A 504,930-nucleotide genomic window follows, 5' to 3' on the forward strand; every position below is an offset into this window, starting at 1 on the left:
AATCGATCAGATGTCTCGACTCGTGTGATAACCTCTGCGCACCAGACAAATGATATTGCAAAGAACGATAGATGAATCTCTAAATTAATCGGAGAATCGAAATAATCGGAAACAATTTTGGCTGTCCTCAAACTACTGCTTCCAATATGTTAAACAGAAATGCATAAATATATATGTATATATATATACATGTATATATATACATGTTTGTATATATATATAATTCATATGTATATATATGCATATATATACATATATATATATATAATATTTACAAGACATATACAGAGCATATATAGTTAATATTAATAAAAACATACATTTCTCCTTTTCGCTTCGCGAGACACGCGCGCACACACACATGCAACCATACATATTATACATACAGGCGCGCGCATAGGTATGCACAAAACGCATCAATGGGATCGTCGCGACGTACTCCTTGATTAACACTTTTGCCTTTTTACCCCAGGGCTCGATGTGTATCCGGTTCACCTTTTTTTCAACATTTTTCAGCCAGACGGTTCGTTCCTCGTGTATATAAAGTACCGTTTGGAAGATCAAATAAAAAATATTACTCGTCGTTAAAAGTTTGAATAGAAAAAAGGAAGTTTTCAAACATTGGACGAATTCAGAACCGGACGGTTTCCAATGGTCTCGTTGTATCTTTTTTATTTGCAGCAAATATGCTCGCAACATCAAATCGGTGTACGTCGAAGGTTTCGCGAGTCGTGAAAGGCTATACGATCAACGCACCCAAAGTTTCCAATTACGGCTGATCCGCGGAACGTTCTCCCTGTACCATGCGTTCTCCTATTCTCTCGACTTGGAAGGGCGAACCTACGAGAGGGGATAGATTTCGGGATATTGCGATTCGTTGGACGTTCGATCGTTTCCCGCCACGTTCACTCCGCGACAGGTCCTATCGCGGACGACTCTCGAAAGTCAACGCAGCGGCAAACGAGTGGACGCGTGGTTTCTTCTCGTTTCTCGCTGCCTCTTCGCGACGAACGAAGCCGAACGAGCAATCGGAAGAAAAGCCGCTTCGCCGAGCAATCACTCTTCCCGTGACGCGTTTTCCAACCTTTCGAACCCCTCTCGTGATTTACCAACTTCCAAGGAATTACTTTTCGTTGTGGACTTCGTACGCGTTAACGGTACGCGCGTCTTCGATCGTTTGTTTATCTTTTGCGAAATGTGCTAAAAATGCAAGGACTACTCGTATATTTCGTTCGATGCGTTTCAAACATGGATAAAACGGTGGTGTCGGTGGTATCTGTTGGAAAAACGGTTTAGACAGTCTCGACGTTAAAAGAAACGAACGTGATCGTGGTCGTGAGGATGACGCTGTCCCGTGGAACGTCGACATACCTCAACGATCAAGCCGCTCGAGCAAGAATGGAAAGTTAACACACCTTCGTTCGGTGAATTCCGTCCGCGTGGGAAGCGCTGTTACCGTGCAATTAAACGCCGCTCCAGGCTGCAGCGGCGGCTCGGCTCTCCACAACACCAGAGTCTCGAAGGCGTTAATTATTTCAAAATCTTGGTCAGAGAAGTAGAGTCGAACCAACGAGGAAAGCGATTATCCGTGTATACACGTTAAATCGGCGTTCGTAAAAGCGAAAGAAGAAAAAAAAGAGAGGATCCCGAGTCGCGAATCCACTCTCGCGTTATAGAAGAGCGGAGCAACACCGGCGAAACGGCCTGTCAACTACACCACCGCACGACGCGTGTATCGCTTTGTACCTCGTACCTTAATGAAACGATATTTAATTAAACTCGCACGACTAGATAATACTGGAAAAAAGGAAGAGAATTAACGAAATGGAAAACGACGCCCGACAACCTAACGTATATAAATACGTATACGTACGTAAGAGATTTCAGGCGTGTTGTGCTCTTTCCTCCCCCTTCCCTGATTCGTTCTGTTCTGTGCCGTACTTCTCTTCTCCTCACGCTTATGCCCCCACGCAATTGTCCTTTTCCCATCTGCCCGCATTCTCGTCGTCCCCATGAAGCACACCCATACACGCATACATACATACATACGCATACACACACGTACACCAACACTTACACACAGATACACATATAGATGCAACCGTTCATTCTTACAGACTTACATAGCGCTCTCGCTCTCACGCAGCCCGAACGCGTGCATTATCTCGATCTCGTGTCATACCGCTCTCTAACGCTCGACAGGGCCGCTCGATACAACAGTGTTAACGAGTATAAAAGCGTATACATCGTGTACCGAGCGGAGGAAAACGCTCGGAAACGCGGACAATGCTTCTTTTCAGAGCTTTCTTTCTCCGTCTCTTCCCCTTCTCCCCCCTCCCTCACCCTTTTTCTTCCCCTCCGTATCTTTATTCCTTCCTTTTTCGATTCTTATATACGTATTTTATCGCGAGATGCAAGCGACTGGAACACGGTTTCAAAAAATAATCGAGTCCAGTCGGGCAGGACGCCTTCCGAATTCTTTCGCCGCCTGCTGATCAAACATCTCTCGCCCCCTCTCTCCGTGTCGTGCTCCTACTGTGAAACTTTATGTGTTACTTGGCGATGCAGCCACGAATAAATTAACCGTAGAAAAGTTTCTTCTTTATACAAATGTAATATACAATATACATATCTATAACCTAGGCGTAGACGCGTGTACACGCGTTTCGAGCAAAGTAACAGCAGGAACGCGTGTACACGCGCGTACACGTGCTCGCGTTCAATATACTTTAGTGGTTCGTCTATTTACTTTCACGCTTTCTCTCTCTTTTCTTTCTCTCTCGTACGCTAGCTTACTGTTACCACGCATTCGCTTGGTCACGCTCGCATTTGCTCCCTGTGTGTGCGCGTACTATTTATATATTCTATCATGTATAGACCTATCTATACGTAAGTGGTATGTCTCTGCGTTTATACGCACGCTCGCGTAGTACATTGTCAATCTTTCTCGCCCTTTCTCCACCGCCTTTCTACCCTTCGCCCATCTTCCATCCTCTTTCTCCTCCTTCACCTCCTCCTTTCCTTCCTACCACTACTACACGATACTCGCATTCTTCCATTCGTACACGTTCTTGCTCTTTCAAACTATCTCGCTCGCTTCGCACTTTCGTGCGCGCATGGAAGAATAATAAATAAAACACTCGCGACGTCAGACGTACAAATTCGTCAGAATCTTCGATATCGTTTCTCAACTTAAATGCAACTCTTGTACTTAATGCAATTTTTCATTTTGCTCCATCATGATAATCCTGTGCATAGAAGAGCCTTGGCATCTCTGTTCGCGAGAGACCGCGATATACCACGTGTATTACCGGTATCGGAATACCCAACTATTAAAGTTCCGGTGTAACCGGGTCGAGCAACCTTTTCTCCGGATCCCTCGAGTCCCCGATGTCGTTGGCGATCGGATGATGCCTATTCCCGGCGTTCCCGATCGTGTTCGGGTTGCATCTGCATCCCTGAGCGGCGTGCCGGGCGTAACATATTTCGCACAAAGCGACGCAGCCCTTGAACGGCCAGTAGCACAATAAGCAAGGCATGACGAGGGTAAGGGCACCGAGACAAGCCCACCTGGAGGCCCTCCTGTTCCCCGTACAGGAGCATGGTTCGTCCGCGCAGCTCCCGGCCGCCTCCCCGTCGATTCCACTGCCGCCGTTCCCGTCCACGCAATGATAAAACAGTCCTTTCACGCAGCACAAGCAAGAAGCGTAATCGAGGATCGTGTCGGCGGAGCAGAAGCATTTGTTGTCGCACAACCATTTGCTCGGCAATGGCGGCGGTTCCCGACAAGACTCGCAGCGACATCGACCGCAGAAATTGCACATTATCGACAAACCGGCCGGATCGTAAGTTCTAGAGGCGAGGCTGTTGGCCGGTTCCTTGGTAAACGAGACCGGCTGCTTGGTCACGGCGTTCGGTGTCGCGGTGTTTGCGGCGATCGAACCCACGGATGCGGCCGCGTTCGTCCCGCTCGCTATCAATCCGCGAAACGCTTGAGTCCTACTCGCGTGTAACCGATGCGTCGCCGCGACAGACGCGTCCGTCACACCCTTCTGACGATGTCTTCGGTCGATCTTCGGGCAATCAGCAGTACCGATCCCGCGTTTGTTTTCATCGTCGATGACGCGTCGCTCCTGGTTCGAATGTTTGAACGGCGCCTCGACGTACTCGTTGATTGCCCTCTCTCCATCCGGTCGAGGCACGGTGAGGCTCACCTCGCTTATGGGACTCCTCGGTGGCGTGTCGTTCGACAACAGCCCCCGGGCGTTCGTCTCGTTCGAAATGTCGACGTTCCTCGGCCTGCTCCGGAAGGTGCTCGAGAGCGGACTGAGCGGAGCGGTGACCAATACTCTCGGACTCGACGAGGCTGCGGGAGGTGCGGTAGTGGCCGAGGCGGCCGCGACGTGCACGCTGGGTAATCTAGGTGGCGGAAACGGTCGGTTGTGATCGTGCACGCGACCACCGGCGACGCCCTGTTGTTGAACGAAGCGCGCGTCTCCGTCGTCGTTGGAGTTGGTGTTGGCGATGTTGTCGGTGGTGATGACAGTGCTGGCGGTGTCGAGACCGTTGGTTGCAGCATTCGCGTTTGTCTGCGAAGAAGGCGGCCGCGAAAGCGGCGCGATCGCATTGTTCTGCGACATCGGCCGACCTCTCAGTTCAAGATGCTCGGCTTGGCAACGCGCCGCTGCGTCCACGCAACGCTTCCGGTGCTCCTCCTTCTTCTTCGCCTCCAGCTCTTCTTCCTCCTGCCAGTGATTCGCGAAATGGATACCGTTACCGATCTCTGCGCCTCTTTCTGCTCCTCTTCCGCCACTTCCACTTCCTTCTCCTCCTCCTCCTCTGCCTGCGCCACCCGGCCTAACTCGACTCGACGACGAGAAAGTCCTTCTCGGCGATCCTGTTCCCGGTCTCCTTGCTGTTTCTGGCGAGGATGGTGATGTGGAACGACGAACCGATAAAGCCGACGACGCTGCCCGCTCGCTAGCCCATTGTTCGATGGCTCTCGGTGATCCTGGACTCGATGTATGCTGCTGGTTCTGATGGTGCTGCTGTTGCTGTTGCTGCTGCTGCTGATAATGAGTTGATTGACTCGGGGTAGTAAGTATCGCCTCGTTGATCCGCACTGCCCAGCCCGCGCGAGGTGGTGACACTCTCGACAAGGGCGTTCCATTAGCGAGGATGAGGCTCGGTAATGCTCCGCGTCCGCTTCCTCTCGCCCTCGCGACACGCGCTTCATCCCCACCTGAAACGATACCACATCCGTTACTCTCTTCTCCTCTCTTTCTCTCTCGTAGTTTCTATAAATCGCAATACATCGTTATCTTGTCGAAACAGAGAATTAAAAAACAACCAACACGCGATCATCCGTTTTGCCAAACCTGTATCGTATTTTGCCTATTCTATATGCCTAGTAAAAAATATCTGCACGGAGAATCCTGAAAGAATGGGAGAACGAATCTGAATGAACAAAGCCGAAAGCGATATTCGGATCACACCTCGATAAATACGAAGAATGCCGTGTACGCGCCACTACCTACGTAGCTTCGAGGTAGGTTTGGTCTCCGTACGTGGGCGAGTGCGGCGCGAGTGGGCGCTCGTGGCCTGTGTGCGCAGCACCGGGGTTCTTGATTCAGTGGTCACCGGCCCACTCGAAGCGCCTACAGTTGTGGAAGAATCGAGCGTTTCGTTCAACCAAGACCGATCGTGCCCTCCACGCAACTACTCCGTGTGACAGACTTACAACCAGGGCTAGCCAATGAATTATTTCTACCAAGACTTTTTGGAGAAACTCAACTTTGGAAAATTATACTCTGTTATTCGTCTACCCTTCCGAGGGAGAATGTATAATATATTCGTCGTGATGGACTCGAAGAACAGACGGAATATGTAATTGGAAAACAGGGAAGAATGCACGCAGACCAGATGACATTAAATCTGGCTGGTAATCCGTTCAACGCGCCACGACCCACTCTCGCAGAGCCTACGGAACTGGAAGAAACGACGTTTGCCCGCACGAGACCAATCTCGCGTCCTACACGCATCCGCCGTGTAGAAATGCATTGGTATCTCTCGCAACGACGACTATTAACTTCCCTTGCTCTACTATTCGGTTTTTCTCTGCTTAGGAAACTAAATACGTCGTTACAGTCAATAGTAAATCGACAAATATAAGAATCGACAGGATTTGAGTGCACGATTAAGCTATAGCTGCAGCGAATGCGCGTTCCGATGAATTGTCGCTCTGAGGAATGATACGTCCGAAGAACGATGTGGCTACTCTCATAAAAGTATACATTTGTTTTGCCCAACGGAACTATGAGTCAGTAAATGAGATGAAACTTAAAAGTGGAAAAAACAATGACAGTGTTTCGATTTACGTTAGAATCTCCCATTATCTGCGTCATTTTCTTCTAGTAAATGGAATTCTCCGTCGAAGTAAGAAATTTGTTTTTTGAAAATTGAACGTCAATCGCGCAGATACTCGTGTATCGAAATTGAAAAATTAACAAAAACAGACTTGTCGATTTAACTTCTCAGAGGCTTGGATCGTTTTGACATATTTGTCAAAACGTCAGTTCACGGGAAAACGCATCGACCGTAACCATAGCCTTACAAACACGCAGTTCCAACATGTGTGAACGTAAGCAGATAGGTAACGCACGGACGCGATGTTCGATGACACGGTGATGTTCTCGAAAAAACCTTCGAGCACAGGGCCATTCAGGGAGGATGCACTCGGAGGAATGCGTTGGAGCCTATCGCCGGCCGACTGCCATAGGTCAGAGCTTTTAGTCGCTCTATACGACCGAGCACAGATAAGAGAAACGTTTTGTGAGCTTGTGCATATGTGGTATAAACGAGCAACTCTCCTTCCTTCTCTCTATCTTTATCTCTCTTACCTCTTCTTTCTAAATCAACCAACAAAAACGAATACGTTTCTTCGCTTTCCTCGTAGTGTATACTAGCGCTGTCAACAGATAGAAACTCATCCATCCGCTAATGGGTTTCTGGAAGCCGAACTTCCACTACCGTAGAACGATAACGCGAGGCGAATTTTCATTGAAAAGCAGACAGCTGCGAAGTGAAAGGAAGGCTCGTCCACGCGAGGAATTTCGTTTTGTCACGGCACGAGAGATATTCGTGCGACGCGTACGTCAACCAGTGAATAACGTGTACGCTTTCCAAGTAACGATAAGGTAAGTCACAAATCAATTATGAATCACACTGATGGCATTACGGAACGGGAGGGTTTCGGGGAAGATTGCCAATCACGTAATTGTGACACGATGATTGTTCCGTCAATATCCACGCGCAATCGCCGCGATTAGGATAATGACGATGATACGTCGAATATTTAGCCAACTATCTCACGTCCTTCGTGCCGCGTTCGATATTTCATCTCTCGTTGTTCCGTCGCGTGCACAACGATAATTATAATTGGAGTTATTTGTAAATAGAATGCCACGTACGGTGAGATAATTCGGAAAAGACGATACGAATAATCCTTGTAATGTTTTACCATTTGCAATGTTACGTGCCAAAATAGTTGGTACGGAAAAAAGAAAATAAGTTTTGTTAAACAATGATACATCGAGGATTGTTGAACTACGAAATGTTTGCTATTGTTTTAAATTTTCCTAGAATTACGATGCTTGAACGAGCGCCTAAGTATATTATGTACGAATAATTATAATTTTAAATTATAATATCGATTATAAAATCATATAAATTATATATGTAAAATGTGCAATTACCTTCCCATCGTAGCGAAATTCAATGCTTATTGATATTTTTAAAAGAAATTCCTGTATGTTTACCATAATAACACAAACAAAAGATCTCACTTTTGTAGCTCTAGAATTAAACGGTACAATTTAAGTTTTGCGAAATGTTTGTATCTTTGACAGGATGTTAGCAATAAGATTCGTGTAACTGTCATTCGTAAAGAAACGTAATTTTTAAACGACGTTCCGGTCCAGATATGTTTCAATAACATGCCGGAAATGTCCGCGATAAGATCGGACATGCTTCCTCGCCACGTACGTATTTCCGTTCAATAAAATTATCTGGTGCTGTGGTCAGCGCGGTGTCGCGTATGCGTATACCTATTAAACGGCAACGTTCTTTCAACAATCCTGTGCTACGAAATAATTTTAAATATATATATCCAACTTTTATAACTCGTAAATCGTAGACAAAATATATAAACGTTTACTTTATACAAATAATATTTCCTTCGTTTAACGCTACACAACTGCCAAACTTGTTAAAATAACGGGATTACAATTCTTTGGTCGCGCAATTACTAAAAACTATATATGCGCGTCTCAGATAAAATAAATTATTACACCTACCTATTTTTATCGTACCATTTGAACCGAACTGAGATTTATATATAAAACACTGTAACGTTTCACACACGATGGAGAGGAAAGATCACACGTACAATTTTTTAGTCTAACATAAGATATCCATTAACGATAGAAAAATATAGTATAGTATATGTGAAAAATATCCAAAAAAGAAAATTGTATATTATTAATACCGGTATTAGCCCTCGTAACCGTAACCATTTTCTTCTACATCCTGGCAATCGTTTAAAACATCGACTAAGAATGGAAAATGGAGATGCGTGGAAATGAAGAAATTGGCCTTGTCGACTTACTGAAAATTCATGGGACTAGCGAAAATCCAGAAAAGAACGTGGGCTCGCCCACGCCGGGGCCGATGGAATCCTTCGGAGGCGTGTCTGCTGATCACGGCGACGCACGCGCACCGACAGGACACGACACCAACGGAACAGCGATTCCGTTCGAGCGGATCTAGGAACGTCCTCGAATTCCACCGGACGACGTCAGCTTGTCACCCTCTCATCGGTCACGTCATACTGCTCTCATTTGCCGCTTGTTTAATATCTGCACCACGAGCCTCCCTGTTGGCGGCGTTTAGCGCCGAGAACGGGGCACATGTCACAAGCGTCAACGAATTTTAACGAATACTCAGAGAGCTCCCTATTCGATCTTATTTAATATTTCTGTCAAACGCCTTTCACTCAACGACGATGACGACGACGATTTACTTTTGCACGGAAAAGATCAAGTTTCACCTGTACTGTTTCCAACTTTTTCTCGAGTTTCATGGATGAAAAGGAACATTTAAATCCGCGTGGATATCAGCGATTATATCGTTTATGGTCCGGCGTTTCTCTCGGCAGAGGCGCGATAGAAGCAGCTTACGGAAGTGTTCGTTCGTGACACGAGACTAGGATATGAATGGATGACGGTTGACACGGAGGCGAGAAAGAAACGGTGAAACGTCATAATACGAAACAAACACGACAACTGCTGGCGGACGACTGACAATGAGCTTGCCGTGAGTGAGTCGAGCTGGCTAGCTAGCGGTGAAGGGGAAGGGGGAGCGCGTTAGCGATTGGGCGCAGTGTAAGAGGTTCGCACGGAGGGGCGACAGGCGAGTCAGACGAACGACGGATGAGAAAGAGAGAGGGCAGAGTGGGAACGACGACAGAGCGGTGAGCAGGGTACGAGCAGTAGAACGAGAGGCAGTAGAACGAAACGGATGGAGAAGAGGGAAAGCAGGAAAGGAGAAGGAAGGAAGCCATGAATGGCGACAGGCGGGCGAGGGGAACAGAGGGGACTTCTGTAGAGAGAAACGGTGTGTTCGAAAGAGCGAGATAGAGCAGAGGTGGTTGGCAGAGCGTGTGAGAGAGAGAAACGAGGGCCGGTCGAGTTCCGTGCACGGTATGCCATCTGGCGATATCGTGGCCAACGACTCGTTCGCAACACGAAGCTTTTTATGAATGGGCGGAAGCTATCATTGAAGCTTTAGATTGAATGAAAACATTACCTATGTCGTCACCGTGTATACCACCGACAGCGTCGGCGCGGCGACAGTGACGGTCGTCGGTCGCCACGCTGGAGGTGGCAAATGCTTGCGCGGTGATTTTTTTTTTCGTCCCTGTCAAACGTGCTCTCTACACGTTGTACACGCCTCCTTCCACGCTGTGGGAAATTTTTTTGTCCGATCACCGCACCGGGGGTTCGATGTGCCGTTCCGCGTGTTATCGATCGAATTTAAAGCGTACCTCTCTCGGACGTTTACTCGACACCAAAGAGTCTCCGGTCACACCGGATAAAGGATTCTAGCCGCGTCACTTTACACGTTCACCGTCATCCTGCACCGTTTTTTTTTCCTTCTCACTTCTTTTACCTTTTTTTCTTCTCGCGCATTTCCAATTGACTTTTGCGCGTTTCACACCACAGAGGCAGCAAATTTTCGATCGATCGCAACTGTTATATATTATGAATAGATAGTAAATAGAAAGAACGAACGAGTACCGTTACCGTTCGAATAGTTCTCGAACCGGAAGAACGTCTAAGCTTATTAAATAACTGGACTGCATCTTTCGAGGAGTTTCTTTAATTACCTGACCATGTGCCTACCAATCCTATTCCGATCTTTCGCTTAACATTTACGGTATCGGCCCCATTATCTCTAACATTGTTCTCATTAATATTAATCATTTGTGGCGATAAATGGTCACGAACGTTCCGTTAGAATCGGCCTGAAAGTCACTATTGGTATTTGCGTCGATCGTGAGACAATCGATAAGAGCATCTACTTAAAATAATACCGTTAATGGTACTTTTCATAGAAGAACGTATCGTGAACCACTTCGTACCTCGCTTCGCTACTCCGTCCCATAATGAAATCGGTTATTTGTGAAAGTTGAACGGTTTACTGTAACCACAGCCGAACGACAGATAATTATAATTCGATCGTAGAAAACGCATGAAAAACCAGAAAACAAATCCTAATCCTAAAATCAAAATCTAATTTAAAAAAAGAAAAAAGCCATTGTCCTATCCATTTAAATAACCACGAATCAAGCGTCAGAGGTTGAAAGACCATCGACGATACTCATCGAACGAGTATCATGGCTGAATGAATTCCCAGCGTATTATACTATCGATAAATCGTTCAGAACATGTTGACTCTATAGCGTTGATTCAACTATGCGCGTAAAAGTAGACTCTGGTACAAGGAAGAATCCTTTCGTTTCATTTGGTTCGATTGTATCGGAGGCTCGTTTACAGCGAGTAGTCGTTCGATCACGTTGACACGCGAAACAGAGAGAAGAAGTTGGAGGAGTAAGTCGAGCGACCAACCAACCGAACGAGTCGAACATGAACAGATGAGAGAGGGCGCAGATAGAAAACGGAAGAAGAGGAAGAGATAGGCTGTCTCGTTCTGACGCGTTACACGCTTCTATATTTATCCCACTCATTAATTCTATCCTCGTCGTGCACTGTTCATTCATTCGAACATCTGTCTCGCTCTATCTCACCGTGCCGCGCCAACCGTCGTTGTCGCGTCTCTCTCTCTTTCTGCCGCGTACGCACGTTCATTCATCTCCTCTCTGTCCTTCCCGCTGCCTGTGTACTTTCCACTCGTTGTTCCTCGTCTCTTTCCTTTCTATCAGCCACTCTCGTTCTCTCCTTCTCGTGTGCAACCGCCTTGCCCCTTTTCCTTCTCCGTCCTTGTCTGGCCATCCTTCTTCTAGTTCTGGTTCGTTCACTCAGTCGCGCAACTAGTCACGTCGCTCCCACTCACTCGTGCCTCCCCACCAACGACACACATCCGCACGTCAGATACCAATAGCGTAACTACAAATCCGCCTGGTTACGCGTATCGTGCGTAAATTGGAAATCTTATTCGAAAATCACTCGAAATTTCATGCGGAGTTTTCTCTCTTTTATAGTCAGACTCAAAGTATGAATATATTCTTCCGCGATGAGAAAACCGAAGTAGAAATGTTTGTTTTGTTATAGTCAAGTATCTAAGGTATGAATATATTAGCCTAGCAAAGATTTCTAAAATACATCTTAAGAGACGCAAATTTTTTCTCTAAATTTGATTAAGTTACGTGATTTCATAATCTCAGTACAGCGCTGAGAGACTGAAAAGGATTTTCAAATGCGGATAGACATATAGAAAGGGAAATGATTCGGGAGCAACACGTTCGCGCTATCTTTCAACAAATTGCAGCGAGTATTATCTATCGGCAACGTAAATTTGTCGACCGTGTGTCAACGTATATCCTAGTTGCGTAACAACGTATTTCCGGGTCGCGGTCCTTGCAGTGCCGCACGAAAACTAAATAGCGCAGATAAAGATATCGTGTTCGAAGCGTAATGTTTCTTTGGTGTATCTCGAGTGTCGACTCGACAACGATACGACTCTAAACTACACGCGATATTGTGAGCTTATCGTTCACCGAAGCACGCTGACGATTCAACTCGCTAGCGGACATTACCAAGAATTTTCAATAATGTAGGAGAACAATATTATAATCAAGCGAGTGAAAAAATGTTGTATTTAAAAGTTAAAGAAGAGGATGTTTAGATGTCATTCTGATTTATTGCGCCAACTCGAAGAGATTTTCTTCAGGGTTCTGTGAATTCGACGATACGTTACTGAAGCGTAGAAAGACAGGCGCGCAGGAACGTTAAGCGAAGCAGGCGAACAGCGAGCAAGCGAACAGCCAAGTAAACTTTGACGAGGGCTTGGCTCGCCTCCGAGCAAACATCTCTGTGCACCAAGAAATTTCTATATAAAATAAATTCCGATCCGCGTCCCTACCATTAACAACGAGCCATTGCACCAAAGCCCCATAGATCTCAAAATTGATTTCTCTGCTACTAGCAACAATTTCAAAGTTATTTTCCACTGTCAAAATAATATCGACCGCACCTATTTATAAAGTTGAGTCCTCAACAACTAAATAACTATACATACATAATCGTTCACTGTTCGAAACATCCAAACATGTAGAACAGGCGAAAGTAGCCACGATTCGCCTGCATTGCTGCTATTTGCTTAAGTTACTACGTCAATAACGAAGAAACGTGTATGGTCGACTAACGACGATGAAGAAAACACTCTGGGGAATGAAAGGCGTGCAATGGGTAGCAGCAAGTTAGCGAGCGTCAAAGCAGCCAGTTTATTTCGAGCGTTTCCGATTTCGAGGAGGCAGACTCGCGTGCCACTGGCGAAGCCAATTACACAATGGCTCATAAAAGAGCTCCGTATGAATTCCAACCACAAGACACAGAGATGCAAACAGAGCAGTTTGGCTCGTTCGTTTTTCGCGTGGTGTAAATCTCGAAACGTGTAGCACGGGAGAAGGGAGGTAAAAATTAAGACACGGAGAGCGGGGAGTTGACGATGATCCAAAATATTTTTCTTTCAACGGGCCGTGTCACGGTGCATCCGTTCACAACGGCCGACAAAATTAGAGCCGCACCGTCAAGTTATTTTAATGAGAATTCTGCTTCTCTCGGTGTGTCAAGATCGTGCGATTCAAGCAACCCGTCGCGCTATAATGGTCGACAAAGCTGCCGTGTCTGTATGTGCTATCTTTTAAACCGAAATTCTAGTCCTTGGGAAAGTCAAGGTTCTGGGAAGTGTAACAAACCTAGCGGATGTTATTTATTGCCACCGAGACCAGACTGAAAAACATTCCACGCTCCCGGATACTATCGTGGTTAACGAAGCGGCCGTAACAGCCACCGATCGATTCTTATCGATTGCGTGTCTTTTTCTAGAGGTCGTAACTTGGGCGAGTTATCTAACATCGAGCGTACATTACATCCCAAACAAAACAATCTGTATTTCGGAAAAACTAATTAAACTCGTGAGCTCTGTATCGCGGAAGAAAGATTCGATTTTGTTAAAATCTTTGACAGTTCTCGAAAAGGAGAACTGTATACGCCAAAACTACCGAACCAATCGAGATGAGCGATATCAGATATTTTGTTTTTATAATTACCAAAATTACACGCAAGTATTAACCTATTGTATGCAGTTTTACTTATTCGTTGAAAGTTGTAACCTGATACTATAAGAAAATAATGTATTCTAATCGTAATTTATTTGACAATATATAATATAATATAATATAATATAATACAACGTATTATAAAGTAATCTTTGCGTATATGGAAATTCCGACTGTCTCAATAAAAAGAACAATTTATAATATCCATATTAAATTAACTATGTAAATGTATGCATATATATATTAAAGATAGATAGATCTAACATTAAACTTAAAATTAAAATAAAATCTTTCCTTCCGCGAACCATTGCGAAACAAGTTACTCGAAATAGTAAATTAATTCCAGAGACACCCCTTTAGTACCGAGAACTTCTCAGTTCGATGTCCTTTCGATTCACTGAAAACAGAAAGCGAAACGCCTTCCGTTCGCAGCGATGGTAGTTCGTGAGGGTTTGCGACGCGTTTCCAGGTAATATTCTCCTACAGAAGAAGCTCGAGCTCATCGTGAAAACGTTGCTCCTTTTGCCATGGAACTCTAGATAGCCTTCCACGATTCTGATGAAAATATTTCGAAAACTTTGCAACCTTTCTCAATACGATTCCTAACATAAAACGTGCGAATTCTAAATATTTCCCTTGATCTAAAGAGAAAAGTTGGAAGATTCGCAGTATTGTTCGAGTTGGAAAAAAGACGGAACATTCCAATCCTATTAGTTAGCTACCTGGATTTTTCCACCTGTTTTTCCTAACTTTCCACTCGAAGACCTGAGCAATAAGTCGGGAAACATTTGAAGGAATAATATTCGACTTTTTTTTTTCGTTATTCTTACGACTTATCGCTTCCTTCCGACAAAAAGTGACGCAATATTGACAATAGATGTGCAAAATCAGTTAAAACGACTGGTATCGAATCGTTTCACTTTTCCAATTACCAAACACATTTGCAAGTAAATGAAGAGATAGAAACATAATTACTACGCTATGGATTTTTAAAGATTTCTAGAAAATTTGAAGGTTCAAGGAAGCACAGAATATATGTAAAAAAACTATATAAAATATCAAAAGGAAATCGCACATTACAATATTTAACGAATGTAAGGAATATTTATTTGGAATTCGTTTTTGGAATCATATTAGTATAAGTACAAATTTACATAAACGTTCTTAGCCTAAGGATAATACGTACTTAATTATTTTCGTCGTATTTCTTTAATTCCATTTGACCATATGTCGTACATTTAAATACACATTAAAAGCCAGTAGTTCTAGCGTTAAATTGACGTCACACGTTTTATCGTGATTGAAAAATATCGTTCACAATGAAAGATCAATCTTGCAAGTTTCACGAGAAGGGAAACAGAGCGCCACGTAGTTTAAGGCGACAGCGAAATAACAAACAGCAGGAACAATAAGGAAATAAAGAAGCACCGCCGTTTTCCAGGATGTTGCAGCTTTTTGTCATAACTGACAGGGAACGCGCGCCCCATGCAGCGAAGACGTTACGACAGATGTTTGCCGGCCTCTGTTCAACTTCCCTTCGAGCGAGCGAGCGAGCGGAGAATCTGGTCGTCGGTCGTCGGAAGCTGTTTTGACTTTGCATGCAAAGTAGCCGCGCAGAGCAGACTGCGCGCAACCTTCTTGCTAACGCAGGAATTAATCGTTATATAGTACCTTAATACGCTCGTAAATCTCGTATAACGAATCGCCCATAAATCGACCGTCGCTATAAATTCCTATCGACGACAGCTTTGCCGGATTATTAAATTTTAATTTCGCGCTCGACTCGTTCCCGACTCGCGCGTAATAAATATACGCGCGATTCCCAAGGAACCTAGTTAAAATGACCCTCATGATTCTTTACTTTCCAAAGTTTCTTCTAATTATTCTCTTCCTTTTTTTTTTTTTTTTTTTTTTCTTTAGGACGACAGCTCTCGTAAAGTTTATCCTGCTGATAGCTAGCAAATTTATTGGCGTAACAAGCGAGAGCAATATAATACATGTGTATGTAATTAGTAGACTACAGATATTTATGCAAATTCACATTTGACGACTACGGAGGGAAAATTATATTTTTCTTAATTGCCTGATTTTAATATCATTCCGTGATTAGACGGAAGCATTTTAATGCGATGTAATTGAAAGCGAAAATATATTAAGTTGAAAGATGTAAATCTTTTGAAAATAGAAACCATAATTATCAAGATGGCAATATTTTAATACCGTCCTTACAATTTTAAAGGAAATGGGGAAATACGTATTTACCTCGAAAGCAAGAATAAAGGCAGTTTTGAACACGTTTTCATTGATTGACAACGAACAGAGTTCTAAAACTGCTTCTTCGTAACACATAAGAAATGCAGATAGGTTCTTCTTCTGTATTATTCGTTTTTATAAACTAAAGAAATAGAATCTAAATAGAGATTCCATTCACCAAACATTGTAATGAGTAAGCTACTCAACTCTGCTTTTGATATTTTATGTATCTTTGCATAATATAAAATATCCATATTATATAATACATAAATATATGTTATTATATTAATAATAATATTATAAGACAGAACAATATTACATATATAATAAATAATTAATGTATAGTATATATATTATATAATATTCTATGGATTTTGCATAGAAATATGTTATAAATGAAATAAATAAATAAATTTACATAAATTTTTAATGAATAAATGCATAGAAATTCATAATCTAATTTCACAAACGATGGATCGTTATCCATAAGCTAACGACCTCAATAAAATCCGTTTCGTTGTGAAATAGCAAATTTTTGGAATTAACAATTGAGAGCGACGTAATAAGCGAACGATTAAAGCGAAACAAAATTTTGAACAAGAGCAAACGATGAAATGGAATAGAGGTGAGAAAAGGAGAGATAGGAAGAGAGGGAGAGAAAGAGAGAGAGAGAGAGAAAGGAACGAGCGAGAGCGACACCGGATATCCTTCAGACTGCACCCACGCAACGTGCATGCATGCCCGCGTGCATACACACTCGTATATTCAAGATGCACCAGAGCATCTCTCCGCGATTCAGTGTTGGCATATTTTTAAGCGTCGCCCGGCAAACTCGCTGTATCCGATTATTTATTCCCCCTGGTGGCATTCCCACTCGATTATCTCCGATCTTTGCCCACGGGAGCGTCGAACAACACTTTCGAAATTGATTACGAAAGGAAATAGCCTGAAAATACGACGGGACTCTGACGAAGGTTTCGACGACGAGGAACCAGCCCCGTTTACAGAGACAGATGTATCCGGTTTCCCTTGAAACCTATGCGAGATACTTTGTTCCAAAACCCCTGTAAACTTTCCTTTTTCCAATTCAAAGAAACACGAATGATGTCTTTCTACGATCTTCGCATTGTTGCGTTTCTTTTTCAACTATAAATACGTATTTTACTTTGAAACAAATTTTTCCAGTTGATATAGATTTTCTCTTTTTCTCTCTATTGACTCTTACAATCATTGACGTTCTAGATTTCAAAACATAGAATCACCGTAACAAGCCCTGGTCAACTCCATCTTTTCTCAGTTTCTTAATTTCGTTGTGCACGATGGAACTTTTAATTCTCGCGTGATTTATTTCCGTAGGTTCGTACGTCTAAGAAACAAATCACTTACATCTACAAGTTCATTTGTCTAAAGAACAAATGACTCGCTCGTATAAATTCGTTTGTAGCAAGAAGATGACATAGATGATAATAGTAAATTCCAAGGTAAATTTTAAAAAGCTGCAACGTCGTTAATTTTCTCTACTGTTCCATTTATGGACGGAACCAGTGTGACTTTCGAACGGCTCGGATAATTCTCTAATAGATTGACAATAAGAAAAATCTTACTTCGAGACGAGTCTTTCGATTTCGTCAATTCTTATCGACCTTTGTGATCGTCCCAATCGATTTTCCGATCCTAGTAAAGCAAAATCCTCGTAATAAATAATTTTTGGATAAGAAAATAACTCGAAACAAGCAACAGTTGTATGCACTTTTATATGGTTCCAACGAATTCGAAAGCGAATTATCGACGGAGCGAAGAATAACAGGATCCTAATGAATGAAACAATCGACTTTTATTAATGGCGATCGTTGTAACGCGATTCGTAATAGGTTTCTGTGTGCAAAGACCTGTCCTCTGCGAGAGGTATATAAACCAGGGATCGTTTACGGCGACACTGCGTTACAGAAAGAAATTTCGAGGAACCTGAGGAACGAGTCATTTTCTTACAAAGCCAACGAACGATGTGAAAAGGATGAGAAGGGGGAGGAAGGAGAAGAGGGAGCTGAGAAGGGAAAGAGAAGGGAAGACAATGGATCGCTACGATCCCTTCTTCCCGTCCTTTGCTTTTCTGCCACCTTGCGTTACCTATTCCCTCCGAAGCACAGGGTATATATACCTGCAACACCAGCCTCGGTCTGTTACCTTTATCCGGCATCGGTTTCAAATTTAAAGCGCAATAAAATCATTCAGGGAAGGTATCGTGTTTAGAAAAAGCACCAGCTTACATGATTTACGACGGTGATTAACTTACGAATACCTCCGATAGCTGGAGGAAGATAATCAATCACCTACTCGCCAAAGAGCTTCCCGCTACCGAGTGTTAAATTATTATCGTTTCTTTCATTCTCATTTGCATAACCTTCCGGTATTTCCTTTAATTTTAGGATCCTCTTGGCTCGTCGATTAGGTATATTAGAAAGCTGCTAAGATTATTAGTATATCTCTGCGTAATATACGTACGACGAATTTAATGTCCGACTGGAATTTATCACTCATTGAGTGATGTGAATAGTCATTTACGATTGCCAAAGTTAATGGATCATTATTTGAGTATCGAGTATGTCGTAAAGTTTATTCACGTTGTTTCCTTTGGATTATCACTGGATAATACATAGTAATCGATCATGCGGTATCAGAAATTCGATTAAAAGTCCATCGACGAGGAAATTGGTTTTATAATATGGAAGGGTTAAACGGCTAAATATCAAGGATATAGGGTAATATACGGCATTTTATGGAAATATCGTAGACGCTTACCATAGTAAACTTTCATGCGTACAGGGTGTACATTATACACGCAACATTTTGGAATTTCATTGGTACTGTAATGAGACAAGACTGTCATGATCATGTTGGGAAAATTTGAAACCAATCTGAAGGTATATACAAGTTACTCAATATGTATTTACTATAAACGTGTATTTAGTAAAAAATTAGTGTACAGCATGAACACTCATCTTAAACATATAATGATCGATAGAGATTGTTTCACTGGGTATTGAAACTTATGAACATAAATAGCAATTTATTGTTTAGATACTTTTCTTATCTGCCAGATATTTTAACGAAATATTTTCTAATTTCTACGTACATTTTCAAATTGGTTTCAAACTTTACCAATATAACCATGACAGTCTTATCTCATTACAGTACCAAAGAAATTCCAACACGTTTTGTATTCCATGCATAATATCGGGTTATTCGAAATATTCATAGCGGTTCGATCTTAAATTTCTATCGAACAATATATAATTCCAGCTAAATCTTTCTTAATTATCGCTAATCAAACTTTATCAAATTTTCCAAACAATATAGTATGCCTATTCATAAAAGGTGTTTACTAAAGGTAGGGATGCTTTCGTGAGTCACCGTACTTGAATTGTTTCTAAAGAATCGATGGAAATGAAGAGAAAAGGAGATTAATGCGAAAGCACAGATGCTTTTTCCATCGAAGACGTAGAATTAGAGATGTTCGCGAAGCGGGAGGTTCTCTGGCTGTCGGCAGAAGGAGAGAGCAAACACGCAGCTATCGCCGGCTCACGAGAAATGGAATGTGGACACCATATGGCCGGGATCTTCGTCCAACCACCCACTCGCCATCGCCGTCGTCGTCGTCGTCGCCGTCGTCGTCGTCGTCGCCGTCGTCGTCGTCGTCATCGTCATCGTCGTTGTCGTCGTCGTCGTCGTCATCGTCGTCGTCATCGTCATCGTCGTTGTCGTCGTCATCGTCGTCGCCGTTGTCGTCGTGCCACGATTCTCTCACCCGCGCCACGTTACACGCGCATCTAAATCTTCAAGTCAACTCCGAGAAAAGTTCGTTAGCGATTCCAGCGTAATTGCACGGCTCACGGAATGGAAATTTATAGCCGGTATTACCACATTCGCGTTACGTGAAATCACTCGCCAGTTGGGAATTCTGGTTGTGCGTCCGTTTGCGAACTCGCGTCTTCGACTACTATTTTATACCGCCTCGCTCGTTTGCCGACTGCTTGCCGATGTTCCCTTCGATTTTCTGTCTCGTTTCGATTGTTTGATAGGTGGTTTGATAGCACATATTGTCATTAGAAAACTCTGGTCTGATTGATAATTATGAAATTTTTTTATTGTACATGGAAGACTCTTCTTGCCGCAAAGATCGGTAAGATTGGTTACAACGTTTGAAAATTTGGGCGATTTTCAAAGAGAACTTTTGGGTACGTTTTTATTAAGAAGTCAGTCTCGATCCTTTCAGAATCGAGTGTTTTTTAAACTGAGAGTTAAATTCTCTTTTCGTCGATTTATTAATGACAAGAACATACATTTCATAGCGTTTTTGTAGAGAGAATGCAACGAACCAATGTTAGTTAGCTTATAACTTGTTTAAATGCAATATCGCATACAAGCCTGAAAGGATTAACAACGTCCTAACAACGTCCCTTAAGAAGTGTCAAACAATGAATATCAACGGCTGGTCGAACGAAATACGGCATTAATAACGGAAAGGAAATATGACGAATGTTTGTGCGTGTGAAAAATGCTAGGAAGACGCTAAATATTTTTCGATGAAAACGACTGGTTGGTTACCCAACAGGGTGAAAGAAAAATCCGGATATCAAATACGCAGTCACGTACATACGTAAGTTTACGTATTCACGCATATATTGTATATATGTATATAAATACAAGCCCACGCAGTGGCGACCCACACTCCACCACATGTCGTGAAACTGCCGACTCTCGTGTATGTTGAAAAACTATTTTCGACGCAAGCATTGTGTATACGCGCGGACTCCTGACTCCGCCGGAAACCTCTGTTTTACGTATGTAAACATATTGCCGCGGCCTACATGCGTCTCTCGATATTTATCCAACCGGCAGGAATTCCTCTCGTTAAGGGAGCCAGCGCTCGGCTGCATCGCGGATCTTGTTATCGTTTCTGTCAAATACCGAAGCGTTTGTTACGCAAAATCGTAAGTAACATCGCTCTTCCTTCGACGAATCTCGTTGCTCGAGTCCTCGAAATCTTTCATACCCAAACAATGAAAACTTTGAATTGCGTAAAACTACTGTGTCTCATCGATGAACTTCAGCTATTCGAGCAAAATCATGTTTTTATAAATATAACTAAGAATTTGGGTACAATATCGTTTATTTATTAGGTATTAAAAATAGCGCTGCGCTTTCTAAATTTTATAGATTACGTTAGATATAATTGTGTGCATCTTTGCAGCTTTGAGTTCTCCATAAACATTCGCGAACAAGATGTAATTCATCAGTTAATAATATAATTAAACTTACAAATTGTAAGCTTCAGCTTGTAGATTCCTTACTTAAAATTCTATAGATAGTTTATAATTTTTAAAATTTAACCTTCTTCGTTACTATATATTACGCTGAGGTATTTATCAAGTTGATAACTTGTAACTTGATTGACGAAATTTCGCTAAATGATATTCAGAAATAGAATATCTATGCTGCGTTACTTTCAACGAACTGTACTATCAAATACTCTAGCGAGATTCCATACGATTTCCACAACGCAAATAGCAAATTGCTATTCTGAACGAGCCAAAGAAAATATAGAAACAAAGTAGCAGAAGAATCGAACAAGGTTCACGATCGTTTCGATTGCGTGAACCCATGTATCTAGGATGACAGCTAGCATTGGCTTACTGTGACTGTATTATCGATAGCAGATTAATATCGAATCGAATGTTTTCCCGACCGGTGTGGAGATTATTCGTGTCACGGTGATGTCCACGTAGTCGACGAAGCTACCTAGGGAACGGTGCACGGCACAAGAAGGATCAGAGGAAAAAAAGAGCAAAGGCAGTGGTTCAACAATGTTGGTGTTGTTCCCTGTTCTGCAACATCATTCCTCATCCAGTATATATCAACGTCGATCTTGTTGGCATCGCATTCTGAATGAAACCACGTTCGGACGAACGTACGTACGAACGGATCGGTGGACGGACAGATGGACGTTCTCGTGAGGGTCAACGTTCCCTTCCTTTCAAGGACGGCCGAAGATAAAAGTCAAAGAACAGTCGGGCGTAGGAGCGAGACCTAGCCACATAAAACGGTGAAAGGGAGAGACGCGGATGAAGAGAGAGAGGGGGGGGAGAGGGAAAGAGAGAGAGAGAAAAGATGGTCATTTATTTCGGGAGGATGAATTTTCAAGCAACTAATAATAGCTCGTAAAGTGAAATAGATTGCCCTAAATATTTTGCGATGTCCAGTTTTAGAAACCGACCATGCTTGAATCTGTTGCGTTAGAATTTTATAGGCATTCGAGATGAACACTTGTTGCTCCGTCGAAGTAGAATTTCGTACAAGTCAGTCAAGTTACCCCCCGATCATTTCAAATAGTTTGGAACTACTTTTTTAAAGATGTTCTATCCGGCGTTCTTTAATATTCGTTGAAACATTTCAAGTTCCCTGTGTCTTTTACCTTTCAAGTGAAGCTATATTATACAGGCTGTTAAGAAATACTGATTACGTGTGTTAAACTGTATGAAGAAGAACAAAGATGATACAAAGTTTTCTGTGATCATTTTATTGAACTGAAATCTCGTCAAACATGTAACAGAATATTACATTAAATTGTCTGCAGTGTTATGAATTTTTCGAACAATCTATTTACCTATTTATCCTTCCTATCCTTCTCATTATTAGTCAAATCACTCGACATCAAGTCGTATCGAATAGAGTAATAATTGAAACGAAGCTTACGGATATACGATAACTCTCGTGTTTATCTAATTGAACATAGTTGCAAAGAAAGAACATACAAAGTAGTATCAAAAGATTGATATAGGAAGATTTTTTCATTTTCCTTGTCTTAACGTTTAATTTACGTGCACGTTCGAGAATGAAGAGAAAAGAGAAGAAATACGGGTAAACTGAAATGCTTGCTTCTTAACTCTAACTCGACAGCGCATCTCGACTCCGGCTTGTACACGGCTGTCATAATGGTCTGTCTTTATCGTGCTAATTCGTAAAAGCATCTTCGAGATAAGGGCACGTCGTTCCACACGATAGAGAGACGCGACCATTTGGATCAGACCGATGGTGAGGGATGCAGACCACAGAAAAACTCTTTCGAAAATCGGACATCTTCCCAAATGTTTGAAGTCCGAAATACGAATGCGAGCATTATCGTCGATCCAATCGAACGATAATGAGACACGTATCGTATAAAACTCGTTTATATATTTATGGCAATCGAATAGAAATCTAAGGATAAGAAAACGTACCGAATGTACGTAATATAACAAAATAATTTAACAATAATGATTTTTAGATACAATATTTAATAACGAGAATGAAATCTAAATAAAGATCTGTTTCAATCATAATAATGGTATTTGGATATTTGCTTCGAATATTTTACATACTTCTACATATCATCTGTATTTTGTACACACTTGCATCTTTCCAATTCCACGAATTAAATGCAATTAAATGCAAATAGAATACTTAAACAGAGATTTCTATCGCTAGTTAGTAATTAATAAACCATAAAAATAAATAAATAAATGCAGTTTAATAACTGAAAATTGAAAGGGTAGTAACGTGGTTAGCACGATACAGGCTACTATTACATTATCCACAAACTTTATATTTACTCGATGGATTTACTTAATGAATTTTAAACACCTATACCAAGGAAGGATCGTAATGCAGCGTGGCAATCACGCCCTAACTTAACAAGCTTACACATACACGCATATTTATACGATACACGTAGTGAATGCGAATAATATTCGTATGAAGTAAAAATCGGTAACGTAGGTAGAAATTGACGAGCTGTAAATGTTATTTTATGGCGGTATTATGTAACCGATCATTTACGGTTGGTTTATGCGCGTATAATTCGTGGTCGCAATAAAAGTCCATGCATCCGTGTATCATAACGTTGGCCCCGTGACAGTGACAATAAATTAATTCGCCGAGAGGCCAATTCGTTGAACCCTGAACCGAATCGAATACTCTAGTCGCCAATTAAGCAGCCTGCCTCGTATCTTCGTCCCTGCGACTTCCGGTCAATCTCGGTGAGCTGATCGCGACACACGATACCTTCGTGGCAGTAAACTACATCAGTCCTCCCCCTTGAATCCACTGCGGCTACTATAATTTTCGATACACTGACGGAGAAAGCAGGAGACTTTCAACTGCACCCACAACGAATACGATGGGAACGTTATTCTGAATATCAGTTTAAGCATTATTTTACTACAATAAGCCATTATTTATACAATTGGGCATTATTTGCTACAATAAGAATCATACGAAGGTGGTTAATATAACGAGATCAATTGTTACTATTTACAAAGCTATTATCAAAGGAAATTATGCATGAAATTGCACCTAGTGCGCTTTTTAATCTACCACAATCGGTCGTTGTTTTGGTAATTTCAGAAACGTCGAGTCCTAGCATACCGAAGCATACTGAATCAGCTGAGATAACAATTTCATAGCAACTTCATTCAACTAAACACATATTTTGGAGATTCGATCAGAGTATTCTGCAATGCAACGAGTTTCATAAATCACCTAAATACTAGAACTACCAAATCAATCGACAACACCGGTATCAGATTTTTTATTTTTGCGATTACCAAAAACCTGCAAGTGTTCTTAACGATATCAATATTTTCTCTTATTAAGATAGAAACACGGTTAGACATACTTATATACTTTATGTACTCTACTTTGATTTCAATTAACTATGTATAACATATTCAGGGAGGAGTCTAACTAAATTATTAAATTAAAAAAGTTAGTAGTTATGGTGTTAAAGAAGAGAAAGAATCGAATATTCGTCGAAAGAAGCAGACATGTAGATCGGTCCGGAGAACCAGCGACCCATCGAGAAGGCCGAAAAGAGGAGCAATAAGAACAACGAACGGGGAGAAGGCGAGCGATCAGCTAGACCGGATATGACGCGACAGCACATAACGATGATCGTAGATTGCGTCCAGTGCTTGTGCAAAAGCAGGCGAGCAGGAGCGAGTTGATGAAACGGTGACGAACAGGGAGGGTAGAGTAGCAACGAGAGGGAGGGAGGGAGGGAAAGAGAGAGAGAGAGAGAGAGAGAGAGAGAGAGAAAGTGCGAGGAGGAGGAAATGAAAAAGAGATGCGAGAGAGCGGGTAAGAAGATCAAAGACGGAGGAACGAGAGATAACGGGGTTGGCAAACATGAAGATAGTGGCGGTGTTCTTGTGTTACGAAGAGAGGAGAGAATCTTACTTCAGCAAAGGACGTGACCCAAGCGTTCAGCGTTCCAATCGAAGAAATGCGCGCTTTCGCGAAATCGAAGTACATATAAGGAAAATTTCACTTCGTCGAATATTTTAGAAATGTATGCTTCTACATTGCAAAACGATTTGTAAGAATTTTCTTGGGAAATCTCTAGTCTCTTTTGTCTCGGCTAGCATGTCATTTAGAATGCACGCAAGTATAGACAGCATTAATCGAGAGAAGAATTGAATCAGACTCGAACGTTTGAATCATACCCTTTGTTAAAGATTCGAGTATGACTCTAGATTGTAGACTATTGCAAGAGTAGGATAGGCCGACAGGCTTGGCGTCTCTACATCGAAAACGTTGACTCGATCGTCAACATATTATGAATATTGCTCAACGGGATACCAACACGTATGTACATTGGAACAAAGCCTAATGAAATAAGCGCTTCGTTTAGAATCGATTTTGATTTGTTATGGTACTATATGGAAATATCATGTGCCTATTATATGGAAATGCATTTGCGAAAATTTTGCAGGCGTAGTTCGCTTGGAAGTTGACGTGCTGATTCGTCACGAACGACGTCGAAACGCGTGGAATGCAAGCAACATCGTCAACGTTACGCGGAACGGTGGCTTTGGAATGGAAACTTTCACAATGCCTCGCCTCCCTCACCCGTGTCTGGTGTAAAACACATCGACGGATCTTTTTTTTCCTGAATGTATGTATAGATAGAGTCTCGTTTTTAAAATACTTTTTCTTGTTCTTATGTAAAACCAGAAGTTGTCTATAGGATTTCAATGTCGAATTAATTTCTCATCGATCACGAAACTCCTACGTCGTACTGTCTTCGATCGATATACGAAGACGTTTTATCCGACGTTGAAAGACGAAGGATTCGATCTGTGCATAATTTAAATGACTCGTTGATGAGTTTAAAGACGCACGTGCAAACGCGCGAGGACGTGCAACGCCAACCACTCCTTTTATGACTTTGTTCATATTCCTTCGATTCATTATTCCGGACACATGTCACTCAAGGACGTGGCGTCTTTGCGCGAAGATCATCAAGTGCATTTGCAAAGTGTTACCACACCGCATTTATTGCGAAGTTGCGCCACATTACATAAGAAACGGTAGCTCGAAACGCGCCTTCCACCAATCGTACGTTCTGGGTTCAAAGATACTATAGGATGTGATTAAACGTGAACGCAGTCTGTGTTACAAACACTGAAATGCGAATGTCAAACCAAATCTCTGGCGTATACGTAACCATGTCATATACATAGTACATATTAATACATCGTTAACTAACGTATCAAAAATCAGAGAACTTGGATTTTCTACCAACATTCGATTAAATTATCGTTTAGTATCAATTTCCTGGGATCTAATGGTATCTTAATCCATTAAGGTTTAACGTTATATTAATGCAAAATCTCATTTATAAGCGTTTTCTTAATCAATTTACATCATCGAATTCTGTGTTTTAACATCACGGCTAATTAAAGGAAATTCCAAGAATTTGTTTAACGTCTCTCCCTTTCTTGTTATTTCATTTTTATTGTGAATAATCGTTGCTTGGTCTAACATAGTTCCTAGAGATAAAGCTTCAGCTTCAGTGTTTTCCGAGGACGGGGAACATTTTCGAGATATAATGAATATCTTTGTCGCGTATCTTGAACGTACTTCGAATTATTCAGCAAGCGACGCAGTGGTTCGAGAATATCGGAAAATCACGTTCTGCGTCGCGTTTTGCGTCATCGACTTCGTCTTGTCCCTTTCGAGGGAATGACAAACGTGAGCGGAATAATAAGAGAGCCCTTCGTGGAGAACGTTGGAAACGATGGCTAAATGCCAAAAAAATACATTTTTCACCGATCCACTCGTACATTCGTTTACTAGTTACGATTAATCACAGAGATGCAAGGCAATAATTTAGAGGCGACATTGAAAGGTGAATACGCCTGATCAATGCCTTTTTTTTTAAATATAAATCTATACAAAAAATAGTATGTGTGAACATACTCGTAAATTTATTTTCCGATAAAAAAGAAGTTAAATATATCCGACGAGTTTGAAACTCTACAGACATACAAACAGATTATTACGACACTGTACGATCTACTAGTTGTCATTCAAAAGTTCCTGAATGAGAAATCTTATCGATTCGTAACCAACTGAATGAAAACGGAACGAAAGAAAAACGAGACGAAATTAGTTTCTATATCCCTGTCGCAGATACAACGTATTAATCTTTCTCATCGATGAGTCGAGCATAGCGCCAGACGAGTCAGCTACCTATGCGCCATGCGTGGAAATCACGGTTTCATTCATGCCAGACCGACACTACCATGTGTGTGCGCGTGTCTCTGTCTGAGTATTCGTTTACGTGTATATCTGTGTCACGATGCGCGTGAGTGTGCCGATATCTTGCCTCGCAAGTCGCCGTGCAAACTGCCTCTACAAGTTGGCCTGAAAGTCTCTAGCACACACCTTTATCTCTATATACTACATATTTCAAGTCCAGTAAAACTTTACAGTAAAATTACACAGATGACAGACACTTATTCATCGATTTTCCGTCATCAAACTCAAATCGATCGATACGCTTCGATTTCAACAGAGAAACTTTCGTAAATCTAACGTTGGTTTTACTCCCGGCTGCACACTTCCAAGTAAGATTACACTATCCACTCGATGAATATCGGAGATATCTAATCTACGATCGAATATCAAATGTTACGTGTCAGATCTTATATCCCAGTGTTCTGACTAAGCCATTCGATCGAGCCTTTCCAGATATCAAACCTAATCTCGAGCACGATTCACGACTTCAATGTACGCGTTGATGATTGTTACTGTTCGCGATTATTGCTGTTTTCCGAATTTCTTGGAAAACTAATCATTCAACCGGAAGTGTGACTCACCGAAGGTGTTTAGTAATATTCTACGCGAGATTCTTTGAGCACCCGATAAACGGCATACGTATTTATACGCGAGAAACTTACGTGAAACGTTGACGCAGGCACGCGGGCGCATGCGCGCCAGGTACGTCAAACCGAGTGGCATTCATTCCTATTGCCATTCGAAGCGAATGACGCGGCTATGTGTTGGTGTGAATGCGCGGCACTGCGCATGCGCTCGTACTCCGATCGTATTCCGTTCCAAGAGAGAGGAAACTAGCAATAAGACTAATTCAATTACAGTCTGCGAGTTTTCAATCGGCGCTATCTTTGATAAATCATACACGCGTATATGTGAAACAAATAAATTCGCTCTTTAAATTCATTCGGAGAATATAAAATAAAAATATAAAATCATAGCTCATAGTGGTGCATAATAATCAGGAAAGAAGATAAAGGGTATTCAGTTAACATAGGTTAACGAATGCGAATCAACTCCGGTATAGATAACGCAAGAAGGCCGATGTTTACTTGGAGTCAGATTTTTATTTTAGCATTTTACACGTGTCACTCAATACGTCTGTCCTGCCTTTCGACATTTCGTTATACAAATTTGTCTGAGAAGGATATTAAACCATCAGAAAATACGATTGGAAAATCGATCGAATACCACTTACACCCAGTGCATTTATAGATAGAATAAGTGAATACTTTCCATGAAAGCATACGCGACCCACCTACGAGGTCAGCATTCCCATCGACGGGAGGAAAGCAACGAGCACACGAAGCCAAATGCTCGAGGAGGAAACACGGCTACGTAAAATGTGTCGGGCGTTACGAACGGAAAGGTGGCGGCGACTTTCTCGCGAACTTTCTACACCAGTAAATTTCATTCACTACTCGGCCCGTGCCTTCTGGCTGGCTTCTATGAAAGCGTAATGTGACTCAATCCGCGGCGAGTCACGCTCGCTCACTCCGATCGTCGATGAAATTGCTACGAAGAAATCGTGCGACCTCGCTTGTTACCGATCGTCGATCGTATAAAAACAAGTTCATATACCAGCAAGCTATATTTCGGAGCTATGAATGTTATATTTTCTAAACAATAACCCTAAATGGTGTACAGTATATCACATATTACATAGAAACCATAAAAGTTTTGGTGGACTCGTTTGACTAGGTCTCCCTTATATTAGGTTCCAAGAGTGAATCCCCAATGAGAAAGAAACGCCCAATAACAGCCTACAGAGTTTCTTTAGGATCGATTCCTTTCAATTAACGATTCGTTCAGGAACTAAAAAGGTTAGGTTAAGCATGTTAACCCTACTACGATCCTCGAATATTTCTATCACAATCTTGCTCTAATCTTAGCAAATAAAACGGATTTTTAGTGTTATCAGGAGGTGTTTATTATAGTAGTAATCGCACATTTTCATATTTTACTCGAGCTTGAGATATTTTTCAACGTTAGAAAAGGCGTGCTAGAATAACTGATTCATCCCTTAACCAGATTTACGTCAGTCGTAGTATCTACATCGAAATGAAATGGTACCTAAAATCATAGAGGAATAGGTGCGAAGAAAGTAAATACTATATCCAAGAGAATCGACTCGAGAGCGTGACGACTTGATTCGTTTTCTCCGATTAATAGGTTGGTTAAAATTCCCGTAATAAAAATAACGATTGAATGACGGTAGAAAGGAAATTCATGTTGGATAAAAATTGAAAGTTCAGACTCACCGTTTCGACTAGGGGGCCGTGGAGGCGCAGGATACTGGGGCGGCGTCAAGGGTGGCGGCTGCGGCGACACTCGCGCAGACGAGGAGGTCGTTGAGCCTTGGGAGGCGGACGGCGCCGGTACAAGCGTCGTCGTCAGTGGCGTCGTCGACGTGATAGTCGTCGTAGCCGCCGTCGGTGTCAACGGGGACGTGGTGGCGGCGATTGTGGTGGTGCGCTGCCCGATGTACCTTGAGGCGGTGCTGCTCGGGCTGTTAAACGGCCAGGGCGGGCGCCGCGGTGGCAGCACCGGGGGCGGCTCGTAGTCCAAGGTATCCACACTTTCGGCACTTCCGTTTCACCTGTATCCTTCACCGAACCGCGAAATCGTCGTTTTAGCTTTATCCTTCGCTGTAGTCTCCGTGGCACGTGTTCGAGCACGAACTCATTAGAGCCGACGACTCCCTTTATCGCCGCAATCTCTCTTTCACTATCTTCCTTTTCTTTTTTTTTTTTTTTTTCCTTTGAAATCCGCGAGCACACAACACGCGGTCTGCGTTCGGAAAGCGAATGGGGAAACAAGAACGAGAAAGAAAGATGGAGCAACAGTGACTGCGCGCACCGTAAGGTTTCGAAAAAAAGATATTGTCGCGTTCTCTCTTCTTATCTGCCTCTTCCTCCTTATATTCTATCTCCTCACTTCTCTTCTTTCGCACTGGTCACGTCACAACACGTAAACACATGCTCCAGAGTACGGATACTATAGGTGTAATGGCATAGTGCAGTGAAACGTAACAAACAAGAAACTCGCGTAGAGACTACGGATTATCGGTAGATTTCCGTGGTTAGGAACGAAAGCGGTGAACACGGCACGGTGGCTCCGGCGTAAGAGCTCTGTCGAGAAAAACACAAGCACGGGAAGAGGAGATGAGAGAACCGAGTGGAGTCGAGTCGAGTCGTGGCAAGGCGAGACGAAGTGAGACGAGATGATGCGAGGTAAGGCAAACCGAGAGGAGACGAGACGAGGCAAAGCGAGACGAGACGAGACGAGACGAGAGATGAGGTGAGGTGAGGTGAGGTGAGGTGAGGTGAGGTGAGGTGAGGTGAGGTGTGGTGAGGTGAGGTGAGGTGAGGTGAGGCGAGGCGAGGTTACGACGACGTGGAGAGGAGAGAGTAGAGGAGAATACGAGGAGAGGAAGCCAAACCGTGACAAAGCGAGGCAAAGGGCGGAGAGTCGAACGACTACTAAGGTGTGCTATGAGGTGAAGCGAGGTGAGGAGAGGTAGAACGAGGTGTGGTGAGGTAAGAGGAGGGAGAGGCAAGACGAGTCGAGACGAGGCGAGACAGAAGGACAAGACCGGTGAATACACTGCGGGCTCTTCTCGCGCACTGGGAACACATACAGGCTCTCTCTCGTGGCAACGATGCGCGCTCTTCTCCGTCTCTCTTTCTTTCTTTTTCCCTTTCTCTTTCCGCTACGGGACGGCTGCTGGTCGAGCGAGAGCGAAAATCAGGGAGAGAGAAGGCACGAGAGAACGACGATTAGCGTGCGCGGCCGAGAGAGAGAGAGCGCGAGAGAAAGAGAGCCGACGACTGAATCTCGCGTAGGCCGTCTGCCAGTAAACAGGCTCCTTCATTCACTGCTTATTTTATACGGGCGGCCCCCTATGCTCCACAGAAATAGCCACTTCGCTCTGTCCTTGTCGCGCGCACATGCCACGGCCGGATATACCTTCGCTCTTCGGTAGATCTCCTTCCTCTCTCTCTCTCTCGCCCTCGTTCCTGCCTCTCCTTTCTCTCGCACTCTCGCATTCGTGTCACGCGGCTCGCACCTCGAACAACAGTACTGCTGCTCGTCGTGGAAAAGCAACGAGTAGGACCTCTTCACCGACGTTCTCCTTCTCGCGCATCCTTCTTTCCTCTTCTTCGGAGCGTTGCTTTTTCCTCCTTAAAGCGTATGTGCTTTTCCTCTTCTCTCTCTCTCTCTCTCTCTCACTCTCACGCGTACGTCCTCGTGCGTAAACTTCACCGAGCTGGATGCCTGCCCTTTATTCTGCCCTCCGTTATTCTTCCGTCTCCTCCTACCGGCACACGAGACACTGCCACACTCTCTGCCTCTGCCACTGCCAGCAGCACCCCGACGACGACGATGCCGACAGGTGCGTCACGATCGATCGAGTCGCCCCGTTCTTCCGTAAACTGACTGACACTGTTGGAGGGAATTTGATCGTTTCGCTAAGATCCAATTGTCACTGATTTTCTCCTATTATGTCTCTCTAGTCAGGAGATCTATTATACAGCGTTCAATGCAGTCAGCTTAACAGGTCTTTGCATTGAAACGATGTCACCGTCAGATATCGATACAGTTTTGTTTCTTTCGTGCACACTTCCACCGTTCCGTAGTTTCAGTAATTTCCCGCGATCTATGCGAGAAAATCAATCGTATAGATCGATCGAGCGAGATTTTTTTTTAGGAATCACATAAGCACGACGCAATTCTCGATACGTACACCACTGATGGTGATAAATGTAACGCGTGTGTCCGTGGTTAAGTATCAGCCAGCGTAAAGGGTTCGCTTGCGTTCACTGATTTTCTCGAATGGCAAGCCTCCGCTCGATTTCCCCGCGATGGCTGGCAAACTGCGCGCACACACAAGCGAATGCATACACGGGGAGCTTGGGTATTCGTGGCGCACGGTCCTCCTCTCTTGCGTTAAGCACAGGACGGGGGAGAAAGAGAGCTGGAACGAGTCGGATGGATGGAAGAAAAAAAGAGACGAAACGACGAAACAGCCACAAGGAGTGGGAGAAGCGTGAACGAGGGAGCGGAAGAAAGACAGATGGAGAAAGAGAGAGAAACAAGGCAGAAAAGAAGGAAGGGAGGAAGAAAGACGGATAAAGTGGGTGGGAGCAACGATCGTCGTGCAAGAGAGAGAAGAAAAAGTTCAGCTGGCCTCGGCGGCCATGCCGGTGTAGATCGTGCGAGCGCAGCCCAGGCACGTACTGTCCGGCCCGCAGGCCCACCACTCAACACCTTCTCTATTTTCTCGCCTTTTCCCTCTTGCTCTCTCTCTTCTTCTTTTATTCTCTCTTTCCTCCGCACTTTTTTCGCTTTTTGCTTCGACCACGTATTCCTCCAGCCTTCGCGATCACGTACACGACACAATCTCTCCTCCTCCTTGTCGTCTTTTCTAACCTCTCTTCCTTCCAACTTTTTTCACGTTCGTTCGTATTGCCGTACCGGTCGACGATCAAATCGATCCTCGAGCCTCCGTGTATCCATCGGATCTCTTCGTTTTCCCACTTTCGACTTAAAGCGTGTAACACGTTTACAGTTCTCCCGGTGAATACGATCGCGTACGACGATCCAAATGTGATTCGAACAGACTGTAAACGATGTGTTTGTACACACTAACGACTATCGAGCGGAAAGGCGAACGAACCTCTTTTCCTGTTTCTCACGGAAAATCTCAGGCGAACAATCTCGCCGTTTGGTCTAGTTTAACGAGAAAGAGAGAAATATAATAATGCGCACGCGTACACTCGCGATTTCTCTTGCTCTCCTCTTTCCCTCTTTCCGACTCGAGTATCACCCGTTCTTTTTTTCTCAATACTGTATATACCGTTCGTTTTCACAGCAGGAGTATAATCGTGTCTCGTTTGGAGCCGAGGCCGGCTGCGCTCAACGCTGGTGTGGCGTTGTAGACTCTCTGCTTGTTACAAACAGCGGAGCAGCGGCCTGTCTGTCTGTGGGTGGGGTGTGCGCGATGCGCATGCGCACTCGATCATACCGAAAGTTGCATATGCGCGCGTTCACTCATACGAGCGTGATCGTTTACACGTAAACGTGCATACATACGTCGCGGCAACCTCACCGCCACGAAAGCACCGTGACGCCTGCTATCCCCCCCCTCGCTTCGCCCTGCTTCGCCCGAGTATACCGTACCCCGCGAGCCAGACGCGATACTTCATTCATGCTCGTATTGTGCGACCAGGGCTGTTTCTGTTCACCCAGGTCCCACGTACTTTTTGCCAACTTTCGTACACGTGTACCGCGTCTAATCTACGACATTCACGTTCCACTCTCTCTCCTATCTATCATGTTCATTCATTTCATATCGCTTATCAAAATCTACTTTTACGTTGTTGTGTGATCGTCGCTTTTCAAAATAATTCATTAATTAATTAAGATTCCTTATACACGAGCGATTAACATGGAACGTATTAAACAAATATATTTGTAATCAACTTTGGAAGTAAAACATTCGTAAGTTCTTAAACGCGATCTCTTCTCAAAGAACTGACGAGAATGCGTTCAGGGAGGACGGTTTATTCATTGAAGGATATCGAAGCGGGAAACGATTTCGCTCGTTCGTATTCTCTCTTCGCTCCGTGGTGCTTGAAAAATCTTCGCTCAGGTGATCGAACGTCATAAAACCGATACCCCTCTATGTACTACGGGGCTCTCCCACATGTCGGGGATACTCGGTTCTCTTCGGAAATGTCCGCCGACTACATCCTCTTTCGTCTTCGTCGTTCTTGTTTTACAACCCGTACGACTGTCCTCGTTCCCCATCTGTTCGTCTCACTCTATTCGTTTACACGTAAGTCGCACCGTAACTCTGTGGCTGTGCCACGTTATTTATGCGGCCGTGTGTGCGTGTTCCTCCTCCCACTCCCTGTTGTAAGGCAGACAGTGAGCATAAACCAGGCTGTCCTTGTCGCTTCCAGCTTGGCTATCTCCGTTTCGCCCAGCCGGGACACCAGGCAGCGCAGCAGTTCGAGTATTAATCGGACACGCAAGTTTCGAATCACGAGCGGAATATTGTCAAGATAAATCGACCAGACTCCTGCAAATAAAATTACCATAAATACACCGGGTTGCATCACGTCGCGCTCTTTCCTCTCCCGCGGACGCCTTTCCAACCTTATCCACTGTATATACGTTCCAAATCGACGCTTTTGTCCTCGAGACTTCGCCACGGTATTCGACAAACCTTCCAGTCGTATTTGTATCGTATTTTCACTGGCGTTTCTACGTATCAATGATTGAAGTACAATATTTAATTAGACGAAGAAATACAAAATATCCTGATTTCATATAACAACTTGTGTACAGATTGTGAATTTGTTCTTGTCGACGAGATTTTATCACGGTATTCGTCAAATCTTCCACTCCTGTTTGTCTCATAAAAATATGTTCAAAAATCAGAAGGTTAGCGTTTCCGTCAATGATTGGAATAGATTGATTAATCTGAAATATCCTGATTTGATCGATGAACTTACATATGAACATAAAGGAGAGAAACACATTTTTAATACATCTTTGTTGATTTTCTGATTTTCTCACTTTATGATCAAACAGGAGAATGTTAAATATAACATAATCAAAAATGAAATAACTTGTCAGGTTCAGAAATGTAAGTCTTTCAAAAATAACTGTTAAATTATGATAATAGTTGATGTTTTGTGAAAACCAAAGGTGTACGTAATTAGTAAGCCAAACAATATTTTTTTTTATTTTTTTAAAAGATAGAAAATCTGACTTATCATGTTCTTTCCTTGTAATCCTTCTATAGAATTCAAACACAAGAAACGTAAAAATATAGTCTAGTCGTTGCTGAAAAGCGATCTACTTGTCTCGTTTATATGTATGTAAAGATTGGAGTGGTTTTACGAAACGCATCGACGGTGACGACTCTTAGTACTCGGCAGTAAATACGGTGAACCGGTTTCCAGGCAAAAATGCCACTGTTCTAATCTCGAATGCGCGAAGCGGGCGTATTAAACATGTGATTGATTTACAAATCGCATTTTTCAAAGGTCTCGAAGTTTACGATCGGGAATCGAACGGAACGTAGTATCGAGACGAATAAACTCTTAGAGTCGAGAAAAAACAAGCTGACGACATTGAAGGGAACAACGAAAAGTGATCTAGAAACGCGACTGGTCAGACTCGTCTAATAACGTGGCACTAGCGTTGCTGCAAACCATGTTTTACTCACATACATGCAAAGGAGAGACTCAAGGTTTTCATGAAACGTTCGTTCATATCGTTGCTCGAGAACTCACCTGATTCATTAGCGGCAGCTATACTCGCGAACTTATCGTTACAAACAACGTTGGTCGAGGACGAGTTCAAGGCCTTAATTTTCAAAAGGATTTAACATAATTGGAATGTCAAAATATGAAACATTCCTGTATTATAGTAGTTTTCGAGGTGCGCGAAATCAATATATCAAAAGAGTTATCAGTGTCATAAAAATGGAATTAAAATGAAAATCTTTGTGACACTGTCTCGACGCTGACAACAAGAATTTAAACGAAGCAAACATAATATAACGAGGTAAAAAGAAATCGTAATTAATGAGACGTAAATGAAACAGTCCTCTTATTCGCGAGACCTTACGCGCTTCTTGTGTCTTTACATAGTTGTTATAGATACAACACAAGTGACGAATTTATAATAGCATAATAATAATTATAATATATATATAGTAGTAATAGTAATAATAATATAAATACACATTTTGCATTGCGGGCGTGGCGATATGAATCGCGTGCACCACTTCCCTCTAGAGGATATCCGGTGTGGAAACGCTTCGTCCTACCTCTCCCTTCTTCACGTTCCGACCGACGAGCTCCCCTCTTCCCTCTTGCGTTCGATGATCACCTTTCCTAGCGTCGTAATAACACGTCCTGACGTATTCTCAACTGGCAAACGGAGACACGTTCGTCTCATAATTCTTGCCACCTCGTGCACTATCTTGTTGAAAAGCTTCTGAATCTTTGACAAGTGCGAATAATACTTGGAGATGATGGGAGAGAAAACATGATTTTCTGATTTTAATGTTGCTTTATGATCGAGCAGAAGCATTTTAATATGTCACAATTGAAAACAAAAACAACATCACATCTGCCAGGTTGAAAGATGTGATTTAAAAATAGCTGTCAGGTTGACAAAGTTTTGTGGAAGACAATGGTACAGTTACTGAGATGAACAATGTTTTAGAAATTTTGAAAAGTACCAAGAGGTATGCGTGTTTAACTACAAAACCAAAGAAGGAGCAATTTTGGTTACATAGAATCGATCAACAGTATAAATATTGAATCTTAAAAATGCTTCTTTGTAAGAGATAGGAAATTTAACTCATTGCGTTCTCTTGCACAAGTGCAGATCTAAAATATAGAATCTCTTTTTTCGTGTAAAATATCGTTGACATATTACGGAAAGGCACATAACAGATTTTTTAGAAAATTCGACTAGTTCCACGTTAAAAGAGAACTACCAGTTTCCTGTGTCAACCTGATTCAGGAGCGAGGACAAATTAAAAGAACAGTGTCGTTTTCGCTTAGCTGACCATTCTCTGCGCCATCGGTTTCAATGGTTGCAAGGGTTAATTGTCTAATTAAGTAAGGCACTCGCACGATGTGAAGCGAGTAGCACGCTCGAAAACAACGACGACGAAAGTTACCCTCGTTTTCGCAACTTTATTGCTTTGCTTCCTCCTCGCTACTCCATATTATCGTTCTTTCATTTCTTTACTGTTCAGTTGTTCCGTTCCCTTTGCTAACTGTTCCCTAGCCAGCATGTAAATCCGAACGAGAAAAATTTTGTCCACAGACTTTTTCCTCCGCGAAACTATAAATTTTTATATTTATTATTGAGCTTCTTAGAAGCTAAACTGATCGACTCTATTTTTTATTAAATTCTTAGTTCCATAAAATAAACATAAATATCACGATCAATATCGAATTCTCAAGAAATAAATGCTTTACTTCTCCATAAGTCTATTCATCGTAATACAACGTATATATTAGTAAAAGTAAATTTTAAAAGCAGTATTCGTAACACCGTCACGAACCTTTCTACACCTTTCAATTTATGAAGCTGACCAATGTGACTTCTCAAAAGTGTAATTAATCTTAACTCCAACACATCTGGATCCAATGAATGCCTATTGCTTTTCTTTCTGTATTTTTCATACCTTCCTTTAGGAACTTCTTCAAATGTTCTACATATAAATTCACGGTTTACTGATATTTCTAGCAATAAACCTTTACACTTTTGAATACGAAAGCTAGACTATTGTTCTTTTCTCTTCCAATAACTACGATTTAAATATTGGCGTTGTCACTTCTTACTGCGAGCGTCGTAGTTCGCCTTGTTTAGCCGCAATTCGAAGAAATATCAAGACAAAAGCGTAATTCTACTGCATTTGAGTAGAAGAAGAGAAAAGATATCAAAGTAATCGCTCGGCGAGCTACTTCCAAGTTTGTCGCCTGGTGGATCGCGAGTTTAGTTCTCACGATATCGTTTACACGGCAAGCATCAGCGAGATATAACCGTGACGCAAAAGTCTTGGGTCTTCAAATGGTCTATATTTTAACGAGTAGGCTGAGAAACACTGGTTTAGCCTATATTTAAACGACGGCACGCCGCGTATCTTAAACGCGTTCATTAATGCACTTAAGTGTGTACGCCCGTTTAACCTTACGCCTGTTTACAGCTCCCGCCTGGACGATTTGTAACCTACGACATACTGAGACACATTTCTGTCTTTCCTTCTCTTCTCGGCTCGCTTCTAGCTGACCTTGATCGAGTTGTTCCTACGAAAGAATGCCGCTATTGAAAGCGCCACGATATATCGTTGCAAATTTTATCGAACGGTCATGGCAAGCGACTCGGTAGTCCCGCCGGATTTCTTCGTTCGTCATGCGAAATCGCGCAAACATTTGATAAAAAAAAAGAAACTTAATCGATGCATATGAACAATCCTTTCAGATTAAATTGGCCGAATGTTTTTCTCCTTTTCTTGGATATTTCAAATGTAATAATTTTAGACAATCGAAGAACACGATAAGTCGTATCTTCTATCCTTTTACAGGGGAGCAATTTTAAAAGTCGATAAGTTGTTAATCAATAATGAGAATATTATCAAAATTGTCTTTTTATTTAATTTTCGAAGTGGGTGTGTATTTTTTTTTCGTCCATTCCAACATTTTAAAAATAGTATTAAAATATTGTTTATCTTCGATAATTATATCTTTAACTTCTATAAAAGTTCGTCGACTCATCAGCTATTTTTGAACCTGACAGGTTGTTTCGTCATATTAAAATTCTCTCATTTAATCATAAAGCGATATTAAGTAAAAGATTTAACAGAAATACATTTATCATCTTTTTTCTCTTATAATGTTCAAATTGGATCGAGATATATCGCTTAAGAAATATCGTATATATTCGGAGCATCGATACGAATGAACCGAGAAATTTGCTTAGGCCTGCAATAGATTTAAGTCAAAACGAAGTCACGTGAACGAGAAACAGAAACGAAGTAAAGAGAAACGAAGCGGAAAGAACCCGGAGTCAAAGACACGGTCGAAGAGGGGAGGTAGGACAAATGATAACGATACGCCGTTTTTCTGAGTACATGTAACTATCTACGCGATCTTTCGTGACCTAAACCACGGACGAATATACGCGTTCATGCCAGCCGCTAGTGAATGGTGCACGCGCTCCATTATTATGTACACAGCTACGTAACTTGTGACATTTCTTGAATGGCATTCAATTTTACTATCTTTAAATGATGCCGATTATTTTCGCCAAGAGGTCGATAAAATTGTAAATGTTTTCGTTATGGCGATTTTTTTTAACACGGAAAGATAAACGTTCGATCGAGATACCGAAAGTAATATTGAAACCGCTAAAAACTACTGAAAGAGGTACGACTCTATCGATTCACATTTTTTATCCATGAATATCTTTTTGCTTCTTCCAAATAAATATTTATGAATCAGAAAAATCTAGCAAATTGTCAGTAAGAAATCGGATAAGCAAACAGCTTATTACACGGTAGGAATTAAGTTTGTCATTATCGTTCGTAAATACGCGAATGGCAAATCCGAGGAAAACAAATTACATAATACTTCCCACAGACGATACGTAATACATCCGTTACAATGGTATCGACAAAGAAGTTGTAATGCAGTAGTAGCCAATAAACGATTCAGGACATCCGTTGATCGAACTCTACTTTTCGGAAGTTATCTTCGCCTATAGTTCGATCGTCGCACGAACGAATACTTTCCGCGAAAGCATCGATACATCGGTTGCGAGGTCATCATTCCCATCGCTAACGCACACGCAACCACGTGTGTTGCGTATAGACGTGCGAGGACAACCTGCAGATGCATGAATGACTCGAAATGACGTGTGTTCATTGAGCGCCGCTTGGCGTGCCGACTTGGTGGTATTTCTCAGTTGCTCCCAGCAAGGACACGACATATTTTCTGTCTTGCGTAGGAAAAGATTCGAACCGACTGATTCTGATCGCTATATTACTATAATCGTTATATCACTATATTTACTTAAACGTTCTTCGTTTATCGCGACAGTATCTAGGGGAAAGTTGTTCATCAAACTTCTATCAGATTAACCAAGTTACCTGAGTTCAAGCGACTCGAATTCAATCTATCTGATATCTCTACAGTCGTGTTAGAAGCTTCGTTTAGAGTGACGAAAAACTTTGGATCGATTTCATACTTCGACACTAAACTGTCGAACTGCAATAAAAGATTATGCTCGTAATAGTCATCCATCTTTACCGTATAGAAACACTTTGTGAGCATATGATACGCATTATAAGAAACGTTCTAAAATTTCATTAACATTGTAACGAAACGCGGCTATCGTGTTTATATCGGTGAAATTTAAAACGAAATTGAAAAACATGAAAGTTACAAGATATTTGTTACAATCGTATATTTCGCAGAGATCACCAAAATATTTGAACAGTTGATTATTCACGAAGAACACTGTTCACATTGTATGCTAATTTCTTGCTAAATATGTAGATGTTTATAATAAAATGATCTGCAGCTTCCACGTACATGTTTTAATCGATTTCAAATTTTACCTACGTAATCACGATACTTGTGTCTCGTTACGACGTTGGTGAAATTTCAAAAAGTTTTCGTATGGCACACACGATATATTCATACAAATATTCTCCAGTGAATGTTCAAATACTTTCGTGAGTCACTGTATACTATGAGGAATTGTACTACTTTTTGGTAAAACATATTTTCTTTGAAAACGAGCAATTTGTTCGTATCAAAGGCAAATACCTAAGTACTCCTACAAGGGTGCTACGAGTTCCAAGCGTAATTCCTTCTACAAAATAAAGTTTAGATTTTGACAATCTAACCAAAATAATCCACACAACGATCCACACTCTTAATCACATCAAGAAACGAGGTCAATTTTGCTCCGACAATTTGTTCGTACCAGAAGCTCGTTCCTATCCTGTTCCTTCAACAACTGTAACAGGCAATATCGATGACTCGGGAGCGCAGTGGTATCGGCGAGGGGGCGACAAGGTGGGTAGGGGCGAGTACGAGGCTGTTGGAGCTTGGGAGGCAGGGGAATGGAGGAAATGAGCGCGCACACTTACGCTTACGCGTACACTCGCGTACAGTAAATGCGTGTTGAGGCGACCGCATCGGTAAACCGATTAAACGACTTACATAAGTTCCAGTTGGCAGAGCCTCGAAGACACGTAGATTCGATGAAAAGAGGGTCTCCGGTGAGTTTGAGAAGATGAGATAGCAGAGAGCCGAGACAAACGAGAGAAAGAGAAGCGGTTCGGCGCGAAGCGGCGTTGGGAATCGATGATACGGACGGGCTGGAACGGAAGAAAAGGAACGTGAGTGCATTGCGCCCTGGCGTTCGCCACGGATGCATTTCCTGTGTGCATCATGCACAAAACGATAGCCTCGTTTCGAGTTCCTTCGCTAATTATGTTTCAAATTTACCGATCTACCGGCGAGAAGGAAGCGGAACAGTTATACCTACCATTAAAAAGTTAATGAGTCATGGTATCTCCCTGGAGAATTTTAAGTATTCCTGATTCGGCGGTCGTACTTCGCTTGCCTTCCGGTATTTGATCGCTCGCGCTTCTCGGTCTTCGAAAATTAGCAACGAAACTTCTGTTAGCGTATCTTGCAGAATCTTTTCGCCGGTTCTTCTTTCGTTCCATCGGAACACAGGGTATACGATTTCGGTAATCGTAGCGCCATAGGTAAGGTGGTGATTTTATGTGAAAGATTATGTTGGAAATATGGAGTAAGACTTTCAAATACGATGCTTCGTTTTCGAGAAGATCGAGCTTTCTATCGAGTATGAATATACGCGAGGCTAACTCCTGATTGAACAGGAAAGATAGTAACGAGGAAGTTATTCTAGGTATAAAGACAAGAAGAATAACGTAGAATTATTTTCACACATAGGATGACATGCTGCAGATTGTTCACTCAGTTGTCATGAATTAGTCAAGTTCGCATATCTTTGTCGAACTGTGAAACACGATTTTCCGGAAACGTTGTATGAAAAAAAAAAAAAAAATTGTTCTACATGCTCGATTTATCCTTTCATATAGAGTCACCTCTCTGTCGATTGTACCAAGATTACTGCGACACGTTGTATACATTATTGAAAATTTTTCTGCATTCTTATCGTTAGATAAGTAATCCCCTCTCGTTTTCGCGAGAGCCGAGCGAGCGTCTAAAACCGCGGATCGTAACGCATGGCTGGAAAGCACGAAAGAATGCCATCGGACGGTTGATCTCTGGCGAGTTTCTTCTCTGGAACCTCGTGACACTGTACGCTCCGAAAACAAAAACAGGAAGAAGGTTACGCTGATACACTCGAGCGCAAATCGTCCGATCGATCGTTCGTTCTTTTCTTGTGAAACTTGTAGTCTTTATTTTTATCGCGATAATTCGCTCGATTATTTTATACAAAGTGAATACATATACAAAACACGTGAGGCTCTTGTATATCATTTCCTTTTTTCTTCTTCTAATGTAACATCATTCTACTTTTTTTGCTCTTCTATCTTCTTTCTCTTTCTCACGCATACACGCTATCTTTCTCGCTGTCTCTCAGTCACTCATTCATTCGCTGTCTTCCTCCGATCCACGTATCTACACCTACTCCCCTTTCTGTCTCTCTTCCTTCTCTTCCTCGCACGTGTGTTCTCGACACGACGAAACCGGAAACACGTCGGTGGAAACTGTATGCGAGACACGCTTCTGCTTCCACGAATCGATCGTGAGTACCGACGCTAAGACGAGTTTACCATTCGTGACAAAATTCGTCTTCATAATTAATACCATATTTCGTTTTCCTCTATCCGTATATCAATGTTTTCAATTCACTTTATAGAGAAATTTCACGCGTTAAACATTCAATGTTATAAATGTTAAAGACATCCGTGAAAACTCGCGAGAATATATTAGCACTATATCCCTATTGCACAATTACGTTTCAGCAACGCGACTTTCACAGCTGAACTGCGGATCTTTATGTAAATTCACATTTTCTCGGGCATAACCAAGTAACCCAAGTGAACCTAAGCATTACCGTTTCGTGTATCAAATATCATATATATGTTTCGTCGTATCGTATCCATTCTGTATATTTTTGCATTCTTAAATTTCCTGCAAACACGTGAACATGCACAGTTGAGGCTAAGTTAACTAAATTTCCCCCATAATAAGCCAAATGTTAGTTAGTGCGAGAGTTAGAAAAGAAGATAGACGCGATTAAATTTCTACATTGCATTCGGTAAATTTTACTAAAAAGAACGAGGGATAGAAAAGATTATCTCTCGTTGGATTTTTCTTTGGAATTGCCACGGGAAGATGGACGAGCCTCGTAACAAGCCCAAAAAAGACACGGCGCGAGTAGAGTGGCTTGTCGCGAGCAAGGAAACCGGAGCGTGTGACGTAGGATTGATCGCAAAAACGGGAGGAATCGTTGCGGTCAAATCGTCGGTGGAAGAGGAGAAAGAGAGAAGACGGAAGTCCCATTTCGTTCGAACAGTCACCGCCTTGTTCGCCTCGCGCAACCGCATGCGAGGTAGTATCGGACGAAACTCGTTCAACTCGTCGACGGCTAATTCAGAGATCTAAGTGACCGGAAACTAGAGAACGCTAAGGACTTTTCTTCAATTTTTTTCGTTTTCGCTTCCTGCTGCATGGTTATCGTCCGAGATCGAATTTAGCGCGAGCACAGATATATTGTATTTCGTTTCTCAAAAATCATCGACGTAATAAAATTGTTCCAAGGCCCCTCTTGTCTCTCTGCTCTATAAAACCTATTAAGATAATTTAGTTTCGATACATTTACAATCTTCTGGATCCTAGAAATCCTATTCTGTTTCGTTATTTTGTCTTTCTGTGTTTGCCTTTTTTGCCCGTTTCGTTCGGCCATATCGTTCAAAAAATCTCGTTTTCTAATTTCAAAAAATATTTCCAACATTTATGCAGATTTCGTTTCCAACTATTTGCGAGCTATTTTCTTCGGTTACACGCTATCGAACTGCTATCGCGAAATCTAGTTCTGCTTTATGGTAACAGCTCGATTCAGCAGTAATCGAGAGGTTACGTCCGGTTTTGCTAATCGTAAGACACGGTTTTCTAAGACACGATTTGCTAACGATATTCAATTGTACGCATTAAACAATTCAACTATTCGACATGGTTTCTTCTCGTTCTGCGTGTTCTCGTTGAGCCCAACGTGAGCACGGTGATTAAGTACTGCGGAGTTCTTGGATCGTTTGCCTTTGTTGCAAAGCTTTCGAGCAGAAACCGTCGAATCGCGCGGCCTCGTTTCGAACTTGATGACACGATGTCGTCTCGTACGCGTCACGAAATTATTATTAAAAATTATTAAAAATAATATTCAACGCTACATGATTAAGTTTCGACTTTTGATTTCATATCCATTGCTGTGTTCAGTGGTACTGTACGCAGTTCGTGAAAACATCGATAACAGCGTTTACATGACACGAAGAAGAACGCGTCACTACATATCGATTAAGCGAATATGTAATTCCGTGCATAAATCTTCTATTCGTCTCAGAAAACTTCTAATCAAAAGAAACGTTGATTCCGCGTGACTTCTAGCTTGAGCGATTTTTAACATTATTTCTCAAAACAGGGATCACGTGCAATGAAACCTGAAGAACGTTTCGAGGGATCACAGAATAAAGCAAGGCGTGCGTCGATTATTTGCGTATATCAAGTACAACGACAGAAAGATCAGAAAATTCGACGTATATATTACAATTCGGGAGAACGATCGACAACGATCAGAAACGAATCCAAGATGGTCTGTGTGCTCGTTGATCGCAGCCCTCGCTCCTACATTTGTCAACCCATAAAACCATCGATGGAGCTTTAATGTTTCCACCCAGTCCAGTATGTCCTAGAGTATCTGGAAGAGCTTTTTCAGTTCTACCATCAGTTGCCAATCAGTTTTCACCAGATCATCCCTGAAGTATTCCTTACAGGCGTCTATGCTTTGCCTGCTTATCTGTAACATAAACGACGAGAAACTTTGCTAATGAAAATCAAATTTGAATTGAATTCGTTTAAAAATAACGACGGCGATCACATCGTAAAAACGTATTACGGAAAATAAAAGAACAGTATACCCAGAATACATTCTATGTATACACGAGTTTCTTGGAAATCAAGCAAATCAACTAATTTATGTAAGAACATACATTGTCCGAATGCGTAATTAATATACAATTTCTCAAAAAGCAAGCAACTTGTATTTATTTATCATAAATCACAGTAAATCAATAGTTATATAAATACAAATGGCAAATACCAAAACGAATTTTACGGAAAGACATTTGTAATATCCTCAGATTTTCCAACTTTAAAGCGTAGTCGATCAGTGTGGTTCTGAGCTGACACAAATATAATAACTGAATCGGAGCCAGCTCCACTTTCCAATAACTCGATTAAACGAACAAAAAACAATCCAAGATCGATCAAAATCAAATCACATTTTCAAACGTGATATAATCTTGTAGTCGACCAATATTCCTAACGATAAATTTTAGCATCGTTGAGTATGAAACCTATACCTTTCTTTCTCTATCGATAAATACAATTAAAATATCAGAGCTGGCACGTTATTGATACAAACCCTTGAGTCGTCGTCAGGGCAAACTGCAAGTAGAAAGACCGTTTTAAACGCTGCTCCTCGTCTAGGAATAATTTCCTTGAATCGGTTTTCGCGAGGACAGGCGCATGCTCGCGCACACAGTCCATTCACTAACGTAACGCTTTACAACTGTTTCCGCCCCCACTCCCGGCCGGAAGTCCCGTTTCATTCATGGATCGGTCACAATGGTGGTTTTACGCGGCTATTGAGGACGCCTGCCTCCCGCCACGCCCCTGCTACTTCTCCCCCTCCATCTCATTCTCACTCCCTCCCTCCCCTTTCATTCCCTTACCTTTCTTTCCCTTTTCCCTTCCCCTCGCTCACGCACACGCTCCTTCTCTCTCGTTCTCTTGCTTTTTAGTTCTCTCTCGTACGCGCGCACACGCACACATCGCGCACAGATCTCCCACCGTACAATTCTTTGCCTCTCTTTCTCCGTACCGTTTCCGTTTCATAGCCTCGTCTCCGTTGCTTCGTTCCCTTGTCCTCTCACGGCCCTTTGTCACTAACCGAGCAACGTTGTACGAACAGCAAAAGGGTCCTCTCCTCGTGAAACCTTTGCACACGTTTTCCTATACATCCAGATGATCGACCACGGATTTTCGATATCTTGACATGTACTCACGAGGACACGTTGCAACCTAACGCGGTCCATACTAACTTTGGTTCGTATTTCGTTCGTATCGAACGAAGAGCCTATCTCCTATTCTCAATCCTCCCATCAGTTTAATCACAGGTCGATTTTATCGACTTTTGATTATTGAGTAGTCTCGATGATTTTACTCTGTACGATTCGGTACGGTGTATTTTTGAATTTATGGTTAAACAGAAATTATGGTGTAGAATTTAAGAGGTCAAAGAGATGAAACGAAGGAGGGGAAGGCGAAAATTCTGTTGTTGCCAAGGAAGGAGCAAAATCGTCGCTTGACAAATCATCGTGGGAACAAGGTGATTCCGGGGAATCGATTCTACGAAGCAAACGGTAACGACGACTTCCGCTCGCCTTGGCAGCACACAAAGATGCCCAAGCCAGACGGGCTGTGCACATATAAGTGCTCACACGGCTGTTGAGTACGCGTGCACAACCGGAAAGCGTGGATAAAGCTAGAGGAAACTGAGTTGACGCTATTGAACACGGAATTCGTGCTTCTATGGAATATGCTTCTATGATAAAGCAAATTTCTAGATTTAGATAAAAGAATAGTATGAAAACCGCGGAACTTTATGTATTTATTGAAAATTTACGGAAATATATCTATTGTACTGTAACATAAATTCATCTTGTTTTTATGCATACATATATTATGATAAATATAAAAACAAGACGAATTTCGTGCGAATTATATATTTTTGGATATTTTACAATTAGTATATTATGTGCATTCTATGTATCTTTGAACCATTAAATTTCCCATGAATGCACGAGGATCCACGATCCATTCCCATGAATGCGTCTCGGAAACCAAAACGATCAATTCCATTTTATACGAAGCTATCAATTTCATTAGGTTCATTTACACAATTAATATCAAACATTTCAAGGAAAAGAAAGAACTTATTTTCATGAATCTATTCATCACAGAGGAACAGTACAAACTGTTTATAATTATTACTTTCCCTTACATTTCAATTTATGGAGTTGATCGCCATAGCTTCTGACTCATGTAATCAATTAAGTGAAATTTATGGGAGCTAAACACGCGTGTCGAGCACACGATATTCGCTTCCATTAAAGTATAGGGCCGATTGATTCGCAGTTGATATCCAAAGCGGAAGACGGAAAAGAAAGAGGCGTGGTGAGGGGAAAGAGGAAAGAGTGGAAGTTCTGCGAAGGCCGGAAGTCGATGGTGGACGCCTGATCGCTACCGGATGTGCATCTTCCTTTTTCGACCAAAGTCTTGCATACTAATAAGGATCGTTTCCGTCTCGCTCGCTTCTGATTTCGATGAAATTGCAAAGCTATGCGAATCGGCTCGGCGCACGAGGAAAAAAGCGAAACGTATACACTCGGTTCTCTAGCGGAATTTCATCAACGGGCAAGACCACCTGTCGATCAAATTCTTTCGAAGCAGCTGCTTCACGAAACTCTGAAACGTTCGCCTTGTAATCGTTCCTCCTTTCCTCGTAATCCCGCGCATAAACCTCGTGTGCTTGCACCGCATTTTGCACGGTTTAAACGTACGGCGCTTCATTATTTCAGAGGCTATCAAACTCGCTAAGCGAGCTATTCGCTTTCAAAGAGAAAATTCGAACCACGGAATTACGTTCTTTTTCTTCGTGATAACGATCATTGATAACGAAATTGTGCCGGCATTTTTTTAAAGTATGTACCCTCTTATTATACGTTCGAAAATGGATGGTACGTAAGATCAACGAAACCGAGATCAGAAACATCGATGGTGGATACGGAATACTGTTTCCTGAATTAAGCAATTGTCCGTAATGTTCACGATAATATCCCGTAAATCGTCCATCCGATGTTACTGAACTCACTTCCGTGGATGAATTATAAGATCAAAGGCCTACCTTGCTCACAACGAAGTCTTTCTCGTCGAAATGACGGCCAAACATTTTCGGCGCCTCGCCAGGTATTGGCTCGATTTTCACGCAGACTTCCTGACCTTTCCTCGCAGATTCCACGGGCTTATGGTTGTATTCTATGCTCGTAACCATACCCAATTCGACGAACTGCAAAGTCAAACATAAGCATTGTGGCATAAATATTTTTAATCTATCAGTTATATCTTTACTAGTTATCTTACAATTATCCTATAAATATGGTTTATAATGCCTATAAAAATTATTTACATATGTCCTTATTATCTAACGAAATTTCTAACGATTTATTATCAGGTTCTACATCTCATTTTCTTAGTCCTATGAAAGTATTAATAAACGATACGAAATTTAATGATATTTGCAGCTAATTAATTAGCGTGTTAATGCTATGATAAATAAAATAACCTACAAAATACTTTCCGTAGCCACGAGATATTCTCTCGCGTGCGGTGTGCATTATCCATTTTCTAGTTTCGAACGTTCTATGTAAATAACCGCCGAGATGCCTCCCAAGCACGACACGGGTTAGGAACATTTCATAAAGATTTCGAAAAACACGGGGAATTTTTCGCATAGACACAGCTCCATACGCAGGCTGTTTCGCAGCTTGTATCACAGCTTCTGTCGCCGTGTCTTTTTTCCATCCTCGATCGGCGTGTGTCTCTTTGCGTGGGTATAGCTCCGCCTATGCATTCCTTTCTGCGACCGGAAGTCGAGAGAAAACCGAGTACCTGAGCATTGCGCGTCGTCAGGGCCGACTCGGACGTAGGTACGTTTTCGCCGTGAATACCGGCAAGAATCGGTGGACCGAGTAGGCAGATACGCGGATACGTAGGTTGCTGAATCCTGTGGGCCGTCGTACACGCGGTGATCTTCGAATTTTTCACAGAATTTTGTCCCATTTGTAGCCACAGAATTATATGCGGAAAAAAATAATCGTAAACGAGAAGTGCGCCTAAATTGTTGAAGAAACAGTCGAGGAAGGTTCATGGGAGAGAATAACGGATTTCAGTGGGAACTTGTAGTGTATTGGGATTTAAGAGCACCCTATAGAATGGCGTATAGTGGCAAGAAAGCTCGAGCACGTCGTTCAGAATTGCGTTATTGCCGTAACACACCTGCAGCTGCAAGAGCGCCAAGTGGGCGATAAACCCGGACGCAACTTCGCTTGGGGACACGCGCAGATTGCCGCTTATCCTTTTCAAAGAATTGCCTATAATTACGCCTAATTAACCGTTGCCTTCTTCGAGAACTCGCCTATCTATTCAAACCTTTCACGATGAGACTATACGTATAATAACATTGGTACACCTAGTGGAAGAATGTTTACTCTTATCGTTTCAATTTTATTATGAAACATCTATAGAAAGATAAAGTTATTTCTTATTATATCAATAGTAAGAACCAAAAGGAGAAGCTTATAAAAGATTTAAGAACTTGCTTTAGAAATTTAGAAAGATGATGTGAGAAAAGGACTCATTGTGAATCGTCTATAGCAAGATAATGTTATTTCCTGTTACACCAATAAAGACCAGAGGGAAGAACTTATGGGAAATTCGAGGAATCAAAGCAGGGATTAAAGAAAAGATGATTAAAGAGGAAAGGGCCGAGATCGAAGCGAGATCGAAGGAAGCAGAAGCACAATATCAATCGATGGACAATGACCGGTGGAATATACTCGGTCTTGTATTTCGAAACCCACGCCGAAAGAGCAATATGCCCACATACACGCTCGTAGTCGGCTCGAATCGAATCACGAGGCTCGTTCTTTGCCGCCTTGGTGTGCCCTTTTCTTGTTGTCTCTCATATTCTTCCCGTTTCTCCATTCCTGGTTATTTTTATAGTATTGCGCGATCGTCCAATTTTCGACACTCTTCGCGTCCTATCGCACACATTACCATATATACGCAATTGCAAGCGTGTATCCCCAGAAAGTACGCATCCTTGTTCGATATGCTCACCTTCTAAGCTTCCCTTCTTCTGTTGCTTTTCTTTCTTTTTTCCTTCTTTGTCCGCCTTTTTTTATTCTTTCATCTAACGCCTTGTCGTATATTAAGGGCTTTGTATATAAAGTATAAATGTCCATGATTTATGGTTAATAATATTAGATTGCCTATAGTATTAGATTGCCTACTTGTTACAATTGTTGGAAAACTTTAATAATAATTTCTAGCAAAAGCTCTAATAATAAAGTCAGTTTTTCTTTGTTTAGTATTTTACATTATAAGTTACATTATAAGCATATTTCGGTTGGCTGGTTAAGTATGAGTCCAGCTAAGGTAATGTTCCTAGAAACTTTTACAATTGTTATACAGCTGTAAAATATTGAATATTATATTATAACGATATTAAAGAACATTATAATGTGCTGAAAAAGTCGACTATGGTAAATGGACGAATATTTATGCGGTTGGCTATACGATGCAAATAAAGCAGGCTTATGATAAAATAGTTAGGCTGTAGGGTACGAATAAAAGAGACACGTAACAAAATAACTAGGCTATACGACGTGAACGAAATAGACTTATAATAAAATAAGTAGAAAGTAAAAGCAGTGAAGTTCAATATATATTAAATATCAGCCAGTATCTTAATAGTGATAGCCGACAGTGTACTACGTGTCTTTCGATGCTTTGTTTTTCGCGGTGCAAGAGTGGCGTGTTAATTCGCGCGACACCGCTGTGTGCTCCGTTAGCAATGCAACTGGAAGTAAACAGGTTTGGCCAATTGTTTTTTCGAATTCGAGTGGGAAAATTGCAGCGCTTCTCGTTTCGTGTAGAAGGGAGAAAGAAGATGGGAACGCGTTTGGCGAGAATTCGCGATGTCTTCCTCGTCTTCGCGTGGGTTACCATGGATCTTTTTTCTTCTTGAGCATTTCAGCCTCGGGACACGTGGGAAGCCAACCATGGGAAAACAAGAATTTTATTTGAAAAAATTTATTTTCTTCTTAGCCCGAACTGGAATTTAATTTAGTATGTTAACAACGCCATATTTTAAAAGCGAACTATTTCACCCATTCGTTTAATATCCCACGTCGTCGTCTTTCATTCTCTCTCTCTCTCTCTCTCTCTCTCTCTCTCTCTCTCTCTCTCTCTCTTTCTTTTTATTCGCACTTTACTCGCCTCGTTCGTTATCTCTATGCCACACGATTGTATATCGCCAGACGATACGCGGATATCAGATACTTGGTACCGAAAGGCGCAACTAATTAAATATCAACGTTTGTCGCCCGATCTATCCGGTGATTAGCGTCGCTTTAATCTTCCTGTCCGGAAACAAGCACTCGCGACCGACTTCGAAATATTTGCCTTCCGACCTAATTAGTCTCTTACGACACCCAAGAAATTACTGTAAAACCCATGGAAACTGGTAGACGTTATAGCGCCGATTTACAAACTTTCGTCGTTTCGACTAAACGTTTGAAATGTAAACAACCGCTCAAGGCTATGGTTATAGAATATGCGCGTTTTAATGAACTGTCGTTCTGAGGAATGAAACATCTGAAGATCGAAATGCATACACTCATAAGAATCTATATACGTTTGATTGCTTCGTCGAAATGACATCTGGCCAGAACAACAACAGAACAGACATTCGTTATAATCATGGCTAATTCGTATTTATCATGCATCATATTTATTTACGTATCACCCGATCGGTAATTAGTAATCGCATTGCGTATCAGACTCGGGCACATATATCTCTGGCAGGCAGGATTATTTTTGCTTTCATTCAACCTCGTTCCTTTCTCGTCGGCGTGCGTACACAGTCAAGTTCTCGCAGCCTGATTCCCTTGTTTACGGTCGCCAAGAAACGTGCCGTGGCACGACATGACGCGGTCCCGGCCCGTGGACACCCGATTCGAAAGCCGGCCATTCTGAATGAGTCTAAGTTTAGTAAACCGACCAACGAGGCCAACGTGGCAGCCGATGTACTCAAAGAACGTGTATCGCAGGCCAACTGTGAGCGCGCGATACAGAGTAGCCAGAAGCGTGAGTCGTCCGACAGACATTACACGAGCCACGCGCGCTCTCGCACCGCAGGAGAAACCACGGAAATTTATGTTGAGCTAACAGCGCAGATTTAACAGTAATTACCGACCATCTTTCTCTCCTGGCAACAGACCTTACTTACATCGTCCCGGAACGGACACGCGATTAACCTCGATGCCATCATCTCCGATAATTGCCAGTTCTATCCGAACAACTTATCTCTATTTGATTGATATGATCGATTACCCAGAATAAAAAACTGATTACCTACCTCGGCCGAAGCTGCACGAGCTTCATTAACTCTATAAAACAAGCGCGTTCTTTCGAAACATCATTGCAAAGTTATTTCCCCTTTTCCAGCGTTTCTAACTGTCTTCGTTTAGGCTTTCCGATTTTCTTTGATAAATGAGAAAACGGTTTTTGGTAAAAAGTATAAACAGATTGTAATGAGGTGTCTGTATGATGATGTCTATATAGCAGCGCGTGAAAGGATTCGAATACCTGTAGAAATCTGACTGCTCACGTGCTATTGTAAGTACATATGCGTTTGTACATAAATATCTAAAATTTCCATACGGAGCTTCAGATTGATTTCAAATTTTAGCGATATAGTTGTGACGATTGTGTTCCCTTACGGTATTAATGAAATTTCAAAATATTTTATATAACACGTAGGAAGCTTCCGCTGTATAGATATGTATATGAGCTTCTCAGAAACCAAACTAATTAACTCTACCTTTACATAATAGGATTCACAGATACATAATTAATATTCATGTGAAAAAGAATAGAATTTATTTCTCACAACAAGATAGTATAATCACAAGCTTCACAATAAATTTAGAAAAATATTGTGACTTTTCATTGCGTTTCGATTAATACGTTTGATCAGTATGGCTTTTGAATGATCCATATATCGCAGATAGAGGGTTAAGATGAAACAAGGAAACGTATCGATCATACGATTGCCGTTTTAGCTTATTTTCCGAATCTCACATTTAATAACAGAAGTGCAAGAATAACATCGCAATCTATATTATATATTCATATAACACTTAAAAAAACAGGACGCAAATACGAGAGCCACCTGTATTGCAATCCCTAGCTTCGACTCCATCAAACTCTGAATATTTATCTTACGATTAATAAAGCTTCGAATAGAAAACAATATGATGTTCAAATCGTCAATGAAAGTTGTTTATAGAGGAGTTCTAATTTTTACGTTTCTTTCCTTCAAGATGGGTTTCCGTGGAAGACAAACAAAAGAAAGACGAGGAGAGGTGGAAAAGGAAAAGAGAAAGAGGGTAAAGGAAAAGCGAAGCGAAACGAGACGAAAAGAGGATCGGTGTTGGCATACTCGGTAGCAGACACAGCGCAGCGAGTGAACGCGTGAGACGGGAACCGGAAGTCTATTTTCGTAAGCCGCACCGATTTAGAAAGCTTTATAGTTTGTACGAACCTCAGCGGCTAACAGCCAACCGCCGTCGTTGGTGTGGCTCGCTGCTTTAAGTGCATGCACAAAATGAGATTTGTGCGGCATTCTTTCTCCCTCGCTCTCTCTTTCGAGACCTATACTACTACAAATATTAGGGAATATTGGCTCGTTTAGAAAGTAACGAAAGAATTTTTTTTTAAATTTGGATCGTATGTTCTCTTGATAAAAAACCGCTAATTAATCAATCTTATTTTGAACCAAGAGTAACATCTGTTTGAACTTAATATTTTAATATTTGGTAACGATAACTACTCGATAACGATACATACTTGAAAAAGGATTTCTTCAATCATATCAAATACAATGCAGAAGATATGCACTATTGAGAACGCTATGAACTTTCTAAATTTGAAACTTTCAAATGCAACGTAACATTTTCAAGTCGTGCATTATGTATTCCATTTTTAATAAAAAAGTCTCCCAACATATATATTAAAGAATGTAATACGCATTGGAAATAACCATTCGACGTTATCGCATTTGCTACGGTTGTATTGTCAGAAAATATGAACGAGTTTTGTCAATATCTCAATGGATGGATAATCAGTTGCGTACATCGGCCACGTGTGCGATATACCTTTGATCTATCGGCTACTTAATGAGTCGGACGGATGCGTCGATGAATGAAATCCCCACTACCAGCGGCGATGTCCTTCCTTCGTTCGCAACCAACATTATTGAATGAACAACTGTTTCTGAAAACCTTGCTGGTATCTACTCTTTGCACTTCGTATTTGATAGTCTATCTGATAGCTTATGTCATTAAATTCTATCCTGTCTCTTACACGCTGCTCGTGAGAACACGAGAATAAATCATTTAACAACACGTTAGAAACATTTCCTAAACAAGAAGACTGGAGAATCAAGTTTGTTGGTCGATATATCGATTCGAGCCCAATGCGTTCACACCCCCTGTTTCTCTGGTGTCACGTGTTATTGCATTTGCTCGTTTTCTTGTACATATATACATTCAATTAAAGATTCCTCTAAATAGGGAAAAATACGTAAGTGGTGGGCAAGTGACATTTAAATTCGATACGTCAAGAAGGAATCCAGACCTGAAAGTAGAACGATATGCATATTCTGTTCCAAGCGAGGAACTCGCAAGATTCGCTCTGTTTCGTCGACGAGGCGATTATCGTTCGTATTCGTCGTTAACAAAATTAATCGCGAGCCTGGGTAAAATGATCTACTCGACATTGGAAACTCGACATCCGGCCAGCAGCGTTTCTCTCTCAGTTTCTTCTCTCTTTGCCTCTCTTTCGCCTTTCCTCCGTCCTCTTTATCTCTCTTCCTCTCGCGTCTCTCTTTCCAGAGCTATTTCTCCTTTTTTTTCCTTCGTTCGCTACGATAGCAACGTTAACCAGCTGCCTACTTAGAGAAACACGACGGAAGGAGAAAGAGTGAAGGGAGGAAGGGAGTCGACAACGAGAACGAAAGAGTGAGAAATACGCATGGAAAGGGGAGGGAGAGAGAAAGGTTAGAATGAGGTAGAATACGCACATACTAACGCATCGATGCCATTTACTCACCAACCACATCCCGTCTTTCGGCCTTCCGGCTTGTCTCTAACTTTCGTGGAAACGCCTCTGGCTTCCTTCCGGTCGTTTATCACTCGGTAGACGCTCTAAACGTAGGTACGCTGTCCCACGTATGTTCGTTTCACCCCCATCCTCAGCTGTCTCGTCACCATTTCCTATCCCTCCTCATCTAACCTTCTTTTCTTTTCGTCTACTTTTTTTTTATATTTTTTCCTTTTTCGTTTCTTTTCATTCCTCTTTTGAGGGGGCGGCATCTCTTCCACTTATATGCCCTTCTTCACTACATTTTGACCTTTCCTCTAATATTAGCCGAGACGTCTTTCCTTTTTGCGCGCATGGTCGCGTTTAGAATGTTGTTCGAATGCCATCCCTCTTGTTCTAGAAGCACGTCCTTATTGGTATTTGCGAATAGTTCATGAACGGTCTGTTTGTTATTTGTTTGCATACTATTCACAGTCATAGATTGATAGAACGTACAAGTGATTCACGAAAGTATTCGAACGCTTGTAGAAACCTTCTACGAATATATTGTATGTATTATACGAAATATTCTGACATTTTATTAGCAATATAATGAGAATCAACTATCGTGATTATATGAATAGTGTTTGAAATGTATCTATTTTTGCGATCAGATTTGTCCCAAGTTTTATCAATATAATCATAATTGTTTAATGAAACTCCAACATGTTTCGCATTACATACCATAATACTGGGCTGTCCGAAAATTTTACAGCGTTCTGATTGCAAATTTCTATCAAATAACGTCTAATTCTACTGAAAAGTTTCCCCGACGACCTAACGCATTATATTCGAAAGAAAGTTTCTATAAATGTAAAATACTTCGACGAGCCACTACATCTCGAAGAAATGTGCCACGTTTCTTGGCGTGAATCCTTTTGATCCTCCGTTTCTTTTTCTAGTGTGTCTCTATATTGCGTCGAACGTTTCTCGCTACAAGTTGGTGAAAAATTTGTACAGCTCGCTATCGTGCTCGATAATGAAACACGTTTCGTATTCCGTTCGTGTGCTCGTTAATTAGCTTCCCTCGCAGTCCCGCTCGGCCAATCCGCTCCGACGTGTTAATTTTCTACTCGCAATCAGTAAATTTACAAATATATTCTGGTACCTGCTACCGGACGAGAAGGAAAACAAGGGGGAGATCGAGCGTAGAGAGCGCAGAGAACAAGAGAGAGCGAGTGAGAAAGAGAGAGAGAGAGAGAGAGAGAGAGAGAGAGAGAGAGATGGGAGGGAAAGGAAGAACGTTACGAGCGGCCTTCCGCCGGAAGGGGACTCACACACCACGGAGTTTCTAGTTCCTGTCACTCCGGACGGGAATATAATTCGTGGTGGTTTGAAAATCTTCTTCGTATTTCCTTGATATAATTATCATCAAACGTCGAACTATCAACCGACGGAAAGTCGCATTTAAATTCGTAACGCCGTTCCGCTAATTATGCCTGAGCCGTTATGGCATTAAAATGATACCTATCATTATGATTCTACGTTATAACATTTCTTTATACAGATAACATTTTTGACTGAGCATCGTTTTGGAGCACACTGAGTCTGTGACTTTTTGTATTTTAATATACGATTACTTTTAATGAATAAACTCTAAGATTACCAATTCCAAGGTGTAGAGATCATTATTTTAGAACTTAAGCGTATATTAGTTGAATATTTGAACTGTACAATATGCATAGTTTTTATATACGCATAACTTTTAAAATAATGGTTCTCGAGGTTCAACCATATTTTCACGTAACGATATGTGATAGATATAAAGGCATATCAAAGACTATTTGATATTATCAAGATTTAGATAAATTTCAAAATTCAGGGAGGAAAGAAGAATTTTTTCTATTACGTGCGATATCGTTCGAAGGTTAATTAGAAAAATATCCGTTTTAATATAAAAGAACGAGATATTTAATCTTCCTTTAATCTTTCTGATTAAATGATAAAAAGTAAGGAAAATCAGAGCGGAGATCTTTTTATAAAATTTGAATGGGACTTCACGCACGAAAGATAGCGTGTTGTTGAGGCTGTGATGATAAAAGAGTCTTTCGTCTTCAGAGATCTTTTGCCTAGACGGGCTTTTTTTCACCGGCTACTCGTCTAACGCTGTTCGAGCTTCCAGCTGTCGTGACACGACTTCGTGAAAGGGACTGAAGCATCGTCGACAAGGGGAGCGTGCTTTAACGAGACACGATCGATCTACCCTCGCCCGTATCGGCCTATTCAGTTGTATAGGAAAAAATATGATTCCAGGTAGACAGAAAGTTACCAGATAAGCGTAACATACTGTCCCAACCTTTTGTCATGTAATCGATATTTTTTTTCCAAAACTGATTTCCTGCCCCGTTCCAATCGCTATCTCTGATACTATCCGTTTTTCATTGAATCTAATCGAAGTACAATGTAAGATCATCATAAATCTTCCATCTTTTTAATGAACTTTTTAACACGGCATAATGTCGTTAAATTTTAAAGAAATTCTATTATTTACATAGAAAATATTAATCTATTAAGTCAGACCAACTAGATTGTTCCTTTTGTTAACTATCCTATATTAAAGTACATCCCTTTAATCATTAAACAATATGAAAATTAAAAAATCAACAAAATTCTACTTATCATATTTCCCCCTGTAATCTTCAAAACATATCATTAATTCTACCATTCGTTCGATCCTTTGACTCTTCATCTCATCGTCGTTCATGACATAACACTCTAACCTTGTGTTCTTGTAAAGAAATTCGATTATTTTTCAGCTTTTCACAAATCATATCATTAATTCTGTCAGTCGTACGATCATTTTTAGTCTTCGATCTTATTATCTTATTACTTATTTCAACAACCTCGAGATTCCTATCAGTGTATGAATCCTATTATCGTATCGACCAAGCAAGATGCGCTACAAATGCGATCAACGATCGACTATCGAAGCGGATAAGAATGGAAAAATCTATCAAGGAAAAGTAACACGAGCATAAGTTCGGGTCATCGAGCGGCGAGCAAGAACACCAGCGGACGACTAGAGAAAAAGGAGGAAAAGGGATAAGACGAAGAAAAGGAATGGCGGAACGGCAAGAAAACGGCAGGCTAAAAGAATCCGCCGGATTTCCGCTCGACGTTAAAGCGCCTATCGAGGCCGTTGCGCAACGCGCGTATACGCCCGATAACGATGGAAGCCATGGAAATACCTCCGACGTTGTTCATGGACTTTATCTTTGGAAACCAATCGTATTTTCATCAATCCTACTTATTTCCTGCCCATTAATTCGTTATTTTGCTCGAAACATTTCTTTCTTTTCTCTCTCCCTTTTTTTTCTTTTTTAAGAAGTCGATTTTTCAATCGTCTTAACGACTTCTTAATTACTGATACGGCTGACAACATATAAACCAACGCGTATAATAGTATAATAAAATTCCACGTAAAACACGAGCAGAAAGAGAGAGACAGTGAAATAGTTAATTCGCTTTCAAAAACATGCGATTTGATGAGTATGACCTTCATGTTCGCGTATTTACAGTGGTATACAGAAATCTCGGGTCAGCTGAACTTTTCAAGTTTCATTGAAAAATAAGGATATCTGCAAATACTTGTAATATAAAGTAATATTTTTTTACGAATAAGCTGTATAGGTGAATAATATTGCTACGGTGAAAAACCGCCAGTTATTAAATTCATACGGAAACATTCGATTATCGACAGCGCACGAGACGGTCCAAATTCGCGCAATGCTTGCAGAATCACGTACTTAAAAGTCGTGTCGTCTTTTTCTGTACGAGCTTCGTATGTTCCTTTCACGGCGCACCACGTCTATTGCATTCCTCTCATTCGCGAATACAGATCCGTTCGAGATTCGACTTCAGAACTGACCTAACCTGACCCTGCTCACTAACAGGCAATCGTGATACTCGACATCCGGTCTGGATAATCGTTTGCTAATAAAAAATACCACGACAACCAGAGACATGGATCAGATCTATTCACTATCGTTTATGTATTCGGCATCTACTATACTGTCTTACATAACTGCGTATGGATGTTCATTCCGCATCAAAACTATATGAAACAATAACTTCTGCAATTTCTAATTTAATTTATCAACTAACGATATCAGTGAATTGACAAGTGACAAATAGACCGCAAAGTTAAAATATGCGTCATTATAAGAAATTTAATTGTAAAATAGAAGTTCTAAAAAAAAAAAAAAAAAAAAAAAGAAAAAACCAGCTACAATAGTAGAAAGTACGTAAATCATTTGTTTTTCGAGAACTGAATGTCTTTCATGTACTTACGTAATAAAATTAAGAAATGAACGAAAAGTTGAGTTAATTAATCAAGATTGCGGACACCGTCTGACAATGGAATTTCAGTGGAAATTAAATAAAGGCCAAAATGCAACGAAAAAGCAGGGTAGGGCCGAAAAGAGTGTGTACGGTTTGGAGTCGAGGACGCGTGGGCCAGCAACGTGGTCGGAACTGCTTTCTACGCGCGGGCGAGAAATATGTACTCTTTGCACACGCAGACGGTGATACAGCGTGTGACGTGCACGTTACGAATTTTACGCGTTGCTATCACCCACATACGCTTCGATATTATTGAATCGAATAATTTATACCACCATTTGCATCTGAAACGTAACCGCCGGACCGAAAGTCGCAGGGCTTGCCAACCACTACGCCTCGTCGCCTGTCACCTCTTACGCTTTTTCACTCGTTTTACTTCAACCGATCGTGTTAAATTAACCGCAAAGATTTAATGCCGCAGGTCATACAGGGATATCGTGTCGATGCATGTCGCGACCGGAGAAATATTGGAAAACGATGAAAGTGGGATTGAACAATTTTCAACGCTTGTCGTTTATCTATACTGCTGTTAAATGATCGTATAAGAGAACATAAATTTACATATGCCAAATGATACGTATAATTCATCATTCACCGTAATAGAGAAGCACGGAGATTTCTCTATTTGAACTGAATTTTATCCACAGTTTCCTCAAATATTAGCTTCTTATGATTGTATTCAGCTCGTATTAATTTTCATTGACTGCACGCTAATAATACACCGTGAAAGTAAATATCCAAAGAGTTAAAATGAAACTCGTCTTAAGTACTTCCGATTTCGCTTTCTTTTTGCTATTTTAGAATGACTGACTGTACTCACAAATAAACCTACAATACAGTTATTCGAATTATTTTCTTATTCCTAACATCTTCTCCTGCTGAATCTAGAGTATGTACATGATATTTTCTCATTCTTTCGTTATAGCATTAAAGAGTAATGGTGTCTCATAATACTATAACAAATATGATTAATCTGTGCAAGGTTCAAGATTAAATCTCCAGATGTTGAAGCTTAGATAACTTAAATAATCCTACTTTATTACATCAAACGAAGAAAAACACAAATATTTACGCGGTCTAAACGATAAGAGCAACGAGAAGAAAAGGACTGGTATCACAATAGATTGACGTTCGAGTTTGACGAAATAATTGAATGTTGTCAAGCCAATAATTGAATATTCGTTAAACGAGCACCGGGGATACTTATGTCTAGATAAATCAAGTCGTTCCCACGCAAGAAAATTTGAAACGATCTTACGCAAAGAACGCGACTATTCGAAGGCAAACCGTTTGCCTAGTAAATCATTTCGATCGGCGCGCACGACCACCACGTGGGTGTATTTCAAGAGAATATAGTTGGAATTTTTGTTTACGGGAATTTGCAGGCTGCTAATGGCATCGCGACGCCTACGAATTCGAGGCTAGGCAACCTGTAGTGTTCGCGTGCTACCGCGTATGGCGAGACTGCAAAGAACGGCTACCCACCAATTTACTCCTACAAGAAACAGAGAGAAGGAACTCGCTCGTCCGTGGAACCGGCTCGATAATCTTCTCGAATTTTCCCAACTGTTTACAATGTTCATAATTTTTTCTTTGCTTCAGATTTTTATAGTATCATAAGCGTAAATTATTCGTCATTGCTTATTTTTCAAAGTTCGTAACAACGATATGCTGGTTACTTTAACACGTAGACATAAATATTCAGAAGCTTACAAAAAATGGTACTATAGATTATGCATACGCTGGTAGTTATTAAGTTATGATTACTTACGACGCGTACTTTCCAAATTACCACAAAGATGATTTCATAGACTCCACTATACCAGTGGTAGATCGATTTAATATGTTTCGAAGAATCAACTTTCAAGGTGTGTCACGAAAGTACATCGACAAGGTTCAATGCTTTAAACAACTTTCACGCTTAAATGAGACACGCAAAACACTAATCTAGAAATTTTTCCCACTTGATCTCGCGCTGATAAGGCGAGGTACATAGAAAAACATTAGCGCATTTTATTCTTTATTCAGACAGTTTTCATTTCTCATTTCTCTGTATTCGTAGAGCGTAAAAAGTGACGGAAAACGTGCAAGGTATTAGTCTAAACAACGATCGAAAGAGGAACGAAATTTTATACAGGAAAAATCACGATCTGGAAATTGGAGGAAACCGACAAGATTCGAGCGGTTTATGCATTCAATCGTTTGATCGAGGCGATCGATCGACCAACTGGACGGGCGTATTTCCCTCGAACGAGTTCACCTACGCGTTACTAAAGAGCCCGCTCGCTCGGAACTCAAGCCACAGTGCCCCTTAAGGATTCGACTCAAATTCTCTGATAATCGTATTCAGAAGCGACGAGGGAAAAGAGACACGCGACTACCGTGACGAGAGTTTCAATTAATTCTCGACCGGAGACTTTTTCGCAATGCAATTATGTTCGCGCGACAGAACTTCCCTTCGATTTGTATGCTTTATATGCTGCGCAGCGCAGAACCATTTCTGATAACGTACAGCACGTTTGGAGTCTAAGAAAGCGTAACGAGACAAGTAAGTAAGAAAACAAAACCGAGATACTCACGTCTTTACTGGGCACGCAAAGCGGTGTTCCTTCTTTTACGATCCCGGCTTCCACCATCACGCCCATTACGATAGGATCTCGAGAGTTGAAGATGTACTGAAACGGAGACGAATGTCCTTTTAGAAAGAAAAATCGTCGACAAATGTCATCCTGACCGAAAAGAGTCGCCTCAACGACGATAAGCTTTGCTCCAATTTAGGTATTCGGTATGAAGATAGGCAAAAATGAGAAGAATGGGACTTATGTGATATATACCTGTGGCAAGATACGAAGTTTACAAGGGAATACAGCGATATGCTTGTTTTCGTCTCGTTTACGTTGCTTCAGTTCTTCTCTGTACGAGGTGAACTTGTCGAAGAGATGGTAAATAATGTCTGCCTGGAAGATTTTAACTCCTAACGAGTCGGCCAACTCTTGAGCGTCTCTCTCGATCTTCACGTCGAACGCCAAGATCGTGGCGTACCTGTGAACAAATTGACGTCGATTAGATAGGATCTATACGTTATAACAAATGCAGAGATGTAATTCTTTGAAATAAACAAGCTACTCACTGACTATCGTGTTCCAACATGATAGAGGCTTTCATAACATCCTTCTTGACTACAGGGCCGATGCGAATTCCAGCATACTGCAATAAAAAAAAAAAATGATTCTCTCAGTTAATAAATTTATAAATTGAAATTTGACAAAAGTTGAACGAGCACGTAACGTCAAGGTCTCCTCACGTCGAATGCTGCACGTTGAAACGGAGAACTCTAGATTCGGTCGCAACAGAGTTCCGTACTTGGAAGGAAAACAAAATATTAAGGTAAAGCATAAACCACTGTCACCGTAACATAAATACAGTGGAATGCTATGCGAGTAAGCGTGTGTCTGTTTAGCCGCAAAAATAACTAGTGACGCATGCTGTCCGGATTCGGCTTCACCGATGCGACGAGACACGACAATGTAGAAATAAACGCACCGATGCACTTACAAACAAGTTATCCCGTGGATTCAAATTCTAATTGTCATTCGATCGAATGAATTCCTCGAATATCAGTTGATATGAAACATAAATTGGAAGACATCAAAAATATCGTTTAAAAATTGATAACTCGTGTTTTCTTATTCTAGAAACATGCCTTTTTATTCTAAAACAGTATAAAGCTTGATTCGTAGTTAAAAGGTTTCAATAGGCATGAGAATTTAATCATTTATACTCTCCCATTCTAAAACGGTACAATTTTCATGAGATATGAATATTTGAGAATTCGCATTCTTTTATTCTGAAACAATACAAATTTTGATTTACAAATGAAAGAATGCAGTAGATATTTTTGTACTTTGTATTCTTTTTATTCTAGAGTAGTACGAACTTTGATTCATAGGTGAAAGGTTCCAATAGATATGAAAATGTAGTATGTATATAGTATTTGAAACAACAGAAGTGTCGATGAACGTGACGGACGTGATACTTAAGGATTCCTTCCCATTAAGATAGCAGAACTTTCCAACGATAATGTCCGACTAATTGCTAGTGGATAAAGTGGCCGACGGAACAGTAGTTACATTTACGAGTTAATTTTCGAGTTTAGACGAGCAATAGACCGATAATCATTCATCGCAAAGCAGACAGAAATGACGGGGGAGACGTGGCGGAGGAAACGGGATGAGTAGATGATACGTTGCCGAGAATTTTTGAAGATAAGACGACTTTTTAAGACTTCCGGTCCGTTGCCGCATTCTGATATTAGAACGAGATATGGCTGGCTTTTTTCGTGGACCACCATAGCAAGTTTCAACGAAGCTTCTCTTCGACGAAAATATCTAATACGTATTTCGGTGACCATACGTCATTGCTTTTATCTTATTATATGTAAACAGGATCATAATCAACATAAGAATGTTATACAGTTCTATTTAAAATCATGAAAGTATTTTAACACTTGTATAGGAAATTTGTATATAAGCGTATTGTATTGGGTATGTTATATAAAACATATTTAAATTTTCGTCTAACGGGCCTAATATATTCGTAAACTATTTCCACAAGTGTTTGAATACTTTCATGAGCTATTGAATAAAAATGAAGCTCAAAGTATTGGCCAGTGGCACAGTGCACATAGTTTCTGCAAATTTTGTACAAGAGTGAATAACAAAAATTAGATTTTTATATGTAAGGAACATAAAAGTTGTGTTTTCTGTGTTTAAAACGTTAAATAATAACGAAGATAACGGTAGTAGAAAAAATTTAAAAAAATAGTATCTTTAATGGGAAATTAAAGACAAGGAATCGTTATGAATGATCCTTTAAACTTGGCAGCAGCGATGCAAAGTTGGTGAAATCCATGACCTTTACGTAATGAATCAACCAACGGTGATGAACGGGAGGAAAAAGGAAAGAAATACGCGGGCCAATTAGAAGGCACTACCGCACGATAAATAAGCCTACTCACCGAAACACCAAGAGCTAGTCATGTTTCATTGATGAACGGTGAATTGTGATACCATCCGGTGGAATAAGGTAAAAGGACCGAGCCGCGAGTAGCAACCGAATGAATGAAAAAGAGAGAGAAACGAAAAGAGGTGTAGCGTAGGAGGTGGTAAGGGAGAATCAGAGAGCATCGCTGGTCAGGAATGCAATTAATGACGCGTCGAATATCCGTATTTATTTCGTGCGTGTTAAAAAAAGAATGGAAACGAGAAAAAGAAATCAGGTAGGCTAAAAATAGTGCGTGAAAGATGGACGAATTACACACATTGAAATTCGAATAAGTTCAAAGAAATATGCTGCGTTCTCCACAAGCTATGTAACAATAATAATCGTCGTGTTTCAAATAGTTCCTTGAAACGTGGGGTATTTTTGAGATTGCTTGTTTTAAATACGGAAATATATGTGGAAAAAATATTAAACAGAAAAGATCAATGAAAAACGAATATTTCCTGCCCACGAGATTCTTACGATTCTAACGTAAAACTGGAGTCCCTGTTCAAAGCAAACACATTGGAATTTCACGAGCAACGAGCTTTAATCGAATCGACGTTGTCCCGAAGGAAATATTGAACAGGCATAGAGAAAGAAATACGAGCGAACATCGAACTCGTTGGAATTCGCAAATAGCCCCCAATTTGGCAATAGGCTCGTTCGAGTGGAACAGATGCTATCGTGGAAAGAAGTGGAAGGAGAAAAGGTGAAAGAGGGAAATAGAAAAGAACAAAAAGGGGGGAATGCGGTGAATAAAAGGGAGAAGAAGGTAGGGAAAAGGGGAAAGAGAAAGTGGAGGGAAAGAGACAGAGTTAACAGAGAAAAGACGGACGACAGATGTTGCCAGCGAAAGAAATGCTGGTACAAGCGGGAGGAAGTCGAGAGCAAGTCGAGAAGAAGAGAGAGAAACAGAGGGGCCTGAAGAAGAAAGAGGGACGCTTCCGGCATTAAAAACCGGCCGCCAGGGCATGGATCCTCTTCAACCTCTTGTCATAACCGCGGAACGTTTCCCGAACAAGGAAACTCTAATTTATTAAACTTACGCCTCGGTTTAAATTGCGCTCTTTCCTCTGCCTATGTTCGTGGCTTCACCGGTCTGCGGTGTATCTCTCGAGAGAAAAAAAATTGATCGCCGCGTAGATTCGTGCCGTAGAAAACGGCGCGCGAATAATTGCTGTTTCGACACGGTGTTTGCTAGCCGGTACATATAAATAGCATCAAATAATTTTCCACTTTCGTATAATTAAATCGTGTTAAGCGGTGCAAACGAAATTTGATAAACATCTACCGCATATAACAAAGTGGAAGAAACAGGAGGAACGACTGGCTGCTAATCGACATTGTTTTGTATCACAGACCTGCAATCTCCATTTTTCTTTCGCATCTTTTTCAATTTGTTCCCTAACTAACGTTGCTGTCATCAATTGCTGGATAGTACGACGACACTCGTTCGCTTCGTCGCTTCTTGTTTTACAAACTCTATACCGAAGAAGGAAACGAATTAGTCGACTGTAAAATTCTACGAATACGAAACGCTAGGAGAGCCGCCCACATTGCAAAGCGACGTGCTATTCATTCGTCGAATTCAAAATGTAACAATTTCTTGCAATTCTCGTCCGATTTTAAATATTTAGTGATAAGGAGGAAAGAAAAGGGATATAGAGGAAAAGAAGAAAAAGGGGGAAAGCGAACAGCACAGTGCATTGAAACACAGCATAGTACCGGCACGTTGACAGAAAACAACTAAACGCTATCATTAATCAGTTTCCGTTAAGATTTCGAGATTACCGGTCAATGTCGTTTATTTCTCTATTTTTCAGAGGCCGGTAATCTTTAAGCGGCTTCTCTCGTCGTGAAAACTCGTACATCGTAGGATGCCGGCACACGGCCGACAGAGCGTGCACTCGCGTGTCCGCACTCCGCATATCCGCTCCCATGTCCCGGTATAGCTGCTTATATACCGCGGTTAAAAACAATGCGAGGAAACGAGCCATCTTTTCCTGCTGCAGAAGAGGAGCGAACTGCACCTCCGTCCGTTCGTCCGCTCGTCACGAGTTCCGCCGAGCAACGGAACCAACTATGCCACCCAGACTCCAACAAGCGAAAAATTCACGCGATCTACTTTTAGTTACCTGCATCCCACACCCACTTTGAACTTTTCGACTGAAGAATCATTGTGACAATTAGGCAAACTCGAGATTCACTGGCCCTAATATTTTGATCTTCTTGCACAATAATTTATCAACTAATAATATTAGTGAATAGTTCTAGATTATAGACTTCTATTATACAAAGTTTCTGCAATTTAAAAATTTTACATCGACTAGGACAATCGATCAACTTGTTTCTTACTAACAAACCTGTTCCTGTTACGCAAGGGAATTTATTAATACTCGTAACTTGTGAGTTGAATCGTAGAATTTTACTACTAGCATTAGTTCAATTACGCAATGGATCTACCTTGGAAAGATTTCGATCAACTTTTTAGACTCCTTAAAGATGATAAAAAATATAATAACTCTGAAACTAGGTGCAATGTTTTCCTTTTTGAAAGATTCTTTTCGTTCGAGGACTAAAACGTTAATTTCTACGTGCCTATATTACGAACGAGGTGGATAATTATTAATCGATGCGCGTGCCTACGACTCGTTCCAAGAAGAATAGCGCGTGTCCCGGTTAAACTATTTATTTCGATCCTGCTCGTCTAAACAGGACGAGGACAGAAAGGTACTCGGCAAGAATCATCAATTCGCCAACGCCATCATAATCGGGCGGATATGTGTACGTATGCGTTCGAAGCCGAAGCGAAGCTACTTCGTAAATATTAAGCATTTCGTTTGGATCCTTTTTGCAAGATCGACAAAACTAGATTAAATTCGATATAAGCAAATGTTCGATTCATTCATGACAAACGATAAATTTCGTTGCTCGACCTCGAATTTACTATACGTAAATCACCCGATAAAAGAATTGAAAAGTAATTCAAAACGAATCACGAATAATAGCTCCATAGACGAAGAAGGTTGCGATTCGATCGCATATTCCATTCATGGGACGTGATCGAAATATCGATCTTTGATATATCTACCCACGTGCCAATGGAAAAAGGAAGAAGAAAAAGATATTCGTGTCCCATCTTTAGCGCAACATACGCCTTATAAACCGACACACAGGGCTACGATTCGAGTCGTACGTCCGCCCGTTCGTCGATCCGTCCACCCACGGTGCTTTTGCTCCGAGTGTGGGCAGTTTCCTGTACGTTGGTCACGTATTCTTTTTTCCAGCCCACACGCGTCCGTGTCTCTGTGTGTTGGCAGAAGAGAAGCCTTCTCAGAGAATCTCTATATACTGCCAGTGAGTATAGCCCGCCAACCCCACGATTTCTCCTTCTCGTTGAGAAAGAGAGTCTCTCGTAAAACGAAAGAGAAGGGCAGGACGGATAAAGATAGAACTAGAGGAAGAAGAAAGAGCGAACAGGAGAAAAAAGGTGAGAAGAAAAGAGAGAGAGAGAAGGTTGTACACGGCTGGTCTCCATTCGCCGCTCTACTGTCTACTCCCTCCTGCGTGCCATATGTAAAAGTATACCCGCATTGCCCGTAGAGTGACGGACCGTACTTACGACTGGCTGCGTGCGTGTGTCGCGTATGCCGGCGATAAAACCTGACGTCACGGGACACGTGATCGTACGATACGGTGGGGGCAGCCCATTCATAATCCGAGGAAGGACAGGCTTAAGGCCGTTTCGGACGTTACCTCGAACCAAACCATCGTAGCCACGCATACTTTTTTTTCTTTATCGTGCGAACGTTGATGCACTGCTGCTGAGCTACTATACGAATGAACGAACGAACAATGTCAAATCATCAAGGCAATGATAATGCCGTCAATTTGAGCTACGACACACGCCAGTTGACAAACAATATATTGGTCTACATCGATAACTTTTCTGGAAACCTTCCCTATCTATTGAGAATCATAGGACGCTTTTTTTTAACGAATATCGATCTTGTTAAATTGTAATAAGCATGCGTGCTATATAGTTTTAGAAGAAGAATACAAAACGCGTAATATTAATAAATCAAAATTTTGCTTTTAAGTGGATATTTTTGTTGATGTATTATCGTCAATTTTATAATGATGAGGGCATCATGCATGATGGAAAATGGCGGAATATACAAGACACCCTGTGGAAACCTATAAGGCGTGCTCACGGATGCACAACACGGCTGATAGCACGATGGATCACAACTACAAGCACCGTATGCGACCAATGAGTCGTATCCTGCTAAACTGTTAAGAAGGAAGTGGTTCGTTGCTGCTGTTCTCTCTCTCTCTTTCTCTCCCTTTCTATCTCACTCCTCCCTTCAGCACATCTTTTTCCCTCCCATTTATTTGCTTTCAGTCTCTCTACCCGCTTTACCGTCGATTTTTCTACTAGTCACACAGTTTGCTTTTGTTTTTACACTTTCAATGCTGTTTTCTAATTCTCTCGTTGAACGAAGAAATTAACAGAAATTTATTAAACGAATATAAACAAATGCACCATTATAACTACAAAAACAAACTTCTAACGTGTTAGAAATTTTCAGTTTTTTAAGAAATTACATTCGAACTTTTCAAATACGGTTTAATTTGTTTGTTTATATATTACGTCGTTTATTTATGCATTTCGCTATTTGTCGTTAGCGATGCTGAATAGTATATGATAAAATAAGCGAACTTACATTGTATAAGTAATAGATACATTACATGTATCATATAAATAAAACTTACCGGTATCTTGCTACTTTTAAGGAAGTCCAACAACGCTTCTAGGGCTCCTAATGTCGACGCTTGCACGTAAACACCACGTTCCACGAGTCGAATATTGCCAAGAGCACTTGTCAACTCCTTCGCGATTTCTTCTTTCAGGACATCCACTTCATCTGGTTTGTGAGCTACTTGCAGATTCAATCCTATTTACAAAATAAAAATTTTGGTTTATTTCTTCTGTAATATTAATATTACTAATAATATATAGCAATGCTGTGACAACGATTTAATAAGTCGCTGCTTACCTGCAATCGCTTTTTCTAAATCCTTTGCAGCAATTTTTACTCCTTGCGCAGCTTTAACCTCACGATGTTCGATATACGCATTCTGCAATTCATTAAATAAAAAAGATATTGCTATCAAATTTTTATACATAGAATTACTTTTGTACTAAAATCACAACAGATGAGTATTATTAATACAGTTAATTGTAAACGAGACTTCGTATACTTACTTTAACTCTTAATTCTTTCAACGGTTGTGGCATAAGAAGCGAACGTATTTGAGTTACTATTGGACCATCGGTACCTGCTACTATCATTGTTTCACCTTCTTTCAATATTCCATTGACTAGAATGCAATCTATTGTTGTTCCAAGGCCTGGTAATGCTTTCACTTCTAGAACAGTGGCTTGAAGCTCTTCGCTATACATGAGCCTCTTAGCTAGTGGACCTTGGCAGGCATCTACTATTAACGATAGTAGATTGCCCATACCCTCGCCTGTACAAAAAGTAATAACTTTATTTTGCACCAAAACATTTAAAAACTTTATATTATTAAAAAAAAAAGAAACAATCTAATGTATCGATTTACCTGTAATAGCACTAGTAGGTACAAGGGAAACATAACTTCTAGGATCTGGATTTTCATAAAATAATGCAGCATTCAGGCCTTGTTCCGCAAATTGCACAATAACATCCTTCGAACGTTTTTCAAACTCACGTTGTGTATTAATAGCTTGACTTTTTACAATATCTTGAACATCTTTCCGATTCATAGTTTGCCAATCATATAATCTACAGAAATTATGTTACTATTACATTGCTAGCATTTAATTGACGTAATATCATAGCAATTAATTTTAAATTCTATACCTGTCAATTTTATTTAAAGCTACAATGAAAGGACATTTCTTCGTTTTAAGCAAATTAATACTTTCGATAGTTTGTGGTTCTAAACCATGCATAATATCTACGACTAATATCGCTATATCACATAGAGAAGATCCTCGGTTTCTTAAATTACTAAAAGATTCGTGTCCAGGAGTGTCTATTATCAAAAGTCCAGGTATTTTAAATTTGTTTTCATCAAACTGGAAACAATTATTATCTTTTATCAATCTGTTCGAGGTATAGTATTGCAGAAAACAGTTATAAAAGATAACTTACTCCTTTCACGTGTTTCGTTGATTCTCGAATAGCATCGATAGGTACATTTGTGGCACCAATTTGTTGAGTTATACCACCCGCTTCACCGTCTTGTACATTTGTTCTCCTCAACTTATCAAGAATTTTTGTTTTGCCAGTATCAACATGACCTAGAACGCACACTACGGCAGCTCTGAGATTATCTATTGATTTTTTCTTTTCCGCTTCTATCCTTCGGAGTTGTATTCGTTCTCTAACTCGTTCCTTTTTCCTCGCTGCATCTGATACTTTATCTTCTACACCACTATCATCTTCGCTTTCTTCTGTCTCTGATTCACTACCGCTCTCGCTCTCTGATTCACTTTCTGAAGATTCCTTTCCAGCTTCTACAATTTGTGACCGCTTTTCTTTCTCGAGTAAAAGTATCGTTGCCTTAAGCTTTTCAGGAGTTTTTGGCACATCGTCTAATTTATCTATGAAATTATCTTTTATTAAAAATAGTTTCATTAAATATATTTGGGAACGTACATACAGTACTAATAAATATATTTCTAATACCTTCGTCCTGTTCATCTTCAGTAGTTTCAGCATCCCATGAATCTTTGACATCATCTTCCTTTTCTTCAAACTCCTTTGGTTGCTGATCCACGATTTCTAATTCAACTCTATTTGCTTCTGCCACATTTTCTTCTACTTTTTCATCATCTTTTTCATCGACACTTATTTGCTGTTTTATCTTGTTCGGCCTTACACGAGTTCCTGAGAAACAATGTTTTTATATATCTTAATTCATTCTTATATTCTCATATATTATGCCTTATAACAAAGTATTATAAACACCTGGTCTAGGAGGTTTCTTCTCCCCTACACCTGGTAAATCTAGACCTTGAGCTTTAAGTGCATTGAGCATAGCTTGTGCTCTGGCCCTATCTTGTTTTTGTTTCGTAGTCAAAAGTTTCCCTTCTGCCTTTAACCTTTCTTTTCTCTGCTTTTCCTTAAGTTTTTTCCTTTCTTTCCGTTCCTGTTCAAGTCTGAGTTGTTCTAATCGAGCTTGTTCCCGCAATTCTTCTTGCCGTAACTTCTCTTCTTGTTCTCGTTTTAACCTCTCTTCTTCCTCTTTCAATTTCTTTAAGGCTTCCTGCATTGCAGCAATAGTCTTCTTCCCAGGACCTTTGCCTATTGCACATATCTAATTATACTAAATGTAGACACAAATTAATGTTATATCCTAGCAAATGTAACTTGTATTAATTTGCTACTTAAAAAAGAGCAATAAAACTTTTTGTTACCTTTTTCCTTCATTTCCTCTTTTCCACCTTTCTTTTTTTTCTTCTTTCCCTCGTCACCTTCACCAGGTGCAGAAGTGTCTGCTTCATTGGCCTCCTTCAATTCTACTGTTTTTGTTTCTGGAACCTTTACTTCTAGCTCTTTTTTACCTTGTTTTTCTATTGTAGATGCAGCCTTTCCTTCTTCATTTTCTCCCTTCTTAATTATTTCCTATTATCAATTAATTTACATGTAATAACCCATAGTATTTAATACAAATAATATATATATCAATATTATAAATATAACAACTTGAATCACATACAGCTTTTTTCTGTGCAAGTTTCTTCTGCTTTTCTCTTTCTTTCTTTTCTTTCTTCTTCTGTGCAGCAGTTTTCACAGTACCAACTTCCATTTCATCATCAATGTTATTTACTTCAAGGTATTCACTAACCTTTAACTCTTCTTTAATATCAATGACATCACCTTTTTCCTTTTTCTTATCCTTTTTTCCTTTCTTCTTTTTATCTTCATCTTCAGGTTTCTGTTCAACTGGCTCATCTTTAACTTCTTTCTTTTGTCCAGAATATTCCAATTCCAATTCAGCCAAAACTTTTTCGATATCTTCATCACTATCATTGCGCTTTCTTCTAGCTAATCATAGATGTAGATTATATAAATACATTTTGAGTCAATCACTCATCCAATGTGTTATATGATCTAAGTACTTGTATAAACTGATTAAATTATTATATTTTAAATATACATATTATGTAGTGATATATAATGCGCAATAAACCAAAATGTTATAAAAGGAATGTTTATTTTGCCATTTAATTTAATTACATAAATATCAAAAAAATAATGAATTAGCAACAGAGTATGGTGTTCAAGATACTTGCAACTTTCACTATCTAGTTTGCAACTGGGCAACTTTCACCTTGTATAGTTATTGTATAGCAATCAATACATTTTTTGAATGTTTGATTCATATAATATTTTATTCATACAGTGATCTACATTAATCAAGATAAAATATATTTCAGAAATAAAAAATCATGTTATCTAATATCACTTTCAAGTTACGAAATACCAACATATTATGATTATTTTCATAAATTATTAAAAATATAGAACTTCTCATGAGTGCATAAAGAGTCAGACAAGCTAAATTTTTATTTACCAAATTACAAACATTATGAAAGAAGTGGAAACATATTATTATCCTATCCGTATGTAACAGAAAAGCGGTTAAATTGAGGTTAAATGAAAGCAGACGACAGTCGTCACACAAGAAAAATATATTGAACACTTAATTAAAACATAAGCGTACGTATATATATTTAAAGTACTGTCATTTTATTTTTATTCAATTACACATGTATACCACTCACATTGCTATTTTCTTACCTTTCTTGCCTTTCTTCGGTTGAGATTCTTGCATCTTGATCTACTTTTAAAATTTTCCTTGCGTACGTTCAGTTTTTTAGTGGTATTTGTATTGTTTCACTAATAAAATTCTTTTTATGGACAGATTAAATTTCACTTTTAATTATAAGTAATTTCGGAATGATTATACATAAATTATATGAAATCTGCAAACCTCTACTTATCCTTTTAATCCGGTCTGCAGCTATGTGCATAACTTAACCTTAACCATATATCATTAGAATTTTTCAAGATGTACATTATATGAAGATTAAAGCCGACTTCGTATGTGTAACTTGTGGCTAAGAAAATAACTATTAATAAAGAGAATATTTACTTTGTATTATTATTTCAATTTTTATTTTATAAAATATCTTGTTCTTACGAGCGCAGTATTAATATATTTAAATAAAAAATAATATAAAAAACATAAAATGTAGTTTACATGAAAATCTGAACATTTGTTCAAATTAGCATATATGTTATCAAATGCTATAAAATAAGTTATTTATCACACTTAGAATAAGCAGTTTAACTTAATAAAAACCAAATTTTGTTTTCTAGATACAAATTATAATAATAGTAATTTTTATTATATTTTTAATAGTTATTTTGTGATCATATGGTAGTCGTGGTACACATGCGCCATCTGGGCAAAGGCTAATAGTTTCAGTAAAGAGCAAACGTTCTTTATTCTCTACATCGCGAACAAGATGGTGAGTTAGTGGTTTTAAAATTATTAATCTGTAATCTGCAATTCTTGAAAACATCTTTCGTCAAATAAAATGATAAAGATTATAATTCCACTAAAAGCCTATTAAATATTTTTGTAGAATTGTTATTTTTTTCTTAAGATGATTTATTAAATGTTGATTGCAAATATTGTTAACATTGCGAGTTTACGTTATTATTCTAACATAACCTTTGTGACAATACGCAATGTGATTATATGAATTTTATTGTATAATTTATTTTCTTTTTTTTTTTTTTTTTCATAGTCTACACATAAAAAGAAGACAAGGAAGCTCCGTGGTCACGTAAGCCATGGCCATGGACGTATAGGTATGATTTTGTATAGTTTATTAGTTGTAAAATTAATGAATATAAGAATAGTTGAAAATTATACAAAATTGAACTAAATGAAGCAATACTTCATTCTAGGTAAACACAGGAAACATCCTGGTGGACGTGGTAATGCTGGTGGTTTGCACCATCATCGTATCAACTTTGATAAATACCATCCTGGTTACTTTGGAAAGGTAAATATATTTCATATTTCTATAAAAAATCAACTATATTAACCCTTTGTATTCGAGGCCTTTTTTGCTCAAGTGAATCAGCAATTCAAGACATTTCATGGCATGTTTGGTGATTTGCTTACCTCTAACTTAGAATGATTACACATATAAATTAATGTATAAAACTTCTATGTTTTTATTTTTATGCATTTTTACGTCTCAAAGATGAGAATTTCTTAAATATTAGTCTTTGTAATGTTGTTTAGTATGATATTTTATAAAGCAATTGCCAAGATGCATCCGTGGCTTGTCAGGACACGTATTGCAATAATATATTGTCTTGTGTCTATTGCTGGATTCATTTTATTGAGAGCAGACCGTACAATCCTTCCTATTTTGTGTTAGAATGATATGTAGTTTTCCATTTATATCTATTTCTAGGCTCCAACAAAATATTTTTTGTCACTATTTCAAGGATTTCCTTACAAAACAGTATGTTGAGGCATATTGGTCGACACAATCAATGCCACTCATACATATTATGTAGTTTAGTATAGTATCAGGTTTTTTTATCTTAACTTCAGTACCACCTCGTAAAATTCTTTCTACATAAGTCAATCCTGCATTATACTAATTGGTCCAACATGTCAAGATCTTCTTATCTTTCCATATTAAAACTAAGGTCTTGCTTTTCTGGTATGCTATAGTAGACTTGTTACAAAATTTTGGTTTCTTTATAAGATTTGGCAAAATCTTTCTATTTGTTAGGATCGTTCTGGCAAAATGACATTTCAGTTTCCATAATTCTTCCAACAAGTTATAACTTGTATAATATCTGTCTGTGAACATATGATGTCTCTGAGCACCAGGAATTTTCTCCAACAACATTGTGTAAAAATGCAATAGTATTCTTGTTGATACCGGAAAGTCAAGTCTCATCAATTTCTTGAATCGGAGAAAATCTTATCACTATATGAAGATGTATTATTTTATGCTTCGGAAGGTTTTATATCTTACAACGTTTCGATTTTCAAAGAAAATACACATCGGCGTATTGCGTCAAACTGAATGGTGACCAAAAGTCACCACTCGAGTTGTCACAAAAAATAAGTAGTGATTGAGAGTCACCTCTCGTATGCAAAGGGTTAAATATTCAATGATGATAACTTTATTATTCACCGGCGATCTGAATTACTTTGAATGTATGTAGTATTCTGATGAGCTGCATAAATGTCAAATCTGTACCAGTAGAAGGAAAACATCAATAAATTTTTATTTTAATTCACAGCTTGGTATGCGAAATTACCATTTAAGGCGGAATACAAAATGGTGCCCCACCTTAAATTTGGATAAACTATGGACATTAGTTTCTGAACAAACCAGACTTAAATATAAGAATTCAGAAAACAAAGTTCCAGTAATTGATTTGGTTAAAGCGGTAAGTGTAAATCGCGAGAGAATTACTGAGAAAACTAACTTCAAAATACTGTATTGTAATTACATTTTCATTCTATATTCAATTTTATAGGGATATTACAAACTTCTGGGCAAAGGACGACTTCCTAAACAACCAGTTATTGTTAAAGCCAAATTTTTCAGTAAACTGGCAGAAGACAAAATTAAGGCAGTTGGAGGAGTTTGTGTTCTGTCTGCCTAAGCATACTGGTACATATTTTATAATAAAACATTTATAAATATGATTAAATTGCAAAAGATTAAAGCATTTAATGATGATAATACGAACGGGCGGTCGGAAAAGTGCGTACAACACTTAAAACTATGTAGATTGTTCTATGTAACTGATTATACCAATCTAACTTCATAATATTTTGTATTTTTTCATAAATAAATTAATAAAACTTCTTTTATGTTTCAGGAACCGAAACGTTCATCAACAAATCTTCTGTACATTCTAATACGTTTATATTCTTAATAAATTTAAACAATAACAGAGAAAAAAAGAAAAAGTTGTGATACTGTTTTATTTTTTCTTATTTAACACTATTGTATGTATTCTTTAATAGTAAGAGTGAAATTTTCAAATTGTTTATAATTTTTGAGTATCAGGATACTAATTTTATTAGTAATAAGTATACAAAATTATAATAGCAAAGGACAAAGAAAAATACAGTATAACAATGCCTCCTCAAATTTCTTTTATGTACGAAAACTTTTATTTTTATAGAATGTACATTTCGATATTGATTTATAACCTTTATCCGCATTGTTGTATCTGAATAAAAAATTATGCTAAATGAGGTGGTGGTGGAGGTATTTGCATGCCAGTGGCTAGAAGTGCTGGTGGTGGTGGTACTGGATTAAATATAGGTGGTCTTGGTGGTGGTGGTACTGGTACCATAGGTGGTCCTAAACCAGGTCGTATTAGAGGAACTGGAGGTGGTGGCACTTTACCAACTGAAGGCTTTTCGTTTTTAAATGCAAATTGTAAAAAGAATTGTTTTGTATCTTTGTTCCAATGTGTCCAAAACTTGCCTTCTGCCTTTTCAACTTCTCTACTAGGTACCTAAAATATTGTAAAATTATATTTTTAACTGCAGAATTATTTATCTTTATATTTTGAAGTAAATTTACCTTGAAAGCTATAGTTTCATAAGGCTCAGCAGCAAACAATAAATATTGCCATTTACGATCTGGTGGTTCAACTCTCTGTTCATATGCTGACATAAACCTATGCCTTGGAATAACATTATCTGCAACTTCTGGATAGTCAACTTGGAATAATAAACTTTGTTGTCCTGATTCTGGATCTCTTTGTTTAGTTACTCTATAACCTGGTCTTCCAATCTTTACAAATTTTTTTGGTTCTACTCGAGGTTTTTCAGGAGCAAGTGTTTGAGGAGCTTCCTTTGCTTCTTTAGCAGCTCTTCTAGCTAGGTTAGCTTGATGCTTTTTACCTTGTGTATGGGCCAAATAACTGCCCTCATTATTGTGAAGAGTTAAACATAATTTACATTCATAAGAACCTAAATGATTTTTCATAAAATATGGATCCTTATTGAGGTCAATAGTCTCCAACGCAAGTTGTCGTAAACGTTCTCTTCTATCTCGATTACTTTCTGACCAGGACGCGACACCTCCACCGCCAGTTTTGCCTCCTGGACGATTTTGAAAATCCATTTCTGACTTTTATATATGTTCTTTCACTTATTTAAATACAAAATACATTAATGTTTTACTTATAAACAACACATAGCAGGACTTCAATGTAAGTTATGTTTCACTAAATTGTCTGATATATACACTGACATGAACTGTCGAGAATGTCAGTGCAGCCAATATAAGAGATATAATTACATTACTAACAGAGAGAAAATGAGAGTGCTCATGTCTGTAGTTCTAGTTGTTAATTATAAGTTGCCTAAGAGAAATTAATTGTTTATTATATTTTTGGACGATGATACATATAAAGTAGGGTTAAAAATAGTACAAAATTTCAGAACATAATAATTTATTAACAAAAAACAAAGAAAATAAACAATACAATAAACGTTTACAAATATTAGATACATTTAATATGTATGTATATCTCTATACCAATAGACCATTCTATAAAGGAAAACCATTTAAAACGTTTGAATCAAACATTTGTATTATTCAAGTATAAATTTATGCCTTCTCCCTTCCTATTGACTCTCGAGACCTGCGCCCTCCTATTTTTGGTATCTTCGTGGACGCGGATACATTCTCATAAATTTTTAACTTTTCATCCTGAATTTTTCATGAATAATTGATAATTGAAAATAGTGTAACTTTGGATGGTTTTTATTTATTTATGGCTCAACGATTTAACCAATTTTAATATGTGACGTCTCATTTGATAGATATTTTTGACACTTACAATTTTTATTCCACTAAAGTATGTCAACTAAAGTGAGTTTCCACGATTCAGTAATGTTTGGTAATTTGAGAAGCATCATGGAAGATAAGAAATTCAATATTTATTTACAGCGTTTATAGCAACCTAATAGTCGGTAGCTATCAACTCTGGTTCACTTGAGTCTTTAGGAATTGACGAATTTATAATATTTTACAAAAGTAACTCACCTCATATGCAAGGTCATTGAATTCGTCTCTTTTCCTAAGATAAGAACCTACAAAACTTTTTCGTAGAACCGTATGATTAAATAGGTTCTTATCTATGCTAGTGTGCAACCAAAATCCCTAACTTTAAGCTTAAATACATAGTTTCTTGTATAAGCTACATTACGACTAAACAGGGCAGAACCCTAATTTTATAGGTTCTTAAGTATGCTAATTTTAGTTAACTCAGCACGTGACCACATGGTGCAGCACCTGTACATGAAACAACCAGAACTACGGGCGCGAACACTTTCATTTCTTCTCTGGTACTTCGTAATGACTACATTAGAGTACATATTTCAAGCGAAAGGGAAATAATTTTAGCACTTAATATTTTTTATTTACATTTTAGTGAGTGAATTTAATGTAGTACAACTTAATTATTTCTTCACTGTTTTAATTGTTATAATAATAAATCTGATATACATGTTTCTTTCTTTTTTTACGTCACAATTACATTATATAATTTAAGTTTGAACTCGGAACAATAATTAATTTATGGCACATTTTATATACAGAGTGTCCCAAACTTAAACGACCATACTGTGAGAACTTCTAATTTACAGACAAAAAGAAGAAAGAGATGTTATATAAAGTTTGTCAATAAATACTTTGTTATATTTTAAACAAATATTGTATGCATGAAATAGATAACGCATTTTTCATCATAGCACACAGAAGTTGACTGTGTTATTGTGTCAGTGTAGTTACATGTTTTTTATCATATGGTAACAATTCCATGTCATTAATAGTTATAAAATATGGATATGATGAACAATGAACAATGGAATTGATTATGAAGTACTATAAAGAGAGTTTCTTTTTGCTGAGTTTTACTGTGTACAATATCTCTATAACTTTGCAACAAAGTATTTGGTGACAAACTTTATACAACATTTTTTTCATCTTTTTGACTGTAAATTAAGCCCTTGTGGTTTGACCAATTAAGTTTAGGATACCCCATATATATTAACATTAATGCAATTATATTATGAAAGTTTACAGAATCACAGATTGTGTTTTATTATAAAGTTGGCATGAATGATACGACATATATAAATATAGCCACTTTTTACGTCAGAGTACATATAAAAATTAGTTTATCCGTATTTACATTATTTTATGAAAGTACAAAAATATAATATCTCAGAAATGCAGATACTTTAATATTGTTGCTATTTACATTAACTTAACAAAGTAGGAATGAATGTAATACTTGAATAGTGATAGCCTTCCTACATATATTTTTAACGATATCATAGGCTATAATTTTTGGAAGATATTTTTATTAATTAGAGTTCCATATGCTTCTTCTATAACTTGAAGACTTTACAAGCTTTAACACATTGGCTGAAGCTGTTTCTTTCATTGCTCTGTAGAAAACATTAAATATATAATGTATAAATTTAATTTTTCAAAACTTTAATTATTCAAAAAGTAGCAGAAAAATAGAAAATCCGAAGAATAAACATGCAGATTCTAAATAACATGCATATGAAAAAAATTTCAACAATATATGCAAATATTCAATAAATAATACATAAATATCCTGTTTTAAAATAGAAAGTAATTACTTTTCCATGTTTACACAAATATAGTGACTTACATGTCACTTGAATTTTGGTTCTAATTACACTAAATAATAATGCATGTACATCCCATTGCATATATAAATAAATAAATTATATTAGTTTCATTCCAATAGTTAAGCACCACCAAAAAAAAAAAAAAAAAAAAAAACGAAATCTTGATAGTTTAGTTTCAAGCAAAGCATATTTAAAGAACTGTGCTTCTCACAGTTCCATATTTTTTTCCAAGTCAAATTGTTTATTGAAGTGCACCATGGAAGTATGTTGTTGATTAGATCTTTCTTTCAAAAATTCAATGCACTTTAAATGTGATGTCTGTGCTTCTTCTAATTCTCTTACTTTATCCTCCAATTCTCTTATTTGTCGGCATCGTGCACGACATACATCTTTTATTATTGCTTTCTCTTTTTCCAATTTCATTATTTTTGTATCATCCTGCACAATTGTTATAATTGTTTTTTATATAAAATTACTTTATATTTTTACTTACCTTAATTATTTCGTTATTTATCGTAAAAAGTTGTTGCGCATTATTAAATGTTTGACATGCTTGTTCTCTTCTATTAATTCGCCATCGTCTACATATGTCACATTCCCACGCGTTAATGTCGTTTAGAGTCCTCTGAAGTTTTCTTATCTCAGAACTAAGTTCAGCATTCTAAAAAAAAAATGTATTTTTAATTTTCATCAATTTGATCAATTTTATTTCCTAAAAGTAGATTGGAAAAGATTGGTATTATACACACCTTTTTGCGAGATGTGAGCAGAAGTTCCTGCAATTCCTTACATTTTTGTAGATAAGGAAAATTTTCACTCTGGATTTGGATTTCTAATGCTGAAATTTGTCCATGTTTTGTTACTAGTTGCAATTCTAATTCATGAATTTTTTTTCTTAATACTTGACACGTTTGTCTATCTTCATTGGGATCTGTATCAATTATTACATCTTCCAATTGTCTTCTTTGATTAAATATCTCATTCCTACTATGTCTTCTTCTGTTGTTTTCAAAAGCTGGACTAGTAGATCTTGAATCGCTACTGCTACTTTTTAGTTCCAATTCAGTTTGATACTCATTAAATTTAATTTGTAATTCCGAATTCCTTTTTTTCAGAGTATCAATAAATTTTTCATTGTCTAACTTTGTATCTCCTACCTGTTTTATGTTAGTTTGTGTTACTGTTTTAAACGTTTTAAGTTGATCTTTCATTTCTTTATTTTCTTCTTCTAAAGTTGTTAACTTTTTCGTTAATTCATTAACCAATTTATTTTCAGCTTGCTGAATGTACATTTTATCTTTTAATTGGTTATCAAGTTCTTTTTTTTTAATAATCAAATCATTGATTTGACTTACATATTCTACAATCTCTTTATCTTTTTGTGACAATAATAATTTTTTACCTTCTAATTGTAGTGCAATTTTATTCTTTTCTTGAAGAAGTGTATCATATTTACTATCTTCTGCAAATAAATATGAAGTATTTTCTCTGGATTTGTGTAATGATAAAGTTTTCTTTAGTTCAGCATTTTCTTGGGACAGTAATTCATATTGATTTTTTAAATTAACTAATTCTTTGAAAGTTTTATTTTTGCTTTCCTGCAGTTCAATTATACGGTTACTTGCACCTTCCAAGTTATTTTGCAACCTTTTATTTACATCTTTTAATTCTTCCATGTCTGCTTCAGCTTTTATTTTACTTGTACTATTTCTAATCTTTCTTTCTAATTTCGCATTTACTTGTCGCAATTGTTCACATACTTCTTTTAAGTTATCTAATTCTTCTATCAAAGCAATATTTTTGCTATTTAATTCGTTTAATTGTTTATTTAATCCGGTATTTTTTATTTCTTCTGAATTTAATTTATCTTTGATTTCTTCAATTTGTTTTTCCTTTTCCATTTTCAATCTTTCTATTTCTTCTTTATATCGTTCTATGCTTTCTTTTCTTTCTTTAACTTGATTTTGTAGTATTTCATAATCTGGTATAATAGTTTCGAATTTAGTTTTATATTCGGATAGCATGTCACATTTGTTTTTCAAAAGTGCTGTGATGTTTTCAATTCGAGACGCTTTTTCTTTTACATCGCGGTTTAATTCGTTATAAGCTTCTGTGAGATGTTCAAAATCAAGTGTCATTTTATAAATAGTTTGATTGGTTACTTTCAGTTCTGAGGAATTTGCTTCTATAATATTTTTCAACTGTTTTTCATTAGCTTCAAGCCCTTCAATATTGTTTTTCAATTCTAGGTTTTTTGTTTTATGGATTTCTATAGTGCAAACTAACTCTTCTATTTTCTTTTCATACCGTTCCTTTTCAGATTTCATATTAGACTGAAGTTCAATTTCTTTGTATTTAAGAGCTTCTTGTACTTGTTTTTCTCGTTTTTGTGCAACAATAGATGCTTGTCCTTTCTGTTGAATATCTACTTTGCATTGTTTGTCAAATTCGCTTTGTAAATTATTGAAATCAGTTTCTAGCACTTCCATTTTTTCTTTAAGTATCTCCTTTTCATGATTACTTTCTTTTATAAGGTGTTTTAATTGGTTAATTTCATCTTGCTTTTTTATACATAAACACTCCGTTTTTGTTAAATCAACGTGTAATTTTTCATTTTCTATTTCCAATTCTTTAGCCCATAACACTGCGCGCTTTTCAGTATCTGCACTTTGTCGCTTTTCATCCTCTAATTTTAATTTATCTTTTTCGAGTAATTCTCTCATTTCTTTAATTACTTCTTCTTCTTTCAACATGATCGTTTGCAAAAAAATGATGAAAATTTCGTCTGCAGTTTTATTTAAAAAATCTAAAGAATTCAATTTAAATGATTTTAATTCTTTGATCATATGTTCCTTGATAGTATTTAACTCACAATGTAAGTTTTTTTGTTTTTCCAAATCTATTTTAAGTTTTCCTATATATGACTCTAATTCATTTACTCGCAGTGTTACATGTTTTTCTGTTTCTATACTTTTTTGCTTTTCTTGTTCTAATTTATCACATTGCCTTTTTAGAAGTTCTAATTCATTTTTATATTTACATTTAATATTTTCAGTTAATATAGTTAATTCCTTTTTTTGGTTTGTTGTTAAATCTAATTCATGTTTCAGTGATAATATACATCCATTCAAATCATCAGTCGTTCCATTTAATTTAGTAATAAGATTACCTTTATTTTCATTTTCAACCTTTAAACCTTCTAGTTGTATTTCTAGTGTCATTTTTTCGGTCTGCATTAGTTTTTCTTTCACAAAAAACTGTTCGAGTTCTTTATTCATACATGATAATTCATTCTCAAGAATTTGAGCTTTCTCTGTAGCTATAGCTGCTAATATCTCTTTTTCTGCTACTTTTTGTTGTAACGCTTCATTATCGCTTCTTAGTGTATTGATTTGGTCTAATAAGTTTTCTTTTTCCGTCCTAAATTTACTAAGCATAGAAACAAAATGTGCACTATTTTTTTTTATTTCATCTATATCTTCTTTCACTTGTTCGATATTATTTTGAAGGTGCTCGATTTTCGTTTCATTATGAAGGTTTTCAAGTTCGTCACATTTTTTTATATATGAAACTGAAAGTTCATCGTGGTCATGCTTCAAAGTCCGTAATTCGTTATTTAAGTGTTGAACCTTCTCCTCTACAAAGCTTACATTCATTCTATCTACAAAACTAGTGTTCAAGGGTGTATCAGTAAAACTTATATTCAACTCTTGATTAACCTTAAGTTTTAATGCTTCAGTATCCTCACATTTCTGATTGAACTTTTTTTGTAAGTCTTCCAATTTGTGATTTAAAATTTTTGCTTCAAGTTTAAAAGCTCTACGACTCTCACTTATCTTCTTTAAATGCTCACATTGACCACAGGATGATAATTTTAAATCACTTAATTTTTTATTTAAACGAGATAGATGAGTAACTTTGTCCTGTAATACTATAACCTTATTTGACAGTTCTTCGTAACTTTCTCCTTGTAATATTTTCTCCATAGTCTCATTTGATTTTTCAGAATTATCAGGTACTATAGATAAATGCAATGAATTGCTATTTACTTTTTCATTGCATGGGTTATCAAAATCCTCCATACTTTCTAATAGATTATTGGAAATCTTTGCATTTTCATTAGTTAATATTGTTATTTTCATTTTTAATTCTGCTATCTTAGCTTTTAAAATATTGTTTTCCAATCTTAATTCTTCTATGTCGTTTTTGGAATCTACGTTTTTTATTAAAATCATTTTATTATTCAAAATATCATACTGTTCTTTCAATATATCACTTTCCTCAATTTTATCCATTAGATCAGAGGAAAGTTCATTATTTTCTTGCATTAAACATTTATTTTTTTCAGTCAATAATGTGACTTTATCCTTATAAACACAATCATGGTCATATAATAGCGATTTACTTTCTTTAACATTTTCAAGTTCCTTATTTTTATCTGCAATAATAGTTGATAATTCAATATTTTCTGTTTTCAGTGCATCAATTTTATTCTGATGTTCAATTAGTAATTGTTCATTATTGTATTGTCCTGTGGTTTTTGAGCGAAATGATTCTAATTGTTCGTTTAAGACAGTTATATCGCCTTCTAAATTAATCTTTTCTTCCGTAATTTTCGAAATCTGTGTGTAAAGCTCAGTAATTGTTGTTTGAAAATTTAATTCAGTTTCTTTCGAACGTTCGTTTTCAACGGACAATTTATTTGACATTTCCATATTTTCATTTGTTAATAAATAAATAGTTTTTTCAAATTTTTCTATATCTAATTTAAGGCTTCGAACATCATCCTTTATTTCGGCCAATTCTTGACTTTTTAACTTTACCTCTACTGCTAATTTATCTTTCTCTTCTTCTAATTGTATTACATAATTTGGAGAATATTTATCAATTCTGTTATTTTTAAAACCATCACAAACAAACTGTATTTCCGCTTGTTCTCCTATGTTCTTGATAAAGATGCAAAGTTATAAAAATATATATGTATAAAATTAAAGAATCTTTTAAGATATAGGCATATAAATATTAATTGCACTTACATGTTTGCAACAATGGTTTCCTTCACACGTAAGTTGTTTCTCTAAAGTCGTGAATTCACGAAGTTCAGTAAGTTGCGTTGTCAAGTCCACGATACATTCCCGTAAAATACTTTTTGGTGTAGAAGGACATATTTGATTTCTGTTGCAGATAAGAGGAAACATTAAATTGTAATAGACAATATTTTAACAATGAAAAATATATACCTAGAAGTTTGTATCAAAGTATCTTGTGTTTCTGGCATTAGAAATAAATTATCACTTTTCATACATTTAACATGTTCATTACCAATATTATTATTCACTTTGATTTCATAGTCTACTTCATAATCAATTGCTTCTGATTCAAGATCTGTCTGAAATGCTGAAAATACAAAGTAAGCTAAATTTTTAAATAATAAAGAACATTGTGAAAAACAAATTGCACAATGTAATAAATTTACTTTCATTTATGTCAACTGATTGCATAATGTTTTTTTTATGTAGTTTCTCAGGTGAAATTTCTTTTATTGTTGGTAAGCAAGTTTGAGTATGAAATACAGGGAAATACGGTTTGATCATTCCAGGATTACACCAAATTTCTCTTCTTTTAGACTTATAGTTAAGTGCTTTTTCACAATTTTTTTCATATCCAGAAATAGTTTGAGTCTTTAATAATTTTATACGTTCCTCTAACAAGTGACATTTCTGTTGTAGTTTGTTAGATTCTACTTCTTCTACTTCTATAGATGAGTTTCCATTTCTTATTTGCTAATGAAATAATTCTAATATAGCACAGCAATTGTCATAAAAACATGGGTTAATTTTCAAAATAAAATTACAATTAATTGTACAAACCTCTAATTTCACTTGTTTTGCATAATGAAGAAGCGATGCATCAGACATAACTTTGTTTCTTTGTGGTTTAGTTTTAATCTTTTTAATATGTGATCCAAACCTAAATATCAAAAATTATATTCTAATATATGTAAAGTTATAAATGGCATTGTAAAAATAGCATACTAACAATAGAGTGTAATATGTTTCCTCTAAAGCAGCAGGTGTTACTGTACATATTACAGCTATTAAAGCATTGCCACTTAATGATGACTGCAGTAATTCTGTTAATTTACTATTATGATAACCAATATGTTCTTGGGCATTTTGTGACTTACTTATTTGTGTAATTATTGATTCTAGAGTAAAAAGAGATATATCAGTTTGATGTTCTTCAATACCTTTTGTACAATGAACTTTTGTAAAACCAGCAAGATCTACCAAATTTAATTGTGATAATTGTACAGTATTGTTTGAATCTCCTTCAATTTGTTGACTTTCAATTATCTAAAAAGTATGTGTATCTATTACACTAAATATTACAATAAAGTGTGATATATATATATATATAATGATATAATATATAATATATAATATATATAAAATATTCTATGCAATCTTACAATTTGAAATATACTATGACTACTAATATGTTTATTCTTAATTCCTTCTTTCATTATAGATAACATATCATCTGAAGAATTTGTAATTTTTTCTGTACATTTAACAATTATTTGTCCGTTGTTATCTTTATATAATTCTAAATCAATTTGATTCATATCTAATAAGTCATTTATTTTCTCATCGCGAATTTCTAAATAAGATACCCTAGAAAAGAATAAATAAAATAAATAATAATAAAAATAAATAAAAATGTACAATCTAAAAATAATTTTTAATGTAAACCTTAATAAAAATTCACATTGAATGATATTTGAAATAGCATTAAATATGTATTCAGCAGTAAGTGGTATTATGCCTGGATCTTCTGAAGTGCCTGTCACTGTGTATGTTTTACCAGAATGAAACTGACCATAAAAAAATATTGTTCCATTAAAACCATCTATAGTAGCATCAACAATAGATTTTATAATACTATCAAATACTTTGGAATTTCTTGTATTTACATCAAAGCTATAATCTATAAAAAAATATTAAAAATTAATAATATAATAATAAAATACTACAGAGTAAATATTGCTTATTATGTAAATGAAACTATAATATATAATATATAAGTAATTATAATTAATAAATATTATAAACATGTAATATATAAATTTACTTATATAAATGAAAATTATTAACATTCAATAATTAAACTTATTATTGAATAAATTTTCTCCTTTCTTGAAATGTATATAATAGAAAAAAATGTAGGTTATAAATATCATAATGCATGAATGTTTATAATTCTATTACCTATTTTATATAAATAAATATTAATTATATATTAAGTGATTTATAATAATAATGTTTAACATAATTTAATATATCAACAAACAATTATCAATTAGTTGTTTGACAATTAATGAAATTTTTACATTTCTAGTAATTAATATTCTTAGTAAAAATATAATCTTTCATTAAAAAGATAAGTAGGTTATATTTTGATAATTATTCCTGTACATATGAAGGAATAAAAATTAAAATAGCATTGCAATTATTGACACATACCAAACTGAAATTCATTATCCCTCCACTTATTTGTCTCTTGATCTAATGAAACAATCGAATTTCCTTTTACAATCCATTGCATTGATAAATTTTCATCTTGTTCTTGTTGAATCAAAGGCCTCAATTTGATTCCCACCTTAACATCGCTTAACATTTTTCTTTATCAATATGTTAGACGAAGTAGCATAGAAATTTTGATAGAAATGTTTTTGTGTGACTACTTCGTCTTTAATTAATTTTTTACGTCTCCACATATCGCTCCGCACATCGCAACTGCCATTTGAAATGACGACTGCTTCAACTTCAACACTCATTTAAATTTAAATTTTCTATGGTCTGATTGGTTCATTTAAGCATGCAATACAATAAGCAAGAACGTGATAAGACTATAAATATATTGAATTCCATATGCTAAAAAATACATTTGAATATTGTATGTTTTAAAACAGCATACGTGTTTAATACATTATTTAATGATTTCTTGATGACTAATTGCAATATTCTTAGAATTTAGAGTTAAACTGATAAAAATTTAGGTCGTTAATGCATTATTCTTTTATTAATGTAAGTACAGATTTCAATATTAAAAAGTACATTTAAAAGCAAAAATTAAGCGATGAAAGGTCCCTTAAATTGTTAATATTCGATATTATTTTTATTTTCTGACCTTGCAATTATTGCTCATCAGTTTAAATTTGTGATTGCCGGATCCAATTGTCAATTCGATCTTATCGAATCTTTAGCAAAACGATATCGATAGTGTGTATGTCTGCTAGTGTTGTTGGCCGAAATTGTTCTGTTTGGAAGAACATTAATTTATTGACGTAGGAAAATAATATCATATCTACATTTTTAATTGTAATAAATTACTTCATGTATCTAATATTGCTAGTAATGTATTATATTAGATATATTTTCCGGAAGAGAAATTTTTGGAATTTCGTATTATAAATGTTGCATAGGTTAGTTTAATACGAAATATTTTCAAATATTTATTTATTATTATTCTGATGATGATTCTGAATATTATATTGTGATGATTCTATATATCTATTTTATTCAAAAAGTGAACAGTGTGCCATTGATTATTAACTACGCTTTCTATTTTCTTAAACTTAAAAGATACAAATATCATAATGGATCGTGGAAAGGCAGGAATTGGCAGAGGTGCAAAAAGTAAGATTGCTCAGCATCCTTCTGATTTATTCGCACTTGGGTCCAAAGGTTCGCGTAATGAAAATTCTGATGTTAAAAGACCAGGCGTTATTCATTCTAAGCAAAGTAGTAATACTTCAACTTCTGGTAAATAAAAGATTGTTATTTTAATATAGGTCTAGACAAATTTGAAGAAAATTAAAGAAAATTTATGATACAATTTATTTATCTAATATATAAAAAATTATGTAGGAACTGACAGAAAAAGAGAGGCACCATCAGGATCACTTCAATCTTTTCAATATATCCCACAAAAGAAACCTAAACTTGCTGCACATGTTTCTCATCAACGACCACCATTCTCAAGTGCTGAAGCTTGGGAATTGGTAGCCATAGATACTGATCCAGCAGATTTTGTTCCAATGGTCCTAGAAGCTAATGATAATGATGAAGGTGACAAAGTTATAGGCATTATTTGTGGTGCCATAAAAACACTTAAAAATCAGAAATGGAAACCTGATACATTGGTATACATGGGATTATTGTACTTAGCAAAAATTCGTCCTTCTATGTTTTCAAATGATTGTATATTACATGCACTATCCTCTTTATTGAAACGGGATCAAGGACATAATTATAAAACAAAAGGAAACCCATTAGTTCCTGTACTTGCAGCTAATTTGTTAATGAAGGGGTTTCATGATAAAAGAAATTGGCCAGAAATCTTTGTTAAGGTTGTTCACAGATATATTATATTAATGTTTATTAGTTATATGTAACATTTAATTTAGAATTAATTTTTATTATCCTTTTCCTAGCTATACATTGAGGATGCTTTAGGTGAAAGAGTATGGGTTGATCATGAAGAATGCAAAGGTTTTGTAGATAATATTTTAACAGGATTTAATACAAGGCATCCACCAAAAAGTGTCCTACAACCAGAACTATCTGTATTAACACCACGAGATTGTCATAGTCCATCTACAATTGACGATGAAGATCCAGGATCTTCATCTGTACAGTTTTCTGCCGACAAAGAAAAGATAGAGTTTCCTATTACTCCTAGATACACTCATTGTATAGAGAACATAGAGTTCATTGTTCTTGAAGCTGTGAAAGAACAGTTGAATAGACGACAACCAGAGTCAATTACCAAAAACTTTCTAAAATTACTTTCTTCAGCCTGTGGTTTTGTAGAAATCAGAAATATCGCCGTTCCAAGATTAGAAGTATGGTTGCATAATCCGAAACTAATGAGACCTGCCCAAGAATTATTGAGTTATATTTGTTACAATTGTACTTCTCATACACAAAGAGATGTTGAAGTTATAAGTCAATTAGTAAAAATGAGATTGAAAACTAAAGCTGTAATTAATTTATATCTAAATGGCGTAAAGGAATTAATCGGCTTGCACCCTGAAAATTTATCTACTATCTTAAAACATACAATTTATAACGAATTATCTAATGCAAGAAATCCAAATAATATGCCAATGATAGGTGTAATGTTTCAAACTTTATCCGAGCAAGCGGCTAAGTTACTTGCAGAAATATTTCAGGATTTATTAATGAACCGAGAAGATTATCTGAGACCTTTACGTGCTTTACTCAGAGAAATCGTACGTGTTTGTCGACACGATATTAATTTACTTATTTTTGCGCGCACATTAATGTCCGAAAGACAAGATATAGCGCAACAGTTGCTTAATTTCGAATTCAAAGAACGAGTCTTCATTTCAATTGCAGATTTATTGTGCTTATGTATGTTACTAGCTATCAGCCCACAAGTTAAAGAAGCTGCAGCATTAGCACAAAGAGGTGATAAAAAAGATATAGCTTTATTACATCAATTTCAGAACATGGTAGCGACAATACAATTTGAAGCCGTGTTATGGCTACAGAATTCGGCGCCACAGATGTACGCTATTGGAAAAAATGAGCTCCTTCATGCCTTACATAAAATTTTACTGCTTGAACCACCAGAGCAGTACTATAAATTAGATAATTGGCCACCCGAATCTGATAGAGTATTTTACTTACGTCTTATTTCGGATGTTCCATTATTACAGAATACACTGTTAAGACTATTACTGATTGGTTTTTCAAAAGTATATATCTAAAATGATAAATTTATTTATTTCTATAGCATGTTTCTCTAGTATAATAGTTTGTGTTGTATACCTTGTCTTTTAGGAAAATGGCATTACTCATTCAGAAACATTAGATTTGGTGGATCAATTAGTTAGACGAGCGGCAGCTAACTCAACTGAGAGTTTCCCGACATTACAAGCTGATAAATTGGATATAATTGAACTTATTTTTAACTTGTGCATTTATCAACCACCAGGAACTATAAACATACCGTCAAAGTATTTACAGATTTTAATAATATTATAAATTTAACTAGTTCAGTAAAAATTCATATTAATTATTTATTTCACTTTATTTAGCTATGTACCACCTACTTTGGCAATATCAAATTTATATTGGAAAGGGTGGATAATGTTATTAATACTGGCTGCTCACAATCCTTCTACTATTGGTGCTGTTGCATGGAAAAGGTATCCCATTTTACGAACTCTAATGGAAATGTGCATTACAAAGTAAGTTTAAATTTTTGTATAATCTTGCAGAGAAAAATACTTATATTCTTTCTCAACAGATCTCTTTTAATGTGTTATTTCTTATAGTCATTTCTCCTATCCACCACCAACGATGGCATTACCAGAAATAATAGAGCAAGAACGTTCGAAAGAATTGCAAGTTGAAGCTATAGAGAAACAAGAAATATTAGAATATGAATCGCACTTAGCTGCTGCATCAACAAGAATACAAATATCAGAACAAAATAGTTTATTACTATCACAACTAATGACTATGGAACCAACTGGAATTGCTAGGAGACCACCTCCAGCAGTACTGGAACAAATACAATCATTAAATGTGTCTCATAGGCTGGGACATTTACTTTGTCGATCTCGTAAACCAGATTTCTTATTAGATATAATACAAAGACAACAACAGAGTTCGTCTCAGAGTATGCCATGGCTAGCAGATCTTGTACAAAATAGCGAGGGATCTCTTAGTCAATTACCTGTACAATGTCTTTGTGAATTTTTATTATCTACTAGTACTCAAGCTGTGGAGAAGCAACCAAGACAACAACAGCTATTAGCCCATCTTCAAATGTTATTAACTGATCCCGAACAGGATCGACAACATGCTTACGAGGTGTTAGAATATTTCTTAAGAAGACTGAGCAGTCAACAAACTGGCAGTCGCCTTCAAGCAATTACAGGTTTGAAGATGGTACTTGGATCAATACCTACTGAAGAGGAACCTATGGATATAGATGGAGAGAATGAAAAGTAATTTCATAAGTTCACTTTTAATAATGCTTCTTCAAATTTAAAACTAATAAAACCATTTGTTTTAGGGAGATCTGGCTTCTTCGCAAATTACCGTCCATACCTCATTTCTTATCAGTACGATCTTTAGTTTCTACTGCTCTTCGAGGTGCATGTCAAGTCGAAAATAATCCAGATCTTGTACACGCGTACATATCTTATCTTGCTGCGCATACTACAGACGATGATTTACCCGATTTAACTGATTTAGTTAATGAAATATCTCAATTAGTAGTCGAACGAAGTACGATTATAGCAGCTATTTTACCGCAACCAGAAATTGATAATCCACCAAATAAAGCAGCTAAACAGACTTTGCATGCTTTCATGGTGATTTTCTGTAATTATCTAGAAAAAGCTCGATCTCCACGAGCAGAGGAATATACCTGGTCTGAAAGTCAAGACCAGATATTAGTACAATGGAGTACAGGAGAAGAGTGTACTATGCATATTTTAGTTGTTCATGCTATGATAATCTTATTAACGTACGACTCCGATGATGATGTATTGTTTGATGCTTTACTTGAAACTTGGTTTCCGTTGAATACAGAACCACCAAAAGCTTTTCTTGTTGATACAAGCGAAGAAGCTTTATTAATACCTGATTGGTTAAAACTAAGAATGATTAGGAGTAGTGTACCACGTTTAATTGACGCAGCTCTTAAAGATTTGGAACCACAACAACTGGTTCTTTTTATTCAGAGCTTCGGTATTCCTGTTCCATCAATGACTAAATTACTCCATACATTGGATACTGGTGTACAAATTGACCCGAGTTCTGTTGGTGAAGCAGTACTCGATAAGACATATATGGCACAATTAGTTGAAGTTCAACACAGAAGAGGGGCAACGGGTGGACTAGTCTTTGTACAGGTTTTACAATTAATGGAGCCAGAGTTACCTGATGAAAATGCTGTAACTATCGCACAATTACAGGAACCTTTACCTCTAAGTGCTGTAGTTCAAATACAATCTGTCATACAATCTTCTGTTAAAACGGATGTCCCACATTTAATCAACAGATTATTTATCGAGAATATACCAATGAATCAAAAGATAGATGCATATCGCCGATTACATAAAACCTTAGCAAAAGATTTGCAGAAATCTGCTAAAGAAAGCGGAGCCGCTGTGTTGGCAATACAACATATATGTAGTGTATTAAGTTCAATGCAAGTTAAACAATTCCTAGCCTCGCTTGTTCACATGCCTCAGTATTCTTGCACCCTAATGCGAGTAATATTGTTGCCTTTAAAAAAGCCATCAACTTCGAAACAAGTGGTTGAATTAGCCCGTAATATGTGTCTAAACTTGATACAGCTGATAGGTGATGTAAAAGCACCAGTTCTATCTATTTTAAGAGACTTTGCAAACGTGCAATTAACCAAAACGCCAAAAAGCATGGAATTAAAGATGTTGATGCAAAATCGAGATCCCGGATCTATTTTAGAAAGCACGGATCCAGTGAATTTAGAAGCAGTTGGACGTAAGTTATTAAATATTTGCCTGAAACAACAGAAAACCGACGTTCTTGTTGAAGCAATGGCAAGATTACTAGTGAATGACAGTAACGAAGGCATTTTAAAGCCACGAACTGGTTTATTAATCGATTGGTTAGCATCTGTTGAACCAGAATTAATTGGAACATGTCCTACTCTCCAAATGAAACTTTTATTTGGGAAAACGAAGATACAAATGAAAGTTGATAACAATGTTATGAGTTCACATTCATTTAGACCCTACTTGTTAACTTTATTGACGCATAGAGCAAGTTGGGCAACTTTGTACAAATGTGTTGGACATTTATTAGATAAATGTGATGATGGGTAAGTAAAAAATAATTTAAAAAATATATGAAGGTAATATAATGTTATTTTCATAGGTATGATCCGACGGCTGTTTTAGACTTCTTGTGGGCATTAACTTGTAATCCAAAACTCTGGCAAGGCAGAGACAAATTCACGCCAAAACATTATGTTCCAGAAAATATTTTACTTTTACACGAGAAACAGTTACTAACACTCGTAGCGTATATAGTTGCAGAAGCTGTTATCATATATAATTGTCAAAACAGAAACATTGCACTTGCTCGAATGGATTCTCGTCTTGATTTATTATTACACTGTATTTCTACAGACGATCATTTGGTAGCCAGTGTAGTAAAATATTTGGCTGCACGTATGATGAATGACTCAGAGTATGTCTAGTTTAATGTAGTATTAAGTTTTGTTTTGCAGAAACAAAACTTAAAAAAAGAGTAAGTTTCCTTTTTTAATAGAAGTTTTCTAAATATTTCTCTCTTTTATTTTTTAGTGTTGATTCAGATATGGTGCATCAGTTCTTGTTACACATGTACATGAAAATACCTAAAGTAATATGTTACTTAGACACATTTCAAACTAAAAAGTTTGTTGGAGGAGCAAAAATTACAAAATGGACGAGTTCTGTGTTAGATTGTATGAGTCATTCTTTGTTAACTGCTCTAGCAGCAACACCGCGGCAAAAGTCATGGAATTCTAGGTCTCAAGACTTCGAATTATGCGCCCGAAAAATGGCTGCTGTGCATCCTATTTTAGTGTTACGACAACTTCCAATGTTAGCGTCGTCACTAATGGGAAGATCTTATTTGGATTTTAGTCAATTTAGAACAGGTCATCATCTAAATCTTTTTGTACAAATAATGGGGTTACTGGAATTACTACAACCACATTTATTTAGTGAAGAACATCAGACTGCTTTGGAAGATACACTGGAGAATTACTTTCAGTGCTTTCAAGTGTGTAAAGGAATATTTATACATTATTAATATGAATCAAATTAAAAATAGCTAATCTGTTTTATTTTCAGAATTATGGTCCAGTAAAAGATCTTATACCACTCTTAAATAGATTTATTACATTACTACAAGCATACATCTCTTATAATGCACAAAGGGCATTGAAATATTTGCAGAAACATGCTCAGGCTCTACAGTAAGTAGTAACTATAATTTCTTCTATGAATTTCAGATATCAGCTTACACTTACATATAGTGAATTGCAGGTACATTATCCGAATCTAGTTACACTTAGAACGCTTGTATCAGGCATTCCAATGCCAAGAGAAGGAGAAGACATAGAGGAGATTTTAATTACTGTTCCTCCTACTCCACCTCCAACAGAATCCATTATTCCACAGCATTGGCCTTCATTGTTAACTACATTATCTAAACTGCAAGGTGAAGGTATGATTAGAAAATACGATTTAATTTCAATTTAAATATCGTTATAATATTAGAATATACAAATTTTAATATTATGCTTTAGATGTATTTAGCGCTCTTCAAGAAATTGAGCATTTGTCATCACGAAAACCTTCAGTTTTGGAATCTATAACAGACAATATAGCAGAATTGCTTGTATCTCCGCAAAGTAACATAAGATCTCTTGCTCATACATTATTAGCAAGAGCATTAAAACATCGTCCAGCATCAAATGCAAATATCTTGTCTGCATTTCAAAGGTGTTTGGACAGTTCTAGAGCTGATATATTAATGTCAGCTCTAGAGAAGTTACCAGAAATTGTATTATGTATGCAAGGTATATTTCTCTTTAGTTTATTCTAGTACCTGTTTTGATAATATATATTGTATTCTGATAAATTATATTTTATTTCAGAACACGCTTTACCGTTAATGCAAAAAGTATTTGAATTAGGAGTAAATTCAAATGTGAATACTATACCATATATAAATAAAACCATTGCTCTGCTAAATACACAACAAGGTTGTTAATATCATGAAAATTGTAATTTTATATTTTGTATAAAATGAAATAAAGATTTTTTTAATAAAATGGCACTTATTTTATTCAGGTAGTAATATATCTTTAAAAATAATATTAATGAAATTATTATATGAAGTTGAAAATGAATTTTTTTCCGTACTTATATGAAATAACATAACATATATGAAATAACTAATTTAATATTTTACATAGGTACAAATTTATAGTACAATTATACAATTTTCTTGTTATATTACAGGCATGTAACGAATAATGACATCTGTATTATATAAATATTATACAGTAAAATACATATTATAGAAAAGCTTCAGGTGGCACATTGTTGACTGTATACATATTCATAAATGTCACAATAGCAGTTCTAATATCCCAGTTGGCATCTTCAAGATATTGGTGACAAAATTTCATATTCATTGTAGTCAATTCATGTAAAAATGTAAGTAATTGTTCTTTTTCAGAAACACTAAACACTGTTGGAATAAATTTTGGAGCACCTTTTGATTCAAACCTTATTTCACTGTTTCCTGACAAAGTGCCATTAGCAGGTGTTCCGTCAAGATAACACTGATCATTAGTAATGCAATATTCATTATCTTCTTTTTTCATAATCATAAAAGTTCTATTGAAAAACATTGGTGGACATTGGTGAATGTCTCGAAATGAGAACATTCCTTGCACAGAAATTGCAATGTGAATCTCTCCTTCATACAATAAATCTATATAAAATGTTTTAAAGTGATGTATCGTAGGCGGTTGATTTCTGAGCGCAGAAATGATTTTTTCTGGTCCACGTAATAAAAATTCTTGGCACTTTGCATAATCAACAAATTTTAGTAAATTTCTGTTTGTAACAAACGTCTTAGTTAGCTGTTTATGAATGTAATTTGAAACAGGTCCCAGAGTCATAGAATAAAGTGCATCTCTGCCATATAAACCATTCATCACTTGTCTATCATCTTGATCATATAATGTGAAAAAATGCTTCACAAATTGTTTGATCAAACAAGTATTTGTACCATCTCTTAGAAAGTTACTTTGAATATTAGGAACAAACTTTTGTTCCATACCTATTACAATTCCATCCAATTTTTGTAAATGAGGAAAAACATTTTTTACTGCTTGCACATAATCTTGACACTTGCTGTATTTTGCACACAGTGGATTCCCATCCAACCAAAGTTCACTTATTTTAAACTCACTAAAATAGCGTAAGTATTCCACATCTGTGATTTGATTATGACGTAAGTCTAGTTTGGTTAAATGATAATTAAAAAATTTTTCGAAAAAGACAATGCCTGTAATTTGATTATATCTTAAAGTCAGTTCTCTAACAGGTAACCGTGAATCACGATTATTGCTTAAAATACCCATTTTAGTACATCTTAAGACAAAGTGTAATATTTTAGGTAAAGATATGGGACAATATATTGAGTTTAATGATTTTTCATTTTCAAAATCATCAAGGTTCAATACCTTTTTTGTAGGTTCATACCTATAATAAAGTGCCTGTGCTATAATTCTATTAGGATTCAATTGTAAACTTTGAGAATCTGTATATCCCAATATAATATCAATGCGTAATTCTTGCCCATTTGACAATGTTAAACATAAACCTTGCTTTACAAGATTTTCAATAGCGCTGCAACTACATTTTGTCAGGAATGTACTTTTGTTAGGATTTTCCTCTTTATACATAACGGGTAATATAATTTCAGGTTCACAAGCAACAATAACAGTTCTCAACATTTCTGTTGCTTTATATTGTCCTATGCCAAATAAAATGAATTTGTGCCATAAATCTTGTCGTGCTGCCAAAGTTGATTCTTGAGTATTAAATGATGGTTTAATATATGTCAGTCGTAATGGTTCCCAGTCTGACATATTTTTAACAACTTCTGCATTTGTCATTGTTCTTGATAATGTATATAATGTTGATTTATAAAGTTTATGTTTTCACAAAAAGCAACAATAAAATTAAAAGTAATAAAATATGAAATTAATTCACAATACAATCGCTTAAATTTATAAAATTTATTCACAAATAGTTAGAAGACATTAGAAATTAATTTTAATCAAACAATATCTAGTAAATATATAAAAGATTTCTCTATACAATTGTTTAAACATACAATACACTGTTTAGATAAATTGTCCTATATAAAAAATATTACTTTCTGGAAGAATATCACTAATTCAACGATTTATATTAAGTATTGAGTGACATGTACTTACTAATGCTCGCATTACATTTTTATTTAAATTACGAATATCATATAAAACAAATTTTTTTGCACTTACATAATATTTTTCTTATACGAAACAATTTATTAAGATTTGATTTTTAACAAAATGTATATAATATGTAAAAACAAAAATATTTGTTCAAAACCTTAATATTTGAAACTTTTAAGAAATAAATTAAATATCTTAACCCTAAATATTTCTACTTTAAATTTTAGTTGCAGAAAATATTGTGTTTCTTATATTAACTTTTACTCATTTTTATTGCGTCTACAATTCAATAACAAAGCTATTGAATAATTGTTTCAAAAACAAATATATATTTAATTTTAACAAATAAGTAACACATTAAGTTGTATGGGTTAATTCAAGTTTAAATAGTACATTCATTTTCAGAGGGCAGCATATGTATGATTCACAAGTGGGTTGGGCACTGAGAGTAAATTTTTTTGTGATTAATTACGTATCAGTTATATGTATACAAAACATACATTTTTTTTACTTATAAAATTTATTAAACAAAATTTAATGACAAGATGATTAAACGATTACATTTACTTTTATTTTGTTTATATTTTATATGCCAAGGTAAATTCTAGCGATTTGTAAATTACATGTGTATAATCACTTATGTGTATACAAAATTTCACTTTTAATTCTGTATTTAAAAGTTTATATAAAACTTTATATAAAAACTTTATATAAAAACATTTTTAAGTTAAAAAATAAATATACTAAAAAAATATATAATTAATTACTCTATTGAATATTCAATATTTTTGTGAGATCATATTACAAATGATATAATTTTTAATATATTTAACAACATATAAACAATTCAATATAAATGACAACAATTTCATATTTTTTTCATGTTTATGTTTCTTTAGTTGTGTATTCCATTCAACAATCAAGTTCTTGTCAAATTCCATTAGTTATTAGAGGATCTTGGTTTTCTTGGGAAAATGGAAGGAATACTTTAACAGAAATAAATGCTGAAACAATGACTGATCGTGGCAGATGCGTTGATATGATAGAAGAGTATCATGTTAATTATACATTTGTGTTTCAACATGAAACCTGTTATCACTGTGTTAAATTAATTGTTAGAACTGTAAATGTATTAGAAAAAGTTGAAGGTAAAGTATATATGATAAATTTAAAGGAATTAATAAAAAAATTTGTATATAAAATGCATTAATACTGCACGCTTATGATTTAGCATATTGTGTGAATCTACCCGGTGGTGTTGAGCCAAATGTGGAAAATGTATGTAAAGGGTTACGTCCTGATCAACAGTTAGTAACACTATTTTCAGAGAATTATGTCCCAGTAAACTGTAGATCTTCTCTTGAAGGAGTTTGGCAGTTTGCCTATCAGGTATACATTTAATAATACATTTGCACAATAGTATATACAAAATTTATCAATTTTTTTATTATTACAGAATCGATTCAGATTTACAGGAGAATGCAATCATCCAGATGCTCAAATTAGATCATGTCAAACTGCCGGAACACAATTTTTAATAACTAATCAAAAATTCAATATAACGTACAAACAATGCGCTGGTATGAAGAATACTTTTGAAGGAGGTAATGTATTTTGTTAAATTAGGAGTTAATACTATTTTGCTAAGTTCTTTCTTGTAAAATTCAAATAATATTCCATTTTCTATTTCAGTGGTAGAATACAGTTGTTTGGGAGATTGGTTTGTTGATAAAAATCATTTTTTCGCGGTTGCAAATACGAAAGAATCTAGAAAAGACGAAAAATACCGATGTTTCCTAAAGAATCGCGATGATGATCTTTATATTGGTGTATCTATTACTGCAGAATGTAATACGTTGAAGACAGTTGAAAAAAGTCCAGAACGATTAAGGGTAACACCCGTTAAAGCGGAAGTGGTAGAGCCAGGATGCAGACTACCAGAAGATATGAGCGGACAATGGATAAACACTGCCAATATTGATGCAGATATTTTCATTAACGAAACGCATATAATTGAAACTTGGTATCCTGATGAAGGTCGTTATAGACGTACGATTTATGTTTGTCGCGAATCGAGGGATACCAGGGTGATGATGGCTAGATTAACTGTTGATGGATGGTATGGATGTTTAATGTAATTGATAAACGTTGTGCTTCAATATTTAATTAATTTTCATTTTTAGTCAAAAAGATTATGTATGCTTTGACTTTGTACGTCGACATCATAATATTATCAGATATCGACGTGGTATTGCAGTTATTAAAGATGATTTCCATACAGTTTGTTCGTGGGTCCAGTTCCCTAACAAGGAAGCTTGGAAATATGATTTATTCTTAGGTCAGTATAAAATACTTTTTCCATATATCTAATGCTAGATTTTTCTATTAATATTTATTGTGCCTTTAGCTAAGAATCCCGTACCAGTACGCTGTCCAGTGGCCGGAAAATACATGTTTGCTCAAAAAGGAGATGTTTTATTTGAAACTAGAATTTTAGGAGGTGTTACAAAGTCTCCACGTCCAAATATTTATTGCAAACAAAACATTTCAGATTTTTCTGTATGTGATACTGACCAAAAGGAAATTGCCATTGATGAAACCTATTGTTTATCAGTAGATCATTTAGGAAGACCTGTGGATATCTACAGTAAGCATAAATTGCTATAGTAGAATAGTATATATATATATACTATTACTTATATATATATATATATATATATATATAATATAGTAGAAAAATAACATATTCTACATGTTCTTTTTAAATATAGGTCTCCCGGACTACAAAATGCAATGTATTGGATTTTGGAAAGAAAATTTAAAATCGTATTTGATAACCTACGATGAGTTAGATCCTTTTAGTAAATATCGTTGCTGGGTATATCAAAGAGCAGATTTAAATAAAGTTCTCATGTCTCAAGCTATTGGACCATTCTGTGACCTTAAACAAGATGTTACAAGCAGTAATTATACTGAAGGTGCCGCAGTTGCGTTAGAGTTGCAGGTAATACAAAGTGCTTTTATAAGTTTATTTAATGCATTATATATAATTATAAATATATTTTATAATTAAATTTAGGAATATGAAAGGGAACGTGATCAATGTCCAATGTATTTCGATGACGGGAGTAATCCTTGGGTCGTAACGGAAAATTATATAAAAATATTTCATTATGGTAGTGGAAGTATAAAAACTTCGTCTTTATATTCATTCTTATTTTTAACAATAGGTATGATTCATATACCGTTGGTTGAAACATAGTATATTAACCCGTTTTATTAATCAGTTCCGTCCATATGTGTACATATCGTTTATTAGACATGAATAATTAGAGACAAATATACATATACATAATGCACTTATTTATTGTAAATCTTAAATTCAAAGAGATATTTACTATACATTGTAATATATAATACTCATTATATATATGTTACAATATGAAGTGCATTAAAAAAATGTGCCTTATACTTAAAAATTATATCTTTTATTAATTAATAGAATAGTAATAAGCTTTAGTGAGAAGAATCCATCCATTTTAAAATTACAATTTTTTATGACGATCTGAATTTAATAATTAATGTACTTTTATGAAAAAATTTACAATAAAGAATAATCTTATGAAAAATTTTATCTAAGAATAATCTAATGTAATTAAGTATTACATTATTTATGCTTACATTTTATGTATAAATATAGTATAACATAAAGCATGGAAAGAATTTATTTTGTCCAGCTGACTTTTGGTATATCAAAGTGTTCTGTTAAACTGTCTAAATGTCTGTTAAATTCTTCTACCCGTTGTTTGTGTGTCATTGAAGCCTTTTGTTTTATTCGTTCAGTTTGCTGCAAGTAATATTGTAGTTATATTATATTACCTTATCTTATAATATGAGATTATCAATTAAATAATTGCTTACCATCTTTTCTTGCATCTTTTGAAATGCTATTTCAGCTTTTGTTCGTTTAATTTCTACTACCTTAGATTGTTCTTCTTCCATAATTTTTGTCACTTCTACTAATTTCTTTTTTTTACCTTCTTTATTCTTTTTTCTATTAAAAAAAATAATAATTGCATTATTAACAATTTAAGGATTATAAGTAAATTTTGATCTACATATTTAGTAACTGTCAATGTAACTAAACTTAACCTAAAAATAAGATTTGTCAGATACATACTTTTTAATCACACTTTGATCATTTTTAAGTTTCAATGGTCCTTTTGCTACATGAGCATATGGATCATCATCAGTTGTCGCTCGCATGTTAATTTTTAAATAAATATTTATTATTTAATGTATTGTTATTCTTACTTATAAATTGTTCTCAGGTTATAGCTGATTATATATACTATCAGAGAGGAAATGAGAGTGATCACGCCCGTAGTTCTAGTTGTTTCACAGTACAGGTGCTGCACCATGCGGCCAAGTGCTGAGTTTAAATTGAAATTAGCATGTACAAGAACCTATAAAAGTAGGGATCTGCCCTGTTTGGTTGAACCTTAGCATATATGAGAATCTATGTATTTAAACTTAAAGTTAGGGATTTGCTCTGTTTGGTTACATACTAGTATAGATATGAACATATTGAGTTCTACGCTACAAGAACCTATTTAGTTGTATGGTTCTATAAAAAAGTTCATATCTATTATTCTACTCGAGATAGGCAAGCATAAGAATGACAATTAATTGTTTACTATATTTTTGAACGATGACACATATAAAGCAGGGTTAGAAATAGTACAAAATGTCAGAATATAGTAATTTATTAACAAAAAATAAAGAAAATAAATAAGTGCTTCTCGTCCTTCCTTTTGACTTTTGATACATGCTTTCTTGATGTCTTCTCGGGTGCGGATCTTCCTCAGCTTTAACGGAAAGCTCTTCTTCGGATGCTCCTAGAATCACTGAAAAAATTGATTCTTCAGAAATTGTGGAATTCGGAACACGATTGTTTGAATGCGTCAAATGTAAGAATAAGAAAGCAATTGAGGTGTAACAAAACACTTCACAGAATTTATATTTAGACATTTAGTCTGCGAGGTGTCTTGTATTTCAATTGCTCTACTTGTTCCTTATTCTTACGTTCGATGTATTCATAACAGAGCGATCAAAATTAGGTAATAGCGGTCAATTTCTAGAAAGTGGTTTAACAAATTTTGAAGTACGATATAGAAGAAAATGTTTAATACGTTAAAAATGAAAATTACTGGATGAAATAGAAAAAGGGCCTCGATATTTGTAAGATTATGAACCATTTCATTGTAATTTGCTAATAACTTTGATAGTTGAATATAGTTTTAAATAAAAAATAATTACGTTGTAATTGGATTTCAGGTAAGCGTAATCCAAGATATCAGTTATTAATAAAAAAGAAGTTACAAAGAAGTTAAGTATAGGAACAAAATTGGCTGCGCTTGCTTGTTCGGAAGTGCACAGAGGCATGAAATTATCGAGCGAAAATCATTTTCTCCTTTTTGTGATGTCAAATTTAAAGTCCTTCAGTGACACCCAAATCGCTCTGTGTTTTCACTTAATTATACTTCTAGCAACCGCTCATAGATGGTGTGCTACATTTGACTATATCATAAGCGTATATGTTACGCTGTTGCCATTCTCATATGTTCTGATGAGCGTGGGTTTCGAGTTAAATAGATAATCTTGTACATACAATCATTATACTTTCACTTACACAAACTATGTAGGACAGTAAATAAACTCGCTAGAGATGAATCGACTCTCGACGATACACAATCGATAGTGTTATGACGTCATGCACATCAACCAATAACATTTCTGCACTGGATAAGATAACATAGCTTAAAATTCTATATTATTGTTTTAAAAACATATAACATTTTATTGTTTTTATTTTCCAATGATAATAAAAATTTTATCAAAGGCAAGCTTCCATTTAAAAAATGGATTACATTGTTTTATTCCTTTTTATATGTATGTATATATATGTATGTATACGTGTATGTGTGTGTATATACATAACACAACTGTCATACTTTAAGGATCGTAATAAATTGATATAATATTGTTAATAATTCTCCATTAATTATACAAGTTTACTTAGCATCATATTCGTGTACATATAGCAATCAATTGTTCATAATCTCTATGTTGTGATCTATTAATCTTAATTAAATAGTTTCAAAAATGTGTACTATATGATAATTGATATTATTTTGCGCTTGTATTCGTACTAGCTATCATCATTTCTACATTAACCATTAAATGCTATTTTTTCTTGAAGGATTTAAGTTAGAATAACAGCACTGTTACTTAAATTGATTATCTGAAAACACAATATAAAAAATTGTTACTTATTTCTAAGGTGCTTGCAGGATGTATGTCTTGTTATCATTTGCATGAGCATATTTGGTTTAAGCATAATTTCTTTGTTTTTTCTTCATCAAACTTTCTATGATTTTTATATGACTGAATAGATAACAGCTAAAGCTTAGGTTTAAAAAAAGTGTCTACAATAATTGATCACTCAATTCAGAATAAAATCATTACTCAACACTCCCTTGCACATTTGATCCCCATTCTATCAATATTTTGGGCTTTTCGATAAAGACAAGTAAGTACATAAAATTAGTTACACATATTAACGAACACCACTTTTAGAATGTGCTATAAGCCACTGCAATGTTATATCGATATTGTCTTTTTCTTTGCATGAAATGCTATAGCAACAGATCTCACGATCTTGAATTGCTGATAAATTCCTGAAAAAGAAAGTATTTATATGACACACATTTATTATTTACTTATTATTACGACTATAATTTTTTAAATAACAAACATACATTCTTTCTATAAGCCCATTTTCATCCAAAGCAAGAGGTAAGTCCCTTTTGTTACCAAGAACCAGCACTGGTATACCAGATAGCTGAGGTTTGTCTAATAGATTGTGTAATTCATTGCGACTTGCTTCTATTTTTTCAGAATCAGCTGCATCTACCATATATACTATTGCATTCACTCCTCTGCAATATCTTTCCCACATTGATCTAAACCTTGGTTGACCTCCAATATCCCATACCTTTATAGTTACATTGCCTTTCGTTATTTTACGCATATTAAAACCAACAGTTGGGATCATATCTTCGCTGAATTGTCCTGACTGAAAAAGATTATATTCTATGAGAAATAGGAGTATACTTGTTTCATTACAGAATATAAAATAATACAGTGATAAAATACAGAAAATGTTTCAAAATAATAAATATGTTAATGTTATGAAAAAACTAATGTATAATTTTATTAAACTGTTCATGAATTCTATCTAAAATTAAGGAACAAAAGAAAACGACAACAATCGAGTTCGTTTCGCAGAAAATGATTGCAAAAATATGTAATTTTAAATCTTTATATTAGGGCGGGTGCAAGGTTTACATCAGTCACAAAGTTATCCCGAATGAAATATAGAATCTAACCAAAACGGTGCACGTTTTGTTCTTTTATCATGGTAAAATATGACGATTTAGTGATTTTCAAATGAGCATGGTACGTTTTATTTAATAAAAATGCGAATAGGAATACCAATCGTTAAACTGTAGCAATGAAAGCAAATTTTCGTACCGCTATAACATTTACGAAGGTGGTTTTTCCACTGTACTGCAAGCCAACAAGAGTGAGTTCCATCTCCTCTTTCCAAAAGAGGGATTTAAACCAATCCAAAATTCGATTGATGAGAGCCAACATTTTTATTCAATCGGAGGAAATCCAGCTCCACCGGTAGAAAGTACACTTAAAGTACGCCGCTCACTGTCTTTGACATGTAGTCATTTGCACTCGACTACGACGTCAGTCCGTCAACTCTGAAAGTATGTACCGCGCTAGTCAGTGACTGGCGCTGACTAATCGCGCGGCACCAGTGCCTGTGATGCGTCACAAGATGCTAAACACGAATTTATCTTATGAAAAAGTAATATCTTCCACGCTAAACAAGCTTATTGCGAGTTATAGTAGATGGTGGTAGAACGATCTTGACAGTTCGGGCATTGACGTGCAGCAGAAGACGTTACAGCGATTCTCAACTAGATGTTACTCTTTGATACTTCGTTCAATTAATAATTCACTGATTAGGACGCGTTGGCGACTTCTGTTCCGTTTTCCAACAAATGTACTGGTTTATTGTACATACGCGTGCTTATGTGCACAATTTTATGTCGACTAGAGAGATTCTTTTATAATATAGAATTCGTATATGGATATGAGCAGGAATTTCTGTATTTTTTATCGAATTAAAGGACCAATTTTGTAACTATATAAATGTATTTATTGCTGCCTATGGAATTTTCTATTATTTATACTGTTGTTGAAAATTCATTCTATTATTAATATAAAGTTGTAGGAAATAAAATGAAATATCTTCACATTAAAACAATAATGACCGTTATTGTAAGATTGCAAGTTGTATACGAATCGGTCGCGGTAGATGATTCGCGACAGTTTCAAGCTACTATGTAACTATGGCGTTGATGGTTCTCAATCTTTCGTTTACGAAGAATAAGATTTTATCTTTTCATCGGTATGTTCTAATTATTGTTAATTTTGTTTATGCGCAAATATGAGGTAACTGTTATTGAGTTATGTTTTTATTTATTATATTATTGTTCCTAAATAGTCCGCGTAACAATCATTTAAATATCGTAACATATAGATTGAGAACTATTGTCTAAGCGACAGAAAATTATGAATGCGTCACATACTTGTAGGTAGTAATCCATGCAAATGCACGTTGAAAAAGAATTGTTCTTTTCTATCATGCGGTAGATTACACAATGTACTGTATACTGTATATGCTTCAATCAATTTATGTTTCAAGAACTTCTAATTTTATCAATATCATAATAAATATATCAATTCTTTTATTCAGTTGCTTCAGATTACTATAGTTTCTTCTTATCTGTGCATAAGAAACAAGGGTACATAATTAAGTTCACGTTGTATATATAGAATGATTACTTTCATTTATGTACAATTTGAAGCATAGACTCGAGTTTTAAATATGTTGCGTTCATCGTTTTTGCGTTTAATTCCACATTTAATATCTGATTAATCGGTTGGATCTACTTACGTACATTGTATTCTCTCTATCGTCAATTTTTCAATTCAAAATTGAGGTCGTAAATAAATAATAAATAATTTTCTTTATTATCCCTAGAAAAATTAATTGCGTGAGCAAGTGTTAAATTTGAATTGATAAGTTTTCTGGGTCCAATTAGAATGTTTCCGATAAAAGAGGTACTCGAATATTATTCTGGAGATTTTTGTTCAGAAAATTTTAGTATAGTATAGGTTTTCGTGATTTTTTTTATCGCATAAGCAAAACATTTGTAATAAAGTTTGAAAGTTTTTACTAATGAGAATTAATTGGTATCTTTGTATATTGCTTTTTTGTACAAAAGAAAATCTTTGCAAAAAAGAACAATTTCTTTAAAAAATATGAAACGTGAGACATGTTCGTTATTTTTCACTAACTGTTCTACTAGTATTATGTACATAGCCGCGATTACAAAATAATCATTAGTCTCGGTGAAGATTCTTTTTCATACGTTTTTTTTAACAACTTTTTATTCGTAATATCTAGATATAGATTCGTATATAAATTATCATTATGCGCACGTTAATTTATGTTACCTGCTTTTACTTTTCTTTTCCTTCGCCGTTTTCTTTAACTTTCGACCTTTCTCGCGTGGCACAATAAGTGTTATTCAAAAGTTTTGTTTCCTTTCCTTACGACAGTACAAAACTATCCTATCTATGTACAAAGTGTACGAAATGTGCAAAGCGAACGAAACACAAAGTGGACATTTTGTGCAAACCAATCGTATCATCATACTATCTGATTATATCTGTGGTACAAAGTTCGGGAATCGTATCTTAGTCGCTGTAATTTTATGGATAGATGTACAAAGAATTTCTCAGGCATACAAACATTTGTGATTCTCTTTTAGAAAGTGTGAGTAGGTATCGATAAGAATGTTACATTGTGCAAGGACGCGAGGCACACAAAATTTCATAGTTAGAAAACATTGGTTTATGGGATATACGAATGATCTTCGTCACAGATCTGTCGGATTACAAGCATTCGCTTAGAAAAATAGAAGTATTGTATTAGAATAAATTTGTGCGGAATTCGGGAACTTGATGTTTGCGCTAGAAAATATAAACATTTCTAGATATTCTTAGTTCTAACAATAATTTCAACAACTGTGATGTTGGAAAATTTGATCAACAATTTAACCCTATATAATTTCATGATATACGTACAAAAAAAACGATAAAAAACCCCTTGATTAATTCGGCTTGTTTGACGACGCGTTCTGAGTTGAAACCTTAATGTCTAGATCACAAGTGACACGACGAAATATTTTGGTAATCACAGCTTTGACGCCAGTGATCGTGTTACAAAATGAAACGCGATCTCTTGCTTTTCGTTAATGAATTTTCGCCGATAGATCATCTCGCTGTTTATATTGAGCATTGAATGACCATTGCGCGTAATTATCAGAACATTCCAGATATTAAGGCACATCAGTTTGCTCGCAAGGCACGGATGACGTTGCTCTCTTGTCCCTTCAAGGATTGAATGTTCGGTAATCGAAAACGTGAGTTTCCTTAGCTTTGCGCGACTTCGCGATGCCTATAATATAGTCGGCATAAAAGCCAATCAGTGAAAAATCTTAAATATACAAAATCGGTTATTCATTGTCGATTAAATCATTAAATCATTCTCATCATCAATTAGTAGTCATTCTTATAGCTTAAATGATTAGTTTTGTACACTGTCTTGATTTATTGCTTCGCACATATTTCCATTACCTTACATTTTTTTTCGTTTTCTCCTTTTAATTTCAGCTGAATGGCTTTTGAGTCGAACATATTGAATAGATGATGTATTTTATGTACAATGCTAAATATGTTACACTGTACCTACGGCTGCCACGTAGATGAAGTATCTCTCGAAATTGAATATATGTATACGTCGTATATACAGTATCGATGATTTATGTTCAACTGAAAGTAATTTTTATACATCGATTTATAACAGATATGCCTGAGTTGTGAAAAGAAAATATTCACACAATTAGAAATATTTAAAATATGTTTAAAATCAGTATCATTAGGAAACTTGCTATTTCTTATATTCAATACTTTATAGAATGAGTCATTTAACGTCACAAGCGAAAAATTTTTCTTTTAGTTTTATTAATACGAGAAAATGTTTTACATAAAAAATATTGGGTTATGATCTTGAGAAAGAAATTTTTTGTGCCACGATATATTTTTGATATATGTTCCTTTGTTATATATCGATATATTTTCTCCCTTAATCATTTTTTCGTATCATTAAAATTAACGGAGAAATTTTTGGCTAACGTTAGTTGACTCACCTTGCATACGGACATGAATTTAAGCCCAGGTTTCGTACCGTTTATGTAATCGTGAAACTTGGTATGAAAGTGCGTAGATTGTGTACTATAGATCGGCCTAATTAAGATCACAAATTCTGGAATAATGAAGTGCGAATTTTCTAACACCCGCGGGATCCTAGTAAAATGCAAAAGAGATCTTCCCGAATTATGTAATAAAACAACGGTCGGTGGCATTGTTACGTAATTTAATCCAAGACTCACCGTTAACTCTCTTATATAATTTCTTGTTTTTACATAATCTTAGAACCGCGCGCAAACCGATGACAGTAAAAACATTTCGCAAGTAGCTATCATCCTGACGTATTTGAAAAGTATGTAAATCAAAAAATGATGTTTAACAATGTTCATTTTCACGAAAGGATGGGAAAATTAAATCGGATTATTTCAGCCGATTTAAAGTGGTGAGAGGCCTTTTTTACCTAGGAGTTCGAAGGCGTGTTGCGAAAACACTGCAATTTCACTATGGTCTATAAAAACAATTATTCTACAATTACCGTTGCGTATCGTAATACCGCTATGAATTACCATGATCGGTAATGCGATGGCGATGAAAATTACTTTTTTGTAACTTTTTAACTTAACTTTTTCTACATATTTTTATATCCGCGATCTCATCGGGACATCGATGCAATTAGTTTTCTACGTGAGATACGATTACATGAACGGCGGTGCGGCTTCTTCGTTCGTTTGCTTCCCGCATATACTCCTTTGCAGGGGGTGGGGGATGGATTCAATGACGAGTTACCTTGTCGGTCGTGGCAGGTGTACGTACAGCGAACCGAAGAAGGATCACGAATACCTGAGTTGCGAGGTCAGGGATCCGTGACATTGAGTCGCAACACATCCGGGAGTACCTTTGTACGTTGCTTCGTATCACACTCTTTTCCTCTCACCTTCTATCTCCTTTCACAAATATACGCTACAACGCAGTCGCAATACAGAGTAATTTTGTACTCAATGTTTTCTCCATTGGTCTCGAAGGATCATTGGACTGGAAGGGTGATAGAGCGAAGCCCGGATGCGACTCGAGGAATCGATGGAAAAAGACGAGATGAATTAATGACGGCTACGACGTAGCGCGATCGGGTCACTCGGTCGTCGTGTATGATTTCCTAAGATTGAGCTCTGACGCGGCTAGGCTGTCGCCTTTCACGTAATAATCGGCCGCATCCCTTCTTCCAGACGAATTACTGTTTGTACCGTTCGTCACGCCATTGGCTTGATGGTTCTGCTGATGATCCTTTTTCATGCCGTTTGCGACTGGCTTCCTCCTCTGTTGGTAACTTTGCTGGTAGAATTCGTTGAATAGGAAGAAGAACATAGTCGCGTGCAGACCGATCCACCAAACGAACGCCTTCGGGTAATTGCAGTCGATGAAGAGCAGTTGGAACGCGTGGATCATAACCGCGATGAACTGAATCATTTGGAAGACGGTCAAGTATTTCTTCCACCAGAGATACGGTTGCAATCTCGGACCCATCGCAGCTAACAAGTAGTATGTATACATTACGATGTGAACGAACGTGTTCAAGAGTCCGAAGAAAGTAGAATGACCGCCTGGAAGGAAAGACGATATATGTTAAAGATACTTTTGCAAATATTGACGACAGCGAAGTGAATTGCCTTACCAGGTGTAAATTTAACGCCAAACCACACTGACATTGGCATGCAACCATGGTGAATAACGTGCAATGTCGACACGTGATCGTTCTTCTTCCTCAGAACGAAGAAGATCTACAAAAATAGGGGACAGTAAAACGACCGAGATTATCAAAGACTTCCAATGTAATTTACTTCCAGTTACTTACCGTGTCCATGAATTCCGTAAATTTGGAGAAGTAATACCACCAGCAAGCGTGCACCATCTGCGCTTTGGAAAATATCGATTAGATAATCCCTTTAACATTGTTCGTAATACGATACGTGGTAATAGAAGCAAATCCTTGGAGATACAGAGATTGTCGCTAACAAATTATATACTCTAATGATGGAAAATTATAGAATAAATAAAAGAACAAGAATTGCAGACGCTCAAAAGATTTGCCTTTGATAGAGTTGCTTTGATGAACAGTCGTAACATTTTATTGCGCATCTTTCTGTGTATCTATTTGTGATAGTTATTAGGTGGTAACCAGTAAGTAATGTCGTCGTGTGAATGGTGTCTATTTCAAATTTTTGTTTTCTACTCGTAGTCTGTTAAGTGGCATTAATTGCATGAAGCGGTTGTTTCGAAGTGTGTTAGCTTGCTAAATTAACTACAATATTCTCAAGTACTACGGAAAATTTAGTGGCATGTAGGCAGGAAAAATGATGTTATGAGTACAGAGTTGGGTAATATTGACAGAAGAGACTAAGAAATATGAAATATGAAAGAAAATATGAGAATTTTCAATTGTATCCAATCAATCGCTTAGAATATTGCTGAAGGAAACAACGCTAAAACATGTAACTGTACTCGAAATAAAAGTTTCACATTTAAATCGCATAATTTAAAGAATTTTTGAATTATGTTTTTAAATTTCGAAATTTTCGAACTTTTAGATTTTTGAATTTTTCAATTTCAACAGAAACTTTGCCAATATTGTTATATGTCTCAATATAGAATTTATAGTTTTATCGTGTAACTAACAGATTGTGCAGAAGTTGTATTTGACATAGTGTAATGCATTTGCGTGTTAATGGGGAATATCACCCACCCTTAGTACTTGGGGTCGATCACTGTAGTCTACGGGTTGGCACCTTAGAGAATAGTCGCCAGTCAGCCATCCGGACATTCCTATCTGCAACCACAACCGCCCAGAGGCCATTCTCCGATCAATGAAAAGAATAAATAAACGAAAGAGGAAGGCATAGAAAAGAAAGGGGCGTTCGTGTGCATATTCTCAGAGAAAAATTAATCATGGTAATGACTGGGACGCGACAGTGTTAATTAAGACTAAACAACTCGTCTTCGTCGACGTTCATCATTCTCCTACAATTTCAGTTCTTACCTATTTCTATATTCATCATTTTTTCTTCAAATTTTCCTCGGATTCAGAAGAATTTACGTAAAAGTTACAGGAAGTTTATGAATCGTTAATCAGTTTGTCATTTGATTTTTTCTCGATATCAATGGATTTAATGGAATAAAAGTTAATTCGGACTTGGACTGGCATGCAGGCATTCCAAGATGTAATTAGTATAGATTGCACGATAACAACAGAAACAAGCAAATGTAAAAATGCAAAATACACAAGCCACAAGCGCTATAGTATAGTTTACTCCTCTTTCATAGATGGTTTCGTTCCCTGGTCGACTGCCTACGAAGCATAAGATAATTCGCATTATAGCACAATTCTACAATTTCTACAATCCAAGGCCCTTGAAAACATGAAACGTTCTATCGTCAAAAATATGCGTATACGTTGTCATAGTGCATCACGATTAATGAAATTAGATTTGAGGATATAGAGGAATATGGAGCAGCAGATCAACGATATCTTTCTTTCATATATACTCGTACGTATACGCATATAAAAATCGTTGAACAAGATCGTTGGTGGAGGTCCGTCTCGTTGGAATGGCGGTCGATGATCCATCTGCAGAGAAGATTACGTATGACAAGACTTACCCTCACCGCGGTTGGATTGTTGCTATAGTCCACAGGCTGGCAACGGAAACTATATTGGTCCCACCATCCGCCCATCAGACTCTGTTTTTTTTTTTTGTTTGAAAATTAATGTTTTATCTTGCGCTTTCCTCTGCATTAATCGAAGGCTTAATCGATCGAGTCCGAAACGCGTTCTTACGCGAAGTAACTTTAAGATGCATTACGACTCGGTTATTTGTAACCGCTGAAAGTGTCAACTAAAGTTTCACCAGCCTTTTAAAGTATTGTCCAAGCGATATTAATTTGTTTAACAACAACGAATCGTTTAATTTTGTATACTGAAGCGAGCAACCTTTCTGCATCTTGCATTGAAAAAGATGTCACGTAAGAGTTTATATAGTCAATCGTTTCGTAAATATTAATTAAGCAGTGTCATTGATATCGGTCACACACAATCTCGAACTCGATGAATTAGCCGGACGTTTGATGTTTTCGCAGAAATCATTCATCGTACGACGCTAATGTGTAATTCTTGGTTCCCTGTGGCACATTCTGATACAGAAGAGACTGATTGTGCGTGCTTATGTACCATAAGCCAAATATGTACCATCGCAGACTTGTTCATGCAACGAATATATTTTTGAATCGGACAACACATTATAACGGGCAACAAAATTCTTCAGACGACACGTTATTCGATACAACAAGATATAAAAAGAAGAGAAGAGAAACAAGTGCAACGAGGGTCACTCAATTGAAGTAGAGATGTTACCTCGTAGAAGAGCCACGCTGAGAACACCATTTGGAATAGATTATAAATTATCAGAGCGTTCTTCAACTGAAAGGGCTTCCTATTCTCCATTAGCTTTGGACCCAGAACTTTTACTCCGTATACATAGCTCAGGCAGATAAACAGAGTGGGGAACGGTGAACTCATCATGAACCAGTGCGTTGTTCTCTGATCTGAAAAAATAAATTACAGGTATAACATTCTATCAATGCTTGATCGATTGGTATTCATCAATAACTCCAAAAATTTAATCAACGTAGAGAAAACTTCTAGGACATATTAGTCTTCGGTTGACCGTAGTTGATCTTGCATGGCCAGCTGCCTTGGCGTAGCATTGGTGTATCGGTCTCGACCTTGAGGTGTCATCACGCGATATCTTCCTATACTTTTTTCGTCCTTCAAAAGTTCAGTCAACTATCGCATTATTATACTATACGTCGTTATACGCGTTAAAACCAGTTGTAAAATATGTTTAATTAACTGGTCCCTTGCTGGTTTTAATAGTTGAATGACCTTGGTGCTGTTTTATGGTGCTCTTCCAGTATTCTACTTTAAAGCGGTGATAATCTGCTTCGATCGTGATATTTCCTTTGCTGCGGGAATTTCTACTATTGGAAGTTATTCGGCGAATCTGAGAATACGGTCTCTTATTTGCGTGTTTCCGAAGAAGTTAAAAATCCTCCTCGAGACTGATGGCTGTATCTCTCAGCTGTGTGAAATGAATAATTCATTTTTGATACAGGCTATCGCTGAATCACGAAGAATAACGTTTGCTTAATCGTATTTGCTTTCTAGCTAATAGTTTTTTTGGGCCATATAATTTCTTTTCTACCAGCGATGTGTCATATAAGCGACTGATTTATGAGACGTTATTTTAATCTTAAATCTATTGCTTAACCATGCTTTTTCATCAGCACATATTGTGCGAGATTTTTATTTTTTTTCTTTCCTTTTTTTTGTAAGTTTCTGTATCCGGTAACTAGCTGCCGTTATAAATACATGTATTCTAACGGGATCAACCCTGATAAATAAATAAATAAATAAATAAATCAATAATGATATTCTATCCTTCCTTTCTGTACACGCACTTGTCGAAATCTCCGACTCCATGCTTCCTCAGTCGTGCTAAAAAACATGGATCAAGTCGTTCAATCATGAAACTTCTAAATTTCTGTTTCTTTGTCGTTTTCCCGAGAAAAAGTTTTTAGAAAGGAGAAGATAAAAAGACGAGTATTTTCAAGCATTCTTTAATATACGATAATAATGAATAAAAGTTATAAGTGATACACGCAGAAGGTTTCACCTCTGCTTTTGAGAAAGCGTTGCCAAGTTAGAGATACGTGGGGAGAAATGATATGTGGAATTCTGGAATTCCCTATCACCGATCCTTTGTAATATTGGCATGTTAGGTTTCTATAGAATCTTCTTTCACTGGGTAAACAAATATTTATGAAACTAATTTTTATACTGATATGAGTCGATATTATGCGAATAAAAATATAAGTTCTGGTTCGTTGAAATGTTAGTGATAGCAAACAAAAGCTCCAGATACCTAGCTAGAACTTTAAAATTTATGAAGTAAAGAACGACGTCTAAAATTGTATAACTGTAGATAGGAAATAGCGAAAGTTGGTAGCATTATGAAAGAAATCGGGGTTTAAGTTAGTGAGAAAAGATATTTGGAATTTCGCTATATATTCCACAACAGATTTTTATTTTGTAATAGTTTGCTATTGATATTATTTGAGGAATAGTCATCTGTAACTTTTATTGCTTTAATTTTTATTTATTCGTGTTCGTTTTCATCGTGGAAAATTTTTGTGCAAGGTCATGCTTGCGTAATTTCAGAGAAGTTTCTATTCAGGATATACCCGCATTGCCGACTATGATGGATAAAGTATGATTTATGTTTTTGAATTCTTTCGAAAAGTTTAAAAGATTCTTTTAAAAGTTTAGATCCTGTGGAACAGTTGTAATTTTTGATTGTCCCCGCATTAAGACAATGTTACCCCTGTACAATGTGCCTACGTCGAAGAAGACATGTATGTTTTATTCATTTACCTGAACTCTTGTTTCCTTATTTATATGCAATAATGTACATATATTGATATTTTTCTGATGTTATCTTTTTTAAAGTAAAACTCTACTTATATTTGATTATGTATATTATTTACATATTTTTTACATGAGTTGTTACAAGCAATTATTTCCAAATGGACTTGTAATTTGTATTCTTTATGCGTTATTTCTTATATTAATGTTTCATTTCATAACTAAACATGCATTATACATGACTATTTTATTTTCCATCGTAAATTTTGCGTCTCTTTAATTATTATTGACATTATTCTCGTTATTTTTCTTATCGTCATCGTTTTTACGTAATACCTTGTTGCTATTGCAAAATGTTTATGAATCAAAACAAGCATACTCTTAAACATACATGTTGGATAAAAAGAAATAAGGACGGAAGAATTATCGATTTTTTTCAACTTTGTTCAAATAGAATCTAATCATTTTACTCAGCACAATCGTATCATTTTTATTAAGAATAATCCAATTTCCATATCATCTACAGGAAATACTGGCCATGAATTCCGATCAACTGCAGATATTCCGTTTAGACCAAGGTGAAAAGCGAAATGAAAGCAGAAAAACGAGAATTGAATGGAGAGAGAGAGGGTTCAGCCATTCCTGTTCTTGCTTAATAAAATCGCTTCCAGTCACCAGTTGGTGATCGTCGTTGAGATGTTTCTCAATGTTTAAGGTTTGTTCACAATGTTTGGAAGGTGAAAAACTTCAAAAGATCGTAAGATCTACATCTGGCCATGTTACGCGTTTGTAACGTATGTGTACGATCTCATTAGAGGCTTACCTGCATTTTTGTCGAGTATCTCGTGTAGCCGGTCTACGTACTGCATTACAATCGACATTTTTCTTGCTTTTTGCCAAGAGAACCTTTGCAAGATATCTTCCTGAGGTCAGAATCAAGGGCGTAGACTTTCACGACCAGATCCACGAGTTCCTGAAACGATCAAAGCATGAAAGAGTCATCGTCGCGGTCCAAGAATGAAGGTCGATTTCGAAAGTAAATTGAGACAACATGAAGGACGTTGTGGAAAACAAAGCGGGCTCCTTGTTTGGGCCATAAGAATGCACATAAAAGCGTAGAAAAAGTACATTTCACTCTTCGATAAACGCGTGTGGAAGCAATCTCTATTATTTTTTGATAAAAGATCTTTCTCCGCGTCATAGAGCTATACTTGAACGTTTTAAAAATACTTACATAGAGTTAAACGTACGATAAGATTTAGCTTAGCATTAAATATAGAACAAGAAAGAAAAAGAAGGGAAAACTGTGAGAATAATTTAAAACTGGATAGCAAGGAAACACGTAAATTCAGCTAGTTCGCGAATAGTCGGTTTCCTACTAAGTTCTATTGTTCCATGCGTGAATGAGGGCGTATTACTTAACGTCGCCGTAGAGATTGACCAGCTGATTACATAAAATGTTATCGATTTGTGTCATGATTTTCGGCATCGACATTGAGTTAGAAGCGATTTCGCGTGTGCGTATATGCGCACCACCAAGATCGGCTCATGATCCGAAATTCACCGCGTACATTCGCTTACGAAAGTGGCCATATAATTTTTGTTATGGATTACACGATTGAATAGTCTCGCGCAACTCATGGGCCGACCATGGATCGTCACGGCCTTGAACCACTATGTCCACCATAGTTTCGTCGTTTCCAATAACGATCAGTCAAATTTCACTCGTGATCGTAGCCAAAATTGGTGATAGCTATCAACTTGCTCCACACCTATGATCCATAAGTATGAAATACCTGTTACTTTTGTTATCTTTCCAACTGGAATTCAGCTAGATTACTGAGTCGTTGCAGTTAGAAAAGCAGCTATTAATGAAGTTTCTTCTGCTAAGAAAATGAGATGATTATCACGAAGAAGCGTTAAGTGACACGTGACAGGATGTTCGTTAATTCCTCGAAACGATTTTCTCGCAAAGAATTTCGAAGATACGGAAGAGGATCTTCGCGCGAGAAGATAATTATTTGTGCCTATACAGTGGGTGCCAAGGATGATTAATCATGTCTCTGTAAACTAACTGGCCAACAACTTATCTACATCCACCCAGCATGCTCTCTATGCTGGTGGACGGTTTGGTAACCCGTTGAATTTCGCTTTCAATACAACTCGGTCGACGAGAGAATTCTCGTCAAGGCCAATCGAGAACGGACTTGAATGGATGTCGTCATTTATCATCGGCCAGCCGGTCACCGATTTGTACACGGACGCGGAGTCTCGGGGACTACCTACTACTTTAACGCCCTACCCTTTCTTCTCCTGTTTTTCTCTCTCACCCTCTCTTCAGTCGAAGGAAAAAACCAGAAATCAAGATTTGTCTTCGTGGATGTCAAGAAATTTGACAAATATTGACTATGGACTTTGCACAACGCGCCATATGTCGTTGATAATATCTATATAAAGTCTATTAGAACCGAACATCTTCTAATTTGTCCAAGTTTCTTGTTCGAATCTATTTAACTCGAGTTTCCTGTTCAAACATTGCACGAAGACTTCACTAATAATATCAGTGAATTCATACAGATTACAGGTTGTAGATTATAGACCAGTGCTTTGTAATATTACTTTACAATTGTATTACAATTCTTCCGCGGAATAGGATAATCAAATGACTTGTATTTGTCAAATGAGAGATATCCATTGCGTTACTACTCCTTAATGTCTAAACTTCTTAAATTCATAAATTTATTTATTGCAAGAAAGTTACATAAATAATAGTAAATTCTAAGATAGAATTAAAGAACAGCAACTGCGTGTTATTACTCTTCTGTAACTTTTAATCGAACGTGCCTTCTGAGAACGTCTCATTTATTAAAATCAACGTCTAGATAACTTCGAACTTGTTACTTGTAAAATGTCACTAATAATCTAATGCAACTGTGCAAGATGATCCAGGTGTCACAAATCATCTTTGTACAAAGTCTATTAGACTAAAAACATTCTCATTTTTTTCTTATTCAAATTTATATAACGCGATCTGATTTGAAAAATTTAAAAAACGTTTGATAAAGACATCAGGGTATTGTAAGTTCTAAGACATGGCAGGGGATAGGAGTACCGATCCAGCGATAAAGGTATCGATTTTCGTGCCAAGTAGGATGGAGCGTCTGCAATGATTCGTCGGTTCCGCGATGGATCGCGATCGCGCGGTTCGATCGTCTCGTTCGCTTGCAAAATGAAAAGTCGAAAACGCGCCGAGCAAGCGAAATACCTCGCGAATATATTGCGAAAGCTGTATACATTATAATGGGCCGGGCGCAGAAAACGGGCCAGCGGCGACTCGATGAGTCTTGGTGGGTCTCGGTAGCACACGACAACTCGATGATTCGGTAGCTCACGGTGGCACACAGTGTCTCTGTGCGTACGTTACGCAAGGAATCGTTCGCTCGTGCCTGCGCTCGAAGCTGTGTCTCGACACTGGAATCGTCGTTAACTATGGGATGAACAAACCACTGACCTCAATATCCACGCCGGCTAAATGTTTCGTTTCACAGGCAACAACCGCAAGAAACGACGCATACTGTTGTAAATTAATGCACCGCGGTGACTCGATCGCGATTTACATACCCTGTGAGATAGGTATACTTGACAATTTTTTTTCTCGTAACTTCTTGGAACAAGGTTCGATTTTTTTGAGAAAAGAATAGCTTTGTCTAAAGAGTATGATATCCAAATTGCGGATGATACGTCGATGATGAAATTTAGTTCGTTGCGATCGGCACGTCTGAAAGCAGAGAATTATAAAATATTCTATTCTAAGGAACGTTTAAATTACCAATTATTTAGTCTGCGTTTATTTCGTCTACGGTGGGCGGTACGAGCGATTTGCTTTGCGGATATATAAATCGCACAAACGTTCGATTCGCCATACATATTGAGGTATCGTAGATAGGAATCAAGAAACTTACGAGATGATATTTACAGGTCAGTCTTTTCGACAGTATCGTGGAATCACGTTGTACAACTGATCGATACGACATAGACATTGTGACACCATTACGAAGTAATTGCACAATCACACGTGACCCATCGTACTAGACTGTTAATTGCTGGAAGGTGTTGGGTCGCGTCAAGGTTGGGAACTGTAGATAAGTAAAAAGTGGGGAGGTCTATGAAATCGAAACGTATACGCGACGCCATCGGCCAAATAAACCGAGAGGAACACAATCTCGTTTATTTCTGAAAGAAGAACTTCGCGATGTGCAGGTGTGAACAAGATTCTTGTAATAAGTCTTGCAAAGATATTTCCGACGTTGGAATATAACTTGAAGAATCGATAATTGGAACTCTTTATCAGTAAGAACTCTTCTATCAACCTTTTATTTCTTATTTTTCACTTGTTACCGACTTCTGAACTGTTTGTAATACCTGCAACCTCTATTTCTTTACTACATTATCATGTTACGCAAGATACCCATTGCTGTTATAAAAGCTTGAAGAAGCTTGCAATAGAATGCTACATTGTTCCACATGAAATCGATACAATAGCATGCTGTTAGCAATAACGAGGATCTTAATTATTCAAGTGGATTATTGTCGGCCAGAAATGAGATTCTAAATTCTGTGTTCTATATCTCGTCAGAATGTTACCTGCAGCTATGATAGCTACGATCATTGAACAGGAAGAAGACAGAAGACCTTAGAGATTCACCGTATATCATAATGTTACGTAAAATATGACCTATTTGTAATTCGAATGAGAGCCAACATGGCGACAAATAACTTGTCTTCTCCTTCGAGAATCGTGTTTTATGTATCAAACACAACAATAAAATACCAAAGAAATATCTTTAACGTATATAGTGCATGCCGAGATATCTTTGACATGTATTTGGTATTTCAGGTAATTTTTATTGTAAAAATTTCACAGGAAATTAGACTTGATGTATAATTTCGCGACAAGCTAACTTTCATGTTCGAATATAGTTTGCCAAAAAAGTAGCATAATTCGTGGAAACCCGTTTCGTGGAAGTTTTTACGTTTATTATGACATCATAGTTCGTATCGCACAATGACATAATCTATATTTGTACGAGCGAGTAATTCATGATACGAATTGTTGATAATTATGTTGTGTATAAGATTATGATGCTAAAGTGACGAATACGTTGCGATCGGTTTTACGTACGTGTGAGTCACAGTATTCGACGGAAACTGAAGCTGTCAAGCGATTATGCTGGCGTATAGCGTTTAATCTTTAATCCTAGCGTTTGGTTGGTACAACAAAGGCTTGTTGGATTGAAAGCGATAATGCACGGCGACAAGACTGTTTATGTCGCATCTGAAATACTCATATTACCTCGATAAATCTTCGATGAAGAGAGCGACATTGTAAACAATATCTTTGAGGAAATGAAAATTCATATCTTTGTGAATAGAATTGACGAAATGGAAATCAAACAGAGGATTGTTTCACTCATTACATATCATATAGTGCCTACTTTATTTTAGATATTTTATGTGCCTCTGTAACAGACATGAAACGTAATTATAGACTCAATTATAGACTCAAGTATATAATGCTTAACATTTTCAAATTTCCTCTAAATATATAAACGTTGTAAATATATATAAACATAAGTTTAGTAATATTATTATCGATAACAAAAATAAAATAGTAGTTATATAAAAGAAAAAGAAGGTAAGACCAATAAACGTAAAAAATGTGTAAATAATTGTAGCAATTGGTAGTAATGATATAAATCGTGCATATATACAAGCAATTTTACATAATAAATAAAATTAATTATAAGTTTATTAATATTAATTTATTTAATTTATTTCGCATATTATTGATTTACGATCTCTAACTTTATTAATCTATTTTTTATTATTTCGTGACGAGAGCAGATAACGTCAAATATCAAACGTGTAACCACTAATAATTGAACATCTATATATAATATACATTAGCGAGCTAGCTTTTTTCATGAATCACGATTGATTTGAATCTTTATTCCGAGACTCAATCAGTCGATCAATTTTCAATGCGTTGTTTATAGTGTAAGATAACAATGAATATAAAAGCTTTTGAAATACGTAAGATTTCATTGCCGCGATAGTAGGAGAGTTCATAAAAGATTGTGCGATGATGATTGCACGTTACATTCTTATTTGATTGAAACCGCAGCCAGTGGATCTATTTGCCCCCCCGATATATTTAAATATACTGCCATTTATTGGGAGTTTAACGAAACGAGAGATGGTCCTTAGCAAATACGCGAAATTACAACATCGTTGTGCAAGAAATCCGTAATTGGCGTTATACAATACCGTGAGTTAATAACATGGAACTAACCGCGCAGCAGTAATACACAATTTAACGGCAGATCGAGCGTGCCACTTATATAGAAAATAAATTTTCGACGGAAATTTTAATCAAGCTTGCGGTTGAAACGAAAACATTACACATTGTGATTCTTTAAGTCAAGTATATACAAGGATTATTTATCGTGCTTTAAACTATCTTACGAGCGATCAAGGTGTGTTGCAATGGAAAGGTCTGGCCCCAATTAAATTAGATTCTACCACTGTGACGGCTATGAAACGCAAGACAGATGTTTCAGTTTGTTTAACAGGACGCCTGTCTAACCGGTTACTAACGCTTGTATCTGCGATGCTTGAAATTCGGTCAACGCATAATCGACCGCGTGGATCGTCAAAATTTGCGAAACGTTAATTCGAGAGGGCAAACTTTGGAATAGTTCGAGGTCTCTGAACCAGTACTGGAACATATCCAATCCGTGGTAGAGCGATCGTGAAAGTGGTTTCGCGTGCATGTCTATCCTCGATACGCGTCGCGATTCGCGATGCCGATTGGAGCAAGATCGAAATTTCGTCGATGTTTAGTTTTTCTTCGGTTACTGTGTCTTAGGTTTCAGGCTACCATAGAAGATACCTTTTTTAACCAACTATATCGTTCTATAGGTGTGTTTAGATTTAAGATCAAGCGAGTGAATGCTCGTTCTTACTTCACTTTGATAGAATTAACGCGTAAACATTCTTTTTTTGTTTCGCGATTAAAGAATGTATATATAATTATAACTTCTTCATCAGATATCGTTGTCACGAGATCGAGTGAGGTGGAAATAATTATTTAATATTCTATATACTTTAATGGTCTATTTTCCACGAATAGGTATGTACGTAGGTTTTCGGTTTTTGGTGTAAATGACTTTATGAACAGATTGTTCGAAAACCAGTTACATCAAATGATCTCCTCGTATATTTTTGTTCGTTTAGTCTAACGAATACGTTAGAGCAGTCAAATACGCGTATAAACTCTTATGAGCGTTCATTTCGGTTTTCAGATGTTTGATTCGTTAGAACGATAGTTCTTCGGGACAAGCATTCACTGTGATCATAGTCTTAACAATATTTTCCAGTTCATCATGATTCAACTTCGATCGAAGTACGGTTGATTGCTGGAACAATGAAATTGAAGATTTCTGCAATTCGTTTCTCTGATTTAGAGAAATAAAAACGGCGAGAAAGATCCAACTTGCTTCATATTTAGGTTTACGTCGGTTTCAGGACAATTCATTCGGGGCCGCGAGATTTCACAGTTATTTCTAACATGTCACGTGAAAGTGACCGCGTCAGGCGTCAATTTGTATGTCTCGTGACAAGCCTATATTTAGGACAAACGGAATTCCATCAACATGGATAATAATTTCGAGTATCGACGTTTTGCAACGGGAAACTGCAGCGCAGATTGAACGCAGGGTTGCTCTGTCTCGTTAATCTTGTCGTAGTATCATATCATTCGCTAGAAACCGTGTAGCATCGTATAGATCGAACAAAAGTCACGAGGAACGTATCGTAAACGAACGAAGGAACAGAATAAAAGAAAAGATAGGAATATAAGATAATTGTTTTATTTTTCAATCGAGTATTCACAACCACAGAAAATTTATATGAATAAATTATACGTGTCACATAAATATTTTGAAATTTCATTAACAAGGAACAAAACTGTTATGATTGTATTGGTCAAATTTGAAACCAATTGGAAAATGTACGCGGAAATTACAAAATATTTACTACAAGCGAGTGAACAGCCGTCACTTCATCAATTTTCAAATAAGATTTGCTCAGGAATGAAGGGATTTCTGTACAAATTTTAATGTACAGTTTAGATTTATTTTCGCGTGTAGAATAACCTTTTGTCGATTATTCACTTCTGTCAGGCCGGTGTTAGTCGTTTAAGTATGCTTGACTAATTTTCAAACTCGGTTTTCCCGAGAATGAAGTGCCATAAGAACAAATTTCATTCTACGGTCTCGATTTATTTTTTCACGTAGAATCAGTTCCTTTGCGTCGATTACACGATCATTTCCGAGGCACTCCGTATAGACATGTATTCGATTATGTCGCGGTGATATATGACAGAGCAGTCGGTGAAACGGCATACGGCGGGAAAGTCAAAGGCGCGTGGCTTATAGCTGCGTCGCGCCGGTACGAAACTGCAGGTTTAACTATTATGGAGCGACGCAACCGGCCGGTGATCTTAAGTAATACGCGAATTGTTGCGCGTTCGAGCAACGAAATGAAAAGAGATGTAAGAAAACTATCGGTGGGAGGAGAAAAGGAGAACATGTAGCTGTTTTGGGGAGCATTAAGTGAAGAGACAGAGAGCAAAACTTCACTGGTGGAGAAAGAAAGAGAGAGAGAGAGGGGGGGGGAGAGGCAGAGAGGAGGGCAACGAGAGAAAGGAATAAGCAGACATGCCTCGTTGTTGACACTCACGAGAAATTGCGGCCACGTATTCGCGAATAGAAGTGTACGACATGCTTTTCAGCTGATTGTAGTATCGCACGAGTACTCTCTGTCGATTGAATCATATATCTTTTAGCGTTTCGAACCGCTTATTCGTGCACGGATCTTCCATCTTCGCATCGTCTCGTCGCGACCTCGACCGTCCCGCTTCCGGTAGTTCTGACACTTCAAGGATCTTTGTTAATTAAACATACGTTATTGTATGTCGAGTATTATTAGTGTTTGTAAAGATTCCGTCACTGACAAGTTAATCCTTTAATTTTGATTGTATACGTAAATGAGACTGCGATGAACGATAGAATTTTATTACAGTGGAACTCTGTTTGTACGAATTTCGTTTACTGGAACGAACTTTTAGTGTCCAATTAATTGAAGTGCTAACTGAATCCATTTATCTGAACGTAAACTTCTATCCATTTATATGGACAAGAAATAATAGGTGGTGGAGAGAATCAATATGAACTCCAATTACGTAAACTATTTGTCCTACTACATTCTTACTTTCCAAGTGAAATCTTAGAGTTAGAAATATTTCGTGAACAGAAGGACAGCTCCTTTGATCGGGCAAATTTTAATTTCATGTTCTGGAAGGTACTAGAACCGCCAACATTCACTTCTCCCTCTTATTATTCTAAGTCCAGGAGCGAGATGACCTGGTCTGTATGTTGCAAAATCCCTACCAGTTTGACTAATTGCAAATCGTGATAGAAGCTACAAAGAAGAAAGTTTCCACACACACGGAAAACTGCTTCGTTAGCAAGGCCGGTACTTATAATTTTTCAGTCGTCATCGTTCAATATTTCGCGCTTTTTCACGTATGTTAATTAGACATGTCGGTAAACGGTCGGAAATGTATGGATTTTTAAAAATGTTTTAATGGCCCATTCAATTCAAATTCACGAAACAGCCACAAGCACTTACGTCGAGTATGTGTATTTATTCCACTCCTCGATTGGCATGACTTTGGAAATGCGTACACGTAACAAAATCGCGATACGTGAAATCGTCGAAGGAGACCATGTCGAGGTCACGATAGTTTCTGTATTCACGACGTTAATTAGATACGTAATTTTATCGTACGCGGAAAGAAAGGGGAACGACTCGAGTCATTGGCAATTGCCTCTGATCTTTGTTTCGCGCCACGAATTCAGACTTGAAACGATCATCTACCGATGTATAATAAATGCAAGTAATATAACGAGATCAAACGACCGGTCAATGGATAAAATTTACAATTTTCGACGAAGGTATCATTGTAGGTTCACCGATTGATTTTAAATAAATTTCCACAATTAATAGCAGTTCGACAATGCATTATAATCAGTGATGCTTTCAGAATATATGTAAATTAGAAACGAACTATAACCGTTCTTTTTACAACGAGACAATTTTTTGTAGATATATTACAAAGGAAGAACTGATTCACAATTGACATCGTATGGACCTAAACGAAGATCTTTTAGACAGATATTAATTGTTGCGACCATCGAAAGTTATAAACTCCAAACGCTGTCTGATTTTACGACTTCAGCGTATCGTTTTCATCTACTATACGTGTATCGTAGCATTCGTCAAATTAAACTATTTATTTCGCGCAACATGCATCACTGAAATTGCGGCGTTGACTATGTCTATGTTGGATGTATCTATTATCGTCATTGACTATCGCTCACTGAATGAACTGCGAACCTGGTCGAGTATTAAGAAATACCTGTATATCTTGACCAGTTTTATCCGTCACATTTATTGCGAAATAAATTATTAGTGTTCATTACAAGTGGTAGATATCTGGTCGCAAGTATTCACACATTAATTCCAAGTACCATTAGCAAACGTATTGATTGGTGTTTGTAAAAGGCTCGGGCGAATTGTAGAGGTTGCTCGACCGGATATACCGAACGTAAGGGAACATACAACAGCAGCTTTATTGCGCGCAACGTGCGAGGGCTTACGTTCACGATTAGATATACGACGAAAGAATGCACGCGTTAATACATTAAACACCACACAGAAAAATAATGTGTAAACGCTGTGGAAATACAACATTATTATAAAACGTAAATGAAATATCGTTACCGTTTTATCAAATAAAATATATTTGAGTAATAGATTTTCAATATATTGAAGAAACGTATTACACAAATCGGAAGGGAATCGGTAACAAAAAGAATTTTTATGATACGAAAACTGTTAGTTTCTTCTCAACCAAAATCGATATAAAATACTTCAATTTCTGCAAATCTCATAAAATTTAATACCTAGATGGAAGAAATTCTTATGATTCTTTTTTTGATTAGTTGCAATGTTAATTCAAAAGAATTCAATAATATCAATTCACTTGTGGATAATGTAAACTGACCGTAATTAACTGAAAAGGAATTACAAATGAAATGCGGCGTTAACTCAACTTTAATCCTTAATAAGTTAACACATGGAGTAAAAAAACTAGGAGATAAGTCGTCAGGGATGACGTGAGACACAGACAATTCCTCGATGTTCTACGAAATACCTTCGAGCGATTAACAATTAAATTATTCTAAATTAGTTTTTTTCTTACTTTGAAAGGAACAATTTGGGAGAAGTTGATCCAGTCACGCTAGTTTTTATTCTACGAAACGACCGAAAAATATTCGACTGGGTAATTCGAAAGACACTTTTAGCGTGAAATTTAGGATGAAACATTTAACATTTTAACCGGTTCTTCGTTATATCTTTGTTGAACAGTGACGTCACTATGTCTTTCTTAAATTTGATTTCTGTGAAAAATAACGTTATCGTATCCTTCGTGATGATAATATTTTTCCTGAATGACAATCGCTGTTGCAATATTAACGATATCAAGGAGAAATCACATGCGCTGTTTCTCAGGCACGTTCGAATTAATTACATAACGTTTTTGTGGCTTTTAGTTTAAGAATGCTAAACTGCGTCGAAATACGATTAACGAAAAAAAAAAAAAAAAAATGTCACATTAAAATAATTACGCAAGTCCATGTTGTATCATGCAACATGAAAACCTCAATGTGGTAAATCGTTGCTGTGTCATCCAACCCGATGATGTGACAGATCTCAATAGTTAGCAAGTAACAACAGCTCGCAAGGAGATTCGGGACAAAAAAAAGTTGAACATGTTCGACAATCAGTACAGTATTTGCTTCAATGTTATTTTACGTAATCTTGATTGTTATTTCCATAAACATAACATCGACGTTTAATATGCCAACTAATCGAATATATGCAACTGTTTTTACACAGTTCTGTTTTCCATGATCGTTTGTTGTCTTTATGAATTTTCTAGATACGAATTAGAATTTTCTAGATTCCCAATTAAAACACGTCAAGGCAGAGGCTTGTTGGTGAACGAAATACAAAAATTTCCAGAAAATTCTTTAGAATTCCAATGTTTTAAAGGAAGAACAAATTATGAAGAAACAATTAAGAAAAACAAACAAGCAAATAGTAAATAACGTATACCTCAAGCACGTTTTTGCCACATGCACAAAGCATGTTCAAGAAGTCATGTTTGTTCCCGCGAATCGCTTCTCTCGTCCATTTCTGAAATTTCATCGGGCAAGATTATTACACACCGATTAACCTTTTTTCCTCCAAAATCAAAGCTAGATAGGACGAACAAGTTCTCTATAATAAGAAGCGCGGGGAAAGTACATAGCTGCATGAAGCTACAGCCTATCGAGAGCTATGATGATTTAATGGTACTTCACGGCGGTATATTGGTTAGAAAGAAGAAGCTACCCGATAGTATCCACTTACGTAACGATTGTATTAAAGTTTTTTCTTGACATAGTTCGATAATCACGAAAAATACGCACAAAATTGATGAACTATTGCCAGTTGTACGAAATTAAGAAGACTCTATGTTGCACGGGAGATTTAACTATTTGAGAGCACCGCCTTCTCGTGGATTGGTAATTCGTATTAACCACGTAGCAGTTGTGCTATGCAATTACAATATTCCATTTGTAAACTGTTTTCTTTACCGTGTGAGATAAGTCGATAATTTAAATTATACTAGACTGCGGATTCGTATTTATATGAAGATAAACAAAAGCGTAAAACTTTTGTTTCATTTATCAGATACTATACCTCGTTTATATATTTTTGTATATTATGTACTTTATAGTTCTTCACTTTTAAATTTTCTACGAGTGCACAAACATCTGCAGTCTATTTATCGGATTACCAAATAGAAAGCTATATATGTAATTCTGTTAAAAGATCAAATTACAGCAAGCGTATAAAGATTTTCTTCGTTCAAAGGAGTTCTAAATTCAACAATGTTTCGTCAGTATCGAGGAATGTTACAATTATAATAACTTACTGATTGGATTTTTCCGACCTGCAGTAGAATATAAAAGTAGTCAACAATCTAGCGAGAAGTTTAAAAAGTACAGAGAGAAAGCAAAACTCGTTTCGGTTTCTTTCAGAAAATTTGCCGGGTGTCGCAACGTCCTCTCACGTAATATGTAACCAAGTAGATATGTTGCCGCGTGATTGCCAGAGCGCGTTCAAATCACCGCGTATCCAGAGCTATGTGAGAAATCATCGATCTGTGATAAATTTCGGTAATCGAACACTAGTTATGCGTAAGTTCTCGGTCGCTAAGCCTCCATAATATCCAAAACAAATTGCCTTGTATTTCACCAGTTCGTAAGATCCAAGGAATTCCAATGGTACTCCACCCAATACTTTTATATTACAGACACATACACAACATTAATGTCGATTAAAACGATTCGAGCCACTTAAAGATAAGTCACGTTACTCTCTTAACGATATCTACGTGTTCAATATTTTTTATCAATAAGGAACATCCTGAAAATAAACGCGTAAAAAATCTAAAATCTATTTACGATGCTCGTGATGTTATTTTAATAACATTTTGTTGAGCAATACGCATTTATTTTGATCAGTATGTAAACATGCGACATTAGGTTTTAACCAACCACTTCGAATTCATCGCGAACTACGGCGGCCAGAAACTTCCGTCTCGCGTGTATCCAAGGCTCTTAAAGGTAGAGGTCAGACGTTCAAGTCATTCTTTGGTGCTATTTGAGCAACGAATCATTTCACGCACGACGTTTGTCAGAGAAACATATATCGTTAACTAATATATCATAAAAGTGCGTAAGTGATTAGTAGTGTTATTGACCCAATTGTTTCTCTCAAGTGTGTGAACCGAAGCGCGCTTATGAAAAATTATGAAATGCAACTAAATACAGCAACATGAATACGATTGCAGTTCGATTTTATGGAAACATAATTTCAAGCTTATATAATCGACCAAAGAGGATGCACTTTGTTCTTCATTGTATTTAAAATTCTATCTAAAATATAGGTAATATGAATTATATAAATACAGATAATAGTTATTAATATTGGAAATATTTTACCTTACTTTTTGTAATTATGTCAGCGAACAAGATGTTCCTTAATTAAAAATTCTTCTTTGTTATTTATTATTTTCACTAATACCTAAAGGATTACGAAAGGAATATTAATACTGTGACAAAAAAGAAAATCCCCACATAATAGTTATTCATGAACAAGTAATTTTGGACCATATTTCATCATGGACATACATTACTGTTCATGATTATTCGAACGACTACAAAAGTCTATGGGCATTGAATAATTGAAATTTAAGATAAATATAATTTCCAATTAATAATACAATCAAGAATACGGGGTTCCAATTCTCTACTGTTCCAATAAAATATATTGTTATATATATAATATATATTATTATATATATAACAATTTAGTAATTAATAATTAATATAGTATTATATATATAATTGTTCCAAATATATTATAAAATATATTATTACAGTATAACCGTCCAACGAAGCATCCTTTTGTCGGCTTTTACATTTCAGTTTTGTAATAACAAATTTTTATAGACATATAAAAGTACTTTGCATGATACAAATTTTAATACACTTGAGCCTAATTAATTAGTAAATATGTAAATGTTACAATAAATACTTAAATACTGTATACTTAAATATACTATTATATTCGTATCATTAGCAATAATTATGAATAGTTCCGTATATCACAGTCAAATATATAGATATCTAAATAGAATTTAAATAGACATTTTAAATTATACCAGTACCTATTGTTATTCACCAATATTGAAAAGCATATATTTCAATTTTTAAGTATTCAAATTTCCAAACGTTCGCATTATCAAACATCTATATTTTTAATTACGTATACGTGCAAGTATATAAAAAGGGGGAAGAATTAAAACAAAAGAATTAAGAGTACGTTTTTGCAATTTTAATGAATAAATAATTTAGACCATTACGGTGATGATGGAGAAGCTTAAACGTTTCTGAATATTCGTTCAATTTTTCAGGAAGTCTGCCAATCATGCAAGGACGCCGCATTTCGAGATTCGAATTGGCAATTAGACAGATTCAAGATTCGCTTCTTCCGATTGTGGATCTCCCTAAGCAACAATTGGTCACGATTAATATGCGTTTCAAATCGTGCAGGGAATCGGAGGAATACAAAAAATTATCCTTCGTTTAAAAGTTAATGGGTCGCCCAACGCAAAGGAACCATTAAAATTTGCACGGAACAATGAACAGTGACGATATTAAGTTTTACGAAAATTAGAACATCTATAGATACGTATATCGTAATTAGTAATTCGGGAATCAATTTTCTTGTTATTTCTCGTTTCAAATTTCGTGTTTTCCAACCTGCATAAATATTGGACGAGTAAATACTGGAGAGACCAGAGGCGAGCCTGGTAATAAAACAAAGTAATCGATTTTCGGTATATGTGTTTGAAATGTGCATGTATAAAATGATAGTTAAATAATGAATACAGCAAGAATAAAAACCTTGTGTCATTAAAACTAACATTTTGTGGACAACTGAGTCGATATCTACTCCATTTCTAATTGCCTTGATAATAATATGTTATGCACGTAACTAATAAATTATTTTTAATTCATTTCTTGTATCTCGCGTAATGTTTAACTTGGTCTCTGCGAATCTAATGAAATTATCGTCGAAGACATTAAATGTCTGAAGGGATCGTTATTGTTGTTGTTGTTTCAGATATTGAATAATATGAATTTAAAGATAATGACACTTAAAGTATATACGTACGATCAACGTGGCACGAGAGTCAACGTTTACCGATTTAATCATTTAAAATCAAAATTTAACAATTTTTAAGCAACTTAACGGATCTGTGCAACCCAAAATGAAAATCCTATTACACGAATATTATCAAAATATAGATAGCGCTGAAATGTTTGGTTTTAGTATTCAATATATCCAAATATTACTACCTTTTGTGTATACCACGCTTTTTGTGGCTAAGGTATTATAAAATGTGGCAGTGAAAGGTATCTAAAGGAATGCAAATGTGAAGGGACAAGATGAATAGTAAAGTTCCAATCGAAAAAAGATCGAATTGAATCGCAATTTTTCAAGTTCGAAACCAACAATGGAAGTTTGTACGACGACGAAGACCACCTAGCAGGCAAATCTAAGTACCTAAGTACACGCCTTAAAGAAGCGCGATGCGATGGAGTAGAACGTGAATCGAAGTCAAATCGACTGCTCACGTGGTTCGTGATTCACGGGACAAAACAGCGTGTGAGAGGAAGACCGTAAAGACAACGTCAACAGAGGGAACTGTCTTAGCGTTTACGCCGAGGAGAGTACGGTTAGGAGTTGATTGGTTGGTTCAGTGACAGGAGAAAATATCACTGTTATATTTATCGGGAGCAGTTTTATGCCGCGCTACGAATTCCTACGAGATAAACACACGAAGCGCCGTGTTGGCAGTTTCAAAATATATGTAGGTAATATATATTGCGCGCGCGTGTACTCAATAAGAAACAACTTTGTCTACGCGTGTGCATATCTTTTTCGGAGCAATTATATCTGAGCACGATATCGTGCAGTGATAAGGTTCGTATCACTTGGTTCACTCATATTGCTTGAAGTAATCGCGCGTTATTTGCTACCGAGTAATTGCGAGATAAGACACTGGCCCAGAAACGTATAACAGCGACGAGCTTGACTTTTTCATTTTTATTAACGACGATTAAAATTGCACCACCTGTAACGCATACGAGTAATCAAAGGGTGAATAGAAAGAGGGAGGGAGAGAGGGAGAGAAAGAGAGAAAGGGAGACGCGCGTAATTTTTGGTCGAGTCGTTGTGGTACGGTAGAAACCGCGAGGCGTAAAAATAAATGAACAACCGGTGAATTATCGTTTCGGTGAGCGAACCGAAAGAGAGGCGGGTGTACGAAGTCGTTTCCGTGGGACGGCGTCAATTCGTTACGTCATGTCAGAAGGAAAAACAACCGCACGTAGTGGTTGCGCTTCTATTGGAAGCGAGCGTGGCAGCGTTACTTTCAGCTCACTTACCGGACGATCGGTCGAAGACAGCAGTTATCTCACGTAATCGTCTCTTTTTGAACAATCGAACACACACTCTCTTCTTCTCTCTCGTGTCACTGTTGATTGAGAAATTCTTCGACGAATTTTTGTCCCTTCATGAACCTTCGTCTTGTGCCAAGTTTTTCTCGGATTTGCACGAACTGCTCGATGAACGAACGAAGACCAGTTGTCAGGCACGGTGGGCAGACGACGAATCGCCACGATTTTATAAATCGGCTACGGAGACACGATGTTTTCGCTTGACTCCTCCTTTCTCTCCTCGTGACTTTACGAAATCGTATCAAACAATAGACTAGGGTAAATCAAATTGAATGAAACAAAACGAAAATTTAAAAAAAGGAACGAAAGAAATAAAATAAAAGAAGAGAAAATAAAAGGAAAGAAAAGAAAAGAAAAGAAAAGAAAAGAAAAGAAAAGAAAAGGAAAGAAAAGAAAAGAAAAGAAAAGAAAAGAAAAATAAAAAGCTAAAGAAACAAGAGGAAAAAAGGGTCGGAGTTGAAACTCGCGCTTATGCGACACCGATAATATTCGTACGAATGAACACGCTGCCGCCGTGCCAAGTTGCGGACTGACAGCGGTTACGCTGGTGGATTGCTTTTAACCGAGCCGCCATATTGGTATCGCATCCCTTCTACCTTTTTCGATCCTTCGACGCTTGACGCCAGATCGGTCGCCTTCATGGACAACATTCGTCGCGCGTCTCTTGCCGCCCTTCGCGATCCTTCTACTTTTCTTTCGTCTCTACTAATTATTCCACCTGCGAGTCTTCCTCTTCGCTTGTTTCTGAAATGTTCTCTACGATTTACTTCCTACTTATTTCATTCGTAGCTTTTATACGCGGCTACTGTTTCTGAAGATAAGAAGATTTATGCTTATATTTTATAAAACACAAATCATCTAGTGCAGGATTGAAACATTCCTAAATAAAAAATTTACTTCAAGCTAAACCATCACGTATTATATAAGATCTAAACGACTTATATATTGAGAATAATTATAACAAATTATCACAGCTATAAATTGTCTACACAGAATGAATAAATTTATATAACGAATTACACAGTTAATTAGAATTCAACAAAAAAGGACGATTTATGAAGCAGGTTATGGCGGTCTGTTAAAGTTTTACGTCAATCCTTTTCCTTGCTTTGACGCTAAAGATAATTGTTTCTGCGAATAATACCTAAACATTTATATTACAAAGTAATATAATTATCCTCAGTCATATGATTAACCTTCGGAGGGTATGTGAAAAATCGTTACAAGACAGGTTAATTTCCGGTCTCTGTGACCCAATCCTAAATGCACATTATAGGTCCTTTAGATTTAGTTCTAATAATGCCTGTGATATAGCTTATAATATATATAAAGAATGTGTTAAGAAATGTGAATATATTTATAAAATACGTGTATCTATATATTTTATTACGTATTGCATTGCGTTCGTTATCGCTATTATTTTATCGCTATTATAGTATTATCTCCCTCTGATGATACCTCGTCATTATCATTCTCGCTACGTTGTAAAAATTCACTAAACATGGACATCGGTCGCTGATGTTCTCTTCTCACTGTTATACAGAATGCTAAATTGTTAAATCGGTGTTAGGTTTTTTCTCGGGGTCCTCTGTTTAATAGAGCTTTTTAAAGGTTAATAGAGATTTTTTTATCCAGTTAACAGCAGAATTTAATTTTAGAAATCTCTTATGGGGTTAGATCGTGCAGTGCGTAAACAAATACAAGCGACGAGTATACACGTCAAACGTACCGAAATAAAGTTTTTGTTTGACGTGTATAATCGTCAAACGCAGTTAACTGGTTAATGGTAGTACTTGCACTTTCTGCGTTTCGCCGGAAAGTATTACATATGTGGGCAATTTTCAGTTTTACAAAGTCGCTACCCATTCTCGAGACTAGCGTGACTGTTTCTTGAGAGACTATTTCTCGAGATAACGTGACTATAAAATTTTTGAAACGTATTTTGATTTCGGAGAATATATTTTAATCCTTAGTGAACCGCGTAATCCGCGTTTTCTGATTTATTCCTGATCTATGTAAATGTTTTTCTTTTACTTTGTCTTTTACTTATATCTTTTTATTTATTTTACTGAATTATTACACATAATTGCATCTTTTATGATAATTTTAAACTCAATCGTATAATTAAAAAATGTATAGGAAATAACAACTACGTATGTATGAGGTAGTAAAGTCTGCAAATTTAAATTTTATTAATGACGCGAATTGTTTCTGTGAAATACTAAGTATGACTTGCTAAAAGTGTAGATACGTAAACACGTATCCTTCTTCAACGTTCTATTTCAATAAATCATGTAATAGACTGATAAATAATTCATTATCATTATATTTCCATAAAAAACCTAATAATCATATTTTGTTTGCTTATAAACAAGCTTCTAATTTCATAAATACAAGAAAATTATCAATAAATTTGACTTATTTAGTGGAAAAGATCACAAAATTAAAAGATATCATAATGGAAGAATGTAATTACAAGCGACAATGAATCTTGCGAGATAAGTTTAAATCCTTCGGAGCCCTTTTGGTCGATGGTCAAGAAGTCAGATGAAGGTTTCGTTCGTTTGGCCGACGTGACTAACATCATGTGACAAAGGATTTGTTCGCGAATACGTAATAAAAACAGTTGGTTTAAAGACTTAAAACGTGTGTACGATCTTTGTTGAACTTGCACGAAATACAAATAGTTCATTTATCTTTCGCCCGTGTCTATTAAAAATTGATCGCTAGGTAAATTCCATTCGTGAACATTTCCTTAACAACTCAATTAGAATTCGAATTGAAAACTTTGGCGGTTTTACAAATTTGCCTTTTGCTTGCTTCGAGGCAGAGTTCACTACTTTGAATTTTCAACGTGTTTTTTTTTCGATTCGTTTCTCGTACCTAGTCGGATTCCTGCTACGGAAACTTACGGAATATGTTCTGTTTGTTTAGGATGCTTCCCTCTCTTCAAAACTTTGACATTTGCAAATTTACTCGAATCACATTCTATATTCAATAAAATGTATTATTATTACCAAGTTACGTGACTCTTGTTGTTTCAATACATACCACGACTTAACTTGTTTATAAATTATTCGTGCCTTAATATTGCAAAATGGTAATGCAAATAATTATTTATAAATATGATTTCCAATTTTTATTAAATCTCCGATTTCCGTGAAGAAGAATGCATTATGTCAAGTTGGTTTTCTTAATCTTTCTTAAAATATGGTTTCTATTTATCCTATTCCTAACTAGAACAATGGTTGGCAAAGAGTTTCGCCTTCAATTTCTATCAACAGTATTCTCGCATCCTTTCGCATATAGAAAGTAAAAACGTAACGATTTGTACATGCACTTTCCACGGACTCGCAATTTTGCGACTCATGCAGTTACAAGCCACTGCTTTTCTTCGAACAGCATAATTACTCGTGTAAAAAATATCATTTTCAAAATAAGCATAGACGTGTGAAAAACGCAAATGATTTGACCTGGAGTTCGTATATCGATGACGATAGACGTTTCTTATTCAGCGACGCAGAAAAACGACCAAACAAGAGAAGACAGTATTTTCTACCAAATTGTAACGTCACAAGATGATTCCACCTCCTATTTTGAATTCTCTCCGTATTTCGGCGAAGCCTCTGGCTTATTATATCTTATTATATCTTCGAAACTAACAGTGACTCAAGGTAAAAACGAATCTGACATATGAATAAAGTTGATCTTTTTTTCTCGCGCAATTCTCCCTAAAAGATTACTGAATTTATTGTATGTACTCTTCCCACGCACGTAATTGCGTATGACGAAATTCAGACGTCGGAAAAATTTGGGTTCGTGCGGGAACGTGAATGGTAATTTTCAAAAACTCGCGCTCGATTTCGAACAGCACTCGTACCGATCTAAAGATACATTTTCTCGGTACGACATTGCGTGGTTGGCTTGCCAATTACCGTATAGACGAGAGTGCACGGTTGTCCTTTCCGCGAAGACGTCGCGTCTCGTCGCGTCACGATTCTCGTAGAAGAGACCTGATTATCGAGGAAGAGCGGTCGGTGTCGTGCGATTTTGTCTGATCGCCAAATCCAGCGAGTAAGTAGGTATCACGGTCTTTCGCAACGAAGCAACACGTTTTTGGTTGGTGACGCAATTTCATTGCTAATTACGTCACTTTCCATGTGTATGTATTTTTGAAAATATTTGGACGAGTAGAGATCGATGGTTCAGACGACCCACGAGTGTTTTACGATCGATTTTATTGAATGGCATAGATCGACGAACGAGAGACCTTGCATTCTTTGTGAAGTTCAAAATCGTCAATAAATGACCGACCATAATTCGTTGAAGAGGAAGAGGAACTGCTTAAAATGTGAAGCTTAGAAGGTGACTGGTTGGCTGGCTGATTGCCTCCGGGATCTTGGAGCAGCGTATTTTCAAGCAAACATTGCGACAGAGTGGAGCCATTCGACTTTACAAACTTTGCATTTGCATAAAACCAAAGCAAAGCTGGTCGACTGTATTAAGTTCAAGATCACGAGGAATCCTCGAGGCACCGAATCCCTACGCACTGCGTCATGATCAAGAATATCGTTAACATCTCTTCCACGAGTGTCCTTAGAGTTAAACGATATTCAAATTCAAAACAGACCGCGGCGGTCGTTATGGCTATACATATATACAAACGAGCACGTTTCTTTGAACTCTCCTGTAACCTTCCTTCATGATGGGTAGTTTTCACCGATCGAAGAATCATCGGCTATTGGTCAACAATTTTAAATCTCAAATCTCTAGTCAAAATGAGTCGAAGCGCGTTGACATTATTTATCGTCTAAGTTTCAAAGTACGTGCACAATTTACGAATTGGAAACAAATACCTTTCAATTTTTTTTCTTGTTTTACTGCTATAACGTATCTGTACAGAATATATGAAGAAACAGATAAGTAGTGAATACAACAATCTTGGTTTTCATGTATAGAAAATTTGATTAAGCGACGATGGCTCGTATAAAATTTAGTAATAAATTCAATGAAATTTGGTCGATCGAACGAAGGTCAGGCCTCTCGTTAGAATAGGAGCTACTTCAGTAGCATCGAACAAAAGTGAGGTATAAAAACGTGTCGACAGTCACGCGCATCATAAAAGTAACTTTTCCAATCTGGCATTTATTACACGATAACACTCGATTACATAACTTTCTCATTGTTAATTGAAAGAGGTTGCAAATAGTTGGTGAAACGAACGAAACAGCTACTTTTGCTTTTAGCAGAGTTCTGACAACTGATCCGTTCTACGAAACAACGAGCAAATTACAGTACACTTGAATCGTTGGTAGGCAATAAAACGGAAGTTTATCTCAAAGGAAAACATTTAACCACAATGCTTAAAATTCATTCTATTACTATCGCGTGCTGCCTCATGTTTTTTGCATCTACGAACGTATAATTGCATTCAATAACATTGCGCAAATTGTTAATAAGAAAATTGTTTTAGGCATTCAACAGAATAATAGTATATTGCGAATACGTTATTTTTTAAATAGGCTATATATCTATAAACTGGAAAATGACCGATCAATGAATATTTTTACAAAGTGTTCACTGTCGATGCAACGTCTATTTCTAAATGTACGAGGCATCAAATATTGATCGCTAGTGACATCTAAACTCTTCTACGGTAAATGTGACGTTCGTGTTTTATAAGACATACTGTATAATTTATTAAGTTTTCAAAGCAGATACTCACTAATTATTTTCACAGATAGTTGTTTAGACAGAACGGTTTGGATACGCGACTGCGAATTTCGGAGCAGTCTATTTCCCTCCCTCACACACACGATTGTTCACACGAACGAACGAACGAACAGAAGGCACGATATACACCGATGAAACCACCTGTACAAATCGGTGAACGTGGAGCGGTATCTCGTTGCGGTAGTGGGCAGTGAATGGCTGTCGCACGCGGAGCAATTGCTCACTCGAAGAAGAATTCAAGAGGAGTTCTCGCATTTTCCACATGGCACACGACCTAATTCGTTCATCTTACGTAAGCGGCAACATTGGATCATTCATGCTCAGCTGATCGCAATACGCGCGCGCTGCTGCAATTAATGCGCGAGTACACCGGTACTTTTCTATCTGCAGAAATACGCACAGAGGGGTTTCTAAATATAATTTCCAGGGGTTAACGGTCGATCCGTTTTAAGTTCGAAGATTTAATCAAGTCGGACGATGTTTTACGACGGTGGTTTATGAACGGTACGAAAATTATCCAACCGCTTCCGTGAGTGTCACTGCGTCAGATGGTACAGTAGCTCGTAAAAGAAGCAGATCTCACGGCGCAACATTTGAGACAAAGTACCGTATTCGGTTCGATTTTATCGATCGACCGATAACAGAGGACCCGATACACAAAGAATTTAGCCTTGGCCTACTGTTTCACCGAGTTCGGGACACGAACCAACGAATCACCGTCGCAAAAGTCGAGCGTGAGTGTTGATAGTCCGTTGCACAACGGTAGAAACGTGCCCACGATGTTCTTTCCCGGCTGGCGGCTTTAATGGAGCGATTCGTACCGTTTGTGAATCGTGATTAACACGATTCGGTATGCTCGACATTGTGTCCTGTTTTTCAGCCAGCTGATGGATCGCGCCTCGAGGTCACCTGACCTACATTATTTTTCGCAACGAGGCCCACCTTTTTGTCATATCGTTCCTATACTTCCCTGGAGATTTGCTGCAACCATTTAAACGAGAGCACGCGAAGAACAGAAAAAGAAGCTGAACTCTAAGCTGAAAGAAGTACTGAAATCTTATATTGGGTCAGTGGAAGTTTGTTCAAAGAAAAAGAAGTTCGGAAAATAATTCTGTAGGGAGTTAACTGTACAGAATTGTGTAGCGAGTTCCCTCTGTTTCATCGCAACGCAACATAATCATACGTTGGAAAATAAAGATTCGATTGGATGATTCTCCTTTGACTGTCTCGATTACATAGAAGTCGTCCGCGCAGGGGTAGGGAGAGGAATTTCTCATCGAGCGGGCTACCGAAGTCCATGCCGCGGGAGAAAGTTTCGGCATCGACGGGAATTACGCACCGTTGAAATAATCGTTCGTCCGTGCAAATACTTCGTCGTCATCCGTCTAACGAACTTTGTTCAAGTGCAACTACAATCGTGAGACGTGATTGAACGTCTGGATATTCATCGTCGAACAATTGAATGGAAACCTCGAATATGGGTCTATAGGGCGTTTTAACGAAAATTCGATTAACAATATAGTTTTATACCCTTTGTCAATCGTTTTAGTATACACAGGTTATAGCTATTTCGTCGGAAGGGGGGACGTAAGAAGCACGTTAGGTGTTTGAAATTTATGGAACAGTGTAACTTGAAAACCGTTTTCTCCAAAAATGTACTAAACGCGCTTTAGAGATTTCCATTCAATTGCTCGACGAAATACGACCGAGATGATTTCTCTACCATGTCCGAAATTTTACAAACGTTATATTAGCTTAAAAGTTTGTGCTTTTCAAAGAATTTTACGTAATTAAAAGTAGATAAACGAAGAAAGGGTGATCCAAGTAAGAAACGATAGCCACGAAATGTCGACTCGACTCGCTTAATTCCGCCTTTCTAGTTGCCTAATTCACGACTTGATCAAACGAAGGATTCCCGTGGATTTACTCTGTTTCTGTGGTGAACGGAGCGTAACCGTCTAAGGGAAAAGACAGGGAAGGACAGAGAAAGACAGAGAAAGACAGAGAAAAAGAACGAAGAATTTTACGCAGTCTTCGATTCCGTGGTCCGTGGAATATGTCGAAGGTCTCGTTGTGGAGAAATATCTGCTGATACGCGAGGAGAATATTGAAAGAATCGACACCAACGATCGACCTAGCACGCGCACGATAGATCGCGCGTGATTCACCGGTGGAACTTTATCGTATAAAATTATAATACTCCTTAAAATTATATTTTACAAAAATCCAAAAAATTCTTTTATTTGTACTCAGAGCTACGTTTCGGATTGCACACTGTATACGTAACACTTTCTCGCGTGTTTCATATCGTTTCAACGAGTGGTCGATGCAATGCAAAAAAGTCCCGTCTCGACGTTATGTCTAATTAGTATAATTGAACGTGTTGAACGTTCGTTTCTACCGAGACCTTCAGTCGTGGTTCCAATAGATCGTGATTTCCGTGGAATTCCATGAAGATTTACGTACGTAGAACATAGAAATCATGCGTAAACCCAACGTCATCGTACACTTTCTTTCCCCAGTGGATAAGTTCCGTCGAAATTCTGTTCACCTTGCTCCTTGGTTTTTCCATTGTTCCGATAACGATATCGGCTTTTACTTGTATACGACACTCGGAAGTGAAAATCGAAGTTAAACCGGTTGCAAGAATGCCAGACAAGAGAAAGAGGGAGGGAGAGAGAGAGAGAGGGAGAGGGAGAGGGAGAGAGACGAACAAACAGACAGACAGACAGAGAGATCCAACTGACCCTCACAAACTTCCATTTCCATGTTCGTTAACGTCAGCTTTATTTCCATCATCGTTGAACGAATCAGTTCACGCTGCTCTCGCAAACCTCGATACGACGAATTAGAGAGATTTCGTCCAAAACCTCCCTGTGGAAGCTAATGCGATTCGAGAACTTTCATCTCGCGACTTCCACTCGCGTGTAAACAAAATTACGCAAATCGATCTAGGATAAGTGTGTCTATTGGATTTCGTGACGCTTTCGTTTTTATAAATGTCGAAACGTCCTCTATTGTCACGAAATTGGTCAATACCATTCTATTCCTTATCGACTTTCCCTCCTTCGATTTTCCTAGCGATTTACAACACACACGTGCACGAGGCAACATCGGAGTACCGAAGTTTCTCGCAACAATCTCGCCGGTTTCAGCGAATACATGATTTATTTCGTAATGAATGCACGCGTGATTTTTTGGAATATCTGTGTCGTATGTACCACACTGATTTTGTATTCTCTAGATCGCCAATGTTACCGGGCTTGTCCTTGTTCGACTGGAAAACGATGCTTATTTCTTACGTGGTTAAAACTATTGTTATGAAGCAGGATGACTATAATAGACAGTTAACTTCGATAATTGAGACAGAATTTCGTTTTATGAATTGATCGTACAGATTAATCTTATTGTGAAACTGTTATACCTGTTTATAATTTGGATTTGCTATAAATTAATTGAGATTAATTAATGCTTGTATTGTTTAACACTATTCTTAAATAAGAAATCAACGATGTACTTATGCGATGTGCTAATTGAAGTTTCGTTAGATACTTACAAACGCATACAAACGAGCGTATCTGATGATCATAAAAGATATCATACCTTAAGAAGTTACTAAGGTCACGAATCTCTAACATTCAGTAATTAAAACATTCAATTGAGGTTCATTTGAAAATTTCCATCTATTCGCTATGTATATAGGGATTCAAGGAGGTATTTGAATACCTACTATAGGAAATTTCTTTGTATATATTATGTGTGTTATAAAAAACTATATACGTATACTTGCACTAGACATAGAATCTATGTATGTCAAGAATGTTTTGTCTAACACACATAGTATATTAAATAAAAAGTTTTTGTTAGTGCTCAAATACTATATGAGCTACTGTATATTTTATTTTCCACAGTGTTTATGTCAACTTTGTGAAAAGCACAATTCCGTTTAGCTACCTTATCACACTGAATAACTAAACGTCATTGACGATGAGTATGTATATATTTGAGCCGAAGCACGTGCACCTAACCGATCTGAACCATTTCATCGAAATCGTCCAATGGGTTGTCCGCTGTAAGGGGCTCGATTCATGCGCAAAGGTGCTGCGCGGCATCGATTCCACGAGACGGGAGCACGCTTAGATCATGATGCCTTGAATACACCGGTAATCTGAATAATCAGCTGATCGAAAGAAATGTTACTCACCAGTAGCGTGCAGGTCGAACGAAAGAGATGCAGTTTTCTTCACTTGTTGCGTCGTTCGAATGTATCCTGTCTTTTGTTTGCGTCCTTCTGACTTTTTTCTTTCTTCCTGCACGTCAATAGAAACCTCACTTGCTCGAACGAACGGTGTGCCACGCCGGCCAGACTTTCGATGGATCCGGTTAAAAATATATACAGGGCGGGGCTCGACGGAGATGCTCGAGCTTGCTCGACGATTCTTCCTCCTTCTTGGTGTGTGTTACGCATCACTCTCATACAGCGTATTCACGACCGTACGTATCATCGTCATCATATCGCAAAATCGCCGTACCTTTCTCGTATTCCCTTGATGTCCTGTAGTGCGCTATGAGTTTCGTCGTTGCACTGAGAACCGCCGACAGGACCGTAACTACCAGCTGGGGAGCCCACAAAACCCTAAGTTTTTCTCCGACTGAACAATGATAAACAAGAACGTGTCAATGCAAGTCTTTGGAAGGTATCAACAATATGGTGGATTTATTACGACGCCGGTATTTGTAATTCTCGGCGATTCGTGAACTGTGAAATCATAAGAAAGTTTGAAATTTTATGTGGTTACGTAACTACGAAGATTGATCGATAACGATCTCGATGTTTTGATTTCTATTTTATGTTTAACGTTGCGAAATGTTGTGAACCAACGTATACGTGATTATCCTAGAAAATTCGATTATGCTTGTAATACAAGTTTTTTTTCGAATAATGTTTCATTGTGGCGAATCACGCTGCTATTTTTGTTACGGTAACGATCGCTTTCTTTCGTAGAAAATGATCGATTATATAAAAACTGTTCTATATCGACTGAATAAATATGGGAGATATCTTAGGAAAACTGCCATCTTCTGTCTTTTCAAAAATTCATCTTCTTTGATACATATCTTTGTTCGCAAGATACGCACCTGTGTTATGCTTATGATTTGTTATTCTTTGTAATATATTGTCGGATGACTTCGCGGCGTGCCGTATGTCACCGTATCAACATAATATTTACTCATAGATTTCTTAAAAATAATTTTCATTCGGTATGAATAACATTCATAAGGGTAGTTAGAACAGTAATCACTTACGTGTATCGTAGAATCTCAATGCTTCTGTTATTACTGTAACCGGATTTTTTAATTACGAAATTTGAATTTCGGTAAAAATTAACATCACTGTTCCACCATTCATTCATTTTGCATTGCATGGAAATTCGGAACGTGCAGCAACTGTCACTTATATCAAGTGTCAAACGTACAGAAAATATAAACTGAATTAAAGATTAGATACGAAATTACGTTTAATGAATACACATACGATGAAGTAATTCTATACAATCTTTTCATTGTTGCACTCTTTCCAGCGACGCCGCAATGACATACACAATTCGTGTTCTGTTCAATTATGGTACATATATAGATAGATCGATAACTCGACGTTAGATCGATATCAAAATCGATATTATTTTCAAATTCAAATTTATAAACTTAACTCGACGAAAATTAAAATAGTGTAGAATGCGTTTATTTATATTGCACATACTATTCGTTTAGTAATATAAAATATGAAAAGATTTGTAATTAATATAACCTACCGTAGTATCGTACTAATTACTAAATTTGTCTTTTAATTTTGAATTTCATTTCACGCGCGTAATTTTCATATACAAAATAGTAATAAACATTTTCGCTATCTGAACCTCATCGTAATCTAATAATACTCTAACAATTGATATCGTTGTATTTCTAAATGTGCCAAATTTCATTGCATACAGCGATATTCAAATTTTTATATGAAAATGTCAGTATACTTCTATTGTGTAGTAGTATACTTCTATTGCGTAACATCGTGCGAGTATTCCAGTAAATGTAATGAACTTAGAATCAAAGATATTATAAATTGTTAATAAAATAGCTGTCAATAGGCCTTCGAAATTTACAGATTATTATAATATACAGTTATAGTAAATATGAAGTATAATACGAGAGAGTTTCTGTCTCATCTAATTTCAATCGATATGGATAGGGCGAACTACTCAAACATTGCTGTCATTATTTACTTCCTGGAGTGTTTAGTTAACAATTATATAGCAATAATACTAGTACGTACCGTTTTCAAGGGGTGTGTCAATCATTAAATAAACGTACACCGATTTCCCTGTGTTCATGGCTGAAGGCAACTCGCTCCTTTTTAATTCATTTATTCTCGTGTAATTCTCCCCAATTATGTACAAAAATATAATGAGAATCAATAATCATTACAGAGTTCGTAACATTAAGTAGGTACATGACGATGTGTGTGTTCTTATCTTCTCGGCCTCATGTGAACTTGGCTTGTGACACCTTTCACGTGGTTTGAACAGTTTTTCTTCTCTTTTTCTTTTCCCATGCTTATTTTTGAAAGTGAAAGACGATCGACCATCTTGATTTATGTATGTGTTTATGCGCAAGTAATCTCTTTCTTTTCCTCTATAAAACTCAAATACCCACTCGTTAAATTTACATATAGTATATATCATGAGAATTCGGTGTTTTTAATTTTCTTCTTTTGTCTTTTGTATACGCATTTTGTATATGCATTGTTTCATATATACGCATACAAAAAATGAATAGTTGGTTTGTTTGAGAATGGGGTAATTTTAACTCGTTTCGTATTGTACCTGTAGAACGTGAATGTTGCGTGGAAAGAAACAAGAAAGGAAGTACACTTGTACGTTGGCAAATTCTTTTCATGACCGTTACACTCTGTTCGAATGAATGAATTGGTAATCGATCTAGTACACAGATATCTTACAGTTAACACCATTAGAGGCTTCCTTCCTGTGACCTTTTATAAAATAATTCGCAAATTTTATTCGCATTATGGCTAACTTCATCAGATGTAAGATTAAGAATGCAAAGTGTAATGTCAACAAAATATCGCGATCATTAGTCAAAACGACACGAAGAATATTTCAAAGCCTCGAGTAGCATGAATTGCAAAAATCTTGATCGTGAAAGTTCCGAAGGATTTTCGAAAAATCGTATTGTTTGATTTAATAGTATTATTGTAATTTCATCAAAAGAGTGCAAGACTTAGCCGAAATGTATTATGTACTTGCACGTGCCCAATGTAAAAACGCGTATGCTAAGAAGCAGCCTTTTTTTTCCTTTTGTGAAGTTTTATTTAACTTCTTTTCTTTGCGTTTTACTTCGGAAGAAGTACGGAGAATACTTAATCGCTGTGACAGATTATGGTAGATTTTTTGAACTCTACTGATAAATGATCTTTGTACAAACGCGTTGATGAGATATTTACGAACTTCTGCTAGAATGTTCTACCGTCGTGTTTTGATGTCGACGCGGCTTATTGTCCTCATTGACAGACACGAGTTGATTCGACAGAATTCTTTACTTTTACGTTACGTTTTCCAAAAACACAATATGGTATCTTTTTGCAAGATTTTAACAGGTGCAAAATTGCTTTGTTTTATATGCTAGAGATATTCTTAAAAATACGTTCATAATGAAATATATATTAAAGAAAAGAAAAATAAATAACGAAAACAACTATGCAATACGTTCATGACTCGTATCGGTTCGCACGATATTGTAGAATTAAAAATTTATAATCACTGGATACAAATACGTTTCGAATAGAATTTACCGCGAGTTTACACATATTAAAGAAGTGATAAAAGGATGAACGATTTTAACTGATTTATATGGCGTTATAATGTACGATTTGACTTCAGTCGTAGTTGGGAATAATATATTAGTGTGATTTTACGTGAACGGAAGAGGTCGGATAAAGGAATAACACTCTGAGCGTTGAAGATATAAAATTATTCGCTAAATCGTAACTCGAAGATCAATTCCTGTACACATTGGAACGAATGATAAAGATTGGAACAGATCCTTGTTGATCTGTCAACTGAAGAAATGCATTCGTATATCGTTGGAAGCTAATTTTACCAAAGAAAGAAAGTATCTTTTTCGAAATTCGGAAATAATATTTACATGTACATTTTACGACTACATTAACAGTCTTGTCGACGTTAGTTTCTCTTTTTTTTCTTTTTTACTTTTTTTATTATAAACCATTCTTCAAATATTCTTCTAATACGTTATTGAAACTTGGCAATAATAAATTTTCATATATGAATACTTTCACAAGAAAGCACGTCTTTGACACCATTAACGTCTCTTTTATTATGCAATTGATCTATTTCTTTGTAAAAATATACAACATTAAATTTATAGGATCGAATTGTTTCTTTTCGTCAGATTTTTTTATTTCTGTGCGATCATAAATAAAAACCTTCATCTTTCCGTAATAGGAAGAGTACAAAAGTTTGTATCCTTAATAAGAGATTTGTATGATTCCTAGATAAACGTTTTCTCTTTCCCTCCATGCGTTTATAACATGTACATATATTCGAACGATTAGCGTTCAACCTTCTTTTTTCCCAATTTGACCAGTTCGAACGGTGAATAAGAGAAAAATTTCGTCGAGAATTTCTAGAACTCTTCGGAAGCTTGATTCTGCACTAACAACTGAAATATTCGCAGATTTCATCGAATATTTTATTAAAAATAAGTATTGCGTTGCTTGATCGTAAGCAATAAAAAATCTATTCGGGCGTTGCATATTCAAGAGAACTACTGTCTTTTGCTAGGTTGATCTAATCGACGATCTCTCAATAAAAAAGGAGGAGAATCAAGCTTCGAGAGGAAGGAGTGGTACGATTTCTCCTTTCAAATGCGAATCGACAGACGCTTACTTATACGACGAACACCAAAGCTTTGAACACAATCGGGGCAATAGAGAGACAGAGTCGGACAATAAGGAAATATGGTAAAGGGTATCGTTTCGATGCGTCCCAATAAGAAATGCCTCGTAATCACGTATAACTAACAAACGATCACACTTGCTCACGCATACATAACGCACGCGATAAAACACTGTCGCCAATCGCGTGCGAAAAACATAATGTTCCGATGAGGATCGATTATTAATTTACTCATCGTGTGCGCGTTTTAATTTTGTCCGTTTATTTACTCTGGTCTCTTCGCATTCCTCGGTCATTCTTCACGTTCCTTTATGCTTTTATCCGTAAAGCCATCGACGAGGCAACGATTTTCAGAACCACCCACAATCCGGTTGCGGATGCGATTATACATACATATGATACACAATAATACAGTGCAGAAGAGCCCTTTCCTTATTAATAATATATTATCAGTAATAATTCTTATATACCCCCCTTATATAACCTTGTTAGACTATCCCGATAAACGCAATCGCCAGCCCATTAATACAGTTTAATATGAAATAATTTAAAGCGTTAGCAGAAAATCGAACGTATGCGCGACTGGTCTCTCGTCGACGACTCTACGCGTGAACATGAACACAGACTTCGCGGCGAATTACAACTAGCATAGTTTATCTTCCTGTAGAACCGCGTGCAGTCACTACTCGAATTAGATCGATCAACAAGACGTTGTGTACGAAGTCACAGCACAATCCTCAAAAGTGCCGGCGAGATTCAACGCGTGATTAACTGCATCGTGTGATTTGGTATCTCGATGGTTCTTTACGAGCTTTTACCAAAATCAGAATGTTCTAAGCGAGCTTTTTCTCTGTATTATTGTTGGCAACGTAACCGTTGTTGGTACCGTTGCTGTAACAACTGTTGTATTCCTTGTTGTAGATCGTCGCGTACGACGAGACACCGTTTTGTCGTGGCACCGAATCCTCCAATATAGGCATACAAAGACCGGTCGAACCATTCTGTAAACTCTTGTCTGTTGGTTTCTTCGTTTTGCCCACATACTTTGCTTTGTAAAAGTCCGAAAAAAGACCTAAGAAAAGCACGCCATGTAAACCGATCCAAATCATGAAGCCGCGAGGATAATCGCACTCTGTGAATAGAAGCTGGAACTGGTGACTCATGATCAACACGAACTGCACCTAGAAGAAGAAGATTCCTCTTGTGTTAATTAGAATTGAATAGAATTAAAAAATTCAGATCATTATCGATTAATGGATTTACCATTTGGAAGGTAGTCAGGTACTTTTTCCACCAAATGTACTTTTGATATTCAGGCCCCATTGCAGCCACCATATAATAGAAGTACATTACAATGTGAACAAAAGTGTTCAAGAGAGCGAAGAAAGTGCTATGGCCACCTGGTGCGAACTTTAAACCCATCCAAACCGAGAATGGCATTATTCCATGATGGATTACATGAAGCGTTGACACGTGTTGGTTCTTCTTCCTCAGAATGAAAAAGAGCTGAAAGACAATGACATCATTAATATTATTTTAATTTATATACGTTAAAATTTTTTATTGAATTTAAAAAGAAAAGAAGAAAAAGCGGTCGTTTAGAATTTACACGCCTAGACTTCTCAAGAAGGTCAAGTTGCCTCACAGTGTAAATTATAAAATAATTTTTTTCCAGTTTGACTACTTGAGCGGCACTCAAACGGAGATAAACGTTACTCGGCTTCGTATTACTGGTTTCTATGAAAAAAAAAATATAAGCTTGCGGTTAGCTGTACGTAAGATCAATTTTTCTCTGCTTCCAGCCATGAACCAAATTTTAGAGGACTTTCATAATCTTCGTGCAATCTCAATCTAGCAAGCTACAGACAAGAAATCCAGTTTACAGCTGAATTCTATTGTGCAGATCTATAAAAATTAATTCCTTCTTCTTTTCTTTTCATTTCAAAAATGTTAAATTAATAAAAATATAAAAATTTTATTTTGCACTTTACGTACATATTAAGAGGTTGACAGTTCTAGTATTAAAGTAGCTGCCCAATGATCCGGAATGCTCTATTATTCTAACGTTTAAAGTATTAATTGTCACAACGTTTCACTGTCGTACGAGAGCAGCATATGTTTCCGTTCAATGAACAACAGTAATATTGCCTTCCTTAAATAAAACCTCCTATCTACTAGCTTTTTCATTTTTTAAGATATGCTGAAATACTTCAAGTTTCCCATTTTTCTAGAAGTTATATTATAGAGGTTCTTATGGTAGGCATGGTAGCTTTATAAAAAAATCAGTAGTATAACCAATGTTGTAATAATTAGTATTTTTCAAATATTCAAGATATACTTATGTAATCTTGAAATCAAATAAATTAAATAAACTAAATAATAAATATACCATTTTTCTAATATAGGATTAATTGATAGAGTCGTGAATTTAGAAATTAGTTTCATATAGAAATGTTTAAATGATAGATAGGATATTTCATTTAAGGAGGACAAAACAGTGACTAACTCGATAATCAATTAAAACAACGACAACGATCACGTACAAATGGATGTTGTTTAGATACTTACGGTATCGAAGAACTCGGTGAATTTGCTAATGTAATACCACCAACATGTATTCGCCATTCGGAGAGCCAAGGGGCTGTTGGAGTAGTCGACCGGTTGGCATCGGAAACTGTATCCTTTCGCCCAACCACTCATCAAGTACTGAAACAAGGAAACACCGCAAAGTGAGAACAATAAAAGGGGTGCATTCACCGAGAGACGACTATACACGGCTATGACTACAACAATCAGCATATAGATTGCGATCGCTCGCTTTCCACCGAGAAACTCGGTCTCTTCGCTCTCTTTGTTCGATCAAGAAGCCAGGAAAAGCCAGGGAAACAGCCGAAGTGGGAGAAACAAAAGAGTCCTCAGCTCTGTTTCTTTCGCAAGACGACTTCGCCACTGTTTTAAATTCTAAAAGCCCGCGCTCCTTCAAGAATCACGAACAATGCGACTGCAGTTTGTTTCCTGTAGCCTTTCGACTGCATGTTCGCAATTCCTTCCGAAAAATCAGGCCACGCGTGGTTTCCCGCTTAAAGCACTACCTAAACCATCAATTCGCAAGCGCAAACTGGATCCCCACTAACGATCATCCCTTTTCTTATCGAAGTGTTTATGTTCTTCGCCAATATTTCCGGAATGAACAACGTACACTGACTCACGAGAGTATTTGAACATTAAATCAGGTCGTTTATGCTCAAGACTAATCTTTTACTCTTTGTTCCAGGCTTTCAAAGAATCTGGAAAATTCTGGGATATTTACGCTTAAGTAGCGTGGCGCGATCAGATCGCTGATAATAGCACCAGGCTGCGGATATTTATAGAGATAAACATCTTTGTGGAGAAATGGAACCTAAGCAAAAATTTTGTTCATCTGCCAAATATTACATCGAATTTTAGGTATTTTATAAATGTTTGAATCTTTGAAGTTCGCATAAGTATGTATTATACATAAAAATTCGCAGCTCACTCGTATATATAGAACTGTGTATTAAAGAATTCGGCTAACAAGTGAACAATTTGTATTGTAAGGATATCAAAGGCTAACGACAAATGTAACTTTGCTTTGATGGAAAAGAATGAAGAATGTGGTAGAAGATATTACGTCCGTAACGATTTGACGTATACCAAACCAATTACAGATTTATTTAAGTCTTCGCTTCGTTGAGGCTTCGTTGTATCTTCTTTATAGTTTAAACTTTAAACTTGGTTTAAAATTTTCCTCAAACAAAAGTGAAAATTTAGAAGAGTGAAATTCGAATGTGAAATATCGCAGTTTTGCTCGCAAAGTGGTTTGTTACCGGAAATAATTCCCAATTTGCGGAAACTGTATGTGCTCGAAATTGATCTGAGGAACGTGTAACGAAAGCGAAATCTTGCAAGGCCGCGATAATTGGTTAAGTGGCGATAATTTTGCTCAAACCGAGCATGAAATAGCGTTACGAAATAATCTTGTCCACGAAGGACTTTTCGTGCGCCAAATTCGAAACGTGCAAATTAACAGAAACACGATCGACGTTACGATCGCCTTTTTAATTTACATTACTGGGGCATCCAACCTGATCCTATCCGACTGTCGATATTGACAGCCTTTGAAGCAAATAATACTCAATGGTATATATCCATTTAAAATTGATATTTCTCGATCGACTGGTAATGAGCCGTTTAATGCCTCTAACTGAGAGGGTAAAACACATAAATACTGTAGAATGGAATGCAATTTCACATCGATAAATATAATATTACAATACGATTCCCTGGAGAAAAAAACGTGGTCGTATTACCGTGACTATGTGAAGGTTACATTCAATGTATATATACATATAATAAGTTATCTCATATAGTTCGAGAACCAAATAAACGGTGACTTACAAAATCGCTAATACGTACTTGAAAAATTCCATGCATTTGTGAAGAAGATCGCAATAATTCGTTATTGATATATTTCGTTTATAGTTTGCTTCTCCTTTCAACTTCATGAAATAGATAAATTGCCTCTTCTTTATGAAGAATCCAACAAATCTTAATTTCAAGATACTTTCTTTAGCTACGAACAGTTCAAGATTTAAATTATATATCTAGATAGAAGGTAAAGTATTTCCAGTAATGTAGAATATTTTTGTTGTTTGTAAAACGATGTTGGTAGTCATTTAAGAAACGTGTATATACATTTTTACAGAATAGCGCATTATAATATTGTTCTAATGGAAACACCGTTTAAATTAATTAGCATGTTTTTGTAGCTCATTAAGACTGATGAAAGAAGCGTTTTGCGGATAAACGAAGGAAATAATGTTGCGTGCAATGTAATCTATTTTAAACTGGACATAGAAAAGCACGCTATTCGTAACCTTCTTTCAATATTTCTTCTTTTTTCAACGTGGTAGGTTTATTTTTCGTTGAAAAAATTAAGTTAATTAATGTAACATAAAAAGGAAAGAAAAAAAAAAAAAAGATGACGAAGCATACAGAAATAGTCCAGAGATCTCAAGATCTCAAGAATACAAACATAAATTATGTGTAAACGCTCGCGAATGCGGACAGGATTTGTCGAAACATAATTATTCTGTTATCTGTTGGAGGCGACCGAGCTTTCCTTGGGTTCATCATGCTCTCCAACAAATTTCGTTGACTTTGGTTATCGCGTGACGCACGACATCCGATTCATGTAACTTGATGGGTATCATCGACGCTAGGACACGGAATTCCATTAAACTTGGCCGTATTAAACAGGGTTAGGAAAGCTTGGGTGTAGTTTGAAGCGTAGGTCGTTCGGTAACGACAACACAACGCACGTATGACTGTGGGAATTGTGTGTCAAGGCCGCGGTAGTGTCGCGTTAAACACTATACGCATGCCAGGATAATTTTTCATCGCCGTACATATGTAGGTCCACCTTGATTTGAATTTCGTGAACCACGGTCACAAGCTCGGCTTTATTTCTCGATTGCTTTCGCCCGCGAAACGACGAATAAGGATTCTAGCCATCTATCGCGTTCATTGTTCCGTGCACGTCTCCAGGAAGCTAGAACGAGATTCTCGAGGCTTTTCGGGCGTAAAACCGGCATTGCAGTTAGTTTGCAGTAACTCAGAAGTCTAAGAACACACTGATATTGTGTGCATCGTTCGGTGTGATGTAACATGGCAGTAAGGTTTTCATGGAACCCTAATTACGCCAACTGCAATACGAAACGTTGAAACAATCTATGCCCGAAAAGATACTGTTTGTACAGGAAGTGTTGGATAGTATCGACGATACTTACGAGCATATCTGAAACTGGGATTTAAACGACAATTACACAGTTACTACTTCTTGCCTTTCAAAATAATATCCTGACGCACATGAACAACAGAGGACGTGCCTATCCAGATCAGCGTAACGAATTTCGCACCTGCTTTTGCGGATACGTGTCGCGCGGAATTGTGTCATCGTGTCACAAAAATTACGTTTCTGCTCATTACGATACTCTACAGCGATGCTCTCCTCATTCCAATGGTAAAACCAAATGGTCGGCTTAGACCTTCACGGCGTACTAGTAGCTGCTCCCCGACGACGACCACGACCACCACCACGACCACCACGACCATCACGACGAAAGTACTTTCGACGCTCGCTTAGCGTAACTAATGCGCTTCCTAAATTGATTCTTTGGAAAAAGGTCCGCCAAAAAGAAGGCTTTTTGCGGAAGGGGCGGGACTCTGCAAGATAAGCGACCAATGATAAATATTTCTTAGTAAAAGATCGATTCATAGATTCTTCGTCGCATTCGTCAGTTCGCGAGGATATTTAACATGTTAGCCGGGTCATCTATTGAGAATACGTATATTGTCGACATAAAAAGTTAACAAACACGTATTAATTTCAATCTGGATTTTTCGAAACATGATTATTATAGCATGTATCTTCAGTAGAAATGACTTCATGCATTAAGAGATAGAAGTATTAGATAAATTTTAATAAAGAGATAAAGAATTCGAATAAGAAGGTCCATCTTTTCCCGACAATTCGAAGTTGAAGAACTTGAAACGTCAAACTTGAAACTTGAAAGCGTGTTACACACGCGTGTATAATGTTTGTGTATATGTATGTGCATATATGTTGCAATTTATACAGCATGGAGCCAATAGATCATCTCGAATCACGTTTTTAGGTTACAAGATGCATTTACGAATGAGACTTGTAATAACAGGCTAATCTTGTATCGTAAGTTTGCAAGCTTTAACGTTCGGATGATTGATCTCAAGTTACTTTCAATGTCATTCTATTATTTTAAGCGCGACGTATTGGCAATGGTAAATGTGCAATTCTTTTAATTAAGCCTTTCTGTGGCAAGGCTATCGAAATGAACGTCACTTGACTTGTGAGTCATTGGGCCGATAACTCGACCGATTTGTTGTACAGTGAGACTTACTTATAAGCTGATAAGGAAAGTTAAAACCTCCTTGTTCTATAAACATTAGTTTTTCTCTCGATATACGGTGGGGATAGAAAGTATTCGTACATTCTTTAAAACAGAATAACCTTTGTAAAATTTGGCCAAACAACGACTTTTTTTAGGAGTTATTTATCTAAGAGAATTAGTTTACTAGATGACGTGTAAAAAAGAAAAAAAGAAAAATGTAGAAAAGTTGCAATTGGTCGGAATTGCGAAGAAGAGAATAATGTACATATGTTGTTTAAATTCTCATTGCAGGCCCAGATAGAGAGCATTCCGTTTTAATGAGTGTACGAATATTTTCTACACCCGTTGTACGTTATATGATAAGAATCGACAATATCTACGTAAAATTTGCCGCGTTAAAATGAAATTATGTTAGAACGCAGTTATGTTAAAAGAGATTAAAATCCGGAGTATTTCCTATTTCAAAGGCACGCGACCGCCTGCATGGTGTACAACGATTAGGAATTATGTAACTAACTTCTTAATTTCTTAACGCGTTGCGCATTATATTTAAACGCATGAGATTTATTGATAAATCTAATCGCGACACTTTATATTTTTGAAACTAAAGCCATAATTCTGAACTATTACTTAATATATTATCAAGTCGATCAAAGCATTATGATTCAGTGTTTCTTAGAATAATCGAGTGGATACACTCTCCTTATCACCCGGAAGATTTTCATCCTTGCCATTTTAAATGATTGATGATGATTAATTGCTATGTAGCGTAGATACTTAAAGATTGTTCTTAATGTTGTTTCATACTTTTCTGATATTAATAAACACTCATTAAGTATGCCATGAAGGCTTTCTTCCAACAGTTGTTAGAGATGAATATCAAGATACGTATCAATGAAGTATACAAGGTGTTTAGCTACATGTGTAAAAAGATCCAAGGGGTGATTTTTGAAGCTAAAACAGGATAAAACTCAAGGATGAAAAAATTGTGTTTTCGGCTTTGTTTTTTAGTCATTAACAATTAAAAGTTAGCCGAAGTATACCTGTGCACGAGCGAACTTGCTTACACGAACGAAAGTAGGTCAGCCTAAGCAGCAACGAGACAGCAGCTTCCTTCGTACACGTCGTAGAGAAGAAAATTATGACATTCGAAAACGTAAACTACTCTGCGCGATGTCTTGTAGGAAAAATCGTAGGTTAAACATTATATCTGCCTTCTCGTTAAAATCCACAACAGCATATCGAAAACCGCCTTATGGAATTTTCGAATAGACAACATTAATGTTTTCTCTAATCTTTTGCCTCTATAAATAGTTATTAAATAATAGCACATATAAACAACGTTTACACAAATCTTATATACGCACACCGATTGTCCCGTCCGCGGATATCCACAGAAGAATCGTAACGAAAATAGCAATCGTTTTATATTACAGTACATGTTCAGTATAGTCTGCTTTCTTTCAAACAAAGTAGACAATAGGCACGATATATACAACATAATTTGAGCATCTCTATGTACCCCGCTGTTTAGGCTGTCCTACTTTCGTTCGTATAAGGAGGTTTACTCGCGCACAGTGATATTTCGGTTAATTTTTAATTGACAATAATTAAAAAGCACAGCCGAAAACGGAATTTTTTAATTCTTGATTTTCATTTTATTTTAGCTTCATCAAGATTTTTTTGCTACAAATGTTCAAAACGTATTTCAGAATACGTATCGATGAGTTTTGTTGAAACGAGGCTCAAATACGCAAAAAGAATTGACGCGGAAATTCATGTTATTTCGTGGAAAGATAACAGCGAGCATAGAGCAAATAAAATAAGAACTTTGGAGAAGGGAGAAAGCAGTCGAAGTAAAAGACTATTTAAGAAACTCGATCATGGATCTTGATTTTCAGTTTCAGTAGTCAACTGTGGTTTGATTATCAGAATATTTTTAATCATAATCGGTACGTGATCGACTAGCCGAATAATAATTGGATCAACGAAGAACTCGTAGAAAGTAACGCAACGTATTCCTACGTGAGTACGATTCTCACGAGATAACTGTATCGAAGCGTGCATGCGACATACTAAGCACAAACCAAATACCATCTGTATTTCATTAAATACATACGCGCATTCTTGACACAGGACACCTCGTCAGACACAGGAGCATGTGGATGCGTGGGGACGGTTTCTATTTTCACAAAATAGGAAATCGATTCAAATCGAATCCATGGAATCTTACGTTCCTTCCACTTTGAACCAATCAATTAAACGCGAGCCGTTACCGTGACCCAAATCAAAGTATTATCGATCCATCTGATGTGATCGATCTGACCACTAGTAAACCGAAAATTCGATATTACACATTCTGAGATTGCGGGCATTATCTCATTATTCTCATCATTATTAATAGAACCTAGTTGTTAGAATACACCCATATATCGGGAGAGTTGAAACATGGTTGATGGATTTCAATATCTGAATACGTAGTAATATGCGATTTTTTCAAATTTTAAATGCATATTTCTTGTAATTGGTTAACCATCTGTGACTCAAATTACGTTCATTGCATATATATAAATATATAATATAATATAATATAATATAATATAAGAACCTTATGCGAAACAACCGTAGAAAGCTCATCGGTTTACTGGCATTAAAGTGAAAGTTATTTTATAAAGTTATTTTATATAAAAATTTATTTCTTAAAGTTAAAATTAATCTTTTATAAATCGTATTCCAACATTACGCGACTACTTTCCCCCTTTAACACGCTTATTCTGTCGCATAAAGGGATCGTTTAACTTATAGCGGTGAACAAAAAAAAGTTTAAAAATGGTACGTTGTGATCAACTCTTATACTAAACATCCTTTACCGTGTTAGTTACAGTCATCTATTCTGGGACACATATATTATATTTATTCCCCTTGCCTTGACGAATATTCCTCTTTCGTGAAATTATAGTATTTCTTCGTACCTTTTGTCTTATAAACTCCTCTTTGTACATATAAACAATTCAGTTACTTAGAAGCCATTCAGAATGTGATCATTTAAGAAACATTATTTCTTAAAATTCTAGAACCTTGGCATTTCTTTATTTATCCTTTTTTTTCTTTTGCGATGAACAAGTTTATGAAAATCGATTGTTAATCGCCTACTTTAACAATAAAATTGTAAAACTTGCAAAAAGTGGAGTTGACCATTTTGGTTTTGGAAATGCTGAATTAAAAATCCAACACTACTAACAATATAAGTTAAGTAAGATTTAAAAAAACGTGATTGGGTTTATAAGTGAAATAACAAGGCGTTTCTTTCAATTTCCTTTGGTCTATAGGAAAAATTTTATTCATCTGGTTTTGCGCGTGTACCTGGCACAGGTCAACACTCGTGAATAGGATGAAAAAACTGAGAAATGCAAATGGCGGGTTGATACGCTATTTCGCGGGTTTTTCATCGACGCGATGAATTTCATTGACTGGTCGAAGGAATGGCTTATGCAAGCCACGGAGCACCGGCGCATCGTAGCCGACAGGCAATAACTTTCACGAAGAAGGGGGTAGGGGGCATATCGTTGTCGAGACTGGCCATTAATTATTCTAGGCGTGATCGATGATACGTCGGAATGGGATTACTTGAACGAGTTTGTCGGCTAAGCGAGGGACAATCGTTCGCGTTCATTTCTGTGCCAATATAGTAAGACAGAGTTATTCAAGTCACCTAAGCTCCAACATCATAAAGTTCAATCTTGAACTTTCCACAGAATAGTCAAACTTGTACAAAATTGCGATCGTTAGTCTTTAATATAGTAACAAAAGAATGAGAAAGTACCGTATACTTCAAGTCCACCAAAAGAACATACCAGAAAACAAAAAATTATTCGAATAATCGTATGGTTATTATTATATAGTAATATACACACGTTACTGAATTACGATAATTACAACTGAAAATGTCGACATTAATTGAACAAACATCTTTCCTTTTCATGAGTGGAAGTTGTATCCTCGTAGAAAAGTATAATCGGTGAGCTATCGATGTAACTGCGTGAAATATTTCACTGCTTATCGCGTCACTAATAATGAGTCAAACAGTTTTTTTCTCCAAATTTACATCGCTTAAAAATTGCTTATAATCAAATTTGACAAATTAGCTTGACTCTGATAACCCTATCTTATCGTCTATACATATATAACTTAGTCTTTTAATGATCCTAAGTTTACGGAATAAGTAAAATTAGGGGAGATTCTACAATTCGAAGTAAGATGAAAATCAAGAATAACAAGACTGTTATTGAATTTTGAAATTAGACTTTCTCCAAAACGAGACATTCAATGCAATTTTGTTATTCTCGATTCTCGACTTATTTTCACATGTATCGTAGAATAACTTGCTGTCGATTATCTATTTCTGTACGTGTACTCTATACGAAATCACGAAGTTTCCCTGAGAAAAAGTAAATGGATATAGAGAGAAGAAAAAGTTATAAATAAGCAAGACGAACCTCGTAGAAGATCCATGTAGAGAATAGTGTTTGAACCAAGTTGTACGCTATCAGGATTCCCCGAAGTTTGAAAGGCTTTTTATTTTCCATTATCCTCGGTCCCAAAACCTTGCTGAAATAAGCGTAAGATAGGCATATCGCCATCGTTGGAAAAGGACTGCTCATCATCACCCAATTGTTCACCCGGGGATCTAGAATCAGAATACAGCTACCGTTAGAACGAATGACAATCGCGATTACAATTGTTTACGAACGATTATTTCTCTTATCCATTATTCGATAAATACATAGTTAGTCGCTTGACGCGCGACATCGAACTTTTTGATAGGTAAAAAATGTGTTCCCTTTCTTTCTGCTCGAGCTATCGATTCGACCGTGATTAAATAGAAATCGAATGGCTACAAACTCGAAGTTCGGCTAATTAATATCGCGCTCGACGGGAATGATTCGTGAAGAATGACTCTCGGGCTTCTTGAAATTGGGAGATTGGCGCAAACGGTCTCTCTATTTAGAAAGATACGAGTATATTAACAACGTAGGCATACGCGACGTGCTCGACTAGAGACCAATAGTCAAGCAAATGAAAGATACCACTGTGAGCAATTTCATATCAACAAGGGTTAGCGTGAGTAAGCATGAAATCCACGTCCACTTCGTTCTTGTGGTTATCGCTAATTAAATCTCGCTCTCCTGCTCGGTTGAGTAATAATGTTAAAGCCGTGTTTAATTATCGGTTCTTCATCCAACGATTCTTTAACGACCAACGAATAGAAAGTAAACAATCGTTACTTCTCGTTACACTCCTTTTTTCTTCTTTTTTCTCCTCTTTCCCCGATGGTACTTTTATTTTTTCCATAACTTTATGCATCGACGTTACGGTACGATAAACCTCGTTATGATGATTTTCCTGTCATTAAGCAACAATAAAGTGGTAGGCTTCCCGGTTCGTTAACCTCTTTAACACCATGATTATATTTAAAAAAGAACAGAGTAATCCAAGTACATTACTTTAACGGCCGATTGAACTTTTTTGTATGTATTGGAGAAAATTGAAACTGTTAGCGGGTCGACGGCACGCTATTCAAACAGTAACGTGAGCCACGTTTACCGAGTGTTTGGTTTTTATAAAAGAGAAGTTAATCGAACGTTTCATATACACGCAGTGGAAAAAATTCTAATCGATATGTCGATTTAGTCAGTCTTTTCATGGGAAGAACGGGCTTGTAATTGCTAGCCCTTGATACCAATAAGGTGTACAACAGAATATCTTATAATCCCATTCCACGAGATACATCCTCGTCCATGAGTGTTAGAACACTTATGGAAAACTAAGTAAACCTCATAAATCATTAGAAAATTATGAAATCTTTAAAAAAGTATTATTTCACACAAAGCCTTAGGTTATAAAGAACCGATATTATTATTCAATATTTATTCGATTATTACATTATTTATTCTTATTATATACATTATTTATTCGATATTATTACTCAATATTAATATAAAATGAATTTCCTTTCGTATGTATATCGGCCACATTTGCAACAATTTTGACATTTATATAATTATTTTGTTTCATTATCATTCGATTTTATACATATCTACTGTAAATGATTTTATTATCTAAATTCTCGGAACGACTCATTCAATTCGCTCAAAATTCTTCAATCGAGTTTAGATTAGGATACTTTGAGGACTGACGCGTTATTGTTATATTTCTGTAACTATTAATACTGTATAACAATTTTGCATGAACATAAAATTTTGGTCGATAATGCCCCAAAATTTATGAAAAGTGTGTAAGTATAAATAAAATATGCGAGAAGATCGTGTTTTTATGATTACATAGTTTTAATGTTTACTATCTACAACTCAAATTTCGACGACCATAGTGTAATTAAGAACATGGGTCACGATGGAAAACAATGGCATGAAAGTATTACATAACGAGCAGGAGGGAAAACGGACTAATTATCTCAATATGCAGTTAGATATGTTGAAGTTTCTTACAGCAAATACACTCTTTACATATTAATATCGTATCTTATTCATCGTTTCTCAAAACATTGGGTTATTTGGAAATCTCGCCAATCTCTATGTTACTTGGGTTATTTGAAAAATAGATAAAAATATATATTACATAGCTATTTCTACGGAACGGAATTAACGATCACACGATACTAGTCAATACTAACAAACAGGTATTAATGAACTCGAAGTTGAAAAACATCTTTTTCCCGTTAATGATAAGACATCGTGAATTTATCTTTTGTAGCTTGGTGACAAATCATTTTTTACATTATGCTTTTATCATTTTCTATATAATCATAATTATATGTATTATCATTTGTTACATAATGCAAGAATTATTATGCCCCGTTTTTACATCCGATCTTATTCTTGTTTTAGCAAACAAAAGAATGTTTAATATTTTAAGGGAAACTTCAGGGAATACCCTAAATAAGAAATCACGTGTATCACCAACCATTCATATTTTCTCAAACTTATAAGAAATATGTGAAATAAAAAAAAAAAAAAAAAAAAAAGAAAAAGAAACACTATTGAATTTTGAATGAGCTAAAGATGCAACAGAATTAGTAAAAATGTACCATATTTTCCAGCAAGAGACGTCATTTTTCCTCGTCACGTGTCGCAATGATTGGTCATTGATCGATCACTACATCGGTCACGAAAGTATTTGACTGTTTACCATAGAAAATTTATACGAATGTACCAAGTCCTATTATACCAAACTTCTTGAAATTTCATTAGCATGGTAACGAGACACGACAATTGTAATTATAATGGTAAAATTTGGACTCAATCTGTATAAGTATATAGAATTTATTTACTGCAAACATATATTTAATAAAAAAAATTAAAACACGGCACCAATATCCATCTTAAGCGTATAACAATTGTAACAATTGTTGACGATGGTCCCTCCGAATATTGAGGTTTATTGCAATATGTGTGTATATTGATTTTGTAGGCACAACTACGTGTCAACCCCCGGTTTAAAGCCAAAAGGCAGGAAAATAAAAGTTACCTATAGGAAAATAAAGTCATCTATCTATCTAATTGCCTAGTGAAATACTTGGATGCTATCTGCCAAGTGTATGCTCATATATTTATGAAACTACTACATATATTTTCAGATTCGTTTCAAAATGTTTCGTACAACGCACACAATAAATTTGCAAGAAGTTCCTACAAATATCTAAATATTTTCTTAAGCCACTGTCAATTAAAATTGGCAAGCCATTGCACGATGTATACTTGACAAAGAGCAAAAGATATCAAGAATTACAAGAAATATTTCTCACAGTCTTTATGTCGAATCATTTGATGTAATGCAATCTCGCTAATGTAAACGCAGAAATCGCGCTTCGACGTGTCTATGATCACGATATACAAAGGTTACATAACAATGTAAATGGAGAGGAAGTATGGAGCAAAGTGACATTCTCCATTCGCTAAGGCGAGTGGATATTTCGTAACTCAACATTGTTATATGCGCGTTGTAATGTGGATCAATCGGCATATGATTTAAAAGTAAATTATACAGTCTGCGATCGCACATCTGGCTTGATGTCAAAGTTCTGCCTTTCCTGCAGGAAGTCGCTAACCATATCATAACCAATAATCTATTAACATTTTCTGTGTCGGACCGATTTTTGATTACTTTCCATTCGGACCGCACGGTACATGTGTATACACTCCATATTATTATCATTAATAGTTTTGCTTATGCCTTACAATTTTGTTAATAGTGCAAACATAATTATCAAGGAAGGGTGTATTATCTAAGATATATTAGGCATTAAAGCAATAAATTTAATTTTTATGGACTTGTTTTAACACACACATGGTTGAACATTTACTCTACCACAATTCCAAATGGCTTGAACGGAAAGTTCAGCGTGAGGCGTATACGTTTTTTCCAAGAACGAATATTGTTAGCAGAACATTTATATTACTACGTAAAACGTAATTGACGTCTATAATTCTAAATAATTAACATAAAAATAAATGCATGCTAACGATAGTATCGATCAAACCGAACGTCCTCCATATTTTCACACACTTTAGATAAAATTATGTAATTCTTTCCATTTTTCTTTGCAACGACATCTCGTCATACAGCATTTCAATACACGAAAGCAAAACATGTTTAATGTAGCGTACCCTCAGCTGGGATTGCCATATGAGATAACGCATGACGTTATATCGTAAAGTATTTACTCAAACACCTACAAAATTATGAAATTTTGCGGGTACCTAAAGAGCTAAATTTTGGAACATCACAGCAGCTTTGAAGTTAATTCAGAATGTCGTATCGACACTTTGCGAAATCAGATTCGAGTTCACCTTGATGCATTTTATACTTTGTACGTGTTGGTCATTGTAAAACAAGATTTTAATCTTCTTCAAGCACGTTCAATAGTATTAAATAATTTTCCGAGAAATACTGCATTACTCATCAAATAAAGTTCAAAAACAGCAAAAGTCGCTCGCTTGGTACCTTTCAGAGAAATTTGCAATTCAAATTATTTCAAGCTGCATTGTAACTCTCAATCTTTCACTAGAATAGGCTATCATATTTTTTAAATCTGTTTCACTTCATTCCTTTCAAAATTTATCTTGAAATAATTAGCGGATTAATCAGCGGACATCTCGAATTGATATACCTTTGCTTGAGGTACATATATCACTGGATGGCAGATTACGAGATCTACAACTCATCACCTCCAGTGGGTAACCAAATGTCGGTTCGTCTTTGCACTGGCACCTTAGTGGTTTTCAATAACCAGACGTTAGTTCGTCCACTACATCCTCTGTGGTTCCTGATGTTAGCCATTCGTGTTGATTCGTCCATGAAAGCTTACCTGTGGCTCCCAGTGTAACCAAACCCTAATTTTGTTACGTCGATCCTTGGTGTTAGCCATATTGCGGATCTACCGTAAAACTCTATTTATCTGAAGCCATCGGAGAACGAACAGTTCGTATGAGTACAGTAGGATTTATCTGAACTTGTTGAAAAAAGATATGTACATAGTTCATATAAGTGGAGTATACTTATTTATTTTAAATTTACTAGTGACTTACTCTTCCTTTTTCTATAATAGCATTTTTCTTTCGGACTAAAGAGCATGAAATTTCTTTCTGTAAACTGAACGCTAAATAGGGTAGAGTTCTATTTATTTGAATTTGAATGTTCAAGATAAATAAATTCAATCGGCAGTAGTTCAGTCAATAAAGAATTAAGTAAAATGTAATTTCGCTGAATTGTGTTCGAATAATTAGAATACTATTATAACTGAAGGTCAAATAATACAAATTCACTATTGTATTTCATTATTAATGATATTTCATTTACGCAATAGAATTTCATGTTCAAACAAGTGGACTCGTAATGAAACGCATTTCCACTTTCATTATTACTAAAAATATCTCAAATCCATAATTTAATAAACGTTTTAGTTGTCATTGGAATAACATTTATTTAATATATTTTCTACATTGTCACTATTACAAGGGTTTCTTAAAGGTCACAATATCAAAATTCGATTTTGAGAAAGCCTACGAGCTCCAAATACGTATAGCAATCTCGTGGAAAATTGAACTCTATTCAGTCGTCGAATAGAAGGAAGAGAAACGTTCACACTCGTATCGTTTATCCATTGAAATGGATTAAAAACATATGGAACAAAATAGCTATTGCTGTAACTGCCGCACACACTTTATCTCTGATAAATATAACTTTACATCAAACGTTTCATTATAAATCGTTTTAATAATCATTTCTTGAAATAACTCTCCTTACGAATGAATATCACATCACGGTAGAATTCCATTTATTTGAATACTACTTATAGAAACGGAATTCTACTTAAGAACGATTAAATGAACTGCTGCCTATTGATTCCATTTATCTAAACACGATCTTCTAAATTATATGAAAGAGAAATCACTAATAGTAAAAAGGACCAATGAAATCTTATTATATTTACTCCAATTAATTATTATACGAATTGTTCATCACCCTATAGGTTCGGGTAAAAGGAGTTTTATTGTATATCACAAAGTATATTTTTCATGTTAGCAGCAGTTGAAGGGAGGAAAGTGGGGAGGGGCGGGCGTAGGGGGAAGGACAAGTGGCACAAGCTATAGTCTTTAGTTTAAGAAAAGTGAACTTTTCGATAGAACTAGTTTACATATTTGAATTCCGCTTACTGCAATGAAAATTTAGTTAATACCTGATTACTTGAACTCACTTTGCTGAGTGAATTCACTTATCTGAACAATTTTTAAATTTTTATTAAATAAACGAAAAATACTAGATACCATGGAAAATTAATGAACTTCTACTATAAATATTAACTAGCCGAATAAATGAAGTTCTATTGTAGTAGAAAAATGTATGTACGCATGTTCTCAAACATTAAAATGTTATTCTCCACTAGATAATTACAAATTCTATGTATCGTTTCCTGCATTTATTTCATTCTTGGAAAAAGATATTCTAGTACTATTTTTCTGCTGAGCCCCTCAATTAATCGCCTTAGAAAGTATTTGTCATCATAGAAATACATTATTTTATTAATTATCATCGAAATACACTTTAAACGCATGGCTCTGTATTTAATCGTGTTGTTCACATTTTCCTAATAAGTTGTGTGCATGGTTGGCGACTCGCGATAATAACCAGACGATTCCCTTATCGCAGAAACACAGGAAAGCAACATGATAAGATGATAATTCTCGTGCGTGAAAAATTCAGTCGGCTCGAGAACAGTTCTCTTCGGTGTCGTCCGTTAACTTGGATAAATTTTACAAGTATTTTTTTATGCAACCCTCCGCAGGAAGACGCGGGAGAGTTAGTTCAGGAGGCGTTTGCCAGAACTTCCGCTAAATTACCTCTGCACTCATATGACCGGAACATCCACAGGAACACGCACCGCTGGACACTCTTACGATGTGAGCCCATATTTTCCATCGTTCTCCACCAAGAAACCAACTTGTTTGTCTTTCCTTTCCACTGGGAACATCAGTCGATGCGGACGTAATTCGTCGAGCGAATTTTTAGTTAGCAAACAATTATGAGGTGAACTTTGGGGTAAGTGGATAGAAGAAGAAATGTTTGGAAATCAGCCTATTAAATCTACCCTATTATCTCGACCAATATAAGAGAAATTAGATTTTCACGTTATCAACGTAATTAATTTCACTTGTAGAGCAGGTTGTACTTTAACCAGTGAGTTCTATAATCACGAGTAGGCAACGGATCAATTTCAGATTGATCGACTTAGATTGATTCGAATATAAATGTAGTATTTTATCTTCAGCAAAAATGAAACAAGGCATTAAAACATAAGAGATTTCTAAATAAATTTATATCAAGACTAGAAATCCGAGTGACAAGTTGTAGTGGATATAAAAAGTATTTGCACATATCCTTAGTTTCTAATGAAACGTCTTCTTTATTTACTTCCATAGAATCAAATTTTTATAGTTATATGAAAATACTATCTATCAGATGATGCAAAATTTAATATACTCAGACTCAATTGATTAGTATGCAAATGTTACAATAAACACAATGATGTCTCAATACTTTTTACAATTGTCTTCTCCGATTTTTAAGTTGACGTTATAGTAAAAAGTAGTAATTCTAGTAAAAACTTTGGAAATGTGTTTAATTAACTTATTTAGAAATATACTAGCTCACTTAAAAATCATTTATTTTATTCGAGTGTTTCGACAAGACACGTATGGAAATATTTAAAGAGCTCCTATAAAGATGGAAGTATAAGAGATGAAGTCTATTTCAAAGTAGAGTCGATAATGTTAAGGTATTTGCAGTAGCTGTGACGTTTAAAACTGAAGACAAATATTTTTGTCATGCGCGCATCGGGGCATGATCTTATCCTAACCGGTTTGTTTGACGCGATCCTCGTGGCTACAACGTTTAGCCGAATGAGCATCGTATGTAAATGCAAGAACGGATTCCAGTGGCACAACACAGCTTGGGTGTAATCAGGCAAGGGCGTCTCTTGGTCTACATGGGATACAATTAGCGGAAAACACGGCCTATTGGCTTGTCAGTATTAAATCGATAATCCACGTACCGTGTAGCATGGGAACATGAAAAGAGGACTGGTCAATTTGAGCCCCTTAACAGCTCGTAAGTCGTGTAACGGTTACATCGTCGTCCTCATGAATCAATTCACGAAGGCGTAGAAACCCGAGCTGTGCGACCGAGCAGCGCAACCGTCTAAATGAGCTTTCAACCCTCCTACTATATATGTATGGAATATACGTAATATATTCTTTCAGGACCTACGATCACCACCATCATCATCGTGGCGAAGCTTCATCTTTGCGTGACTTTCGATATTTCTCGAATATGCTTAGGGTAGGCTCTTCCCCCTCAAGAAGAACATAAAGGATGCTTCATTCTGATATCGTTTAGAAACGAATACATATGTTCTAACTAATCGTTCTATTTAGATTATATACGATGAAACAAAGATGATGAAATAATCGTATTTTTATGACAAAATATTGGATATTCTCTAAGTATATGAATATTTTGCATGATTCGTAGGTAATACAGTACGTGAATTTTACGGAAGTGTCCAAATTGTGTACGGAAGTGTACGTATCGATATTATTGGATGTATACATCGTTGTATTAACATCAGAAGTATCTATATCATTTTACAAGATCTTATCTAATCTGACCTGATCCTATCTAATGTGACCTCGTCAATTACAGAATCTAAAGATAAAGAGTCTTTAACAGAACTAATAAAATTGCATATTGCCTTTCTAAAATCGATTTAATCGGTTCATAATATATGTACTATTTATGTATAACTGTGATGGCCATATACAATAAGATCATTGCACTTTGATTTAATGTGCATAATTTTATAATTAAAATACATCTTCTTAAAGATGCGCTCGTGTTCGGATACTTTTAAGCGGTAGTGTACAATCGTACGTCGTGTTTCAATCGCTTTATTTCATTCGTCGTGATGTAGACGACGTATTTCTTATGGTAAATAGTCGAATAAAAAAGATGTTACGGACAATCGTGGCCAGTTTCTTCTATCGATCGGAGAACAATCGTTATCCAAAACGTTGTAATTCTCGTGGATGATAGAATAAAATCGTGGAAAAAAAGATTGTGGATGGGAGACGAGAATCTCAAAAAATCAAGAGGAACATTACGTTCTTGTCGATTGAAAAAAGGTATGTCATGAGTGGGAAACGCTAACACGAATGGACGCCTTTCTCCTTATTTTTTCTTTTCGATTGCCTAATAACGAAGGCTTCAGACTTCAAAATGACATTCACCTGAATAGACTTAAAAATGTCAAATGGATCCGTAGGAAAATTGGGGACGAGTTTATTGACACATGTGCCACCGTGAAGTTGGAGGCCATTTAAAAAATATGCGCGACAAATATGTCTCCTCTATGGTTATCGTGTCAATCCGCTCCTCTTTCAATCGTACATAGTCTCTTGCCCTCGTTCGAATGATGTTCGATTTACGAAAGCAAATTATTCGACGCATTTGTTCGTTTTTGTCACTCGTGAAACAATTTGCGAGAGAACCTTGTATCACTCTATCAAAATTATTTTTATAATTTTTGTATCGAGTTTAGTTTCGTGTAGTTGACGTATCATTTTAACGTGCAATTATGTGGCTCTTTGAATTGGTTAGTTACTTGGTTACGATTCCGTGAAATCGGGACGTCGCGTGTCATTGCGATCGGAAAGACTATTATGTATCACTCACAGCGACGAGATCGTTGGTAAAAATGTTACCCTATTTACCTTGGTTGATCGTTTTTGGTTTTTAATACGATCGCGCAGGATTGACCCACTTAACGACCGATCGATGCTCCAATCTTTCATTACCGCCATTTTGCTTAATGTATTAAAATAAAAATTATCTTACCGGACTTGTTATCCATTAGATCCCTGTACCCGTGCACCAGATCCGTCACTATAGCTGTCATCTTGGCTCAAATCTGAAACCAGAACAAAGAGTTCCTGTTTTATTCGACCTTCATTATAAATACCACAGAATGGTGGCTTAGAAAATCTCGTTAATAATTTTCTTCTTTTTCAATTTTCTGCTCTCCCAATTTCTTTCAATTTTCTTCGTCTATGAAAGGATGTTTATCGACAATATGCACTGTGATCGTTTGATAAATTATTCAGGAATCGAAAGATAAATAAAAATCCCGGTGGTAAATACTTTGAGATGAATCAAATGCAAGAACCAACAAACGAGCGTAAAAATTCCATTCGTTTTATGCAGGCCGGTGATAAACTGGTTTTCGCAAAGGCACAAAGGCGCATCAATCGTTTGTACGGATTTTCCAACGCGTTTCCGGGTCGGCTTTCGAGAAAGTTGCATCGGCGGAACGATAAGTCGTCGCAACGATCGTTGGAATTTCCTGTGTGTCTTTATCCTCCTTTCTTATTCTTTCTGACGAAGATGAAAGAAAGAAGGAAAAAAACGTTATCGCGATTATGATTACTCAAGAAACATACTGTCGGTACACTGCAACGTCTGCTTTAAGATTAAAACATCGAAAACTGCAGAACGGAGCGATTTAACGACCAGTTCGGTTACTTAACTTCCCTTTCTAAGGCACTTTCATTGATTCCTCGTGAAATGAAATGTGACTACGACGAAAAAGCGGGACGATGACTGTGTCAAACGATCGATTACGGAAGAGATTAAGTGGATTAAGTCGCGAATATTAATGCCCCTTCGAATTAATGCATACTCAATTATCTCTGGTTTGCACACCCAGAATCGGGTTATGGAATTTCACGATGAGGCGATGAGAACATCGACCGTTGATTGCGTTTTCACGAAATTGTCTGGCTTGCAAGTTTTTCATCGGTTTTGCCCGCTACAGGCTCGGATCCGGGGCACCGATAGAATGGCCGGTTAATTGAAAACGAAAGAAACGGCGTACAAATAACGGCGGATGGCACGGTGTCGATTATCGGACAAATATTTTATCGAGAAGAAAAAGCGCAGGGCGTAGCTTGATCAATCGTATGGCACCACACGCCAGATAATACTATAACTATAACGCGCGTACTATCCAACCTTAGTGAAAATATCCGCATTCGGATTCATCACATTCATTTTAAAGTATAGTAGTATTATCTGGACTGTATTAATTTATCGATTAATAAAAGAGTAATATAGGGTTGCTTGAGTCAAGCTAAGTAATTTGCCTTGTAATTCGCCAAATTTGGTTATGAACAATTTTTAAGCGATCTACATTTAAAAAGACACAATTTGACTCGTTATTAATGATGTAATAAGCAGTAAAATGTATTGCAAGTTAGTCAATTAATAACTTGTATTATACCAAGCTAATAACTTTATTATTATAAGATTGAACATATGTGTCCTTCATATGGGTCTAACGTTTTAAGTTAGATAATAATTCTTAAAGGCTTTGATAATTTCCTAATGATTTTTCAGGTTTTCCTAAGATTTCGTACGTGTTTTAATACTTACGAACGGTTTTAATAGATATGAATTATAGTAATTTGTTTTTAACTTACTTATGCACAATAATGTACCTCTTTCTCCAACATATTATCTTTTATATACCAAAGGGTTCATTCCGTAAGTGAAGAAAGAAATAAAGAAATAAATGAACAGAATTTATCCTTCGTGCGACACGTCGACCGACTAAAAAATACTCGCTAACAGAATTGCTACGTTAAATACAAAGAATCGAGAGACTCGCCGCTTTTTTCTCCTCGAGTTATCGACTTTGCGAGGCCTCATTCTATCTGTGGCGTGAATTGGTTACGGTCCGTATAGCTCTGCTTCATTGTTTACATCGAGTGTGAACAATATAAAACGAAGAGCTGAATGGATAAAAATTAGAGCTCGCGAAACCTGATTTTTGAATTCGCGAAACTCGGATGTAGAATCTTGTAAGGACTCAAATCTGTCGAATTTCGCGATGCTTTCCCCACTTTTTCTGAGTATCTAATTCATCAGAAATTAAACTTTTTAAAAAAATCGAATTATTTTTTCTCAATATAATTGGATCTATGAAATCATAGAAATTAAAGTTAACCTAAAATCTAGACAGAAATTCAAATGGATTATTAATAGGCAAATAAAAATATGTAAATTGTCCTAGTTTTGAGAGTCGAATTACAAAAATAACACAAAGTTGCGAGCTTCAGGGGATGTTAAGTTTGCTAGATCGATTTTTTTGATTGATAAAATTGATTGTTGAAATCTAAGTAATCTATCTTCGATGAAATTTTGAACTATGCATATATGAAATGGAAAATTTCATAGCCATCATAAACCCTAAACAGAGAAAACGCGTGAAACTTGTAAATTAGAAAACATGTGATAGGAACAAAGTCAAATGTATGCAGTTCTTCACGGACACGATATTATAATCGTATTGCTTAGGAAGTTCTATGGAACTATTCTACATTGATTACGTTCGAACCACGAATTTTCAGACATTTTAATATTAACTTTTTGTTATAATTATTTTCAGTATATGGTAATTTACGAACAGTATTCAAACACCTGTAGAATTGTTCATGAACGTATGTAAATAATACATACGTTATTCAAAACAGTTCGATTTTTTATTAGCACTGTAATGAGATCGGATTACCATAATTATATTCGTAAAATTATAAATAAATCTTGCTTGGTTGAATATTGATAATCCTCGATATTCAACCCATTGTATATATTTTTAAGACTTATTATACGTTTCAATTGTTTACACTATGTACTAAATGTTTACTAAATGTATGTTCGCAGTAAATATTTTGCAACTTTCATACAGATTTTCAGATTGGCTTTAAATTTTACCAATATAATCATGAAAGTTGTGCCTCACTAAAATATCATTAAAATTTCTAACTGTTTTGCGTAATGTATACGATATATGCATAAAGATTTTCTTCAATAAGTGTCCAAATACTCCACTGGATATTATATATTCTGGATAGATAATGAAAATTTGATTTCCAATGAATCTTTAAAATGTTACATTTTACGATCACGTATTCGATTGCTTTTTTCCTTCTTGTTCGTGTGCATACTTATCTTGTCAACACACATGACTGTCTCGAATGTCTTAGCTGGTATAATTAGCACATAATTGGTATGACGCAACGAAACTGTTGATCCTTTGACGATATGTTTTTGTAAATCATCGATGAAAAAAGTTCTAATACGCAATTTTGTCGTTGCCAGAGTATTTAAACAACAAAGAAAGAAAAAAGTTGGAAAAAGTTTAATTCACACTATTATACTTATATATTATACTATTTGAAACTATTAGGGGGTATGTATTGGCTCGAATTATTTGAAGTTAGTCGACTACTATGCACACGTACGCAAATATCCAAGTCAGGTTGATAAGACGAGCTTCGCTTGGCTTGAGTATCTATTGCAGAATAGTTCGTGATAATACGAGACATTATAGTTAATGTACGTATAACGTACAATTTGGAAAACAGCAAGATTCACAACAAACGGTATCGAAGAATTTCGACTTCCATGATTCGGTTATTAAGTTGCAGAAATTTCTCTTTCGTTCTTTCTCCATCGGTTACGGATGTTACATAAATACGGTAAGATTAGTAGGCATTCGAAAAGGAAAAAAGGAGTCTCGAAACTGTGGAATACAGGGGAAAAAGTGAGAAGGAGATAGTAGAGAAAAGTAGGCAGATGGAGTGAGAAATGACACACAGATAGAAAGAGATATAGAAACCTGTAAGTAGGCACAAGGTAACGGCGAGAAAGTTACTAAACACATAGTTACGTCGTGTTGAGATCGATTACAGCAGATAACCAACGTAACCGCCGTTAGATCAAAACTCATAAACTGGTCTAGCGCGTGTTACGGTCAACTATAAATTCACCTCTTTTGTTCTCCTCTACAGCGATTACGCTCGCTATTTTACTCCAATAATAGCTCTGTTTCGTTCAGACAAACGTTGCTGATAGGTATAATACGTAATAAAATATTTATTTATAGCTGAGCGTTTCAGATACATATTATCCAGACATACAGTAGCTCACAAAAATATTTGAACACTTGCCATAAAAATCTTACGCCCATATTATGTATGTGTTATGAAAAATACTTTGAAAATGTATATAGAAATTATAAGATATTTATTGCAAATATATGTTTAGTAAAAAATTAGGGTTAAGTAATGCAATAACAAGTATTAAATACGGTTCTATTGAATATTAAGATTTATTAATATAACGGATAATTGACCGTTTAAATAATTCAAGGAAATATATAATTGTACTAAATATCTTGTAATTTCTACTATTTGTTTTAAACCTGATCAATATAATCATGATGTATAATATGCAAAACATAAACATCTTGAAGAGTGTCTACAAGCGCTAGGATACTTACGTACACCTATGTAAAAATTGAAGGATTTATGCAATAAGAAGGCAGCTCCAATAATTATGTAGATTGTATGTATTGGAAGATCCTTATTACAGCAGTCCCTTCTGTCATTGTTCTTCGCAAGAAAACGTTCTTAGAACAATACAACAGCATTGGTTAAAAAATCATTGAAATGTATGAAGTACGGGCTTGTATTACACTCATTAAATTCAGAAAATATTGTTATATGTAAATCAAATATTCAGAATTCGCTCCTCTTTGTTTTGTTTCTAAACACCCTTTATTCGCTCGATAAAATTCTATCACTTCCATGTTATTAAACAATAATCACTCTACAAGATCTGTTCAATAATAAATCTAATTACGGTATAAAATCATTATAGCGTTTTTATAAGCGTCTTTCAGTGGAATCGTCCGTCATCGTTCCATTTTCTGAACAAACAATAATTAACCTTATAGCGATGTAGTCGGCATACATTAAATCTAGTAGGAAAATGGAAAAATGGAATTGTGTCAGACATGATTTAATTTCCTTAAAACTTTAGATTTTTATTCTCCAGACCAATAAAATAAATTTGACAAATTAGTGAAAGTATGAGAAAAGAATATTACTGGTTAGTTAGGAAAGAGTTCTACGAATATTGCCTCCTTTTCGTCACTCTCTTAAGATGATCAATATTTCGTAATGTTTCTATGTTACGCGGCATACATTACCTTGAGGAGCACACGTATCGTACCAATTTCTCAGCGGCATTAAAGGACCTCCGGAATTGATTTAAAAGAAATCTCACGTGCCATTTCCATATGTATATATTGCGACTTATCTACTAATTAAATCGCTTACACGTAATAATAATAATTTACACGTAAAGACGCAATAATAGAAACAAATTAACGTGTTTTTATATGTGTCACAGAATATTATAATCGTGTATCGATGTTCGATCGATGCAAAGCAAAAAGTATTGACGCGTGTGCAATTTCTACGATAATAAGTAAACATTCGATAACTGTTCAAAAATCGGGAACCAAATGTTGCAATGATGGAGATGTAGGAACGATTCTAATCCTCGAAACCGACACTTTAAACGTGCCGAATGCAAAAAAGAGAGTCTGAGCGTTCGGCAAATATTAAAGGCTCGCGATAAGCTAAGACCTTGATTTGTGATTAAGGAAACTTTTATCAACATGTTTCTTACATTTTTCTGATTATAGTGATAACAAATACGATATAATTTGGAGCATATTTGCTTACTTAATAAATGGTAATTAAATATAATTCAAATTATATCGTGTTTGGTCTCATTTTAATCTGAAGGATCTCACAAATACGTCAGTAAAAGATTAATTTTAAGAAAGTCAGAAATAGACAAATTTTGCTGTTGAATTGCTATCTAGGAGATACATTATCTGACATTGGATCATACAACACTACTCGATCGCAATGAACCGTCCAACTTCGTAGTACGCCAGGGGAATCTCTCCTCCCAAGATGGCTGTGCAATTATCGAATGTTTCCGTAGCTACGTGATTTAAAAACAATCTCCGGGAAAGAGCTACTTCACTTAATGACAGTAATATGATTAGTGTTGCGCAAAATTTTATTCAAATAACAGATAGCGAATAAAAGTAAACAGCTCTAGCATAGTATCCGGATTGTAAAATATTCGGTTACAATGACACTTTTTTCTTAATTAAGGATTTTTGAGGTCGTCGAAGCTGAGACTGAGAATGCGACCAAACCGGTCGTTTTTCACGGAAATAAGGCGTACAAAATTTCGGTCACTCCGTTGATGTGTAACGTATTTTGTTGATATGATTTTTGTTATTCTTAATCTACTGTATGGCTTACTCTGTACGCTTTTGGATCGCGAGTTTTGGTTTAGGTTTGAGCCACTTTTTATTTTCTAGCAGGTCAGACAAAGAGCAGCAGGCGGTAAGAAAAATCTGGTATTTGGAGCATTGGTATTGGCTATGCCATCACTTGTTTTGCAGCTTACTGCTTACCGTACTCTGTAGGATCATGGTCTTGCGCGGATTTCTAAAGTGAAGACATTCGTCGATCAAATGTTCATAATTTTCGCAATCGAAAATACGTCCGGAAAGACATATCTAGTACAAAAATTTTGCAATCCGGATACCTACTATACTAAATCCAAATAAAACTTTATTTGTCGCTAATAAATAGGTGTGCAATTGAATAATAATTTGTTTTGATTAAATTGAATAAATGTTATATACAGTTAGTGTAAAAGGTATAGAATATTGTAGAACATCGCTTATTAACAAAATTTTAGCAAATAAATAAATAATATGTGCATATTCCTATAAGCCTGCAGATTTTCATTAATTAAATGGGGTATCTATATCCTCTGTGAAAATATTAACAAATATCTAAAAGAATGGCAAACGTATATGTGTAATAAGTATTCGTATAGTTACAGTTTAATGGGAAAAGTTAGAAAGGAAATTACTAAGTTTAATTATTTTAATACTTAGTGGGGTTTCCCTTTGATTTTATGAATTGAATATGAATTTCCGAACATTCCACAAGATCTACGCTCGCAAATTAATAGCATTGTGCTTCGAATCGTTGAATCTTGCATCAGGATGAAATTGTTTTCGAAACCTATTTTTTTCTACACTTTAATGCAGACGAAGATGAAGCAGCAACTGTACGAATACATAGTACGCAAATATTTATTAATATTTTCACAACAGGAATAGATATCGCATTCTTTTTCCTTGATTATTCTGGGGATTTGTAAGAATATGTATATATTTTTTATCTAATAAAATTTTGTTAGTATATGATGTTATATAATATTTTTGTTGAAGTTGAGTATTGTACGAATACTTTTTACACTGATTGTATATAAATATGTATGAGCTACATCGAAGATGCACATGGTACTGAACGTGTGGTACATTTTCAAGTTTCATTGTTCAGTTATTGTAATATTGACTTTTGTAACCGATTTTTTTTTTTAGGTGCCACGTTAGGAAGTTTGTTGTTTCTTGGTAAATTAATAGTAAGAATTGTACCTGTATATTTGTACAAAATTAGGTGAAAACAAGCAATTATTAGTATTATTATCCGAATAATTTGTTACGGATAACAGATAATTATTCCACAAATAAGATATTTATCTAATACGAATTTATGTAGATAATTATCTTAGATAGATATTTATTAGAAATTCGAAACAATTTGAATAATGTTCTACTCTGGACAGGATCGCATAATAAAATTACTACCGATTGGTTGTTCAAAATTGATCACTAGCAAAATCACTCAATCGGTGAAGAATTTATCGATGACTGTTCCCCGAAAGAAAAGACCGGTGTCGATGAAAATAGACCTCCTTCGACTTGATCATGAAATTTTCTCCTCGAACGAGCGACTCTACGAAGAGAAACGCTGTTAACTGTTCGTTCTGTTAAACGACTGTCGCTCTTTACGCCATCGTATAATTTTTTTATACGTTATTATTATTTTATCGCTATTTAGCTGAGTAGACTAAAATGTCTAACAGCGATATTTGAATTTTATATCGTTTTTCATGTATCTCGCACATGTCAAACGAAATATGTAAATCACGGTGCATAAAAAATCCGTTTTTTATCGGTCGATCATTGATGTAATTATGAAAACAATATATAAATACTAAAAAAAAGACACTTGAAATACGATGACTGTTTGTTATGATCAAGTCTTTTTGGAACACTTTCTTTTTTGTTCATCTAACGAATTCGTTAACATTTGAGATAGGACAAAATTTGTAGTACACATAGTGCAATTCAATTTAGGTTACGTCGATATTTATCTATCATATATAATATTTGAAGTTATTAAAGTATTATCAAATACCTTACTAAACAACAAAGTCATCCAGGCAAATGATCTAATTATTTTGAGCGCGCAACTTTGCATATAACAGATGGATGATTCATTTCTGAATAACAAATCGCAAATAGAAACGAACAAAACATTCGTATATACATATTATATTTCTCTAAATTAACTCTGCCGTAATCCTCGAATTTTTATATGACGATCTTACTTCCATTTTAGCAGACGAGACACTTTTAATGTTCCAAGAAGACTAAAATGATATACGTACTAATAACAATTCTTCCATATTTTGCTCAAACTCGAGATATACTTTTTAACGTTAGAAAAGTAAGACGCGGTTGCAGACGATCAAAAGAATGCAAGATTAAATCATGAACTTGATTCAAAATCGTTCGATTAACATTACAAACTTCAATCTTTATAGATGGCGATTACAATGGAATTTGATAGTAAACATAATATCCCGATTGATATTATTCATTTTCCCTATAAGTGTCTAAATCTAAAAGACAATTGGCATGAGATCACGGAGGAGTTAAACAAAACCAAAATTATCATTGAACCAATACAATCTTCGCGATATACGCGTTTGTCTTCGAACTCGGAATGCACGATGACGGTTTTTATACGACTTTTAGGAGCAAAATAACAAGTACTCTCTCAGCGAGGAACGTGTGAAGCAGCCACACTTTTTCACATCGCGTGTATAATTTATACAATCGTACATATCGTGACCAAGCTCGGTCATTCTGATATTGATTTTTCTTTTCTTTCCGTTCGACCGACGACCCTTGTACGAGAGTGAAACGCTTCCTCGTAATTCAGGGTGTATGTTACGTAGTCATGCGAGTTCCACTTGCGTATGTCTTTTTCAGGATTGTCATCGCATCGCCACGATGTGTCACGGATGCAAATACATAAAAGCCGAAAGATAATCGAGATAACACCGGTATTGCGTGAATCATAATGTGGCTACTTGGTTACGTAGAAAGTTTTATCGGACCTGTAGATTTTTCCGCCAATCATATTCGATGAGAAAATGAAAAAAGAAAGACAGAGATACGATACACGACCTTTGTCGGGGCAGTATACGCGAAAACTGAACATAGAGGTTAAGATAGGTTACTCGAGGAAAATAAGAGCATCGGTATTAAGCTGCCACGTAAGATCTATCGATTTCTCGTTGAACACGGAGACATCGGACAATCTTCTCAACCGTCGGTTTTTCGCTTCTAAGATGCTTCTCCCACCCCGATGCGCGACTCTGTCTTCGTTGTCTCCTTCAGACATAAAGTAGGTCGGTCGTGTCGGCGAAGATGTAATTTCGTTCGGAATAAGAGGATACCGCTAAAAATTTAATTACCGTGGCAGAGGCGAGGCTGAGCAAGTTTTACGGTGACGCAAAAGAATAAAGCTGATCGTACGGAATTATCCAATTTGACGATGACGCGCAGTCGTTACGTAGCATCTGTCGAGGACAGAGAAAGTAATGCTGTCCGATGGAGTTGCTTAAATAGTGTTTACTTTCGGCCGAGCCTTCCCTGCGGATTTTTAGCGGATTGTTGTTCTGAGTTGCCTCGCTTCGTCTCGCACCATCAGATGCCTTTGTGTTTTAAAACGATAATATGGAAACAATTTTTTGTTTTGATTGATCAGACGATTAAAATAGCGATTGCTGGCCGAACAGCGAGTATGTATACTCCCCGTTACCGTAAACTTACTTATTTTGGGCAAAATGATTGTTAAAATGTGAATAGAACTTCGTGCATTGATTTTATCCTTTATCGATAAGTTACTCAAACGAATTAGAATATGGTGCGATTTCGTACTATGAATTAATATAAAATGTTGAAATTGTCTAATGTAAAAAGTACGTATATCCTAACAATCGTTTTCTCCAAAGTAGACAAGTGTCCAGTGACTTTTGGATGAGGGTAAGTACGTTAGTTAAAGCAACGATAGTACTGCTACGTACTCGTATAAGCCGAATGCCAAATGGCACTTGAAGCGTCTCTACTAATTCTTGCAAATCCGTCGTAATCGTCCGACATAGAAGACAGAATTGCTTTCGCCATTGACTGGCCCGATAATATTCTGATTTTTCTTCTTCGCGACGAAAGTCGATAGGAACCGAGTAACAGAAGAGTTAATTATCGCAACATTTCGACCGTACTCCGCCTTCCGAATACGTTTTAAGATGGTCTCTCAAGCGTTTCGTCGATACGATTTCTAGTTTGAGGGAGAATCTGGTTCGACGATGCATCGTAGAAGATTAACTGAATATTCCGTTTAAAGGTGAACAACTCCGACAATGGAAAGAAAGGCGAAAAGAATCGGAGGAGAAGTCGGAACTATTATTTACCGAGTCAGGCTGTTATTTGGATTGAGTGGTCTTATAGGCTGTTGACACGATTCGATCCTCCGCCACCGTACATATTTGGAGATAGATGTTCGTTTTAAACAAAATATTCTCTTCGTTCACCATAATATTTCGTGTTTGAATCATAGTTCAATCAAGGTTGAAAAGATGTCGAAACATTCGCTGGTCGAGTTTTGCATTCGTAAATAACGCGATTGACAGACGTCATAAGAGGAACGAATTAGGAAGAACGAGAATGCAGTTTTGTCGGGCTTCCGGCCAGGGAACGACGAACGCAGTTGTAACCGGACACTACCGATAACGTCTCTTACTAAGTAACTTTCGATCTCCGTGTTTTTATATGGTTTTGCTATTAAGCAACGGAATTAAACACATTGCGTAAATTTTTAAGACGAAAGAGAAAGCGTTTGACGGAACGTTTGGTCTGTTTGCGAGCAATGAGAGCCAATTATACCGGAAATGAATGTAATGTCTGTGGTATTATCATTTTCAAACCTAACACGTTTGTCGGTCGTATGCGAAAGAATTATTAATTTCTCGTAGGCATAGAGCGGACCGGATATAACGGAATTCGAGGCAAACCGAGCCTAACCGACTCGAGTCGCCTGTCAAATCATCCGGAATACTATTTCAGCTATAGAGAAAAATACGATTCTCGTCGAGGAATCGACAAAGAATTTTATAACGCTGATTATTTCGAACCGCTGAATTGATAAATTTGATCGAAATCGAAAGAGCGAATGTCAATGCTAATACTGAAATCTCGCGCGCTATCGACCAAGATATTCCACCGTACGTAAACACAATTTGTAAATCATGAATATAACACGTCTTTTTTATTTATCTTCGTCACTTCTATCTGCAGAGTAGAATGCCAGATTTACATTGCACATTCGATATTTAGATAACAGAGATTACATTTTTCAACACAAAGATTACGTTTGATATCGGTGATATCATTAATCATCGAGAAAAATTGTCGTTCCGCAAAGAACGATGAATGTCATTTGTGTTATATGAGGTAGGGATTGGAGGTTAGGTTAAACCATCGAAACCACCGAGAAGTTCAAAATGGGTGATTTCATTTGGAATGTTTTACCGGGAAATGTATCAAGATCACAGTACGTAGATTATCGGGACGATTAAAGGGATACACGATGGTTTTCTCGTCGATCAATAATCATTGTACCCGTCGAAAAAAACGATGGTTATCATGTGGAACATATACATGGGTCGACGTGTCTCGTTTCGTTTTGTGCGAAGCTCGAAATCGATCACGGGCTGTCCTAACCTTAAAAGCCGCGTCGGCACGCCTCAAACGTACAAAACCTAAATTTATTTAGAATCGAATCGTGTATGTCAAAAGATTACACCCACCTGTTTTTTGTCGTTGCTTTCCGTCTGTTTCTTCTTCGGTTATCTTTCTCTCCTTGTTACTAACGTCTCGTAGTACCGTGATTACCGGCTTTGCTGTTTCTCCAAGTTCTTACACTATCCGGTTTTCTTCTTCTCACCTAGCCGATGGTACATAAAATAAGCACGTTGGTGGTTTGTAGTCGCAGAGAAAAAATGCGGAACTCGTCCTTATATCCTCGTGGAATGTGTAAGTCGATTGGTGGTACTCCTTCCGTCTTTATGTCAGTTTCGCGAATCGTATTGCAAAATGGAATGAAAGCTCGACTCGCTTCTCGCTGTTAGAAGCAAGCAAACACGAATAAAGATGATGACTGCTTGTCATCAGATTCCTTCATCGACGTGATTTTTATCCTCCTCTCCGTCGCGAGCGCGTATTACGGAAGGAAAAAGGTGAAGAGGAAGAGAAGAACAGAGAGAGAGAGAGAGAGAGAGCGCACGAGAGAGAGCGAGACAGACAGACAAAGAGTGAGAGAGATAGAGAGGGAAATAGATGCAGAAGGAGGAAGATAAAGAAATAAAGAGCGAGGGAAAAAGAGGAGGGATAACAGAATTATATCTCGACAAGAGTTTCCTGTGCACGCGGTCGCACTTGACTGACGGTACCTCGTTTCTTTTTGTACACTCTAACTGCCGGCCGTTTTCCGTTTATGCTACCTGCCACCTATCCACCTCGCTGTTGGTCACCGTCGCCCTACCCTCGTCCACGATGCTTCATTTTACCAGTCTTCCACCCCCCCTTTTTTCCTTTCTTTCTTTCCGCCCTTTCTTTTTTCTTCCTTCTGTCTTTCTCTACGACTCTTGACCGACTCTTCGTAACCTGTCACTCTTCTGCGTGCTCGCATACGGATCTCCTACCTCGCCCCTTGCCAGATATCTTTATGACTCGTACTCGACGTAGCACACCGACCGTCCAAATCGAACAAAATAAACCGAGTCTCTTTAAAAATGATTAAAGGAAAAACCGATCGCGACAAAGATGAGGATGACAACGGGAACGACAACGAAGACGACGCGACGAAAACGATAGAAACGAGGGCCGCCGGGCCGACGACGAAAACCACTGCCGCCAACTTGCCATCTTGCGGATATTACTGTAAACGTTCGTGAATGGTTCTCAAACCGCGGATCTCTTACGTTATTTTTACTCAGATATTTTTCTATAAGACATAGTTTTTCAAAAGCTTTCTGTTGTTATTTGTCATATCTATTGTGACTTTATTCAATAAACTTCAATATTTCAAAAAATTAATTCGTTTAATAAATTTAATTTTAATATAAGAATGATTGAGATATAACGATTAGATGATTATTTGTTACAATTATTAATTCTTTATGGAATATAAAATTTTAAATTCTTCAAATTAGAATGGTTAAAGTATTGTTTGTGTCGTTGAAGATATTAGAGAGTGAAAATTATTTGGAAATAATTTATATATTAATATAATCGTTTAGAGATAATTGATAGGAAATCAAATACGAAACTTGATCGAAGCACCAGTGAAGATGTGTAACGAATCAGGATGACTTTTTTACGCGGGAAACAACGTTAAAGTTTGGTCAGCTGCTTGTTAAAGTTTCGCTCTCGTTTATTAATTTGTATGACTGTGAATTATTGTTATATATTGTGTGTATACGTTATTTCAAATCAATTTTAATGACTACATTCAGGTATTTATAAAATATGTATTTGAAATTTAATGTGTGAAAAATTCTAGTATCCTCTTATTCATTATTATGGTTTTATCTTTGTTTTATTATGTAATTATTTAAAATTTTGACAAATTTAAAAACTACAAATAAAAATATATTACACAATTCTATAATGCACGTACAATGCTGCGAAATATTAATCTGTGTTAATTGATTTAAAATATTATTTTTAGTGATTAATAAACATTGCTCGCATCGAAAATCTGTGTGCGTCTGTGTAGCTTTATTTTCTTGGAAATTTCAGAAAAAAAAGTTAAATCTTTAAACAGACATCTGTTATGAATTTATTTACATATATTTTTCATGTACTAACAAGTTGTATTATATCAGTCATTTTGTCATTCTGATAAAAAGTTAGAAGTTTTTACAAGAAGGCGGTGTGAAACTTATATCCTTATATAATTTAGAATAATTGCTATGTGCAGAAGTACAATTAAAAAAGCTATGATTAATGAAATTGGAAAATGTATGAGGTTACCTAACCTTATCCAAGTGCTTTTTGATCTTTATAATTAAGTGATCATATTTGTAAATTATTTATATGTCTCTGGTTTGCCCTCATTAATATTTTAGATTCGTTTCATTCACACCATTGTATTTTAAGTGTAGATAATAGTGAATTGAAATTTCAAATTAATCATACGTGTTTTCATTTTATTCTCTTCGGAGGAATTAAATAGATATTGTCAATATTGGTGCAATAACGTGCAACAATATTAAATATTTATATTATTATAATATTATTACTATAAGCATATTATTATAAGCATTAACGAGTTGTATATAATTTAAATCAATAATATTTGATTTAATAATAATGTCGAAATAATTCGTACTATCTTCATTAAATTAAATGAATAAATGCGATATACATATACATATGCATTATTATCAATCAGCATAAATTATCATATTGGCATCATCATGGTTTATACATTTTTGTCTTTCGTTGTTATTGCAGAATTTAAGACTTCAGCCGTGGTTTCAAAGTTCTATGGGCTCGGATTACTCGTGTGCTCGTTAAAAATTAATATTCATCACGCTAATGAAGTATTGTAGAAGTTTTTACTAACGATAATGTCAACGAACAAGTAATGGAGATGAAATAATGTAACAATCCTGGCGATGAAAATATCGGCGCAGAATATTTCAAACCATTTTAGATCCTTTCGGTAGATGTAGGTCAAAATTGTTATCCCCGCCGCTCGAAATTCACGGCGAAAATTACTATGAAATCCGAGAACCAATTTCTTTCAGTAACAATTTCCAATGAAATAGTCAAATATAATGTTAAAGCAAATATCTAAATATAATTCACGTTTTCGAGCATGCATTTGGGATAATTATACATAGATATCTACAGCATATTGTGTAAGTTGACAACTATAATTTAAGTACAATGACAAATAAGAGTGTTAAGCATGATCAGTAGATTATAGATATTTATTTAGATTCATATCTTTACAAACATAATTAAAAAATGGAACCTTAGTAGAGATATATTTTACCTATAAAATATTATAACGAATACTATACCTTGGTATTTTTGCATCTACAAATTATTCATAAATACATAGCAATTCACAGTTTAATGATTGTATAGTCAACAAAGCGACATTGTAATTGATGTGACTATAGATAAACAAATAAGAAGAAGAGGAAGAAAATTTCTGTTTTGTTGTTAGATTCACCTCTGTTAAATATACTATTTATATATTTTTGAAATAATTTGTGCATGGAAGGCCTAAAAAATCTCTATGTATCGCTCAATGAAGATGCACAGCATTAAACCTTCTAGATGCAAGCAAGACAAAATTGTGCGACGTTTGTTTGTTAGCCGATCAAGGCAGAAAAGAATAAGCAAGTGGACCAGGATATGAGTAACTGACTAACAGAAAAAAGAACAGAAAGTATAATGCTGTGTAATGCCTTGCGGGATGTTATGTAACGGTTATCCCAGTCTTGACGATCGGGGAAAGTGATTCTTACCTGGCTTGCACAGTCACAAGATGCTTGCAAATACCTCTCAAAAGACGGTACTTCTCCGGTTCAGACGGTTATATGATATTCGCATTTTGACTTTTTCTTATTATTTTGAAGGATTCAAGAGAAACATATTTTTTTTTACATATTCTGCTATTTATCTAGGTGCTTCTTATATTTTAATATCTCTTACATTGGATTACAATCCGCAAATTATTAATTCTCTAAATTGAAGTAAAATTCTCATTTTTCTCAATTCAAATTCTCATTTTTTAAAATAGAAAATTTGATACATCTAGAAAGAGAATAGGATCAAGCGCAGAAAGAACAAGATTCTGTTCCTTCTAATCAGCTGGTTCAAATTAGGTCTTTTCTCTGGCAGTAGAAGATACATTGATCACTGTTTCTGATGATGAATAATGTAGAAAATGTAATTGCTAACACTAATTAAATTATCATCAGGTGATATTTCGCATATTATAACTGGTTACTTTTTATATAATTGTTTATCGACTTTACTTTGCATAAATAATTTATTTGCTCATAGTGCGTAAAAAGAGGTTATTCTGTGCGTAAGAAAAGTGTAAAAGTCGTTCATTATAAATTTGTATAAAGCTAAAGGTGTTCTTTTTAATTCGAACAGTATTAGGCGATAGCGTAATAGAAATAAAACATAACCATCTCGAAATTATACGAAGGAGCAGTTAATATGATACAGCAATAACGATAATTTTACAACAACCGTTCAATAATTTATCGATTCTTTTTTAGTTCTTAAAATCTGTGCTTCGAAGAACAGCAAACATTCCTGGTTGATTTTCCAGGAAGCTGTTTAACGGATCTTTGATAAACATGCATTTGCAAAGACATACAATGACGCTAGTTCGTAAAATAAAATCTTTTTGTTTGCTGAAAAAGGTAAACCAAGGAACTACGCATTAATACGTTTTCACATCGTTTAACGATGAATGAAATTCAGTAGTTATAATAGTTATCTTTCATTTGTGAAAGAGTGAATATTTTGGACAAAATATGTGTACGTTGTCTGAGAAACACATGCATATGTTAAAACAATATCGATTATGCGAAACTCGAAATATATCATTACATATTGTTAAAGTTTCACGGCAAAATGATTTTAGATGAAAATATTATACATGAAATGCCTAATTTTTAATGGTAACATCAAATGGTTGTAATTTTTTTCTAACAAAACCTTATTGGAACAGAAGAGAATTGAAATAAGCTTCGATTTTCACACTGTTTGGCAATATTGTTGCAGCCCTGATACTTTGAGTAGATACTCTAGTAACTCCTCTAGTAACTGTAAAAAACTAAATTACTATGATTCATTCTGATAAGTAAACTATACGAAAGCAAGGTTAAGAACGTAAATAAAAAATAATAATTCCATCTGATAGAAGCAAGTTCAGGGCTTTAGAATGACATATAATACATCTGTAAATACGTAAAAATATTTAGAAACGCTTTAGAAAATTGGCGTTATAAAACCACGCATTTCATATGTAACGGTCATTAACTAAACTTATTCAGAGTCTTGAGACTTTCACAGCTTCGATTGTCACTATTCACAGTGTTACATTTATTGATAGCGCTTATATAATTATCACTACTTCGTCTAATATTGTTTACACGGCTGCGGAGTTGATATTCAAAGTTCCTCAACCAAAGTTTCCTCTTCTTTTTTTATCTCCGACTTCGACTTTGATTCTGACACCGACCTCGACTCCATTTATGATACGTTATTAACATACTAATTATATGTATGTAATACGTACATACCACTGTTTTGCTCTGATAATGGAACAACTAAAAAAATTTAAACTTTAGAAGGGAGACGCTTTAAAATTTAGGAAGAAATCTTCGTGTGCCGTTTCAACGACATTATAAGCCTAACTTAACGCAAGATGTGCTACTATTTGTGAAAGCAGTACAATCTGCCATTTGTAGTGTTACAAAACAATTGAAGATTTAACTAACCCCAATATTGCATTGAAACTAAGGTCAGGTTGCTAGCGGCTTAGTTAATAATATAATAATTTTGTCCTTTGACGCAAAGCAAATTGAATTATAGATATAACATTTTACACGATAAAAGTAGAAATATATTGTAAACTTTGTATGCAATAAGAGCAAATTTGAAATTTGTTGAGTTGTGCCACTATCAAGGCAAAGCGGCAGAGCAATAGATTTTACGAACAGTGATACTAATTTACGCACTATAAAAGACAAAATTTATATTGTGATGGTTACATGCAAAGAAAGTAGAGGCTATTTCTTGAAATTGATATATTCGATTTCTTTATTAAGGATGTGAATATCGCTACAATTGCAATACATATTTCTACTCCTACAAAATAAATTACAACTCAAATTTTGCTCTAACACGCTCCAGAAATCACGGTTTTCCCTCCCTAATAAAGAAACGATGAAGTTTAATATTTATAATACTGTTTCGTAGAATACAAAGATTTCAAGGTAACTACAATTTTATACGAAGATTTCCTATATTTTGTACTTTTTTACCTTGATACAAATGCAGTATTTATAATATATAAATAATTTTATTACAACTTTCAATTATTTCGAGCATATTTTTCAACTTCGGCTCCAACTTTAGTGATTAGACTCCAACTCTGACCTCACAGCCGTGAGTGTTTGAGACATACGGGAAAGAAACGCGTTTAGATGGTAAAGAATTCTAAAAAATAATTTCATCAGGGTCTCGTACTGATAGTGCACCAGTGTGTATTGTACTTTCGAGTCGATTTTCTGAATTTCCTCTCGACGACTTTTCTGTCTCAGCTGTCCTACCTCGCTCGTGGTGTACGTGTGATCTACAAACGACTAATTATGATGATAGTCTTTTTCCTAGTACGATGACACATCGTAGAATAACGCTTAATAGCAAATAAATATTATTCTACTATAATATTTGCACAAACAATGAATTTATAACGTAGAAAATCGAACGAATGAAATTGTGCACGAGGAAATAACATTATCTGCGCTTTTTCTGAACTCATATTAAACGATAATACATTACAGACGCATAAATTAATTGAACGCTCAACTGAATCTCATTGAACTGTAAAATTTATTAAAATTTCCAGCACTAATTATCTATTGACGCATTAACTGTTCACTGTTCATTGTATACCAATATAGAATTTCCTACCTCGTCTTCTATGATACATTTATTAAAACACACATATTTGGATATATCAATGTTCTTACTTTGTAACTTTCGTAGCTGACTTCTGTTTCTTCTGCTTCTCTTACACACTATCATTTTAATGTGTACTACTTTAAAATAATGTCATGCATTTTCTTTCGTTATTACGAATTGTTTTAAAGTTTACCTTTCGATTAATCGCTTTCGGGTTAGTCATAGGATTGCAATAATATATTAATTGTAGAAATATATTGGCGGCATCTTATGTCGATATTTCAATTATGGATCGATTGGGCTTCAAAGATGCATATTATAAAAACGATGTTAAAGGATAATTACGAAGTACATAATTATTAAGTTGATAAGATATTATCTGTTGTTAGCAAGTATGTTAACATATTAAAATCGTAGCACATGTAAATTTTTTCGTGAAAGCATTGGAAACGCGTAAAAGAATTATTGCAACATCTTTATCAGCGGCGTTTGTATACATATAATTGGTTTTGTGTTGTATCGTATTGTGTATGCGGAAAAATTTGAATAAAAGGTAATGAGTTGTATTACGAAACTTGAAATCGGGGAAGTGACGTAAATCATAATTGCGTTGTTCGATTCGTTAATTAAGTTGACTGCTCTTTGATTTGATCGAACAGACGCGACAATTTATTCGCTTCGTCGTTTATTTTTAATGGAACTTCACCAGTAAATGGATATATACATAATATATGCGTTTTAGTTTTGCTTCCGTCGCCATGCACACGCTTTTAAGTGTCCACTGTGTGGTGTTATATATCACAGGTTCAAATTTATACATAGTCATGCAGATTGAGAAAACGCGTTCGACCATTCGTTTACTTTCGTAATGTTATTCATGATCTTCACAATCGTTGTGCTATTATTATTAAGTATAACAATTTTTGCTTGTTAATTGCTTGACGTTTTCAATTGGAACACAAGATCATTTTTCTTTTCGAAACAAATATCAATCAAATTTGAAAGCAGAATAATATACAGCAATTCATGAAAGTATTTGAATATATTTCTAAAAATATAAAGTCTGAAACAAATACGTATGTAAAAGTTACGAGATATTTATTGTATATTTTATTATATGGTATTATAATATAATCTTCATAATGACTATAAAACTGTTTAAGTGATATTATCCGCTATATTAATAAATTTCCATATTTAATAAGTCAATCTTTAGACTCTAATAATTTTATGTTTAATACAATCATTCTTACTATGTATATCTATCAACGTTTTATCAAATGTATATGTTCGCAATAAATGTGTGCTTTATATTACATTTTCAGATCGATCTTAAATTTTATTATTATAATTATGATGAGTTGTGTTGAACGACTATATAATTATAATAGTCGAAATTGTGGATGTTAAAAATAATCAAATACTTTTGCAAGTTACCTAATCCTAACCCTAACGCTAGACCTAACCCTAACCGTATGCGAATTAGTTATAAAAGCGCGTCGTGATCTTTGGTCCAATAATTTGAATACTATAAAAAAAAAAAAGACTGCATTGCTTGATTTATTTGACGTACCTTTGATACCATATTAATCGGTATTATTGTTTTTCAGTTACTAATTGCTTAAAATTTCGTATCAAACGATATGATAATTTTTCTCTTCAAACCTTCGAATCAATTCATATTAATCGAATTTGAAGATAAAATAATGTATATGAATTACTTGTAAACGTAGGTCGTACTTCCTGCTCGAATAATTTGAATATTATAAAGGTATTTTTGCGTTGCTTGATGTATCTAGCATATCTTTGATATAACATTTGTCGATCCATCGATGATGATTAATTCCTTGGGACCTTCGATTATAAATTATAAATTCTTGTTTCGCGCTAGTCGGACGCAACCTATCGTAATCGCCGGTAAAAGTATGATATATCTGTCGTAATATATTAGCATGTATAGCACATGCATTTGTGATGTATATGCAGTTTATACGGTGTCTCCTTTATGAGATGTGGCTCACGACTTTCACCCGTCGTCACTTTCACTGATGAAAATTAGTACTACTTGGTTTATTCGCTCTCGAAACTAGCAACTAGATCGTCTTTACTGTGGATGATAGGCATCGCGTGAAACACTTCCTCTTTGAATTTAGCGTGTATATATAATCAAGAACTTAGTTTTGTTCTTGAAGACTAGTATTAGCAAGCACACGCGCATGCACACGTAGTTATTATTTATATAATTTGAATAGTATTTTTAATACACTAGTACTAATAGTCATTGCCAGAACAAAATTAGAATTTGAATTTCAGCTTTCAGAAAAGTGTAGGAAATGATATTTGAAAATTTGATTCTATCTTGTGAATTCTTTATGCTCTTAAGTTCTTTGATACTATCTTATGTCAAGTTGATAAGTAAAAGATCGAAATTATACACTGGGGTGGTTAAAGTAGAAATCGCGTGTCGTTAAAGTAGGAATTTTATATTAGGACACAGACAAGATACAGACATTGACTAGTCAGTGATGAAAAAGTGCAATCTCGTCGATGGTCACATCTTGTACCATTGACTAAGAATGGATACTTGTCTGTATCTGGATCATTGATTACCGATGATGTACGGAATAGACGTGACATTCAATGCTTTTTTGTATTTCGGAAGTCACTTGACCTCCCATACCATTTTCGTATCGCATGCAAAGTTATCGATTCAGTATAGTAGTGGTCTAAGTTGAAACTAAATTTTCCTATGAAATTACAAGTAAGGTATAAAACAACATTTTGCATACGAAGCATAGAACTCTACACCTCTGCAATATTTATTTGCTCAATTGTACTCCTTCAATCGTATTATATATGATATAACAGATTGAAATGGTGATTCCGTGCAAAACCTTTTGTATTGTTATATTCTTAATGTTTTTCAATTTTAATGCGATCCAATTAGTGAAATTTTCGGAGATTTTTGCAATTATTAATTTGATAATACGATTTTCTTCCACTCATATTTACGAAAGTTTAAGCTTCTTAGACAATAATTTTTTAAATGCAAAATTTGATTTCTATTATACGAATATTACTACTTAACTTTTATATTATATCCTATTTTCTAACGAAAACATTTTTGAAAATTAAAAGGAATATTTTATTGTTTGAAATTAATTTTATGATTTATCAAGTTTTCGCGCATAATTTACATGAAACTTAATATTAGAATCAACTATATACCAATGTATTAAATCTTATGTTATATGATAATCTGTTTCGCAATCTTTTAATAAACTCTACGAATGATACACATAATCGATCGCAGCATCACGATTGTTTTAGTCTTCTATGTCAAGCGATTACCATGCGATAATAAATTCTAAATGAAACCCATAAAAATTCAATATACTACATGTGTAAAAAAATTTAAGGGTTGACTTTTGAAGCTACAAGAAGGTGAAAATAAACAATAAAAAGATTGCGTTTTCGGTTTTGTTCTTTGGTTATTGACAATTAAATATTACCCGAAATGTCCCTGTGTGCGAACAAACCTTACATGAACGAAAGTAGATGAGCCTAAGCAGCGGAATGTACAGGGATCCTTAAATCGAACGATATATGGACAGTAGCTTACCTCATACAAGTCGTGGAAAAGAACATTAATAAATAAATTAATAAATAATAGCAAAAAATAATAAGAACAAAACGTCGCGCAGAATCGTTTACGTTTTCTAATGTTTCTAATCTTCTTTTCTCTGACTTGTACGAAGTAAGCTGTTGTCCATTCTTCTTTTAGCTTCATGGATCACCCCTTAAATATTTTTACAGCTGTATCCGAACACACTTTAAATCATATAAATAGGTTATCTGTAATGAAAAGAAAAATGATAATACTTTTCCAAATTTTTAAGCATAATATGTCTTAGTCAAAGAGGTATAGGATACAAATATATTATTCACCATGTATAGTTCCTTTATAAATATTTAAAACGGACAAAACCAAGACAGAAGTCATTTTCATTGAAACTACTGGTTTTATTTGCAATAGCATTCCCGCTGTAGAAATGCCCCGCTAACTAAAGTAAAGGCGAAGAGTTTGGCAAGAAGAGTAGGATGATCGACAGTGTCGGAGTCTTTATGAAGTTCGATGTAAATTGCATCAACCCGCAGGTCACTTTTTAAATAATTAATTCTAGATTTTATTTGAAGTAACGATAAGGGCACGAACAAAGAAATAAATTTGTTCATTAAAAATCACACAATTTAATCATAAAATAAATACATCTCTTATTTGTTACTATTAGTCTGTGTTGTACAAATTTACTTATTCTATGCATTGAATATGTATCCACTTCGTATTATTCAATCGACGTCTCTTGAATCGCTTTTTTTATTTTATAAACGGATAATGAAGAACGCTTGTGTATAGATTCTTATTAGAAATTGGTTGTAAACGGATATACGTGTCGGCCGGTAACTATCACAGTAAACTCTTAAGGGAAAAGATATCAAATTATAAAGAAATTAGCAATGTGTGCCAACACTCACATTCTAATGTTCTCGATCTATAACTCGCGCTTGTTGTAGAAGCCGATGGCATAGAATACTTAATAACTAAAACAAGCTAACAATATTTGAAAAAGCAGATAATAAAAAGCGAGATACGATATCATGCAATTTCAACTGCTCGTTCGACTGTTGATCACAAAGTTTCTAATGCCAAAATAGCGCTTCTTTTCCAAGATACATTTTTCTCGAAAGATCTACAAAATTTAGTCAAAACAACATTCGTTGAATACATTTGAAAACAACAACAACAACAACAACAACAAACGATCCGATCCGATTTGTCGATTGCTTGCGAGCAATACTTAGTTCTGAGACTAATTTGCATTCGCGATAGAATGCATAGTTCTAATGACACGGGAACTCCATGAACGATATTTTACCGTCCGCTAACGCTGCAGTCATATGTCTGCTTCTGTTGTTCTTTATAGCAAAACAAGGAAAGACATTTGATCACGGCGAGTTTACGCGGTAAAATGTCGCTCGTGTCACTCGTATGCCGCCGAGTGACTAAGATCTACAACGAATCACGGAGAAAATAGAACGTAGAAGTTAATTAGATAGATGAATTGAGCAAAAAGAACGTTGCTAAATCGCAACGAAGTCCGTAACGTTCGTTACGACTAGATCGGCGCTGCCGGTTTCACATCATGAGCTACATACGTGATACGCGTATGAGATACACTCCTGAGAATAAAATATACAGTCTCGTTTGTGCTTATGTATCATCTGCGTCGATCCTTCTTTGATCTGCTAATTTTGTACGAAAAGTATCGTCAGCAGCCGATGTTCTCGGAATACACGAAATCAGTATCGCGATATTGCATCTCTTCATAATCCATTGTGTTAACGCTTCCATTGGTATACATGGTATATGTAGTATGTCTCATACTAAAATAGTCTCATCGCCGTGTGAAACCGGTCTTAATTTCTCTGCCATGTTGTTGACGCTCCAGATACAAAGTAATCTCTGTTCCGAATTTACAAAGTTTCACGACAGACGATAAGAGCTTAGAAAGAAAAATTTGGCAATTTCTCGTAACCCTAGCTTGTTGACAGTTAGGTGTAGCGGAGTATCGCCGTCATTCTGTCTCATACATTCTTCGATACGTATCATGCATATGTACGTTCACATAGAATCACACAAATCGTAGAATCACACAATCTACACACGCGACACAGAATACACACAGGAGGCGAGCTAGTGTTCGTAATATATTCAAACGCATCCTTATCCGCGCAGAAGGTAACAAGTGAGTTACTTGGTGAATCCGAAAAATTAGATATCGAAAATCGATCGTTTTCAATCATCTTTCTATATTCTTTGGCGAGATATTCTCGATATTGTACGACGATAAAATCTGCCCGTTTATGTTATATCGATGGATTCGTTGAATACAAATTCATGTTCACATAATGCGATTCAGACTGATGGCTAGCATTTTATTTTTGGAAACCGCGGTTGTCGATAAACACGCGGTTTCTGAGGCCACTGTCCGAGATGTAACCGGTTGCCATTTTGTATTCGTTCGCGTATATTTTACCGTTCTCGTTTACATCGTTCTGCTGTTTCTTCTCGTTCTGGCTCTCAGTTTCCTTCTTTGTTAACGCGTTGGGAGATCTTTTCTTCCCGTATGACTGATTGTAGAAGTTGCGGAACAGGAAGTAAAACATGACGCCATGCAGCCCGATCCACCAGACAAACACCTTCGGGTAGTTGCAGTCGATAAAGAGAAGTTGGAAAGCGTGGAGTACCACCAGGATGAATTGGACCATCTGTAGCGCAGTCAGGTACTTCTTCCACCAGAGATACGGCTGTATCTTCGGTCCGAGAGCAGCCAAAAAGTAGTATGAGTACATCACAATATGCACAAATGTGTTTAGCATGCCAAAGAACGAGCCATGACCGCCTGTAAATGAAAGTGGATCGTGTTACGATTATCTCCTAATGAAGTTTCGAATTTTAACGACGTTGAAAAACTTCTAAGCCGTTAGACTAATAGGTATTACGTCTATCTTTGGCCTGCAAGTTACACAGGGCTAAGAACCAACTGGTTATTAATACAGCTTTTATATTTGTATGGCAGGTATCGAATCAAAGCTGTTGCACGTTACGTATTACGGGGAATGAACGATGGGAGATAGTGAAAGTTTTATTTTTCGATCCAGTGTTATTCGTTAATAATATTATGAAAAATATAGAAGATCTTTAGAAATCCATAAGGCAAGTCTTATGTCAAATTTTAACCCGATTAATTTTTTAAATTTAGGTCTTCCGTTTTCCACCTTTTAAAATTTAACAGGCATTTTACTTTAACCCTTTGACAATGTAATAAACCGGCTCGACGAATTCACTACGAACAATTTAGAAAAGTAATTACACCGAAGATATTTTCTGATTTTCTGGTATCAGATACAGCAATATATATAGCATAATTTCAACCTTTTATAAAAAATACATCTCTTCCAAACCATACCGTTATGGCGTTAAAGCTTCTTTGTTCCAAGTTCAGCTTAAAATCACAGATTACATATTTACCACTTGCTGATATCTAAGAAAATCACTATCTTAGACGGAATGTTTCACGATCAATTACCGTGAATGAATAAGTGTTTATAACAGGCATGACGCGACGAGACTCTACTACCGTGCAAAATCTGTTATGAGGTATTGGTGATCGTTCGATTATATGTATTTATGTATATGTGTGCATAGTAGGAGAATACTTACCAGGAGTGAATTTGACACCAAACCAAACCGATATTGGCATGCACCCATGATGGATCACGTGCAATATTGAAATATGATTGTTCTTTTTTCTCAATACAAACAATATAGTGTCAAAGAATTCGGTGAATTTTGAGAAGTAGTACCACCAGCAGCCATGTGCCATTCGTATTGCCAGCGGGTCGTCCGAATAGTCTACCGGTTGACAACGGAACGAATAGTAACCTCCCCATCCAGATACTAAGGACTGCACCGAATAAACGATGCATTACAACGAGTTTCGAAAAACTTGTTTGTTTTCCATGATATTTTTGAAATAATTTAGCTATAAAGATAAATTATACATATTTCCTAACCGATTCACATACCTCGTAAAACAACCACGTGGATAACATCACTTGGAAGAAATTATAGAATAGCATGACCTTCCTGAGATTGAAAGGTTTGCGATTTTCCATGAGCTTAGGACCTAGAACCTTGACAAAGTAGGCGTAAAATAGGCAGATGAAAATGGTCGGGAATGGACTGCTCATCATTGGCCAATTATTGACCCTTGGGTCGCTCTTGTTATCCATTATGTCTCGGTAGCCATCGTATATCGCTCTTACAAGTTGTGCCATCTGAAAATCACGTTTTTATATAATATAAATAGAAATTATAAATAGAAACTTATGTTCTTACTGTTTGTGTATCGCGCTCATTACCAGTGATGCGAAACGGTTTTGTTCATCACGAAAAACATAACTCAATGGTTCAACAAACCGATCAGAGATATGATTAGAATCACTTCTACACAATTTCTATCGAATGGTGCGTTCGACGAAATCGACTTGCGTTTCGAACAAACAAACTGTTCACGATTTGCGATTCGACGATCGTCCAACGCAGACGGCGGTTTGAGAATCTATGGATCGATGTTGACAGCGTGACTAAAAGTTAGAGCCGACTTGTGCTTTCACTGTTGTGAGATTTCCTCGAATGTACTACATCCGCGAGAACAGGAACGCGAACAATGTTGGAACGGCGCGGCGCCAGGAATTCTTTGTTGAAAACACGATCAACGAAATCACATCTCGTCACGCGAAAGACAAACGCAACGCACGTTTATCTCGAAGCACGCGTGAAACATTTTGTCATGCGTCGCATGTGATAGCGCTCATTGTGAAAAATCCGTTCCTTAATAAGGTTAAACCACGTGTTAACAGGTTACTGTTTGTCGTCCAACGATTCCAAACATTTTATAGAGTAATGTTATCGATGTAAGAAAGAAGTTGTGTATGTTGTTTGAATTTCTTTCTTCAGACGAATGCTAACAAACTCGAATCCTTTTTATTTTATAGTTTTAAAACGCGTCGAAATTAAAACAAGTCTCACAAGAATCTAAGCAGATTAGATTCTAAATATCGTGTCTTCTTCCTTGTGTTTAATAATATTTCAATATTTTAATATTCTTAACATCCTCGTGCCTATTCATCCAACCATACTATAAATTATACTGGAGTACCGGGTTCCTGTTTTCAATCGAATTGGTCCTTGACAAATAAATATTGCCTCTAGTTCCGTGTATACTTTAAACTGGTAATGCTGATTAGAAATTTATCGTATTTTGCGAATTTTTGAGAATTAACGAATGTTAGGTCTAAAAGGTGTTCGCATCTGATGATTTAGATACAATTGGGAATACCACTTTTTGACGTAGCGACTATAAATGTATTTTCTTTATGATTTTTTTTTTTTTAATTAAATGAATCAATTTGGACGACTGACCTATCTTCGTAATATCTTGTAATCTATAATTGTTTGTCGATCTTTTATCTTATCTTGTATCTTATATCATATTTATAATCACAACAATAGTAAAAATATCTCGATTGCATTTTCGTAATATTATGTCAGCGAAAATAACTTTCTTCTTAATTCCATTATTCTACCTTAAAATCATGCGTCATTAGTTTCTCTAATACCACTAAACGGCTTCCACGTGCCCGCGGTTACACTTGTTTACACTCGTTTTCTTTCGAAGAATCTCGATCTTTTATGTCACGCCTAGTCCAAACAAGGACAATCTTTTACCCAGTCGACGTCAACGAGCTAAAATCGATTCGTTCGAAAGCGAAATGGCAATTATCACAGAGAAACAAAGCCAGGTATGAGAAAAGATAAGATAGATTTTCAGTTCAGTGATTCGATATAGTAAATATTTATAATATATTATTATATATATAATAATATAATATATATAATAAATATATATAATAAATTATTCGATATAGTAAATATTTTCAAATTCGTGTATAAAGTTCATTATTGTCGCAGAGCTCTTTATCAAACAATTTTTCGTCTATTTAAATTGCAATTCCTAGACTGCAGATGTTCATGCATTTATGGAGAATCGAAAGGTGAAAAAGTACACATAACGCGTATCACGTTGAAAACTACTTAAAGTAACCAAAGTATAACGATCATCGCATTTAGTGGATGAAACATATTTTTGTTTAAGTTTCATTTCTCTAGCTATATGTATTTAGAAAAATGAAAATTTTACATAAACATCCGCAGCTTAGCGATAACCAGTAGCGATTGTGAAAGCTTATTTTTGGCCGGTTCAACCTCCGAACGGCTGTTTGAACCAATTCTCATAATTGTTTTCTTTAATTCGTCTTTTCTAGCGAATTATTCGCGACACCGACGAAAAGTCGCGTGGCCGACTTTCAACGCAGTGGCTTGCGAAATTTAGAAAACTACGAGCAAGTCGGGTTCCTCGAAGAACGTTTGTCTGTCGAAAAATGGTACGAAAGACACGCTTGTCCTAGCGTAGGTTTCGCAATCCGATCTGCACTGCCGTTCGAGTAGTCTTAGAAAGACAAGTGACCTCATCGAACACTGCAACGCCCACTCACGATCCAAGTACTCTACTATTTCCGCCACGGAAATATTCCAACCTATTGTCCGATTCTAGTCGTTGAATCTTGTCGTTCTGTCTGCTCTTCACTAACCCATCCCTCTGAACGTTTATTCGCTCGGAATTGATATTATTCGGCCATGTCTAGATATATCGATGATTTAATATCTCTACGATTAAATGGAGATATCACGTTCAATTGAATTAAAATATTTCCGATTGCTGATAGTAGCACTTGACAGTAGCACAGTTTCGTGGTTTGGTGCGTTAAAAGCAGTGCGTTGAAAGCAGTGCATTCGTTTTTCTATTTTCTACGTTGCGCAAAATACTTCATAGATTTACATAAAATAAATACTAAGCAGACGAGCCGACGCAAATATTTTTATTATTGTTTGCTGAATGTTGGACATTTCGATTAATGCCAAGTCAATGCATCAGTGTTCTTTGAAGACGAAACAATTTCTTAGCACATCAGAAGTAGCGTATATGACTACAATATGTACAAATAGTTATTAATAACTGCGAGGTGGACTGGTATTAGGAAGTAAATCGTAAAAGTGACTGTAAAGTGTCACCAGTGAGATCAAAGTTTAACGAGGAAGATCAAATTTCCCATAGAAAAATATCCACAGAAGCTCAAGGACGATTATAATTACCTACTGTTCTTTCTTATTCATCAATGTCTTTTCTTGCTCTTATATTACTATATTTGTTTACTTTTCTGATCCTGCTGTTGTTCTTGAACTTCTATATGCCAATCTCATTCTTCTTTCAATAAACAAAAGACCTTATAATATTTTAACAAGAACATTAGCATTAAACTTGAAACAAAAATTCACATCTATTATCAATGATTCCGTTGTATTTTCTTCAAATTTGTTAATCTAATTCGTTACTTTTTTTACGGCTAATTGCATGAAATACGAGTGGTATTAGAAATATTTGATTTCAATCGCAGTCGCTATATCGCGATAATTACTAACTTCATTGCACGTACGACTAATGTCGATAAAATACGAAGAACAAGAGGAAATTCTGTCCAATAAATAACCTGTGAATCGCGGCTTGATAATGTATGGAAAAGTGATTGAGGCAGTAAGTTCGTCTTAAGCCGAGGTTTTCCGTGGAACTAGTACTTTTTTATTTCTTTTTATTGTTTTTTTTTTTTTTTTTTTCAAGAAACGTGTAACGCACACGCAATTCAAATCAGCCAGGATCCTGAATGGGTCATTATATATCGAAGACGCATTAAGAAACAGATTTGCAATGTAAAGTCTAGAATGTGGAAGTCTGGCGAATGTGGTGTTGCGCGTTGCAATTGAAATCACTGTTCCCTTGACAATTCCCGCTTGTTAAGCACTGTTTGCTGCCGAGTCAGGTGCATCCTTCGCTCTTTATTTTAAGACTTGAGCCTTAAGCGAAGAAAGCAACGAATGCAATGCCTTTGTTACGAGATAACGATAGCGTTCCAGCGCGTACAATTATCACGATTGCCCGCCAAATTCAGCGATCGATCGATCTATTGTCTGCGAGATAGTTAAGAAAACGTTAAATCTCTTTTTGTATTGATTAGCTGTTTAGTTAAAGAAATATGTTGTTTTGGGAAAATGGAGATGCTAAGTGGAAATAATTATGACGTCTTGTGCGAGCATTAAGTGTGTATGCAGACGAACGAAGTTCCAAAGTAGATTTTAAACAAATTTTATTCGTTTTCCGGCAGCTTACTTTCGCGGAAACACTGAAAATATCATCCTAACGGTCTTAGCCAGTTGCAACACAGCTGGTTCGAGAATAAAATCGATCGACGAATATTTGAAAATCACGATAAAAGCTTCTTGAAAGAGCTACTTGAACGAGGACTATTATCGAGCGGGTAGAATCGATTGATCGACTCGATAAAAGAAATTCCGTGAAATTCACAATTAAATAGTATGTGTTATAGAATGAAGGCTGGTCGCTTACAGTTGAGATAATTTTATTAAATCACACGGATGTTTAAAATATTGCGAAAATGTAACTGTGATTCTAATTTAAAGGTATTTGCCACTTTGGCAAGTGGGCATTACCATGATTTGTCATGTTATATCTAATTTCTAGTTGAATTACGAACTTAATGATGACACTTAGCGGTAATTAGAATTTCCGTAATCTTAACATAATTGTTCTTCGTAATGAACGCCTTCGCGTGGACTCTCACTTGGATTAATGATTTTCACACGCTACACAAAAACTGATGTCCTTTTTATATTCTAAGATTACTAAAATTTCTAAGTTATGGTTTATGAGATGTTAATTTCCTTCACTCCATATGACTAAAAGCACATATCTTGTTAAGTAAAAATTTCATATCATTTTTCGCCCGCTAGATCGCGATGAACAAAGCAAAATAAGATCGTTTATGGCAGTGACAAGACCTGTCTAAATTTGGTTTAGCTGTTCCTCTGTTTCTTGTGTAAACGATTCCATGTAAACACAGCAATTTCTTCTGTAAACCTTGTCTGGCCCAGATCCGTCATGAAACGATACAAATTGCCCGACGAGGAACATGTCTTTCGCGAAATATGTTGATCGTAAAACAAACGAAATATTTAACAATGGCAATAAAATATATTCAGTTATGAATATTTAATATGTTCTATAACAGTACGATTCAATACAGATCGAAGCCAAATGTCGACAAAACCTTAACCGATCCTCTCCAGTATCTATTAACCGATCTTTTATTTGAAATTCACACACGTCTGCAACCGAAATCTTTTACCTACCGTGATTTGATAACGAGCTGGCCCGATCTAGGAGGCAGCTAAATAAGAAAAAAACAACACCAATGTTTATGGTCTTCTTTCCGCGGACTAGATCGCGTCAAAATTATATCGAACCCAAAGTCTTACGAGATGCGAGTGCACAATTGCCTTAAAATGTAATATAACTCGATTCTCTAGGAGAGAACCTTCTTGTTTGACTACGTTCGAAGAAACTGAAGTTCCACGATGAAAACGGTGTTTTATATCGGCACATCCGTGTGTGCACGTTGGTTACCGTATGTGGGGTAGAACACCGATCCCACCAACTTCTGTAGAAGTCGACGCTTTTCTACCGCCTGTAGATGGTTCTCGACTGTTCAAGGGTCGTATAACCAGGGTGTACGTGTGCCTTGCAGACTACGTGTTCGAACCATGAGCGATCTGTCCTGTTTGGGGAATGTGACAGTGGTTTACGACAATTATACAATGGTCCACTCGTTTCCGAGGATCTACGCGCGTTGTTTGCCTTTGTACGAGTAGATTTAATAGGACGTTTACCAGGCTTAGACTACTAGGATTTTGATTGGTCATTCCACGTGAACGACCTTATTAAAGATTCACCACATGAATTTATATATTCGTCATGTGTTTTAGTTGCTTTTGTGATACTCGAAGTACCTGTTTATCTACGCTACGTGTTTATCGTCTGTAACTGTTCGTGTTCGGGTCAAGTTAAGATTCGCTGCAATCAGGATTGATATCAAAGCAATACGTACCAGTTATACCGTACAGCTCGACATCACGAATGTTAAAATGTCGAAACCGCTTTTATTTTTTCCTTATTTTTCTGCTTGTGCCGCTTAGTATTCTTCAGGTAATCGAATGATGAATACTTAATGTGTAGTGTAGCCGGTGAGACGCCGTGATCGGCTAAATTCTCAATATCGGGACGGTATTTTTTTTTCTTCATTACTACCTTACTACTATGTAATCTCTCAAATAGCGCTTAAGCAAGACTGATTACGCAATCGTACACAATATAAGACCTCCGGACAAAGTTCTAACTTGAATTTTTGGTATTCGTTGTTTATGACGCAGTTTTTAGTGCGAGCAGCATCGAAGCTGGGTATATCGTGGTCGTATCGACACAATGAAATATTCATACGACGCAATTAGTTAAGTACTACTGTTTTTCGCTTTATGTTAATGATTGATTTATTGATATAATATGTATGGACGCTCAAGTCTCCTACAACACGTTATTCCGAAAATACGATTTCGATATAACACGGTGCAAAAATTGCAATATGGTTTCACATAGCACTAATAAACTTAGACAAACTTCATACAGCACGAGTGTTTCCATCAGGTTGGTTTTGTTTAACACGGCTCCGATGTGCTTAGCACGGAATGAATTAACTGTGTCCTAGGAGGACTTTACTGTACTCATTTGCATCATTATGTTATTTGGATTGTTGAATGCTATCTATCATTGTGCACGACCGAGAAGATAGTCTATTCATATGAGATGAGTCGAAAACGAAACATTTGTTTATATTATAATTAAATAAATAATTAGTTAAACGACTATAAAACTGGACGTAGCTGATTTTAACAGTTCGATTTTTCGAAATTCAATATCTGAGAATAATCGTTATTGCCTACAGCAAAATAGCGGTGAAATATTAACAAAACGTCGAAAGTATTTTTAGAAGGTAGTGGTCTTACGGAATTTCATATTGAATAATAAAATTTGAACAGTTGGAGTCTAGGAAATTAAAGAAATATAATACTTTAAGATGGTCGCATTCCAGAGAAAAATCCACCTTGCAGTTAAGTGAGAATTCGTGTACAAAGTTGTTATAATCTATAAATAAAAGAACAATCAATTGTCAGGATACCTGTTTATTCTTAATTAATCTAACTTTTCCATTCCATAGAGAGTAAGTTGATGCTAATGATTAGTATCTTACGTGAAGCTTTTTGCTTTGCATTTCTACGTCAAATCAGAATGCTTTATTTAATAATTGGTAAACTTCTTTTTATGCTACCTGAATTAATTTCTCGAATGTGATAGTGAAATAACTATTTTTAATATGGAAGAATAATATTTTGAAATGTGGAAAAATTTCAGACTTTGGAGAACAGTAAATGATTTAAAAATAAGAAAAAAATTTCAAAGCTGATACACTGTTTGTTTTGTGAAATGAAACGATCTTTACACTGAGAACTTTATATTTTTTTCATGTGTCGTGCGACAGTTTCGAGCGTTAGGTTTTCAATAAGATTTATTTATTTAAAAAATTATCACTTTTATTATTTAACATAAACGAACTAGAATCACTTATTTTCTTTATTGGCTCCAAAATTTTCTTTGCCTTTTTTTTTTTTTAATTTTATTTCACAATTTATTTATCGATTCTATCGATGTCTCTAATGTAATAAATAATACATCGTGTATCACATACAAAGTCAAATTATTTATTGATCGGGTCGTGTCTGTCCACTTCTTACACTGAACGGAGTTTTTATGACACAGGTATAATTACTTCGACGTAGAAATATCAATGAGGTAAACTAGTTAGATGAATTTCTTCTTATATTAGTTACGTCTTTACGTGTTACTTGAATCTTCCAAAGGTCATGTTCAGTCGATCGACAATTTTCATTCGATTCACTGTGCCGGAAATATAAATTAGCATAGAAAACTATATCACTGTTAATGTACAGAAATGTTTACATAAATACATTTACATAGTATGTACTATAGGCGTCATCGAACAGTTTAAATGATTAATCAGACATAGTAGCCTTGCGTGATGTTACAGGTCAAGACGCAGGAAACAGCCAAGGTTTCAGAACTCGTCTAATAGCGTGGAAATTTTTACTGTCTTTTTCCGCCATTGTCGACTTTCTGTTAAGCATCAATGACCTTTCACGGTTTAACCATGTCATACTCCATGCTGCTAAACATATACGAGTAATTTCACATTACGATTATATTGGTAAAAAGTAAATTCCCTTTGTATGTTAAAACTATATTTGACCTATTACGTTAGGTCCATGAATTTGTATTCTCTCAGAATTTGTATATTCCCGGCCAAATAATATAACAAGTGGACGGTGAGCGTAGTCGGCTCGACTAAAAATTATCTGCAAGGTGGACCACTTTTAACCTTGAAAACCTGCGGTTTTGCCCGGTGCGATGGCCTCTTCTACGTTAGGAAAGGAATAAAGCTTAGGGATTCGAACTTTATAACACGAATTTTGTTCTTGTCGCGATATTCCTACAACTATTTTCACTTTCGTTTTGCAACTGTATTAAAACGACCTGTAAAGAACGTGGCTTTCATTTCGGATGATTGCATAGAACCTATAGGTGACAGGTACGAATGGAATCCATTTAAAATTTATTTCGATCCTCTAGAGTATGTTTTTGTATCTTCCGCTATCTTCTGTAAATACATTTGACTTTTTGAGAGGACAAAAAATATTTCTTTGGTCTTTTTCTATCAAAATTTTTATTCGTGCTTGATATTCACATAAGATACATCGATTTGAATATTACATAAGAAATGAAATACATATTATATTGACAAGGGAACCGAATTTATTTATTTCTATACACATATTTTACCATATCCTGTATTAAATCGTATGCGATATTATTTATTCCATTACCAGTCACGACGCGTGGCCAATAATAATTGGTATTCGATAGGCGCGCAACACACCCGCATCCATGGAACTCGCGATCGAGCACTATTAGTTCCTCCTACATGTGATTTGACGTCGTGTGCAAATCGATTTATGAAGTTGGGTGGTCTCTCTAGTTGATAAATAAAGGACACAAAGACGTTCTTGATAAAAGATAGGCAGACATCGAACAAGTTTTTCCTATACTTTTATATCAATATCTTGTTATATCAATATCAATATCTTTTCCTATGATTTAATTCAGCCTCGTGTTGAAAGAAAATGTAAAATATAGGAAGATTTAAGAGAGATGTTATATTTCACCGCTACACCTTATTGTACGATGTTTTATTTATACGATGCAAACATATTAAGCATATAACAAACACGAATTATTCATATTAATAAAAAATGCATTATTCATATCTTTCCCAAATTAGAAATATTGAAATATTATTCTTATGTTAATAATAATTATTATGTTTGTTTTATTTATTTTGAACAAAGAAAAATATCCGGTGTTACAATCGAATTTCATTATCTTTGTAAAGAGAATGCATTCTGTAAACTGTTGAAACCGATATTTCCATCGTTAAAACGTGCTATTCGACTACTTTATTGCATCTGTTCGAGTAAGAATCGGTCTTTTCTAACTTCATAGTCTTTATGTTGCTGTCAGATAGAATGTTCAAGCAATGTTTCAAATAATCGAAGTATTTTAGTTTTACGAGTAGCACGGCGGATTGGACGGTTCACAAGAGAAAAACAAAGGCATTTTTTTATAATTACACGATTACGCGAATCACGAGCGCAGGATATTTACATGAGTTATTTTAACCCCTTTGATTGCTTCTTTTTTATGTGGTTTTTTAATGAAAATAATGAGAAAAACTACCTGTACGATGATTGTATTACGTAGATTGTTCGTAGAAAAATAGATAATTTTTCAGAGTGGCTCGGGAAACTTGTAATATCTTGCACTATATCTATATTGGCAAATAGGATATGTATATATATAATCTAGTATATTTTCGTTGTATAAATCGAAAATTTATACATCGGATCAGCGAATAACAATTTTCATGTTACTACACAGGGGGTAGCAAATGATCCTCTAAATATTTCAATTTCATTTGCCTTGTGTTGACATTTTCAAAACAATGAGACTGTTCGACATATTTAAGATATAAAAACAAAAATTCGCGACTTAGACGTGTAAAATTAAAGGCAAATTTCTGTAGAAAGACGTAGATATTTCCGATAATATCAAGTTAGAAATGAATTAAAATTATGTACCTATTGTTCGAAAAATTAATTATTAAATATACGGAATGTGCAATATACATTGACGTTACTTAAGAATATGTAAGTTTATTTAAATGAAGTATATTTAAAAATACGTGCATACATAAGATCGGAGGTGATAATTAAATCTAAACACGCGTGACCGGTCAAACTTTGCAATATTTTTAGCAGCAATTCCCGCCTTATCATCCTGATAAATATCACACGTTTTCGAGTGAAAAGTTATTCACACTTCTTCGACTAACGAAGTACCAAAAGGAAAAAGGCGATCGGCAATCCATAAAAGTTTATTTTGAGGATTATGCAAAACAAACATCAGGAACGAAAGAAGACGCGATACAATGACGACGCATTTCGTAAAAGATTCCGCGATTTTCCCGCGTATTCGACGAAAGTAAAATCATTTACGTCATTATTAATTCCTATCGTGAAAATTTATATTTTTTCCCCAGCTTTTTCTTACCGCGTTTTGATGCCGAAAATTAATATGTTAGCACTCTGTAGTCTTTAGAAAACAATTTTTACGTAACTATAGACATCCCATTAAATTTGTTCAAATTAAATTGTTAATAAAGTTATGCTAAAACTATATAAAATATTGTTGCGTTTCTACATCCTGATATTTCTATAAATTCTTTATTCGGTATTAGAATGCCGTTATTTCCCTACAATGTACTGTTAACTGTCAAGTTAGTTAGGCTAATACTCGCCCTGTCATTGAGAATACATCTTCAAACTTTTTTGCATGAAGGTCACTCCACTTTCAAAGTTGGCTGAATGATCATGATATGTTCGATATTTGAGTTCTCGTCAATAGTATAGTGCTTCACGGGCCCGAAACCGTCGATGTGCTTGTATCATGAAATTCGACTTTCTTGCTTAACAGCATGTTTAAAAACACACCTGTCATTATTACACAAAAGTACAGGTCTTGTATGTATACGGTGTTAACGTTAAATGAACAAATCTTATTTGCTCGCAATTATTTCATATTTTACTGTTTAGAAATGTTTAGTCACCATGATTATTAACTTTATTGTGTTTAGTAGTAAGTGTTTATTAGTATTGTGTATCGTTCTTTACATAATTTACGAATTTGCATTTAAATCTCCGTCAATTACAATACAATTCATAGAAGTTTGCATTTCTCCAACTTATTCTACTAACCTCGGACCCTAGCATCATGAAATATTAAAAGTGTTATTATTCATTTCATGGATTAATGAATAAAATTGACTTGTAGAAAATTCGCTAAAAGTCTTGAAAGTAGATATTACGCACATTGCCAGCGTGGAATCTGGACTAAGACTATCGCGACCGAGGTCAACAATTACGCATGTTATAATTAGGAGTATTTTATATATAATAGTCATATTATCGGCTACGTAAACGATTTTTCATGCTTTTCAGATAAAACTAGTGCATACAAATACATATTAATTTATGATAGAAATATGGTGGTCAACGAGATATTACATTTGACATACAAAAGAGTGTTAAAATAGTATAACTACAACAAAAAGCTTTCGAATTCGACAAAACATTATTGATCGCTAAATACACGACTAAGTAAACATAAAAATATCTTACAATTGAAGTATTCTGAATGAAACCTATAAATTTTGGCAGCCATTCTGTTTTTTTAAAAGATCGTTCAAATCAATTTACTATAACTTAAATTGTCGTCAATCGGATTTTTTTGACGCAACTGAAGGTTTTGTAAATGATAAACATAATATGAATTGTAGTAATAAATATGTTTAAAAAAGTTCACAAACTAACAGGTGAAGAAAATGATTTTCGACATAAAACATAGGTATGTATACATATCTTTCTCATTACCGCTGACCGATCTTCTAGTCCGCTTAATTTTGTATTCGAAGACATCGAATTTGAAAAGTAATATATTAAGGAGAAATTGTAGAATTTGCATGTTGAATGGGTCAAGTGTCACGTGCAGGTATTTATCATATCATTTCAACGTCAATGAAAATCGTATTCATCGACTAAGCTAGATATAGATGTCTTAGTCCTTATCGACTTTATCGCGTCGCGTCGTTAAAGATCTCTGGGTTCTGTTCTATTTATAAAATTTCGTATGCGACAATGTTCGGCAACAAAGTATCAGTTATGAAACAAGAAGCAAAATAAGAAGAAAAAAATCTTAAATACGTATATGCGGTAAAACTTGAGCAGAAATTCGTGAGGATCAAATAAATGCAAGAGAAAGGTAACTGAGTGTAAATGCAACTTAGGAAATTAGGAACAGGTAAACGTCTGCGGTTCAGACGTACGTAGATATACGTAGATCAAGGCTCTGAAGTTCGAAGGTTAATAATAATGGAGATTTTTCATCATCGATGTAGGAATATTTTTATACTCTTATTGCTTTCCTTAGTATGCATAACGCACCTGTTTATACTATATATAACTATAGTCATAGTTATACGGTATACGTGGTTCACGCAAATTGTACACCTCGAATAAGTCGCGTTATATGAAAAGGTTTTTTATACAAAAGTTGCATGATTTGGAGGCGTGCATCATGTAGTAATGCATATACTTTTTTTTATAGGTGGAGTAGTTTCGGAGATTTTAAGGACGACTGTGTTATTTTAAATATTAATAATGTATTTTCCGCAATTGATATATTCTTTGAATTTTCTTCTATTACCAAAATGTTGATATGCCTACCGTACCCCACTGTAGTTTGTTGTAGTTGTAGCTGTAACGCTTATTTTTGATGTGTAGATATGTATATTAACTTTGTATATCCTAATGGGCTATTCTTGCAAACAACAAACAACAAACAACAAACAACAAACAACAAACAACAAACAACAAACAACAAACAACAAACAACAAACAACAAACAACAAACAACAAACAACAAACAACAAACAACAAACAACAAACAACAAACAACAAACAACAAACAACAAACAACAAACAACAAACAACAAACAACAAACAACAAACAACAAACAACAAACAACAAACAACAAACAACAAACAACAAACAACAAACAACAAACAACAAACAACAAACAACAAACAACAAACAACAAACAACAAACAACAAACAACAAACAACAAACAACAAACAACAAACAACAAACAACAAACAACAAACAACAAACAACAATTTGCCCCTATAAACGATGCAGCTCTATTGCAAATTATCGAAAATCTATTCATACAACACATACTTTAGAAGTTATCGGAGATGTGCACGATGCGTGAACTTTCCTGTATGTACAAATAAAGATAGCTACGATTTTAACCGATGCGGAATATTTTAAATGTCCTATACATATGTGGAATACTATTGCATATGAAAATACTTCTCGGATACTCTGTTCCATGTAATTACATATTCAATCGCAGTTTTCGCAGGCTATTTTAATTTGAACGTTTGTTAAAAGTTGTATCTGTTACTTGTCTGGTTATTTAGACGCGTTCATTCAAGCATTTTCTTCATCCGATGATTTTGTTGAATAAACAAAATGTACTTGCGAATATGCATAGTCTGATCTCATCGATTACCGTATTTTACTTGCTGATTATATTGGTTGTTCCGATATAAGGAACACGAAGCGTAAAATTCCATAATTATGAACCATTTTCATTCTATATTCATGAAACTCTAGAATTTTTCTGTGTATCATTATCAGGAAAAAAGTGTTATATTAATTTATTTTATCACAACGAATAGTAAAATTATAATACATCTTAGAAAAACTTATACCGATTAGTCTGTAAATATTTTTAACAAAATATTTATTCGTTGAAGAGCGTAGTTCTTTCTACTGCAGGTAGCAGATGATTAAACGATTTCACCTGTTTTGCTGCCGTATTTTAGGGAACCTATGAAGTACGCACTATATACGTGTAGTACTTCTATATATTTGTACACGTATCAGTCTCACGCGACATTTACGCGATAGACTGTCGATTATCCAAGGTTAGATACGTGAAATTTAATCATTGATAGTTTCTCGATAATTATTCTGTCGACTAATTTTTGGACAGCAGAAACACCGTATATTATATGGTCCTCCAAGAATTGATAACAGTTTTGTTTGATGTGTCCTTCAATTTGAATTGTTCAGAACATATAATGTAAAATGAATCCCATAAAGTTCTTGAACGTGATACTGAATGTTGTGTCTATTATTTGGATAATATGACCTTTAATACAGACAAGCAATATCCCACTAATTTTAAACGACAAATATGGTACGCAAACATCAGAACGAAAGAAAAAAAATATATTTGTGAATGAATAATTGAGTCTTTGTCGTACAAAGAAAGTTTAAGCGTGTAATATCTACATGTATGCGCATATGTATTATATATGTACCATATAATGTACCTCTTAGAGGTATATTAGAGCTACGAATCGTAGCCTCAAATGGAATTTTGGCAAGTGTATTATATATTGTATTATATATCGACACAAATCGACAAGAATGTTCTGGATTTGGATAATATAATATTAATCTATTATTAATAAATTAATTTTATTCGTTCCCACGGAGTTGTACAAATCATATCCGCTTGATGACAAGTTGCTCTTGTTTAACAATATGAATAAACTTTTCTTGCATTATATTTTTTAACTCATATACCTGATAAATTTACATCTGTATTCAGCTAGTAGAAGTAATTGGTCGTTATAAGAGGAAAAATGGATGATTAGTGATTGGTTTTATTATATGTTCCCGAAGCTTTTTATTCTTCTCTTGATAATAATTTATGGCCTCATCAATCCTTCTCTTCATTCAGTTAATAGCTTTTTATCTTCGCGTAGTTGTTACTTCATCGTTATTCTTCCTATTCATTTTTTTCTCTTTCGTGTGTTGTAATGTAGATGTACGTACATAAGTTAAAAAATGGAGACTATATTATTATTTATATGTTTATCAAATTATACTTATGTACTTATGTATTCAGGATGTTCCATTTTAATCTTTCTATGCAATCATCTCCCAAAGTATTCGTTATCGTAAAAAATGTTTGAAGTAAAATTTATTGTGTTTCGAGAGGCATTCACAAATCTTGTCTAGGTAGACGTGTTTTCGAGATTTCAAAGATGAGCTATGCTTTTTAAAGCGGAACTAATATTTTTCGTACAACATTTAATGCTTTTTTTAATTCTCTACAAAATGATTTAAGTTACTTCAGTCCAAAATTACTAGTTTATAAGATATTTTAATTTTAATATAGAACTTATTATATGAAAGACAAGGAAAAACAACTAAAAATATTTATATTTTATATCTTATATTTCTTATATTAATCTTATATTTTATACATTCAATCTAATGAAATTAATATTGAAACATCTTTTAAACCATTTTTCCTTAAAGCATTTTCAGATGCAAGTATCTTAGTACTTTTTTGTAGAGAACTAAAAACTACATCGAGTGGTATGTAAAAAAATGTATTGTTTGATTTAGAAAAACGAAGATCACATTGAGATTTCGAAAACACCACCACCTAGATAAATCTGGTTGTCATCATAAGACGTTCCATTTGAAACAGAACAAGTTTTATTTGAAACATCTTTTATAATAACGAATACTTTGAGAGACATTTGCATGGAAAAATTAAAATGGGATACTCTATACGTTTGAAAGCTTTTGTTTCTGTTTACCATGAACTGCACGTTTTTTGAGAATGAAGCTTACCAATCATAAAAATATAGCTTTAGAGAGAACCTTATGGAAGCTGTATTGTGATCGTTGTCAGGTTAAGTTTTGTATCAGTTTTATGTGGTAGTATCATTAAATAATGGTTAAGTTAACACCAGATTTAATTCAACAATCCATGCAATATATTAATCCTGTGAAGGATCGAGAATTAGATCTCAGAGGCTAGTAAATAAATTATATTGGTAAAATATAACCTAAAAATTTTCGTTAACTCTGTAATTCTTAGTTGTTTAAATCTCTGTTATTGCAGGATATAAAATACCTACAATCGAAAACTTGGGCGCAACTCTGGTTAGTGTTCTAGTCAATAGTGATTCTTATTTTTTAGTATATCTACAATGTATTTTCGTGTATATTTTTATTCGTCCCAATTTGTATTTATATTGACTTTGCTTTAAAATCTACATTCAAGAACAAATTTTTGAAATATTGACAATTTCTATAATATTTAAAAATATTAATTCTATTAATATTTTAATAGAATTAATATCTATTAAAATAAATCCATTAAAATATTAATAGAATTACACAAGTTTAAAATATAATAATATTTTTATAGGATCAGTTTGATACCATTGACTTTTCTGATAATGATATAAGGAAATTAGATGGGTTTCCTCTGTTAAAAAGAATAAAAACTCTATTTTTCAATAATAATCGTATTGTCAGAATAGGAGAAGGATTGGAACATTGTATTCCAAATTTGGAAACTCTTATGTTAACTGGAAATATGATACAAGAACTTGGTGATTTAGAACCACTAACACAGTTAAAAAATTTAACAAACCTTTGTTTACTTCAAAATCCAGTGTCTGCGAAGCCTCAGTATAGACAGTACGTTGTATATAGATTCCCACAGTTGAGACTTTTGGACTTTAGGAAAATTAAGATGAAAGAACGTGAAGCTGCAGTTATATACTTTAGGAGTAAAAGAGGAAAAGAAATGGTTCGTGAAATAGCAAAGAAAGTAAAAACACAAACATCTGGCATACCTACGGACAAGCCACTCACAACTCCAGAAGAACGTAACAAAATTAGGGAAGCTATTACAAATACATCTTCCCTTGAAGAAGTTCAGCGACTTAGCAAATTGCTTCAAGCTGGACATGTGCCTAGCGAAGAAAGATTACAAACTGGTACGTAATTGAAAGAATGTGCACTGTTTCTTTTACGTTTCTGATTATGGAAAAATACTCTGCATTCATTGTTCTAGGAAATACGATACCTGAAGCAATGGAAGAAGAAGATGATTAAGTTATATTATACATTATTTTCAGATTTAAATCAAACAAGAAAAGCTTTTTTTATTATAGTAAGTACATGACTGTATACCATACATGGAACTGGAAACAGTTTGTTAAGCTAATAAGAATGTATGTGCTACACACAAATGCATTATCATTTAAAGATGTACAAATAAAATTATGTATACCTTAATTGGCCTGAAGCGACTTTATAAACGTATATCTTATAATACTAAACATTTTCAAAACTATTCGTAATATCCATATATGTATTTATTTCAGTGACCTTTCAATAAACAAATTGTCTAGAAAGATACTTTTTTGTATAAATTTGTTCCTTATATAAAATAATATTACTTTTAATAAATAAATACATAGTTATATATCATATTATATTACATAAAATATTTATATATCTTGATTAGTGTATTTACATACCTGTCCATTGAACTACGTAAATTATATAAGATGGGATCACTAGATGTCAGTATTGTATGTTGTAACAATTTTCCATTTTCGATTTATATTACTCTTTTTGCTGTAGTTTTATAATATACTATTAAAATGGGCAATACATTTCAAAAAATGGTTAGTAGCGATCCATTTCCACCAACAGATTCGGAGCCGACATTTGATCCGATGTACGGATTTCCTAAGGAGCGCAAACAAAGGGGCAAGTATCTTATTCAATTCTAACCTTTAATAGGTGCATTTTGGCTCCTGACATTTTGTATATTTATTGAAATACTATACTTTTTTACGATTGTATAAACGACGAATTTAATTGAAACAAGCTACAACACAGTTATTAATTTTTTGTTATTACTTTATTTCTAACTTTTCTGTTATATTTGTCTTTATAAATAATTTATCAATGACATAACAGTTTGAATAAAACTTTTGGCTGTCGATTTCGGTGAAGTATTTTGTCAATGTCTTTCTTTTTTGCATTTATTGAATTTGGGTAGAATTGTACAGTGTAGATTATAATGAATTAGAAAAATCTTAAATATCTATAAAATATTTTTGTCTTCATATGATCTCTTTACTTGAGTGTAAAGGAGCTACAGTATTAATTGAAACAATTTATCAACTGTTTGACATGTATTGTACCCTATTATAAATGTTATTTTACAGTTATGACTCTATCAGAAGAAGATATGATAGCTGCCAAGATTCCTCTAGATTGTAGAGATTATTGTGCTCATTTATTTTTGGAATATAAACGTTGCTTTATGAAAAAGTTTCCTTTTGTAATACTTTGTGCTGAGGAAATTCAGAACTATAAGGAATGTCAATATGAAGAGTGAGTTTTCATTGGAAAATATAGATAAGTTATTATTACCCAATGTGCACTTCCTGATTATAATTTGTGTATATTACAGCGATATTTTAAGGGCCAAAGAATACGAAAGAGAACGTAGACTTCTGATCAGAGAACGCAGGAAACAGCAGAGGGCTATGGAAGCAGTAACAGCTTAAACTCCACATTCACTGAATATTGTTTATATTTAGATTATAAATATGTGAATATAGATGATATATACATGAAATTTGCTTATAGAAGAGTGACTGTAATAAAGAATTTAAGGTATAAATTGATAAACAAAAATGTAAATATTCTTATTATTGTTGCTATTGTTATTACTAATATGCCACAATTATTTGTATTGTTATATGTAAGATATGTCAGATATGTTTTTTTTTATTTATAAAAGAATACTTCCTTAATATTTGTCATTAAGTTGGACAGAAAATATTAGTATTTTAATTTTGTATTTAAATAAGTTATTACCAAAGTGGCATATTTCTCTACATCCCTTTAAAGTTTAGACATTAATTACTTGGTAAAATTTCAAAACATTTTTACATATTTCCATTTCATATGTATACATACATACAGAAGGTTCTAGAGTTATGTTTTTTTATTGTGTTTCTTAAACAGGTAAGAGTTTTCAAACCTTGTAAATAACTTATTAACATTTATTCGTCATATTACAAAAGAAATAAAAGAATTACATATTTACAGAAGGGTTCCATCATGCGTGGCACACCGTAAATAAATTACAACTTTAGGATGGGGTTCAATGACAAGTTCCTAAACGAATTACCGTATTATTAACTGTAAGAGCTTTAGCAGATTTGTTTTTTCCACACGTAGCAACAGGATGAGCATCTCTGCTCATTCCTCTGGAAGGGGTGTAATGGAAGAATCGATAAGGTAGAAAGTGCTTGTACTCTGCTGGCTTCCGAGCAAAGTTTCGCACATGCTTGCAACGGAGGTTGTCCCTTATCGTTAACGTTCCGTTACTTCATTGTCTTCTCCTATAAAAAAGTAAATCGAGTGATACGTAACCCCAGCGAATACATAGGTCCGAGAATCTTCGGCGAGCAACGAATTGCGGACACATTCTCTCTATTTTTTCATTCTCAAACGTTGTACATCCATGTTTGTCAATAGCTTTGTTACATGTTTTGGATAAGTTAAAATCAATTACAAATCGGATATTATTGTTGTTGTTTGGTGATAATTGTTTTTTCTTGACAACGTAAATCTTGTGTTTACTATCGTGGTATTGAAATATACGAGAGTTTGTCTCTTGAGTTCATGTATGGGAGCAAAACTTGATTACGGAATTTGATCTCATAGGTTTATCAGTTCACAACTTGTTAATCAGTGAGAGAAATTTCATTTTTAGAAATATATTCGGTGTGTGTACATGTACATGTGTGCTTATGTATGTGTGTGTGTCTTTGCTTCAGCGATAGGACGCTAATGTTCTTGATTCGCTGTCGTAAATTTCATTGTTGTATTTTTATATTGTTCTCATATACAACGATGTGAGCATATTTACTTATGATTTATCGTTTATGGGGTTACTTTTTAACACTCGAAAGTACGTATATATAATAATAATAATAATAATAATAAAGATATAAATAAATGTAAACAAAAAAATTGAGCTTGGACATTCGTGAGATGAGCCATTGAAATTACGCGGGACATTCATTAAATTACACGTTCATTTTCCATTTAAAGGCATCATTCTTTTTTTTCTTTGATAATTATAAAAAACGACAATTGTATCACGTAACTGACTCAAAACAGGCAGTAAATTAAATAAATCCGCGAGGGTAATACCTTGTGGCGCTTAGTAGGACTAATCCTATTATTTACAGTAATCCTAATTACAGATCCGGCGACATGTATACATACGGTAAAAAAGAAGCACTAAATTAACGACACCAAGGACCGATCGATGTATCAAGTTATGTCGATTCTGGGTTTTCGATGCACTTTTTCGCGCGAACATAAACTTAGTTGAACGCAGCGATCTCAATTGCTTTTACCGAAGATTCTTGGTTTGTTCTAACAAAGACGTTAATTTTAACGATAAGGTTACCCGTGTCCGGGTAACTCGAATACTCGGTCGGTTTTTTAAGTAACGAGTGCTTCGGAAGCCCTGGTACGAGCTGTTCGCGAGACCTGAGATGCCCTGCAGATGATACAAGGAATAACGAGTGAACTTCTCTTCCATACGGAAGCAAGCTGTAAGCTCCACTCCAACGATCAGACGAACAGACGATCGAACTCACGAATCTAATTAAATTCTTTCTATGTAATCTGTATCATACGATTTACTAACATGACACCAACCTTATACGGTTCTACTAGTATACGAGAATGAATTTCACTATACGATGGTGTAATACAATTTTGCAAATGCTTCTTTCCTCTTTTTTAACTGACTCGTGATTTTTGATCGTGCATGCGCGACCTAGAGGTCGACGCGTTGGAGCGTATCGGAGGCAAATTTGGGATAAAGCGCGATAATGTCCTTCATTTATTCGTCCTTTAGCTCCTTCTTCGGTCTGTCCTTATTATATGCTTGTCGGTAAAAGTCGGAGAAGAGGACGAAGAAGATCGTTGAATGAAGCAAAAGAAGCGCCGCCACCAGCTTAGGATAGCCGCAATCGAAGACCAAAGCTTGAGCGCTGTGCACGAACACTAAGAAGAATTGTACCTGCAAACGAAGCGATGAATTGAATTGTTACATTATTTCGTATTAAGGGTGAGTCGAACTATCTATACTTTCTTTTAAAATATGTTTCGAAGTAGTAAAATTGTAGCGGCGTCCGAATTGTTTTAAATTTCTTATGTTAACCGACTTCAAATTTGGCGAAATCGTAGTAACTTAGTAACGCTCATGCCTTTCTCCTTGAGAAAGACGAAGAGTGTTGCAACCCGAATTGTACCATGACGATACATGAGTTACGCGCCATCGTTGAATTAATGGAATATATGTTATATACGGCAGTGCCAATGACGCAAGGATAATCGGCTATACCTTGCACAGATTGCGCGACCGCATGATCGGACAAAATTCTACCGAACAATGTGGTGCAACGGTACCATTCGCGATAGATTAACCCGTGAAAAGTAGAATATTATTGCACAGCTGTGAGAAGTGTAATTTCATGCTCACGAAACAAAATCACTACCATAAGAAACGAACTACATATTATATCGAAGTGGTAGTTGTCGGTGCCTTTGTGAAATAAAAGAGTCTGAGTCACTTATCCATTGAATCTCTATAAGAATATCATGATGAAAATAATGACTCTGAATATAAATATTATGATTTTACCTATTTGTAAAATGTAATGAAATTTTAAAGGCTATCATGGACAAATTTCAGTTCATCGCAGTGTCTTTGCTACGATACCTAAAAGTATGATAGCCTCTAAGGATTAAAGTAAGAATCGTATTTCATTTGTATCTCGAAGGTTCGATCGCCTCGCATCTCAAAATCACTAAGCGTCGCTTTTCGTTCTAATCGTTCCGCATCGAGGAATGAGTAAACGGCGTTCGTAACGCCACGTAGTTGGAAATGACGAACGATTGCGGAACATCTTCATGGAGAATATTATCGCGAATGTAAACGAGGGAGAGAAGCGCGTGTCATGCGAAAAAGAACAACGCGATTTATCTTTTGAACGATTTGCGCCAGCTGCGTACGGGAAATCAATGGTGTTGCGAGATAAAAGCGAGGTAGGAGAGCATATACATAGGTGAGGTTTCGTAGGCATGCAGCCGATTCCTGGTAGCGTGGCGGTTGTTTCATGGTGATGGTGGCACGGTGCTATACGGAATATCGGAATGCCAAATTATTGCGCCACCGTGACGTAGTCGACCGAATCCGGCTAAAGCAAGTCAGCCTGCAATTGCTCAACATTGTACTTTTCACTTTCCCTCACCCCTACCGCATGTTTACGTGAAATTTTGTTCACCGGTTTGGGCGACTAGTCAATGATGGCCCAGAATTCATCAAAGTCTCCGATGTCATCGACGTCAATTTTGTGCCATATACGACTTCTCTTTCCTCCGCTTCTTTGCTCCTGATATCGATTTTCAAAAAGATTCTCTTTTGATCATAATTTGAGATCTGCTAAGAGGCTCGCAGCATTGACTTTCTTCCTGACACGAGGCTCTCAGTTTAATCAACACGTTGTTGCGGTATAGACAGTAACGAGTATCATTATAGTAGGCACTAATGACTATTTAATGGCTTCTATTGCAAGATTTTACTCGAGTACGCTCGAGCAAAAGTTCAAGTTGTTGTTGAAATTAAAAGGCTGAATAAATTGAGTAACGTTACGATACGGCTTGGAAAGCATAAACTGCGCGAGAAGGTAACGAGTATATTTGAGAATGTTGAAGTTCTTTCTAACCCTTTGAAAATGCAACAAAATGATGAAGAATTCAGAATGAACGATTTAGAGAATAGTTATTTCTTTACTCTTAAGATCTTCTGCGTTTCTGATATCTGATGTAAAAAAATATCTATTTTCAACTTTCTATAAAAAATAATAATTTCTTCAGTCTCTTCTTTTACACTGTGAAAGGGTCAAGCGCCTGGAAGTATTGAGACATCTACGATGATTACTAAAAAATTCAATCCCCGTTACTCTACGGTTTGTCCGCAACAGCGTAGTCCGTCTTGCTACTGGTGAACCAGCAATTTATATTGTTGATCATTGCTTTTTCTTTCTTCTGTCTCCAAACTACGTGAATTGCAGCAATGTCTCTTAACATATTATTCGGTCGCCACGTCGTGAAACGTTTGTTTCGAGTGCATTTGCACCCTGCGACTTGTCGCCGCATCGCTCACTTTCATCGATGCAGATTATTATCTAGCCAGGCTGGTTGTGTGCACGTTGTGCAAGAAGAAGGTATCGCGAATCCTGCTCTAAAAAGTATTTGTGTCGGTGCCTGTTTATTGCGTGATTCGAACGTGGTCACATGTCCACATATTCTGGACTCTATCTATCACATTTCAATGATTAAAACTCACTATCTTTTCAAATATCTTGATTTTTTCTTTTGTTTTTTTTATTAGCCAATCGATTAAAAATTTCATGATCTTTTCAAATTTCTTTTCTTTTGTGTTTGCATTGTGTTTTTACCTGTGGTTTTACGCATACTTACCTTTATCTTTCGCTAAGATAAAATGAACTCATAGTTAAAATGACATGAAGTGTAGGAAATTGCCAAGCGCCAGGGGCATATCCATGAACAAAATGTCGCGATTCGTTGAAACGCATAACTAAAAGCCATTCACTTTAACGTAATAATGTTCTATTATCTGTATCAGTAGCGTTACAAGAAAGCATTATCTGTATCTTGAACTGTCGCTCAATAATTTCCTGGTACGTTTCAATACGCTTTCGATCGTTGTTTCTGTAGAAGCTCGCACGCGATCAGAGGTTTTGAGTCTTTCGCTACATTTCTTAATTATCGGTGTTCAAATATCCTGTTTCTTTGTGCTTCGTACGTAATTTTCTGAGAAACGCGCTAAAATTATACTACTTGTTTCATTCTTCAAGTTCACGAATGATTCTTCAAGTTGATGAAAGAAAATCTATTTTCTCTTAGATAATGCGCATTATTTCGAGGCATGATATTGTACCAGTTGCTGAGTGTCTTATGATGCCTTGTATAAAAGCAATTATGCGCATCGGTTGCATTTGTAATGGATCACCATCGTTATGTCGTATTATTTATTATCGATGCTAAGTAAAAGAAATTGATGTAAAGAAATAGTGAAATGCGAGAATGATTTATCTGTTACTCTCTATATCCAGAAACGGGAATTCTGATAACTTTTAGCCATATATTAAAACAAAAAAATTGATGTATATACTACATACGAAAACAAATGCAATCATCCTTTCGTGATTTGGCCAAGTAGATACGAAATAGATACACATTTATGAACATTATGCTTTGACTCTTTTTAAATCAATACACCTACCAACTGCACGGTAGTGAGGTGCTTTTTCCACCATAAATATTTGTGGTATTCCGGTCCCATTGCAGACACCATATAGTACATGTACATTATTACATGTACCGCGTTATTTATAAGGTTTCCCAAAGTACCGTGTCCTCCAGCAATGAATTTCACACAGATCCATGTCTCCAAAGGTGTTAAAGAGTGATGGTACAGATGTAAGAACGTCACTTGACTGTCTTTCTTTCGCAGAACGAAAAATATCTGAAAGTTCATAAGATAAATTTTAAAAATGATGGTATTAATATTATTGCGGAACTACCGATAAAATAGTTTTGATAGTTGATGTTCTCCATAAGCAAATAAAGGAGTAAAAGGTATTCTTCTCTCGCTGCTATAGACAGACATTTGTTTTACTTTCATTAGGCTAATTCGTATAATGATAATTTCCTCTCGAAAGTTCTCGAGTTTGGTACATATAGCGACCGCGGTTTCATCAAAACCAATACTATAGATTACTATTACTATCGTTTATCTTTCGGGCAGTAAATTGCTGTTTATAATACTATCAATTATTCGCTACTCTTCTGGATCTTTTTTCTGAATACTTCTCCTTCATTTTCCTTGTCACTTACAAACGTGAGTGATATTTCGTGCGATTTCCTCGAGCCACAATTGTTTCCTTTTTAAAAACGTCGTATTTCAACAAGATTAACAAGAAATCTGACAATTACTCGTCACACTCGATGATTCCGTGTGATATAATACCACGTATTTTTAAACCATCAGAAATCTTAAATTTTTCGCGGGGAAACAAGCAAACGTACGATTCAGTGAATAACTACTATGAGACGTAGGTAAATTACTTCAGCGGAGTACTTGATATTGTTAGTTCGGTCGGATCTTATCTATTCGCGTAATTCGCATTCCCGCGTACACCGCAGGTTAGGTTACTTTTTCCTGAGGACTTTATTCCGCAAGAAAAGGCTTAACGACTTAAGGCGCGATGATATTATCGCGAACAGTGATTTCTCTTGCGACACGGCTCTTTTCGAAGACGATCGTTGAGCATTGAACAATCGTGTCGATAAATAAACCAAAAACATCATAGCGTGTTGTAATGAAAGATCTATGGTGCAGCAGCTTCTGTTTCCGCTTCAGTGATCGATTTTTACGATGAATTGAGAAATTCGCAAAGAATTTAGTCTAACACCGGAAATTTTTTAATCGATGCTATGAGATTCCATAACTTCACAAATTGAAAGATTTATAGCAATAAGAAGACAACTGCAGTAATTCAATTATATTTATCGGAAGAGAAAGAAAAAGGTATAGGTTTTATATTAAAAAACGCAAAAGTTTATTACCAAGAATATTGGTTGATTATAAATTTATAGTACGTTAGAAAAAGTGATTTAATTTCGATCGCCCCTTTTCAGATTTCTGTAAGTTTACTCAAATTACTGAAAAATGGAACTGTCTTCTTACTGCAGCGTTCTCCCAATTGTGTTTCACGCGGCCTCATACATACCGTGTCAGCGAATTCTGTGAATTTGCTGATGAAATACCACCAACATAGATTCGCCATTCGCAGCGCGGACGGATTGTGGGAGTAGTCCACTGGTTGACACTTGTAACTGTAGTCTAACAACCAACCAGACATCAGGTGCTATGAAACAAAAGTTCATGATCAAGGTACAGTCTCGATTGTGTTTTACGCTTGTGGAGGTAATTATGTGATCGAAATAAACACGCTTAGCAAACTCATTAACATTTATGGTACGTAAGATATTTATAGATGGAAAAAATATATCAGTAACCTAAGAATATTCTTGTTCTTTGTCTTACTTTCAATGACTTGGATATCAAGGAAATGTTATACGAGGCTTTTCAGTATAAGTCTCTTGGAATATTTGCTCTTCTATGATCTTGGAATTTCGGTGATATCGAAGTTTTAAGAGTAGATTCAACCTGTTTGCGATGAATTTTACTTTTAACAATGAACCCAATATTATAATAACAACACAGGCTATAATACGTTCAAAGTTGAAAAAATGTAGATTAATCATAATTTTTAAAATATTACAATGACATGTAGTTCTGTTTATATTGAGATCCTATGTATTAATAGAATTTCAGTGGTATCAGGAAAATTATTGCAATCCGACGATCTTGCTAACAAATTATTTTGCTACGTATTGTACTATTATAATAGTTTCGTAAGAATTAACTGATTGACGATTGAAAGTAAGGCCGATGCAGGAGGGAAAATAGAACGTTTTGCGGGTGAAAAAGGAGATAATTAAAAGTTGATTGTTAACTCATATAGTTGAACTAGCGGCGAATGCTAGTCTCTTTACCAAGGACGCGTTGATTTTCTAATTATAATGAAGCTATATCGCCTAGAGTGTAATAGGATAATGTTCAGTTCCCTTCTGGTTCTACATTGGTGATTATAACATATAAGTTCTAAGTAGAGTCGAGAACGCAATTTTTTGCCTTAACGAAATATTTCGAAACGTTCAGCCGTATGTTATTCAGACAGAAGCCTTCACCGTCGATAAACAAAGCCACGAGCTTCTTATTTCCTTTCGAAATCGCCAGATTCTTTTTCCCTCGCGATGCGTTTCTAGTTCAAACCGGAAACAAGTAATTTGAATGAAATTCGGCCAGTTCTTACGCACTTTTCGAACCGAATTGAACGCAATTCCTGGTGAAGAAAGAGATCACCAAACGTTATTTGGCTACGGATTTACAGGATTGCAATCGCGATGCTCGACTTTCTTCATAGCCGATAATTCCTTGCTTTTTCACACTTGGAAAATAATCTAGCGCATAGATAACTTTCTAAGGTGATACTAGACAGCTTTTACAAGGTTGTTCTCATTTAGAAAGATATCTTTTAGTTTCTTACGATAAATTATGGTGTACCATCTTTGGCTCGAGAGGTTAAGAAATCGATACAATTTCTTAGTCATGGAAAAGTTTGCTCGCGTGAAACTACTTCCGTTTCGATGTATTTAGCAGTTAAAATCTGTTAGGCAGATCACGCTAAAGATTCTGGCGTAAGAATACATTGATAGATTGAATAATTAGGAAGATTTTATTTCTTCGGTCTCTTGCCGACTATGGAATGAGGCAGTAACTGCAAGTAGTTATCTTATTTGTACATTCGAGCAGATATGAACATCTTTTGTCTGGATTAAGTAGAAGTTTACGGTATTTTGTGCAAGAATCAGTGATAAACACAAACAAGAAAAGTACTAACTGCATATACGTAAATATCATTATTTAAATCTATTACGATCCTTGAATTTTTATATACCAACTCTCACTTTCGTCGTAGCAAACAAGAGAGATTTATAATGTTTCAAGAAAATGTTTAGCATAAAAAATACCAACGACAATTTTTTTATATGTTGCCCAAACTCAAGGCATTTCTAAATATTAAAAAATAACTGAAAGGATTAAAGTGTTAATAGCTGAAGTTATAGAAGCTTATGTCTGTTAACCACAAATTCTGTAATGAATATTGCCTTTCTCCATATTTGGATAGATTTTACTTAGGTATTCTTTCGAATTTTTCAAGACTGTCGAGGATTTATTAATTATTCAAACAAAGTTGTTTGGAACGCGCGGTTGGTGGAAAGTCGAAAACAGGATGCTTCGCCTTTAACGAACCGCGAGCTCGAGTGTACAAATCGATTGGGCAACCGATTGGAAGGCTCGCCAATCGTGCCCGCGTGTATGTAGCTTCTCTTTATTACTTCTTTTTTTGCAACGGTATGTTTCGCGAGCCGGTGCTTTCTCACCCCCTGTTTGCCATTAGCGCGGTTCACAACGGAAAAGATCGGTCGTCGCGGTGAGCGGCCGCTGTGCTCTCTTTCAAAATCGCACAAAATTTCGAATGGTTTCGTTGGAGCAACTAAAATAGAAACTTTACAGTTTCAGCTTGAGGACTCGATGTCGCAACGCGACTTCTTCTTTCCGTACACCTTTCGAGAAGGCATTCCGCGTCGTGGCCGGCTTCCTCTTTGCAACCGCCGTTTTCTATTACTCACAGCTCTTCGTTCTGTAAATAAACCTCGTTATGTTTTACTTCGATCGGTCAGGATGAAGATTCGTTTTCTGCGGAAATTTGTATCTCGTGCAAACGCGAGGCAATTAGAGTAGACGATTATACATATCGCTGTCAATAGATTAAAATAAGAAACCGAAGAAAGCTGAAGTTTTATCCTACCTTTATGCCGTCTATGATTTTCTTCGTTCAATTTAAAACATTTGTTCATTATTTCGTAACAGTCTGTATAACATAATTTTACTTGAAAGTAGAACATGGCGAACTTCAAATATTTCAATATATTTTGAAAAAAAGAAAATGAAAATCTGCTAGGTAGGATATTTTACCTGAGGAGAACAGAGGGTCGTTATTATAAACAATAAAATTGAACAATCCAAGAAAACAAAAACAAAAGGGTGCCAATAGGCTTGATAGATAATTGTATTATCCGTATGATACTGTAGTAAATAAATTGCGGATTTGTAAGCATTTAAATTTGTTTAAAATAAAATAAAGTTAAAGCTGAAGAAATGCATATGTAACATTTAAAATATCTAAAATAGAATATTAATTCGAAACAGATCTCCGTTTAGTTTTGATTTTTTCAATAGTGGTCATAAAAAAAGAAATGAATCAGCATAAATATTTACATTTTCATGAAATGGATCGACTTTGAAAATGAAAATTATTACAAAATGCGAACATACACCAGAAATGGTAAGAATATTAAAGTGACGTAGAAAACGATCTTTTAATTATTACGAGTGGAGAAAATCGAATTGAATTTTAATCGACGACTATCTAGGTAAAGGAAAACGCATTGAAAAAGGAATGTATGACGTAATAATTTCCTGTATCTAATCGTGCCTGCACCTAAACTATTGATCAATAACAGGCACTTTCGAGCGAGAAAATCTGCGTTACAAATACGCGTGTTGCGATATAGTGAAAAGCGTTTCGAGACGGTCGATTAACTACTCGTTAGGAAGCACAAACGTGAGAACGGTTTACAATGAATCTTATTATTAGAGCGTTCGAATGGTCAACTATTTCTTGTTATTACCTAGTGAATGGCCGACGAACGTCGAGTCGTTGGTCGATCGAAACAGGTGCCGGTACAAAGCGGTTACATAAATTGGAATGTCGCGTTTCGCAAACGTCTCCGGTCGAATCTCGCCAAGAACAGAGCAAAGTCCGCGGGAGCAAAGAAATTAGTGGTTCAAGGTGATCGAATGAGCCAACGAACGATCTAACTTATTCTCCGAAGGCCTTGGAAACAACACGAAAAAGAAAATGTCGATTATTCGTACTTGAATGGATTGGATCCATCCATGGATTTTTACGTCGTTGTTCGAAAGTTCGGTTGAATTTGGCACTTTGGTGAGAAGTTGTTCTATCTGTCTATCGTGACGATTCAGCGTGGTTGTCCTTGGGGAGACGGATTCGTTACATCGATTAAAACAGAAATCTTGGACGAGACACTCGAAAATTATTATTTACGCGGTTCTTTTTTATTATAAACAAGAAGAAGAGAAATTATATGTTCTTCAACGCAATTTATGTTTACGACCTCGATAAAATTACAAGATCGTTAGCCTGTGAGATATTAATCGAAAGATGACCGGTAAACGGTTGACGTCGAACACCTACCATATTCACCATGGTTCAGTGAACACAACTTGATCTAAACCTAGCCTATTCAATGGAAACAAATACTTCAACTAGTTCGCTACTGTTCGCCATTTATTTATATCGAAGTTAGTATCACGAAAGAAGTCGCCTAATTGCAGAAATACTCATATAGGTCTGATGGATGAACAACTCTTGGCGTGTTTTTACTGTTACACTTCAAACTAACGCGAGATCTAACGAAATCTCCGTAGTTGACATTTTCGTCAGCGCGACCCACTTGCGTTTGCGATGCTCCTCGGAGAGAGGCGTTTCGAAATCTGGCAGCCATGAACTTTGAAACCCGGCGAGGTGATGCATCGATCTCTCGCAAACCTTTGGGTCAGCGCATCCTCGTCAATATCTTAATCGTCGAAGGTATTTAGAGAAAGCTCACGCGGCGTTTCGAAATGTGTTTGAAACCTTCGGGATAAGGGAAAAGTTTCGTCTTATGAGAGGTTGTTAGCCGCGCGCCTTCTCGCTTCAAACGCTATTAGAGATGTTCGTAATTGTTCTAGATTCCGATTAGTTTGAACTAGATCGCGTGTGTGAATATTGCGTGTCAACAAGGAGGAGATTCCATTGAATCTCGAAGAGGAAAGAACCGGCAAGCTACTTTCGTACATAAACACTGATTCGTTTTCTTGGTTCTCTAACCACAGGTTGAGTCTTTACGATCGAAGGCTGTCTGGATCTCGAGTCGCTTACCTCGTACAGCATGCCTAACGAGAAGACTACTTGAAACGCGTTGTACGCTACCAAAGTTCCTCTGAGTTTGAACGGTTTCTTGTTAGCCATCACCCGTGGACCGAATATCGCTACTCCATATAAATAAAGAAGGACGATTAAAAATGTTGGTATCGGCGAATCCATTAACGGCCAGTCGCTGACTCGAGGATCCGAGACCGTCGTAAGGATTTCTGTGTATTGGTCAAGAGCCATTCTGACCAGGCCCTGGGCGCCTACGAACGTCCGATTCGTGTCCGTCATCTCGATTCTCGGTTCCGGCTCCCGTTCCACGACCAACTCTGCTGCCGCCGACGCCATTTCTGAAAATCACACGAGCTTTACTTTAATAAATTAATAAAGCACGTTGGAATGCGATGTGTCGAGAATAGGTCATCGAGGTGTTATCGAAAATTTTTTTGCATCTATTATATTTGTTCTTTCTTATTTTTTTCCTCGTATTCCTTAATATCTTTGTGTCCTTTATGCGCTTTACACAATTTTTTATACACTAATGAGATTTATTCTTGTATATCACGTAAGTAATATTAATAATAATAATGAAATTAGCGACGATTTAATGTATAAGCATTATGATAGTTCTTTTTCATAAAGCCGGGTCTTGATAGAGTTAAACTATTTCGATAATATCGCGTCTTGATCGAAACACTAAGACATTTCTTCAAAGTGATCGAAGTCAATAAAATAAGTCGTCGTTATGGTTCTTTTCGCTCGATGGCACAGTACTAAGAAGTCAATAGCGTCTCTGGAGCGTTCATTAACGATACACAATGCCATATTAAAAAAGATGAGGCGAACGTATGGAATCGAACTTCCATAATTTATGATTTTTCTCGCCCTACCTAAGATCAAGCCAAGGAGATCCGCGAGGTACTTTTGGTTCTTTGCTCGTTCACAGAGAACGAAGTCGATCGACGATCGAGTGATATGGAATGTCGAAAGTTAAACGCGACAGGTCGAAAAGTTCATCGAATGCGCTATTCTCGAAGATCTTGGTTACACCGTCTATCTGGAATTGCATTTTACCGATCTACGTTGATCAAAATTATGCTGGGAAATTCTTTTTCTTCAGCGTTGCGCCTGCTTTTTCAATAGCAGTAATAAATCAGAGGATGCAACGCGATTACGAGTTTCAATTGCGATGTTGCATATACACAACACGACACAGTTTGACGACTAGGTCGACTCTTATCCTGATTCATCCGTGATCATCGCGTTTCTTTGTCGCCTCATCGTTTGGTTTTCTCCTTGAGTGTCACGCAGTTTCGATTCTTTGATTATCGTTCTTGTTTTCTCCGATTTCTATTCGAGCAGTTACATTTACCATTTATTTCCGTCGATACGATCAGATTCTCGATTAAAGATGACGCGTTACAAACTGTCATTCAATTAAATTTCAATTTCTTGAAGGTTGTCGTTGTTTCTTTGCAGCTGTTGTTCATAGAAGTTAGAATAAGTAAACTTATTAGATGCGGGTAGAATATTAGTCACCCTTTGCGTATTTCTTTGGTTGTGTTTCATAAGACGGATTGAGCAAGTATTGCAAATTTGTAGGCATACGTATAAATGCTCGATTTTTAGTTGACGTAATATATGTAGTCGGCAACTCGTTTTCGCGCGGCTCTCTGATTCGCAAAAAATGTTATTAGGTTGACCTCCTGTTCCCCTTTTCCTCACGAAATACACTAATTCTGCGTTATTTGTATTCGATACAGCACCAGACTTGGCCCTAATTGCTAAGAATATACACGTACACTTTACACTCTGAACTTGATCGATCATATTTATTTATTGATTAATACCTCTACTTTTAGTTTGTGTAGGTGTATTTTTGAATTTATTGCTGAATGTTTAAAACTCATGTTTGGTCAATAAATTAAAAATCTTGGGAATATAAGGAATCAAATGTTCTTGGAGCAAACAAAAAATCTTGGTAATGTAAAACATAAATGCAAACGTTTTATATAAAAATTAGTATCTCATAAAAAAAATCGGTAAAATGTCATCTACAGGTGATGAATGTTTGCGAAACCATATTAATAGAAAGATAATGACACATTTTTCACCACAGAAGGAATGATCAAAGTTAACTGTACATCGCGCGACATCTTCCAACTTTCGCTCTCCGAGATTCGTCCGTGGTCACCTGTTCTCTAAGATAAGGCAAATATTCTCGTCGGCTTTCTTTCTCGGAAATTTAATGTCATTAGTTATTTGGTCTTTCCTGTCAGACACGCTGACAGTTTAAAACAGCGAAAGACATTTTTACTTTTTTTTAAAAAAATAGTCATTTTATGGGACACAGCTAATTCGAGTTCCACTTTCGAAATATGAAAGCCTGAAACTACTTAAAAATTCTTAAGTAATGAACATATTTCGATTCTCATTATTCGTGTATGAAACATATTAGTTACAATCTGAATAACGAGGAATGTCTCAAGAAGAGTTTCTTCGGCGTTTATTTCCTTTCCCCCATGAATAATGTATTTTTCATCGAAACACAAAGGGCAATGGTTGTATCGATCGACTTCTCATTCTTCCTTCTCGTCAGATTACAACTCGGATCGTTTCTTTCCCGACCGAATCAGGTAGCTAAGTCTATCGGCCGATAGATCGCTGTGAAATAATGCACCGTGCATGAAAGCGCAATCTTGAATCTCGTTAGACACGCCGAGCCGGTCGCATAACTAGACTAGAACTTACCAGTCGCGCCACAACTGAGCCCGTGTATGTCGAATGTTCTAAGGCCAACACTGACCGATAGAATTCTATGTAACGAAACCGCAATTTCGAGCCACAAAAAGTGGAGTAACGGTCATACGTAATTGCACTGGGAAGGTTGCTCAATGCCGTTGCATTGCTCGTCTTTTCCCCAATCTTGGCGTATTTACTTATAAAGTTTATTTTGTCACTATAGTTAGACTAGAGTTTTCCAAACTCCATTTATTTGAACTCCATTCATTGGTACGAAATGTTAGTTTGTGCTCGGTTAACTGAACTCCTGTCAATTGAATCCATTTATCTGAATATAAAATCCTATGAACAAGAAGTCACTAATAACTAAGAGAAGTATTGAGCCTCTGTCGTATACACTTCATTTACAGAAGAACTCCATCTATCTGAACTCTATTCACCGGAATGAAATTTGACTTAGTGTTCGGTTAAATGACCACCGATTGATTGAATTCATCTTTTTGGCCGTGAACTCCTGTTATATAGACGAAAACTAATAAATAGTTGTGAAAATCGGTGAACTTTTATTATATGAATTGAATGAATTTCAAGAAATTCAAGTAAATATAAGAAAATATAAGAAAAAACTTTATTACAGTAGTACTTGATAACTTTTTAGATGATGAAAGGAAGGAAAATAAAGAAAGGAAGACAATGAAAGAAAAATAGCAAGAAACGCGTAGACCTTGCGCAGAACAAAAATAACATTTAAATTTCTTCCTGCGAAAATAATTTTTCGAACGATCTCGTGAAACAGCTACCCTTGTCGGCTATTCGATAATTTTAACGTAACGAAGCAGTCCAAGAGATCGTTTTTTATTTATTTATTTTCGATCTATGGACATCGGCACGAGTAGAGTGAATTGATTAGTCTGGTTTCACAACGACTGGCAGAGCAACGGTACTTGCTGCAGAGAAAGTCTCGAAGATCGCGTGAGCCTGTAAAATACAAAAGCATAGAAGCTTGATGGTCCACTACGGCCAGAAGAAGAACCAACAAGAGAAAGAGAGAAAGGTAGCCGACTATTTGAATGGAAGGAGGGAATTCGAACGTGGCAGACTAATAACGATACCGGCAATACGATGACGTCGATGACGAGAACAACGGCTGCAGGAACGGTGCCGTTTAACACTCGCTTGCTTAGAGTTTAGTGGGTAAGTGGGTCGACAGTCCGGTTACGTGCCGATCAGCTTCTAATTCGTCTCCTCGATCTTCGTCTGTCACGATCTAGGTATAGTCGTTGTTATTGCTGTTAACGCGTAGCTCGCATCTTTTTCGCTCGTTTTCCTTCGGAGTCCATATTTACTTCACTATGATACGGCTTTTCCTTTTTGCCTTTTTTCTTTTTCTTCCCCTTTCCTACTTTCTTCCTCTTTTCCTTTCGGTTTCTCTGTTTTTTCATTTCGTTGCGTATTTCCTCCTTTCCTAATCAGTGGGTGGGTAATAGAATCGTGTCATTTCGCAAATAGGAAGCTCGTAAAGTGGAATATTTTTAAAATTATTAGACGAAATCGACGTTTTGGGTAAATTACATCGGAAGATTTTTTAGATTTAATTTTTTAATATTAGCTACAAAATAAATAAAAATTTCATTGTTCAACCATCTGAGTAGAAGATACACTCGACACCTGTACGTTTGTCATAGATCTCCTCGACTGTTAATCGGTCATATCGATTGATTTAATCAAGAAGAGGAAAGCTATAAAGTATAGGAAGTATGTTTTGGTTCAGATTTTCTGACATGTCCCGTTCTCCTTTTCTAGGTCATTCTGTTCTTTCGAATTTGTGGCGACCTCGTTGGCGGATACTATACGTTCTATAATTATTATTTCTGTTTCTTTCGTTCACTTTTCAATTTCTCTCGTGCAATACGTCTTGTTATCTTTTTATTTAATGTCTTCCTCTTTTTATTTAAAGGAAGAAGCCACTTAGGGTTTTCCTTACTTCAAGAACCGGTATTAGAAGACACTTCACTTTCCTCGCCCTCTTTCTTCGTACGTTTCTTTCACCTTCTGCTTTCCACCATTCTTCCTTCGTTTATTCTCATAAAGCTCCTAAGAAACTAATCTTGACATCTTCGCTTTTAATCATTGAATCTACGAAACCTCTTAATTTTCTTCCATTTGTAACTATCGCGGATGCAATTTCTTCAGTTTTGCCACTTTCTATGTACAGACGGAAGATTATGAACAATTATCGGTATCTGTGTTAGTTCGTTTTTTACGCAGTGCAGAATCGGCCAACGAGTTTTTAAGTACGTATGCGCCGCGTTCCGGCTTCATTCAATTTCTCTTTCGTTTTTTCGACAACCTTAAGCTCGTGATCTCGTCGTTCGTGCATACTCACCAGCTTGTCAGCCGAAGTTGCTGTATATTTATTAACTCCGCGAACAGTTTTTCATGAAGTTTCTATCCAGCAACTTTCCGCGAGTTGTTTACGAAATTCTCCGTTCTTCTAATTCATTTTTCTTCCTTGTTATGGCGACCATCCCGAAACGTAGCTTGGTTTCTCTTGTCTTTAGTAGAAAATTCTCACTTCCTTATCCTTCCTCATAGAAATTCGAAATTTTTAAACTTTCGTCCATTTCTGATTGAAGAATCTAATTTCTACTCTAGTTTCAAGATAAGATACAAAATATGCTCTGAAATTGTTTCGAATGATGATAGAGCATCGTTTATGCGACTATAATTTTTGAAACGTATAAATGCCAAAGCGCTAGATTGCCTCGCCTTACATATTTCAATTCTTATTGGAAATTAGTTCTCTCCAGAATGTCAAAATTATATATCTTCAATTGAATGTCCAGTACAAGGGCACATGCTTCTTCAAAGCAATCAACCATAAGCTTAGATGACGAAGAACCAATAGAGAAACTTAACGGTACTCATCCTGAATGATTCTCACATGTAGTGTGTCATGATGGATGACACCAATTCTGCTCTTCTCACTTTCATCTCACACAGCCTTTGTTTGGACAAAATGTTATTAATTTTACAGTGACCTCTATCATCATAGAATCTTTGAATCGTCAACACATTTTGTGTCTCTCATTTGTACGAATCGTTACGAAGAAAAATGTAGTATATACATCGATGAAACTTATTAATTTTCTTTTATCTCGACCCTCGGTTGATCGTAATACCGGTTCAAAAATTCTGTTCTTCGAACCATGTGTACGAGTATTTCCTTCTTTATGCGTGAATATCATTCACCGGAGTTTCTTCTGTATTTCGGAATTCATTCATTAAGAAGAACGACTAAATAAATCGGTGAAGTTCACATAAGCTTGCCTTGGAATAGAAATCGAATTGGAGGAAAAAGTGTGGAAGAGATTTTATTGAAGCTGGAAGGTTAATGTAGTTATAGTGCAACAATCGGGATAATTATTCAAATAAGCTTCTTTCTCAGGGAGTTTTCAATGACTCGACCTTAAAAATTATGAATGTAATTCTCAATTCTAGTGTCACGAATACATTGGATATTCATATCTCTAATTGTCTTCCTTTATCTTTCATTCTGTACAACTGAATTTTATAGAAGTCGGGGTAGTAATTCTAAAAGATAATCATATCAAACCTCAATTCAAATAATAGTTCTCAGTTCTCAAGAAACAGACTATTTACATCTACAAGTTCGTTTTCCACGAAGAAATGGTACAACTGTTAGTAAATCCCAATGTACAAAACTTCAATTTACTTCAATTTAATAACTCCGATTTAGAAAAATTTATATTTTAACTCATTTTTCATTTCGTTAGTTTCTAACTAACATCATTTTTCATTACTATTCAGTTTATGGATTTGGTTAGAATGGCTCAATTATTCACCTGATAAATGTAAGTACATATATCTTCCCAATTGTAGCATCTCTTTACAAAGTCGTTCGAATGGTTGCGCAATTGCAGCGAAATGATTTTGCATGGCACGTACAATACAATATGTACATATTTTTATTGTAATTTCCTTGTCGTGACTCTCAAACTAGGCTAAATTCGAATAGCGAAGAACATAATCTGATAGAAAATGTTCCTTTTTGCATACGTTTTTCGTTGTCTTGAATCTTTTATGATACAGTGATTGGTACAGTATGCATTTGTCGTAAACATCGTAAAGACGTTTTTCTCATAGTTTCGCGATTTTACGAGGGTATTTAATTACACAGGACAAGAAAATTCCGAATCGTTGTCCTCGTCATTGATCGTAAATATTTAAAGATCGACGGTGCGCTGGTTTTCGCTATACTTCCTCTTGTTTCGTTTTTGTTTGACGTGAAAGTCCGTTTCTTGGTTAAGGACCTTGGATTATTTGACGTTCGTGACTCATAGACTTCCTACAGTTGCAATTCTCTTTTGAATATTTGGCAATTTATAAAATTAAATGAGATAGGTGAGATAATTTATTCTCGAATGAAACATGATTGTGAAAAGATCTGTAGATTTTCGAGAATTTTAGATTTTAAACAGATTTTAGATTTATTTTTTAGAACACTAAACGTTACAGTTTCGCGGAGAACAATTAGTAATAATTAATATGAAAACTGAAATTATTAGTTCATAAACATTCATATGTCTCAAATTTCTTCATAAAATAAAATAAAAAACAGACGAAGAATTCTGTCTAGTTTTTAAAGCTTCCAAGAAATGTGGTATAAGTGCTTGATCAAATTTTTTAGGCAAGCAATGAGGCCTGCTCAAAAATGGTCCAGCAACCTTGTACCGAATATTTAAGTCGAGTTTCGTTCAGTCGGTTACATCATGCGACATGTTTTACGTGTTCGGACATTCTCTTGTTCCTGATGAGTACTCGACGCGACACGCGAGGTAGTTGACCATGCACACCAAAAAGAAAATAACTTTTTTGTACAATTCGCGATAGTTCTGTGTGAAACTTTTCGTGAAGTCACGATTAGAATTTCGGTTCTTTCTATTGCCACGAGGTCTATCATTATATCGTTCGGAATAACTGGAGCAGCTAGTATACACGTAGGTAATAAACCTTACAGCTTCGTGCAAAACAATTATTAACAATTAATGCAAAACTTAAAAAGTCGTGTGAGTACTAGATCATAAGTTCACATACTCGTATAATCAGATTGCTTCGTGAAATGCGACGGTGAGATATAAATGTTTCTTATTTGCATTACAGTAAATTATTATCATACAGGCTGTATGAGCTATTCACAGGCCAAAGTGGCCAACTCCATGTTTTGAAATTTGTTATATTCCAATATCAGAGCATTTGATCGATGCTTATTTTCATGCTATAATTTCATCAATTTTCTCTATTTTTTGTTCCGTAGAGTTAACCAATTTGGTAAATAAGCAGCTCACATATCGGAGTTACGAAGTAAATAAATTACTCCCAGTTTTATATGTCGCTTATTTGTGAAATGAAGCTGTTGAAGATTAAAGACTCTTGATTAAAACGATCTCTCCTTTCAAGGAAGACGCAGTGTAATTGAATTTGGAAGAACGAGATCGTTCCTGGGAATTCTACCGAAATCGAAACAATTGCTGGTATATGTGTATCTTAAAAATAACAGAGGAGAATCAAATAGAATTTGGAAACATGAATTGTACCATCAAGTATGAGGCTGCTTCGAAGGAAAGCAGGTTCTTGTTTTAATAAACCATTAATTTGACTCGCGTCAGGGACGCTTATTCGTGTTTTGCACGCATAAGTTATGCACGCGCAGAACTAACCAAAGGCTTTGAAGCAATTAATAGCGTTGTAACCAATTTAGTTCATAATTACTTGGAATATATTTCGCGAAGAGTTTCACATTCGACGAGAAGAATTAGCAACGCTTGCAGATCTCGTTTCACTGGCTGTTCAGAGGAATTTGTGTGCAGAAAATGGTTGAAAAATACTGACAAGTGAGAGAAATTTCGTGTGTTTGATTATTATAGAATTCTTAGAATTCTACGGATTTTGTTCCAATTTCGAGGCAAACGCTAAAACGATTTGTATGGACGTAATATCATTAGAGAAAATGGATCAGATACACTGTCGGCCATATATATATTAGAACACCTACTTGTATTTAATTCAAATTAATTGCTTCCCACTGTTTTTGTTTTCTAGTTATGTCATTATAAATCAATTATTTCATTTATATTATATCGCACATGTATTGCAAAAACGCCACAAGTCAAAATAATTCTATCCTCTGTTAGAGGAACATTAAAAGCAAAGGAAGGGTTTCAAGGATTAAGAATGGAAAATTACAAAAATGATATTTGATCATTGTTTCTTAGATTTTATTTTTATGCCAATATTATACGTTCAGTATAAATAACATTTTTGTAAGTTCTCCAATAGGTCCTCGCTGTTTCTGAGAAACTTATTTAAGTCACGTTTCTTCTGAGATAGATGTGTAGCACGTGACTTATAACATAAAATACTAAATAGGTACAGAAGTAGGTGCCCTAAAATACTTATGGCTAGCAATATACATAGAGAATATCCCCTTTGAGATACTTAATCGATGTTTTCTTAGTCGATGGTAAGAAGAAACTTTTTCTAACGTTAGAAAACAATCTTACTACCTTGACGACATTTAAGTGGCTGTATAACGCATTGTTTTTAAGCTAGTTTCTCTTTAGCTATCACCTCCCAAGGTTATCACCTATGGCAGTGATAACGTTTGCGTCTTAAATAAAGCGGCAACTTGTTTCCGAGAATAAGATCCTCGAAGGGGGTCAGACGTTCTTTCCCTCCCACATTCCTTTCGAATCGACTAACGCAAGGATGTTAACCTTGCTCAAGTGTGCAATGTGGCACACTTTTGCGCCGCACGGGAAGCGCGTATCTTTTTTTATTATAATCTCATTCACCTATAATTTTCGAAGGCGATGAAATCAATTGTGAATTGCGAGAAAGCCAAATGATCATGACGAGCCTTTTTGGCTGCTTCTATCTCTCCGAGTTTGACTTGCAACATATCACCACTTCGTGCGTTCAGTCAGATTTTTTCCTCTGATTCATATGTTTCGTTTTTTCGCATGGAATTCTGTTCCCGAGTTGCACATTGCAATAATTCATGGACTTGTTTGCGTTGTACCAGCTACCACTAATCCATGTGTTTTGTATTTTCTGTTACAGTTAATTTCGTTTTCGTCAACGCTTTCGCTAAGTAAGACAAATTATTTTTGTGGTTACTTTCGTTTTTTCTTTTTTTTTCGTAATTGTCGCATCGCGTACGACCTTGTGTAGAACATGTCCAGTATTGACAATGACAATTAGCGTTTTTGTCTGACAATTGTCTGTATTGGCAAAGAGTAAAACGATGAAGTAGTTCTCTTGCATATGAGATTCGCAGAAGATTTTCATTTTTCTATTTCTCGATAGTCAGTAAAATCATGAGAAACAGGTTTCGTTGAACGATCATGTTGCTCGACTATATATTCGATCGATAGATGATTTCGTGATCGATTATCATAAATTTTAATAAAAAGCGAGCTACAAAAATTCATTCTTTAAATAATGCTTAATCTAAGCGGAAATTAATTGTTTAGTGTGCAAACATTTTATGCTTATCATTCAAGCCGAACGTTTCCAGAGAGTTACAGAATGAAGTTTACACTTTCGAGGGTAGTCACTGGTAAAATTTTTCTTGTGCAACGTCGTGAAATCGAGAAAGTCGCTTGTTTATAAAGAAAAATTAGTCGATGGTATGAAATTCGACGGCCGTGCGTTCCATAGGGAAACTCCTAGCTGTGTCTGATCATTTAGAAGCGTATTCTACTTACGAAAGTAGAAAGCAACGCTTTGTAACGATATGATAGCGCGTTAGCTGTTTCTTATAACTTATTTATTTACTTCTATTGAATACTTTATTAAATAACTATCATTCTCATTTATCTTTATTATTTTCTAAAATTTCTAACAAATCTGACCTAAAATACGATTGAGTAATTTGTGGCAAACTCTTTGCAAAAATATTGCTCTACTGTAGATAACCAGAATGTAATCTCAATTTATATTTTGAGAGCAATACAATCTTGCCGAAAATGTCTACTTTTACGTATGCACTTGTACAACGAAGCTAACTAAAATGGTTACACGATAATTTCTTATCGGCATTCAATGTATTCCTCGATAATGTTTCGAATGTACTTCGATTAATTGACACATAAGTGAACACAAACCGATTACACTTGTTTTGTTAGATGCTATTAAGGTGAAAATCGTACGTGATGTGCATAATGCTCGCGGGGCCGCGCTTGCGAATGTCTCGCCTTTGCCCGCAATGCTGCTGCGCGAGAAAATTCATTTTCCATCCGTTTCCGAATTTTACATTTTCGTACGCCAACAGGCTAATTAAGGTTCGAAGTTGTTTGAAAAATGTAACACGAACTGCCTTCGAAATCTCGTCAAACTGCTTCTTCTGCCTTTGTTCCATTCCTGTAAACGCGAGACCGGCTCGATTGTAGGTACGCGGCGCCAGTTGGTGTCACTTTTTAGTTCATTTCGAGTAGTGTCACAAATGTAGATCGAGATCGAGCGTTACTCTCTATCGATGGCATAATGGAAATTCTTTTCAACACATTGCTACATCACTTATCACACTGCTCTCATAATTTAACACGCATCAAGAGAACAAGGAGATCGACTTACCTGTTCACCGACGAGAGCGACACCGCGTTTGCAAATTAAATTGTAGCCACCTCGCTTCACTCGAGACTCCACTTCTGCGTATCGACCTCGATATCGAGCAATTTCTAACTCTTCTTACGAGACGCAGAGTCTCTTGAAAAGCAGATCGATGTACCAACTTGCACCTAGCCGATCGATTCAAACAATAAAGCCCTTGTTCTTCAAGTAACTTATCGATTATCCTCGTCTGGCTTCAATTCAAAAGAATCGGGGATGAAGCCTGAACTTGGCACTTTGTTCACTAGCAGCCTATGCTTCGCTGTTCACAAGCTTCCTACCATTTGAATGTCACACGTTATTCACACGCCCGGCGATCATCCGGGTAGCTAACACTTGTTCACAGTTCGCGTTTTTTGTGTGTTTTGCGTGTTTTTGTGCGGGTACACGCGTTCTCGCAACGACACACGCGTGTGATTGTGTATAAGATGTTTGTGGTTTTGTGTGTGTGTGTGTGTGTATGTATGTGTGTGTACGCGCGTGCTCGTGTGTATATATGTGTGTGCTGTGATACGAGTGTCGGTGTGCGAGCGTGTGCACACATTCGCGTGCAGACACATATACAGAAATGTGGGTCCAACGGTCGATGCTGCGTGAATAGTCCGCGGCGGAGCGAACTAGCGGTTTAAGTATTGGTTAAGCAAGTGGGGTTCAGACGAGAGGAGGTTAGGGTGGGGTGTGTGGGCCTTAGGTGATCGCCTGAAAATTCCGTGCCACGGGGAATCAAGGTCTCTTTTCCTACCATGCTCCGAGAAAGACGGAGAAAGGGAAGCTGTCGCGTCTCGAGTCAGCTACACCCTTCGGCCAAGGTCGTTCGCCGAATCGAAACGCGCCCCGATACTTACGCCTTCGATCGGTGTGGCATCTCCACCATAAAATAGCCATTCCTTTGATTCATCTATGCGATTCATTGAATTATATCCTATAGCGTTTACGTGCATTTTTGTTCTTCTTTCCCGTTTCCTTTCATTCTATAGCGTGTACCACAGTAACATAGTAAGACTTTCGAGTCGCTACATTCTTGTTTCACGTCCTTTGCGACGTGCCCAGTTATTTGTACATTTGCCTTAAACATTTTTTCTTAATATCCGCAAGAATCATCGGTAAAAGGATTCTTGTTCTCTACAGCGTGACTTATTTTAACAGAAAGCGTGGTATTTAAGAAGCGTAACGTATACATAGTAAAAAGTAGGACTTTTACATTTGGTTTAATATAGGAGGAATTAATTGGAAAATTTCTGATTAATTGGAAAGATGTTACTGCGAAGATATTATCTTGAAAATCGTATTCATTTTTAAACAAACGATACGTAGATATGGTCTTTTCATTTGCTATATTTAGATACGATATGTTAGCGCCGCGCATTAAGATCACCACGTTTAACCATTTGTAATGCACGTCGAAAATCGAATTTGTCACGCTTCTTCCGGATGATAGAATCAGACGTTGCAACGATAGGGAATACAAGTTACCTTAAGTTACGCGATGAATAGCTTTCTCTTGGTTCTGGTGCAGTGGATTAAGGTCAGTTGTTGTTAGGTCTCTCAGAAATATCACTGATCGTCATCGTTATCTTATGACTAATTTATTACAAGTCAGCACTTAAGTTATCGTTTATTATGACGAAAACGAATTGGTATCAATCTAGTTCGAACCACTATGTTCGAGTTTCATATCGGACGTTATGAATACGAGAAAACATTAATTGAAAAACTACAACCGACTTCTAGCACTGTAAACTGAATATCTGTTGAAACCAGTTCCTGAATGTTACTATTAAGCATGTTTCATGACAATAATTATCTCTTATTTCAACTTTTACTTAAATAATTTGCAACTTAAATTTTAGAGTGTTTAACAATAATTACGACTTAGAGATTTAGAGACTTGGAATGTTAATTACTCGAGTCGCTCTTACATATTTGCTCAATCGGTTAACTCCACAAAACAAAAGGTAGGCAAAATTAATGAAATTCTATAAGTACTAATAAAGTGGTTTGGCACTAAAATTTCGGAAATTTCAAAAACTGAAGATAACCACTTTGATCTGTGAACGACTCCTTTATTGGTGTAAATGTCGGTTTTGAATCGTGTATCGTGATGGACTGACAGAATGTGATTCGATAAACTGTGGTTTGAAAAAATCGATCTAGAAAGGGTACTAAATATGTCGACGTCACGATACATGTTTGTTCGACCGTCATCATTCGCTGAAACCGATTTTCTCTCTCTCCATCATTAAATCGTGAGTCGAAATTTTAAGGAACTGACCGTTTGAAGATTAGGGGGCTGTTATCTTACGTAATCGCATAAACTGTGTCACGGACGCAGATGAAGCGACATTAACGGCTAGATGAATTTTATTCGTGTACACACGGTGAACTTTGTTCACTGGAAACCTGTTCCAACGTTTGACTCTTCTGTTAGTGATCAACAACCATGAAATCTCTGTTTTGTCAATCCATTTAGAAGAATATTTTTTCTATACGGTTAGTTAAGAAAATGATGTCGTAAGAATCAGGATGTCATGACAAAGTACATGATGGACCAATTATAAGCGGAATCCACGAAACCATTAACAGCAGATTTCCAAGGTCGAATCGTAACCTTCCTCCTTGTTTCAACTTCTCTGTCTCTGTTTAAATATATTAAGTTTCATCACCATCCTCTTTCCAGAAAATTGCATCATTTCTCACACTTTTTGTTCTCTTTGTCTATTTCTTTGGAGTTTCTGAGATAAAGCGAAAGAAGTCTAAATGATGAATTTTCGTAAACAGATAAGTAGTTATTAACTTTTTGTCCGCGAACTTTTCAAGCCACTTGTCTAATGGAAATTTCGTGACGCTTGATTGAAATCTGCGAATTGTACTTTGATCGTGTAGCTCGATCGGTTTCGTTTCTTCAGTTTCTAACTGTAACATTATCATGTTGCAACTAAATAAATGACGTGGTGAATACCAGTTACATATCTGGTATTCATATGACTCATACTGCACTTTTCCTTATTGAAATTCCCAACACATACATACAATAGATGCATATACATGCGAATTGCACGGGTTTACGTGTTTCAAATTTATAGTTAATGTATTTATAATATGTCGTTAACAACAAGTTGTTAATATGTTCCAAATGTTAATTCATTTTTTGGCTCAGTGTATGTATCGCGAAAACAATTTTTCTTACTGTAGCAGTTTCGATTATTCTTTATCGTTTATTCTTTATACATAGTGAATAACTCAATTCAGGAAAAAGAAGTGAAACAGTTATACATATATATGTCGGAGATGAAAGGACACCGGGCCCCCCTTTGGAATTCTTTGAAAATTCCCAATACTGTAGCCTTTACAAATTAACCCAAACATAATTGTTCGAGACTTGAGATAATGAGCTTAGGCTCGAGGCGACAACTAGTCGCCGAACGTAGCCGCGGTCACGGAATCAACGTTTTACCTAACAGAGGTATAGAATTGCATAGCTCTCCCTAAAAAGAAATGGTTATACGGACACCTAACAGTAAACATTCCAATGGTCTCTGCCCCGTGGCTCGCCACACACAGACCCTATTCTTCGGACAAGATGATTGTCAGATGTCGATGCATCATTCACGGTATATGTTCAGCTAGCCCGCTATAAATCTTAGGATTTAGTTAACTAAGGTCCTTCAAATTGACAAACAGTCTTTATCCTAACGGTCCGTAAATCTGTCACCTACTACGGGAAGATATGGGAGATCTGCTTTCCTGCTTTCCCAAGGGCGGCTAGCATCCTTTTCTAACCACCAACATAGAAATTAAACAATTAACAGCAATGTCCATTTCCCTCACTTTCTGAACGAGGGTTGTCCTAGACGAATCCGATGATCTCGTGCCCTGAAACAGACCCTATCATAGTTTTCCTCTGCAGCATCACCGTGACGGAGAGACACATTCTCATGCGATCTCGCCAACGGATACTTCACGTTTTTAACCACGAGTCCGATTTTGGAAGAAAGTATATTCGTTATCCCGTTGACCGCAGATTCGTTATCGAACCTAAGACCATTGTCATTAGCGTCTAATCACCGCAGTTACTTGTGGATTCTGTAATACTCACACTTGTGCTAATCAATATTACCTCGATTGTATAACTACGATGGCCAATTCCAGTGAAAATTCATTACACGCCCCTACCCTTAATCATAACGTTAACCCGACATATATATAATTAATTATACATTAAATATACAATAAATATAAATAATATAATTTGTATATGTATAATACGCAATAAAATTTATTAAGCTGTTTACATATCTTAGTACTTGCTGTATTTGCTTATTCAACCAACTGTTCTTTAGTTTTCTTCGGAAACAAATCGTCAGTTCTACGTCACCTGCTTTTATGCTCACAGGAAGTACATGGCACAATTAGGGAAAAAAAATAAGGCTAGTACGATTACATAATCATAGAAGGTTCACGTTTTTATTTATGTATGAACGACGAGGTTAACGTATAAGCATCTGCTTATCATTGTAATTTTGTATCATCCATGAGTGAAATATTGCAACTACATAAATGGGGTACATAAAACTATTAGTTTCATAGTTGTACCTTAACTGAACAATAAATCGTTGTGAATTAATCAGGTGGAGTACATAGGCCACGATTTCATGTCATTTACGTTAGGTATGAGATGATATATATTAAAATTTTATAATCGATATACGTATTCGATACAAAATATAAGTTCTACAAAATAATACCCGATTAACGATGAGACGGAACTGATACTTAATTAATAAATAAATTAATAATCTATCTAATAATAAATAAATAGATAGATAAGTAGATAGATAAATAGATGAATAAATAGAAGAATAAATAGAAGAATAAATAAATAAATAGATAAATAAATAAATAAATAAATAGATAGATAAATAATTAAATAGATAAATGAAACAAATAAATTAAATAACAAAATTAATTAATTAATTAAATTTACTTAAAGTCAACCCACTACATGGGGCAACTATTTTATGCTATATTCCTAATCGTATATACCTCAGAAAATTGAACATCATTCGTGTCCTCGTGTTCTTTGTTACTTCATACTGCTATACGTACTTAAAAAATTAAGCAATATTCAAAACATCAAGCAACATAATATTGTGAAAGGAGCGCTTCATATACGAGCCAGCGATTTTACATACCTTATGCGTACGTTAAAGTTACCAGACGTTCTTGAAAGAAACATACTAGTCATCACAATGCCAACAAGTAAACAATTTTTTCGTGCTACCATGCATTTAACTTTCATCTCAACGTGTTTACAGTGTCATACGACATAAAACACGAAGAATCACAGTTCAAAGTTACATCTAGACAATTAGACATCTAGAAAATTTCAATAACCATGTCAGCAAAGAATTTACCGGATTTTCTAAAGGAAATTTTCATTTTCAAAGTTCCAATAAGCGAAAAAAAGGTAGAATTTTTTGATAATAACACGTAGGTATGTTTATTAGAACGTCGACCTTCATATCGATACTAATACACAAGTGTGAACATTGGAGTATCGATCTTCACATCGAAAGGAAAATCTCATTGAGCCATCCGCAGCGAATTTTAGAACATCAAGAGACTGGTAAGGATCGTTTATACTTAAAATTAGACGTATTAATTTAAAAAATTATCCGAATCTGCACGATTTCCAGGCTACTCACGTTCACATTAAAATAGGAGTTGGCGAGAAGATTTCCACGATCTGATGTATTATTTTCACTCGATGTTCAGTTTACGATGCACACGAGTTTCTGAAGCACGTTTCGTGACCTGCCGCAAAGTAAAATCTACCTATATCATACCTTTAAAGTCAAGGTTTGCTCCGAATATTTTTAAAAATATGTAGAACATTCGATACTGAAATTTGCGAGCTCTTTTGCGTGTCTTTTGTTTTTGGGAGATATCTAACGCGGAATATAGTGACTTGTATTCCGGTTAAGGATCAAGGTCAAGTTTCTTGCAGCAGTTCTGTTGCTTCTTTTTCACGGTGATTACATATACGACACTGTAACTTGAACCAACTGTTTAAACGGGTTCGTGGTCTAGTCGTTGATTATGTAACTGCGTAGTTGCTGACCAAACCCGTTTAAAGAATCTTAGATATATTATAAAAAATGATAAAGTTTCTAAAAACAAGTCGGTTCCTTATCCTTTCTTTGTATTTTTTATGATAGGTAAGATCTAATAAATTTTTCATTATTTTATCAGCCAAGAAAATTTTTTCTTTTGTTTGTTACATTAGGAAATTAGATTAATAATCATCCTTTCGTTAATAACTTGTTCTTCTGTTACTGCATTTGAATTCAATTGGACTATGGCTAATCATAAAATGCATGGTAGAAAGACTAATCTGGCGTATGACTGTTTGTTTTAGGTGGAAAAGACACAGCGACAGTTAAAAATTAATTTCATTATTTTTCTATCCAGCGTAATGTATAAAGTCATATGCTAACTAAGTATATTTTTCCTCCTCATAATTTTTTGTACATAATGTTTCACTTATTTGTTGCGTCGTTATATAGATATATACCCTCTGTTATCATTGAATGTTATAATTAACACTAGAGCTACCAGTCTGAAACACGAATCTAAATATTTCCTTTCACCTGAATATTTCTAAATGTTTTCAGTAATTATAAAAGAGGAAAGTCTGAAAACCATCGTTCTAACGGATTTGATCGTTGTAACATTAAAGAAACATTTCTAAATATCGATATTTTGTTAGCGATTTTCTTCCGTTACACATCGACTGTGCCGTTATTTCTATTGTATAATTTAATAATAAATTCATATTTTATCGCAGCTAATCGAAGGCTTAGAGATTTACATATTTATAAAATTTATTAAAAAAAAATTGCTTCGTCCCTCCATTACTCACTTTATTTGTAAAACGTAGACAGTTTGCAGTTTTTGCATGATTTCAACATTCTTCTGTTATTTTTCGACGAGAGAATACAATCGAGATTTAAGTCGACGCACATGTCGCCAATTTAAAACTCGTAACACGACTGGACGCGATGGAAATCCGTACGTGTTCCAGAGAGATGGCAGACGATCGGTCACAATTAGATTTATGACTTGATTACGTCGACTTTGGAAGATTTCTGATCTTCGTATTGTGTCTTCTTTGAAAATAGCGTGTCGCTGTAGAGTACCTACATAGAATCTTCCCATTGATTTATTATGTAAAAAGTCACGGTATGTATTTATTCATTGTTTATCACACTGAAGATTCAGGTTCGTTTTTCCTCAGTTAATTAATATTATGTGTGATGACATTTGTAAAAAACAAATTGCCTTTTTTCTCAATCGTAACTTGGCACGTTGCATAATTAATAAGGAAAATGGAAGATTTTATAAAATGATATTCATAAAATAGCGTTGTAACAAAAAACTTAAAAAGGAATACAGCAAACAGTAGCGTAAAATATAATATAACGATGAAAAATAAAGGGCGCGCATAATGTGGATCTTCGTGGATTGCAAGGGAGTTGTTTGATAAAAATTGTTAAAAAAATACTCTTCTTCCTAGTAAAACTTCAGCATTTTGTATCTATATTTTTGTTTTGTATCATCAGAACTTTTTAAGAAAGGAAAATAATTTTAATGGTAACTAAATTGAACACTTTAAAAGCGTGTCAACAATAGACAAGTCTCAAGCAAAACTGATTTTACTGTAAGTTTTAAAATCGAGCGCCTGTCAAACTGCAACTCTCTCGCGTCCGGAGATGCAATGTGTGGAAATGAACATGTCGCCGCGCACTTATCCCATTTCGATAAGAAACCTGTTTTCTAGAAACAGCAAAGAGAGAAAGAGAGAGAAAGTGAGAGAGAAAGAGAAATATCGTGATCAATTTGTAAATTGGGACATATTTTATAGTCGCAGTAGATAGAAATCGCGCGCTGTCCAAAGACTTTACTATACAATGTGTCTAATTACGAGTCAATTGGAGATTAGTTATTTTTTCATGTTGGCGAGTAAAAGAGGAAATGTATTATAGATTACAAAAAATCGGCTACTATCTGTAATGTTACTAATGTAAAATATACTTATGAAATAGTTGTAATATACTTATGGAAAATATATAACCATAACATATTCATAAAATAAAATATTATTTTATGAAGAGTGTTAATACATATACTTTTTCTAAAGTTTATAAACGCTACCTGTATTATTTATATTACATTTCACAGTGTTCTTTTCATCATTTAAAAGAAACGTATAAGAAAGACTCGTGTATAATTGTATGTTAACGAGTCCCTATGAGAAACTTAGAGTTAATAATTTTTCAATAGTTGCATGACAAAACAAGTTGTCGTTTTAACTTTGATTATCCCTCTTCTTCATAATAGTTATTCCAGAACAATCTGTCAATATTGTTTGTTGATTTTTTATGTTACTAGGTAAATATTACATCATATGGATATTTTTCGAGCAAATAGCCGAAATAAATATCAATTTCGTGAAGCAACTTCTTTCTTCGGAAAGAATCTGCTGCAATTGTATGTTACAATACAAATAAATGCAAATGTGTATGTAATGACAATGATAAATTGTACACAGTTCTCATTTGGAATAATAGCAAAACAAGCGCTCCTTAGCGTAACTTGTTTCCATGTTCTTTCGATATTTTTTGTGCCGTGTTATTGTATCGGATGAAAAATGAGTCTGGAGAAATCTGCAGACCATATCGTTAAGTAATTATCATTTGAATAGACAAAGCGATAGTTGGATCAAATGTATGGAAGAAATACTTCGGTTAATTCAGAAAATTACATAGATTTGAATAACACTTCTCTGTTTATTTTTCGCAATAATGTAATTGCTTTTTTTTCTCTCTTTTTTCATTATATAGAAGACATGACTAAGGGGAAGAACCGCAGCGAGATTTATATGTTTTTGTGTTAATTAGTTATTCTTTCAGTTCGTTTTTGTAAATCGTCTTTTTTTTATTCCAGTTCTTACGCAATTTGTTTTGATTATGCACAATTCATAAGTTCAGGTTTAAGCAAACATTATCTGTTGTGTTAAAAATATCCATATATGAAGTATAACCGAATGAAGTGAAATGCAAAACTCTCCACAAATGTCACCAAGAATATAAACTAGCGCTTATTTGGTTTCATATATGTATCCATACAAACACATAAAGTATAATCACTTGATTCGATGCAATAATAAGCCCCAGTAACATATGGAAATATTCATAAGATTATTCATATTCATAAGTTAACGAATCTATTGAAAAAGCATCGATCGTGTGTATAAAAGTGTCTGGTTTTTGAGAATCCTCGAGGTTTGTTAGCATTTACGCTATTATAATGGTAAATCGGAAACTATGTTTAAAACTGCATACCATCTATAAGATACAATCATGATTTATCGCGATTTACGTATACTTTCCGCAAAACAGACATTTTGACATTTTCAGCAGTTACACATCGCGGATGTTTCATGGATCTCCAAGTAGCACTCAGACGCCGCTATTAAGGACATTTTTATTCAATTCGTATTGATTTCCTCCTCATTTAAATATTTATTGTAAAGTTAAAAATTTATTATACATTTTAAACATTATCCTGGGCGATTGCCGAATATTTACAAATTAACATGCTTTTTGAAAGTAGCATTCGTCTAACGAATAATTAATTAATATATGCGGTTTATATCTCTTCTCGTTAATTGTGGAAACATTTAAGTGGTCTTTTAATTATTTAAAACATTTCATATAAAATTTTTCATGGAACCATCAATCGTCATTGTTGTGATTTGCATTGAATGTTCTCTGTGTGAAATTCACAATATGCAAATTTTTCCAAGACCTCTATTTTTGGAAATTACCAATTTTACATCATAAAACGATGACTCCGCCACTTTATATCTGTTCTGACAGCAATCGCCAAGTCCGTAAACTAAAATATTGGATACTTATTTCGATCGAGCGGGTGAATTTCGCAAAATCTACATGAAATTTGTCAACTCTCAATTTATTTCTTTTTAAAATGCTTTCGAGTCTATACAAATATTTTCATAAGATTAATCCTATAGTCAACTTAGATGATTCAAATGATTCGATTATTTCGATTGCGAACTACGCTAATTTCTACTGCAAATTATATTGCATTTCTATTTCTAACTTATATTTCTACTTACATCTTGCAAGGGAAATTAGGCAAATGTTAAAATATTCAGATATTAAAAAATTCCTCTACCACACTATCAGAACTGAAATTAATATCTGCTTTTTAATTTCAATAATTTTATTTACATGTATCTAAAAGAATTTTAAGGCAATTACAAAAAGGAATTTGTCCTATTCTGCATCTATTATAGTAGACTTTGACACTATTTTTTTTTTTTGGTCGTTTCCAAACTTTTCAAGCAAATGATATTCGTTTTAATTATTGAAAATTGTCCTACTTATAACTTCCAACTATTTTTCTAAAAACCATTTTTTTTTTAAAACTAGTTTAACATCCGGATACACGATTGTGAATCACATGTTATAACAACATGTGAATATGTGAACCACAAATCAAAGCAAGTAACGGAGACAAGAGTGCTACGTAACAGAACCGCGTCTTCGGTTCATCTTTCGACACTCGGTGCTCCTTTCTACGAGATTACTAATATTAATTGAAGACAGCGCGCAGGCGCGCGCTCGTATTTGCAATAGTTGCCGGTTCGACGCAACGGCTCATTGCAAAATCGAATGGGGAGCCGATCATCGGAGGTAGCTGCAAATCTCTTGCTAAATACACTCGGTCGCTTTGCCTCTTTCCTCTCCGTTGGCTCGTTTTCTTCCAGCTTCGCCATTCTGTGTTTCGACGGACTCGACGAAAATTCGACGACTCGACGAAATTGCAACATGCGTTACGAACCGTCATGCCACGACGCAGAAAATGACTAAGAAGCTTGCTTCGAACGTGCACGATTGCACGCGTGACTGATTGCCCGCGCCGATTTTCTTCTAAAAGTCCATCTTGGCCAATCTCGATATACGACGTACGCGACTTCACCGCGCAATTGTTTATCCGCTTAACGATGCGTGAGGGTATTAACATTTTCTCTTCGTTTGAAATATCACATTCGCTACTTTAGGCTCTAGGCAATATATTTAAGGAGAAAGATTTGGGACGCCTTGGTGTCTTGTTTAGTTTATACCATTTATAACCAATATATTCTTACTGATTAATAGCTATCGACTGTTTTGCAGTGTGAGCAATGCGCGATTGAAAAATCAAGCATGAGGAAAGATTTGGAATTAATAATTACAAAGTAGTTATGGCAATCGTGTCTTCTTTGTAATTGAAAAATTAAGAGTTTTTATTAAGGAAATTCGGTTAATCTATGTTGTTACCGATGCCTGTCTCATTCGAGATACATTCTTGTTAATGATAGTTTAATCTGTAGAATTTTCTAAAAATTAGTGCAGGTGAAAACTGCTTGTCTTTTTAGAATCAATTTATGGCATCATTGATACGCTCATCGTTCGTGATACGCTTTTATTAATGAACTTTTATTTGCAAAATTTTGTTTTAAATTGACGAGAACTGATGGAGATGATGAAAATTCTTCTTTTATTCCTTTTTAGAATTTAGTTAATCGTATGAGTCTCAGAGATCACTGAAAAAACAGGGTCGAAAAATTCAGAATAGCGCGATAGCGTTTGTCTTAATCGATTGCGAAAAGAAACAAGCGGCACAATAGCGCTCGTCATATTTGTTACTTTATGAAATACATCTATATTATTATATAAGCGTACTATTAGTTTATAAATATTTCAAGATTTATTCAATAAAATTTATTGAGAATATAATAATGAAATACAAATTACTGTCAGTCATCCGTAGCATTCAAATGTGCTGGGGCTTTTCAACGTAAAATGTGAACAGCGCGATCGCGCTGCTTGGGACTCAAATGGTTAAGTTATTTTGTTTTTTTTTTGCTTTTATTTTGCATTTATTTTGCATTTATTTTGCATTTTATGACATTATGCATGTATACTTCTGTTATTGTGTTCTTGGTTGTCCAAAATTGATAAAATTGAGAAGTGATAGAGATCATCATATCTTTGTGCTTGTTTATCAGCAACATTATGTTATTATTTAATCTAGGCTGCCAGAAATACAGATTTCTAAGTATTGATAAAAGGAACGAGAACAGATGATTTTTTTTAACTTTCCTCCGTTAATACCACAATCGTTTCATCGTTATATCAGGGAAGATAGAAAAGATTTGACACTTTTATCGTGGAAGATTTCATGTAATCGCGATGATCCATATTCGATGCTCACGTAGCATGAAAGCGCATAAATATCGGTAAAAGTAAAGCGGCCTGCCTTTCGATCGGTCTAAAAGCATTAACGTTTGAAAAAGAAAACGGTTCTATTTCGAAATCGCGTTTTGCTATACAGTTTTTCTATTTCGTGAGCACGCATGGAAAAGTAAAAGTGGAAGTGCAACATCTCGACGATCGTTCAGTTTGACGGGTAATTTTTCATTTTCAATTGAAAATATTGTTGTAGTTTCAATGAATTCTGTCTACTAATGCTAATGTAATGATCTATGAAATTAATAATAAGTTTATACCATGAATAATTGAGTCACACTAATCAACAAATTAATCGTTTACTTTCTTAAAAAAATTAAACACTATTCACATATTCTGATACTCAAATTATGAATTTTTTTGAAAATGAAATTGATCAGCTTCTTGGCGGTTAAATTATCGATGCGTAGGTAATTTTTGTCACTACTGTCAGTAATTTCTTCCTACTTTTTGGTTCCCTTTTCATTTTTTGTTTCTACTTTTTGTCATGTAAATTTCATCAGGAATGATAGAGCATTCGAAATATTTATGTTTTACGATTTTTCTGTTGGCCTTAATGAAGCATTCGTGGATGTCTTTCTGTCGTCCTTTCTCTTGAACGCTTGCACATCGATCAAGGTTCGAAAAGGACACAAACGTCGAAAGTACGATGTATAAACAACACTTTTCTCAGGTTTCATTTTATGAAAATAACGATCCTTCGTGCCACTCAATCGCTTTGAGTGTTTGTATAATCGTTTCCAAACGATTTCAATCGTCTCGCGTAATCATTTTCCTGTGATTTCCATGTTATTGAAGAAATGTAGAGAGATTGTAAGTGTTTGTTGTGTAAGTGTAAGTGAGTGTTGAGATGTCAGAGTGCTTAGAGTCGTACAAAAGTAGTCAATATAGTCGGTGATGACAGTCAAACAATTATGAAACAAATCGTATTGACAAGATGCCTGGTCCAAGATGTTTGATGGATCATTTATATCAAGGTCGCAACTTTCATTACTGAAAGATAGAAAAAGCTGTCTCTTAATGTGAAAATTGAGTAATCATATGGACAAAAATTGATCGACTTTGATCTAATGATCTTGATCCTGATCGACCTAAAAAATCTGCATTTACATATATCTATTCACACTCCATATCAGGAAATTCTATGGAATAGCAAACATAATTGCCCGGTAAAAACGGAACAGGTAATCTCTGTGTTAGATGAGTAGCGAATTTTTTCGTTTAGTTATTTCACAAGATCTGTTGTATAAGTATCTTTTTTACTTACATTCTCACCCAGTAACGAATGATGCCGCCTAATGGGTTCTTAATTACAATATTCATCTATCGTATTTATTCGTTTATTCGTGTTTGGAATTGATTTTTTCGAAATTTGAGTTCTAGTACTACACCTACTTCATCCACGAATATATCACAATACTGAACCTTAGAAATAAATTCGGAATCAGCCAAATAAACGTTAATTATTTCCTCTTGTTTCATAGACAGGTATGCACCTCTTTCATGTTATTTGAAATGTCCAATTCAAATTGCTAAATCATTCACTGTCTTCCATTCAATTTTACCACTTGAGATTACTTCAAATTACTCTCAGAAATTAATTCAACGTTAATTCTGAGTCTTTTGTTTTTATGGACAGGAAGAAACCAAGACGTCACGACTTATTCTAATGGCTTCTTGTAATCAACACTGTATCTCTTGCGTTGTAGCAGGATTGAATCCTTAACGAAAGAGCACAAAAGTCACCACAAAATTTGTACGAAAAAACAACTTGCCCCTCCAATTCGTCTGTATACAGGTTTATCGTTTGATAGCCCCCTTCTGGCAGCTTTTCCTACTCCCAAGTTGGTAGAAAGTAGCGGCAGCGTTGTACGATCGAATCGGCCCTCTCAGTCCATCAGGAACGTCGGATCACGCGAGATCGAGGGTCGTCGCGGTATCCCCTAATCCACAAACGCGCATACATCGATCCGACGTTCGCCGATCTGCGTTGTAATTTTTCCAGGCTACTGTAATCGATCGTTCGTTTGCGACAACCGGGCGGTGTTTAAAGTTTGGAAGGAAAACCAATTCTGGGTACACTCTCTCTAAGTTGGTCGTAAATAAATACGTAGGTAGATGGTGGTACTGTGACGTGAATCGTCATACGATTGTCCGTGAACTAATTCATTTTCGGTAAGAGGATGTACATTTGGAATCTTTTTTTGTGCTTAAGACTTTCTACTCTATTAATTATATTTTAAAGATCGAAGATCACGATAGTAATTTCTTTGTTTATATTTCAAAGTTTTGAGTAATTCTGAAATTTTGCTTATATGTAAAAGTCTTGATTAGAGTTCTAAAGAGGACGAAAGTTTCATACTTTTGAGGGGAGGGGGGAAGCGTGCAATCTTCGTAATTACGTATTCTCAAAAAAAAAAAAAAAAAAAAAAAGAAAAAAACAATGGAAAGTTGTATTATAGGTGTCACACCTGCTTTGGTAGAATAATCGTTAGCTTCATACGATTTCTAGATTAGATCTTTATGGTTTTGATAAGTATGGAATAAAATTGCAAAAGGAAACATTAGAAATGAACGATCGATGATCAATCGGTGATATCCTGATTTCCACGGCAGAAATGTCCTTGGGAGGTTCTCTCAATTTACGTTTACTTCTTACCCTACTGTAATTCCTCAACCGGTCTTTCTCCCTGTCATGATTGCATTTGACGTGCTTTCCTGCGATGTTGCCGACCGGTTTTCTGTACGTTTCATCGGTCACTTATCTTCGTAATCCCGTTACTAAGAAATTGATATTAGCCAGCATATGATGCCAGTGAGAACGAAATTTTAGAATGAGCTCAGACATTAACTTCTTTCGCCGTCGTTCCTTGCAAACATTAAAACACACTTGTCCTTTATACATTTTTGATTTCTTATCGACTTTCTAAATTCTTTCTTTTATCCTCAAATAGTAAATCTTCAAATTTCATCTATAAGATTTAATTTAAAAAATGTTCATCTTATTCCATATTCGTGAAAATTCAAGATGTAATATTTTAAATTATTTAATTTACATTGCGATTTCATTTAGCTCTAGTTTTACAAATCAGGTTAGATACACGAGATTTATGAAGATCATAATCCAGTAAAGTTCCTTTCCACTTGATCGGCTGGTATCTCTGTTTCCTAGAACGTCGGTTCCTCGTCTTTCTTCGTTTCCTCTAGACAATTCTCCACAGGTGAACGACCAGAGTTCTAACTAGAAATCTAGTTACGCGTCACACGTTGCAATTTCACTCCAACCTGTAGACAGCGATACGTAACGAAGCCTTGGGACTTGTTTACAGTCGGTTCCGGGGTTGTCTCTCGCATCTCGGCGCTCGAACTCGGTACGATCTCGAACCGGCACGATATTGCCAAGAATTTCCGCGTATAAACCGGAAAGACATGGAATTGTTGTCCGTTCGTGTCACCGGTGGTTCTCCGCGGTGAACTAGGTAGGCTTGCTGATCCAGTCAAATTACTTTCCATTTCATTCGGACGTGCTTATGGAGTACGTAAATGGAGCTTCTTCGAAATTCAACATGTCATTCGAGGGCAAAATGCTTGCGTGCAAGTACATTCATCAAGGTTGTGCGAATCATGCAGGTTGTATTGTATATTGTAGGGATATACGTATATCACGAGAGTTACGTAAGCACGAAAGTGCAAGAACACATTTAGAAGAGGTCAATGCTTTCTCCTCGTTCGAGATGTAATATTCATTGACCTTATGTTTTGTTTTGTTTTTAATAACGAGATTTTGATCAAAGAGGGATAATTGAATTTTTGAGGTTTTAGCTAGGTTGCACGAGAACAAGTGATTTGTTCTCACACGTTGTCACGACGAGTATATACGCATTATGAAACAGGAAGCAATACACATGTCGCGATAAAATAACTCTGTGTGAAATTTTCTATTTTATTACACGAATATGTATTAAGTATTTCGTATCGCTTTGAGAATCTAAATTCACGCAGTTATGTATTCTAACTTTTAAATGTATCATCTAAAAGTTTTAGTTTCATAGGTTTTATCTAAATCTTTACTTTTATAATTAATTGAGTTATAACAACCTCTATTCTCTATCACGATACGTTTTCATAACTTGAAAAGGTGCAATCAACTTTTTGTAATAATGAACATAGACTGCTATTTTATGGGAAATAGCGGTAAACTGATTTACGTTTGCACTGAGAAGCTCAACTTCATAAATCGTAGTACAAAGAAAAATAACGATTGCCTTCTTAATAAAACATTGCCTTCTTAAATTTCATTGTGAAAAATACGCTTACATCGCTATGATTTTCAGTCATTTAAATTAACTGACATAGTTGTCGTTAAGTTTCATTTAGAAAGTGCCAGTTGAGATCTTGACCTTGCCACGTGAAATCGAGAATGTCATAATCTTTAAGTTTCTCGTTTTTCTCTTTAAACAGTATTTTTATACCGCTCTAATATAAGTACGAGCGTCGTAAGCAGCCTCGAGAGGTTTCTTTGTTTAACTTTCAATTCTCGTATTCTTTTTCGTGTACGGAATCTTTGTATTCATTATAGATTTCACTCCAGTTGCATTCTCAACGAACCTTTTTTGATCCTGTCGAAGAGAAATGGAACAACATCTACCACCGTGAAAATTTTCCATGTTATTCAGAATGTTCGTTTACAAGCGACCAATATTCTCTTGCAAAAATATCTTTTATGGCAAAATATATATAAATTGTGCGTATCTCTTTTCAGACGGAAATGAGAATAAGGTAGGAACCGTGTAAACGCTTAACAGGTTTAGGTTATGATTTCACATTTCGCACTTTCCAATGAACGCGAAGTATTACATGACTGGCAACACGATTTGTATTGAAGTAATTCTCGCCATTTCCTCTTAAAGCTGTTCGATAATTACGCGTGCTGTTATAAGCGTTCCTTCTGGTTCATTTTACAAGAAAAATGGAAAAAAAGTGACTTAGAGAGGGGACATAAAATAACAGCGTTTAATATTTCGTGAGTATAAACATTGCAAGCGAAATTACAAAGCAGTATATTAAATATGTTGTTGACATGCCCAGCATTTTAAATTTTCAAATTATTCTTCATTTTCACCATCGCCTTTTTTATTTTTTATTTTCGACTCTTGAATCACAATCGTATAATTATTTAGAAATTCCATATGATTTTAATACACGTCGTTTCCGCAAAATGAGTCAATTGCCTTAATAAACCGAAGGATATAGATTAAATGAGAAATTTCACTTCTGCATCGATTAACGTAATGAACGAGTAAAGATTCGAAGAAGTGAAAGAGAGCAAAAACAGGAACATAGACAATAACTGGCGTTAGAGGGAGGCCTTTCTTTACTCACTTTATTCATTGAAACGAGCTTATGGAATTAATTTTATATTATCGACCTGACTAATACTTTTCACGCACTCGTCAATTGTCTATTATTTAATTATCTTTTCAACGAATATAGAACAGGTCTTTTTGATTGCATCTAAAACATACAGAATTGTAATATAGGAATGTAAATATAGGTCTACATGTGTTAGAGAATGCTTGAATGCCAGCGTTAAATATAGGTCATCAAGCTAATCGTTCGTTGACTATAGTAGATACGTGCAAAATCTTTTCATAAGTATTTTTAAATTAAATACATTGTACATATAAGCCGTTGATGAGGAGAAATTTCTACTCATTTTATTGCTTTTCTTGAGATATATAAAGATATTTTATATCCACAAAAATACATATGTATGTAGTGTGTATGTTTATAATAATATTCAAATTATGTGCATGTTTTGGTGGACTTGAGGAATTTCTATATCTATAAAGAATATCTATAAAAAAGAAATGTGACAGGAGAGGATGAGTAGGGAGAAGGTTATAAGATAGAAAAGGAGGAAAGGGAAGGATGTAGGAAATGCACACCTACTTTTGTTCCTGCTAATGATAATTCCTACCTAAATTTTAATTAATTAGTCCTAGAAATTCCGTCATATTGAATCAAATTTAAGTTGCCTTTCGCAAACTGAAATTTCAATTTTATCTTTTTAATTACATTTCAATTTCATTATAGACGCAGTATATATGTAGGTGTACGAAGTACAGGTTGTCTTTGTATAGGTTATGTCAGACATACTGATCCCAGTTAATGAAATTCAATAAATTTATTCTATCTACTTCCTACTTTCGCGCAGATTGAACGCGAGTGCTCGCGTAACAATTTCACAAATTTCGTATAGAGAACTATCGTATTACTTATGTTCGTGCTTCACTGCCAATGGCAATGAAAATGGTTGCTCGCGTTCTTGCTATCCTTTTTCGCTCGCGCGACACCGATAAAAATAAAAATAGCTGACAAGAAGAAAGCGTAGCAGACATAATTTCAGGAGCAATGCGTGATCGATCGAAACTCTTTTTTTTTTTATTAATATTCACTTTTCAAGAATAGGAGGTGAAACTTCAAAGAGTTTGCAAAAACTTTTTGACATTGCCTGATTTTTGAACCGAATTTTCAATAACACGCCATTACATTAATTTAAATTCCTTTTCGTTTGATAAATTTACATTTTTTAAAAATGAGTTGACATTGGTTCATTTTTAACCGTTGTACATTACTTCTTTTTATATTCGTCGTACTTCGGTCTTTCAATTTTCGGCTTTTCGAAACGATTATCAAAACACGAGTGTCTCAATCGAGTTTGATTTACTTTTATATTAAAACATACTTATTATGTATATTTACAGTGTATACAACTGATTATCAATCTAGTATGTATATATCTCAATATGTTAATAGATCGATTGGCTAATTAATTTACTCGAGTGTGTAATTTACGGATGTAAATTCTTTGGTAATATTCATGAATTTTTTCTTAGGTTATTTATCTTTTGAATAACGCGCTTGAAAATGATTGCTATTGAAATATATGTAACCTATTAACACACAATATAATGTTCGGGAAGAGCCAATTATTTTTTATTCGTCTATCAATATCCGCATGTTTCTAAATTAATAGATAAATATTTTTCATGTAATCGCCGTTCTAAAACCTAAGAATTACAGTTTGAACAGAATTTGACTCTTGAGGTATGGTATTTAATTCGATACTTTGAACAATTTATTTCCTAATTCAATGAATATAAGAATAAGTATACGTAAGTAGCTGGTTGATAAGTCTCTTTGTTTACTTCTTACCTATATTGTAGCAGCATGCTTGCAGTTAATTTGTTGTTTATGTGCATGGAATCTTGTTCCTTTCATCAAACTGCGTATATGCAAAACGTACGATCGCGGATCAAATGGGAGATCGCAATTGTCATGCGGTTGTTCAATCGGGATTTGACTAGAAATGAAACGAAGGATATCAACGTGTTTACTTGATTGAATAGGAATGTGTATGTGGATGTTTCCTTTAGCAATTTTGTACAGTCGCGTCAGAGTGATTAATCTGTTAAAATGTCAAATCCAGAAGAACATAATAATATGAATCTTTCAGAAGATTGATCGCCTTTACTTTTTCAATTCGAATATTCGAATACATGGTTGGTACCCAATTTCTAAAAAAAAAAAAAAACAAATAATTTACTTCTGCAAGTTTCTTAATTACAAAGGAATAAATACAAATAATTGTAAATTTTAAGATAGATTTCAAACAATAATTTTTGTGGATAAACAAAGATATTTGTGGAATTCTATGTTATATCGGTTTGCTTCCTCTTAAACTAAATGTCTTAAACGAGCCAAATAGTCGAACCAACTTTCGATCTCCTTAAACTTTTCTTTTCCTTCCAAGATCCTCGCTTTCTTTCCTTTCGAACATTTCCAAAATTTGCAGGATGACTTCGTAACATTTTCGCAACGTTTTGCAGGCGTATTTATCATCGTCATCGATCGTAACGTTGCAAGAGATTATATTGTGCGTCTACGGAACGAGTTTACGAAACCTCCGCGAAGATAAATCGCAAAACGCCGTGAAACATGGTCATCGCGAGGCAGAAAGTTAAGTCTTACATGATCTCAATTCTTAAAAGCAAGTAGTTAGATACGCACAGAATGTATAACCAAGGATCGTTATTTTGAAAATGATCTTATTTGTAAGAAGTCAGCTGATCAGTGGCATAATTCCGAGCGCGCGAGATACGCAAGGAAAAAACGAGACAAATACAAGGGAAAGGTGCATGGGTCGCGGTTATAAATTTCCATTTCGCGTTCTCTGGTTTAGCGACCGCAAATTTTCGAAGCGTAACTTTACAGTTTCCGTTAGAACGAACGTATGATGGTTGTTTTCTATTAAGCGAATATCGAGGTCTATATGCCAAAGTTGAATCAGCAATAAATATCGTCTGACGATTCTCTGTTGCGAAATGAATCATATTTTATGGGGATAACGTTAAGCACGTCGCTACTCGTATTATTTTACTCGTATAACTTGCAGGAGACAAATGTTTGTAAATGTAAAATCGTTCCGATGCAAATAATGTGCACTACCTGAATGCAAACGATGCATATTTTGTAGTAGATGTTTTTAATGTGCATCTATGTCGTGGAATAATAATGGCACTGTGCCGCTATATGCAGTTTTCAACATGCGTTACATGTTTCAAGAATGTTAGTTGTAGGAAGTGTTGAAAATGTTCCAGGAATTAAATTATTGTAATAGACGTTACGAGTTTTGTCTTTTAACTTGTTAAAACATCGTGATGGGTTTCGTTTCTTGCTATTCAAAATTGATTACTTCTTTAGCGTAAACCTCGCGTCGAGTACGTACTTGTCTGTTGACGACAAAAACAAATGTTATTACACCGTTATATTATTTTGTCCATTGTTTTGGTTGAATTGTGGTATAGTTATTAATTGTCTCTTATTAATGAATTTTGGCATATTATGAAGTTTATCGTTTCTAATCTTATCCTTAATGATGGGTAGCAGTTCATAATTACTATGAGGTATATTATTATATCTGATATTTTATATTATCTCATATGCGTTGAACAGGAAAATCAGAAAAGTTTGTTTTTTATAAAGGAAAATACGTCAGTTAAAATTCATAGTTACAGCTATAAATTATTTTTTGTTTCTATAATTCCATACCTATTTCTACTTATTATTTATAAACAATTATATAATACAAAGAGTATCATGTGACTTTCGCTACTACTATGAACTATGAATCATCCTATAGACCCCACGATATAAGACAGCCTATGACCACATCGCTAATATGCAAGCGACTAATCGATTAATCGATTAAACTATCGACCAATATGTAAGCTTCTCAGGGAATGTGCCCGGATAAAAGAAGACTCGAAATCAAAAGTACGACGGCCGCGATCCGAGCAGACCGCGCCGTGTTGGAAACTGGTTTCTGCATTTTCTGAGGCAGCATGTGACACAGAAACGAGACGAGCTGACGAGAAGATGAACTGGTGACATACATCTCGAGACGTTCATAATCGTACAGTGTAACCAACAGTCATACCAGATTTGCCTTTGATGTCCACTGATCTTTAATTAAGAGTCTCTTGTTTCATTACTCCTATTTCTCACGTGATTTGCACTTCAGCATGATGATGAAGATGAGTTGATAAGCTATTCGCCTGTTTGTGATTGAACGCTTAGCTATGGCTATATTATGCCTAACTATCTCTTTCTTAATTAACCGAATAAATTAAGAGCGACTGATCCGAGATGCAGGAAGCGATGTGTAGTAAATATCGCTGCGGGATATTTTTCCACTTTATTTTTCATAATAACTTTTCCGCTTTGTCATTGCACGGATTCTGGTAGAACGTTGTAGTTATAAAATTAGATTAGTTATTACGTATATGCATAATTATCATCACGATCATCATTCATTGCCTGCTATCCCCTTTACAGATCTTACACGCCGTTCATGGCACTTTAAACCGTCATATATCACCACCAGTTGTAAATCATCTAAATCATAAGTAACTATTATAAAATACTTAATCCATCACAGATGATTATAAATCATTCAAATCATTATTGTTATAATCATAATAATGGGCCTCTCACTTTGGACCAATCACTCGATGTTTTAATAATTGCGTAAAAAATAAATACAAATCAGAAAGGATTATGAAATTGTATAATAATGAAAACTGTACATATATCGATTACGCGAGAACCAGAGATATTTGTGGTTGAAAGAATAGATTTAACACAGTTCTTGATTTTAGAACGAGAATTTATTAGCGGTTGTCCAACGCCAATTCAAAATGTCATTTATTTCCACGATGACTATAACACATGATAGAAACAAGTAATGAGATTACGATTTGAAGGATAATCTATGAATTCTTCGTTCTCGTACTATGTATAAATTTCTATGTATTCTATGTAGAAATAAAATGTTGAAATATTGATGAGCTTAAAGTTCGAGTTAAGAGATATCCATTTTAATACATTTTATTTAAGAAATAAATTATTTACAAATGATTTACTTAATATTTGAAAGTATCAAATAATAATAGATCATTAATCTGTATAAAGAGCGAGTCATGAGATATTTTTTGAATAAATTCGGGACTCAAAATAAAACAGAGACGCGATTATCTAATTAGCAATAAGTGTACAAATAAGTCTCAAAATATATTTTGAAAAATTAATTATTTCTAATATTTTTATTTTATGATTTCTAATAATGATAAAAAAGAACGGATAAGAATACTTAATAATAGCAAATAAATAAGGGATAATAGTTTGCGGTTAATAATTTCGCTGGTACTAAGAAATGCGGAAAGGTATTGTATACTTAGACTTGTTTATTACACTTTCATAGAGAAATATTCGTATATTTGACTGTTTATGAAGCTCAGTGTGTATCAATTACTATCATTCATGATCGTTTTATTTAAATGTTAAAATAAAACTAAAGCGATCTACAAAGTGAGAATTCTCCTGGTCGTATTCTAAATCATATTCTCCTGTGGTCGATTACCATTATTATATTCTGCTGGCTATAGGATGGCTCTGCTAACTGCTGCATATTTATTCCACGAATAACGAGTTCCAAAGTGTTACTTGTTAATGATGTTATTGTTTGCATATCTAATGCTAAATAAAGTTGTATTTTATATAAGAACGTAAACAATGATATATTTTCCTCGAATGTTATAAACAGATCTACATATTTTTTTGAGTAACCGTCAGGATTTTTTCGTAATTGCTACCCTGGTTTATTCAACGCTGTCTGAAGAATTCTGCGGTCCATACTATTTAACATGGCAATATCATCCATCTATACGTCGCATTATATGATAATTAATTATGCTGTTTAAATAATCATGTAATTTAACGAGTCTATACGTAAAGCAATTCGCGCTATTAGTTTGCAGCGCTTTTCTTGTAAGCGATAAGTATGAGGAAAAATTGAAAGAGGAAAAAGATGGATGATTTAAAGTGTACTGCATATTGACAATATCTTCCTCGTAAGTGAAAAAATACATATACGATATATATATAAATATAAATATACATATAAATATATATATAATATACTTTAACTCTGTAGAATATCATACGAAAAGCAAGGTAAGACGCAACGTAGTACTCTTGTATTTACGTTTTCTTTGTCTTACATATGATAAATTCTACAAAATTAAAGTTATAGTACCTCTTAAACTAATCAGTTTTCGACCAATGTTATCCTAATACTTTTTTTCATAGAATAATGAAAGGATCTGATGCACGCAAAAAAAGAAAGGTCTCAATGTTAAAAAATAGTGCAACTGCAAAAATGCACATGCGAACATGTAGTTTACTTCGAACTACTCAACTTTTCCTCTTTCGTATTTTTCTCGTGCTTATCGTTTACGATAGAGACGTTGGGAACTAATATGAACGTGAATACCCTGTATACAGAATGTATATCAACCTGTATATTGTACATGAGGAAAATAAAACTCATTGATTGATATTTCCAGAAAATATTACAGTTTCGAACATTTTTCTGGAGCGTACAGAAGTCAATGAAAAAAGACAGGCTGTTTACGAACTAGTGCAAGTCATTACTAGGTAGTATTGGAAGGAAATTGCAACATATAATAGAATGGTTCGTATCTCGGAATGCGAGAAAAAAACATGAATGTCAAGTTAATACGAATATGCAAACGATCTAATCGGTTACGATAATTATAAACATAGTCGAATAACATTCTATTAATTATACCAATCGATGTTTTTTTACTTGATATTACATACAAATCGTAAAAAACGACATTATGATGGAGCCTTACGAGAAAACAAAGTAATTCACTGATGCGTAGTTTCTTTCTAATGTAACCGATCATCGTTTATGTAATTACCGTTGACATAAATAACTATGAGCGATGTGAATTTTTCAAAAGGATTTATCATAAATTTTAAAAAATTCCTAAGGATATTTAATTTCTTCTTATGCACCAATTAATGAACGACACTGGATTATTTTGAGTTGTTATTATTTTCGAGATACATGTGCGATACGTTAGTCGATCTTTGTCAATCCATTTGTTCGATTAAGTATGCAGGATGAAATTTCTTCGAAAAAGATAATGACAGAGCACGCTGCTCGTGTACTAGATAACTAGATAACTGTTTCCGCAGGCAATTTCTTGGATAGAGGTTTTATACGTCCCGTGTAATTTCTGCAATTATTCACAAATGAAAAGAAGAATTATTACTGCTTTTTGATAGAGCACTAAGTCATTGTGAAGTGTATGAATATAAAATCATATAAAAGACAAAATAAAATAAATATAAAATTAATATAATTCGTTGAGAATGAACAAGCTTCGGTTAATTTATTTAATGAAAAGTTGCCTTTGGTCCTTCGTATAATCGATGGTCGATTACCTTAATTGCGTCAGTTCTTCATTTTTTCTTTCCTCCGACACACCGCATTGCAGTGAAAATCCACGCTCTCCCCCATTACCATTCCCCAAGAATCGTTCGAAAATCTCTAATCTCTTAGAACTCATGATTCACCATTTGCTTGTCGATGGTTAAATTGCAGGCCTAGTAAAAGCCATCGAGGACAAACCGTTTAAATTTTACCATCGTTTGTGGCTTTGAAGAGAGTAGACCAACATATTTAAAGTTTCCTTGCTTAAACTATCATTCTTGATATATTCTTCAACGGAAAACTTGTCTGCCCGTTACGTTCTATTCCACTTGTTTCGAGAGGAAAAGGTTGATCGTAATTTTACGAGCGATCATAAAATTGCATTCGAACGGTCCTGGGGTTTGAAACGGTCGTTTAAATAGACAATCAAATAGACTTCTATATTAAACAGGCTTTAAATAGGCAGCTACAGGTATACCAAATGAAAACACTTTATTTTAAAATCTTATTGTAGTAGCCAATATAAAATAAGAATGGATGGAGAGTTTAAACTAAAAATGTAAAAGCGATACTTCATCTATCTTGTCTGTAATTTCTGTATGAACAGCAATGTCTATGAGCTAGAAGTGGAAAAAAAAATGAGGTAGCAAAAAATGACACGATATTTTTCTATATGGTGGAACATTGCCATTGGACGAACAGTTTAAATATTATCATTAAAGACTGCGAAATCGAGCGTGTCACTGTTTTCTCTTCTTTTCCATCGTGCACCGAAACGTGCAATGTAGGATCGGAACCGGTTCATATGTAGATTACGAGGGAGAATGTAGATTTGTGCAACCGATCGATCTGCTTGCGCAACTAGATATCACGAAATGAAATAAACAACTCGAAAACTAAAATTGATTGCTGCTACATATTGTGGTTAAAGCTAATTATCATTATTTAGGTATTAATTTTTCTTCTTATTTATTCTTTTATCTTGATGCTTCAACAACGATAGATAATAGCAATTTCTAGATATACATTGTCAAGTATTAGTATAGAATAACAAAAATATCAGGGGTGTAGGGATAACGCCACAATAATTAAGTAGGCGCTTGTCTAGCGCATTGGAATGCCAGCTACTTTGTTTTGTGCTGTAACTTTTCATTCTTATTGCAGTTTTTAAATTAATTGTTAATAGTAGAAACACATTTTTCCGAATGGGTTTCTAAAGAAGACATAATGTACTAAAACATGAAATCAGTTTTATACATATATAAACAAATATATATATATTTGTTTATATATTTGTTTATAAATATAAATTAATAAAATAAATAAAAATAAATTGTTTATAAATATATATATATATATATAAAACTTACTATAATATATTACAGTGTATATACACTGTGCATGAAAGGGTCAACTTTTGTTTCTAATAAAAGAACAAAATAATATTTGAAATCTTACACGATCTTATGAAACAATTGTTATATTTTCAGTTGTTTTAGTCGGGCTTCCAATGAATACGAGCAGCGCACCTCACATCGACAGGATGTCAAATATCTACAACAACTCAGTGGTTCGATTTTATCACTATGTGTTTCACGATCTATCGGGTAAGAAATAACATCTTTTTTCGATGATTATTTTCTTTGATTCTCCTGTTGTATATTAATTTCCTCTTTCAGATCCTCGGACAAGAGATTGGTTCCTCATACCATCACCCGTACCTGGTGCTAGTATTATAATCGGATATTTGTATTTCATCCTATCTTGGGGTCCGAGACATATGGAGCACAGAAAACCATACCAATTAAAGAAAATTCTAGTCTTCTACAATTTCCTGCAAGTTCTCCTCAGCTTTTGGCTATTTTACGAAGGTCTGGACGCAGCTTGGCTTCGAAAATACAGTTGGAAGTGTCAATCTGTTGACTACTCTAACTCGCCAGACGCACTTAGGGTATTCTTACCATTTCTAATTTCCATTTGTCTCTTATTACGAATTTTATTTTTCAACTTTAAATATAAATTTATCGTAGGTCGCCAGAGGTGTATATATTTATTTTTTGGCGAAGCTGTCGGAACTTCTAGACACAATATTCTTCGTTCTAAGAAAGAAAGAGAGCCAAATCACATTTCTTCATTTGTATCATCACACTGTAATGCCGATGGCCTCTTGGGGCGCTACCAAATATTATCCGGGTGGACATGGCACGTTCATAGGTAAAGTTTACGTTTCCTTAATACATTGGAAATCGGTGTATTTTAACAAGACTGCCGCTAATAGTTAAATGGCTTCTGCAGTTGTAATTAATTTGCATTTCATTAAATCGACAGCTCTGGCTATAAATACTCATTTTTTACTCGATTTTAGAATCAGCGATTATTTTATACCTCAAACAATTTACAATTCAGTTTCCAACCGAGCGACTGTCTTTAAAAATATAATGTTTTAAGTTAATATATATTTTTTGCTTTTTATAATTTTCTTTTGGTTTATTACCTGATAGATCTTCAGACCTGAACTAATGAAAAGGTATTGCGCAACTTAATGTCTGAGTACCGATCTCGAACGAATTAATATTAAAACATTAAATTCCCGTTCTTCACTTAATTACGTCCAGATCGTTTTCTTCCAGGCGTTGTTAATAGCTTCGTGCATATTATCATGTACACGTACTACTTGCTAGCTGCATTACTACCTCAGTACCAGAAATATCTATGGTGGAAGAAATACATCACGACTCTCCAAATGGTGAACATCTTTCCTTTATGCGTTATTTTTCATGTTTACTCTGAGTTTCCTAAATAGCCCTAAAAACCATGGTTTCATTCATATAGATAGATGCAATAGACACTTCTCATTATGTTAAACAGGGTCAATTCTGCTTGGCGTTTTTGCACAGCTGCCAATTGCTCATTTACGACTGTGACTACCCAAAATGGTCGCTCATCATAATTCTGCCAAACGCGATGTTCTTCTACTTCTTGTTCGCCGATTTCTACAGTAACGCGTATAAGTATAACGAAAACTATTCGAAATTGATAGAGAGCAAAGAGAATAGAGTCGCGAAGAAAGTGGCAAATGGGAACACGCAAAATGGAAAAAGGAAAACGGACTAGTCTAGAATTCCATGAGTAAGAAACAAGCAACGAGAAGAAGAAAAATCGACTATGGGATGTTTGAATGGATTTACATTCACAGTGACTGTGCTTTTGATCCTTCAACGTCAATGGTTCCATGAACAATAGGAACTGAATTTTACAACCTCAAAGATTTCTTGAAAATTTCCTAGGAAAATAGGAAAAACTTGTTTTCTTTGTTTCATGTCGCGTCTCTTGGCGATAATGGGGAAGAAGTGCATATTTGCGCATAAAATCGATCGTTTCTCTTTGATCGTTTGCGTAGACTGTCATCTACGGAGTCTTTAACTGCATGCGTCAATTATAACCATTCAATAATGTAGATTTAGAGTAATTACTAGCGATAGGAATTGATCAGAAAGAGGAAAGACGCGTGAGAGTTTTAATTGAAGTTACATAAGGTAAATTCACAAGAAAAACGCCAAACTTGTAATATCTTCTAATCGAAGAAAGAGAATTGTATATGTTGCGTCTTGTCGTAACCCTGCTTGTGTGCATGAAAAAATATGTTAGTACCTGCTTGACTCTCAGTGTACAAGTCTGTATCTGTGAACCATTAAAGCAATAACTGAACAAAAAATTATTTAAAAATTTTATATATGTGAGACATTATGCAATGTTTGTTACAAGCGTAATGGAGACAAGACCTATTTTACTATTTAATGGCTTCTTATCAATTAGTAAACACAGAAAAAGAATTTAAGGAACAGGAATTAGTGCTTGTGGCATCTTTCCCATAAGATGTAGGAGAACTGCCATTTTATCAACGTATCACTTTTTGTAATTTTTGTGGATTCTGTATAAGAAAAATTGAGAACTGCTTTTGCTTTTCATAGTATATGAGTGTATTATTGTAATAAAAAAATTAATCGTTTTAATCAATATGAAGCCAAATTTGTTATTGATCCTTAATAAAAAAGAGTGGTGTATTTTCCAAATTTACCTTAGATTAATATAATATTTTATAGATTAATATAGAAAATATTCTAACTAATCGTTTGACGATCCGCTTAAAAAGAATTTAATCTTGAATTACATCATTACGATTTAACTATAAAATGAATGTGAGAATTCACGTACTTTAAAGAATTTGAAAATACAGCTTCATCGGACTAATTTTTAGTTTTCGTGCGCAATTAGACAGTATTAAATAAATACTGGAGTGAAAAGAATAGATCGTTCTTCTGAAGTATGTAGACTTACAATATATTACGATGGGTATGAAATTGACTGGTTGGTTTTAATGTTAGTATAATTTCAATCATTTTAATCGTCAGTCTGTTATCCGATTAAGACTATCTAGATAGTATTATCGAATATAAACCTTATGTCATTTAAACGGCACGATGTTTTAACAAGGCTGCCAACTTCTTCGATCTTCTATGTAATTATTAATTAATCCAAAGTATTTTATACATTCCATTTTACGATGTAGAGTTTTATAAAGGGTATCAAATAAGTATAAGCTGCAAATACATTCAGTCGAGTAAATAATCAAAATTTTATATTGATTATCGCTGATAAATCAACGTACCGTTTCTTACAATGACGCAAAACAGTGAGGGATCCAGTGGACTTTTTCACCCACAAACGAACAAGTACGAAATAATTCTCAAGGAGAAACGCAGTGTATCTCTGAAAATAAATCTGAAATCTCCTGAATTCCAGCTTCATACCTGTTCAAGCATCGTAACTTGTTCCGTTTTTTGTCTACAGATTTTAGAGAACCACTCTTTTAGAATCGATTTGTCATGGTGTAGACTGTGAAATTGTAGGCAAAAAATGCGAGTTGCGTCAGACATTTCGGTCTTTTGTTACGCGCTTCTCTCAAATCTTTATTATTTAAATTGAAAGGAATGTTGATCTTGTAATTATAAATGAGTGTAATTTGAAGAATAAACACGATCTTTCAAGAATTTTTTAACATGAAATAATTAAAAGAAGGGTTGATTTATGGTTGCTTATTAGCAGAACTCCAATGACTGAAACGTCAAAGATATTTGTTGGAATATGAAAAGCTAAGGAAAAAGTTTGTGCGGACTTAGAATTATTATTAGGACTAGGAATTATTTTGCGAGCCACATAATACATATTTAAGTGTTAACAAGAATAAAGTTTAATAATGAAGTAACGAAGACAAAGAAAATGGCTTTAAGTTCGCTTTGTATCTGCTTCGTTGCAGAAACCTCAGTTTTAATTAGTGGAAATTAATCGTTGAATTTCACTGAATTTTACAGTTTCCAATTACATTTAGATATATTGTAAGACAGCTGCTAGTTATTTTTTTCACAATGTTTCCTTTGCAGCACGCTTTGCAAGCTATATTTGAACATAAATATTGAATCACGAATCAATTTCCTAATCATACATGCGAGAAAAACAATCATAACGATGATTTGTTTATATTCGTAATTACGTTATTTTTCGTTTGTACGTTTTTCATTGAAATTTTCTTTATGTTTTGCTACTTACTGTGTCTATATAAAGAAAAAATATTAATTATCATTAGCTGCATAATGTGTTAAAAAAAGAAACACAATTATGAAAGAGAAATTACTTATCGCCCAACTTTATGAAATTCTGTTCGTAAGAATGTTAGAATCTGATATTTAGTTACTGTTAACAGCAACGATTTATTTGGGAAATGAAAGAAAAGGAAAAGAAGAATGAAAGTAGACGTCACAAGAAGAAAGATCTAACTTTGACTCGTTGAATTTTAATACAACTTCATGTAAAGATCTCTTTTTAAAATGACTCTTTAGGGATTACCTCTTATATTAAGATAAATATTTAAAAATTTATAAATTGTCCGAATGTTCGAAAGAAAGAAGGAGTTTGTTGAGTGCTTTTAGTTGCTACAGTGTCGTTTCGCGATCGTGATTTGCATCATAATAGATCAAATCCATATACATTTCCACTGAACATTATTTTTAAAGATAAAAGAATCCAAAACTTATTTCGAACGTTGCATTAAAATTTACAAGCTGTATTGAGATCCTCCTTTTGTCAACTCATCTAAAAAGTTATGAATAAATAATAACATTGTGTATTTACATGTCTTAATTGTGATCGACTTCTATAAATATGCAGAATATTAACATATGCCATGATTAACGGCAACATTTCTGCTTATGTTGCATACTGTTGCATCAGGCGTGACAGATATGCGTTTAAAATTCGTTGATTCGTTCAAAACACAAGTAAATGACTGTTCGCGTTTTCGAACGAATCAACAAAATATTTTTTCTTCGGTGTCTCATGATATATCGAATAGTCTATAATATTGTGACGTGTCTAATCGTAGTTATATATATACCACATATATATATAAATACGGTAAATAATGATATTGCTATTTCTAGATACATGATTTTGAAATTATTTGTCAATATCACGTGACTGTAGTTACGAAACTGATTCACAAAATACAAAATGAAAATTAATCTTAGCCAACATTCTTGTATAAAAAAGGATTTTCCATAGGACAGCTTATCCATCCGAGTTAAAACGAAACGATTTCAGTGAAAGCCAAATATCGTACAGAGTTGCGACGCGAAGTCGACAAGGCAAAAGCTATTTAATTTAAAAATTAATTTAAAAGATCATCAAATCTTAGGAATAAAAAGAAAGAGAAAATAAAAAATAATTTCAGAAATATACTGCTTGTGACGAGTTCCTCCAGATAGAAATTCATCGAAGAGTCAATCGATTAAAAGTTGAAACAGGAGCGGTAGACACAGGGTCTTGCTTTCCGAGGAGAAAGCAATTACCGTTCTTCGGTGCTCACATGTGACAGTCGTCCAGAGAAGATACAGTGCCTTCTCTGTTCGACTTTTTCCTGAATAATAGCCCACCTCGTTTTACAGAGATCGCCCCCAGGGATTTGGGTTCAGTCAAGATTTCATTGTACTTTCTCCAGTTTCCGACGAATCGTCTCGGTATCTTTCCTGAGACATCGTATGCGCATTGGACCTATTGGCCTAGATCCCGAACGGAGCTCGTTATTTATTGGAATTTCAAATTAGATTCATCAAAATCGGTCCAATCGAGGGGATCTTGAATTCAAATCCTTTTCTTAATTAGAACTACTTCGTTCCGGTCTTTTGTCGTTCTATTATGTCCTCATATACGACCGTTGCTCCGTCTCTTTATTCCTTTTATTCGACTTTCTTGCGTTAATGAACTTCTTTTTCCTTTATCGTTTTCTTTTTTTCTTTTTTAAGTTTTTAAGTTTTTAGGTCGGATGGCTTCCGATTTTCGTTCATTCACCATTTCGATTGACGAAGGCGTCACATTGATGATTTTAGAAGATATTAAACTTGCTTCTTCGTGTAGGATTTTCGATAAAAGTTGCCGAACAAGTAGATGAAGATTATCGTGTTGGCAATAAAGAAATACGTAAGAGCCTTTGGTACTTTGCAATCCATCGCGAGAATCATCAGTTGGTAGCCGAGCATCAGGAAGAACTGCACCTGGCGCGGCGAAGAAAACACGGTTAGTGTAGGTATTGCGTTCGGAAGAAAGCGTCGATGCGTTGTTTGGTGAAAATATTTACCAGCTGGATCCAGGTCATGTATTTCTTCCACCACAAGTATTTCTTGTATTGCGGGCCAAGAGCTGCTATCAGGTAGTATGAATACATGACAATGTGCACGAAGGTATTCAAGAAACCAATTAGAGCACCTTGCTCTCCGGGGAGAAATTTCAGATAGCACCATGAGAATATCGCGGTCAGCGTATGGTGGTACACGTGTAGAAAAGTCACTTGGTTTTGTTTTTTTCGGAGAACGAAGAATACCTTTGAAGTGATAGAAAAATTGAAAAATCGTTTTCGCGTATACAAAGTAGAGTATTATTTATCTGAACTATTAACTGTCCGAGCGAAATCATCGTTAATTTAATTGATGATCGATTATACCCTTGTTGATTGAATCTACTACATGGACAAAAAGTAATGAATAGCGAGGAGACTGGGTGAACTCTAGTTATATGAATTGTTTGTTCCCTAGCGAGTTCAGAAAAATGGAGTTCTACTATATTAAATAATTACACATCGTATAACTGATTATATTGAACTCACTGTATCGAGTAGTTCTACTAGTTTTGCGATGAAATACCACCAGGCAGCTTTTGTCACCTATTTCACGTAAAACTTATTATTACACCATACAATTAACAAATTGGGCACTGCGGCTATTTATGTATTTTTTTGGTAAACCCACCGTGGTTTGAATTCCCAAATCCGTAAGTGGCCGATTCGCGTTATTGCATTTAGGTGAGAGTATGAGGGATGCAACACCCGGTTCGAAAGCCTATTAAAAGTCATACGAGAAATAATTACCAAAGCAGGTGAAATTAGGAATTGAAATCATTTGAATTCATTAGTTGTTCTAATGAATCTTACTTTATGTGTCAACCAGATACTGAAAAGCACTTGGATCGCGTTGTAAAGGATCAGCACATTTTTCAATTGAAATGCCGGCCTCTTTTCCATCATTTTCGGTCCAACCTTTAAAACGAACGCTAAGTAGGTTCCAACGATGCACAGCATAGGTCCTGGGGAGCTCATCATTGGCCAGGAATCTACCATTATTTCTAAAAAAAAAAAAAAACACGGTTTAATCGAATACCTTAGATTATTTTTCAGTGATGACTGTAGTATTTTTGTAATGAAGACATTTTGTCTATTTCCTATTTTAATTCTTTTTTACATACAAAGCGTGTCGAGACGTTTTCGTCGCTTTTACATAGAATTTGCATGAATTAGCATCGCTATTGATTTGAAATATTAAAGAAAAGATAACTCTTTCCTATATTACTTATAAAGTAGGTTACTTTGACTTTAGTGAATAAAGCTGATTGACGTGACGCGAAAAGAAAGAGCTCTATTCGCAAGAGCGAGCTTTTGGACATCCAGCTTGATATTATCTTCCTGTTGAACGATGTTCACGTAATTACCTTTGTTAGCCTCCAAGATTTCATTGTAGTTGTTGACTACCAAACGAATTATGTTCGACATGTTGACTAATTTTTCTATCTTCTTTCAAACCAACTGTAAAACGAACAAAAAGATTGTTTCTTAGAAAAAAAAGAGAAATTAGTGAACGGTTAAAAATGAAAATTTAGACAAACTTGATTGGAAACACATAACGAAACTTAACCAACTTTTTCAGGATCGTAAAATGTCATTCGTAAATTTTTCGATTAATAAGTCAAACTTCACACGTTTCCAGTACGTAAGTAGAATAAGACATCACCTCAAATCCTCAAGATTAGACCGGATTCCCTCTTTGTTCGGTCGGAGAAACCTCGAAACTAACTTCCGCCCCCGTGCTTGTTTTCGGCTTGGCGAACCTATCGAAGTTCCTCGAATAGCGTTTTCTCGAGAGGAGTAGATGTTGAAGGAGAAGCCGCGAACCAAAAACTGATCATCTGTCGGGCAAACTGGCCACTAGGAGGACCAAAACCTCGATCTTCTTCGTCTGCCCCTCCACAAGATTCGAATACCCTGTAAAATTGAAACTCGACCGCTCGATGGGGGAAGCAGATCGGCAAAAGAAGAAGGGGTAAAAGACTAGGTCGTGATACATGTAAAAATGAATTATAACGAGACCTGTGAAGCACGTCACTGCTGAACTCTTATTTACTGAATTTCTTATTGATCGATTAAACGACCACTTGGAAATTATATTTTAAAATTGACAAAGGAAACGCAACTCCTTGATCATAGGTGAAACTATTAAATATTAACAGCAAACAGATGAATATTTATGTTAAAGAATTTTCTATGTGATTTATGTACATTCCCACGCCACTGTGTATTAAGATATTTATTCGTTGTATTCGTTTTTTAAGAAATTAGACTATGCTAATACTTCTTGCATCCTACAGAATATCTTGTATTTAATATTCTCCAGTATGATTACGTACATCATGTCATGAAAATTCGTGATTCGATTGAGGTGTGTGATACGTGAATACGTTGATGAATAAAATTAAAGTTAAATAGATGATACTTTTAAGAGTTTAAATATTCTAACTAAACCTAAATTCTCGAAATTTTCATTTACACCATTATGATTTTCGATCCCCTATAGGTATCCTAATACTATCTTTGACTTAATTATGGTCAGTTAAATATACTTTGCTAATGCTATATCTGTCATTATTGAAGGTGAAGGAGAGATTACCATTCAAACTTCTACACGTAGCAAACGCACAGAGTATCTCAGTTTTATCCAGCTAAACTTTACCAACATATCCTGTAAGGAAAGAATATATTCCTGTAAGAAAGAAATGTTATACATATAAACTTAGCTTCTTAAATGCTTTATTAAAATACTATAACAAAAATAAGAAAAGACAACGAACTGCCTTCTCGTTCGATACCACATAAGAATAGATTATCGTTAGATAGATTTTTGTTATAATTTCATTTCAAAACGTTGCTCGCTATTATGAATGGAGAACTAGCATCTGCGAGAAATAGAATTTATTTCATTAATAATTTCTTATTAATTTTCCCTAATTACGGCAAATTAATCACGAATCCTTTCTACTAATTAATTTGTGCTTGATAAACTTTTCCTTTTGCAGTTTCGCACAAGTAAATATCTATTGGCGTGATATCTGGTGATTTTGGGCTACAAAGAATTGATCATCCTCGACCTATCTAACGTTGGGAGTAATGGTCATTTAATCATTGTCGGACTGATTGAATAAATCAACGACGTCAGCAAGTAAACATAACATTGCAATCTTTGTAAACATATATCAAATAGATGTCGACGATGTATTCCTATGGTGTGTAGACGAAACACCAGTTCGTTATTATTTCATATTCCCGTTATAGCTTTTTAATAAAACGTTTCAAAGCCTGTGCCTACATAACATTTTTCTCTTAAATTTGCTTATAGGATATGAAGTATCGCGGAATATCCTGTATGATAGTAACAAACCATCGTACACGCGCAGAATTCGTAAACAGTATAAACAACGAGACAGGTTCGTAATATTGTCTATGAGCAAAAAATAATAAGAATTACACACACGTTTGCGGCACGACTATTTGCGAAATTGACGAACGACTTGTTTGACCGGAATAAAGAGACGTCACGAAGAAAATAACTTGGAGTGTGAGAACATATTTGCCCTGTTAAACTCTTTATAGACTTGATGCAATTAGGTGACGCACAGCGGAGGGGCAAGCGACAGTTAAATATTTGCATCGAAACCCGACGTTTTGTATTGTCGATCAAACAGCGAAGTCTAGTAATTTGATCACAAACGATCGAGCTGTGTATCTTCCGTTAAGCTAGTTATTATCGCCACTTTTTCGTACTTTAATCACCATAGTCACTTTGTTAATCAATATTTGCCTATGAAAGGAACGATTAGCATAACCTTTTCTTAATTCTCTGCAAAATATGTTTGAAATCCATCTTTAGAATTCCCCTTCTTCGTGGAGGTAGTAAAATTGCAAGTAGAACAAACGGTAACTGTGTACACGCCTTCAATAGGTTTTACTATTAGAAATCACGTGGTCGTAAATGGATCCTTTAATAGTTAACCTCAGGTACGCGTTGATGTCTCGTAAATTGTGATCCAAAACGTTTCTTTGGATGGGAGCAACGACGATCCGACCAATGCCGCGAATACACTTGCAGTTACTTCACAAACAAAACCATTATAAGCGTCTCGGAGGGACATTTTTAGCACAGGTACAACAAAGTAAACCAACGGGACAATTCGAAATATAGAAGAAGTTCGCGAAACGGGGTTAAACGAACAGAGGTTTTGCAAAAGTATGTTTCTGACCGGAATTCTTCGCAACAATATCAATAACTTGATTGAGACACGCGCGAAAAAATTGAGTTCAATGGCAATTCGATTTGCATGTACTGAAGTTTTCGTTGAAATCATTGATACGATAATATCGATCGATTTTATAACACAGTTATACTAAATAAGCGTTACAAGATAAAATTAATAATTAAGTTAATAATATTAAATACAATTGAATTGTATCTAATATATTATAATACATTTTAATATACATTACGATATATATATATTACAACGTATGATAATTAAAAATGACATTAAAATTAATAATTAGTAATTAAATCACGTATTAAAACATCAGTATACGCTTTAAAGTGTTTAGAAAGTATCTATTTCATATATATTTCATATATATTTCATATATATTGTCACTTTTACCGTGTCATTGTCCTATTTTCCCTTTAACGCGCTCCTCGTGTCCCAGAAACGTACGGTGTTTCGTTGATCATTGAAAAACACTTATAGTACCGGCTATAAGTCTTAACATTCCTGCAGATATTTAGTAGAAAGTGCATGCATTTTTATTTATCAATTATTTATTTCAAATTGTTTTAAATTTCGAGTGCGGAAGAACCGCACAGCTTATAGAATAACCCAATAAAGTACTAAATAAAATAAGAATTAGAATTAGGATTGAAGTTTTAACGATACATATAATGAAGTCATATCACTTTCTAATGTAACAGTTATCCACAATATTGTAAATCAAACCTGCCTGCTACTGGAAGAAAATAAGTTTGTAGACTCCAGGAATTCATACAATCTTCCTATAGGTACATACAAGAGTAATAACGAAGATAGCTGTATAAAATGGAGACGATTGAAGAATGCAAAATTGCTATTCATCATTAATCATTATGCAACCAAAGAAACACAATGTACTGAGATTGAAGGAGCGAAAATGAAATTCCCGGTCATTTGGACCGAAGGATATAACGGCACCTACTTGCCAACCAGCTTCTCCAACGGTTTTTTTCTGACTGTTCTCTCGACTTGTTTTACCTTTCGCCTGGACCATCCATTCACGTGTCACAAAAGTAGGTTGACTTTTTCGACTGGGTCCTAACTTAGCTTCGCGTTCATTTTTTTTGTTGGTTTCCATATTTCGTTAAATAGGTTAAGGTGTTACATAGATTAAAGAAAAACGCGTGATCACGTCCTGTTAGAAAATGGCCGAGGGGAAATTTCGATCGCTACTTTTAAAAGAACAGAATGTTACATGATTGATTATCGATTCGTGATTCGAATGAAATTATTTATGAGTGGACATAACGCGATTTACTCTATGGCACGTGATTCCCAAACGTTATGCTCGTGAGAGGCAGCAATTAAGGACAATCAAATCGAGTTGTTCCAAATATCCCGAACTTTAGTCAATTATAATTATTTAGGATAGATGATATTATGATTTAGAAACAAATGTAGTACTCGAGTGACATGGAAGTCGAATAATATAGAACTCGAATCAAATGATACAGATGGTTACTGAAATAAATATGCAAAATCATTTTAGACGTAATGTTTTATTTTCACTTCAAACACTTATTGTGTTTATATTATGTATACATATACGTATTATGTTCAAAATCAGACCATTGCGCAAGAGACCTTGTGCGACCTTGTGCAACCTCGAATGTCCTTGAGTGTGTTTGTGCATCCTCGAAAACTGTTGAACACTTTTACGTTGCGTTATCTTCTCTTTCTTCTTCTCTTTTTTTTTTCTTTTGTACGAGCTTCAATTATTTATTTACAAGGTAATATTGATCGATTCGAAGTAAAATAGAAGTAAAGTAATTGTTTATTCATAACACGCGCGCTACGCGATCGTCGTGGAACAGACTTATTATTTTATTGCTTCTGTGTGACAAATAATTTGCTGCCAGCGCAAACGTCATATTATCGATGATTTATCTCTGTCATACCGTCCAACAGGTAAGATTATAGTAATATGAATTACGCATATATTTGCTAAAGCTTGCGCTGCAATCGTCATAGATTGGTAGAAGTAAAGATAATTATGCACGAAAGGGGATTTCAACTCCAATCTTGTCGAATATCATTTTTCCATTTTCTTTTTTTCGTTTTTCTTGAATTTCAATTTCGGATATATTGCAAAGTGGATGACTGTAAGTAACGTGCACTTTGTCCGAGTTTTAGGACGAGCCGAAAACTATGACAAAAAGAAAATGGTACTTGTTAGATTATATATACTCCAATATAACCAGTTAAAAATTAAATTTCATATTCATTTGCATAGGATTGCTATCCTAATAAAGTATCCGATTATTAATTAATCCTAGTAAGGTATGGTTAGATTAGATTTTATGGGTAGCTGGCGGTCCAAGCCCTCCAGAAAAAGTCTAACTTAATCAAACTTTACTCGAACCATAATCGTTCTACGCCTCTGACAAAGTGCATATTACTTAAGTAGCGCCTTCTTCAAAACAGATCTCAAGATTTAAGGTCATTAGAGTTAAATGCCCTCTTTTGTGAATAATTAACGAAGTAAGTAACGAAGATGATGAGTGACTTAAATACAAAGATGAGACCGAGAATAAGCGTTCCGTGAACCATACAACGAAAAGATTCTGCGTTTGCGTGCATATAAAGAAATGCTTTAGAACTCGAATGACTTTCATCAATGTCTGTCCTTTCGTTGTTCGGTCTTCGTCGACACGCATGAGATATTAGGTGTTAATAAGTGTCTAAAGTCTAGAGTATGAAGCGCTAAATTGCTATTGTCTCATAAAACACGAAATAACGTTAAACCGTTCCGGACGCACAGGACGTAGCTATTGACTCTTCAACTTTCCGTTCGAGACGTCCGACGAGACGCCGTTTTCGCGGCTCTTCCGTATTTTGATGTATGACTTATAGTAAAAATCGCCGAACATCATCAACATGAAGAGATTCTGAGGAATCATCACCGCCGCTGTCCACTTCGGGAAACCACAATCTTCCACCCAGGCTAACATTACGAAGTGGATCGTTATCAAACAGAATTGAGTGAGCTGCAGTTGCGTCACATATTTCTTCCACCAGGGTTTGCTTATTCGCAGCGATGTAGCCAGATAGTGAGTGTACATCACCATATGAACGAAAGAATTTAAGGTACCTGTGGTAATAAATTTATTTATTTAATAAATAGATCTAAATATACACTTACAAACGTTATCAGTTTATGTAGAGACACATTGTCACGAATGATTCCCTTAAACGTAAAACAACAAAGGTAAATACAATATTCAATATCTAATTGTCAATACAATATATATCGTCGTTGAATTAAAGAACGTTGAACTAAAAATTATAAAATTGTGGAAACAATTTCATGATAATTAATATTCAACACATGTGCCAGGTTTTACGATAGAAAGGCTGATATGAAAAATATTCTTTAATATACAATATTGTAGGAAGTTAAAATCGAACGAATGAAATTAGATTACTTACCTAAAAAGGTAATGTGACCGCCAGGCAAAAATTTGGTGGCTGCCCAGCTACCTAGAGCCATGCCCGTGTGATGATAAACATGAAGAAACGACACTTGCTGTTGCTTTTTTCGAAGAATAAAGAAGGCCGTGTCGAGTAAGTCGAGGAGCTTCATTAGAAAGTACAACCAAACGATCCTAGTTATCTGCGATTCAAGTAATTCAAGTAGTTCAATCTTTGATATCCTGATGAGAACAGATTGTAATTAATAGACTGAGGGTGTTATGCATTTACGGAGAGTTTAACGCTGTGAACATAAAATGAATATATAGAACACAGAAAGTACTCGTTAAAATATTTACACTTTTTTATGTTCATAAAAATATGAATTCGCATAAACTTTCGCAGTCTAGTAATTAGGATATAAAGGAAATATACGATGTAGGTACCTCGACCGCGCGAGGATCATCCGAATAATCTACTGGTTCACAGTAGAAGTTATAATCGAACAACCAGGCTAGTACCAATGCCTATAATTACATTTAGTCATTTATTATATTTTCATATTTAAATGAAATGTATACTCGTTTACCTTATAAAATATATATGCGCACGATACTATCTGTATTAGGTTATATATCTGTAGGATTCTATTTAGATTGAACGGTTTTCTCTTTGCCATAATGTTGGGTCCCAAGACGTGCACGAAGTATAGATAAAACGCTACTATACTAAAGCATCCCCATGGTGATCCGATGAGGAAATAGTCTTGCGTTCGAGGATCTTCCGGAAACAGAAAACATTCACATGACTACTTGCATCTTTGACTTGCATGCAACAGATTCGCGCCTCTGTACCTGTTAGTTCCTCGTTAATGTAACGGTACCCTTGATAGATTCGTCGTATCAACGTCGCCATATTGCTATCACTAAATAGTTGATGGGATTCCAACTAACGTCTCTCACAAAAATTTCGTAAGATCGAAATGAAATCCTGAAATGATAAAGTTGGTTCAACTAACCTTGAAAAAAAAAATCAAACCTAATTCCTCTTTCTGGGCAGATACTTTCTAAACGTTTGTTAGCTTTTAAATTATCTAGTTTTCCTATGCTTGCTATATTGAGCTTTGTGAATCGTTGGCAACGCAGTGAAAACGAAAGGAACAAGAAATAAAAATAAACGAAAGGAAAAAACACACACACAAAAATGTTAAAAGGTGAAACGTATTGAATTTTTCGAAAGCAAACAGTTACAAACAATGGCTTTCGATTGATTGTTTAAGTCACTACCCAGAGTCTTCCAATCCGACTAAACTCCACGCACGATACAACTTGACTGATGAAAGCAATTTCCCCCGTCAAAAACATTATGGAATCGTATAGTCATTGTATTTTAATTAAACGCTGGAGTCGAAACCAAATAGCCAGCCCCTGGCTATTTAACGCCGTTTCGAGACAATTTCTTTGTCCCCTTTCTTCGAGGGTGTACGACCTTCAAGCTGAACGCGCTTAATTTTCTATTCCATGTCCCTACGAAAAGATATCAGATCGTAGAAAGGTTTAATTTAGTATTCCCTGATTCTATAGGCATTTCAAAGAAACTCGAATTCAAGGCGTTATATATCATTCTGTCACCACGCATTTAATGACTTTCGACCTTCTCATTCTTATTTACTGTTCTATTCAAACTACGCGAACGACAATTGAAATATTGAAAATATTAATGCAAATATTCAATATAGGTCATTGTTTGATGTTTTTAGATATATTTTTTCCTTGACATTACGAAAACAAAAAAAGCTCAATCATTTATTTGATAGCTAGCACGAAATGCAATCAAATATGCATAATTGTTCTGTGGGGAGAATGTTGGGACTGGTATATAAGCACATTATCAAATTGCTGCAATCGTGTCAGACTTCCGGAACGCGGTATGCAAAAATGATCGCAGCTGTGCAATTTTGTATTATTTTGCAATAATAACCTCTCTTTTTATATTTACAATAACTGCAACCAATCACTCCGTTTTACAAAAAGTCCGTATGTCTTTAATCTTATAACAAGCATCTGACATTTTCACACAATAAGGAGATTTGTTAACTGCATAACGAACAACTTTACAATATTGGTGCCTGTTCGACAAAATCTAATAAGACGAGAAATTATGCTGTAACAATACTACAACGTAGTTGAATATTATACAAGTATTTCTAGAGTTTTTCTTCCTTAATAGAACGAGTTTCTGTTTAGACGTCAACAAAATAATTAAAGCTAAATTAATCAATTAAAATTTAAAAAATAATTAATATGCATTTGATAATGTCTTTATTTTTACATTTTTAGTTTGTTTGATTGACGTATTGAAAGGAAATTGAGAAATTAAGCTATTTGCAAGTAACAGAAAAAAACTTATCTGTGTGTCAATTGCTTTTACTAAAGGCTTTTCTACCTGTATAATACTTCTTTAACCGATAGAGTATTCGCGTTATGTATACTATATATTGCTTTCGATGTTTATCTAATATAATTTCGCATGAAATTTTTCAACGAGAACCGTGACTAGAACATTGATGATAAAGATGATTATTGGAAATTATGATAAAACATCGCCTATGAAAATCTCTTATACGTAATCCATTTAATTTGCTAATTAAGTGCATAAAGAATTGATAATCGTGGCCTTGTGTGGCCAAGCACACTGAGAGCGGAGCTGTTTGTTTCGAATTTATTCTTCAAATACTAATCTCTACTCTCGTGAATGCGCTTCTATGTATTAAGGCACTGGAATTGTTACTTTCGATGATCAAAGCGCTTTTTAAGATCGAAGATGAAAAACGTCCAATGAATAGGTATGGAATATTAACATGCAAATATTACTTCGTTGTAACTAATTAAACCTGGAAACGAATTTATTAGAATTATTACATGCATTAGATCTGTATGCATTAAAAGCAATTAATTGAAGAATTATAGAATTGAGCAGATCTTGCAAGTAATCGATTCGTCATTGACACGTGTGCAACGTTGAAGTGAAACGGATGAAGAGGTCCCGTGGGTCCGATGGTCGTGACCCTTAACGACAAAAGGACATTGACCAGCGTATAATCGAAGATCCGCTGGCCTTCAATACGTGTTTTGTTTATTTCAAACGTGGTTTAATTGATATTACCGGATATCAATAACATTGAAGAAAAGACATCGAGGAAATTCAATCGTAAGGAAAGGAATATTCGAGGATATATTTAAAAATGTAATTACTTTATAGCACATGTACTTCCATATTTATATATTTACAACTAGATGATGCGAATAAATTAATTTTGCTTTGAAAAGTATCGATAATTTTTCTACAAAATCATTCTATAGACAAGTATTGTCATTGTTAATAAATTTTTGTGAACTTACGTAATCATTATTTGTTTTTTAATCCTATGGATCTTAATTTTTATACTCTATTATAAACACATTCCATTAAAGAAATTACATTTAAATAGAAAAATTTTTAAACGTTGAAAAAATGTACAACGTTATACGTAATTTAAGATAATTCACTTTATTTCTAATGATGGACGTTTTTATAACTTATTTGCACTGGTATAAACAAAATAAATTGACCTTTGCTTCTGTTCTAAATTCTATTTTCACTTATAAGTAGGTATGTACATTCGTATAAAAAGTTGTCGTGCCAAATAGTTACCAAATTGTTATGGAAACTGTGATTAGGAAAAGTAGCAATTATTTCGCATACAATAAATTTTCAATACAGTAAAGTACATTAATACTTCCATTCGAAGGAAGATTCGATAAAAGCACATTATTGGTCTATCTTATCGACGAACAGTATAATTCGATGAGCTGATCAAAGAGCCGAATTGATTGATAAACCCTTTGATCATGTTTCCTTCATTATCAACGTTATCTACCGAACGTTACGATATGAAACTGATCTTGTATGTTTTCAATACTTTCATTTCTTATAATAAGGAAGTACTTCCCTTTCATGATAAGACACAAGGTGGAGATACTTGATTTTTAAAATCGTGTTGTCTGGTGTCTCGAATCACAATCTACTTACTTCTCTGGCTGGAGCGAAATTTATCTATCTTTGGTATGACTACATATGTTCTCTTCATACCTAGAATACATATTATGCATCTGCTCCACTTTTAGGCAAGAAACAATATATCGAATTTAATAAAAAGGAAGAAAAGAAAGGAACTCTTACATATTTCTTACAAACTCTACTATAATTAAATAGAAAGATTTTAAAAATAATTGGTAATTTAAGATGCAACAACCTAAAGATATGACAACTTAGAATTACATTTGCTCCTAACATATATATATATATATATATGTAAAATATGTAAATATATTATGTATATATATAAATTTCATACATAAATATATATTACGTGTGGTCAATGTTTGATCATAAAATAAATTTTTGAATAAAAAAATGTAGAGGAAAGAAATGAGATCGTCATCAATGAGATGAAGATCGTCTCTGGTTTTTGAATATACGAAATCGATCGATCAGCACTAAATATTTGAAACACTAAATTTATCGTTCTATGCTAGTACGCTTCTACGTACTTAACGAAGGTGAAATGTTCCTTTGTAACGAAGAGGAGTACAACAAGCGAAAAGGAAACCGCGTCAACGACATTAATTCACTCCACTTTCTTCGCCGCCATATTTATTTGCTCATCCTTTGTCTGTTTTCGTTGTCTTTTACGGTAATTTTCGACGTAGAACGACCCGAACATGTAGATAAAGATCGTCGCGTTCAGCAAGAGCAGGAACGCAATAGGCCTCGGATAATTGCATCCGTTGAAGAATAGTTGAATGGTATGGATAAAAATCATGCCAAATTGAATCAACTGGAGCATCGTTATATATCTTTTCCACCAGAGATATTTGTTCATGTGTGACCCTATCGAGGACAGCATGTAGTACATGTACATGATTATGTGAATGAAAGCGTTGACGAGGCCCAAGAACGTTCCATGGCCATTCGGCAAGAACTTGACTCCGATCCAAGCGCAAATCGGCATTAGAGTGTGATGATACACGTGAAGAGTTGAGATCTGACGACTCTTCTTCCGGAGAACGAAGAACACCGTGTCCAAAAGCTCTGTCAACTTGCATATGAAGTAAAAGTGCACAATCTTAGCCATCTGTAAATCACAATTTCACTAACGTTAGCATACAATATTCCGCCGTTTATTCGGCATTTGTTTAGCGAATTATGACGAAAAGTACCCTGATAGATTTTGGATTGTCCGAATAGTCAACAGGCTGACAAAAGTAATTGTAGTCATGCAGCCATCCAGCCATCAATCCTTCATAAAAGAGATATATACTAAATAGCACTTGAACGAAGTTGTACACGATCATGGTTTTCCTCAATTCGTACGGCTTCTTGTCCTTCATGTACCTTGGTCCAGCGGATAGGCAAAAATACACATAGGTAACGAGAATTACCGCCAGAGGACCTGGTCCTGACACGAGAAACCAATCCTGTGTGTATGGATCTGGAATTGTTAAAGAGGCGTATTATAAATCACAAATCGCTTATAAAGGTATTCACGTATTACTTATAAAAATGTTTCTTACGGCATTTATTGTTTATGAAGTCTTTGTACCAATCTACGATGGTCGACATTGTTTTCTGATGATTGCTAGTAAATGGACAAATCTGAAAGAAAACGACATACCTTCAATTTATTAATTTTCAAGTTATCCTTGCGTTGAAAAATAAACGATAAATCACGCGGATTACTATAAAGAGTTTATGCAGCTTATACTAAACCTGAAAGTGATTTACGAGAATTTAGTGCATAATTAGCTTAACGATATTGCTGTCTGGCAATCAAAGTCTAGTCGTCCATAGCGCCCATTGGAATGCGATCGTTAAATGTCTTTCTTTAACGAATGTTTAGTAAATACTGGTAACTAGTGAATATTTCTTAGCTTCGTTGGAAGCTAATAATAATAAGAATAATCGTAGATGACGCAACATTTGGTCATATAGTTTGCTTGCGGGTATAAATTCTCGAACTTCTCGTAGCTCGAGTATCGAGACGTAGATGCGATTGAGTAGATGAAGAGGATATTAAGCAAAGGAGATGTGTAAATGAGCAACGTCTTGCGTTGACTCGCATCAAACAGTGAAAAAATAATGGAAGGAAACACGTCTCTGGGCCTACGACCAAGACGTGCATGCTATCGATTCGGATGATCTCGTTCTAATTTTTGTGCCGAACTGCTATCAGTGGAATACAATCAATCAAAGTATAACGTCGCGCTGATATTTTTTCGTCGGTAGATATGACCAAGCAAATTTGGTCAAACGTTGGTCAATTTGAAAAACGTTGGACCTGAGGAAAAATGTGCGCCCTTGTCTATAATAAACATTAATCAGGCATCGCGGTGTATCGTACTTTCTTAATCATTTTCACCCGCACAGTGTTTTACACCCGTTGAGTATAACTTAGGGTCGTGACATTTCATTTTGAGTTCCGAAACCCAGTTGAATTCCAGTGTTTCCTTAATGCTACATACTAGTGCATTTATAAAAGGTTTACGCTGTGATCTTTGGCCTTTGATCTTAAATCGATGAATAAGATACAAGTTAGCACATGATTAACCTTGTTAATATATCTCGATCGAATTAGAAACAAAGAAAGTCGTTCCTCTAATAATAATTAAAATTTATGGAATAACGACATAAGAATATCGAAAGTGTAAGAAAGATCGAGTTTCGTAATTGAATGCGGTTGAAAAGTGCCTTGTCATAGCGAGACACAGAAATTGCTCTGGGCCGTGATTACAGAAGAAAGAATAGAAGATACTCTGAGAATAAAGAAGTGAGATGCAGCTTGCAACCTGCAGGCTGGAAGGGGCCAGGAACCTTGCTGGTGAATACTTATTAGTCGCGAACCAAGGTGAACGGGATCTTCAACGGGCATTGCTGTTTATCTCGTGTCCCTTTTGCCCAACTTTAACCAACGGAGCATCGAAAACCTGTCTGTTCACTTTCGTTATCTTTTCATATCAGTAAATATGGGTTCAATAATCCCCGATTCGGGGATTCGAGGACACAATGCCCTTGAGTTCAGTTATACGTGTTGGAACTTTCCTGCTTCAAGTACCTCTTCACCAATTCTTTTATTTCCTTTTCTAAACCTTTCTTTTGGCAAATATTCTGCCGATGACACTGCATTCGTGATAGCCAGGAACTCAATTTTTTGTTTTCAATCTGCCTGTTTTTCATCAAAATATGCAAGCATGATATATGCATACATGATATATTTTAGAAAGATTAAAAGATGAATGAATGCAATGATGTCATAACCTCGAGAAAAATGATTGTTTCGCAATTGCACCGCTTGTCATTAGATGAAATATGGTAAATATATCTCTTTAAATTATTCATTCATTATTATTCAGTCATTTTACTATTCTTTGTTAGGAAAACGGCAAAAAATTGTACGTTTTCATTAGAGATGCGTTATGATGAAACGATCGTGATTGGAACGCTATTCAGTATGTTGAGAATCTCGCGGCACGATTGACATAAATCTTTGCAAAGCTTGACGTTAATTAAATGAGAAATAGATCAAAAATTATCTAGTGGGAGAAAGAACTAGTCATGCGTCAGCGTTCAAGGCAAGTGAATTCTATAAAATTGTTCCTCCGAGTGCAAGTGTAGAACCTACGTTGATCCTTGCGCCAACGACGTAGGAGGAAAATCGTATTAAACCGGTTGGACGACCGAGTTCATCACAAATAAACGCGTGCAACGCAATACAATACAAAAATACAATTACAATATTGCCTATGTAATCAAGGAGTCCAACGCAAAACTTACCAACATTCAATCATTATTATAAATTAAGTGGCTTTTGACGCTTGTTGTTGTTTCAACGATTTGATAGTCTAGTTGAGAAAAAACGACGGATGTCGTTGGCTTAATTAGTTGTTAAGCACTGCGCGAGATAATATACCTGAATGGAAAAATGAACATTCCTTTCCTCGATTAAAAGGTTTTACCAACAATGTATATGTAGATTATTGTAGAAATGTAGTATGGACAGAAACAGAAAACAGTTTTTTTACGGCTTTGCTGCGTTGTTGTATCGTAGATATAATTTTACGATATGTTACATATTTGATATCAATGGAAAACGGCGAAATGTATCCACACTTAGGAGGCATCTACTTATATACCTATCTACCTAGTTCTAAGTACCTAATTACCTTGTCCTTCGCGCTTTCACAGTTTTCAGTCCCAATAACGCAGTCATTGACATTTTAAAATAGTTCCCGATGTAACCTACATGCATCTTGCTAACCTTTCGAAATATCATACAGCTTATAGCAGAACAGCTTTTTACGCATAATACTGTCATCGTCTTATCAAGACTATTTCATTCATCAAGAAAGATGCACATTTAACGATTCTGTTTGAATATTTGCTAGTTATTTTGGCTTTGATTTCTTTTATCGTATATAACATTTTTTTATCATCTTTAGTTTGAAAATAGATTACAAATAGAGTTTGATGACATTATATCCTCGTCATCTCGGTATCTCTTTTTGTATGGAAAAACGTAGGATCTTAACAATCAACATTGTCGATTCGCAAAATACAGTTCTCAGTGCATTCGAAAATTAATGCACTCGAGTCAGAAGAAAAAGTAATAATAAAACAGGATTCATCCACGGAAGAAAATTCTTTTTCGACTATTTTTTTAATAGTTTTCTTCGTTATTGACATATGAAACGATGTTGGATATCATTAAACCGTTGTTTATATTTGAAATTGTGTGGCGACTAAATGACCAAATGACGTAAGTGTTGATCAATTCGATCAAGTGTGAACTGAAGAGTTATATACTTATCAGGTTATATATTGCATTTTTATAGTACCAAATTTTTATAGTCATATGAACGTTCTACTAAATGATACGAAATTTAATATATTTAAATGTACTTAATTAATGTGTAGATGTTATAATAATAAATACAATAATGTGCAAAAAATTTTGTAGCCACTCTAACTCAATCGAGACAGCACTTTGCTGGAACCTAAGACAACTTTGATAAACAATTTTGAGAAGATTTAATCATAAAGATTTTTTCCTTTGTGAAACTGGTTTAATTTAATTTAGACAAAACATAGGTTCTTGCCGTCGTGCATGAAGTCAGAAGGTATATACGATATCTTCACAATAAGATTAAAAGATGATCAAATATCTACGTTTATTTGCAGGAAACAAACATTTTCAATTCGAATTTCCGACATGTCGCTCTATTTGCATGATCTCTGTTTGCAATTGATATTTTTTGCAGTGATAATATTTACGATGTAACGATGCGAATAAATACTGTCCACCCGTTTACTATCGAATCAATAATTATCAGATACACATCTTTAGAAAGAGAATTGTAGAAATCTTTCTTACAAATAAAACTTTTACTTCATATATTTTTACACATTTTAATCATAGCCTCTTCTTATATCTTGTAATATCAAAGAATGTATCTTTCAATTCATGGTCTGTCTCCTCGTCATAATTGGTTTTAATTAAAAATTCAGTTGATCAATGAGCTGATTTAAGAACAATGAGAAACTGATAAACAAAATGTGAATATACAATCAACAACGTGGTCTATAAATATTGCAATGCGATATCAATTGATAATTGACGATATTGAATAGTACATTCTTTAATGTTTATAAATAACTTGACAAATTCACATTTGCAAAATGTACGTTCGATTGATAAATATACGGGCTGACAGTCGCAATTCTCAACCTGTGTTAACATACATTGATACGCGTCCAGAATAATTTTTCGATTAAGTGACGTGACCATTCTTGTAGCGACACAGGAATAAATATTTTTATCAATAATTTCTTTGTCATTTATCGTTCTTAGCTTTTCTTTCCTTTTTTAGAAAGAGAACCAACATGTAACGATCAAACGTGCAGGAATTTAAATGAAATTGCTCTCGTTTTCCCTACTGTTTAAAGCATCCGACTTAAAAATTGGATACGTTTTCCAATTTGTAATATAATTTCAAAATAATTCCTTCGGTGATTCTAGTTCATTAGCACAAACGTTTGTGTCATTGCAAAATTCATTATTCACGATTGAAAAAGAGCATTGAGCACAGCATTTAAGCATGTAATCACTTCTCAAGGCGTGTTTGCATAGATTTCAACATATCTGTAGGCAGTTCGCAGAACAGGAATTTTGTAAGATAGAGAAGATACGCATATATATTATTCTACTATACTCTAGAAACTGTTATTCTGTAGAAACTGTCTTGCCTATCGTGGCCCGTATGACCACATCTTAGAAAGCTTTGTCGATTTTCCACGGACTGTTTGCAGATCATGTCCTTAATAATAAATCTATATACTATTGTTTTACGCTAATCTGCTATCGCATAGCATACCGCAAATGCGAACTGATATAATTTATGTGGTATATTTAAACGAGCGATATCCGATTATGTAGCACGTTTTGCATAAGTATAATCTCTAGGAACAAATTGAATCTCGATAAATCTCTCGAAAAAAATTTTTAAACAATCAAAACGCATCACTATTCTCCATAATTACGTTTATACACGCCCGTCTAACGGAATAGTTGTAGAATAACAGAGCGTCAAAGTGCGTTTACTCGAATAAACGACAGCAAGCAGAGAAAGAAAGTGAAATGATGGATAAAAAAGAGACGTTACTCTCACCTGTTGCGGAAAGGTACGGTCGAACGACGATGAAGATGCTTGGTGTCGTGATGCGAGGTTATCAAAGTATCGGAAGAAGAGCCGATGAACGAACCACGGTGTAGCTATCTGCGACTAGCTTTTCTTCGTGTCGTCTTAATAGCTGAAGAGTGTCCTGTACGCAAGACCCGCTGCCAGTAGTTGCAGTTCAAGACAATGAAAAAGTCACGAAACGGCTGTTGTTCGAGAAAAGTACGTCGAAAAAACCAAAAGCAACAGTTGGATGTCGTTGGCTGTAGGGTGTGCAAAATGAGTCGTACTAGGACACTGTAAACGCGATGTATCCGAGGACGCTGTTATCGAAGTGGCAATTTTCGGTCTTTCAGCACGCACCACTGAGGAACACCGATGCCAAGATTCTCTTTCCCTCTAGTTTGACCACGAACGATATCCTCTACAGTCTGACAACGCAAAGCTGTGCAGTCGTAGTCTTATATCCCTTTCAGCCAGACTGGTTCGTGATTACGCTTAGCAATGGAGTCGATGTAGCCGATTCCCGAACAAATGTTCCTCCGCTACACCGCTTCACACCGCATCTTGCCATTCCATACGTCACTCTTTTCGACGTAACTAGCATTTCCTATTCCCGCATGTTTACAGACGTCTTCTCTAATTTTTCTCCACGAAGATTCTAATTCGTTTCCCACCAACAGAACGCACGAACGCACTAAATTCAAATGCGAATTCATTTGATTAAATGACACCACCTACGCTCTCCCTTTTATACCATATTTATCCACAACACTGAAAATTCTTGAAAGTTTCGACATTTCACGTGTCGCTCGATGTGTGTCAATAACATTTAATTAATCGTAGTCGTGGTGTGAATGCAGTTTCAGCGGAATTTAAATCGCGGTGCGATCAACTTCTGAGTCCGATGTCTCGTGTAATAAAGAAATGCTTCGTTACTCGAGTATAACATAATTGGACAGTGGAAAAAAAAAATGGAAGAGCTCTTGCTTACGGTACTTATATCGCGACGATATTCTTCAAAAGTAAAACACGCTGAGACTCGAAAGTCATAGTTCTTTACGCATGTCTGAGATTCTTCCTCTAGGAAGAAATTTCTTGGCTGCCTGTACTTTCACACTGCACATCAACAAACAATTGGGAAATGAACAAAACGACAACTTCGCATTATAATATATAGCATTTTGGACGCCGAAATTACCGATATTACGTATTTCTTATTATCATTATCGGAAAATGGTGAAACGAAGGTTAAATTTTTCTTTACAAAAAGTAAGTTCAAAGAAAGTAAGTAGAACTAAGATTTTTAACCACTTTGTGAAAACCTTAATACGAATAATCGACGTGTGCTTGATCGCATCTGCATTGTTTCATATAGATATCATTTATTTAAATTCTTTTCAACTATTTAGTAAATTAATTTCCTTGTACCTTAAAGCCAAATGCATTTACGAATTTCGGCAATTGCGAGTTGAATTGACATAAATGAACTGATAAGTATCGCAAATCCGACGAACGATGAATGATAATCCAGCAACTGAGGAAGTCATCTAAATAAAAAATGCAATATTTTCCGTATAACCGACTGCGCAAATCCTAGATGCGCCGGATGACATGGGTCTAGGTCAAATAGTTACGTTTTGACTAGTTATGTGATCGTCGATAATTATACAGAATATTTTAATATCTGGAACTTCAGTTTCGATCAATTATGTGTAATTTACATAATTGTAGCATAAGCTTGTATGAAAAACGCATTCACAGCAAAATATGTATACTCTACATAAATCATAATATAAAATTAAAAGATATCTTAACTTTTATCTCTGCATTATTAACGTTGATTACGGTTTAAAAAAAGATAAAATTACGCGGCAGTATAACGAGATGTAGCTGCGTGAATACCGATCAGTAAACGATCGAAGGACAGTTTATTGCGCAATCACCCCGTTTTATATATGAAGATATGCATATATGCAGATGAACATCGTTTAATTTCCTAATTATCTATATAATTTGATAATTTTATAATCCTATAATTGTAACTGGTTTGCAGTATAAAACGCAATTCAATGTGTGAAAATTTATAAATTGTAAACCACAATTATATGAGGACCAATTAATTACCCTTTGAAGCAACTTATTTGATTCCGGATTTTAAAGAAAATTAATACTCTCGAATGAGATTCGTTATTAATTTAATACTTCACACACTTTTGCTATAAGGATGTTAAATATATTTGTGGTTTGCTGATATCTTTTAATTAAACTTTAACTCCATTAAACAGAACAATTTTCATAGTTTGTGACGCAATAAATTAGAAAAGTTAAATACGAATATGATAATCAGCTTATTAATAAAATGTCGCTAATTATAATTAAAATTTCATCTTTTTTCTAGATTATAACATGTACAAATCGATGTCGAATTGTCAAAGGTAAAAGACTTTTAACACTTTAAACTTTCGTATTTAAAAAAAATATGTTAATATAAATTTGAAGTGAGAAATTATTTCCTTGTATCTTCTTAATATTAAGAAATCTTTTAACTATAAAAAAGACTCCAAAAGAACGCAACAGGACTGGCACCCAAGTATAATCAGGAAAGACAAATTTTAATACACAAAGTGAGACGAGAAGTTCTACATATCAATACCGATTCTTTTATATTCTCTCATCTTTGAAAGATTGTTCAATTATAAAAAAGCATGAACGTGAAAAAGTTAATATCGAATCACGAATGTTGGAGCAAAAATTCGATCGAAATAGGTAAACGTCGCACACGTTCGAGTGGATACAAGCGGATAATGGACTTGATTTGCGAAAGGTTCGAACAAACATGGAACAGCACTACGTCCGACTGGTTGGCTCGCTCGTCAATCGTTAGAAAACTGAGCTTTGCGTAAGACTTATTGGCCCTGCCATAGGAGACACGGGTTAGACAACGACGCAGTTGTATTGGTGAGCGTCGTCGAGCTGTATAATCACGGCGCGATGAATATAACCATTTTACACTTGGATCTTCAACGATTAACGAACTTCGAGCATCCACCGTAATTTACTTGCAATATAAGAGGATCCAACTGGATCATAATTGTCGACATCGTCCAACTCTATTACTTCCATCTCGCGACTATTGATTTGCCCAAATGGTCACTGATTGCACGACTTGTAGCGGTCAACAACGATATACGTCGAAGTGGAGGTATCAAACACAAGGTGATTCTAAAGTTTACACTAAACATATGCGCGTTCCTTTACGAAGGACGACGTAATAATCGATAAACTCGCTGATGAAAATCTGTGGGAAGGAAACGAACCAAAGGTGTATCAGAATCGAATCAAACTCCTTATTCGCGCCGGAGCATAGATCGGGATTTTGCCGGGCATAGTTCGAAGGTTTAATCATCAGTTGCAGTTACCTTCGTTGAACGTTCCGGGATTCGTTACTGTTAACGAAACAGTGTCATTGTCTACATGACGCTGCATCAGTAACGGTATATACGCCCTCAGGCGTCTGATGAAGCTGGCTGCATTCTTGAAAGAATAGGATATTATTCCAGGAAAAAGAGTTACACATATAGAGTTTAAAAAATGAGAGACAATATAAGAGTCTGAATTGTGAACGGCTCAAGGATCTTACTGATAACCTGAGGCCGTGTCTCTGGATTCTAGACGCAAATGTTTCGAATTGTATATCAATAAAACATCGCCGACAACTAGAGCTTCTTGTCGTATTAATTTTTATATCTACCTTCTGTATAGTAAAAAAACTCCGTTTATGTGAATTTGTTGATTGATTAACTGATCCTCCTAAATATTTATGACTTTTCCTTTATACAATAGGTGATAGCAACAAGTTCAAATTTATTTAAGACTTAATTAACAGAAATTCATTTAATCAAACACTAATCTTTTGTTCGAGTAACTGGAATTTGTACTCTAGTTCTACTCCAGTTCTATATATTTCTTTTTCAATAATAGTCTTAATGCCAATGTCCACTACAGTATCATACAAATAACATATCAACCTATCAAACCTATAAGATACTTCTTTTCTTCCGTGTATAACCAAACCATTCACAGTAACACGACACTGTAATTGTTTAAATAATTCAATCTAAAAATAAATTCACGGGATTGCAGAAATTCTGAAGATTTCGACATCGTAAGAATCGTAGCACAAAATGAATAAAAGGTAGTAGTATCGTAGTAGGACGAATGAACGCGGGTAGCTATGCAACAGTTGGACGATAACGTAGTTCGAACTCGAAAGAGACGAACGAGGAATAGCATTCGCGATCTCTCGACTACGAATGATTTTGTTGCGGCGCGACACATAGCACTGCATTAGATTTCTATTTGATCATGCAATTACGTTAAATTACAGGCTGTCGATTACATCCATTTCCATTGGATTTAAGCGTGGTTTTAGATTTAAGTTCTAGCAGCATGAGAGTCCTTTGTGTCTGCGGTGCGTTGTACCACGTGAAGGCCTTTCCGTCTTGGTCCTTTTATTGTGGGTAACTCGCATTTCTGCTTATAACAAAGCGCCGTGCCATGACTTTACAGAAAATTTCAGCTCGCAAAAAGTCGTCCCTACTGTTTCTTACATTTTTATTTGGAGACCTGGTTTTAGAGAGGTGAAGAGGAACGTGAAGAGCAGCTGATAAATCCGTTGCGTGGGCGCGATGTCTATTGGCGTTGACTAGTCGGGAGTATTGTAAAATAAACTTAGCTGGACGATGCATCATGATCGATTCTAAAAGTTCAAGAGGATTGACGAAGAGACATGGATAAAATGCACAAAAACGATATTCTAGATGTAAACAGTTAGTGTAACCTTACATTTGTCATTTTTGGAAGAAATGTTTACGATTAGTGGAAATTACAAGCTGTATTTATATGAGTTTTAAATTATAAGTCTCAATATCCATATTCACCCATTAATGGTGGGATTTTTCTTAACACTTATGTGTTTAATATGGTTATTCATGCTATATATTAATTTTTTACTAAATATGTGTTTCCAGTAAATGTCTGGTAGCTCCTATATACATTTCTAAATTTTGCAAATATAATCATCATAGTTCTCCTATTACAATGATAATGATATTTGAAAAATGCTTTGTATTATATACATAATATACATATATAGTTACGCATAAGAATTTCCTGTGATAAATCTTCAAATATTTTCATGACTCGTTGTATGTTAACGTGGATACGTCATTAGCTACGAAAACATAAGAACATATATAAATTACATCTGAACATCTTTGGAAAATATCTTTGCGTATCTGCGTTTGAATCAATGGAGATAAAATGTCAATTACTGTTCGAAACAAAAAATTAATACAGAAGATTAATGGAAATGAAATATGACAGATCGAGATGAAGAACAATTGGGAAGGTTTTCTTTCGCAAATTTCGCGTTTTATGAAGTTACATATCTGAGAATAGTGAACGCGCGGGAAATGCTGAATACCGTTGTTTGCAGCGCGGAATTTCAAGGTAGCGAAATTACATTACACCTTGATAATTCTATAATTGCGTTATTCGTTGACGTTGCCGTCCGATTACCCTTGTACGTAACAAACACAAAACATAAAAACGATTTTGCGTATAAAAGCGTATAAAAATATCGTCAAAAGCGATAATTCTTGAAACTCTTATATGTGTTTTCTGCGGATGAACAAATTTATGTGAAAACTTTTCAATGATGCGAATGTGAAGGATATTTAAAAAAAAGTGCGTATCTAATTAACAAAGGTGAAAGACATATTTGTCATGCATTATCGTTGAAGCAAATGCAATCGCTTTGGAGGAAAAAGAATGAAACAAAAGTTTTAAATAATCGAAGAAAATTATATATGCAGGCTACAATTCAATTAATCTAGAGTGATTACTTACGAAGTGAAATCTTATGCATTATGTAATTTACCAAGTATCAAAAAATTGTATTCAATACGATTGTAAATCAATGCATGTCACTGGATTAATACATCAATGATGTGAAAGAAAATGAGCCGATTATGAAATTAAAAGATCCACAAAAGTATATTATTGTTTTGCTTTATTCATATAGAAAGGAAAGGAAATCATTTTCTTATAACATTCTCTATTTATCGGAAGTTTGCCTTGGCAATCGTGATTTAATCATATAGCGCTATACGACAAAGTGATAAACTAAAATAAACTGAGACGCTTCGATCGGCAATATAAAAAAAAAAAGGTTCTTTGACGATGGAGGAGACCTTGATAGGTACGATCTGAAATCGACTAACAATAAGGCATTGTCGTGTAATTTTTCTGCACGAATCGCCACATTGTCCGCCCTAGATAGCATTTGCAACGCGAGTTTAAGAATAACTGTCGTAACCTTCAAAAGCGGTAAGGTTAAAGCGTACAATGCAAAACAGCAATTTCTGCGATATAAGTACCGCGAGAACGCTTAATGTTAAATTGCTCGATCAAAATTTCTACCACGTCGAATTGTCGTAATTACTTGACCCAATTCTTTTGTGGTGATGAGCGCATCACAGATAAAAAAATAATAAATAAACTCCGATCGCAAATATGACCGTGTGAAATGTATTCTAAAGAACTGAAAGTGCCTCGCGAGTCGTGTAAATTGCATAACAGATATGAAATAACCGAACGTGAACTAAATGTCAACATTGATACATATTATGTGAATGAAAATGCTTTGTTATAGTATTTGCCTAGAGATATTATATAAAACGTGACGAAAATATTGAAGATGTTTAGTAAGTGGATTTTTATGTTTGACCGTTTCTAGACAAAATATATTTTGTCTTTTGTTTGAGTGTACTCGTAAAAAAATAGTCTCTAGTTAGCCCAATTTACAGACCTCGAAGCGTTCTGTTTACTGTACTATTCATTCTAGAACAGAGTCCTTCCCGTCAAAGCGTTTCCTGAAGAGCAGTCGAATATCGATGACTCGTAATGTACAAATGCCATATGATATAAAGTTGTATAAAAGCATGAAGTAAATAGTTTGCGAAAAATGTTACTACGCCTTTTTCAATAACATGTATGCTTGAATAAGAGTGAGTAGTGGATACCTTACACTCTTATTTAAATTTCTTAACAGAAACATAAATTATGTTCCTCGTCCTTTATATCGCAATGTTAAGAAGTGGACAACTTCAAATCGTGAAAAGGAAGTTTACACAGCGCTTAGGTTGTCAGAGACGATATGAAATCATATAAATAGTATCAAAGTATAAAGTCCTGCTTCCTTCAAGGACTTAAAAAATAATTTACAATACGAAAAAAGAAATTGAAAGAGAAAGTATTTAACGAAGCAGTAAAATATTCAGTTATTTAATTATAAAAAAGTACATGTAAACCTCTAAAAGAGGAAATCGAAACAACATCTCAAAACAACACAAATATAGTAGAAGAAACGATTATTAATACCTGTGTCATATCGCTGCTAAGTGACATCATTGAGATAGAACAAAGCAACGTGCCATACAAAAACATGAATTTACATGTATGAATGAGTGTTCGATTAATCACAATGCGGAAAAAAAAGACTATTGATCTGATCATCTACATTGTCAAAGGAGAAGAAGAAAAGATTATAGAGAACGCAGAGGTTGTCCGAATGCACACTGTTCTCTTGAACCGAAGAGGTAGGACCACTGATATGTAAATACGTACATACTATCGACACGAGATCTCGTGAAACCGCGTGAAGTAACTTCGTCGCAGCCATATTGAGACTTTAGTATGTGGCGACACTAACATTCGACTAGTGAATTTCTTTCTCGTGTACTCTCCTTCAACCACAAGTTGCTTCTTATCCATTAGTGATCTAAAGTGTTGAGTGCTGTGAGATTTAAGGAGAGTATGTATATACGCATCCATAGCATACATATCAGTGGACAGGATAGCTATGGTTTTGTATAGTGGCGACATCTACGCGTGGGAGCGAAACACGATTGTCTGATGCTGCTGGCAGTTCGCAGGCGCATTTCCTGGTGCATTCTCTCATTTCAGGCTCGAGCGACGAGCGTCGCGTTGTCGCGTCATTCCTTTCCCGTAATCCATCGACGATAGATACTGTTCCTTTTTGCTCCACATATTCTTTCTCGTCCTTCTTCTTCGTTGTTACTAGCGAGTATTTGTGCGTTGTCGCTGCGAAAGCGGCGATTAAACAAATTCCTCGGGACGACAGCAATAGGCTTTGTTAATATTCTCCTTGTCTCTCTTTCTTTCCTCTTTCTCTGTCTGGCGTATAAATACTTCCTATCCGCTGACTCCAACATTCCAACACCACGCAGCCACTATTCCTCGTTTCTCCTCTCCCCACTCTTCTTCAAGCCTATTCAACTCCCGGCATCCGTTGACCGATAAACGTACCACTGTCACGGTCGAAGAAAGAAGAGGTCGGGATCCGAAGTATAGCAGCTGTTTCGCGCGTCGTACGTTTCCTTCTTGCACACGATCTTCTTTCCCCACGCCTTCTGTGATTACGGTCGGCACGGAGTACGTCGATCATGTCACTGATCGCCAACTGTTTTCGACGGCTCACCGAGACACCGACTAAGAACGAGGTAAACAAAGAATCGCACCCGATCCGCGCGTCCCAGACGAAGCATGCATGAGCTTTGTTCGCCGATTGCGCACACTGGTGATATCTCTGTGTTCTCTGTTCTTTTCTTCTCCTCTGCTTGTAACGCATGAACGGCTTATCCAGCGTTAATCATTGGAACGTGCTTTCTTTATTTTTCAACAATTTGTTCGTGATATTGTATCGCGTTTACATGTAGCGATATCGTTTATTGGGATAATAAATGAAGGCAACTTTTGTAATAGAAGAGTATTGATGTTTTCAGTTGTTTAACATTGTCCTTCTTTAAGACAAATGAAAATAATTTTTGTGTATTTTATTTATCAAACGTACTAAATATATACGTCATATGAAAATATTAATCAATCGCGTCAAAGAATTATCAAAATGCAAGTATGCAGCTATACAGATTAAGTTGATTGATCCTGTTAATCCATGAAATTCCCTTTTTGTACTGACACGGCTCGAATACTTGTTCGTAACCAGAAAATTGTATATAAAGAGTACATTAGCAGGAAATAATGAGATCATTAGTTAGTCGAACGTTTCCGTGTTTTCGTATACAGATAGATAAGTTATGCGTGGGCGGGTGGTAGCAAGGTGCGTCCAGCCGGTAGAACTTCCGACTTTCGATTCTATTTGCATTGCCGAGTGACCGCGATCAGAGGTCTCCAATGTAGGTCACTGGAAGAAACTGTGGCACGCGCGCTTCCGCAGCCATGACCCTGAACGCGATTGGCCCAATTGCACATCCGGTGATCACAATCCTCGATCCCGTTCGTTATCCTCCATTATCTAGGCGTTATCCCCGTTTAAGAGATTAAGTTCAATCTCATTTGCATATTTTTCTGCATGATTCCGCAAAAGACGTGGTTTAATCTCTTTTCGATTAATCCAGAAGCTAACTTTCTTTCGCCAGCTAGAAACAGTAGGAAATACATTTGTTCAAAGTCAGCTGATTTCCCGAATTTGAATTTCAATCTGAAGGAGTCGTTTGAGAATTTAAATTAATCGAGTCGAATGAATAGTTTTGTTAAACGAATGAAACCGAATCTAAATACTTGTCGCTAATGCTCGTACATATGGTTTTCCTAAGATTTCATGGATTTGTTTTTAACCTCGGCATGAAAGTGCTAGAAAATAGAAAAAAATTTTCATCGCGTTTTACCGATTGTTTTCCAGTTCAAAGGCTACAAGGTCACTGATGTAAATCGCGTGCGAAAAATCGGTGTTGCCTGCAGAAACCTACATGAGCTGAAGCGGAAAGCGTGCGCAAAGCTGAACGTGAGTATCCCTATGTGATTAACGCTCGCGGCGTTTATTTAATCGACCGATAGTACGATTCAAACGAGGAAAAAAAGGGAAACAGAGAGAGAGAGACAGAGAGAGCGAGAGAGGGGGAGAGAGAGAGAGCTGATAACTAATAAAAGGGAATAAGGGAGACGGGCAGAACGGAACGTTTCCAAGTGGTTCGCACGTGTTGCATGGAAACCGTTCCGCGATTCCATATCGTTTTTACATGACATGACAAAAGTTTTTGGTTGAAATTGGGTCATAAAAGCCTTGCAGCTGATCCATAATACGCCCCTGGAAAATTGTAACGCCCGGCTATTCTGCCTCATGCGATCGGTATTTCGTTACAAGTGCGCCAAAAACCTTGTTCCGCCTGTGAAATTACTGAAAAACAGCGCAGCACCTGTCATATATGAAATCTCTATATTTATCAGCGCTTTTTCATTCAATTCGTTATATGAATTATTTAAATATTTCCTTGACACCGAATAACTAAAAATAAACGAAATGCTAATATCACGGTAAAACGTGATAACGAAAAAACGTAAAACGCGATTCTGGTACAATTCATCAATGCGATTAAGTTATGTGAAACCTGATCCCCGCTTTCAAGCATGGAGAATCCACGTACAGAATCGTAACGGGAACACTAAAAGCCTGTGATAGTATAACTTCGTCAATGGATCAAATACTTTAATATACGATATAAAATGTGTACGTAACAGTGTTACACAACAGTCAACCTAGTTATTCCACTTCCTTTAAAAAGAAGACTGGATAGATCAGATAGGGCGTTACGGAAATGGGCATGGCACGTGCGAATAATTAGTCGTGAAGATATGGGGCGGAGAGAATTAGTATTTACATGGCACGTGTCGCTTGCCAGCGAATCGTGTATAGGTTAATCCAGTTGTGCGACGACCTTGGGGCTGAAGCACATTCGTCTGCAGCGTGTAGCTCTATCGAACCAGCCCGGCCACGGGCAAGGAGCAGCCCGTCAATGTCAAGGTCGACCGTCTGCTGGACCGATAGTTGAGAACCGATGGCCATTTCTTTCATCGCAAACCAAGATCTTTCGATTCTTTTGCCGTGACGCGCACGCGGATGCGACTATTTGCTGTTTGCCAACAAATTTTAACGTTGTAACTAGTGCAAAAGTGTGATTCCGAAAGAATTGATTTCGGCGATGTGCGCCACCGTGAAACGGGATGCGTTCATGGTGCGGTGCCGCTTCATTCGTAATAATTGGGGCAGCTTACGCCTCTTCTCTTGCGTAAAAAGAACTAATGGGGGGCAATGTTATGCGGTTCAGTTAAAGGTTAACTGTCCGTGACTATGTTTCCTCAGTATCGATGGATCAGTGTTCGTTTGAATGCGTTACTACAGCTTTGTCTGTTACGTGTCGACGAATGTAACGGTTACGATGGGAGACATGAGATTCATCAAATAAAAATATGAGCAATATTATTATTCGTAGCGTTGGAAAACATACTAGTAATTACTGGTTTGTTTTATTTAATGAAGGACAATAACCTGATCCAATTACTGTGTAAATAGCATTCTAAAGTAATAGTTAAAAATTACAACGAAGAATCATCCTTTCTGTTTGAGAGATACTTGACGATTTAAAAACGTATTTCAAATCGTATTTCAAACGTACGATACCACTCTATGGGGAAATACAAATGAATTTATACCTCCACAACGTAACTCGAAGTAATGAAACAAAAAATGAACTAGTATCGATGAATCCTTCGTGTTTTAGATAACGAACGATCCTGACGAAATTAACATCTACCTACTTGATGGCTCGTTGATCGACGAAGAAGAATATTTTTCCACGTTAAAACCTCAGACGACGTTGATCCTTCAGAAACCGGGCGAAAAAGTATTAACCGGTTAGTGCCGTTAATTTCCTTCCTACACTCGTTTATATCTTGACAATAGAAGGGCAAGTTAAATAGGAAACTTGGAAATGCAATAAACGAAGTTTAAAAATGCATCCTCTGCTTACAGATGCGGATCTTCTGTACGACATCTTGAGACGTGTTAACATTGATTTTCTAATTGCCGGCGAGAAAGCGTCTGAGTTCCTCACGGAAAACTTTAAAGCGAAAGTAGCCGTTCTATATAACGCACTGAACAAGGACGATTCGAAAACAGCGTTCAGTAGCAGGGATGAACATCCGGAGTGGTTTCATGGATTGGAGACTAACTGTACGAGTAAAGTAAGTTTTCTTTTCTGCAAAAATATTTTTACGCTTCGCTCCCTTTCGAAGGGTCTACTTTCTCTTTTATGGCGTGTCTCTTCTTACCACGCTATAAATATCCACAAAGAAAAATCGGGTTCCCTATATAAGGGAATATATAATATATTTAAGAATTTATTATACTCTGACTGTTTTGTTTGGCGGTGAAAACATTTCTGATCTTTTCAATCAGTTTATGTACTGAAATATTTTGAAAGATATAAATTGTATTCCTTTCATTTAAAAGTTGTCCTTGATATTTATGTGTCAGGGTAATAAATGGTAGATGAGAAGATAAAAAGAATCAATACGAATACGAACTATCCTACCATACACATCCTTAGAGAAACTTTTTTCCATAGATACCATTCAGGATGCGATCAAAGATAAGTCAGCCTCGAACGTATAACAAGTCGGTCTAGGTCGACATAGTCTAATGTAATAGAACGAGAGGGAGTTTATTCTTCGATGTTCGAGTTAATTAACATTACGGCACTTGCATTCCGGGAGATTGTCATTTATCATGCACAGAGTTTCGCGACGAAATCTTGCGACTCTTGATCTAACGATTACATTAATAATTAATTAATTGGTTATCTATCCGTTATGCGATGTTCGCGTGAAAGTTTCATTTTTACGGCTCATCTGTTGAATTGCGTAATTCTTTCGTAGAAGATACTAGTTAGATACAAAAAAATAATAAATTTGCGCTGACTACAATACACGATGTCGATATTACGGAATCCTATTCCTCGCAAATCCCACACCTAATCCTCGGTCATGTCGATATGTTTATATTGTTAGGATCGATTATCTCCTATATCTACGGTACGGATTTCCTCGACAGCTTTACCGATGAAACATGCCTTCGTCCTTATCACACCTCTTTTCTTCCAATTAATGTGCAATGTCATATACAAAGTTATTATTGTTTGGGATTTTAATGGCTGTCCGTTTATGGCTTGGACAGCACCTCCTCTTCCTTCTTTGAGAAATTTTGAATTTCCTGCCTCTCCGAGCTGTAAACCTGATGACTCAGAGGTTCAATATATTGCGAATTATCAACTGAAGAGCGACCGGTTAGGTACAACTGATCGGTCGATATCGCGAAACCTGAATGAATTAACGCTCAAGGTGGAGGATGTTTAATATATTGAATATTAGTAATGTGTAATTTGGCACTTTATTTGCACTTGTTGTATACAAGCGAAGTTTGATATTCTGAACACGACAGTTGTAAGATCTTGTTGAGACTAAAGTATTTCACCCGCACGGTACGACTCTGTTTATGATTGTCCTAGTATGTTGTTGATAATCCCTCCGTCCATCGTGTCTTCCCGGTCGAGGATTATCCCTGGTTTACCTGTACTCTCGGGTGTACATATGACCTAGTATTGCCTGGGGTTTCCCTAATCTCTAAGTCATCAGGTTTACAGCTCGGAGAGGACAGGTAATTCGGAATTTACCGAAAAAGGGAGAGATGCTGTCCGAGCCATAAACAGACAGCCACTCAAAATCCCGAACAATTATATCATTATACGTGTGCGATATGTAGATTATCGAAATGATCTTCGTTGGTTATTCATTTGTTTTAACACCGACAAATTATGTTTCACGATTATTTTACGAAAACAGTAGATCACGAACTGGATCGGTTGAAATTACTTTTGGTGATGGACTTGCATAAATAATTGGGCTTTCATTGTACGTTATGATACGCAATAACGAACCATTATGTTGGCGATTTATCGAAAACAATAGATTTGCCCTGCTTTGATTACAGAGCAATTATAATTATAATATGGCAATATCAGTGTATACTGATTCATTTTGATTGTCCACGGCGACGGTTGTCATGTAGTTCACTGAAGTTCCTCTCACAACCAAATAAGCTTTTCCATCTAACGGAACGTGCGCCACGTTATTCGATTACGTTCGATTAAATTAATGCATCGACTAACGAAATTAATGGTTTTACAGGAAGCGTACTTGCATCGTAGATGTCAAGATAGAATACGAGGCTATCTCTATAAAACGATCGATCAGATCAAATCATCGGACGTATTCACGAAGGATCCCCGAGCTAGAAAGCAATTGTTGTACGCTATAGCGTTCTTTAAAATGCAGCTGAAAGAGGACCACTATTTTGGCTACTATTTCGATAGGAGCCGAGCAAAGTTCGAGGCGTTCGAGGGTGCAGACGAGTTCGATTCGTCATCCTGTTACGATCATTGTCCCTGTAGATTGAAATGGTTGGACGATAGTACGTACTTCAGATTGTTCGGAGCGATGGAACAGTTCGATGATACCGATGGTGTAAAAAAGAGGAACGAAAGGAGCTCGGACACAAAGACTGAAGAGGAAGAGGCAGAGGAGAGCTGTCCTTACAAGATTAGAAGGAAAGAGAAGAAAGCGTGTATCGCGTTGTGCGATCACACGGGCGAATTTAGGTGTTACGGTATGTGGAACGAGGATAAATGTTCTTACGCGGACAAGCACAAGATCAATCCTTATAGATCGAAGGAAGAACTTGTTCTATTCTCTACATGGAATTTTGATCACAAGTAAGTTATACTTATAATCTGTTATGACGAATTATTACTATGTTTATTGACAGTATAGAGAATGTTTCAGAGATCATGGTTTAGTTAATTGAAATTATTATTATCATAAGCAGTTGAATTTCATGATGGTGTTCAAATCATTTTGTATAATACTGTCTTAAACTAGCACGTACTATTTTAAAAAATAATAAAAACATGATTTATAGGATCGAGAGGTCCAGGTCTCTAATCCCATCGCTCCTGAAATTAGCATCCCAGGGTAATACCAACGAGTCAGATCTCATTGAAATTTACGACAATCTGTTTACGATGAAGAACTTGAGGCTGGTCCACATCGTATGCCACGATAAAAGCTCGCACAAATAATTAGTTGTTATCATGTGGGAGAACTATAGGAGATTGCAGCGACACGGGAAATCGCTATCAAAGATACGTAACACGTAGAAATAACCTCTGAATGTAAATGTAACTCTTCGTATAAAAAGCGTACTTAATTGTAAATTGCTGTTGATAGATGATTTAAAATTTCAAAGTTTATCATTTGTTATATACGATTTCGATTCCGTTGCGCCACGAAGCAACAAAGCAATATTGATAACGAGATCGAGAAATCTTTTCTTTCTATAGTAAACTAACATACTTTGCTATATTACAATTTTCTATTATCTACCATGAAACACCATGCACACCAGAATTTGTTCGATAGAAACACTGTCGAAAAATACCGAGATGAGAATTTTTACTTTGCAACGACGAATAAATATGTACATCTTGCGCACAATTTCTGTCCCAATCGGTAAAGTAGAAACCGAGCACGTCGATAATTTAAATACAAAGTCCCGAAGAGTAACAGATCGATATAATCAAATTAGTGCACCATTGACGCGAAAACTTTTTTATCACATTTTTAAGACGTCTTTACGTACTAACGACTATTATAAACTTTCTAGCGACATTTCGCTGAACAAGTGCAACAGAACGGCGGTGTTTCTCCTTTATCACGAATCTGAGTTCCCAACATGGGAATATCTTAATATATTATACAGGGTTGGGCGCAACGGAATAATTGTTGATTAAAAAGGATTTATTACGGCGAGTCGAAGAGATTCGTTTAAAGGACTGTTAATTGTCTTGTTGAAATTGCAACAAAGGGACTGTCCGAGGATGACTTGGCTTTGGAGTGCATTCGGAGATTATCTTTAAAGAAATGTACTCCGTAAGATCGAGTATCATTCGGATAATTTTGATTCGACTGGTTCACCGAAGACATAACCAAAGTTCTGATATATATACATATATTATATAAATATATAAATATATACATATTCATTACTAAATTTAGAAAATACATATACATATATATTTATTTATTATGGGCGCGTGTGCAGAATGATGAAATTGTGTTTCATTGGGATTTAATATTTAAATGTTAAATATGAATAGTAAATGCAAAAAATTGCATTAAGACATGCGAAATTTAATTGAGTTTAATTGAATTCAGAGTATGTTAGTAGCCCAATTCACGATATGATGATTTGTTTGGAAAATAAAAAAATGCTAAATGAATTCAGGTAATTCTATTTGTCATAACATTTGTCAACAAAAAGGTATATTTTATCAATGGATCGAGGACAAATAGCTTACTCTATTATTAAAAAGAAATTGAGGTATTGGGGTCACAATTCAACAATTTGACCTAGAGTATTTGAATAAATACTCTAGATCTCATAATGATCTACGGAAGTGTTAATGCATGATATTCTCAGTATTTCATTTGGTAATTTAAATATCGTCTGACTATATTCGACTCATCCTGCACTCGTGACATATAGATAAGTATACATATATATAAAGATATACATATACTATATTTAGATATATACACAGAAGAAATTATAAAATGTTTTAGAGATTTGTGCGATATATCTGAAACGGTGCCTCTTCCGGCACAGAAATATCTAACGGAAGGACCTGATTCAAATTACATCTTTTTGATAATTCTTCTTTTGATATAATTTCGGTCGGACTTTGTTGGTTTCGTCGCGACTTTTCTCTCGGGACTAATCGCTACGAAACGAACCATTGTCGATTCAACTAACTTTTTATAAAATCTGAATTACTATCGACGACGACCATGACGACCAGAAATAACGAGAGAGTAATGAGAACCGTTGGCAATTTAGTAAATTTATTTGTGTATCGAGCGCCAGTAATGAGTCTCGATACACGTCTCTTTGCTTAGAACATTCATAATTATTTGATACAATTTTTAAATCACCTTGATGCAACGTATATTGTAATAAATAGACTGCGGATATTTATGCATTTATGCCAAACATAACGAAGCAAAAATGTACAGAACGTACGTAAATGCAAATATCTACAAAATGTTCAAAGTACAATACTCTTTATAATATCCAGTAAATGAAACAGATCACTACTTAGAATCCATTTCTTCTGTTTATTTTCACAAGAATATGAATTTGCATAAAATTTCGCAGTCTAGTAACGAAGCACACGCCACGGGAGTGTTTCGCAGCCTCAATGATTGGTGTCCCGTGCTTGAAATAGTACACGTTATTATGTATGACAGATCATTGTGTTTCGACCAATTAAAAATTTGCGTCGCTATTAGTCAAAAATTTCCTTTGCGTCGAAGGCACTGACACCTTTTCAGTTTAAGAGCAGAAATTTGCAAAATTGTCGGGAATCGATGGAAGGATGGCGTTTCGAGGAGGTGGCAATATCGTTTGTCGACGTACGCTGCGCGCGAAATCCCAGCTTTATCGTCAGAGGAATTCATTTGAAAAGGTGTATACCAGCGACATACCATCGGATAGCATCTTGAATTAACGTGCGGTTTATTGATTTCGTATATCTCTCGAAATTTCTTTAATCAATCAAGATTAGTAGCAAGCTATCTTAAAATTGATATGTAATCAAAGTCGTTATGCTGCTTCGAACGAGAAAACAAAAGCAAGACGAAAGGTTGCGCAAGCACGGTTATAAATCACAATGAAGAAAAATGAAATTCACTCGTATATCAAGGAGTAATCGCCAGTTGTCGTGATGTTTCCTAAACACAAAAGAGAAATACAGAGAGATTTAATATTTTTGTGAAAAACATCGTGCCAAAAAGGATGACGACGTTGTATCATGATCAAGGATACGCGCAACCAAACAGGAAAGAAACTGCACGAAAATGCGATATTTCCTCGTAGACAATGTATAAGCATAGTTATTTTTCAATGTAAAGCGACTGTATAGCTCTATTTTAGGCAAATGTATATTTTAGGTACGAGAGGACGACAGAGAGGAGAGCAAGAAAGAAACAGAAAGCTGGTCGTTAATTTTTTTTGTTCCCATTTCCTTTATTCCCCTCACGCGCGTTGTAAATGATGTGAACAAGAATTAATTGCATTCGGTTAATTACCGGTCGCGTTGAAACGACCGTCGAACTCGTTCGTAATTTCGTAAGCGTAAAATATTATGGTATCAAACCTTCTCGGAAGGAAAAGGTCCACGTCGAATTTCGCGTTAACTCGCGATGCTCGCGATATACAACCGATCCGTCGATTGATGAAAAATATTTTGTTGCGGGATCCTGGTATATTCTAGCCCCGGAAAAATTCTAAATTCGTTTCGAATTCGCAAATGACGAACGCTTCATCGTAACTTCGGTTGTTTTTTCAATTATACTTGCAGAAATTTCCGCGTGGTTGATAATTAAACGACGCGCATTTGTCGCACAGAGACAAACGCTCCGCTAGAATTTATATCGGGACGAACGGACGGTTGATTGGAAAAACAATGTAATTTCATTAACCAATGTAAAGTTCCGCGATGTCGTCAGCTCGATTAAATGGAGTGGATTTACTAGGATTTACTAAATTTAAATAATGGCGCTCTTTCGTTTTCTATTTTGAACCGGTTATTTCGTTTAGATAAATATGCGCGCGCAAATCAATTACCGTTGGTTGATTACGAGCGTAATTAAAAGGGTGATTACAATGTAAGAACTTGTCCGACCTAATGTCGTTTAATTTAATTGCGCCTCTAAGGTTGCCGCGTTCTTTCTCTGCCTTTTCACCTTCGTATTCACCGTCAATATTCTCCCGACTTTCTGGCACCGGCCGCGTTGGAAATTTTTTGCGAATGGCGTCGAAACCTTTATTAACAACGATATTGTTCAAGTTTCGTAAATCTGTTCTTTTTTTTGTAATTTGACTGCGCCACTGAATAAATCTATAATGACTGTTCGTTTCTTAACTTTGTCGTTTAAAAATTGAATTTAATCGACGTAAGAATGCTGGAACGTATTGAAAGAAGCATGATTTTATCTCGCATGATGGTTAGGATAGCCTGCAATTTAACGGCGGAGGTATATTGTGTAACGTGAATTTTTTTCAAAACATCTGAGTTTTCGCGGATCAGCGATTCTTGGAGAATCGAATCACGTTGATTCCATTTCGACGACAGACGTGCTCTTTTGCGCAACGAAGCAACAGGATAATGGGTCAATTTCGAATTCACTGAGTAGCTTGAATGAAGCTTAAACTTCGTTCTTCCCCATTCTCTCTCTCATCTCCCTTTCTCCCTCTTCTTGCCAATTCATCAGCAGTTATAATAGAAATTATTTTCAATTCTCGCGATTTCCAACGAGTCAACATTGTTCGACCGACTCTTCGAAAAGATCACAATGATGGAAGGAATAATATCGTTCATGGCGAAAACGGTTTCAGAGAATCCGGTCCCTTTGTTCTTACGAGTTTTTGAACAACTCACTTTCAAAAAGCGTATGGTTAATGGAAAGATGGACGATTTTGCAGATATTTATCAAATTGAAAACGTTGGATGATGCAAAGAAAAAAGAAGTCAGTGCTACTCAGGTCTTAATGATACTTTGAAGAAAATAAATTTCCGCTTTACTTGTCTGTGAGTTTTCGCGCTTGAGCAATTCTCCATGGGTGAGCTACGGGATGAATATTACCCCGCAATATGTTGCCAATTGCAACGAGTTGATGAAAGGAAGTGCAGTGATTCGGAGAGCGTGTACTTCGAAAATTACCGATTTGACAGCCTTCGGATTAACAATATGTTACGAAAGTTATCTCACAAACTCGTTTAAAAATACACAATAAACAAAGTTGACTTTGAAATAAATATCCTTGACATCTCCATCGATCGAGCCTACCTCCATATACAAATATAGATCAAAGTGTCGGTATTCAACAAACTTTCACGCATTAACTTTCAAAGTGAAATCCCGAAGCTTGCCACATAGAGATCGCTCAACGTTTCGATTCGTTTCACTTTTTTTCAGTAGCACAACCTTTTTCCACGGCTATCCGCAACCCTTATTAACGCACTTCTCATAAAACAGATCGTAACGTTGGAAAATATTAAAGCATATGCGAGTGTCACGTCGGAGACACAAAAGATCGCGAAATTAACAAATCGCCGGTGATGTACTCGCGTCGCGGCACGAACGAACGATTCTTTCACGAATAGGATGAAGGAAATAAAACTTGATTTGGGAAAATGAGATTTATTGCAGAAATCCAACAGAGTGACGATTACAACAGATAGCTTCGAGATGCTACGAAAGACTGTCTTTTTGTCGGTTTGGGAAGGTCCCTCCACCGAGGACTTAGTCCCTTTGGAGGGGGGTCTCGTTAGTCTATTGTTTCAACAGATGCGGCATGCAGGGTGTTCGGTCTATCTGGTTACTAAGCGGATGGTTTTCTTGAGTGTGTGACATTCCCCCCTTCTTAGATTCGCTTTACTCCGTGGAAGCGTATGGTTCTGGTGGGTCGTCTGACTTGAATGACCCCGCTATTTTCATCATCTGCGATGTTTTGATAAGTGACCGTCCTTGGTGCTGTTGGTGTTTGATCGATCCTGTTTATGCGAGCGGTAGGGCAGAGTATTTTGATACATAAGTTTTTGGGAAGTGATCGGCATAGACATTCGAAAATTTTACCTTTGTACATTACATATATTGTTCCTAATCCTAGAGCTACGATTCCTAATATTTGTAGTGTGGATATGCCACATCCCTTTAATGAATTTATGCGTCGCTCCAATTGTAGGGTACTGATTTGCATTTGCAACATATCGAGGTCGGCTTTATATTGGTTAAAGTTATGAATTACTCTTGGAGCTGTTTCTAATATTTTCTCTAATATCGGAACGTCTGTTTCTTCGAAGCTGTATATACTATTCTTAAATTTGGTTTCGTAAGAGATATTTTTATGTGAACCTCCTATCTTCATAATATTATGATCGTAGGTGATTATGCACCCGGTTTTACTGCTTATTAAACTAGGCTGTCTAATCTCTAGGATTTTATGTGTCTTACATAATACGTCGATTTGTACATTTTTCGTAGGGATAACAATGTAATGGTTTTCTGTCTGCAAAGGTACGAACGTCAATCCTTCCAATTTGAAGGCAGCAGTCGGACAAGTTTTGACTGTCCGTTGATTATTAATTAATTCTGACCCGCATTCGGGTGAGTTCATTCTATTGTGACTCGGTTGAGTTCTTTTGCAAATATGGATGATTGCTGTTCGTTTACAATATCTGTCTAAGTAGTGACTATCGGCAAAGATGTATTGTTCTGAATTGGTTAATATCAACTCAGTTTCTATTACAGGCGCAATGAATACAGAGTTTTGTTTAGAAGGTATCGGATAAATTTTTGTTATTTTCCATTCATTGTCTTCCAAAACCGGCACAGTTATTGTATATATAAGTTTGTTATCTCTTATCCATATTTTTAATTTACTTAGATCTAGAATTAGTTGAAAATTTTGAACTGAGGGTTCGATATGGTTGGTCATAAAGTTTTGTCTCGTTAATTGGTCAATGTTTGTAGGAATTGTTCAGGTTCTATAACTCGTGGATTTATGATTCCTTGTTTTCCTAACGTAACAGTGTTAAAAATTTCGTCGACGTTAACATGGAGTTCCGATATGGTAAATTCAGTTTGAATTACTAGGGAGACTAATATTTCGTTTTTTCCATTGTGGTTTTCAATCTTGTGTATATTGTTGGCAAGGTTTTCGAGTTGATCTGTTTTGGTGTCGTCTACCACGCGTTTGATAAGTGCGGTTTGGTCACTAAAGATTGTTTTTATTTTATTGTTGGAGTCGAATAATGTGTCGATGTTTTTGTTAATGAGTTCTAGGTCATTTTCGTCGAGGGTTCCGAACAAAGTTTTGGATACTGAGCCTATGACATTAAGCAATCCGCGTTTGCTTCTGTAATGCAATAATAATTTGAGCTGCCGAGACAGGTTTTGAAAATTTCTGTATTTAGATTTTAGGCTACTTATTTCTGGTATGTGAGCGCAAGGTGGTTTACATTGACGGTCTATTAAATCTATCACGCGTTGTAATCTATCAACTTGATCAATTGGATCGTTAAGCTCTACTATAAGGGTGATATCTATTTGTTCGTTGTACAGATAGCAGTCGTCGGTGTGTTCCAAGAAAATGTTGGCGTAATTTAGTGGTTTTACTGCTAGGTCGCTTTTAATGTATTCAAGTGTTAAAATGATCCATGTTATGGTCTTCTTCCTGAAAAGTAGGGTTTTAGCCTGTTACCGTGGATTCTTTGCGTATGACCGTTGGAATATTCGATAAGGTAGGTGGGTGGATTGGAGGAGAGGATTTCTGCAGGTCCTAGCCATTCGTGATCTAGTTTGTTGGTTTTGTGATCGTTATGTACCCATACTTTGTCTTTTACTTGGAATATAGTTTGTGTTTTAATAATTTTTCGAATCTGATCCCTTTGATACCGCCTTTTGTTTGATTCAGTGATTTCTCTCGCTTTCGCTATATAGGCATTATGTCGGTTCCTCCAGAGTTTAAATAATTGATCTTTAGTTAGGATGGGGGTGTTTGATATCGAGGATGGCATGTTAGCTTGTCGTCCAAATGTTAGTTCGAATGGGGTGTGTCCGGTCGTTTCGTGTACTGAAGTATTATATCCCATACATATCAATTTTAAATTTTCGTCCCAGTCGTTCTGTCGGTCGGTCGTACAAGTTCGAATGAGATCTTTTACCACAGCATGTGTCCGTTCAAGAGAACCGTTAGATTGCGGGTGGAAAGAAGTGGTTTTTACGTGTCGAATTTTGAAAGCCTCTTCGAATGTATCCATCAGTTTACATACGAAATTTCGTCCCATGTCCGTGAGGATACTTTTCGGTGCAGAAAATATATATACATAGTGATCCAGGAGTTCGTTAATAATCGAGTTGGCTGTTTGGTCTTTTAAAGGTATGAGAACGAGATATTTGGTTAATTGGTCTTGGATAGATAGGATAAATTGGTTGCCTCGTCTGGTTTTGGTTAGGGGTCCGAATATGTCCATTGCGATTTTATCATTAGGGTTAACGGGTGTGTCAGTTATTACGGGTTGCTCTTTGGCCCTAATACGGTTTAATTTTTCTCGTTGGCAGGTTTCGCAGTTTTGTATAAATTCTGTAACGTCCTGTTCTAGGTTTGTCCAGTGATGGTGTTCTTGTATTCGTTTCACGGTGCGGTGTATACCTAAGTGTCCTACTATTTCGTTATGGTTCTCGCGCAGTATAGTTTGCTTTTGTTCGTTATCGTAGTCTACTGGCGGATCTTGTCCAAATACCAATTTTATTTGAGGGAACCTAGTTGTTAGAAACCTTAACATGAGTTGAATGTTAACTTTTTCTAATGTACTGAAGCTATTGTCATTTATTCCTATATGCAAGTGTCCAGTCTGGTTAATAAAGTGTTTAGTTAATTGATGCAACCAGTGCTGTTCGTTAAAGTCTCCTAATTCGGTCTTTGTAATTTGTTTAAAGTGTGGTCTGTTAATCTTTTGAATTATTGGAGCTGGGGTGATATTTGTTTTCCAGTCGACACATTCGTCGTAATAGTTCGGGTTTTCTAAGCCGGATTGAATCTCTCCATTGGTGATAGGATACAATCGGGACAGAGCGTCTGCAGCTGTATTTTCTCTTCCCTTTTTGTATTCTATTTCATAATCATACTCCTCGAGTCTCAAGCGCCATCGCATGAGTCTCGATGAGGGATCCTTAACATTTTTTAGCCACTTCAAAGCTTGATGATCACTTTGAATCTTAAATTTTCTACCAAGCAAATATTGTCTCAGTCTTTTGATTGACCATACTATTGCTAGTAACTCCTTTTCGGTTGTGGAATAGTTTTTCTCGGGAGGGTTTAAGGTTCGGGATATGTAACAGCATGGATGTCCGTCCTGGGAGAGTATTGCTCCTAATCCGTCGTTACTTGCGTCTGTTATTAACGTGAACGTTTTTTCAAAGTCCGGGTATTGCAGTACAGGGGCTTCACAGAGTTTTTGTTTCAGTGTGTCAAATGCAAACTGTTGTTTATCAGTCCAGTGGAATGGAGTGTCTTTCTTTGTGAGATCCGTCAGTGGTTTCGCGATTTTGGAAAAATTGCGTATAAATTTCCTATAGTACCCAACGAGTCCTAAGAATGATCTTATGTGAGTCGCGGTTTTTGGTATTTTAAAATCCTTCACGGCCTGGATCTTTTCGGGGTTAGGCTTTACTCCTTCTTTTGTTACTACGTGCCCTAAATACTCTAACTCTGGTTTTAAAAATTCGCATTTATCTGGTTCTATTTTTAACCCTAAATTTTGTAATCTGTCTAATACAATAGCTAGATTTCGGTTGTGTTCTTGGATGGTGCTTCCGAATATTATGATATCGTCTAAGTATACAAAGCAGTTATTTCCTACTAAGCCCCGTAGCGCGGTATCCATCATGCGTTGGAACGTTGCCGGTGCATTTTTGAGTCCGAAGGGCATGCGATTATAGTGAAAGTGACCTTGTGGAGTTGAAAACGCAGTATATTTTTTTGATTTTTGTTCCATAGGTATTTGGTGAAATCCTGATGAGAGGTCTAGGGCTGAGAAAAATTTAGCCTTGCCTAAATGATCGAGTATCTCGTCCGCATTCGGTAAAGGATACGCGTCTTGGTCTGTTTGCTCGTTTAACTTCCGAAAGTCTATAACAATCCTCCACTTTTGTTTACCTGATGCGTCTAATTTCTTTGGAACTACCCAAATTGGTGCGTTATATGGACTATCCGATGGTTCTATGATGTGTTTGTTTAACATGTCGTTGATTTGAGTCTCGATTTCTTTTTTATGACATTCGGGCGGTCTATAAGATTTGACGTTTATGGGTTTGTCTGTTTTGAGTGTGATTGTATGTTCGGTTAAGTTAGTGCATGGTAGTGAGTCTGTTTCCATGTTAAAAACGTCTAAGTAGTTAATAAGGATTTTTTCAAGAGGTTCTCGAAGTTCTGGATCAATATGTTTAGTGCGTATTACTCGCGCAAATTTATTAATTTGTGTTAATCTATCCGGTTTTTCTATCTCGTTTGTAATATGGCAGATTTGCTTACCAGTGTTGATAAAGCATACTGTGGTGGGCTTTCCTCCGATGTATTGGGTTGAGGTTAAAGTTTCGCCTGGTCCTATCTCGTTATCGGTGCTCTGGAAAGGTAATGTGATCTCGTCTAGGGTCAGTTTATCGTTAGTGACGTTATATTGGTACTGCTTAAGGAATGGGAGTCCGATTATTCCGTCTTCGATTAGGGGAAAATTGTCAGGAACTATATGGAACTGATTATCCTTCTTGAAAATATTTAGGTTACAAACTTTGTTTGTGGTGTGTTTGTCGTTTCCCATTAGGAAAGTCTTTGGACTGGAGGTTTGAGCGTTCAGTGAAGTGGTTTCTTTTATGAGATTTATTCCTGCTCCGGTATCGACGAGAAATCTGGCTCTTTTTCCGTCTCTTCGTTGCAACACGATCGACAATAATCTTCCGGTGGTAGTACAGTTAACTCTTGGGATGTTTCTTCTCGGTTCTCCGTTGTCTGGTTTACTCGAGGTGGAAGTTTTCCTTGGTTGGCAAATGGAAAATTTTGGGGGTAACAACCTCCGGCCGTGTGTCCGGTTCGTAAACACTTGGGACACTTCGGTTTCACGTGGTCGTCTAATGGTCGGCCAGATGACCGAGCAAAAGTTTGCAGTCGTGGGTCGGTGATATTTTGCTTGGGTGCTGATATGGTGTTGTAAGATTGGTTCCTTGGGCGGTTGGCGACACGATTCGCTTCCCGTAGCCATTGTTCTCTATCAGCGGCTAGTTGTTGGGCAAGGTTCAGATTTTTCGGGTCGCTAACCACTACCATCTGTCCTATTTCATGTCGTAGGTTGAGTAAATATGTTTTAAGCGCCTCGCGTTCTTCAATATCTATAGCTATGCGTCGTTCGGTTGGTGTACGATTTTCGTTTTGAACTGCGTAATTCAGTTCATTGAGCTGTTGTCGGAATCTAGAATTGAAAGATTGTACACTTTCTGTTGCCCCTTGTTTTAAATTCTTTAGTTTGTCCCTACAATTGCTGATAGTTGTTGGTGTTAGCACATGTTGTCTCAAGCATGTATACAAGTTTTCGAACGAGTCAATTTTTAGATACCGTATATTTCTTTTTGCATCATCGGTAATTCTTTGGATCAATATAAGGTCCAATAATAGCTCTCTGTCACTTGCCTTACATCTGGCTCTTGCTTTGCGGACCGATGAGATGAAATCTTCAACGCCTACGTCATCTCGACCCCGTAGTGTTTCGATAGTTTGTATGGCCTTGTCTGCGTCAAGCCCTTGGTCTTCGTTGCGGTCGTTTCCTTGTCTAGTCGTAATGTGATTACTTCGTTGTTTTCGTGAAACATTTGGTTCGTCGGTTTCGTCGTCTGTCATTTGGTCAACACCGGTTGCTAAAGGCGTGCTCGTGAGCGGTTGGTCAGTTTCGGTATCGTACCTTAGTTCCATAGCCTTTGCAAGGCCTCGTATTTCTTTGGCCCGATTTTTATCACAAGTTTCCGCGAATTCTTTTATTCTATTCATATTTTGATCAGTATTACTTCTAAAGTTTCTGAACTCGTGAGTTAGACTTTGAAGTTGTTCGATCACAGTCATAATTAATTCGCTCTGCTTTGCCGTACTCATGTCAGTTGGATTCATCTTGATAGACGCGATATTTTCGGAAGAGTCACTATCTTCAGAACGTATTTTGGGTTTAGGATTTCGATAATATTCGAAAACCAGCTTACCGAGATTCTTCATAGATCCTTCTTTTGATCAAAGAGGTGACCGTGGTCCTTCGCTGTAGAATCCGTAGACTTCCCTTTGAAGTTTCCCCTTGATGCGATGAATGGATCCTGGCAGGATCGCCAATTTTGTCACGTCGGAGACACAAAAGATCGCGAAATTAACAAATCGCCGGTGATGTACTCGCGTCGCGGCACGAACGAACGATTCTTTCACGAATAGGATGAAGGAAATAAAATTTGATTTGGGAAAATGAGATTTATTGCAGAAATCCAATAGAGTGACGGTTACAACAGATAGCTTCGAGATGCTACGAAAGACTGTCTTTTTGTCGGTTTGGGAAGGTCCCTCCACCGAGGACTTAGTCCCTTTGGAGGGGGGTCTCGTTAGTCTATTGTTTCAACAGATGCGGCATGCAGGGTGTTCGGTCTATCTGGTTACTAAGCGGATGGTTTTCTTGAGTGTGTGACACGAGAGATGGAAACATGATCGCTGTCGACTATAGCGAGTCGGGTCGCGAGCGTTATCGCGAAAACGCGTTCATCGCGTCAGGGGTAACAACAGCCTGGATTAAGGTGGACGGAAAGCGAATAAGAAAGGGTGGAATTCGGCTCGGTTTCTCAGCACCCTCGTTTCTCGTGCACCCTTGGCGATTTTACTGCCGGCACTAATCACTTCCCTGCAAAACGATTTACGGATTTATCGTTTAATTTCACAACGATGATCTCTCGATGCCTTGGTTGGGCACCATGCGCCATGAAACGCCTCGCCGTGCGATTTGCCGTCTGTTACGTCGCGTGAGTCGGTACCTGCGACGTCCCTCATGGTCAGGCCGCCGAGGCCTGCACATCGTCACACTGACCCGCGATAAACCCAAGGAACCACCATAGCCCACATCTGTTATCCATAAAGTTGCATTCTTTTGAACATCTTCGGTTTATGAGTGGTCCCTTAAAAGGGTCCTTAGGTTTATTGCACGCTCTCACTCATTACGGAGAAAGCAGATGTGCCCAGCGAAATTGCAGGTTTTTCCCCAGGTACAAGGGCACCCAGGAGCCACAAATGCAGGAGACTTTCTCCTTGTATTTTGTTTCTTGACATTGGCTAGAATCAATGGACATCGCGGATCGTTACCCTCACTTTTCTACCGAAAAGTGTGAACTACGAATCCGCGTTCTTAGTTCAACAAGGATACACCCACATCGTGCTTTCTTCCTAAATAGTACGAGACGGGTCAATCACTGTTCTAATATCCCTCGGACAGTCAAGCTCACTGTTCTAACACCCCTCGGACAGTCAAGTCTACGGTTCTAACACTCATCGGGCCGTCAAGTTCTAACATAACTCAGTCAAGTTCTCGCTGCTCTAACTATCAAATCGAACGACCTTCGGGTCCATCACAACGCTTTCCGACACGACGAATTCAAACACGTTCGGTTCACGTTAACTATTATAATCCAGTGCAAATAAATATACATATATTATATAACTGTGAAGTCCAGTTATATTCCAACCCAATCACCCCTTATTCTCTCACAAGAAATAAGGGGATCGCCTTGTTCGTGGTGTCGATTCGTGCAATCGTAGCGGGAATTTACGACTCCCGTTGACGCGCTATAACGCGACCGTCTCCCCGCGACTGAACGAAAATAACACCGTCACTACCACATGCGAGTCTCGCTCGGGCAACCGAGGCGAACAGATGTGCGTAGGCAAACGTGTGCTCCAGTCAAGTGATTCAGAGAAGTGCCACGAATAGTGATAGTGACAAACAATGCAACAGCAGATATCAACGATCAAGATTGCAACCAATGGAGAAAAATATTACATAAAAGGGTCATCAGATTTACCAGGCTTACAGCAACAACAGCAAAATAATAACAACCAAAATGATATGGAAATAGAAGAAATAGAAGAGCAGCGGAGACAGGAGGAGTGCAGACACGACAACAAAATAAGTTACCAGGACGAAAACTGGAAGCTAGCAAAGACTAGCAAAAAACGTAAAATAATTCCAGACACAAATGCTGCAGGAAACCCAGATACAGGAAAGCAGCGATGGCTGCAAGAATTACCTTTAAGAAACTCCTTCAGCTCACTAACGGAAGAAATAGACAATGACCCGACAAGCAAAACCACAACTAAAACACCTTACATATCAAAACCACCACCAATATTTGTTGAGGCCCAAATAATAGACCCGCTTATTGATCGACTAAACAATGTAGTCGGGAAGGGTAACTACACAATAAAACAAACAAAATTAGAACAAGTAAAAATTCAAACAAACACCCCAGAAGTTTATAGGAAAGTGATAAATGAACTAAAGGAAAAAAATGCTATATACCACACGTACCAACTCAAAACAGAAAGGAGCTATAAAATAGTTATAAGAGGTTTACATCCAAAAACTAACACAAAAAAATTAAGTGAAGAATTAGGAAAAATTGGCCATGAAACAAGAGCAATAAACAATATGACAAGATACGATACGAAGCAACCATTGCCACTATTCTTAATAGAACTGGAACCCAGAACCAATAACAAGGAAATCTATGAAATCAAAAAAATACTAAATACAATTGTAACAGTGGAACCACCACGCTACAAAAAAGATATACCACAATGCATGCGGTGTCAACAATACGGACACACAAAAAATTATTGCAACAGAAGCCCGGCATGTGTTAAATGTGCAAAAAATCACCTAACAATACACTGCCCATACACAGGAAAAATAGAAGAAGTTAAATGCTATAATTGTAACGGAAACCACCCAGCCAGCTACAAAGGATGTGAAATAAGGAAACAAATACAACGTAAACTGTTTCCTCCACTTCGCAACAGATCACACAATGACCATCAACCACAACAAAGTATAACGGATAACGAAACAACATTGAAAGCACAACAGGAACTAAACGCTATAAGCAGAAACATAGATCCCCAAGGTAAACGAAGCTACGCACAAGTAACTAAAAACATTAGCAAACCAACGCTTGCAATCAATCAGAATGAAAACAATAACATCGAAGACGTTACAGACATCAAAGAAATGCTCAAACAATCCATTAAAGGTATGGAAATGTTAGGAAAAATGGTAAGTGATCTAAACACAATACTAAGACAACAAGCACAACAAACAACAATCATGTTACAACTACTTACTAACTTGCTAAGTAAAAAATAGAGATGGACATTTTGAAAATAGCAGTCTGGAACTCCAATGGCTTGCAACAGCGAGCCCACGAAACTAAAATATTTTTGTATAAAAATAATATTGATATACTACTTGTCTCAGAAACACATTTCACCCTAAAAAACTACATGAAAATACCGTACTACACCATATACGATACCAAACATCCCTCAGGTAAAGCACATGGAGGAACTGCAGTAATAATAAAAAATGACATCAAGCATCACTTACATAGTCAAACAAATCAAGAACACCTACAAGCAACCACTGTCACAATACAAACCAATGACAATTACTTCCAGATGTCAGCAGTATATGCACCTCCGAGACACAAAATGACACTTAAAAAATGGGAAGAGTACTTCCAATCCTTAGGCGACAAATATATAGCGGCAGGAGACTTTAATGCAAAGCACACATTATGGGGTTCGAGAATTAGCACACCGAGAGGTAGAACATTGGAAAAATACATTAGAAGCAGCAACCTCAACGTACTATCTACAGGAAAACCAACGTACTGGCCGACAGACCCCAATAAAATACCTGACCTGTTGGATTTTGCAGTAACAAAAGGGCTAAATGTAAGCAAATTAAAAATAACAACCAGCCTCGAGCTTAACTCCGACCATACACCAATTATAATAGAATATACAAGCAAACCACTACTTTATAACAAGTCAGAGTCGCTTTGCAATAAAACCACCAACTGGCAAACTTTCAAAGAGCTGATCGAAAACAAAATCAACTGCAATATCCCGTTGAAAACACCTGAACACATTGAGCAGGCAGTAGCAACTTTGACAGAAATAATACAGGAAGCAGCGTGGGCAACCACCACCTATGAAACAAATAGCAGGCAATCAAAAATTATTCCGCAGGACATCCTAGACAAAATCAGGGAAAAAAGAAAAGCGAAAGCAAAATGGCAAAAACAGAGAACACGAGAAAACAAGAAAAACCTAAATAAACTTGCAAAGGAACTAAAGAATAAAATAAGGGAACATCATAATAACGAATTCTCAAAATTCATCGAATCACTATCCGCGCATGAGAATACCGACTACTCCCTATGGAAAGTCACTAACAAAATTAAGAAAACAGTAAAAACAATCCCAGCAATCAGAAAAATGGACAACACATGGGCCAGAACCAACGAAGAACAGGCAGAAGAATTCTCAAAGCACCTACAAAATATATTTTCGCCGTATGAAATTAATAACAGCATCCCTGGATGGCAAACAAATGAAGAAGTGGAAAATGCCAGCAACACAACTGATAAACGCTGCACCATACTCAGCACAACAGCGCAAGAAGTTACAAACTTAATTGAGGCAACAAAGACAAGTAAAGCACCAGGATTTGACTTGATCAATGGGAAAATCTTAAAAAACCTTCCCCCAAAAGCAATAAGACTAACAACGATAATATTTAACGCAATTCTAAGAATACAGTACTTTCCTACACTATGGAAAATAGCACAGATAGTGATGTTACCCAAACCAAACAAAAACCCACATTTAACTGCATCCTACAGGCCGATATCGTTACTACCTGCGTTTTCCAAATTATTAGAGAAAATAATATATAACCGCTTAAAACCAACAATAGAAAAAGAAAAACTAATACCGAACCATCAATTTGGATTCAGGAATAAACACTCCACAATAGAACAAATGCATAGACTCGTCAATGAAATCTTACAGTCGCTTGAAACAAAACAATACTGCACAGCACTCTTTATGGATATCGAAAAAGCATTCGACAAAGTTAACCATGAAAAACTTCTTCAAACAATCAAAAAGCAATTTCCAGAACAAATCTACAAACTACTCGAATCCTACTTAAACAACAGAACCTTTGTAGTAAAAATAAATGATGCATACTCTGAAATTAAGGACATCAAGGCAGGAGTACCGCAAGGAAGTGTCTTAGGACCAATATTATACACACTATACACGGCAGATATACCAACAACTGTCAACAGTAAAACACTGACGTTTGCGGACGATACGGCCATACTAGTGAGGCATGCAAATCTAGAAACGGCCGCCGCACTACTACAAGAACACACTACAAAAATAGAAAAATGGCTGCAAAACAAACAAATAAAAGTGAACACCAGCAAGTGCAACCACATAACATTTACACTTAGAAAAGGAAAAACACCAGATATTCAACTGAACGGCGCCCACATAGCACAATCAAAGCAAGTCAAATATCTGGGAATAAATTTAGACACACGCCTTACATGGAAGCACCATATAAAATCAATAATAAACAGAATAAGTGCAAAAAGGAAGCAGATGTACTGGTTAATCAATAGAAAATCTAAATTAAGCACAATGAATAAACTAAATATATACAAAACAATAATCAAACCAATCTGGACATACGGAGTCCCATTATGGGGGACGGCAGCAATGAGTCACATAAGCAAAATAGAAATAGAGCAAGCAAAAATCTTAAGGACAATAGTTAACGCTCCATGGTACGTCAGAAATGAAGACCTACGAAAAGATCTAAAAATTCCAACAGTCAAAGAGGAAATCGCTAGATACGCAAAAAAGTACAAAGAAAGACTTGCAGCACACCCAAACCAGCTGGCTGCTGAAACAAATAAAACCAAAATAGAAAGAAGACTGAAGAGGAAGCATCCCGCAGACCTCGAAATAGAGATGCAATAGGAAACCTAGAAGATGGAACCCCGCTGGGGGTAACCATCCACATGCTATATTTTATTTATTTCTATTTATTTTTATTTTTTTTATTTTTTTTATTCTTTTATTCTCTAAGCTATAACATTTTACCAAATGTCCTTCTGGACAAATTGTAAAAATTTAATAAAACAAATAAAAAAAAAAAAAAAAAAAATATTTATGACCTATAAGTTTAAGTAGTATTCTTGTAGAAATTTGAGAACTATTTGCAAGTGTATTCTTTTTACGGTAGAATTGAATTATAATTTTATTACATAATACATGTACTTGAAAACATATCATTATATCCTACAAACCTATATACATCAAACAAGACGCAAATATGTTTTCATTTGTTTGTGGAAGCAATGCCACAGATCAGGTAAGTTCATTTTATTTTATATAATTCAGTGGTGAAATTGTAGAAAGACTGACTAGACTCCGACTTCGATCAGTTTTGGATATGTTGTAGAAATCGATATTTTGAACAACATTTTCCTATACATATAAGAGCTTATTTCGCTTAGTTACCAAGACATTCGCGAAAAACGGCCGGTACCATTACAATAAAGCATTAAACTATATAAAAGGCTGTAGTTGTTGGTCTGTTCCAACATATGTAGTAGTGTTTAGCTGCCGTCGGTCGTTTATCGTCTATTTCTAAACGATGGTCGGGTGATTTAAAGGCCCTGTGTATGTACAACGTATACATATTAAGCTTCAGGAAATGTCTGTTATAACTTATAATTCAAATAAAATTCAAATTCACCAATGTACTAGGTTTGGGTTTGAGTTAGAATTTCAATCCGGTCGCCGCAAGCAGAACTCGCAAGGGGCTAGCGTGAAATAATAAAAAGTCGAGCGACCAATACTGACACACACGCTGCCACAGATTATTCACTGTTCACTACAGTAGGATCAGCTGTGTTTCACGAATATCGCGAGCATTTAAAGAGAGTTCAGCCCGTATATGTATAGTAAAAAGTTGTTCAAAACGTAGAGTTTTACAACATATCCAAATATCATTGAAAGTGTCACACACTCAAGAAGACCATCCGCTCAGTAACCAGATAGAGCGAACACCCTGCATGCCACATCTGTTGAAACAATAACTAAAAAGGCCCCTCCAAAGGGACTAGACCCTCGGTAGAAGGATCTTCCTAAACCAGCGCTAAAACAGTCCGTCGTAGCATCTCGAAGCAGCCTGTTCTAACATTCCGAACCACGCTGTTGTAACCGTCACTCTGTTGGATTTCTGCAATAAATCTCATTGTCGCATACGAAGTTCTATTTTCTTCACCCTATTCGTGAAAGAATCATTTCGTTCGAACCGCGACGCGAGGAGATCACCGGCGATCCGTTAATTTCGCGATCTTTTGTGTCTCCGACGTGACAAAAGCGAAGTCTAGTTAGCCTTTTTCCAGTTCCACCAGTCTATTTTTTTGCCTACAATTTAACAAAAAGATTCAAAAATTTTCTTAACCGGGCAACAACTTTCATACTTTATTTCATCATCTACATACTGTATAATAATTATGTTATAAAATTATAGATGCTTATACCAAACTGTGCTTGCAAATACCGTATAAATTATTCTTCTTTGTAGATTATTCCATATTCTTTTTTCTGCATTCATATTTGGACGTTGTTAATAAAAAAATTAATGTACATATATTTGTAACCTAACATATACATGTGTGTGTGTGTGTGTGTTATGTAGAGTGTAGATTACTCAAAGTAGAATATTTATGACCTAGAAGTTTAATAGGATGTATTACAGGAATGTGAGAGCTAAGTAAGTAAAATTTTTTACACCAGAATTGAATTCTAATTTCATTACGTGATACATATATTTAAAAAAATATGATTGTATCTTAGAAACCTATAAACGTCAAGCAAGACGCAAATATTTTTAAATTTGTTTGCATAAGTAATGTCGTAGGTAATTCTTTATTGTGTATTGTCTATCGCTTTTCTACAGTTTAAAGAGATCAAAAGATTATGTTCAAACGAATAACAATTTTCGTTAGAATTTTTGTCAATGGAAAATTATTTATAAATTCTGTATAATTCTTTGGTTTGTATCCAAGAATATGTGAAAAAATTGACATTATATATAGAAAGAGAGGGTGCCCTATGAAGAGGGTTTCGGTTACAGCTCGTTCGAAAGCAGCGTTCACACAATTCCGTACTTCGCTGAAAATCCAATTCTCGTGCGAATAGTTACTTCCTTTGTTTGTTCGTCTGTTGTGGTATCTGCAGCCAGAAAAAAATCGATAACATCCATTTTTCATTATATTTTGATATTACCGCCATAGAGGAAGAATATCAACAAAGGGTATTGGGCACATCGTTTATTGTAAAAGATAGATATCGATTTAGATCTCAACAGATTCTTATGTTTGAATTACGAAGAATTAAAATAAAATTTTTTAATTATCTTCGCATGTCAGGATCTACTTTTAATGATTTGTTAAAGTTAGAGTGGGAAGAGATATAATAAAACAGAATGTAATGAATATAATATAACAAAACGAATACAACTGTGAAATTAAGCATTAGTCTCAAAGACAAATTGTTTTTTTTTATATTTAATGTAAGTAAGTCATTTTTATTAAATGTTGTAATTAATACTAATTTTCAAAATAACAATAAGACTAATTGTTTAATTACTATTGTTATATACAACCACCAATTTTTACAGTTACATTAGACTACGTTGAATATTAAACACTAATTTTTAAAATAAAATACTAAATACTAATAATTTTACAGACTAATATTTAAAATAAACCTAACCCTAACTTCGAAACTAGGAACGAACTAGATTTCATCAAGTCATTACATACATACAATCAGGTAGCCCGATATAAGTCTATAACTAAATGATCGGCTGCTTGACTTACGACAGATTCAGTCGGAGTTACAATTAATGGTGGTGATGTGTGATATGTGATCTATAGGCTTTGGTCTCTATGATTTCGTAAAATGTATTCCTTGATCGTGTCAAGGAATGTTGTAGAGAAGTATCTACACTCATATGTGCTTTATTTCTAATTTCCTTCTATTTCCTCCTCCTACAGTGGTCGTCTCCACCTCATTGGCCAACGATACGGCCGTTGGTCGTGAGATACCCCTTCCCGTCCTGGTCAAAGATCTCCATCACGACATCGGCGGCAGCGGCTTTTGCCGCAAATCTTCCACTATGTGGAGTAACAAGGCCTTGAGATCCTCCAGCAAATCTCGAGGTTCCGAACTTACTGATTTCCCTCAGTCGTCTCCCGCCTTTTCGGAATCGCAGGGGCGGCTAGACACCGTCCGGGAGTGCGGGGGCGGTAAAGCAGGGTAGAGCCCATGATAACCATGCTAGGAGCGATGTCTCCAGCTTCCGCTCTCTTTCCTTTTTCTTCCTGGGTCAGCCGCTCCACAGTCTCTTGAAGACGACCGACCTCATTCACTAGGAAACGCATCCGTTCTCTCAGGCGTCCGATCTCCCTCTCTCTTTCCTCCTTCTTTTGGTCCAACCCTCCGCTGCTAGCTGGGACCCCAAAGGTAGTGGTCGTACGCTGCTGGAGCTCAGTGCCGACCGTCCTATTCTTACGGGACACCTACCGCAGTTGATTCACGTACGTCCATTTAAGGTTCTTTGAAGTCGATGCAATCCACTTCACCTCCTCCATCTTTTTTTTTTTTTAATTATTTATTTGGATTTTACAATTTGTCCAGAAGGACATTTGGTAAAGTATTATATCTAGATGGAGGTGAATCTAGATGAAGGGTAGCCCTAGGTATTTGACTTGCCTAGTTTGTATTATTTTCGTGCCATTCAGGAAGATGTTTGGTGGTATCTGTTTTCGCAGTGTGAATGTGATGTGGTTGCATTTGTTAGGGTTAGCTTTGATTTGTTTAGCTTGCAGCCACTTTTCTATTTTTGTGATATGTTTTTGTAATATTGCGACTGCTGTTACTGGGTTAGTGTGCCTGACTAGTACAGCTGTGTCGTCCGCGAATGTATTTTGCTATTTGTAGTTGTTGTATGTTGGCCGTGTAGAGTGTGTATAGTATTGGTCCTAAGACGCTTCCTCGCGGGACCCCCGCCTTGATATCTTTGACTTCTGAGTATGCGTCTTTGATTTTTATTACGATGGTTCTGTTGCTTAGATATGACTTTATTAGTTGGTGTATTTGCTCCGGGAATTGTTTCTTGATTGTTTGTAGTAGTCTTTCATGGTTTACTTTGTCGAAAGCTTTTTCTATGTCCATGAAGAGGGCTGTGCAATATTGTTTGTTTTCTGTTGTTAGTATTATTTCGTTGACGAGCCTGTGCATTTGCTCTATAGTGGAATGTTTGTTTCTGAATCCGAATTGGTGGTCTGGTATTAGTTTTTCTTTATCTATTATTGTTTTTAGTCTGGCATATATTACTTTTTCTAGTATTTTGGAGAGCACGGGAAGTAGTGAAATTGGTCTATAGAATGATGTTTGGTGTGGGTCTTTGCCTGGTTTAGGTAGCATTATGATCTGGGCTATTTTCCATGGTTTACGAAAGTAGCCGATTCTTATTATTGCATTGTAAATTATTGTTATAAGTCTTATCGCTTTTGGAGGAAGGTTTTTCAAGATTTTACCATTGATTAGATCAATTCCTGGTGTTTTGTTGTTTTTTGTTTTTTCGATTATGTTTCTAATTTCTTGAGCTGTTGTTTTAGGTATAGTGTATTGCTTGTCAGTTGCGGAACTAGTGGTTGGCGCATACTCGTCCGTGTGACAATTAAGGTTGCTGTTGTTGATATTATGTGGTGTAAATGTGTTGCATAGGTGGTTGGAAAATTCTTCAGCTTGCTCTTCGTTGCTTCTTGCCCATGTGTTGTCTGCTTTTCTGATTGCTGTGGCTAATTTTATTGTCTTCTTTATTTTTTTTGTGGCTTTCCATAGTGAGTAGTTGTAGTTCTCGCGTGCAGATAGTGACTCTATGAACTTTGTGAACTCGTTGTTATTGTGTTCTTTTATTTTGATTTTTATTTCTTTTGCAAGTTTATTTAGGTGTTTTTTGTTTTCTCTTGTTCTATGTTTTTGCCATTTTGCTTTCGCTTTCCTTTTTTCCCTAATTTTTTCGAGGATGTCTGGCGGAATTATTTTTGTTTGTCTAATGGTTGATTCAGGTAAAGTGGTTGCCCTTGCTGCTTCTTGTATAGCTTCTGTGAGTGTTGTTACTGCTTGTTCGATGTGTTTAGGTGTTTTGAGTGGGATGTTGCAGGTGATTTTGCTCTCAATTATTTCTTTGAATATTTGCTTTTTGGTGGATTCGTTACATAGCGTCTCTGAGTTGCTGTAGAGTATTGGCTTGTTTCTGTATGTAATTATTATGGGTGTATGGTCGGAGTTAAGTTCGAGGCTGGGTGCTATATTTATTTTATTTCCATTTAGTCCCTTTGTAACTGCAAAATCAAGTAGGTCAGGGATTTTGCTCAGGTCTGTCGGCCAGTATGTCGGTCTGCCTGTGGATAATAGATTGAGGTTATTGTTTTTTATGTATTTTTCCAGGACTCTACCTCTAGGTGTAGTGGTTCTTGATCTCCATAGTGTGTGCTTTGAGTTGTAGTCTCCTGCTGCGATATACTTGTCGCCTAATTGTTGAAAGTACTCATCCCACATTTGTGTTGTTAGTTTGTGTCTCGGTGGTACATATACCGCTGATAGCTGTATTTGGTTGCTGCTAGTTTGTACAGTAACGGTGGTTGATTGTAAATATTCCTTACTAACTTGGCTGTGAAGGTCGTGCTTGATATCATTTCTTATTATTATTGCGGTCCCTCCGTGTGCTTTTCCTGAGGGATGCTTGGTGTCGTATATGGTGTAGTAAGGTATTTTTATGTAGCTTTTTGTGGTGAAGTGCGTTTCTGATACGAGTAATATGTCAATGTTGTTGTGATATAGGAATGTTTTGGTTTCTAGGGCCCTTTGTTGTAGGCCGTTGGAGTTCCAGGCTGCTATTTTGAGCATGTCCGTTTTTTATTTTTTGTTTAACATGTTTGTAAGAAGTTGTAACATGGTTGTGATTTGTTGCGTTTGCTGTCTGAGGACAGCATTTTGTTCGCCTATCATTTTTGTTAGCATTTCAGTATTTTTGATGGATAGCTTTAGTTTTTTGATTTCTGTAGCGTCATTGGTGTTATTGTTTTGGTTTTGGTTGTCTAGGAATATCGTTTGTTTGGTTACTTGCCCGTAGCTTCGGCTACCAGAGGTATTGGTATTATTGTGGTTGATATTCATTACGTGCTGTACGTTTGTTGGTGTCTCAGTTTCTGCGCTATCCTGTTGTGTGTGATAATTATTGTATGTCCTGCTTCGGAGTGGCGGAAAGAGTTTGCGTTGAAGTTGTTTTCTGACTGTACAGCCTTTGTAGCTAGCTGGATGGTTTCCATTGCAGTTGTAGCAGTTGTTTACGTCGTTTATTTTTCCTGTGTATGGGCAGTTCATTGTTAAATGCTTTTCTGCGCATTTAACGCATGCCGGGTTTCTGTTGCAGTAGTTTTTTGTATGTCCATATTATTGACACCGCATACATTGTGGTATGTCTTTTTTGTGTCTGGAAGGTTCAACTGTAATTATTGTGTTTAGAACTTTTTTAATTTCGAAAATTTCTTTGTTGTTGTTTTTAGGTTCAAGTTCTATTAGAAATAGCGGTAGTGGTTGTTTAGTGTCATATCTGGTTATGTTATTTATTGATTTTATCTGGTATCCTATTTTTGCTAGTTCCTCGCATACATTTTTTGTATTTGTCATTGAGTGCAGTCCTTTGATCACTGCTTTGTAGGTTCTATCGGTTTTAAGCTGGTAAGTATGGTACCCGGCGTTTTTTTCTTTTAGCACTTTTACCACCTTTCTGTAGATTTCAGGGGTGTTGGTTTGCACTTTGACTTGGTCAAGCCTTAGTTGTTTTATACTGTAGTAATCATTGCCTGCCGTAATGTTTAGCTGTTCGATGAGGGGGTCTATTATGTGTGCATCTATGTAGATTGGTGGTGGTTTGGCGATGTGTATTTTCGGTATTACTGTTTGTTCTGATTCCTTTTCCTGTGGCAGTGAGCTGAAGGAGTTTTGGAGTGGAATTCCTTGGAGCCATTGTTGCCTTTCTGTTTCCGCAGTCCTCCTAGCATTTGTGTTTGTTGCTATCTTTCGTTTTTTGCTGGGAGTTACGACCTTCCAGCTTTCGTTATGGTGTGATAGATCGATGTTGGTGTTATTCCTCACGTCATTCATTTCTGTGATTTCCATTTCCGATTCGCTTGTATCTGGGCAATCATGCTCCTCGCCTGTTTGTTGTGTTGGGTTTGCTGAATTTACAGCTCTGTTTATTAGAACTGTTCCTCCACCTTCTGCATCAATTCTGCGCCAAGGTCGACAGTTGTTTGGTCGATCGTATAAAATCTATACTTCACCACCGATGGTACCGGCTCAGCGATGGTGGCGGAGCCGTCGGAGCAATCGCGGATACTAGCTTCACTTTCCGATTCGAATTGAAGCTCCTCCTTTTCGCCCGCACCTGTTTCGATTTTTGCTCCTCCACGTGCGTTCTTGCCGCGGAGCCCGGCGATCCTCCGATACGACCGCTTCTTCAAAACAGGCACGGAAACAGAGGAAACAGAAGTAACATCATTGTCGGACTTTCCGCCTCTACGCCGCAAAAGAAGCTTACCCCAGAATCCCGGGTCACACCCTTCCGATGCCACTGATATTTCGGAGCTGCTCCGAATGCTATCTCACCAGACGCATAAACACGTCCGGATCCCTGGCGGTCCACCCCCTAACGGCCGCGGTCGTAAGAAAATGACACCGGTCAGGGCCGGCGCAGGGTGACTGGGAGCCCCACGAGAAGGTGAGGCGCGTGGTCTTGACAGGCATGGGCCCACCAACTTCTTCGAAATTCTTCGCACCGGATCGGTACCGACAAGATCGATCGCCACCCAGCTATAGGTAAATACCATGGAGGAGGACGCCAGGCGGCCACACCGAGCCGTCCGCGCCGTGCTTCCCAATTGGGAGGCTTGGAGAGATCAAGGCGGGGTTCCGCTCACCTTCAGGACGACACAGATGCTCGCCGGACACGGGGTCTTCGGTGAGTACCTGCTGAAGATCGGGCGAGAGGTGACGTCCACCTGTCACCACTGCGGGGAAGAGGAGGACACGGCACAGCACACGCTGGAGTTCTGTCCAGCGTGGGCGGAACCGCGACGCGTCCTGCAGCTCGACATCGGCGAGAGGTTGGCTCCGGAAGCGGTCGTTGAGGCCATGCTCCGAGGGCCCCGGGAGTTTAACGCTGTCCGCGCCTACTGCGAGGAGGTTATGCAGAGAAAGGAGCGGGCAGAGAGGGACCGGAAGAGAAGAGCCGATCCCAGTAGATCGTCGCATCAACGTCGCAGGGGCTCCGTACGACGCAGGGGCGCGGCGCCGCCGTCGCTGCCCCGGGTGCGCCAGATTAGGGGACGTGGCGCTAGGAGGAGTGGTTCCCCCTAGCTTTCCAACTCAAGTCGGGACGCCTCCCTAGACAACTACAACGGCAGGGAGATAGACGACGAGGCTGCACTCGGTAGTGATTCGCAAGAGACCCTGGGTGCACCTCCGAACGTCGGGATGACCACCGTGGAGTTTTAGTCGGTAGGAGTCCGACACTACACGGTCGTTGCTACGCAGCGCCGAGTGTCCATGAGGATTTCCCCACCATAAAAAAAAAAAAAAAAAAAAAAAAAAAAAAAAAAAAAAGCTATAGGTAAATACCAGAGCCATTGAGGTTTCCCATGGCGTAGTCATATGCCGCGGCGTTCCCCCAAATTACTTCAAAATCTAGTTTATTTATTATTTGAAAGTTTGCTTTCTCTCCTCTTCCCCTATTCTTCCTCTCTTATAGATCAAAAGTATATTAATAGTTTCCAATAAATTATCACTCTTACTAATTTTTTAGATTTCAAAAAAAGATATGTTTAACTAGTGCCCAAATAAAGATAAATGCAGATTTAATATCGTACAAATCTTAATTTCTTTTCATTTGTGATATTCAATCGTAGCAGTATCTCCAATGAAGTTGTCCTCTGATTTAATCTTTTAAGAATGTCAATGGTCCATTTTTAAAATAAGAGAATAAAATCATTCAACTCTTTCTTAGTTATGAGTATTGTTACGTCCGGTGACTACACAAGCCAGGTCTCACGCTACGGGCAAGATGGTTGCCAGATGTCTACACACCCTTATTGTGTACCCTCAATAATCTTAAAGACCTACCATAAATCTTGACATTTTCATAGTTAACGTCCTTCAGACCAAACAAGTATCTTTTTACTTCAAGTATTTCTTAAATTTATTGTCTACTCCGGGAAGGTATGAGAAATTTGGTTTTTCTCATGTACGGTGCCTCCCATTTGCAACTTTCTCTCGGGGATGGCTAGAACCCTTTCTTGTCCATTAACCTTTTTCTTATCCAATCAGAAGCAATGGCTATTGCCCTCACTTTCCTAGCCAAAATTATCATCAACGAATCCGATGGTACTGCGCGCTAGACAGACCCATCAATAGCTTTTCTCAGCCACAGCATCGTCACCGAACTTCACTGATTTTCCATCTTTAGATCCGTAAACATTTGTTAACTGGTTTTCCAGCCTTAGATCAGTCATCTATTTAACTTATATCACTACGCACCGAGCGTAACTGTCTATGTCTATAAAGTTGTTGGAATAAAGTGTATATTGTAACCTGTTACTCCAGTGTTATAATCAGTTTAACCACCTCTATTATCCTAAACGAAATATGAGATTGATCATTTTGTGACGTCGATTATCTAATCTAATCGGGAATTTACGACTCCCGTTGGCACGCTTCCTAGCGATCGCGTCTCTCCGCGAACGGTCGCACAAGTATGTACTTTAGAAGTAATTTTTTAATAAGAAGTAAGTTTTTTATTAATGATTTTTGTTGATAAGAAGAAAAATCCTTTAAATATAGATAAAATCTTAGTTAATGGTTTCTCTTATTCTTATGAAATAAATTATATAATTTAATATTTATATATGTCGGAGATGAAAGGACAACGGGGCCACCCGTTGGAGTTACTTGGAAAAACCTTAATAGCATTTGCAAAATAACCCAAACACAGTCGTTCGAAACTTGAGACAATGAGCTTGGGCTCGAGGCGACGACCGGTCGCCGAGTGTAGCCACGGTCACGGGATGAACGTTCCACCTAACAGAGATACGAAGTTACATAGCTTTCCTTTAAAGAATTGGCCGTACCGGCACTTGACAATGAGACATTCCAGCGGCCACGCACAGACCCCATTCTTTGGGTGAGATGGTCGCCAGATGCCGACGCATCATTCGCAGTTTATGTTCAGATAGCCTGAGAAACCGTTACAGATCTTAGGATCTGGTTAACTAAAGTCCTTTAGATTGGAAAACAGTCTTTATTATATCAGCCAATATATCTGTCACTTATTGCGGCAAGATACGTGAGATCTGCTTTCCTCACGTACGACGTTTCCCGCTAGGAGCTCTCTCTCGAGAGCGGCTAGTATCCTTTTCTAACCACCAACATGGAGATTAACCAATTAACAGCAACGTCTATTTCTCTCACCCTCCGAGCGGAGGTTTTCTTTGACGAATCCTATGACCTCGTGCCCTTAGGCACATCCCACCATAGTTTTCCTCTGCAGCGTCGTCGCGACGGAGAGGCATTCTTTTTCTTACAGTTGCACTAGTTAGATACCTATTGTGTTTGTACGATCAGTGAATAATCTACGTCTTAGTAAAGAGTTAATCAAGCGATCCTTGCATCACAAGGAGTAAGTCGAGTTCGACTTAGACTTTGAAGTAAAGTAGATCAGTTATTCCGTGGGCCGTGGATTCGCTATACCGACCCCGCGATCATTGTCATTATCGTTCGAGTATCGACACCGGTAGTTTATCTTGTATTTGCGACAATAAAAGATATCATCGATTGTACACCGACGATGAGCGACCCTGGCGCAGATTCTTTACACGCCCCAAATCCAAGTGTTTACCCCAACCCGACATATATAAAATAAATTTTTATAATATATAAGATAAACTTTTCACAGATGATGTTACGTCCAATGACTCTTTACGTTCGAGGCGGCCACCAGCTGTGGACATAGAATTAAGCGAGCCGCAATAATCCTAAGGAACTGTCATAAAACGAGGCTTTTTGATTTATTGTTAAGGCCGTTAGGTAGCATAAAACATCAACGTAGGTTTCCCATGTTTCCCGAGATTCCACCCGAGCAAGCGACCAGTGGTAGGACAATATCCAACGAGCAAGAGTTTTCCTTTGCAAACTGCATCGTCACCGGACTTCGCTGATTTATCGACATTAGAACAGCCAAAATCTCTTTACCGGGTCGATCATTCACCACTTCACTTATACCTTACGCACAAGCGTAACCACTTACTTTACGAAGTTGTTGGAAATATATATTATATTTGAACTGTTAATCAAGTGTTATACTAATTAAACCACCTCTATTCTACTAATCGGAATAGGAGATCGATCAGTTCGTGGCGTCGATTGTCTAATCGCAACGGCAATTTACGGCTCCCGTTGACGTGCTTTCTCACGATCGCGTCTCTCCGCGACTGGTCAAAAAATCATATATAATATTACGTTATAATATATTATGTTGAACAGTATTACGTTATATTGTATTATGATATACTCTATTACGTTATATAGTATTACGTTTTAATATATTATGGTATACAGTAATATGTTATAATCTAATACGTTATACTTTATTAGGTTATATAGAAATACGTGATATTATATTACGTGATATAGTATTACTTTATAATGTATTGCGTTATATAGTATTACATTACAATATTTAACTTCATATAGTATTACCTTATATTCTACTACGTTACATAGTATTACGTTATATAAGTATTACGTCATATAGTATTAAGTTATATGGTATTACATTGTATTGTATTACGTTATACAGTATTATGGTATAATGTATTACATTATATAGTATTGCGTTATATGGTATTACGTCATATGGTACTACGTTATAACGTACTACGTTATATAGTATTACGTAGTACAGTATTACGTTATATACTATTACATTATAATGTGTTACATTATAATGTATTACGTTATATTCTATTACGTTACATAGTATTACGTTATAGTGCATTACTTTATACATTATTGCGTTAAATAGTATTACGTTAGATAGTATTACGTTATATAATATTACGATTTATTATATTACGTTTTAATACATTATGTTATATTTCATTGCGTTATATTGTATTTCGTTAAATTGTCTAACGTCTCAGAGTTGACACATCGTAAACAGACTTATGCGCGCCGTATGCGAATGCAAATGAGGAATATAACGTGCATTGTATTGCTAAGATGCCTGGAATAGTAGCGGAGATATGTTGAATTGAATATTTCAACCTATTGATGCAAAACAGTAATTACAATGGATTTAACATGGACTAGGGGTGACATAAGGTACACAGTCTGACGTGCGCTGTATGCGGCAACAATAGATTCATGCATCGAATTGACGACATATAGCTAATAGCAGGGGAGATACGTTGTGTTGAATATTTCAACCTTAATACTCAAAACTGTAATTACAATGGATTTGACTGGGACCAGTGCTGATATAGAGTGAAGTAAATGATGTACGCTGTATGTGACAGCAAATGAGGAGCATAATGTGCTTCGAATTGTGGACATATCTCCAACAGCAACGAAGGTATATTGAATTGAATATCTCAGATTGCATTTCACTCTCCTATATTTGAGGTCAAACCAGGCGGACTGCCTCAGTTCTATGATCCAGGGAGACAAGGAGAAGCTTTTTCCACGGAAACACCTTGTACTAGGGGAAACACCTCTAAAATATTTCGCTCAGCGACAAAGCATCCCACCAAGAAGTAGGTGATGTCGAAACGACAAGTGAGGAAGAGTCTTCCTCGTCGCACTCCGAGTCGTCGCGACCACGAGAAGAAAAATCCAAGCCCTCAATACTTGCGGAATTGAAGATCTCAGAAATACGAGATTCAACAATAAAAACGTACGATCACAAAATAACTTTTGTCGACACAAAGTGTAATCCGGTAGATAGGGGGAGCCTTAGAGATGAAGGAAACAGGAATGTCACGCTTTAATGAATTGCCGCGTTTGCTAGAACGTGACGATACTACTTGAAATCTAAATTCGAATTTCTGAACGGTACGGTAATTGCTGCTAGCAGAAACAATCCGAAGACTATTTCGATAAAACTCGTATTAATTATTATTCGAATTGAGGCTTATGACTGGAAGAAACGAATCAATACTTGTTGCACTTAATTAAAGCGCAGCACTATCTTGAATTATTACAAAGATCGTGCTCTTCGCGACAACTGAATGAAATCTCAAAATTTGTCACTCTTGGTTAAAGAGCGGCATTATTCGAAGACTCCATACCGTTGTATTCTCTTAATAATTTAATTAATAAGTTACATGCATATGGGTAGCGTTAACTAACGTTTAGATGTAACTGGTAAATAAATTCCACGGTTCAGGTAACCTGCTACGTGCAGGAGTACTGGCACGGGAGGGGATTAAAATTGTTTGAAATAAATAATTGGTTCCGATATACAAGATTTATTTAGTTCAAGTGGGTTATGTTAATATCAATATGCAATGATTTATTCAGATTTTATTCGGTTATAATTGTTATAATTACTATATTATAAAATAAACGCTTTCGATGTACAGGACCTATTTAATTCAATTTTATTATTGACAAAATCTATCTTTAGTCGTCTGGGTATTTATTGTAACAGGAACTATAATAACCGTTGTCGTACAATATAGGTGATACTGCTCGAGACGAAGAAAGGTGCGGTTCTTTGAGTTGGAACGCACAGAGGTGAACTCGACGGCGAGAAACTAATTTCTGAACTTTTGCTATTTAATCCTAATTCTTTTCTACGCCTTTTTTCTTTTTTTCTAATTTTGGCAACTAACAGCCGTTTAAGCCAACGTTCAGCTCGCTTTTTGCTAATGTGACCCTGACCTTTACGATTCTTTCTTGCTTTTGGCATCTAATATGTATAAAAAAAGTTCAGTGATTCTCTGTGTGTGTGACCTGTATGATTTCGCAAGCCTTGCCCAAAGATGAGCGATATTTACTAACAATGGGAGGAGGAATGCGAAAATCCGTAAGTGTCTTCAATGATTGGAAGCACCGTAATCTACGCAACGTCTTCGGCTGCGTCGTGATCACAGGTTAACGCAGCAAACAATCGTTTTATCGTTAATACTTTGAAGTTTGGAAAACAATTGTATTATCTTTAATAACTTTGTAAAATCATCAGGAAGAACGAATATGTCAATTGGCGACGGTGTTATTGTCGCGTCGGTTCGAGATTATTTCACGTTCAGCACATAAGGTGAGAGATTCGTACTCCAATTAATAACAATTGATAGTTGTTTCACAATTTATTATAAAACTGACAGAGTAACGGTACAGAATGTCACATTAACAGAACAGAAATAGGAATGGAATGGAATCTCGAGTGCTGACTTGGGAGGATTTTTATATCAAGGGTTTGGCTCCTGTGGAGGGATTATCGCTGGATGCCGGCACACGGGTATGCTGTTACTGCTTAATTGTAGTTTTGATGGCTATGGTATGCGAACTGGTATGTAAAATACGATTATTCTATATTCCAAGATCACGGTGACACTATCTGTGGATAGCCAACGTGGTTTCGTAGGTCTTGCCCAAAGACAAGTCGTAGACTTGCCCCTGCTAGCAGTGGGGAGAGAAACACGAAAGTGTTTTCGATGATTGAAAACACCGTAATCAGCGGAACGCTTTTGGTTACGTTAAATCACTAGTTAATACAGCGTTATGAATTCGTCGTTATTGATTCAATATGTCTTAAATAGAAAGCGCATTAATTGTATACTTGATATTCTCGATTGTCAATTATGACTGTCGACGAATAATTTTATTTCGATGCCGAATATCGTACAACCGTGAAATTATCAGAGAAGAAAATATACAAAATTAAAATTCTCACCTTGAATATGTGTGTAGTCGATCGCTATGTACAACTTGTCGGATAATCGAACCGTAACAAACTTATTTCGTCTCAATAGTCAGCGCAATTAATACTTAAATTTTTAACTAACTCGATTTTGATTGAGACTAACTAGTTGATTAACTATTGACAATTTACAAACTGATGGGTGTAAACCCTTCGACTGACAAATGGTAACTGGTAACACGTAATTAACTGCTCTAACACGTTCGTCGTCCAACGTGATTCGGCTAAGTTCCCTGCGGGGCCCAAATCCGACCGCCGGTACGCAGAACGTAAATAGAGCGACAAGCAGGATCTCATCGTTTATCGCTTTCGATTCATTGTTTATCGCCTTTGATTCATTACAAAGAAAAGATTATTTATTTCTGAAATGGAGAAAGCGATAAGCTTTTCAGCTAGAGTATTCCGAGGGATCTCATGGCAGATATCTCAGATCTTTCATTTACTCGAGAAGCATACTTGTGAAACGTACATCAGTGATTTTTTCATCCTCAAAATGTTCAGTAAACAGCGTGAAAATATATTTGAAAGTGAGGAGAGTAGTGATGACTGAGTTTATAACTACTGTTCGAAGTGCCCAAAATCACCCCAAACGTGTTTGCAATGTTTTAACGAATACCATGCGATATAGAATAATATAATATATTATCCAAAATATAAATTAATAAAAAGTGTGGTATAATGTGTTTTTAATATTTTTATGTTGTATATCCTATATATAATATCGTATATTTAATTAACTCGAACAAGAAGAGCGTCACCATCCTTTAGTGATGGGGCTCCCACGGAAGCATACCCGTCGCATAGATATGTGCGACGTGGCGACGAACGTGCTAAGTCACTACGCTTATTTATATCTAAGTCTACGATGGGATAATTGTCACGTGATAGACTGTTCCCATGGGAATCGCAACGCTGCAGTCTAAGCTTCCCATCGACGGTACGTGACAGAATGTCGCCTGACTGTCGCGCAGAGTGTCGTGGTGGGGGAGTCGTGGTGGCGCGGTCGCTCGTACAAAGCGGTACGCGTCAGCAACTATCGTTCCGCCAACACTCGATCGTGTAACACGTATTATTTCGCGCTCATCAATAAAGTCTTCTTATTCCGAGCATTCGCGTGTTTGTCGTGAGCTTCATTTACTGTTTTCTGGAAAGTGGTGCGAAGTAGATTTACTGATCATAGTGCATTGTTTTTTCATTGTTCTGCTTGTTTTGCTCATTATGGGGTTTATCAATTCAGGTGCGCTAACTTAGCACTATTATTTGAAATGTTATAATCGTGAATATTACTAATTGAGATGTGCCTGTCCTTGCGCTTTTCTTTGGATTATTCATGCTTGTCGTTACGGGAATTTAGATTTTGATTAATTGGCGTGGTTTCGTTTTCCACGATAACAAGTTCAGTGTTCGTTTGTTCTTTTATACGTGTTCTGGTTTTCTTCAATTATGAACACAGAGGCGTCTATGTCTTTGGTATCTTATCCAGTTATAAAGGAATGTAATTTTATATTTTGAATTTATCCTTTGCTTGTTTTCCGATTGGTGTATATTTCTCTCCTTCCATTTTCTTGTGTTTTGTTCTAGCGCAAGAAGAGGAAGCAACGTAAGAGACATAAGAAAATGTTTCAAGGCAGCGCGCCAAACGTAGGGGTGTGAGATGTCGAGAACAGAAGCGAAGGTCGCTCATGCGTAAACAGTTTTCCTCGGCTTGGATTGCCGTCGCAAATCATCCGCTGCCGTCATCCCCTGATAATTCTCCCATAATCGATTTGACATTGTCTGATGAGGAGACTATGGAGCTTCCTCCACGTCAGCCACCCATCGAGTTTCTTATTACTGACAAAAGTGCGAAGGTCCGACTGCCCGAGCGGATTCCTTCCGAAGTTTTGGGTGCTCACGTGCGTCATCACCTTTTGGGCCGGGCAGGAGTTTTGCCCGTCGTCCGTGCGTGGTGCATGGATATGTTTCCTCGGATGTATCCTGAGTAACATTTCCCTGACGTTCCTTGTCCTGACTTTGCTTTATTCAATGTATATTAGGGTATTTTGTGTATATTTAGTATGTGCATGTTTATATATGTCGCGTTATCGTTAAGACTTGAGTTAGGGGCGTGTAATGAATCTTCACCGGAATTATTCATCGTTGTCACACAAGAGAGGTAGCGTTTATTCACACAAGTGTGGATGTTACAAGATTGACAAGTGGTCACGGTAATTAGATACAAATGACAATGACCCTAGGCTCGACAACGAGTCCGCGGTCAATGGGACAATAGATGTACTTTGTTCTAAAGTCTAAGTCGGACTGCACTTACTTCTCGCAATACAAGGATTACTTTACTAACTCTTTATTGAAACGTGGATTATTCACCGATCGTACAGACACTAGATAACTGACTAATGAGACTGCAAGAAAAGGAATGACTTTACGTCACGATGACGCTGCAGAGGAAAACTATGATGGGGTGTGCCTAAGGACACGAAATCATCGGATTCCTCGAGGAAAGCCTCCGCTCGGTGGGTGAGGGAAATGGACGTTGCTGTTAATTGGTTCATTTCTATGTTGGTGGTTAGAAAAGGATGCTAGCCGCCCCTGAGAGAGAGTTCCTAGCGGAAAGCGTCGTACGTGAGGAAAGCAGATCTCCCGTATCTTCCCGCAATAGGTGACAGATTTACGGGCTGATAGAATAAAGACTGTTTGTTAATTTGGAGGACCTTAGTTAACTAAATCCTAAGATTTGTAGCGGGTTCTCAGGCTAGCTGAACATATACTGTGAATGATGCATCGACATCTGGCGATCATCTTGCCCGAAGAATGGGGTCTGTGTATGGCGAGCCACGGGGCCGTTGGAATGTTTACTGTTAAGTGTCGGTACGGCCAATTCTTTAAAGGAGAGCTATGCAACTCCATATCTCTGTTAGGTGGAACGTTTATCCCGTGACCGCGGCTACGCTCGGCGACCAGTTGTCACCTCGAGCCTAAGTTCATTATCTCAAGTTTCGAACGATTGCGTTTGGGTTATTTTGTAAATGCTACAGTATTGGGGTTTTCCAAGTAATTCCAACGGGGGAGGGCGGTGTCCCTTCATCTCCGACAAACATAATATAAAAACATAGTTAGATGAGTTTTCGCAAGATAACTTTCAGCGGCTTTCACTTCAAATAATGTAAACACGGTTTTGAATTGTTAAGGTTATACGATGGATGTGGAATTAAAAAAACGCGTGGGTAAATTGTAAGGTATTGTAAATATATATAATTTATTGTGAATGTAAAGTACAAAGTGTGGAATATATGTAAGCTGGTCCAGATCCGCACGCTGGCAATGTTACCCTGAGACTAAAAGAACGCCGAAGCCAACGTCGCACGTGTGCCGCTTATGGTCTGTCGTCGACGCATTCTTTTGTCTATGCGCTATCGATGACCTCGGCGCTTGTGAAAGCTGAAGATCAGATGTAGAGTTTTTCTAGAAGTGTCGATCACTTCAACACGAATAAACATTTTAAATTACTTCGGTTTAAGAGAATTTCTCAATTTCATCTTCGCGCTACGGATCGCGCGGGTCGTGGGACATGACATTTGGCAGCAAATGTGAAGTATAACGCACATCAGATTGTCGTCATATCTGCAGTAGAAACGTAAATATGTTGATTTGATTCTTTAAGAGAAAATTTGCAAAACTGCAATTACGATGGATTTGACAAGGCCCAGAGTTGACTTTGTGCAAACCTGCTAATTTGCGCTGTATTTGGCTGCAAATGTGGAGTATAACGTGTATCGAATTGTCGAAATATCTCCAATAGCAGCGGAGATACGTTCAATTGAATATTGAAGCCTTAATATGCAAAACTCCAATTACGCTGCAATTGACAAGGCCCAGAGTTGACAAAAACAGAGTTGACCAAAGAATTTCATATCCGTCATTTATATTGTTTGTATCCTCATTTTATATTGTTGATTTACTTTCGGATAAATTTAATCCTCTCCCGTGCCAGTATTCCCGCATATAGCAGGTTAGGCGAAAGTGGAGCTTATTGCCAGTTGCATTAAACGTCAGTTGACGCTACGTTCTCGTTGGCGACTAAATAGAACGTAACAATATATACAGATATAATTTTTGGTGGCAGCAGTAGGATACGCTCCACGGAAGATTAAAGTTCTTGAGAGTATTGATAAAATATAAACAGAAAACATGTCGATCACACGAGATTCATTGAATGAGGACACGCTCTTGACGTTGTTAGAAATGGTAAAAGCGTGGGATAAAAATTTCGCGTATTAACCGACATGATCCTAAGAATTGCTAAATTAGAGGAAGACGCGCGTATAAGTAAGGTAATAAGCGAAACTGAAATATCTACATCATCGCCGATAACACCGCGATCGAGGGTAACTCCCAACCGATTAAATTAAAAGACGCGATCGAATCGGTACCAGTGTTCGACGTCCACCAACCGTCTGTATTTCAGTTTTTAAGGGCGTGTGTGCGCGCGCGAAATATAGTTTCAATGCATCAAGAGCCCCAATTGGTAAAATTATTAATGATTAAGCTTCGCGGACACGCGTTTCTCGCCGCAGAAGACTGTCGGATAGCAAGTTTGAATGATTTTGGGAACAAATTGAAAGATATGTTCGGCCTAGGAAAAACCGTTAACGAATATAGGCGAGGATTGGGAACAGTATTTCAACGACTAAGAGAAGATATACTAGATTATATGGACCGCGTCAGAAATCTCAGGCTAGCAATAATGGATGGGGAAAGATGCGGGTATGGCACCATATCCCAAGATGTTCAAGATACGATAGATTGGGACATGAGGGAGGCTTTCGTTAAGGGACTCCCAAACGAGGTATATTTGCGAGTAAAGGTAGCAGGATACCAATCCTTGGACGACGCATACCGCCAAGCCGCGAGAGCAACACTGGAATTAAAACATGCAAGCAATAGAACACAACACCAACGCCCGACATCTCCGAACAATTACGACCGTAACAACGCTCGTCCCTTGAACAACAACATCGGGAACAACCGCCAAGATCGAAGATTTGTATCGCCGTCGCGAAATCGTCCAAACGACCCGGGACAAAATTCTATAATCTATAATTATTGTAAAAAACCTGAGCATTTGGTAAGAGATTGTTATAGATTTAAAGCCAGAGTAGACGCTGCGATAATCGTACCTTACGCGCTGAGGCAGTCGGGAAGCCAGCAAACTCCTTCGAAAGCAATGGGCGAACCTCGAAGGAGCGACGTTGTGAATTGCCCGAGAGTACAAGCGGCAACGAGAAAACCGACACCACAACCTTCGTGCAGTTGTGCACGGGAACAAATGGAATATCTGGAGAATCGAAAAATAAAAGAAAAGGAAGTCCACGGAAAAACAACCAAAAATGCGCAAGAATCGGATTCAGATTCGGAAGGAGACCTCTCCGAATTGTTTCGATAAAAATAAATGAAACCCCGAGCACTCCAACCGCCAGAATAGTCTCCCCAGACTTGAAAACTAAAACTAAGTTGCTATTAGACACCGGATCGGAAGTAAATATCATAAAAAAACCTGCCTTACCCAATTCAGCGATCATCAACGAGCAAGAATCAATTGAAGTTCGAGGAATTACGGCAACAAGCCCGGTCACCCTAGGGCAGACATTAATACAGGTTGCGAGCCATCCAGTTACTTTTCATGTAGTTGATGACTCATTGCTGATCGATCAAGACGGAATCTTAGGATCCGAATTTTTCGCAGGATGTAAAGCTCGTCTGGATTATAAGCAAAAGCACATTAAGTGGGGAAACATTTATATTCCCTTCGATACAAGAGAAAAGATAATCGTGCCGAAACGGAGTTCGGTACTATGTTCAATCAATTCGAGGCTAAACCACGCGAATTGTCGCAATACGATAGACCGGGAAAGCAGGGAAAAACTTCTACTCGAAGGCATCTCATCATAGAAGAAACACTCGTAAAATATTTTGACCAAGCACTAGCCGAAATCGATGTAAACGCAGGTGAGGATGTAGCCGAGCGAGAAATAGAAGACATCGAAACAAGTGTGGAAGAACCTTCTACGGCGGACTCTGAGCCAACGCGACAACGAGAAAAAAAAGACCAAACCCACAATACTTGCAGAATTGAAGATCTCAGGGACAAGAGATTCAATAATAAAAATGAACGATCACAAGGTGATTTTTGTCGATACAAAAGGAAATCCGGTGTACAGGGAGCTTATGAAATGAAGGAAGCAGGGAAACTACCGTATTATGAAGACCTAATGTTGGAAAGAGCAAGATTGTATCGGGTCTTGGAAAGACAGATAATATCTCTACCCGTCAAGGAAAACCGAAACATTCCAATAACATCGGAGAATTTATTAAACTCGTTGAGATCTTTACTAGACGTAGTAAACGAAAAACAATCAACGTCCTTTAGCATTAGCAAAGGAAATTTGGAAGAGATACCCTGGCAACACACAATCAGGAAATTGAAGGAAGTATTTATGGGAAAAACCATAATTATCACCATCTGCACTGGAGAAGTAATCACACCACCAGTTGAAATGCGAAATAACATAATATGAGAGAAACACGAATCATCTGTAGCGGGACACAAAGGAGTAACAAAGACCTATCAAAGAATACGACAACATTATTATTGGGAAAATATGAAGAAGGAGATCCAGGAATACGTGAGAACATGTAAGGAATGCCAATTGAAGAAGCTGACTAGAATAAAAACAAAACAGCCAATGGTGCTCACAGATACACCGGGCAAAGATTTCAACAAAATTAGTATGGACATCGTCGGTCCATTGCCAAAGACACAAAAAGGAAACGAATATATATTAACGATTCAAGACTTATCGACATAGTATTCAATTGGGATTCCGATGGAAGGGATCTTTGCAGTTGAGACAGCGGATGTCTTCCTAAAACGATTTATTTGCCGATACGGGTCACCGAGAGCCATTCATACCGACCAAGGAGCGAACTTTACATCCTCGTTAATGAAGAAAGTAGCGAATTTAGTGATTTCACATCAAACAATACACCACGTCGACATACCATCCACAAAGCAATGGTTCAATCGAAAGATCTCACCACGTGTTGACTAAATATCTCAAGTTGTACATCGAAAATTCTAGAAACTGGGATGAATGGGTGGAATTAGCCATGTTTTCTTATAACACCTTTGTACACGAAGGAACGAAATTCTCTCTGCACGAATTAGTCTTTGGGCACTTGGCCAGAGAACTCACTGGTGAAATGTTAATTGAAGAGAACATGGAACTCGCAAAATTTCAAAATAGGAGATCTGGTATATTTACTAAAGGAACCTAGCAAAGGAAAATTTTCTGATCGATATACAGGGCCACATAAAATGTTAGAAATTTTGCAGAATCAAAACGTCAAGATTGAAGTGAAGGGGATTCCGCGAACAGTACACTTAAACAAGTTAAAACTAGTACATAACCGAAATAGACAATAGCCAAAACGATTTTAAGAGGCAACGTAGTACAGTAGTATATAGTATAACACTACTTGTCGAATAATGAAGATAGCGGAAACTTAGAAGAAAAAAAAAAGGAAATCACATGTATTCTAGTTACTATTTAAATATAAAATGCGTTAATTCAATAAAATAAACAAAGATATTGGAAGAGATTAAAAAGTGAAAAGTACCTTATAAATTGATGAGGCTTGTACACAATTAATTATTGTAGAAGGAAATGTATATGCAGGAATTCCACAGGAACATAGTATACAATAGTTAGCTGAAACAAATGGATGAATTAACCTCAATTGCTAACAATATTGAAGTTAAACTAAAGGAAGCAATGATAACAGTCAATAATTGATGTTTGACAACAGACTTCCAGTTAGTCAATGAAAAAAAAACTGAGACCATTTTACTTACAGGTACGAGAATATAGAAGGTAATAAATATCAAGATTGACAATTATAACCTGAAAAAAATGAGATATGTTATAAATCACCTTGAAATAGAAATTGATAATAGTAGGAAATTCACTACTCACATCGAAAAGGTATACACAAAAGCTGACACAGTTATGAGAAGCTTACTACCAAATTTAAGTGAATACGTATGGAATATTGAAGCAGATACTACTGAAACGGTTAAGAAGGCAACAGGAAACTGAAAAACCAAGAAAAAATTAGTGACATTATAACGAAATAGCTCAACGTTGACGCAGCGGTCTACGCAAACAAGAAAAGAACAGAAAATTGTATACAGAAATTGTATTCGTTGATGCAATACACTATAAACATATTGAATTAAATAAATTAAGTGGCATTTTGAATACTTATAGATGTAGGATAAACAAAGATACTCAAAATAGATGCTGAGAGTGTAACAAAGAACCAGATGATGCCAAACACGTACCATGTAAATGTTCCAAGCAAGCAACGCAGCATTGGAGAAATAGAATTGGAGAAACTATAAACAATAATAATTCAATAAACGAGTTTTAACTAATAATATATAAATTAGCCCCAAAAATTATACCATACAAAAAGGAAATAACAGCAAATCACAAGTATAAAGCAACGGTAAATTAATAAGAAGGAAATAGAAACACCTAATAAATATAGAAATAGGTTAGAAATCAATCAAGATAGGTTAACTAAGTATCAACGACAAACATGATTAAAATAAGAGATTATTATATTGTATTGAGCTATTATAGTATTATTATATTAAACCTGGTATAAAGAAATAAGGTTATACTACATAATAGTGAACGATGGTAAAATACACTATGTATATATTAAATTAAATCAATTAAACAAATCTATACGAATATAAACCACTCATAACCAAACAGTTAAATAGTGCTATTAATAATTTATAGATTTCAACAGCAATACAATCCACATACTATTACGTAACACACGTATATATACACATTATAACAAACACAAAAACAATATTATTGTCATTTCAATTTTCAATTGCATTAAAATAGAGTTAAAAATAAGTAACAAATAAATAATTATTTCGGTATTAAATAAAAGTTATAAAACACATCACCATACTCTTACTGGAGTCATTCACAAACGGCCATTTTGAGAATAACACTGTTCGTCGCAAGCATGAAGTAGCTTCTACGCGTGCGCAATGAAATACATACAATAATTATATATACTATAATAAACACACAATAATGTTATTTCCATTTCAATTATACGTTATCTACTAAAATAAAGTTACAAATAATTAACAGATAAATAATTAGTTCGATATTAATAAAAGTCACTATATACTAGGGACATTCACAAGCTGCCATTTTGGAAGATGACGCTGATCAACGCGTGCATGTAGTAACTTTTATGTTGCAAAACAAATTATATTTTCGATGAAGAAAAATATTTAATGAAATAATAATAAAACAAATGGAAGATTGTAACAAAAAATAAATAATAATTAATACAATATAATACATCATTATTATATAGAAACAAGAATATTAAAAATTAATAGAGATCAGCCATGAAACGAAAAATAAATCAAAATTTTGTAACTAATTGCAATTAAATAATAAAACAGATAGAAAATTATAACAAAAAATAAATACATCATTATAATCATCACAATATAATACATTATTATTATATAGAAACAAGAATATTAAAAATTAATAGAAATCAGCCATGAAATGAAAAATAAATCAAAATTCTGTAACTAATTGCAATTAATTACTGACTGTTCACGATTGATGAATTAACGGAGAAGAATACATAATATACATATGAAGCTCGGAGGCAGCAGACCTTATCCATGACAAACAATACCGTGTTTTAGCAACATTTAAAAATCACACAAAAGGACAAATTAAAAGACAATAAATGAATATAAATAAGTAATAACATAATCCTTCATTATGCACAGAGATGGGGGGCTCTCTTACGAGGTCATGAGGAAAGAGAAGAAACATTCTAAAACCTTCCCGATGGATTACTACTTATCAACCATCCGGAAATACTGATGAACTATTCTCCCGTTATTGCGTCCGCCTGGTCCGACGCGCTTATGACGATGGCTCACTCTGTCAAGATTGCTATTACGACTTGGACCCAGACGATCAGGAATTATACGAAGAATCTACAAATCATTATACATGCGGACATTCAGGACATGTACGAGAGACATATTGTGGACTATGCGACGTACTATTGCGCGCCTGCAGCCTGCGATAACGTGCTATGAGTGCATTGAGGAATACCTCGAACTTATGTCAAACTAAATGAAATAAATAAAAACACATATGTAACAGACTCTAACACAAAAGACATATGTATATGTGACTATTAAATAAACCTTATTAATAAAACTACAAACATAATGGTGTATTCAATGAAATGTTGACAGGAAAAATTAATTACCTGGTCGTCGCACTCATGCTCATCGGAATGACACACGATCTAATAGAATACGATTACAATGGCAACCATCTGAATGTCACCACCATCTCATTAAACTCTATTGGAGACTGCAATGTCCTGTGACCTGTGACCACGGAAAATCAAGAAACATACATTCAACTACTGTAGCTCTCAGAATTCGAATTCACCAATGTAAGACAATGTAAGGTACAAATAACGCGAATTATATATTACTGTGGCATGCACTCCCATACGTCGGCAGTACATAACGGACTCGCCGAATACCTCCACGAGACAACGGCCCAACAATGCACAAGGATGCATCAAGATGGCACGTTTCCCCTTGGACCGGAAACCTTTATAGTAGGCTTAAAGGATAATACGACCATGACAAAATCGCTCGTCCTAGCTGGGAAACTAACAAACGACGGCAACTGCCAAGGAACACAATACGTAGATTCTTATGGAAGCTAGGAAGGAGTTGTCGTACAAGCCACAGTAAAAATAAGCTTAAGATCAGGAATAGTAACAGTGCGAATCGAAGCGAATAAAATCCTACTAAAGTCAGAAACACCATGCGCTTTTAATGAGGGAAACTGTTTGGATTCGGAAGATGAATATACCTATTGAAAACCACATCCACCCTCTCCATGTAAGTTCGACCAGTACGATGTCCTGTATGAAGGAATCGCCACAAAAATCCAAGAGATAAAATCCAACAGCCAACTGACACAACCGGTTTATGCCTTGACGACTCAAGAAGTAACTTTTGCGCTAACTAAGACTGGAGAATAGCCTCTGCGTGGATACACCCTGTTATCCACGGAACACACCAAACTATTTCTGCTAGAAACAACCAAAGGAAATACATTCATATCTAAATGTAAAACAGCAGTCCAAAATTTAAATATATTCACATATGTTAATTCAAAGTTTATTTACGTAGAAAAACATGTCAGGAGACAAATAACAGCACTCTATCAGGATATACTGACACAAAGATGCACCACAGAAAGGAAAATAATAGAAAATGCTTTAAGTCTAGCAACTATACTACCCGACGAATTTGCGTATACAATAACTAAAACCTCTGGACATATAGTCTTGGTCGCAGGAGAGGCAGTACATATAGTCAAATGCATCTCAGTCCAAGTGAAAGTGCGACACACAACAGAATGCTATATGGAATTACTCGTTTGGCAAGGAAATCACACAGCATTCTTAACGCCTACGACTCATATTTTAACTAAACACGGAAACCCCAGAGAATATAGCGCGATACTACCAACACTATATAACATCGATGGAATTTGGCACAAATTCACACCAAAACCAACAGAAGCAATAGAACCACAAGAGCTACGGCCGAACACACACCAAACGTGGCAATATTCCGCGCCATCATCATTAGCCAGAAGTGGAATATACAACCAAAGCGACTTAGATACACTTCGAAACCATGTCATGTTTCCAGCAGAAAAAACGGCAATCTTGAATACTATAGCTAGAGGAGCGGCAGGAAAAGCAATCGTATCGGGAACAGTAAACATTCTGGGGGTTATGGATGAAACCACGCTAACAACAATAGCAAGGAATACAGCGTCAAAGCTATGGAACGGCCTTATTGAATTTGATACAATTAGTGCAGCAATACTTGGAATCTTCATAACATTAAAGCTAACCAAAACAATAGCAGATATAGTTATACAAGGAAACCAACTACGCGAGACTTACGGATGTGGTATCGCCCTACTCGGAGCAATATGCGGTTTAGTCACCCACCTATTACTATACATAAAAAGAAGGCACAACACTGAAGATTAAATAACACAACCGCAAGGAACATCAATCATGCAGACCAGTACAGTGGAGCAACAATCAACAGCCACTACATCCGCTCTGAACGAAGTCAGAGACGTGCTCAGTCAAATTTCCAAACGAAATTTGAACCACAAGAGGGCGAGTGTCACGCCCCACGCTCAACACATGACGTAACGGAAACAAGGGAAACCTACAGCATGCGAATAGCGCACATACGGTATAACCAAAATAAAATACTTTAATAAATTAACAAGATATAGGTACGTACGATTGTACATAAAATATAGAGAAACGATGTCAGTAGCCATATCGTAAATATCTATCATTAATTCTAGAATTGATTCTATGCAAGATTCCCAACTTACGATTTGACATTTGATAGTAAATCATAATATTTGGTACGTTGTCCATGATTTACGAAGATGTTCAGGGAAATAGTGATCTTCCTGTAATTTGTACTGACGATATAGTATGAACATGATTTTCCATGGTAAAGCAATCATTATTACCCTTAATTGTCAAACTCTAATTAAATAAATCCTAACACTTTGCTACAAACGAAAAAAAAAAAAAAAAAAAAAATAAGGCACAACTATCTGCAACGGGAAGAAAAGTACAGTCAGTTTTCGCCAAAATCGAAGAAAGATAGCGTTTTGCGAGCAGTTGGGATTGTTTCCACGATGAATGTGGCCTGCACTACATTCGGCGTGTAAAATGCAGTGAAATGAGCGTTTAAACGGCGAAATATCTCCAACGGGAAGGCAGTTACAGTCGATTTTCGTCAAAATTGGACAAATAATCGCGTTTAACGAACGCCTGGGCTTGTTTCGACTCTGCAATTGTCGTGCACTACATTCGGCGTGTAAAATGGAGTGAAATGATGGTTTAAACGTCGAAATATCTCCAACGCGAAGGAAATTACAGTCGATTTTCTTCAAAATTTGATGACAGATCGCGTTTTGTGAGCAACTAGGTTTGTTTCGACGCTGAAAGTGTCGTGCACTACATTTGGCGTGTAAAATGGTGTGGAATGAGTGTTTAAACGTCGAAATATCTCCAACGGGAAGGAAATTACGGTCATTTCTCGTCGAAATCGACGAATGGTCGAGTTTTGCGAGTTGTTGGGCTTGTCTGTACTCTTGATACCGTATGCACTGTGTTCTGCACGTAAAATGCAGTAATTTGGGCGTTTAAACGTCGAAATATCTCCAACGGGAAGGAAATTACGGTCATTTTTCGTCGAAATCGTCGAATGATCGAGGTTTGCGAGATGATCGGATTCTTTCGACGCTTCATACAGCGTGCACTGCGTTCTGCGCGTAAAATACAGTAATTTGGGCGTTCAAACGTCGAAATATCTCCAACGGAAAGGAAATTACGGTCATTTTGCGACGAAATCGACGAATGATCGAATTTTGCGAGTTGATCGGCTTCTTTCGACACTTGACATAGAGTGCACTGTGTTCTGCACGTAAAATGCAGTAATTTTTGCGTTTGAACGTCGAAATATCTCCAACGGGAAGGAAGTTACAGTCGATTTTCGTCAAAATTGGACAAATAATCGCGTTTAACGAGCGCCTGGCCTTGTTTCGACTCTGCAATTGTCGTGCACTACATTCGGCGTGTAAAATGGAGTGAAATGATGGTTTAAACGTCGAAATATCTCCAACGGGAAGGAAATTACAGTCAATTGTCGTCAAAGTTTGATGGAAGATCGCGTTTTGCGCGGAAGTGAGCTTGGTTTGGCGCTGAAAGTGTCGTGCACTACATTCGGCGTCTGAAATGGAGTGAAATGAGCGTTTAAACGACGAAAGAACTACAACGGGAAGGAAATTACGGTCATTTTTCGTCGAAATCGACGAATGATCGAGTTTTCCTTGTTGTTGGGCTTCTTTCGACGCTTCATACTGCGTGCACTGTGTTCTGCGCGTAAAATGCAGTAATTCGGGCGTTTAGACGTCGAAATATCTCCAACGGGAAGGAAATTACGGTCATTTTTCGTCGAAATCGACGAATGATCGGGTTTTGCGAGTTGTTGGGCTTCTTTCGACGCTTGATACAGCGTGCACTGAGTTCTGCGCGTAAAATGCAGTAATTTGGGCGTTTAAACGTCGAAATATCTCCAACGGGAAGGAAATTACTGTCATTTTTCGTCGAAATCGACGAATGATCGAGTGTTGCGAGTTGTTGGGCTTCTTTCGACGCTTGATGCAGCGTGCACTGTGTTCTGCGCGTAAAATGCAGTAATTTGGGCGTTTAAACGTCGACATATCTCCAACGGGAAGGAAATTACGGTCATTTTTCGTCGAAATCGACGAATGATCGAGTTTTGCGAGTAGTTGGGCTTCTTTCGAGGCTTGATACAGCTTGCACTGTATTCTGCACGTAAAATGCAGTAATTTTTGCGTTTAAACGTCGAAATATCTCCAACGGGAAGGAAATTACGGTCATTTTTCGTCGAAATCGACGAATGATCGAGTTTTGCGAGATGTTGTGCTTCTTTCGACGCTTGATACAGCATGCACTGTGTTCTGCGCGTAAACTGCAGTAATTTGGGCGTTTAAACATCGAAATATCTCCAACGGGAAGGAAATTACTGTCATTTTTCGTCGAAATCGTCGAATGATCGAGGTTTGCGAGATGATCGGATTCTTTCGACGCTTCATACAGCGTGCACTGCGTTCTGCGCGTAAAATACAGTAATTTGGGCGTTTAAACGTCGAAATATCTCCAACGGAAAGGAAATTACGGTCATTTTGCGACGAAATCGACGAATGATCGAATTTTGCGAGTTGATCGGCTTCTTTCGACACTTGACATAGAGTGCACTGTGTTCTGCACGTAAAATGCAGTAATTTTTGCGTTTAAACGTCGAAATATCTCCAACGGGAAGGAAATTACGGTCATTTTTCGTCGAAATCGACGAATGATCGAGTTTTGCGAGATGTTGTGCTTCTTTCGACGCTTGATACCGTGTGCACTGTGTCCTGCACGTCAAATGCAGTAATTTGGGCGTTTAAACGTCGAAATATCTCCAACGGGAAGGAAATTACGGTCATTTTTCGTCGAAATCGTCGAATGATCGAGGTTTGCGAGATGATCGGATTCTTCCGACGCTTGATACAGCGTGCACTGTGTTCTGCGCGTAAAATGCAGTAATTTGGGCGCTTAAACGTCGAAATATCTCCAACGGGAAGGAAATTACGGTCATTTTTCGTCGAAATCGACGAATGATCGAGTTTTGCGAGTTGTTGGGCTTGTTTCGAAGCTTGATACAGCGTGCACTGTGTTCTGCGCGTAAAATGCAGTAATTGGGGCGCTTAAACGTCGAAATATCTCCAACGGGTCGCAAATTACGGTCATTTTTCGTCGAAATCGACGAATGATCGAGTATTGCGAGTTGTTGGGCTTCTTCCGACGCTTGATACCGTGTGCACTGTGTCCTGCGCGTCAAATGCAGTAATTTGGGCGTTTAAACGTCGAAATATCTCCTGCGGGAAGGAAATTACGGTCTTTTTTCGTCGAAATCGACGAATGATAGAGTTTTGCGAGTTGTTGGGATTTTCTCGACGCTCGCGACAGCGCACACTGTGTTCTGCGCGACAAATGCAGTAATTTGGGCGTTTAAACGTCGAAATATCTCCAACGGGAAGGAAATTACGGTCAGTTTTCGTCGAAATCGACGAATGATCGAGTTTTGCGAGTTGTTGGGCTTGTTTCGAAGCTTGATACAGCGTGCACTGTGTTCTGCGCGTCAAATGCAGTAATTTGGGCGTTTAAACGTCGAAATATCTCCAACGGGAAGGAAATTACGGTCAGTTTTCGTCGAAATCGACGAATGATCGAGTTTTGCGAGTTGTTGGGCTTGTTACGAAGCTTGATACAGAGTGCACTGTGTTCTGCGCGTAAAATGCAGTAATTTGGGCGCTTAAACGTCGAAATATCTCCAACGGGAAGGAAATTACGGTCATTTTTCGTCGAAATCGACGAATGATCGAGTTTTGCGAGTTGCTGGGCTTCTTCCGACGCTTCATACAGCGTGCACTGTGTTCTGCGCGTAAAATGCAGTAATTGGGGCGCTTAAACGTCGAAATATCTCCAACGGGTCGAAAATTACGGTCATTTTTCGTCGAAATCGACGAATGATCGAGTATTGCGAGTTGTTGGGCTTCTTCCGACGCTTGATACCGTGTGTACTGTGTCCTGCGCGACAAATGCAGTAATTTGGGCGTTTAAACGTCAAAATATCTCCTGCGGGAAGGAAATCACGGTCTTTTTTCGTCGAAATCGACGAATGATCGAGTTTTGCGAGTTGTTGGGATTTTCTCGACGCTCGAGACAGCGCACACTGTGTTCTGCGCGTCAAATGCAGTAATTTGGGCGTTTAAACGTCGAAATATCTCCAGCGGGAAGGAAATTACGGTCATTTTTCGTCGAAATCGACGAATGACCGAGTTTTGCGAGTTGTTGGCCTTTTCGCGACGCTTGAGACGGCGCGCACTGTGTTCTGCGCGTAAAATGCAGTAATTTGGGCGCTTAAACGTCGAAATATCTCCAACGGGAAGGAAATTACGGTCATTTTTCGTCGAAATCGACGAATGATCGAGTTTTGCGAGTTGTTGGGATTTTCTCGACGCTTGAGACAGCGCGCTCTGTGTTCTGCGCGTAAAATGCAGTAATTTGGGCGCTTATACGTCGAAATATCTCCAACGGGAAGGAAATTACGGTCATTTTTCGTCGAAATCGACGAATGATCGAGTTTTGCGAGTTGTTGGGCTTCTTCTGACGCTTGAGACGGCGCGCACTGTGTTCTGCGCGTAAAATGCAGTAATTTGGGCGCTTAAACGTCGAAATATCTCCAACGGGAAGGAAATTACGGTCATTTTTGTCGAAATCGACGAATGATCGAGTTTTGCGAGTTGTTGGGCTTGTTTCGAAGCTTGATACAGCGTGCACTGTGTTCTGCGCGTAAAATTCAGTAATTTGGGCGCTTAAACGTCGAAATATCTCCAACGGGAAGGAAATTACGGTCATTTTTCGTCGAAATCGACGAATGATCGAGTTTTGCGAGTTGTTGGGATTTTCTCGACGCTCGAGACAGCGCACACTGTGTTCTGCGCGTAAAATGCAGTAATTGGGGCGCTTAAACGTCGAAATATCTCCAACGGGAAGGAAATTACGGTCATTTTTGTCGAAATCGACGAATGATCGAGTTTTGCGAGTTGTTGGCCTTTTCGCGACGCTTGAGACTGCGCGCACTGTGTTCTGCGCGTAAAATGCAGTAATTTGGGCGTTTAAACGTCGAAATATCTCCAACGGGAAGGAAATTACGGTCATTTTTCGTCGAAATCGACGAATGATCGAGTTTTGCGAGTTGTTGGGCTTGTTTCGAAGCTTGATACAGCGTGCACTGTGTTCTGCGCGTAAAATTCAGTAATTTGGGCGCTTAAACGTCGAAATATCTCCAACGGGAAGGAAATTATGGTCATTTTTCGTCGAAATCGACGAATGATCGAGTTTTGCGAGTTGTTGGGATTTTCTCGACGCTCGAGACAGCGCACACTGTGTTCTGCGCGTAAAATGCAGTAATTGGGGCGCGTAAACGTCGAAATATCTCCAACGGGAAGGAAATTACGGTCATTTTTCGTCGAAATCGACGAATGATCGAGTTTTGCGAGTTGTTGGCCTTTTCGCGACGCTTGAGACGGCGCGCACTGTGTTCTGCGCGTAAAATGCAGTAATTGGGGCGCTTAAACGTCGAAGTATCTCCAACGGGAAGGAAATTACGGTCATTTTTCGTCGAAATCGACGAATGATCGAGTTTTGCGAGTTGTTGGGCTTCTTCTGACGCTTGAGACGGCGCGCACTGTGTTCTGCGCGTAAAATGCAGTAATTTGGGCGCTTAAACGTCGAAATATCTCCAACGGGAAGGAAATTACGGTCATTTTTCGTCGAAATCGACGAATGATCGAGTTTTGCGAGTTGTAGGGATTTTCTCGACGCTCGAGACAGCGCACACTGTGTTCTGCGCGTCAAATGCAGTAATTTGGGCGTTTAAACGTCGAAATATCTCCAGCGGGAAGGAAATTACGGTCTTTTTTCGTCGAAATCGACGAATGATCGAGTTTGGCGAGTTGTTGGGCTTCTTCCGACGCTTGATACAGCGTGCACTGTGTTCTGCGCGTAAAATGCAGTAATTTGGGCGTTTACACGTCGAAATATCTCCAACGGGAAGGAAATTACGGTCATTTTTCGTCGAAATCGACGCATGATCGAGTTATTCGAGTTGTTGGGCTTTTCTCGACGCTTGAGACAGCGCGCACTGTGTTCTGCGCGTAAAATGCTGTAATTTGGGCGTTTACACGTCGAAATATCTCCAACGGGAAGGAAATTACGGTCATTTTTCGTCGAAATCGACGCATGATCGAGTTATTCGAGTTGTTGGGCTTTTCTCGACGCTTGAGGCAGCGCGCACTGTGTTCTGCGCGTAAAATGCAGTAATTTGGGCGTTTAAACGACGAAATATCTCCAACGGGAAGGAAATTACGGTCATTTTTCGTTGAGATCGACGTATGATCGAGTTATGCGAGTTGTTGGGCTTTTCTCGTCGCTTGAGATATCGCGCACTGTGTTCTGCGCGTAAAATGCAGCAATTTGGGCGTTTAAACGACGAAATATCTCCAACGGGAAGGAAATTACGGTCATTTTTCGTTGAGATCGACGTATGATGGTGTTTTGCGAGTTGTTGGGCTTCTTTCGACACTTGATACAGCGTGCACTGTGTTCTGCGCGTAAAATGCTGTAATTTGGGCGTTTAAACGTCGAAATATCTCCAACGGGAAGGAAATTACGGTCATTTTTCGTTGAGATCGACGTATGATGGAGTTTTGCGAGTTGTTGGGCTTCTTTCGACACTTGATACAGCGTGCACTGTGTTCTGCGCGTAAAATGCAGTAATTTGGGTGTTTAAACGTCGAAATATCTCCAACGGGACGGAAATTACGGTCATTTTTCGTTGAGATCGACGTATGATGGAGTTTTGCGAGTTGTTGGGCTTGTCTGTACTCCTGATACAGCGTGCACTGTGTTCTGCGCGTCAAATGCAGTAATTTGGGCGTTTAAACGACGAAATATCTCCAACGGGACGGAAATTACAGTCATTTTTCGAAGAAATTGACGAATGATCGATTTTTGCGAGTTGTTGGGCTTCTTTCGACACTTGATACAGCGTGCACTGTGTTCTGCGCGTAAAATGCAGTAATTTGGGCGCTTAAACGTCGAAATATATCCAACGGGACGGAAATTACGGTCATTTTTCGTAGAATTCGACGAATGATCGAGTTTTGCGAGTTGTTGGGCTTCTTCCGACGCTTGATACAGCGTGCACTGTGTTCTGCACGTCAAATACAGTAATTTGGGCGGTTAAACGTCGAAATATCTCCAACGGGAAGGAAATTACGGTCATTTTTCTTCGAAATCGACGAATGATCGAGTTTTGCGAGTTGTTGGGCTTGTCTGTACTCCTGATACAGCGTGCACTGTGTTCTGCGCGTAAAATGCAGTAATTTGGGCGTTTACACGTCGAAATATCTCCAACGGGAAGGAAATTACGGTCATTTTTCGTCGAAATCGGCGCATGATCGAGTTTTGCGAGTTGTTGGGCTTGTTTCGAAGCTTGATACAGCGTGCACTGTGTTCTGCGCATAAAATGCAGTAATTTGGGTGTTTAAACGTCGAAATATCTCCAACGGGACGGAAATTACGGTCATTTTTCGACGAAATCGACGAATGATCGATTTTTGCGAGTTGTTGGACTTCTTTCGACACGTGACACAGCGTGCACTGTGTTCTGCGCGTAAAATGCTGTAATTTGGGCGGTTACACGTCGAAATATCTCCAACGGGAAGGAAATTACGGTCATTTTTCGTCGAAATCGACGCATGATCGAGTTATTCGAGTTGTTGGGCTTTTCTCGACGCTTGAGACAGCGCGCACTGTGTTCTGCGCGTAAAATGCAGTAATTTGTGCGTTTAAACGACGAAATATCTCCAACGGGAAGGAAATTACGGTGTCACGTCCCGCGCTCCGCGCGAGCCGTAACGAGAACAAGAAACCACTCTATACACAAATCTAAATAAACCTACCAATAACCGATTTGCAATTTGAAAAATCTATGGTTCAATATAATATAATATAAACCCAACCAGTATAAAATAAAACAAATAAATACGTAACAGAGGAAAATTTTTGGTGGCAGCGGTGGGATACGCTCCACAGAGGATTAAAGCTCTTACAAATATCAACTAGAAAATAAGTAGAAAATGTCGACCGCCCGAGATTCGCTAGGTGAAGATACGCTTTTGGCGTTGACGGAAAAATTGAAAGCGTGGGACGAAAATTTCCGTGTATTGACCGACATAAGCTCAAGACTAATTAAATTAGAAGATGACGTACGCCTAAGCAGACAAATGAACGAGACCGAAATACCCGTACCATCACCGATAACACCGCGAGAAACAAGATTGTCCGATAATTATCAGCCGATTAAATTAAAGGACGCGATTGAATCAGTACCAGTGTTCGACGGATACCGACCGTCTGTGTTCCAATTCTTGAGATCATGCGAGCGAGCGCGAAGTATGATTCCTAGGCATCAAGAGCCTCAGTTAGTAAAACTATTAATGAATAAACTTCGCGGACACGCGTTTCTCGCCGTAGAGGACCATGAGGTAGAGACCTTAAACGATTTCGGGAATAAATTAAAAGATATGTTTGGCCCAGGAAAAACCGTTAACGAATACAGGGGAGAGTTGGGAACGGTATTCCAACGACCAGGAGAAAATATATTAGATTACATCGACCGCGTCAGAAACCTCAGATTAGCTATAATTGATGGAGAAAGAAGTCAGTACGGTTCCATATCACAAGACGTTCAAGATACGATCGATTGGGACACGAGGGAGGCTTTCGTCAAGGGGCTCCCGAACGAAGTATATTTACGAGTAAAGTTATCAGAATACCAATCCTTAGAAGACGCGTATCGCCAAGCCGTAAAAGCAACGCGGGAACTAAAACAAGTAAACGACAGAATGCGATACCAACGTCCGACATTCTTGAGTAATAATAACCGAAACAATGCTCGTCCTTCTAATAACAATTACACCGGGAACAACCGAAACAACGTTAACTCTCCTAATAATAACTACACCAGGAACAACATCCAAGATCGAAGATCGGCACCTCCATCGCAGAATTTTTCGAATACTACGAGACAAAATATCACATGTAATTATTGTAAAAAACCCGGGCATTTAATGAAAGATTGTTACAAATTTAAAGCCCGAGTAGACGCCGGATTAATCGTACCCTATACCTCAAGACCATCGGGAAACCAGACACGTCCTTCGGGAGAATGGGGCGAGCCACGAAGGAACGATACGCCGAATCGCCCAAGAGTACAGGTTGCAACCAGGAGACCGGCGCCGACGGCAACAAACAGAACGAGGGCAGCCGCCCCCGCGAGATCGACTCCACCACCCATAACGAGAGCCAGAGGGAACGCAATGCCGACCGTAAGGTCGAACGAACAACCGTTAGATACTGTGGGGGAGTCATCCCACAACCAAACGAGGTCGCAAACGGAGAATCCGGAATCTCCAGACAAAAGAGAAAGAGTGAAGCACAAGCAACCGGCGAAGGAAAATCACCAAGAGTCGGACTCAGATTCGGACAACGACCTCTCCGGATTATTTCAATAAAGCCAAATAATTCTCCATGTACTCCAACCGCGCGAATAGTCTCCCCAGATTTAAAAACCAAGACGAGTTTATTACTGGACTCCGGATCAGAAATCAATATTATCAAGAAACCTGCCTTACCCGCTTCAGCAATCATCAACGAGCAAGAATCGATAGAAGTTCGAGGAATCACGGCAACGAGCCTGGTCACCCTAGGGCAGACGGTAATACAGGTTGCGGGCCATCCAGTTATTTTTCATGTAGTTGATGATTCATTGCTAATCGATCAAGACGGAATCCTAGGATCCGAATTTTTTGCAGGTTGTAAAGCTCGTTTAGATTATGAGGAAAAGCATATCAAATGGGGAAATATTTATATACCCTTCGACACTAGAGAAAAAATAATTATACCGAAGAGAAGTTCAGTAACATGTTCAATTAATATTGCGAATCCGGAAATAAACGAGGGATTTATTCCAAAAATCGAGCCAATTAAGGGAGTCTATTTTGGTAACGCAGTTGTGAGAAACTACAAGGGACGAGGTTACCTAAGGATAATAAATACCACATCAAGAGACTACGAATTTATCACTCCTACTATGGTAATCAAAGAATTCGAAAATACCACCTCGCTCCCTAGCATGACGTGCAACGTGATCTCGAAATCAAAGGAAAGCAGATTCGACGAAATAATCAAATTATTACGGCTCGAACACTTGAATAAAGAAGAGAGAAAAAATGTCGAGGAATTAATACAGAAGAATCAAGACAGATTTCATCTTCCAGGAGACACGCTGGAAGGAACAGAAATCCTAGAGCATCGAATAATTACGACGGACGAGGTACCAATAAATGTCAAACAATATCGTTATCCGCCTGCACATCGAGAAGAGATAAATCGCCAAATTCAAGAATTACTGGATACTGACGTCGTGGAACCATCGATATCTCCATACAATTCTCCGTTATGGATTGTGCCGAAAAAACCAGATTCACAGGGAAATAAACGATGGAGACTGGTTATCGATTATCGAAAGCTTAACGATAAAACGATTGGCGATGCTTATCCCCTACCTAACATCACGGAAATACTAGATCAATTGGGAAGTGCAAAATATTTTTCCACGTTTGACTTGGCGTCAGGCTTTCACCAGATCCGAATGGCACGAGAGGATGTCCACAAGACCGCATTTTCGACACCATACGGACATTTTCAATTTAAAAGAATGCCCTTTGGATTAAAAAATGCTCCAGCAACATTTCAACGTTTGATGAATTCAGTGCTATCAGGATTGCAAGGAATAGAGATGTTTGTCTATCTGGATGACATAGTGATTTATTCGAGGTCTCTCCAAGAACACGAAATCAAATTTAATAAATTAATGGAAAGACTGAGGAAAGCTAAATTGCGATTGCAACCCGATAAATGCGAATTTCTACGCCACGAAGTGAATTATTTGGGACATGTGATCAGTGAAAACGGAGTTAAACCAGACCCAAAGAAAATCGAGGCAGTACTAAATTTTCCACGACCAAAGAAAGCAAGAAACATCAAGCAATTTCTAGGATTAGCGGGATATTACCGGAGATTCATACCTAATTTTTCCAAAGTTGCAAAACCACTAACACAATTGTTAAAGAAGGACTTTCCCTTCAAGTGGCAGGAAACTCAAGAAAATGCATTCAACTCCCTAAAAACAACTCTCACGACAGAACCCATTCTACAATATCCGGATTTTTCCAAACCCTTTAATCTTACTACAGACGCATCAGGATACGCAATAAGCGGTGTACTGAGTCAAGGGCCAATCGGACAAGATTTACCAATCGCATATGCCTCAAGACTATTAAATTCCGCCGAACAAAACTACTCTACCATAGAAAAGGAGTGTCTGGCAATCGTTTATTGTACGATGCATTTCAGACCATACCTGTATGGTAGAAAGTTTACGATAATAACCGATCACAAACCGTTAGTATGGATGAATTCCATTAAAGATCCCACGTCGAGAATTTGGAAATGGAAGTTGAAATTGTCGGACTTTGAATTTGATATCCAATATAAAGAAGGTAGAGCGAACGCGAACGCGGATGCATTATCCCGAAATCCGCCAGAGATGTGCTTGCCAATCAGGAAACGAGAAGAAGATTCGCCAGATCGATATCCACCTCTAAAAAGATTTCAATTGGATACCTCAACCGAGGACTCTCCGATATTCGAGGCTGAGCCACGCGTATTATCGCATTACGATAAACAAGGAAAACCTTCTACTCGAAAGCATCTCACCATAGAAGAAACACCCGTAAAATATTTTGACGAAGCCCTAGCCGAGCTCGATCGAGAAAAAGAAAACACGGATACAACAAGCGAAGAAGAGCCCTCCACTGAAGATCCAGAACTAATTCAACAACGAGAAAAGGACACGAGACCTACGATAATCGCGGAACTAAGAATTTCAGAAACCCGAGACTCAATTACGAGAGTAAATGGCCATAGAGTAATATTTATAGATGTACATGGAAATCCGATAGATAAAGGAGCATTAGAAATGAAGGAAACGGGAAAATTGCCTCGTTACGAAGATTTAATGTTGGAAAAAGCAAGATTGAATTACGATTCCGGGAGATACATCGTATCCCTACCGATAAAAGAAAATAGAAATATTCCAATAACACCAGAAAATTTATTAAACTCGCTAAGATCTCTATTAGATGTAGTAAATGAAAAACAATTAACATCCTTTAGCATCAGTAAAGGAAATTTAGAAGAGATACCCTGGCGGCATACAATCAGAAAATTAAAAGAAATATTTATGGAAAAAACCTTAACCATCACCATTTGCACTGGGGAAGTAATTACCCCGCCAGTTGAAATACGAAATAACATAATAAGAGAAAAACACGAATCATCCGTAGCAGGACATAAAGGAGTAACGAAGACCTATCAAAGAATACGACAATGTTATTATTGGGAAAATATGAAGAAGGAAATCCAGGAATACGTAAGAACATGTAAAGAATGCCAATTGAAAAAGTTAACTAGAATAAAAACAAAGCAACCAATGGTACTCACTGATACGCCGGGCAGGGCTTTCGACAAAATTAGTATGGATATCGTCGGTCCATTACCAAAGACAGCAAAAGGAAATGAATACATATTAACAATTCAAGATTTATTAACAAAATATTCAATCGGGATTCCGATAGGAGGAATATCTTCAGCCGAGATAGCGGACGCTTTTATAAAACGATTTATTTGTCGTTTCGGGTCACCGAGAGCTATTCTTACCGATCAAGGAAAAAACTTTACATCCTCACTAATGAAGAAAATAGCAAAAAGATTCCGCATCAAGCAATATACCACGACGGCATATCATCCACAAAGTAACGGTTCAATCGAAAGATCTCACCACGTATTGATTGAATATCTCAAGTTATATATTGAAAATTCCAGAAATTGGGACGAATGGGTGGAATTAGCCATGTTTTCCTATAACACCTCTGTACACGAAGGAACGAAATTCTCTCCGCACGAATTAGTCTTTGGACACTTGGCCAGAGAACCCACTGGCGAAATAGTAATCGAAGAAAACATGGAACCAACTTATACGGAATATCTCAGAGACCTGTTCGATAAAATCAACACCGTGCAGCAAACAGCAAGAGAAAATTTGATAAAATCTAAACTAAGATCAAAAGAATATTACGACAGACGAATTAACCCTCAAAATTTCAAAATTGGAGATCTAGTATACCTACTAAAGGAACCTAGCAAAGGAAAGTTTTCCGATCAATACTCAGGACCGCATAAAGTGCTAGAAATCCTGCAGAACCAAAACGTCAAGATTGAAGTAAATGGGATTCCGCGAACAGTGCACTTAAATAAGTTAAAACTAGCGCATAATCGAAATAAACGATGAATAAAGTGATTGCAGTGGGCAACGTAGTGCAGTAGTGTATGTTGTGGTGCTGTTCGTCGAATAATACAGATAGCGAAAACCTAAAAGAAAAAAGGAAAATTATTATGTGTGCTTCAATTATCGTTTAAACATAAAACGTGTTAACTCAATGAATAATTAACTAGTGAAAGTGAAAGTTACCTTGTGAACAAGTAATCATCATACAAGAAGGTTTACGTGCAAAATAGGTTATGGATCCCTGTCTGCGGAACACCATGTACGACAGCCAGCTGAAAATAAACGAACAAGTTAACTTTAATAGCCTTAATGCAAAATACAACATTACTAAATGTTATAACAAAACTGCGGAAGCATGACACTGTTTGTCAAATAACACAGACAGCAGAAACCTGAAAAGGAAACGAAGATTATTACGAGTGTTCCAATTAATGTTTGAATGTAAAACGTGTTAGTTCAACGAATAACTGAAACAATGAAAGTGCAACTTACCTCGTGAACAATCAATCACCATACAAGGAAGTGTACAAACATGAATTTCGCAGACTAATAAGAAGAAATAAAATAGCTAATAAGTATAGAAAGTGGTTAGGAAATAATTAAGATAGATTAATTAAGAGTTAGTAATAAATATAACCGGAGTAAAAGGATATTTTATCATGTATTAATCTACATAGTATTGTTATATTATTATATCTACCATGTAGAAGCAGATTTTGTAATGCACAATAGCTGTCGCGCACACAATGCATTATACACATATTAAATTAAATAAATTAAACAGTACCTTTAAGGCCACAGATACAAGACAATTGAAGGCAACCGTAGTAAGTATCCAAGACATATCGAAGAATCGGATGATATTGTGGGAATGATCCAGGTGAGTGTCGCAGCATCGAAAGAGTAGAATCTGAAGAATCACAGACAATGTTAATCCAATAAATAAATTTTAGTCACTAATAAGGGAACTAATACACATCATACATAAAACAATAACAAATAGCAAGTACAAGCAATAATAAATTAATAGGGAAAATAAGAAAGGTCAATAAACACAGAAATAGGTTAGAAATTAATCAAGATAGACTAACTAAATGTTAACAAGACATGACTGAACTCGGTACAAAGGAATAAAGTTATGCTACACGAAAATTACTGGTAACACAATACACAAAGCATTAACTAAATTAAATGAGGGTTATATAAATGCAAGTCACGACTATTACATTAAAGTAGCACGCGGTATTTCCACACACAATACCATGAAATACAAAACAATATTACAAAACACTACTAAATAAAATCATAATGATTAATAATTAATTAGCTATTTCGACAACACACTACTGTTAACATTAAACCAACGCCACACCAAAGATACACGCGAGCGACCATGTTGGAAAATTCGTCGCGCGCACCCCACACATACACACCTCACACGTATAATAGCCAATACAATGTAATACAGCATCATAATAGCAATGTTAGGTACTAATAAAAAAAAAAAAAGAGAGAGAGAGATAAGGAAAATATATATATTAAATAACGACTAACATAATCATAACACAATATATATATTATGTTATATACAGGGATACAGTATTCGTACAAAAACAATTTTTTTTAATTTATATATATATTAACTGTTTTACATGTATGCAAGAAGGGGCGACGAGTTCATCAACCCTGACATGGAGGACCCAGATGGGTCCGTTCCCGCATTCGATGTGGAGGCGACGGAGGATGTTCAATCTTGCCTCTGTGTCCGGTTGATACGCCCCGTCTACCATTTCAATGACGGCTATCTTTGTCAATACTGTTTCGACAACTTAGATCCAGACGACCAGTACCTATGTGACGAGCCGCCCACTCATTTCCTATGCGGAATACCTGCAAGAACACATATAAAATACTGTCGTATGTGCGATATAAACCTTTTAGCGGACGTACAACCCGCTATATCATGCATCCCACGCATGATCGTTTACAATAATCTGACTCACCTTGAAAGATACTTTTTAGTTCAAGGACTAGCATTCCGCACGGTAGAACCATAAAGTACTTGTATGCTACGCACAAAACCAAATACTTATGCTATCCACCTGTAAACAAACAACATTTATAACTATGCATGTAATTTTACTTATGTTTGCCAATATATAAACACGCATGTTGTAAAGTGGGTGATGTTTATAACACTCACTTCCATTGATAATGCGAATGACTCATATTTACCATTACACGCACATATATATATATTCAAAAACAAGCTACATTTGTTATACCGACTCTATTGATAATATATACATATATATTTATAACGATAAAACAAATCTCATTACTTACCAATACGTATGCATATATGTATATAATTATAACTCAAGTAGCTTTCATAATATTTATTTTCACTGATAACATATACGTAAAACCCAAAATAAAACATATATATATAAATATAAAAAATTTTTCTCCTTTTTATGTATATTAATAATAATAAAAGGTTATTCTTATTTCTAATAAACTCGACAGTAAGAAACGATTTAATAAATTGTTAATAGGAAGATGAATCACCTGGTCATCGTACTTACCCTCATCAAAATAACACATGGCTCTGATCGCAGGAGAAACGGTCCACATAGTCAAATGCATTCCGGTACAAGTAAAGATACGACATACAACAGAATGCTACTCGGAGCTACCCGTTTGGCAAGGGAATCGCACCGCATTTCTAACGCCAAAAACACACATCATAACGCAACACGGAAACCATAGAGAATGTAGCGCAGTACTACCTACATTATACAACATCGACGGACTCTGGCACAAATTCGTACCAAAACCCATGGAAGCAATCGCACCACAAGAACTCCGCCCGGACGTGCGCCAAACGTGGCGATATTCAGCATCATCGTCATTGGCCACGAGCGGAATATATACCCAAAAGGACCTGGACGCACTACGGGACCACGTCATGTTCCCGGCAGAAAAAACTGCAGTCTTGAACACATTGGCCAGAGGAGCGACAGGAAAAACAATCGTCCCTGGAACAGTAAACATCCTGGGAATGATGGACGAAAACACATTGACGACAATAGCGAAAAATACCGTATCAAGCTTATGGACTGGTTTCATGGAATTCGGAACTGTCAGTGCAGCAATATTTGGAATACTCATAATATTTAAATCAATCAAGACCATAATAGATATAGCCATACACGGATACCAGTTACGTGAAACTTACGGATGTGGAAACGCCCTATTAGGAGCAATATGTGGCTCAGTCACCCACCTGCTATTATACCTCAAAAGAAGACGAAATATCGACGATCAAACAACACAACCTCAAGGGATATCGATAACACCGGTAGTAACTCAACAGCCAACGACATCTACATCCGCCATAAACGAGCTCAGAGACACCATCAGTCAAATTTCCTTTGGAAATTTGAACTCCAAGGGCGGGGGTGTCACGTCCCGCGCTCCGCGCGAGCCGTAACGAGAACAAGAAACCACTCTATACACAAATCTAAATAAACCTACCAATAACCGATTTGCAATTTGAAAAATCTATGGTTCAATATAATATAATATAAACCCAACCAGTATAAAATAAAACAAATAAATACGTAACAACGGTCATTTTTCGTTGAGATCGACGTATGATGGAGTTTTGCGAGTTGTTGGGCTTGTCTGTACTCTTGATACCGCGTGCACTGTGTTCTGCGCGTCAAATGCAGTAATTTGGGCGTTTAAACGTCGAAGTATCTCCAACGGGACGGAAATTACAGTCATTTTTCGAAGAAATCGACGAATGATCGATTTCTGCGAGTTGTTGGGCTTCTTTCGAAGCTTGATACAGCGTGCACTGTGTTTTGCGCGTAAAATGCAGTAATTTGGGCGCTTAAACGTCGAAATATCTCCAACGGGAAGGAAATTACGGTCATTTTTCGTCGAAATCGACGTATGATGGAGTTTTGCGAGTTGTTGGGCTTGTCTGTACTCTTGATACCGCGTGCACTGTGTTCTGCGCGTAAAATGCAGTAATTTGGGCGTTTAAACGTCGAAATATCTCCAACGGGAAGGAAATTACGGTCATTTTTCGTCGAAATCGACGAATGATCGAGTTTTGCGAGTTGTTGGGCTTGTTTCGAAGCTTGATACGGCGTGCACTGTGTTCTGCGCGTAAAATGCAGTAATTTGGGCGCTTAAGCGTCGAAATATCTCCAACGGGAAGGAAATTACGGTCATTTTTCGTCGAAATCGACGAATGATCGAGTTTTGCGAGTTGTTGGGATTTTCTCGACGCTCGAGACAGCGCACACTGTGTTCTGCGCGTCAAATGCAGTAATTTGGGCGTATAAACGTCGAAATATCTCCAGCGGGAAGGAAATTACGGTCTTTTTTCGTCGAAATCGACGAATGATCGAGTTTTGCGAGTTGCTCGGCTTCTTCCGACGCTTGATACAGCGTCCACTGTGTTCTGCGCGTAAAATGCAGTAATTGGGGCGCTTAAACGTCGAAATATCTCCAACGGGTCGAAAATTACGGTCATTTTTCGTCGAAATCGACGAATGATCGAGTTTTGCGACTTGCTGCGCTTCTTCCGACGCTTGATACAGCGTCCACTGTGTTCTGCGCGTAAAATGCAGTAATTGGGACGCTTAAACGTCGAAATATCTCCAACGGGTCGAAAATTACGGACATTTTTCGTCGAAATCGACGAATGATCGAGTTTTGCGAGTTGTTGGGCTTGTCTGTACTCTTGATACCGCGTGCACTGTGTTCTGCGCGTCAAATGCAGTAATTTGGGCGTTTAAACGTCGAAATATCTCCTGCGGGAAGGAAATTACGGTCTTTTTTCGTCGAAATCGACGAATGATCGAGTTTTGCGAGTTGTTGGGCTTCTTCCAACGCTTGATACAGTGTGCACTGTGTCCTGCGCGTCAAATGCAGTAATTTGGGCGTTTAAACGTCGAAATATCTCCAGCGGGAAGGAAATTACGGTCTTTTTTCGTCGAAATCGACGAATGATCGAGTTTTGCGACTTGCTGGGCTTGTCTGTACTCTTGATACCGCCTGCACTGTGTTCTGCGCGTAAAATGCAGTAATTTGGGCGCTTAAACGTCGAAATATCTCCAACGGGAAGGAAATTACGGTCATTTTTCGTCGAAATCGACGAATGATCGAGTTTTGCGAGTTGTTGAGATTTTCGCGACGCTCGAGACAGCGCACACTGTGTTCTGCGCGTCAAATGCAGTAATTTGGGCGTTTAAACGTCGAAATATCTCCAGCGGGAAGGAAATTACGGTCTTTTTTCGTCGAAATCGACGAATGATCGAGTTTTGCGACTTGCTGGGCTTCTTCCGACGCTTGATACTGCGTGCACTGTGTTCTGCGCGTAAAATGCAGTAATTGGGGCGCTTAAACGTCGAAATATCTCCAACGGGTCGCAAATTACGGTCATTTTTCGTCGAAATCGACGAATGATCGAGTTTTGCGAGTTGTTGGGCATGTTTCGAAGCTTGATACAGCGTGCACTGTGTTCTGCGCGTAAAATGCAGTAATTGGGACGCTTAAACGTCGAAATATCTCCAACGGGTCGAAAATTACGGTCATTTTTCGTCGAAATCGACGAATGATCGAGTATTGCGAGTTGTTGGGCTTCTTCCGACGCTTGATACCGTGTGCACTGTGTCCTGCGCGTCAAATGCAGTAATTTGGGCGTTTAAACGTCGAAATATCTCATGCGGGAAGGAAATTACGGTCTTTTTTCGTCGAAATCGACGAATGATCGAGTTTTGCGAGTTGTGGGGCTTCTTCCGACGCTTGATACAGCGTGCACTGTGTTCTGCGCGTAAAATGCAGTAATTGGGGCGCTTAAACGTCGAAATATCTCCAACGGGAAGGAAATTACGGTCATTTTTCGTCGAAATCGACGAATGATCGAGTTTTGCGAGTTGGTGGGCTTGTTTCGAAGCTTGATACAGCGTGCACTGTGTTCTGCGCGTAAAATGCAGTAATTGGGGCGCTTAAACGTCGAAATATCTCCAACGGGTCGAAAATTACGGTCATTTTTCGTCGAAATCGACGAATGATCGAGTTTTGCGAGTTGTTGGGCATGTTTCGAAGCTTGATACAGCGTGCACTGTGTTCTGCGCGTAAAATGCAGTAATTGGGGCGCTTAAACGTCGAAATATCTCCAACGGGTCGAAAATTACGGTCTTTTTTCGTCGAAATCGACGAATGATCGAGTTTTGCGACTTGCTGGGCTTGTCTGTACTCTTGATACCGCCTGCACTGTGTTCTGCGCGTAAAATGCAGTAATTTGGGCGCTTAAACGTCGAAATATCTCCAACGGGAAGGAAATTACGGTCATTTTTCGTCGAAATCGACGAATGATCGAGTTTTGCGAGTTGTTGAGATTTTCGCGACGCTCGAGACAGCGCACACTGTGTTCTGCGCGTCAAATGCAGTAATTTGGGCGTTTAAACGTCGAAATATCTCCAGCGGGAAGGAAATTACGGTCTTTTTTCGTCGAAATCGACGAATGATCGAGTTTTGCGACTTGCTGGGCTTCTTCCGACGCTTGATACTGCGTGCACTGTGTTCTGCGCGTAAAATGCAGTAATTGGGGCGCTTAAACGTCGAAATATCTCCAACGGGTCGCAAATTACGGTCATTTTTCGTCGAAATCGACGAATGATCGAGTTTTGCGAGTTGTTGGGCATGTTTCGAAGCTTGATACAGCGTGCACTGTGTTCTGCGCGTAAAATGCAGTAATTGGGACGCTTAAACGTCGAAATATCTCCAACGGGTCGAAAATTACGGTCATTTTTCGTCGAAATCGACGAATGATCGAGTATTGCGAGTTGTTGGGCTTCTTCCGACGCTTGATACCGTGTGCACTGTGTCCTGCGCGTCAAATGCAGTAATTTGGGCGTTTAAACGTCGAAATATCTCATGCGGGAAGGAAATTACGGTCTTTTTTCGTCGAAATCGACGAATGATCGAGTTTTGCGAGTTGTGGGGCTTCTTCCGACGCTTGATACAGCGTGCACTGTGTTCTGCGCGTAAAATGCAGTAATTTGGGCGCTTAAACGTCGAAATATCTCCAACGGGAAGGAAATTACGGTCATTTTTCGTCGAAATCGACGAATGATCGAGTTTTGCGAGTTGTTGGGCTTGTCTGTACTCTTGATGCCGTGTGCACTGTGTTCTGCGCGTCAAATGCAGTAATTTGGGCGCTTAAACGTCGAAATATCTCCTGCGGGAAGGAAATTACGGTCTTTTTTCGTCGAAATCGACGAATGATAGAGTTTTGCGAGTTGTGGGGCTTCTTCCGACGCTTGATACAGCGTGCACTGTGTTCTGCGCGTAAAATGCAGTAATTGGGGCGCTTAAACGTCGAAATATCTCCAACGGGTCGAAAATTACGGTCATTTTTCGTCGAAATCGACGAATGATCGAGTTTTGCGAGTTGTTGGGCTTGTCTGTACTCTTGATGCCGTGTGCACTGTGTTCTGCGCGTCAAATGCAGTAATTTGGGCGCTTAAACGTCGAAATATCTCCTGCGGGAAGGAAATTACGGTCTTTTTTCGTCGAAATCGACGAATGATAGAGTTTTGCGAGTTGTTGGGATTTTCTCGACGCTCGCGACAGCGCACACTGTGTTCTGCGCGACAAATGCAGTAATTTGGGCGTTTAAAGGTCGAAATATCTCCAACGGGAAGGAAATTACGGTCATTTTTCGTCGAAATCGACGAATGATCGAGTTTTGCGAGTTGTTGGGCATGTTTCGAAGCTTGATACAGCGTGCACCGTGTTCCGCGCGTAAAATGCAGTAATTGGGACGCTTAAACGTCGAAATATCTCCAATGGGTCGAAAATTACGGTCATTTTTCGTCGAAATCGACGAATGATCGAGTTTTGCGAGTTGCTGGGCTTCTTCCGACGCTTGATACAGCGTGCACTGTGTTCTGCGCGTAAAATGCAGTAATTGGTTCGCTTAAACGTCGAAATATCTCCAACGGGTCGAAAATTACGGTCATTTTTCGTCGAAATCGACGAATGATCGAGTGTTGCGAGTTTTGGGGCTTGTCTGTACTCTTGATACCGTGTGCACTGTGTCCTGCGCGTCAAATGCAGTAATTTGGGCGTTTAAACGTCGAAATATCTCCTGCGGGAAGGAAATTACGGTCATTTTTCGTCGAAATCGACGAATGATCGAGTTTTGCGAGGTTTTGGCCTTTTCGCGACGCTTGAGACGGCGCGCACTGTGTTCTGCGTGTAAAATGCAGTAATTTGGGCGCACAAACGTCGAAATATCTCCAACGGGAAGGAAATTACGGTCATTTCTCGTCGAAATCGACGAATGATCGAGTTTTGCGAGTTGTTGGGCTTCTTCTGACGCTTGATACTGTGTGCACTGTGTCCTGCGCGTCAAATGCAGTAATTTGGGCGTCTAAACGTCGATATATCTCCAACGGGAAGGAAACTACGGTCATTTTTCGTCAAAATCGACGAATAATCGAGTTTTGCGAATTGTTGGGCTTGTTTCGAAGCTTGATACAGCGTGCACTGTGTTCTGCGCGTAAAATGCAGTAATTTGGGCGTTTAAACGTCGAAATATCTCCTGCGGGAAGGAAATTACGGTCTTTTTCCGTCGAAATCGACGAATGATAGAGTTTTGCGAGTTGTAGGGATTTTCTCGACGCTCGAGACAGTGCACACTGTGTTCTGCGCGTCAAATGCAGTAATTTGGGCGTTTAAACGTCGAAATATCTCCAACAGGACGGAAATTACGGTCATTTTTCGTCGAAATCGACGAATAATCGAGTTTTGCGAGTTGTTGGGCATGTTTCGAAGCTTGATACAGCGTGCACTGTGTTCTGCGCGTAAAATGCAGTAATTTTGGCGCTTAAACGTCGAAATATCTCCAACGGGAAGGAAATTACGGTCATTTCTCGTCGAAATCGACGAATGATCGAGTTTTGCGAGTTGTTGGGCTTCTTCTGACGCTTGATACCGTGTGCACTGTGTCCTGCGCGTCAAATGCAGTAATTTGGGCGTCTAAACGTCGAAATATCTCCAACGGGAAGGAAACTACGGTCATTTTTCGTCAAAATCGACGAATGATCGAGTTTTGCGAATTGTTGGGCTTGTTTCGAAGCTTGATACAGCGTGCACTGAGTTCTGCGCGTAAAATGCAGTAATTGGGGCGCTTAAACGTCGAAATATCTCCAACGGGTCGAAAATTACGGTCATTTTAAGTCGAAATCGACGCATGATCGAGTAGTGCGTGTTGTTAGGCTTCTTCCAACGCTTGATACAGTGTGCACTGTGTCCTGCGCGTCATATGCAGTAATTTGGGCGTTTAAACGTCGAAATATCTCCTGCGGGAAGGAAATTACGGTCTTTTTTCGTCGAAATCGACGAATGATCGAGTTTTGCGAGTTGTTGGGATTTTCTCGACGCCCGAGACAGTGCACACTGTGTTCTGCGCGTCAAATGCAGTAATTTGGGCGTATAAACGTCGAAATATCTCCTGCGGGAAGGAAATTACGGTCTTTTTTCGTCGAAATCGACGAATGATCGAGTTTTGCGAGTTGCTGGGCTTCTTCCGACGCTTGATACAGCGTGCACTGTGTTCTGCGCTTAAAATGCAGTAATTGGGGCGCTTAAACGTCGAAATATCTCCAACGGGTCGAAAATTACGGTCATTTTTCGTCGAAATCGACGAATGATCGAGTATTGCGAGTTGTTGGGCTTCTTCCGACGCTTGATACCGTGTGCACTGTGTCCTGCGCGTCAAATGCAGTAATTTGGGCGTTTAAACGTCGAAATATCTCCTGCGGGAAGGAAATTACGGTCTTTTTTCGTCGAAATCGACGAATGATCGAGTTTTGCGAGTTGTTGGGCTTGTTTCGAAGCTTGAGACAGCGTGCACTGTGATCTGCGCGTAAAATGCAGTAATTTGGGCGCTTAAACGTCGAAATATCTCCTGCGGGAAGGAAATTACGGTCTTTTTTCGTCGAAATTGACGAATGATCGAGTTTTGCGAGTTGTTGGGCTTGTCTGTACTCTTGATACCGCGTGCACTGTGTTCTGCGCGTCAAATGCAGTAATTTGGGCGTTTAAACGTCGAAATATCTCCAGCGGGAAGGAAATTACGGTCTTTTTTCGTCGAAATCGACGAATGATCGAGTTTTGCGAGTTGCTGGGCTTCTTCCGACGCTTGATACAGCGTGCACTGTGTTCTGCGCGTAAAATGCAGGAATTGGGGCGCTTAAACGTCGAAATATCTCCACCGGGTCGAAAATTACGGTCATGTTTCGTCGAAATCGACGAATGATCGAGTATTGCTAGTTGTTGGGCTTCTTCCGACGCTTGATACCGTGTGCAGTGTGTCCTGCGCGTCAAATGCAGTAATTTGGGCGTTTAAACGTCGAAATATCTCCTGCGGGAAGGAAATTACGGTCTTTTTTCGTCGAAATCGACGAATGATCGAGTTTTGCGAGTTGTTGGGCTTGTTTCGAAGCTTGACACAGCGTGCACTGTGTTCTGCGCGTAAAATGCAGTAATTGGGGCGCTTAAACGTCGAAATATCTCCAACGGGTCGAAAATTACGGTCATTTTTCGTCGAAATCGACGAATGATCGAGTATTCCGAGTTGTTGGGCTTCTTCCGACGCTTGATACCGTGTGCACTGTGTCCTGCGCGTCAAATGCAGTAATTTGGGCGTTCAAACGTCGAAATATCTCCTGCGGGAAGGAAATTACGGTCTTTTTTCGTCGAAATCGACGAATGATCGAGTTTTGCGAGTTGTTGGGCTTCTTCCGACGCTTGATACAGCGTGCACTGTGTTCTGCGCGTAAAATGCTGTAATTTGGGCGCTTAAACGTCGAAATATCTCCAACGGGAAGGAAATTACGGTCATGTTTCGTCGAAATCGACGAATGATCGAGTATTGCGAGTTGTTGGGCTTCTTCCGACGCTGGATACCGTGTGCACTGTGTCCTGCGCGTCAAATGCAGTAATTTGGGCGTTTAAACGTCGAAATATCTCCTGCGGGAAGGAAATTACGGTCTTTTTTCGTCGAAATTGACGAATGATCGAGTTTTGCGAGTTGTTGGGCTTGTTTCGAAGCTTGATACAGCGTGCACTGTGTTCCGCGCGTAAAATGCAGTAATTGGGACGCTTAAACGTCGAAATATCTCCAACGGGTCGAAAATTACGGTCATTTTTCGTCGAAATCGACGAATGATCGAGTTTTGCGAGTTGTTGGGCTTGTCTGTACTCTTGATACCGCGTGCACTGTGTTCTGCGCGTCAAATGCAGTAATTTGGGCGTTTAAACGTCGAAATATCTCCAACGGGAAGGAAATTACGGTCATTTTTCGTCAAAATCGACGAATGATCGAGTTTTGCGAATTGTTGGGCTTGATTCGAAGCTTGATACAGCGTGCACTGTGTTCTGCGCGTCAAATGCAGTAATTTGGGCGTTTAAACGTAGAAATATCTCCAACGGGAAGGAAACTACGGTCATTTTTCTTCGAAATCGACGAATGATCGAGTATTGCGAGTTGTTGGGCTTCTTCCGACGCTTGATACCGTGTGCACTGTGTCCTGCGCGTCAAATGCAGTAATTTGGGCGTTTAAACGTCGAAATATCTTCTGCGGGAAGGAAATTACGGTCTTTTTTCGTCGAAATCGACGAATGATCGAGTTTTGCGAGTTGTTGGGCTTGTCTGTACTCTTGATACCGCGTGCACTGTGTTCTGCGCGTAAAATGCAGTAATTTGGGCGCTTAAACGTCGAAATATCTCCAACGGGAAGGAAATTACGGTCATTTTTCGTCGAAATCGACGAATGATCGAGTTTAGCGAGTTGTTGGGATTTTCTCGACGCTCGAGACAGCGCACACTGTGTTCTGCGCGTCAAATGCAGTAATTTGGGCGTTTAAACGTCGAAATATCTCCAGCGGGAAGGAAATTACGGTCTTTTTTCGTAGAAATCGACGAATGATCGAGTTTTGCGAGTTGTTGGGCTTGTTTCGAAGCTTGATACAGCGTGCTCTGTGTTCTGCGCGTAAAATGCAGTAATTTGGGCGCTTAAACTTCGAAATATCTCCAACGGGAAGGAAATTACGGTCATTTTTCGTCAAAATCGACGAATGATCGAGTTTTGCGAATTGTTGGGCTTGTTTCGAAGCTTGATACAGCGTGCACTGTGTTCTGCGCGTAAAATGCAGTAATTTGGGCGCTTAAACTTCGAAATATCTCCAACGGGAAGGAAATTACGGTCATTTTTCGGCGAAATCGACGAATGATCGAGTTTTGTGAGTTGTTGGGCTTGTCTGTACTCTTGATACCGCGTGCACTGTATTCTGCGAGTCAAATGCAGTAATTTGGGCGCTTAAACGTCGAAATATCTCCAACGGGAAGGAAATTACGGTCATTTTTCGTCGAAATCGACGAATGATCGAGTTTTGCGAGTTGGTGGGCTTGTTTCGAAGCTTGATACAGCGTGCACTGTGTTCTGCGCGTAAAATGCAGTAATTGGGGCGCTTAAACGTCGAAATATCTCCAACGGGTCGAAAATTACGGTCATTTTTCGTCGAAATCGACGAATGATCGAGTTTTGCGAGTTGTTGGGCTTGTCTGTACTCTTGATGCCGTGTGCACTGTGTTCTGCGCGTCAAATGCAGTAATTTGGGCGCTTAAACGTCGAAATATCTCCTGCGGGAAGGAAATTACGGTCTTTTTTCGTCGAAATCGACGAATGATAGAGTTTTGCGAGTTGTTGGGATTTTCTCGACGCTCGCGACAGCGCACACTGTGTTCTGCGCGACAAATGCAGTAATTTGGGCGTTTAAACGTCGAAATATCTCCAACGGGAAGGAAATTACGGTCATTTTTCGTCGAAATCGACGAATGATCGAGTTTTGCGAGTTGTTGGGCATGTTTCGAAGCTTGATACAGCGTGCACCGTGTTCCGCGCGTAAAATGCAGTAATTGGGACGCTTAAACGTCGAAATATCTCCAATGGGTCGAAAATTACGGTCATTTTTCGTCGAAATCGACGAATGATCGAGTTTTGCGAGTTGCTGGGCTTCTTCCGACGCTTGATACAGCGTGCACTGTGTTCTGCGCGTAAAATGCAGTAATTGGTTCGCTTAAACGTCGAAATATCTCCAACGGGTCGAAAATTACGGTCATTTTTCGTCGAAATCGACGAATGATCGAGTTTTGCGAGTTGTTGGGCATGTTTCGAAGCTTGATACAGCGTGCACTGTGTTCTGCGCGTAAAATGCAGTAATTTTGGCGCTTAAACGTCGAAATATCTCCTACGGGAAGGAAATTACGGTCATTTCTCGTCGAAATCGACGAATGATCGAGTTTTGCGAGTTGTTGGGCTTCTTCTGACGCTTGATACCGTGTGCACTGTGTCCTGCGCGTCAAATGCAGTAATTTGGGCGTCTAAACGTCGAAATATCTCCAACGGGAAGGAAACTACGGTCATTTTTCGTCAAAATCGACGAATGATCGAGTTTTGTGAATTGTTGGGCTTGTTTCGAAGCTTGATACAGCGTGCACTGAGTTCTGCGCGTAAAATGCAGTAATTGGGGCGCTTAAACGTCGAAATATCTCCAACGGGTCGAAAATTACGGTCATTTTTCGTCGAAATCGACGAATGATCGAGTAGTGCGTGTTGTTAGGCTTCTTCCAACGCTTGATACAGTGTGCACTGTGTCCTGCGCGTCATATGCAGTAATTTGGGCGTTTAAACGTCGAAATATCTCCTGCGGGAAGGAAATTACGGTCTTTTTTCGTCGAAATCGACGAATGATCGAGTTTTGCGAGTTGTTGGGATTTTCTCGACGCCCGAGACAGTGCACACTGTGTTCTGCGCGTCAAATGCAGTAATTTGGGCGTATAAACGTCGAAATATCTCCTGCGGGAAGGAAATTACGGTCTTTTTTCGTCGAAATCGACGAATGATCGAGTTTTGCGAGTTGCTGGGCTTCTTCCGACGCTTGATACAGCGTGCACTGTGTTCTGCGCTTAAAATGCAGTAATTGGGGCGCTTAAACGTCGAAATATCTCCAACGGGTCGAAAATTACGGTCATTTTTCGTCGAAATCGACGAATGATCGAGTATTGCGAGTTGTTGGGCTTCTTCCGACGCTTGATACCGTGTGCACTGTGTCCCGCGCGTCAAATGCAGTAATTTGGGCGTTTAAACGTCGAAATATCTCCTGCGGGAAGGAAATTACGGTCTTTTTTCGTCGAAATCGACGAATGATCGACTTTTGCGAGTTGTTGGGATTTTCTCGACGCTCGAGACAGCGTGCACTGTGTTCTGCGCGTAAAATGCAGTAATTGGGGCGCTTAAACGTCGAAATATCTCCAACGGGTCGAAAATTACGGTCATTTTTCGTCGAAATCGACGAATGATCGAGTATTCCGAGTTGTTGGGCTTCTTCCGACGCTTGATACCGTGTGCACTGTGTCCTGCGCGTCAAATGCAGTAATTTGGGCGTTCAAACGTCGAAATATCTCCTGCGGGAAGGAAATTACGGTCTTTTTTCGTCGAAATCGACGAATGATCGAGTTTTGCGAGTTGTTGGGCTTCTTCCGACGCTGGATACCGTGTGCACTGTGTCCTGCGCGTCAAATGCAGTAATTTGGGCGTTTAAACGTCGAAATATCTCCTGCGGGAAGGAAATTACGGTCTTTTTTCGTCGAAATTGACGAATGATCGAGTTTTGCGAGTTGTTGGGCTTGTTTCGAAGCTTGATACAGCGTGCACTGTGTTCCGCGCGTAAAATGCAGTAATTGGGACGCTTAAACGTCGAAATATCTCCAACGGGTCGAAAATTACGGTCATTTTTCGTCGAAATCGACGAATGATCGAGTTTTGCGAGTTGTTGGGCTTGTCTGTACTCTTGATACCGCGTGCACTGTGTTCTGCGCGTCAAATGTAGTAATTTGAGCGTTTAAACGTCGAAATATCTCCAACGGGAAGGAAATTACGGTCATTTTTCGTCAAAATCGACGAATGATCGAGTTTTGCGAATTGTTGGGCTTGATTCGAAGCTTGATACAGCGTGCACTGTGTTCTGCGCGTCAAATGCAGTAATTTGGGCGTTTAAACGTAGAAATATCTCCAACGGGAAGGAAACTACGGTCATTTTTCTTCGAAATCGACGAATGATCGAGTATTGCGAGTTGTTGGGCTTCTTCCGACGCTTGATACCGTGTGCACTGTGTCCTGCGCGTCAAATGCAGTAATTTGGGCGTTTAAACGTCGAAATATCTTCTGCGGGAAGGAAATTACGGTCTTTTTTCGTCGAAATCGACGAATGATCGAGTTTTGCGAGTTGTTGGGCTTGTCTGTACTCTTGATACCGCGTGCACTGTGTTCTGCGCGTAAAATGCAGTAATTTGGGCGCTTAAACGTCGAAATATCTCCAACGGGAAGGAAATTACGGTCATTTTTCGTCGAAATCGACGAATGATCGAGTTTAGCGAGTTGTTGGGATTTTCTCGACGCTCGAGACAGCGCACACTGTGTTCTGCGCGTCAAATGCAGTAATTTGGGCGTTTAAACGTCGAAATATCTCCAGCGGGAAGGAAATTACGGTCTTTTTTCGTAGAAATCGACGAATGATCGAGTTTTGCGAGTTGTTGGGCTTGTTTCGAAGCTTGATACAGCGTGCACTGAGTTCTGCGCGTAAAATGCAGTAATTGGGGCGCTTAAACGTCGAAATATCTCCAACGGGTCGAAAATTACGGTCATTTTTCGTCGAAATCGACGAATGATCGAGTAGTGCGTGTTGTTAGGCTTCTTCCGACGCTTGATACCGTGTGCACTGTGTCCTGCGCGTCATATGCAGTAATTTGGGCGTTTAAACGTCGAAATATCTCCTGCGGGAAGGAAATTACGGTCTTTTTTCGTCGAAATCGACGAATGATCGACTTTTGCGAGTTGTTGGGATTTTCTCGACGCTCGAGACAGCGTGCACTGTGTTCTGCGCGTAAAATGCAGTAATTGGGGCGCTTAAACGTCGAAATATCTCCAACGGGTCGAAAATTACGGTCATTTTTCGTCGAAATCGACGAATGATCGAGTATTCCGAGTTGTTGGGCTTCTTCCGACGCTTGATACCGTGTGCGCTGTGTCCTGCGCGTCAAATGCAGTAATTTGGGCGTTCAAACGTCGAAATATCTCCTGCGGGAAGGAAATTACGGTCTTTTTTCGTCGAAATCGACGAATGATCGAGTTTTGCGAGTTGTTGGGCTTCTTCCGACGCTTGATACAGCGTGCACTGTGTTCTGCGCGTAAAATGCTGTAATTTGGGCGCTTAAACGTCGAAATATCTCCAACGGGAAGGAAATTACGGTCATGTTTCGTCGAAATCGACGAATGATCGAGTATTGCGAGTTGTTGGGCTTCTTCCGACGCTGGATACCGTGTGCACTGTGTCCTGCGCTTCAAATGCAGTAATTTGGGCGTTTAAACGTCGAAATATCTCCTGCGGGAAGGAAATTACGGACTTTTTTCGTCGAAATTGACGAATGATCGAGTTTTGCGAGTTGTTGGGCTTGTTTCGAAGCTTGATACAGCGTGCACTGTGTTCCGCGCGTAAAATGCAGTAATTGGGACGCTTAAACGTCGAAATATCTCCAACGGGTCGAAAATTACGGTCATTTTTCGTCGAAATCGACGAATGATCGAGTTTTGCGAGTTGTTGGGCTTGTCTGTACTCTTGATACCGCGTGCACTGTGTTCTGCGCGTCAAATGTAGTAATTTGGGCGTTTAAACGTCGAAATATCTCCAACGGGAAGGAAATTACGGTCATTTTTCGTCAAAATCGACGAATGATCGAGTTTTGCGAATTGTTGGGCTTGATTCGAAGCTTGATACAGCGTGCACTGTGTTCTGCGCGTCAAATGCAGTAATTTGGGCGTTTAAACGTAGAAATATCTCCAACGGGAAGGAAACTACGGTCATTTTTCTTCGAAATCGACGAATGATCGAGTATTGCGAGTTGTTGGGCTTCTTCCGACGCTTGATACCGTGTGCACTGTGTCCTGCGCGTCAAATGCAGTAATTTGGGCGTTTAAACGTCGAAATATCTTCTGCGGGAAGGAAATTACGGTCTTTTTTCGTCGAAATCGACGAATGATCGAGTTTTGCGAGTTGTTGGGCTTGTCTGTACTCTTGATACCGCGTGCACTGTGTTCTGCGCGTAAAATGCAGTAATTTGGGCGCTTAAACGTCGAAATATCTCCAACGGGAAGGAAATTACGGTCATTTTTCGTCGAAATCGACGAATGATCGAGTTTAGCGAGTTGTTGGGATTTTCTCGACGCTCGAGACAGCGCACACTGTGTTCTGCGCGTCAAATGCAGTAATTTGGGCGTTTAAACGTCGAAATATCTCCAGCGGGAAGGAAATTACGGTCTTTTTTCGTAGAAATCGACGAATGATCGAGTTTTGCGAGTTGTTGGGCTTGTTTCGAAGCTTGATACAGCGTGCTCTGTGTTCTGCGCGTAAAATGCAGTAATTTGGGCGCTTAAACTTCGAAATATCTCCAACGGGAAGGAAATTACGGTCATTTTTCGTCAAAATCGACGAATGATCGAGTTTTGCGAATTGTTGGGCTTGTTTCGAAGCTTGATACAGCGTGCACTGTGTTCTGCGCGTAAAATGCAGTAATTTGGGCGCTTAAACTTCGAAATATCTCCAACGGGAAGGAAATTACGGTCATTTTTCGGCGAAATCGACGAATGATCGAGTTTTGCGAGTTGTTGGGCTTGTCTGTACTCTTGATACCGCGTGCACTGTATTCTGCGCGTCAAATGCAGTAATTTGGGCGTTTAAACGTCGAAATATCTCCAACGGGAAGGAAATTACGGTCATTTCTCGTCAAAATCGACGAATGATCGAGTTTTGCGAATTGTTGGGCTTGTTTCGAAGCTTGATACAGCGTGCACTGTGTTCTGCGCGTCAAATGCAGTAATTTGGGCGTTTAAACGTCGAAATATCTCCAACGGGAAGGAAACTACGGTCATTTTTCGTCAAAATCGACGAATGATCGAGTTTTGCGAGTTGTTGGGATTTTCTCGACGCTTGAGACAGCGCGCACAGTGTTCTGCGCGTCAAATGCAGTAATATGGGCGCTTAAACGTCGAAATATCTCCAACGGGAAGGAAATTACGGTCATTTTTCGTCGAAATCGACGAATGATCGAGGTTTGCGAGTTGTTGGGCATGTTTCGAAGCTTGATACAGCGTGCACTGTGTTCCGCGCGTAAAATGCAGTAATTGGGACGCTTAAACGTCGAAATATCTCCAACGGGTCGAAAATTACGGTCATTTTTCGTCGAAATCGACGAATGATCGAGTATTGCGAGTTGTTAGGCTTCTTCCAACGCTTGATACAGTGTGCACTGTGTCCTGCGCGTCAAATGCAGTAATTTGGGCGTTTAAACGTCGAAATATCTCCTGCGGGAAGGAAATTACGGTCTTTTTTCGTCGAAATTGACGAATGATCGAGTTTTGCGAGTTGTTGGGCTTGTTTCGAAGCTTGATACAGCGAGCACTGTGTTCTGCTCGTAAAATGCAGTAATTGGGGCGCTTAAACGTCGAAATATCTCCAACGGGTCGAAAATTACGGTCATTTTTCGTCGAAATCGACGAATGATCGAGTTTTGCGAGTTGTTGGGCTTGTCTGTACTCTTGATACCGTGTGCACTGTGTTCTGCGCGTCAAATTCAGTTATTTGGGCGCTTAAACGTCGAAATATCTCCAACGGGAAGGAAATTACGGTCATTTTTCGTCGAAATCGACGAATGATCGAGTATTCCGAGTTGTTGGGCTTCTTCCGACGCTTGATACCTTGTGCACTGTGTCCTGCGCGTCAAATGCTGTAATTTGGGCGTTTAAACGTCGAAATATCTCCAACGGGTCGAAAATTACGGTCATTTTTCGTCGAAATCGACGAATGATCGAGTTTTGCGAGTTGTGCGGCTTGTCTGTACTCTTGATACCGTGTGCACTGTGTTCTGCGCGTCACATGCAGTTATTTGGGCGCTTAAACGTCGAAATATCTCCAACGGGAAGGAAATTACGGTCATTTTTCGTCGAAATCGACGAATGATCGAGTTTTGCGAGTTGTTGGGCATGTTTCGAAGCTTGATACAGCGTGCACTGTGTTCCGCGCGTAAAATGCAGTAATTGGGACGCTTAAACGTCGAAATATCTCCAACGGGTCGAAAATTACGGTCATTTTTCGTCGAAATCGACGAATGATCGAGTTTTGCGAGTTGTTGGGCTTGTCTGTACTCTTGATACCGCGTGCACTGTGTTCTGCGCGTCAAATGCAGTAATTTGGGCGTTTAAACGTCGAAATATCTCCAACGGGAAGGAAATTACGGTCATTTTTCGTCAAAATCGACGAATGATCGAGTTTTGCGAATTGTTGGGCTTGATTCGAAGCTTGATACAGCGTGCACTGTGTTCTGCGCGTCAAATGCAGTAATTTGGGCGTTTAAACGTAGAAATATCTCCAACGGGAAGGAAACTACGGTCATTTTTCGTCAAAATCGACGAATGATCGAGTTTTGCGAGTTGTTGGGATTTTCTCGACGCTTGAGACAGCGCGCACAGTGTTCTGCGCGTCAAATGCAGTAATATGGGCGTTTAAACGTCGAAATATCTCCAACGGGAAGGAAATTACGGTCATTTTTCGTCGAAATCGACGAATGATCGAGTTTCGCGAGTTGTTGGGCTTGTTTCGAAGCTTGATACAGCGTGCACTGTGTTCTGCGCGTAAAATGCAGTAATTTGGGCGCTTAAACGTCGAAATATCTCCAAGGGGTCGAAAATTACGGTCATTTTTCTTCGAAATCGACGAATGATCGAGTATTGCGAGTTGTTGGGCTTCTTCCGACGCTTGATACCGTGTGCACTGTGTCCTGCGCGTCAAATGCAGTAATTTGGGCGTTTAAACGTCGAAATATCTCCTGCGGGAAGGAAATTACGGTCTTTTTTCGTCGAAATCGACGAATGATCGAGTTTTGCGAGTTGTTGGGCTTGTCTGTACTCTTGATACCGCGTGCACTGTGTACTGCGCGTAAAATGCAGTAATTTGGGCGCTTAAACGTCGAAATATTTCCAACGGGAAGGAAATTACGGTCATTTTTCGTCGAAATCGACGAATGATCGAGTTTAGCGAGTTGTTGGGATTTTCTCGACGCTCGAGACAGCGCGCACAGTGTTCTGCGCGTCAAATGCAGTAATATGGGCGCTTAAACGTCGAAATATCTCCAACGGGAAGGAAATTACGGTCATTTTTCGTCGAAATCGACGAATGATCGAGTTTTGCGAGTTGTTGGGCTTGTTTCGAAGCTTGATACAGCGTGCACTGTGTTCTGCGCGTAAAATGCAGTAATTTGGGCGCTTAAACTTCGAAATATCTCCAACGGGAAGGAAATTACGGTCATTTTTCGGCGAAATCGACGAATGATCGAGGTTTGCGAGTTGTTGGGCATGTTTCGAAGCTTGATACAGCGTGCACTGTGTTCTGCGCGTAAAATGCAGTAATTGGGACGCTTAAACGTCGAAATATCTCCAACGGGTCGAAAATTACGGTCATTTTTCGTCGAAATCGACGAATGATCAAGTATTGCGAGTTGTTAGGCTTCTTCCAACGCTTGATACAGTGTGCACTGTGTCCTGCGCGTCAAATGCAGTAAGTTGGGCGTTTAAACGTCGAAATATCTCCTGCGGGAAGGAAATTACGGTCTTTTTTCGTCGAAATCGACGAATGATCGAGTTTTGCGAGTTGTTGGGCTTGTCTGTACTCTTGATACCGCGTGCACTGTGTTCTGCGCGTAAAATGCAGTAATTTGGGCGCTTAAACGTCGCAATATCTCCAACGGGAAGGAAATTACGGTCATTTTTCGTCGAAATCGACGAATGATCGAGTATTGCGAGTTGTTAGGCTTCTTCCAACGCTTGATACAGTGTGCACTGTGTCCTGCGCGTCAAATGCAGTAATTTGGGCGCTTAAACGTCGAAATATCTCCTGCGGGAAGGAAATTACGGTCATTTTTCGTCAAAATCGACGAATGATCGAGTTTTGCGAATTGTTGGGCTTGTTTCGAAGCTTGATACAGCGTGCACTGTGTTCGGCGCGTCAAATGCAGTAATTTGGGCGTTTAAACGTCGAAATATCTCCAACGGGAAGGAAACTACGGTCATTTTTCGTCAAAATCGACGAATGATCGAGTTTTGCGAGTTGTTGGGATTTTCTCGACGCTTGAGACAGCGCGCACAGTGTTCTGCGCGTCAAATGCAGTAATATGGGCGCTTAAACGTCGAAATATCTCCAACGGGAAGGAAATTACGGTCTTTTTTCGTCGAAATCGACGAATGATCGAGTTGTGCGAGTTGTTGGGCTTCTTCCGACGCTTGATACAGCGTGCACTGTGTTCTGCGCGTAAAATGCAGTAATTTGGGCGCTTAAACGTCGAAATATCTCCAACGGGAAGGAAATTACGGTCATTTTTCGTCGAAATCGACGAATGATCGAGTTTTGCGAGTTGTTGGGCTTGTGTCGAAGCTTGATACAGCGTGCACTGTGTTCTGCGCGTAAAATGCAGTAATTTGGGCGTCTAAACGTCGAAATATCTCCAACGGGAAGGAAATTACGGTCATTTTTCGTCGAAATCGACGAATGATCGAGTTTTGCGAGTTGTTGGGCTTGTGTCGAAGCTTGATACAGCGTGCACTGTGTTCTGCGCGTAAAATGCAGTAATTTGGGCGCTTAAACTTCGAAATATCTCCAACGGGAAGGAAATTACGGTCATTTTTCGGCGAAATCGACGAATGATCGAGTTTTGCGAGTTGTTGGGCTTGTCTGTACTCTTGATACCGCGTGCACTGTATTCTGCGCGTCAAATGCAGCAATTTGGGCGTTTAAACGTCGAAAGATCTCCAACGGGAAGGAAATTACGGTCATTTTTCGTCAAAATCGACGAATGATCGAGTTTTGCGAATTGTTGGGCTTGTTTCGAAGCTTGATACAGCGTGCACTGTGTTCTGCGCGTCAAATGCAGTAATTTGGGCGTTTAATCGTCGAAATATCTCCAACGGGAAGGAAACTACGGTCATTTTTCGTCAAAATCGACGAATGATCGAGTTTTGCGAGTTGTTGGGATTTTCTCGACGCTTGAGACAGCGCGCACAGTGTTCTGCGCGTCAAATGCAGTAATATGGGCGCTTAAACGTCGAAATATCTCCAACGGGAAGGAAATTACGGTCATTTTTCGTCGAAATCGACGAATGATCGAGGTTTGCGAGTTGTTGGGCATGTTTCGAAGCTTGATACTGCGTGCACTGTGTTCTGCGCGTAAAATGCAGTAATTGGGACGCTTAAACGTCGAAATATCTCCAACGGGTCGAAAATTACGGTCATTTTTCGTCGAAATCGACGAATGATCGAGTATTGCGAGTTGTTAGGCTTCTTCCAACGCTTGATACAGTGTGCACTGTGTCCTGCGCGTCAAATGCAGTAATTTGGGCGTTTAAACGTCGAAATATCTCCTGCGGGAAGGAAATTACGGTCTTTTTTCGTCGAAATCGACGAATGATCGAGTTTTGCGAGTTGTTGGCCTTTTCGCGACGCTTGAGACGGCGCGCACTGTGTTCTGCGTGTAAAATGCAGTAATTTGGGCGTTTAAACGTCGAAATATCTCCAACGGGAAGGAAACTACGGTCATTTTTCGTCAAAATCGACGAATGATCGAGTTTTGCGAGTTGTTGGGATTTTCTCGACGCTTGAGACAGCGCGCACAGTGTTCTGCGCGTCAAATGCAGTAATATGGGCGCTTAAACGTCGAAATATCTCCAACGGGAAGGAAATTACGGTCTTTTTTCGTCGAAATCGACGAATGATCGAGTTTTGCGAGTTGTTGGGCTTGTTTCGAAGCTTGATACAGCGTGCACTGTGTTCTGCGCGTAAAATGCAGTAATTTGGGCGTCTAAACGTCGAAATATCTCCAACGGGAAGGAAATTACGGTCATTTTTCGTCGAAATCGACGAATGATCGAGTTTTGCGAGTTGTTGGGCTTGTTTCGAAGCTTGATACAACGTGCACTGTGTTCTGCGCGTAAAATGCAGTAATTTGGGCGCTTAAACTTCGAAATATCTCCAACGGGAAGGAAATTACGGTCATTTTTCGGCGACATCGACGAATGATCGAGTTTTGCGAGTTGTTGGGCTTGTCTGTACTCTTGATACCGCGTGCACTGTATTCTGCGCGTCAAATGCAGTAATTTGGGCGTTTAAACGTCGAAATATCTCCAACGGGAAGGAAATTACGGTCATTTTTCGTCAAAATCGACGAATGATCGAGTTTTGCGAATTGTTGGGCTTGTTTCGAAGCTTGATACAGCGTGCACTGTGTTCTGCGCGTCAAATGCAGTAATTTGGGCGTTTAAACGTCGAAATATCTCCAACGGGAAGGAAACTACGGTCATTTTTCGTCAAAATCGACGAATGATCGAGTTTTGCGAGTTGTTGGGATTTTCTCGACGCTTGAGACAGCGCGCACAGTGTTCTGCGCGTCAAATGCAGTAATATGGGCGCTTAAACGTCGAAATATCTCCAACGGGAAGGAAATTACGGTCATTTTTCGTCGAAATCGACGAATGATCGAGGTTTGCGAGTTGTTTGGCATGTTTCGAAGCTTGATACAGCGTGCACTGTGTTCTGCGCGTAAAATGCAGTAATTGGGACGCTTAAACGTCGAAATATCTCCAACGGGAAGGAAATTACTCTCATTTTTCGTCGAAATCGACGAATGATCGAGTTTTGCGAGTTGTTGGGCTTGTTTCGAAGCTTGATACAGCGTGCACTGTGTTCTGCGCGTAAAATGCAGTAATTTGGGCGCTTAAACGTCGAAATATCTCCAACGGGAAGGAAATTACGGTCATTTTTCGTCGAAATCGACGAATGATCGAGTTTTGCGAGTTTTTGTGCTTCTCTGTACGCTTGATACCGTGTGCACTGTGTTCTGCGCGTCAAATGCAGTAATTTGGGCGTTTAAACGTCGAAATATCTCCAGCGGGAAGGAAATTACGGTCTTTTTTCGTCGAAATCGACGAATGATCGAGTTTTGCGAGTTGTTGGCCTTTTCGCGACGCTTGAGACGGCGCGCACTGTGTTCTGCGTGTAAAATGCAGTAATTTGGGCGCTTAAACGTCGAAATATCTCCAACGGGACGGAAATTTCGGTCATTTTTCTTCGAATTCGACGAATGATCGAGTATTGCGAGTTGTTGGCCTTTTCGCGACGCTTGAGACAGCGCGCACTGTGTTCTGCGCGTAAAATACAGTAATTTGGGCGTTTAAACGTCGAAATATCTCCAACGGGAAGGAAATTAAGGTCTTTTTTCGTCGAAATCGACGAATGATCGAGTTTTGCGAGTTTTTAGGCTTCGTCCGACGCTTGATACAGCGTGCACTGTGTTCTGCGCGTAAAATGCAGTAATTTGGGCGCTTAAACGTCGAAATATCTCCAACGGGAAGGAAATTACTCTCATTTTTCGTCGAAATCGACGAATGATCGAGTTTTGCGAGTTGTTGGGCTTGTTTGTATTCTTGATACCGTGTGCACTGTGTTCTGCGCGTCAAATGCAGTGATTTGGGCGTTTAAACGTCGAAATATCTCCAACGGGAAGGAAATTACGGTCATTTTTCGTCGAAATCGACGAATGATCGAGTTTTGCGAGTTTTTGGGCTTCGTCCGACGCTTGATAGAGCGTGCACTGTGTTCTGCGCGTAAAATGCAGTAATTTGGGCGCTTAAACGTCGAAATATCTCCAACGGGAAGGAAATTACGGTCATTTTTCGTCGAAATCAACGAATGATCGAGTTTTGCGAGTTGTTGGGCTTGTTGCGAAGCGTGATACAGCGTGCACTGTGTTCTGCGCGTCAAATGCAGTAATTTGGGCGTTTAAACGTAGAAATATCTCCAACGGGAAGGAAATTACGGTCATTTTTCGTCGAAATCGACGAATGATCGAGTTTTGCGAGTTTTTGGCCTTTTCGCGACGCTTGAGACAGCGCGCACAGTGTTCTGCGCGTCAAATGCAGTAATATGGGCGCTTAAACGTCGAAATATCTCCAACGGGAAGGAAATTACGGTCTTTTTTCGTCGAAATCGACGAATGATCGAGTTTTGCGAGTTGTTGGGCTTGTTTCGAAGCTTGATACAGCGTGCACTGTGTTCTGCGCGTAAAATGCAGTAATTTGGGCGTCTAAACGTCGAAATATCTCCAACGGGAAGGAAATTACGGTCATTTTTCGTCGAAATCGACGAATGATCGAGTTTTGCGAGTTGTTGGGCTTGTTTCGAAGCTTGATACAGCGTGCGCTGTGTTCTGCGCGTAAAATGCAGTAATTTGGGCGCTTAAACTTCGAAATATCTCCAACGGGAAGGAAATTACGGTCATTTTTCGGCGAAATCGACGAATGATCGAGTTTTGCGAGTTGTTGGGCTTGTCTGTACTCTTGATACCGCGTGCACTGTATTCTGCGCGTCAAATGCAGTAATTTGGGCGTTTAAACGTCGAAATATCTCCAACGGGAAGGAAATTACGGTCATTTTTCGTCAAAATCGACGAATGATCGAGTTTTGCGAATTGTTGGGCTTGTTTCGAAGCTTGATACAGCGTGCACTGTGTTCTGCGCGTCAAATGCAGTAATTTGGGCGTTTAAACGTCGAAATATCTCCAACGGGAAGGAAACTACGGTCATTTTTCGTCAAAATCGACGAATGATCGAGTTTTGCGAGTTGTTGGGATTTTCTCGACGCTTGAGACAGCGCGCACAGTGTTCTGCGCGTCAAATGCAGTAATATGGGCGCTTAAACGTCGAAATATCTCCAACGGGAAGGAAATTACGGTCATTTTTCGTCGAAATCGACGAATGATCGAGGTTTGCGAGTTGTTGGGCATGTTTCGAAGCTTGATACAGCGTGCACTGTGTTCTGCGCGTAAAATGCAGTAATTGGGACGCTTAAACGTCGAAATATCTCCAACGGGTCGAAAATTACGGTCATTTTTCGTCGAAATCGACGAATGATCGAGTATTGCGAGTTGTTAGGCTTCTTCCAACGCTTGATACAGTGTGCACTGTGTCCTGCGCGTCAAATGCAGTAATTTGGGCGCTTAAACGTCGAAATATCTCCAACGGGAAGGAAATTACGGTCATTTTTCGTCGAAATCAACGAATGATCGAGTTTTGCGAGTTGTTGGGCTTGTTGCGAAGCGTGATACAGCGTGCACTGTGTTCTGCGCGTCAAATGCAGTAATTTGGGCGTTTAAACGTAGAAATATCTCCAACGGGAAGGAAATTACGGTCATTTTTCGTCGAAATCGACGAATGATCGAGTTTTGCGAGTTTTTGGCCTTTTCGCGACGCTTGAGACAGCGCGCACAGTGTTCTGCGCGTCAAATGCAGTAATATGGGCGCTTAAACGTCGAAATATCTCCAACGGGAAGGAAATTACGGTCTTTTTTCGTCGAAATCGACGAATGATCGAGTTTTGCGAGTTGTTGGGCTTGTTTCGAAGCTTGATACAGCGTGCACTGTGTTCTGCGCGTAAAATGCAGTAATTTGGGCGCTTAAACGTCGAAATATCTCCAACGGGAAGGAAATTACTCTCATTTTTCGTCGAAATCGACGAATGATCGAGTTTTGCGAGTTGTTGGGCTTGTTTCGAAGCTTGATACAGCGTGCACTGTGTTCTGCGCGTAAAATGCAGTAATTTGGGCGCTTAAACGTCGAAATATCTCCAACGGGAAGGAAATTACGGTCATTTTTCGTCGAAATCGACGAATGATCGAGTTTTGCGAGTTTTTGTGCTTCTCTGTACGCTTGATACCGTGTGCACTGTGTTCTGCGCGTCAAATGCAGTAATTTGGGCGTTTAAACGTCGAAATATCTCCAGCGGGAAGGAAATTACGGTCTTTTTTCGTCGAAATCGACGAATGATCGAGTTTTGCGAGTTGTTGGCCTTTTCGCGACGCTTGAGACGGCGCGCACTGTGTTCTGCGTGTAAAATGCAGTAATTTGGGCGCTTAAACGTCGAAATATCTCCAACGGGACGGAAATTTCGGTCATTTTTCTTCGAATTCGACGAATGATCGAGTATTGCGAGTTGTTGGCCTTTTCGCGACGCTTGAGACAGCGCGCACTGTGTTCTGCGCGTAAAATACAGTAATTTGGGCGTTTAAACGTCGAAATATCTCCAACGGGAAGGAAATTAAGGTCTTTTTTCGTCGAAATCGACGAATGATCGAGTTTTGCGAGTTTTTAGGCTTCGTCCGACGCTTGATACAGCGTGCACTGTGTTCTGCGCGTAAAATGCAGTAATTTGGGCGCTTAAACGTCGAAATATCTCCAACGGGAAGGAAATTACTCTCATTTTTCGTCGAAATCGACGAATGATCGAGTTTTGCGAGTTGTTGGGCTTGTTTGTATTCTTGATACCGTGTGCACTGTGTTCTGCGCGTCAAATGCAGTGATTTGGGCGTTTAAACGTCGAAATATCTCCAACGGGAAGGAAATTACGGTCATTTTTCGTCGAAATCGACGAATGATCGAGTTTTGCGAGTTTTTGGGCTTCGTCCGACGCTTGATAGAGCGTGCACTGTGTTCTGCGCGTAAAATGCAGTAATTTGGGCGCTTAAACGTCGAAATATCTCCAACGGGAAGGAAATTACGGTCATTTTTCGTCGAAATCAACGAATGATCGAGTTTTGCGAGTTGTTGGGCTTGTTGCGAAGCGTGATACAGCGTGCACTGTGTTCTGCGCGTCAAATGCAGTAATTTGGGCGTTTAAACGTAGAAATATCTCCAACGGGAAGGAAATTACGGTCATTTTTCGTCGAAATCGACGAATGATCGAGTTTTGCGAGTTTTTGGCCTTTTCGCGACGCTTGAGACAGCGCGCACAGTGTTCTGCGCGTCAAATGCAGTAATATGGGCGCTTAAACGTCGAAATATCTCCAACGGGAAGGAAATTACGGTCTTTTTTCGTCGAAATCGACGAATGATCGAGTTTTGCGAGTTGTTGGGCTTGTTTCGAAGCTTGATACAGCGTGCACTGTGTTCTGCGCGTAAAATGCAGTAATTTGGGCGTCTAAACGTCGAAATATCTCCAACGGGAAGGAAATTACGGTCATTTTTCGTCGAAATCGACGAATGATCGAGTTTTGCGAGTTGTTGGGCTTGTTTCGAAGCTTGATACAGCGTGCGCTGTGTTCTGCGCGTAAAATGCAGTAATTTGGGCGCTTAAACTTCGAAATATCTCCAACGGGAAGGAAATTACGGTCATTTTTCGGCGAAATCGACGAATGATCGAGTTTTGCGAGTTGTTGGGCTTGTCTGTACTCTTGATACCGCGTGCACTGTATTCTGCGCGTCAAATGCAGTAATTTGGGCGTTTAAACGTCGAAATATCTCCAACGGGAAGGAAATTACGGTCATTTTTCGTCAAAATCGACGAATGATCGAGTTTTGCGAATTGTTGGGCTTGTTTCGAAGCTTGATACAGCGTGCACTGTGTTCTGCGCGTCAAATGCAGTAATTTGGGCGTTTAAACGTCGAAATATCTCCAACGGGAAGGAAACTACGGTCATTTTTCGTCAAAATCGACGAATGATCGAGTTTTGCGAGTTGTTGGGATTTTCTCGACGCTTGAGACAGCGCGCACAGTGTTCTGCGCGTCAAATGCAGTAATATGGGCGCTTAAACGTCGAAATATCTCCAACGGGAAGGAAATTACGGTCATTTTTCGTCGAAATCGACGAATGATCGAGGTTTGCGAGTTGTTGGGCATGTTTCGAAGCTTGATACAGCGTGCACTGTGTTCTGCGCGTAAAATGCAGTAATTGGGACGCTTAAACGTCGAAATATCTCCAACGGGTCGAAAATTACGGTCATTTTTCGTCGAAATCGACGAATGATCGAGTATTGCGAGTTGTTAGGCTTCTTCCAACGCTTGATACAGTGTGCACTGTGTCCTGCGCGTCAAATGCAGTAATTTGGGCGCTTAAACGTCGAAATATCTCCAACGGGAAGGAAATTACGGTCATTTTTCGTCGAAATCAACGAATGATCGAGTTTTGCGAGTTGTTGGGCTTGTTGCGAAGCGTGATACAGCGTGCACTGTGTTCTGCGCGTCAAATGCAGTAATTTGGGCGTTTAAACGTAGAAATATCTCCAACGGGAAGGAAATTACGGTCATTTTTCGTCGAAATCGACGAATGATCGAGTTTTGCGAGTTTTTGGCCTTTTCGCGACGCTTGAGACAGCGCGCACAGTGTTCTGCGCGTCAAATGCAGTAATATGGGCGCTTAAACGTCGAAATATCTCCAACGGGAAGGAAATTACGGTCTTTTTTCGTCGAAATCGACGAATGATCGAGTTTTGCGAGTTGTTGGGCTTGTTTCGAAGCTTGATACAGCGTGCACTGTGTTCTGCGCGTAAAATGCAGTAATTTGGGCGTCTAAACGTCGAAATATCTCCAACGGGAAGGAAATTACGGTCATTTTTCGTCGAAATCGACGAATGATCGAGTTTTGCGAGTTGTTGGGCTTGTTTCGAAGCTTGATACAGCGTGCGCTGTGTTCTGCGCGTAAAATGCAGTAATTTGGGCGCTTAAACTTCGAAATATCTCCAACGGGAAGGAAATTACGGTCATTTTTCGGCGAAATCGACGAATGATCGAGTTTTGCGAGTTGTTGGGCTTGTCTGTACTCTTGATACCGCGTGCACTGTATTCTGCGCGTCAAATGCAGTAATTTGGGCGTTTAAACGTCGAAATATCTCCAACGGGAAGGAAATTACGGTCATTTTTCGTCAAAATCGACGAATGATCGAGTTTTGCGAATTGTTGGGCTTGTTTCGAAGCTTGATACAGCGTGCACTGTGTTCTGCGCGTCAAATGCAGTAATTTGGGCGTTTAAACGTCGAAATATCTCCAACGGGAAGGAAACTACGGTCATTTTTCGTCAAAATCGACGAATGATCGAGTTTTGCGAGTTGTTGGGATTTTCTCGACGCTTGAGACAGCGCGCACAGTGTTCTGCGCGTCAAATGCAGTAATATGGGCGCTTAAACGTCGAAATATCTCCAACGGGAAGGAAATTACGGTCATTTTTCGTCGAAATCGACGAATGATCGAGGTTTGCGAGTTGTTGGGCATGTTTCGAAGCTTGATACAGCGTGCACTGTGTTCTGCGCGTAAAATGCAGTAATTTGGGCGCTTAAACGTCGAAATATCTCCAACGGGAAGGAAATTACGGTCTTTTTTCGTCGAAATCGACGAATGATCGAGTTTTGCGAGTTGTTGGGCTTCTTCCGACGCTTGATACTGTTACGTATTTATTTGTTCTAAGTCAAGTTGAGATCGAAATTGGTAGTTGCTGCCACCAGAAATAGTCCAAGGACTATTTCAAATTTTTATTTATTTCAAACGTTACGGGTAGCGTCGACTAGAGTTTGGTGCTACTGGCAAAACCGATTCCACTTTTCGGCTAACCTGCTATGTGCAGGGATACTAGCACGGGAGAGGATTAAAGCTGGTTGAAAGTAGTTTAACAATATCTAATGATTTATTCAAATCTTGCTCGATTTTGATATTGACAATTGACTGACAGATATAAAATTCTTCGGTTGACAAAATGATAACTAACTCTTTGAATGCTAATTATTCGGTTGACGAACGGTAATATTGTTATTCGATAGACGAAGGATAATTATTATACTGACTTCTCTGAGTCGCTACATTTATTTATATCTGTCGGAGATGGAAAAGCGTCGGGGTCCTTCCTTTGAAAATGTTTGGGAAGATCTCCAACGTTTGTTCAACTGACGACTTTGTTTACAATTCAAATTGTCTCAATATCATTATGAAAACATAATTAGATAAATATAAAAACATAGATAAATTTTCGCAAGATATAACTTTTAGAGGCTTTAACTGCCTTTCACTTCAGATACTGTAAACATGGTTTCAAATTGCAAATCGGTTATTGGTATGTTTATTTAGATTTGTGTATAGAGTGGTTTCTTGTTCTCGTTACGGTTCGTGCGGAGCGCGGGACGTGACAATACAGCGTGCACTGTGTTCTGCGCGTCAAATGCAGTAATTTGGGCGTTTAAACGTCGAAATATCTCCAACGGGAAGGAAATTACGGTCATTTTTCGTCGAAATCGACGAATGATCGAGTTTTGCGAGTTGTTGGCCTTTTCGCGACGCTTGAGACAGCGCGCACTGTGTTCTGCGCGTAAAATGCAGTAATTTGGGCGTTTAAACGTCGAAATATCTCCAACGGGAAGGAAATTACGGTCTTTTTTCGTCGAAATCGACGAATGATCGAGTTTTGCGAGTTTTTGGGCTTCGTCCGACGCTTGATACAGCGTGCACTGTGTTCTGCGCGTAAAATGCAGTAATTTGGGCGCTTAAACGTCGAAATATCTCCAACGGGAAGGAAATTACGGTCATTTTTCGTCGAATTCAACGAATGATCGAGTTTGGCGAGTTGTTGGGCTTGTTTCGAAGCTTGATACAGCGTGCACTGTGTTCTGCGCGTCAAATGCAGTAATTTGGGCGTTTAAACGTAGAAATATCTCCAACGGGAAGGAAATTACGGTCATTTTTCGTCGAAATCGACGAATGATCGAGTTTTGCGAGTTTTTGGCCTTTTCGCGACGCTTGAGACGGCGCGCACTGTGTTCTGCGTGTAAAATGCAGTAATTTGGGCGTCTAAACGTCGAAATATCTCCAACGGGAAGGAAATTACGGTCTTTTTTCGTCGAAATCGACGAATGATCGAGTTTTGCGAGTTGTTGGGCTTCTTCCGACGCTTGATACAGCGTGCACTGTGTTCTGCGCGTAAAATGCAGTAATATGGGCGCTTAAACGTCGAAATATCTCCAACGGGAAGGAAATTACGGTCATTTTTCGTCGAAATCGACGAATGATACAGTTTTGCGAGTTGTTGGGCTTGTTTCGAAGCTTGATACAGCGTGCACTGTGTTCTGCGCGTAAAATGCAGTAATTTGGGCGTCTAAACGTCGAAATATCTCCAACGGGAAGGAAATTACGGTCATTTTTCGTCGAAATCGACGTATGATCGAGTTTTGCGAGTTGTTGGGCTTGTCTGTACTCTTGATACCGTGTGCACTGTGTTCTGCGCGTAAAATGCATTAATTGGGGCGCTTAAACGTCGAAATATCTCCAACGGGTCGAAAATTACGGTCATTTTTCGTCGAAATCGACGAATGATCGAGTTTTGCGAGTTGTTGGGCTTGTTTCGAAGCTTTATACAGCGTGCACTGTGTTCTGCGCGTAAAATGCAGTAATTTGGGCGCTTAAACGTCGAAATATCTCCAACGGGACGGCATTTTCGGGCATTTTCCGTCGAATTCGACGAATGATCGAGTTTTGCGAGTTGTTGGGCTTCTTCCGACGCTCGATACAGCGTGCACTGTGTTCTGCGCGTCAAATGCAGTAATTTGGGCGTTTAAACGTCGAAATATCTCCAACGGGAAGGAAACTACGGTCATTTTTCGTCACAATCGACGAATGATCGAGTTTTGCGAATTGTTGGGCTTGTTTAGAAGCTTGATACAGCGTGCACTGTGTTCTGCGCGTAAAATGCAGTAATTTGGGCGCTTAAACGTCGAAATATCTCCAACGGGAAGGAAATTACTCTCATTTTTCGTCGAAATCGACGAATGATCGAGTTTTGCGAGTTGTTGGGCTTGTTTGTACTCTTGATACCGTGTGCACTGTGTTCTGCGCGTCAAATGCAGTGATTTGGGCGTTTAAACGTCGAAATATCTCCAACGGGAAGGAAATTACGGTCATTTTTCGTCGAAATCGACGAATGATCGAGTTTTGCGAGTTGTTGGGCTTGTTTCGAAGCTTGATACAGCGTGCACTGTGTTCTGCGCGTAAAATGCAGTAATTTGACCGTCTAAACGTCGAAATATCTCCAGCGGGAAGGCAATTACGGTCATTTTTCGTCGAAATCGACGAATGATCGAGTTTTGCGAGTTGTTGGGCTTGTTTCGAAGCTTGATACAGCGTGCACTGTGTTCTGCGCGTCAAATGCAGTAATTTGGGCGTTTAAACGTCGAAATATCTCCAACGGGAAGGAAATTACGGTCATTTTTCGTCGAAATCGACGAATGATCGAGTTTTGCGAGTTTTTGGCCTTTTCGCGACGCTTGAGACGGCGCGCACTGTGTTCTGCGTGTAAAATGCAGTAATTTGGGCGCTTAAACGTCGAAATATCTCCAACGGGACGGAAATTTCGGTCATTTTTCGTCGAATTCGACGAATGATCGAGTTTTGCGAGTTTTTGTGCTTCTCTGTACGCTTGATACCGTGTGCACTGTGTTCTGCGCGTCAAATGCAGTAATTTGGGCGTTTAAACGTCGAAATATCTCCAACGGGAAGGAAATTACGGTCTTTTTTCGCCGAAATCGACGAATGATCGAGTTTTGCGAGTTGTTGGGCTTCTTCCGACGCTTGATACAGCGCGCACAGTGTTCTGCGCGTAAAATGCAGTAATTTGGGCGCTTAAACGTCGAAATATCTCCAACGGGAAGGAAATTACGGTCTTTTTTCGTCGAAATCGACGAATGATCGAGTTTTGCGAGTTGTTGGGCTTCTTCCGACGCTTGATACAGCGTGCACTGTGTTCTGCGCGTAAAATGCAGTAATTTGGGCGCTTAAACGTCGAAATATCTCCAACGGGAAGGAAATTACGGTCATTTTTCGTCGAAATCAACCAATGATCGAGTTTTGCGAGTTGTTGGGCTTGTTTCGAAGCTTGATACAGCGTGCACTGTGTTCTGCGCGTCAAATGCAGTAATTTGGGCGTTTAAACGTCGAAATATCTCCAACGGGAAGGAAATTACGGTCATTTTTCGTCGAAATCGACGAATGATCGAGTTTTGCGAGTTTTTGGCCTTTTCGCGACGCTTGAGACGGCGCGCACTGTGTTCTGCGTGTAAAATGCTGTAATTTGGGCGCTTAAACGTCGAAATATCTCCAACGGGAAGGAAATTACGGTCTTTTTTCGTCGAAATCGACGAATGATCGAGTTTTGCGAGTTGTTGGGCTTCTTCCGACGCTTGATACAGCGCGCACAGTGTTCTGCGCGTAAAATGCAGTAATTTGGGCGCTTAAACGTCGAAATATCTCCAACGGGAAGGAAATTACGGTCATTTTTCGTCGAAATCAACGAATGATCGAGTTTTGCGAGTTGTTGGGCTTGTTTCGAAGCTTGATACAGCGTGCACTGTGTTCTGCGCGTCAAATGCAGTAATTTGGGCGTTTAAACGTCGAAATATCTCCAACGGGAAGGAAATTACGGTCATTTTTCGTCGAAATCAACGAATGATCGAGTTTCGCGAGTTGTTGGGCTTGTTTCGAAGCTTGATACAGCGTGCACTGTGTTCTGCGCGTCAAATGCAGTAATTTGGGCGTTTAAACGTCGAAATATCTCCAACGGGAAGGAAATTACGGTCATTTTTCGTCGAAATCGACGAATGATCGAGTTTTGCGAGTTTTTGACCTTTTCGCGACGCTTGAGACGGCGCGCACTGTGTTCTGCGTGTAAAATGCTGTAATTTGGGCGCTTAAACGTCGAAATATCTCCAACGGGAAGGAAATTACGGTCTTTTTTCGTCGAAATCGACGAATGATCGAGTTTTGCGAGTTGTTGGGCTTCTTCCGACGCTGATACAGCGCGCACAGTGTTCTGCGCGTAAAATGCAGTAATTTGGGCGCTTAAACGTCGAAATATCTCCAACGGGAAGGAAATTACGGTCTTTTTTCGTCGAAATCGACGAATGATCGAGTTTTGCGAGTTGTTGGGCTTCTTCCGACGCTTGATACAGCGCGCACAGTGTTCTGCGCGTAAAATGCTGTAATTTGGGCGCTTAAACGTCGAAATATCTCCAACGGGAAGGAAATTACGGTCATTTTTCGTCGAATGCGACGAATGATCGAGTTTTGCGAGTTGTTGGGCTTCTTCCGACGCTTGCTACAGCGCGCACAGTGTTCTGCGCGTAAAATGCAGTAATTTGGGCGTTTAAACGTCGAAATATCTCCAACGGGACGGAAATTTCGGTCATTTTTCGTCGAATTCGACGAATGATCGAGTTTTGCGAGTTTTTGTGCTTCTCTGTACGCTTGATACCGTGTGCACTGTGTTCTGCGCGTCAAATGCAGTAATTTGGGCGCTTAAGCGTCGAAATATCTCCAACGGGAAGGAAATTACGGTCATTTTTCGTCGAAATCGACGAATGATCGAGTTTTGCGAGTTGTTGGGCTTGTTTCGAAGCTTGATACCGTGTGCACTGTGTCCTGCGCGTAAAATGCAGTACTTTGGGCGTTTAAACGTCGAAATATCTCCAGCGGGAAGGAAATTACGGTCTTTTTTCGTCGAAATCGACGAATGATCGAGTTTTGCTAGTTGTTGGCCTTTTCGCGACGATTGAGACGGCGCGCACTGTGTTCTGCGTGTAAAATGCAGTAATTTGGGCGCTTAAACGTCGAAATATCTCCAACGGGACGGAAATTTCGGTCATTTTTCGTCGAATTCGACGAATGATCGAGTTTTGCGAGTTTTTGTGCTTCTCTGTACGCTTGATACCGTGTGCACTGTGTTCTGCGCGTCAAATGCAGTAATTTGGGCGTTTAAACGTCGAAATATCTCCAACGGGAAGGAAATTACGGTCATTTTTCGTCGAAATCGACGAATGATCGAGTTTTGCGAGTTGTTGGGCTTGTTTCGAAGCTTGATACAGCGTGCACTGTGTTCTGCGCGTCAAATGCAGTAATTTGGGCGTTTAAACGTCGAAATATCTCCAACGGGAAGGAAATTACGGTCATTTTTCGTCGAAATCGACGAATGATCGAGTTTTGCGAGTTTTTGGCCTTTTCGCGACGCTTGAGACGGCACGCACTGTGTTCTGCGTGTAAAATGCAGTAATTTGGGCGCTTAAACGTCGAAATATCTCCAACGGGACGGAAATTTCGGTCATTTTTCGTCGAATTCGACGAATGATCGAGTTTTGCGAGTTTTTGTGTTTCTCTGTACGCTTGATACCGTGTGCACTGTGTTCTGCGCGTCAAATGCAGTAATTTGGGCGTTTAAACGTCGAAATATCTCCAACGGGAAGGAAATTACGGTCTTTTTTCGTCGAAATCGACGAATGATCGAGTTTTGCGAGTTTTTGGGCTTCGTCCGACGCTTGATACCGTGTGCACAGTGTTCTGCGCGTCAAATGCAGTAATTTGGGCGCTTAAACGTCGAAATATCTCCAACGGGAAGGAAATTACGGTCATTTTTCGTCGAAATCGACGAATGATCGAGTTTTGCGAGTTGTTGGCCTTTTCGCGACGCTTGAGACAGCGCGCACTGTGTTCTGCGCGTAAAATGCAGTAATTTGGGCGTTTAAACGTCTAAATATCTCCAACGGGAAGGAAATTACGGTCTTTTTTCGTCGAAATCGACGAATGATCGAGTTTTGCGAGTTGTTGGGCTTGTTTCGAAGCTTGATACAGCGTGCACTGTGTTCTGCGCGTAAAATGCAGTAATTTGGGCGCTTAAACGTCGAAATATCTCCAACGGGAAGGAAATTACGGTCATTTTTCGTCGAAATCAACGAATGATCGAGTTTTGCGAGTTGTTGGGCTTGTTTCGAAGCTTGATACAGCGTGCACTGTGTTCTGAGCGTCAAATGCAGTAATTTGGGCGTTTAAACGTCGAAATATCTCCAACGGGAAGGAAATTACGGTCATTTTTCGTCGAAATCGACGAATGATCGAGTTTTGCGAGTTTTTGGCCTTTTCGCGACGCTTGAGACGGCACGCACTGTGTTCTGCGCGTCAAATGCAGTAATTTGGGCGTTTAAACGTCGAAATATCTCCAACGGGAAGGAAATTACGGTCATTTTTCGTCGAAATCGACGAATGATCGAGTTTTGCGAGTCTTTGGCCTTTTCGCGACGCTTGAGACGGCGCGCACTGTGTTCTGCGTGTAAAATGCAGTAATTTGGGCGCTTAAACGTCGAAATATCTCCAACGGGACGGAAATTTCGGTCATTTTTCGTCGAATTCGACGAATGATCGAGTTTTGCGAGTTTTTGTGCTTCTCTGTACGCTTGATACCGTGTGCACTGTGTTCTGCGCGTCAAATGCAGTAATTTGGGCGTTTAAACGTCGAAATATCTCCAACGGGAAGGAAATTACGGTCTTTTTTCGTCGAAATCGACGAATGATCGAGTTTTGCGAGTTTTTGGCCTTTTCGCGACGCTTGAGACGGCGCGCACTGTGTTCTGCGTGTAAAATGCTGTAATTTGGGCGCTTAAACGTCGAAATATCTCCAACGGGAAGGAAATTACGGTCTTTTTTCGTCGAAATCGACGAATGATCGAGTTTTGCGAGTTGTTGGGCTTCTTCCGACGCTTGATACAGCGCGCACAGTGTTCTGCGCGTAAAATGCAGTAATTTGGGCGCTTAAACGTCGAAATATCTCCAACGGGAAGGAAATTACGGTCTTTTTTCGTCGAAATCGACGAATGATCGAGTTTTGCGAGTTGTTGGGCTTCTTCCGACGCTTGATACAGCGTGCACTGTGTTCTGCGCGTAAAATGCAGTAATTTGGGCGCTTAAACGTCGAAATATCTCCAACGGGAAGGAAATTACGGTCATTTTTCGTCGAAATCAACGAATGATCGAGTTTTGCGAGTTGTTGGGCTTGTTTCGAAGCTTGATACAGCGTGCACTGTGTTCTGCGCGTCAAATGCAGTAATTTGGGCGTTTAAACGTCGAAATATCTCCAACGGGAAGGAAATTACGGTCATTTTTCGTCGAAATCGACGAATGATCGAGTTTTGCGAGTTTTTGGCCTTTTCGCGACGCTTGAGACGGCGCGCACTGTGTTCTGCGTGTAAAATGCTGTAATTTGGGCGCTTAAACGTCGAAATATCTCCAACGGGAAGGAAATTACGGTCTTTTTTCGTCGAAATCGACGAATGATCGAGTTTTGCGAGTTGTTGGGCTTCTTCCGACGCTTGATACAGCGCGCACAGTGTTCTGCGCGTAAAATGCAGTAATTTGGGCGCTTAAACGTCGAAATATCTCCAACGGGAAGGAAATTACGGTCTTTTTTCGTCGAAATCGACGAATGATCGAGTTTTGCGAGTTGTTGGGCTTCTTCCGACGCTTGATACAGCGCGCACAGTGTTCTGCGCGTAAAATGCTGTAATTTGGGCGCTTAAACGTCGAAATATCTCCAACGGGAAGGAAATTACGGTCATTTTTCGTCGAATGCGACGAATGATCGAGTTTTGCGAGTTGTTGGGCTTCTTCCGACGCTTGCTACAGCGCGCACAGTGTTCTGCGCGTAAAATGCAGTAATTTGGGCGTTTAAACGTCGAAATATCTCCAACGGGACGGAAATTTCGGTCATTTTTCGTCGAATTCGACGAATGATCGAGTTTTGCGAGTTTTTGTGCTTCTCTGTACGCTTGATACCGTGTGCACTGTGTTCTGCGCGTCAAATGCAGTAATTTGGGCGCTTAAGCGTCGAAATATCTCCAACGGGAAGGAAATTACGGTCATTTTTCGTCGAAATCGACGAATGATCGAGTTTTGCGAGTTGTTGGGCTTGTTTCGAAGCTTGATACCGTGTGCACAGTGTTCTGCGCGTCAAATGCAGTAATTTGGGCGCTTAAACGTCGAAATATCTCCAACGGGAAGGAAATTACGGTCATTTTTCGTCGAAATCGACGAATGATCGAGTTTTGCGAGTTGTTGGCCTTTTCGCGACGCTTGAGACAGCGCGCACTGTGTTCTGCGCGTAAAATGCAGTAATTTGGGCGTTTAAACGTCTAAATATCTCCAACGGGAAGGAAATTACGGTCTTTTTTCGTCGAAATCGACGAATGATCGAGTTTTGCGAGTTGTTGGGCTTGTTTCGAAGCTTGATACAGCGTGCACTGTGTTCTGCGCGTAAAATGCAGTAATTTGGGCGCTTAAACGTCGAAATATCTCCAACGGGAAGGAAATTACGCTCATTTTTCGTCGAAATCAACGAATGATCGAGTTTTGCGAGTTGTTGGGCTTGTTTCGAAGCTTGATACAGCGTGCACTGTGTTCTGCGCGTCAAATGCAGTAAGTTGGGCGTTTAAACGTCGAAATATCTCCAACGGGAAGGAAATTACGGTCATTTTTCGTCGAAATCGACGAATGATCGAGTTTTGCGAGTTTTTGGCCTTTTCGCGACGCTTGAGACGGCGCGCACTGTGTTCTGCGTGTAAAATGCTGTAATTTGGGCGCTTAAACGTCGAAATATCTCCAACGGGAAGGAAATTACGGTCTTTTTTCGTCGAAATCGACGAATGATCGAGTTTTGCGAGTTGTTGGGCTTCTTCCGACGCTTGATACAGCGCGCACAGTGTTCTGCGCGTAAAATGCAGTAATTTGGGCGCTTAAACGTCGAAATATCTCCAACGGGACGGAAATTTCGGTCATTTTTCGTCGAATTCGAAGAATGATCGAGTTTTGCGAGTTTTTGTGCTTCTCTGTACGCTTGATACCGTGTGCACTGTGTTCTGCGCGTCAAATGCAGTAATTTGGGCGCTTAAGCGTCGAAATATCTCCAACGGGAAGGAAATTACGGTCATTTTTCGTCGAAATCGACGAATGATCGAGTTTTGCGAGTTGTTGGGCTTGTTTCGAAGCTTGATACCGTGTGCACTGTGTCCTGCGCGTAAAATGCAGTAATTTGGGCGTTTAAACGTCGAAATATCTCCAGCGGGAAGGAAATTACGGTCTTTTTTCGTCGAAATTGACGAATGATCGAGTTTTGCTAGTTGTTGGCCTTTTCGCGACGCTTGAGACGGCGCGCACTGTGTTCTGCGTGTAAAATGCAGTAATTTGGGCGCTTAAACGTCGAAATATCTCCAACGGGACGGAAATTTCGGTCATTTTTCGTCGAATTCGACGAATGATCGAGTTTTGCGAGTTTTTGTGCTTCTCTGTACGCTTGATACCGTGTGCACTGTGTTCTGCGCGTCAAATGCAGTAATTTGGGCGTTTAAACGTCGAAATATCTCCAACGGGAAGGAAATTACGGTCATTTTTCGTCGAAATCGACGAATGATCGAGTTTTGCGAGTTGTTGGGCTTGTTTCGAAGCTTGATACAGCGCGCACTGTGTTCTGCGCGTCAAATGCAGTAATTTGGGCGTTTAAACGTCGAAATATCTCCAACGGGAAGGAAATTACGGTCTTTTTTCGTCGAAATCGACGAATGATCGAGTTTTGCGAGTTTTTGGGCTTCGTCCGACGCTTGATACCGTGTGCACAGTGTTCTGCGCGTCAAATGCAGTAATTTGGGCGCTTAAGCGTCGAAATATCTCCAACGGGAAGGAAATTACGGTCATTTTTCGTCGAAATCGACGAATGATCGAGTTTTGCGAGTTTTTGGGCTTGTCTGTACTCTTGATACCGTGTGCACTGTGTTCTGCGCGTCAAATGCAGTGATTTGGGCGTTTAAACGTCGAAATATCTCCAACGGGACGGAAATTACGATCATTTTTCGCCGAAATCGACGAATGATCGAGTTTTGCTAGTTGTTGGCCTTTTCGCGACGCTTGAGACGGCGCGCACTGTGTTCTGCGTGTAAAATGCAGTAATTTGGGCGCTTAAACGTCGAAATATCTCCAACGGGACGGAAATTTCGGTCATTTTTCGTCGAAATCGACGAATGATCGAGTTTTGCGAGTTTTTGGGCTTCGTCCGACGCTTGATACAGCGTGCACTGTGTTCTACGCGTCAAATGCAGTAATTTGGGCGTTTAAACGTCGAAATATCTCCAACGGGAAGGAAATTACGGTCATTTTTCGTCGAAATCGACGAAAGATCGAGTTTTGCGAGTTGTTGGCCTTTTCGCGACGCTTGAGACAGCGCGCACTGTGTTCTGCGCGTAAAATGCAGTAATTTGGGCGTTTAAACGTCGAAATATCTCCAACGGGAAGGAAATTACGGTCTTTTTTCGTCGAAATCGACGAATGATCGAGTTTCGCGAGTTTTTGGGCTTGTCTGTACTCTTGATACCGTGTGCACAGTGTTCTGCGCGTCAAATGCAGTAATTTGGGCGTTTAAACGTCGAAATATCTCCAACGGGAAGGAAATTACTGTCATTTTTCGTCGAAATCGACGAATGATCGAGTTTTGCGAGTTGTTGGCCTTTTCGCGACGCTTGAGACAGCGCGCACTGTGTTCTGCGCGTAAAATGCAGTAATTTGGGCGTTTAAACGTCGAAATATCTCCAACGGGAAGGAAATTACGGTCTTTTTTCGTCGAAATCGACGAATGATCGAGTTTTGCGAGTTTTTGGGCTTCGTCCGACGCTTGATACCGTGTGCACAGTGTTCTGCGCGTCAAATGCAGTAATTTGGGCGTTTAAACGTCGAAATATCTCCAACGGGAAGGAAATTACGGTCATTTTTCGTCGAAATCGACGAATGATCGAGTTTTGCGAGTTGTTGGCCTTTTCGCGACGCTTGAGACAGCGCGCACTGTGTTCTGCGCGTAAAATGCAGTAATTTGGGCGTTTAAACGTCGAAATATCTCCAACGGGAAGGAAATTACGGTCTTTTTTCGTCGAAATCGACGAATGATCGAGTTTTGCGAGTTTTTGGGCTTGTCTGTACTCTTGATACCGTGTGCACAGTGTTCTGCGCGTCAAATGCAGTAATTTGTGCGTTTAAACGTCGAAATATCTCCAACGGGAAGGAAATTACGGTCATTTTTCGTCGAAATCGACGAATGATCGAGTTTTGCGAGTTGTTGGCCTTTTCGCGACGCTTGAGACAGCGCGCACTGTGTCCTGCGCGTAAAATGCAGTAATTTGGGCGTTTAAACGTCGAAATATCTCCAACGGGAAGGAAATTACGGTCTTTTTTCGTCGAAATCGACGAATGATCGAGTTTTGCGAGTTTTTGGGCTTCGTCCGACGCTTGATACAGCGTGCACTGTGTTCTGCGCGTAAAATGCAGTAATTTGGGCGTTTAAACGTCGAAATATCTCCAACGGGAAGGAAATTACGGTCATTTTTCGTCGAAATCGACGAATGATCGAGTTTTGCGAGTTGTTGGGATTTCCTCGACGCTTGAGACAGCGCACACTGTGTTCTGCGCGTCAAATGCAGTAATTTGGGCGTTTAAACGTCGAAATATCTCCAGCGGGAAGGAAATTTCGGTCTTTTTTCGTCGAAATCGACGAATGATCGAGTTTTGCTAGTTGTTGGCCTTTTCGCGACGCTTGAGACGGCGCGCACTGTGTTCTGCGTGTAAAATGCAGTAATTTGGGCGCTTAAACGTCGAAATATCTCCAACGGGACGGAAATTTCGGTCATTTTTCGTCGAAATCGACGAATGATCGAGTTTTGCGAGTTTTTGGGCTTCGTCCGACGCTTGATACAGCGTGCACTGTGTTCTGCGCGTAAAATGCAGTAATTTGGGCGTTTAAACGTCGAAATATCTCCAACGGGAAGGAAATTACGGTCATTTTTCGGCGAAATCGACGAATGATCGAGTTTTGCGAGTTGTTGGCCTTTTCGCGACGCTTGAGACAGCGCGCACTGTGTTCTGCGCGTAAAATGCAGTAATTTGGGCGTTTAAACGTCGAAATATCTCCAACGGGAAGGAAATTACGGTCTTTTTTCGTCGAAATCGACGAATGATCGAGTTTTGCGAGTTTTTGGGCTTGTCTGTACTCTTGATACCGTGTGCACTGTGTTCTGCGCGTCAAATGCAGTAATTTGGGCGTTTAAACGTCGAAATATCTCCAACGGGAAGGAAATTACGGTCTTTTTTCGTCGAAATCGACGAATGATCGAGTTTTGCGAGTTTTTGGGCTTGTCTGTACTCTTGATACCGTGTGCACTGTGTTCTGCGCGTAAAATGCAGTAAGTTGGGCGTTTAAACGTCGAAATATCTCCAACGGGAAGGAAATTACGGTCATTTTTCGTCGAAATCGACGAATGATCGAGTTTTGCGAGTTGTTGGGATTTTCTCGACGCTTGAGACAGCGCGCACTGTGTTCTGCGCGTAAAATGCAGTAATTTGGGCGTTTAAACGTCGAAATATCTCCAACGGGAAGGAAATTACGGTCTTTTTTCGTCGAAATCGACGAATGATCGAGTTTTGCGAGTTTTTGGGCTTGTCTGTACTCTTGATACCGTGTGCACTGTGTTCTGCGCGTCAAATGCAGTGATTTGGGCGTTTAAACGTCGAAATATCTCCAACGGGACGGAAATTACGATCATTTTTCGTCGAAATCGACGAATGATCGAGTTTTGCGAGTTGTTGGGCTTGTTTCGAAGCTTGATACAGCGTGCACTGTGTTCTGCGCGTAAAATGCAGTAAGTTGGGCGTTTAAACGTCGAAATATCTCCAACGGGAAGGAAATTACGGTCATTTTTCGTCGAAATCGACGAATGATCGAGTTTTGCGAGTTGTTGGGATTTTCTCGACGCTTGAGACAGCGCGCACTGTGTTCTGCGCGTAAAAGGCAGTAATTTGGGCGTTTAAACGTCGAAATATCTCCAACGGGAAGGAAATTACGGTCTTTTTTCGTCGAAATCGACGAATGATCGAGTTTTGCGAGTTTTTGGGCTTGTCTGTACTCTTGATACCGTGTGCCCTATGTTCTGCGCGTCAAATGCAGTGATTTGGGCGTTTAAACGTCGAAATATCTCCAACGGGACGGAAATTACGATCATTTTTCGTCGAAATCGACGAATGATCGAGTTTTGCGAGTTGTTGGCCTTTTCGCGACGCTTGAGACAGCGCGCACTGTGTTCTGCGCGTAAAATGCAGTAATTTGGGCGTTTAAACGTCGAAATATCTCCAACGGGAAGGAAATTACGGTCATTTTTCGTCGAAATCGACGAATGATCGAGTTTTGCGAGTTGTTGGGATTTCCTCGACGCTTGAGACAGCGCACACTGTGTTCTGCGCGTCAAATGCAGTAATTTGGGCGTTTAAACGTCGAAATATCTCCAACGGGAAGGAAATTACGGTCTTTTTTCGTCGAAATCGACGAATGATCGAGTTTTGCGAGTTTTTGGGCTTGTCTGTACTCTTGATACCGTGTGCACTGTGTTCTGCGCGTCAAATGCAGTGATTTGGGCGTTTAAACGTCGAAATATCTCCAACGGGACGGAAATTACGATCATTTTTCGTCGAAATCGACGAATGATCGAGTTTTGCGAGTTGTTGGGCTTGTTTCGAAGCTTGATACAGCGTGCACTGTGTTCTGCGCGTAAAATGCAGTAAGTTGGGCGTTTAAACGTCGAAATATCTCCAACGGGAAGGAAATTACGGTCATTTTTCGTCGAAATCGACGAATGATCGAGTTTTGCGAGTTGTTGGGATTTTCTCGACGCTTGAGACAGCGCGCACTGTGTTCTGCGCGTAAAAGGCAGTAATTTGGGCGTTTAAACGTCGAAATATCTCCAACGGGAAGGAAATTACGGTCTTTTTTCGTCGAAATCGACGAATGATCGAGTTTTGCGAGTTTTTGGGCTTGTCTGTACTCTTGATACCGTGTGCACTATGTTCTGCGCGTCAAATGCAGTGATTTGGGCGTTTAAACGTCGAAATATCTCCAACGGGACGGAAATTACGATCATTTTTCGTCGAAATCGACGAATGATCGAGTTTTGCGAGTTGTTGGCCTTTTCGCGACGCTTGAGACAGCGCGCACTGTGTTCTGCGCGTAAAATGCAGTAATTTGGGCGTTTAAACGTCGAAATATCTCCAACGGGAAGGAAATTACGGTCTTTTTTCGTCGAAATCGACGAATGATCGAGTTTTGCGAGTTTTTGGGCTTCGTCCGACGCTTGATACCGTGTGCACAGTGTTCTGCGCGTCAAATGCAGTAATTTGGGCGTTTAAACGTCGAAATATCTCCAACGGGAAGGAAATTACGGTCATTTTTCTTCGAAATCGACGAATGATCGAGTTTTGCGAGTTGTTGGCCTTTTCGCGACGCTTGAGACAGCGCGCACTGTGTTCTGCGCGTAAAATGCAGTAATTTGGGCGTTTAAACGTCGAAATATCTCCAACGGGAAGGAAATTACGGTCATTTTTCGTCGAAATCGACGAATGATCGAGTTTTGCGAATTGTTGGCCTTTTCGCGACGCTTGAGGCGGCGCGCACTGTGTTCTGCGTGTAAAATGTAGTAATTTGGGCGCTTAAACGTCGAAATATCTCCTACGGGAAGGAAATTACGGTCATTTTTCGTCGAAATCGACGAATGATCGAGTTTTGCGAGTTGTTGGGATTTCCTCGACGCTTGAGACAGCGCACACTGTGTTCTGCGCGTCAAATGCAGTAATTTGGGCGTTTAAACGTCGAAATATCTCCAGCGGGAAGGAAATTACGGTCTTTTTTCGTCGAAATCGACGAATGATCGAGTTTTGCTAGTTGTTGGCCTTTTCGCGACGCTTGAGACGGCGCGCACTGTGTTCTGCGTGTAAAATGCAGTAATTTGGGCGCTTACGCGTCGAAATATCTCCGACGGGACGGAAATTTCGGTCATTTTTCGTCGAAATCGACGAATGATCGAGTTTTGCGAGTTTTTGGGCTTCGTCCGACGCTTGATACAGCGTGCACTGTGTTCTGCGCGTAAAATGCAGTAATTTGGGCGTTTAAACGTCGAAATATCTCCAACGGGAAGGAAATTACGGTCATTTTTCGTCGAAATCGACGAATGATCGAGTTTTGCGAGTTGTTGGGATTTCCTCGACGCTTGAGACAGCGCGCACTGTGTTCTGCGCGTCAAATGCAGTAATTTGGGCGTTTAAACGTCGAAATATCTCCAGCGGGAAGGAAATTACGGTCTTTTTTCGTCGAAATCGACGAATGATCGAGTTTTGCTAGTTGTTGGCCTTTTCGCGACGCTTGAGACGGCGCGCACTGTGTTCTGCGTGTAAAATGCAGTAATTTGGGCGCTAAAACGTCGAAATATCTCCAACGGGACGGAAATTTCGGTCATTTTTCGTCGAAATCGACGAATGATCGAGTTTTGCGAGTTTTTGGGCTTCGTCCGACGCTTGATACAGCGTGCACTGTGTTCTGCGCGTAAAATGCAGTAATTTGGGCGTTTAAACGTCGAAATATCTCCAACGGGAAGGAAATTACGGTCATTTTTCGTCGAAATCGACGAATGATCGAGTTTTGCGAGTTGTTGGCCTTTTCGCGACGCTTGAGACAGCGCGCACTGTGTTCTGCGCGTAAAATGCAGTAATTTGGGCGTTTAAACGTCGAAATATCTCCAACGGGAAGGAAATTACGGTCATTTTTCGTCGAAATCGACGAATGATCGAGTTTTGCGAGTTGTTGGGATTTCCTCGACGCTTGAGACAGCGCACACTGTGTTCTGCGCGTCAAATGCAGTAATTTGGGCGTTTAAACGGCGAAATATCTCCAGCGGGAAGGAAATTACGGTCTTTTTTCGTCGAAATCGACGAATGATCGAGTTTTGCTAGTTGTTGGCCTTTTCGCGACGCTTGAGACGGCGCGCACTGTGTTCTGCGTGTAAAATGCAGTAATTTGGGCGCTTAAACGTCGAAATATCTCCGACGGGACGGAAATTTCGGTCATTTTTCGTCGAAATCGACGAATGATCGAGTTTTGCGACTTTTTGGGCTTCGTCCGACGCTTGATACAGCGTGCACTGTGTTCTGCGCGTAAAATGCAGTAATTTGGGCGTTTAAACGTCGAAATATCTCCAACGGGAAGGAAATTACGGTGATTTTTCGTCGAAATCGACGAATGATCGAGTTTTGCGAGTTGTTGGGATTTCCTCGACGCTTGAGACAGCGCGCACTGTGTTCTGCGCGTCAAATGCAGTAATTTGGGCGTTTAAACGTCGAAATATCTCCAGCGGGAAGGAAATTACAGTCTTTTTTCGTCGAAATCGACGAATGATCGAGTTTTGCTAGTTGTTGGCCTTTTCGCGACGCTTGAGACGGCGCGCACTGTGTTCTGCGTGTAAAATGCAGTAATTTGGGCGCTTAAACGTCGAAATATCTCCAACGGGACGGAAATTTCGGTCATTTTTCGTCGAAATCGACGAATGTTCGAGTTTTGCGAGTTTTTGGGCTTCGTCCGACGCTTGATACAGCGTGCACTGTGTTCTGCGCGTAAAATGCAGTAATTTGGGCGTTTAAACGTCGAAATATCTCCAACGGGAAGGAAATTACGGTCATTTTTCGTCGAAATCGACGAATGATCGAGTTTTGCGAGTTGTTGGCCTTTTCGCGACGCTTGAGACAGCGCGCACTGTGTTCTGCGCGTAAAATGCAGTAATTTGGGCGTTTAAACGTCGAAATATCTCCAACGGGAAGAAAATTACGGTCTTTTTTCGTCGAAATCGACGAATGATCGAGTTTTGCGAGTTTTTGGGCTTGTCTGTACTCTTGATACCGTGTGCACTGTGTTCTGCGCGTCAAATGCAGTAATTTGGGCGTTTAAACGTCGAAATATCTCCAGCAGGAAGGAAATTACGGTCTTTTTTCGTCGAAAACGACGAATGATCGAGTTTTGCTAGTTGTTGGCTTTTTCGCGACGCTTGAGACGGCGCGCACTGTGTTCTGCGTGTAAAATGCAGTAATTTGGGCGCTTAAACGTCGAAATATCTCCAACGGGACGGAAATTTCGGTCATTTTTCGTCGAATTCGACGAATGATCGAGTTTTGCGAGTTTTTGGGCTTCGTCCGACGCTTGATACAGCGTGCACTGTGTTCTGCGCGTAAAATGCAGTAATTTGGGCGCTTAAACGTCGAAATATCTCCAACAGGAAGGAAATTACGGTCATTTTTCGTCGAAATCAACGAATGATCGAGTTTTGCGAGTTGTTGGGCTTGTTTCGAAGCTTGATACAGCGTGCACGGTGTTCTGCGCGTCAAATGCAGTAATTTGGGCGTTTAAACGTCGAAATATCTCCAACGGGAAGGAAATTACGGTCATTTTTCGTCGAAATCGACGAATGATCGAGTTTTGCGAGTTTTTGGGCTTGTCTGTACTCTTGATACCGTGTGCACTGTGTTCTGCGCGTCAAATGCAGTGATTTGGGCGTTTAAACGTCGAAATATCTCCAACGGGACGGAAATTACGATCATTTTTCGCCGAAATCGACGAATGATCGAGTTTTGCGAGTTGTTGGCCTTTTCGCGACGCTTGAGACAGCGCGCACTGTGTTCTGCGCGTAAAATGCAGTAATTTGGGCGTTTAAACGTCGACATATCTCCAACGGGAAGGAAATTACGGTCTTTTTTCGTCGAAATCGACGAATGATCGAGTTTTGCGAGTTTTTGGGCTTCGTCCGACGCTTGATACAGCGTGCACTGTGTTCTGCGCGTAAAATGCAGTAATTTGGGCGATTAAACGTCGAAATATCGCCAACGGGAAGGAAATTACGGTCATTTTTCGTCGAAATCAACGAATGATCGAGTTTTGCGAGTTGTTGGGCTTGTTTCGAAGCTTGATACAGCGTGCACTGTGTTCTGCGCGTGAAATGCAGTAATTTGGGCGTTTAAACGTCGAAATATCTCCAACGGGAAGGAAATTACGGTCATTTTTCGTCGAAATCGACGAATGATCGAGTTTTGCGAGTTGTTGGGATTTTCTCGACGCTTGAGACAGCGCGCACTGTGTTCTGCGCGTAAAATGCAGTAATTTGGGCGTTTAAACGTCGAAATATCTCCAACGGGAAGGAAATTACGGTCTTTTTTCGTCGAAATCGACGAATGATCGAGTTTTGCGAGTTTTTGGGCTTGTCTGTACTCTTGATACCGTGTGCACTGTGTTCTGCGCGTCAAATGCAGTGATTTGGGCGTTTAAACGTCGAAATATCTCCAACGGGACGGAAATTACGATCATTTTTCGTCGAAATCGACGAATGATCGAGTTTTGCGAGTTTTTGGGCTTCGTCCGACGCTTGATACAGCGTGCACTGTGTTCTGCGCGTAAAATGCAGTAATTTGGGCGATCAAACGTCGAAATATCTCCAACGGGAAGGAAATTACGGTCATTTTTCGTCGAAATCAACGAATGATCGAGTTTTGCGAGTTGTTGGGCTTGTTTCGAAGCTTGATACAGCGTGCACTGTGTTCTGCGCGTGCAATGCAGTAATTTGGGCGTTTAAACGTCGAAATATCTCCATCGGGAAGGAAATTACGGTCTCTTTTCGTCGAAATCGACGAATGATCGAGTTTTGCGAGTTTTTGGGCTTGTCTGCACTCTTGATACCGTGTGCACTGTGTTCTGCGCGTCAAATGCAGTGATTTGGGCGTTTAAACGTCGAAATATCTCCAACGGGACGGAAATTACGATCATTTTTCGTCGAAATCGACGAATGATCGAGTTTTGCGAGTTGTTGGGCTTGTTGCGAAGCTTGATACAGCGTGCACTGTGTTCTGCGCGTAAAATGCAGTAATTTGGGCGTTTAAACGTCGAAATATCTCCAACGGGAAGGAAATTACGGTCATTTTTCGTCGAAATCGACGAATGATCGAGTTTTGCGAGTTGTTGGGATTTTCTCGACGCTTGAGACAGCGCGCACTGTGTTCTGCGCGTCAAATGCAGTGATTTGGGCGTTTAAACGTCGAAATATCTCCAACGGGAAGGAAATTACGGTCTTTTTTCGTCGAAATCGACGAATGATCGAGTTTTGTGAGTTTTTGGGCTTGTCTGTACTCTTGCTACCGTGTGCACTGTGTTCTGCGCGTCAAATGCAGTGATTTCGGCGTTTAAACGTCGAAATATCTAGAACGGGACGGAAATTACGATCATTTTTCGACGAAATCGACGAATGATCGAGTTTTGCGAGTTGTTGGCCTTTTCGCGACGCTTGAGACAGCGCGCACTGTGTTCTGCGCGTAAAATGCAGTAATTTGGGCGTTTAAACGTCGAAATATCTCCAACGGGAAGGAAATTACGGTCTTTTTTCGTCGAAATCGACGAATGATCGAGTTTTGCGAGTTTTTGGGCTTCGTCCGACGCTTGATACCGTGTGCACAGTGTTCTGCGCGTCAAATGCAGTAATTTGGGCGCTTAAACGTCGAAATATCTCCAACGGGAAGGAAATTTCGGTCTTTTTTCGTCGAAATCGACGAATGATCGAGTTTTGCGAGTTGTTGGCCTTTTCGCGACGCTTGAGACGGCGCGCACTGTGTTCTGCGTGTAAAATGCAGTAATTTGGGCGCTTAAACGTCGAAATATGTCCAACGGGAAGGAAATTACGGTCATTTTTCGTCGAAATCGACGAATGATCGAGTTTTGCGAGTTGTTGGGATTGTTTCGAAGCTTGATACCGTGTGCACTGTGTCCTGCGCGTAAAATGCATTAATTTGGGCGTTTAAACGTCGAAATATCTCCAACGAGAAGGAAATTACGGTCATTTTTCGTCGAAATCGACGAATGATCGAGTTTTGCGAATTGTTGGCCTTTTCGCGACGCTTGAGGCGGCGCGCACTGTGTTCTGCGTGTAAAATGTAGTAATTTGGGCGCTTAAACGTCGAAATATCTCCAACGGGAAGGAAATTACGGTCATTTTTCGTCGAAATCGACGAATGATCGAGTTTTGCGAGTTGTTGGGATTTCCTCGACGCTTGAGACAGCGCACACTGTGTTCTGCGCGTCAAATGCAGTAATTTGGGCGTTTAAACGTCGAAATATCTCCAGCGGGAAGGAAATTACGGTCTTTTTTCGTCGAAATCGACGAATGATCGAGTTTTGCTAGTTGTTGGCCTTTTCGCGACGCTTGAGACGGCGCGCACTGTGTTCTGCGTGTAAAATGCAGTAATTTGGGCGCTTAAACGTCGAAATATCTCCAACGGGACGGAAATTTCGGTCATTTTTCGTCGAAATCGACGAATGATCGAGTTTTGAGAGTTTTTGGGCTTCGTCCGACGCTTGATACAGCGTGCACTGTGTTCTGCGCGTAAAATGCAGTAATTTGGGCGTTTAAACGTCGAAATATCTCCAACGGGAAGGAAATTACGGTCATTTTTCGTCGAAATCGACGAATGATCGAGTTTTGCGAGTTGTTGGGATTTCCTCGGCGCTTGAGACAGCGCGCACTGTGTTCTGCGCGTCAAATGCAGTAATTTGGGCGTTTAAACGTCGAAATATCTCCAGCGGGAAGGAAATTACGGTCTTTTTTCGTCGAAATCGACGAATGATCGAGTTTTGCTAGTTGTTGGCCTTTTCGCGACGCTTGAGACGGCGCGCACTGTGTTCTGCGTGTAAAATGCAGTAATTTGGGCGCTTAAACGTCGAAATATCTCCAACGGGACGGAAATTTCGGTCATTTTTCGTCGAAATCGACGAATGATCGAGTTTTGCGAGTTTTTGGGCTTCGTCCGACGCTTGATACAGCGTGCACTGTGTTCTGCGCGTAAAGTGCAGTAATTTGGGCGTTTAAACGTCGAAATATCTCCAACGGGAAGGAAATTACGGTCATTTTTCGTCGAAATCGACGAATGATCGAGTTTTGCTAGTTGTTGGCTTTTTCGCGACGCTTGCGACGGCGCGCACTGTGTTCTGCGTGTAAAATGCAGTAATTTGGGCGCTTAAACGTCGAAATATCTCCAACGGGACGGAAATTTCGGTCATTTTTCGTCGAATTCGACGAATGATCGAGTTTTGCGAGTATTTGGGCTTCGTCCGACGCTTGATACAGCGTGCACTGTGTTCTGCGCGTAAAATGCAGTAATTTGGGCGTTTAAACGTCGAAATATCTCCAACGGGAAGGAAATTACGGTCATTTTTCGTCGAAATCGACGAATGATCGAGTTTTGCGAGTTGTTGGCCTTTTCGCGACGCTTGAGACAGCGCGCACTGTGTTCTGCGCGTAAAATGCAGTAATTTGGGCGTTTAAACGTCGAAATATCTCCAACGGGAAGGAAATTACGGTCATTTTTCGTCGAAATCGACGAATGATCGAGTTTTGCGAGTTGTTGGGATTTCCTCGACGCTTGAGACAGCGCACACTGTGTTCTGCGCGTCAAATGCAGTAATTTGGGCGTTTAAACGTCGAAATATCTCCAGCGGGAAGGAAATTACGGTCTTTTTTCGTCGAAATCGACGAATGATCGAGTTTTGCTAGTTGTTGGCCTTTTCGCGACGCTTGAGACGGCGCGCACTGTGTTCTGCGTGTAAAATGCAGTAATTTGGGCGCTTAAACGTCGAAATATCTCCGACGGGACGGAAATTTCGGTCATTTTTCGTCGAAATCGACGAATGATCGAGTTTTGCGACTTTTTGGGCTTCGTCCGACGCTTGATACAGCGTGCACTGTGTTCTGCGCGTAAAATGCAGTAATTTGGGCGTTTAAACGTCGAAATATCTCCAACGGGAAGGAAATTACGGTCATTTTTCGTCGAAATCGACGAATGATCGAGTTTTGCGAGTTGTTGGGATTTCCTCGGCGCTTGAGACAGCGCGCACTGTGTTCTGCGCGTCAAATGCAGTAATTTGGGCGTTTAAACGTCGAAATATCTCCAGCGGGAAGGAAATTACGGTCTTTTTTCGTCGAAATCGACGAATGATCGAGTTTTGCTAGTTGTTGGCCTTTTCGCGACGCTTGAGACGGCGCGCACTGTGTTCTGCGTGTAAAATGCAGTAATTTGGGCGCTTAAACGTCGAAATATCTCCAACGGGACGGAAATTTCGGTCATTTTTCGTCGAAATCGACGAATGATCGAGTTTTGCGAGTTTTTGGGCTTCGTCCGACGCTTGATACAGCGTGCACTGTGTTCTGCGCGTAAAGTGCAGTAATTTGGGCGTTTAAACGTCGAAATATCTCCAACGGGAAGGAAATTACGGTCATTTTTCGTCGAAATCGACGAATGATCGAGTTTTGCTAGTTGTTGGCTTTTTCGCGACGCTTGCGACGGCGCGCACTGTGTTCTGCGTGTAAAATGCAGTAATTTGGGCGCTTAAACGTCGAAATATCTCCAACGGGACGGAAATTTCGGTCATTTTTCGTCGAATTCGACGAATGATCGAGTTTTGCGAGTATTTGGGCTTCGTCCGACGCTTGATACAGCGTGCACTGTGTTCTGCGCGTAAAATGCAGTAATTTGGGCGTTTAAACGTCGAAATATCTCCAACGGGAAGGAAATTACGGTCATTTTTCGTCGAAATCGACGAATGATCGAGTTTTGCGAGTTGTTGGCCTTTTCGCGACGCTTGAGACAGCGCGCACTGTGTTCTGCGCGTAAAATGCAGTAATTTGGGCGTTTAAACGTCGAAATATCTCCAACGGGAAGGAAATTACGGTCATTTTTCGTCGAAATCGACGAATGATCGAGTTTTGCGAGTTGTTGGGATTTCCTCGACGCTTGAGACAGCGCACACTGTGTTCTGCGCGTCAAATGCAGTAATTTGGGCGTTTAAACGTCGAAATATCTCCAGCGGGAAGGAAATTACGGTCTTTTTTCGTCGAAATCGACGAATGATCGAGTTTTGCTAGTTGTTGGCCTTTTCGCGACGCTTGAGACGGCGCGCACTGTGTTCTGCGTGTAAAATGCAGTAATTTGGGCGCTTAAACGTCGAAATATCTCCGACGGGACGGAAATTTCGGTCATTTTTCGTCGAAATCGACGAATGATCGAGTTTTGCGACTTTTTGGGCTTCGTCCGACGCTTGATACAGCGTGCACTGTGTTCTGCGCGTAAAATGCAGTAATTTGGGCGTTTAAACGTCGAAATATCTCCAACGGGAAGGAAATTACGGTGATTTTTCGTCGAAATCGACGAATGATCGAGTTTTGCGAGTTGTTGGGATTTCCTCGACGCTTGAGACAGCGCGCACTGTGTTCTGCGCGTCAAATGCAGTAATTTGGGCGTTTAAACGTCGAAATATCTCCAACGGGAAGGAAATTACGGTCATTTTTCGTCGAAATCGACGAATGATCGAGTTTTGCGAGTTGTTGGCCTTTTCGCGACGCTTGAGACAGCGCGCACTGTGTTCTGCGCGTAAAATGCAGTAATTTGGGCGTTTAAACGTCGAAATATCTCCAACGGGAAGAAAATTACGGTCTTTTTTCGTCGAAATCGACGAATGATCGAGTTTTGCGAGTTTTTGGGCTTGTCTGTACTCTTGATACCGTGTGCACTGTGTTCTGCGCGTCAAATGCAGTAATTTGGGCGTTCAAACGTCGAAATATCTCCAGCAGGAAGGAAATTACGGTCTTTTTTCGTCGAAAACGACGAATGATCGAGTTTTGCTAGTTGTTGGCTTTTTCGCGACGCTTGAGACGGCGCGCACTGTGTTCTGCGTGTAAAATGCAGTAATTTGGGCGCTTAAACGTCGAAATATCTCCAACGGGACGGAAATTTCGGTCATTTTTCGTCGAATTCGACGAATGATCGAGTTTTGCGAGTTTTTGGGCTTCGTCCGACGCTTGATACAGCGTGCACTGTGTTCTGCGCGTAAAATGCAGTAATTTGGGCGCTTAAACGTCGAAATATCTCCAACAGGAAGGAAATTACGGTCATTTTTCGTCGAAATCAACGAATGATCGAGTTTTGCGAGTTGTTGGGCTTGTTTCGAAGCTTGATACAGCGTGCACGGTGTTCTGCGCGTCAAATGCAGTAATTTGGGCGTTTAAACGTCGAAATATCTCCAACGGGAAGGAAATTACGGTCATTTTTCGTCGAAATCGACGAATGATCGAGTTTTGCGAGTTTTTGGGCTTGTCTGTACTCTTGATACCGTGTGCACTGTGTTCTGCGCGTCAAATGCAGTGATTTGGGCGTTTTAAACGTCGAAATATCTCCAACGGGACGGAAATTACGATCATTTTTCGCCGAAATCGACGAATGATCGAGTTTTTGCGAGTTGTTGGCCTTTTCGCGACGCTTGAGACAGCGCGCACTGTGTTCTGCGCGTAAAATGCAGTAATTTGGGCGTGTTAAACGTCGACATATCTCCAACGGGAAGGAAATTACGGTCTTTTTCGTCGAAATCGACGAATGATCGAGTTTTGCGAGTTTTTTTGGGCTTCGTCCGACGCTTGATACAGCGTGCACTGTGTTCTGCGCGTAAAATGCAGTAATTTGGGCGATTAAAACGTCAAATATCGCCAACGGGAAGGAAATTACGGTCATTTTTCGTCGAAATCAACGAATGATCGAGTTTTGCGAGTTGTTGGGCTTGTTTCGAAGCTTGATACAGCGTGCACTGTGTTCTGCGCGTGAAATGCAGTAATTTGGGCGTTTAAACGTCGAAATATCTCCAACGGGAAGGAAATTACGGTCATTTTTCGTCGAAATCGACGAATGATCGAGTTTTGCGAGTTGTTGGGATTTTCTCGACGCTTGAGACAGCGCGCACTGTGTTCTGCGCGTAAAATGCAGTAATTTGGGCGTTTAAACGTCGAAATATCTCCAACGGGAAGGAAATTACGGTCTTTTTTCGTCGAAATCGACGAATGATCGAGTTTTGCGAGTTTTTGGGCTTGTCTGTACTCTTGATACCGTGTGCACTGTGTTCTGCGCGTCAAATGCAGTGATTTGGGCGTTTAAACGTCGAAATATCTCCAACGGGACGGAAATTACGATCATTTTTCGTCGAAATCGACGAATGATCGAGTTTTGCGAGTTTTTGGGCTTCGTCCGACGCTTGATACAGCGTGCACTGTGTTCTGCGCGTAAAATGCAGTAATTTGGGCGATCAAACGTCGAAATATCTCCAACGGGAAGGAAATTACGGTCATTTTTCGTCGAAATCAACGAATGATCGAGTTTTGCGAGTTGTTGGGCTTGTTTCGAAGCTTGATACAGCGTGCACTGTGTTCTGCGCGTGCAATGCAGTAATTTGGGCGTTTAAACGTCGAAATATCTCCATCGGGAAGGAAATTACGGTCTTTTTTCGTCGAAATCGACGAATGATCGAGTTTTGCGAGTTTTTGGGCTTGTCTGCACTCTTGATACCGTGTGCACTGTGTTCTGCGCGTCAAATGCAGTGATTTGGGCGTTTAAACGTCGAAATATCTCCAACGGGACGGAAATTACGATCATTTTTCGTCGAAATCGACGAATGATCGAGTTTTGCGAGTTGTTGGGCTTGTTGCGAAGCTTGATACAGCGTGCACTGTGTTCTGCGCGTAAAATGCAGTAATTTGGGCGTTTAAACGTCGAAATATCTCCAACGGGAAGGAAATTACGGTCATTTTTCGTCGAAATCGACGAATGATCGAGTTTTGCGAGTTGTTGGGATTTTCTCGACGCTTGAGACAGCGCGCACTGTGTTCTGCGCGTCAAATGCAGTGATTTGGGCGTTTAAACGTCGAAATATCTCCAACGGGAAGGAAATTACGGTCTTTTTTCGTCGAAATCGACGAATGATCGAGTTTTGTGAGTTTTTGGGCTTGTCTGTACTCTTGCTACCGTGTGCACTGTGTTCTGCGCGTCAAATGCAGTGATTTCGGCGTTTAAACGTCGAAATATCTAGAACGGGACGGAAATTACGATCATTTTTCGACGAAATCGACGAATGATCGAGTTTTGCGAGTTGTTGGCCTTTTCGCGACGCTTGAGACAGCGCGCACTGTGTTCTGCGCGTAAAATGCAGTAATTTGGGCGTTTAAACGTCGAAATATCTCCAACGGGAAGGAAATTACGGTCTTTTTTCGTCGAAATCGACGAATGATCGAGTTTTGCGAGTTTTTGGGCTTCGTCCGACGCTTGATACCGTGTGCACAGTGTTCTGCGCGTCAAATGCAGTAATTTGGGCGCTTAAACGTCGAAATATCTCCAACGGGAAGGAAATTACGGTCTTTTTTCGTCGAAATCGACGAATGATCGAGTTTTGCGAGTTGTTGGCCTTTTCGCGACGCTTGAGACGGCGCGCACTGTGTTCTGCGTGTAAAATGCAGTAATTTGGGCGCTTAAACGTCGAAATATGTCCAACGGGAAGGAAATTACGGTCATTTTTCGTCGAAATCGACGAATGATCGAGTTTTGCGAGTTGTTGGGATTGTTTCGAAGCTTGATACCGTGTGCACTGTGTCCTGCGCGTAAAATGCATTAATTTGGGCGTTTAAACGTCGAAATATCTCCAACGAGAAGGAAATTACGGTCATTTTTCGTCGAAATCGACGAATGATCGAGTTTTGCGAATTGTTGGCCTTTTCGCGACGCTTGAGGCGGCGCGCACTGTGTTCTGCGTGTAAAATGTAGTAATTTGGGCGCTTAAACGTCGAAATATCTCCAACGGGAAGGAAATTACGGTCATTTTTCGTCGAAATCGACGAATGATCGAGTTTTGCGAGTTGTTGGGATTTCCTCGACGCTTGAGACAGCGCACACTGTGTTCTGCGCGTCAAATGCAGTAATTTGGGCGTTTAAACGTCGAAATATCTCCAGCGGGAAGGAAATTACGGTCTTTTTTCGTCGAAATCGACGAATGATCGAGTTTTGCTAGTTGTTGGCCTTTTCGCGACGCTTGAGACGGCGCGCACTGTGTTCTGCGTGTAAAATGCAGTAATTTGGGCGCTTAAACGTCGAAATATCTCCAACGGGACGGAAATTTCGGTCATTTTTCGTCGAAATCGACGAATGATCGAGTTTTGCGAGTTTTTGGGCTTCGTCCGACGCTTGATACAGCGTGCACTGTGTTCTGCGCGTAAAATGCAGTAATTTGGGCGCTTAAACGTCGAAATATCTCCAACAGGAAGGAAATTACGGTCATTTTTCGTCGAAATCAACGAATGATCGAGTTTTGCGAGTTGTTGGGCTTGTTTCGAAGCTTGATACAGCGTGCACGGTGTTCTGCGCGTCAAATGCAGTAATTTGGGCGTTTTAAACGTCGAAATATCTCCAACGGGAAGGAAATTACGGTCATTTTTCGTCGAAATCGACGAATGATCGAGTTTTGCGAGTTTTTGGGCTTGTCTGTACTCTTGATACCGTGTGCACTGTGTTCTGCGCGTCAAATGCAGTGATTTGGGCGTTTAAACGTCGAAATATCTCCAACGGGACGGAAATTACGATCATTTTTCGCCGAAATCGACGAATGATCGAGTTTTGCGAGTTGTTGGCCTTTTCGCGACGCTTGAGACAGCGCGCACTGTGTTCTGCGCGTAAAATGCAGTAATTTGGGCGTTTAAACGTCGACATATCTCCAACGGGAAGGAAATTACGGTCTTTTTTCGTCGAAATCGACGAATGATCGAGTTTTGCGAGTTTTTGGGCTTCGTCCGACGCTTGATACAGCGTGCACTGTGTTCTGCGCGTAAAATGCAGTAATTTGGGCGATTAAACGTCGAAATATCGCCAACGGGAAGGAAATTACGGTCATTTTTCGTCGAAATCAACGAATGATCGAGTTTTGCGAGTTGTTGGGCTTGTTTCGAAGCTTGATACAGCGTGCACTGTGTTCTGCGCGTGAAATGCAGTAATTTGGGCGTTTAAACGTCGAAATATCTCCAACGGGAAGGAAATTACGGTCATTTTTCGTCGAAATCGACGAATGATCGAGTTTTGCGAGTTGTTGGGATTTTCTCGACGCTTGAGACAGCGCGCACTGTGTTCTGCGCGTAAAATGCAGTAATTTGGGCGTTTAAACGTCGAAATATCTCCAACGGGAAGGAAATTACGGTCTTTTTTCGTCGAAATCGACGAATGATCGAGTTTTGCGAGTTTTTGGGCTTGTCTGTACTCTTGATACCGTGTGCACTGTGTTCTGCGCGTCAAATGCAGTGATTTGGGCGTTTAAACGTCGAAATATCTCCAACGGGACGGAAATTACGATCATTTTTCGTCGAAATCGACGAATGATCGAGTTTTGCGAGTTTTTGGGCTTCGTCCGACGCTTGATACAGCGTGCACTGTGTTCTGCGCGTAAAATGCAGTAATTTGGGCGATCAAACGTCGAAATATCTCCAACGGGAAGGACATTACGGTCATTTTTCGTCGAAATCAACGAATGATCGAGTTTTGCGAGTTGTTGGGCTTGTTTCGAAGCTTGATACAGCGTGCACTGTGTTCTGCGCGTGCAATGCAGTAATTTGGGCGTTTAAACGTCGAAATATCTCCAACGGGAAGGAAATTACGGTCATTTTTCGTCGAAATCGACGAATGATCGAGTTTTGCGAGTTGTTGGGATTTCCTCGGCGCTTGAGACAGCGCGCACTGTGTTCTGCGCGTCAAATGCAGTAATTTGGGCGTTTAAACGTCGAAATATCTCCAGCGGGAAGGAAATTACGGTCTTTTATCGTCGAAATCGACGAATGATCGAGTTTTGCTAGTTGTTGGCCTTTTCGCGACGCTTGAGACGGCGCGCACTGTGTTCTGCGTGTAAAATGCAGTAATTTGGGCGCTTAAACGTCGAAATATCTCCAACGGGACGGAAATTTCGGTCATTTTTCGTCGAAATCGACGAATGATCGAGTTTTGCGAGTTTTTTGGGCTTCGTCCGACGCTTGATACAGCGTGCACTGTGTTCTGCGCGTAAAGTGCAGTAATTTGGGCGTTTAAACGTCGAAATATCTCCAACGGGAAGGAAATTACGGTCATTTTTCGTCGAAATCGACGAATGATCGAGTTTTGCTAGTTGTTGGCTTTTTCGCGACGCTTGCGACGGCGCGCACTGTGTTCTGCGTGTAAAATGCAGTAATTTGGGCGCTTAAACGTCGAAATATCTCCAACGGGACGGAAATTTCGGTCATTTTTCGTCGAATTCGACGAATGATCGAGTTTTGCGAGTATTTGGGCTTCGTCCGACGCTTGATACAGCGTGCACTGTGTTCTGCGCGTAAAATGCAGTAATTTGGGCGCTTAAACGTCGAAATATCTCCAACAGGAAGGAAATTACGGTCATTTTTCGTCGAAATCAACGAATGATCGAGTTTTGCGAGTTGTTGGGCTTGTTTCGAAGCTTGATACAGCGTGCACGGTGTTCTGCGCGTCAAATGCAGTAATTTGGGCGTTTAAACGTCGAAATATCTCCAACGGGAAGGAAATTACGGTCATTTTTCGTCGAAATCGACGAATGATCGAGTTTTGCGAGTTTTTGGGCTTGTCTGTACTCTTGATACCGTGTGCACTGTGTTCTGCGCGTCAAATGCAGTGATTTGGGCGTTTAAACGTCGAAATATCTCCAACGGGACGGAAATTACGATCATTTTTCGCCGAAATCGACGAATGATCGAGTTTTGCGAGTTGTTGGCCTTTTCGCGACGCTTGAGACAGCGCGCACTGTGTTTCTGCGCGTAAAATGCAGTAATTTGGGCGTTTAAAACGTCGACATATCTCCAACGGGAAGGAAATTACGGTCTTTTTTCGTCGAAATCGACGAATGATCGAGTTTTGCGAGTTTTTGGGCTTCGTCCGACGCTTGATACAGCGTGCACTGTGTTCTGCGCGTAAAATGCAGTAATTTGGGCGATTAAACGTCGAAATATCGCCAACGGGAAGGAAATTACGGTCATTTTTCGTCGATATCAACGAATGATCGAGTTTTGCGAGTTGTTGGGCTTGTTTCGAAGCTTGATACAGCGTGCACTGTGTTCTGCGCGTGAAATGCAGTAATTTGGGCGTTTAAACGTCGAAATATCTCCAACGGGAAGGAAATTACGGTCATTTTTCGTCGAAATCGACGAATGATCGAGTTTTGCGAGTTGTTGGGATTTTCTCGACGCTTGAGACAGCGCGCACTGTGTTCTGCGCGTAAAATGCAGTAATTTGGGCGTTTAAACGTCGAAATATCTCCAACGGGAAGGAAATTACGGTCTTTTTTCGTCGAAATCGACGAATGATCGAGTTTTGCGAGTTTTTGGGCTTGTCTGTACTCTTAGATAATTCCTACCCGTGTGCACTGTGTTCTGCGCGTCAAATGCAGTGATTTGGGCGTTTAAACGTCGAAATATCTCCAACGGGACGGAAATTACGATCATTTTTCGTCGAAATCGACGAATGATCGAGTTTTGCGAGTTTTTGGGCTTCGTCCGACGCTTGATACAGCGTGCACTGTGTTCTGCGCGTAAAATGCAGTAATTTGGGCGATCAAACGTCGAAATATCTCCAACGGGAAGGAAATTACGGTCATTTTTCGTCGAAATCAACGAATGATCGAGTTTTGCGAGTTGTTGGGCTTGTTTCGAAGCTTGATACAGCGTGCACGGTGTTCTGCGCGTCAAATGCAGTAATTTGGGCGTTTAAACGTCGAAATATCTCCAACGGGAAGGAAATTACGGTCATTTTTCGTCGAAATCGACGAATGATCGAGTTTTGCGAGTTTTTGGGCTTGTCTGTACTCTTGATACCGTGTGCACTGTGTTCTGCGCGTCAAATGCAGTGATTTGGGCGTTTAAACGTCGAAATATCTCCAACGGGACGGAAATTACGATCATTTTTCGCCGAAATCGACGAATGATCGAGTTTTGCGAGTTGTTGGCCTTTTCGCGACGCTTGAGACAGCGCGCACTGTGTTCTGCGCGTAAAATGCAGTAATTTGGGCGTTTAAAACGTCGACATATCTCCAACGGGAAGGAAATTACGGTCTTTTTTCGTCGAAATCGACGAATGATCGAGTTTTGCGAGTTTTTGGGCTTCGTCCGACGCTTGATACAGCGTGCACTGTGTTCTGCGCGTAAAATGCAGTAATTTGGGCGATTAAACGTCGAAATATCGCCAACGGGAAGGAAATTACGGTCATTTTTCGTCGATATCAACGAATGATCGAGTTTTGCGAGTTGTTGGGCTTGTTTCGAAGCTTGATACAGCGTGCACTGTGTTCTGCGCGTGAAATGCAGTAATTTGGGCGTTTAAAACGTCGAAATATCTCCAACGGGAAGGAAATTACGGTCATTTTTCGTCGAAATCGACGAATGATCGAGTTTTGCGAGTTGTTGGGATTTTCTCGACGCTTGAGACAGCGCGCACTGTGTTCTGCGCGTAAAATGCAGTAATTTGGGCGTTTAAACGTCGAAATATCTCCAACGGGAAGGAAATTACGGTCTTTTTTCGTCGAAATCGACGAATGATCGAGTTTTGCGAGTTTTTGGGCTTGTCTGTACTCTTGATACCGTGTGCACTGTGTTCTGCGCGTCAAATGCAGTGATTTGGGCGTTTAAACGTCGAAATATCTCCAACGGGACGGAAATTACGATCATTTTTCGTCGAAATCGACGAATGATCGAGTTTTGCGAGTTTTTGGGCTTCGTCCGACGCTTGATACAGCGTGCACTGTGTTCTGCGCGTAAAATGCAGTAATTTGGGCGATCAAACGTCGAAATATCTCCAACGGGAAGGAAATTACGGTCATTTTTCGTCGAAATCAACGAATGATCGAGTTTTGCGAGTTGTTGGGCTTGTTTCGAAGCTTGATACAGCGTGCACTGTGTTCTGCGCGTGCAATGCAGTAATTTGGGCGTTTAAACGTCGAAATATCTCCAACGGGAAGGAAATTACGGTCTTTTTTCGTCGAAATCGACGAATGATCGAGTTTTGCGAGTTTTTGGGCTTGTCTGCACTCTTGATACCGTGTGCACTGTGTTCTGCGCGTCAAATGCAGTGATTTGGGCGTTTAAACGTCGAAATATCTCCAACGGGACGGAAATTACGATCATTTTTCGTCGAAATCGACGAATGATCGAGTTTTGCGAGTTGTTGGGCTTGTTGCGAAGCTTGATACAGCGTGCACTGTGTTCTGCGCGTAAAATGCAGTAATTTGGGCGTTTAAACGTCGAAATATCTCCAACGGGAAGGAAATTACGGTCATTTTTCGTCGAAATCGACGAATGATCGAGTTTTGCGAGTTGTTGGGATTTTCTCGACGCTTGAGACAGCGCGCACTGTGTTCTGCGCGTCAAATGCAGTGATTTGGGCGTTTAAAACGTCGAAATATCTCCAACGGGACGGAAATTACGATCATTTTTCGCCGAAATCGACGAATGATCGAGTTTTGCGAGTTGTTGGCCTTTTCGCGACGCTTGAGACAGCGCGCACTGTGTTCTGCGCGTAAAATGCAGTAATTTGGGCGTTTAAACGTCGACATATCTCCAACGGGAAGGAAATTACGGTCTTTTTTCGTCGAAATCGACGAATGATCGAGTTTTGCGAGTTTTTGGGCTTCGTCCGACGCTTGATACAGCGTGCACTGTGTTCTGCGCGTAAAATGCAGTAATTTGGGCGATTAAACGTCGAAATATCGCCAACGGGAAGGAAATTACGGTCATTTTTCGTCGATATCAACGAATGATCGAGTTTTGCGAGTTGTTGGGCTTGTTTCGAAGCTTGATACAGCGTGCACTGTGTTCTGCGCGTGAAATGTTTAAACGTCGAAATATCTCCAACGGGAAGGAAATTACGGTCATTTTCGTCGAAATCGACGAATGATCGAGTTTTGCGAGTTGTTGGGATTTTCTCGACGCTTGAGACAGCGCGCACTGTGTTCTGCGCGTAAAATGCAGTAATTTGGGCGTTTAAACGTCGAAATATCTCCAACGGGAAGGAAATTACGGTCTTTTTTCGTCGAAATCGACGAATGATCGAGTTTTGCGAGTTTTTGGGCTTGTCTGTACTCTTGATACCGTGTGCACTGTGTTCTGCGCGTCAATGCAGTGATTTGGGCGTTTAAACGTCGAAATATCTCCAACGGGACGGAAATTACGATCATTTTTCGTCGAAATCGACGAATGATCGAGTTTTGCGAGTTTTTGGGCTTCGTCCGACGCTTGATACAGCGTGCACTGTGTTCTGCGCGTAAAATGCAGTAATTTGGGCGATCAAACGTCGAAATATCTCCAACGGGAAGGAAATTACGGTCATTTTTCGTCGAAATCAACGAATGATCGAGTTTTGCGAGTTGTTGGGCTTGTTTCGAAGCTTGATACAGCGTGCACTGTGTTCTGCGCGTGCAATGCAGTAATTTGGGCGTTTAAACGTCGAAATATCTCCAACGGGAAGGAAATTACGGTCTTTTTTCGTCGAAATCGACGAATGATCGAGTTTTGCGAGTTTTTGGGCTTGTCTGCACTCTTGATACCGTGTGCACTGTGTTCTGCGCGTCAAATGCAGTGATTTGGGCGTTTAAACGTCGAAATATCTCCAACGGGACGGAAATTACGATCATTTTGCGTCGAAATCGACGAATGATCGAGTTTTGCGAGTTGTTGGGCTTGTTGCGAAGCTTGATACAGCGTGCACTGTGTTCTGCGCGTAAAATGCAGTAATTTGGGCGTTTAAACGTCGAAATATCTCCAACGGGAAGGAAATTACGGTCATTTTCGTCGAAATCGACGAATGATCGAGTTTTGCGAGTTGTTGGGATTTTCTCGACGCTTGAGACAGCGCGCACTGTGTTCTGCGCGTCAAATGCAGTGATTTGGGCGTTTAAACGTCGAAATATCTCCAACGGGAAGGAAATTACGGTCTTTTTTCGTCGAAATCGACGAATGATCGAGTTTTGTGAGTTTTGGGCTTGTCTGTACTCTTGCTACCGTGTGCACTGTGTTCTGCGCGTCAAATGCAGTGATTTCGGCGTTTAAACGTCGAAATATCTAGAACGGGACGGAAATTACGATCATTTTTCGACGAAATCGACGAATGATCGAGTTTTGCGAGTTGTTGGCCTTTTCGCGACGCTTGAGACAGCGCGCACTGTGTTCTGCGCGTAAAATGCAGTAATTTGGGCGTTTAAACGTCGAAATATCTCCAACGGAAGGAAATTACGGTCTTTTTCGTCGAAATCGACGAATGATCGAGTTTTGCGAGTTTTTGGGCTTCGTCCGACGCTTGATACCGTGTGCACAGTGTTCTGCGCGTCAAATGCAGTAATTTGGGCGCTTAAACGTCGAAATATCTCCAACGGGAAGGAAATTACGGTCTTTTTTCGTCGAAATCGACGAATGATCGAGTTTTGCGAGTTGTTGGCCTTTTCGCGACGCTTGAGACGGCGCGCGCGCACTGTGTTCTGCGTGTAAAATGCAGTAATTTGGGCGCTTAAACGTCGAAATATGTCCAACGGGAAGGAAATTACGGTCATTTTTCGTCGAAATCGACGAATGATCGAGTTTTGCGAATTGTTGGCCTTTTCGCGACGCTTGAGGCGGCGCGCACTGTGTTCTGCGTGTAAAATGTAGTAATTTGGGCGCTTAAACGTCGAAATATCTCCAACGGGAAGGAAATTACGGTCATTTTTCGTCGAAATCGACGAATGATCGAGTTTTGCGAGTTGTTGGGATTTCCTCGACGCTTGAGACAGCGCACACTGTGTTCTGCGCGTCAAATGCAGTAATTTGGGCGTTTAAACGTCGAAATATCTCCAGCGGGAAGGAAATTACGGTCTTTTTTCGTCGAAATCGACGAATGATCGAGTTTTGCTAGTTGTTGGCCTTTTCGCGACGCTTGAGACGGCGCGCACTGTGTTCTGCGTGTAAAATGCAGTAATTTGGGCGCTTAAACGTCGAAATATCTCCAACGGGACGGAAATTTCGGTCATTTTTCGTCGAAATCGACGAATGATCGAGTTTTGCGAGTTTTTGGGCTTCGTCCGACGCTTGATACAGCGTGCACTGTGTTCTGCGCGTAAAATGCAGTAATTTGGGCGTTTAAACGTCGAAATATCTCCAACGGGAAGGAAATTACGGTCATTTTTCGTCGAAATCGACGAATGATCGAGTTTTGCGAGTTGTTGGGATTTCCTCGACGCTTGAGACAGCGCGCACTGTGTTCTGCGCGTCAAATGCTGTAATTTGGGCGTTTAAACGTCGAAATATCTCCAGCGGGAAGGAAATTACGGTCTTTTTTCTTCGAAATCGACGAATGATCGAGTTTTGCTAGTTGTTGGCCTTTTCGCGACGCTTGAGACGGCGCGCACTGTGTTCTGCGTGTAAAATGCAGTAATTTGGGCGCTTAAACGTCGAAATATCTCCAACGGGACGGAAATTTCGGTCATTTTTCGTCGAAATCGACGAATGATCGAGTTTTGCGAGTTTTTGGGCTTCGTCCGACGCTTGATACAGCGTGCACTGTGTTCTGCGCGTAAAGTGCAGTAATTTGGGCGTTTAAACGTCGAAATATCTCCAACGGGAAGGAAATTACGGTCATTTTTCGTCGAAATCGACGAATGATCGAGTTTTGCGAGTTGTTGGCCTTTTCGCGACGCTTGAGACAGCGCGCACTGTGTTCTGCGCGTAAAATGCAGTAATTTGGGCGTTTAAACGTCGAAATATCTCCAACGGGAAGGAAATTACGGTCTTTTTTCGTCGAAATCGACGAATGATCGAGTTTTGCGAGTTTTTGGGCTTGTCTGTACTCTTGATACCGTGTGCACTGTGTTCTGCGCGTCAAATGCAGTGATTTGGGCGTTTAAACGTCGAAATATCTCCAACGGGACGGAAATTACGATCATTTTTCTCCGAAATCGACGAATGATCGAGTTTTGCGAGTTGTTGGCCTTTTCGCGACGCTTGAGACAGCGCGCACTGTGTTCTGCGCGTAAAATGCAGTAATTTGGGCGTTTAAACGTCGACATATCTCCAACGGGAAGGAAATTACGGTCTTTTTTCGTCGAAATCGACGAATGATCGAGTTTTGCGAGTTGTTGGGCTTGTTTCGAAGCTTGATACAGCGTGCACGGTGTTCTGCGCGTCAAATGCAGTAATTTGGGCGTTTAAACGTCGAAATATCTCCAACGGGAAGGAAATTACGGTCATTTTTCGTCGAAATCGACGAATGATCGAGTTTTGCGAGTTTTTGGGCTTGCCTGTACTCTTGATACCGTGTGCACTGTGTTCTGCGCGTCAAATGCAGTGATTTGGGCGTTTAAACGTCGAAATATCTCCAACGGGACGGAAATTACGATCATTTTTCGCCGAAATCGACGAATGATCGAGTTTTGCGAGTTGTTGGCCTTTTCGCGACGCTTGAGACAGCGCGCACTGTGTTCTGCGCGTCAAATGCAGTGATTTGGGCGTTTAAACGTCGAAATATCTCCAACGGGACGGAAATTACGATCATTTTTCGTCGAAATCGACGAATGCTCGAGTTTTGCGAGTTGTTGGGCTTGTTTCGAAGCTTGATACAGCGTGCACTGTGTTCTGCGCGTAAAATGCAGTAATTTGGGCGTTTAAACGTCGAAATATCTCCAACGGGAAGGAAATTACGGTCATTTTTCGTCGAAATCGACGAATGATCGAGTTTTGCGAGTTGTTGGGATTTTCTCGACGCTTGAGACAGCGCGCACTGTGTTCTGCGCATCAAATGCAGTGATTTGGGCGTTTAAACGTCGAAATATCTCCAACGGGAAGGAAATTACGGTCTTTTTTCGTCGAAATCGACGAATGATCGAGTTTTGTGAGTTTTTGGGCTTGTCTGTACTCTTGCTACCGTGTGCACTGTGTTCTGCGCGTCAAATGCAGTGATTTGGGCGTTTAAACGTCGAAATATCTCCAACGGGACGGAAATTACGATCATTTTTCGTCGAAATCGACGAATGATCGAGTTTTGCGAGTTTTTGGGCTTCGTCCGACGCTTGATACAGCGTGCACTGTGTTCTGCGCGTAAAGTGCAGTAATTTGGGCGTTTAAACGTCGAAATATCTCCAACGGGAAGGAAATTACGGTCATTTTTCGTCGAAATCGACGAATGATCGAGTTTTGCGAGTTGTTGGCCTTTTCGCGACGCTTGAGACAGCGCGCACTGTGTTCTGCGCGTAAAATGCAGTAATTTGGGCGTTTAAACGTCGAAATATCTCCAACGGGAAGGAAATTACGGTCTTTTTTCGTCGAAATCGACGAATGATCGAGTTTTGCGAGTTTTTGGGCTTGTCTGTACTCTTGATACCGTGTGCACTGTGTTCTGCGCGTCAAATGCAGTGATTTGGGCGTTTAAACGTCGAAATATCTCCAACGGGACGGAAATTACGATCATTTTTCGCCGAAATCGACGAATGATCGAGTTTTGCGAGTTGTTGGCCTTTTCGCGACGCTTGAGACAGCGCGCACTGTGTTCTGCGCGTAAAATGCAGTAATTTGGGCGTTTAAACGTCGACATATCTCCAACGGGAAGGAAATTACGGTCTTTTTTCGTCGAAATCGACGAATGATCGAGTTTTGCGAGTTTTTGGGCTTCGTCCGACGCTTGATACAGCGTGCACTGTGTTCTGCGCGTAAAATGCAGTAATTTGGGCGATTAAACGTCGAAATATCTCCAACGGGAAGGAAATTACGGTCATTTTTCGTCGAAATCAACGAATGATCGAGTTTTGCGAGTTGTTGGGCTTGTTTCGAAGCTTGATACAGCGTGCACTGTGTTCTGCGCGTGAAATGCAGTAATTTGGGCGTTTAAACGTCGAAATATCTCCAACGGGAAGGAAATTACGGTCATTTTTCGTCGAAATCGACGAATGATCGAGTTTTGCGAGTTGTTGGGATTTTCTCGACGCTTGAGACAGCGCGCACTGTGTTCTGCGCGTAAAATGCAGTAATTTGGGCGTTTAAACGTCGAAATATCTCCAACGGGAAGGAAATTACGGTCTTTTTTCGTCGAAATCGACGAATGATCGAGTTTTGCGAGTTTTTGGGCTTGTCTGTACTCTTGATACCGTGTGCACTGTGTTCTGCGCGTCAAATGCAGTGATTTGGGCGTTTAAACGTCGAAATATCTCCAACGGGACGGAAATTACGATCATTTTTCGTCGAAATCGACGAATGATCGAGTTTTGCGAGTTTTTGGGCTTCGTCCGACGCTGGATACAGCGTGCACTGTGTTCTGCGCGTAAAATGCAGTAATTTGGGCGATTAAACGTCGAAATATCTCCAACGGGAAGGAAATTACGGTCATTTTTCGTCGAAATCAACGAATGATCGAGTTTTGCGAGTTGTTGGGCTTGTTTCGAAGCTTGATACAGCGTGCACTGTGTTCTGCGCGTAAAATGCAGTAATTTGGGCGTTTAAACGTCGAAATATCTCCAACGGGAAGGAAATTACGGTCATTTTTCGTCGAAATCGACGAATGATCGAGTTTTGCGAGTTGTTGGGATTTTCTCGACGCTTGAGACAGCGCGCACTGTGTTCTGCGCGTAAAATGCAGTAATTTGGGCGTTTAAACGTCGAAATATCTCCAACGGGAAGGAAATTACGGTCTTTTTTCGTCGAAATCGACGAATGATCGAGTTTTGCGAGTTTTTGGGCTTGTCTGTACTCTTGATACCGTGTGCACTGTGTTCTGCGCGTCAAATGCAGTGATTTGGGCGTTTAAACGTCGAAATATCTCCAACGGGACGGAAATTACGATCATTTTTCGTCGAAATCGACGAATGATCGAGTTTTGCGAGTTTTTGGGCTTCGTCCGACGCTTGATACAGCGTGCACTGTGTTCTGCGCGTAAAGTGCAGTAATTTGGGCGTTTAAACGTCGAAATATCTCCAACGGGAAGGAAATTACGGTCATGTTTCGTCGAAATCGACGAATGATCGAGTTTTGCGAGTTGTTGGCCTTTTCGCGACACTTGAGACAGCGCGCACTGTGTTCTGCGCGTAAAATGCAGTAATTTGGGCGTTTAAACGTCGAAATATCTCCAACGGGACGGAAATTACGATCATTTTTCGCCGAAATCGACGAATGATCGAGTTTTGCGAGTTGTTGGCCTTTTCGCGACGCTTGAGACAGCGCGCACTGTGTTCTGCGCGTAAAATGCAGTAATTTGGGCGTTTAAACGTCGACATATCTCCAACGGGAAGGAAATTACGGTCTTTTTTCGTCGAAATCGACGAATGATCGAGTTTTGCGAGTTTTTGGGCTTCGTCCGACGCTTGATACAGCGTGCACTGTGTTCTGCGCGTAAAATGCAGTAATTTGGGCGATTAAACGTCGAAATATCTCCAACGGGAAGGAAATTACGGTCATTTTTCGTCGAAATCAACGAATGATCGAGTTTTGCGAGTTGTTGGGCTTGTTTCGAAGCTTGATACAGCGTGCACTGTGTTCTGCGCGTGAAATGCAGTAATTTGGGCGTTTAAACGTCGAAATATCTCCAACGGGAAGGAAATGACGGTCATTTTTCGTCGAAATCGACGAATGATCGAGTTTTGCGAGTTGTTGGGATTTTCTCGACGCTTGAGACAGCGCGCACTGTGTTCTGCGCGTAAAATGCAGTAATTTGGGCGTTTAAACGTCGAAATATCTCCAACGGGAAGGAAATTACGGTCTTTTTTCGTCGAAATCGACGAATGATCGAGTTTTGCGAGTTTTTGGGCTTGTCTGTACTCTTGATACCGTGTGCACTGTGTTCTGCGCGTCAAATGCAGTGATTTGGGCGTTTAAACGTCGAAATATCTCCAACGGGACGGAAATTACGATCATTTTTCGTCGAAATCGACGAATGATCGAGTTTTGCGAGTTTTTGGGCTTCGTCCGACGCTGGATACAGCGTGCACTGTGTTCTGCGCGTAAAATGCAGTAATTTGGGCGATTAAACGTCGAAATATCTCCAACGGGAAGGAAATTACGGTCATTTTTCGTCGAAATCAACGAATGATCGAGTTTTGCGAGTTGTTGGGCTTGTTTCGAAGCTTGATACAGCGTGCACTGTGTTCTGCGCGTAAAATGCAGTAATTTGGGCGTTTAAACGTCGAAATATCTCCAACGGGAAGGAAATTACGGTCATTTTTCGTCGAAATCGACGAATGATCGAGTTTTGCGAGTTGTTGGGATTTTCTCGACGCTTGAGACAGCGCGCACTGTGTTCTGCGCGTAAAATGCAGTAATTTGGGCGTTTAAACGTCGAAATATCTCCAACGGGAAGGAAATTACGGTCTTTTTTCGTCGAAATCGACGAATGATCGAGTTTTGCGAGTTTTTGGGCTTGTCTGTACTCTTGATACCGTGTGCACTGTGTTCTGCGCGTCAAATGCAGTGATTTGGGCGTTTAAACGTCGAAATATCTCCAACGGGACGGAAATTACGATCATTTTTCGTCGAAATCGACGAATGATCGAGTTTTGCGAGTTTTTGGGCTTCGTCCGACGCTTGATACAGCGTGCACTGTGTTCTGCGCGTAAAATGCAGTAATTTGGGCGATTAAACGTCGAAATATCTCCAACGGGAAGGAAATTACGGTCATTTTTCGTCGAAATCAACGAATGATCGAGTTTTGCGAGTTGTTGGGCTTGTTTCGAAGCTTGATACAGCGTGCACTGTGTTCTGCGCGTGAAATGCAGTAATTTGGGCGTTTAAACGTCGAAATATCTCCAACGGGAAGGAAATTACGGTCATTTTTCGTCGAAATCGACGAATGATCGAGTTTTGCGAGTTGTTGGGATTTTCTCGACGCTTGAGACAGCGCGCACTGTGTTCTGCGCGTAAAATGCAGTAATTTGGGCGTTTAAACGTCGAAATATCTCCAACGGGAAGGAAATTACGGTCTTTTTTCGTCGAAATCGACGAATGATCGAGTTTTGCGAGTTTTTGGGCTTGTCTGTACTCTTGATACCGTGTGCACTGTGTTCTGCGCGTCAAATGCAGTGATTTGGGCGTTTAAACGTCGAAATATCTCCAACGGGACGGAAATTACGATCATTTTTCGTCGAAATCGACGAATGATCGAGTTTTGCGAGTTGTTGGGCTTGTTTCGAAGCTTGATACAGCGTGCACTGTGTTCTGCGCGTAAAATGCAGTAATTTGGGCGTTTAAACGTCGAAATATCTCCAACGGGAAGGAAATTACGGTCATTTTTCGTCGAAATCGACGAATGATCGAGTTTTGCGAGTTGTTGGGATTTTCTCGACGCTTGAGACAGCGCGCACTGTGTTCTGCGCGTCAAATGCAGTGATTTGGGCGTTTAAACGTCGAAATATCTCCAACGGGAAGGAAATTACGGTCTTTTTTCGTCGAAATCGACGAATGATCGAGTTTTGTGAGTTTTTGGGCTTGTCTGTACTCTTGATACCGTGTGCACTGTGTTCTGCGCGTCAAATGCAGTGATTTGGGCGTTTAAACGTCGAAATATCTCCAACGGGACGGAAATTACGATCATTTTTCGTCGAAATCGACGAATGATCGAGTTTTGCGAGTTGTTGGCCTTTTCGCGACGCTTGAGGCGGCGCGCACTGTGTTCTGCGTGTAAAATGCAGTAATTTGGGCGTTTAAACGTCGAAATATCTCCAGCGGGAAGGAAATTACGGTCTTTTTTCGTCGAAATCGACGAATGATCGAGTTTTGCGAGTTTTTGGGCTTCGTCCGACGCTTGATACCGTGTGCACAGTGTTCTGCGCGTCAAATGCAGTAATTTGGGCGCTTAAACGTCGAAATATCTCCAACGGGAAGGAAATTACGGTCTTTTTTCGTCGAAATCGACGAATGATCGAGTTTTGCGAGTTGTTGGCTTTTTCGCGACGCTTGAGACGGCGCGCACTGTGTTCTGCGTGTAAAATGCAGTAATTTGGGCGCTTAAACGTCGAAATATGTCCAACGGGAAGGAAATTACGGTCATTTTTCGTCGAAATCGACGAATGATCGAGTTTTGCGAGTTGTTGGGATTGTTTCGAAGCTTGCTACCGTGTGCACTGTGTCCTGCGCGTAAAATGCAGTAATTTGGGCGTTTAAACGTCGAAATATCTCCAACGGGAAGGAAATTACGGTCATTTTGTCGAAATCGACGAATGATCGAGTTTTGCGAATTGTTGGCCTTTTCGCGACGCTTGAGGCGGCGCGCACTGTGTTCTGCGTGTAAAATGTAGTAATTTGGGCGCTTAAACGTCGAAATATCTCCAACGGGAAGGAAATTACGGTCATTTTTCGTCGAAATCGACAAATGATCGAGTTTTGCGAGTTTTTGGGCTTCGTCCGACGCTTGATACAGCGTGCACTGTGTTCTGCGCGTAAAATGCAGTAATTTGGGCGTTTAAACGTCGAAATATCTCCAACGGGAAGGAAATTACGGTCATTTTTCGTCGAAATCGACGAATGATCGAGTTTTGCGAGTTGTTGGGATTTCCTCGACGCTTGAGACAGCGCACACTGTGTTCTGCGCGTCAAATGCAGTAATTTGGGCGTTTAAACGTCGAAATATCTCCAGCGGGAAGGCAATTACGGTCTTTTTTCGTCGAAATCGACGAATGATCGAGTTTTGCTAGTTGTTGGCCTTTTCGCGACGCTTGAGACGGCGCGCACTGTGTTCTGCGTGTAAAATGCAGTAATTTGGGCGCTTAAACGTCGAAATATCTCCAACGGGACGGAAATTTCGGTCATTTTTCGTCGAAATCGACGAATGATCGAGTTGTGCGAGTTGCGCGGCTTCTTCCGACGCTTGATACAGCGTCCACTGTGTTCTGCGCGTAAAATGCAGTAATTGGGGCGCTTAAACGTCGAAATATCTCCAACGGGTCGAAAATTACGGTCATTTTTCGTCGAAATCGACGAGTGATCGAGTTTTGCGACTTGCTGCGCTTCTTCCGACGCTTGATACAGCGTCCACTGTGTTCTGCGCGTAAAATGCAGTAATTGGGACGCTTAAACGTCGAAATATCTCCAACGGGTCGAAAATTACGGACATTTTTCGTCGAAATCGACGAATGATCGAGTTTTGCGAGTTGTTGGGCTTGTCTGTACTCTTGATACCGCGTGCACTGTGTTCTGCGCGTCAAATGCAGTAATTTGGGCGCTTAAACGTCGAAATATCTCCAACGGGACGGAAATTTCGGTCATTTTTCGTCGAATTCGACGAATGATCGAGTTTTGCGAGTTGTTGGGCTTGTTTCGAAGCTTGATACAGCGTGCCCTGTGTTCTGCGCGTGAAATGCAGTAATTTGGGCGTTTAAACGTCGAAATATCTCCAACGGGAAGGAAATTACGGTCATTTTTCGTCGAAATCGACGAATGATCGAGTTTTGCGAGTTTTTGGGCTTGTCTGTACTCTTGATACCGTGTGCACTGTGTTCTGCGCGTCAAATGCAGTGATTTGGGCGTTTAAACGTCGAAATATCTCCAACGGGACGGAAATTACGATCATTTTTCGTCGAAATCGACGAATGATCGAGTTTTGCGAGTTGTTGGGCTTGTTTCGAAGCTTGATACAGCGTGCACTGTGTTCTGCGCGTAAAATGCAGTAATTTGGGCGTTTAAACGTCGAAATATCTCCAACGGGAAGGAAATTACGGTCATTTTTCGTCGAAATCGACGAATGATCGAGTTTTGCGAGTTGTTGGGATTTTCTCGACGCTTGAGACAGCGCGCACTGTGTTCTGCGCGTCAAATGCAGTGATTTGGGCGTTTAAACGTCGAAATATCTCCAACGGGAAGGAAATTACGGTCATTTTTCGTCGAAATCGACGAATGATCGAGTTTTGCGAGTTGTTGGGATTTCCTCGACGCTTGAGACAGCGCACACTGTGTTCTGTGCGTCAAATGCAGTAATTTGGGCGTTTAAACGTCGAAATATCTCCAGCGGGAAGGAAATTACGGTATTTTTTCGTCGAAATCGACGAATGATCGAGTTTTGCTAGTTGTTGGCCTTTTCGCGACGCTTGAGACGGCGCGCACTGTGTTCTGCGTGTAAACTGCAGTAATTTGGGCGTTTAAACGTCGAAATATCTCCAACGGGAAGGAAATTACGGTCATTTTTCGTCGAAATCGACGAATGATCGAGTTTTGCGAGTTGTTGGCCTTTTCGCGACGCTTGAGACAGCGCGCAATGTGTTCTGCGCGTAAAATGCAGTAATTTGGGCGTTTAAACGTCGAAATATCTCCAACGGAAAGGAAATTACGGTCTTTTTTCGTCGAAATCGACGAATGATCGAGTTTTGCGAGTTGTTGGGATTTCCTCGACGCTTGAGACAGCGCACACTGTGTTCTGCGCGTCAAATGCAGTAATTTGGGCGTTTAAACGTCGAAATATCTCCAGCGGGAAGGAAATTACGGTATTTTTTCGTCGAAATCGACGAATGATCGAGTTTTGCTAGTTGTTGGCCTTTTCGCGACGCTTGAGACGGCGCGCACTGTGTTCTGCGTGTAAAATGCAGTAATTTGGGCGCTTAAACGTCGAAATATCTCCAACGGGACGGAAATTTCGGTCATTTTTCGTCGAAATCGACGAATGATCGAGTTTTGCGAGTTTTTGGGCTTCGTCCGACGCTTGATACAGCGTGCACTGTGTTCTGCGCGTAAAATGCAGTAATTTGGGCGTTTAAACGTCGAAATATCTCCAACGGGAAGGAAATTACGGTCATTTTTCGTCGAAATCGACGAATGATCGAGTTTTGCGAGTTGTTGGCCTTTTCGCGACGCTTGAGACAGCGCGCAATGTGTTCTGCGCGTAAAATGCAGTAATTTGGGCGTTTAAACGTCGAAATATCTCCAACGGAAAGGAAATTACGGTCTTTTTTCGTCGAAATCGACGAATGATCGAGTTTTGCGAGTTTTTGGCTTGTCTGTACTCTTGATACCGTGTGCACTGTGTTCTGCGCGTCAAATGCAGTAATTTGGGCGTTTAAACGTCGAAATATCTCCAGCGGGAAGGAAATTACGGTCTTTTTTCGTCGAAATCGACGAATGATCGAGTTTTGCTAGTTGTTGGCCTTTTCGCGACGCTTGAGACGGCGCGCACTGTGTTCTGCGTGTAAAATGCAGTAATTTGGGCGTTTAAACGTCGAAATATCTCCAGCGGGAAGGAAATTACGGTATTTTTTCGTCGAAATCGACGAATGATCGAGTTTTGCTAGTTGTTGGCCTTTTCGCGACGCTTGAGACGGCGCGCACTGTGTTCTGCGTGTAAAATGCAGTAATTTGGGCGCTTAAACGTCGAAATATCTCCAACGGGACGGAAATTTCGGTCATTTTTCGTCGAAATCGACGAATGATCGAGTTTTGCGAGTTTTTGGGCTTCGTCCGACGCTTGACACAGCGTGCACTGTGTTCTGCGCGTAAAATGCAGTAATTTGGGCGTTTAAACGTCGAAATATCTCCAACGGGAAGGAAATTACGGTCATTTTTCGTCGAAATCGACGAATGATCGAGTTTTGCGAGTTGTTGGCCTTTTCGCGATTCTTGAGACAGCGCGCAATGTGTTCTGCGCGTAAAATGCAGTAATTTGGGCGTTTAAACGTCGAAATATCTCCAACGGGAAGGAAATTACGGTCATTTTTCGTCGAAATCGACGAATGATCGAGTTTTGCGAGTTGTTGGGATTTCCTCGACGCTTGAGACAGCGCACACTGTGTTCTGCGCGTCAAATGCAGTAATTTGGGCGTTTAAACGTCGAAATATCTCCAGCGGGAAGGAAATTACGGTATTTTTTCGTCGAAATCGACGAATGATCGAGTTTTGCTAGTTGTTGGCCTTTTCGCGACGCTTGAGACGGCGCGCACTGTGTTCTGCGTGTAAACTGCAGTAATTTGGGCGCTTAAACGACGAAATATCTCCAACGGGACGGAAATTTCGGTCATTTTTCGTCGAAATCGACGAATGATCGAGTTTTGCGAGTTTTTGGGCTTCGTCCGACGCTTGATACAGCGTGCACTGTGTTCTGCGCGTAAAATGCAGTAATTTGGGCGTTTAAACGTCGAAATATCTCCAACGGGAAGGAAATTACGGTCATTTTTCGTCGAAATCGACGAATGACCGAGTTTTGCGAGTTGTTGGGATTTCTTCGACGCTTGAGACAGCGCACACTGTGTTCTGCGCGTCAAATGCAGTAATTTGGGCGTTTAAACGTCGAAATATCTCCAGCGGGAAGGAAATTACGGTATTTTTTCGTCGAAATCGACGAATGATCGAGTGTTGCTAGTTGTTGGCCTTTTCGCGACGCTTGAGACGGCGCGCACTGTGTTCTGCGTGTAAAATGCAGTAATTTGGGCGCTTAAACGTCGAAATATCTCCAACGGGACGGAAATTTCGGTCATTTTTCGTCGAAATCGACGAATGATCGAGTTTTGCGAGTTTTTGGGCTTCGTCCGACGCTTGATACAGCGTGCACTGTGTTCTGCGCGTAAAATGCAGTAATTTGGGCGTTTAAACGTCGAAATATCTCCAACGGGAAGGAAATTACGGTCATTTTTCGTCGAAATCGACGAATGATCGAGTTTTGCGAGTTGTTGGCCTTTTCGCGACGCTTGAGACAGCGCGCAATGTGTTCTGCGCGTAAAATGCAGTAATTTGGGCGTTTAAACGTCGAAATATCTCCAACGGAAAGGAAATTACGGTCTTTTTTCGTCGAAATCGACGAATGATCGAGTTTTGCGAGTTTTTGGGCTTGTCTGTACTCTTGATACCGTGTGCACTGTGTTCTGCGCGTCAAATGCAGTAATTTGGGCGTTTAAACGTCGAAATATCTCCAGCGGGAAGGAAATTACGGTCTTTTTTCGTCGAAATCGACGAATGATCGAGTTTTGCTAGTTGTTGGCCTTTTCGCGACGCTTGAGACGGCGCGCACTGTGTTCTGCGTGTAAAATGCAGTAATTTGGGCGTTTAAACGTCGAAATATCTCCAGCGGGAAGGAAATTACGGTATTTTTTCGTCGAAATCGACGAATGATCGAGTTTTGCTAGTTGTTGGCCTTTTCGCGACGCTTGAGACGGCGCGCACTGTGTTCTGCGTGTAAAATGCAGTAATTTGGGCGCTTAAACGTCGAAATATCTCCAACGGGACGGAAATTTCGGTCATTTTTCGTCGAAATCGACGAATGATCGAGTTTTGCGAGTTTTTGGGCTTCGTCCGACGCTTGACACAGCGAGCACTGTGTTCTGCGCGTAAAATGCAGTAATTTGGGCGTTCAAACGTCGAAATATCTCCAACGGGAAGGAAATTACGGTCATTTTTCGTCGAAATCGACGAATGATCGAGTTTTGCGAGTTGTTGGCCTTTTCGCGATTCTTGAGACAGCGCGCAATGTGTTCTGCGCGTAAAATGCAGTAATTTGGGCGTTTAAACGTCGAAATATCTCCAACGGGAAGGAAATTACGGTCTTTTTTCGTCGAAATCGACGAATGATCGAGTTTTGCGAGTTTTTGGGCTTGTCTGTACTCTTGATACCGTGTGCACTGTGTTCTGCGCGTCAAATGCAGTAATTTGGGCGTTTAAAACGTCGAAATATCTCCAGCGGGAAGGAAATTACGGTCTTTTTTCGTCGAAAACGACGAATGATCGAGTTTTGCTAGTTGTTGGCTTTTTCGCGACGCTTGAGACGGCGCGCACTGTGTTCTGCGTGTAAAATGCAGTAATTTGGGCGCTTAAACGTCGAAATATCTCCAACGGGACGGAAATTTCGGTCATTTTTCGTCGAATTCGACGAATGATCGAGTTTTGCGAGTTGTTGGGCTTGTTTCGAAGCTTGATACAGCGTGCACTGTGTTCTGCGCGTGAAATGCAGTAATTTGGGCGTTTAAACGTCGAAATATCTCCAACGGGAAGGAAATTACGGTCATTTTTCGTCGAAATCGACGAATGATCGAGTTTTGCGAGTTGTTGGGATTTTCTCGACGCTTGAGACAGCGCGCACTGTGTTCTGCGCGTAAAATGCAGTAATTTGGGCGTTTAAACGTCGAAATATCTCCAACGGGAAGGAAATTACGGTCTTTTTTCGTCGAAATCGACGAATGATCGAGTTTTGCGAGTTTTTGGGCTTGTCTGTACTCTTGATACCGTGTGCACTGTGTTCTGCGCGTCAAATGCAGTGATTTGGGCGTTTAAACGTCGAAATATCTCCAACGGGACGGAAATTACGATCATTTTTCGTCGAAATCGACGAATGATCGAGTTTTGCGAGTTGTTGGCCTTTTCGCGACGCTTGAGACAGCGCGCACTGTGTTCTGCGCGTAAAATGCAGTGATTTGGGCGTTTAAACGTCGAAATATCTCCAACGGGAAGGAAATTACGGTCTTTTTTCGTCGAAATCGACGAATGATCGAGTTTTGTGAGTTTTTGGGCTTGTCTGTACTCTTGATACCGTGTGCACTGTGTTCTGCGCGTCAAATGCAGTGATTTGGGCGTTTAAACGTCGAAATATCTCCAACGGGACGGAAATTACGATCATTTTTCGTCGAAATCGACGAATGATCGAGTTTTGCGAGTTGTTGGCCTTTTCGCGACGCTTGAGACAGCGCGCACTGTGTTCTGCGCGTAAAATGCAGTAATTTGGGCGTTTAAACGTCGAAGTATCTCCAACGGGAAGGAAATTACGGTCTTTTTTCGTCGAAATCGACGAATGATCGAGTTTTGCGAGTTTTTGGGCTTCGTCCGACGCTTGATACCGTCTGCACAGTGTTCTGCGCGTCAAATGCAGTAATTTGGGCGCTTAAACGTCGAAATATCTCCAACGGGAAGGAAATTACGGTCATTTTTCGTCGAAATCGACGAATGATCGAGTTTTGCGAGTTGTTGGCCTTTTCGCGACGCTTGAGACGGCGCGCACTGTGTTCTGCGTGTAAAATGCAGTAATTTGGGCGCTTAAACGTCGAAATATGTCCAACGGGAAGGAAATTACGTTCATTTTTGTCGAAATCGACGAATGATCGAGTTTTGCGAGTTGTTGGGATTGTTTCGAAGCTTGATACCGTGTGCACTGTGCCCTGCGCGTAAAATGTAGTAATTTGGGCGTTTAAACGTCGAAATATCTCCAACGGGAAGGAAATTACGGTCATTTTTCGTCGAAATCGACGAATGATCGAGTTTTGCGAATTGTTGGCCTTTTCGCGACGCTTGAGGCGGCGCGCACTGTGTTCTGCGTGTAAAATGCAGTAATTTGGGCGTTTAAACGTCGAAATATCTCCAGCGGGAAGGAAATTACGGTCTTTTTTCGTCGAAATCGACGAATGATCGAGTTTTGCTAGTTGTTGGCCTTTTCGCGACGCTTGAGACGGCGCGCACTGTGTTCTGCGTGTAAAATGCAGTAATTTGGGCGCTTAAACGTCGAAATATCTCCAACGGGACGGAAATTTCGGTCATTTTTCGTCGAAATCGACGAATGATCGAGTTTTGCGAGTTTTTGGGGCTTCGTCCGACGCTTGATACAGCGTGCACTGTGTTCTGCGCGTAAAATGCAGTAATTTGGGCGTTTAAACGTCGAAATATCTCCAACGGGAAGGAAATTACGGTCATTTTTCGTCGAAATCGACGAATGATCGAGTTTTGCGAGTTGTTGGGATTTCCTCGACGCTTGAGACAGCGCACACTGTGTTCTGCGCGTCAAATGCAGTAATTTGGGCGTTTAAACGTCGAAATATCTCCAGCGGGAAGGAAATTACGGTCTTTTTTCGTCGAAATCGACGAATGATCGAGTTTTGCTAGTTGTTGGCCTTTTCGCGACGCTTGAGACGGCGCGCACTGTGTTCTGCGTGTAAAATGCAGTAATTTGGGCGCTTAAACGTCGAAATATCTCCAACGGGACGGAAATTTCGGTCATTTTTCGTCGAAATCGACGAATGATCGAGTTTTGCGAGTTTTTGGGCTTCGTCCGACGCTTGATACAGCGTGCACTGTGTTCTGCGCGTAAAATGCAGTAAGTTGGGCGTTTAAACGTCGAAATATCTCCAACGGGAAGGAAATTACGGTCATTTTTCGTCGAAATCGACGAATGATCGAGTTTTGCGAGTTGTTGGGATTTTCTCGACGCTTGAGACAGCGCGCACTGTGTTCTGCGCGTAAAAGGCAGTAATTTGGGCGTTTAAACGTCGAAATATCTCCAACGGGAAGGAAATTACGGTCTTTTTTCGTCGAAATCGACGAATGATCGAGTTTTGCGAGTTTTTGGGCTTGTCTGTACTCTTGATACCGTGTGCACTATGTTCTGCGCGTCAAATGCAGTGATTTGGGCGTTTAAACGTCGAAATATCTCCAACGGGACGGAAATTACGATCATTTTTCGTCGAAATCGACGAATGATCGAGTTTTGCGAGTTGTTGGCCTTTTCGCGACGCTTGAGACAGCGCGCACTGTGTTCTGCGCGTAAAATGCAGTAATTTGGGCGTTTAAACGTCGAAATATCTCCAACGGGAAGGAAATTACGGTCTTTTTTCGTCGAAATCGACGAATGATCGAGTTTTGCGAGTTGTTGGCCTTTTCGCGACGCTTGAGACGGCGCGCACTGTGTTCTGCGTGTAAAATGCAGTAATTTGGGCGCTTAAACGTCGAAATATCTCCAACGGCACGGAAATTTCGGTCATTTTTCGTCGAATTCGACTTATGATCGAGTTTTGCGAGTTTTTGGCTTCTCTGTACGCTTGAGACAGCGCGCACTGTGTTCTGTGCGTCAAATGCTGCAATTTGGGCGCTTAAACGTCGAAATATCTCCAACGGGAAGGAAATTACGGTCTTTTTTCGTCGAAATCGACGAATGATCGAGTTTTGCGAATTGTTGGCCTTTTCGCGACGCTTGAGGCGGCGCGCACTGTGTTCTGCGTGTAAAATGTAGTAATTTGGGCGCTTAAACGTCGAAATATCTCCAACGGGAAGGAAATTACGGTCATTTTTCGTCGAAATCGACGAATGATCGAGTTTTGCGAGTTGTTGGGATTTCCTCGACGCTTGAGACAGCGCACACTGTGTTCTGCGCGTCAAATGCAGTAATTTGGGCGTTTAAACGTCGAAATATCTCCAGCGGGAAGGAAATTACGGTCTTTTTTCGTCGAAATCGACGAATGATCGAGTTTTGCTAGTTGTTGGCCTTTTCGCGACGCTTGAGACGGCGCGCACTGTGTTCTGCGTGTAAAATGCAGTAATTTGGGCGCTTAAACGTCGAAATATCTCCAACGGGACGGAAATTTCGGTCATTTTTCGTCGAAATCGACGAATGATCGAGTTTTGCGAGTTTTTGGGCTTCGTCCGACGCTTGATACAGCGTGCACTGTGTTCTGCGCGTAAAATGCAGTAATTTGGGCGTTTAAACGTCGAAATATCTCCAACGGGAAGGAAATTACGGTCATTTTTCGTCGAAATCGACGAATGATCGAGTTTTGCGAGTTGTTGGCCTTTTCGCGACGCTTGAGACAGCGCGCACTGTGTTCTGCGCGTAAAATGCAGTAATTTGGGCGTTTAAACGTCGAAATATCTCCAACGGGAAGGAAATTACGGTCTTTTTTCGTCGAAATCGACGAATGATCGAGTTTTGCGAGTTTTTGGGCTTGTCTGTACTCTTGATACCGTGTGCACTGTGTTCTGCGCGTCAAATGCAGTAATTTGGGCGTTTAAACGTCGAAATATCTCCAGCGGGAAGGAAATTACGGTCATTTTTCGTCGAAATCAACGAATGATCGAGTTTTGCGAGTTGTTGGGCTTGTTTCGAAGCTTGATACAGCGTGCACGGTGTTCTGCGCGTCAAATGCAGTAATTTGGGCGTTTAAACGTCGAAATATCTCCAACGGGAAGGAAATTACGGTCATTTTTCGTCGAAATCGACGAATGATCGAGTTTTGCGAGTTTTTGGGCTTGTCTGTACTCTTGATACCGTGTGCACTGTGTTCTGCGCGTCAAATGCAGTGATTTGGGCGTTTAAACGTCGAAATATCTCCAACGGGACGGAAATTACGATCATTTTTCGCCGAAATCGACGAATGATCGAGTTTTGCGAGTTGTTGGCCTTTTCGCGACGCTTGAGACAGCGCGCACTGTGTTCTGCGCGTAAAATGCAGTAATTTGGGCGTTTAAACGTCGACATATCTCCAACGGGAAGGAAATTACGGTCTTTTTTCGTCGAAATCGACGAATGATCGAGTTTTGCGAGTTTTTGGGCTTCGTCCGACGCTTGATACAGCGTGCACTGTGTTCTGCGCGTAAATGCAGTAATTTGGGCGATTAAACGTCGAAATATCTCCAACGGGAAGGAAATTACGGTCATTTTTCGTCGAAATCAACGAATGATCGAGTTTTGCGAGTTGTTGGGCTTGTTTCGAAGCTTGATACAGCGTGCACTGTGTTCTGCGCGTGCAATGCAGTAATTTGGGCGTTTAAACGTCGAAATATCTCCAACGGGAAGGAAATTACGGTCTTTTTTCGTCGAAATCGACGAATGATCGAGTTTTGCGAGTTTTTGGGCTTGTCTGCACTCTTGATGCCGTGTGCACTGTGTTCTGCGCGTCAAATGCAGTGATTTGGGCGTTTAAACGTCGAAATATCTCCAACGGGACGGAAATTACGATCATTTTTCGTCGAAATCGACGAATGATCGAGTTTTGCGAGTTGTTGGGCTTGTTTCGAAGCTTGATACAGCGTGCACTGTGTTCTGCGCGTAAAATGCAGTAATTTGGGCGTTTAAACGTCGAAATATCTCCAACGGGAAGGAAATTACGGTCATTTTTAGTCGAAATCGACGAATGATCGAGTTTTGCGAGTTGTTGGGATTTTCTCGACGCTTGAGACAGCGCGCACTGTGTTCTGCGCGTCAAATGCAGTGATTTGGGCGTTTAAACGTCGAAATATCTCCAACGGGAAGGAAATTACGGTCTTTTTTCGTCGAAATCGACGAATGATCGAGTTTTGTGAGTTTTTGGGCTTGTCTGTACTCTTGCTACCGTGTGCACTGTGTTCTGCGCGTCAAATGCAGTGATTTGGGCGTTTAAACGTCGAAATATCTCCAACGGGACGGAAATTACGATCATTTTTCGTCGAAATCGACGAATGATCGAGTTTTGCGAGTTGTTGGCCTTTTCGCGACGCTTGAGACAGCGCGCACTGTGTTCTGCGCGTAAAATGCAGTAATTTGGGCGTTTAAACGTCGAAATATCTCCAACGGGAAGGAAATTACGGTCTTTTTTCGTCGAAATCGACGAATGATCGAGTTTTGCGAGTTTTTGGGCTTCGTCCGACGCTTGATACCGTGTGCACAGTGTTCTGCGCGTCAAATGCAGTAATTTGGGCGCTTAAACGTTGAAATATCTCCAACGGGAAGGAAATTACGCTCTTTTTTCGTCGAAATCGACGAATGATCGAGTTTTGCGAGTTGTTGGCCTTTTCGCGACGCTTGAGACGGCGCGCACTGTGTTCTGCGTGTAAAATGCAGTAATTTGGGCGCTTAAACGTCGAAATATGTCCAACGGGAAGGAAATTACGGTCATTTTTCGTCGAAATCGACGAATGATCGAGTTTTGCGAGTTGTTGGGATTGTTTCGAAGCTTGATACCGTGTGCACTGTGTCCTGCGCGTAAAATGCATTAATTTGGGCGTTTAAACGTCGAAATATCTCCAGCGGGAAGGAAATTACGGTCTTTTTTCGTCGAAATCGACGAATGATCGAGTTTTGCTAGTTGTTGGCCTTTTCGCGACGCTTGAGACGGCGCGCACTGTGTTCTGCGTGTAAAATGCAGTAATTTGGGCGCTTAAACGTCGAAATATCTCCAACGGGACGGAAATTTCGGTCATTTTTCGTCGAAATCGACGAATGATCGAGTTTTGCGAGTTTTTGGGCTTCGTCCGACGCTTGATACAGCGTGCACTGTGTTCTGCGCGTAAAATGCAATAATTTGGGCGTTTAAACGTCGAAATATCTCCAACGGGAAGGAAATTACGGTCATTTTTCGTCGAAATCGACGAATGATCGAGTTTTGCGAGTTGTTGGGATTTCCTCGACGCTTGAGACAGCGCGCACTGTGTTCTGCGCGTCAAATGCAGTAATTTGGGCGTTTAAACGTCGAAATATCTCCAGCGGGAAGGAAATTACGGTCTTTTTTCGTCGAAATCGACGAATGATCGAGTTTTGCTAGTTGTTGGCCTTTTCGCGACGCTTGAGACGGCGCGCACTGTGTTCTGCGTGTAAAATGCAGTAATTTGGGCGCTTAAACGTCGAAATATCTCCAACGGGACGGAAATTTCGGTCATTTTTCGTCGCAATCGACGAATGATCGAGTTTTGCGAGTTTTTGGGCTTCGTCCGACGCTTGATACAGCGTGCACTGTGTTCTGCGCGTAAAATGCAGTAATTTGGGCGTTTAAACGTCGAAATATCTCCAACGGGAAGGAAATTACGGTCATTTTTCGTCGAAATCGACGAATGATCGAGTTTTGCGAGTTGTTGGGATTTCCTCGACGCTTGAGACAGCGCGCACTGTGTTCTGCGCGTCAAATGCAGTAATTTGGGCGTTTAAACGTCGAAATATCTCCAGCGGGAAGGAAATTACGGTCTTTTTTCGTCGAAATCGACGAATGATCGAGTTTTGCTAGTTGTTGGCCTTTTCGCGACGCTTGAGACGGCGCGCACTGTGTTCTGCGTGTAAAATGCAGTAATTTGGGCGCTTAAACGTCGAAATATCTCCAACGGGACGGAAATTTCGGTCATTTTTCGTCGAAATCGACGAATGATCGAGTTTTGCGAGTTTTTGGGCTTCGTCCGACGCTTGATACAGCGTGCACTGTGTTCTGCGCGTAAAGTGCAGTAATTTGGGCGTTTAAACGTCGAAATATCTCCAACGGGAAGGAAATTACGGTCATTTTTCGTCGAAATCGACGAATGATCGAGTTTTGCGAGTTGTTGGCCTTTTCGCGACGCTTGAGACAGCGCGCACTGTGTTCTGCGCGTAAAATGCAGTAATTTGGGCGTTTAAAACGTCGAAATATCTCCAACGGGAAGGAAATTACGGTCTTTTTTCGTCGAAATCGACGAATGATCGAGTTTTGCGAGTTTTTGGGCTTGTCTGTACTCTTGATACCGTGTGCACTGTGTTCTGCGCGTCAAATGCAGTGATTTGGGCGTTTAAACGTCGAAATATCTCCAACGGGACGGAAATTACGATCATTTTTCTCCGAAATCGACGAATGATCGAGTTTTGCGAGTTGTTGGCCTTTTCGCGACGCTTGAGACAGCGCGCACTGTGTTCTGCGCGTAAAATGCAGTAATTTGGGCGTTTAAACGTCGACATATCTCCAACGGGAAGGAAATTACGGTCTTTTTTCGTCGAAATCGACGAATGATCGAGTTTTGCGAGTTTTTGGGCTTCGTCCGACGCTTGATACAGCGTGCACTGTGTTCTGCGCGTAAAATGCAGTAATTTGGGAGTTTAAACGTCGAAATATCTCCAACGGGAAGGAAATTACGGTCTTTTTTCGTCGAAATCGACGAATGATCGAGTTTTGCGAGTTTTTGGGCTTGTCTGTACTCTTGATACCGTGTGCACTGTGTTCTGCGCGTCAAATGCAGTGATTTGGGCGTTTAAAACGTCGAAATATCTCCAACGGGACGGAAATTACGATCATTTTTCGTCGAAATCGACGAATGCTCGAGTTTTGCGAGTTGTTGGGCTTGTTTCGAAGCTTGATACAGCGTGCACTGTGTTCTGCGCGTAAAATGCAGTAATTTGGGCGTTTAAACGTCGACATATCTCCAACGGGAAGGAAATTACGGTCTTTTTTCGTCGAAATCGACGAATGATCGAGTTTTGCGAGTTTTTGGGCTTCGTCCGACGCTTGATACAGCGTGCACTGTGTTCTGCGCGTAAAATGCAGTAATTTGGGAGTTTAAACGTCGAAATATCTCCAACGGGAAGGAAATTACGGTCTTTTTTCGTCGAAATCGACGAATGATCGAGTTTTGCGAGTTTTTGGGCTTGTCTGTACTCTTGATACCGTGTGCACTGTGTTCTGCGCGTCAAATGCAGTGATTTGGGCGTTTAAACGTCGAAATATCTCCAACGGGACGGAAATTACGATCATTTTTCGTCGAAATCGACGAATGCTCGAGTTTTGCGAGTTGTTGGGCTTGTTTCGAAGCTTGATACAGCGTGCACTGTGTTCTGCGCGTAAAATGCAGTAATTTGGGCGTTTAAACGTCGAAATATCTCCAACGGGAAGGAAATTACGGTCATTTTTCGTCGAAATCGACGAATGATCGAGTTTTGCGAGTTGTTGGGATTTTCTCGACGCTTGAGACAGCGCGCACTGTGTTCTGCGCGTCAAATGCAGTGATTTGGGCGTTTAAACGTCGAAATATCTCCAACGGGAAGGAAATTACGGTCTTTTTTCGTCGAAATCGACGAATGATCGAGTTTTGTGAGTTTTTGGGCTTGTCTGTACTCTTGCTACCGTGTGCACTGTGTTCTGCGCGTCAAATGCAGTGATTTGGGCGTTTAAACGTCGAAATATCTCCAACGGGACGGAAATTACGATCATTTTTCGTCGAAATCGACGAATGATCGAGTTTTGCTAGTTGTTGGCCTTTTCGCTACGCTTGAGACGGCGCGCACTGTGTTCTGCGTGTAAAATGCAGTAATTTGGGCGCTTAAACGTCGAAATATCTCCAACGGGACGGAAATTTCGGTCATTTTTCGTCGAAATCGACGAATGATCGAGTTTTGCGAGTTTTTGGGCTTCGTCCGACGCTTGATACAGCGTGCACTGTGTTCTGCGCGTAAAATGCAGTAATTTGGGCGTTTAAACGTCGAAATATCTCCAACGGGAAGGAAATTACGGTCATTTTTCGTCGAAATCGACGAATGATCGAGTTTTGCGAGTTGTTGGGATTTCCTCGACGCTTGAGACAGCGCGCACTGTGTTCTGCGCGTCAAATGCAGTAATTTGGGCGTTTAAACGTCGAAATATCTCCAGCGGGAAGGAAATTACGGTCTTTTTTCGTCGAAATCGACGAATGATCGAGTTTTGCTAGTTGTTGGCCTTTTCGCGACGCTTGAGACGGCGCGCACTGTGTTCTGCGTGTAAAATGCAGTAATTTGGGCGCTTAAACGTCGAAATATCTCCAACGGGACGGAAATTTCGGTCATTTTTCGTCGAAATCGACGAATGATCGAGTTTTGCGAGTTTTTGGGCTTCGTCCGACGCTTGATACAGCGTGCACTGTGTTCTGCGCGTAAAGTGCAGTAATTTGGGCGTTTAAACGTCGAAATATCTCCAACGGGAAGGAAATTACGGTCATTTTTCGTCGAAATCGACGAATGATCGAGTTTTGCGAGTTGTTGGCCTTTTCGCGACGCTTGAGACAGCGCGCACTGTGTTCTGCGCGTAAAATGCAGTAATTTGGGCGTTTAAACGTCGAAATATCTCCAACGGGAAGGAAATTACGGTCTTTTTTCGTCGAAATCGACGAATGATCGAGTTTTGCGAGTTTTTGGGCTTCGTCCGACGCTTGATACAGCGTGCACTGTGTTCTGCGCGTAAAATGCAGTAATTTGGGAGTTTAAACGTCGAAATATCTCCAACGGGAAGGAAATTACGGTCTTTTTTCGTCGAAATCGACGAATGATCGAGTTTTGCGAGTTTTTGGGCTTGTCTGTACTCTTGATACCGTGTGCACTGTGTTCTGCGCGTCAAATGCAGTGATTTGGGCGTTTAAACGTCGAAATATCTCCAACGGGACGGAAATTACGATCATTTTTCGTCGAAATCGACGAATGCTCGAGTTTTGCGAGTTGTTGGGCTTGTTTCGAAGCTTGATACAGCGTGCACTGTGATCTGCGCGTAAAATGCAGTAATTTGGGCGTTTAAACGTCGAAATATCTCCAACGGGAAGGAAATTACGGTCATTTTTCGTCGAAATCGACGAATGATCGAGTTTTGCGAGTTGTTGGGATTTTCTCGACGCTTGAGACAGCGCGCACTGTGTTCTGCGCGTCAAAAGCAGTGATTTGGGCGTTTAAACGTCGAAATATCTCCAACGGGAAGGAAATTACGGTCTTTTTTCGTCGAAATCGACGAATGATCGAGTTTTGTGAGTTTTTGGGCTTGTCTGTACTCTTGCTACCGTGTGCACTGTGTTCTGCGCGTCAAATGCAGTGATTTGGGCGTTAAAACGTCGAAATATCTCCAACGGGACGGAAATTACGATCATTTTTCGTCGAAATCGACGAATGATCGAGTTTTGCTAGTTGTTGGCCTTTTCGCGACGCTTGAGACGGCGCGCACTGTGTTCTGCGTGTAAAATGCAGTAATTTGGGCGCTTAAACGTCGAAATATCTCCAACGGGACGGAAATTTCGGTCATTTTTCGTCGAAATCGACGAATGATCGAGTTTTGCGAGTTTTTGGGCTTCGTCCGACGCTTGATACAGCGTGCACTGCGTTCTGCGCGTAAAATGCAGTAATTTGGGAGTTTAAACGTCGAAATATCTCCAACGGGAAGGAAATTACGGTCATTTTTCGTCGAAATCGACGAATGATCGAGTTTTGCGAGTTGTTGGCCTTTTCGCGACGCTTGAGACAGCGCGCACTGTGTTCTGCGCGTAAAATGCAGTAATTTGGGCGTTTAAACGTCGAAATATCTCCAACGGGAAGGAAATTACGGTCTTTTTTCGTCGAAATCGACGAATGATCGAGTTTTGCGAGTTTTTGGGCTTCGTCCGACGCTTGATACAGCGTGCACTGTGTTCTGCGCGTAAAATGCAGTAATTTGGGAGTTTAAACGTCGAAATATCTCCAACGGGAAGGAAATTACGGTCATTTTTCGTCGAAATCAACGAATGATCGAGTTTTGCGAGTTGTTGGGCTTGTTTCGAAGCTTGATACAGCGTGCACTGTGTTCTGCGCGTGCAATGCAGTAATTTGGGCGTTTAAACGTCGAAATATCTCCAACGGGAAGGAAATTACGGTCTTTTTTCGTCGAAATCGACGAATGATCGAGTTTTGCGAGTTTTTGGGCTTGTCTGCACTCTTGATACCGTGTGCACTGTGTTCTGCGCGTCAAATGCAGTGATTTGGGCGTTTAAACGTCGAAATATCTCCAACGGGACGGAAATTACGATCATTTTTCGTCGAAATCGACGAATGATCGAGTTTTGCGAGTTGTTGGGCTTGTTTCGAAGCTTGATACAGCGTGCACTGTGTTCTGCGCGTAAAATGCAGTAATTTGGGCGTTTAAACGTCGAAATATCTCCAACGGGAAGGAAATTACGGTCATTTTTAGTCGAAATCGACGAATGATCGAGTTTTGCGAGTTGTTGGGATTTTCTCGACGCTTGAGACAGCGCGCACTGTGTTCTGCGCGTCAAATGCAGTGATTTGGGCGTTTAAACGTCGAAATATCTCCAACGGGAAGGAAATTACGGTCTTTTTTCGTCGAAATCGACGAATGATCGAGTTTTGTGAGTTTTTGGGCTTGTCTGTACTCTTGCTACCGTGTGCACTGTGTTCTGCGCGTCAAATGCAGTGATTTGGGCGTTTAAACGTCGAAATATCTCCAACGGGACGGAAATTACGATCATTTTTCGTCGAAATCGACGAATGATCGAGTTTTGCGAGTTGTTGGCCTTTTCGCGACGCTTGAGACAGCGCGCACTGTGTTCTGCGCGTAAAATGCAGTAATTTGGGCGTTTAAACGTCGAAATATCTCCAACGGGAAGGAAATTACGGTCTTTTTTCGTCGAAATCGACGAATGATCGAGTTTTGCGAGTTTTTGGGCTTCGTCCGACGCTTGATACCGTGTGCACAGTGTTCTGCGCGTCAAATGCAGTAATTTGGGCGCTTAAACGTTGAAATATCTCCAACGGGAAGGAAATTACGCTCTTTTTTCGTCGAAATCGACGAATGATCGAGTTTTGCGAGTTGTTGGCCTTTTCGCGACGCTTGAGACGGCGCGCACTGTGTTCTGCGTGTAAAATGCAGTAATTTGGGCGCTTAAACGTCGAAATATGTCCAACGGGAAGGAAATTACGGTCATTTTTCGTCGAAATCGACGAATGATCGAGTTTTGCGAGTTGTTGGGATTGTTTCGAAGCTTGATACCGTGTGCACTGTGTCCTGCGCGTAAAATGCATTAATTTGGGCGTTTAAACGTCGAAATATCTCCAGCGGGAAGGAAATTACGGTCTTTTTTCGTCGAAATCGACGAATGATCGAGTTTTGCTAGTTGTTGGCCTTTTCGCGACGCTTGAGACGGCGCGCACTGTGTTCTGCGTGTAAAATGCAGTAATTTGGGCGCTTAAACGTCGAAATATCTCCAACGGGACGGAAATTTCGGTCATTTTTCGTCGAAATCGACGAATGATCGAGTTTTGCGAGTTTTTGGGCTTCGTCCGACGCTTGATACAGCGTGCACTGTGTTCTGCGCGTAAAATGCAGTAATTTGGGCGTTTAAACGTCGAAATATCTCCAACGGGAAGGAAATTACGGTCATTTTTCGTCGAAATCGACGAATGATCGAGTTTTGCGAGTTGTTGGGATTTCCTCGACGCTTGAGACAGCGCGCACTGTGTTCTGCGCGTCAAATGCAGTAATTTGGGCGTTTAAACGTCGAAATATCTCCAGCGGGAAGGAAATTACGGTCTTTTTTCGTCGAAATCGACGAATGATCGAGTTTTGCTAGTTGTTGGCCTTTTCGCGACGCTTGAGACGGCGCGCACTGTGTTCTGCGTGTAAAATGCAGTAATTTGGGCGCTTAAACGTCGAAATATCTCCAACGGGACGGAAATTTCGGTCATTTTTCGTCGAAATCGACGAATGATCGAGTTTTGCGAGTTTTTGGGCTTCGTCCGACGCTTGATACAGCGTGCACTGTGTTCTGCGCGTCAAATGCAGTAATTTGGGCGTTTAAAACGTCGAAATATCTCCAACGGGAAGGAAATTACGGTCATTTTTCGTCGAAATCGACGAATGATCGAGTTTTGCGAGTTGTTGGGATTTCCTCGACGCTTGAGACAGCGCGCACTGTGTTCTGCGCGTCAAATGCAGTAATTTGGGCGGTTTAAACGTCGAAATATCTCCAGCGGGAAGGAAATTACGGTCTTTGTTCGTCGAAATCGACGAATGATCGAGTTTTGCTAGTTGTTGGCCTTTTCGCGACGCTTGAGACGGCGCGCACTGTGTTCTGCGTGTAAAATGCAGTAATTTGGGCGCTTAAACGTCGAAATATCTCCAACGGGACGGAAATTTCGGTCATTTTTCGTCGAAATCGACGAATGATCGAGTTTTGCGAGTTTTTGGGCTTCGTCCGACGCTTGATACAGCGTGCACTGTGTTCTGCGCGTAAAGTGCAGTAATTTGGGCGTTTAAACGTCGAAATATCTCCAACGGGAAGGAAATTACGGTCATTTTTCGTCGAAATCGACGAATGATCGAGTTTTGCGAGTTGTTGGCCTTTTCGCGACGCTTGAGACAGCGCGCACTGTGTTCTGCGCGTAAAATGCAGTAATTTGGGCGTTTAAACGTCGAAATATCTCCAACGGGAAGGAAATTACGGTCTTTTTTCGTCGAAATCGACGAATGATCGAGTTTTGCGAGTTTTTGGGCTTGTCTGTACTCTTGATACCGTGTGCACTGTGTTCTGCGCGTCAAATGCAGTGATTTGGGCGTTTAAACGTCGAAATATCTCCAACGGGACGGAAATTACGATCATTTTTCTCCGAAATCGACGAATGATCGAGTTTTGCGAGTTGTTGGCCTTTTCGCGACGCTTGAGACAGCGCGCACTGTGTTCTGCGCGTAAAATGCAGTAATTTGGGCGTTTAAACGTCGACATATCTCCAACGGGAAGGAAATTACGGTCTTTTTTCGTCGAAATCGACGAATGATCGAGTTTTGCGAGTTTTTGGGCTTCGTCCGACGCTTGATACAGCGTGCACTGTGTTCTGCGCGTAAAATGCAGTAATTTGGGAGTTTAAACGTCGAAATATCTCCAACGGGAAGGAAATTACGGTCTTTTTTCGTCGAAATCGACGAATGATCGAGTTTTGCGAGTTTTTGGGCTTGTCTGTACTCTTGATACCGTGTGCACTGTGTTCTGCGCGTCAAATGCAGTGATTTGGGCGTTTAAACGTCGAAATATCTCCAACGGGACGGAAATTACGATCATTTTTCGTCGAAATCGACGAATGCTCGAGTTTTGCGAGTTGTTGGGCTTGTTTCGAAGCTTGATACAGCGTGCACTGTGTTCTGCGCGTAAAATGCAGTAATTTGGGCGTTTAAACGTCGAAATATCTCCAACGGGAAGGAAATTACGGTCATTTTTCGTCGAAATCGACGAATGATCGAGTTTTGCGAGTTGTTGGGATTTTCTCGACGCTTGCGACAGCGCGCACTGTGTTCTGCGCGTCAAATGCAGTGATTTGGGCGTTTAAACGTCGAAATATCTCCAACGGGAAGGAAATTACGGTCTTTTTTCGTCGAAATCGACGAATGATCGAGTTTTGTGAGTTTTTGGGCTTGTCTGTACTCTTGCTACCGTGTGCACTGTGTTCTGCGCGTCAAATGCAGTGATTTGGGCGTTTAAACGTCGAAATATCTCCAACGGGACGGAAATTACGATCATTTTTCGTCGAAATCGACGAATGATCGAGTTTTGCTAGTTGTTGGCCTTTTCGCGACGCTTGAGACGGCGCGCACTGTGTTCTGCGTGTAAAATGCAGTAATTTGGGCGCTTAAACGTCGAAATATCTCCAACGGGACGGAAATTTCGGTCATTTTTCGTCGAAATCGACGAATGATCGAGTTTTGCGAGTTTTTGGGCTTCGTCCGACGCTTGATACAGCGTGCACTGTGTTCTGCGCGTAAAATGCAGTAATTTGGGCGTTTAAACGTCGAAATATCTCCAACGGGAAGGAAATTACGGTCATTTTTCGTCGAAATCGACGAATGATCGAGTTTTGCGAGTTGTTGGGATTTCCTCGACGCTTGAGACAGCGCGCACTGTGTTCTGCGCGTCAAATGCAGTAATTTGGGCGTTTAAACGTCGAAATATCTCCAGCGGGAAGGAAATTACGGTCTTTTTTCGTCGAAATCGACGAATGATCGAGTTTTGCTAGTTGTTGGCCTTTTCGCGACGCTTGAGACGGCGCGCACTGTGTTCTGCGTGTAAAATGCAGTAATTTGGGCGCTTAAACGTCGAAATATCTCCAACGGGACGGAAATTTCGGTCATTTTTCGTCGAAATCGACGAATGATCGAGTTTTGCGAGTTTTTGGGCTTCGTCCGACGCTTGATACAGCGTGCACTGTGTTCTGCGCGTAAAGTGCAGTAATTTGGGCGTTTAAACGTCGAAATATCTCCAACGGGAAGGAAATTACGGTCATTTTTCGTCGAAATCGACGAATGATCGAGTTTTGCGAGTTGTTGGCCTTTTCGCGACGCTTGAGACAGCGCGCACTGTGTTCTGCGCGTAAAATGCAGTAATTTGGGCGTTTAAACGTCGAAATATCTCCAACGGGAAGGAAATTGCGGTCTTTTTTCGTCGAAATCGACGAATGATCGAGTTTTGCGAGTTTTTGGGCTTCGTCCGACGCTTGATACAGCGTGCACTGTGTTCTGCGCGTAAAATGCAGTAATTTGGGAGTTTAAACGTCGAAATATCTCCAACGGGAAGGAAATTACGGTCTTTTTTCGTCGAAATCGACGAATGATCGAGTTTTGCGAGTTTTTGGGCTTGTCTGTACTCTTGATACCGTGTGCACTGTGTTCTGCGCGTCAAATGCAGTGATTTGGGCGTTTAAACGTCGAAATATCTCCAACGGGACGGAAATTACGATCATTTTTCGTCGAAATCGACGAATGCTCGAGTTTTGCGAGTTGTTGGGCTTGTTTCGAAGCTTGATACAGCGTGCACTGTGATCTGCGCGTAAAATGCAGTAATTTGGGCGTTTAAACGTCGAAATATCTCCAACGGGAAGGAAATTACGGTCATTTTTCGTCGAAATCGACGAATGATCGAGTTTTGCGAGTTGTTGGGATTTTCTCGACGCTTGAGACAGCGCGCACTGTGTTCTGCGCGTCAAAAGCAGTGATTTGGGCGTTTAAACGTCGAAATATCTCCAACGGGAAGGAAATTACGGTCTTTTTTCGTCGAAATCGACGAATGATCGAGTTTTGTGAGTTTTTGGGCTTGTCTGTACTCTTGCTACCGTGTGCACTGTGTTCTGCGCGTCAAATGCAGTGATTTGGGCGTTAAAACGTCGAAATATCTCCAACGGGACGGAAATTACGATCATTTTTCGTCGAAATCGACGAATGATCGAGTTTTGCTAGTTGTTGGCCTTTTCGCGACGCTTGAGACGGCGCGCACTGTGTTCTGCGTGTAAAATGCAGTAATTTGGGCGCTTAAACGTCGAAATATCTCCAACGGGACGGAAATTTCGGTCATTTTTCGTCGAAATCGACGAATGATCGAGTTTTGCGAGTTTTTGGGCTTCGTCCGACGCTTGATACAGCGTGCACTGCGTTCTGCGCGTAAAATGCAGTAATTTGGGAGTTTAAACGTCGAAATATCTCCAACGGGAAGGAAATTACGGTCATTTTTCGTCGAAATCGACGAATGATCGAGTTTTGCGAGTTGTTGGCCTTTTCGCGACGCTTGAGACAGCGCGCACTGTGTTCTGCGCGTAAAATGCAGTAATTTGGGCGTTTAAACGTCGAAATATCTCCAACGGGAAGGAAATTACGGTCTTTTTTCGTCGAAATCGACGAATGATCGAGTTTTGCGAGTTTTTGGGCTTCGTCCGACGCTTGATACAGCGTGCACTGTGTTCTGCGCGTAAAATGCAGTAATTTGGGAGTTTAAACGTCGAAATATCTCCAACGGGAAGGAAATTACGGTCTTTTTTCGTCGAAATCGACGAATGATCGAGTTTTGCGAGTTTTTGGGCTTGTCTGTACTCTTGATACCGTGTGCACTGTGTTCTGCGCGTCAAATGCAGTGATTTGGGCGTTTAAACGTCGAAATATCTCCAACGGGACGGAAATTACGATCATTTTTCGTCGAAATCGACGAATGCTCGAGTTTTGCGAGTTGTTGGGCTTGTTTCGAAGCTTGATACAGCGTGCACTGTGATCTGCGCGTAAAATGCAGTAATTTGGGCGTTTAAACGTCGAAATATCTCCAACGGGAAGGAAATTACGGTCTTTTTTCGTCGAAATCGACGAATGATCGAGTTTTGCGAGTTTTTGGGCTTCGTCCGACGCTTGATACAGCGTGCACTGTGTTCTGCGCGTAAAATGCAGTAATTTGGGAGTTTAAACGTCGAAATATCTCCAACGGGAAGGAAATTACGGTCTTTTTTCGTCGAAATCGACGAATGATCGAGTTTTGCGAGTTTTTGGGCTTGTCTGTACTCTTGATACCGTGTGCACTGTGTTCTGCGCGTCAAATGCAGTGATTTGGGCGTTTAAACGTCGAAATATCTCCAACGGGACGGAAATTACGATCATTTTTCGTCGAAATCGACGAATGCTCGAGTTTTGCGAGTTGTTGGGCTTGTTTCGAAGCTTGATACAGCGTGCACTGTGATCTGCGCGTAAAATGCAGTAATTTGGGCGTTTAAACGTCGAAATATCTCCAACGGGAAGGAAATTACGGTCTTTTTTCGTCGAAATCGACGAATGATCGAGTTTTGCGAGTTTTTGGGCTTCGTCCGACGCTTGATACAGCGTGCACTGTGTTCTGCGCGTAAAATGCAGTAATTTGGGAGTTTAAACGTCGAAATATCTCCAACGGGAAGGAAATTACGGTCTTTTTTCGTCGAAATCGACGAATGATCGAGTTTTGCGAGTTTTTGGGCTTGTCTGTACTCTTGATACCGTGTGCACTGTGTTCTGCGCGTCAAATGCAGTGATTTGGGCGTTTAAACGTCGAAATATCTCCAACGGGACGGAAATTACGATCATTTTTCGTCGAAATCGACGAATGCTCGAGTTTTGCGAGTTGTTGGGCTTGTTTCGAAGCTTGATACAGCGTGCACTGTGATCTGCGCGTAAAATGCAGTAATTTGGGCGTTTAAACGTCGAAATATCTCCAACGGGAAGGAAATTACGGTCATTTTTCGTCGAAATCGACGAATGATCGAGTTTTGCGAGTTGTTGGGATTTTCTCGACGCTTGAGACAGCGCGCACTGTGTTCTGCGCGTCAAAAGCAGTGATTTGGGCGTTTAAACGTCGAAATATCTCCAACGGGAAGGAAATTACGGTCTTTTTTCGTCGAAATCGACGAATGATCGAGTTTTGTGAGTTTTTGGGCTTGTCTGTACTCTTGCTACCGTGTGCACTGTGTTCTGCGCGTCAAATGCAGTGATTTGGGCGTTAAAACGTCGAAATATCTCCAACGGGACGGAAATTACGATCATTTTTCGTCGAAATCGACGAATGATCGAGTTTTGCTAGTTGTTGGCCTTTTCGCGACGCTTGAGACGGCGCGCACTGTGTTCTGCGTGTAAAATGCAGTAATTTGGGCGCTTAAACGTCGAAATATCTCCAACGGGACGGAAATTTCGGTCATTTTTCGTCGAAATCGACGAATGATCGAGTTTTGCGAGTTGTTGGGCTTCTTCCGACGCTCGATACAGCGTGCACTGTGTTCTGCGCGTAAAATGCAGTAATTTGGGCGTTTAAACGTCGAAATATCTCCAACGGGAAGGAAATTACGGTCATTTTTCGTCGAAATCGACGAATGATCGAGTTTGGCGAGTTGTTGGGCTTGTTTCGAAGCTTGATACAGCGTGCACTGTGTTCTGCGCGTAAAATGCAGTAATTTGGGCGCTTAAACGTCGAAATATCTCCAACGGGACGGAAATTACGGTCATTTTTCGTCGAAATCGACGAATGATCGAGTTTTGCGAGTTGTTGGGCTTGTTTCGAAGCTTGATACAGCGTGCACTGTGTTCTGCGCGTAAAATGCAGTAATATGGGCGCTTAAACGTCGAAATATCTCCAACGGGACGGAAATTACGGTCATTTTTCGTCGAAATCGACGAATGATCGAGTTTTGCGAGTTGTTGGGCTTCTTCCGACGCTCGATACAGCGTGCACTGTGTTCTGCGCGTAAAATGCAGTAATTTGGGCGCTTAAACGTCGAAATATCTCCAACGGGACGGAAATTACGGTCATTTTTCGACGAAATCGACGAATGATCGAGTTTTGCGAGTTGTTGGGCTTCTTCCGACGCTCGATACAGCGTGCACTGTGTTCTGCGCGTAAAATGCAGTAATTTGGGCGCTTAAACGTCAAAATATCTCCAACGGGACGGAAATTACGGTCATTTTTCGACGAAATCGACGAATGATCGAGTTTTGCGAGTTGTTGGGCTTCTTCGGACGCTCGATACAGCGTGCACTCTGTTCTGCGCGTAAAATGCAGTAATTTGGGCGTTTAAACGTCGAAATATCTCCAACGGGAAGGAAATTACGGTCATTTTTCGTCGAAATCGACGAATGATCGAGTTTTGCGAGTTGTTGGGCTTCTTCCGACGCTCGATACAGCGTGCACTGTGTTCTGCGCGTAAAATGCAGTAATCTGGGCGCTTAAACGTCGAAATATCTCCAACGGGACGGAAATTACGGTCATTTTTCGACGAAATCGACGAATGATCGAGTTTTGCGAGTTGTTGGGCTTCTTCCGACGCTCGATACAGCGTGCACTGTGTTCTGCGCGTAAAATGCAGTAATTTGGGCGTTTAAACGTCGAAATATCTCCAACGGGAAGGAAATTACGGTCATTTTTCGTCGAAATCGACGAATGATCGAGTTTGGCGAGTTGTTGGGCTTGTTTCGAACCTTTACACAGCGTGCACTGTGTTCTGCGCGTAAAATGCAGTAATTTGGGCGCTTAAACGTCGAAATATCTCCAACGGGACGGAAATTACGGTCATTTTTCGTCGAAATCGACGAATGATCGAGTTTTGCGAGTTGTTGGGATTTTCTCGACGCTCGAGACAGCGCACACTGTGTTCTGCGCGTAAAATGCAGTAATATGGGCGCTTAAACGTCGAAATATCTCCAACGGGACGGAAATTACGGTCATTTTTCGTCGAAATCGACGAATGATCGAGTTTTGCGAGTTGTTGGGCTTGTTTCGAAGCTTGATACAGCGAGCACTGTGTTCTGCGCGTAAAATGCAGTAATTTGGGCGCTTAAACGTCGAAATATCTCCAACGGGAAGGAAATTACGGTCATTTTTCGTCCAAATCGACGAATGATCGAATTTTGCGAGTTGTTGGGCTTGTTTCGAAACTTTACACAGCGTGCACTGTGTTCTGCGCGTAAAATGCAGTAATTTGGGCGCTTAAACGTCGAAATATCTCCAACGGGACGGAAATTACGGTCATTTTTCGTCGAAATCGACGAATGATCGAGTTTTGCGAGTTGTTGGGCTTGTTTCGAAGCTTGATACAGCGTGCACTGTGTTCTGCGCGTAAAATGCAGTAATTTGGGCGCTTAAACGTCGAAATATCTCCAACGGGACGGAAATTACGGTCATTTTTCGTCGAAATCGACGAATGATCGAGTTTTGCGAGTTGTTGGGCTTGTTTCGAAGCTTGATACAGCGTGCACTGTGTTCTGCGCGTAAAATGCAGTAATATGGGCGCTTAAACGTCGAAATATCTCCAACGGGACGGAAATTACGGTCATTTTTCGTCGAAATCGACGAATGATCGAGTTTTGCGAGTTGTTGGGCTTCTTCCGACGCTCGATACAGCGTGCACTGTGTTCTGCGCGTAAAATGCAGTAATTTGGGCGTTTAAACGTCGAAATATCTCCAACGGGAAGGAAATTACGGTCATTTTTCGTCGAAATCGACGAATGATCGAGTTTGGCGAGTTGTTGGGCTTGTTTCGAACCTTTACACAGCGTGCACTGTGTTCTGCGCGTAAAATGCAGTAATTTGGGCGCTTAAACGTCGAAATATCTCCAACGGGACGGAAATTACGGTCATTTTTCGTCGAAATCGACGAATGATCGAGTTTTGCGAGTTGTTGGGATTTTCTCGACGCTCGAGACAGCGCACACTGTGTTCTGCGCGTAAAATGCAGTAATTTGGGCGTTTAAACGTCGAAATATCTCCAACGGGACGGAAATTACGGTCATTTTTCGTCGAAATCGACGAATGATCGAGTTTTGCGAGTTGTTGGGCTTGTTTCGAAGCTTTATACAGCGTGCACTGTGTTCTGCGCGTAAAATGCAGTAATTTGGGCGCTTGAACGTCGAAATATCTAAAACGGGACGGAAATTTCGGTCATTTTCCGTCGAATTCGACGAATGATCGAGTTTTGCGAGTTGTTGGGCTTCTTCCGACGCTCGATACAGCGTGCACTGTGTTCTGCGCGTAAAATGCAGTAATTTGGGCGTTGAAACGTCGAAATATCTCCAACGGGAAGGAAATTGCGGTCCTTTTTCGACGAAATCGACGAATGATCGAGTTTTGCGAGTTGTTGGGCTTCTTCCGACGCTCGATACAGCGTGCACTGTGTTCTGCGCGTAAAATGCAGTAATATGGGCGCTTAAACGTCGAAATATCTCCAACGGGACGGAAATTTCGGTCATTTTCCGTCGAATTCGACGAATGATCGACTTTTGCGAGTTGTTGGGCTTCTTGCGACGCTCGATACAGCGTGCACTGTGTTCTGCGCGTAAAATGCAGTAATTTGGGCGTTTAAACGTCGAAATATCTCCAACGGGACGGAAATTACGGTCATTTTTCGTCGAAATCGACGAATGATCGAGTTTTGCGAGTTGTTGGGCTTGTTTCGATGCTTGATACAGCGTGCACTGTGTTCTGCGCGTAAAATGCAGTAATTTGGGCGCTTAAACGTCGAAATATCTCCAACGGGACGGAAATTTCGGTCATTTTCCGTCGAATTCGACGAATGATCGAGTTTTGCGAGTTGTTGGGCTTCTTCCGACGCTCGATACAGCGTGCACTGTGTTCTGCGCGTAAAATGCAGTAATTTGGGCGTTTAAACGTCGAAATATCTCCAACGGGAAGGAAATTGCGGTCCTTTTTCGACGAAATCGACGAATGATCGAGTTTTGCGAGTTGTTGTTCTTCTTCCGACGCTCGATACAGCGTGCACTGTGTTCTGCGCGTAAAATGCAGTAATTTGGGCGCTTAAACGTCGAAATATCTCCAACGGGACGGAAATTACGGTCATTTTTCGACGAAATCGACGAATGATCGAGTTTTGCGAGTTGTTGGGCTTCTTCCGACGCTCGATACAGCGTGCACTGTGTTCTGCGCGTAAAATGCAGTAATTTGGGCGTTTAAACGTCGAAATATCTCCAACGGGAAGGAAATTACGGTCATTTTTCGTCCAAATCGACGAATGATCGAGTTTTGCGAGTTGTTGGGCTTGTTTCGAAACTTTACACAGCGTGCACTGTGTTCTGCGCGTAAACTGCAGTAATTTGGGCGCTTAAACGTCGAAATATCTCCAACGGGACGGAAATTTCGGTCATTTTCCGTCGAATTCGACGAATGATCGACTTTTGCGAGTTGTTGGGCTTCTTCCGACGCTCGATACAGCGTGCACTGTGTTCTGCGCGTAAAATGCAGTAATTTGGGCGTTTAAACGTCGAAATATCTCCAACGGGAAGGAAATTACGGTCATTTTTCGTCGAAATCGACGAATGATCGAGTTTTGCGAGTTGTTGGGATTTTCTCGACGCTCGATACAGCGTGCACTGTGTTCTGCGAGTAAAATGCAGTAATTTGGGCGCTTGAACGTCGAAATATCTCCAACGGGACGGAAATTACGGTCATTTTTCGTCGAAATCGACGGATGATCGAGTTTTGCGAGTTGTTGGGCTTGTTTCGAAGCTTGATACAGGGTGCACTGTGTGCTGCGCGTAAAATGCAGTAATTTGGGCGCATCAACGTCGAAATATCTCCAACGGGACGGAAATTACGGTCATTTTCCGTCGAATTCGACGAATGATCGAGTTTTGCGAGTTGTTGGGCTTCTTCCGGCGCTCGATACAGCGTGCACTGTGTTCTGCGCGTAAAATGCAGTAATTTGGGCGTTTAAACGTCGAAATATCTCCAACGGGAAGGAAATTGCGGTCCTTTTTCGACGAAATCGTCGAATGATCGAGTTTTGCGAGTTGTTGGGCTTCTTCCGACGCTCGATACAGCGTGCACTGTGTTCTGCGCGTAAAATGCAGTAATTTGGGCGCTTAAACGTCGAAATATCTCCAACGGGACGGAAATTACGGTCATTTTTCGACGAAATCGACGAATGATCGAGTTTTGCGAGTTGTTGGGCTTCTTCCGACGCTCGATACAGCGTGCACTGTGTTCTGCGCGTAAAATGCAGTAATTTGGGCGCTTAAACGTCGAAATATCTCCAACGGGACGGAAATTACGGTCAGTTTTCGACGAAATCGACGAATGATCGAGTTTTGCGAGTTGTGGGGCTTCGTCCGACGCTCGATACAGCGTGCACTGTGTTCTGCGCGTAAAATGCAGTAATTTGGGCGTTTAAACGTCGAAATATCTCCAACGGGAAGGAAATTGCGGTCCTTTTTCGACGAAATCGACGAATGATCGAGTTTTGCGAGTTGTTGGGCTTCTTCCGACGCTCGATACAGCGTGCACTGTGTTCTGCGCGTAAAATGCAGTAATTTGGGCGCTTAAACGTCGAAATATCTCCAACGGGAAGGAAATTACGGTCATTTTTCGTCGAAATCGACGAATGATCGAGTTTTGCGAGTTGTTGGGATTTTCTCGACGCTCGAGACAGCGCACACTGTGTTCTGCGCGTAAAATGCAGTAATTTGGGCGTTTAAACGTCGAAATATCTCCAACGGGACGGAAATTACGGTCATTTTTCGTCGAAATCGACGAATGATCGAGTTTTGCGAGTTGTTGGGCTTGTTTCGAAGCTTTATACAGCGTGCACTGTGTTCTGCGCGTAAAATGCAGTAATTTGGGCGCTTAAACGTCGAAATATCTAAAACGGGACGGAAATTTCGGTCATTTTCCGTCGAATTCGACGAATGATCGAGTTTTGCGAGTTGTTGGGCTTCTTCCGACGCTCGATACAGCGTGCACTGTGTTCTGCGCGTAAAATGCAGTAATTTGGGCGTTGAAACGTCGAAATATCTCCAACGGGAAGGAAATTGCGGTCCTTTTTCGACGAAATCGACGAATGATCGAGTTTTGCGAGTTGTTGGGCTTGTTTCGAACCTTTACACAGCGTGCACTGTGTTCTGCGCGTAAAATGCAGTAATTTGGGCGCTTAAACGTCGAAATATCTCCAACGGGACGGAAATTTCGGTCATTTTCCGTCGAATTCGACGAATGATCGACTTTTGCGAGTTGTTGGGCTTCTTCCGACGCTCGATACAGCGTGCACTGTGTTCTGCGCGTAAAATGCAGTAATTTGGGCGTTTAAACGTCGAAATATCTCCAACGGGAAGGAAATTACGGTCATTTTTCGTCGAAATCGACGAATGATCGAGTTTTGCGAGTTGTTGGGATTTTCTCGACGCTCGATACAGCGTGCACTGTGTTCTGCGCGTAAAATGCAGTAATTTGGGCTCTTGAACGTCGAAATATCTCCAACGGGACGGAAATTACGGTCATTTTTCGTCGAAATCGACGGATGATCGAGTTTTGCGAGTTGTTGGGCTTGTTTCGAAGCTTGATACAGGATGCACTGTGTTCTGCGCGTAAAATGCAGTAATTTGGGCGCATAAACGTCGAAATATCTCCAACGGGACGGAAATTACGGTCATTTTCCTTCGAATTCGACGAATGATCGAGTTTTGCGAGTTGTTGGGCTTCTTCCGACGCTCGATACAGCGTGCACTGTGTTCTGCGCGTAAAATGCAGTAATTTGGGCGTTTAAACGTCGAAATATCTCCAACGGGAAGGAAATTACAGTCATTTTTCGTCCAAATCGACGAATGATCGAGTTTTGCGAGTTGTTGGGCTTGTTTCGAAACTTTACACAGCGTGCACTGTGTTCTGCGCGTAAAATGCAGTAATTTGGGCGCTTAAACGTCGAAATATCTCCAACGGGACGGAAATTTCGGTCATTTTCCGTCGAATTCGACGAATGATCGACTTTTGCGAGTTGTTGGGCTTCTTCCGACGCTCGATACAACGTGCACTGTGTTCTGCGCGTAAAATGCAGTAATTTGGGCGTTTAAACGTCGAAATATCTCCAACGGGACGGAAATTACGGTCATTTTTCGTCGAAATCGACGAATGATCGAGTTTTGCGAGTTGTTGGGCTTGTTTCGAAGCTTTATACAGCGTGCACTGTGTTCTGCGCGTAAAATGCAGTAATTTGGGCGCTTAAACGTCGAAATATCTAAAACGGGACGGAAATTTCGGTCATTTTCCGTCGAATTCGACGAATGATCGAGTTTTGCGAGTTGTTGGGCTTCTTCCGACGCTCGATACAGCGTGCACTGTGTTCTGCGCGTAAGATGCAGTAATTTGGGCGTTGAAACGTCGAAATATCTCCAACGGGAAGGAAATTGCGGTCCTTTTTCGACGAAATCGACGAATGATCGAGTTTTGCGAGTTGTTGGGCTTCTTCCGACGCTCGATACAGCGTGCACTGTGTTCTGCGCGTAAAATGCAGTAATTTGGGCGTTTAAACGTCGAAATATCTCCAACGGGAAGGAAATTGCGGTCCTTTTTCGACGAAACCGACGAATGATCGAGTTTTGCGAGTTGTTGGGCTTCTTCCGACGCTCGATACAGCGTGCACTGTGTTCTGCGCGTAAAATGCAGTAATTTGGGCGTTTAAACGTCGAAATATCTCCAACGGGAAGGAAATTACGGTCATTTTTCGTCGAAATCGACGAATGATCGAGTTTTGCGAGTTTTTGGGCTTATCTGTACTCTTGATACCGTGTGCACTGTGTTCTACGCGTCAAATGCAGTAATTTGGGCGCTTAAACGTCGAAATATCTCCAACGGGAAGGAAATTACGGTCATTTTTCGTCGATATCGACGAATGATCTTGTTTTAGGAGGAGTTGGGATTTTCTCGACGCTCGAGACAGCGCACACTGTGTTCTGCGCGTCATATGCAGTAATTTGGGCGTTTAAACGTCGAAATACCTCCAACGGGACGGAAATTACGGCCATTTTTCGTCGAAATCGACGAATGATCGAGTTTTGCGAGTTGTTGGGCTTGTTTCGAAGCTTGATACAGCGTGCACTGTGTTCTGCGCGTAAAATGCAGTAATTTGGGCGCTTAAACGTCGAAATATCTCCAACGGGACGGAAATTACGGTCATTTTTCGACGAAATCGACGAATGATCGAGTTTTGCGAGTTGTTGGGCTTCTTCCGACGCTCGATACAGCGTGCACTGTGTTCTGCGCGTAAAATGCAGTAATTTGGGCGTTTAAACGTCGAAATATCTCCAACGGGAAGGAAATTACGGTCATTTTTCGTCGAAATCGACGAATGATCGAGTTTGGCGAGTTGTTGGGATTTTCTCGACGCTCGATACAGCGTGCACTGTGTTCTGCGCGTAAAATGCAGTAATTTGGGCGCTTAAACGTCGAAATATCTCCAACGGGACGGAAATTACGGTCATTTTTCGTCGAAATCGACGAATGATCGAGTTTTGCGAGTTGTTGGGCTTGTTTCGAACCTTTACACAGCGTGCACTGTGTTCTGCGCGTAAAATGCAGTAATTTGGGCGCTTAAACGTCGAAATATCTCCAACGGGACGGAAATTTCGGTCATTTTCCGTCGAATTCAACGAATGATCGAGTTTTGCGAGTTGTTGGGCTTCTTCCGACGCTCGAGACAGCGCACACTGTGTTCTGCGCGTAAAATGCAGTAATTTGGGCGTTTAAACGTCGAAATATCTCCAACGGGACGGAAATTACGGTCATTTTTCGTCGAAATCGACGAACGATCGAGTTTTGCGAGTTGTTGGGCTTGTTTCGAAGCTTTATACAGCGTGCACTGTGTTCTGCGCGTAAAATGCAGTAATTTGGGCGCTTAAACGTCGAAATATCTCCAACGGGACGGAAATTTCGGTCATTTTCCGTCGAATTCGACGAATGATCGAGTTTTGCGAGTTGTTGGGCTTCTTCCGACGCTCGAGACAGCGCACACTGTGTTCTGCGCGTAAAATGCAGTAATTTGGGCGTTTAAACGTCGAAATATGTCCAACGGGACGGAAATTACGGTCATTTTTCGTCGAAATCGACGAATGATCGAGTTTTGCGAGTTGTTGGGCTTCTTCCGACGCTCGATACAGCGTGCACTGTGTTCTGCGCGTAAAATGCAGTAATTTGGGCGTTTAAACGTCGAAATATCTCCAACGGGAAGGAAATTGCGGTCCTTTTTCGACGAAATCGACGAATGATCGAGTTTTGCGAGTTGTTGGGCTTCTTCCGACGCTCGAAACAGCGTGCACTGTGTTCTGCGCGTAAAATGCAGTAATTTGGGCGCTTAAACGTCGAAATATCTCCAACGGGACGGAAATTACGGTCATTTTTCGTCGAAATCGACGAATGATCGAGTTTTGCGAGTTTTTGGGCTTATCTGTACTCTTGATACCGTGTGCACTGTGTTCTACGCGTCAAATGCAGTAATTTGGGCGCTTAAACGTCGAAATATCTCCAACGGGAAGGAAATTACGGTCATTTTTCGTCGATATCGACGAATGATCGAGTTTTAGGAGGAGTTGGGATTTTCTCGATGCTCGAGACAGCGCACACTGTGTTCTGCGCGTCAAATGCAGTAATTTGGGCGTTTAAACGTCGAAATACCTCCAACGGGACGGAAATTACGGCCATTTTTCGTCGAAATCGACGAATGATCGAGTTTTGCGAGTTGTTGGGCTTGTTTCGAAGCTTGATACAGCGTGCACTGTGTTCTGCGCGTAAAATGCAGTAATTTGGGCGCTTAAACGTCGAAATATCTCCAACGGGACGGAAATTACGGTCATTTTTCGACGAAATCGACGAATGATCGAGTTTTGCGAGTTGTTGGGCTTCTTCCGACGCTCGATACAGCGTGCACTGTGTTCTGCGCGTAAAATGCAGTAATTTGGGCGTTTAAACGTCGAAATATCTCCAACGGGAAGGAAATTACGGTCATTTTTCGTCGAAATCGACGAATGATCGAGTTTGGCGAGTTGTTGGGATTTTCTCGACGCTCGATACAGCGTGCACTGTGTTCTGCGCGTAAAATGCAGTAATTTGGGCGCTTAAACGTCGAAATATCTCCAACGGGACGGAAATTTCGGTCATTTTCCGTCGAATTCGACGAATGATCGAGTTTTGCGAGTTGTTGGGCTTCTTCCGACGCTCGAGACAGCGCACACTGTGTCTGCGCGTAAAATGCAGTATTTGGGGCGTTTAAACGTCGAAATATCTCCAACGGGACGGAAATTACGGTCATTTTTCGTCGAAATCGACGAATGATCGAGTTTTGCGAGTTGTTGGGCTTGTTTCGAAGCTTATACAGCGTGCACTGTGTTCTGCGCGTAAAATGCAGTAATTTGGGCGCTTAAACGTCGAAATATCTAAAACGGGACGGAAATTTCGGTCATTTCCGTCGAATTCGACGAATGATCGAGTTGTGCGAGTTGTTGGGCTTCTTCCGACGCTCGATACAGCGTGCACTGTGTTCTGCGCGTAAAATGCAGTAATATGGGCGTTTAAACGTCGAAATATCTCCAACGGGAAGGAATTGCGGTCCTTTTTCGACGAAATCGACGAATGATCGAGTTTTGCGAGTTGTTGGCTTCTTCCGACGCTCGAAACAGCGTTGCACTGGGTTCCTGCGCGTAAAATGCAGTAATTTGGGCGCTTAAACGTCGAAATATCTCCAACGGGACGGAAATTACGGTCATTTTTCGTCGAAATCGACGAATGATCGAGTTTTGCGAGTTTTTTGGGCTTATCTGTACTCTTGATACCGTGTGCACTGTGTTCTACGCGTCAAATGCAGTAATTTGGGCGCTTTAAACGTCGAATATCTCCAACGGGAAGGAAATTACGGTCATTTTTCGTCGATATCGACGAATGATCGAGTTTTAGGAGGAGTTGGGATTTTCTCGATGCTCGAGACAGCGCACACTGTGTTCTGCGCGTCAAATGCAGTAATTTGGGCGTTTAAACGTCGAAATACCTCCAACGGGACGGAAATTACGGCCATTTTTCGTCGAAATCGACGAATGATCGAGTTTTGCGAGTTGTTGGGCTTGTTTCGAAGCTTGATACAGCGTGCACTGTGTTCTGCGCGTAAAATGCAGTAATTTGGGCGCTTAAACGTCGAAATATCTCCAACGGGACGGAAATTACGGTCATTTTTCGACGAAATCGACGAATGATCGAGTTTTGCGAGTTGTTGGGCTTCTTCCGACGCTCGATACAGCGTGCACTGTGTTCTGCGCGTAAAATGCAGTAATTTGGGCGTTTTAAACGTCGAAATATCTCCAAACGGGAAGGAAATTACGGTCATTTTTCGTCGAAATCGACGAATGATCGAGTTTGGCGAGTTGTTGGGATTTTCTCGACGCTCGATACAGCGTGCACTGTGTTCTGCGCGTAAATGCAGTAATTTGGGCGCTTAAACGTCGAAATATCTCCAACGGGACGGAAATTTCGGTCATTTCCGTCGAATTCGACGAATGATCGAGTTTTGCGAGTTGTTGGGCTTCTTCCGACGCTCGAGACAGCGCACACTGTGTTCTGCGCGTAAAATGCAGTAATTTGGCGTTTAAACGTCGAAATATCTCCAACGGGACGGAAATTACGGTCATTTTTCGTCGAAATCGACGAATGATCGAGTTTTGCGAGTTGTTGGGCTTGTTTCGAGCTTTATACAGCGTGCACTGTGTTCTGCGCGTAAAATGCAGTAATTTGGGCGCTTAAACGTCGAAATATCTAAAACGGGACGGAAATTTCGGTCATTTTCCGTCGAATTCGACGAATGATCGAGTTGTGCGAGTTGTTGGGCTTCTTCCGACGCTCGATACAGGCGTGCACTGTGTTCTGCGCGTAAAATGCAGTAAATGGGCGCTTAAACGTCGAAATATCTCCAACGGGACGGAAATTTCGGTCATTTTCCGTCGAATTCGACGAATGATCGACTTTTGCGAGTTGTTGGGCTTCTTCCGACGCTCGATACAGCGTGCACTGTGTTCTGCGCGTAAAATGCAGTAATTTGGGCGCTTTAAACGTCGAAATATCTCCAACGGGACGGAAATACGGTCATTTTTCGACGAAATCGACGAAGATCGAGTCTTGCGAGTTGTTGGGCTCTTCGGACGCTCGATACAGCGTGCACTCTGTTCTGCGCGTAAATGCAGTAATTTGGGCGCATAAACGTCGAAATATCTCCAACGGGACGGAAATTACGGTCATTTTTCGTCGAAATCGACGGATGATCGAGTTTTGCGAGTTGTTGGGCTTGTTTCGAAGCTTGATACAGCGTGCACTGTGTTCTGCGCGTAAAATGCAGTAATTTGGGCGCTTGAACGTCGAAATATCTCCAACGGGACGGAAATTACGGTCATTTTTCGTCGAAATCGACGGATGATCGAGTTTTGCGAGTTGTTGGGCTTGTTTCGAAGCTTGATACAGGGTGCACTGTGTTCTGCGCGTAAAATGCAGTAATTTGGGCGCTTTGAACGTCGAAATATCTCCAACGGGACGGAAATTACGGTCATTTTTCGTCGAAATCGACGGATGATCGAGTTTTGCGAGTTGTTGGCTTGTTTCGAAGCTTGATACAGCGTGCACTGTGTTCTGCGCGGAAAATGCAGTAATTTGGGCGCTTAAAGGTCGAAATATCTCCAACGGGACGGAAATTTCGGTCATTTGCCGTCGAATTCGACGAATGATCGCGTTTTGCGAGTTGTTGGGCTTGTTTCGAAGCTTTATACAGCGTGCACTGTGTTCTGCGCGTAAAATGCAGTAATTTGGGCGTTTAAACGTCGAAATACCTCCAACGGGACGGAAATTACGGCCATTTTTCGTCGAAATCGACGAATGATCGAGTTTTGCGAGTTGTTGGGCTTGTTTCGAAGCTTGATACAGCGTGCACTGTGTTCTGCGCGTAAAATGCAGTAATTTGGGCGCTTAAACGTCGAAATATCTCCAACGGGACGGAAATTACGGTCATTTTTCGACGAAATCGACGAATGATCGAGTTTTGCGAGTTGTTGGGCTTCTTCCGACGCTCGATACAGCGTGCACTGTGTTCTGCGCGTAAAATGCAGTAATTTGGGCGTTTAAACGTCGAAATATCTCCAACGGGAAGGAAATTACGGTCATTTTTCGTCGAAATCGACGAATGATCGAGTTTGGCGAGTTGTTGGGATTTTCTCGACGCTCGATACAGCGTGCACTGTGTTCTGCGCGTAAAATGCAGTAATTTGGGCGCTTAAACGTCGAAATATCTCCAACGGACGGAAATTTCGGTCATTTTCCGTCGAATTCGACGAATGATCGAGTTTTGCGAGTTGTTGGGCTTCTTCCGACGCTCGAGACAGCGCACACTGTGTTCTGCGCGTAAAATGCAGTAATTTGGGCGTTTAAACGTCGAAATATCTCCAACGGGACGGAAATTACGGTCATTTTCGTCGAAATCGACGAATGATCGAGTTTTGCGAGTTGTTGGGCTTGTTTCGAAGCTTTATACAGCGTGCACTGTGTTCTGCGCGTAAAATGCAGTAATTTGGGCGCTTAAACGTCGAAATATCTAAAACGGGACGGAAATTTCGGTCATTTTCCGTCGAATTCGACGAATGATCGAGTTGTGCGAGTTGTTGGGCTTCTTCCGACGCTCGATACAGCGTGCACTGTGTTCTGCGCGTAAAATGCAGTAATATGGGCGCTTAAACGTCGAAATATCTCCACGGGACGGAAATTTCGGTCATTTTCCGTCGAATTCGACGAATGATCGACTTTTGCGAGTTGTTGGGCTTCTTCCGACGCTCGATACAGCGTGCACTGTGTTCTGCGCGTAAAATGCAGTAATTTGGGCGCTTAAACGTCGAAATATCTCCAACGGGACGGAAATTACGGTCATTTTCGACGAAATCGACGAAAGATCGAGTCTTGCGAGTTGTTGGGGCTTCTTCGGACGCTCGATACAGCGTGCACTCTGTTCTGCGCGTAAAATGCAGTAATTTGGGCGCATAAACGTCGAAATATCTCCAACGGGACGGAAATTACGGTCATTTTTCGTCGAAATCGACGGATGATCGAGTTTTGCGAGTTGTTGGGCTTGTTTCGAAGCTTGATACAGCGTGCACTGTGTTCTGCGCGTAAAATGCAGTAATTTGGGCGCTTGAACGTCGAATATCTCCAACGGGACGGAATTACGGTCATTTTTCGTCGAATCGACGGATGATCGAGTTTTGCGAGTTGTTGGGCTTGTTTCGAAGCTTGATACAGGGTGCACTGTGTTCTGCGCGTAAAATGCAGTAATTTGGGCGCTTGAACGTCGAAATATCTCCAACGGGACGGAAATTACGGTCATTTTTCGTCGAAATCGACGGATGATCGAGTTTTGCGAGTTGTTGGGCTTGTTTCGAAGCTTGATACAGCGTGCACTGTGTTCTGCGCGGAAAATGCAGTAATTTGGGCGCTTAAAGGGTCGAAATATCTCCAACGGGACGGAAATTTCGGTCATTTGCCGTCGAATTCGACGAATGATCGCGTTTTGCGAGTTGTTGGGCTTCTTCCGACGCTCGATACAGCGTGCACTGTGGTTCTGCGCGTCAAATGCAGTAATCTGGGCGCTTAAACGTCGAAATATCTCCAACGGACGGAAATTACGGTCATTTTTCGACGAAATCGACGAATGATCGAGTTTGCGAGTTGTTGGGCTTCTTCCGACGCTCGATACAGCGTGCACTGGTGTTCTGCGCGTAAAATGCAGTAATTTGGGCGTTTAAACGTCGAAATATCTCCAACGGGAAGGAAATTACGGTCATTTTCGTCGAAATCGACGAATGATCGAGTTTGGCGAGTTGTTGGGATTTTCTCGACGCTCGATACAGCGTGCACTGTGTTCTGCGCGTAAAATGCAGTAATTTGGGCGCTTCAACGTGGAAATATCTCCAACGGGACGGAAATTACGGTCATTTTTCGTCGAATCGACGAATGATCGAGTTTTGCGTGTTGTTGGGATTTTCTCGACGCTCGATACAGCGTGCACTGTGTTCTGCGCGTAAAATGCAGTAATTTGGGCGCTTAAACGTCGAAATATCTCCAACGGGACGGAAATTACGGTCATTTTTCGTCGAAATCGACGGATGATCGAGTTTTGCGAGTTGTTGGGCTTGTTTCGAAGCTTGATACAGGGTGCACTGTGTTCTGCGCGTAAAATGCAGTAATTTGGGCGCTTAAACGTCGAAATATCTCCAACGGGACGGAAATTACGGTCATTTTTCGTCGAAATCGACGAATGATCGAGTTTTGCGAGTTTTTGGGCTTATCTGTACTCTTGATACCGTGTGCACTGTGTTCTACGCGTCAAATGCAGCAATTTGGGCGCTTAAACGTCGAAATATCTCCAACGGGAAGGAAATTACGGTCATTTTTCGTCGATATCGACGAATGATCGAGTTTTAGGAGTTGTTGGGATTTTCTCGACGCTCGAGACAGCGCACACTGTGTTCTGCGCGTCAAATGCAGTAATTTGGGCGTTTAAACGTCGAAATACCTCCAACGGGACGGAAATTACGGCCATTTTTCGTCGAAATCGACGAATGATCGAGTTTTGCGAGTTGTTGGGCTTGTTTCGAAGCTTGATACAGCGTGCACTGTGTTCTGCGCGTAAAATGCAGTAATTTGGGCGCTTAAACGTCGAAATATCTCCAACGGGACGGAAATTTCGGTCATTTTCCGTCGAATTCGACGAATGATCGAGTTTTGCGAGTTGTTGGGCTTCTTCCGACGCTCGAGACAGCGCACACTGTGTTCTGCGCGTAAAATGCAGTAATTTGGGCGTTTAAACGTCGAAATATCTCCAACGGGACGGAAATTACGGTCATTTTTCGTCGAAATCGACGAATGATCGAGTTTTGCGAGTTGTTGGGCTTGTTTCGAAGCTTTATACAGCGTGCACTGTGTTCTGCGCGTAAAATGCAGTAATTTGGGCGCTTAAACGTCGAAATATCTAAAACGGGACGGAAATTTCGGTCATTTTCCGTCGAATTCGACGAATGATCGAGTTGTGCGAGTTGTTGGGCTTCTTCCGACGCTCGATACAGCGTGCACTGTGTTCTGCGCGGAAAATGCAGTAATTTGGGCGCTTAAACGTCGAAATATCTCCAACGGGACGGAAATTTCGGTCATTTGCCGTCGAATTCGACGAATGATCGCGTTTTGCGAGTAGTTGGGCTTCTTCCGACGCTCGATACAGCGTGCACTGTGTTCTGCGCGTAAAATGCAGTAATCTGGGCGCTTAAACGTCGAAATATCTCCAACGGGACGGAAATTACGGTCATTTTTCGACGAAATCGACGAATGATCGAGTTTTGCGAGTTGTTGGGCTTCTTCCGACGCTCGATACAGCGTGCACTGTGTTCTGCGCGTAAAATGCGGTAATTTGGGCGTTTAAACGTCGAAATATCTCCAACGGGAAGGAAATTACGGTCATTTTTCGTCGAAATCGACGAATGATCGAGTTTGGCGAGTTGTTGGGATTTTCTCGACGCTCGATACAGCGTGCACTGTGTTCTGCGCGTAAAATGCAGTAATTTGGGCGCTTAAACGTCGAAATATCTCCAACGGGACGGAAATTACGGTCATTTTTCGTCGAAATCGACGAATGATCGAGTTTTGCGTGTTGTTGGGATTTTCTCGACGCTCGATACAGCGTGCACTGTGTTCTGCGCGTAAAATGCAGTAATTTGGGCGCTTAAAGGTCGAAATATCTCCAACGGGACGGAAATTACGGTCATTTTTCGTCGAAATCGACGGATGATCGAGTTTTGCGAGTTGTTGGGCTTGTTTCGAAGCTTGATACAGGGTGCACTGTGTTCTGCGCGTAAAATGCAGTAATTTGGGCGCTTAAACGTCGAAATATCTCCAACGGGACGGAAATTACGGTCATTTTTCGTCGAAATCGACGAATGATCGAGTTTTGCGAGTTTTTGGGCTTATCTGTACTCTTGATACCGTGTGCACTGTGTTCTACGCGTCAAATGCAGTAATTTGGGCGCTTAAACGTCGAAATATCTCCAACGGGAAGGAAATTACGGTCATTTTTCGTCGATATCGACGAATGATCGAGTTTTAGGAGTTGTTGGGATTTTCTCGACGCTCGAGACAGCGCACACTGTGTTCTGCGCGTCAAATGCAGTAATTTGGGCGTTTAAACGTCGAAATACCTCCAACGGGACGAACGGGACGGAAATTACGGCCATTTTTCGTCGAAATCGACGAATGATCGAGTTTTGCGAGTTGTTGGGCTTGTTTCGAAGCTTGATACAGCGTGCACTGTGTTCTGCGCGGAAAATGCAGTAATTTGGGCGCTTAAACGTCGAAATATCTCCAACGGGACGGAAATTTCGGTCATTTGCCGTCGAATTCGACGAATGATCGCGTTTTGCGAGTAGTTGGGCTTCTTCCGACGCTCGATACAGCGTGCACTGTGTTCTGCGCGTAAAATGCAGTAATCTGGGCGCTTAAACGTCGAAATATCTCCAACGGGACGGAAATTACGGTCATTTTTCGACGAAATCGACGAATGATCGAGTTTTGCGAGTTGTTGGGCTTCTTCCGACGCTCGATACAGCGTGCACTGTGTTCTGCGCGTAAAATGCGGTAATTTGGGCGTTTAAACGTCGAAATATCTCCAACGGGAAGGAAATTACGGTCATTTTTCGTCGAAATCGACGAATGATCGAGTTTGGCGAGTTGTTGGGATTTTCTCGACGCTCGATACAGCGTGCACTGTGTTCTGCGCGTAAAATGCAGTAATTTGGGCGCTTAAACGTCGAAATATCTCCAACGGGACGGAAATTACGGTCATTTTTCGTCGAAATCGACGAATGATCGAGTTTTGCGTGTTGTTGGGATTTTCTCGACGCTCGATACAGCGTGCACTGTGTTCTGCGCGTAAAATGCAGTAATTTGGGCGCTTAAAGGTCGAAATATCTCCAACGGGACGGAAATTACGGTCATTTTTCGTCGAAATCGACGGATGATCGAGTTTTGCGAGTTGTTGGGCTTGTTTCGAAGCTTGATACAGGGTGCACTGTGTTCTGCGCGTAAAATGCAGTAATTTGGGCGCTTAAACGTCGAAATATCTCCAACGGGACGGAAATTACGGTCATTTTTCGTCGAAATCGACGAATGATCGAGTTTTGCGAGTTTTTGGGCTTATCTGTACTCTTGATACCGTGTGCACTGTGTTCTACGCGTCAAATGCAGTAATTTGGGCGCTTAAACGTCGAAATATCTCCAACGGGAAGGAAATTACGGTCATTTTTCGTCGATATCGACGAATGATCGAGTTTTAGGAGTTGTTGGGATTTTCTCGACGCTCGAGACAGCGCACACTGTGTTCTGCGCGTCAAATGCAGTAATTTGGGCGTTTAAACGTCGAAATACCTCCAACGGGACGGAAATTACGGCCATTTTTCGTCGAAATCGACGAATGATCGAGTTTTGCGAGTTGTTGGGCTTGTTTCGAAGCTTGATACAGCGTGCACTGTGTTCTGCGCGTAAACTGCCGTAATTTGGGCGCTTAAACGTCGAAATATCTCCAACGGGACGGAAATTTCGGTCATTTGCCGTCGAATTCGACGAATGATCGAGTTTTGCGAGTTTTTGGTCTTCTCTGTACGCTTGAGACAGCGCGCACTGTGTTCTGCGCGTAAAATGCAGTAATTTGGGCGTATAAACGTCGAAATATCTCCAACGGGAAGGAAATTACGGTCTTTTTTCGTCGAAATCGACGAATGATCGAGTTTTGCAAGTTTTTGGGCTTGTCTGTACTCTTGATACCGTGTGTACTGTGTTCTGTGCGTCAAATGCAGTAATTAGGGCGTTTAAACGTCGAAATATCTCCAACGGGACGGAAATTTCGGTCATTTTCCGTCGAATTCGACGAATGATCGACTTTTGCGAGTTGTTGGGCTTCTTCCGACGCTCGATACAGCGTGCACTGTGTTCTGCGCGTAAAATGCAGTAATTTGGGCGTTTAAACGTCGAAATATCTCCAACGGGAAGGAAATTACGGTCATTTTTCGTCGAAATCGACGAATGATCGATTTTGGCGAGTTGTTGGGATTTTCTCGACGCTCGATACAGCGTGCACTGTGTTCTGCGCGTAAAATGCAGTAATCTGGGCGCTTAAACGTCGAAATATCTCCAACGGGACGGAAATTACGGTCATTTTTCGACGAAATCGACGAATGATCGAGTTTTGCGAGTTGTTGGGCTTCTTCCGACGCTCGATACAGCGTGCACTGTGTTCTGCGCGGAAAATGCAGTAATTTGGGCGCTTAAACGTCGAAATATCTCCAACGGGACGGAAATTTCGGTCATTTGCCGTCGAATTCGACGAATGATCGCGTTTTGCGAGTAGTTGGGCTTCTTCCGACGCTCGATACAGCGTGCACTGTGTTCTGCGCGTAAAATGCAGTAATCTGGGCGCTTAAACGTCGAAATATCTCCAACGGGACGGAAATTACGGTCATTTTTCGACGAAATCGACGAATGATCGAGTTTTGCGAGTTGTTGGGCTTCTTCCGACGCTCGATACAGCGTGCACTGTGTTCTGCGCGTAAAATGCGGTAATTTGGGCGTTTAAACGTCGAAATATCTCCAACGGGAAGGAAATTACGGTCATTTTTCGTCGAAATCGACGAATGATCGAGTTTGGCGAGTTGTTGGGATTTTCTCGACGCTCGATACAGCGTGCACTGTGTTCTGCGCGTAAAATGCAGTAATTTGGGCGCTTAAACGTCGAAATATCTCCAACGGGACGGAAATTACGGTCATTTTTCGTCGAAATCGACGAATGATCGAGTTTTGCGTGTTGTTGGGATTTTCTCGACGCTCGATACAGCGTGCACTGTGTTCTGCGCGTAAAATGCAGTAATTTGGGCGCTTAAAGGTCGAAATATCTCCAACGGGACGGAAATTACGGTCATTTTTCGTCGAAATCGACGGATGATCGAGTTTTGCGAGTTGTTGGGCTTGTTTCGAAGCTTGATACAGGGTGCACTGTGTTCTGCGCGTAAAATGCAGTAATTTGGGCGCTTAAACGTCGAAATATCTCCAACGGGACGGAAATTACGGTCATTTTTCGTCGAAATCGACGAATGATCGAGTTTTGCGAGTTTTTGGGCTTATCTGTACTCTTGATACCGTGTGCACTGTGTTCTACGCGTCAAATGCAGTAATTTGGGCGCTTAAACGTCGAAATATCTCCAACGGGAAGGAAATTACGGTCATTTTTCGTCGATATCGACGAATGATCGAGTTTTAGGAGTTGTTGGGATTTTCTCGACGCTCGAGACAGCGCACACTGTGTTCTGCGCGTCAAATGCAGTAATTTGGGCGTTTAAACGTCGAAATACCTCCAACGGGACGGAAATTACGGCCATTTTTCGTCGAAATCGACGAATGATCGAGTTTTGCGAGTTGTTGGGCTTGTTTCGAAGCTTGATACAGCGTGCACTGTGTTCTGCGCGTAAACTGCCGTAATTTGGGCGCTTAAACGTCGAAATATCTCCAACGGGACGGAAATTTCGGTCATTTGCCGTCGAATTCGACGAATGATCGAGTTTTGCGAGTTTTTGGTCTTCTCTGTACGCTTGAGACAGCGCGCACTGTGTTCTGCGCGTAAAATGCAGTAATTTGGGCGTATAAACGTCGAAATATCTCCAACGGGAAGGAAATTACGGTCTTTTTTCGTCGAAATCGACGAATGATCGAGTTTTGCAAGTTTTTGGGCTTGTCTGTACTCTTGATACCGTGTGTACTGTGTTCTGTGCGTCAAATGCAGTAATTAGGGCGTTTAAACGTCGAAATATCTCCAACGGGACGGAAATTTCGGTCATTTTCCGTCGAATTCGACGAATGATCGACTTTTGCGAGTTGTTGGGCTTCTTCCGACGCTCGATACAGCGTGCACTGTGTTCTGCGCGTAAATTGCAGTAATTTGGGCGTTTAAACGTCGAAATATCTCCAACGGGAAGGAAATTGCGGTCCTTTTTCGACGAAATCGACGAATGATCGAGTTTTGCGAGTTGTTGGGCTTCTTCCGACGCTCGATACAGCGTGCACTGTGTTCTGCGCGTAAAATACAGTAATCTGGGCGCTTAAACGTCGAAATATCTCCAACGAGACGGAAATTACGGTCATTTTTCGTCGAAATCGACGAATGATCGAGTTTTGCGAGTTGTTGGGCTTGTTTCGAAGCTTGATACAGCGTGCACTGTGTTCTGCGCGTAAAATGCAGTAATTTGGGCGCTTGAACGTCGAAATATCTCCAACGGGACGGAAATTACGGTCATTTTTCGTCGAAATCGACGGATGATCGAGTTTTGCGAGTTGTTGGGCTTGTTTCGAAGCTTGATACAGCGTGCACTGTGTTCTGCGCGTAAAATGCAGTAATTTGGGCGCTTGAACGTCGAAATATCTCCAACGGGACGGAAATTACGGTCATTTTTCGTCGAAATCGACGGATGATCGAGTTTTGCGAGTTGTTGGGCTTGTTTCGAAGCTTGATACAGGGTGCACTGTGTTCTGCGCGTAAAATGCAGTAATTTGGGCGCATAAACGTCGAAATATCTCCAACGGGACGGAAATTACGGTCATTTTCCGTCGAATTCGACGAATGATCGAGTTTTGCGAGTTGTTGGGCTTCTTCCGACGCTCGATACAGCGTGCACTGTGTTCTGCGCGTAAAATGCAGTAATTTGGGCGTTTAAACGTCGAAATATCTCCAACGGGAAGGAAATTGCGGTCCTTTTTCGACGAAATCGACGAATGATCGAGTTTTGCGAGTTGTTGGGCTTCTTCCGACGCTCGATACAGCGTGCACTGTGTTCTGCGCGTAAAATGCAGTAATTTGGGCGCTTAAACGTCGAAATATCTCCAACGGGACGGAAATTACGGTCATTTTTCGTCGAAATCGACGAATGATCGAGTTTTGCGTGTTGTTGGGATTTTCTCGACGCTCGATACAGCGTGCACTGTGTTCTGCGCGTAAAATGCAGTAATTTGGGCGCTTAAACGTCGAAATATCTCCAACGGGACGGAAATTACGGTCATTTTTCGTCGAAATCGACGGATGATCGAGTTTTGCGAGTTGTTGGGCTTGTTTCGAAGCTTGATACAGGATGCACTGTGTTCTGCGCGTAAAATGCAGTAATTTGGGCGCTTAAACGTCGAAATATCTCCAACGGGACGGAAATTACGGTCATTTTTCGTCGAAATCGACGAATGATCGAGTTTTGCGAGTTTTGGGCTTATCTGTACTCTTGATACCGTGTGCACTGTGTTCTACGCGTCAAATGCAGTAATTTGGGCGCTTAAACGTCGAAATATCTCCAACGGGAAGGAAATTACGGTCATTTTTCGTCGATATCGACGAATGATCGAGTTTTAGGAGTTGTTGGGATTTTCTCGACGCTCGAGACAGCGCACACTGTGTTCTGCGCGTCAAATGCAGTAATTTGGGCGTTTAAACGTCGAAATACCTCCAACGGGACGGAAATTACGGCCATTTTTCGTCGAAATCGACGAATGATCGAGTTTTGCGAGTTGTTGGGCTTGTTTCGAAGCTTGATACAGCGTGCACTGTGTTCTGCGCGTAAAATGCAGTAATTTGGGCGCTTAAACGTCGAAATATCTCCAACGGGACGGAAATTTCGGTCATTTGCCGTCGAATTCGACGAATGATCGAGTTTTGCGAGTTTTTGGTCTTCTCTGTACGCTTGAGACAGCGCGCACTGTGTTCTGCGCGTAAAATGCAGTAATTTGGGCGTATAAACGTCGAAATATCTCCAACGGGAAGGAAATTACGGTCTTTTTTCGTCGAAATCGACGAATGATCGAGTTTTGCAAGTTTTTGGGCTTGTCTGTACTCTTGATACCGTGTGTACTGTGTTCTGTGCGTCAAATGCAGTAATTAGGGCGTTTTAAACGTCGAAATATCTCCAACGGGACGGAAATTTCGGTCATTTTCCGTCGAATTCGACGAATGATCGACTTTTGCGAGTTGTTGGGCTTCTTCCGACGCTCGATACAGCGTGCACTGTGTTCTGCGCGTAAAATGCAGTAATTTGGGCGCTTGAACGTCGAAATATCTCCAACGGGACGGAAATTACGGTCATTTTTCGTCGAAATCGACGGATGATCGAGTTTTGCGAGTTGTTGGGCTTGTTTCGAAGCTTGATACAGGGTGCACTGTGTTCTGCGCGTAAAATGCAGTAATTTGGGCGCATAAACGTCGAAATATCTCCAACGGGACGGAAATTACGGTCATTTTCCGTCGAATTCGACGAATGATCGAGTTTTGCGAGTTGTTGGGCTTGTTTCGAAGCTTGATACAGCGTGCACTGTGTTCTGCGCGTAAAATGCAGTAATTTGGGCGCTTGAACGTCGAAATATCTCCAACGGGACGGAAATTACGGTCATTTTTCGTCGAAATCGACGGATGATCGAGTTTTGCGAGTTGTTGGGCTTGTTTCGAAGCTTGATACAGGGTGCACTGTGTTCTGCGCGTAAAATGCAGTAATTTGGGCGCATAAACGTCGAAATATCTCCAACGGGACGGAAATTACGGTCATTTTCCGTCGAAATCGACGGATGATCGAGTTTTGCGAGTTGTTGGGCTTGTTTCGAAGCTTGATACAGGGTGCACTGTGTTCTGCGCGTAAAATGCAGTAATTTGGGCGCTTAAACGTCGAAATATCTCCAACGGGACGGCAATTACGGTCATTTTTCGTCGAAATCGACGAATGATCGAGTTTTGCGAGTTTTTGGGCTTATCTGTACTCTTGATACCGTGTGCACTGTGTTCTACGCGTCAAATGCAGTAATTTGGGCGCTTAAACGTCGAAATATCTCCAACGGGAAGGAAATTACGGTCATTTTTCGTCGATATCGACGAATGATCGAGTTTTAGGAGTTGTTGGGATTTTCTCGACGCTCGAGACAGCGCACACTGTGTTCTGCGCGTCAAATGCAGTAATTTGGGCGTTTAAACGTCGAAATACCTCCAACGGGACGGAAATTACGGCCATTTTTCGTCGAAATCGACGAATGATCGAGTTTTGCGAGTTGTTGGGCTTGTTTCGAAGCTTGATACAGCGTGCACTGTGTTCTGCGCGTAAAAAGCAGTAATTTGGGCGCTTAAACGTCGAAATATCTCCAACGGGACGGAAATTTCGGTCATTTGCCGTCGAATTCGACGAATGATCGAGTTTTGCGAGTTTTTGGTCTTCTCTGTACGCTTGAGACAGCGCGCACTGTGTTCTGCGCGTAAAATGCAGTAATTTGGGCGTATAAACGTCGAAATATCTCCAACGGGAAGGAAATTACGGTCTTTTTTCGTCGAAATCGACGAATGATCGAGTTTTGCAAGTTTTTGGGATTGTCTGTACTCTTGATACCGTGTGTACTGTGTTCTGTGCGTCAAATGCAGTAATTAGGGCGTTTAAACGTCGAAATATCTCCAACGGGACGGAAATTTCGGTCATTTTCCGTCGAATTCGACGAATGATCGACTTTTGCGAGTTGTTGGGCTTCTTCCGACGCTCGATACAGCGTGCACTGTGTTCTGCGCGTAAATTGCAGTAATTTGGGCGCTTGAACGTCGAAATATCTCCAACGGGACGGAAATTACGGTCATTTTTCGTCGAAATCGACGGATGATCGAGTTTTGCGAGTTGTTGGGCTTGTTTCGAAGCTTGATACAGGGTGCACTGTGTTCTGCGCGTAAAATGCAGTAATTTGGGCGCATAAACGTCGAAATATCTCCAACGGGACGGAAATTACGGTCATTTTCCGTCGAATTCGACGAAAGATCGAGTCTTGCGAGTTGTTGGGCTTCTTCGGACGCTCGATACAGCGTGCACTCTGTTCTGCGCGTAAATTGCAGTAATTTGGGCGTTTAAACGTCGAAATATCTCCAACGGGAAGGAAATTACGCTCATTTTTCGTCGAAATCGACGAATGATCGAGTTTTGCGAGTTGTTGGGATTTTCTCGACGCTCGATACAGCGTGCACTGTGTTCTGCGCGTAAAATGCAGTAATATGGGCGCTTAAACGTCGAAATATCTCCAACGGGACGGAAATTACGGTCATTTTTCGTCGAAATCGACGAATGATCGAGTTTTGCGTGTTGTTGGGATTTTCTCGACGCTCGATACAGCGTGCACTGTGTTCTGCGCGTAAAATGCAGTAATTTGGGCGCTTAAACGTCGAAATATCTCCAACGGGACGGAAATTACGGTCATTTTTCGTCGAAATCGACGGATGATCGAGTTTTGCGAGTTGTTGGGCTTGTTTCGAAGCTTGATACAGGGTGCACTGTGTTCGGCGCGTAAAATGCAGTAATTTGGGCGCTTAAACGTCGAAATATCTCCAACGGGACGGAAATTACGGTCATTTTTCGTCGAAATCGACGAATGATCGAGTTTTGCGAGTTTTTGGGCTTATCTGTACTCTTGATACCGTGTGCACTGTGTTCTACGCGTCAAATGCAGTAATTTGGGCGCTTAAACGTCGAAATATCTCCAACGGGAAGGAAATTACGGTCATTTTTCGTCGATATCGACGAATGATCGAGTTTTAGGAGTTGTTGGGATTTTCTCGACGCTCGAGACAGCGCACACTGTGTTCTGCGCGTCAAATGCAGTAATTTGGGCGTTTAAACGTCGAAATACCTCCAACGGGACGGAAATTACGGCCATTTTTCGTCGAAATCGACGAATGATCGAGTTTTGCGAGTTGTTGGGCTTGTTTCGAAGCTTGATACAGCGTGCACTGTGTTCTGCGCGTAAAATGCAGTAATTTGGGCGCTTAAACGTCGAAATATCTCCAACGGGACGGAAATTTCGGTCATTTGCCGTCGAATTCGACGAATGATCGAGTTTTGCGAGTTTTTGGTCTTCTCTGTACGCTTGAGACAGCGCGCACTGTGTTCTGCGCGTAAAATGCAGTAATTTGGGCGTATAAACGTCGAAATATCTCCAACGGGAAGGAAATTACGGTCTTTTTTCGTCGAAATCGACGAATGATCGAGTTTTGCAAGTTTTTGGGCTTGTCTGTACTCTTGATACCGTGTGTACTGTGTTCTGTGCGTCAAATGCAGTAATTAGGGCGTTTAAACGTCGAAATATCTCCAACGGGACGGAAATTTCGGTCATTTTCCGTCGAATTCGACGAATGATCGACTTTTGCGAGTTGTTGGGCTTCTTCCGACGCTCGATACAGCGTGCACTGTGTTCTGCGCGTAAATTGCAGTAATTTGGGCGTTTAAACGTCGAAATATCTCCAACGGGAAGGAAATTACGGTCATTTTTCGTCGAAATCGACGGATGATCGAGTTTTGCGAGTTGTTGGGCTTGTTTCGAAGCTTGATACAGGGTGCACTATGTTCTGCGCGTAAAATGCAGTAATTTGGGCGCTTGAACGTCGAAATATCTCCAACGGGACGGAAATTACGGTCATTTTTCGTCGAAATCGACGGATGATCGAGTTTTGCGAGTTGTTGGGCTTGTTTCGAAGCTTGATACAGGGTGCACTGTGTTCTGCGCGTAAAATGCAGTAATTTGGGCGCATAAACGTCGAAATATCTCCAACGGGACGGAAATTACGGTCATTTTCCGTCGAAATCGACGGATGATCGAGTTTTGCGAGTTGTTGGGCTTGTTTCGAAGCTTGATACAGCGTGCACTGTGTTCTGCGCGTAAAATGCAGTAATTTGGGCGCTTGAACGTCGAAATATCTCCAACGGGACGGAAATTACGGTCATTTTTCGTCGAAATCGACGGATGATCGAGTTTTGCGAGTTGTTGGGCTTGTTTCGAAGCTTGATACAGGGTGCACTGTGTTCTGCGCGTAAAATGCAGTAATTTGGGCGCATAAACGTCGAAATATCTCCAACGGGACGGAAATTACGGTCATTTTCCGTCGAAATCGACGGATGATCGAGTTTTGCGAGTTGTTGGGCTTGTTTCGAAGCTTGATACAGGGTGCACTGTGTTCTGCGCGTAAAATGCAGTAATTTGGGCGCTTAAACGTCGAAATATCTCCAACGGGACGGCAATTACGGTCATTTTCCGTCGAATTCGACGAATGATCGAGTTTTGCGAGTTTTTGGGCTTATCTGTACTCTTGATACCGTGTGCACTGTGTTCTACGCGTCAAATGCAGTAATTTGGGCGCTTAAACGTCGAAATATCTCCAACGGGAAGGAAATTACGGTCATTTTTCGTCGATATCGACGAATGATCGAGTTTTAGGAGTTGTTGGGATTTTCTCGACGCTCGAGACAGCGCACACTGTGTTCTGCGCGTCAAATGCAGTAATTTGGGCGTTTAAACGTCGAAATACCTCCAACGGGACGGAAATTATGGCCATTTTTCGTCGAAATCGACGAATGATCGAGTTTTGCGAGTTGTTGGGCTTGTTTCGAAGCTTGATACAGCGTGCACTCTGTTCTGCGCGTAAAAAGCAGTAATTTGGGCGCTTAAACGTCGAAATATCTCCAACGGGACGGAAATTTCGGTCATTTGCCGTCGAATTCGACGAATGATCGAGTTTTGCGAGTTTTTGGTCTTCTCTGTACGCTTGAGACAGCGCGCACTGTGTTCTGCGCGTAAAATGCAGTAATTTGGGCGTATAAACGTCGAAATATCTCCAACGGGAAGGAAATTACGGTCTTTTTTCGTCGAAATCGACGAATGATCGAGTTTTGCAAGTTTTTGGGCTTGTCTGTACTCTTGATACCGTGTGTACTGTGTTCTGTGCGTCAAATGCAGTAATTAGGGCGTTTAAACGTCGAAATATCTCCAACGGGACGGAAATTTCGGTCATTTTTCGTCGAAATCGACGAATGATCGAGTTTTGCGAGTTTTTGGGCTTGTTTCGAAGCTTGATACAGGGTGCACTGTGTTCTACGCGTCAAATGCAGTAATTTGGGCGCTTACACGTCGAAATATCTCCAACGGGAAGGAAATTACGGTCATTTTTCGTCGATATCGACGAATGATCGAGTTTTAGGAGTTGTTGGGATTTTCTCGACGCTCGAGACAGCGCACACTGTGTTCTGCGCGTCAAATGCAGTAATTTGGGCGTTTAAACGTCGAAATACCTCCAACGGGACGGAAATTACGGCCATTTTTCGTCGAAATCGACGAATGATCGAGTTTTGCGAGTTGTTGGGCTTGTTTCGAAGCTTGATACAGCGTGCACTGTGTTCTGCGCGTAAAATGCAGTAATTTGGGCGCTTAAACGTCGAAATATCTCCAACGGGACGGAAATTTCGGTCATTTGCCGTCGAATTCGACGAATGATCGAGTTTTGCGAGTTTTTGGTCTTCTCTGTACGCTTGAGACAGCGCGCACTGTGTTCTGCGCGTAAAATGGAGTAATTTGGGCGTATAAACGTCGAAATATCTCCAACGGGAAGGAAATTACGGTCTTTTTTCGTCGAAATCGACGAATGATCGAGTTTTGCAAGTTTTTGGGCTTGTCTGTACTCTTGATACCGTGTGTACTGTGTTCTGTGCGTCAAATGCAGTAATTAGGGCGTTTAAACGTCGAAATATCTCCAACGGGACCGGAAATTTCGGTCATTTTCCGTCGAATTCGACGAATGATCGACTTTTGCGAGTTGTTGGGCTTCTTCCGACGCTCGATACAGCGTGCACTGTGTTCTGCGCGTAAATTGCAGTAATTTGGGCGTTTAAACGTCGAAATATCTCCAACGGGAAGGAAATTACGGTCATTTTCGTCGAAATCGACGGATGATCGAGTTTTGCGAGTTGTTGGGCTTGTTTCGAAGCTTGATACAGGGTGCACTGTGTTCTGCGCGTAAAATGCAGTAATTTGGGCGCTTGAACGTCGAAATATCTCCAACGGGACGGAAATTACGGTCATTTTTCGTCGAAATCGACGGATGATCGAGTTTTGCGAGTTGTTGGGCTTGTTTCGAAGCTTGATACAGGGTGCACTGTGTTCTGCGCGTAAAATGCAGTAATTTGGGCGCATAAACGTCGAAATATCTCCAACGGGACGGAAATTACGGTCATTTTCCGTCGAATTCGACGAATGATCGAGTTTTGCGAGTTGTTGGGCTTGTTGCGAAGCTTGATACAGCGTGCACTGTGTTCTGCGCGTAAAATGCAGTAATTTGGGCGCTTGAACGTCGAAATATCTCCAACGGGACGGAAATTACGGTCATTTTTCGTCGAAATCGACGGATGATCGAGTTTTGCGAGTTTTTGGGCTTATCTGTACTCTTGATACCGTGTGCACTGTGTTCTACGCGTCAAATGCAGTAATTTGGGCGCTTAAACGTCGAAATATCTCCAACGGGAAGGAAATTACGGTCATTTTTCGTCGATATCGACGAATGATCGAGTTTTAGGAGTTGTTGGGATTTTCTCGACGCTCGAGACAGCGCACACTGTGTTCTGCGCGTCAAATGCAGTAATTTGGGCGCTTGAACGTCGAAATATCTCCAACGGGACGGAAATTTCGGTCATTTGCCGTCGAATTCGACGAATGATCGAGTTTTGCGAGTTTTTGGTCTTCTCTGTACGCTTGAGACAGCGCGCACTGTGTTCTGCGCGTAAAATGCAGTAATTTGGGCGTATAAACGTCGAAATATCTCCAACGGGAAGGAAATTACGGTCTTTTTTCGTCGAAATCGACGAATGATCGAGTTTTGCAAGTTTTTGGGCTTGTCTGTACTCTTGATACCGTGTGTACTGTGTTCTGTGCGTCAAATGCAGTAATTAGGGCGTTTAAACGTCGAAATATCTCCAACGGACGGAAATTTCGGTCATTTTTCGTCGAAATCGACGAATGATCGAGTTTTGCGAGTTTTTGGGCTTGTTTCGAAGCTTTATACAGCGTGCACTGTGTTCTGCGCGTAAAATGCAGTAATTTGGGCGCTTAAACGTCGAAATATCTAAAACGGGACGGAAATTTCGGTCATTTTCCGTCGAATTCGACGAATGATCGAGTTTTGCGAGTTGTTGGGCTTCTTCCGACGCTCGATACAGCGTGCACTGTGTTCTGCGCGTAAAATGCAGTAATTTGGGCGTTGAAACGTCGAAATATCTCCAACGGGAAGGAAATTGCGGTCCTTTTTCGACGAAATCGACGAATGATCGAGTTTTTGGAGTTGTTGGGCTTCTTCCGACGCTCGATACAGCGTGCACTGTGTTCTGCGCGTAAAATGCAGTAATATGGGCGCTTAAACGTCGAAATATCTCCAACGGGACGGAAATTTCGGTCATTTTCCGTCGAATTCGACGAATGATCGACTTTTGCGAGTTGTTGGGCTTCTTCCGACGCTCGATACAGCGTGCACTGTGTTCTGCGCGTAAATTGCAGTAATTTGGGCGTTTAAACGTCGAAATATCTCCAACGGGACGGAAATTTCGGTCATTTGCCGTCGAATTCGACGAATGATCGAGTTTTGCGAGTTTTTGGTCTTCTCTGTACGCTTGAGACAGCGCGCACTGTGTTCTGCGCGTAAAATGCAGTAATTTGGGCGTATAAACGTCGAAATATCTCCAACGGGAAGGAAATTACGGTCTTTTTTCGTCGAAATCGACGAATGATCGAGTTTTGCAAGTTTTTGGGCTTGTCTGTACTCTTGATACCGTGTGTACTGTGTTCTGTGCGTCAAATGCAGTAATTAGGGCGTTTAAACGTCGAAATATCTCCAACGGGACGGAAATTTCGGTCATTTTTCGTCGAAATCGACGAATGATCGAGTTTTGCGAGTTTTTGGGCTTCTTCCGACGCTCGATACAGCGTGCACTGTGTTCTGCGCGTAAAATGCAGTAATCTGGGCGCTTAAACGTCGAAATATCTCCAACGGGACGGAAATTGCGGTCCTTTTTCGACGAAATCGACGAATGATCGAGTTTTTGGAGTTGTTGGGCTTCTTCCGACGCTCGATACAGCGTGCACTGTGTTCTGCGCGTAAAATGCAGTAATATGGGCGCTTAAACGTCGAAATATCTCCAACGGGACGGAAATTTCGGTCATTTTCCGTCGAATTCGACGAATGATCGACTTTTGCGAGTTGTTGGGCTTCTTCCGACGCTCGATACAGCGTGCACTGTGTTCTGCGCGTAAATTGCAGTAATTTGGGCGTTTAAACGTCGAAATATCTCCAACGGGAAGGAAATTGCGGTCCTTTTTCGACGAAATCGACGAATGATCGACTTTTGCGAGTTGTTGGGCTTCTTCCGACGCTCGATACAGCGTGCACTGTGTTCTGCGCGTAAATTGCAGTAATTTGGGCGTTTAAACGACGAAATATCTCCAACGAGACGGAAATTACGGTCATTTTTCGTCGAAATCGACGAATGATCGAGTTTTGCGAGTTGTTGGGCTTGTTTCGAAGCTTGATACAGCGTGCACTGTGTTCTGCGCGTAAAATGCAGTAATTTGGGCGCTTGAACGTCGAAATATCTCCAACGGGACGGAAATTACGGTCATTTTTCGTCGAAATCGACGGATGATCGAGTTTTGCGAGTTGTTGGGCTTGTTTCGAAGCTTGATACAGGGTGCACTGTGTTCTGCGCGTAAAATGCAGTAATTTGGGCGCATAAACGTCGAAATATCTCCAACGGGACGGAAATTTCGGTCATTTGCCGTCGAATTCGACGAATGATCGCGTTTTGCGAGTAGTTGGGCTTCTTCCGACGCTCGATACAGCGTGCACTGTGTTCTACGCGTCAAATGCAGTAATTTGGGCGCTTAAACGTCGAAATATCTCCAACGGGAAGGAAATTACGGTCATTTTTCGTCGATATCGACGAATGATCGAGTTTTAGGAGTTGTTGGGATTTTCTCGACGCTCGAGACAGCGCACACTGTGTTCTGCGCGTCAAATGCAGTAATTTGGGCGCTTGAACGTCGAAATATCTCCAACGGGACGGAAATTTCGGTCATTTGCCGTCGAATTCGACGAATGATCGAGTTTTGCGAGTTTTTGGTCTTCTCTGTACGCTTGAGACAGCGCGCACTGTGTTCTGCGCGTAAAATGCAGTAATTTGGGCGTATAAACGTCGAAATATCTCCAACGGGAAGGAAATTACGGTCTTTTTTCGTCGAAATCGACGAATGATCGAGTTTTGCAAGTTTTTGGGCTTGTCTGTACTCTTGATACCGTGTGTACTGTGTTCTGTGCGTCAAATGCAGTAATTAGGGCGTTTAAACGTCGAAATATCTCCAACGGGACGGAAATTTCGGGTCATTTTTCGTCGAAATCGACGAATGATCGAGTTTTGCGAGTTTTTGGGCTTGTTTCGAAGCTTTATACAGCGTGCACTGTGTTCTGCGCGTAAAATGCAGTAATTTGGGCGCTTAAACGTCGAAATATCTAAAACGGGACGGAAATTTCGGTCATTTTCCGTCGAATTCGACGAATGATCGAGTTTTTGCGAGTTGTTGGGCTTCTTCCGACGCTCGATACAGCGTGCACTGTGTTCTGCGCGTAAAATGCAGTAATTTGGGCGTTGAAACGTCGAAATATCTCCAACGGGAAGGAAATTGCGGTCCTTTTTCGACGAAATCGACGAATGATCGAGTTTTTGGAGTTGTTGGGCTTCTTCCGACGCTCGATACAGCGTGCACTGTGTTCTGCGCGTAAAATGCAGTAATATGGGCGCTTAAACGTCGAAATATCTCCAACGGGACGGAAATTTCGGTCATTTTCCGTCGAATTCGACGAATGATCGACTTTTGCGAGTTGTTGGGCTTCTTCCCCCCGACGCTCGATACAGCGTGCACTGTGTTCTGCGCGTAAATTGCAGTAATTTGGGCGTTTTAAACGTCGAAATATCTCCAACGGGACGGAAATTTCGGTCATTTGCCGTCGAATTCGACGAATGATCGAGTTTTGCGAGTTTTTGGTCTTCTCTGTACGCTTGAGACAGCGCGCACTGTGTTCTGCGCGTAAAATGCAGTAATTTGGGCGTATAAACGTCGAAATATCTCCAACGGGAAGGAAATTACGGTCTTTTTTCGTCGAAATCGACGAATGATCGAGTTTTGCAAGTTTTTGGGCTTGTCTGTACTCTTGATACCGTGTGTACTGTGTTCTGTGCGTCAAATGCAGTAATTAGGGCGTTTAAACGTCGAAATATCTCCAACGGGACGGAAATTTCGGTCATTTTTCGTCGAAATCGACGAATGATCGAGTTTTGCGAGTTTTTGGGCTTCTTCCGACGCTCGATACAGCGTGCACTGTGTTCTGCGCGTAAAATGCAGTAATCTGGGCGCTTAAACGTCGAAATATCTCCAACGGGACGGAAATTGCGGTCCTTTTTCGACGAAATCGACGAATGATCGAGTTTTTGGAGTTGTTGGGCTTCTTCCGACGCTCGATACAGCGTGCACTGTGTTCTGCGCGTAAAATGCAGTAATATGGGCGCTTAAACGTCGAAATATCTCCAACGGGACGGAAATTTCGGTCATTTTCCGTCGAATTCGACGAATGATCGACTTTTGCGAGTTGTTGGGCTTCTTCCGACGCTCGATACAGCGTGCACTGTGTTCTGCGCGTAAATTGCAGTAATTTGGGCGTTTAAACGTCGAAATATCTCCAACGGGAAGGAAATTGCGGTCCTTTTTCGACGAAATCGACGAATGATCGACTTTTGCGAGTTGTTGGGCTTCTTCCGACGCTCGATACAGCGTGCACTGTGTTCTGCGCGTAAATTGCAGTAATTTGGGCGTTTAAACGACGAAATATCTCCAACGAGACGGAAATTACGGTCATTTTTCGTCGAAATCGACGAATGATCGAGTTTTGCGAGTTGTTGGGCTTGTTTCGAAGCTTGATACAGCGTGCACTGTGTTCTGCGCGTAAAATGCAGTAATTTGGGCGCTTGAACGTCGAAATATCTCCAACGGGACGGAAATTACGGTCATTTTTCGTCGAAATCGACGGATGATCGAGTTTTGCGAGTTGTTGGGCTTGTTTCGAAGCTTGATACAGGGTGCACTGTGTTCTGCGCGTAAAATGCAGTAATTTGGCGCATAAACGTCGAAATATCTCCAACGGGACGGAAATTTTTTCCGTCGAATTCGACGAATGATCGAGTTTTGCGAGTTGTTGGGCTTCTTCCGACGCTCGATACAGCGTGCACTGTGTTCTGCGCGTAAAATGCAGTAATTTGGGCGTTTAAACGTCGAAATATCTCCAACGGGAAGGAAATTGCGGTCCTTTTTCGACGAAATCGACGAATGATCGAGTTTTGCGAGTTGTTGGGCTTCTTCCGACGCTCGATACAGCGTGCACTGTGTTCTGCGCGTAAAATGCAGTAATTTGGGCGCTTAAACGTCGAAATATCTCCAACGGGACGGAAATTACGGTCATTTTTCGACGAAATCGACGAATGATCGAGTTTTGCGAGTTGTTGGGCTTCTTCCGACGCTCGATACAGCGTGCACTGTGTTCTGCGCGTAAAATGCAGTAATTTGGGCGCTTAAACGTCGAAATATCTCCAACGGGACGGAAATTACGGTCATTTTTCGACGAAATCGACGAATGATCGAGTTTTGCGAGTTGTTGGGCTTCTTCCGACGCTCGATACAGCGTGCACTGTGTTCTGCGCGTAAAATGCAGTAATTTGGGCGCTTAAACGTCGAAATATCTCCAACGGGACGGAAATTACGGTCATTTTTCGACGAAATCGACGAAAGATCGAGTCTTGCGAGTTGTTGGGCTTCTTCGGACGCTCGATACAGCGTGCACTCTGTTCTGCGCGTAAAATGCAGTAATTTGGGCGTTTAAACGTCGAAATATCTCCAACGGGAAGGAAATTACGGTCATTTTTCGTCGAAATCGACGAATGATCGAGTTTTGCGGGTTGTTGGGCTTCTTCCGACGCTCGATACAGCGTGCACTGTGTTCTGCGCGTAAAATGCAGTAATTTGGGCGCTTAAACGTCGAAATATCTCCAACGGGACGGAAATTTCGGTCATTTTCCGTCGAATTCGACGAATGATCGAGTTTTGCGAGTTGTTGGGCTTCTTCCGACGCTCGATACAGCGTGCACTGTGTTCTGCGCGTAAAATGCAGTAATCTGGGCGCTTAAACGTCGAAATATCTGCAACGGGACGGAAATTACGGTCATTTTTCGTCGAAATCGACGAATGATCGAGTTTTGCGAGTTGTTGGGCTTGTTTCGAAGCTTGATACAGCGTGCACTCTGTTCTGCGCGTAAAATGCAGTAATTTGGGCGCTTAAACGTCGAAATATCTCCAACGGGAAGGAAGTTACGGTCATTTTTCGTCCAAATCGACGAATGATCGAGTTTTGCGAGTTGTTGGGCTTGTTTCGAAACTTTACACAGCGTGCACTGTGTTCTGCGCGTAAAATGCAGTAATTTGGGCGCTTAAACGTCGAAATATCTCCAACGGGACGGAAATTTCGGTCATTTTCCGTCGAATTCGACGAATGATCGACTTTTGCGAGTTGTTGGGCTTCTTCCGACGCTCGATACAGCGTGCACTGTGTTCTGCGCGTAAAATGCAGTAATTTGGGCGTTTAAACGTCGAAATATCTCCAACGGGAAGGAAATTACGGTCATTTTTCGTCGAAATCGACGAATGATCGAGTTTTGCGAGTAGTTGGGATTTTCTCGACGCTCGATACAGCGTGCACTGTGCTCTGCGCGTAAAATGCAGTAATTTGGGCGCTTGAACGTCGAAATATCTCCAACGGGACGGAAATTACGGTCATTTTTCGTCGAAATCGACGGATGATCGAGTTTTGCGAGTTGTTGGGCTTGTTTCGAAGCTTGATACAGGGTGCACTGTGTTCTGCGCGTAAAATGCAGTAATTTGGGCGCATAAACGTCGAAATATCTCCAACGGGACGGAAATTACGGTCACTTTCCGTCGAATTCGACGAATGATCGAGTTTTGCGAGTTGTTGGGCTTCTTCCGACGCTCGATACAGCGTGCACTGTGTTCTGCGCGTAAAATGCAGTAATTTGGGCGTTTAAACGTCGAAATATCTCCAACGGGAAGGAAATTGCGGTCCTTTTTCGACGAAATCGACGAATGATCGAGTTTGCGAGTTGTTGGGCTTCTTCCGACGCTCGATACAGCGTGCACTGTGTTCTGCGCGTAAAATGCAGTAATTTGGGCGCTTAAACGTCGAAATATCTCCAACGGGGCGGAAATTACGGTCATTTTTCGTCGAAATCGACGGATGATCGAGTTTTGCGAGTTGTTGGGCTTGTTTCGAAGCTTGATACAGGGTGCACTGTGTTCTGCGCGTAAAATGCAGTAATTTGGGCGCATAAACGTCGAAATATCTCCAACGGGACGGAAATTACGGTCATTTTCCGTCGAATTCGACGAATGATCGAGTTTTGCGAGTTGTTGGGCTTCTTCCGACGCTCGATACAGCGTGCACTGTGTTCTGCGCGTAAAATGCAGTAATTTGGGCGTTTAAACGTCGAAATATCTCCAACGGGAAGGAAATTACGGTCATTTTTCGACGAAATCGACGAATGATCGAGTTTTGCGAGTTGTTGGGCTTCTTCCGACGCTCGATACAGCGTGCACTGTGTTCTGCGCGTAAAATGCAGTAATTTGGGCGCTTAAACGTCGAAATATCTCCAACGGGGCGGAAATTACGGTCATTTTTCGTCGAAATCGACGGATGATCGAGTTTTGCGAGTTGTTGGGCTTGTTTCGAAGCTTGATACAGGGTGCACTGTGTTCTGCGCGTAAAATGCAGTAATTTGGGCGCATAAACGTCGAAATATCTCCAACGGGACGGAAATTACGGTCATTTTCCGTCGAATTCGACGAATGATCGAGTTTTGCGAGTTGTTGGGCTTCTTCCGACGCTCGATACAGCGTGCACTGTGTTCTGCGCGTCAAATGCAGTAATTTGGGCGCTTAAACGTCGAAATATCTCCAACGGGAAGGAAATTACGGTCATTTTTCGTCGATATCGACGAATGATCGAGTTTTAGGAGTTGTTGGGATTTTCTCGACGCTCGAGACAGCGCACACTGTGTTCTGCGCGTCAAATGCAGTAATTTGGGCGTTTAAACGTCGAAATACCTCCAACGGGACGGAAATTACGGCATTTTTCGTCGAAATCGACGAATGATCGAGTTTTGCGAGTTGTTGGGCTTGTTTCGAAGCTTGATACAGCGTGCACTGTGTTCTGCGCGTAAAAGGCAGTAATTTGGGCGCTTAAACGTCGAAATATCTCCAACGGGACGGAAATTTCGGTCATTTGCCGTCGAATTCGACGAATGATCGCGTTTTGCGAGTTGTTGGGCTTCTTCCGACGCTCGATACAGCGTGCACTGTGTTCTGCGCGTAAAATGCAGTAATCTGGGCGCTTAAACGTCGAAATATCTCCAACGGGACGGAAATTACGGTCATTTTTCGACGAAATCGACGAATGATCGAGTTTTGCGAGTTGTTGGGCTTCTTCCGACGCTCGATACAGCGTGCACTGTGTTCTGCGCGTAAAATGCAGTAATTTGGGCGCTTAAACGTCGAAATATCTCCAACGGGACGGAAATTACGGTCATTTTTCGACGAAATCGACGAAAAATCGAGTCTTGCGAGTTGTTGGGCTTCTTCGGACGCTCGATACAGCGTGCACTCTGTTCTGCGCGTAAATTGCAGTAATTTGGGCGTTTAAACGTCGAAATATCTCCAACGGGACGGAAATTTCGGTCATTTTCCGTCGAATTCGACGAATGATCGACTTTTGCGAGTTGTTGGGCTTCTTCCGACGCTCGATACAGCGTGCACTGTGTTCTGCGCGTAAATTGCAGTAATTTGGGCGTTTAAACGTCGAAATATCTCCAACGGGAAGGAAATTGCGGTCCTTTTTCGACGAAATCGACGAATGATCGAGTTTTGCGAGTTGTTGGGCTTCTTCCGACGCTCGATACAGCGTGCACTGTGTTCTGCGCGTAAAATGCAGTAATCTGGGCGCTTAAACGTCGAAATATCTCCAACGGGACGGAAATTACGGTCATTTTTCGTCGAAATCGACGAATGATCGAGTTTTGCGAGTTGTTGGGCTTGTTTCGAAGCTTGATACAGCGTGCACTGTGTTCTGCGCGTAAAATGCAGTAATTTGGGCGCTTAAACGTCGAAATATCTCCAACGGGAAGGAAATTACGGTCATTTTTCGTCCAAATCGACGAATGATCGAGTTTTGCGAGTTGTTGGGCTTGTTTCGAAACTTTACACAGCGTGCACTGTGTTCTGCGCGTAAAATGCAGTAATTTGGGCGCTTAAACGTCGAAATATCTCCAACGGGACGGAAATTTCGGTCATTTTCCGTCGAATTCGACGAATGATCGACTTTTGCGAGTTGTTGGGCTTCTTCCGACGCTCGATACAGCGTGCACTGTGTTCTGCGCGTAAAATGCAGTAATTTGGGCGTTTAAAACGTCGAAATATCTCCAACGGGAAGGAAATTACGGTCATTTTTCGTCGAAATCGACGAATGATCGAGTTTTGCGAGTTGTTGGGATTTTCTCGACGCTCGATACAGCGTGCACTGTGTTCTGCGCGTAAAATGCAGTAATTTGGGCGCTTGAACGTCGAAATATCTCCAACGGGACGGAAATTACGGTCATTTTTCGTCGATATCGACGAATGATCGAGTTTTAGGAGTTGTTGGGATTTTCTCGACGCTCGAGACAGCGCACACTGTGTTCTGCGCGTCAAATGCAGTAATTTGGGCGTTTAAACGTCGAAATACCTCCAACGGGACGGAAATTACGGCCATTTTTCGTCGAAATCGACGAATGATCGAGTTTTGCGAGTTGTTGGGCTTGTTTCGAAGCTTGATACAGCGTGCACTGTGTTCTGCGCGTAAAATGCAGTAATTTGGGCGCTTAAACGTCGAAATATCTCCAACGGGACGGAAATTTCGGTCATTTGCCGTCGAATTCGACGAATGATCGCGTTTTGCGAGTTGTTGGGCTTCTTCCGACGCTCGATACAGCGTGCACTGCGTTCTGCGCGTAAAATGCAGTAATCTGGGCGCTTAAACGTCGAAATATCTCCAACGGGACGGAAATTACGGTCATTTTTCGACGAAATCGACGAATGATCGAGTTTTGCGAGTTGTTGGGCTTCTTCCGACGCTCGATACAGCGTGCACTGTGTTCTGCGCGTAAAATGCAGTAATTTGGGCGCTTAAACGTCGAAATATCTCCAACGGGACGGAAATTACGGTCATTTTTCGACGAAATCGACGAAAGATCGAGTCTTGCGAGTTGTTGGGCTTCTTCGGACGCTCGATACAGCGTGCACTCTGTTCTGCGCGTAAATTGCAGTAATTTGGGCGTTTAAACGTCGAAATATCTCCAACGGGAAGGAAATTATGCTCATTTTTCGTCGAAATCGACGAATGATCGAGTTTTGCGAGTTGTTGGGATTTTCTCGACGCTCGATACAGCGTGCACTGTGTTCTGCGCGTAAAATGCAGTAATATGGGCGCTTAAACGTCGAAATATCTCCAACGGGACGGAAATTTCGGTCATTTTCCGTCGAATTCGACGAATGATCGACTTTTGCGAGTTGTTGGGCTTCTTCCGACGCTCGATACAGCGTGCACTGTGTTCTGCGCGTAAATTGCAGTAATTTGGGCGTTTAAACGTCGAAATATCTCCAACGGGAAGGAAATTGCGGTCCTTTTTCGACGAAATCGACGAATGATCGAGTTTTGCGAGTTGTTGGGCTTCTTCCGACGCTCGATACAGCGTGCACTGTGTTCTGCGCGTAAAATGCAGTAATCTGGGCGCTTAAACGTCGAAATATCTCCAACGGGACGGAAATTACGGTCATTTTTCGTCGAAATCGACGAATGATCGAGTTTTGCGAGTTGTTGGGCTTGTTTCGAAGCTTGATACAGCGTGCACTGTGTTCTGCGCGTAAAATGCAGTAATTTGGGCGCTTAAACGTCGAAATATCTCCAACGGGAAGGAAATTACGGTCATTTTTCGTCCAAATCGACGAATGATCGAGTTTTGCGAGTTGTTGGGCTTGTTTCGAAGCTTGATACAGGGTGCACTGTGTTCTGCGCGTAAAATGCAGTAATTTGGGCGCATAAACGTCGAAATATCTCCAACGGGACGGAAATTACGGTCATTTTTCGACGAAATCGACGAATGATCGAGTTTTGCGAGTTGTTGGGCTTCTTCCGACGCTCGATACAGCGTGCACTGTGTTCTGCGCGTAAAATGCAGTAATTTGGGCGTTTTAAACGTCGAAATATCTCCAACGGGAAGGAAATTACGGTCATTTTCGTCGATATCGACGAATGATCGAGTTTTAGGAGTTGTTGGGATTTTCTGTACTCTTGATACCGTGTGCACTGTGTTCTACGCGTCAAATGCAGTAATTTGGGCGCTTAAACGTCGAAATATCTCCAACGGGAAGGAAATTACGGTCATTTTTCGTCGATATCGACGAATGATCGAGTTTTAGGAGTTGTTGGGATTTTCTCGACGCTTGAGACAGCGCACACTGTGTTCTGCGCGTCAAATGCAGTAATTTGGGCGTTTAAACGTCGAAATACCTCCAACGGGACGGAAATTACGGCCATTTTTCGTCGAAATCGACGAATGATCGAGTTTTGCGAGTTGTTGGGCTTGTTTCGAAGATTGATACAGCGTGCACTGTGCTCTGCGCGTAAAATGCAGTAATTTGGGCGCTTAAACGTCGAAATATCTCCAACGGGAAGGAAATTACGGTCATTTTTCGTCGAAATCGACAAATGATCGAGTTTTGCGAGTTTTTGGGCTTGTCTGTACTCTTGATACCGTGTGCACTGTGTTCTGCACGCTGTATCGAGCGTCGGAAGAAGCCCAACAACTCGCAAAACTCGATCATTCGTCGAATTCGACGGAAAATGACCGAAATTTCCGTCCCGTTGGAGATATTTCGACGTTTAAGCGCCCAAATTACTGCACTTTACGCGCAGAACACAGTGCACGCTGTGTAAAGTTTCGAAACAAGCCCAACAACTCGCAAAACTCGATCATTCGTCGATTTGGACGAAAAATGACCGTAATTTCCTTCCCGTTGGAGATATTTCGACGTTTAAGCGCCCAAATTACTGCATTTTACGCGCAGAACACAGTGCACTCTGTATCAAGCTTCGAAACAAGCCCAACAACTCGCAAAACTCGATCATTCGTCGATTTCGACGAAAAATGACCGTAATTTCCGTCCCGTTGGGGATATTTCGACGTTTAAGCGCCCAAATTACTGCATTTTACGCGCAGAACACAGTGCGCGCTGTATCGAGCGTCGGAAGAAGCCCAACAACACGCAAAACTCGATCATTCGTCGATTTCGACGAAAAATGACCGTAATTTCCGTCCCGTTGGAGATATTTCGACGTTCAAGCGCCCAAATTACTGCATTTTACGCGCAGAACACAGTGCACGCTGTATCGAGCGTCGGAAGAAGCCCAACAACACGCAAAACTCGATAATTCGTCGATTTCGACGAAAAATGACCGTAATTTCCTTCCCGTTGGAGATATTTCGACGTTTAAACGCCCAAATTACTGCATTTTACGCGCAGAACACAGTGCACGCTGTATCAAGCTTCGAAACAGGCCCAACAACTCGCAAAACTCGATCATTCGTCGATTTCGACGAAAAGTGGCCGTAATTTCCGTCCCGTTGGAGGTATTTCGACGTTTAAACGCCCAAATTACTGCATTTGACGCGCAGAACACAGTGTGCGCTGTCTCGAGCGTCGAGAAAATCCCAACAACTCCTAAAACTTGATCATTCGTCGATATCGACGAGAAATGACCGTAATTTCCTTCCCGTTGGAGATATTTCGCCGTTTAAGCGCCCAAATTACTGCATTTGACGCGCAGAACACAGTGCACGCTGTATCAATCTTCGAAACAAGCCCAACAACTCGCAAAACTCGATCATTCGTCCAGTTAGGCGAAAAATGACCGTAATTTCCGTCCCGTCGGAGATATTTCGACGTTTAAACGCCCAAATTACTGCATTTTACGCGCAGAGCACAGTGCACGCTGTATCAATCTTCGAAACAAGCCCAACAACTCGCAAAACTCGATCATTCGTCCAGTTAGGCGAAAAATGACCGTAATTTCCGTCCCGTCGGAGATATTTCGACGTTTAAACGCCCAAATTACTGCATTTTACGCGCAGAACACAGTGCACGCTGTATCGAGCGTCGGAAGAAGCCCAACAACACGCAAAACTCGATAATTCGTCGATTTCGACGAAAAATGACCGTAATTTCCTTCCCGTTGGAGATATTTCGACGTTTAAACGCCCAAATTACTGCATTTTACGCGCAGAACACAGTGCACGCTGTATCAAGCTTCGAAACAGGCCCAACAACTCGCAAAACTCGATCATTCGTCGATTTCGACGAAAGTGGCCGTAATTTCCGTCCCGTTGGAGGTATTTCGACGTTTAAACGCCCAAATTACTGCATTTGACGCGCAGAACACAGTGTGCGCTGTATCGAGCGTCGGAAGAAGCCCAACAACACGCAAAACTCGATCATTCGTCGATTTCGACGAAAAATGACCGTAATTTCCGTCCCGTTGGAGATATTTCGACGTTCAAGCGCCCAAATTACTGCATTTTACGCGCAGAACACAGTGCACGCTGTATCGAGCGTCGGAAGAAGCCCAACAACACGCAAAACTCGATAATTCGTCGATTTCGACGAAAAATGACCGTAATTTCCTTCCCGTTGGAGATATTTCGACGTTTAAACGCCCAAATTACTGCATTTTACGCGCAGAACACAGTGCACGCTGTATCAAGCTTCGAAACAGGCCCAACAACTCGCAAAACTCGATCATTCGTCGATTTCGACGAAAAGTGGCCGTAATTTCCGTCCCGTTGGAGGTATTTCGACGTTTAAACGCCCAAATTACTGCATTTGACGCGCAGAACACAGGTGTGCGCTGTCTCGAGCGTCGAGAAAATCCCAACAACTCCTAAAACTTGATCATTCGTCGATATCGACGAGAAATGACCGTAATTTCCTTCCCGTTGGAGATATTTCGCCGTTTAAGCGCCCAAATTACTGCATTTGACGCGCAGAACACAGTGCACGCTGTATCAATCTTCGAAACAAGCCCAACAACTCGCAAAACTCGATCATTCGTCCAGTTAGGCGAAAAATGACCGTAATTTCCGTCCCGTCGGAGATATTTCGACGTTTAAACGCCCAAATTACTGCATTTTACGCGCAGAGCACAGTGCACGCTGTATCAATCTTCGAAACAAGCCCAACAACTCGCAAAACTCGATCATTCGTCCAGTTAGGCGAAAAATGACCGTAATTTCCGTCCGTCGGAGATATTTCGACGTTTTAAACGCCCAAATCACTGCCTTTAACGCGCAGAACACAGTGCACACGG

General features: G+C 39.0%; 22 protein-coding genes and 5 long non-coding RNA genes across 47 annotated transcripts in view; 12 read left to right on the top strand and 15 right to left on the bottom strand.

Moving 5' to 3' along the window:
- Positions 1-30,361, bottom strand: part of Sty (sprouty signaling antagonist) — a gene marked incomplete at its 5' end in the record, with an annotated part of 31,278 nt that extends 917 nt beyond the window's left edge. The window contains 2 exons of the mRNA XM_072016735.1: positions 1-5,242; positions 30,028-30,361. The exon at positions 1-5,242 is cut by the window's left edge and continues 917 nt beyond it. Coding sequence (XP_071872836.1) covers positions 3,333-5,242; positions 30,028-30,361 — 2,244 coding nt within the window. The remainder of the gene's footprint in view (positions 5,243-30,027) is intronic.
- Positions 30,362-30,539: 178 nt separating this feature from the next.
- On the bottom strand, positions 30,540-35,491 carry LOC139996159 (uncharacterized). The gene is made up of 2 exons (XR_011802165.1): positions 34,931-35,491; positions 30,540-34,853 (listed from the first exon to the last, which is right to left on the bottom strand). It is a non-coding gene; the product is annotated as an uncharacterized lncRNA (long non-coding RNA).
- Positions 35,492-45,076: 9,585 nt separating this feature from the next.
- On the bottom strand, positions 45,077-74,111 carry Eif5b (eukaryotic translation initiation factor 5B). Of its 3 annotated transcripts, none has more exons than XM_072015202.1 (16): positions 73,884-74,111; positions 72,799-73,127; positions 72,497-72,704; positions 72,048-72,383; positions 71,766-71,966; positions 71,229-71,692; positions 70,935-71,152; positions 70,654-70,856; positions 70,295-70,560; positions 70,086-70,167; positions 69,802-69,983; positions 63,113-63,189; positions 62,817-63,024; positions 62,562-62,657; positions 48,560-48,721; positions 45,077-45,388 (listed from the first exon to the last, which is right to left on the bottom strand). In XM_072015202.1, the coding sequence occupies exons 1-16, from the start codon at positions 73,915-73,917 to the stop codon at positions 45,281-45,283; spliced, it is 3,174 nt and encodes a 1,057-aa protein (XP_071871303.1). In that variant the 5' UTR covers positions 73,918-74,111; the 3' UTR covers positions 45,077-45,280. The 3 variants fall into 3 exon arrangements, with proteins under 3 accessions (XP_071871303.1, XP_071871384.1, XP_071871468.1); XM_072015283.1 differs by having other exon boundaries at positions 71,229-71,680; positions 73,884-74,109; XM_072015367.1 differs by lacking the exons at positions 72,799-73,127; positions 73,884-74,111 and having other exon boundaries at positions 72,048-72,405; positions 72,497-72,633.
- A 429-nt stretch (positions 74,112-74,540) lies between these two features.
- Rpl27a (ribosomal protein L27A) lies at positions 74,541-77,085 on the top strand. Of its 2 annotated transcripts, XM_072019787.1 has the most exons (6): positions 74,543-74,617; positions 74,900-74,963; positions 75,063-75,160; positions 76,428-76,577; positions 76,668-76,804; positions 77,016-77,085. In XM_072019787.1, the coding sequence occupies exons 1-5, from the start codon at positions 74,615-74,617 to the stop codon at positions 76,794-76,796; spliced, it is 444 nt and encodes a 147-aa protein (XP_071875888.1). In that variant the 5' UTR covers positions 74,543-74,614; the 3' UTR covers positions 76,797-76,804; positions 77,016-77,085. The 2 variants fall into 2 exon arrangements, with proteins under 2 accessions (XP_071875970.1, XP_071875888.1); XM_072019869.1 differs by lacking the exon at positions 77,016-77,085 and having other exon boundaries at positions 74,541-74,617; positions 76,668-76,805.
- Positions 76,433-78,497, bottom strand: Sf3a2 (splicing factor 3A subunit 2). The gene is made up of 2 exons (XM_072019159.1): positions 77,732-78,497; positions 76,433-77,663 (listed from the first exon to the last, which is right to left on the bottom strand). The coding sequence occupies exons 1-2, from the start codon at positions 78,275-78,277 to the stop codon at positions 77,385-77,387; spliced, it is 825 nt and encodes a 274-aa protein (XP_071875260.1). The 5' UTR covers positions 78,278-78,497; the 3' UTR covers positions 76,433-77,384.
- Positions 78,498-79,158: 661 nt separating this feature from the next.
- LOC139996431 (uncharacterized) lies at positions 79,159-81,465 on the top strand. The gene is made up of 2 exons (XR_011802243.1): positions 79,159-79,591; positions 79,759-81,465. It is a non-coding gene; the product is annotated as an uncharacterized lncRNA (long non-coding RNA).
- LOC139993221 (uncharacterized) lies at positions 79,621-88,665 on the bottom strand. 2 transcript variants are annotated; one of them, XM_072014864.1, is made up of 11 exons: positions 88,353-88,665; positions 87,582-87,816; positions 87,299-87,503; positions 86,866-87,182; positions 86,697-86,796; positions 86,303-86,609; positions 86,067-86,223; positions 85,863-86,001; positions 81,576-85,772; positions 81,320-81,487; positions 79,621-80,613 (listed from the first exon to the last, which is right to left on the bottom strand). In XM_072014864.1, the coding sequence occupies exons 1-11, from the start codon at positions 88,504-88,506 to the stop codon at positions 80,554-80,556; spliced, it is 6,039 nt and encodes a 2,012-aa protein (XP_071870965.1). In that variant the 5' UTR covers positions 88,507-88,665; the 3' UTR covers positions 79,621-80,553. The 2 variants fall into 2 exon arrangements, with proteins under 2 accessions (XP_071870965.1, XP_071870880.1); XM_072014779.1 differs by having other exon boundaries at positions 79,621-81,264; positions 88,353-88,663.
- A 438-nt stretch (positions 88,666-89,103) lies between these two features.
- Positions 89,104-96,747, top strand: Ints1 (integrator complex subunit 1). 2 transcript variants are annotated; one of them, XM_072014579.1, is made up of 14 exons: positions 89,105-89,314; positions 89,475-89,654; positions 89,760-90,241; positions 90,326-91,615; positions 91,701-91,876; positions 91,958-92,110; positions 92,198-92,875; positions 92,944-94,740; positions 94,797-95,111; positions 95,228-95,690; positions 95,762-95,886; positions 95,947-96,137; positions 96,220-96,492; positions 96,571-96,747. In XM_072014579.1, exons 2-14 carry the CDS (start codon positions 89,489-89,491, stop codon positions 96,684-96,686), a joined length of 6,225 nt encoding a protein of 2,074 aa, XP_071870680.1. In that variant the 5' UTR covers positions 89,105-89,314; positions 89,475-89,488; the 3' UTR covers positions 96,687-96,747. The 2 variants fall into 2 exon arrangements, with proteins under 2 accessions (XP_071870756.1, XP_071870680.1); XM_072014655.1 differs by lacking the exons at positions 96,220-96,492; positions 96,571-96,747 and having other exon boundaries at positions 89,104-89,314; positions 95,957-96,099.
- LOC139994305 (nuclear RNA export factor 2) lies at positions 95,784-99,237 on the bottom strand. The gene has a single exon (XM_072016859.1). It carries the CDS (start codon positions 98,605-98,607, stop codon positions 96,994-96,996), a length of 1,614 nt encoding a protein of 537 aa, XP_071872960.1. The 5' UTR covers positions 98,608-99,237; the 3' UTR covers positions 95,784-96,993.
- Positions 99,238-99,339: 102 nt separating this feature from the next.
- On the top strand, positions 99,340-103,297 carry Udt (protein undicht). Of its 2 annotated transcripts, XM_072016488.1 has the most exons (10): positions 99,340-99,528; positions 99,831-100,079; positions 100,163-100,320; positions 100,388-100,535; positions 100,624-101,050; positions 101,115-101,269; positions 101,339-101,578; positions 101,703-101,935; positions 102,011-102,161; positions 103,263-103,297. In XM_072016488.1, the coding sequence occupies exons 1-10, from the start codon at positions 99,477-99,479 to the stop codon at positions 103,271-103,273; spliced, it is 1,824 nt and encodes a 607-aa protein (XP_071872589.1). In that variant the 5' UTR covers positions 99,340-99,476; the 3' UTR covers positions 103,274-103,297. The 2 variants fall into 2 exon arrangements, with proteins under 2 accessions (XP_071872589.1, XP_071872502.1); XM_072016401.1 differs by lacking the exon at positions 103,263-103,297 and having other exon boundaries at positions 102,011-102,410.
- LOC139995971 (protein FAM32A) lies at positions 102,183-103,252 on the bottom strand. The gene is made up of 3 exons (XM_072019977.1): positions 103,112-103,252; positions 102,853-102,985; positions 102,183-102,778 (listed from the first exon to the last, which is right to left on the bottom strand). The coding sequence occupies exons 1-3, from the start codon at positions 103,195-103,197 to the stop codon at positions 102,656-102,658; spliced, it is 342 nt and encodes a 113-aa protein (XP_071876078.1). The 5' UTR covers positions 103,198-103,252; the 3' UTR covers positions 102,183-102,655.
- On the bottom strand, positions 103,112-106,987 carry Arl8 (ADP-ribosylation factor-like protein 8). The gene is made up of 3 exons (XM_072019653.1): positions 106,528-106,987; positions 105,753-106,069; positions 103,112-105,671 (listed from the first exon to the last, which is right to left on the bottom strand). Exons 1-3 carry the CDS (start codon positions 106,648-106,650, stop codon positions 105,551-105,553), a joined length of 561 nt encoding a protein of 186 aa, XP_071875754.1. The 5' UTR covers positions 106,651-106,987; the 3' UTR covers positions 103,112-105,550.
- Positions 106,988-108,166: 1,179 nt separating this feature from the next.
- On the bottom strand, positions 108,167-145,425 carry LOC139994476 (very long chain fatty acid elongase AAEL008004). 7 transcript variants are annotated; one of them, XM_072017449.1, is made up of 9 exons: positions 145,192-145,425; positions 144,089-144,536; positions 117,645-117,794; positions 114,752-114,942; positions 114,001-114,081; positions 113,087-113,170; positions 112,199-112,255; positions 112,019-112,124; positions 108,167-111,947 (listed from the first exon to the last, which is right to left on the bottom strand). In XM_072017449.1, exons 3-9 carry the CDS (start codon positions 117,700-117,702, stop codon positions 111,478-111,480), a joined length of 1,047 nt encoding a protein of 348 aa, XP_071873550.1. In that variant the 5' UTR covers positions 117,703-117,794; positions 144,089-144,536; positions 145,192-145,425; the 3' UTR covers positions 108,167-111,477. The 7 variants fall into 7 exon arrangements, with proteins under 7 accessions (XP_071873550.1, XP_071873389.1, XP_071873473.1 ...); XM_072017288.1 differs by lacking the exons at positions 144,089-144,536; positions 145,192-145,425 and adding exons at positions 134,080-134,377; positions 134,647-134,764; XM_072017372.1 differs by lacking the exons at positions 144,089-144,536; positions 145,192-145,425 and adding exons at positions 134,080-134,328; positions 134,647-134,692.
- LOC139996313 (uncharacterized) lies at positions 130,601-134,080 on the top strand. Of its 2 annotated transcripts, none has more exons than XR_011802194.1 (4): positions 130,601-130,798; positions 132,039-132,437; positions 132,752-133,474; positions 133,507-134,080. It is a non-coding gene; the product is annotated as an uncharacterized lncRNA (long non-coding RNA). The 2 variants fall into 2 exon arrangements; XR_011802211.1 differs by having other exon boundaries at positions 130,609-130,686.
- LOC139996204 (uncharacterized) lies at positions 138,044-147,109 on the top strand. Of its 4 annotated transcripts, none has more exons than XR_011802177.1 (4): positions 138,078-138,225; positions 138,405-138,973; positions 139,674-139,807; positions 139,896-147,109. It is a non-coding gene; the product is annotated as an uncharacterized lncRNA (long non-coding RNA). The 4 variants fall into 4 exon arrangements; XR_011802181.1 differs by having other exon boundaries at positions 138,080-138,973; positions 139,896-140,176; positions 140,275-147,109; XR_011802170.1 differs by having other exon boundaries at positions 138,067-138,973.
- On the bottom strand, positions 146,256-183,495 carry LOC139994806 (very long chain fatty acid elongase AAEL008004). Its single transcript, XM_072017793.1, has 6 exons — positions 182,408-183,495; positions 170,294-170,366; positions 160,321-160,511; positions 151,443-151,580; positions 150,138-150,380; positions 146,256-150,055 (listed from the first exon to the last, which is right to left on the bottom strand). Exons 2-6 carry the CDS (start codon positions 170,352-170,354, stop codon positions 149,708-149,710), a joined length of 981 nt encoding a protein of 326 aa, XP_071873894.1. The 5' UTR covers positions 170,355-170,366; positions 182,408-183,495; the 3' UTR covers positions 146,256-149,707.
- A 10,061-nt stretch (positions 183,496-193,556) lies between these two features.
- LOC139995027 (very long chain fatty acid elongase AAEL008004) lies at positions 193,557-202,516 on the bottom strand. The gene is made up of 5 exons (XM_072018172.1): positions 202,405-202,516; positions 202,279-202,316; positions 196,980-197,231; positions 196,615-196,858; positions 193,557-195,793 (listed from the first exon to the last, which is right to left on the bottom strand). The coding sequence occupies exons 3-5, from the start codon at positions 197,229-197,231 to the stop codon at positions 195,327-195,329; spliced, it is 963 nt and encodes a 320-aa protein (XP_071874273.1). The 5' UTR covers positions 202,279-202,316; positions 202,405-202,516; the 3' UTR covers positions 193,557-195,326.
- A 10,271-nt stretch (positions 202,517-212,787) lies between these two features.
- On the top strand, positions 212,788-214,535 carry U2a (small nuclear ribonucleoprotein polypeptide A'-like U2A). The gene is made up of 4 exons (XM_072019533.1): positions 212,788-213,136; positions 213,226-213,266; positions 213,535-214,111; positions 214,189-214,535. The coding sequence occupies exons 1-4, from the start codon at positions 213,055-213,057 to the stop codon at positions 214,227-214,229; spliced, it is 741 nt and encodes a 246-aa protein (XP_071875634.1). The 5' UTR covers positions 212,788-213,054; the 3' UTR covers positions 214,230-214,535.
- A 152-nt stretch (positions 214,536-214,687) lies between these two features.
- Nd-b18 (NADH dehydrogenase (ubiquinone) B18 subunit) lies at positions 214,688-215,837 on the top strand. Its single transcript, XM_072020239.1, has 3 exons — positions 214,688-214,892; positions 215,357-215,525; positions 215,605-215,837. The coding sequence occupies exons 1-3, from the start codon at positions 214,784-214,786 to the stop codon at positions 215,699-215,701; spliced, it is 375 nt and encodes a 124-aa protein (XP_071876340.1). The 5' UTR covers positions 214,688-214,783; the 3' UTR covers positions 215,702-215,837.
- Positions 215,838-216,188: 351 nt separating this feature from the next.
- LOC139995249 (very long chain fatty acid elongase AAEL008004) lies at positions 216,189-239,986 on the bottom strand. Its single transcript, XM_072018569.1, has 5 exons — positions 239,342-239,986; positions 227,951-228,291; positions 223,046-223,183; positions 221,536-221,778; positions 216,189-218,244 (listed from the first exon to the last, which is right to left on the bottom strand). Exons 2-5 carry the CDS (start codon positions 228,287-228,289, stop codon positions 218,065-218,067), a joined length of 900 nt encoding a protein of 299 aa, XP_071874670.1. The 5' UTR covers positions 228,290-228,291; positions 239,342-239,986; the 3' UTR covers positions 216,189-218,064.
- On the top strand, positions 218,188-268,642 carry Sit (stuck in traffic). 3 transcript variants are annotated; one of them, XM_072018371.1, is made up of 6 exons: positions 218,188-218,292; positions 266,116-266,232; positions 266,305-266,576; positions 266,656-266,839; positions 267,256-267,371; positions 267,494-268,642. In XM_072018371.1, exons 2-6 carry the CDS (start codon positions 266,136-266,138, stop codon positions 267,737-267,739), a joined length of 915 nt encoding a protein of 304 aa, XP_071874472.1. In that variant the 5' UTR covers positions 218,188-218,292; positions 266,116-266,135; the 3' UTR covers positions 267,740-268,642. The 3 variants fall into 3 exon arrangements, with proteins under 3 accessions (XP_071874472.1, XP_071874390.1, XP_071874538.1); XM_072018289.1 differs by lacking the exon at positions 218,188-218,292 and adding an exon at positions 253,658-253,932; XM_072018437.1 differs by lacking the exon at positions 218,188-218,292 and adding an exon at positions 253,658-253,867 and having other exon boundaries at positions 266,125-266,232.
- A 2,141-nt stretch (positions 268,643-270,783) lies between these two features.
- Bond (elongation of very long chain fatty acid james bond protein) lies at positions 270,784-274,226 on the bottom strand. Its single transcript, XM_072019398.1, has 7 exons — positions 274,018-274,226; positions 273,719-273,812; positions 273,165-273,355; positions 272,983-273,072; positions 272,841-272,897; positions 272,316-272,558; positions 270,784-272,232 (listed from the first exon to the last, which is right to left on the bottom strand). The coding sequence occupies exons 2-7, from the start codon at positions 273,777-273,779 to the stop codon at positions 272,074-272,076; spliced, it is 801 nt and encodes a 266-aa protein (XP_071875499.1). The 5' UTR covers positions 273,780-273,812; positions 274,018-274,226; the 3' UTR covers positions 270,784-272,073.
- Positions 274,227-279,243: 5,017 nt separating this feature from the next.
- Positions 279,244-281,374, bottom strand: LOC139995363 (very long chain fatty acid elongase 7). The gene is made up of 5 exons (XM_072018810.1): positions 280,894-281,374; positions 280,629-280,819; positions 280,486-280,566; positions 280,058-280,241; positions 279,244-279,719 (listed from the first exon to the last, which is right to left on the bottom strand). Exons 1-5 carry the CDS (start codon positions 280,952-280,954, stop codon positions 279,397-279,399), a joined length of 840 nt encoding a protein of 279 aa, XP_071874911.1. The 5' UTR covers positions 280,955-281,374; the 3' UTR covers positions 279,244-279,396.
- A 2,641-nt stretch (positions 281,375-284,015) lies between these two features.
- Positions 284,016-291,254, bottom strand: LOC139995435 (very long chain fatty acid elongase 7). Of its 2 annotated transcripts, none has more exons than XM_072018945.1 (4): positions 290,803-291,254; positions 285,655-285,736; positions 285,301-285,572; positions 284,016-285,215 (listed from the first exon to the last, which is right to left on the bottom strand). In XM_072018945.1, the coding sequence occupies exons 2-4, from the start codon at positions 285,701-285,703 to the stop codon at positions 284,709-284,711; spliced, it is 828 nt and encodes a 275-aa protein (XP_071875046.1). In that variant the 5' UTR covers positions 285,704-285,736; positions 290,803-291,254; the 3' UTR covers positions 284,016-284,708. The 2 variants fall into 2 exon arrangements, with proteins under 2 accessions (XP_071875046.1, XP_071875136.1); XM_072019035.1 differs by lacking the exon at positions 290,803-291,254 and adding an exon at positions 285,893-286,002.
- Positions 291,255-291,859: 605 nt separating this feature from the next.
- Positions 291,860-294,654, top strand: LOC139996377 (uncharacterized). Its single transcript, XR_011802224.1, has 3 exons — positions 291,860-292,083; positions 293,213-293,249; positions 293,372-294,654. It is a non-coding gene; the product is annotated as an uncharacterized lncRNA (long non-coding RNA).
- A 3,346-nt stretch (positions 294,655-298,000) lies between these two features.
- On the top strand, positions 298,001-308,872 carry Drep4 (DNA fragmentation factor-related protein 4). Of its 2 annotated transcripts, XM_072016981.1 has the most exons (6): positions 298,006-299,399; positions 300,599-300,700; positions 302,475-302,607; positions 302,726-302,937; positions 304,939-305,522; positions 305,729-308,872. In XM_072016981.1, exons 1-6 carry the CDS (start codon positions 299,343-299,345, stop codon positions 305,886-305,888), a joined length of 1,248 nt encoding a protein of 415 aa, XP_071873082.1. In that variant the 5' UTR covers positions 298,006-299,342; the 3' UTR covers positions 305,889-308,872. The 2 variants fall into 2 exon arrangements, with proteins under 2 accessions (XP_071873165.1, XP_071873082.1); XM_072017064.1 differs by lacking the exon at positions 300,599-300,700 and having other exon boundaries at positions 298,001-299,399.
- A 41,337-nt stretch (positions 308,873-350,209) lies between these two features.
- LOC139985661 (uncharacterized) lies at positions 350,210-351,112 on the top strand. Its single transcript, XM_074111853.1, has one exon. It carries the CDS (start codon positions 350,283-350,285, stop codon positions 350,922-350,924), a length of 642 nt encoding a protein of 213 aa, XP_073967954.1. The 5' UTR covers positions 350,210-350,282; the 3' UTR covers positions 350,925-351,112.
- Positions 351,113-504,930: the final 153,818 nt, after the last annotated feature.

The sequence above is a fragment of the Bombus fervidus genome, chromosome 1 (assembly GCF_041682495.2).
Source record: "Bombus fervidus isolate BK054 chromosome 1, iyBomFerv1, whole genome shotgun sequence".
NCBI lineage: Eukaryota > Metazoa > Arthropoda > Insecta > Hymenoptera > Apidae > Bombus > Bombus fervidus.

Bases quoted from the DNA above. Each gene is read 5' to 3' on its own strand.
- Eif5b (XM_072015202.1), bottom strand. From the start codon at position 73,917: ATGCAAGAATCTCAACCGAAGAAAGGCAAGAAAG. The intron at 71,693-71,765 runs GTATTAGAAATA...TTTTAATAAAAG, and splicing joins TGAAGATGAACAGGACGAAG to ATAATTTCATAGATAAATTA. The intron at 69,984-70,085 runs GTAAGCAGCGAC...TTTTGTAAATAG, and splicing joins TTTAGAAAAAGCGATTGCAG to GATTGAATCTGCAAGTAGCT.
- Drep4 (XM_072016981.1), top strand. From the start codon at position 299,343: ATGTCACTGATCGCCAACTGTTTTCGACGGCTCACCGAGACACCGACT. The intron at 299,400-300,598 runs GTAAACAAAGAA...ATTGTTTTCCAG, and splicing joins AGACACCGACTAAGAACGAG to TTCAAAGGCTACAAGGTCAC. The intron at 302,608-302,725 runs GTTAGTGCCGTT...CTCTGCTTACAG, and splicing joins GGGCGAAAAAGTATTAACCG to ATGCGGATCTTCTGTACGAC.
- LOC139985661 (XM_074111853.1), top strand. From the start codon at position 350,283: ATGGAATTACTCGTTTGGCAAGGAAATCACACAGCATTCTTAACGCCT.
- LOC139995249 (XM_072018569.1), bottom strand. From the start codon at position 228,289: ATGGCGTCGGCGGCAGCAGAGTTGGTCGTGGAACGGGAGCCGGAACCG. The intron at 221,779-223,045 runs GTATGTATGAGG...ATGAACTTTCAG, and splicing joins TCACAGAATTCGCTGACACG to ATATTTTTCGTTCTGCGAAA. The intron at 218,245-221,535 runs GTAGGTGTATTG...CTTCGTTTGCAG, and splicing joins ACCTCACTACCGTGCAGTTG to GTACAATTCTTCTTAGTGTT.
- LOC139994476 (XM_072017449.1), bottom strand. From the start codon at position 117,702: ATGTCGATTGTAATGCAGTACGTAGACCGGCTACACGAGATACTCGAC. The intron at 114,943-117,644 runs GTAAGCCTCTAA...TTATTTTTTCAG, and splicing joins GATACTCGACAAAAATGCAG to ATCAGAGAACAACGCACTGG. The intron at 113,171-114,000 runs GTAAGTCTTGTC...TTGTGGTTGCAG, and splicing joins ACAATCCAACCGCGGTGAGG to ATAGGAATGTCCGGATGGCT.
- Ints1 (XM_072014579.1), top strand. From the start codon at position 89,489: ATGGATCGTGGAAAGGCAGGAATTGGCAGAGGTGCAAAAAGTAAGATT. The intron at 92,876-92,943 runs GTAATTTCATAA...CATTTGTTTTAG, and splicing joins ATAGATGGAGAGAATGAAAA to GGAGATCTGGCTTCTTCGCA. The intron at 96,493-96,570 runs GTATATTTCTCT...ATTTTATTTCAG, and splicing joins AATTGTATTATGTATGCAAG to AACACGCTTTACCGTTAATG.
- LOC139995363 (XM_072018810.1), bottom strand. From the start codon at position 280,954: ATGGCGACGTTGATACGACGAATCTATCAAGGGTACCGTTACATTAAC. The intron at 280,567-280,628 runs GTAAACGAGTAT...ATGTAATTATAG, and splicing joins GCGCATATATATTTTATAAG to GCATTGGTACTAGCCTGGTT. The intron at 280,242-280,485 runs GTACCTACATCG...CTTGAATCGCAG, and splicing joins ATGATCCTCGCGCGGTCGAG to ATAACTAGGATCGTTTGGTT.
- LOC139994305 (XM_072016859.1), bottom strand. From the start codon at position 98,607: ATGACAAATGCAGAAGTTGTTAAAAATATGTCAGACTGGGAACCATTA.
- Rpl27a (XM_072019869.1), top strand. The intron at 74,964-75,062 runs GTATGATTTTGT...ACTTCATTCTAG, and splicing joins CCATGGCCATGGACGTATAG to GTAAACACAGGAAACATCCT. The intron at 76,578-76,667 runs GTAAGTGTAAAT...TCAATTTTATAG, and splicing joins TAATTGATTTGGTTAAAGCG to GGATATTACAAACTTCTGGG.
- LOC139993221 (XM_072014779.1), bottom strand. From the start codon at position 88,506: ATGTTAAGCGATGTTAAGGTGGGAATCAAATTGAGGCCTTTGATTCAA. The intron at 87,504-87,581 runs GTTTACATTAAA...ATTCTTTTCTAG, and splicing joins CAATGTGAATTTTTATTAAG to GGTATCTTATTTAGAAATTC. The intron at 86,610-86,696 runs GTTTGTACAATT...TTATTTCATTAG, and splicing joins CAAAACAAGTGAAATTAGAG to CAAATAAGAAATGGAAACTC.
- LOC139994806 (XM_072017793.1), bottom strand. From the start codon at position 170,354: ATGACAGCTATAGTGACGGATCTGGTGCACGGGTACAGGGATCTAATG. The intron at 150,381-151,442 runs GTAAGTATCTAA...ATTGTCTTTCAG, and splicing joins TCACCGAGTTCTTCGATACC to CTCTTTTTCATTCTGAGGAA. The intron at 150,056-150,137 runs GTAAATCCATTA...TTCTTCTTCTAG, and splicing joins ACCTGACTACCTTCCAAATG to GTGCAGTTCGTGTTGATCAT.
- Nd-b18 (XM_072020239.1), top strand. From the start codon at position 214,784: ATGGGCAATACATTTCAAAAAATGGTTAGTAGCGATCCATTTCCACCA. The intron at 214,893-215,356 runs GCAAGTATCTTA...GTTATTTTACAG, and splicing joins TAAGGAGCGCAAACAAAGGG to TTATGACTCTATCAGAAGAA. The intron at 215,526-215,604 runs GTGAGTTTTCAT...TGTATATTACAG, and splicing joins AAGGAATGTCAATATGAAGA to CGATATTTTAAGGGCCAAAG.
- Bond (XM_072019398.1), bottom strand. From the start codon at position 273,779: ATGTCGAACATAATTCGTTTGGTAGTCAACAACTACAATGAAATCTTG. The intron at 273,356-273,718 runs GTAATTACGTGA...TTTTTTTTTTAG, and splicing joins AATCTTGGAGGCTAACAAAG to AAATAATGGTAGATTCCTGG. The intron at 272,898-272,982 runs GTGGGTTTACCA...TACGTGAAATAG, and splicing joins ATTTGGGAATTCAAACCACG to GTGACAAAAGCTGCCTGGTG.
- U2a (XM_072019533.1), top strand. From the start codon at position 213,055: ATGGTTAAGTTAACACCAGATTTAATTCAACAATCCATGCAATATATT. The intron at 213,137-213,225 runs GCTAGTAAATAA...CTGTTATTGCAG, and splicing joins TCGAGAATTAGATCTCAGAG to GATATAAAATACCTACAATC. The intron at 214,112-214,188 runs GTACGTAATTGA...TCATTGTTCTAG, and splicing joins CGAAGAAAGATTACAAACTG to GAAATACGATACCTGAAGCA.
- Udt (XM_072016401.1), top strand. From the start codon at position 99,477: ATGATTAAACGATTACATTTACTTTTATTTTGTTTATATTTTATATGC. The intron at 100,321-100,387 runs GTATACATTTAA...TTATTATTACAG, and splicing joins TTTGGCAGTTTGCCTATCAG to AATCGATTCAGATTTACAGG. The intron at 101,579-101,702 runs GTAAGCATAAAT...TTTTAAATATAG, and splicing joins AAGACCTGTGGATATCTACA to GTCTCCCGGACTACAAAATG.
- LOC139995435 (XM_072018945.1), bottom strand. From the start codon at position 285,703: ATGTCGACCATCGTAGATTGGTACAAAGACTTCATAAACAATAAATGC. The intron at 285,573-285,654 runs GTAAGAAACATT...TAACAATTCCAG, and splicing joins CTTCATAAACAATAAATGCC to ATCCATACACACAGGATTGG. The intron at 285,216-285,300 runs GTACTTTTCGTC...TGTGATTTACAG, and splicing joins ACAATCCAAAATCTATCAGG to ATGGCTAAGATTGTGCACTT.
- LOC139995971 (XM_072019977.1), bottom strand. From the start codon at position 103,197: ATGCGAGCGACAACTGATGATGATCCATATGCTCATGTAGCAAAAGGA. The intron at 102,986-103,111 runs GTATGTATCTGA...TTTTTTTAATAG, and splicing joins GATCAAAGTGTGATTAAAAA to AAAAAAGAATAAAGAAGGTA. The intron at 102,779-102,852 runs GTAAGCAATTAT...TATTACTTGCAG, and splicing joins AAAAGATGCAAGAAAAGATG to CAAACTGAACGAATAAAACA.
- Arl8 (XM_072019653.1), bottom strand. From the start codon at position 106,650: ATGTTGGCTCTCATCAATCGAATTTTGGATTGGTTTAAATCCCTCTTT. The intron at 106,070-106,527 runs GTACGAAAATTT...AATCTTTTTCAG, and splicing joins CCTTCGTAAATGTTATAGCG to TCAGGACAATTCAGCGAAGA. The intron at 105,672-105,752 runs GTATGTTTGTTA...TTTCTTTTTCAG, and splicing joins AATGGGCTTATAGAAAGAAT to GAATTTATCAGCAATTCAAG.
- Sit (XM_072018371.1), top strand. From the start codon at position 266,136: ATGAATACGAGCAGCGCACCTCACATCGACAGGATGTCAAATATCTAC. The intron at 266,233-266,304 runs GTAAGAAATAAC...TTCCTCTTTCAG, and splicing joins TGTGTTTCACGATCTATCGG to ATCCTCGGACAAGAGATTGG. The intron at 266,840-267,255 runs GTAAAGTTTACG...GTTTTCTTCCAG, and splicing joins TGGACATGGCACGTTCATAG to GCGTTGTTAATAGCTTCGTG.
- LOC139995027 (XM_072018172.1), bottom strand. From the start codon at position 197,231: ATGGCACAACTTGTAAGAGCGATATACGATGGCTACCGAGACATAATG. The intron at 196,859-196,979 runs GTATGTGAATCG...TATTCGGTGCAG, and splicing joins CCACGTGGTTGTTTTACGAG to TCCTTAGTATCTGGATGGGG. The intron at 195,794-196,614 runs GTAAGTATTCTC...TTTCATTTACAG, and splicing joins TGGTGTCAAATTCACTCCTG to GCGGTCATGGCTCGTTCTTT.
- Sf3a2 (XM_072019159.1), bottom strand. From the start codon at position 78,277: ATGGATTTTCAAAATCGTCCAGGAGGCAAAACTGGCGGTGGAGGTGTC. The intron at 77,664-77,731 runs GTAAATTTACTT...ACAATATTTTAG, and splicing joins ATGAAACTATAGCTTTCAAG to GTACCTAGTAGAGAAGTTGA.